General features: G+C 40.2%; 5 protein-coding genes across 5 annotated transcripts; 2 read left to right on the top strand and 3 right to left on the bottom strand.

Moving 5' to 3' along the window:
- The first annotated feature begins 6,547 nt into the window (after nucleotides 1-6,547).
- Nucleotides 6,548-35,216, top strand: DNAJC3 (DnaJ heat shock protein family (Hsp40) member C3). The gene is made up of 12 exons (XM_032188342.1): nucleotides 6,548-6,676; nucleotides 11,108-11,218; nucleotides 13,686-13,810; nucleotides 14,657-14,731; nucleotides 21,188-21,340; nucleotides 22,432-22,613; nucleotides 24,332-24,451; nucleotides 26,313-26,418; nucleotides 26,511-26,631; nucleotides 30,255-30,387; nucleotides 31,195-31,343; nucleotides 31,830-35,216. Exons 1-12 carry the CDS (start codon nucleotides 6,595-6,597, stop codon nucleotides 31,985-31,987), a joined length of 1,515 nt encoding a protein of 504 aa, XP_032044233.1. The 5' UTR covers nucleotides 6,548-6,594; the 3' UTR covers nucleotides 31,988-35,216.
- Nucleotides 35,217-40,258: 5,042 nt separating this feature from the next.
- Nucleotides 40,259-126,370, bottom strand: UGGT2 (UDP-glucose glycoprotein glucosyltransferase 2). The gene is made up of 39 exons (XM_032203496.1): nucleotides 126,198-126,370; nucleotides 125,003-125,085; nucleotides 116,702-116,832; nucleotides 115,847-115,959; nucleotides 111,462-111,636; nucleotides 109,855-109,951; nucleotides 108,724-108,802; nucleotides 107,102-107,202; nucleotides 103,280-103,379; nucleotides 98,966-99,026; nucleotides 94,302-94,393; nucleotides 92,535-92,685; nucleotides 90,294-90,413; nucleotides 87,399-87,484; nucleotides 83,092-83,227; nucleotides 81,344-81,475; nucleotides 79,946-80,110; nucleotides 79,366-79,489; nucleotides 79,188-79,286; nucleotides 77,193-77,287; nucleotides 74,516-74,722; nucleotides 73,048-73,179; nucleotides 71,014-71,141; nucleotides 69,241-69,336; nucleotides 67,401-67,503; nucleotides 62,341-62,420; nucleotides 60,468-60,657; nucleotides 59,400-59,558; nucleotides 58,137-58,222; nucleotides 52,065-52,149; nucleotides 50,450-50,532; nucleotides 49,481-49,579; nucleotides 47,519-47,603; nucleotides 46,996-47,178; nucleotides 45,609-45,769; nucleotides 45,197-45,311; nucleotides 43,416-43,532; nucleotides 41,608-41,752; nucleotides 40,259-41,109 (listed from the first exon to the last, which is right to left on the bottom strand). The coding sequence occupies exons 1-39, from the start codon at nucleotides 126,368-126,370 to the stop codon at nucleotides 41,087-41,089; spliced, it is 4,590 nt and encodes a 1,529-aa protein (XP_032059387.1). The 3' UTR covers nucleotides 40,259-41,086.
- Nucleotides 126,371-141,854: 15,484 nt separating this feature from the next.
- Nucleotides 141,855-435,893, top strand: HS6ST3 (heparan sulfate 6-O-sulfotransferase 3). The gene is made up of 2 exons (XM_032207777.1): nucleotides 141,855-142,396; nucleotides 432,200-435,893. Exons 1-2 carry the CDS (start codon nucleotides 141,855-141,857, stop codon nucleotides 432,903-432,905), a joined length of 1,248 nt encoding a protein of 415 aa, XP_032063668.1. The 3' UTR covers nucleotides 432,906-435,893.
- Nucleotides 435,894-471,294: 35,401 nt separating this feature from the next.
- Nucleotides 471,295-472,269, bottom strand: LOC116502378 (2-oxoglutarate receptor 1-like). The gene has a single exon (XM_032208270.1). It carries the CDS (start codon nucleotides 472,267-472,269, stop codon nucleotides 471,295-471,297), a length of 975 nt encoding a protein of 324 aa, XP_032064161.1.
- A 19,589-nt stretch (nucleotides 472,270-491,858) lies between these two features.
- Nucleotides 491,859-492,890, bottom strand: LOC116502380 (2-oxoglutarate receptor 1-like). Its single transcript, XM_032208272.1, has one exon. It carries the CDS (start codon nucleotides 492,888-492,890, stop codon nucleotides 491,859-491,861), a length of 1,032 nt encoding a protein of 343 aa, XP_032064163.1.
- Between the last annotated feature and the right edge of the window lie 32,850 nt (nucleotides 492,891-525,740).

Here is a 525,740-nt window from a genome sequence, read left to right as displayed (position 1 = left end):
TGCTGGGTGAATTTTTAATGGCATGCATTAGCATTCATTCTTTTCTTAGCAACCAGGTTACAGTTTTCTGTGACTGGGACTCTTCATCATTTTTGTGAGTAAGAAATAAACTGTACGAAAAAGGAAAATGAACCACCACCTTAGAACCTCAGCCAAAAAGCATGAAAGGGCAATCTGTTTCCCCTTTCTTTTTTTCCAAATGTTTTCACTCATGATATTCGCAATCTAAGGGCATGTCCAGTTTGCTCCTTTAGGACTTTTCAGAAACCTGAGTTCAGCAAAATTCTGATTTCTGAAAGCAAGAAAGTGAAGAGTGAACAGATTTTCTCAGCTTGTATATATCCTCTTTTTTTTTTTTTATTTACCTATTGTGTTGCACTTACCTATTGCTATATTGAATGGCAAAAAAGGTAAGTAGGACCAAGGTTATGAGTGTGAGGAGGGGCAGTATATGTAGATGATCTCCTCTGCATGACCTCTGGTCAGAGGAGAGATACTGTGTGCCTCATTTCCTCAGGCCATCATTGAATGCCATGTATCAATTCTGTAGCCATTTGGGTTATTACCAGTTAGAAGATAAATGAAGTTTGCTGACGCAAAGATGGGCGAGTGAAAGGTGATGCTAGATGGCATCACACATCTGTGGCTTACATGCTTGTAAGAATTTGCAGAAGTACTGTTCTTTTGCAGAATGGGTTCAATAATTGCTTAATTAGCCCAGGAAACTCTCACTTCATAGGATCAAAGAGTATGCATATCCTGGGAGTATGGGGGTGTCTGTGGAGCAGGCAGAGGTAAGGTTGCACATTTACACACTTTAACATTGTAGTAAAAGTTCTGCAGACCTCTGCAGACCTTGGTGTTTTGGCAGGACATAAGTTAGGAATTAACACCTCAACTGATAGCACCGTACTTTGTCACTGGTATTTTCTACATTTGTTAAAATCGAGGAGATGTTCAAGAGAAACGCTTAAAATAGTTTGGAGCTATCAAGTAGATTTGAAACTGGGAGTTGAGCTTGAAAAAATATTTGTAATAAATGACAGGTAAACCAAAAACTGTTTCAAGGAAATCAAAACTAGTTATGAAAATAGGATGAATTTCCTAAGTCGTTTCAATAAAATAAAATAAAATAAAGAGAGAGTTCATTAATGTTAAAATATTCCATATATATTCAAAATGTTGTTTTATTTCAGAAATACAGCATTTCTGAAATATAGCTAGGATCAAATATAGTGTAGAAGTATCAATATACTTTAATGTTCAAAGCGAAATTTCTTCACTTTTAATTTCAGAGTAGCCTTTTTATTTTAAAGCGTTCTACACCTTAAGATATGAAAATAAAAAATGCTTTAAAAGGGGTTGTAATATGTCATATAGCTTGCCTTCTGTTAATCCTTCGCCCTCTCAAAATCAACAAAAGTGAGTTTTTTCTTTGAAATCAAAACACCTGAAAAATACTGCTTAAGTTTAATTGTTTCAATTTTAAATTAAGTTTGAATTTGAATTGTTTCTGGAATATTTCTTGTTCAAAATAAAGCCCACAAAAATATCTGTTATTCTTCTAACTCTGAGTGGGAAACAAAGATGTCAAGGTAAAGTGTAATATGGGGTTACTAATGTCCCCTTTGCTGTTTAACACTTACGGGAAGGTTAAGTTAGGCAGGAGACAGTGACTACATTAGGAGATGTTTGGAATTTGTTGTTGCTACCATAGCTAGTAAGAAAAATTACAGACATACTATAATTCCCCTGATTAAAATGCATTTAAAATAAATTTAATTGTAAGGAAGCACTGATGTCTAATTCCCCTTTTTCAACTTCTGTCCTACACCCCTGTTGATAATTAACCATAGCAATATAGCTTAGTGAATAAAGCAGACTCAAGGCCTACATAACGCATATTTATAGCAGCAGGTAGTAACTAGTACGTTTACAGAGCTTCTAACACAAGGTTGTAGCTCAGCCTTGGAACAAGCAGTTCTAATGGTTCTCCCTTCACAGATGGGACAAAGACATATTTGTGGAATTTTGTTAGGGCAGCATGGAGGGGAAATCATTTACAGAGGCTATCCTTACCCTAATGGTCCCTCGCGTCCCCTTTCAAGTCTATGGATGAAGATAAGTTTTTTCCAAGAACAATTTTAGGGAACTTAAATTAAGTGCTCATCCTGAACCACAGTCTGTAGGAGCCCTTCTGCTTCCTTTTACTGCAAAAGGAGACCATAAATAATTCATTTCCCTAAAGCCACCTCTTTTAAATACTAATCCAAATGTAAAAAGAGCTGCTCAAATAGATGTACACTGCTATTCTATTTAGCTCCAATACAGCTAAGTTGTTGATGGGGATATACAAAGATGAGACAAAAAACAAGGTGTAAGGTCTGAGAGGTCTTCTCTTACAAGAAGCCCTGAAAATAGCATCTCTGTTACCATCCCCTCTCACCTCCTCCTATATTTGCATGCCGGACTGTGCACATAGCATAACAGTCTGCTGTACTGCTTCTTTGCCTACATCAGGGAATGTTTTGATTTGATTGAGTGTTTCTGGAAACAAGATCATTAATTAAAACCTATCGCCAAACATTGATAATGAGCAGGGTCCCTCCAGTACCTTGAATGCTCTTGTGTCTAATCCAGACTTCCCACTGTATTGTCTTTCCTGTATATATATATATACAATATATACATATATATACATATATATACACATACATAGGGTATTTTATATATATATTTATATATATATGCAGGTTTCTCAGTTAATAAAGCCTTAACAATATCCACCATATATATGTCAGTCCCCACGTTCAGTTCACCGATCCCTTAAAAAGCGATGAGGAGCTTAAAAAGTCGTTCCTTGCTAATGGACGCCCTCTGCTGTTACCACATATATTACCAGCAGTAACTCCAGGAAAATTCCTTGGCTTTCTGTCTGAACGTGGTGTAATCTTCTCCATCCACTCATTCCTTCCAAAACTCAGGACTGAGGAAGAAACATGTTTCTGTTGCACGAGTCTAATTCTGATTAATCCTTTCGAAGTGCTTATTGCATTACAACCGTGTTGCTTTTCTATTTTTGAAATTCCAAAAAATAATGTTGGCATGTCATACACATTTGTGATTTCAAAGTCTTTCTCCTTCTCTGCATCTTGTCTGCTTCTGAAATTGCTCACCAGGATATGTGTAGAACTTTTTTCTTCCAAGCTTATACTTAATATTGAAATTATATATGTTTTGGGGCGGATGATCATCAAGAATATACCTTCATGGCTTGCAGTCTCTTTCAAGAATTACTGTGGTGGCATCTGTGTACCTGACAACATCTCTATCACAGAAGGACAATGAAAAATGCTTTCCCTTTGAGCATGTTACTTTGTAGTGTTACACACCGTTCTTTACATTACTATGTCAGCCTGAAATATTGACCTTCAAATATATACTTGTCAAGCATCTACTTAAAATCACATTTGATGCATTCATCATCATACTTTCAGATGAAAAGCAAGTCCCTTAAAGCAAGACTTGATGCTTGAACCTTCATGCCTGGAATCCCAGTATTAAGTACAGTTTTCTCTGGATTTCTTTTTTTTTTTTTCCTTATCTCATTTAACATTAAGGGCCTGTTGAGTAGGCATTCACCCTTGATATTATTTGTTGTTATCTTAGGGGGCTGGAGGTATAAATTGCCCTGTCATATTCATTTTATCTGGCTTTGACCTAATACTTTTTTTTTCCTTTTCTTTTTTTTTTTTCTTTTTTTTTTTTCTTCCCCTCTCAGGTAAAATAATATAACAGTGATTATATTCTTCTTGGTCCAGTTTCAGCCTTCTTTATTTTGTCTTACCCATAGTGCTAGGGTTGTCATGTTCCTCCTCATGCTGACATCTTCAGAACGTCATGTTGCAGAATTAGATTTTACACAACTCTGATGTTGCAGCAGTTAAGGATTTATTATATATCTCTACAGCAAATAACAAGATTAGATCATAAGATTTTAACAGCACTTAATCAGCATCTAAGTATCAGTCAATTAACATGGTGATCTAAAGAAACTTGCTACAATAGCAACAGTGACTTAGAGATTCCTGAATGGCAAGGGTCACCCGAGGCTTAGTGTAGGGTCCAGGGGGGAGCTCTAAATCCAGTTGCATGCTTCCGAAACTCCCCCTTAGAGTGAATTACTCACCCTACTTCCATGTCAGCATTGGTCCACAGATGAGATTGTTCCTCAGGGAGTCAGCTCTGAGATGCACATCCCCTCAGGGGTACCCTGAGAAGTGTCCCAGTTCAGGGGGAGATCGAGTGCAGCCTGCTGTGGTCCCTGGAGTGCTCAAAGAGTTCTTGTTTGGGATCCCTATTTATAGGATTATAAGGCTTTTGGTCAGTAATTTTCCAGGATTCAGGTCTTCTGCCAATCTGTTTAGGAATCAGGTTGTGCAATCCTCCCTCTCAACCCTCAACAGAAGAGTGAGACAGTATCAGACTTCACAGCGTTCTGTAGATAGCAATGATGCCGTGATGGCTTTTCCTTTCATATTTATTAGATATTTATCATAGTCATACTGTAGTCATGATGGACTCGTAGTCATATTGTAGTCCTGATTGACTCGTAGTCAAGCTCAGATGCCTTATCGGGTTGTTTCCTGAAGCGAGCTCTTCCTGAGGCTCCATTGTTAACGAGCTGGTTCAAGGAGTGATTACATTGACGCCTACAGAGACTTATAAGTCTGAACAAGTCGTATGCCCAGTAAGGAGCGGGGTGTACCTACCATGCTGTACAGAAGTAGGGCGTACCTGACACACAAGTATTCATTTCACATCTATCACTTCTATTATTGCGAGTTCTTATTTCTGAATACTTTCTGCAGGTCAAATTTCAAGGTGACACTTTTGAAGCAACATCTTCTGAACGAAATATCGTAGAAGGCTAACTGACTTTTCATTTTTCATTCTGATCTTCCAGGATCAGATCTTCCTTCTTGTGAATTTTATCACGCAGGGTGAAAAGGGTAATGTGAACGTACCTGCAGAAAGAAAAAAGAAATTTCTGTGATTGCTGAATCAGACTCTGAACTTCAACATTGTTACTTCCTTGGCAGACTTCTAATGAGAACACAATGATTATTTTTTTTAACATTGATGGCATATAACATTATATAATATGTCCCTAATATGAAGTGTTTATTCAACAATACACACCTGATAACTTAAAACAACAAATGTCTAGGCACATACACTATTAGCTTTTCTGTGGTAAATAAGAATGTATGTATTTTAGTTATTAAAAAAAATATTTAAAGATGTCTCCAAACACATGCTGGTTAGATGGCAACCTGTCTTACAAAGGCTTTGCTTTCAGTGTGCGGCTGTTGTGGTTTAGCCCCAGCAGGAAGCTCAGCACCACAGAGTCGCTCACTCACCCTTCTCAAGAGGATGAGACAATTGGAAAGGTAAAAGTGTGAGAACTCCTGGGTTGAGAAAAAGACATTTTAACAGGTAAAGCAAAAGTCACGTGCACAAGCAGAGCCAAATGAGTCCATTTGCTGCCTCCCATCGGCAGGCAGGTGCTCAGCCACTTCCATGAAGGCAGTGCTGATCAAGTTTCTTGGCAAGACAAAGGCCATCGCTCTGAATGTCTCTGCCTTCCTCCTTCTTTACCCTAACTTTTACTGCTGAGCATGGCACCGCACGGTGTGGGACATCCCTCTGGCCAGCTGTCCTGGCTGCCCTGGTGCACCCGTAGCCTCCTTGCTGGCAGGGCAGTGTGAGAAGCTGCAAGGTCCCTGGCTCCACCCCAGCACTGCTCTACAACAACCAAAACTGTGTGCTGTCGCTGCTATTTTAATCAAAAATCCAAAACACAGCATCACACAAGCCTCTATGAAGAAAAGTAACCCTATCTCTGCTAAGACCATGACAAGTTTACAGGTCACGTATGAACTTTTAGTGTGAGAATGCTGTGCTCTGGTAGGTCACATCACCAGTTTGGGGGCAGTTTGGTGAATCCCCTGAATAATTTCGGCACGCCTGGCGGTTTGGGCAAAAGCTGGTGGTTTTGGCTATGCTCCACGTCAGTGAAAAATAAGATAATGTAAGATTGTGACACAGGGACGGCAGAATGGGTAGGTTGAACTCTAAAATTCAGGAAAAGAGGCGCTGCCTCCCTGTTTATGGCTGGGTACGGGCACGAAGCCCCCGCCCCATGAAGGAGCGGTGAGGGGGCGGCAAGGAGAGGGGCTGGGGAACTGAAGGACTTTATTGAACTACTGGCGGCGGCCATTTCAGGTTAGGGAACCCTCCGCCCGCAGCGGCGTCGCGCCGCCTCACGGCGCATGCGCCGCCGCCGTTAGGGCAGCAGGGGGGCGTGCGGCCGCCGGCCGCCCAGCCGCCCAACCTGCAGCGCGCACGCGCGCCGCCAGCACCGGCCTCACCTCCCCACGCCACCCCGGCGCCGCTTCCGCCTCGCAGGCCAATCGGCGGCGGCGCTGCCCCGCGGCGGGCCAATCAGCGGCGCCCACGACCCTCCCCGCCGCAGCAGGAGCCGCGCGGCCGGGGCTCGGCCGGCAGTGTCGCGGCGGGCGTGGGGCGGCCATGGTGTGCGCCGCCGCCTCCGCCGGGCGGCTGGGCCCCGCGCTGCCCTTCCTCATCGTGCTCCTCGACCTGCGGCACCACGGTGAGCCTCCGTCATTCCCCGGGACATTAACGGCCCTCCGGGCCTTCTCCGGCGCTGTCTGAGGGCTTCAGGGCGGTTTGACTGCGCCTCCCGGCGCCGGCTGTGCGCCCCGGGAGCTGCCAGGCCCGGTTATGCAACCGCTGGGGCCGAGTGGTGCGTTCAGAGAGCGCCCGCCTCACGGCATCGGATGGCAGCGCGGTCACAGTGTGGCAGCACCCCGGTGTGGCCCTCTGGGGCTGAGTCGCCTCTTTGGCTGTCTGCTCTGGCACAGTCAGGGGAGAAGCAGCAGCTGTGGCAGGCTGAGGGCTCTGCGTGTGGTGGTGCCAGCCTGGTCAATGCCTCTGTGGAATTACTAAAGTCACGTCGCTAATTGGGGGTGTGTCTTCTTAATGTCAGCTTAATAGAGGTGTTTTGGAGTGAAGTACTAAGTTAAGGCCCAGAACCATCACCCGTCACTTACTGAATTTACTTATATTTTACTAATCTTTTAATTCCTGAGTTCATTTTCCAGAAAATGTTCTGAAGGGGTTTAGGGATTTCGTGCTACTTCAAATGCGTTTTTTCCCCAAAATACCACAGAGGCATTAATATTTGTTTCCATTTGCATCTTGTTGTCTTGATTATAAAAGTCTGCCTTGTGCCACCTGGTTCATGGATCAGTGACAGCCTGCATGACCTTCGTACCTTACAGTCAATATCTGTGGATGTGAGTTATATCAGGCCAGTAAATGTGTTCAGTCAGAAATGTTTTGGGATACGTGGTGTCGTGGGAAGTTGCAGTTCATCCCTTCCTGTCCTGTTTCCTGAACCCTTTCCCCTTGAACTCCCTGACTCCTGCCAAAGAGCTCCCGTCTGGCACAGGCTGCCTCTTGGGAACACTTCCCCTTCGTGGCTGCTCACCCACACAAACAGGCAAAAAGAGGCAACTGGGGAGGATAGGGAAATATTGTTCCTCTTTCCCTTCTCCACTCTGAGGAAAAGGTAATAAGGAGAACAAGAAGAAATGAGTTTTAAGTACATGGTGCTCAATTCATTACTGTCAGCCCAGTAACCTCCTCGCCCCTATCCCATATGTTTCTGCCCTGAGTTTGGGAAGGTTTTTTCATCTTTCCACAAGTTCTGTGAGGAAGAAACGAGCTTTCTCTTGGCTTTTTGGTTTGCTAAGCTTTGTTTTATTTATGAACTTCGCTTGCAAACTGAGGGAGTAAAACTGCGTGGATAGAAATTGGACATATGTCAACTGGATGTGGGGAGGGGAAGGTTTTGCTGTGCCCTGAGGCCGCTTGTGAGCTTTTTTTGATCAGCCCTGAAACTGTGATTGCATGTCCACTTCTTCCTTTGCTCATTCTTATCGCTGCAAAACGTGCTGACACGCTTACAGAAGGGCCATACTAATCAGAACCATCCCAAAAGCAGGACTGCCCCTTCACGTGACAAAACAACCACTGAACTCTGTTTAAAAATAAAAGTTCAGCTCCCTTTTTGATTAACTTTAGTGGCGTGCATGTTTCTGCTTGGAAGAACATGACAGTGAAAATTGTGTTTCTGGTGCGCTGTCTTATTTTCACAGTCCCGTGACCTGGCTTGGGCATTAAATTAAAAAAAGTTGAAAATTCTTCAGGGAAAAAAAGGAAGGTATAGATAAGTGTAAAACTGTGAAGCAGTTCTGGAGTTAGAGGGCCAGAAACCCTACCAGGAAGCTCTCAGTTATTTGTAGTGCGTGTATTTAACTGGAAGGACAGGTCGGCTACACCTGTTTGTCTTCCTGTAGGGTGTCAGCACCCGGAGCAGGAAAGCAGGAGCACCTGGTTGCTCTCCGGAGCAGGTCTGTGGACTCTCTGCTCTTGGGTCAGGGAGTAGGTACCCAAAAATGTTGTGCAGAACTCCTGTGTCTGTGCTGGCAGCCCTTGGCTGTCTGCCGTGGGGTGGTTGCTTTGGAGCTGCTGTCTGCTGCCAAAATGTTAAGTGCTGTGTTTGTGAGTGAGCAGCCTGGCCATCAGGTCTGTGCACTCCTCGGTAGCTCACAGTGACACTGGCTGTTCCTGGAGATCCCTCACTGATTTGTGATGTTCAGAAACAGGTAGGGTCAAGTTTTTCCTGCTCAGTAACCCTTAACAGTCACTTCACTCGTTTCCTTTATTTGCTGGTGCTGTCTTCAATATTTTCAAGGAAAAACCTCTCTCCTGCCAGATGCGTTGTGTGGTTGCTGTGCCTTACGAGCATAACGCACGAACAGGGCGCTGAGCGCTGTAGGCACGTCCTGTAGTGGAAGCTATTCTTAGAGCAGTGCTGATGTGACTAAATGTGAAACGTGGATGCTCCGCGAGGAACTGGAGATGCTGTGAAACTTGAATGCTGTGTTTTGGGGAGCAGAAAGTGCCTCAGAGTAACCTACAGCCCCCTTACAGCATCCAACCCCACGTCTCACAACTTTTGAGAGACTTCAGATATTCATATGTGGGGAGAGGCAGGGGGCATGAAGCTCATGGGTCTTCTGTTGTTTCATTTTTTGGGGTAAATTTTGTTATTTCCCGTTAAATATTTCAGCCTGCTTGTGGTTGACGTCTGATTTGTTGCTACCACGCTCCCAAAGCCAGGGGAACTGGACTTTTTCCAAGGGCGTGTGTTTTTTTGTTTGTGCCTTACTGTTTGTTTTGGCCTTTTAAAGGACATTGGATGACTCAGTGATCAAAACTTTAAGCTAGGAAAAAAGGCAAGTGTCCATTTTTTTCCTGTAAAACAGAAATTCACGTGCAAGCTACCAAATACTGCATGTGAGAAACTTGTCAAGAAATACTTCTGTGATACTGTCAGCGAAGCTATTTATATTTATTCAGTGTTGTGCACACCCAGAATGGATTTTAAAATGCATTTTTAATAAGTTCCCCAAATGGACTGTATGAGAAATAATATTATTGTTTTAATTCCCTCTAGTTAAACAACAAAATTTGGGGGTTATTTTATAATTATTTCCATTAATTTAAAAAAGGAAATTTGTGTGACAGATATAATGCAAACCATTGAATTGAAGCCTTTGGATCCAATTGCTTGATTTATCACCAATATTTTTTTTTTTCAAAAGATAGAGCTTTTTCTGGTGGATACAGAGGACATTTTTGTCATTTTTAGCATAGACAGCTCAATAATTTTATTACAATGTGCAACTGGAAGTTATGAACTGCATTAAGGAGTAGGAAGGGAAAATAACAAGATCTTGGATGCTAAAAACTCCTAAAATGTTGATGACTTGGAGATCAGGAGTTACTGTTCCTTCATTACAAATTCTGCTTTGTTGTTTCATCACCTTTCAGGGTGAGAAGTTTTGGTATGCTTTCCTTTAATGTGCCTGGGTAGTGTAAGACTTTCATTCAGACTAAGAACCAACTTCAAAGTGCTACTGAGTTTTTGTATTGAGTTCATAGGATCGTAGTCCCACCCCCTGCCGTGGGCAGGGACACCTCCCCCCAGCCCAGGCTGCCCACAGCCCCATCCAGCCTGGCCTTGAGCACCTCCAGGGATGGGGCACCCACAGCTGCTCTGGGCAGCCTGTGCCAGGGCCTCACCACCATCACAGTGAAGAACTTCTTCCTTATATCTGATCTAAACCTGCCTTCTATGCTCAAAAACATTATTCCTTGTCTTATAGCTATACTCCCTGATGAAGAATCCCTCTCAAGTTCATTTCTGATGATTTCAGTACAAAACCTGAGTAAAAGAAATTGCTTCCTCGTAATTGTAGTTCATTGTTTTCTGAGGGTAGTGTATTTAAGGTTTTAATGTATTGATCTTGCTTAAATTTGTGCATAATGGATGCTGTCAGAAAGCTGTTTATCATGTGCATGTTTTACGTCACAAATTGACAAGTCATAGTGAAATTCTTGTGATTTAAAGAAGGCTGGAAGCAGTACAAATAAAAAAAAAAACCACCATTGCTGACTTCATATATGTACAGCAAGGACTTCAAATCAGCAGTCTTGGCAGTCTTCTTTCCCTGGAGGTTGACCAGCAGCAGTTCGTCAGTTTTGAGCTAAAACCCATCCCTTCTGAAACACACCACTCAAATACAAATTTCATACTACTTCTTAAATGGAAAGAGAATTATAGTTGTTTATATCAAAACTTGCTCTCTGGAAACATTTTGCCTTGGAAATGATAAAGATGAGAGACAAATGTGGTAGATAACCAGTCCCTGAAGTGGCCAAGAGCTCTTAGCAGAGTCCTCAAGTATCAGTAGGGTGAGAGTTTCACTCTGACATCCTTTTGGGGAGGGGAGGGCATGCTGAGAGTTCCTTAGGCTGCAGGTTGTTGTCATATGGAAAAACATCACCCCTGCTTCTGTATCAGTACCAATGTTTATATGTTGTACTATTATTGTATTTATTTGTTATAATAAGCTGCCCATTCAGAACATCACTCTTGTTTTCCTTCAAGGAGCTGAATGTGGAATAAATGCTGACGTAGAAAAGCAACTTGAAATGGGAAAGAAGTTACTGGCTGCTGGACAGCTAGCAGATGCTTTGTCTCACTTCCATGCGGCTATAGGTATGTAATTGAAGAAAGTGACATCTGCAATAAACGTTTCTGCCTTATTTATGTATTTATGCTAGCATTTGCTTCATTACTTACCCTTTCTTGCAAGTCCGTGAGTCACCAAAGTTGGGGCACCTTCATGCAGCTGCTTGGACTTCAGCAGGAGCCAGGAGAGCTGCCGTAGAATATTTATGCTTTGGTTTTAATAAAAGAAGCTGTTAAATGGACTGCACGGTACGTGAACGTGCTGTCACTGCTGTTCTGCGAGCTAGTTACATGGCAGCAGGTACATGTGGCTGCAGCACCATTTGATGAGGTGCTCCCTGTACCTAATCCCGTCGAGATCAGAATTTATCTTTGGCTCTGAAAGGCTGGGTTTATCCCCTCGTTCTTCTTCAACACCTTAAAAAAGTAAAAATAGTCTCACTTTCTTTTTTCAGTCTTGCAGTGGGCAATACCACAATGGAAATGATGCTGTAAATTGGATACATTGAAAGGGTAGCGAAGGGTACATTCACTGTCTCCCACTCTTACACTCGGCAAACGAGTACCTATTTTGGAGTTCTGCATTTGCACCAGCCTGAGAAGTTAAATGCTGCTTGTACGAATGTTAAAGGAAGGTTGGTGGCTCAAGTCCCTGAACTGAAACACAGAGGCAGACTGCAGCAGTGAAGAGCAGCGTCCATTAACACTGCAGTTCTTCAATTACACGTTTTTGTTGTTCTTTTTTTTTTGTTGTTATAACGTGTGTGTGTATGCAAGTGCAGTATTTTCCCCGTGAGAGTAGTAACACTGAGTTGTTACGCAGTAATGAGTTGCACTGCTGAGACACTTCTATTTATGCCCTGGCCTAAAAATAAAATGTAATTGAAATACGACTGGTTCCGGGCTATTAGTGTTTTCTCCTTCTCTTGCTGTGCCCTGGAAGAACCTCCTCCTGTGGGGATGGTCTCTTTGTCCTTTTGCCTCTTGTGTTGCTGCACAAGTGCTCCTGTGGGATCTGAGCAGAGCTGACGTTAGCAGCGTGGCTTATTCCTTTATTATTGGTTGGGTATAAAGATCCCGTCCATTTTTCTTCTCTGTTTTATTTTTAACTCCTCAGTTCTGTCTATTTGGTGGCACTTCTGCGAGGTTTACCTCTCTGGGTAAATGCTGACTGACGTTGCTTGTTGTTACTTCTGGCAGTCAGGATGATTATCTGATGCTGAAAGACGCTTTCTGGGTTAGCTGTTTCCTATCTTCTTTTTTCCTCTGTTTAGAAATAACATTCCTTAACTTCATCTTCCGATTTGTGGTACTATACGCATTGAGTTATGTGCAGTAAGACTTAACACTAGGTTGTTTCCTTCTCTTAAAGGTAGTAATATTTGAGTTTACTTGATGTCCATAATCGTAGTTCACAAGGTGCATACAGCATGGAGGTTGATTTTCAATAATATCATAACCCAGTGCTAGACATCAATGATTCAACAGCCAAGAGATTGTGGAAAAAGAGTGCAGATACCTTTTTCCAGAGAGATTTGGTGTTGGGGGTGGCCAGCTGTGAAGCTGCTGACCTGCCTTAAGATTTTGGGCAATACTTTGTTGTTTCATTTATTTTCAAGTTGAACTTCAGCCTCCGATGAGGCGTGGAAGAGACGTCCTTGTGTTGTTCCTCAGATGTGGGTGTTCTTGTCTACAAATCCTGGATTTTCATACATATAATTAATTGGGCAGTAAATAGTCTCTCTTACACTGTGTGGGAGCTCTAAATTACCTTTTCCTGAGAGCCTCAAGAGTAACTGAGAAGAATAAGAAGGAGAAAAAATGTTTTCAGAAGCTTATGTTTGCCTCGTGTAGGGGTATCCGTATACGCGGTAGGCTTAGGGTGTTAAAATTGGAGGATCGTGGAAGTGTGAGCAGCAGACACCATGAAATGTGGTGGCCTTGAAGTTAGGCTACAGGTTTTGGTGTAGCACCTGGTTTTGTCCCCCCTTAGGAGGGGGTGTTGGTGCCCACTTAAATATTAGAAAGAAGTTGCTGCTGTCTAAATGGATGATAGGAAGGGTTTATGCATCTGTAATGACGTTGGACTAACATATTGCTCGTTTGGGGATTATTTGTTTGCATTCTGGGTGATGGACAGGGGCTGGGAAGGAGAATAATGAATTAACGTGCTCTCAAATGCGGGCCTGCAGTTTGAGATAAAGGGTAAGTACGCAGGGACTGCTTTTTTCCTGCACAAGGCTAAAAAGATGTACATATTTCTTCTTCCAAAGTCTTAATTATTAGCAATGTACTGTGTTTCTGTAATCTCCATTGTTAAATAATTAAACCGCATTACAAATTACTCGGAACAAATGTTTTATTGATAAATGCAAATTTGTCTTTTCCAGTGGCTTAAAACTCAGGTAATATATTTTTTAGTCATTAGAGTTGAGCTGCACCCAGAGGTTCAGTTGCTCAGAGATAGTTCTGATTCCTGTTCATTCGCTTGCAGAGGGAGACTCTGATAACTACATTGCTTATTACAGAAGAGCCACAGTGTACTTAGCCATGGGGAAATCTAAAGCAGCAATTCGCGACTTGAGTAAAGTGGTGGAATTAAAGCAGGACTTCACATCCGTAAGTATTGCTGGGATTGGAAACTGAGTGGTTACAAAAAATACTTCAAAGGAGGCTGGCTTTCAGGTTTTGCTAAACAGAAATAGAAAATATGTTATCACACTAAACTTTTAAATAGGGTAAAATAATAGCAGAGGGGTATGTGCTAGAATTTGCAAGTACTCTGAGCACAGTCTGGATAGTTCCTCTGGTAGCTGATGGTTTTATTCAGAGCACGTTCCTCATGGGCTTGTACCAAGTGGTTTTCTTCTCTGTCGTGGTTGTTCCCCTCTCACCAAGGCCGTGAGAGAGCAGATGCTTCTTCTGCCCTCCTGACCAGCAGCTGAGCTGAGGCTTCTCTTCTTCACAAATTTGTAAGATTTTTCGATCAAAATCTTACAAATCACTCGTTTGTCATCTTACATAGCTTCCATTGCTCTAAAAGTTTAATGAGAGAACCCAATATTAGAATTTTAAAAATCATTTATTTCTAATGTTTTTTTTAAATCTGTGACCGCATATAATCAGGACAATGGAGTAAGGTGAACATTCACTTCATTTTGTGCAACATCTCAAATGTGTTCTTTTCAATTATGTTTAGGACTACGCTTGTTTATAAAAAAAAAAATAAATAAAAATATATATGTCTATACTTTGGTCCTCAATTATGGTGTGAAGTCATTCTTTACTGTCAGAGCCCTCTTAAGAACATTAGGAAGACAAAGAGCAGGTGGTTGTATTTCTTATTCAGCTTGTTAGCTTGTAGCAAAAAGTTTTTTTTTTCTGCTAAAGGAAACAAGTTCACTTTCATAATTTCCTGAAGACCCATGTGTAAACTGAAATAAACTGTCTCCTCTTTAATTTCAGGCAAGATTACAGCGAGGACAATTACTGCTCAAGCAAGGGAAGTTTGATGAAGCAGAGGATGACTTTAAAAACGTGGTAAGTTCTCCAACTTACCTGAATTGAAGAACGGTTTCTGGCTTTAAGTTGGCTTCTGCGCCCGGGTCTCAGCTCAGCTCAGATGCTCTAGAGAATGCGTGTGGATACCAAAGTTCAAATCTTCCCTGTCCTTTAAAGGTGTTGTAGTGAGGCTGCTTTGTATGAACAAACGATAAAGTTGGGCTGGAGAAGTGAAGTTGAAATAAGAAGGCATTGCGTGAAGTAGCACAGCACTCTGTAAAGTTTTGTTTGTGTGTGTGCCTAACAGTCTGTGATCTCTCCCTGATGACACCTGTACTAGAGAGCAGCCTTGGTTCAGAAAGGTGGCGTGGGACTCAGTACATAGTTGAACGCTGATTACCATCACCATTTTCAGGTGACAATGGGAAATGACTGTAGGCTGCATGGATCAGGCTCTCTTTCCACTGATTGCAGAGATCCTGGCCTCTTAGTTCAGTCACTGTGATGCTAAAATCACTTAATTCAGTGGCATACATCTGCATCTCTTTATCTGTGAAGGAATTCTCCAGCCTTTGTGAAAGTGTTGAAAATACTTTCTCTCTGTTATCAAAAAGTGCTTGGAGTTACCACGCAGCTATAGTTGGCTATTACTCACCTAAAACTCATGTGGGTCGCTTTTTATTTCAGTTATTTCAGTCTCATGCTGCGAAAATAAACTCTAGAACAAAATCCACTTCATCCTCAGATAACATGTGGAACTCATTTTCCTCGGTTTCACAAATTTTCTGTGAGCAGGAGGATAAATAAGATTAATTCTTGTATTTGTTTTCTCTTCAATATTTGCTAGTTTGAACAGCTTGCCTGTCCTTTATACCAAAACAAATAGAATTTGCAAGTGTAACTGGTGCTGTCGTGTTGGCTTTCTTTGTCGTGTGTGCTGGAGAAAGCAGCTCTGTGTTGCAGCTTAGAGATGCTTAAAGGAAATGTTACTCGTGAGTACATGAGACAAAACCAGAGGAGTGACTGCTGCAGTTACAGATGCAGCAGGCAGTGCTGTGTTTGCAGCAAAACAGCAGGGGTTTATCCTGGCCTCTTGCTGCTGCTTCCTCAGGAAGTTTCTCGGGGTGAGCCTGTGGTCTGCAGCTGCATGCCTGGCTGCAGTGCTGCCCTGCTTCTTGCTCTGTGGGAGAACGTCGTGCAGCTCTGGTTAACAGGACAGCTGCTGCAGTAGCAGCTATGGGATGGCAGCGTTGGTTCTGAGCTTGTGTCCGTGTCTCTCCACAGTTACTGGCTCCCTGAGTATTGCTCAATACTGCATACGGAAATGCCTCTCCATTCAACTGTTAAATAACTTGGCTTTTTTTTCTAAACCAGCTGAAATTCTGAAAAAAATAAAGATTGCTGCCTTTGTTCAGCCAAACTGTTTCAGTCTTCAGTTGAGCTTTAAATCTGGAGTAGGACAGAAGAAACTGAGAGTTTCTTCTCAGTGGTTAACTTAGATACCATATTGGTCATAAATTTTAGTGCCACTTCCCTTGGTTCTGTGAACAACATTGCTTATGCACTTCCTTAGTGATTGCAGCAAGTAGTTACAGTGTATTCGAGCAAGGTAAGAAGATACTAAAGCAATCCTTCATAATAGATTAATTTATTCATAGGGTGGATAAATTTTTATGTACACATGAGAGGATGGGAGAAAAGGAGGAAGGCTGTTAGAAATGAAGTGGCTTCTAAATTATTTTAAGACTTGGACGTTTTAAACTCTGTATCTTAGCTACCAAAAGCAACACAGGAAAGGTAAACAGTAGTCACTAAGAAACTGACTCATATCATAAATCAGCTGTCAAGAACCTCAAAGGAGTAAGTTGCAGGCTGAAATGAAAAGTCTTCCTACTTCTAGGGCAGACCCAAAGAAGTGCTAGTGGGGTCTCAGTAGCTTTTAGGCAAGGACTCAGTTTTGGTCTTGAATACCTAAAATTGCATGTTTTACCTGTGAGCTGAGTTTATAATCTCAAATTCTGCTCCTTGGCTGTGAATGTAGATGAGGACCTGATAGCTGTCCAGCATTTTAATCTGCTGGCTGGGTAGCTACCAACCAGGCTGCTGTCAGTCAGGGTAAGCACACAGCAGAGCAGCAAATGAAGGTGTCCAAACCCGGATTTAATTTACGGTGCAACTTTGGCTATCTGACATTTGTTGTACACATTCTTGAAGTCTGCAAGCAGTCACAGTAGCTGTGTCCTGGTCTGATCATGCATTTCTGCAAGCAGAAGTTAAATATCACGTAAAGATGTTGAAATACAGCACCTTCTCACCATTTATCCCTCTTCTTCACTGCAAGGGAAGTCTTAATGTGGAGAAAAACACCTGCTTTCTTTATGGTGCAGATTTGCAGAGCATTAATGTAGATGGTTGAGGACATCTATACACTTATAAAAATGATCCAGAGGGAGGTTAATTTGCTAGGTTTTTACCTTCGGTGTTATTTTTTTTCCTGAGGAAACAGTTTTCTGGATGAGATAGGCTGGCTTCACCAGAAGAAAGCCTTCTTTGAAGTAGATTGTGTTCCCTTGGATGACAGTAGATGTTATCTCGTGTTTTCACTGATGGGGATTTGTTCTTGCTTGGTCAGCTGTTGATTTTAAGGCAGGGGATCAGATTTTTAAAATGCTCTCTACTTCTGAGCTGGAGAAACCAGATCAAGGTATAGAAACTAAGGAGAGTGGTTTTAGATGAACTGCTAAAAGACAGGCTTGTAGGAGGAAGGCAGTTTGCATTTCCCTGTATGATGTTTGCATTAACAGTCAGTGTTGCTTTCCCTGCCTACCAGAAGCTGCAAGCTGTAACGAGCTGCCTGCAAATGCTGTGTTCTCACAGCGTATTTCAGAAGTTTGTCAAATCCCAGTCGAAGTGCTGAAATGCCTGTTTTCTTCCTGTCATCCCTCCATTCTTGCTTGGAGTTGTGCTCCTTGAAAGAGATGTCTGGACAGTAAGATGGAGGGAGGAAGAAAAATCTCAGGAACGGAGTAGGCTGACAGGTAAACTTCCCAGCCTGTAGCAGCAACAGTTCTCTGTACATCTTAAAAGAATCACTGAAAACTTTCTGCCAGTAAAATAGTAAACCTATACTTTAATCTGTACTTGTGGAAAGAAAAAAAAAAAAAGCCTTTAAATTATTTCTACGCAGTTTTAAAGTATGTGGGGAAGTTTCCTGAGGACCCTAAACCTCTTTAAAGTTACCTGGTTGCTGAGCAGAGCGGTTCTTCTCTTTGGATATCTCCCTTCTATCTGTCTAGCTCTTGTCAGAGTGCCCAGGATGAAACAGGGATAAAGCAGAAGTCCTTGGGTGAAAAAATTGAAAACAAAGTTACTGTTCACGGTGTTTAATAGCATTAATTTCTCCACTCCAATTTTGGTTAGCTGGTCATACGCATTAATGTCAAGTTCCTTCTGTTCTGGTGAGCAGTTCCCAAGCAATAGCAGTAAGCAGGGTGGGTTCGTGGCACATCAACACTCAAATCTAAGGCCTCAGTCCATGAAAACCCTGCAATATTTATCTTTAAGCGTGTGGTTTTTGGTGAAAATAAGGGGATAACGCTATCCTTTGATTTATGAAGGTCTTCTGAAAAGGATACAAAAGTGATTGAAGCTTTGGCTGTCCTTTGGATGTGCCTTGTAATATCGTTTGTGGCCCTGCTGATGTCCTAGAGAATGACAAGCATCCGAGTTACTGTGTAGGAGATGCAAAAACTGCAAGGATTTTTAGGACAGAACTTCTGCCACTTCTGCCTAGCCTGTTGGCAAGTGTGAAAGGGAAAAAGTTGTCAAATATATTACAGTCAGGAAAAAAAAATGGGATTTGAAATGTTCACAGTTGCATTTTGTGGCAATAAATACCTCCAAACTGAGGTGCCCTCAATGTGCTTCCGAGGGAGACAGAATTGCACAGGCACTTAAAACCTGGAAACTGAAGTTTCCACTTGCAGTTCCACTAGATGTCAGCCAAAACTAAGTGACTGAGCGCTGCATTTTTGCAGATCCTTTTTTTTTCCAATCTAGTGAAGCCTGTGGTTGTTGCAAAATATATAGAACAATACTTTTCCGTGGCTGGTTGGCCAGCATTTTGGGTGGAGGTGAAGGAGACCATCTCCTGGCACAAGTTAACCTGATCAAAGTCACCCAGCAAACTTGCGTTGGGTGTTTTGAATTTCTCTTAACCAGATTACATTAGCAGTGGATTGTTTCCACATACGTTGCTCTGTGGTAACACGATCATCTGCAGTTTCCTGAGTAAAAGGTATTTGAACACTTACTGCCTTTTTCCATCTAACATCATAGCTGTTACCTCATATGTTGCTCTGCCAGCACAGAACTTTCCTGTCTCTTCTGCAGTGCATGGATGCCTTGATCTTTGATAAAACAAACAAAAGAGGTCCCGGCCTCCCCCCAAAAAAGCTTTTCACAAGCCTACTCAATTTGCTGCTGTTGTTGTTGTAGTCAGAAGCACAGAAAAACAAGGAAAATGTTGGGGTTGAGGAACTGAATTCCTGATAGGTTTTTCCCTATTGCCCTGAGCGCAGGAAGGTAATGTGGAAGTTTCGAGTCGAGTCGAGGTGAAGTTCAGTGGAAGCCAGCCTCCTCACTGACAGTGAAGAAGAGAGAGAGAGGCACACATGCAAATGCTTTTTAAGTCTTGCTTACTGACAACAACAAAGCTATTCCCATATGCTGGCTTCTCCTTTTCTCTAAAGGAATTAGTTGCAAGTTGATTTTTTTTGATAGTGAGCAAAAGCTGCTGTAACAGATGGCTGATGCTTGTTGCTGCAACTGGAACTGCAACTCATCTAGCATTGCCATCTGAATGCAGTAAACCTCCAGGACTGCCAAGGATGCTGTGCTGGAGAGCAGTGGCTGCATTCTGGAGCATCTTCACCGCTAGCAGCGTGCTCATCCAGCTGCCCTGTGCAGAGCAGAGCTTCGAGTTGGTGCAGGGTGATGAAGGGTACAGAGGAGTAATCGAAAAGAGATTTGTTATCAGTAGCGGTGTAACAGGCTTCTGATCACTGGGCAAAAGGACAGGAAAAACTTCAAGTAAAGCAAAATGAGTGTCAAACAACTGTGTTACATTTCCAGCTTTTTCTCCTGGAGCTTAATGAAGAGGCCTTTTTTAACCTGTAAATAACATTACTGATTACAACATGAGTATAATACACTATACACTCAAACTCTTAATAATTAACTATTGATACATGATACCTGGAACACAATAACTTAACAGCTTGATTTGGAATGATAGCTTGAGGTTTCCCTTTGCTTTGACATGCCAGCTCATACTGCCTAAAATTATCTCAGATGTTTCACTCAAATGGTCTTTATTACAATCATGTAGACAAATCAGATTGTAAAATTGCTTCTCATATTCCACTGATGCTGTGCTCCAAATAAATTACAAGAAACATTGTGTGTCTAAGGAGTGCGGTTACTATGAGATAAGTTGAAATGGGAAAAGCTCATCTGTAGAAAAAGCTCTTAATTTTTGAAAGAAGATGATGCTGAGAAATCAAGGGAGAAAGTTAAGCCAGTCAGCTGGAACTAAAGAGGTCAGGACCTGGGAGAGGTTTGTGTTCTTGGAACTTCTTAAATTGCAGATGCAGAGCTCCAGATTTGAGGGAGAATGAGGATGCAAAACAGCAAGGGTTTGTAGGCAGAATTTCTGTGCTAACCAGAAGAAAAGCTTCTTGAAACATATAGTAAGAGTCAACTTACCAAGAACAAAACTTTGATCGCATCCCTCTCTCGTGCTGGGATAGAGTGTGGAGGGGGATAAAGGAGAATTTTCGGGTCTAAGTACAACTTGATTTCTGCCAGTAAAATGAAACAACTTCATAAAGGGTCAGAAAGACTTCAAATGAAGAATCGAAGACAGAGGTGTGGGACCTGGTTGTGCTTTTCATGTTGCGTTAAGGCTTTTCTCTTTCATATGCTTAGATATGAGAATTGGGAAATTTTGTTCTTTAAAGGAGTTCTGAGGGCTGATGCTGAATTACGTTAGAGACTTAAGGACAAAGTGTGAGCGTTTGAAGAGCTCGCTGATTAGAAGAAGGGAAAGGGTAACTTCAAGGGTAAAGGAGGAGAGAAAAAGTATTGGATGACTTTGAGGGCTTGGTAATTTTAATTGATGGTCTGCGTATAAAATACAAGGTAGTGCAAGTTTTGATTAAAATAAAAATCCTGGTCCAGGAGAGGAATTGCTGCGTACGATGCGTCCAATGGTGAGTGATCAAGCAGGGTGAGGGGAGGAATTAGGAGCTCTCGAACTTCTGACATCTCGTATGAAAGCTAAAAATGTCTCCGGAATTCAGAGTTGGAAACACTTCTGGAATTATAAAACTCATTTTACTTTATTTGCAGCTTTAGTCAGTTCTCCGTGGTATGATTACCAAAAAGAGATTCTGGAACAGGCAGTTCAGCCTTTCTTCTTGTTAATGTTTGCAGCTCAAATCCAATCCCAGCAATAATGAGGAAAAAGAAGCTCAGACTCAGCTGACAAAATCTGATGAGCTACAGCGCCTGCATTCCCAAGCATTATCTGCCTACCAGCAAGAGGATTATGAAGCTGCGATCTCTCTTCTTGATGAAATCTTGGCAGTAAGTGTGAAGTAAAACGATGCAGGGAAAGGGAAGAGCTCCTGTCCGACGTATTTTGGTTCAATAACTTCTTCGCTAATGTGCAAACACACGGTGTAATTGGCGTGGTTTTGCTGAGCACCACGAATCTATGCTGAGGCTGGAGAGCGCAGAGTGCTGAGTGAGCACTAGCTGCAACAAAACAAATAATGAAATAAATCATTGTTATGGTTAAAGATAAGTCTTCAACCAAGCTTTTGCTGTGGGGCAACTTTCGGATCATCTTCTGCTTTTTCCACAGCTCAGTATTCCTGAGGGGGAGGGGGGAGTTGTTCTCCAACCCAAATACAGGAGGGATAGGTGGTTTGCATCTAGATTTTTTTCTTTGCTAATACGTAGGCACTTTGTGCGTGCTAAATAGGAAGTTACATAAAGGGTGGATCATCACTGTGAAGCAGGTACCTTCTTGTCTTGAGAAAACGAAGTAACAAATTATTAAGAACATCACCAAGTAAAAAATGTGTAGAGCTATGTTCTCTAAAACCATGGTTTAAAAACAAAGGATAAGACCCAGAAGAAATTCTGTAAAATGAATTATGATAGGCAATTCCTTTTGAGTAATTATTCTTGCCATACTGTGACACTGCTACCTCTGTATAAATCTTCAAAATCCAGATATTGAGGTCAAATCTTGCTTTGCTGAAACTTACTCACATGCTTCTTCCTGGAGGACAGCTGACAGCTCGGTCCTTGCTGTTCATTTACTCCTGTTCTTTTGGGAAGATACAATAATTTATGGTTCTGGTACCCTTCCCTGGAGGCTTAGCAGACTGTCTCTGTTTAAGCAGTGCCAGGAGATTTAATTCATCTTCCTGCATGAGCTCACTGAATCACTTACAAATTCTTCAGGCCTTTGTTTTCAGTTTGGGCAGGTGCATCGCAGCATCCAGCTTGAAGCAGAGATGCTAATTTCGTGCGCCCTGCATGCAGCTCGAACCTTATGCTACTGCAGTTGGCAAAATGAAGCTTAATGGGGTTTGTGTTTTGTGTTGGGAAGGGACAGAAGTGAGGTGTTATGGACCAAAGTCAAGCTTTAATTTTGATTTCTCAAGGTTTGTGTTTGGGATGCAGAGCTGCGGGAACTTCGAGCTGAGTGTTATATAAAGGAAGGGGAGCCAAGCAAAGCCATTAGTGACTTGAAAGCCGCTGCCAAATTAAAGAACGATAACACTGAAGCCTTCTATAAAATAAGCAGGATATATTATCAGCTTGGGGACCATGAATTATCACTCAGGTAATTTCACTGTTTGCTGTAATTATAAGAATTGAGACAAAATGTGCTGATGTAGGGCATGATAAACCATGAAATATCTGTTGTCTTTCTGTTTTTGGATGAAGTAGCAACTCTGGGCTGGACCTGATAAGGGAAACTCCTTTCCAGAAGCTAAGAACTGTGAAGACATCATGTTTATTCCTGGCAGAGCAGCCATCAATGCTGCCTGAGCAATTTTTATTCTTGTTTAGATGCTACAGTGTAGAAAAAAGAAGTTGCTTACATTTGCTGCTGTTATATTTCTCTGTCCTGGAAGAAAGTGCTTCTCTAAACTTGGAGACTTGTATTTTTAAACTTTGAACCTACTTTCAAGTTAAGTTCACAGTGAAAACAAAAAAATGTTTGAGTTGAGCCCTGGGGTTGCCCAGTCCAAACTGCTAACTTCATATTCCTTGTGCTCAGATGGACAAATGATATAATTAATTTCCACATACAAGTGGTTTCTGTGACCTCAGATGCATTTATTGCATCTTCAGACTCCTTCCAACACCATTCTGGACCAGAATCATTTCAGTAAGACATGAGGCTGAAAAAGACATGGTCTGTTTTCAGCCCCTGTTTGTTTCTGTTCTTGGCAGCATTTGACAACGAATGGAAATGTCATGTGTGAATATAGTAACACAAATAGGTTTTACATCTGGCAAACAATTATTTCTGTACGTTCAACGTGGTGAACACCAAATAGCTGAAGTGTTTGCCTTAGACATCCCTCTTCCAGAATATGAACTCTCTGGAGCTCACAGCGTATTTTCATGGTGACTTTTGGTAGCTGACCATCACTTAGCCTAGTGATTTCAAGAAGTGCAGTCGAGAGCTGTCTGAGGAACAGAATAGTACCAGAATGAAAGAATAAGGTTCTTTATTCTTTCCTCACACTGTTTTTTTGAGTCAGAAGATGTGCTAGCTCTGTAGCTCTTAGATTTGCTGGGTGATTAATCTTGTCTTCCATTTTTCTCTTCCCATAACAAGCTTAATGATTTTCAAATGAATGGTTTTGTCTGTGCTTAGGAACAAAACAAGGTTTTTTGATCGTGTTCTGAAAATAACGCTATGGTTGTGCTGTGCTGACTCATTTTTAACGTATAATTATGTGTATGTATTAGTTATACATCAATTTTATTCATTTGTGACTGGATTCTGGAGGTTTTTGCTTGTTTAAGACCTTTTCCTAGTTTAAAAGGTATGGGTCTTAATCAGAGTCTCATTAAATGGTCCTCACAGTGAGAAGTCTGGCTCAGGTTTGGCAGATAACTCTATCAAGTGGAGCTTTGGGCCTTACCTGAGTTTTGTCTGTTCCAGGCAGCATAAAATATGCTTACACCTTACATATATTTTTTAATATACCTAAGTTAAAGGAAAACTACAATTGTCTAACTGCTGAATGCAATGAAATTTCCAGAGTGTGTTTTTCTTTTACTGTTTCACTCAGATACTAATGTAATGCTTTTAAATCTTGGCATATTTAGCAGTAAAAAATAATTAAAAACAAACAAAAGACAAATATCCCTGTATCTTCTGGAATACATTTTTTCACTCACTTTAATTTTTAAATAAAGGGAGGGATTGTGTAAAGAAGTCAACTGTTGCTTTGGACAGATTATAGATGCTGTGTTATGTCTCTAGATGAGATTCCATAACGTGTGGTGTTTTTTCTCTTATTTCCTTCTCCCCGTGAAAAGTGAAGTCCGGGAGTGCCTGAAACTTGACCAAGACCATAAGCAATGTTTCTCTCTCTATAAACAAGTAAAGAAACTCAACAAGCAGATTGAGTCAGCAGAAGAATTCATCAGAGAAGGCAGGTAAGTGTTCATTGTCGTACGTTCAAATCACTACCAAGGCACCAACTAATTATTGACTGAGGAGCTGATTAAGTAATGCTTTTTGCATCTGTCAGTTGAAGTGGATAACTGAGCACAGCTCTCAAATTACAATTAAAATAAATATTGACTCGTAGTCAATTCTGAATCCTTCTTGATACCACTGTCTTCTTTTTGCATACTTTATGGAGCAGGTATTAAGACCAAGGTAGGGATAATATTTGTTAACTCTCAGGTATTGGAGGATGTAATCTCCAGACTGAAGACACCAAGCGCTCCTGCGGTGCCTTGAAAGCTGATGTGGATCTGGCTGCTAGGTCTTTTTTATGTACCTTGTGTAATGCTTCTCTATTCTGTTACTTCTTGCTTCATTTCAGTTTTATACCTTCCCAAGTGTGTAACATCCAACTGTAAGAAGCCCTAGCAAGTGATTAAACACTGTCAGGGTGGCTCTTTAAAAGGAAGTGCATCAGGAGAAGTGAATCAGCACAACTGAAGGCTGTTTTCTTAAGTCAGCAGTCCACTCGGGCTCTTCTCACTTTAGTTTTCTCTTTAATTCAGTATCAGCACATTTTCAGGGACTCTTCCGAGAGCTTGAATTTCTTCTAGCTTGTAGCAGCCCCTGAGTTCAATCACACACTTGCATACCTAGGTGAGCGTTCAAGTCTGTTTCTTATTAACTGTAGAACTTGAGTGTCTTTGAACCTTCACAGCAAAAATACATTTTGCTACGTGGCTTGCTGAAAATAGTATAGGGAGAAAACAGCTTCCTGGTTCAAACTGGCATAAGATTTTTTTTTGGCACCACAAAAGGCAAGTAGTACAGTGCTCATGCCAGGACAGACTTAGTCCATCTCGAATGTCAAAACTAGAGAAGCTTTTTTTTTTTTTTTTTTTTGGAAGTGCTGAATGGGTGTCCTGGTTTCAGTTAGCACAGAATTAATTTTCTTCCTAGTAGCTGGTGGAATGCTGTGTTTTGGCTTAGAATGAGAAGAGTGCTGATAACACCCCGATGCTTTAATTGTTGCAGAGCAGTGCTTGTACTAAGCCAAGGACATCTCAGCCTTTGCTCTGTCCTGCCAACGGGCAGGCTGGGGGGTGCAGTAAGAGCTGGGAGGGGACAGACCCAGGACAGGTGACCCAAACTAGCCAAAGGGGTATTCCATACCATCTGACGTCATGCTAAACAATATATAGGGGTGGCTAGCCGGGGGGAGGGGGCCGGACTGCTCGGGGTTAGGCTGGGCATCGGTCAGCGGGTGGTGAGCAATTGCATTGTGCATCACTTGTTTGTACATACTATTATTACTTTCGTATTATCACCATTGTATCATCATTATTATTATTGTTATTATTATTTTGTTATTTTTTTTTTTCCCTGTCTTATTAAACTGTCTTTATCTCAACTCACGGGCTTCACTTTCCATTTCTCTCCCCCGTCCCAGAGAGGGAGGGGGGAGGGTGAGCGAACGGCTGCGTGGTGTTTAGCTGCCGGTCGGGTTAAACCACGACAATGGGACATTGGGCAGGAAGCAAATCTAGACACTTCTGTTGGTATGCTCTCTGGGAATGCAGTCATGGTGTTCTGCAAAAGCCTGCTAGGCACAGTGCCTGCTCTTCTGTTTTGAAGCACAGGAGAGGGAGCGGGAATATAATTCTTAAAGTGGTTGAAAGGTTTTTCATAGTGTTGCCTCCCATCATGCCTTTGAGACCTTTACAGCCAAGGTACATTGTTTGGAGGATGGGAAAGTCTGGATTTTAAGATTTCAACATCTGCAAATAAATTGCAGCAGCCCAAAGCAGTTATTACATTTCGTAATAGTGTGCTCTGTAATTAAAACAGGTATGAAGATGCTATCAACAAATATGACTCTGTTATGAAAACTGAGCGAGATGTCCCAATTTATGCTACTCGTGCCAAAGAAAGGATCTGTCACTGTTTGTCCAAGGTAATTCTTGCTTCCACTTGCCTCTCCAAATTTCTGTAAAAGCAAAACAAAGAACTCCACCCATGAACTTGATTTTCCTTTCTCCTCTTTAGAATCAGCAGGCTACAGAAGCCATAAAAGTTTGTACAGAAGTTCTGCAACTGGAACCAACCAACGTGAACGCCCTGAAAGACAGAGCAGAAGCTTATTTGCTGGAAGACCTGTACGAAGAAGGTAGGGTTGTATGCATCTTGTCCCTGCCTTTTGGTGGGCACTTAAAATGCAGTTAGTGTTTCAGAAATTTTTAACATGCACTTTTGATTCCACCCTACGTTGTTATCCCTAATCAGCACTGGTAGTAGCACATTTACAAAAATATCTGCTGTTAATTTTGTCTTGATTAGTATAAGTGGTGTGCACTTGTTTTAGCTAGAGTGTTCTTTACAACAGTGGGCTGTGTTCAGGATCCTTTATGAGAGCATTCAGCTTATTCAGGCTTAAACACATTTTATATAAACAGTAGTGCCAGAGCAGCATTTATAGACAAAAGGTAATTATGGTTAGGTCATGTAAGCCCATTTTAGGAGCTTCCTTTTAATGTCCTTAGATGACAGAATGAAACAAGGCTGTCCTGTACCATAGTGTGTGCTCAGAGTAGAGGAGGGGAGGCCACTGTTGCACCTCCCTGGGTCTCTGTAACGCTGCCAAGAGCAGTAAACTGATTCTGTTCTTGACGCTGCATTTCTTGTGCTGTAGAGCAGGGAAGCAACAAAAGGGATGAATCTTCAAGTGCTGCCTCCCCAAAACACACCCGTGTTCCATCACCCCACATCTTCCAGCCAGGGATGTTTTTGGGGTTGTGCTGGACCCGCTGGCCATTCCTCCTCTCCCAGAAGACCGAGAACCACGGGGCTGGTGCTCGGTGCATACGCAGCCTTGGAAAACAGGGACTGAATAATCGGTCTCTCTGAGTACACCACTATGTTGTTTTGTAGCTTCCTTAGAGTACGAAGTGCTTGTGCACTCTAAAAATCTTCAAAATTTAACTTAGCGAATCTCATTTCCACAAGGAACCAGGCTTAAGAAAGAGAGTTGAGCAATCTGTCTGTTCCTGTGCTCACTCACGCAGCAGTTTAGGAAGCCTTGGGCTGCTTCAGTGAAATGCGATAAAGGAGGGGACTCGCAGGCTTTAAATCCGCTGGAAAACCAGCTCCATTAATTTTAATGCTCCTAGAACAACTTCCCTTTTCTGTGTTTTCTATGTTCTGGTACTGGGGCTTCAGCTTCACGACTGAACCAAAAACCACTCAGTTTAAACACAGAGACAGCAGCTCTCACAATGGCATGCTTGGATTTTTTTTGTCTGTTGAGGAAACGAATTAGATGATAGTGCTCACCTCTTGAAGTAAACGTCACAAGTGAGATCTATTTTATTTTTTCTTGATCTTCTTGACTCAAACGCTTGAAAACAAGGTGTAAGGAGGACTGGAATGACTTCAGGCAGCCCTTCTTAGCAGCCTTGGTGCTCCAGAAGTGACCTAGTCCTGGGCCTTCGCTGCTGAGGCTGGCAAATCCCCTTCCTTGTAAGAAAGGGTGGAAGACAGCAGCGTTTCTGAGAACATCTAAGGACCTTTATACAAAGCTTCCCCCACCCTTCAGCTTCAGCTGCTGTGAAGTGAGGGCTGACTTCTCCCTGCTGCAGGGAGCAGTCGAGTAATTAAAATCCCAGCCTCATATTTAAAGTGGGAAATTGATTCTCCCCTGAATGAAACCCCAAGCGGGAGGCACCTACGTCCTGTTTAAGGACAGGAAATCTCCAAGTGCTTATGATTGAAAACTTTGAAGGAGATCATTGTCAAATGCTCAAGATGCACTTGAGGATGTATAGCTGAGCCCTGATTCCCATTAAATGCCTTTAATTACTTCATAATCACACGGGATCCAGGGCTTGTCTGTGAAGACAGATGTGTAATGAATCCCTTCCTGGCACCTCCCTGTAAGTACAGGAGTGTCTGTTAGTCTATCGAGTATCCAGCACAAGCTCTTTCAGAGAGGAAGGAGAAGCATTTGCTGCTGCAGAATTGCTCAGGACATGTTTCATCTCCCCACCCTGCTATGGTGCAGGAGGCAGGCCCTGTTCCTGTAAGCGTTACAGCTTCAGTTACTGCTCTGACAGAGTCGCTCTGAAGCAGCAGGCCAGTCAGAAGAAAGGACAATTCTTGTGTAAGCTCGGGAGGCATCAGTGCTTTTAGAAACCGTGGCTGAAAGCAGCTGATTAAATACCTCACTCAGCATACCTGGAATCAGTAGCAGGTCTCCTGCTCTCCTAACGATATTTTTGTCATCAGGAAGCTGTCACCCTGCTCCAAAAGCGCCTGGTCCCACCCCTCATGTGTGGACAGAGCTCAGCTCTGAAATATTTGCCCCTTAAGCGGCATCGTTGCCAGCTGTGGGGTGTGCTGTGGAGAGAGAGAAGAAGTCTTGGGATGATAAAACAGCATAACGAAATTGCTCCACTTTCATTTCTACCAGTTCCAGCAGTATCTATTAGGCACGTGCATTAGTGTAATTGTTAAAAGTCTCACCCAGAAGCAGGATGTTTTGTTCCAGCAGCAAGTAACAGCATCCGGTGATGTGAAAATGAACAGAAATTCAGTTTTGCTTGTAACAGTATGTGAAATTGTTGGGGCACTGGAAATGCTGCTTGGATTATTTCTTTTTTTTTTTCTTCTTTTAACTTCAATAATCTAAACAAGATTGCGGTGGAATCAGATGTCTGAATAGCACGGATTCATTAGCACTTCCTGCTGTCTTGCTCAGAAACAGTGGAAAACAAATGTAACACCTGCTGAGAAATAGCATCTGCTTGGAAATAATCTGCTGCGAGTGCTTTGTCTAACTCGAGAAACCTGGGAGACTTGGATCTGCAGATGAGACTTGGAGGATTACGACAGTGAAAGAAGAGGAGGCTCATTAAGGGCTTCAACAGTTGCCTCCCTTGATAAATCTTGGTATCAAAGAATACCTAAAATTGGTGTCTTAAGCATTGGGGTACTACTTCCAGTAATAATGTGGTGTACATCAAAAAAGGTCTAGAAATGAGATCTCCTCAACATTCATGAGTGCAGCACGGCACCTCCCTTGCTCTCCTGCTTTTATTTCAAGAGTTGCATTTGCCAGGGATGAAAGCGTGCCTTTGGGGTAGTGGGGGGACACAATGACAGAACACCCAAAGCTTAAAATGAAGCTGTCTGTGGGATATATTGATATTGAGGCATCAAAAGAGAGTATTTGTCTTTCAGTAAGTGTCATAATTGTGGTGTTGCATACATGCATTTACTTGGTAATGTGAAATCTGGCGTCCTTGTTGTTAAAGAGACTTTCTGCTTTCTGTCGGGTTGAGTGCACGTGCTGGGAGAAGGAACCTTAATGTAAAGCTTGTGTACAATGGCAACTGCACGGCAATGTATGGGACTAACGCTGTGCAGCTGGCTCTTCAGTTACTGCACACTGAAACTTCTCCATTCCTCTTCTGTCCCAGTCTGGCTGCTCGTTATGTTCATCCCTAGGACTCTAGCGTCTCGAAGAGCATTCTGACTGGCTGCTAACAACCTCTCTTCTCCTCCCTTTCCCAAAAGTGCGGTGAATCTAAAGAAAGAAAAGTACCTCATTTATATGTGAACGAGAACCTCCTCTGCCCTAGCATTTTCTAATTTGCAAAAAGCACATTTGGCAAGTTCAAGTTCCTCTGTTTATAAGTGGTAACGGCAAAACTTCAGTTTTGCAGAGCGTTTGAGTTCTTGTTGAAGTTTGTGAGGAGTTATGTCATGCTTTTTCCATTTTCTTCTTTCACAAAGCTATTAAAGACTACGAAACTGCTCAAGCCAACAGTGAAAATGACCAGCAGATTCGGGAGGGGCTCGAACGAGCCCAGCGGATGTTGAAGCAATCACAGAAGAGAGATTACTATAAAATCTTAGGAGTAAAAAGGTGAGGCATTAATATCTGAGACGATGACGTGGATGTTGGCTATAAACTATCACATGTTAGCAAGTTGATCACTTGCATTTGTTCTGCTGCTTATTTTTTGTTCATGTCTTACTACCTTCACTTTTCTACTGCACTAGGTGAGCAGTGTTCAGCTTTTAAGTAGCATTTGTTTAAAATTTGTTTAGAAAGAATAGGTAGAAACTACCGTTGGGAGGGAAGGAAGGAAATGCCTTGGCAAGAAATCTTTAGTATAGATGATTGAAAGTGAGGTGAATGACCAGGGAAAGAAATGAGGACTGGGAAGAATTACTTAAAGCAAGAAACATAAAATTGTGGCAGATACGATGATGGATCAGGAGAGTTTGAAAGGACTGAATGAAAGAGGTATCTGAAATGCTTTTGCCTAGAAAAACTGACAGCTTCTCTTTGTAAAGAGAACCAAACAAATGTTCAGTTCTGAACCAGTATCGGTCATCTTCCTAACTGAGAACTAATTCAACCCCTGCTCTGTGCTTTTTGTCTCACCTTACTGTAAATCCTTCAGACTGGGAACTGTACTGCTGTAGTAGCACCTTTCCAAAGAGAGTAAATGGATAGCAAAGCAAAGAGGAGTCTTTAAAGCTACAGCCTCCTTCCTCTGTATCTGTATGAATGTCCAATATCACCTTAAGGAGGTTAAATAGGATCTCATAATTTTCTTGATGCCCTGAATTCTTTTCCAGTGTTTAAAATAAGCAAGTAGATTGAGGAGTGTGGCACATGCACAATTAGAAGGCTTATAAGTGACCTATACATTTATCCATCCAGAAATGCCAGAAAGCAGGAGATCATAAAGGCGTACAGAAAGTTGGCATCCCAGTGGCACCCTGACAACTTCCAGAGTGAGGAAGAAAAGAAGAAAGCAGAGAAAAAATTCATTGATATAGCAGCTGCTAAGGAAGTTCTTACTGACCCGGGTAAGGCTTGCTCTTATGAAGTTCCTTTACTTTATGACGTTTTTTGGGGCCTTAAAAATGCAGCAGGTGTAAGACACAACAAACATAGCAGGTTCCCTTTTTCTGGTCTCCCCTTAACCATTTTGAGAAATGGTGGGACTCAGCTGCTCCAAGTGTGACTGTCCTGGCCCTTTTGAAATTCCAGCGTGTTCTGTTGGACAGCCGGGTACTGGCTTGCCTTGTGTTAAGCTAAATGATTTATTTGAAGGCCTTAGTACAGGGCTCTCACAGGGCTGGAGGCTTTTCTCCTCTACCAGTGTCCTGGAGAGCTTTGAGAAACTCAGAAGGAATTCAACAGGTTCCTACAAATGCTGCCAATACAAGTGATAACAGCAGTTCTCTGTTTTAGGGGTGGTTCCGAACCACTTTTTTGGTCTTCAAAGTCACTTTGCGTTGCTGCCCTGCCTGCAGTGCCACCGTTCCACCTTGTTCTTTTCCTTCTTTCAGAAATGAGGCGGAAATTTGACGCAGGAGAGGACCCACTGGACGCGGAGAGTCAGCAGGGTGGGGGCAACCCTTTCCACAGGAACTGGAACACGTGGCAAGGATTCAACCCCTTCGGCTCAGGAGGAGGACCATTTACATTCAAATTTCACTTCAGTTAGAGCCAGGACTGTTTTCGGGTGGCTGCTGCTGTTTTTTACTTAATTCGTTCAAAGAAAATAAAAACTCTCTCAGTACCAGACCCCAAAATCTTAATTTCTAATGTTGTCCTTATCCCAGAGTCTTACGGCACTAGAAGAAAGCTCCTTCTCTCTTCTAGTGCTCAAAGGGTTTGCTTTGTGGCGAGCTTGACGAGCTTATGCTGGTGGGGGGGAGGTTGAGCAAGGGTTTTGTTACAGCCCCTGTGTTTGTTGTGGATGCGCAGGAGACTTTTGTTCATTCCTTTGGGTGGAGAAAACAGTAAGAGGCTATTCAGGGCAACACTTAAACGCATCTTTAGGACTCGATTATATGCTTAAAGGTAAAAATGCATGTAAATATTGCTCTGAATCCAGGCCTAATAAACGTGGAGCGGGTAGTTGCGGTAGTCTCTACGTTAACACATGGTTAGGACGATCCCTTTCTCAGTGTTCAAAGGAAACCCCAGCGACCACCTGTTGTATTATATTACTGACGGCGGTGCCATAGGCAGAGCGAGGAGGCTGAGTGTGAGCCTGAACAATCTTTTAAAAGAAGATCACTTGTAAGTAACGATGTCTGAAAATGTCTGTTCACTTTACTTGTTAACCTGAAATTGAGATGATTTCCTTGGCAGCAATTGTCAAACGTGGAAGTTGGAAAAAAAAAAAAAAAGCAACACACAATACACCTGTTTGGTGGTTATTTTTTTTTTTTTTCTGAAGACTGTTTCTGTGATTTGGAATGTTTTAGGTATCATTTCTGAGTAGTTTGCACTTTAACAAAATATCTGCTTGAGATCTGAGCAAAGCAGTGTGATGTGACATTCCCCCAGCTGCGCAGCAGTTTGGTTCTTCTCTGTACTTGTAAAACTCGGTCGACCCAGGTTGTGAGGCGAGTGTGAGAACTGCAGGAATAAAATACGAACTGGAGTCTTCCCCCATTTAATGCAACTTCATTTCGGGTTTATTCTTCCCATATGCACGTGGCTCAAGCTGGGCTCGTGCGCTGATAGAGCTGTGTGAGCTGAGGGGCATTGCCAGGGCTGGAGCTGCTACAAGAGATGAAGTCTCCTCGTTCTGTAGCTGAATACACCGAAGCTACTGGCAAGTTTCACCAGCACCCATTTTATTCGAATGCAGCCACAGGCAGAGCAAATAAAGCCTTCCATCTGCAAGGGATGTTGAAGTATAACTTGTTTTCTGCCTCAAGTACTTTACAAACACCATTTTTACCAAGCCACGAGGCCTCGCAGATTTTTCAGCAGCAACTTAGAGGTCAGTGTTTGGTCAGCAGAGATTTGTCTTCAAGCTGAGGAGCGCGTGTGGTGGTTCCTGACAGCTTTTGGTACAAACACGCCCCAGCAGCCTGTGAAACCCCAGCGTCAGGTATTTTCCAAGCCCAATGACTCCTGGAAGTTTGGCTTCTGCTTTTGACCTGTCTGAAATGTTCTTTAAACCCTGCAGAAGATGCTGCAGATGCTGCCCGTGCCCTTCTAAGGTCAGTGTGGTTCCCCTCGGACCCCCGGGGCTCCAGCCTTGCTGGTTGCTGCCAGCGCTCTCCTGTGGTCCATGGTCACTTGTCCTGTGCAGGCAGGGCTCTGGAAACATTTTGGCATTGCCTTGCTCGCTACAGGAGGGGCTGGTTCTGAAATGCTGTTGAACGACCACTGTGAGCAAAATGCTGTAATTTTGGACATTCAGGGGTGGTGGTCAGCTTCAACAAGTCACAGTAAAGTCACAGTAAATTCCAGTCAGCTAAGTTTGTGTGCCAGAGGAGTGCTAAAAATGCTGCATTTTAAAGGACTGCCTTCTACAGCTTTTTGTCCTTATCTCTTCCCATCCTCTGTTTTAAAAACTATGGCTGAGAGAAGCGTGCAGTTTGACTCCTTCCCTAAAGGGAAAAGGGAGATGGGCCCCCTCATAAGTGAATTATTCACACAAGGCATTGATGTTAGAGCCGTGCATATTCACTGCTTTCTGAGGCAGTGGACAAATGGATACACGAGAAGCAGTCAGGAACAAAAAGGATTATGTTTAATTCTGATGATGAATGGGAAGGGGAAGATCATGTGTCTGGAGGGGAGGGGAAAACAGCTTGAATCTAGGCAGTGGAAGATGATTCATGCTTGAATGCTGTTCAGAGATCCCTTCTGTGGAAGAGTGCCTTGAAAATAAAGGGAAAAAAACTTGATGGAGAGTAAGGCTTTCTGATACTAAGCAGGATCACATAAACGTTACCACTTCTTAAAGGAGCAGATGCTGGCTTTAAGGTACTTCTGAAAACACACAAAAAAATGAAGTTGTGTTTTTGTTTTCTTAAAAAAAACACTTATGTTTCAAGGATTTCCAGACACGGTGATGCAGTTCCTGATACAACTTCAGAAAAACCAAGTGCTGGTGACACACTGTCAATGGTGCAAGCTATGTACAAGGAAACTGAACTTGCCTTTTTTATTTATAATGGGTGTCTGTAGTGCAATAATGTTCAGCAACTGAACATTGAAGTAAATGTCTTGGTAGTTCGTGAAGCCCGAGGTGTGCATGAAGCAGCATTACGGCGATTGGCCTACGTGTAGATGCAGACTTTCCATGCTGAATCCTGTCTTGCAGTTTTTATGAACTAGTTTCTGACTTGTTTTAAACTAAAGGGGGGATGCATTTTACTTGAGGTGTGCTTAATACTGATGTGTTCATGGATCAGTATTCAAACAGATTCTGAGTGAATTATAAACTTAAGAGCTCAAACTTGTGACATGCGCGGAAAATCTGTTAGCTTAAAAATAATTTTCAACATAAGAGCTTGTTGTTACTTCAGTTTCCAGACCAGTGTTTGGAATAAGAATTATTCTTCTGTTTAGGGCTGTGATTTGTAGGAGCTTTGCTGGACGTCAGCCAGTACAGCATAGCGGGTTAGTTGTATTTAAAAGTGCCTTATCGTAAGGTATCGTTTGTTTGCTCTGTAATGCATAATTTTATCCATGAAGTTAAAAATGGGAGAATCTTTTCCTTTTGCCCACTGCAAAATTCAAAGTAGCAGTTCTGTGTTGTAAGAAGGATAAGTCAAGTTAGCCAGAGATTTATCAAATGTCTCAAGTGATTAAAATGTCTTTATATAAATCATAAGTCTAAAAAGCAAGAACTGTTTTTTCTAGAACTGCGGGAATTATTTTATGGTATTTTTCACAATAAAGATATTTATGATGACAAGAAAGCACCGTGGTGTGTGTGTGGTTCTTTCTGAGAAGCCCTCTATGAGAAGGGGGATGTTCTGCAATCTGTTTTGAGATGCCTCCCCAAAGGTCACCTCCACATTCATGCCATACAGAGAGGCTGAAACAGCCCCTGCTCCTGGCAGAGTCTGGGTCAGGGCAGAGATGCTCCTGCAGGGAGGGTGGGATTTGTACAACTCGTGGCTGGACCAAGTGGATCTGCAGCAAGTGGCTGGGGAGCAGAAACCAGAAGTAGAAGGATGCATCCTGAATGCATAACCATGATAACTCACACAATAAGTTATCCAAAGTTAACCAAAAACTTGGTTTATATGGAGTCCCTCCTTTACAACCAAACCTTTTTAGAATTTGCAGTGGTTCTGCCAGGAGAATCTTGGATGCAGCTGTGATTTACAACAAGACTGGGTTGAGATGATGATTGTTTTAATTACTGTAGCAATGCCAATTCTCAAGCTTCTGGAGTGCAAATAAGCAAGAGAGCTCCTATCAGTCACCAAAATGTACTTTTTATTTCTGTAGTTGGAACCAACTTCATGTACGCTGTCTTATGTATTTATGCAGTGGTGAAAAGCATGGACAGGTACGTAGCTGTGAGAGCTAAGGTGGTGAAGTTGAAAATGACGTGGCATGCAACAGCCAGATCTGTGAAAGTGAGTGCAGGTTACGGAATGGGAGAAAAGGTTTTTGGGAGGCTTCCTTGAAAGGACAGGTTTTACGTCAGATGATACCTTGCTGTGGCATCTCAGCATCTGTCTTTTTAAGCCTTTTTATATATCTTCATCTGCATAGAGCCATCATCTCTGGTACAGGTAGAAAATAATCATCTAATAATAAAAGCCAGCTTCCACAATTTCTATTAATGGCTTTTCCATGTATGTCTTCAGGTTTAAAAAAAAACGAGTGTGGTGTTGATTGATTCTGGTTTTAAGCTATTGAATATAAATAAAGTTCTGTGTTTAGTAAAAGGCACTTTCCGAACCATCTGCACATCTACATTTTGCAGTCATCAGAGCCGAAAATCTGGTACAAGAGGAATGCGTGGAAGAGTGTAACTGGAGGAAGCTATTTATACGGCATCCATTTTAGGACTTGGCACCCTCTGATGAGAGGCTGCCAGGATGTTTCATTCACAGGAGTGAGGACTCAAACACAAAAGGACTGCGCTCTCCATCAGGGGAGAGAAATTTGGGTACAGCGATGCTGATGATGGCTGTAACTGCTCCATTCTCACCTTCAGGCGGGGAATTCACAAACCAAATGGAGACTTTCATCACAGCAGGCTGGGAAATGTCAGAAAGCTGTTGGACATGCCTCAGATACGCCTGAAATTCAGAAGGAAACATTAGCTAATGTGAGCATCAGTGTAAGAAGCTAAGGGATTGAGAGAAGCAGGGCACAGGACCCCCCCCCCAGCTGCAGGAGCCTTTTTGTAACTCTGGATTAAATGGGCACCGGGGGCAATGCTCCAGCTATCAGAAGCCAAAACCAGCCTCCAGCACGGGCTTCAAGGAGTAGTCTCATGGTGACAAAGGAGACAATACGTCAGTGTAAATGTAAATCCTAAAAAAGAGACACCAGAAATAAAACAATGCATTCTAGATGGCATCCCAGGCCTAACCTTTTCAAGATTAGCAAACTGTGCTGGGAATCAGATCAGCCTGCACGAGGTGTTTTCAGGGCAGGGTGTTAATGTGTTAGAGACGTGACGCTGGGCTAAACCGATTAAGAATTTGATCCGATAAAACAAAATTAGATATTCTTATCCTGTCAGCAAATGTTTCAATAGTTTGGCTCAAATTTTCCTGTGTATACTTAAAGTCAGGTTTTGAATAAAGAACAAAACATAACAAAGTATAAGAGGAAAAAAGAATTACAGAATCATAAAGGTTAGAAGAGACCTCCAAGATCAACTGGTCCAACCATCCCCTACCACCAGTGTCACCCACTAACCCAGGCACACCAAGCACCACGTCCAACCTCTCCTTGAGCACCCCCAGGGACGGTGACTCCACCACCTCCCTGGGCAACCCGTCCCAGTGCCTGACTGCTCCTTCTGAGCAGAAATGGCTCCTCATTGCCAGCCTGAACCTCCCTGGCGCAACTTGAGGCCATTTCCTCCAGTCCTATCACTAGCTACCTGTGAGAAGAGGCCAACCCCCAGCTCCCCACCTTCCTTTCAGGCAGCTGCAGAGAGCAATGAGGTCTCCCCTGAGCCTCCTCTTCTCCAGACCAAACACCCCCAGTGCCCTCAGCCGCTCCTCACAGGCCTTGTGCTCCAGGCCCTTCACCAGCTTCGTAGCCCTGATCTGGACACGCTCCAGGGCCTCAGTGTCCTTCTGGTAGTGAGGGGCCCAAAGCTGAACACAGCACTTAAGGTGCAGCCTCAACAGAGCTGAGCACAGGGGGACGATCACCTCCCTGTTCCTGCTGGCTGCACTATTCCTGATACAAGCCAGGATGGTGTTGGCCTTCTTGGCCACCTGGGCACACTGCTGGCTCATGTTCAGGTGAGCATCAGTCAGTATCCCCAGATCCTTTTCCTCTGCACAGCTTTCCAGCCACTCTGCCCAAGCCTGTAGTGCTGCATGGGGTTGTTGTGGCCAAAGTGGCCACACTTATCCATGTTGAACCTCATCCCATTGGCCTCTGCCCATCGACCCATCCTGTCCAGGTCCCCCTGCAGGGCCTTCCTACTCTCCGTCAGACTGACACTTTCACCAACTTGGTGTCCTCTGCAAACTTACTGAGGGTGCACTCAATTCCCTCATCCCGGTCATCAATAAAGAAAGATATTAAAGAGGCTGGGCCCCAACACCGACCCCTGGGGAACACCACTGATGACCAGTCACCAGCTGGATTTCACTCCATTCACCGCCACTCTCTGTGTCTGGCCGTGCAGCCAGTTTTTAACCCAGCAGAGAGTGTACCTGTCCAAGCCACGGGCTGCCAGCTTCCGCAGGAGAATATGACAGGAGTCCATGTCAAAGGCCTTGCTGAAGTCTGGGTAGACTACCATAGAGTTCATCTATTGAGCTTGGAAAGATAACATCTTGATGTGAATGCAAGTGCTTGAGTTAGGAAAAAGGTAAAAAGAAACATTATTGACAAATATTTTCAGTCCTAAGGCTCTGTCCTTTCAACAATGCTGCACTGCTGCCTGGTCAGTTCATTTTCTCTTAAACTTACTAGTTGACATTAAGAAGAATGAGACCTAGAAAAGACACCCGAATAGTAATATGAATATAAATTGAACAAGCTCTTCATTTCAATGGCTCACCATCAGTCGATATTACTACACTTATTTACTGATTTGAACCAGGTTTTGGTAATATACCTGTAACAGAGGATGCGTTTTCTTCCCTTTCGTAGTGCAGAGCACACAGGTTTGAAAGTGGATGTATTAACCAGGCATTTAATGTTCACTGTATAATGCAAAATAGGGGAAGAGAAAACAATTGTGTTGTTGTTTTCTTTTGTTTGTTTTTGTTTTCTCCAGTGCCACCTTTAATATTTTGTACAACATTTACAATCCACTGTTTTAGTATTAAAAATATAACAATATGCTAATGATTCAAAGTGCTGCTTTAAAGAGACTTTTGAAAAGTAGTTCATATAGTTGCTGGGCCTTTCTGTTTTATAAACAGCTCATTTCAAAAAATGGCTTTTTCTGAAAATATTATAACATGCTGGGAAAAAAATATCTGTTAAACATTTTTTTACAAAGACAACATCAAAGAAAATGGCAAGAGAACTTTTAAATCTTCAAAATATCTTCAGCAAATTGCATTTCTGAGAAATTATATTCTAATCATTTAAGTAATCTTAAGAAAATAGTATTTAAAGAGCTATTTCTTTTTAAAAAAACATACAGAAGTAAACCAATTGTAAAAAGAACAGGACGATACAGGTGTAACGAGCAAGAAATCAGTGCATAAATTATCCAATGCACTGCATAACAGAAATTGCCCACACAGATGATCATAATGAAAGAGAACCAAGGCTCCTTAAAGGTAAGGAACTCCAGCTTCCGAGCTGACGTTCCCATCAGTGTGAAATGGTGATGCGGACTGAAGTATCAGGATGTCAGGATAAGCTAAAGAAGGGAAGCAGGTGACAAATTTTTTCCCTTAATATATGGAATATCCATTGTTTCTTCGTTACACACTGAGTTTATAGTAGCTCTGCATAATTAAGTCATATAGCAGTCCACCTATGCTCTAAAAATACCAAGTTACTCAATTGTGTTCTACGATGTTCCAACACGTTTAACATGCTGCCTGGTATTCTGAAGTATTATGGTGCTTGTTATGAGAACAAGTGTAACAAAACAAATATTGCAGTGAAATTGGATAACTAAAGAGAACTGCAATTAGTATTAACAGATTATTACTACTGGATTGTACAGGAAATATTTAATTGAATACTTCATACAAAGCAAATGCCCACAACAGACCTTTTAAGATCTGCATATGATATGTTAAAACTGTTATTTCAAAATGTATAAAGGTAATACAACGTAAGAAATAAAAGCCTGTAAAAAATTTGCATGTCTCATATCACTAAGACTTTAAAAATGTCAGCAAAGCATGATTATAAATACCTGCTCTTAGAGGAAGTGCTTTCAAATAACCTACACCTGAGAACGATGACTGCATACAAAATATGCTTCATTATTCTTTCCATTCATTCACTTATTTGCTGGTATGGAAATGTGCAACTGATGATTGATTTACCCACTTAGTGCAAAGTACATTATCTTTTATAATTACAAGCATTTAGATTGAAATACTTTATTAAGCTCTTCTTATAAGAATTTGTGGTCTCATCCAGTCTATTTTGAACATCAGCACAAGCTAAGCAACAGAGCACGTACTGAAGGTACTAGGTTAAGAAACAAAATTTCTATTTTCAAACGTGCATTGCAAGAATTTTTCACTGCAGTTTCTGTAGATCAGAATATCAGTAGCCCATTAGAGCAACAGTTTTTGTGAGTACGTATTTATAAAATTACAGTAGACACCACTGACAGTCAAAATTAATCAAATATTTTATTATTTTAATTTCTGGACAAAATAATGATAATCAAAACTGAATGGAAACATCTTTCAGGTACTGACCTTCTGATTCAATGCAGGCTGGTTGGAAGTTATCTTAACCAAAAAACACATAATGGAATCTTACGGCATACTACTTAGGTGACCAAAAGGAGCTTAAGAATCAAAAATGGTTTATTTCAAGTTAGTAGTAAAAGTGCAGCAATCCTGTATAAAAAATGAATAATTACATTCCTTGCTTCAGTAAGCTTCAAAGTTGATTTAGATTCCTGCGGTCTAAATTGTTCAGGCTATTTTTTGTATCATGTCTTTGCTACAAAGATAATTTTTCTTGTGACCGCAGCATTTCTTCAAGGACAAAACTATGGATATATAACCAAAATTCTTTATATTTAAATACATGTACTCAATGCATGTAATACGCACAAAACAGTTTTCATATACATATTTAATACTGCTCCCCCCAGCTGCTGACAAGGTAAATCTCTGAGGAGTTGAATACATCATAGTTTATAGTGTAAAATTCTCTGGGCAAACTGTCTTTTAGAGAAGGAAAAGAAAAACAAAGAAACAAGGAAAGCTACTCTACACTGGTTTAAATAAAAGCAAGTACCTGTTGATTTGTCTCTTCTGTTCTTTACATTTCATTTAACATTTTTAAATAACACCATAAGTTATAAAATATTTCACTTCACATTGAAGAATGTTAACAATAGTGCCAATGCAGCTTTCGTAACTTCCAGTCAGTCTTTTGCAGAAGACTATTGCACTGTCACCATTGATTTTTACAGGTGATGCTAAAGTTCATCGTGCTTCAAACCTGTAACCAAGGAAAAAAATCGTATCACCATTACATAGAAACTTAATCACTGGTTTTGTAAAACATGGAGAAAGCTCTTTATTGTCTATTTACTGCTAAGAGAGTCAACAACATGCACTTCATTTTTAGAGCCTTGCTAAAAGCTGACCATAAGCTTAAATAAGAATAAAAACTACTAAGAATCCTTTATACTAAAAAAGGGCATTTGTTCTCTGACTCGAGACTGGAGACTGATAGTGGCAGGGAAACTTGTAAACTACAGTCTGAAGATGGAGAAATGTACTGGACAAGGAGACAGTGTCATGGAAATTCATGGAGACGCGTAAAATCTGAAAGGAGGGGAGCATAGGTGGGGTGACACTCACTTCAAATGAGTCTCAGTGCAAAATTTCTTGAAGGGAAAACTACAACGACGCAATGTATGTGCCTTTTGATTCCAATCTTCATTTCAGATAGATTATTTTAAAGAATTAACAGATGAATATGCATGTAAGTTACCTTTTTGAAAGAATGATGTTTCCTTTTTCTTCTCTTTTTCAATTTGCTCTATTAACTTCCGTATTTCAGTGTCATATTCAACCCATTCAGGAACAATCCGGGCAGCAGCCTTTAGTTTCGGTTCTTTGGTTTGGGGATTGTTACACTGAAAGTTTGAAACATATTAGATGTAAAGAAAGACAATGTGAAAACACCACCTCTCCAAGGAACTGTAAGTGATCAGCTCCTCAGTGTCACTGACAATAAACAGCAGAACGCACATTATTGCTAAAAACTAGCTATGTATTCATATGTTGATTAGTACAATAATCTGAATGTTTCAAAGTGGTCTACAATTTACTTCAAAGTGAAAAATAAGTTTAACTTCAAACGAAAACTACTTTGCAGCAAATAATGAAACTTGACATTAATATAGCAAAGCATAATAAAAAGTCATTTATGCAAAAAATAATCTTACTACTTTGCAGAGAACTGCTGTTTACCATATTTTCTTATCACGATTCAGTTTAAATATCTGGTTAAGATTCTGATATTTTATATAAAGCAGCCCACAGAAATATCTGAAGTCTCAAACATATTTCTTTGCTCTCACTTATCTCATACCTAACAATAATCTTGTTAGCATTTATGAGTTCTTTGAAGGACAAAATGTGCAAGGTCAGTTACCTGGATAATCATTTAAAAAAAAAAAATTGTAAATAACCCCTCTTTAAATAGTTTAAAACATTTTATTGTAAATAATTCATGTTTTTCTGTGTGTTCCTGACCATATGGATAGTAGAGACTTAGGTACCAGAAGACTACTAATATTTAGACATAGTTACATGGAGTATACAAGGTATATATTAGCACATTGAAATTAAAACTGATATCATGCTTTCTATTAAGATTGTGATGTTTCCTCTAGTGTTATCTAGAAAATGGTTACTTTCATAAAATAGTATAACTATAAACCATAATAAAAAGTGACATGATACTGGGGATTGAAAGATAGTCTAGTAACTTAAATTTCAATCTTTTACTTTCTAGAATAGACAGTAGCCATGTTTAGCACACACACAAAAAAGCTTATTTTAACTGTAAAGACACATAGCTCTTTACATACGGAATATTTGCACCAGATTCCAATTGTCTATTTTTCTTCAGAATTATGGCTCTGAAGTTTCACTCACACTGAGTGGGGATTTTCAAGAAATGAAGGGGGGAAATGGGTTGTGGTAATAATGCCACAGCAGATTTTTTTCTCTCTCTGTTTCAATTCCCAAAGACAGATATTTTCTGCTTTCTAAATGCAGGTTATCCAGCTTTATTCTTTTTAAGCTATGCTCTATCTTCATTTATAGTGGTGAAATGGACAGAAAAAAAGAGTCATAATAATATTACTCCTCTGCACAGCAGGTTCAGCAGAGGTAGCAGCACACAAAACTCAAAGAGCTATTAGCAGTACTTCATGATAATTCTACTAACCAGGCTGAAAATGGAGGGGAAAAAAAAAAAAAAAAAAAAGGAGGGCAAATACATGTATAGGAGTGAAAAAAAACCTGATCCTATCCAGTTATGATGGCAGCACTTAATTTTCAGTTTTCAGCTTCAGCATAAGCTCATTTGGTACAGAGCATACAGGATAGCTCTTGGAGGAACGGAGGAAAGTTGTATGTATTCAGGCATTTGTCAAAAGGAAACTCATGTTCCAATACCTTCCAGCAAGGCTGGCTCCGTGATATCACATATGCATATATCAAAAGGCACAGAAATTGTAATATATTTTTTTTAATCTATAAAACTAATTTAACTCAAAAACAACTTACCAAGTCTATTGTTTTAGCCTTTTTCTTGGATTCATCATCACACCAGGTTTCACACCAAAGCCATTCTTGAGGGAGAGACTTAATAGCTACTTGATGAATCATATTATTGGGAAGATCCTGTATAAGTTTGTAGAATCATAAATTAGAATTGAGTTTTGAGGTAACTACAATTACTCAGAAGAGATTCCACAGAATATCTTTTGTCTGATACCACTTCTGCAAGTTGGTCTTATGTCTCCTTCTATGTACTCATCTGACTCTTTTTCTAATAGATTCGAAATTTCATTTTGAATTTTTCATTTTGAAATTTCCATTCAAAATGTCCACCTCTTACTTCTCAAGTATTTTTGTCGTGTACTGACATCTGTCTTTCCTTAGTTTGACATAACTTATAGTTTGGACACCACATGCCATCTGCTAAATACTCCTAGCAGAATTAGACCGTGCGCAGTTATTAAAGCGTCTTAACCATATTTCCATTCCTCTGATTTGCAAAAAATGCTCAAAAGCACATAACCCAGGATTATGACACTACCCTAAAGTTAGCCTTCTTTTAGGAAGACGGATTCCAGAAACTTAAGTATGAAAAGGAAAAGCGATTAAACTTTCTTACTTAACTTAAAATTGTTTTTTTTTTCCACATTTATTATATATTCAAATACTCTCATCAAAATGAAAGCACTGAACCAATATTTTGCTGAATGTAGCCAATAGCATTTACAAAAGAGAAGAATCCCAGGCAGTCTTATAGTATGGGTACTCTGACCATGGTTAAAAATAATAAGTGTAATTGGTAGATCCATTCATAAGCTCCTTCACATGCACAACCCCTACATAACAGTTAAAAAATAAACGTCAGTACTCAAGTATTAGTCGTGTCTTATTTGCCAATACACATTGCTAAATGTGACAGAATAAAATAGTACATACAGCTGTGTTACAAAAAGCATGTAATTTAATTCAAATATAGTCATTAGCATGGAAAAACTACACTAGCTAACTACTAAAATAGAAGTATGCTGTGTCAAGACATTTTAACGTTAATTTAAATGTTTCCTTTTTTGAAAAACTTCAATTCTATGAATGTTAGGAAGACCAAATAAATGTTTTATCATTACATCAATTTCAAGAGAAAAGAGGTTGTTTTTCTGTTGTGCCTCTCTGACTCTTAAAATGAAATCACAATTCCTAATTTAATACAGTAACTCTTAAAGTTGCGAATTTACAAAAATGTTAAATGGAGTAGAAAGGAGAGAGACTACAATGTACTTACACGCTTGTGATTTGCATACTCACTTATCTCACCTAGCTTGAAAAATTGGTGGAGAATGAAGATGAAGACCCTGGTCAACCCAGGGTGACTCAGCAACCACAAGACTGCATTAGCACTTAGATTAAGTAAATTAAATTAACATTAATGGGAAAATAAAAATTTAAAAACCTGCTAGGTAAGACTGTAATTACCATTATCAGAATAGAAGATTATAATTAAGAAAACACACAAGTTTACATAGAACAAGTACAGATAAAGGCAAGCAGTGCAATACACTTGTTCCCTCTGCTATTTTTTTCCTTCTTTTCTTCATATCAAACCATTATTTAAAGTAATAATCACTTTGTTATGTTTTCTGAACTGTGCTCATATGGACACCAAAAAATGTTCTGCAACAGCAAAAAAGGCAAATAATTTCAGAATTATATAACATGCATTGAGATAAAAAGTTATTCCATGCATACTGAGAAAGATAAAGAAAAACGTAATTGCTTAAACCTAAATATACCTGATCTAGATTTGACAGACTGTTTGGATCTTGACTGAGAGCTTGGTACTGGCCCCGAAGCCTATCTCCTGCTGCAATCTTTCTGAACTTCTTAAGATCCACAACATATAAGGCACTACAAAGATAAAAATACGAATCAAGACTTGCAGTTTCATGTTGTTTTTGATAACATTAATATAAAAAGTAACAAGAAAGCAAAAACTATTCAGATGCTAAAATGATATTATTTTAAGTAAATAGCTGAAGTTACAATAAAAAGTGAAATCAATGTATCATCTGAATTTAGAAAAATTAATTTCTTGCTGAGAATGACTGTAAGGCAACTGCTTGTGAACACTTCATTGTTCACTACCAAGACCTAGATATGAATCATTTCTGCAAACTGCACAAAAATATGTAGAATTTCTCCTACCTAATATGGTATTTCCTTTTCCCAAGATGCGATGCCCAGTACCCTGATTTCCAGAAACGGTACCCATCCATTTCCTTACGGCTGTCACAGAACGGCGTGTATCCATAAGGAGCTCCCTTTAGATCTAGATCTCTGAGTTCTTTCAGGTCACTTCTCACAATCTAAATAAGAATAAAAACATTTTATTACTTAATAGTGTTTTTAACGTGTGCATATGAGGGTCAGCAAACTGACTGAAGTTTATGTTTTTTAATAAAACTGAGACACTACAACAATACAGTGTAAATAAAGTATTCCATTGGAATTATATTCACCTAATTCTAGTTCAAGAAAAAATCTATGTGTATTCTGTGGCCAACTGTGGAACACATTTAAAAAGTAAATTAAATAAAACAAATTAATTTTAATTTATGGGCCTCTGTTCTGATTGCCCCCTATTAAACTCCCTTAATACAGTAGTATAACTTTGAAAATCTATTGAGAATCTCCCTTCTAAACAATTATTCTTATCTGTTACATTAGCTTGGACACTCAAAAATTAAGGCATCATGTGAAAATCTTTGTACCTCACAGCAATGTACTTTTAAAAATAGGTTACAAGTCCATTTTACAAATGTTCTTTCTTTACTAATTGACCACTCTTTCATCAAACCCCACCAATCTAATTTATCAGTGGTAAAAAATTTCTTCTACTTTAGAGTGCAGAGAAATCCTTACAGTATTTAGGACGGAAAACCAATAAAAATACATTATACAGATGAAATTGCAGAAAGCTGCAGTCTGCATTGCTACATCTGAATTTAATTTACCCCAAGCTTTGGAAAAGCATCAAAATAGATAATATTTTTTTCTGAGATTTTTAATAACCATGTGACAGACTCTTCAATATCCTATCTGATATTGAAGCATGTTACCTTTCATTAAATTATACAGTACTCATTTCTGAGTGAAAGACTGAATGCAAATTCAATAACAAAAGAGACAGAATTCATCTCAAAAATTAGTCTGTTGGTCAAATAGTCTGAAGTAATCACCTCAGACCCCTTCCACAGCCAGTGGAGAAGATAATCAGCCCGGGGATTGAATCATTCCAATATGCCCTTAATGAAATGCGCCTTTAAGATCACACCTATCTCTCCAGGTGCCTTTGTCTCTCCATGGACATTTTCAGCAACTCACTCTGATGAGACTCTTAGTTTCTACATGACTAAAGACAAGTGACTTTGTTTTGTTTCATGTTCTGCAACACTCCTGGTTCTGTTTGTACAGCAACAGCAACAGTCCTATGAGACCAACATTTGGACGGAATGGCCACAGGGAATGAAACTGGATCAATTTAAACCAAAACAAATTCCTCATACATTTATACAGTTTTATTTTTTCTTACCTGGTCAGCATCAACAAATATTACTTTATCTACAGCCAAAGGGAAAAGAACATCCAGAAAAAGGATTTTGTAGCCCCAGATAATTCGTTGCTTTTCTGTCTGCTGATAAAGCCAGCGAGGCCATTTATACTGTACTAATTCGTACTTGAATCCGTACTTTTTCGCCATGTGAGGAATAACATCCTAGAAGAAGATCCAAAAACTTTAAGTTTATGTGACACACAAAGACTTGACACAGTTGTAGCTCTGTTGACCTTACTAATCACATAAATTATGATTTTTAAATGTTTCTTTAATTCTAGAAGTATCCTCAGCTCTACAAATATAAAAAGCATTTTTTTCAGGCTCATAGATATCAGAAGATAATGAACTGTAATCTATCACTGGGTTTGGGGTTCCAGAAAAGAAGAAACTTATACTTGAGGTCATTTCCAGCCACAAATTTAAATTTTAATTATATAATTTCTCAATTGTAACAATTTTTGTAAGTATTTAAAATTTTAAAGAAAGATGTTTCTCCTACCTTAAATGTTGGGGAGAGATAGTTTTTCAGAAACCAAAATTTAACTGGTGTTTTTGTATGACGTAGAACAGAAAGCATCATAATTCTGTGGAAATAGAAGTCTATAATGAGCAAACCGATACACACAGGTCATTATATTTCAACTGCACCCGAATGGTGCTGAAACTTTCTAACTGTAACTTTTCTTAACCCACCTTAAATGGAAATTTATATCTATTATCTATAACATATCTATAAAAAGCTTTAAAAAGCACACATTCGACACCACTTTGAGAAAGATGTATTTGATCCATCCTGAACAAGCAGTATTAGAAAAAAGTTTCAAAAGTGGATCTCTTAACAAGTTTTACCATGAAAGAGGAGCCTGACAATAAATTAGAATAACGATTAATCCCTAATGTTAACTAGGCTACTGAGATTATTTATTTTAGAATATATTGAGTTTAATAGGTTGCTGAAAAGAAAAACAGTGAGAAAGAGAAAGCATGGTTCAAGCTAAGATCCTGTTCAGAAAACCCTTGATAACTCTAAAAAGAAGAAAAAAAATAGTTCAGGTATGTGAAAAAAGTTAAACCCTTATTTTGGGTTCCATTCTTTGCAATTCACATTTGTTTGGTGAAACCAGACAGATAAGCAATAACTTGTGAAGCGTGTGAAGATGTCAAGTCTGCTTTGAAAATCATGGAGTAATAAACCTTACAGTACAGTAAAGAAGCATGCAAAATATTTAAAAATTAATTTTCTCTCCTTTACAGTAAACAAGTCTTTCCTTTTATGAAGGCTGTTGAAGTCTGAAGGAAAAGAAACGCAGACATTCAAACTCTCTCTGACTACTAAGAAATAACAGTTAATACATACAAAATACTACTTTCCAAAAAGATATGCATGACAGAATTGTGCAATTGCCGTTCAGGAAATGAAATCACTAGATCTGACATCTGTAAACAAGCATGACTCATGGAAATAAGAAAAGTAACAGAGAAATAGTGGTAAACAGATTAAGCCAAACTAAGAATTCATTCAAAGCAATCATTGCTTATTGAATAATCCATGTCCACTGAGATATTAAATAGAAGTCACATATGCACACAGAAGAATCCATAGTTTGGACTTAACGTGAATAGATACAACTTCTAATAAGTCACTGCTGCTATGTCTTCAAAAAGAGAGGCTGAACTTCATCCTTTTTGTTCGTACCAAGCACATGCACTCATGAAAGGCACGGAGAACATTTTTCTTTCTTCAAAGAACAGTGATATTTTTAAACATCTATACTTTGTTCTCAGAGATGAAGTTGGTCCTTCTTTATGCCTTATGTCCTGATACTAGCTGGGATGCAGTTAATTTTCTTCACAGTAGCTGGTAGAGTGCTGTGTTTTGAATTTTTGATGAAAACAGTGGTGATAGCACACTGATGTTTTAGCTGTTGCAGAGCAGTGCTTACACAGAGCCAAGGACTTTACAGCCTCTCATGCTGCCCTGCCAGTGAGGAGGTTAGGGGTGCACCAGGAGCTGGGACGGGACACAGCCAGGACAGCTGGCCCAGGCTGGCCGAAGAGATATCCCATGCTGTGTGGTGTCACGCTCAGCAATAAATCTGGGATAAAGGAGTAAGGGGGGGACATTTGGAGTTAAGGTGTTCATCTTCTGAAGTAACTGTTATTCATGATGAGCATTGCTTTCCTGGAAGTAGCTGAACACCTGCCTGCTGTTTGGAAGTAATGAATGGATTCCATGTTTCGCTTTGCTTGGATGTGCAGTTTTTGCTCTACCTATTAAACTGTCTTTATTTCAACCCAGCAGTTCTCACACTTTTACCTTTATGACTCTCTCCCCCATCCCACTGGTGAGGGTGTGAGCGAGTGGCTGTGTGGTGCTGAGCTGCCTCTAGGCTAAAACACACCACCTTGTTAGAAAAGTCAGCTTCTTTATGCTGCTTAAATTTTTTGAACCTTTACTTACCTTAAAAAACGTTCATATAAATGGCCTGAAGCGACTGAAAATATATTAAGAATATCACTTTTCTTTTCCTTCTCTTCTGGTGGAATTTCTTCTGAAAAACTAAGAAAATAATTGAATTATTATATAAGCATAAAGAAAATACTACTACATTACCATTGAGATTGTAAATAATCACAAGTCAGAAAATGCACAAAAGACATACTCATCCTACAGTAGCTGAATACCCTTATGTTTTTATTTTTTCTGCACATCCCTCTGATACCAAAATCTTTTGGGAAGAACACCTCATTCAGGACAAAGGATGGCGCAAATGCAGTCTCAATTTTTTTCAGTCAAAAGGAAAGCTCCCAGTCCCAAACAGTGTTTGTGACTTTTTTCCATACTAAAGAGGAAGGATATGTGAGAAGTTTCTAGGTTGGAAGAAGCTGGCAGACAAGCTGCAGGACTTGAGCTCATGCTCCTGAGCTACAACTTTGAATCAATGGGAAGATCAACTAAGAACTTTATTGGGTGAGGGTCTGAAGAAAAGTTTATTACAATTATTTACGAAAGTCAAACTTCAAGAGGTATTTCATTGACATATTTAAACAGACTTCATGGGCTTTCATAAATTTTGTCTAGCAGCAGAGAAATAGCATCATAGCCTGCTTTTTGATGTTCAGTTTGATACTGATGAGTAACACATTACACATATTGAGATTGATTCCCTGCCACAGCAAAACAATAATAACATTGACGGAGAAAATGAGCAGGAACTAGAAATGGAAAGAAAGGATTAAAAAAGAAATAATGAGATGTACAAGACACCATAACTTGTCTCTTTCCCCCTCTTATCTATATTATAAATCCCTTAGGGAGACATCAGGTCTTTTCACATGTTTGTATCACTATCAACTAAGGAACGCTTACAGTATGAGGAATAATAAACATGTCCTGGCAGAGTTAAAATATAAACAATTTATTTATTACCTTGTAACTGATTCCAAATTTCCTTTTTCTGTTATTCCATCAGTAAGGAGATCTTCATTCACTTTATCAGGCTTTTTCTGTACCTAGTCACGTAAGATAAATGAATTTATGTTATTTGGGAAGTTAGTTGATAATAATTTCTACTTCAATTATGCTATCAAACAATGGTGGACTTACTGGTGAGCCTGACTAACATCTTACCAACTCCTATTTCAGCAAAATAGTTACTGAACTGTGTTAAACTGGACTGTAAAAAATGTCATTTCATACTTTAAAAATAAGTACAGAACATATTGTAACAAGAAGCAAAGTATCATAGCTCATTTTCCTCCCGGACAGAAGATAAAGGTGTGATTTTGTGATACAGACATTAGTGGACAGGAGAAGAGTAGCAGGGTGGTGCACCGTGTATTGAAGGGAAACCTGATTCTCATAATCCCTTCACGAGGGGAAGGTGACAAATCCGTGTCTGAAACACTCTCCTGTAAAACTTAAGCCATTTCTGTTGTCTTACTCAGATACTAAATAAGGTGCCAAACTCATTTTGTTTGCCGACCTTAATTTCCTTGATTAAAAAATAAGTATTTCTGAAATCCAAACACCTTCCAAAACTAGGTGTTTGAATATATTGTTACAACCATAGCAGTTTCTCATGTTTACACTGTCAAATTAACACTTGCAGACTTCTCTTCACACTAAGTGTCCTTTTAACTAATGATGCTGAAGCCATATCCTAGATATCACTGAAGTGGTTCTAAAATGCACCACTTTTCATATAAAATATTTTTCTTATTTAAAGCAAGCTGGCACCCTTTACCCCTTCTCTGTAGTTTAAAGGCAGTCTCCTCACCCTCCAGAATGTTACTTGTTTTCTTAAGGTTCTGGAAAATTACTATTAAAGAACTGGGGAAGATACTCAGGAAATAAATGATTTTAAAATACTTCTTTCTATTTATGTTTATATAGTTCTCTAGGCTTCTCAGTGTCTGATATTAGGATAGGACATACCAAGTACACGTAAAAAAAAAATATTATTTACATAATGTAACTTCTGTTTCTTTTTTTTTTTTTGATATATATTTAAAGTAATTTCATTTACACAGATTTGACAACTTAGGGCAGAATTCATCATGCCTAATTTTAGCTTCCATTTTGGAATCTGGACTTAAAAGGGACTTTACGTCCATCCCCAGTCACAGGGCAGAACCGGATGCCTCAAGAGGTGATCATCCCTTGTTTTAAATCGTCTTAAGCTGTGATGAGAAGTCAGTCCTCTGGACTGTCTTTCTCATTCTATTAAGCAGAGAAGGAGTTTACAGCACCTAATTCAGACTGCAGACCAGTCTTAGACACCTTAAAGTAGATGAATTAAATCCTATATATGTTATGTACACAAATGTATTGTTTTAAAAGCTGTTTAACAATCTCCCACACAACTAGTACAGCCTGACTCTATCAAATTAACCAGATTAATTTACGTACCCTTCTCTTATTTAAATTTACAAAGTCTAAATTATATGTTCCAGCATATTTGTGCCATTTAAATATAGCCTAAGACATGTGAGCTTTAGTCATATATAAAGAAATAGTGCAGACAAAATATCTCTTTACATACTTGAACTTTGATAATTTTGCTTCTGAAGTTGTTTAATACCACAATAACATCAGCCAGGTCAGCTACAGAATCTGTTCCTTCATGGCTGTGAGGGGAAAAAAAATGTGCAAATGTACTAACTCATTAAAACATGCATTATCACTTGTGTTTAATTAGAGGATAAGGTTTAGGATTGCTTGTATTTATAGAAACAAAATTTCTTCACTTGCACCTAATTACATCCTAACTTCAGACACTTCCTGAGCTTTATTCATACCTAGTCATTGCCCTCGGTTTTAATCCTCACTTTTTAATTTGAATTTTTACAGGAAATTTTATTAACCAATGAAAAAATGCAGCAATCTAGAGCTGAATATATTATTATGCATTATACAGATACAGATTGTATTAAAATATTAAACTACATTTCATTTCTCAAATATGGAAAAAATCTTGAAAATTGCTTTGTGCTGGCACTAAATGTACTTTTAAAATAAATCTACTTTAAAAGGTCTGGTGAAAACTTCATCACAGTGCTGAACGAGTAAGGCTGGTAAAAATGGTTGGTTTTGGTAACAGACAGGGCTGTAAGCAATGCACCACATGAACATTTGCCCCCAAACATCAATTTAAAGCTATTCAGGCATCTCTAAATTGCACTCATCCGCTCAGTAAGAAGTATGAGAAGTGTTGGTGTCTCTCTGTGTTGCAGTGTAATAGCATAATTCTCAAATTTTATAGCTCTTATGTCTCAAAAGCCCATATATTTTTCCTTCAATCCTTTCTTTCTTTTAATGCCATTATATGGTTTCCCCTTGCCACAGCTACACATAGAAACCTTGGTTTAAGAAAGTGATCTGCAACCCCCTCCTTTTTTTTTTCTTCAATCTGTTTCATTTTACTTACATAAAAGTGACAGGATTTTATATATTTACCCGTATTTTCTATTTAATACACTTCCCTAAAACCCATGATCACTAAGTTTCATAGAGATTTTTGCAGAAAACAATGTTCAGAATTATCTTGACCTTTCCACCAATTCAGTTTTACTTTCACACTTTTAAAATATTGCATATACGAACAGTCAGTCAAGAACTGTCTTCTTATCACAGCACTCAATATAAAAGGGCATTGATCTCCACCATAAGTAGTGCAATTAAAAAGCTCTAAAATAGTAAAACAAGAGCCAAACTCTTTTCTGTTGACAGCAGAAATGGCAGCAGCTAGCACAGTCACGATTTTAAATGGTCTTACTTTTGCCCTTAGCTTTGCCACAATCAAAACTTTCTCTTTTGTTCACTCATTTACCTCAAAATTTCCATGTTATGAGTTCTGTTGCTATCTCTGCAGCTCCACTGATGAAGACAGTTTTCCAAAGTATTTAAAATACTCTCAAACTGTTTGGTTTGGCCATGAATTTAACATCACTTTTGTCTCCTCATATCTCTTCTCTGGATCCCCCACTGTCAACTCCACCTTTCTGAGCTCACAACTGTTTTACTCCGCACTGGGCTCATTGTGATGAGCTTCTGTCCCAGTATGAACAATGTATTGGAAATAATGAGAGTTACCATTAATTACACTTAATGCTCGTCTTGATATAATTTACCTGTTTCTCCATTCATATTTTTTATATTTCCTACTTTAACACTGTTTTCTTTTCTTGATTGAGTACTTCTCTTCATTTTGACTCCTAGTCACTCATTTACATTATCAATGGCTACAGACTAAAATGTTCACTTCTTTTGAGGCAAGTATCTCTCTGACAGAAAACTGAGTCCCTCATACTCTCCTCTAATTTTAACTTAGTGTGCTGAATCTTATGGAGGATCTTTCCTCTTGTATCTGTGCATGATACTCAGCATGTTGCCGTTTTATTAATGTAACAGATGTACATTTCAAATCAGTGCTCATAAGAAAAACGCATTGAATATGACCCCTAGTTTGGAAGAACTGGGACGATGATGTATGAACTCCTTTAACAAATACAGTAAGGACCTTGTGCTTTGTCCAAAAGTTAATGAACACGGTTGGCGCTGTTAGTGTAATTTATAAACTCGCTGAAGGCACGCACAACTTTGTTTTTAAATCTTATGAAAATGCCTTGCATACTGATGGCACTACTAAATATTTAACAATAACTAAATCACTTCTACGTAATTATTGAATAAAACTAAACATGTCCAGCAGACTATTTAGGTCACAGCCTTAACCTGTTTCAAAATACCTACATGCTTTTAAACACAAATACGTTATAACTTTCCCTATGGAGAAAAAAGCACTCCAATGGAGACCCTTTCAAATCTCAGAATGAACAAACAACTCCTTGTCCAAATTGCAAAAGATACAAATCTCAGTTAAGTAGTCTGCATACCATCAAAATATAATAAATTATACCCAGTTGACTTTTTAAAAATGAAATTTTCAGCAGGAGGCTCTATCTATCTATCTTTATAATGAACTATTATCTTGCAATACCTACCTGTTTCCCTACTGACATCACAGAATCCAAGCTCTAATAACAAGTAGCGTTCAGACTGTCGCTGAGTATATTGATTTTAATTTTCCTAACATTCACGGTAATTTATTGATAACACCGATTTACAAGTATGGCTGCTTCTACATAACGATCCTTGTCATATTTGACAGAAAAAAAAAAAAAAAAAAAAAAAGCAAGCTAATTTCAAAAGCTGTGTGTTTACACAGAGGAAAATAAATTACTTGCATGTATATTAGATGTTACTACGAGAGAAGCAAAATACGCACTGAGTTGTTAAGCATGCTATGACTTCAAAATCTTGTATTTCCTCTAAAACTCCTATTATAATGTACAGGCTTCAACAGAACAGGTCAAATACAGTTTAACAGGAGTGGCTCTGATTAATGTACAAGAATAAAGAATATCCTGCAATAACACTTGGCAAAATTCCATGTTATTAAATAGTTTCATGAGTTCTGACAGCAGTTTGATACTATTAATACTGATATCATTAAAAGCAGTATCAGAGACGCTGGTACAACCCCCCAAACATACTTTAGCTGTTATATTCTAAGTCTATGGCTTGTTTTAATTACATTAAATAAATGTTATTTTTTAGATTCGTCATAAAGTATTAATTATACATAACTTAGCCAGGCTCAGTAAAGCTCATTTTTATTACTTCTTACAGAAAATCTTTAAGAATATCTTAAAAAACTGCAGATGTTTTAAGTTTCCTTTGAACCAACCTAGAAAGTATTTGCTTCACTTTTTTTGGTTTTGTTTCACTTTGCTTCATTTTTTAATTCAATTATAGCTCACTACATTTTTTTACAATACCTTTCATAAATCAGTTTATATACTTTAAAAATTGAATATTAAATTTGGCATCTTATATAGCTACAGTTGGTGGAGATTAAGTGGCCTTCTTAGGATAAATACTGAGCTTTTCTGCCTTTTCAACAGATTGTAAGCCATTTCTTAAACAAAATAAATTGAAAGTTGCAAACAAGTAGAAGGAACTTAATATCCTGTTAACATGCCTCCCTGTGACACTGGAACTGATGCATTAACTAAATACTCAAAACAGCAAGCATGGTCATCATTTTTCTCATTTTATAATACCAGTTGTTGACTAAACATCATATGGAACTGTGTTCCTGACTTCCAAGTAATAATAAATATTTATGAGAAAATTGACCTATTTTAGCCCACATAATTACAGGGAGAGAGGAAAAAAAAGGCAAGAACTGAAGGTAAAATAAAACTATGATGTTTCTCTACAATGGACTGGATACACAGCTTCAAGAGGAAGCCCTCATATACTACAGATCTATCCTGTGACATACAACATGCAGGGAAACTAGCTAACCAGTTGGTGTTACAAGGATGGCTTTGGCATTTGGCTATTGAACCTTCTTCATTGAAAAAGGACTGCTGAGGAGAGGTAGGATCTACCTGATACATAATTTTGCCACAGTAAAGGATGGCTTTACAGCAGGTTTGTCAGGGAATGCTGTCCAAAGACTAAGAACAACTGGAAGTATGTCAGCAATGAGGAAGTGCTTAAGGGAAGGCTCTCCTGCTTCTCCTGAGAAAGCAGCATGTCTGGGGGCCTGCCTGGGAATGCATGCAAGATGGGATATAAACAGAACAAATTACAAGTTTCGTAGTTGTGAAGCTACGATCTCATTAGGATCACAAAAATGGCACAGAAGCTCACATGATGTGAGTGATTCAAAGGCTTCTTATGCTGAGAAGTCAAAAAAGATGGTTTGCACCTGGCACAAAGTAATGGGTTGAATGCACAGAGCTTTGCCGTGGAAGAAGCAGTAAATCTATTCAGAGTTTATGTAAGGATCAGAGAGGTTAAAGTGACATCATGGTGGGTGTCTGTAAAAATTGCCTGATCAGGAAGAGGAATTAGATGAAGTCTTGACAAAGCTGGAAGGCGACTTGTGATCACAGACTGTGGTTCTCATGGTGGACTTCAAATATCCCAACACTGTTTGGAAAGGCAACATGGCAGGGCATGGGCAATCCAGATTACCAAAGTGTGTTTCTTTCTATAACTGTATTTTTCTATAACATAAACTATAGCTTAAAATAGAATTTTGGCCTTATGCAAATCTAAAACATTAAAGAAATGCAGGAAAGTCTTCTGACAGCGAGAGAATGATACAAAGGCAAATGAAATTTAATGAAAGTAGTAGTACTGATGTACTAATAGAATTTAATGGATATTGCTGCACAAGAAAAAAGAAACCTAATGATAATTAAGCTATAAGAAGCTTTAAATTAGCTATTAATTCTCAGGAAAGAGATCTTGGAGACTGTAGATTTCGTAGAATACCAGTTTAGTGCCTAGCAAGGCACTAAATGGAGATCAGGCATTAGTACTTAATAGAAAACGAAGCAATAAAAATTTACCAATGCTATTACACCACAAGTCTGTCTTTAATTATGGCCAACCAACTCAAAAGGACAGACCAGAACTAGAGAAGAAACAAATAAGAGCAACAAGGATGACTGAGATATATGGAGAGCCTCTGCATGAGGAAGAACTGTACTCAGAATTTTCAGCTCAGAAATTAGAAAAAAATAAAGAAAAAAGAGAAAAAGGACTATAATATTATGAACATATCTATCCACATTTATTACAGAGAAATACTTTTTTTTATGTCAGGTATATCCCACACAAAGCTGTAGAGTGGATTAGTTCCTTTTTCTTAATAAAACATGCCTTTAAACAAAACTTTGAAAACTATACGCTGGTGAATATTTAATGCTTCTGTTCTATCTTGTCTTTCAATTATGGAAACAAAAGCAATTTCGAATTTTAAATTACAGCCTAGCTCAATGTAAAGAGAAGAGATGCCTTATCAGAGTGGAGAACTTACTGAACAAAATAAGAAAGCAACTAATACTAAATTTATATTGAAAAAGATCAATGCTTAAGACAAAATATCTCAACAGTCTTTTCAAAAATGCAAGAAGCAGAAAGTAGAAAAACACCATCGCAGAATAAGTAGTCTGAAATTAAACTACAATCATTCAATAGACACCTCTACTCAGAAGTATTGGAAGATTAAAAACAGTATTGGACTAGAAGCATGGATAAAATGTCACAAATAAATCAAATCTGGTTGAGCAGCTTTGGAAAATGTGATTCCAGACAGAAGTACAAAAATTATAACAGTATTTAAAATATTAGGAATACAGTATAATCTATCATACACAGTCCACTTTATTTCCAGCCTCTCAGTGTACACACGCAATTCTAGATCATCCTCAAAGGGATTATATGAAACACTTCTTTATTTTGCTACTTAGCTTTGCAGGTGTGCAGTTAAATTAGTAGGTAGTAAACTCGATTTTATGAAAAATCACCCAGAAAAAGAACACTTTCAAATTTAGTTTTTATGTTTTATAATTTCTTCCCCTTCCACTATCAGGAATTAAGGCATCTGTTATAAACTTTGAATCATCATTTGGTTCCTGTTCTACTTTTTAATTTTATTTTTGTTCATTTTTCTTCAGTACTGTCAGATCTTTTCAAAATATGTTGAACTTTAGCAGATTCATTTGTTTCCTAAGGACAGATTAATACTTACGAAAACACCTGATAAATCTCTTCAGATTTCCCTTTACGCAATCTCAGTGTCCAAGCACCTGGATTTGCTTTCAGCTGAAAATACCCCTATGAAAAAGTAAAAAGACAGGCAATTGTTCTGTCAGTGTTTCATAATCAACCATGTAAATATCCAAACATCAACTACAGAACATTTGGTACTGCAGCCAAGGTCGATAAACACTACCTACTGACACACTAATCCTGCATGTAATATGGCATAGTATCACCTTTCCTGTATGTCCATATTAACGTGTTCTGTTTGTTTCTAGCTGAATTTGAGGCATATATAAAATCTTCATCTAAAACAGTAAGTGAGCAGTAAAGACATGAATTATTAAATAGACTCTAAGCAGAAAGGCTTCTTTGAAATTAAATTTTTTTGTTTGTAACAACTTTAAAGTCAACACAACTCTTTTCCAATTTAGGAATATTGCATACAGGTATCACTGTGTGAAAGCCAGATGAAACAAGCTTTGGAAACAAACATGGAAGCTTCATCATGTTGAACACCTTCTGCTGTTGAGAAAGTTTTCAGAACTTGTGTAAAAGTCAAAGATTCACAGTTTATTAAGCATTTCATTCTTTGTGATACAATTTTCACAGAGAACTGAGAATGGCAGATAGGTGACAGATCTTATTCACTGAAGTTTTGATCTTTCTCTATCAAATTAGCTTAGACAAGACAAAATATGTCTTTCAGTTCAGGAATCACAAGATCTTCTGCTCTACAAACTGATGCCAATAGAAATAATTCAGGTGACCAGAGGAATTCTGAGGTGTGGATTTGTCCACAAAGGCTTTAAGCACTTAACTGAACTAAAATAGGAGCCTTCTTTGCTTGGATCGTTTTTTAACAAAAATGGTTATTTTAATCAGAAAGTGATTTGTACCTTATGTTTATTGGTGGAATCTTCATCTGAGGATATCTACCTCCTACTATTGACTTAAGGCTCCAAGATTAGGCACTTCAGATAAGGGTCTAAAATTAAGCTAAACTAAAATCTATATTGGATTTTAACAGTGTGAGGAAAAAGCTGGGTAAATCAGAGATGCACATCTTTTGTGGATGGTCTCAACTCCAGGATACTCCACTTTTAACATTGGTAATTTTGCAACACAGAGAAATGGATTTCTCCATTTAGAACAACAATGGATTTCTCTATTAAGAACAAAAATCTCATACAGAATACTTATGAGGAGTGTGCAATTGGTTTTGTATGACTGTTTTGTACTTAATACTTACCAAGTTGGCCATCACAATAGTATCAACCATGACAGGATTATTTTTTGTGCCCAGGGTGAACTGTAACCCTCGAGGAGGTTGTCCAGTTGTCACATCAAAGCAATGTCCTTCAAGCAATATGTATTCCAGTTCATATTCTGCTGTAACAGTCCCTTTTATCTGTGAAAGGAATATTTTACTAGATTACATCACTTAACTATGTGGAAAAAGTAACATTTTACAATGACAAGCATGTTGTTTGGGATTTATCTCACCTAACTTCAACTGTCAAAAACAAGAGAAAGGCTCCTCCAGGGGGAACTTCTCTCTATGTTAAAAAAGGTATCCAAGATAAAAAGGACAAATTTAGAAGAACCTTCTCTCCATTGACTTTTGGGAAAGCTGAGACACCTCAGCTTTGGTAAGATAAATCCCAAACTTCACTTTTATGATACACCTTCCAAATTCACATAATTAAAAAAAAAAAAGAAACTAAAAATTAATTAAATATTAAAATCTATGTTTTTATCTATATTAATAAGCAGCAATATATTCAGGTTTACTTTAAGATATAAGCAGTTTAATCCTATTTCTACCAAAAATACATTTTAAAAATTAAAGAGAAATAGAAAAATAACACAACACACAGAATCCCTTTTTTAGGTGTTTTTTTTTTTTTTTTTAAATCTCAAAAAACCTGCATACTTCCATAAACATTAAAAGCTCAACATAGCAGATAAAGTACTTTTATTTGTATTATGCATTCTGTGTTTCTTTTCACTGATTTCTTTAAAGACTCTTCTTTGAGAGAGAGAGAGAGAGAAAAAAAAAAAAAAGAGGGAGAGAGAAAGGGAGAATGTGGAAAGACAGACAATGAAAATAAAAATGGTAAAATACTGAACAAATTATTAGCACAGAAAGCATTTCTAGAAAACAGAGACAAAAATCTCACAAGATTTCATTTTAGGTCAGAGGTTGGACTCGATGATCTTGAGGTCTCTTCCAACCTAGACAATTCTGTGATTCCTTTTCCCTCTTGAGGTTAAAGGTCCAATACAAGTTTTATAACATTTACAAATTATTACTTACATCCTGTAAATGAATGTTATCAAGATCACAGGAACTGTTTACTGCTTCAACCAACCAGCTTTCAGGAGTGATCATGTTTAGAGTCAAAAGCAGCGATTCTGGCAATTCTAAGAATTTTGCCACAGGTTCAGAAGGAAGGTGTTTGTTGATCCCATACATTAATTCTGGTTCCAGAACAAAACGATAGAAGCTGTTGAAAAAGAAGTGTTAAAAAAACAAAAAAAGCTCCATGTTAAATAAGTATGAAGGCTGAGTTGCAGATACGATGTTCTTCCATAGTATGCTATAATGTAGTGAATGTTCACCACATTAATGATGTTTGGAGGCATGGCATCTCCCTGCTCTTACAGAATGCTGTGGAATACTGTCAGACAATACATGCACTCTCTCAAATGGGTTGGTAGATGCACAGAACTATTTGTTTTGGATAAATTTTTGCTGGGAATGTGCATTGCTTCTACCTATATTCTTAATGGCTGGGAAAGTAAAAATACCCAAGAGGGGCATCTAAATATCTTGACTATGTACTTACTGCCTTGGATTCTCAGAATCTCTATCACTAAACTAAGAAGAAGGACTGGTCTGCTGGAAAAAGAGTCTTTGGGAACAGTTCCTGACACTAGCAGCAGCAAAGACAGAGAGCAGTGGGAAGGAGAGGTCTCTCTATTCTCCAACTCTTGTTTCCTAGGGAAACAATTCTTGAAACAACATAATGTTGATGATTTCCTTCCTTCCTTCCGTCTTTCTTCTAGTGATATCCAACAAAATTAGAAGAATCAGAACAGAGAAAGATGAGCACTGAAGATCTCCATCTTTCTCCATCAGAATGAAAGCAGCAAGCAATTATTAATTCATATGGAAAAAAAAAAACACAAAACATTTAATTACTATGACAGTTGTTTTTTTTTTTTAAAGTAAAAAGGTAAGAAGAATGGAGTTTTCCCACAAAGTATTTGGACAAGGCTGTACATGGAGGCTTTTCAAATAAAAACACTGCTGTGAGAAAAACACAACCTGTCCTCAGGGCAGGTCCCAGAACACTTCTTCTCACCTTTCACAAGCTCTAAAACCTGGAAAGTGGCTAGCTTTAAAAGTGATCATGACAATGTTCACACAAGATACTCTGAAGTCACACTCTTGCAATGTAAGAGATGTGCATTCATTTTCTCTGAAGCTGAATAGAAACTAAGGCCTTCTGTCTTGTGGACAATTAATTCATTCTCTAGTCTACTGGATAAAGGGTGGACACTATCATCAGCTCTCATTGATGACAAGATTATAGGCAAAATTTCTGCCAAAGGGATGGACAGCAATGCTTAAATGTGTCTCTTAGAAGGAAAGAAGTCCTCTCTGGGGAGTTCACTTCAGTGTAAATGTCTGTAACTGAATTGGTGAACCCTACTCTTTATAGCCAGTTAAGAGAAAATTCAATTTAAAGCTTTCTGGGTCCTTAATGAATTAAAATGAATTCGCCAGTATAGACTGTACATTACTCAGACAAGTTTTATCTTTAAATTTAGTGTACTGAATCTGTAAAAATCAAGATGTGACCAAGATAGGTAGATAATCTCTACAAGCGTCCACAGGCATGAAATACTCTCTACTGACTTCTACAGGGATTGTTTATGACAGGGGTATTTGAGGGACTAGATCACTCCTCTGTGATGCAATGTTTGATTTCTTAGAATTAGAAATTTTTCTAGACAATTACTTCAGTAACATTCAACTTTTATTAAAAAAAATAATTAATGCAACAGAAGAAACCATATACATACCCACTTTTTCTTTCTCAATGGAATATGTACAATTAAGGCTTTTTTTTCTTAATTCAAGTGAGATCATATACGTGTAAGAAAAGTTATGAACTACTCACCTCTTCAGTGGCACTTCTGACAGCTTAGATCTGCAGTTCAAAAACAACCTGAGTTTCATATTGACAATGTCTTTGAGTACCTACAGAGAAAAAAAAATCTGCGTAAAAAATGGTTCTTGATAATCATCTAACTTTGAAAATAAGCCAAAACTATCCTTGTGGCACCCTGTCATTTCTCAAGCTTCAGTGGAAATCTCAAACATTTTAAAGTTCTAAATATATCTGTATATTACGGGATGTTGTCAGTTATTGCAAATAAAGACTTGACCTTTTTGAAAAGTGAATGATTTAGCACACAATATTCTTGATAGTCAAAATGCTAATGTTTTCTACCAGTAATACGGATTTTTAAAGAGCAGCTATCCTTATTTTCCAATGAATGAGTAAATTATAGTATCACTTTTCTCATAGTGTGTTTTCTGGAAGATTTTAAAGCCCTTTAAAGTAAGTACAACGTCTGCCTTTGATCCAATAACCAATCTTAAAACAATGACCTTCAGTCTTACTAAAATTGCTGTACACAGTAAATCGGTGAATACAGTAAAGTTCATAAAACTCTTCTAATATTGTCAGTAATAGATTAATGGTATACTAAGCTACTCAATCAATTTCAAAACATTCAAGTTATTTAAAGTCATTTCTACTTCTTTCTCAGTTTATTCATCTATTCATTTATAAAATACTAATTTTCTGGATGTTGCTATGCAGGAGCTATAATACCAGAACAAGATTTTGTTCTTTGTGAGCAATCTGTTTTGTTTAAAATTAACAAAGTATTTAATATCTTTAAAGCACTCTTAAAAACCTTTACCAATTTATCTTCATTTATGTGGTTTCTGATCAAAAGTGCTTATTTGAAAGTATAAAGCAACTGTGGCTACCTTGATGGGTATTATCAGAAAAGCAAATAAGATATTAAAACCAAGTTTAAATACTGATACCACTAAGGCTAAAATTAGTATAATGGTAAGTAAATTAGGAACAAAGCAAGACAATGACCATCCTTAAATCTCTCTTTTATTATAAACAGTATTTTTCTTTCCTCAGTTCAACCCATAGCTGCATATTCTTTACTACAGTGCTACAACTTTGCATAGCTGAAACATTGCTCGCAGTTTGTCATTCTCATCCTTCGCCTCACCTGAATACCATCACTGAAAACACTATTGAGCAAAAAATGGAGACTAGGGAATGGCATAAGGGTGAGAATAAGTGAAGAACCAGGAAATGAGAACCTGAAGAGCAATGCTACTTGTATTTATTCAAATCCTCATAAAGCTTTTAAGATTAACAAATTATTCTAGCATGAAAAAAGCTCAAGTAACTCTTTCCTTAGACAGAGGAAGCTTGAGGAAGAATTTCAGGGCAAAATAAGGTTTTAGATTTATTATAGGTATTGCCTAATATGCGCTTTTAAAAAGCAGAGGTATATAACCATATTTCATCCATATATTCATACCTCAAGAGTAGTAATTCGTAACATTAAGAGTAATGTTAAGCAGCAAATAACTGAGGAAAATTCTTCTCTGGTCAATGAATAAGAGGAAATTGGAAAGCCTCTGATATGGCAAGTTATTCAATGAATTCAGGCTGCTTACTTTAATTAAGAAAATGCAAAGAGCAGCCTGGGAATTTTGTTCTGGAAGTATTTCATACTGTAGCAAATAGATGAATTATTTTAGTAAACATGTCTTGAAAATGATTCAAGCCCAGATTTTCTTTTGTATGTGCAGTCACTTTTCAAACACTTACCATCAGTTACCACAACTCATCCAAAAAGCATTAACTCGCTAAACCATGATTATTCAACTAATCACTTGGAACTGTGTGCAAACATCACCATAACATGAGACATCTACACTGAAAACAATCTCTTACAATAGAATCTGCAACAGAGCTGACAAAATGAAGAGAAGATGAACATGTAAAGCATGGAGCTAAATTAAAACCTGCAATTCCAAGTCTGAGTTTAATAGTCAGGTTAATTAACACTGGAAAAGCTCAGTAAGAACTGTGATCGGCACCTAACCACTTAGCAATATTTAAATTAGGATTAGATTAAAAAAAAAATATCTATTTCAAATGCTAATTGATCAGAAGAGGTCCCATGACCCATGTTATATAGGAAATCAGACTTGATTATCAGAAGAGGCTCCCTTTGGAGATTTCTCCTCACTTTTGGAATGGAATAAGAGTTTCTCCCTGAAGACAGAATGAACAAAGGAAAAAAAAAAAGGTAAAAGATAATTGACAGGAAAAAAGGGTGGATTTTTCACTTCACGTTTTTGAGGTCTTTGAATTCAGTAGCTACTATTACTTGAAGAAGAAAAAAAAAAGTAGTAGGATCTTAGCAGTTCATACTGCTGGAGCCAAGCAGTTAAGCTAGGAGACGGGTATTTTGTTCAGTGGCACTGAACAAACAGAACTTTGGGACCACCTTCATAAGTTAGGACTAGTTAGTTGCTCCATGTACTCTGCTGAGAACTGATGTGGTCCAACCCCGGTGAAGTTAACACTGGTATTTAAAAATCTACTATAGACACTGACTGTTGCCTTGTATGCTAATATTTGATGTTGAAGTCTGTGACAAAACTTTTTAAAAAAGGCAAAACACTATTTTTACGGAAAATTCTGAAGTTCTACCTGACTCCTTCTGAAGAGGATACAGAGAAGTTCTTATGATACAATCCGCTACATATTTAAAAAAACCACACAACAACAGACAGAAGCCCTGACTCTGCTCTAACTCATTCATGCTCCAACTCATACCTTGCCCCTGGCCTTGAATTGCCATTTTTTGATACTAAGCAGTAAAGTTATTTTACTGCTTACCTATAGCTGTTTATACCTTCCCAATTTCAGTGCCATTTAATATGAGTAGTTTATCATTTATATTTCAAAAAATATTACCAAAACTCGTATTTGAAGTGACTAATAAGGGACAAAAGTAATATAATAGCAAGTTTTCATCAGAGCAAAAAATTAAAGTGTGACACATTCAACAATGACTGAGGGAAGAATCATGTTCCTTGCTGTGGCAGTTGCTACATAAATTTTGCATTATGAATAGGTACCATCCCAAAATACTGGGCACTAGTACACTTCTGTCACTCAAAAAAAAGATTCTTTAAATATAAATATATTCTGGTACTTAAAGCTTACAGTATTTATGTCATCTATATCACAGAATCACAGGATGGCTGAGGCTGGAAGGCACCTCTGGAGGCCATCTGGTCCAACCCCTGCTCCAGCAGGGTCACCCAGAGCAGGCTGCCCAGGACCACCTCCAGGTGGCTTCTGAAAGTCTCCAAGGAGGAGACCCCACAGCCTCTCAGGGCAACCTGTGCCAGTGCTCCCACACCCGCACAGCACAGCAGTGCTGCCTGGTGTTCAGAGGGAGCCTCCTGGGTGCCAGTTTGTGCCCATTGCGTCTTGTCCTGGCACTGGGTACCTCTAAAAAGAGCCTGGATCTGCCCTCTTTGCACTCTCCCCTTCAGGTATTTGTATACATTGACGAGATCCCTCCTGAACTTCCTCTTCTCCAGGATGAACATTTCCAACTTTCTCAGCCTATATATAACAACATAATCAGAGAGGCATCCATTCAGAAACTCTGAGTTTGGGGCTTGCTGTATACGTAAGCATACTTTGTCAAAAATTCTTCATGAATATTTCTACATTGGTAGCCTTTCAAGATAATACAAATTAAAAGAAAAAAAATCAATTTTTAATTTAAAAAAATAATTTGAAAGTAAGTTTCATCTGCATTAAAATATTTCTGATTTGCTTAGTTTCAATAGCATTTCATTATTCTCTCTGAAGGGTTGGCAAGCTGAGTAAGACTAGAGCTCCTATGAATCAAGCAGCATCTACGATGGCTGAACAGATTGGTACACCATGGGAGTCATTTGCCTAGACGTGCATTAAGGAAGATATTGTTCATTAGGGAATTTGCTGCACTAAGAGAAATGAAGGCTTCTGATCACAGCTAAAAAGACCTTGAGGCAACTTACTAGAAAATGAACTTCTGGCTGAATGGAGAGAGTTTCCCGTCAATTCCAAAACCAAAACATTTTCATTTGGTAGGATCAACATTTCATTTTAATAGAGAATGGTGAAATGAAAGATCTGATTCTAGAGAAAAAAAAGCTAGTATTTAAGAGTCTCAAAACAAACAGAAGCTTGCAGTATGAGAATTTTCATGAAATTTTTAAATTTTTTACTTTGTTTCACTATTATGTATGGAGAGTGACTGGATGCCTCACCATTCTACACAAAAGGCGTAAAAGGGTATGAAAATGGGGGGGGGGAAATGATGTAAGAATTTATGAAACTTCCATAATTACTGCAGAGAAAAAGATAAAACAGGATGCAGCAAAAATCAAGTAAAGGGCTTCAGAATTCTAACGGACCATAAAAAGAAGACAAAATTTACATTTTTATGGAAAACTATAAAGGAACCTGAGGCAGAGTGATATTCTGCAGCTAGTGAAAGAAGAAAATCATTTCATGAGCTATGTTTTTAGGACAGTCTCTTTAGATGATCAATAGCTACACACAATGGAAGACTTCTAGATATACCTGGTAACATTAATCAATGGAGAAATACCCTTCCAAGAGCTGAAAGGTTTATAGTCCAATCTTCTTATGATGATATTACGGGTCAGATTTAGACCACCTCATTTAGGTACATTGGAAAACTAAGGTGGTTCGGCATAATGGAAAGAAGCATATGCCTTGTAAGATTTTGAGATGGGAGATCCTCTCCCTCTGCATTACGCATACTCCTCCTTTCCTTCTATTGACTGTAAAAAGCATTTATGGACTCACTTCTAAGAGGACTGGTTCATAGGGCATCTCCATTTTAATTGCAAATAAGGTACTTACAATGATGAATTAGATCATCCCCAACTTTTTAGTATTAATTTAAATAACCAAGTAGATACTTAAAAAATACCTAAATTCGGTTTACCTCTTTACTACACTTTACATGAAAATAAGAGGTTTAGTACAAATTAAACTGCAAATATGGAAATTAAAAGAAATGACCACCATCTTACAATCAATAAATGAGCCATCTTCTGTGCTTCTCTTGTCAATGGATCAACAATAGCAATGACATCATAGAATGGTTCATTCTCTTGGGGATCGACTTTTACTACGCTGTTAAAAAAAACAACAAAAAAAAAAAACAATTAATAAATAAGTGAAAACTCCAAATTCAGTTTATAGAAATAACAAACATTTTTAGGCACAAATCTGTAATATAAGAGCCACTTCAGATTTCACTGCTTATGAAGATATTTTCCTCATTTCCTCAGTAATCACTTTTGTCCCCTGTGATATCACTAGAAAAGCCAAACATGAACAGCAATTAAAATTTGGCATTAATCTACATAGTTCCATACTGGTTATCAGTTAAATATATGCTTAATTACAAAATCAACAAAATAAAAGAAAAACAGAGAGCAAAATTCAAAAAAGGGCCTTCATTTCCTTTCAATTTCCTTCAGTGACATTTACTGTTTCTTTACTGATATCTACAACTATCATATTTGACAAGTGCCAATGGTGACACATTTTTAAAAGAACAGTGCAACTGAAAAATGTGAAAGTTGATAAGACGGATTAGTTTTATGCATTACAGAAGATAATTTAGTTTCATTAGAAGTCAAGGAGACTCTGGTTAAACTAATCTGGTTGTACAGGAAGGAAAAAATAGTAAACCTCACTGAGAAGAAAATAATGTGCTGTAAATACAGAAAATGGTTTTCGAGAAAAAGTATACTTAGAAAAGCGATTAGTGTTAGCGAGGTCATACTCTCTCCAGTACAGCTGTCCACGTTATTAGTAAAACCTTGGAAAAGGTGTTAGCCACTTAAAATAGGCTACTGATATCACTGTTTGTCTTTCCAACAACTAGTAGAGGCAGGGCAAGCACAGCAGCACAGCATGCTGGAACAGTTTTGCAAATAGAAACAAGTAAGGATTTGGAAATAATGTTACCCTAATTTTAATTTTGATCGTGGTTTTTGAGCACATGTCTTTTAAAGAATGTGTCTGCCTTTGCTCCAGAAAGCTTACCCCAGCTATGCTTAAATTAAAAATGGCTATTGTTAGTGTCCATCACAAAGACAGGATTCATAGAGGTACATCCTAGTACTTTAGGTCTCAATAACAATGAAGGTGCTTGTAGCATATTCACTTTTTAAATCTAGGATCAGAAAAACAAGGATTCAACATACGTAAGTACACTAAGGACACTAGTATGAGCCTGGCAAGTGTAAATCTGTCTGCTCAAGACAGTCTGCTCAGTTTTTTTTAAGGAATTAGGTGCCATTGAGCCAAATCAATTTGCATTTGAATGTAATCTGGTTGTATTTTAGAGTCTAATCTTATTTTATTTTAGGGTCAAGCTAAGAACAGGAGTCAAGAGTGATGCTGCTAATCCACAAATTGTTTTACATGTGTGTATTAGCCTTGCCAAGAGTACTCAGGACTAACAACTGAATAAGCTCATATCGTAGTTCCACATTAATGAAAATTAATGGGGGCTTCATTTACTTCTGATCTGTGCAATTACCTATTACATTTGATAAATGTGAAGTATGGACTCCAAGTTTTCTAACCACATAAGTGCTTCTATTCACACCTGTTGTAATCACTCTTCCTTCAATAATGGCTAAGCCTGGAAAACCATTAGGTATTACTAATTAATCTATTAAAAGACAGGTAAAAAATGCATTACACTAGATCAGACGAACAGATTGCTCATACAATCAAAAACTTGTAAAACTGGAATGCTTATTGAAGTTTCCAAAAACTGAATGTAACAATCAGCATATTATAATTTTAATATGAAAATACTGTGGGTCCATTACCATGACAGACAGAACTCACCTGTGCTGTTCCTTGAGTAATTCAGCATCTTGCCTCACCTCTGTTTTAGGCAAAGATGACAGTAGTGCATCTATTTTCATAATGAAATCACTGCCACTATATTAAATAAAACACATGCAAGTCACAATGATTTTCATTAGAAAAGGAGTAAAGCTTTTGCATTTTAGTCTATCTACATAAGGAATATTTTAAAAGCCCACATCCCAAACTTGGATTCTAAAAGATTATCACCTAGAGATTTTGTAGCTTTGAGTAAAACACTTGGTATGACAGTGACAAAGAACCACTACAACCTTAGACTTTGGGAATTGTATGCTTCTTAAAATGAAGCAATGCAGAATCAGCAGAATTTACATTCAGTGTCACAGTTTGCATAGTACAATCTGCTGATATGTAGAACTCTCTCTTTTTTTTTTTTTTTCCTTTGTAACAACATGTAGGAACATACATAGGTGAAGAAAGTTTTTAGTTTACTGGCAACATTTTTTTTTTCTTCTTCTTGGAATCTCCTTAAAAATCTCAGCAGTTCTCTTTCAGTGTCACTGAGTCTTAGTATTTGATTAAATATGTTTTGCCTTTCACTACTTATCTCCTTGATAATTCTACTTCTTCGTGGTTTTTTCTTCTGGTAGGTACTCTCTCAGTTGTGCCAGTCCTTCCAGATAGCAGAAATGATGCTCAGACACAAAAAATCAATAAATATTTCTCCACAGTTGGCTTGTAAAAATAACATAATCGTGCTCTCTTCTTTGTACGCAAATTGGATGCTTAGATTAGAGGCTGTCTAGAAGTCATCTTTATACTTACTTCTTCAGTCAACAGATGTGTGAATACTGTCAAGCAGGGTATCAGAGCACCACATTTGTCCATGCCACTACAGGCTCCTTTTCTAATGATTCCCAAAGACAATGCAATTTCTTACTTCAAATATCAATACTCACTTATTACTGTGTTTTTAAGATACGCTGGATTTTATTGAGCTTATTATTTTTTATTCAAGTAACCAAAAGCTAGTAGGAATCGTTTACAGCTAGCTGTACTCATCTCTTGGCTGTAAGTACAGTGAATGTAGATAAAGTATTTGGAGTAATTTAGCAGAACTAAACACATTATGAGACACGTTGGAGAGGATAAGATTCTTTGGATCAGCAGTGATCTCTTAGGCCTTAGCCTCACACACACAACCAATGACAAAGAGGTGCATGCCTCTTGAGAAACACAGGGGGCCTTTCTTTCTGCTCTGCATTGTAACAAGGAGGTACCAAAGAGGTTGTCAGCGGCAGGGTAAATGACATGCAGCTGAAAACCAACATATAGTTTTCTATTGCATATATAAACTATATGTTGCAAAGCATAATTGGCCAAGCATAAAGGTGATACAAAATTCAGTGGATATGACATTTCCTCTAGAAAACAGTATTGTCTGAAAACAACAATTGCTTGAATAGGTAAGTATACCAAGTATGTAGCAAAAATGCAAAAAAGAAAATTGTCTGCACAGACGTACTCACATGCTAAGTGAGAGGACAGCAAATAGCTAGCATAGAATATGTCTCTATGGTATAGAAATACAGCATAGAAACAGCAAACACTTCAGCTAAGTGCAGATACAGTATATATGTGAGTATACAGTATGAAGAGTACTATGACCAAATATTTGAATTTTTGTTCATATTCCACATGCAAAAGGATTACTAATTTGTTACTGTCGGTAAACAAAGCACTATATCATATGCTTGGACAATAAAGACTCAAAATCTGAAATAATTTTACCTTTTAGTGCTGATTCCCATTTCTTTGACAATAGCTTTAATCTTCTCTGCTGAGGTACTGTATGTTATTTTTTCTAACAAATTAAAGTCTTCTGCATAGAATTCATCTTTATCTAAAGGACCCAGTATCTTGGAGAAAAAATGATATTAATAAGCATAGAATTTCCTAATCATGTTTCTTTTGTAAACAAAAATATATTAATATTTTAAATGAATGCAAAACATCCACTAAGCAAACTCCCAGCCCTATATATATCATTATTATTAACTATATATTACTAGACTGTATAGTAACTATATAGGATTAGGTTTGTACAGATAACTCACAAAGAACAGTTGCAGTGGAAATATCCATTACATTTTTCATTATACATACCTATGTCAAGGCATACACTGTTCAGAAATAATAGATCTAAGTTTAAGAAAAAGCTCTGTTTGGTACATTATTTTAGACTGAAATTCAAACTACTGTCTTCCTACCACACTCTTTAGATGTTTAATTCTGTGACCACAACCTTAACTTCTCAAGGATTCTCAGATTAGGATGAATGGATAAAAAGTAATACAAGAGCAAAGGACAATGAATGCAGGATACCAGACACTAGAAACGTAACTTTTTTTTTTTTTTTTTTTTTTTTTTTTTTTTGGGGGTGTATTAAGCAAAAGAAAGTCCTAGAAAATTGATTTGAGGATGTTATTGGAATTTCTTACTCATAGTCTACCAGGCTAAACTGACTCAGCTTTCAAGAGGGGATAGTGTTTCCAGGATGTAGAATGTCAGGATGTAATTTTGGCACTGACAGCCTCTCTCTCAAAATTCAACTGTTTCCTAGAAATGAGAGGTCATGTAACTCAATTCCACTTTTGAATCTTTTATTAGTATTAATGATACATGAAATAGAGAAAAACACAGTGTGGTTATGAAACACCATGCTACTTTTGAAGAAGTCCCAATTAGAAAAAAAAAATCTTTGCTCATAAACACAAAACTCCAATGATGAAATAGCAAAGATACAAATGAAGGATATCGCATGCATTTTTAAAAAGTAATCTTCTAACGTGAAAACACACTTTCAGCAAAGTATTTCCTCAGCACTTACTATAGGACATTAATTGAGCTTTTTTAGGCAAGGAAATCAGTAATAACCTTTCGTTTATAAAATAACATTGCATATTTAGTTTTATTATTACTATTAAGACAGAAAAAAACCCACAATTCTTTTGTTCTTCATCAATAAAAAGAGTTTATGTGGTTTCATTAGTATTATTTCAGTAGAAACCATTTAGGATACAAAAAGAGTAGCTAAGTACAGATTAAGAGCTTCCAGAAGTGAAATGCCAGCATATTATCCCTACTTCTTTCTAATGGTGGAGCAATTAAGAGAAGACTTAATCAAAGAGTAGTTTGTATAAGTTGTATTTATAATGTAAGGTATCGAATGTCATTAGCAAATACTAAATATTAAACCTGAAATTTTATTTTCAATCACAGTTCACCTATAGCCAAACTGTAGTAATGCCTATTGGTTTCAGAATATACTTACTAGAAATTTAAAGAACATAACTATTACGCTTTTATTTGAATACTAAGACTATAGAACAATGTAATGTTTATAAACAGTTGGCTTCTTTCCTAAAAGAGAAGAGCTTGAAAATACCACTCTAGTCAATGTAACTTAATTTAGTTTATCCTACACCAAGTATGTGAAATATGTAACTTCAGGATCAAAATTTAGTCTTAAACATCATTAATAATACATCAAATGCTAGCCTATTTAAAGAATTTTGTCTATCGTTTCATCAGAGTTTCTCTGAAATAGCTGTGGAAATGACATGAGTACACATGGAATTGAGCTAATAAACAAATTAGGAGGAAAGAAAAATGGAAAATAAACAAGGCAAACGTTCATACCATTCTCTGCCAACAAGCTGAAAATTGTGACAAATTATTATCATGCATTTTCTTTAGCCTGAAACTGAAGTTCTGAGAAATGAAAAGTAACTACAAAAAGACTGAGAGATGGCAACTTCTTACCTTGCCATTGCTCATAACAGCCATTTGCCCAGGAAGCAGCTTAAGAACCTCCTGGCAGAACATCTGGTGGGTTTTAATTATATCCACTCCTAAAGTGTTGTACTTCTTCTCAAAAGTATCATCATCCATGCCCTAAAGCAAAGACAAAGTATGAGACAGTGAAATGGTTCAGCAAAAATAAATATTGTAACAGCTGAAGTAAGCAAAGACTTTCTGCAAGTTACACGGTAACCAAAAATCAAAATAAAGCCACCTCAGATTCAGTTTAAGTATATGGTATTGGTATGGAGCCACAGTCTCCCAGCTAGATAGCGTGCTGTTCTTCACCCTTGAACAACTGTTAACAACCATGAGAGGAGAGCTATGCCTGAAGGTAAACACTTTTTCTAAGATCCAGAGCACAGCTGAAGGAAAAATAGCATTCTCAAGAATGCAGTTCCTCTTTTCCCTTAGGAAAAAAAAAGTATAAAAATTTGTATTACTCTAAAAACTATCATATAAATATGTTCATTCAATACAGCTTAAACATGTTTTAGGGAAGTCAACAACATCGAGCAAGACACATGACAAATCAATGTTTAAAGTGGAAAAAAATGCTGGAACTTTGCCATGCTTACAATGATGCAGCATGTTTTGATGCTGTCAAAATTATCCTGCTATACTGATATATATTTCCCAGTTAGAAATGTGCACACTAAGTAAACAGATTAATTCAGAAACAATTTACATAACAAAATAAAAACCAAAACAGAAATAATAACGCATACACTGCCTAATTAGCTGCTTCTATGTCTTTCAAAATTTACTAAATGATAAAGAGTACGATCAAAAACAATTAACTAATTCATTTTGCAAAATGTTGCCAGAGTTCTTCTAGTCTTCCAAATCTTATTTAAAAATACTAAATTTTACAGCTTCTTCTGAAACCAAAACTGAAATTTGCAACAGATATTTAGTAACTCAGATTTATTCTATAAGCAAAGTTTGAAGTCAGCAACAACTATATTTTAAACCAATGTATTTTCACAGAAACATACCAAAAAGTGTTGGCTAGAAGTATACAACACTCATTAATCTCAACTGCTTCAGTCTGCACCTTTTACTGTTCACAACCACAACAGGTAAAAAGTTATCTCTGAAGCCTTAATTCTTGACAAACATTAAAACAGTAATTTTAATGAAGAGTGAGCTTTAAAATAATAATTAAAAATAAATTATTTTGGTCTCAATAATTTGTTATCAATACTCTATATTTTTCAGTACTTTTACGTTTTCTTTCTTTACTTTAGAGAAATTTTCTATTCTTCATCACTTAAAGATTGTCAAAAATTCCAAATCTGCTGGCCCAGAAACTGTGTGTTAAAAACTTCATAGCATTTGGCCAAACACTGTTCCTCTCAACTGCGTCTCCTTAGAATAAAAAATACGTACAATAAAAAATAAAGTACCCAATTTAGTTTGCACTCACCGGGACAAGGAATTTAACAATTTTAGTTCCAGCAGCAAGGGATTTTGCTGTTTCTTCCTTAGTGAGTTTGTTTAGGAAACTTTTTAAGCTGCTGTTGTTTTGTGTTAGAAAAGCTGCCAAAATTCCTCTTGCAATGGCTGTGTTATCTTCCTTTATTTTTGATGAAGGATTGTTCAAAATTCCAACCCGTGTATGACTGCTTGTTTTCTGCAAAGAAAAATACAGAATAATACACAATTTTACATTTACATCTGCTGATACCTAATGTATGCATATTTATTGTAGCTCTGTGAAATATCTTTGTATTTATTTTTTTGCAGCTATTTGTCTTCAGAAAATACACATGAATGCCTAATTCAAAACTTCAACTAGCAGCAAAAATGCTATTAGTAAGGATTCATAATACATTTTAAATAAAGATTTTTTTTTTTGACAGAATAATTACTTTGAGCATTCTGCAGAGGTGCATTTTTAACAAAGCACATATACAAGTATTCATTTACAGATTTCAGGATTGTTTTTGTAGATGTGCTTTTCCATTTTTTTTCAAAAAATATCAAACTGAGCATATAATAGATACAAGAAAATGTATCCACTTATCACTTTAATCTTAATCAGCAGGAAACTCTTTCACTTGCTAAAATCAGTGATGACACTTAAATCTTAGTATGAGAGATTGATGATTCTTGGATAGGACCAAATAGTGTCACTAAATGAAGAAAAGGTAAATGGACTCTATTGCAATAAAGAATACAACACTAAGGCATGAAATCAGTGGTATTCAACATACTTAAAATGCAGAATTTAAACTGCAGCTCTTAATAAAAGTGGGTTGGCTTTTTTTAAACACTTTTTTGAAAAGCCTGAAAATGTGTTCTTTAAACTGAGAAGGGTGTTACAGAATCATCTAGGTTGGAAGAGACCTTCAAGATCACTGAGTCCAACCTCTGACCTAACACTAACAGTCCTCCGCTAACCCGTATCACTAAGCTCTACATCTAAACGTCTTTTAAAGACCTCCAGGGATGGTGACTCCACCACTTCCCTGGGCAGTCCATTCCAGTGCCTAACAACCCTTTCAGTGAAGAAGTTCTTCCTAACATCCAACCTAAACCTCCTGTGTTCTCACTGGAAAGAGGACAAGCTGCACAGTATCCTACATTAGGAGATGGGCAACAAGCCAACCAAGGCAAGTTATTCTTCCCATCTACTTGGTGCTTGTAGGGCTGCACTTGGACTGCTGTTCCTGGCTTTGCCTACCCAGAGCAGTAAGGGTGCTGAGATACTGGAGAGGTCTCAGCCAGCCAAGACATCTCTAGTTTTCTCAAATTAAGTTAAAATATACTAGTAGTATTCAAAATAATACTATTACATATTAGCTGGAATACATGTAGTTAAATTGAATTTCCTTTGACCACTTCCCCTCACAGATCCTTGCACACTTCATGCACAAGTGTCTATGCCACGTCTGCGTCTAATGGAAATTCTACTTTTCTAGACCCAGACCCAACAGATGAAAGGGAGTGGAAATGGGTAGAGAATCTCCATGCAAATTAATGGACTTCGAAAAAACAGTGTGTTTTTGTCTTTTTGTCACAAAATTTTGAAAAATTACTAGACCAAGCCGTAGAGAGGGCAATGAGGTTTATCCAAATCAAATCTATGAATAACAATGAAGATAATCAATTAAACTGCTATTTCATAGAAGATTCAACAAACCTTGTTCAGAACAGCTTTTCTAGTGATTTTCCTAAATTGCCACTATCACATGGGGATTTGCCCAGACAGTTCTCACCTCCTAGAGTTAGGAACTATGCTATGTTTTCCTCACTGAAGAGGGAAGGATGTGAAACTACAGAGGGAATACATCTGTCAATGTTGAGCTGCAGATCTAGCAGTCAGATAAATTAAAGGATTTTCTTTAACAGAGACTTGCAATGAATATTCATCTCTGCAGTTTAAGTGTCTTTTTAGGACATACTTGGTATCATGCGCTCCCTGCAATATATCAACTTTATAATTTCTTTAAGGTGTTTCCAATTTCACTCCTGATAAGTAAATCTACGTATTTTCCCAGTGTCACTCTGTAATTACTCTTCTAAACTCCCCGAAACTGAACTTTTTGTAATTTATACTCATGTGGCATTTGCTTGTATACTTTAAATCCTATTATTAATGTCAAAAAATTTAAAAATAAGTAAACTCGTAAATGATTCTCCTACAAATAATTGCAAAAGTAATTATCGGTATATTAAATACAATAAACTTTTAGACTCAGAAGCATACAAATAGCATATGAAAAAACAGTCATTGATGGCCATGACTGTGCCATATGATACAGGAGAGCACTGCATAATGGTTCACATGACCAGGCATTATTCTAACTTCCCTGATCACAGGACGAACGCCTGTAACTGGGATGAAATTCACCCTTCTTATGCACAACAGCATAGTTTGTCTCCTGCTTCAGAAGTCCATGAACCATATGATTGTTTACAGGCCTGTAATTTGCCAGAACCACAGGAGAGTAGAGCAAAACAAATCCACAGTCTCCTAAGTCTGAACCTGACCTGAGACCATTTAAGAATATAATTTTTGAATGCGCACAATGTTGGTAAGAACATATTCATAATAATTAAAAATACATTTTTTAAAATAAAATCTGCTAGAAGCTCACCAGGTGTTTCAAGGCGTTAGAAAGCAGTCGTCTCCCAGCTGGCTTATCAAAATCAGCAATAACCCAGACAGTAACTGCATATAATGCATCTTCATCTGAAAATTAAAGATAATCCTGCTTTACACTCTAGAGAATCTTCTCATGAATAATAAATAATGAATCTCCTCAAGACTTTGAAGTTTGTGTATATTTGACTGCTGACTTCAACTGTAGGACTAATTTTTGCCACATCAGTATCTTTTCCCTTCTGATTTGAAATAAAAGTCTTAGGAGGTACTTTATCATGTTAATATGAGAGAGCTGCTAAAATAGGTGATCTGTTCTTGTACATGGAAACACAGTGTCTCTAAATAATAAACTAGTTCAATTTAACAAAAACTGCTTTGTCAGAGGTTTCTCATGATGGGGTTTGGTCATAAACCAGACATGAAAATAAGTAGTTACAAGAAAGCATGAGTTTGGTTACCTACATTCCCCAAGAGCAAAGGGAGAGTCCTTCAAGCAGGGTAAAACTTATCATTTCTGGACACAAATGTGAATATATCCTATACAGCTCAAAGAAAACGAACTATCATATAGCTGTATATTCAGAATTTTTTTCTTTTTCCTGGTCTATAGTCTCTTGTTCTTTGTTCTTCATAGAAGGGCAATGGTTCACGAAAAAATCTGCAAAATTGTCTTCAGGAGAGTATCGGTCTCAGGTGTATCATATGTTCCCTAAAAGGTGATATGCTTAGACTGGAATTTTACAAGGTTCTAGTGAGATTCTAGGAAGAAGTTGTGGTTCAGATTTGTTGAAGTCTGGAAAAACACACTGGTGACAGAGATCTGAAATGTAGATTCCAGCTTACAGTTTGTGGGTTTTACACAAGAGATCTGAATCTTTGCACTGAGCCAACAGATTGAAAAGCACTTATAATTTGACAGCTAGCTTGTATGTATCTCTGGTTGTAGATGGAGAATCAAATAGAGTTAGAGTTGAATTTTATTCTTAAGAAATATTAAATATACTTTTTCTGATAGTGGAATAAATGAAAATCATTTTAGCACCACATAATAATTACTGAAAGAATAGAACTTTGCTAACTGGATCATCTGTCCCTAGATGGGATGATGTAAATCAGCAGTGGTTAACTGTCTACTCCAAGATGTTAACATGATACAGACTAATGCAAAATTTTGTGCAGTTTTATGCCCCCAGAATTTCTTCTAACTTAGAGGGCAAGTACCTGCATATGCAATTCAAGTGCATTACATCAAAAATATTTTAAGTACAAAAAAGCATGAGTTTTATCATGATAACATGTATAAAATGAGTGATAATCCATTGGTATATGTATTTTTTCCTTTTCTATAGAAAAAGCTTCAAAGATCAAAATTAAATAATGCAACTAGAGGAAAAACAAACTATATGTTAGCGAATAGAAATTAAAATCAATTATCCCTTCAGCTGTAGAAGTGCCTAATTCTGATATAGATATTATAAAGAATTCAGTCTTCAATTTATAATACTGCAACTAAGAGCAATTTGAAAACTTAATATACTCTCTATATCATCTTCAAGTAAAACCATACCAGTATGAAAACCGAGTCTGCTTTAGAAACTGCAAAAGTCTTTCAAAAACTTTTTAGCTTCATGTCTGTGAAACAAAACTAACCAGTCACCTAACTAACAAGTGGGTAAATTTCTTCTGATAAGAAGATAACTGGTAATTGGGTGTGTGTCTATGCATAAGTGTGTGGTGTGTGCACATGTGCACAGGTATTCAGATGTCTGGAACTTTTCCAGTTCCTGATGCTTCAGCAGCAGGCCTTTTAAAATGACTTAATGACAATCATCTGATTTCTACCAAATCTGAAATAATTACCATATTGTTATAATTTACCTTTATAATATTATGGTATGATTTGACCCCTGAAAGGAGCAAATACATAACACATATATACAACATAGACATATATATAACATACAACCCATATGCAAAATAAATATACCCTTTCTTGTTAAATACTTCATGTTGTCTGAAATTACAGCACTTTTATCTTGTGAGTCCAAAAAGGAGAAGGTAGAGAAGTCCTGCACATCAAATGGAACTGCAAAATGTAAAACAGGGTATGTTAGACTTAAAAAAGAAAAATAGTAAGTAACAGTCAATCTGAGAAAAATAGTTACCAGATGTGGATCTGAAATGGATGTATCTTCTTTCTGCTCCAAGAATAGTGGGGTTTATACGGGGAACTACATTTTTCTGATCCATAAGAAAATCTATTGCATTTATATGATCGTTTAACAAACCCTGTAGGAAGATAACACATAAATAAATCAGTACTCCTATAGTTCCAAGACAAACAAGGACCAAGTATTTATACCATCTTTCAATTGAGCTTAAAGCTTATCTAAAAGTTATGGACAACTTCTGGTCAAAAATGTATAAATATCACACAGTATTTCAAAATACCATATGCACATTTTTCAATTAACAACTACAACACACTCTCAGTTTCTGTATGATTCCGTATGATTTGTGTATGCTTAGTTGTTCCTTAAATCTGTATGATCTAAATAAACCGTTTCAAAACCATGACCGCAAATTAATAACAATAAAAAAAATAATAAAATAACAACATAGTTCCAATTTTCATATTATTAATTTCAAACCATTTCATTATAAATAATACAATTTATAAACATGACTCAAACAATCCACTGCCAAATATTTCATCTTGTTTTCATTCTGAAACTTTAAACATACCATGAACACTGCCCTCTGGAAGAACCCGGTGGCATCAATAATCTTCTGAAGAATAACTGTCTCTAACTCTGCAGCATCCACCTCTTCTCTGTTAAAGGGCACACCATTAAACAGAGCTTGAGGCAATGGACCCAGGCCAGTCTTCTTATAAAAGGTTGCTCCTGCCTGATCATATCAGAAATATCACAGAATTAAATGGACTGTGGCTAACTGTAGCAAAAAATGAAACTAATGTCAAGAGACAATGAACTCTAATCTCCAAGTACTATTCACTGTCACACATTCTCACAAATAGTGGGGACAAAACAGGACATATGTGGAAAACAAACAGGACACATTGGAGTCAGTTCTCAAACAGAAGGGCAAAACAATTTATTGATCTCTATATGGGTTTTTAAACTTTTGCTTTATCATCTTGCTGAAAAATAGTATTTTATTTTGCTTAATATTCTTAGTTAAAAAAAGCAAACAGGGCGCTTGTAGAGGGGGCTCCACCTTGATGGGTCTAAGTCTATTTTTCTTCCTCCAATATTCTCCATGAGAAGCTTTCATTCACTAAGCAGAGACAGCTCTTTCTAGAAGAGATTCAAACTGCCTTTCAAGGCCAGGCTGGAAGGGGCCTTGGCCAACCTGGTCTGGTGGGAGGTGTCCCTGTCCATGGCAGTGGTTGGAGCTGGGTGATCTTTAAGGTCTCTTCCAAACAAAGATATTCTGTGATCCTATACGGAAGGCTCTATGCATGTCTGTGTTGTGAGGAACAACCAGTACAAGGCAAACAGCACCTTTTTTTGCTACCCAGATATACCTTTTTGACTGGATATAATACACATTATACAAAGAAATGTAAAAGGAAATAAATAAAGTGGATGGCATGTGTCAGAAACACACATTTTTACAGACAGTAGGGCTGAAGAAAAACAGTACTTTTATCATTTTTCAGCAGAAAATCATCAATATAATCAACTATTGATAAAACGTCTTCTCTTTAAATCAAAATACATAGCTGACTTTCCCAAAGGAAACTGTAACCAGAAAGCACAATTAAAGGAAGTAATGATTTGCATAGAGGTCAGGCTTCTGCTCCGCAGGCAAGAACATACAGGTAAACAATTTCTGAAGTGTGACAGAGCCCCTTCGCCATGCTTGTTAGAAATAAACTTGTGCTCCTGAAAGCAACTGGCAGCACTAAATTTTAATAGTGAGAGCTGTAAAACAGAAACTCTTTCAGCATTTCCACTAGTAATTGAATAATTGCTGAAGAAAAATTTAACTTAAGGAGAAAAATTTAACTTAAAGATACTGTTTTTACTTGCTTTAATATTTAGTAACCTTTCAGCTTAGGAAATGCAGGAACTTAACTGTACTGCAGTATTTCTTACCATTTTGCTTTCAACTTACCTTCCTCCCTTCATCATATTCAGAATGAACACCTAGGATGCTCTGAACATCAGCATAGGGGTATTCATTTCTAAGAACTTTTTTCACATGATTAACTGTTAGAACATTTCCATCTTTCACTTCGTGATACACCTGTAAAAAATTAGAAAAAAAAAAAAAGAGTAATAATAAAATTCAGAAAAGTAAATAAAAATGTTAAAAATTCCCATTTTTGTAGTGTCCTAGTAATTTTTATATTGGTATAATATTACACTGCTTTTATTACTACACTGCAATCTTTATATTCCTTTAGTAATTACCACCATCACACATATGCACAATTTTTCATTGGAGCACTATTCTGATTAAACTACTATTATACTTTTAGTCTAAATCTGAAGCAGCAAAGGAAATACACTTATGTGAGCTGAATGTGAAATGTTATATCTTTCCACTGATTAGAGAAGGAATCTGAATTCTTAATATAGACTACCTAACCATGGTTAGTTCCCTGAACCTACATGGGGTGAATCCAAGCCTAAATCAGTGATATTTCTTCCTGCAATGATAATCTGAATTTATATGGGATGAATCCAAGCCTGAATAAGTAACTGATGCCTTTTCCTAGAATGACACTTTTTTCTTACCAACGCTATTTGATTTCATAGCATGAAATTTTATTACTTTCATCAAACATATAAAATAAATCTGAATGAAGAAATTATTCTAATTTCTTTTCAAATGAAATCAGTACAGTACATTTATCTCTATAGCTCTGAATATCTCAAAACTGTATCTGATTGATATACTGTATCTTGTTTTTGTCTTTTAATTGTATTTATTATCCCCTCCTTTTTATACTATGAAACAAAGTAAATAGAAAAAAAAAAAAAACAAAATTTTAAAAGTACAGTAAAATGATATCTTGTAATCTGGTTGTAGATAGTAGTCATGAATGTATATCAGATCCTAACACTTGTGGATTTATATTTCTTTTCCAAAGTACTCCTTGCTACTTCAGTCCTTTTTATTTTAAACTTTTTGAGTTTGTCCATGCCATTAGTTTCTAGGCACCGAATAAAAGAAAACAAACTGTATAAAAATGTTATGTATTAATATCATATTCTCTATTTTGCTTGCAGTTTTCACATAGACTGTTCACTTTACTTCCCTCCATTCATCTCTTATCTCTGAAATTCTGTTCTTTACGTGAACCTACATTCTCCCACACAGAAAACCAGATGCGTTTGTTAAGCTGCAAATCTGGAATACTTTTGACACCCGTGAACAGCCCAAGCAAGACCAAAAGAAAGAACTCAGTCTGTTTCACTTCCTACACAAAATAACCAAGGTTTTTCAAACCTTATAAAACTGCCAGAGTATGTTTAAAATGCTTGTACTCCAAGAGACACGGAACACAAAGGCAGATACATGACTTTAACAAAAATAATAGAGAAACATTTTTCCACATTTCCACAATGATTTTCCAAATAATTTTTCTATTTCTCCACATACGTAAGATATACGTCTACCTTTTTATGTTCTTGAAGAAAGCCTGTTGACAGTTAAAATGACAAGAAGAAGTTGGTTTCCAGACAAGGAAAATATTTCTGCTAATTGTTCTACAGTAAATTAATGCTATATACTTTTAATACGTTGTTTCCATGTAAAGCAAATGCAAATGTATCATGTTGACACAAGGCAGCAATATCCTAACTATGTAGACAAGTAACAAATTTTAAAAATGATTTCTTGTGAAAGACACTAACATTAATTATGGAGGTAAAGGCTTGAGAGGTGTCAGATTCCTCTGCAATGTAGTTAAACATTCTCCAAAGAGCTATTCCAGCATCTTCATTTCCATCAATTTCTTCTTTTGTATTTAAAACAAAAACAAATCCAATTCTACAAAGAAACAGAAAAAGATCAGCCATTTTAAAACAATATCAATTTCATACACATTTGAGAACTGACCTAAAAGAACAAGATGTTTTCACTCAAGTAATCTGTTCAGCATGTAGCCTTAAACAATTTCTGTGTCTAGGATGTGTTGTCATGACTCTGTGTGGTGATGCTCAGGACACCTGCTATGCAGTCTTCATCAGATCTCCCAGACTATGCTTAGGCTACTGAAAACGTACTGGGTTTGGATATGCATTTTTTTCCATTTAAATCTGACTTACCGTCAGATTTAGGATTTCTGCGAGTCATTAGGATTTACTCATAACCTTTTTTCTCCTTATTTATCTGCAGGTTATGACACTCTTCATGTTCCTGCCATCACCACCTCAATGGCTTGACTCTTTGGCATAGGAAAAGTCCAAGAGAGATCCTTCTGTTGAGGATCTCTGGGACTGGAAAATTGACCTGGACCAGAAAACATTAAGCCATTTTCTGACAGGGAAAGAAAGAGAGTAGACAAGCTCCATCTTGCATGCTACTTCACAAAAAAAATAGGTAAGGAGGAGAAAGAGTAGAGAAATTTCAAGGGCAAATTTTCCAGTCTCAAGTGATGTAGCATGTGTACAGCCATGGTCAGATCATTTAGACTTCCAAAAAGGAGAAATGTATGAACACAGTGGTGTGCATTAGAAGGTGAATAGGAAGGTGGATGCTGTCATTCACCTGGAATTTTGTGAGAGCAAAGCCATCAGACTCCTCCTAAGTATTTGCAAACCTTTCACTGTCTGGTATCAGTACTTTTTATTGGAAGACCAGGCACCCCCAACCCACCCCCTGCACTCCAACACTAAGCCTGCATGTGTAATGGGAATGAAGAATGGGAAGAAGATGACTGTCCTGTTTTTGCCTGTGGTAGAGTTAATTTTCTTTGTACAGGTTCACTGTTTTGGATTTTTGATGAAAATACTTGAGATAACACACTGATATTTTAGTTATTTTGAAGCAGTGCTTGCACAGCGCCAGGGACTTTTCAGCTTCTCGTGCTGCCCTGCCAGCGAGGAGGCTGGGGATGCACCAGGAGCTGGGAGGGGACACAGCCAGGACAGCTGGCCCAGGCTGCCCAGAGGGATGTCCCATAGCATATGATGCCATCCTCAGCAATAGGAGCTGGGGTAAAGAAGGCAGGTGAATATTCAGAGCGATGGGGTTTGTCTTCCAAAAAACTGTTACCTGTGATGAGCCCTGCTTTCCTGGAAGTGGCTGAGCACCTGCCTGCCCATGGGAAGGATTGAATGAATTCCTGATTCTGCCCGGCTTGCATGTGCAGCTTTTGCTTTACCTTATCAGGGTAAACGGTCCCTATCTCAACCCATGAATACTTGCACTTTTACCTTTCTGATTCTCTCTTCTATCCCCTTGTGGGGAGAGTGGGCGAATGGCTGTGCGGAGCTGTGCTGTCTGCTAGGGTTAAACCAAAACCATGACCAAAATCATACATTTTTAAGGATCAGAAATTTAGATAAAAATAGAGATTTTATGTACATATTCTGCTGCTTTTACAGCTCAGATCCACCTTGTGCAGTTTCCCAGAACACAGCCTTCAATCATCCTGAATAGCTAATGCTACTCACACTGGATTTACAGAAAAATCCTCTACTAGTAGCTATCACTTCTCCCAAGACAAAACCAACAGTGCCCCAGAAAAACTGCTCCATGAAAAATCCCTCTGGAAGCGTCTGTTCAGCTTTGTTCTCTCCTGTATTTACTTTTTAGCGAATGTACAGGTATGCATGCCTCTGGCTGACAACTGCAACCAAAACTGCTCAGCGTGCTGACTGCCTTACACAACTGCAGCCATTTAGGAAACACAGCTGGATAAACTGCTGCCGATCCCTGACTACACAAATAGCAGCGCTGGATAATGTTCTGAACACAGAGAGATTGGTAAAGAGCTGGAAAATCATGCCAGCTATCACAAAGAGGAGAATTAGACAGAACAGAGGAATCACAAAGAAGTTTCTAAAGGAGAAGCACACAGACTCAAAGCTGGCTTCTGCTTGTGCATTTTGGAATTTCATTCATTTCTGTGCATTTTGGAATTATTTCCATATAGCATACAGCTCCATCATAGCTGCTACAAGCACATGAGAGATCTACTGATCTCATGGTACCTGAGAGCTGCTACAAGAACATGAGAATCTGCAATACTGGGTCCACATTTCAGAAGACCTCTATATTTATATGCAAAAATTCAACAACTTTCATGATTTAGGAAGCCAGGTTTTCATTTGAATAGTCACTGCACATCAGATATTTCTAATCTAACAATAATAAATGTGTTATGTCAGCGTAATATTGCTTAGATGAATGTTCAGGTCATAATTAGGACTGCATCAAATCACAAGAACAGAGAGAAGTAAGAAATACAGCACATTTTCTAAAAAGATGTAAATAATGATTAACACATAAAGATGCATCATCTTCTACAATAAACTGCTTCTTCCATTTTTTTACATCTATCATTACTGTAAATAACTCTTCCAAAATCTTGTGTCATCTGGGTACAGTAGGAACAGTCAACAAAACAAAACATAGAAGAGTAGAGACCCCATGGTTTGTCTACATCTTCAATAGTGTGTACGGGCTGTTGCCCTCATCTCAGTGAAGTTATGTTAACACTAAGATAGTTCAGGGAAGGACACCTAAGACAGCAAAAGAACCTTCAGAACAGCTTTCAAATAATAACTAGTAGCCTAGGGAAAGAAATGACTGTGGTAGAATATCATAGATCTCTGTAAATGTAAATGGCATCTAGAGAATGGGAGAAACTGCTGAGTCTCTTCTGGTTATAAAAACTATGGAATCAGTAAATGAAGCTAGTGGAAGTCTGGCTCAAAACAAATGAAGTAGTTCTTCATGTACCACATAAGTCGAATGTGAAAATGTTTGGCAAAGATACTGTGGGTGGTAAAATTTACATGAATTCAAGGAGAAAGCAGAAAGGTCTATGGAAGAGAAATCAATTATTGTTGCTGAATAGTTAGAAACCAAATCTGGAACCCTTTGATCTCCAAATGCCTGAAGGCTATGAAAATACTCAGGCAAAGGATCTTGTTAACCTGTTCTTTTTATTTTACATAGGTAGCTTCGTTAAGCCCATTGCAGAGTTCCTTAAGCCCATGACAGACTAACCTAAATGGACCTTTAGTCTGACTCAGTTTGGCTGCTCTTATGCTATTACATATCAGAAAAGGAAAATCAGATTCTCTGATATATTTTCCTCAAGGGCTGAAGTAGTGTTGTCTCCCACATAGAGAGAAAATGCACGGATAACTAATATCTATTCTCCTTTACTTTTTTGTCACCGAATAATAGTAATAATAATAATAATGATAATAATAATAAGCAATAGGAACTGCAAAAAAAATAAAGGAAACTCAAATTTTAAAATCCTGCAAAAAATTTAAAGGTAACTCCTGTAATTTACTGGGGAAACAGCAAGCCATTTCATGGGAAGATTTTAAATATTTAACATGGAGTTCATCTTGCTGAACCTTGGATCTAGGTCAGACACTCTTCTCTTTTATAACCTGTAAAACAGACACTCTGAAGAACAATTCATTTTCTCATAAAGTAGATATCTCAGAACAACTGGATTCTTCTTCACAAGTGTCTCTTTCTCTCAAGTGACTGCTAGTTCAGACTCCCATGACTAATTTCTAGAAATTCAGAATTTGTTGAGGTTAATCTCACTTTAAAGAGTTTTTTAACAACAAAATTAAGTAAAGCAAACTCAATTCAAAGAAATAAAATACAAAATACCCTCAAATCATGTTTTACTAACTGTGTGTCTGCTTACAGAATATTTTGCTTATAATGTAACTTCACATAGGCATCCAGTAGGACTATTTGAGAAAGTAACTTTAAATCAGAACTTTACAGTTTATTTTCCACTCAATCAGGTATGCTATCCTTTACATCCTACTTGCTTAAGAATACTTAATACTCTAGCAAGCTTAACACAAGCGGTCAAAAAATACGGCTTATTAGAATGTTGTTACATTAAACTTCCTCTGAATTCATTTCTTTGCTTAGCAGAATAAAAGATGAGAAAGAAAAAAGGAAAGCAGCTTTCTTTTAAGACTTTCCTTCAATACTTTCAGGTTTTCCTTACCGAAGTGGTACATTATGATGATAGAATAGTTCTGCCAATTTCATATAATCATCTGTATCTTCTTGGACTGGGTCAACAAAAAGAACCTAATAAGAGAAAATATATTATAGAGACAATATTTTGTCTTTATGCCTCTTTCTGAGCTGTACACCCCAAATGTTTTCATTTTCCTAGAACGTTCATTGTAAGAAAACATGATTAGTATGAATGAAAAAACCTTCAGAATTAATGGATTTGGACAAAATACCAAGCAACAGGATTTAACTGTTTATTAAACTTCAAACCAACTGTAAACTCTCCTTTGAAAGACTGTGCCACTATTTTATCTATTTTAATTGAAGTTATCTATTTAAAAAAAGATCTAGTGCTAATTTTTCTATTACTACCTGCAATTAAGTCTCTACTGTCAAGAAAACCAAACTAAAAGAAGTAAACAGAATATGTTGACATAAAACTGTATTTTAAAAATGGAGCACTGGGAAATAATTCTTTCCTGTCTCACATATCCTTGTATTCACTGTCTCACTTGTTGTAGCTTGGAGTGTAAAACCAGATCTTTCAGGCATGCACAGAATCCAAAACTGTGATTTGTCTGCATGGGTAGATTATACTTATGCAGATTTAATTATGACATTGGTACCTTATTTATTCAGCTTTGCATTCAAGTCCCTTTAGAACGGATCACAATTTTGTTAGAGTAGCTGAAATGCAGCAGAATAATTTAAAAATTTGGAACACTCCCTCCCCCTCGGATTATGGTTAAATGATATGTTGTCGATTTCTATAATAAAGCTGTTATATAAATCTATACCAACATTTAACTTTGAACACATATGCAATCTACTTCATATTATAAACACCTTTTGCTTCATTGCAAGCATGCATATTTTAGTTATATATTGTTTGTATCTTGGTTGTTTTTGTATGCATTGAACTTCATTCAACTGCCTTTTGTAATTATTTTAATTTAGAACAGCAATAGCTGCTTCCTTAACTTACTAAGAGATACTAAATGCTACATATAGAGGAAAAATTAGACTACAAGACATTCATAATTTGTATGCTTTCTGTACCTCAGCTCACCACTTCTAAAACAAGAACAGTTACCATGACCTTCACTCAGTAGTTTTCTATGAAGAAAACTTACTAATAATTGTGAATCATCTATATGCAGCAAGGAAGGGAACAGTAAAGCTCTGGGGAAAAAAAAGTCAGATATTGTATAGTATAAAACTAAGAAAGCCAACAGTACGGGGAGTACAAAAATGAAATACTGAGTATTTGTTCAATCAGTGAGGATAAACTTTTATTTGCAGTGCACACCGCAAACATCCTCTGGAAAACCAGTCTGTGTTGTCATGCAGGTCAAAGTATTACAGTAATGCACAAGGAAGCTGACATAACTGTACTGTCAGAGCTTCCCCTCATTCTCCAGAATAATATTCATTTTGAGCTATTTTGAAAGAAATTATGTTTTATATTCTTCCTAGATAAGCACCCACTGGACACTAGCATTTATCAAAAAATACAAATTAATTCAGTGGGGCTTTGCTCATCATGTAGAAGTAGCTCATGATTTATTTTCCTCTTTACTCAAAAAGATAAAAAAGTTTGCATTCCTCTGTCAAACTGTAACAATATTGCCTTCTGAATGTCATTTACATCATTTTCTTGTCAGAGAGGTTAAAGAGCATTAGAGCATTATCATGTTATCCAATAAATCAGAAGAATTTCAACATATTTTCCTTATAGGGCTGGAATAACTTTCTTCCTGTATTCTTCAGTGCTAACCCCATGCATTCTTTTCATCTCCTAAACTGTATACCAAGGCAGTAGAAGCAGACCTTTCATTATTTTGCATTTCCAAATGTATTCTTTGGTGATATATAAAAGTAATCTAATTGCTTGAGAAGGAAACCTAAGTCAGTGGTGAATCTTCCATGAAACTGGCAACATTTTCTAAAATAGTCTTGAAATGAAGCACATGTTCCTCCTTTCCTCTAAAAGTTGGTGGCCTGCTGGTGCAACATTTCTATCTTTGTCTTTTGTCCCTGAATCTTAAGAGTGGTGTTATTTCACCAATCCTAATGGTAACTCTATGAAGGATTCCAATAAACTAAGAGGCTAATTTATAATACAGTCAGTTGCCTGGCATAAACACAGATTAACAAAAATTAAGAAGATCTGCAAGACTTGCTTGCAAAGCCTGAAAAATGAGAAATAAAGAGGGAATTAAAAAACTGCTTTTAATGGAAGCATCTACTATAAAGAATTACTCAATTAATTGATCTTAGTTTGACATTCACAAGTTAACTGTCCTGAGATATCAATCAGCTGTAAAAATAGTTTCTTGTTGTTCTAAGGATTATTCAGCTGTTATAGTCAACAGGCTTTTGAACTCTAGTTTCAGGGTCTTCACTTATGCCCCTTCACTTCTACATTTTGAAGAATTTAATTTGATGATATAGTACTGGAAATTTCCATTGTCTTTGTCTACTATTATCCTTTCATTACACGGCCAAATATACAGAACAATGTACCGATGTATGTATATTTACATCATGACTAGAAAATAGTCCAGTTTACCAAGAAACTCTGTGTAGAATGTAAAATTTAACATTAATTATAATTCTGGGAACATTTCATAGAAATAAACCATTTCACCAAAAATCTGCTACACTAAATAGATAAAAGACTGAAACAACAGTTCTAGAAATCAGGCTAGTAATCACATGTGACTTACGAAACAAAAAGATTCTCATTGCTGTTGGTAGACCCACAAAGAAAACACAAAACCATAACCCAACAGTGAATACAGAATGTGTATTTTTCAATAAACTGTGTGCACATATTGATACATACATTATGTAAAAAAAAAATGTTATCTAAACTTACCAAATTATATAAATTGCGTCTGATCTGCTGTATAACTCCAGGAAATGTAGGTTTTAGCAGTTCCTGATAGCTTGCAGGCCATGTGCTATAGCTGTGGTCTTTTTCTATGTCATTAATCCACTACAACAAAAAAAGCCAACTATTTAAAAAACACACACTAACTAGTGGATAAACTATGTATGTATAAATAAAGCTATTTTAAAACACACAGAAAGCCTGGAAACACAAAAAAGTTCTATTTCTTTTTTAATTAGTAACAGAAAACAGCTTCTAAAATTAATATATTTTTTTTCTTTTCAGTCACAATGTTCAGGTTTTTTTGCTGTTTGTTTTTTCAGCACATGACAGAACTAATTATGAAAGGAAAAGGAAAAAAGCTTTTGTTTTCTGTATCAAAATGTGAATAAAAACATTTTTTCAAGCGTGGAAAATACTTTCACAATACAAAGATCATAACAACTTACCACACAGATATGTGTGTAACATAGCACAGACACCTTGAAAGACATACAATATTTATCTATCAGCTGCAGCAGCACTATTATTAAGATATATCAGAATAACTCAGTAATTAATAGATGATCCATTACAGTCAATTTTTATGTGTTGTCAAAAATACAATTTTATAAGTTTTCATTTTTTCTTTTTCTTTCATATTAATATTTATCACTGTGTACTGTTCTTACACTGTTTTCTGTGCAAGCTATCTATAATTGGCAAACAGGAGAGAGACACATGCTTCTTGCAGGTGAAGAAAATTAGTCTTCGTGTGCCTTTTCCATATGCATATAACCTTTGTTTTGACAACTAAGAACTTTGAAAAACAAGGGAAAAAAGCAGAGTCATTGGACAACGGAAAACAAGATGTGTAAGTTCTCCACAATTCACTTATCCTACTTTTAAAGTACTTTCTGCAGTCTTGCATAATATAAGCAAAAGCACTCGCTCTCTCCAGGCCATGGGAGACATGGAGTGAGTCCAGCAAAGAGCTATTAAAATGATCAAGGGACTGAAACATTTCTCATATGAGGAAAGGCTGAGGGAGCTGGGATTGTTCAGCCTGGAGAAGAGGAGGCTCAGGGATTTCTGACCAACATCTGTAACTTTCTGAAGGGAGGATGTCAGAAGATGGGGCCAGACTCTCCTCAGAGGTACCCAGCAATAGGACAAGAGGCAATGGGCACAAACTGAAACACAGGAGGTTCCATCCGAACATGAGGAGAAACTTCTTTACTGTGAGGGTGACTGAGCACTGGAACAGGCTGCCCACATAGGTTGAACAGTCTCCTTCACTGGAGATATTCAAAAGCTGCCTTGACACAATCTTGTGCAACGTGCTCTCTGAGACCCTGCTTGAGCCAGAAGTTTGGACTAGACGACCTCCGGAGGTCCCTTCCAATCTCAACTATTCTGTGATTTTGTGATTATGAGTACTGTGTCCAGTTCTGGGCTCCCCGGTACAAAAAAGACAGGGAACTCCTGGAAAGAGTCCAGCACAGGGCCACAGAGATGATATGGGGCCTGGAACATCTTCCCTATGAGGAAAGGCTGAGAGACCTGGGTCTGTTCAGCCTGGAGAAGAGAAGACTGAGGAAGACTGAGAGGGGATCTTACTGATGTTTACAAGTATCTTAAGTGTGGAAGATAGAGGGATTTGTCCAACCTCTTTTCAGTGGTTTGTGGGGACAGGACAAAAGGCAATGGCCACAAGATGGAGCCCAGGAAATTTCACACCAACATGCAAAAGAACTTCTTCATGGTGCGGGTGACGGAGCACTGGAACAGGCTGTCTAGGGAGGTTGTGGAGTCTCCTTCCCTGGAGATATCCAAGGCCCGACTGGACGACTACCTGGGCAATTTGCTCTAGGGAACCTGCTTTGGAAGGGGGGTTGGAGACCCGATGATTTCTCGAGGTCCCTTCCAACCCCTACAATTCTGTGATTCTGTGACTAGTTGCTTCAAAGTCAAATTCTACAACTATGATTTGCAACTACTCTTAGACACATTCTTCTTTTCTTTTAAACATCCTACACCTTAAGATTTTAGTAAGATATATACTAGAGAAAATTATTCCTAAAATACTCTGAAGGAATACCATCCTCCAAAGTATCTTACACTGTTTATTGACACATTTTTATGCCTCTTATTTCAACTAGACTCCATATACTATAGTATTAAACTGTCTCATACACAGAGTTAACAAATCTGCAATATTAAAAAAATAAACATTTAAATACTCACTATTATCGAAGAATGGCGAATGTCTAGTGCATAACTGTCATCTGCCGGATGTATATGCAATCTCATAAATTTACTCAGGGTCTCCTCTTTGATTCCAAGTTCATGAAGGCCATGCATTACTTTTCCATCCACTTTAAGAGTCTCTAAGATACTTTTTCAAGAAAACAAAATGTCGATCTATGAAATCTTGTCATGGCATAACAAGGAAAAATATTTCAAAAACTGTTAAGGCAAAGATTACTTTTAGTATTAAAAATCATTCTTACTTTCTCCTAAAGTCAAACGTCTAAAATAAAATATATTCATAACACTACAAGTATTTATCCTCAACATATTTCAAACCAGGATTCTAACACATTATACAATTTTGGTTTATTCACTTTTATTTTACATGAAGGAACTTCCTCCATCTTTAAAAAGATGTGGCAGGACAGCAGAGGGGAAGGCTGCTTGTTGCATTACCCTGGCTGAGGCAGGAATCCAAGAAGAGTGCAGATAAACATAGATGAGTGTAGATAAGTGTAGTAGCAAGTGATGGAGACAAAGACAAACCCTATGTCTGCATTACGGCAGAACACCAAAAATGGCAGGGAGGAAGTACAGAGCTACCCCTCTCAGATCACGTGAAGAAAGATATTTCCCAGATTCCTCAACAGGACTTATTTGTTACATTCTGAAAATTCGATATTAATAATGGAAGCAAGCCTGAAGTATTTGCCCATTAGAACACAATAGATTTTACAAACATCTTTATTTCTGTTTTGTTTCATCGTGAGTTTTCTCTATGTCAAAAAGTTTATTCTAAATCATATTGAAATTAAATTTAGCATTATCATTTTAAAGTACCTATTAATATTTGCATCATTACCAAAAAAGATGCAATTGACTCCATCTCAAAACTCTGAGAAAAAAATGTAGTAAAAAACCCAAAACTATAAACACTAGAACCAAAAACGTTTAGGATCTTCATCAAAGGACAAAACATGACATGGAATAGAAAAATAAAAAATAAAAATGGTAGACTGACAAATCAAGAACATAAAAAAACTTCAGCCTTAGCATTGCATACTGACAAATCAAGAACATAAAAAAACTTCAGCCTTAGCATTGCAGACTTATTGACAGTTTGCATGCCACCAACATGATTCTGAAGTAGTCATGTCTGTCTTGTTGTTCACAACATGCAGAGGAATGGAAAATGTCCACAGTTTTTATGAGTTCTTGCAAAGAAGAGGCAAATCACAAGCAATATAATTATACTGTAATTACAGAAACTGGAAGAAGTTTTCTTATAGAAAAAAAGCATATTAGAATATAATAACAGAACTCATCAGAAAAGGTGACCAGGTACAGACTCACTAACATGCCTAAAATTATCCAAGGTATCTTTAAACTAAATTTAATGCCCGTATTTTTTTTGTAATTCTTATGAAATAAAGATGAGAGAGCACTTAATTTACTTTTTCTGAAGTGTTCTTCCTACCTTTGTATACACGTGTTGGATTCCTTCCGTTTCAAAATTAATTTTACATGGTAAGATATAAAATTGTAAGTAAATTATAGAACAGATAATCCAAGAAAAAAATAGTGGTTTCAACTACTTCTGCAATTTTCATATACAAAGCAAAATGACTGTAAAGCAATATTCTCTCTATTGAAATACCTCCTGGCCCCCAAAATGCAACAGATTAGATTATCTATCACCATGAGCACAGCTCCAGAATTATTAGTAATTCTGTAATTTTCAAGCCAAACATACGCTCTTACCTAAATGGATCATGAAAATCTAGGTCAATATGAAGGCCATTTACAAATAAACGTGCTTCTCCGGGTTGGATTCCAAGTGTTTCATGAAGATGCTTAAAAATAAAAAGCATTGCTAACTTATTTAGACATGTGTAAACACTAACATACATACGCACACACATATACAAAACTGTATGCAATCCTACAAAACAGACACATCAAATCTCTTCAGTATAATTTCTTCTCTTATCTCAATGTTACTAGTAAAAATATTGAAAGCATACTTCTACAGGTGTTGTTTAACACACTGTCAATTAAAATAGTTGTATAAGCCCTCCCAGTGTAGCCCTGCCTGTAGAAGGTATAGACAATGGCACATTCTCAGTGTCTGCCAACAGAAAGTGAAAATACCAAATTATGGCTCATAATTTTTTGAAAAAGTACCCCCCCAACATTTCTCCTGCAAATACTTTAATGTCCAAACAAAAAGTAAATGGAGGCCCAACACATCCTTCATACCTCCACTCCAAACTAGCTTTCTTAATACCTAAAAATCTTGCACAATTCCAAAAATGTGCAGTAGCAATTCTTCAGGGAAGGTAGAAAAGACAGACTAGAAACATACAATCTCATTTAACAAAGGGATCTTGAAAAGACCGTAGATCAGAAAGGGACAGCATATCCCTGCTTTGCAAAGAGAAAAACCACAAAAATCAAACAAACACAAGATGAAGGAAGTATTTAGTGAGTAAGGACTGCCTTATCATTTTTTCTCAGAGAGCAGTGAGGCACCACACTGTTCAAACTATCGACAGTGGCTGTAGCAAGATAAGTAACAGGAGCAACAACAACAGCTTATTCCAACTAACACCATGAGGAGCTGTCAGATTTCCAGATCTGTCTTAATTCCCAAGAGAGGACTGGAAAGCGTTGTAAGTATGCAAGGAAAAAAACAAAACAAAACACACACACAAAACAAACAAACAAACAAAATAAAAGATTTTTTTTTCTCATTTAATTCTCACTTATTGAACAAAACAGTGAACAAAAAATGCAGTTTCAACAAAAGCACACTTAAAGCAAGCAACTCGGGCTGTGTGTATGACTTCACTTATGAGATTGCCTCTGAACTAATGAGAGAAAAATCAGGAAAATATTGAAAGCTGTAAAGCTTATGCAACCATTAAAACAAGACCGAGAAGTAGTAGCTGGTGTCTGACATTTACATTTTTCCTAGCTTCATATAAAATTAAATACCCTCCCAAAGTCTCACTTTCACTCTGCACCAGGCAGAGAAGCAAAGTCCTAGATAGACCTGAAATATTCCTGTAGTTAGCGAATCTAACTGACCATGATTTTAATACCACGGTTGTACCACAAAGTGCTGTGACTGCAGAAAATTCCCTATTAATACCACTTGACTTAAGGAGTGAACAGCAAATATAAGCAGGATTCCAGCCTTGCAAAATCTTACCAGCATCTTTCAGGGCCCTTACTCAGATCTTGTGAGAAAAGCCAGGCAGGTAGAACAGGCCCTCTCCCTGAAGCCCTGAAATCACCATGTAGGCTAAGAGATCTTGTACCGTGACTGAAAGCTTACAAAATTGCAACCGCCTGATATAGGTCATACAAGAATTGACACTAACTGAAACAAATGCAAGAAGAAAGATAAAAGAATCAGCCAACAGGTATTGCAATGGGATTCTACATGTTTCCAAATCCTTTGGTACTGTAGGACAAAAACTGGGCTGATTCAGAGCTGAGACACATTACACATCTTTGATAATAGGCATTTGATTATTCAGAAGTTCATCCATTTGCCTTAACAACTTTGATGGAAGCAGTATTTAGACACCTAAGACTAGAATTTACTGCTAATAATACTCACACAGTATTTTGTTGCTAAACTGTCAGCAAATTATTGCACTGGAAGTTTTGAGATGTGTTTAATGAGATTTTCTTTTTTGTTTTACCCATAGCAGTTCTTTGTATATTTTTTAGTTGGATATCAACTCATTACATCTAAATCATCACATGCCTTTCAACTTTTAATACCTTTATTTCCTCCCGTTACATTTCCTATTCAACTTTCATTATCTTGAGAGGGAATCACTCAGCTACACACAGCATGAGATCATATCTCTCCTGCTGCTAGATGGATGCACTGCAGTTCAAGAATGCACATGCCAATTTATTGTGCTCTAGCAGCAGTGTTCAGGAAGTTTCCCTACTTTTATTCAACAGATTTTGGTTTTTAGCTGTCTAAAGACCTGTAGGATGTAGTATATGAAACTTAAATTTAGGTGCCTTAAATTGTGTTATAGTTAATGCATTCAATCCAGTCTATGGAATCATGCCAGTGATTCAGCTGACCAACCACAAAGATATCCAATGTCATTTGAGACATTGAAAAGTCTCAGGATAAGGCTTCTGAACTGGGAAATACAAATCAGGCAGAAGGGAATGGATGTCCCCGTGGCCGTGTTCACCAGACCTGTGTGGCTATTACGGATACCCCCTGACATGGCAAACGACATCAGAAATCCAGGTTTAGGCAACTCAGTCACATCCCACAGAACAACCACTGAGAGAGAAAAATTGTTTTTGATGTACATTGACTCCAGCTTCGTTTCTATAAGAGGAGTTTAGATACATATATGGATGTGCCTAAATGCAGGTATCTTCATTTCAATCCAAGTCTTTGTTACTTTGCCTAGTCCTTATCTTTTGTAATACTAGCCATTTTAATTCCTGATATACTTTTTCTTTTTATGTGTTTTGGAGCAGAGCAGTTTTTGCTTAAGAAGTTGGTTTTGTTTTTTGTGTTTACAGAGCCTTAATTGAAGCAAGATGTTTTAAAGACCATACCAAGCAACAAGGAAGGACCTGATTTTAACACTCAAATACTGTGGAGAAACTATGGTCATCAGAGCTGTTTTGCTTTGTCCTGACTACAAGCTTAACAACAATGAGATATAGGAAAATGTATTTCTTGGATGTATACAGAAAGCAATGAAGCAGGGTACAGATATTGATTCACTGCCTTGTGGAGAAACTATGGCACTTCTCACCAGAGCACGAAGCAAGAAGTCTCCATAGTGCATTCAGAGATCTCTGCAAAAACACTCTACAAAAAAGTGCATCATCTACCCAAGAACCAAACAAGCACCTAGCACAAAAGAAAGCTGAAGGGCCCACGGTGATCTGCTGGGATATGCACATCATATTTTCAATGCACCAATCCCATGTGCAATCATCTGTTGACAAAACCACTATCATCTACTGACACAACTGTGCAACGCTCGAGTCTGCCACTATTTGGGCAGGAATACTCAAGACCAGAAAGTCTTACATTAGTTTTGCATGGTGGAGAGCTCTAACACATTAATGTGAAATGTAGCTGGAGTGGAGGCTCCTTATGAGAAGACTGCATCAGTGGGCTTCACAGCACAACAGGGACATGGTTCGTTTTCACTTTTTTGGAAGGTGGAGGAAACTGGAAAGGCATTCCCCTAGAGATAGTAGTCTTGGCAAGACAAAGACCAGAATGGATATAAAGCAAAATGATACACAGAGATGTTACAAAAGTACAAGAGTGCTTTAAGTAAAAAAGTAAGAAACCCCATCACAGTAGTGGTTGGTCAGTCTTCGTATCATACAAAAATACATATTCTGACACACCCATGAGTCACAGACTGAAAATCAGGAGAATGCTGCCTACTCAGAACTTAACCTGCACGTGCAAGAAGTCAGATTTCTCAAAACCAGCTACAGGGTTTGCTCACCACACTTCCTCTTTGACAGGAAACAGCCACTTGTAGGAAGGCCTGCTACTTGAGCACAGAGATTGGCAACATCTGTCACGCCAACAGCAATGGCAACTAAAAACTGGGTAATAAATATTAATCTAAAGAAAGATTGAGGACAATGCCAAGGAAGTACTATTCATGTCAAAGGAACATTTACATGCTCTAGCGGTATAGACACAAATAGGTCTTACTAGATTCATTTAAAAACAAAATGATGCTGATCTTGGACCTGCCATTTCAGGAGACCAGTCCTAAAAGCACAGTAGCTAGTATTTAACACTTAAGTGAAACAACAAATTCAATCTCTTAGCTCAGACAGAAAATACATTTGTCAGGAAATCTCTACAGCGCAAAGTGACACTTTAGCACTGGTTGAAGCGACCAGCCAAAAACACAAGAACAATGCCGCTTCATGTGATACTAGGCACAAAAGATGCAATGCAGCAAGGATGAAAATAAATCTACCTACTATAGACAATGTTCAAAATATCTTGCAGAAGAGTTGCATGCATGATTCTAGTAAAATGGAAAGCTCAAAACTAGCATGTCCTGACCATAACATAAACAGCAGGCCTACATTCAACACCAAGCTCTATAAAAGATTAACTGTTACCTTGCTTTCACAGTATACTATTTAAGACTGAACACAACACTCCAGAACAATAGTTTTTTCTTGCCTAATTCTGTAAAGCAAAAAGAGGGAAAGAGAAAAGTACCAAGAACAGCAAAAAGTAAAACAAAATAAAACAAGCAAACAAAAAACATTAACTACTTTGCTCTGAAAGAAACCATGTGAAAGCTGCTGCACTATTACAAATCTCCGAACACTGTAATATGACAGTAACCAAAATGGGTACTGGAAGAAATAAAACAAACCTTCTGATTTTCTTCTATTTCATTTCGCATTTGCTTGTCTACTGGCACTCTGGTCAATGATCTGTAAAAATGAAATATTGGTATCACTCAACCACTGTAATTTTAAAACTATATTAAACAATTTGAAACGTATTATTTTAATATGGCATCTAATGCACTGTAATTGAAAATGCTATAAGTAAGACTTAGAGAGTAATGCATTGTGTCATAAATGTTTTATTTTCAAAACAAATATCTTCTCTAGTACTCTAGTAAACCTAAATTTCAAGTTTATGTTAAGTTTTGTTGAAGAAATATTAATAGCATTTATTTTTATTATTATTTTTTTTTTACAACTCTCAATTTTTCCTCTTGCTTTTCTGGAAAATAGCATGTATATTACAAAAAAGGAAGTTGTTTGAATATCTAAACTATTGCCTAAATAAACATCGTAACTGTATCTTTTAAGTTGATGTTAATACCTCTATGCTATTCAACCTTAGAGCACAGGTGGCCAAGGACACAATTTGATGCTTTTGAAGTCAGTTTCCTTAGTCATTCTACCTTTTAAGTGATAATCCATTGATTTATCATTTTTACTTTTCAAGAACATTGTAAAAAGACTGTTTTGACTATTTTACCTTCATCTGCCACAATGCATTGTATGTAAAGTTTATAACTATTAGGCTTGGGTAAAATACACCCAGAGACAAATTAATTTCACCATTCTTTATGAAACCCAAAACTATATTAACCTAAATCTGATTCCCCCAATAAATGCCAAAATAAATACTTTATTATCCACATTTTTTCACCAAAGAAAAACGATTATAATTGTATGTGTTTTAGCAAATCTGTATGGGACAAAGAAAAACTGAAGTCATCTTAAACCTGGAAGTTAACTAAACAAACTAAGAATTATCTACTAACTCAACTTCAAATATTATGGCAGCAAAATAGCTATTTAATAACATAGCCATTCACTTCCCTCCCAAAACCAAAATGGCTTAGAATAGACCTTGCTAATAAATTCCACATGCTTTTCACAGTATGTCAGAAATAAGATGCAAAATCTGTTTACTTTAAACAAATATTCAGGTTTTCCAGGTTATCAAAGAGACTTGTTGTTAAGTGCAAACAACATGATCTCCAAGCCTTGTTTATAAATATTACAAAATTCATCACAGCTTCTCCTTCTTAATGTAAATACCTTTTTCCATCCACCCCCAGTACATATTCTGGCAGGTTATTTTTGTCACTGCGAAGCAGTGCGTGATTTCAGAGCATGCAATGAAATGGCAAGAGAGGGTCAAGAAGGAGCTGTATTTAAACAAGCCCATACTTGGTGTATTTTCCTTAGCTCAAAATTGGCTCAAAATGGGAAAGCTGAAACTCAAACTGTGATCTCAAAGACAGCACTACAAAATAGATCAGATGTATTATTATCAGTAATCACCAGAGGACAAGCTTAATGACTTGCTTATAACTTTTATTTGCTAAATTCAACATAATTTTTAGTGGGGTCTGCAACTCTCAGAATCAGTGCTTCATCTGCATAAACTGATGATAAAAACTACAAAGATAAAAAGGAGAAACATAAAAGATGAATGTGAAAATAATAAAAAGCAGAAAGGACAAGACAAAGCTGGCCAAACATTAACAAGGAAGTAAAATAATGGCCAGTGCAAGATCAATTTTACTGCTAATTATTTTTATAGTAAAAAAAAACAATATGTTTAGAAACATTAACCAGCTCCTCGTCTGTATATGACAGTTCATGTTGCAGGATTCTTGCAAGATTTTAGGGAGAAAGTGTGGTAAGTGTAAGGGACAATACCATATCAAGAGGCAACGGGCACAACCTGGAACACAGGAGGCTCCTGCTGGACATCAGGCAGCACTTCTGTGCTGTGTGGGTGATGGAGCACTGGCACAAGTTGTCCTGAATGGTGGTGGAGATCTCCTTGGAGATCTTCAAAAGCCACCTGGACATGGTCCTGGGCAACCTGCTCTGGGTGGTCCTGCTGGAGCAGGGGTTGGACCAGATGGCCTCCAGAGATCCCTTCCCACCTCAGTCATTCTGTCTTGGCCAGTCATCGAGAAGAACACCCTATGAACTTGAGGTAGCAAGTAAAAGTACTTGTGAAAGACATTTGTGTGTTTTGAGTTCAGTCATCTGTTCAGAGCTTCACTAAGTCTTATGCATTGTTTTTCAAAATAGTCACTGATAAGGACTCACCAACCAGAAAAGTTTTAACACCTGAAAGTAAATGGATTCTAATGATCATTCTACATGTCACAGGAATGTTCTTGCATGTCTCTAAGGTTGAAATATTTTCTATCAGATAATATATGCATCTTAATTCTTATGTGAAAGAACACGTAGCTATACAGTACTGCATATCAGGGAAAAAAAGGAAATCTTGCACATGTTCATAATGTTAACGCTCATGAATTACGAATGAATAGCAAAAAACTTGAGTACTATAATACTTACTTCTGCATTTTTACATAGCATATATTCATGACAACCATTTATAAAAAATCAAAACTGAAAAATATCTTATAAAATATTATCAAAATGTCAACATGAAATATATTAGTTGTTACAGTGTCTACATCTGATGACATTTTGTAAAATCCCCCTCAGACTAACCTTTTCAAATGAAAATACTATGACACAAAAATGTAGGTAATAAACTATGAAGTGAAAGAAACTCTCAGAGGAATGCTATATTAATTTGTTACGGTCTAAAGAATCCTTCAATTCTTAAGGAGGACATAATATTTAATTTTTATTTTCATAACTATAGTTCTAGATTTTTATACAGCATTTTCAAACCAAAATTTGCATAATGAAAAAATTGTTGCTTTCATATCTAAATGTAAACAGTTCTGAAACAGTACTATTATAATACTCAGTTATCTAAGGTAATTAAGTAATACATTTTCATCTCCCTTTTTATTTTTATTTTTATTTTTATTTTTATTTTTAACTAGTATTTCTGATTGTACAGGTTAAGTGTGATTAGATTACTGGGGAAATAGATGTAGCGTACCATTTTTAGACAATGGCCCTTTGATTTAAAATTCTTGTGAATGCAGACCTACTAACTTTTAAACTTATTTAAATATTTGTAATCTCTCATGTTAAAAATAACAGAAGAAATTATGCAGAGCAGGAACTACAACTCCCCGTTTAGTAGTTTTAAAGTCTTCCTATACTTTTACCCAGAAAAATAAAAATAAAATATTTGTAAATTCTGCTCTAGTGCCACAATTGCATGTCAGGAATTGGAGTAGGATGTAACAACTTAATGACTTTTGAAATCAGTGACTTAAATGTCACCTGGAATACTTTGAAATGACTTTTTTTCCTGTCATTTAAAGAACAGAACTGGCTTTGCAGTTCAACATTGTGTACATTTCCATTATTTTGTAATAAAAAGATGCATTTTCTGATTGCTAATCTAAGTTTAAACTTGTACCTTATCATTTCATAATAATTATGTTTCAGGCATTTTAAAACTTTTTTTCTTTCTTGAAACAAAATGCAGTTTTTCCATTACAGTGTTGATTTTCACTAACAGATAATCAGAGATGATAATGAAACATAACGATAATTAAACAAGAGTTGTAAAATATGAAAGCACACTGAGTTAAGAACCATATTTAGCATCATATTTAATTCAGTAATTCAAGCAAATACTGCTGATAGGATTACGTGAAGAACTTATTAAATGTAAAGGAAAACATTTCTCAATTGCAGTACAATTGGCTTACAGGAAGGGCAATCTTTAATATTAGTACAAAGGGAAATGCTATTAATTTACTTAGCATTTACCTTGATATTCTGTTAACTGATCTGTTATGGGAGACAGATCTTCCCCAGTAAGAACCCTAACATACAGTAGCCATGGTTGTATCTTATCAGCAGTGTTGTGCTTTGAGCTAGTGTGTGTAGATCCCCTATGAAATTAACAGAATTTTGCCTCTTTTGACTGCAAGTAGATTTGCTATTAATTCAACAGAACTTTGCATCTGGGAAAATATAATTCCAGAAAAGCCCAGAGGACTAGGTTTTCAATAATAAGTGCCTGAAGGATTAGGATGCCTTCATGGCATCTCACGCATCAGATGGGAAACATTTAAGAGACCAATCATGAGCTCTCCCAGGAGTTATTATCTACTCAATTAAATTGTCTGGAATCCATCTAGTGAGCTGTAAAACATGAATATCTGACTGCAGGATTTGGCTGTAAATCTGTATTATTGTCATTAAATTCAAACACAAACATAAACACAGTATTTGAAAAACAAGTATAAATATCATACCTGGCTCTTATTGGGAAGTTCTGAGCTATGTCTTTCATCACCTTTAAGGCATCATAAGCAGGGCTAGACATAATTCGAGCAGCTGCTTGAAAACTAAGATCTGAAAAAAAAAATAGTCTGGAAATATCAATAGTGCCTACAACCAGAAAACGTTTCCATACACACACATTATATTTTTTTTTATGCCTCAATTAGACATTATAAAAGATTATGAAGTAACATTATTAAGGTTGAAAAGACAGGCCCTTGAGAAGTTGGAAATACTAAAATCAGGGCTTCTCATACAATTTCTGCTTGGCTATCTTGAGCATATTGTACATGTAATTTCTAAGTTTTACAAAAACACATGGAAAAAAAATAGACAATTAATCACATGCTACTGTACTAGTATCACAAGTGTATGATGCTGAAACCTAGACACAGACCAACCCACAGCAGCCTGTAACTGCAGCCAAAAAAAAGATCTTTCCAGCTCCAGGACTTCACAGGATTTTCTGGGTGCAGATATAATAAATCTAAGAAGGCTGTATTAAGCAGGTAAGATGTACAAACATCAAGAGTTTGCAACATTTTCTCAGGAACATAATACTGAGACTCCTGAAACAAGGACTGTGAAATTTCAGTTCTTGTAAGTATCTAGTGCAATTTTTAAAGGAGATATCCTTTTTTCCCTCTACTCAACAACTTTGACACTGATAGGTAAGGGAAATAATACACTAGGTGTTTCCATCTACTTTGGATATACTGTGACTAACAGCCTCAGAGTAATGATGCTTTTTCCCATTATTTGTTAGTTAAGATGCCTGAACAGAAACCGAAGGCCTCAGACGACTCAGTCTGAGGAAAGTGGATGCTACATACAGTAAAAAGAGCTAGGCACAAAGTCATTGAGGCTGCTGCCTTACAGAACTCTGCACCATCGTTCTGAAGCAGGCAGGAATTAAAAAGCAGCCCGAAGAAAAGAGGACAGCGTGCATTTCAAGTTAGCCTGATATATCTTGTTTAGGAAAAAATAATAAAAAAAGTGAGTTTGAGAGGTGGATTGTTAACTAGAAATTTCTTAATACTTACAACAATACTTCCAATAGTGAGATCACTGTTTTCAAAAAGAGCATTTCAGATCTCTTTCAGGAGCCACATAAGCTGTGATCAGGTGAGGCAATACCTAATTGCTACTGTTACTAGAGATAGATGCCTCACCTGTTGCGCACTTAGGACTTGCACTGAAAAGACCATCGCATAAGCCTTCAAAAATTACTAATAATTTCCATCTAATGCTGAACAGCTTAGAGTACAAATTTTCAAATCCCACTGAGCAAAGCGGGTATGTCTTTGTACCTTCCTGGTTATCTCTGGTCTGGGATGTGCACTTGCAGACCTCCCTGTTGTGGTACTCAACACAGCTGAGACAGCAGTGTAGGGCACCTTGGGAAAAGAAGATCCTGAGCTTAAAGCAGACCTCAAAGTATGCTTTGAAAGCTAATGAAGCACTAGAGAGTGAGAGGCTATTCACACAGATAAAAGAATGAGTTATTAAAGAGAATACCAAATTGATACTCTGCACATCATTCTTCATTATGAATAGTAAATCTAATTACTTATCTAAAACATACAGCTCTTAAATTGGATTCTTGAAGGGTGTTTAGGGTCACTTTATTAATAGAAGTATGCCCCCATAGCTGAGGGAGTTTTAGTTAAATTTGGCTAGATTTTTACTTGGAGGCTGGCTAAAGGAAATTAGAGAGTAGCTGAGCTACTAATGCAGCCTGTATAATTAGTCATGGAGAATGAACAATAGAAAGTAGTCATGTCAGGATTAAAAGCATCAAAACACTTGCACCTTACAAAGAGGAGGCTGAAGGTCTTTGAGAAATGTGTAGATGTAGAACTTAGTAGCATGGTTTAATGGTGGACTTGTCAGTACTGTGTTAAAGGTTGGAACAGATGATCTTAGAGGCCTTTTCCAACCCGAATGACTCTATGATTCTACCTGAAAAGGCACTGAATGTACTCACGTACTGTCAGTTCCTTTGGCACCGAACAAACAGCATCTATCCCAGTGCTTGACTACTTTCAACACCTGTATGAACTGGTTGCTTGGGGTGCAGAGCCAATTTAATTTCTATTTATATAGCCCTGATACCACAGAAAAGACCACCACTAGGTACAGATCTTATACTGGCTTTTGAAGGTAGGCAGTAAAGGGATCAAAGCTTCACTACTGTTTCTGCTTGAACATCAATAGAGTAGTATTTGATCATGTAGAACTTTTTAACCAGACAAAAAGAGAATTTTCTTTTTATTTGCACAGTAGATTTCTCTGGAATTTATTATTATTATTATTATTATTATTATTATTATTATTATTATTATTATTATTATTATTATTAACCAAGGTAAATCCTATAACTGAAGGGGAGTTATTTGGTATAAGACTGCAAGCAAACTAAAAATTATCTTAAATAGCCAGTTTCAGACTGCATATGGCTAACAATCCCCATAACAAAATCTGCCTGAAAGGAAACTGGAGAACAGATGATTGCTCAGTCTCCTTCACTAGTATGAAGGCAAATCATTTTTGATTCGGTTGTTGTTTAACAGTGAAGTACAGGTAAAAAATAGTTGCTGAAACTTAAGTGTCATGACATTTTAGGGACCTTAGAGTAAGCATCTTGGCAAACTTTCCGCTCACCATTTTAGACACTGCAGAACATCTGCACGGAGACCTACAGGACAGGCCTATCTACCTGGAAGAGGTTAGATTCTGTAGGAAATCTAACAGCTACCCATAGTTGAAGATATGCATCCCACGCAGGACAGCAGAAACGTGGGAAATAGCACAGAAAAAAAAAAAAAGGCACTCATGGAAGACACAGCTTCACACTTCAAAATTTCTTCCTAAATCTTCCTTTTCTGATTTGTTTTAAATGTAAATGTATTCAGAAAGATGAAATATTATCAATATATTGTTTCCATTGGCATATTAAGATGTCTTTTAGGAGCAATTACATTAACATATAAAACAATAATGACGAAAATGGGCACAACATTCTCATTTTTAAAAGTATTTGCATACTTTCAATTAAAAAAAAATCTCTAAGCTTTGCTGTCATCTTCTTTCATACTCGGCATGGGAAAGGTCTGATAGAAATAGTTTATGTGCTACAATGACACCACCTCGTAATCATAATGCATGGTGCATTCTGAGAAATAACAGGGCAAAAATCACCATTTCAGAGGGATTTATAATTCTCTTCTACAGCTACAGAATGTCCTCTTGTAGGTCATCAGCACAGGAACTGCTCAGAAATCATCATCTCTGTATTGCTCTCCTTTGCTACACAAAGTTTTTTAAAGCATGTTCTTTTATCTGACGTTATATTAAAAATGTATGTGTGTCAACTCCACCACACTGATAAAAAATAGAATTTATAAATGAAAGAAAGCAAAATGTCTTAACTGGTATTTCTTCAATGGTCATGTCAAAACATTATTTTTTTGCCTGACCCCTCACGTACAACCCTGAAACTAAATTTAATATCTTAGATAACACATCAGGCAGAAAACGGTGCAATTTAACTTCCGTCTTTAAAATCAATAAAGCTAGTTCTGATTCTCCATCATATGAAATGACTTCAATGTTCCTTCAATTTCTCTCACATAATACTAGAAGAAGATACGAACATGTTCTCTTTAAATACTTGATATAATATTGTTTTTATGAAACTATATGTCTCTTTTTAAAACAGCTTTTATTTTAATGTTGATACATCAAAGGAAAACTGAGAGCACCATGCTAATTCAGAAAAATGCAATACATACCTTGTAACTCCCAAACCTTCAGCGGTTCCATGTTGTTAGTAGTTTCAATTAGATGTTTTTTAAACTCTTTCAGATTATTTTTCAGATCAGGATGCATCTGTCTATACCAAAACATTTTAAAAATGAAGACAAATTAATGACATCCAGAAATGCCTGCTTTTATCTACTGTATTACACACAGCTGTAGCACTATATCGTTATGTTATCAAGCAAGAATTAAATTTTTAATTCATTCTCAAAACACAAATGAGGATTTGGGATGCGAAAAGGGTGATTTGTGAGGACTAAAAGCCTGTTAATTGCAAGGAAGAGTTCAATTGGTTTGTAGTGATCTGTCTTAAACCCTGTCACAAATATCTTGATGGAATAAATGAACTCAAAGTCTAAATAATATTGACACAATGCAGCTGTAAACAGCAGTAAACTTAAAGTGGTTATAAGCTCTACAGTTAGTTTACTATAGCATATTGCATGCTTAATTAAATATTAACTATAATATATATGAACTGTAACTGTAAAATAACAGAGCTTGTTGTATTACCCATGAAATATATAAGCAAGCTATTGTTTGTATGGAATGAGAACGCCTAGTTAGAGACCGTTTTTTATAAATTAACATCACTGACAAAATCAAGCTGCTGAGCACAAAAATCACTGGTCAGGCTTGAAGAAGAGCACAGTGCCCAAAACCTTGGATATCTTTTTCCAAAAGATAATTGGGCAAAGAAGTTCTGAGGGGAAAGACTTCTTTCCCCTCAAAGACAAGACAAAGAAAGACAAGACACCCTCCAATAGCAAACAATTTCCATTAGACTTTTAAAGACTCTTCTACAAGAAATATAGAACAAGAAGCAAACAGCAGCTAAAAACAGACATTTAAAACATTAAGACTAATTTCCATAATATTTCATATTTCATTGTAGATACTGGGAAGTTTCACAAGGAATTCCTTCCCCTCCCATCCCCCACAATTTTTAGCTGTTGGAATATTTCTATCATCTAAGGGATGCTGCTTTTTATTGGAAAAGGGAAAAAATCACGTATCAAGACTGTTGTTCTGGGATTAAAATACAATCCAGGTTCCTCAAAGAAAGAATACTCACATGAAAAGGGAAGTAAAGACAGAAAATTCCCTTTTTACATACTTGTAACACAGTCCTATAAATGACAAACTAAGAAGACACTAACAACAATCATATCTTCCTCAAAATATCGCTCCTTAAACCCAAGAAATGAGTAACTATTCATCTTGAAAACACCTTATGTGGCTACAGTTCATGGCTTGCTATTTGTTTTGATCTGTAATTATCTGAAAACAGAAATAGCAGCAACTGTTTCCCATAGGATACCATGTTGACATGTTTGTATCTAAGTTTTTGTGGCTGTTGCTCAAAGCCAATTTTTTACTTAAAAACAAACAAACAAACAAAAAACAAACCCCACAACTATATAAATTCTAAGAGAATTAGAAATCAAAAAGCAATAATTGAAATGAATAAGCAACTGTTTAGCAAATATAGTCATTTGCAACATAAATCTTACTTCTTCTATAAAAGACTTTAATTTTGGTTCAGGTTCCAGAAAAAAATGCAAAAGTTTAATTATATCTTATGTCAACTCACGTTAACTTGTGGAAAAGAAATCCTTGGACATCACTTTCTTCATCATCGTCATCTTCCTCTTTCTGTGTGTCATTTGATCCTGAACATGCAGCACATATAAGCAATACACAAGAAAGTTACTGAAGTATCCTGCTGTATAATTCCTATGAATTATAAAACTGTTAACAGAAATATGCAATCTGAAAGTTGTCATTCCCAGATGTAATTTCAATTAGATTTATATCTTTGCATTCACATTTTGGCATCAGAATGAATCACTTTACAGAACTTAGCAACAGTGGAATTATTTTTAAAATATAATTCATCTGATGTTTACAATTTCAATATAAATTGCTATGGTTAAATAGTTCACTTTCCAAAATAACCATCTCTCAGTTTGATTAAGTGGGAAACTCTTATCAGCCAACTAATACCAGATTTATGCTTGAAAAACATGATGCCTTTAAAGTGCTTGAACCTCCAACTAGAATTTGATGCAAGTGAGAGATTTGTTTATTTCCTTAAAAAAAAATAAATCTATTTTTGAAGGGGCTCCAAGGCTATTAAACCATAGTCTTGCCAAAGCATAGATAACTATAAGTTTCTTTAAATCTTGCAAATCTCCACACAAAGTAATTTCTCTGTGTCAGAATGCTACAGTTTCTATTTTCTGTGGTGTATGTCTCATTTCAGCATGTAGGAACATATACTGGCAACAAATTCTATGATCCTATAGAAGAATGTAAAGTTATTTTTAAAATTAGAAAAATTAGAAACAAATTCAGGAAAAAAAGCAACTGCAAAACACTAATGTGTAGTTATTGTGATAACTACCATATTAGGGATGCCAACAAATATAAAATAATTGAAGAACAAAGGTTAAACAGTCTTATTGAAAGGAGAAGAATAGTTTACATTCTGAAGTACAGCCACAGATAACAATAATTACAGGTTAAGTAATGAACTATGTTCTAAGCAGAGTTGTTCACAAATGATCCCATGCATTTTAATGTCTTAGTTCTTAATGTCCAAGAATTCCTTGTGCAAAAATAAAATATAACTTTCAAAATACTACTGACTTCATAGCTAAATATATTTATATATTTTAATAGTAACTCCAATAAGATACCATAAATGTAAAAAACAACATACCTTTAACCTGTGTATCATCTACTGCTTTGTATTCTGTACTCTTTATTGCAAGTTCTACACCATATCCAGATAAATACATTTTCCTGGAACTTGGTTTCTGTTGGACAACATTATTTTAACAGAATAAAAACAAAACTTTAAAAACTTTAGATTTACAATATGCAGTACTGTAACTTTAACATGTTATGCCAATAGTAACTTAATCTTTCAATATATGATTCAAAGCATGGAATACTACATCAAACAAAATAAAAGTCATGCAAGACATATTGTCAACCCACTGAGGAGGTGTATATAGAAAGTAAGAACTTCTTTTATCTCCTGTAGAATATAGAAAGGCTGTCAAAATAGTAATTCCCTCATATAATATTAGAAGGATTAGAACAGCAGAGCTGGTAGCACCCTATACAATTAATTACTGATGCTTAACAATTCACATTTTAAACAATTCTTATATCCTTTTAAATTTGCCAGACTTTAGAATGTTAGGAGGAAAGTATGCATCAGGCTGATACCTTCCAAAACTTTTGTTGAAAGGATCAATCACTTTCTATAAAGAAGATTAAGAATTATTATTAAGGTATCACAGCTAAAAACGCGTTGCCAATTTTATTAATAAGACCAAATGTTTCTAACTTTGGAGTGGAAGTCTGACATTCAACAGAGTAATTACTCATATGTGAAAAAGTGCCCTAATCTGCCCAAAATGCAAAAAAAAAAATCCCTTCCCAAAATGCAATTTGCACATGTGCAGCAACAATATCTTGAAAGCCTTTCGGCTTCAAGATAAAAAAAAATATAAAAATAGACCACAGAAAGGCTGTGTACCTCTTTTACTCTCAATACTCCCTCTTCTGGCATATAATGAAAAAATGGAGGGAGAATCAGTCTCCATGGGAGAGGAGCAAGGAGCATGGAGACCACAGGTATTTAGTTGGGAAAAAAAAGTGCAAAAAAGAAGAACTGAAAGTTCAGTAAAAACTACAGCCCTTACAACTTAGAATTTAAGACTGACTTCCTCCAATTCTCTATTTCATTCCCATAAGCAAACAGCTCTGAAAGTTAATCTGCAAACTAAAAAGCTCATTTCCCTGAAATGCCTGGTCTACATAAATCACAGCAACCTCCTACTGAATCAGATTATTCTTGCATTAGCTGCACTATTTAAGAGCTGTACTTCGAATATGAATTACAAAAACCTTCCGAGAATCAAAACAAGGAGACAACATAACTCCATGTACTGGTATGTGTCTTGCACTGTCACGTTTCAGGGAGTAAGTTAGGGAAAACAATCAGCAACATTATGTTTAAACGTTAAATGTTGAAAATACTGACACTGTGGAACGCAAATGCCACAAAAGTGACAGCCTATGCTATTGTACTACAAAGAACATGAGATTATAATTAGATTATGTAAAAATACACATAATTAATTATGATTAATATTACTTATTGATTATTGATTAATAATTAATAATTAATTGTGATTAATATTAACACACGATTTAGGCAAATTCAAAAACAAATGTATAATGCATGTTGTGTCAAGAAAAATAAAGATACACTACTAACAGTTTATTGAATCAATGTTAACTTGAACTGCATACCTGAACATAATGTCGGAGAACGTACACAATTTCCTCCTTTTGCGCCTTCTCAGATAAAATCTTGTGGAATTTAACAAAGTCTTTTGTACCTATTTCTGCATAAAGAATAACCACTGGGCCATCCTCTTTGAGAGTTGGGAATTTATGATCTCCCTTGAAAAGATATGGCCTGGGTCTGGTTTCAAAAACAAATAAATGTGTTACAACATATGCAAAAGTGAAATAAAACCTGGCACTTTTTGTACTTCAAAACTGAAAAACAAGTAAGGGCTTATATGCTAGAGGTGTACTAGCCATGTAAAAATAATCACAAAATAATCACAGTTGCTCACAAAAGGACTTACAAAACCGATTTTCAAATGAAAGTCTCAAAAACTGAAAAATCAGCATCAACTATAAATAACTTCAATGCATTATATCAAATTGAAACATCAGCAAAATAAAAAGCAGAGACATTTTGGGCAACAATCAATTACAGCTAGAACCTTTCAAATAAAACGACACTGTATCTGTTAGAGATGTACACAGCAATCGGTGAGTAACAGCACAGTAGAGGGATATTCAGTGAAGTTTGAGAAAGCTGCTCACACATATGGAAACTAAGTGGGGTTATGCTTCACTTCCAGCATCAAGCTCATATAATTTAGATAATTTTGCAAATTTTGATTGCACCTACCCTCCTCATTCAAGGCCATGACGCTTCCTACACCTGCAATAAATGAATTCTTAGATGACTGCAAACATCTTTTGAACAAATAAGGAAAAGGTGGAAAAGTAACAGGCAAATACAACTGAGCAGTATTCTCAAGGTGCTAATTATTGATGAGTACATTTATTTTTTAAAGTTGCCTTTGTATAGTCACACTGGAAGAATCAATAAACTCTTTCCAAACCTCTCCAAGGCAAGCTCAGAAACTCTAACCCAACTTACCCTGCACAAATGTGTGCCCTGTAGCTACACACTCATTCAAAAGTCATACTGCAAAGTTGTGAGCAGAACTCCACATGCTGCAGCTTCTGTGATGCAAAGCTTGGGAATATCTTCTATATAAAATCCCAGAATAATTTACATTGGAACGGATCTTTGGAGATCATCTGCTTCAATCCCTCACTCAAATTGGGGACAATTTGTATGAGCTTGCTCAGAGCCTTTACATCAACATCCTATGTAAGCTTGGTAGGTATGCAATCGGAGACCACATTTGCAAGGCAGACACAAAAGGAGGGGCCTGGCTTGAGAATTAACTTGGGTGTGTGCAGCCATGTGTTGCAAAAATATCAGGTAAGCTTTCTCATGCTCATCACAGAACAGAACAGACAATGCTTCAGATTCCTGAAAAAGATGACACCTACAATTCTTCATTAAGTTCAAGAGCAGATGCAGATTTGCCCCCACTGAAAGCTTACATACGGGATGTGACGTCTGAAACTTCTCATACCCAGAGAGACAACTGCCAGTCATTCATAGGGCGCTGAAAACCTGAATCAAGGGAGCATCTCTTTTCTTAACCAGTCACTTAGGAGAATGAATCATGATCTCAAGAAGTACCAGCTGCTGTCGTGACTTTCCTGAACGCTGACGGCCTCTAAGAAAGCATTTCACATGATAATGACCAAGCTTCACTAAAAACTTAAGTGCTGCATTGAAATAACACAGCACTGGGCTACCAGAATCACCTGGAAATTCATAATTAAAGCATTCAGCCCTTGCTAATCCAAGGTAAGCCTCCGTTTTCTGTTTTGCTTTGACACTGAACAGCAGTGAGGAAGAATCGATTCTCTTACTGCTCAAAGCTAATACATTTATTGACATGCGTGATTCCGTGAGAAGGCTGCCTGAAAGGGAAGGAGCAGCAGTTAGGCAGACAAAACTGATAAAACAATACATGGATGTGGAGTCCAGCACTCATTAACCAATTACTAGGGTAGTGAAGGCGGCTATGTGCTTGCCTAGGTAGTTCCAAAACAGTATGCGTGACTCGTCAGGTGTGTCAGCAAGAGCCCTAGAAATCCAAGTGTTGTTTTCAAGATATGCCATCCCAACCATTTTAGCACTCAAGATCTTCCTTTCAATGGTCCACAGCCTGAGAGCAGCCCATTGCAACTCCACACAAAACACTTCCTACTGGAGCCATGCAGCCCATTGCCACGTAACTGAAACAGACCAAATCACGGCAGCTACTGCATAAAGGAACGGCCGAAGCAACACTTGATCTTGACATGCAGACCTTATCCATTTCGGCTCTCCTGAGTCCAAACTGCCTGAGACTTCCTGGATCTCAGGCTGAGCTGATGGATCTGCACAAAATAATGCCGCAGACTCTTCTTTCTCTGCCACCAAGATTTGAAACTATGATCCCTAAAAATAGAATATTTCTTAGTGTTCCCGTTCAATACTGGGAACTTAATGACACAACTGAAAGCCTAGCTTAAGCCTGGCTTAATTGGAAGATTCACAACAGACAATACCCCCCGAAATAAAATACAAAGGAAAACAGATTGAAATAAGAACGGAAGGAGCATAGATTAGTAAACCAAAAACATCACTTTCCATGAAAGTCACAAGAAAAAGAATGACTGATTTAGAGGAACCAGCAGTGAGATTGTTCCATATACCATGATGTACACCATACAGAAAAGGGAGAGAAAGTAGCACAGCCCTACCTGTATCACTTAGGCTATAAGTCTCCAGCACAAGTGACTGAGCATACGCTACCCAGAGTCTATTGTTTCCATATTGAAAGCAATATGGAAACAATTACTTGGTAGGAAACATATTTTTCTTAAAGTTTAGCTCCAGGAACTCTAAATATTGGAGTGACTCATTTATTTTTGGGCTAGGTATAAGGAGAGGAAGTTTAACAAGATTTTGTTGCCACTGCTGAAGGTTGTAATGTGACTTGTACACCTACCCAAAACAGAAAAACAATTTAATACAAAAAACTTCAGTTTTCCTGTGAGCTTTTAAAATTAATTTAATGACTCATAGCAGTCTAACTCTTTCAATTCGGAATACTTTATGATTCTTTTGTTTAGTATCCTGATTTTCCAGAATCATGTCAGTTTGAGAAAAATACCTCCAGAAAGAAGAACGTGCCAAATCCGCTTTAAAGAAGAAGTATATTGTTATAGAAGAACAGTATATTTAGGCATTGTTGTAAAATGCTAAGGTTTCATAATGCCTTAATAGATCACCAGAAGAATTCAAATCATTTTAAAAGCCCAAATATAGTACAAATAATTTATGTAAGAAAATGAGATACATTTGTTATGCAGAACATAACAGTTAAAAATGGGACACTGCAGATGAGACAGTAAAATCTTTATGCAAAAACCTTGGTTATCGACTAAGTAAAGGACAATGATTCAGTAGGTTGTAATTATATCAATGACTTAGACAATACCATAAATCACACATGTAGAACATAAGCCCGTTTTTAGAGGCAACCAGCACCAAAAAGACAAATTTCATTATTTTCCCTCAGTTTGTATTTGATAGAAAGAAAAATCCACGTGTTATGGACTACTAAATCATCTTTTCATAGTAGTCTTTATACATATCTCCGTGAAGTGTCTGAGGGCATGAACACGAATGTATATCATGATAACCTTGACCATTGCAGGATGAAAAAATGAAAAACCAACCAACCAACCAACCAAACAAACAAAAAAACAAACACAAAAACAAACCCTACATAAAGGTTTTGAAAAAATATAATTCTGTTTTTATAAAGGTTAAATATTTTGCTTTCGTTATTTTTGTTATTGTTTGTTATTTTGATAGGTTCTACATGTTTTATCTCAAAACCCAAACTCATTCTGGACAGATGGTAGTTTCCACAGGACAAAACCTGCTTAAAGTCTGGATAGATTTAAAGTCTAACACAAGGTAAAGAAAGTTATGCCATCTGTGGTAGACTTTTCTTCCACTCTTACATTCCGGAAACCCTCAAATGCATTGGCATTGACAACACAGCAAGGTCTGTCAGCAGAAGTACAGACTCTGATGCATAAAATGGTAAGCTTGTACAGAAACAACACTGTAAACTTCACTATGCCATAGCAGAAAAATTGAAGAAATACAAAATTATGCATGGGGTTAGAGGAGCAAAGCTCTATGGTTTTGTTTTAGAAGACTATTTTGATTCATAATTGATGAATTTCTGTAACAGAAAGTGTTTAAAATATTTCAGAACCAAAAGTAACTGTTTCAAAATAATGTATACTTTAAATGGGTATGTCTTTAAATATGCAGTAAACCGGGATTTATGGACTTGTTAACATCAAGTATGTAGAATGCAAAATTCCAAAATACTATATGTGCTATAAAACGTTTTCTTCTTTCGTAAACTATTTTTCCTCTTAAAACAGATCATTAAATTTACCTCTTAGTAGCCTTCTTCAGAAGCTTTTTTATTTCATTAGTCTTACAGGTGTGCTTCTCATGGATAACCACAAATGCACTGCAGCCTTCTGGTGGAGGTTCATCAGCTGCAATCTAATATTTCAACAATTATACTTAACCAGAATACTTTGATTGCACTTCAACTTAAACTCACATCCCTTTGATTAAAATAACTCCACAGCTGCCATTGAGTTTTGTTTCTAATTAAGCCCATTCAAAGTTGTGTACATGTGAAAATAGTAATGGAAAATATTAAAAGATTGAGACCTTATAACCTTTGTAAGAGTTAGTCTATCAAATAAAGTCATGTTCCAGAAATCTCAAGTCCCTTTATGTTCTGTAAAAATGGGGCTGAGAAATATCCTCCACAAGCATAAATCACAGACTATACTCTGAGGCATTTTTAATTTTAGCAGCTATCAGTATTTAACTATTTGATCTTTCAACTTCGGAAATACCATAATGAGAGATATGAGAAGTCCACTAAATAACAGATCTAAATGTCTTGAAGATACAAGAAATTTCCTACTTTGGGAATGTCTGAATTTCCACGTGAAAATTTAAAGCAATGCAAAACAAACAAACCAACCCACAGCTGAGTTTTAAGAAAGAACAAACTATCCATATACAACTATCCATATAATTAAAAACAAAGATTTTTTCCTCACAATAAAACTGGCTTATAAAACATCACATCATACCTTTTAAAATTTGTATCAGGGTTGACTACAAAAAACACCTGCATGTATATTACTGAATTGTAATAAATATTATTTACTCTGAAGCCAAAATACCACATCAATCATTTACCAAATATATCAGATAATATACTCACCTGCTGAAACATCTGAACAGTTGGAGAATATGCCCGTATGGAAAGTGCAAACTTCAACAGATTGATTTGCAAATTGGATAAAAATTGTCCTGCTTTCTTCAAGATTAAATTGTAGTAAGAATGCTCTGAATCTGTTGAAGAAAAAAATACAAAGTTTTTGTATTTAGCCTCTAATGGTGTGGCTTATCTATCTGTGTTAACATAATATTTGTATATTATGCTAGCACTGACAGGCAGTTCAGAAGTCTTCAGTGTTGTCCACCAACAAATTGTTTTCTTTACCTACAAATTCTCAAGGCTTAATGTAACACAAATGAATTAAAAGTGAGCAGAATAGCACTGGTTAACATCAAGTCATTTTCAGCAATTAAAAAAATCTACTCAATACAATAATACCTCTTTGCAGTCCCATATGGAAAGTCTTGAGCAGAGCTTAATATTTCAAGCTTATGCTAGCCTTTTAATGCAAACTTTTAAGTTTATGTTCAACCGGCGTTATTTTTAAAATGATTTCCTCACATGTAGTCTTGGACCACTCCAATCATTCAGTTTACATCCATAAAGCTCTTCTACTGGCAACATTCTTCGGTCTACTCTCACATACCCTATTTCTTCCCTGGAAATGCATTATAAACAAGAGTACGAGAAGGGATATAAGTGAAACGGTTTCCCATCCCCTACCCCTCCCAGCAATCTCACCTTCTCAAAGCCAAAATCAGGACTCCAAGTAAGAATGGAAGGTGGATGGAGTCTGGGAACAATGGAAGTTATAATAAAGAACTGTGGTGGTAAATAAAGAGTATCCATTTATTCTTCAGGTGGAAAAAACATAGAATCACATTATGGTTTGGGTTGGAAGGGACCTCAAAGACCATCTAGTTCCAATCCCTCTGCCATGGGCAGGGACATCTCCCACCAGCCCAGGCTGCCCAAAGCCCCATCCAGCCTGGCCTTGAGCACCTCCAGGGATGGGGCACCCACAGCTTCTCTGGGCAGCCTGCGCCAGGACCTCACCACCCTCACAGTGAAGAATTTCTCCAAAATATCTAATCTAAATCTATTCTCTTTCAGTTTAAAACTGTTAAACCTAGTCCTGTTCCTGCACTCCCTGATGAAGAATCCTTCCCCATCTTTCCTTGTAGGCCCCATTTAAGTATTGAAAAGCTGCTTTAAGGTCTTCACTGAGCCCTCTGATCATCCTCATGGCCCTCCTTGGACTTGCTCCAACAGGCCCATGTCCTTTTTATGTTGGGGCGGCCCAGGAGCTGAACACAGTACTCTACATGGGGTCCAGGAGCGGAGTAAAGGGGAAGAATCACCTCCTCAGCCTGCTAGCTACACTTCTTTTGATGCAGCCCAGGACATGGTTAACTTTCTGGGCTGCACATAAATATTCTCATGCTTTCCTTAGGCATGTCAGTGGAAGAAGCATAATTACTCTTTTATCAAATTGAGAAAAATGCCAGTATCTGTTAAGGAGTTTAAGGAATAATAAATCAAAAGTCTGAACTGGGCCAAGTTTTCTACGTTGCTGTATATGATATTCTTGAACACAAAGTTGAGGAACCAAAGCTTTTACCATAACAAACATTGTGTACCATCGCTGTTGTAGAGGTTGGTCTTCCACAGTAGGAACAGCTGAAACATGCACAAAGTAGTCCAGAATGGACACTGTGGTGAAAAAAAAATCTAAGTAATCAGCATGTATTTTACTTACATGAATAGATACTACCTGTAAAATGCAGTGATTCAGGATCTTTTTCACCTAAAATTCAAATATTCTCCTATAAAGTTGAAAATTTGCAGCAAAGAGAAAGCAAGTTGAGGGGGTAAACTATTGTAGCTGTCCAGCTTAAATTTACCTATGTTGTTGGTCAACATCTTAATTTAAAAGTGTTTCTTCTGTGAAAGTGGAATGATTGTCCCAGTGGGAAACCCCTCTAGGGGTCCAAAGTGGAACCATGCTAGACCACGTACCACAACCCTAGACGCCATAGTTTTGGAATTGTCCATCAACTGAGGCCAACTCTAGATGTAAATAAACTTGTGAGCCTTGCAAGTTCTGATGAAAAGGATCCCTTGGGAAGGATTAAAAAAACAAACAACACAAAACAGAATCGGGGATATTAAAAAAAAAACAAATACAAAAACACAACTTGGAGAAAAAAATTGGCATCTGAGCATTCACCATTCTGATGCCAAAACACTAAACAACATCCTTCTACTCTATAGAGACTGCCCAGTCTTCTACTGCTCCTGTTCAACAGCAGGATTAAAACATTTTTAATCATAGCTTCTGTGATACCCTGAATTTTCTTTGCAGGATTTCATTCATATTATTATATAGCACATATCTGCTAGGCAGTTTCCTTCCTACCTTGTATCCTTGGCCATGTATTGTAGAATACTTGTCTTCATGTCTCTCTATTCCTTTAATTTCTGAAGTTTCTTAAGTAACGTCCTGGTACCATGGCATTCAAAACTATCTGAGTTACTGAATTGTCTTTTCACCTACTGTTTGCCCTAGCATTGGGCAATGCTTTTCATATACAATGATGAAGTACTTCCTATCCTCTTGCTTTCCTCTTTACAACCCCTACCCTTTTGTTCCTAGAACCTCTAGGATCTTCTTTCTGCCTTTTCCTCCTCCCGAAAATTAATTATTTCAAAAGACTCAGTTTGCTGTTATTCACTACACACAAAAAAAAAAAAAAAAAAAAAAAAAAGTAGGATTACAAAAGGGCATGTTCTACATTTCCAGGAATATGCCTTCCCGTAAACTGTGTATAAACATTCCTGTCTAACATTAAATTAATTGGACTACTTACATTTATACTAAAACTGCTGGCTTTATTCAGACTACAGTCTTAGCTCTTTAAATTTCAGCATGATAAATTAATCCACATCAACAGCTATATGATCCATCTCACGCAAAAACCATTTTTTTAAGTTTATTATATACTTCAAACTATTTTCACATAGTATTTGCTCCTTGATACTTGACAACTGCTTGCCCTTCAGGCACATTTTTAACAACGCTCTCTGCTAAAAAGTAGAAGCCATGATAAATTTTTAGAATGTTAGAGGCAACCAAGGAGAAACAGATGTTTTGGTCATAAAATGTTTCATGATGGCATATTACCATTAAATTCATTAACCAAGTTGATTAAAAAATAACTAAATGAGATGACATCGATGGGATACAGCTCCCGATTTTAAACATCTAAATGCATGCGTACAAGCTATATGTCTGTAAACTGCCACCCCAGCCAATATAGTCTAGCAGCCAACAAAACATGAAAAGCTATTTAGGTTGCTCTAAACGTGCTTAAATTTGTCAGCTGAATAGCTCTCTAAACTCCTATAGTCAAACTGAACTGAACTGAACAACAACTGAAGCTTAGAAGTAGACTCATATTTATCTACATTTATCATTCACAGTCTCCAGATGTATCTCATATCACAAGTAGATGAAAAATAGTTTAAAAAGAGGGAGAAGACCAGGATGGTCACAAAAGGAAAGCAAAGGTCTTTATCATAGCTCCTCAGACTCCATGCAAATGAGCACGCACACCACAGAAGTAATCTGAATATATGCTGGTGCCCCACAGGAGAATTGAAAGTACTGAGGCACAGAAGGCATGGAGAGTAACTATAAGGGACCTAATTAAGTCAGAAGAGTACAGGGTGATAGGCGTATTGTTTTGAGGGACTGGAGTTTGGGGATTTTTTCAACTTTATACATGTGTATATCTGTATCTATAGATTACTTAGGGAAGCGGAGAGCTCAAGTAACAGCAGTTCCAGCATCATCGGCCTGTCAAACCCCCGTGACATTCAAGAAACACACCAGTACATATGGAGTACTTTATTGCATGGTTATTATAGAAAAATGCCGTAACTGTGTTATTTCCTCTTGAATCTATATGGTTGATATGGGCATAAAAATACTTATCTGATTTAGTAGTGAGTAATGGTGATCTAATACAGTGTGCAATGATTAACCTTCTATATCTGCAACAGATAATTTGCATGATTGTTGTTTATATGTAATATATTGTTCTATTCTTTTGGAGAAAACAGTTTCCTTATTAACGTCTGTGGGTTTTTCTTTGTTTGGTATTTACAAGGTAGCTGAACATTCAACACACAAACTAAACCACTTAGGAAGACAGTAAACACTCAAGTTATTATTTGTCAGCAGGGAACTAGCTCCTTACCTTCACTCTGTATTCCTAAATTAACCTTTTGAGATATGAAAACAGCACAAAGTTTAAACTGCAATTTAAGTATTTTGTAACTGTGCTATTTTTTTAATATTTTCACAGCTTTGAGTTCTTTATTACGTGCAGCCCCAAACAGCATCACTCCCATTTCCAAATTTTCCACAAGATGAGAGGCAAACATATTGCATATTAAGTAAACATGCAGAATGTTGTCCATGCCACCTGAAGACCTCTCTCTAATTTAATACAGCATATCCCATAATCATCCTTTTTTGATATTTTTCATAGCTGATGATTTCAACGATGCCCAGGTTGATGTGAGTACTTATTAAAAAATGTTGCAACAACTAAACTAACCCTACAAAATGATGTAGCAAATTCCACATACATTGTTCCCACCAAATTTGTTTAATTTCTACAGAGGTGACAGCTAAACAGACTATTTATAGACCAAATTTTCTACAGCTAAATACTTAAGTGAACAAATTAACAACTGATGTTGATTTGATTATTCCAAATTTAAAACCACAGATTTCACGGACTGATAAGCAACAGGTTTGAAATCATCCAAGGAATGACTTAAAAAAGCCACCATACTTGATACTTTTCAATTGTCTCTTGGCTTCTCTAATACTTTGTGACTCTTCTGAAATACTCAATAGTACATTGGGATATAAATCTACCATCCAAATCTTCTATAAACCCAGCTTTTCAGCTTGAAATCTAGAATTCCTTTAGCTTCTAGGAATTTTCTTCTGTTTGAAATCAACGTATTATCATCCATCTTACCTAGTTTTGATACATCAAGTGTACAACTGAAAAGTCATTCACCCCAACCAAGCCTTTTTAAGTCACCTGCTTTAATTTGCTCAGTTTTTGTTGCATTGTGAATATTCCTCTATGTCTTTTGACATGTAACAGATAAGAAAGAGCTTGTTCTATAACATCCAGAGAACAAACTTCTCCTCAGAGGTATACTACTGTATCTCTCCCTGTGCCACTCCAGTGTCTCAGTATTAATATTCTTTACTGGAGCTGACCATTTTATATCAGATGCCTAATGCAGACTTCTCTACTGAAAGTGTCTTAATCATTGCTGGATACGTATGATACTCATAATATTTCTGTTTCACACTTAGGATATTGATTTCAGTAAGACCTTTTTTAAGTTGGAAGAATCAATACTGATGTGATTTGGTCATTAAATAACCACTTTCTTTTCCTCTAAAATTGTAACTTTCCTCCCCCCTCCCCCATTCACAAAAAGCACTGGTTTATTATACTACCTCAACTGTGAATTAACTTTTAGGAAACCCACACCTGGTGCCAGAACTTTAAACTTTCCTGCACTATAAACATAGGAGTTTGTTGATCATAATATCAAATATACACTTACCAATAGTTTTATATGCTTACTTAAATAAGTATTTTAGTACATTCTTAAGGTTCCCCACTACCATCATCTAATCCTCCTGCGTACCCTGCTGTTAGGCAGCTGAGGATATGAGATTTCTCCTTACCCTTCTCTTCAGGATGAATGAAACCCATCTCTCACCCCTCCTCTTAAGTCTGCCCCAGTTCCCCAACCACTGTGGTGATCCTCTCCTAGACTTGCTCCAGGATGACAATGTTTTTAGTGTAATGGCCCAAACTGGCCCATTGCTACAGAGGGAGTCTTGCAAATGCTATTACAGTTAAATAATCACTTTTGTCAACTGGCTGCCTACACTCCTGCTAACTCAGCACAGTATGTAGCTGGCTTTCACAGGCACAAGAACGCAACACAATGAAGTGTTGACAAAGATATCCAGCTGGTTCTCAAGAACTGCTTTCTAGTCAGCCAGTGCCCCACTTGCACTGTTGCCGAGGTTATTCCAGCCCACGTGCAGGAATCCCTAAGTGCCTTTGCTGAACTTCCCGGTATTTCTGCAGGCCCACCTCTCCAGCCTGCCAAGGCCTCTCTAATGACAGCTCTGCCCTCCAGCTTCTTGATTTCTCCCAGGTTTGCACCATCCACAATCTTGTGGAGGGTGTAATCCACGACACTGTCTAGAGCAATGATAAACACATTAAAAACCATTAGTTCCAAATACTCGCCATAAAAAGGCCACCAGGAGACAGCCAGAGGTCAGGCTGACCTTATTTCCATTTTATGTGTCCTCATGCCCTTGCACAGAACAGTTCTGAAGGCTCACTGTCCTCAGCGATTCTCTGGTTTTGCTTATACTTCTGACTATCCCATTTTCACTAGCTCACGGAATAATTATTTTTTTCCCTTTCCAGTTTACATCCCACACCTACAATCACAGTTCTTTGTACATCATCTACTTCTACTAGAAGCTTTCCGCAAAAATGAAGGGTAAGAGGAGAAGGGCAGTGAGAAAAGAAAGTAGAACATCATGTTCTACTCAACACAAAAGCACATCATGCAATCATAAGCAACAAAGTGTTGTTTACCATGCTGCTCTCTGTTCCTTTCCTCGTAATTTTCGAAGTCTATCAGCTTCTTTGAGCATTGCTAAGCACTCAAATAATGCTCTCACTGACCCATCCACAGGGACGTGACAAACTGTTTTTGATTCATATTCAGTCAGTCATACTTGCAAAAATGTGTTGTACCTTAAATTCCTTCTCCCTCCCATATATATTGCATTCTGAGCACGATTTTTGTCATCTCACTGACATTACTGGCATGGTCTTCATACAACTTGTCAGCCTTTGATTGCTAACATTAACATTCAATTTAGTTAAAACCTCACCTAGTGGCAGGTCCAAGTGATATAGCTCCTCACAATCATGCCTAACAAATGCTACTATTTTGAAGAGCAAATGAAACAAGTGCCTCAAGTACTGTGTTCTGTTTTGGGCCCCTCACTACAAGGACATCAAGGCCCTGGAATGTGTCCAGAGAAGGGCTACAAAGCTGGTGAAGGGCCTGGAGCACAAGGCCTGTGAGGAGCGGTTGAGGGCACTGGGGGTGTTTGGTCTGGAGAAGAGGAGGCTCAGGGCAGACCTCATTGCTCTCTGCAGCTACCTGAAAGGAAGGGGTGGGGACCTGGGGGTCCACCTCTTTTCACAGGTAACTGGTGTCAGGACCAGAGGGAATGGCCTCAAGTTGTGCCAGGGGAGGTTCAGGTTGGCAATGAGGAGACATTTCTGCTCAGAAAGAGCAGTCAGGCACCGGGATGGGTTGCCCAGGGAGGTGGTGGAGTCACCGTCCCTGGGGGTGTGCAAGGAGAGGTTGGACGTGGTGCTTGGGGACGTGGCTTAGTGGGTGACATTGGTGGTAGGGGGATGGTTGAACCAGATGATCTTGGGAGGGCTTTTCCAACCTTAATGATTCTATGGTTCTATCCTTAGGTCATTTTGAACCCATTTCACCCTGTTCATCAATTAACCTTACAAATCACTTTAATATTGACCAACCTGTTGAACGATCTGGCAAATATCTAATTTTTTCATTTTTAGTTCTTCTAATTTCTATTAAACTGCTTTCAAGGCGTTTTCTGGGATGGCTCATTTACATTTATGTTTAGTTTACTGGATTTATTTCCAGACTTCTAGCAACCCAGTATTCTGTTGTCTAGTTATGCACGATTTGTTATCCTGTTTTGCCAGTAGTATTAATCTAACACACTAGTATAGCTGCTGATAAACGGTCTCAATGTCACCTACAAGTATTAAACATTTTTGGTATTTTCATTTTTTCGTTTAGCTACCTACTTGTTTGAGGTTTGTGGGATTCTCTCCTCTTCAAATATCCTTCATACACAAAATGTTATCTGAATATCCAACTTCTGTTGATGAATCTTATAGGAAGGTATCTTTAATCTTTACATTTCTGTCCCATGCTCGAAGAGCAACCCAGTCCATCTTGTCTTCGTTTTTAAAATAGCCCTGCATATAGATTGCCTGGGACAAAATACTCTGGAACTTTCTGAAAGAAAGCTACCTAGCAAGCAATAGTGGAAGAGTTAGGCTTTACCTGACAGGAACTAGCTGATGTGTTAGCTTGGATATTTAACAATAGTGTAAAGTGTAAGATATATTAGAACTAGCATGCTGTTTAACTTACCTCCTTGCTTATAAATTGTTAATTCTCGTACAGTTTCCAAGAACTGCCAAAACTTCTCATTACCATCTTCTGCAATAAATTCACTGTTTAAAAAATAAAAATGAATTGTCCATAGGTTGACTTTGCCCAAAGATGTACCACAGTAAAAATCCTCAATTGTTTTAAAGTAACAACAAAAACAACAAAAAAAAAGCCATGAAGTGTTAACTATTTAATGATCACCTCAGATCTCTGCAGTATGAAATATGAATACTCATGTATATTGGTTAAATGAGAACAAAACCACTACCAACCTGAACTCAACAGTCAAGTTATAAAGCAAAGAGACTACTAATAAACACAAGCAGCTTTTCATTTTATTTTTCCACGTATATACCAATATACAGTTATGTATGAACGTAGTTAAGCACACAAACTTTATTAAATAGATGTACAAATCTAAATGTACAAATAACACAGTGTCAGGTTATAGCTTTTAATTGCATTACAGACTTTTTTTTTTTTAATTCAGTGACAATGTTTATTTCGATATGCAGGGGAAATCCCTGTTCTTTGGTACACTTTCAAAGACAGGTTAACCATTATAAGCATAAAAGGTAAGGTTTGCTTTATTCCAAATACCCTTTTTTCCCACTTAACGTTATCACTTTCCCATTTTGTTGTTCTCAAGGAACACCAAGGTTTGTTTGTTGCCCCTCAGGCCTGCCCAGAAGATAACCTTGCTATCCCCAGCTTATCCTTCCCTGATCTTTACTTTGGAAGCTTGCCACCCCTTGGGTTACAGCAGCCTGCAGCTCTCCCTTCCCTTTCACGGGAACTCTCCAAGCAGCAGCAAATACATTGTAATGAAAAACGGAGCACAACTGTAAACCGAATTGGCTGAGGGGCCAGAAGCGTGTAAGAGAAGAAAGCGTCTTGACTTTGTGCTTTGAATTAATAGTCGCAAAGTAACAGCGCCTTTTCTGAAGGCACGCTTTACTACTACAGCCCCACGCCTTTACTCAAGCCTTTACCCACCGTTACTTCACTCGTGAGGCAGAAGCGAGTTAACAGTCTGGAGATGAAGATGCTTTTACCCTACGCTGCCCCGGCTCCCCCCGCCTCCCGCCCCGCCGCCAGCGCCGCTCCCGTCCCGGTCCCGGTCCCCGTCCCGACGCCCGGCAGCGGAGGAAGGCAGCGAGGGGGCTGCACGCACCTCGCCTCCAGCAGCAGTGGGGTGGCCGGCCATTTCGCCGCCAGCCGGGCGGTCACGGCCGGGGGAGAGGCCGGGGCGCCGCGGCAGGAGCAGGGCAGCGCCCGCAGCAGGGCGAGGAGGGCGAGCGGCGCCAGCAGCGCGGCGGCCGCCATCAGAGGGCGGGCAGGGCGCATGCCCCCGCCCCCGCGAAGAAATACATCTGGTCCCGCCCACGCGCCGCTTTCCGTCTTCCTATTGGCTGCGCCGTGCCGTCGCCGTCAGACTATTGGTCAGTCTGGAAGTCAATCAGCGGCTGACGACTTATAAGCAGCGGGGGTGGAGGGGGAGACCTTCTTGACACGCGGCGGCGGCCGGGGAGCGCATGCGCGAGCGGTAAGCTGTGGGGGCTGGCCGTTAACAGCTCCTCCCGCCCGTCAGGGGACCTCTGCTGTGTGTGTGTTACGCCTTGAGGGGCTCACACCCGGCTGTATTTTCCACGAGCCGGGATAGCAGCAGTTTTCCTAAGCTTTCCAGTGCCTATCCTTGGGCTTCGTGCCAGTTAGGGGTTCTGCCTTGGCTTTCGTTAGCATAAAAAGAGCTAAGAACTCAGTAGCTTCGCAGAGAATACGTATACTCCCATATAGTCAACAGGAAGGCAGAATGACTTTTTTTTTCTCCATCAAAGTTAGAACATATTTCCAAATAGAACTAGAAAGCTGTTTACTACCAACGTATTTTTCCTTGATAAACAAAACTCACTAGAAAAAAACAAAAACAAGTTGTTTGAACCAATGTTCTTATTTGCAGGCTTGTGTTACACTTTTCAAGCTTTTGTTCTCCAAGTTACTTATTTCCAATCTGGTTTTGAGATCTCACTGGTTACTCCCTTTCTTCCCCAGGACTGCTGCACTCTTTGTTCTTCTCCAGCTCTCTGGCGAAGCTACAAGTGCTGGTGCAAGTGCTTCTGGAGCAGGCTTGTGGGGTGTGGATATGGAGCAGCTCCCTCTCAGTAGTTGTCTGTTGGAGGGACGAGTCCTCCTTCTCCAAAAGTTGGTTGATGAAACACAGAGCTTGAAGCTGAAATCAGGACTGCTCATCTTCCTGCTGCATGTAGCTTAGTGTATCTTGCCAGCCATCATTTCATGACTGTTTAAAACTGCTATGTGGATGGCTAGAGCCAGTTAGGGCCATTGTAAAAGGATCAGGCTATGGATTGTATAGTTTAGTTTGTTAGTGCTTGGGACCAGTCAATGTAACATCCTATGTACAAATAAAAGGGACTTGTTTGCCAGATGTTCTGAAACTGTCATGTAGAAATTCTGCCCTAAAAAAAACAGCTGTACTTACATGCTGCTGGGTCTGTGGCTTTGTATGATAGTTATCCCTAACACTCAGCTCTTTGTTTTTACTTATTCCCACAAACTTGTGCAGTTATAACACCTCAGATAATTGTCAGATACCACTGACACATCTGTGATGCCAGCTTCACTGTAAAGCAATTGATTTAAATAACCTCACACAAGACCAGTAGCAAAGCCTTCATAGACTTCCAGGAAGTATATAGGAGAGTGTTTCTGTTGGGTCATGTGTAAGGCCAATAGTAATAATGACATTCAGTGTCTTTTATACGGAGAAAGACAAACACTGAGCAGTTTTTTATTCATGCTGACAGTTCAGCTGATGCTGAGGGGGATGACACAACTCATGTTATGTACAGATGAATAAGTTTGGATCTCCCATGAGTGCAAATAACTTGTGTATGTGGACGAACTTTGGCATCCAAAGAAAGACTGTTCCATTGCTCCCTAGCAAAGTTCAAAATACTTTGTAGGAATTATGTTACAATGTTCTGCACAGAATAATTACAGCTGTTTTAAATTAACCAACTATCCAAACAATCCTTTTATGTTTAAAGAAGGTCCAAGCCAATTGCTTTTTGCTGTTTCTTCAGCCAAAACTGAAATTTACTAAAGACATTCCCCGTGTATATACATTTATCAAGCATTTTTCATAACTACATGTGATACTATGTGTTTGTGATGATGGATGCATCTGCCTTACCCTAATCTATCAATTGTCTTTGTATATAAAGTAGCTGTATTACATTTTATTTTATATTGATATTGAAGAGGCTGCTATTGTTGCTTAACTGTGAGTTCTTAATAGCCTGTACTTGTTTCGTACAATTTATTACTTGCCATACAAAAAGAAATAAAAATTTGTTGCCACTGGTTATGGAAATACAACTACCTTTGAATTCAGTGGCAGGATAAAGTGGTAGCTGTGAATCAATGGTGAGATAATTAGTCTCTGCTGAACTAGAGAAAATCGTTGGTTGAGTTTTTCTCTTGAGCAAAGATCTTTTCTGCTTAAATTCAGAAAAAAAATCTCCATTAGACAGAAAGAATCTCTCTCCAATTTAGGATTATTGTTTTATTAGTTGCATTACATTTAGATAGGGTAAATGAAGTTGGAAGGGATTTCGAGATGTCTCATGTCCAGCCTCCTGCTCAGAGCAGGTCACTGAGATCTTTGTCCCCTCGAGTCTTGGTGCCATCTCCAAGGATGCACAACCTGCACAGCCTTTCTGGGCAGCGTGATCCATTGCTTGGTCAAGATGCAGTTCTGACTGCTCTTCAGAAATAAATACTGCGTTGTAACAGAGCATCACCTTCCTTATAAAGGGAATATTTATATATATACATCTGCATACGAGTATTTATTTTATCTGCCTTCCTTTTCCTTTGGTACTTTAGCTGCGTTCTGGTCTCAAAGAGCCGACGTACGCTTTTCAGAAATCTATTTCTTTATAATTGCACAAAGGCAGATTTTAATCTCTTAAGCAGTGTGCAAACCTAGAAGATGGAGAGCGGACTTAATCTTCATTTCTACAGCAGTTTTATGTAATTAAGTATTGCAAATAGCACTTGAACATTCCTGTACATACATTCCATATGTATGAGAAAGACCCTCCGTTCTCTGAAATGGTTTTTCAGCAGAACAGAAAAAGAATTACAGCAAAATTTTAAAATTATTCATATCACAGCTGTGTAAATAAGAATTGATTATCATAGCTGTTTCAGTGTGAATAGAGGAAGTGATTAATGAATGCCTCTCTGTAAGATGCAAATGTTTTATAGTATTATTCATAGTGAGCTATGTCTATTTAATAGAAATAGTAGCAATAAGTGAAAATAAGTTGAGCTTCATCAGTGTATTCAGTTAGCTGAAAATAAAACTTTTTTTTTCTCTCTTTTACAGATTGAAAACCATTTTTGAGCTCAAGGACTCCCTTCTTCCCCAACTTGGAGGAACACAAATGACAAACACCAGTCAAAATCAAAAGGTAAGCCTGTTACCTACTTATTAATTGTCAGCCTTCTGGGCAGTAGCTGCTGGTATCCTTTTACCTGTCAGTGTTGTTCCTGTGTCATTACGATCAGAGCAGGCGTTTGAGACGTTTCCCTGGTGAGATGAAGTATGCTGCACTGAAGCACTTTTTGTCCATTCTGTTGGAAATAAACAGCAACCTGAATGATGTGATTAGCGTATCTCTATGTGGTGGTATTCTGTACTAACACAGAGTGTATTTTATAGTCTGTTAGCTCTTCATTTTGACTTGCAGGGAAAAGCAAGTGAAAGAAAAATGGATGTAGGAGTAGCACGAGCCTGGTTTCAACAGTTCAAAGAAGCTGCTCAGTGGCAACTAGGGCAATCAGAATGTATGCTGCTTTGCTGTGTGCCTACACGTGCAGCTGCAGTGACAGTAAACGGCTGTCTTCAGGATCCTTCTCTTTCAGACTTCCATTTAAAAAATAGAGATGGAAGCAACATTTTGCTTTGTAAAACCAGCATAGAGGTTACAACTTCTGGTGACCCACCTCAGAACCATAAAGAATATATCTCATGGGCCAGAGGAGCCAACTTCCTATGAGCCTGTGGGTACGCTTGTGTGGCTTGATGGAGATCAGTAAAATTTGGCCGGGATGGGAAATGCAGCTTTTGCAGTAAGCAGTGGCACTGTGGTGTTGTGCCAGCAGGATGGTGTGGTTGCACTGATTTCTGAACCATGCTGGCTCCTACCATGCCACACCTGGGCACCTAGCAGTACCAGTGATTAAAAATAGAGTTTATCTTTAGCACAGCAGGCTTTTCTCAGTCTGACTATGCCAGATCTCAGCTTGCTGAACCCAGTTCATCTCGTAACATGAGTTGGCACTTCTGATGTTATTAACTGGGGTGCTCCCACAATTATTCTCTTCTTTAGAGAACCCTGAGGCTTTCAGGTGTTGAACACGAGTATTTTTCCCATTTTCTCTGATTTCAACTTGTGAATTTGTGTATGTACTCAAGGAAAGGAAAGTACGATATCATATGTAGAATGCTGTGGGCTTTTAGTGGAAACCTTTTTAAGTGGTTACAGACATGTTTGTAATCCCTAGGATAGGTCATATATAATATTTTAATAATGAGCTTTTGTTTGTCAAAGCTATATTGATAAATTTGACAGGGATGCAGGCCTGCGTACTTTAATTGATTTTTAGAAAAGGTGTCAGCAGACAACCTGCAGACAATATTACTGCAACAGTGACTAATACTTAAAAACTGAGCGAGTTGATGTGGAATGGATCTGCATTGGACCTTAGTATTTACTCTAAACAGTAAAATAATTGAGTTCTATTAAATATCTGAAAGCTGAATAAAGTAGCATACACTCCAGGTGAATCTTAGAAGACTGGCGTGCATTTATTGTTTTAGTGGTTCCAAATGTGGGCCAGGGATGATGTGTGTACAAACAGAGTAAGAGTTTAGTCTTGGGCACGTCACGCAGTTCAAGGAGAAATTCTGTTGACATCTTCTGCCTAAGAATAATGACCTAACTCCAAATAATGTAGGAAAATCAAGAACTGAAGGCAAGTTTTGTTTTTGTTTCATGTCGATTCTTTGAGATCTATCTCAAAGATAAAATAAACGACTGGTGAAAGGGTAAATTAATGTCAGTGTTCCGGTTGGATCCAATTACTTGGATTTTCAGGTTTTTTTAAACCAATTAGCCACCTACTGAAAGTGTCCTGAAAACATCATGCTTTCTCTTGGAGATGGTGAATACAACCCAGTGATTCTTAAATGGTGCTACGTGACCTGAAAATGATACCCAGGTGATGCACCAGTAATATAAAAATTATCTAAAAGTGTACTGTAAGACTATTAAATAACCATTGTTACTGATTCAAATAATAGCCACACGCTTGTGTTTTAAATGTAGTTTGCTACATGCGAATGTATGGGAGATCATAACTTTGTCAGGTAGAAATTGTTTGTATAAAAAGTACCAAGTTAAGTATTTTTACTTCATTATGTGATATGTGCAAAAAAGTGCCTCGGGATAATTCTAAATACATAAAAATAAAACAGCAACCGCAAAAAGGATTTCAGTGTGATATTACAGGTGCATTTCCTGAAAAAATATAGTATTTCCAGAAACAAAGGAGTTGTATTTGACTTACAGACCTATCATTTATGAATCAAAATGTGTTGCTGCTACATGTGAGGTGGAATATTTAAAGATAAAGTACCTGTACAATAAGGTATATGGGTGATTTTTCCCTTTTAGTCAGCTCAGTAACCCAAGCACTAAGTCCTTGCCCAGAGGAGGTGCATAAGAAAACATAAGCTAAGTTGGAAAATTAGCCCATAGGTCCTCAACTAAATTGCCTTTGGCATGCTCCCGGAGAGGTAAACTCTGCTCTATCTCCCTGGGGCCAGCTCTGCCTGCAGTGACACTTAGGGTGACACCCGGGCTTTCACGTGGCTCTGTGGCTCCTGACTCACTATGGCACTAAGATCGCTCTCAAGTTGGTCCTGCTCTATGCAGAAGCAGAACAAGATGACCTCCAGTGTGCTCTTTCAACCTAAATTATTCTGTGACCCTTAAGTGCAATTTATTTTAATTAAAGCTTTGTGTAAGTAAAGCGAAACAACTAGTCATGCGTTATTGTGCGAAATGCAATGGATTTGTTTCCATTGGAACAACTTCCAGTGCTGCTTTTCAGATTTTATGTCCCTTTTCCTTGTTCCATCATTCTGGTAATGATAATAGCAAACTAGTAGCCAGGTTTCTCATCTCTCAGGGCTCATTTCATCTCACTTCCCAAATCTGAAAAGAAAAATACTTCTGGACAAGTCATGTAAACCCATTCCTTTCAATAACTTGTACTGAATATATTTAGAGGGAACATAGAAATATTACTTTTCAATAATGTAAATTAACATTTTATGTCCTTTTCAATTTATCTGAGTATATAAAATTTTCAATTTTTATGATTTATATGCAAAGCTAATTACAATCCATTGTCAAGACAGCTTTAAAAATCAATGTAAAAAATAAGTTATACATAAATGAAAGAGAAGGAAAAAGTGCAGCCACAAGCTATTACGCGTATAATGAAAATGGATTTATTGCTCAAGTCTTATTACCTTCTATTATTAAACCATTAAGAAGGTCCCTTAAGTTTAATCCAGGTTGGAAAAGACACGTTCACATACACGTATATATGATATTCCAGGCAAACATATATTAAATGAACACTGTGAGAATTAAAACTCCCAGAAGAAGGAGAAAAATTATTATTCCCACATCTCTGACATCAGTATGATATATCCATAAATAAATTATAAAATGTGTACTTTAACAAGTTCATAAAATGTGGGACAGTCAGGAATTACATTTTTTTAGCACTAAAACATGCATATATAATTTCAATCCTAGATCTGTATCAGGCTAGCACATATCTTTAGTTCAAATGGCACTAGCCACTCAAAAATCGGAATAAGCAGAGTCCCAGTGAAATAACTGGTCACTGAACCTGCAAGGTTGTGGTTTATAGCTGTATATATGCAGATTTCTGGAGCTTTGCACCTGTGTATTGAAGTGATTGCACGTAATTAGCAATGTGATTATCAAATATGTTTTCACATACCGCATATAATTAGACTTACAGAAACACACTACATTTAGAATATTTTAATGTAGATAAACTTTGGGGGCAAAAATGAAGTGTTATTAACAAAATGCAAATTGTTTAACCTCTAATGTGCTAGCTTCTGCTTCTCCTGTATTGTTCTGTTAGCAAAAGGATTCCCAGCCATGCAAACTCTGTGCGGCTTGAGGTAAGAGCCAGTTCTGCAGATTTTTTAACCTCCTACCTGTGCTGCTAGAGCAGTGATGTGTGGTTCCAGACAATGGAACACTGAAAACTCAAGGCGATAAAAAAGAAGGCAGCAAGATTAATAATGAATGTATGCTATCTGGATGTAGAACTCGTTTTAATGTATTTGTTGCTAAAATAAAATGATCGTGCATATGGATAGATGAATACTTGGCTAACTTTTCACATACATATATATGGTAAACATATAAGTAACATCTCATTGTAAATTAACGAAAATTTGTATTTATCCTTTGGTTTGTGATAAAGCTAGGTTTCTGACAGGAAAACTTGGCTTTGTTTCTGTTTTCCGGTATTCCTTGATTATAATTTCCTAGACTAAGTGAGGACTATCAGACATATGGCTTCTGTACTGGTTATTTCCCTTTGTTAATCTGCTGTTAGTGCTATAATTCTGATAACTATCTCTGACAGTTATCATAAACATAGATTTTAATAGGCTGATATACTTAGGCCTCTTGAAGGGATTACGATTAAATAGTAAGTCTACTGTATGGTACTTAGGAAAGAAAAATAAGATCTTGCCTACTGGAGGTCCCAGAAAACTTCTAAGGAGTCTTTCTAAAAGTCCTTCCAAAGAAAGTACAAGCTTCCATCTTCTCCACTTTTTTTCCCCTTCTTTTTAAATAAATCCATGGTTCTCAAACACTTAAAGGAATGCAATTCTAAAACCTCTGGACAACTTTCATCCCACTATTTCTTAGCAGTTGGGAGAAGGGATTAAAATTACATTTAAAACATCTGTATTTAAATAAAATGGCTGTACAGCACATGTTTTTTTTATAAATATAAATTTAAAATGTTTCAATGCCTGCTAGATCCCAGTTGTGCTTGCACATAGCCATGCACAAGAGTAATTGTTTAATAGATCAAATTCTGATATTTCACTCACCATCAGTAATCTGCAGGCCTCAGTGTGACTATGCTGCTGTAGGCTACTTTTATCTTCTTTTACCAGCATAATTCGTATTCTATTTTAGCTTTTTCTTTTGCCAGAAAAGTATGCACAATGCTAGTTGTTTGTATGGACATGCATCTCCTCACTGAAACACTTCTGCTTCAGGTCCAAAACTAGCTGCTTTGACCAACCTGTGTTTTGATCTCCTCTTCTGACAGCCTGAGAATTATTACCTTGTTTTTTGCCATTTTTAATCTGAAATAGCACTTGAACAATCTTCATGTCAATTCTCCCTCTGAATTTACAGTTTTCATCCCTAACCTATCTGTGTTGAATTATTTTTCTTCCTTCTAGTGTTAGTTAGCTAGTCTTTAGTTTGTCTTAGACTGCAGAGACAACAGATCCTTCCCTGTTATGTTAAGGGCTAGAGGAGTTACTTGTCTTATATTTTGTGCCGGATTTGCTGTTGTAGGTTAAAATTCCCAGTTCTTCTGGTAACTGTTTTTCCCAGCATACTTCAATCCAAAATCATAAAATGCAATAAATTAGTAGAAACAGGTGTCTCAGATCAGGACTTCAAATCGAGTATGAGTATCTAACCTGACACCTACAGTGCTAATAACTTTTCTGCATTGTAAGTGTTGTAGGTTGGCCAGATTGGAGGGAATGGGGGAAATTCCACTGTAGCCCCAGCTGTGAGGTAACTTGTATCTCTTCATAATTAAACCTAAATTCATCTCATTTTTTGGGGGAGTGCAACTCAACTTTTAACTGATAATAGAAGCAGTACTTTAGTGACTTTGATGGCACAAATTAGGGAATTATGTATTACCATTCATACAGTTTATGAATACACACACACAAACCAACAATAAAATCAAATTTGTGATACACAAGAACCCCTGATTGATTACATGCCTTCAATTTATTAGAATGGACCCAGAAGGAAAACTAAGTTACTTGGAAAAAGCTTACTTTTTTATACTTTGTGAAGGCTATGCAACCCTGCTGTGAGTCTGTTTATCTGGTAGAGCGCTGGGAACTGGACTTCAAGAAAAACAGAAGTTCTAAGCAAAAATGGGAATGCATTGTTTACTTCTTGGAAACTATCCCGATTCTAAAACATTTCTTCATGATGAACAGCACTGTTGAAATAATGCCTCCTCCAAGGTTGTAGGGTTGGCACAACTTTATGGTTGAGTAAGCAAATTGCTTGAAAAGGAGATACGAAGGAGAAAATGGTGAAGTGGTATTTCAGCTGGACCGAAGAGGGACTAATAACTCAGGTGCTTATAGAACTAGACTAGGTAAATAAGAAAGAGGTAAAATAAAATAAAAATCCCCTAGCAGGAGTTGGAGTCATTAGAAAGGTCTAGAAACTCCTGGAGAGGCACATAAACAATGTGTGGTTTGTGAATTCAGACTTCAAAGTATCCAGGTCAGTTTCTTGAAATGAATCCAAGAAAGGTCTAGTAAGAAGTAGTGGCAACCCAGAAAGCGATAACAGTTCAGAACTCGCTGTGATTTTCAGTAAAGAGTTGGAGGTCAGTTATAAAAGAAAGGTTCAGACTTGCAGACAGCTGTGAAAGCCAGATAGGGGTGCTGAAAAGTTGAGCCTGATCTACCACTTGCAATGCTTTTCTTCATTTTCCACCTGTATCCCACAAAGATCAGATGAAAGAGATGGAGTCTGAGATCAAATATTACAAAAATAATTTTTTCCGTTTTGGAGACGGAGACTTCCTGGAAGACTTTTTATTGTTGCCATTGGAGCTTTTTTCTTTTTTTTTTTTTTTTTTTTTTTTTTACATCCCAAAAAAAAGATGAACCAAAAAATAGGTTGGAGGGGAAGCCTAGTGGATCAATTCTAATATTGCTTCAGATCTATTTCTCAGCAGACACTACAGTTTTACACTTCAAACAAAGCTGGGATGCAGATTTGGATAAAGTTAGACTGTAATCGCCCATAGTAAATATAAAAGTCAATCTCGAAGGAGAAGACGAGATATGTCCAGAACAACTTTGCAAAGGGAAAGGGGGGTATTTTGGCTTCTAGACAAATGCAGAAGTGCACAAGATAAACTGATAGTGGGATAAATTGTGTTTGATGGGGACTGGCAGATTAACGTCACCTTTGAAACGAAGCGAATTGTGTGGCGAGAGGACAAAAATATTGCTGTGATGCATATCACCAGGTGGCAGTGTTACACAGTCTTGCAACTCCGATCCTGTGTGAGAAAATGTGGGGTCTCAGAAGGAATACTAATAGGGATATTTGTTGGGTTTTGTTAGTTTCAGAAGAGATGGGTCTCTCTCTGCCCTGATTGCCTGGATCAGAGTCTGTTTGGAGGATGGAGTTGCAATCTGGGAACTGAGACGTTGACTTGGACACCACAGTCTTGAAAAAGAGGAACGTATTGGATGCTGTTAGGCTGCTCTTTACAGGGAAAAACAAAATGCCACATTCAAATGTAATAGAGATATCCTTCGCATGATTGTCAGGGACTGAGTCTGTAGCACTTCTACTTGTACCTGAATCTGGAAAAATATAAGCAGATGTGGTATGGATCAAATGCCTTTGATCTGTAATTAGTCCACAAAAGCTACTCTAGAGTTTGCATCATAAATATTGCAGGATTCAAAGGCTGGAGACTGCAAGGAATGTGTGTAAGTAGGTCTAGGTTTTCCTCTGCACAGGACAGAAATGGGAGAGCAGTTTTCTGTGTCGGTCCTGTTAAATGCTGTCTTTGTGTTGCAGATGCCAGTTGTCATAAAGAGCATACACAAACAACTCTATGTTTAGTTTCTTTGGGATTACAAGAAAACACTCTACATTTCATGCTCTTTGCCTTCTCTCTTTGCTCCAAGACCGGCATTTGCTGCTGGTCATTTGATATTGCAGCCTCAAACAGCTGGAGTACTTGTAGCCTCACTCAAGTAGCTTCCCACTCATCAGTGCTTACCTGGCCTTATCATGAAGCTGCACATAATCTTCTTGAATGGCAAAATCAGCCAGAGGCTCTTTGTTAGCCAGTTTGCAGGCAGTGGTCACACCTCACATCATCCTTGCTACGGCTGTGATTACAGCTGGATTCCAGCAAGGGTCACCATTGTTTGTGCCTGGTGGCCATCCTGTTCTCCAGGCAGTGAACTCCAGTAAGCCCCTTACATGATCCTGCATGCCAGAGATTTTCTCTCCTAGAAAACACATGGGAACTTTAACCCGAGTTTTGTAATGCTGTTGCCACAGTCCAAAAGGCAAGAGAAAACATAGTTTTTCTTTCTTAAAATAAGAACTGCGAATGCTCTGGTGGTGGAGTCTACATCAGTAAGTTAAACATGCTCAGGAACTTCCTTGGATACTGGGGCCATATGCTGTGACACAGCCTGACTGGCAGTGGTGCTCTTGGTGACTGGTGTTTTCTGGAATGGTTTGACTCCCCAAACTATGTCCAGGGGTTGTCTGGGAGAGTGCTAATTCACATGCCAAAACCTGGTTAGAGCATTTTCTCCTTCTTTACTCTGCTAAATGACAATGTTGCAATGCCCAGGAAGGGTCCCAGGTGCTGTTTCATTTGCTGATGCCCACTGTGAATCCAAGGATGGGCTATAGTGGTGCAAGAGCAAAAGATAACCATGTGTGCTTGATAGAAAGGACATCTATGTATATACAGCTAAGCTTTAGCATTGATCTAAAAAGATCTAGTTCAAAGTTTTCAAAAATGTTCCTTTTTTTCTTGTTTTCCTGGGAAACTATCTTCCCAACAACTGTAACTATACATATATATTAATTTTTCTGTGAGCAGTTTTAAACTACCGAGTGATGGTTGTAAACAAAAGGACACTGAGTGGAATGCTGGATGTTCGAGTTGTCCTAGGTCAGTGCCTTACACAGGTGGAATGATCAGTATTCAAAGCAGAATACGGCTGGTCATTTATCTCAGGAGGGAAACAAGCAGCAGCGTGTAAGGAATGACTTTCAGAGGCATTTGCATATGGACTGCCACACATGAAACATTTAAGACTGTGAAGGATCAGCATAGTCTATCTAATAAAGGAATAGTGAGCTGATGCTATATCACACCCAGGACAATGTATGAAAGTAACTGAAGAACACATTTTAACTCTCACCTTTTACATTATGATCTCTGCTGGACCTGAAGTGTCATTTCTTCTTTGTTGTCTGAATCTGACTAAAGGGAAAAAAAGGAGGGGGGGGGGTCATAGGTTTAAGAAAGTTATTACCTGCATAAAAAGAACAGCAAGCACAAGAAGTGAAAATTAACGTGTCGTGATGAGTTGCAAGAGTTACAAGATGGTGAGCCGGTGACAGTATAATGCATAAATTACTTTAAAAGGAAGAATACAGCATTTAACGTGCCATTGAAATGGAAGGTTCAGTAACTGCAAAGAATAAAATTTAATCTGACAAAAAATAAGGGAGGTTTATACTATAAACCTTGGAACAAATTAATCCCAAAGAGATGAATGAAGTTAGCATGAGTCTATTAATTTAGCTATTACAGTTTTACTGTTTGCATCCTTGTGAAAAGGGAGAGACCTGGGACTTGCTGAACAATGAAAAATTGTTTTATGGGAAATCTCAACTGGCTACAAGTGTTGAAACATTTCAGGTCAGGCGGTGATAAATAATTGAAAGAAACCAACATGACGTCGGTGTCACTTCAATTTTGCATTAATAGATTATTAAATATAAACCTTGTCAGACAGGTAATTGCTGAATGAAATCATAGTTTTGTACCTTTGCTTCGTAATATCATTTTCTTAGTCATGCATTCTGTACCAAACCTGATGTTGGCACTGACACTATTTTCCATGCCCGTTGGTTCAGACTAGCAAATGTTATATCGATTTCTAAAATAAATGGTAAGCATGCCAATTTTTATTTTTAGCAACTCAGAAAGCCTGTTGTGTGCTACCTGGGAAGTGCCAAGCAGAAGAGGCGTACTGTGCTGGAATTTTAATACAGTTTTGTGTGTGTATTTTCACACGTCAGCACTTCTCTGGTAGAGATGACAGTAGAGATTACATGCTGGTTTTAACAGGTGTGGAGTTTTTTTGAGGTCATCTACCTGAAACTGCTACGAGGAGTAGATCATTTCAGGATTCTCTTATTTGAATACTTGGTGAACTCTTGGTGAACAGGATCTTGGAGAATTATTATGTAGGAAATAAGAGAACCTTAAATCTTACTTGTAATTGTTTTGGAATCCATGGAAACTTTATTCAGAGTACCTGAAAACTAGCTTGTAACTAACTTTTGATTTTCCTTATAAGTAAACTCTTGTTGGAGACTTAAAGCTGAATTATGTTTTGAGGGGAAAAATGTTGGGGCTGAGCAGTGCTTGCAGTTTTTAGGGCTTTGTTTTGAACTCAGCTATGTTCCCATTAAATCAGCGGAAACACGGCTGGATTCAAAATGACCCTTATTATTGCTCCGCTGAGGCTGATGAACTACAGCCATTGACTTTGAAAGAACCTAACTAATATTAGTAAAGTTCAATCCCACAGGGCCTTGTGCTAGAGCACGTACATCTCTAAGGAGAACATAAAATACTCCCAAAGAGAAACACTATGTTCTCTTTGTAGGGATACTCAGCATCCAAGAAGTGCAATGCCAGGCAGGCACCTGCTGGAGACACCGAATGCTCTCCGAACCTTTGGCCTCAGTGGCAGTACAGCTTATGGTGTAAGGGCAAGCACTGTGTGCAGTTGTGAAGAACTGGGTGGTGGCTGGAGGTGCTGTGGGTCGTAGCTCTCCAGCAAGCATGGTCTGCAAACCATCATTAGGAATATTAAAATTCCTAAGTTAAAAGGCTGTCCTTGAGAGCTGCATAAGCACATTCGTTTCTGTGGGCCCGCACGTACTTTTTGCCAGTTTCAGAAATATGACAGTTTTTTAAAGGTCAAGTTTCTCATCTAAACCTCATTATAAATGTTCTTCTCCTGTACATCCTTTCTGTCCAATAAAAAAATAAATATAGGTATGTTTTTTTTGCTGTTCTTCACAAATTAGTAACTGTGTAGTGCAAATCTAAATAAATAGGAACTTTAAATGTAGCTGTAATTCACAGTTTCCCTGTTTAGTACATTTACCTTTTCACGGAGATGAAGGTACCGTGTCAACAATCTGCTATTTAAAGAGAAAATCTTAAATTGTAACAGCACTTCTGCATCTTACTAAAAGCACTAGGAGAGGTACTTCAGTCTAAATCCTTTAGCGGTGCTTTTATTCCAAATACACGGTTACCACCACAAGCCATCCTAGTGCTATTCTGTTACAGAAACAAGGCTATACATGTACTTAATGTTGCTTCTCTGGTTTGATGTTTGCTTGTTCGGTAATGAACAGGCTAAGGGGGAGAACAAAATGCTTTCACCAGGTAATCCAGGGCGTTCTCTACAATGTTTCAGTGCAGATAGAAGCACATCTCTCGTGATGCCTGGTGAGATCCAGAGGCTTTTACCAGCCTCATGCCTTAACGGTGTTGTGAGATCCTGGACAAACAGACGTGTGTGTGTGCGATATGTGCGTGTGTTGGAAGCCAGGGGACGGAGGGTGTTGTAGCAGCAGCTTACGAACGCTTTACAGCTCCCAGAGTTTCATCTCCTTTACTTTAGGCTGTTTGCTGGCTCTTTGCAGTATTTCTCATAGTTTTTAATAGGAGCTGATGATCCCTTTCAAGAGTCTAAATACTCCTGCTTTCCGTATAGAAACCTTCATGGTAAGATGCGGAGGTTTAACGGTAGGTACAGTTTTAAATAGTGCCACGGGGACGCACCGCTCTGTTAGAGGTCTTCCAGAGCTGGTTGAAAGACACTGTAGAAAGTTGCGGTAGCGCTGCCAGGTACCTAATGAATAAATGGGGTAAACTGCGACATTCTGCGATTAAATAGCTTAGGCGGCCGCGGGGCCGTTAGGAGCCGTTAGGAGCCGTTGGGGGGTCCGGCCCGAGCCTCGCCTCACGGCCCGGGCGCTCCGCTCACCTGGCGGAGCCCCCTCTCCCCCCTCATTGGCTGCCTTCCGCCCCGCCCCCGCCTTCTCATTGGCTGGCTCCGCCGCCCCCCCTCGCGCTATTGGTCTCCGCCCGGTACCTGGAGGGGAGCGAGGAGCGGCTCCCTCTCCCCCCCTCCTTTCCTCCCCCTCGGCTCCCATTGGCGGCAGAGCCGGCGTGCCGCGCCCGCCCATTGGCTGGCGGGCCGGCCGCGCGCCCGGATTGGTGGGCGGCTGCGCGGCGCCCCGCCCCGCGGGGGGCAGAGCGGCGCGTTTGGGCTGGAGAGTTGCCGGCGCCGCTCGGCAGCGCGGGGCTGCGGGCGGCGAGAGCCGGGCGCCCGCTGCCGCCGGCGGCCGGGGAGCGCGGAGCGGAGCGGAGCCGGGCATGGCCGCGCCGGGCTAAGCCGAGCCCGGGGCGGCGAGCAGCATGCCGCCCGCGCGAGGGGAGCCGGGCGGGACGCCCGCCCTGGCAGCGGCCGGCAGCGCCTGAGCCCGCGCTGCGCTGCGCTGCGCCGCGCCGTGCCCCGCGCGCCGCCATGGACGAGCGCTTCAACAGGTGGCTGCTGCCGCCGCTGCTGGCGCTGCTCTTCCTGCTCATCGTCTACCAGTACGTGTCGCCCGCCTGCCCCGGCGCCGCCTGCCCCCGCCGCCCGCCGGCCTCCGCCGCCCGGCGCGGAGGGGACGCGGCGGACGAGGAGGAGGCGGAGGAGGCGGCGGCGGCGGCGGCGCTGCCGCGGCTGGTGCCCAAGTTCCCGTTCGCGCGGGGGGAGCTGTGCCGCCGGGTGCGCTTCGACATGCGGGGCCGCGACGTGATCGTCTTCCTGCACATCCAGAAGACGGGCGGCACCACCTTCGGGCGGCACCTGGTGCGCAACATCCGCCTGGAGCAGCCCTGCTACTGCCGCGCCGGCCAGAAGAAGTGCGCCTGCCACCGCCCGGGCGGCGACAAGGACACCTGGCTCTTCTCCCGCTTCTCCACCGGCTGGAGCTGCGGGCTGCACGCCGACTGGACCGAGCTCACCAGCTGCGTGCCCGCCGCCATGGAGCGCCGCGGCTGCGCCGGCAACCGCACCCTCAGGTCAGCCGCGGGGCCCTTCAGCGGCGCGCGCACGGCCGTTAGCGGGTGGGGGGGGGGGGGAGGGAGGGGTCCCTCCCCTCACGGACCCCCCCCCCCCCTCGCTGTCCCCTCACGGCGTTTCGGCGGGAAGCGGCCGTCGGGGAGAGCGGAGCGGCTAATAAATAATAAATAAAATAATCGATAAGCCAGGGTCCCGCTCATGTGTGTGTGTGAGGAGGGTGTGTGTGTGTGTGCGCGTTTTGTTCCCCAGCTTGTGCCAGGGACCGAGCCCTGCCCGCTCCTGCGCGAGTTTCTCTCAGCTACGCGCCTTTCGAAACTTTATTTTTTAAGATAAAACCACAATCAGCACTGAAACACTCCCGTGTACCTATACAGAGTGCCCCCGCAGCCTTGTCATCGGTGTCCGGCAGCCCTCAAACCCTCTTTTTTTCCCCCGTTTCAGGTGGGGTGGTTGCATGCCCGTCGCCTGCTGCCTGGGGAGCTCGAGGTTTTTGTGGGGAAAAAATCCCCGTGTGGATAAACACCCCCGGTGGCACGGGCTGCAGGCTCCTGCGAGCGCTGCTCCTCTTCGTGTTAGCTCGCGTTGGGCTTTTGTCGGGTCTTGGAAGAAAATCTTTTCTGTTTTGAAACGGGAAAGTTGTCCAAGGGCAGTCTCTCCGCACACAGGATAGCTGTAGGCAATTCGCTAAGTTTCGGGCTTTGTTCCGACTCATTTACCATTAAATCGCGTTTCCAGGCTAGAGTTAGGTCCTGTCTTTATTTGTATGACAGCCCCTGAACATGGGCAGTAACAAGGTAGCAGATCAATTCTCTCGTAAACTTTAACACTATAATGATTGCAGCTTCAATTTATGTAAAGTACTTGAGGGGGAAAAAAAAAGCCTTTCCTCTTTTTCAAGTTATATAGCTTTCCAGATAACACAATGTTCTTTCATTTTACTACCCATCGCAATTTTATGAGTCTGCAGCCTGTACATTTTTATCAGGACCGCTCGCGCATTGTTTTGGGTCTTGTAAAAACACACACAGCCCATGATGCCCACAGACTCATTTTCCCTGGTCCTGTTCATCACCAAGAAAGCTGGTTGCTGTTGCTGAACAGCTCGCAGATGACTTGATGTGAGCATCAGAGGCGGTAACGGGTCCTCCCGTACCACGTAGCTCGGCACGTTTGGCGTGATTCCAGCCACGATGATGTAATGTTGGGTGCTGGGGACTTGGGCTGCACTTGCAGCGTGCTGTGAAGGAATCTCGTACAGTTTTATGAAAGATGTTCAGCTGGGGATAAATAGAATCAGTGGTTTCACGTGCTAGTGGAAGAGAAATGCTGTGAATGTCTTCAAGGGCAAAACAGCTTGGTGGCAACAGTACAGCATCAAGGAACGTTCAATAAAATTGTAGTGGAAACCAGGGAGGGGAGGAGGAAGAGTAATACAGAAATGTCTGAGAATACCTTACCTGTCCCTGGCATCTTCTTTTCCTTTCCTTTGTCGTGTAGAGTAGTAGTAAGTGAATAACCAAGTGTTAAATTCAAAGGCAAAGATCGCAAATGGGCAGTAAAAGTGAAGTAGTAATTTTTATACTTTTTGGTAGAAAACATGATTATATTAATTGAAAACTTCTGAGTTGATTTACAGAGCAGGTGATGATGATTATTCAGTCATTTGTTAGTAATTATTTTGATTGGAGAAAAAGACAAGTAGTGACACTTCAATAGTTACAGCCAAAGTGTTTTCTTAATATTTTTTGGTTTAGTTAGGGAATGCTTTGGTTAGTATGGCATCTTACTTGGGCTTTCTGGATTCATCTTCACATAAGTGGGGGAAGTGCTTCGAATACTTATTGGTCATATCATTCCAATGCTTGCTCCTTGTTGTATTATATGCTGCTCTGGGCAGACATCTTTTTCTTTTTATCATTGCTTTCTCTTTATAGTCATGTAGCCCTACTTCATTTATTTCAAGGAGTTTTAAAATGAACTATCAGATAACCCTGAAGTATGGAGTGGCTCGGCTATGAATGTCTTTGCTGAAGTTGGAATCAAGCCTAAAATACTTTGCTGGAGGACTGTACTATTAGAGGCATACGTCTAGGTCTTTTTTAACGTATGAACTGAAAATTGAGCATGAGGTGACCGTGTGCCTAAAATAAGCAAGAAACTAGCATATGAGCCTAAAGTAGAGCATACTGATTTTTTTTTTTTTTTTTTTTTAGTCATCCTTTGGAGCTTCTGAATGTATTTTAGGCATTAGACTTCCCTGATTAGCTTAGCTTTTCTCTTCAGCCTTCCAGCAGTGGAGCCAGGAAATTAGGCTAAATTGGTTAGGTACGACACTGGATTTTCTCTGTGCCTGGGAGGAGGGCAACGGGACAAACCAAATGGTGAATTTGGTACCCAGGGGTTTGAACTCTTGTGTAATATATTTGAATATGCGGTGAGGATGATTCTATTTCTTCATAGCAAGGTATTAATATAATCTGTTCTTTCAGATCTCAATATATGTAACTGGCCCTTAACCACAAAGAAAGGATAAGCAATTCAGGGTGTAAATCTCTGCATTTTAAAATCTTGCTTTTTGGAGTGCTGGTGATTGTGTAGCATAAGTGAAGATCAAATAAGTGAGAGCCTTGTTTAATCTTACACTTTATTTGCTATTTTGTTGTACGTTAGATAAAGTCCTAACTTTTAACACATGTTTGTAGAAGAGTCCATGGAAAAAATAAGGGAGGGTATGGTCCTAAGGGTTTGAGGAAGTACATGAAGCCCTACTTCACTCTGGACTTTTTGTCCTTCGTGAGCAGTGTGCTTACAGATGTCTTACATCTGGAAGATCCCATTGAGGTATGACAGAGACCTGAGCTTGGCTTTTTTCATTTTCTGGTGTTTAAGTTTTGAAACCTTGTATCCCAAGAAGGAACTCAGGGCAGAAGCTGCCACCGTGGCCCAGCAAATTGAACTCCTCAGGCCCAAGCACCAACTATAATTTTGAGGTCACGGGACCTTTACCCCTATGGGACTTATGATGTGATGTGTCCTGGGTCCCGCCTAGGTACTTCAGTGTGAAAAGTTGTTTCTCTGTGTATTGGATGCTGTTGTGAAGTTCAATAATCTTTATCAAACTCTTTGTAATGTTAGGAATCAAAGCTATTCTTTTCAATGGTGTTATTGAAGAAAAAAAAAAAAAGGGCACTACAAAACTTTTAATTTCTTCAGTCATTTACACCTGTTTTAATTTGCAGGATGTGAGATGTTCTGTTGAAATACTACCTAAATGTTTACAGAATAGCGCTGTTAGTTTCCAACATTAATGTGAAGCTTTCCCTCTTACAACAGTTGCTTTCTGGACAGTGAGGATATGGAGAAGAGTATGCAGTTTATATGGTCTTAAATTAAGCTCATATTAATGTAGTTTTCAGCTCAGTGTTGCAAATAATGTAATTATTTGTGACTTCTCTCATGAGGATGCCATTAGGCTCACATGGAAGTGCTTACATCAGTAGCATGCCTCCCCACACCCCTTTACATTTCACAGGAGACTTATTGCTGTACCCTGTGCATGCAATTTGGGTTATTTTCTGTGCCTTCCAAAAATGGCTTTTATAGGAGAAAGTAACGGATTGGTGCACCATCTTTTTTGCAAGGAACGGCTTTCTATCTCTTTATGTATTTGCTCTGACCTCTTTGTCCTCACAGTTGTTGTGTTTAGTTCTACCTTGGGAACTTGGCTTTCCTTCAGAGGCTATAGAGCTTCAACCAACATTTACTGAGGACAAAAAGGAAGGAGAAATGATGTTAATGTCTAAATTGGGATGCCATGGAAGAGCTGGTCTCAAGTCTGAGCAAGTGCCATTAGGCTGCCTCTGTAGACAGTGGGGAGGAGCAGAGTACCACAGCCAGCCCTTTGCGGGGGCTAAGACGTGGCTGAGACCTGATGAATTTCCCTCTGGAGGGGCAGCTCTTCCTTTCGGTGGCTACAAAGGAAGGCTGGAGGGGCTGGTTTGGGCTAGATGTTGAGAACTCGATGGGAAGTATTGCACATCTCATGTTGCAGACACATGGTCCTAGCTGATGTCTGCCTCTCAAGGTACCAGGTAATACCTGGTGTGTGGCACATGGCTTGCGTGGCCTCTGCCTTGCGTATGAGGGATTGAAAGGGGACCTTCAGAAGTTCTTATCAAGGCACACTTTCTCCCTCGCTGGTGTCTGTAATATCATTAATAGTTATCCATTGTTATTATTACTAGTTTGATTAAATTAGGAAGGTAATCTTTTAAACTGCACACTTGAGAGAACGCTTCATTGAAACTGTTGTCTAATTTTTTTTTATATGAAACAGTGAAATTAGTCTAATTCTGTAAACCACATGAGCTTTATTATCAGTGCAGTGTAGTCTTCTAAAGTATTGATTTTCATTAATTGGCTTCTATTGTACTTCCCAGTTCTTCATGTCTGTTTAACTTGCCGTATGCTCTCTTAGTCTATGGAAGTACAAATCAGCAGTAAACCCATGAGTCACAGAACTGGGAGAGTTAAATAGAAATTAGCAGGTTCCCTTCTCCTCTGATGCAGTCCTATTGAGGTTTTTTTTAAAGCTCTAGCAATAAGAGAGCATAAGATGGACTCCTTTCTTTGCAGCCATGGTAACTGTGATCATCACAAACACGTAAGAAGAGTGCTAATTGAAAATTAAGACTATGCTGAAGGTAAGCAGGAGAAGAGAACAAAGAGCTTCAAGTGTTTAAACTGAAAAAACCTGCAAATTCTCTCTCGCATCTTGGTATCTTCTGAAACGAATGTTAGAGCCAGGTTTAAGGAACAACAAGGAGAGAGAAACTTCTTGTGATCATGGTGAATTTTGTTTTGTTTTAATTGCCTCCATTGTTGGTCACTCCAGAAGAACCCTTGGTAATCCCTTCTAGGGTTTCAATATCCTTACAGTTGGAAAGTGGTCGTCTTCCCTCCAGTGCTCATTGTGATTTCTTTTTTTTTCTTTATTTTTGTGAGGGACATGGAAAACAAATTGATCCCTTGCTTTTTATTTGCCTACTAGGTACTTCAGTTCTCAGGAAGTCCTCTTTCAACATTCCCTTATTGAAAAAAAATAACCAAATCCAGCTCATTCTATATTTCTTCTAGGTCATTTTGATTGTTTTTCTTCTTTTTTGGGGGTTTATGTCAGTTATTTTCTTGAAATGTGATGCTTCAGTGGTGGTAGAATATTTCATCCATCTACGTAGTACAAAGTCAAGCAGAAAAGATTACTTCATTTATTCTGGAAGTTGTGCTGTTGGTTGTACATTTCAGTGCCACTTGCTCATTTTGCAGTTGCATGACATTGGCTGTCCAGCTTGGGATGTAGACGCTATTTATTTTCTCAGAGACTACTGCTTGTATTTCCCGTTGTCTTTTTTATGTGACTCATTCTTTCTGTTTAAGTATAGAGCTTTGTGCTCATCCCCACTTGATTTTGTTCCTCTTCTGCCAGTTTCTAATTTGCAAAATTGATTTGAATTTTAATTTTGTCCTTCCTAGCTTTATATCATTGACATATTTAATAAATGTCTTCTGTATTCAGCACCCATGTTGTTGATGCAAACATTGAATAGAATTAAATCCCATTGTAATAATCTTTTGTTTGGTAGAGCTCCCTGGAAAGCAGATCTCAGTTGTGCCCCTGCCACACTATTATTATTATTATTATTATTATTATTATTATTATGCTAGGCAATGGTTGGAAGTAATTGGAAGTGTTGTCTAGTAATACTATTTTTTTAAAAGTCATTTCCTTCTTACTCTTCCTCTTCGAAGTAAATTACTATATTTTTAGGAGGAAATTTGACGATCCAGCTTGACTGAGACTACAATGCTGTCTGGTGGTCTTTTCTTCTATGTGTTTTAAGCCCTTTGTTTTAGAAATCGTGGCCACTGCAGTTAAGCTGAGCGTTTGTTTCCTGCATCCTTTTAAAAGAGGAGCTGTTTGCCTTTCTCAGCCCCCTGATCCTTCACACATCCCTCCTAAGCTTTCCGTGGCAGCCTTGGTTCTGTGACTGGTTCCAACTCCTTGTTTAGCACTCTTGGGTGGGGATTTTTTATATTTCCCCCAAGCTCAGTTTCTTTCTAGATGTGTAATTTAGGTACTTGCTAACTGTTGTATTTCACAATTTTCTTCTTTCTGTTGGAATGACAGCCTTTCACCTGTTTTTTAAGGGGATCTGATGCTAATAAGACACTGAACTTCTCCATCTCACATAACAGAAATGTTCAAAATGTTCATCTTGTTATTTGTTTGACCTGAATGTAGAATATACTCCTAGAATATTATCCTTTACTGCGTATTTACTTCAGTTTGCCCCTTCTAGCTCTTATTCTTCAGCATAAAGACCTTTCATATTCTCTTTGTGAGTCTGGTTTTGTTTCTAATTCCTTCTTGTGCTTAAAAGCATGTTGTGGTTGAGCCCACTTTCTTTGCATTACTGTTAATTGTGCTTGTGACTTTTTATTGTTTGAATAACTGGCAACCCTCCCCAGCTTTCTGCACTGTGCTCATATCCTCTGAGATGTCTGCCTTCCAACCCAACCTCAGGAGTGGCAGCCAAATGATTGATGGGGATGGAGCTTTCCAGCGTTGTGGTTGTTGTGGCTCTGGAAAACTTTTGACCCAAAGCCTTGTCTTGAGGCTGTTGGAGCTGTAGCAATAAGCCTCAGCAGACTGCCTTGCGTGGGGGCTACAAAAATGACTAGAGCTCACATTTTCTGCTCATTGCTAGTGTTGATGAAACAATTGTCAGCACTAATTTGGTTAGGAATTGATTGTTGTCATTCACCCATTGCTGTAACTTACAGATACCTGTGGAACTTGCACCTCCTTGCCTTGAAATTTTCAGAATGTGTTATGAACACGATCACTTGAGCAGTACTTCTTCTAGTGTCTGGAAGAGACTTTACTGTGGTTTACCCAAGTGAAATTTTTGCTCCTTTTATGCAGACCTCGCTGCCTCTTTTTTCTAATCTGCCTTCTAACATATTGGGTGGGTTTTGTTGTCTCCTGGATATCTTATTCTGACAAATAGGCTAATATGCTTTTTGAAATGAAGGAGCTACCCTCTTCTTTGTGCAGGAGCCAGTCAAAGAGAGTCTGGGGGAGAGAAGTGGAAGTGTCAGTACCGTCCCCTAGGGCTGCCCGGTGTTACAAGGCAGCAGCTGTTTCAACTCCCGTGTTAATAAGATGCTTTTTAATTTGTATTATCTAGCTGCCTAATTTAATTTCCAATCCTCTTGAATAGGATATTGATTAAAACCCAATTCTTACATAGTTTTAGGTGTACATGTTGGTCTGAGGTGGAATGGGAGAAGTTTCTGAGTAGTGCCAGAAGTTAAATCTGTGGACTGAGATCCCTGTGGGGGCAAGGGGCATCTCTGCCAACTCAGTGCTGTTAATCACAAAGCAGCTCATTGAAAAGGGTGGAGAGCCATTTGAACCAAATGTCTTCTCCCCTCAAGTGTGCAGGCAGCTTTTATAATTTGCCCTTTAAGTCAGTAAAACATTTTCTTTTGGAGCATGGTGCAGCAATGGCAGCGAACTGAGTTCCTAACATAAAGGGTTTGCTCTCTGTGCAGCATGAGACCTGCTGAAAGCAAGGGAACCCGATGTTCTTCTGTGCATCTGGTATGGCACTCAAACTGCTGCCTGCTCTCTGGAAAGAGAGCTCACCCCAAAATTGGATTTTCTTCATTAAGTACTAAACTAAATTGATTGTCTTAATGTCCTGAGTTGCCTTAGAAGGCAACTGGAAGTTCTGTCATGGTTCTGTAATTGCTAAACAGGTTTTCAGACACAGTGTAGGAGGCACGTTTTGTGACCTAAAGGTCTAATTTGGCCTGTTGGTATGATAAAGTGATTCAGCATTGGCATGATTACTGATATGGAGGGGGGGAAGAAACTAGTGGCAAAACTATCTTAGGGTGTTGTTCAAGGTGGCATGGATCTACTTTCCAAGCATATTTTAGAATGGCAACATCTACAACTCTTGAAACTCCTGTGGTTTCTTCTCATGATCAGTGCTTGAGATTTCAGTATGTATTGACTAAAAAAAACATAGAACGGGTTCTTGCAATGATACAGTCTTCTATCCTCAAGCTCTGAGGACTGTGGTTGTTCTGCTGTAAAGCAGAATTTCTAATTTTTTGTCAATATTTAGCTCTTGTTCAAGAATGAAACCATGTAAGGACCATGACACGCTGCATCAAAGCAGATTCTTTCATGTGTGGGATGACCGTGTATCAAGGCAGGGATGGCAGCATTCAGCATCTCTTGCTCAGACATTCTTGCGCAGGCGTTAAGCTGGGGGTTTAGAGTTAAGCTCTAAACTGCTTTTAGATGAGTTATTCTAACAGCAGCTAGAAACTGCTTGTTCTTTGCTTACTGGTGGTCTCCAAGAGCAATTTGTTGGAAGGGTGAAGGGACAAACTAGTAATTTTTTTTTGTTTTCTTTTTGGTTTATGATGGCTTTCAGTAAATGAGTGCTGAGATACCCTGTAAATCCTCAATTACTGGTCTCCTTTGTCTTGCTTGGGCTGAGGGAGAAAGCTTGGAGGGAGCCAACGGTAAGCAACCTTCATGTGGTAGAACTTAACGTGGAGTAATACTTTAATGCCACGAACGCAAGAAATAGCTTGAAGTTACTCCGTGTATAGTTTTGGGAAACATTTTGTATCTGGGTTTTAATATTTTTTCTAATCAGTAGTTTATAATAGTGTTCTGTGAAGTAGCTCTCGTGCTCTTTCAATATCTGCATCTATACTGAGAGTTGTTTGAACTTTTGCAAAACATAGGGTCACACACATTTCAATAGAATGTGCAAGATTAGAATGGAAAGCAAGGGATTATTCTCTATTTGTGCAAACAAGTGATTGTGTTTGTTAGATAAATGGGTTTTTATCTGGGAAATGTAAGTAACAAAGGTGTTAGTAAGTAAACAATCCTCATTCCACTTCTTAGAATAAAATCTGCCTTTAAAACAAACCAAACATATTAAGGGCTTTTTTGCCCATCTCATGCTTGGACAAATGATGAAGCACCTCACTTTAGAGATGCCAATAAGCTTTTAAAATGCAGTAGGAGTACAGCTGCTTCTAGGACTTCTGCAGCATCTGGAAATCTAACGTTTTTAAAAATCAAGCGCTGCAAATTAACTGGTAGGAGATACAGGAGTAAGCTCAAGTAGTACATTTCTCTGAAGATCTGGGTTATGGCCCACAGCTTAGTCATTAAAAAGGGAGGAGGGAATTGGGTTGTAATTATTGACTTAATCAGAATGTCTGGAACCCCTTCTCCTCTTCACGAAGTAGAGATCTGCTAGAAGTAGGTTGCTGTGAAGTGGGCTTCAGACATGTCAGAAGTGTTGTGTTAATACTTTGATATATCAGTTGTCAAAGTGTGTTAATGCAGGCTGAAGTACAGCTTTGAGTTTCCACAAACTGAGGAGATGCCAAGTGTGTTTATTTAGTAATGGGAAATTCTGAATGTCATATTATGAATACGCTGCGATGGAAAAAAAAATGACCAGATGCAACATCATGTTCCAGAGTCAAAATAATGAAGGATTGTTGAAACAAACAATTATTCATAATCAACTTGACGCTAGGCTACCCAGGTCTGAAATATCTTGACCCTTCTGTGAAGACTGGCCATGTGGCTGCAGGTGCTGTCTGGTACTCTTCAGGATGCCCAAGTAATTGGGGGTGCTGACTTTCCAGAGACCAGTTACTTCCAGCAAACAAGTAAACTCGAAACTGAGTGTAAAAAGGAGGCATACTTCACAAAAAAACTTCACCCAAAATATCAAGGAAATTTTCTCTCTGGAAACCTCTAACATGAAAAATGGATAACTAAGAACAATTCAATCTGGATATGTGGTATATATTATATATAATATACTTGTGTTGGAAATAATTACCAATTTAAAGAAGGATAGCAGTAACAAAATATCTTAAGTTCTAAATAATTTAAGAAATTAGTAGGACAGAGCTGTTCCTCCATCAGCTGATCACTCAAAAGCCAAGCTAGTGCAGAGCAATCTAGACTGACACAAGAGCCTTCAGGAGTTAGCAGTTCAATCATTAGGGAAGTTTGTTGGGTACTTTCTAATGTGTCATAAAACCCACCTTAAATGGGAGGATTGGTAATCTCAAAATATCACGTGTTGACTGTATAAATGTCTTGCGTTATTCAAACTTGACCCAACACTGGAATGAGTATTCAGGAACACAAAATGCTCGCTTTTACTGAAGTTGCAGTAATATTCCTTTGTTATGGAGGAAAAAGCCCCTGGCTTCTTTGTTGCAGGTAGTTGCAAAAGTAGCTTGTGGTAGAGCTCGCATCCTGGACAGACAGGACTTAGGCTACTTAGTTCAAATTGCATCGTTTTGAAGAACATCTCAAGAACTGTCAGAAAAAGAAGTACAGGGAGATGTATACAATATATTTCCAGGATGATGGATGTTTTTATGTTGACAGTAATCAATAAATTGTAAATTTAGAATGCATGCGTTAAAAGATAGGATACACAAAGAGCTTAATTTTTAATGTTATGCTTATCTTAATCCTGGGATTATGTGGTGCCTCTGGCCAAGTTTTGCAAAAATTATTTTTTCCCAAATTCTCAGTCAAGGTCTAATATTAATGGAAAGAGCTTTCTGACTCTTTAAACTTTGATTTGTAGGACTTGGACAAGTTTCAACGTAGGTAAAATGAAATTTTAGACTTAGTAACGCAGGAAAAAGTACTTTTCTCTTTAATCAAGTAGCATATAACTTTTTTTTTCTTGAACTGGCTTTTGTTTATGTAGCAAATAAGTTTATATCTCACTTGGTGTATTTTCACACTCAAAAGCAGCTATTTGCAATTCTTGACTTCACTTCCATGTCTTTGCACACAGGCTAAGGCTGAGAATTTGGGGGTGGGTGGAACAGCAACTGATTGCGTGTGGTTGAGGAACTCCTCACACTAAGAAGTGAAGTAAGAAGGAGCGTAGGAATCAGCTGTGAGCCTGAAGTGAGAGCCTGGAAGGCAGCAGAGGAGGGCAGGGAGCAGAAAAAGCTACAGCCTTGCAAGGTGAAAGAAGGATCGCAATTATACAATTTGAAAGTTCATTCTAATAAAACTTGGTTTAGAGCTTAAAGCTCTCCTGTTCTATTCTTCCTGGAAGAGAGGGATGTAGACATGATGAGAAACTCTAAATATTAGCTGGTTTGAGGTCCAGTCCTACATAGGTCTTTTTTTTTCCCCTCCTCGTAGGTTTCTGAAGAGTTTTTGTAAGAGACCCAGAAGTTAAATTAGGCATCCTCAGCTCCTACACTGTGATTCCCATGTAGCATAGTTGTCATATAATATTTTCATCCTTTAACTTGACCTCCAAATTTAGTGATGGGAATCGGGCGATTAGCTCCCAAGAAGCTTCAAACGTGAGTTAATTTCTGAACGGCTGAAACCCTGTTTTCATGGCAGAAAAGCCTCTGTCAAGCTAAAGCCTTATCTTTCTTGTTGTTGACTTAACAAGGTTCAGCTGAAAATAGCTTTGTGTATTATCTTGTTGTTCTCTGCTACTAGGCATTTCTATTTATTACAGAACCATATAGGTAGGGGGGGACCTCTGGCAGTCATTTAGCCCAAACCCCTGCTTGGAAGACAAACTAGAGCAGGTTGCTCTGGGCTTTGTCCAGAAGGTTTGAATCCCTGGAGGTGATGCCACTGTCTCTCTGAACAATCTCTTCCAGTGTTTGATAGCCCTCGGGGGAGCAGAACTTACCTTTTCTCCCAGTTGAGATTTCCCGTTTTCTGACTTCTGTTTCAGATGTGTGGATGTGAAGCTCAGGGACACGGTTTAGTGGCGCACTTGGTAGCGTTAGGTGATGATCGGACTTGATGATCTTGTGGGTCTTTTCCTACCTAAATGGTTCTGTGATTCATTTCTTCCTGTCCTACCACTGCTCTGTGCATCAAGAAACAGCCTGCTTCTCACTTCTCTGCACGCTGACACTTAGAAACTGACACTTATACACTTTTAAAAATATTTATATAGTGTCAGGGTATGTTGGGTCAAGCTTTTCTATTTAAATTATTTTTATCCAGAAAGCTAACACTTCTGTAAGTTTACATATTCAGACACTGTTCTCTATAGCTCCAACTTCTATCTCCAGTGGTAAATTTATTTATCAAACTGTTCACTGTTAAATGACAGTATGAAATCTTAATTGTCATGTGCTAACATGAAATAACTTCCTGGGGTTTACAATGACAGAACACAACTGTTCTGCCTTTTTTTCCTACTCCAATGTTCAGTCATTAGATTAAATTTTCAGTAGAGGGAAGGTTGGTTTGCGTAAGGCTCAACGTTTCTGGCTGTGTCTTTTTTTGACAAACTTGAAATCTGAAAGTGCCTGTTGAAATGGCTTCTTCCAAACAGAAAACTTAGGTGTCTGAATAAGGGGAGTAACTGAAAATAGCTTTTCCTAAAAAGCTCAGGTCCTCTGTAGCACAGGACGTTCTTCAGCAAAGTCTTTGCTTTGCTCTGCAGCCACCTACTTCTGCTGCCCAAGGCTGGCAGGTCAATGAGCATGTAGCTGTACGCTGCCTTGGGATGTGCAGCGCTGCCTCTGACATCTGCAGATTGTTTTGTATTAGTGTATTTCTCCTCCTTTTGATTAAATTGTCAGATACCTGACAACGTGATAAAGCATCCTATTGAGATACGGGTCACTAGCAGCCATCTAAACGGCTGCTGGGCATTGGCGTGGAGCAATAGTAAAACTGATGGGCTGCATCTGCCAAACAGATTGACTGGGAAGCTTAAGTGCGGCCACACAGAACTGCTGCTTTGATTAGCAGAGCGGCAGGGACGCTAGATGTTTATTGGTCTTGTTTCATGCTCTGTTACTTGCATTGCAGTCCATTATGAGGTAGTTCCAAAGAAAACGTTAAAATAAGTGAATTAGGAAGTGTTTGTAGCAAGCGCATCGTTATAGGTGTTATATTTTAAACAAATGTACAAGTTGTGCATCATTTCGGGAGCTGAATTTGGCGCTGTGTTACGAGAGGATTTTAACTCTTATATATGCATGGGTAAGAAAAGAGCTCAGAAGTACATATGGCAGTAAAAACTTTCTCTTCCACAGCTACCTGTTGTGCCCTGTGTGCTGAAGTCCAGTGGGGCTCTTGCGTTTTTAGCTCTTTGGTCTGGGACGTGTGAGGGCTAACTGAATTTACTACTTTAATCTGTCCTAAATTCTCTGTTTTATTGTTCCCTCTGTTCCTAGCAGTACACAAAAGCTGATAAGGAAGAATAACTACTCTCTTCCCCGCTACCTGAAACGTACTCAAGGGACAGACAAAATGCATTTCTGTGTTCCTTTACTATGTTTCTCTCTGCCCCCTTAAGCAGCTTCTCAGAGAGCTTTTATAGCTGTTTCCCTTAGATCTGTATTCAGTTTCTCCTAGGAGAAAATATTAAACGCTCACAAGTTGTCTCTGTAGTGTATGCCTCATTCTTTTGCTTTTATGATGTCTTGGAGGAGAAGGTATTTAAGATTAGTGTTGACAGAGTTGGCAGAAAAACTGTGTGCTTTACTTTCAGCTATCGGTCAGCAGTTACCGAAACTCTGCTCGGCTGGGTGAGCCACCAGCTCCATCCTGGGGCAGGAAGGAAGGGAAGGAAGGCAGGTAGGTCCTGGATCTGTCCCCCTGTCAGAAAAGAAGGAAGGCTGCTGATGCTTCTGGACCCTGGGGGGAAAAAGGTGATGGCTTGATGGGACTGGAAAGGTATGAAGAGAAGAGGAGAATTTAGCTGCGTGGAGGGTAGGAGGTAATCCTGAGCCACACAGAGAGAAATGGGATTTCATGATAGAGGCAATAGGCCAAAAGATGCAAACAGAACATCTGTGCTTGCATCAAAACACAGGAATGCACGTAGCTCTACCAAGTGAATTTTCAGCAGATGTTCTGGCTGGGGAGCGGCTTGATCAATCTCAGTCAAATCCAACTTTCTCTCAAAAATCTGAGAACCAATTTTAAGCAGTTAGCTTACACTTTTTTGCTATCTTTTACCAGAGATTTGTTTGCGTTCTGCTTCTTGAATTCACGTTATCTGACTTCTTTGCTCTGCAGTCATGAGTTATAAATTAGGAGAAACAACAATTCATGAAAAATGGTAACTGTCTAATTCCAGGACCCAGAGTCCCAGGAGTGACACGGTGTATAAATGCATAGAAGCTGCCTTTATTGTTTGGTCATTGTCCTCCCCTTCTTTCTCTTTGGAGTGCTTTCATTGTTTTCTGGCTTCTTAGTTGGATGCTCCCTGGTCAGCCTGGTGACTGCATGTAGTGGCAGTGGCTGCAGCGATGATTGATGTGGAGACTAAATCGCTAGGCACAGCTAATGAGTATTTCATGGAGCAGTTAGTCAGCAAACCAGAAGATGCAAATGCAGTTTTACGTAGTTCTGACCACCGCATGCAACATCTAGTTCAAAGTATTGCTGTCAAATAGTTCTGTAAAATGTAGTTAAACTTCTTACAGGAGCAAACACTTTTTTTCCCCCCTCTGAAAATCATCTGCTTTTTTTAAAGAAACTACTTAAAGTACTTAAAAAATTGAAAAGCTTATTGGAGAGAATTTATAAAAGTAAAATCTTTGCAAGTGGCATGGGAATTACTTGAAGATGCCATGTGGGAGTCTTGAAGCAAATGCATACACCTATCAAAGATATTAAGTCTAAAAAGAAACTGGTGTGGGCACGGCTAAGCAGCAGGACAAGAGAGGTGGTTACACAAAGCTGTTCACCATGTTCTTAAAGTCAAGTTTTTCTGCAAGAGCAAAGTTGAAAGGATCATAAATCCTGGCAGCATATGGTAAAAATGCAATGCAACGGAGACAGATGCTTGAGGAACAATTTGCAGAGGACATAAATTAAACCTTTTGAAATGCTCTGGGAACAGGGAAGGAACAGGAAGCTTGTTAGGGGATGTGCAGGGCTAATAGATGATCCCTCTAATAGATGATCGCTCTTTCTGTACTTTGGGAATAGAGCTGTATCAAAAAAGAAGCTACTGCTGCATGTGCATTCATCTTAGAGATCTTTGAGCTTTGAAGAGGTTCTGGATCTCCCTTGAAATGGAAGTGTTGGTAGAAGCAATTATGGAACGACGTGGTTATTTCCTTTAACACATGAACCAGAGGGTGTTTAAAGGTACTGCGTACCAACTTACCACAACCAGGAGGTATTTAAAGAAGCTCAAGAATTAAAAAGCCAAACTACTAAATGTGGATGCGACTTTTCTGCTTAAAACTTGGTAGTTGGGAGACTTGAAAGTAGCTTTAAAAAAGAAGCTTACTGCTAAGAAGTAGGGCTAACATCTGGAATGGGAAAACTAGGAGAAACTATTGTAGGGAACAGAATTAGTGGGTAGCTTCTGATTATGGCAGAGCGGAAGGTCCAAGTGGCTTTTGAAATAGGGACTCATGCCCAAGTAATCATATAGGATTCCTGAAAAGAGCCAAAAAACATTCTCAAAAGGAGAATCTGGTGATTGTAGTCTACTTGAGTTGCCAAGGGCATTTAACAAGGCTTTTCCTCAAAGGCTGTGTGGGAAACTTCTTACCAGATAAGAAGGGGGTTGCCAACTCCAGCAGCTCTGTGGAGACAAGGCTGCTCAGCTCCGTGTTTCCAGGTCCAAACAGTAGCAAGGCTGAGCGAGTATATATTCCTCGTAGGCATGTGCATGGATTTATGTATATAATATATGCATGATACATGCAGGGTGAGCTGCAGAGGTCAGTACAGACAACACAACACTCTTCAAACACAGACAGTACCAGTGGCCTTATCCAATTCCCTTCCCTGGCTGATCAGGATGAATGCCTGTTGCTGGGAAGAGTCTGTGCAATTACAATAATTTCAAAAACGTGTGTGTGTATATACACACAAATGTATGTATGTTTAAAATAAGAAAAAAACACAAACACATCACAGATCCCTTCTGGTATTTGGCTTTGGACACAATCTATCTGGGAGCTGGACATGGATCCACAGTCTCCCCAGTCTTCACTGGCTAGTCCAGCTTTGGGTTGCTAGTCCCTGTGCTCTGACACATGGATCCTCATTCACTAAAGTGGTTTAACTCCAGTTGTTGTCCAGCACTTCAGCTTCCATAAGCACACATGCACACACAATACTCTATTCACTCAGGAAAATATTTAGGATTGGAGTTTAATAAGAAGACTGGCTGTCTGGGTGCAGGGAAAGCCCAGACAAGCAACTTGTTTATGCACTACTAGTGCCTCTTATCCCCTTACCTTTCTGCTTTTGTGTGCTTGTTCTTCCTGAAACCCTCTTGATTCTGCCTCTCCCTGCCTTTAGTTTCTCCCTTACGCATCCCAGAGTACATCTTGTACAATTTCAAACATGCTTCTCTTGGATCCCATCAAATTTCATATTCCCAAAGGCAGTAACAGCCTCCTGAGGCTGATGGGCCCAAGCAGACAGCCCTTCCAGTCACTCATCATGGTGGGTCTTGCACCCCTCCTCTGAGGAGCTGGGTCACGGCCTTTGCTTCTCTCAGTGAGTTATTGGGATTCCTCAGCCTGGCAGCATGCTTCTGTGTTCCTTTGTGTGCTTTGAGGTGAGCTTTTTTATCACGTAGCCTAACAGTGGCCATTCCTGTTTATTACTTCATTTGCTGAAAGGAAAATTTCTGTTACTTTGACTCATACTAACCTTAATTTGGGTAGCTTTGGGAATAGCTGTTTCACGAGTGAGAAGGTATTCCTGAGCTGCCTCAGGAGGAGGGCACAGTTCCCATACTAGAAGTGCTTAGCAGGGCGCTGACTCACTCAGCACGGTGACTTGATGGGATCAGTTAGTTCTGTCTTTACTGTGACCTATGGTTTCCAAAAATACTGAACAAAAATTGATTTTTCTTATCTCAAGATACAAGCTGATTAGAAGCACATGTGAAAATGCTTTTCTGCTCAGTGTCCCTTTTGAGGGGGCTCCATTCAAACTCAAATGCTGCAGGTGATAAACCCTTTAACCACATAGACCTTTTACATATTTTTTTTTCTGATCTCAAGCCTCCTTCTGGACACATGGAGAACTGAAAACCCAATTGTGGATCTTCCTAATGTGCTTTTTTGCATCTATAGATAGCTTGAAACCTATCTTTTGGAGCCAAAATGTCGGTGTGAGAAGAATCTCTTCAAAAAGAAGGCCAGCAGCATCTTTTTATTGCAAAAACATAAATAAATAAATAAATAAATAAAATGCTGTGTTGTTGTTGCTGCTTATGTGATTGCACTGCAAAGATGTAACTGCAACTTGCATGGAAGTTTATGCAGTAAACTGACTAGCCTTGCATGCTGCTGCTGCAGTAATGTTGGCAAACCAAGGGTCTCGACAGGGCTTTTGGAGAAGGAGCAGCTCTGAAGCTGTGATGTTTGTCCTACAGCTCAGCTGTATCTGTATCTTGCTGTTCTGTATTGCTGGTGATGGGGCTTTAATTGAAGTAAATGTCTGTATTGTACGCTGAAACCAGGATGCAAGGCTTGACAGTTCAAGGCCTGAGTGAAAATGTCTTTAACATCTTTGTGGGTGACCTGGACAGTGGGATGGAGTGTACCCTAGCAAGTGTGCAGATAACAGCAAGCTGAGTGGTGTCCTTGATACAACAGAAAGAAGGGATGCCATCCAAAGGGACCTGGGCAAACTTGAGAAGTGGGCCCACGTGAACCTAGTGAGGTTCAACAAGGCCAAGTGCAAGGTGCTGCACCTGGGCTGGGGTGATCCCAGCCCTGAGCACAGCCTGGGAGAGGAACTCACTGGGAGTAGCCCTGCAGAGAAGGACGTGGGGGTGCTGGTGGCCAAACAGCTCGCCACCAGCAGCAGCGTGTGCCTGCAGCCCAGCAGGCCGACCAGAGGGGTGGCCAGCAGGGAGGGAGGGGATTGTGCCCCTCTGCTCTGCTCTGCTCTGCTCTGCTCTGCCCTGGGGAGGCCACACCTGGAGGGCTGCGTCCAGGCCTGGGGGCACAGCACAAGGAGGGCGTGGGGCTGTCAGAGCGGGGCCAGGGGAGGGCCATAAAGGTGGTCAGAGGGCTGGAGCACCTCTCCTGTGGAGACAGGCTGAGAGAGAGAGCTGGGGATGTTCAGCCTGGAGAAGAGAAGGCTCTGGGGAGATGTCACCGCAGACTTAATGGGGGCTTATAAAAAAGACAGAGGGTGACTTTTTACACAGAAAGGTAGTGATACAACAAGGAGAAATGGTTTTAAACTAAAAGAAGGTACATTTAGGTTAGATACCTGAAAGAAGTTCTTCACTGTGAGGGCAGTGAGGCCCTGGCACAGGCTGCCCAGAGAAGCTGTGGATGCCCCATCCCTGGAGGTGCTCACGGCCAGGCTGGATGGGGCTGTGGGCAGCCAGAGCTGGTGGGAGGTGTCCCTGCCCATGGCAGGGGGCTGGAGCTGGGTGGGCTTTGAGGCCCCTTCCAACCCAGACCATTCTGTGATGATTTTATGAAGTCTTACTAAGCTGAACTTGAGGGTGACAAATTAGCAATTAATGATTGTTTTTTTTTAAAAAAAGTTTGACTACTAGTTCATATGTGTGTGTATATATATACGTATATTTATTTATTTTCTTGTGATTTGGAATAGTGTGTTAAATATGGAAAAAGTTCACCGTAAGAAAATGAACAACAGAAATACCTGGTTTAGAGAAAGGTTGGGGAAAATGAAGTTAGGGATAGTAGCATGGGTACAATTACGGGAAGCTTTTCAAGGTGATTATGCTTTCATAGATCAAATTCAAAATTACATGGGTAGAGTTTAGTGAATGGCAGAGAAGGCTGCGACTAGTTAAATGGGGGAATTAATTATATTAATATATAGCACATTTTTTCTTATTTGCCGTGAAAGTAAAAAAGTTTTCCTGGACATCAGGAATTAGGAAGCTAACTTCTGGCTGCAGCAGTTCTCTGTGTCACTAACAAGTTCCACACCCTGCACTTCTAGAGCCTTCTCTTCTTAATTCCTGGCTTTGTTTAAATGCAGAACATCCAAAAGACTGTTTTTTAGTGGTGCATGAATGAGGATTGCTAGGAAAGAAAAGGATATGCAATGCACTGTTTTTAAAATATAAATCAGTTGCAGGGGTGTAAAATCAGAGTAGAGAAGGATAAAGTTGTGGGTGCTGCTGAGAGACTGGGGCCTTTCACATCTGAAGCTGAGTGGGGAAGAGGAGCAGGAGAAATATATGGGTGGCTCAGCAATGGAGTTGAACAGAGGCTGCTGAAGGTTTTAAGAAGAGTTTTTGAGAACTTGCTGCAATCGTTCATAGTTATTTTCATAGCTAGTTCAATCCAAATCGACCTGCCACCAATAGAACAGGTGTAGGGTAGAAACTTATTGCTCTTTCTAGCTTTTAAAACCCACAATACATGAGCTTAATGTATTTTGCTCTCTTCAAAAATAACTCAAATCCTCGAACTCTTAGAAGTTGCCAATCCCAGACCTGTACGTTAAAAGTCTTTTTAGGACAGTGCTCACTTTGAGAATCATTGATAGAGAAGCAGTTTATAAATAACAGCGGTGAAATCCTTCTAACTTTTCAGAATAAACGCCAGCTCTTGAGGGAAGAAGTTTGTCCGTGGCCTAATTCTTTCATGCCTTACAGGTACTCAGTTTGTCACATCAGTTTCAAGTTTCTTGCTCGTGGTTTCCCGTCCAGCGCTCCAACTCAGACTTACGCATTCACTTGCACTGCAACAGCTAGATTATAAATCCCCTGAATCAAAGTAGTCATTATGGAATACAATAACCTCTGAGTGCAAGTTGTGTAAGCTTCGTGTATATGCACCTTTTAATCCCTTCCATAATGAAAAAGCATTTTTTGGCTTGATGAGATGTCGGTATGAAACGCACTTGCACATGCAAAGAAGTGCTTAGATACATCTGCTGTGGTAAATCCTATTCAGCTGAAGTTCTGAATCTGCAAATTCTGACAGCTTTGTATTCAGTGCTACAGCTGTTAGCATAGCTGCATATGGCAGCGATGCTTGGAAATATTACCTGTGAGTTCTTAAATATGTATAAAGCAAAGAAATCCTTTACCTTCATTTGGCACTTTAAGATAAACTGCACCGGCTCTTGAAACTGTAATTTTAAATCTTCAGCTACAAGGCTTGTTTATTTTTTTTTTTTAAAGATATTTTTCAGAAATGCGGTACAATCTCTGAGGACCCTGAATCAGACAGTGCGTTTAGGTGGAATTACTCCCTCTATGCACTCCCATCTCCATTTTTTGTATCAAACAAGCTGAAAGAGCCTAAACTTTTCAATCACTGAAACTAAAGGCATTATTAGAACACACAGTAAATCTGAAAAGGATTAAAAAACAAACAAACAAACAAACAAAAAAACTCAGGGTGAGGTAGAGTTAGTTATAAAGCTGGAAAACAAATCTATTGCTCGCTTCACATGCCATTCAAGTGTGTTGGCTTTTCCTTGGTCATGTTGTTCAAACCCAGCTCATTCCTCACTCTCCCAGTGTTTGTTTAGCTTGAGACAATCTGCAGTTTCCAGCTTTTTCCTCTGAGTCCATGAGAAAAATCTCCTTGTTCCCCACCTTCTGATGCCTGACTGTGGTCCCGCTTTCTGATGCTGTTGAGAGCCCTCTCACTCCTAACTGCCTTGTAGCTTCCCCGCTTGCTGGCTGTCCCTCTCTGTCGCTTGTGTGTGTGTCTGCTGTGTTCCTAAGAGTGCTCAGTATTTGGGGAAGAAGTCTCCTTTCTTCTCCCCACCATTCGATGTTCTTCTGAGCACTTCTCACAACACCTTCTATGTAACACAGCCATCAGTACTGGAACGGGAACAGACAGGGCAGCATTCCTGCTGCCTGTCATTGTCTTTGCAAGTAGTGTTTTTAGAAATCTGATGAATTTATTTAAGTAATCATTCAGTTTTGAAGCTCTGTCATAGAGGTACGAGTGTGTACTGTGTATTGTGTTCCTGATCTCCCCTTCTCTAACCAAAGTAGCTGTCTTAAATCATGTGGAAATGTCTTGGGATGTACCCAGCCAGAGGTGGTGTGTCCAACTTTACTAGAGCATTCCTGCAAATAAAAATGTTTTGAGGAAAACCTGGAAATTACTGTTTTAGACTTTACACTTCATAAAATATAATGTAATTAAAGAGCTTTATGGTGCTGTGTGAAAGGAAATTCAGGAAATGATGAGGAGATCAAATTCTATAAAGCACGAACATCAGTTCATTTCCTATTAGCGTGACATTGAATGTGAATTTACTCATGAGTTTAACATATTGGAGAGAAGAGGGAGGTATGTTGTGGAGGGAGAACTTGTGACAAAAGAAAGTCCTTAATAAAGTCCTTAACATTTTTGAATTATATGGGGGGGGGGGGGGGGGGGGGGGGGTTGTGTTTGAAAGACTCTTTAAGCTGATGTCTTGTCCAGTTCTTCTATGGAAAGTATATCAAGAGTGATTTTGGTGTTCTTAACATAAAAGTAGATTATATTTTTTGTTGTTAGGTAAAGGTGACTGGCTATTCACAGTGCACAGAAGGGAGCAGGGTTAAAAGTAACTCTACTGTTGCATCTGCCCACTACAATTTTTTGTTTTGAAGCTCCTTCCAGATGGATTTCCAGAGGCAGATGCTCCTTGTGTTCTTTTGTGCCGTGTCTCTTCTAAGCTAAATTGCCTGCAAGGGGCAGGCGAGCAGGCAGCTCCAGAGGCAGGGTGACAGTGCGAGGCTTCCTTGGGATTCCCAGGAATTTACATGACAAATCCCTTGCTATATTTCCATTCTTCCACTCTAACATATGTGCTGCCATCATTAATGAGTGATTCAGGTATAAATAGCTATGGCGTAATGACTTTATAAAATCTTCTTATTTGATGTGAATGAAAGCAAATTTTGTACCTGTATTCATACCCAACGGTGTGAATTTCTAGCAATAACTTCTCCTCTAAATTGGTTGAGGAATTTTGAGCAAATCTACAGCTTACTGATAAGCCTAGTGGTGGCAAACTTTATTACATCCTAATCTATTTATGCAAAAGTGACATGCACATTTTATTGTAGGACTTAAGACTTCATTTTGTTCAAACTTGAGAATGACTGTACTCTCACTGCTTAGTCTTGTTGTAGGTTATCTGATATTCAGGATATTCAGTTTTGAAGAAGAAACACCTAGGTATCATCTTGGTGGGAAGATGACTGCTAATTAACTAAGCATTTTACTGTAACCTTCTTAGTAAGCATAGTTACTTGCTTTGAATTTATGGGAAGGATGTGGAAAGATTCAGTTCAGTCCCGTTAACAGACATGGGCTGTGACTTTGAGAAAAGAAAGGACAATCTCACCTGCAGTGAAAAGATAAATCAATTGATAGTGGTTGCATACACACTGGAGTAGCTTCCCCATGTCTCTCAGCAGAGAGAGAGAGTGCAGCAGTGTGCAAGTCTAACAGTGGCAGAGCCCCTAATTTTTTTCCATTCTTCATCAGAGGAGAGTCCAGGAGAAAATTGTTTGTGTGTGTGTACATCAAAGTCAGGGGTTGTCCTCAGGAATGACCATGACAAAAGTCCCTATTGGCAAAGAAACAACACATCTAGGTACTTACTGTAGGTACTGGTGATGTATTTTAGGAGGCAGAACTCCTCAGAATGGGGTTTCTCTGCTAGTAAGTCAAGAAAAAAGTGAATTCTGATTGATAGGGAATAAAGGGCTGTTCATGTTTATGGATGTGGGTAAATTAAACTCACTGAAGTTCATCTGTTCTATTTTAGGATATAATAACTGTCCACTTACTGCTGCCTAGCCTGTAGGCAAACTGTTCCCCCAGCACACGCACACATTTTTATTTACAATTTTGCCAGTGTCCCTGCTGCATGCCTCTGCCATTCAGTCACATCCTTTGTGCAGGCCTCTCAAACAACGTGTCCTACATCTGCATCTTCTGGCTGTTGGGGGGGAAAGAAAAAGGAAATGGTTTCCTCAGAATAGTTTTTTTGATTTCTTACGTGTAGAAGAGAATGTGAAAATCCACAAATGAATAAGATTTCAAGTTATGATGTCAGTCAGCAGCATCTCCTTGTTTCAGAAGATGGAATGAATGCTCAGCTGTGTCTTCCCATGTGCCTGTGTTGCTGTTGAGAAGTGGCAATTAATGGAGAGGTCAGGTCACTGGGCAATCTTAACTGCTTTATGGCTTGCTGCCAGTTATGTTACAGACTGCTTGACTTGAAGACTTCGTCTGGAACAGATGACACTAGCTAAACTTATAATTTATGCTGTGAAGACTCAACAGCCATGCCGAAATCTCCACCAGTGATTCTAGTGTAAGGAAATTCTTCTCAAATAAAGAAATAGAGTGAGTTGCTGTTTCTTGGTTTCTTTGATATAAAATGAGGCTTACTTACCTTCTAATAAAGTCTTCATCCAAAAGCCACAAATTAATTTGTCAGTTAGACAAAATAACTTGTCTCCTATTTTCAAGACAATGTCTGTTTATCCTTAGGGCCAACACACGCTGGAGGGCATCCAGCTGGAAAGCAGCTCTGCAGAGAAGGACCTGGGGGTCCTGGTGGACACCAAGTTGAACATGAATCAGCAACATGCCATTGCTGCTAAGGTGCCTCCAGAGGTGCCTTCCAACTTCAGCCATTCTGCAATTCTGTCAGGCCTCTCTTTTAAGAATATAAGGGAGCTATGGTCTCAACCACATTTGTTTAAAATCTTTTTTTTCCCTCCAAATCTCCTGTACTTACCAGTCCTTCAAAATGTACCAAGAACATGCTTTACAAATGTTGTGCTAATGGCACCAGGATGCTAATGGCCCTCCCTCTAGTAAGGAAGTTTCCTTACGAGACAAATGCAGTGAACAGGCAGAGAGCTTAATCCTTCTTGTTGCATTGGAAAGTGCAATGACAACTTGTTCAGGAGCACTACAAATTTCAGATGATTTGTTTCAGTATGTAATCCCAGGTTTTAAATCTGTTTTTTTTTTAAATTTGACATTTGGAAAAAAATGTTCTTCTAGAAGGGCATAACTATAAGTCCCCAGGAAATCTTTTATCCTTTTACAAGATTTTTTTTAAAATGTGTGAACCACTTCAATTTTCAGAGGAATGTTTGCAAACTATTTTTCTAAGGTCTAGTTGACTTACAATGGCAGTAATTATTTCCTTGTTAGAGAAAATTGTAGAAAATCTGATTGATCTGTTTTGTAAACTCCCAGCTATCAAATCACTTTTTTTTTGTCTGTTCTCTGTTGCTGGATGTTATTTATGTAATAGAGCAGGAAATAAATCAATGTTAGATACGGCTAATGACATTGTTTTGGTAATTTTAAAGGTTGTCAAAAAACAAAACACTGAACAGGTTTCTCTTTTTTTCTTTTCTTTTTTAATGCAGAGCAAACTAATGTTCATGGTAATTTACTCTTTTGACCACAAAGAATAGCATTACAGTTTCAAGAGCTAATTTTCGGTTCCAATGTGTCTAGAAATGAGCAGACACCTTCAAATTTGCACTGAAAGTCCAGAAGATGATTTTGTTGAAGGTTGGAATTGAGTGTGCGGAGCTGGGGCCCTTAAAAATCACTACTGCTCTGCAAAGTTCCTGAAATGTTCACTGCCTGTGTTGTAATTAGTTATCCTTGGCTGTTATTACTAAGGAAGCCAGCTTTACAATACACATGTTCTCGGACAATTATGCTTTGGCTATAAAGGCTTAAGAGGATTTGGAAGTTTGTTTATGCTTGGAGTAGATCTGATACACTTGCCCAACAAGGATGGCCTGTGATAGTCACGTGTAAGTTTGTGTAAGTGTTGAGAGATGAAGAAAGGCAGCAGAATTTACTCAGGCGTGGGGGAAAAGTCATACAACAAAAGAGAAGAAACAAAGTGATAGAAAAGAGATTGTCTAAGGCACCAATTTAGGGCAGAACCTGGAGGCTGGGGGTGTTGTGCCTTAACCCAGCAGGCAGCTCAGCACCACGCAGCCAGTTGCTCACTCCCCACCCCTCCAGTGCACTGGGGGAGAAAGGTAAAACCTGTGGGATGAGATAAAGGCAATTTAATAGGAACATTTAACAGAGAAGTAAGGGAAATAATAATAGTGATAATAGTAATAATTATATATATGCACAAAATAATTGATGCACAATGTTATTGCTTACCACCTGCCGATGGATAACCAGCCTGTCCCCGAGCAGCAGTCCCCCCAGCCTGTCTTCCCAGATTTATTGCTGAGCATGATGCCACAAGGCATGGGACATCCCTGTGGGCAGCCTGGGCCAGCTGTCCTGGCTGTGTCCCCTGGTGCACCCCCAGCCTCCTCGCTGGCAGGGCAGCACAAGAAGCAGAAGAGTCCTTGGCTCTGTGCAAGCACTGCTCTGCCACAACTAAAACTGTTGGTGTGTTATTCTCATCCCAGATCCAAAATGTGGCACATACCAGCTGAAATAAATTAGAAACTGTAATAAAAGGGTAGGAAGGCTCTGCAGGAGGATCTGGATAGGCTGCACCGATGGGCTGAGGCCAACTGCATGAAGTTCAACAAGGCCAAGTGCCAGGTCCTGCACCTGGGGCACAACAACCCCAAGTAGAGCTACAGGCTGGGAGAGGAATGGTTGGAGAGCTGCCAGGCAGAGAAGGACCTGGGAGTGATGGTGGATAGTCGGCTGAATATGAGCCAGCAGTGTGCTCAGGTGGCCAAGAAGGCCAACGGCATCCTGGCTTGTATCAGGAACAGTGTGACCAGCAGGGCTAGGGAGGTGATCGTCCCCCTGTACTCGGCTCTGGTGAGGCCGCACCTCGAGTACTGTGTTCAGTTTTGGGCCCCTCGCTACAAGAAGGACATGGAGGTGCTTGAGCGGGTGCAGAGAAGGGCGACGAAGCTGGTGAGGGGCCTGGAGAACAAGTCCTACGAGGAGCGGCTGAGGGAGCTGGGCTTGTTCAGCCTGGAGAAGAGGAGGCTCAGGGGTGACCTTATCGCTCTTTTTAGGTACCTCAAGGGAGGCTGTAGCGAGGTGGGGGTTGGCCTGTTCTCCCACGTGCCTGGTGACAGGACGAGGGGGAATGGGCTTAAGTTGAGCCAGGGGAGTTTTAGGCTGGATGTTAGGAAGAACTTCTTCACTGAAAGGGTTGTGAGGCACTGGAACAGGCTGCCCAGGGAAGTGGTGGAGTCACCATCCCTGGAGGTCTTTAAAAGATGTTTAGATGTTGAACTTAGCGATATGGTTTAGTGGAGGACTGGTTAGCGTTAGGTCAGAGGTTGGACTTGGTGATCTTGGAGGTCTCTTCCAACCTAGATGATTCTGTGAAAATTAACTCTGTCCCAGCTGAAACCATGGGATGCCTGAAGTAGAACTACTTGCCTACATTTAAACTATTGAATTTTATTTGTCCCTGAATATCTGCTAGGAATCACTGAATTGACTAGAAGTGGCTTTGACTGTATGCCCAGTTAACACACAGTCTAGGTCCTCTTTAAAGTGGACTTAAATATTACAGAATTGTGAATGTATGTAGGCAGAGAAATAGTTGCTGTATTCCATTAACCAAAAGTTGACTTAATGGATTTTCTAGGACTGTATTCATCTCTATTTTGTGTATGTGATACATACATTATTGGAACTTCATAATTTCAAGGTCATATTACTCGTCCAAGATGCTATTGTGATTTAACTACAGAGAGAGAAATTTTGCACCAGGGAATAGAAGTCAGAATAGTGTGTCTTTTGTCGATTCCATATATTTTTTTAAGGTTCACTAGTAACTGCAATGTCTTTTATGTATTTTTGGGAAAGTTGAAATATAGCCAGAAGGAAAGAAACTGCCTGAGAGGCAATACTGTGAGTTTCAACATTTTGAAATCCATTTTCCTGTTTACACCTCGTGGAGGCTGCATCTGTGTCTGCGCTGAAACGCCAGCGCTTTTAGTTTGGTTTGTACACATCTGTAAGAACATCAGTGTTCCTCAGGCAAAATCCTTGTTTTCCTTTAATGCTTGATCATTATGATAGTGTGGCTGCACATATAAATTACTCGAAGTCTAATGCACTCAAACCGAACTCTAGTAAAATACTCTTTTCACAGATTACATCTGAGGATTTTTAAAGCTGAAAGATAAAATGTCAATAAAAACAAAATGGAGTTATATAGTGTTCAGTATTTTGATGTGTCCCACCTGCTTTCATAGTAATGTAATGAATGATACAAGCTGGTTTAAAAGTTTCTAAACGCATTATTAACATATTTTGATGGTAGAAAGCATAGGCAAGAATGAGCACAGACTGACGTTGGGCACTTCACTGAAGGAACCCCATAACTGAGGTGGTATGTGTGCTTTTAATTTACCCCCCTTGTCCTCGGTCAGCATGATCGCACCTCTACTTGCACGATCAGCAGTGCAGATCTCCCCCCCTCCCCAAGTCCTGCCTCACGCACCGAAGAGGACAGCTGGTGTTCACTTCATAAGCCGCTAATCAATATTTTATCTTAGCCTGGTTGTTCAGCGTGAGCCTTGGGCTGTGTTTACTGTAGGCTATTAAGGCCCTATTACAATATTCATTTCTGTGTGGACTTCCTGTGGTGCTCATTGAGGTGATGTTTGCGTACCTCACAAAAAAAAATAAATCCTCATTCTACAACTTGTGAGGTAACGGGATGTTACGGAGAGCACAAGAATACGAAAGATGGAAAAGAAGAACACTATATTTTAGCGTTTGACCCTTACTTTGCAGCTTCTGGCCTAGACTGGCACAGCATACAGCTCCATAAACCACTGGGAGAGCTGCCAAACTCATCCCAGCATCTGGCTTTTTAAGATGCTGGTTTTGATTGCCTCTGTAGTTGCAGGCTCGCAGGAAAAGATTTAGTCTTGACTAAAAAAGACTTCAATTAAACCACAGACAGAAAGAGATAAAAGAAAGGGTGAGGAAAAGAACTTCTGAACAGGGAAGAAAGAGAAGTTAAAACCTTACATGTTCAGGACCTCTTCGCCTGTTCAATGCTCATTTATCCCTGGGGTGGATCTTTCCTAATCAATGACCAGGGCAAGGGTCCTCTGGAGATCACAGTGACTGTTCCACGAGTTGGCAGAACTCTGATGTTAGAAATCATAATAAAGCTTCTCAGTAATTTTGCATTTAAGCAAACTTCCTTCGTCCAGACGTTATACTTAGCGAGATGACTTCTTCCAGCATGCAACTGGTAAAAAGTTATTGTGAGCAGCAATTACAGGAAAAACATGAAGTACGGCTGTGTTTACATTCCCCTGTCCCACCAGCAGGGTAAGAAGCCATGGTACATCAAGTTCAGTGCCGCTGTGGAGGAGGCAGAAGAATAGCTGGTCGTAAGTACAGAGCTGTGAGTAGTGCACCTTATCTTTCTCTGGTTGTAGGAGGTGGTACGTAGGCAGGGTGCTCAACAGGATGATCTGATGTGCCAGCCACCCCAAAAAAAGAGCCCTGGCAAGTCAGTGTTAATTGCAGGTGCTTTGTTTCAATAAAACTTTGTTTTAATTGGAAACATCTGAAAGGGCTCTTGAATTCTAGATGCCTTAGAGGACTGTTAGCATCTATCACATCTCATTTTTCAAACTTTGTTGTGTTTGCATGAGTTCTCTCATTAGAAGAAGGCAAATTCCTGACATCCAATTCACATTCTGTGAAAGTTCCTGTTTCATAGCTTGGGGTTTTCAAGTTTCTTGTTAAGCACAGTGCTGTGGGTTAACCCCAGCAGGCCGCTAAGCACCACACATCTGCTGCTCTCTCCCCCCATTGGGATGGGGGAGAATCAAAAAAGGTAAAAATGCAAGAACTAGTCAGTTAAGATAAAGACAGTGAACTAGGCATAGCAAAAGCTGTGCATGCAAGTAGAGCAAAATAAGGAATTCATGCACTACTTCCCATCAGCAGGCACCTTTTGCAGGAAAGCGGGCTCATCGTGTGTAACAGTTTTTGGGAAGTCAGATGCCAAAACTCTGAATCCCACTCCCTGTAGTGCCTCTATCCTCCCTCCTTCTTCTTTTCTCCATTTTTTTATTGCTGAGCGTGACACCACAAGGCATGGGACATCCCTCTGGGCAGCCTGGGCCAGCTGTCCTGGCTGTGTCCCCTCCCAGCTCCTGGTGCATCCCCAGCCTCCTCGCTGGCAGGGCAGTGTGACAAGCAGAGAAAGCCCTGATGCTGTGCAAGCAGTATTCAGCAACAGCTAAAATATCAGTGTGTTATCAAGAGTGTTTTCATCACAAATCCAGCACATAGCACCATAGGAGCTGCTTTGAAGAAAATTAACTCCATCCCAGCCAAAACAAGTATACACAGCCAGATGTTTTTTTTTCATAATCTTTCTCTTGAAACAAACAAACAAACAAACTGGTTTCATGGGATTTTTTTTCCCCTTCCTTGTACATCTGTGTCTATAGATGGATGAAAACCCGTCATTTGTTGGGTCAGTTGTTCCTCCTTCCCAAAACATCCCCTTAGCCTAGTACAGACAGTAGTCAAGATAAACTTTACCTTGTTGGTCAAATCTTCACAAAGCAAATGATCAGGGGGTATGATAGTAATCAGCCATACTGTACAACCTGCTTTTCCTTTAACAAGAAGGCACTGGGAGAAATTCAGTGGCTTGAGGAAAGTTGTGTTCAAGACATTTAGACCCAAACTAACAGACACATATAGCGTAAATATGCAAGAAATTCCTGCCTAGTTTAACTGTCAAATCAGAAGTATGAACCTGTTTTTCTAGACTTGATTTCTTGGATGCTCCTTGTCAGGTTTTATTGTATGTTATTAAAAATATTGTTGCTAAGTACTTAGTGGACTGGAATAAATGAATAGCTAAAGCAAATAGATACTTCAGTAAATATCTGATCTGTATCTTGTGTTAAAGAATTGTGCGTATAGCTTACGTGCTTGATGATGGGTTTATCTTTAGTTGGGATATTCTTTTCAAAACAGCTTTGGACCAAAATAGATGTTCATCCAAGAACTGCTAGAAAGTCTGTCTGTGCTTTGTCAACAACTAAAGTAAAGTTGGCAAAAAAAGTTTAATCTGAATGTCTGTGAAACCTCACCTTATCTCATGTATAACTAGAAAAAATTGCCAAAGGAAAGAGGTTAGGTACCTGAAGTGTTCTGAGATGTCACCAAAATAATTCTTATATATGTGAAGCTGTTAAATGTGTGGTTTTTGAAATATGCCAGTTTAGCAACTTAAAAATCAAATTAAATTCCATGGTTTTTCTTTGCTTCTGAATACTACACTGATCCATTTTCTCCAGATCACAGAAATGGAGCTGAATATAGTCAGACATTGTCTTGCTCAAATTATTTGAAATTTTTGTTTTTTCAATAAGTTACTCTGCTAGCTCCCTCTTCCATATAATCTCTACATACCAGTTAGCTTTCATGCTATTCATCATGTTTTAACAAGTTGTTGACTGTTAGGATGCAATAAACAGATTTACTAAGGGTATGCTGTTAGAGTGAAGAAGAGTGTGAGGGGAAAAAAAAAGTATACTCTCTACAGTCTTTTTCAAAGCTTGAAGGCACACTTCTTTTGAGGGCTTGGTTGTGCTTGAAAGGTAATCTGTTGTCATATTTAAATCATACATAATCTTCATCTCCAGTTCTTTTGTGTTTTAAAGACTAGGATATATATCTCAGTTTTATATTTCATCAACAACAGTTTTCTTTCTGTCAGTTATTAAGAAATTCTTGTCTGTGTTTGATGAGGAGTTGCATAAATAATGGCAAGTATTTTATTTCTTGCCTGGTAGAGATGTTGTAAGTAAACACTTCCAACATCAAGTCAACTTGTATTTATAACATTTTATTATTCCTGTGGAGCATCATTGTGAAATTATTATGGAAAGGCTTATCATTAGATAAAAACATTTTCAAATATGTATTGTAGAAAAGACTTTTACTACCATCGTAATCCTTCAAGAAAGAAGAAAGCTTTCTATCTCTAAGAGTCAATCTAACTGGGAAGTAACCCATAGCTCCTTTAAAAACATCTCCAGCTGTAAACCTTCCTCTGGAGTTTGAATGAAGACTTTGGTGTAACTTGAGAAGAAAATACCTGTTTTAGTATCCTTTATGTGGCTTTAAAAATGACTGGTCTTACTCTTGTGAGGAAAAGCAGAGACATAGCTCAGTAAAGAAACTTAGGCATTGCCGGTTTTGAAACCAGCATCTAAAATCATGAGCCACTGAATACAAAGGCATCCCAAGTACCCGAGACACTTCTGTGGTGGAGCCACTGGATGCTGAGAGAATTTTCAGGCAGGCAGTACTATCCACAACCAGTATTTCCATTGTTTTCCTACACATCCATATCATATTTATTTTTTTAATGGAATAAGCTTATAGTATAAATATAGGTAATGAAGTCATGCTAAAGTAAAATAGTTTGCGTGAACTCACAAGGAGCCAATTCCATTTCATTAACAATAGCATTATATCTTCTGGCTCTTTCTATACCTTTTCATGACTGGCAAAAATGAAAGATTTACAGTCTTCCCAGAAGTTTCCTTGAAATGTTCTGGTGGAGTTGATAAGTATTAGGAATAATAAGCATAAGATTTTCATACAAGATTAAAACAAACAGACAATCTCCAGTAAATCTTTTGCCTTTACTGTATTTTAGGCACTTGTACGTTATAAATTAAAATAAAAGTGATGGCATATGATAGCATGAAGTCATCAATGCATCAGTATTGGAGTCCATTCTCAGTGGAACTGACGCCATTGAATGGAATGGGTTTTAAAAAAGTACCTGAGTGGGAAGTAAATTGACTTGGTGGGCAATAAATTGGAAACAGTTTAATAGCCAAGGAATGAGTTTTGAATGAAGGTTAAGAAGGTACTCCAACTGTTCAGTCTGTTTTATCTGTTTTATGTGCTGTTGTATTTCTGTCACTTAAGCATCCTGCTGAAGGCTGAGGCAAAACCAGAGCTAGTGTTTTGTCAAAAAGCAGTGGTTTTGATTCAAGATATTCACTTGCACGTAGTATCAATCAAAATGCCTTGGCTAGTCTCTAACTGTTACAGCGGGGTACAAAGAGCTGGTCCTGATTGCCGGTGTCATGAACGGACGATCAGTGCCTTTTCTCATACCTTAAAGCAGATAAAAGCCATTGGACTTAGGTAATGTTGGCCCTTCCGTGAATCTGTTGTCATAATGTTAACCAAACTTTGAAGTAGCTTTCAAGGTCTGCGTGTGCTGTTACTGAAGGAGAAAGAAACCACCAAGTCGCGGGTATGTGTGACCTGTGTACCTCAGTGCTGTGATTTTCACTTTGGGTATATGAATGTGTACGTGTTTATGAGCAAGTAACCATAACTCTGGTTTGGGTTTTGGTTTTTGTCTGCTCTACACTTTATGGTTTTCTTCAATTTACTCACTCTGTGATTTGTTTTTTAAAACCTTGTTGTATGGGTGGCTCTTCATGGTCTAGGACAGGAAACCTTCTGTTAAAAGTTTTTTTTTTTTTTTCTTTTTTTTTCCTGTATTTCTCAAGAGTGATCAGTTTATAGAGGTTGCTTTGGACTGTTCTGGTGCCTGTGTCTACCTCTAAGGCTTTTTGGCATGAGATTATTTATTTGCAGAACATTTACTTATTCACAAAGGTGAATTCTCTGGGAATTTTAACGTATACGGTCATCTGTGGTACATACATTTATTTGTGTGATTGTACTGGCCTGTGTGTTTCTGGATCTGTTTTAGTGCTGTACGTTGACATAGTCTGCAAAATGTGTTAGAATTACCTCAAAACTCTTATTTAAAACAAACAAATAACCCCAACATATGAACCTAAACTTTTACTCCACCTAATTAGTAACAATGAAATAACCCTTAACCCTCCCCCCGAATAAAACCAAACAACTAACAAAGGATTTTTGTTGTGAATTTCAGCATTCTTCTCGTAAGCTAGAGTGAGTAGTGCAAAAAGTACATCTTAGAAAATCAAGGGTTTGTTTGAATCATATAATAACTTTTTATATCTGTAATATACCACTCCGAACAGCGGAACATTTTTTTTTTTCTGATAAAATGTATTAGTGTCTGCTCTGAATATGCCATGGATATCTTCTGAAAATAATTATATGTCACTTAAAATATATATAGCTAAAAGATATTAAAACATAGCAGGCATTTATTTGATGATCATCATAAATTAATTTTATGTATAAGCACATAGAAAGTAAGATTAATTGAAGCCCTTGAGGCCCACAGCCATTTTATATAGTAGCTGACATCTCTCAAACCGTTGCCTAATTAATACTTCAGTCCTACAAGGTGTTAATTCAGATGCTTGAAACGTGAAGGATGCTGTTATAGGAATCTTTGAGATCTCATTGTTCGACTCACTGTGTAGTGAAACGCCCATTGCAAGAGAAGCTTTTGTAGTTTTATCCTGCAGTGTTTTCCTATATTGTGGTACTAGGATCGGGTAAAACTGTTAGAATGCACTATTTTATTGTGTTTACCTCTGTTGGGAAGAAATTTTGGTGGGCTGGCTCCCCAGTGCAGTAAGTGTCATTGTAACTGTTACCTGTTAACTTCTATCTCATTTGTGGTAGCCTGTAGCAGTGACAGAGCTTGCAGGCAAACTTCTGGTGTACCCTTTGCACCTGCTGAAGGCAGTGGTGATGTGGAAAGGAAAAGCCAACACTTTGTTCAAACTCGTTAGCCACATAGTGTGGGCAGTACCAGTAGAGCTGCTTGATTTCTGTGTAGTGAGGGCTGAATTTGACTGCATGAGGAACGGGCTTTTACAATGCAGCCAGACCTTGGTAAGTACTGACTGGCGCTTGCAAACACTTCATTTGCTTTCTCAGATCAGCGTGTGCTTGACTTTCCTGAGACCCGGGTGTGGTAACCTGTATGCTTCCCTAAAACTTAAACTGTGTCAGCTTCAGAACAGCCACCGATGGAGAAAGACTGCTGGCTGCACAGCTTCTGGACAAACCAGACCTGGTAGGGCTTACGAGATCTGAATCCGGGTGAGAAATCTGCATGAACACTGCCCACCATGTTCCTCGGTGGGCAGCATCACTGGCATTTATTCTCTCCACTATACCTATAACTGCCTAAGATGCGTAATCCACCATGCCTAATTTATGTGGGTTTTTTATTATACATGAGTTTGGTTTATTCAGTTTCTCTCTCGTCTTTCCAGTCTGGGAAGTTGGCTGTCCGTGCGTACAGCTTCTGTAGAAATAGAAGCCGTCACTTCCAGCACACGTTCAGTTATTCACAGCTGTTTTTGGAAATGTGCTCTTGCATGGGAAGGCTCCTCTATTTTTAAAACGAAGGAAGCTGATGCGGGGCTGTTATGGGACTAGGTGTATGGTACAAGACGTCTCCTCTACCATTTTATCTTTAAAACTGGGCTGTGCTGTGGTACAACATACCACTGTAGCCTTACTGTCTTGGAGGACTTGTAGGTGTTCACGTAGATGGTAGTCCTGTGAGCTGATTTAAAATGGTTATGAAACTACAGCAGAAGCCTTCAAGCCAAGATATACTAGAATTTGCTCAAAAAGAAGTCCTGCTTGCTCATTTCAAGCACTGTGCTAGTGCTTGTTTCTCTCTCTTCCTCCTCCCCAACTTCCCAAAGCTTGCGTAGCTGTGAAATTAATTGGGTTGGAGAACCATCTTGATTAAAATAGCAGTGTTTATGTTCATGCAGCTGCATATAAGGGAAGGAAAGCGGTGTGAGGATGACAACCGGGGCTAGGAGCGCTGAGACAGTTCCTTCTTCTGCCAGCTTGATGAGTGCCATGGGTTGCAATCAATCAGTTGAGCGTATTAGCTGTAGAAATATCCTATACAGTTGCAGCTTCGGATCACACTCAGATCAACCGTGATATGAAATCGTGTCTCTGTTAAGTCTTAGCAGTTGGCATCGTAACCTGCAGGGAGGATTCACCCGTGTTCACAGGTTACATTTTCGGGGAGAAGCACGCGTGCTGAAACACCAGGCATACAGTTTCAAGGAGGCAAAAAGCATTAGAAAAATCTCTCATCCCTGAAAGTTTCTGACTAATCTCTCCCTTCACCATGAAGAAATAGACTCAAAAAATCAAGAAAAAAAAAAAAAAAGAAGGCTGTATTCCTTTACTCCAGAGAACGTAAAGATTAAATTGGTTTTGGAACATCGTTTAATGTGTGGCATTGTAAATCAATTTTGATGCTGGAAAAATGTCTAATTTACTTTATGCTCAGAGATTTTGCTTCTTCCTCTTCTTCTTGGTCATCTTGTATCTTTTTTTTTTTTTTTTTTTTTTTTTTTTTTTTTTAATTTTCTATTCTTTTCTCCACCTACCATTTTTTTCTTCCTGGTGGCAATACCCAGAATCTCTTCCCTGGTTTTCCATGCCACTGTCTCGCTATTCTTATTGTCTTCTGTTTCTGTGTGTCGCATTCCACCCTTATTTTCTGTCTGAATCCTGTTTTCTGCTCTTTCTGTCTCATGCATGTCCCAGCCACCCAAGCAGCAATCCCACCAACCAGACACAGGATCTGAGCAGCTTACGGGCTGAGGTCTAAATGCAGTGGATATTTGAAATAAAAAGCCATACAGCAGGAAGCCAGAGGCAACCCTTGAGCGACACATTGAAAAAAAAACAAAACACATCTCCTTTCATGTATGTCAGAGCAGGGATGATCCTGCTCACCGAGTTCAGACCCTGCTGTCTGTGCATCACTAGCAAATGCATTTCGTGTCTGCCCTGTCTTCACGAGCTGTGCTAAACCACGAGGGGCTTTTTGGTGAGTTTCACTGCTACCTGCAGGGCTCTGACCCACAGGACTGCTCTTGGTTGTTTTGCCAGATGCTGCTCCTGTATCACGCACGTTAATTATATTTCAAGATTGCTACGTGAGTGAAAACAAGCAGGTTCCTGGGCTGTGTACGAAGCGGTTTGGTGTGTCGATAGGTGCCATCTGGGGCATTTGGGTGGGCTCAGTGCGAGCCTTGACCTGGTGGGTGCAAGTGAAGTGAATGGCGAAGCTCCCTGGTGGTCACTTCGTCACTTAGATAAGGGCAGGGGCATGGCAGTGACCTGGGGAGCTGTGACGGGGCTCGGCAGCTAGCAAGGGACATGGCGTGCCGTGGCTGAAGACTAGGAGACTTAATTTAATGATGTGGCTGGTCAAAGTGGTGGATCAGGTTGCCATGTGAAGTTGTGGAAATGCTCACGAGTGGGCACAGCCCCAAGACGCCTGCTCAGACCGGCTTTGAGCGGGTGTTTGGACTCGGTGACCTCTGGAGGTCCCATCCAACCACAATGACTCCGTGTGACGTTTGTACCTCATGGCAGACTAGCTGGATAGCTTATATTTTTAGTGGTGTATTTCTAATCTGAGGGTTTTTTTTTTTAGTGTCACATATGCGACTTGGTCTATTTATCTTTGGGAATTACATCATTGTTAGCACACTAACACGCTGAGAAGCATGCAGGAGAATAAGGTTTGCCACACCATATGAAATCCTCTGGTCTGTCTGGGTGACAGCTAGCTAGCTATTGCCACTACCAGCCCTTTAAAAGGAAAGAATAAAAAATAAAAAAGGAAAAAAAGACTGTAGGGTCAGTACGGGATGGCATTATGCTATCTTTCCTCCAATTCTGTTTTTCCAGAAGCAGTTGGGCACCTTGGTTTCATTAATTGTGACAAATCCATTAGTGTCAGTCCCTTCTGAGTTTTGACATTGACTAACCTTGGCAATCGTTTCTGAAATCTTACAGAGCACCTAATGGTTTTTTACTGTTACCACTTCTTTTCTTGGCTTTTTATTGACTTTACTGAGTGTCCTCTTCCGTATGGAGAACAGATGGGTATCTATTAACTATCTGCACATAGAGCACAGAGGCTTGCTCGTAACTTTTTAATAAGGTAGTAGATTGCTATTGTTTGCTCTTGGTCCTCTTTTAGGGAAACTGTTCTAATTCTTTTCAATCTCTCTGTGTTAGATCTTCTTTGCTGCATTTCTTTGAGATAACTTTGATGTCAGCATTTGTCCAGATTCACTGTATAAGTAAATGTAGTGTATAAGCACTACATAGCGTGTACGTGTGAATGTATATGTGCATTTCCTATTATTCCCCCATCCATTATTTTTGTTTTCTTAGATCATGTTTGTTTTAAACTGCAATTGCACTTTCAGTTTCATTGAACGGTTCATATGGGAGCTGTCTCTTTCCTTTTTTGATAACTGTGAATTTATAATCTTTAATGGTCTATAAAAAGCTTAAATTTGCACTCCAAGGAGCCTTCAGTACTGTCAGAAAGAATTAAGGGGTAGGAATGTATTACCCATTTGGAAATCATTTGTCTTGATAGTTGCTTTCTGAAGATTAATATTAAATTTGATATAGCGAATGTGTGCACTTCTATTTTCATAATACATTTCTGGACAATGACTCTCCTAAATGCATTTTCATGTGTTTAATGTAGACTTTTGTTCTATGTCTTTTGTATAGGCTAAATAAGCCAAATTCAAGGAAGAATGAAATTCATCCCAAAATGGAAATCCAAGTCTAATTGTTTGCTAATGAAAATTATGTCATAAACCATAAAAATCCTGAAGTTGGTTGGGGTTTCAGTTCGCTATAGCTACTACTTGGAATCCAGAGCCTCTCCTCCTCCCACACGATGCCTCGTGCCTTTCTAGATACGCCAACTGCTACGGGGGGCGGTAGGGAGGATCACAAGTGACCGTACCAGGAGTTTGCTCATCTATACGTGGCAGTAAGGAACCACAGGCTTCCTTTAACAAAGTACCTCTGAACTTTGCATTCAGCAGGCTTGAACCTTCATCTCTCGAGTTTTCTCTTGGGATTTTCCTTGTCTCAGGTAGGACTTTGATGACTAAAAATAAAATATACTACTTATTTAAAAAAAGAGCAAAAATAATGAGTCTAACCAAGTATGGGCTACGGTCAGAGGTAAGATATTTGAAGTGCCTTATTTTAGATGCTTAGGTCCATATCTTTTCCCCAAAGGTTCTTCATCCTACTCCAGATCCTAGAATTATTAGGCAAAGAGTTTGTTAGACGGTGTTTAAAGGTTATTTGCAAACATCTGTTAAAAGTGGGCCAGAAAAGGAAGTAATGGTGCCACCTCCTTGAGCGAAAGGGCTTTTAGTGGAGGGACGCATGCTGATGTTCAGATGCTCTTTTTGATGTTAGATTGAAAATGCCTGCACAGCATTTGATTTTCTGAAAAGCTATTTTTATATTAAATGCATTTCTTAACATTTGGAGTTATTCTACTACTCTAAAAGTCTAATTTATTTAATTGCATGTCCATCAGATCCCGAATTGCACGTATGTCGCAAAGTGCTTTTCAGCAAATGAGGTTTTAATTGTATTTCAGAGATAGTGGTCGAAGTAACAAATCTTGTCTCTACATCCATATTGGAACCTGATATGGATTGATTAAGTTGAGAAGCTGATGTAAAATTACTTCGTCTTATTAACTGTGCTGTGCACTTGGATGCAAAATATCTGCGTTGCTCATCAAAGCTAAATGATGGCGTGAAATTAAATAGAAATATTTTAAGATGTAAAATCAGACATATGCTTTTTATTAGCAGACGAAACCAAGCCCTCATTTTCTTACCTTTGCGGAAAAAGTTAACATTTCTGCGCATCTTAGTAGTGTCTGTCATGTGTGCATTACTTCCACTTCAAACTCTTCTTAGTCCCAAATTAAGCTGCAGATTTATTTGTTTTATTAAAAACTACTTCTTTTTATGAAAGTCTCATTGAAATTATACTTGTAGTGATTTCATCAAACCTATGTTTTCATGCTGCTGTGAATGTGCGTGTGTGTGCATGTAGGGGCTGTTGTCATGTTCACCTTGAGATACTCATTCTTCATGCGAACGTGCTTAAAGTTTTCCTGCCACTTCAATTCCCACTCAAATTCTTAATTATGAAGGAGCTGGCAATGAGTGGAAACAGTTGAACAAAATGAAAAAAACGCTCTTTTCATCCTGCAGAAGGGGATGCCACTGGCAAAACTCATACCTCTTTGTGGATTTGTAGTTCCACATGCACCAGATGCTGATGCAACTTCACAATTATAGGAGTACTGCTTTTTAATGCAGTGTTTAAACTTGCTAAAAACAGATCTTAGCTATGTTAGATTCTAACAGGTTTTAATAGTGTTAAATGTAGTATCAGCTCAGTTAGTTAAAAACAGTATTTTAAATAAATTTTAAATATAAACTTATTCACCTTGGCTTTTTGCAGGTTTTTGGACAGTACAGGCATTGTGATATGACCTCAAGGATGCTGATGTAAAATCTAGGAAGAAATATCTAAGACACAGACTCATTTTATGAAGCAAATTACCCTGTTATGGAGTAGTGATAGAAACTTTTTACTTAATGATTGGCTTGTCTGTTGTATACCTAGCATACCTACTGCTACTGCAGGAGGGTGCTAAGCACCTTTGCTGTGGGGCTGAGCAGTGCCTTCTGCTGCTGCCTTTGATATTTATGACTGGAAAGGAAATACCAGTGTTTCTGAAGGAGCTCCACACTCTTCATCTTGTGCGGAGCATAAACACGATGGAGTAATGACAGGTTTGGACGGAGTGCTTTGAATATTACTGGTGAAGTAACCGCAGGCAGCTAGCCTGGGGGATAGAAGTTGATTGTGAGGTACGTAGGCTACCTGAGAGGCATCACCATTTTTGTGAAGCAGCAATGCCGTGTTGATCCTCGTTAACTGGCTGTTGTGGCTCAGGAGGAACAAAATCCGCCTAGTTGAAGACGGAGCGTTTTTCTTTCATTTGCACTTGTTGCTTACACGAGAGCTCATTAGTCAAGTTTAACAGCTAGTAATTGCATTGACGGCTCTAAGTGTTACTGAATCAGCACCAGAACACTTAAAGTTATTTATACAGATTTACTGTGTTAGTAACTTTTGCATGAATAATTATGCCATTTAAAACGCAGCCTATTAAGGGGTCTTCATTTATATCATCAATAGTGAGGGTTCTCCCTCCTTTTCCCTTTAGTGATCTTTTAAGCCGTTTTCTTCATTTATACTGGTCTCTGCTTCATTTGTCATTGTTGAAGAGTAAAATTATCTAGTTTTAGGAAAGTGGCTTTTGTAACAGCTTGTGCATAAATATTTTGGCGGCTAATGGTTTTCGAGGAGATGAGATGTTTTAAAGGCACTAATCGCCAGGAGTTAATAGCTCTCTGCTCCAGGGAAGCTAATACTTTATTGATATTTAGTAAAGTTTTAAAAAAGTGATTTTATTGAAAAATATTAAACTTGATGGCAGCTTGTTGTCATTCAGCTGCAAAGCAGAAATGCCTTCCAAACATTAACTATTCAAATGGCCATTAATAGTCATGGAAAAGATCATCTCTGTAAGACTATCAATTGGTCTAGTGAAGTGCTTACTGGTTTTCATCCCTGTGACTGCCCTGGATAGCAGAATAGCTGCATGCATTAAAAAAAAAACAAAACACCACAAAACACAAACTCTCAAAAACATCATTAAAACACCCATAAATAGCTGAGGAGGAATGTCGGTTGCTTTTTTCTTTTTTTTTTTTTTCTTTTTTTCTTTTTTTCTTTTCAATATGGTATCAGGATACAGGGGAAAAAAAAAAGCTGGACTGATTTTTAAATGGTGTTCATGCTGGTGTAGGACCTGTGTGAAAATTGTCCTTGTCCCCATACATGTGCAAGAGTTTCTGGAAAGGAATTACAGTGGGTGATAGCCAACATCTGTGGATATTTGCTCACATCCCATAGTTTTCTCTTATTAGGTGAGTATTCAAGGAGCCATTCATTGTGCTTTAGGTTGCTTAACCTAGTACCTCTGCCTTGCCACCTCGGACCTGAATTCCTGCAAAAGGTGGCACAACCCTCTAGGATACCATGTGCCCCCGTGTTCAGAGTCTAACCCTATGTTTCTGCCCTTGGCCAGGCATGGCTTCTGCTGTATTTGTAGTGCCTGGTGCAGTGCAGCTCTCTGTAGGGCACCTGGTGGGGTGAAAGGGGGAGCGAAATACAGATTTAAGGAAGCAAGGCGACGAGGCTATTTAAAACTCCCTGCATAACCAGGTAAGCAGCCAGCAGCTGAGCCACTGCAGTGCTTTCTGCCCTATATCAAGACAGGGAGACTGACAGCTTTCCACGATGTGCTCCCACAGGTGGTTTTAGTCCCCAAAGCGTGGGGCAGGGCAGAAGCCTTGCCAAGGCCTGGCAGCCCTGCTGGGAGCGTTCGCTGTGTGGCTGCTGCTGGTAGCCACAAGATGGTGCAGTAAAATGAATCGCAACCTGTGCACGGTCATGCTTCTGAGTCACTGATGCAGGAACATTCAGCTGCCTGGAGAGGGGAAAGAAGAGGAAGTTTGTAAAGAAGTCTAGAGGTAATAATAACCTGTTGTTTAGGAACTGCTCAGAATGGTACTTAGTGCAGAGGTGGTTTTCTTTCCTGTCTCTAAAAAGGTGTTAGCCAGGTTGTTGCCAGAGCAAAGCATCAGACTTTTCAATGCTTCCTGTCTTTCAGACACTGTTTTAAGTCCTGTACAGGTAGCCACAGAAAGCCTTAATGCATTCTCCCCGTTGGGCTCTGTGTCTGTCTTGGACCTTCTCAGTGGCGATGGGAAGTTCATAGAGCTGTCAGCACCTGCGTTTTTTCAGAGGCCACAAGAACCTTGGCTGACTTGGTTGTTTGAGGAAAATACTTTTCTTCTGAGGCTTCAGCTAGCTGCTGTCTGCAAAGCTGACAGCGACTGTGTCAGTCAAAGGGCCTTGATTTTGATCAGCGACTCACCCTTCTTGTCCCCTCTCTGCAGGCCTCCTTCCAGCACTGCAGAGTGGCACCATCCCTGCCGCAGGGCCAGGCGAGGTCCCGTGTCTGCCTGAATGTGTAACCCATGCTGGGCTGGGAAGTGGAAATGTTTATCCTCAGCAGAGCAGTTCGAAGCCTCTTCTTGTTACAGTGCTTTGTGGCGTTCAGGCTGTCTCCATGTTCAGCTTCTACACCTGAATGGCACGCGTCCTTCAGGCCCTGTCTGCAGGTGCCCCTAGCTGAATGGGGTGGCTGGTGGTGATAATTAATTCCCCACATAGCTAACCTCACCTGCTATTACCTGCAGTGTTCTGGTGTGGTTGAAGAGTGAGAAATCTGTGCTCTGGAAGCTTTCTCTCTCGTATTTCTCTGCAGCTCCCTGTCTGATGGCAAGAGTGAGTACCAACAGTTCACCAAAGAGTGGGTACAAGTGTCCTGCGCACCTTGTGTCAGTCACTTCATGCCTGCTTATGTTCTTGCACAGGAGCCAGTCTCTTTGGCTCTTGTGCTGGTGCCTAAGGACCTAAAAGCATCCAGACCTATCTGTCTGCCCTCTGACATCTGTCCACGCTGGAGCATCGCTTGTGAGGGAGGAGAGATTTGTGGCTCCTAATGGTCCTCCCCGATCCAGCAGGATTTTATGGCCATCTTAGGTACCCTGCCTTTTTGGTAAACCTGCAGAAAATGAAAACTCCATTTCATTTTGAAGTATTGAAAAAATCCTGCAAATGGTATGAGCAATTTCATAGGCTCCTAGTGCTTGTCTGGCGTTTGTATTTGTGCTCTAAATGCAAAATGACAAGTCAGAACAGATTTTCTAGTGAGGGAGAGAAAGAGAATATGCCACGCTGTGGTCCTTTTCATTTAGCTGACTTGCTCCTGTTGTTGAAATCCTGATAGAGGTTTTCAAACCTAAGCAGAGTTGTCAGATGCTCCTATCTGCTAGAAAGAGGCTTCAATAGTTGAAGGATACGTTTAGTTCTGCAGCGCCTGCCTGAATGTGTATCCTGGCTGTTTGCACGCTGTGTTCCTGCAAAGACTTGTCATCAGTGCAACCTACAGCCTTTCCGTCTTGTGATTCCAAGATAAATGTAACAGAACGTGTGTTTTTCCTCATGCCCCAGATCATTATCGCTATGGTTTTTCTGTATTTATTTATTGTTGGGCTAACGATTCTGAGAATACAGTTATGGAAAAGCTGAGCAAATTAAGTATGTCCTCACATGTCTGCCTAAAAGTGCCATTGTCGTGCTATTCTCACAGTTATTTCGTGGTTATACATAATTGTTAGAATTGCTACCACCGGGAATACTACTAATCATGTTGTTTCATAAAGAAGATAGCTTTGTAATTTGTCCTCTTTATTAGAATGATGTCTGAATGTTGAATCGTGTTGTGACCAGAGGAGACAATTTTACTGTCACTTTCAGCTTAATTCATTGCTATTTTTCCCTGGCTCTGCTCCTTCTGCGGCCATTCTCACTGTGGTAAGGGGTATGAATTTTTGTCTTGCGTGCAATTTTTTTTCTTTTTTGCATTGAGTTATCTGAAATCTGACAGAAGCGTGGCTGCCCCAAGTCATGCTCTTCTGTAGTTATGCCCACGTACCGCTTCCAGACCGGCTGAGTTGATGCATCAACCTGAAAGGTGATGGTACAGCCACGGGGACTGCTCTGCACCTCGTGGCCTCCAATATGAAAGCGCTGCTCTAATATCAAGGTAGGCTCTGTGGGGTAAACACCTGTTCCTTGACAGGGAGATATCAAGAACAGAATCTTTTATACCCCAGAGGGAACTGTTCTGTGGCTCGGAAGAAAATACAATAAACCATTTCTCTCGGGCTTCTTGCAAGAGACACCCCTGAGGAGACACATAATTGGATACAAGGAACATCAGAAATCATTTTCAGCACATGCTTGTTTTTGGCACACTGACCTCAGTAAAAGAAAGGAAGGCAGTTTCTAATGGCCCAGATTTTGGGTAGCTGTGGCACGGTTCTGTGAAACTTGTTGCAGATGGAGTGTGCTTCGCCCCCTTCATGCCTGTGCTTCTGGAAGGGTTTCCAAGGAGGTGTGTTTGGGGACTGGGAAGGGGCCTTCGGGTCACATCGCTGCCCACTGCACGGTAAATTGATGAGTGCAATAAATCAGATTGGGGCTCCAAAGGGCTTGGTGGAAAAGGGAGGAACATATCACAGCACTTTGACTTCAGACAGATGACCAGTGTTGTTTTAGCTGCTACCACTGCTAAATGTAAAACAAATCTGTATTTGCCAACCGTATGCCCCGCATCAAAGCCTCTTCCACAGCTCAAGAAAGCACTGCATAAAAGTGTATAATGTCTTTTAGCCTTAACAAGACATCTTGTAATTAGATTTATGTAAATGTATGATGTCTTGTAGCCTTAACAGGACATCCTGTAATTAGATTTATGTAAAAGAGAAGAAACACAGGTTTCGTCTTTTGCTGTTTGAGCAAGGTTTTCTAAACAAATGTGTCTCTCTGCCCTAAGTACCGTGCTGCTGCTAGACTAATTAATCATTTCCATGCTGGATAGGGTTCATCAGGGAATGACCTACAGCTTTGAAACTTCCCGGAGCTCCTACTTGTGTATGTTGTTGAATAATTAAAACTTAAAATCAGCATTTTCCTTCAGTTGCTGAGCTGTGTGGCTTTGATCAAACCAGCGAATGCAAACAGAGTGACTTGCAATGTGAATAATGTACTACTGCTACTTTATTGCAACATCTGTACTTGTCTGACTATAACTAGAGAGGTGCCAACACATTAACTCAATACACTTTATACCTGAAATATCAGCTTAATTAGGATCATTTATCAAAATGACACTTGTTTCATAAGGCCAAATCAAATTGATTACTGTTGTTCCTGCTGCACTTGTGCAAGCGTTAAGAGCAAAGCTTTCAGAAACAAAGGTGTATAAATATACATCTTGTGTTGCATAAAAATGTACTGAGAAAGCTCAAATGTTTGAAGGTATCAATATCTATAAAAGAAAATATAAACATTTAAGTGATTAAATAGTCCCTGTGATCAGCACATCTGACTAGTTGCAAGCCTTTGATATATTTGCTTTCATACAGTGGGAAGTAACAAGGAAAAAGTTGTCACTGTTCCACAGATGGGGACCTGAGATCTAGAGACCTAGGCTCAGATTTCCAAGTGTATTTGGTTGCCTCAATGGCTTTTGATGGCACTAGGAGCCAAGTATTTATTTATCTTCCAAGGTTCTGGATTTAAGTAGCCTGAAGATCAACTGAAGTCAAATCAAGTATATCATGTTTTGGGAAAGAACTACTCAAAACAACCATTTAAAATAAAAACAGATAAAATATTAGTTGATTTTACAATGAAGGATACTTTTCTAGAGGATGAATGACAGCTGTACAAGCCATGTCTCTTTAAATTGAGATCTGTTTGGATCCTCTTCTAAATGCGCTACTGCAATGTGGTGTGTGCTCAAAACACACTGAACACATTTGACTAATGTTGTCTGAACATCACCTGTGACGGGACTTTCATGTCCTGAGGCTCATGTGTTTAATCTTATGAAGTTGGAGTGATCCCATCAGCCCTGCAGTTCCCTTGGTAAGTCCGAATCTGAACTTTAAAAAGTGAGTAGCATCAGCTGGGGTAATCTGCGTGGGTAAGTAAATCAAATAAAAGCCCAGCTAAGAGAAGAAAGCAGAGCATAACCATTCTGAAGACGTTAATGATTCCTCTTTAAAGATGAGGAGCTCAGTGCTGGGAAGGATTCAGTTTCAGAGGTGGGATTTGAGTCTCCTGACTCAAAATTTGAGGCCTGTTTGAAAAGAAACATTACATGTCATCCACATCAGCTCTGGTAAGCTCTGGAGATGATATATTTACAAAGTAAGCATAGGAAGAATGGCTTAGAGGAGAGGAAAGCAATGAAAGTCAGGCCCAAAACTGTTTTGCAAACTGTATCCAGAACAGTTTTCGGAGCTCTACTTTTGCAGGGAAATACTGTATAGAAAGGAATCGGGATGCTTGTCTGGCAAGACAGCAGATGTTAGTATTTTAGTGCTATGGGTGTTTGTGACATAGCAGTGAACTTCTGCTGGGAAGCTGAGGGCACAGGTTTAGGATTTCAAAGGAGATTGGCAGTTTGGCGAAGTGGTCTGAAGTAGGTGAGGATTCAGGATTCTGCACTAATCCCCGCTTTAGCTGCTAACATTACCACCAGAAACGAAATACGGGAATAACTCAATTATTCTGCAGTTCCTCAGGAAAGGTATGAGGTTGTAGCTGAAGCACATGTTGCATGTCATTCAGTGATGTCCCTTCCAACCCAAAAGTTTATGATTCTATGATTATTCTGCTCAGTTCTGGGCACCAAATTTAGGAAAGGTAAGTACCAGTTTAACATGGTGCAGGATAAGAATATTCAGGGTCTGGACTATGTGGCTTCCAAAGCAGAAGTGAAGAGTAGGGATGTTTTCTCAGCAGTTAGGATAACCGAAACGAGAAGCAACGTGAAGAGTATATAGAGGGGAAGAACTCCATCTATCTGCAGTAGACCTGCAAAGAAGTAGCAGCAGTTAATTGCAGTAAAACTGTTTTTCTTTTTCTTTTAATGATTAGGAGACACTTAGCAGCATTACAAGTGAATCACGAGGATGTTTTGCCTGGAGATTTCAATTTCCAATCTTTGAGGTCCTTAAGAATGAAATAGAAAACACATTTGTTAGGATTGATAGTTTATTGTCCCTTGTAAATCTATAAATAGAATGGAATCACAGAATGGTCTCAGTTGGGACAACCCTTGAATATCACCCAATCCCACCCCCCTGCCATGGGCAGGGACACCTCCCACCAGACCAGGTTGCCCAAAGCCCCATCCAGCCTGGCCTTGAACAACTCCAGGGATGGGGCACCCACAGCTTCTCTGGGCAACCTGTGCCAGGGCCTCACCACCCTACGAAGAATTTCTTCCTTATATCTAATCTCAATCTACCCTTTATCTGATCTTTGAATTTTATGTGACCTTCCTGACCTAAAGTAATACTTTTTGGGGCCTATGTACTTTGGAATAAATGCTAAACAATACACAAAGAATATCCTACTGACTGAAAGCAAATGAGGCAAATGTGAACCTTATTTTGGAGACTTTAATTGAGTGTTTGCATAGTTCTGGAGATTCATTTGTTTTATTTCATTGGAAAGTAAAACGTAGAGATTGAGCGTGTATTAGATTTACATGTTGGTTTCGTACCTTCACCACAGGTAAAGGAACTTTTCAATATAGCAAAAAGTTTTCTCTTGAAATAATGGAAAAAAAGCAAAGACCAAATACACTTTGGTGCTTAGTCTTTGTTTTACCTTGGTGACATTGCAATTTGCCAGATTTATTTTTCATACTAAAAGAAGAGAAAATTGTTGCTACATTGGTTTTCCAACTGAAATTGAAAATATGCTTTGTTCTGGCCTATTTATTTTTAATTCTTTCTCTTCAGTTCTTGTTGCCTCTAGCAAAACACCACTTCACCCTAGCAAACTATTAAAAGAAGCAATATCCATACTGCGCGTTTGGCCCATTCCATCAACACATGAACCTGCCAGAAAAATGTCAGAGGAGACTTCTGTTGCTCTCACATCACTCCAGTGAATTACCCTGGTGACAAATTTTTCACACTGATATCTTGTTTGCCTCCTTTTTTTGCTTTATTTTGGAGGAACTTATCCCTTTGTTTGTTGCTTTGCTTTTCACACGTCCGGCGGCTGAAGTGTCCCCGGTATCACTGTGTAACTAGACACACTGAGGTGTTAATTAAATATGAGAATTAGGACTCTGATTCCTATTTCTTGTGGAAAAAAAAAAGTGGCATTTTGAAGAGAGACCCAGCCTGACTACCTGCAACAGCCCTGGTTTGAAACTCTTCATCAGCTGGAAAAGGCTGAGAGTGGTACACATCCACTTCACTTCGTGGTGGTCCATCTGAATGCAAATGCATGGCACCAGAGGTTTAAAATAATACGCCTGCCTAAACAAAGTGGCTGAAACATGGGGAATATGCTCTCTACTTTAAAGATTTGTGTTCTTATCTAATCTGCTGCTATCGTATCATGGGACTAGAATTGGAGTACCCGAAAGAGCTTGTGAGATCCTTACAGAGCTATTTGCTTAATGGATAAACAGGATAAAATCTGCAAATAAGGACTAAGATTTGGTCGTGTCATTTCACAGAATTAACCCCCTGCTTATCCAAAACCCATGAAATTTGTTAGAACAGTATCAACGTGCAGTTCAGGTATGTTTCCCATACCAACCCTCTTCTGGTTATCTGATTTCCAGATCCTGAAGAGTGCACGTGAGGTGACTTTTTCAGTGGAAAGGATTCATGCAGGGGGCTTGAGGAATGACATCTTGTTCTCTTAGTTCTGATGCTGTGAGGGGAATATGAACTGATAAAAATGTGTGGTCCCAAGTGTTCTCTTGCAATTAGATAAAAGGTTGAAATAGTGCTAAGGAAAGAGTCTTTACTTTCTCAGATCTTAAGATCATGGCTTTGGATGACTTTTTTTGGAGGGGTAATATCCAGATGTTGTTTGAAGGAACATATTATACTAAGTTGTGTTGGTATATTGTTTTGACAAGTGAATGGAGTAGCTTTTGATGCTTTGTTTATCAACAGTTAAACACAGAAGGCATTTTTTCGGTTTCCAGAAACATTTTCCAGCAAGGGCAGTTGTTGGGAGGATGGTCTGTAAGATGAAGATGACCTGATGCATTAACTAGCAGTGTGTCGTGCTTCATTATGACGAATAGCTTCCAGATCAGCCTTGCCCATTTGCTCAGCCTTTTCTCATCCTAAGAATCATGTAGAGTCTTCAAAAATAGAAAAGGAATTCTTCATATTAATGTGCGTAGCATAGGGGTAGTGTTAATTTTTAGTGTTAACTTCTCTTTGTGTATGTGGGTAGTATGTCAGCGCAATTCCTTTCTTGCTGAAGAAAATTTTCCAGAACTCCATCAGAGGAAAAAAAAAGGCGGCTGCTTGTTTTACTGGTTTATCATAAAACGAACTTTTGCCTTTCACTTTCAGATACCAAGTGCTTTGTGTTGTTTGCAGTCAACAGGCTGCATAGTTAGAAGAGATTTTGCAAAACAGCAGTGAAAACAGCGGGCTTACCCCGAGCAATCCCGAGAAAGTTGGGGTCACTGATTGGCAGGTAATTGACGTTGTTGAAATGTTTCTATGGAGCAAGATGTGTTAGCATAAGCCCTCTTCAGAGAGAGACTTTGATCAATACAAAAGAGTATTTTAATCTATACAATAACTACAGCTGACTTTTTACACAGTAACTTTGATATCTTTGAGAATATAAATTTGTTGTTGTTTGAAAGTGTTACAGAAAAGAACTGTGTTAACACTGCTTTTTCTTTTAGTAACATATAGCCATTGCATACATGTTGCAGAAGACGAAATAATCTGACATGAAATTTTGCTAGCTTTGTGTTGGATTAAGAGTTTTGGCCCAGAAAATGCTTTTCTAAGACTTTAAGGCAAACCGCTTATGAGAATGGAGAGGTCTGAATGGCATTGTCACAGAATTTGTCACTGGCAAACATTATTTATTCATTTTTAATGCATACAGTTGAAGTCCCTGCTAAACCTAGTAGTGTTATCAGTTTTCTTCATTATTCTTGGTAAGTATATGCCAGAAGAGGTGAAGTTACATATAATAGCAACAATATGCTACATATAATTGTTCAGAGAAATGCTTTTTAAAAGCTGTTTCCAAACTACACAGAAATAATTTCTTCACTCTTATTACATTACAATTAGTCTTTCAATTAAAAATGTTGCTTTTAATACTTTGAAATACATTGGACTCAAGTAACTTACAACATTTGAAGTCTTTAGTTTTTTCATGTATGAAATGCAACTTATATGACGTGATAGGAGAAGTGACTATCTAATCCAAATCCTACTTTCATCCTGGATGCTGTTTGGAAGTGTTTCTTCCAAATGTGCTTGTGTTGTAGCAGCTCCATCTGATCAGCAAGTTGGCTTGTTTTGCCTGCAAAAATACGAGCAGCTAACTAGCAGTTTGGCTTAACATTTCAACCATACTTAGCTATGAAAACATGCTTTATTTTAAATTTTCTGTTTTTTTTTTTTTTTTTTTTTTTTTTTTTCTTATATGTAGAAAGTTGCAAACACATAAAGAAGAACATTATTTGATCTTAATTTCTGAATCTTTCCTTTTCTCATTTTATGTCTGTTTGGTACCACTAAATATCATGTTTCCTCCCTTGCTAGTGCAAGTAAACCTTGATGCATACACAGAATCTTTGTAGTTAACAGCATGAAGTTAAGGAGGGGCTGGAGGGGAGGGAGACCTTTTAGAATTATAGTTTGTCAAAATAAACCTTGGCCATTAAAACCTGAGTTAACAAGAATGCCATCAGAGCACAAGAATGCCATCACAGCACTACATCCGTTCCCTTGATTCCTGATATACATTCATAACATGCATTTTATCCTTATTCACACGCTATGATTATTTGTCTGTCTCCCGACATAACTAAGATTGTATCTTCATTGTGGGAGGATTGTTAGGAGTACATATGAGATTTAAAAATAAAGTAAAATAAATCCAATTAGATTTGTATGACAGAGATGCTGGTTTGTATGAGAAGGGAGGTGAAATGGCAATCACTTTGTTTTAATAAATAGAAAATCAAAACAGTTTAATCATATCAAGAACATGCTGTAGTAGGAGATCTTGCAGCACGTTTACTGCAGTCTCCCATGAAAAGAAGTCGTTTCTATCATAACTAAAGTCATCATGCCTAAAGTGATAGACATCAGGATAATTCACTTCCTGAGAATGTAATTGCTGTACTAAAAATTTAAAGTGAAATTCATGTAGTAGGAAAGTAGCTATGATGACATCCATTACTGCTGTGAAAGAAAGTTCATTGGGATTTTATGCAGATGATACTTATGTGATATTATTGAAACAGTAAGAAAAAAGCTTGGTTTTAAATGGCCTCTAATTTGGAAATGACAGGCAGGAAACTTTGACCTATTCTTTTAGATCCAGTATGTGTTTCACTAGAAGAAATTGAGTTGGAAACATAAGGAATTTTTTGCTGTTAACAACTAAAAAATGGAGAGATATCAATCTTGCTTGAAGAAGGATGAACAGCATGTTTGCTGGTTTGTTCCTGTAGGTGCCTGTCCATAGCTTTGGTTCTGCTCTGCAGCCTACCACCATCTTTTGACCACTACGTAGACAAAGTGACTTCAAAATCCACTTTGAAAGTAGTGTGCTTAAAAAAGAAGTGTGTGTAAATAAGCTCTTATGACAATCTATCACCACTTGAAACAAGAAGCAAGGTTGCAAAGTAGAGCTGAGTTGCACCAAGATGTTAAGGGGTGGTGGGTCTTGTGTCTCTAAAATTCTCCGGTGGCCCAGAAAGAACCTCTTGAGGATTGATTTTGGGAAAGAGTTACCTCAGCCTCTACATCTAATGAGACAGAATTGTATCAAAAATACTTTTTTTCAAAAAATGAGGGGGCTTTTAACATCTGACTGCTACTTAACCTTGTCTATATTTGCTCATAATTTGACAAATATCTCTTGCACTTTAACAATTATTTGTATTTGTTCCATAATAAAGTTTAAACTGTTACACTGTCTTCATTAAAGTTTAACTCTTTAACTGTTAGTTAAACCCTCTTTTTAGATTGTTGCAGGAACAAAGTAGCTGATGGAGTTTTCTTGAGAGCCTATTAAATCTCTCTGTACTCTATTATCAGCTTTTTGGGACACCTTAAATTGGGTGTTTGTAAAAAAAAAAAAAGGTAAAAAAACGTGGTTTTGAATATTTTTAGATGAATATTTACATGCCTGTGGAGGTTTCCAGTACCCTAGTTACCACTTGTGCTGGATTGACTGCCACCTCATAGCCACGTTAAAGGAGAGGAGAGAAGGCAACAGCAATTTGGACAGAAGCTTCTGACAAGTACGCTTGTTGCCTATAGAGGATGCTGCTGTTCTGTCAAAAGCTAGTCGCCCTTAGTGTTTCATGAGCACAGAATCACAGAGTGATTGAGGCTGGAAGGGACCTCTGGAGGTCATCTGGACAACCCTCCCTGCTCAAGAAAGGTCTGAGCACATTGCACAGGATTATATCCAGATGACTTTTGAATATCTCCAGGGAAGGAGACTCCACAGCCTCTCTGGGCAACCTGTTCCAGTGCTCAGTCACCCTCACAGCACAGAAGTTTCTCCTCATGTTCAAATGTAACTTCCCATGTTTCAGTGTGTGCCCATTACCTCCTCTCACCCTATTGCCTGGCACCACTGAGAAGAGTCTGGCCCCATCCTCTTGACATCCTCCCTTCAGATACTTACAGACATTGATCAGATCCCCCTGAGCCTTCTCTTTTCCAAGCTGAACAGTCCCAGCTCCCTCAACCTCTCCTCATATGAGAGATGCTGCAGTTCCCTTGATCATTTTAATAGCTCTTCGCTGGACTCACTCCAGGAGCACCATGTCTCTCTTGTACAGGGGAGCCCAGAACTGGCCACAGTTCTCCAGGTGAGGCTTAACGAGGAGTACTACCACTGATCACAACCCTCTGACAGTTCTTCATTCAGCCAGTTCTCCATCCACCTTACTATCCGCTCATCCAGACCTCTCTTCCTGAGCTTGCCTATGAGGATATCATGGGAGTCTGAGTCAAAAGCTTTGCTGAAGTTCAGGTAGACAACTTCCACTCCCTCTCAGTTGTCCCATCATAGAAGGCAATTAGGTTGGTTGAACATGATTTCCCTTTGCTGACTACTCCTGATCACCTCCTTGCCTTCCACACACTTAGAGATGACCTCCAGGATGAGCTGCTACATCACCTTTCCAGGGATGGAGGTGAGGCTGACTGGCCTCTGAAGATGGGTGATGTTTGCTTTCTTCCAGTGAAGACCAAAGCAAAAAAGGCATTCAGTATCTCTGCCTTCTCTGCATCCTCCATTACCAGGGTCCCTGATCCATTCAGTAGTGGGCTCACATTTTCCTGAGTTTTCCTTTTATTGTTGATGTATTTGAGGAAGGCCTAGCCTTTGCACTGGTGCCTGTGGTCCTTGCTTTCCTGCTGTTGCTCTGAAGGAAACTCCAGCTCCTTGTAGATGTTGCCCTGCATTGTCTTACATCAAGTTTCTCTTTACCTAAAACACAAAATAAATAACATCGATTTTGTTATAGGTGAGATCACTTACAAGGGAGTTGTACTGGACTGTTGGCAGTCAGAAGGTCACTTTACAGACTCTTGTAGGAGACTTGTAATGTGAATTTGCTTTTCTGAAGGCTATATTGTGGACTATCAGTCTGTTTGCTTCAGTTCATGTCATCCAGGTAATGGTATAATTTGTAATGCTTAAGGCATTGCAACAGTGCAAGTACCATAAGTTTCATATGCTCCTTATATCTGCTGCCCTTATCTCCTTGGCTAGGGCTTCACTCAAGGGGACCTGTATCATATAAACAGTCTTTCTGACTGTTGAATATCTCCAAGATATTCAACCAAGAATTAATCAATGTCAGCATTTTGAAAATAGTTGGAAAAAAAATGTGATTTGGATTTCCAAGATTCTCACAGTCCTCTTTTACCACATATTTGGAAAAAAAATGTTGTCGCATTTGTACGTGTACTGTTTCTAGCCTAGGATAATTGTAAGAAGACAATTTTCTGCTTGTTATAACACAGTATTTCCAATGCATAGTTTTAAAAAGATGCCTTTCGTTTATCTGAAATCTTCTGTTTACATTTTACGTTTACAGAAACAACTCTTGACATTATAATACTTGTGGCTGAAGTACTGTATGGAGTGAATGTGAAGATTGTACTGCGGTTTCTCAGAACAAGAATATTCCTCTGTATTATTCTGTACTTGACACTAGTCTTATTATGCATAATACAGATGCGCTGAAAAAAACACAGTTGTCTTTTCCTTGCAAGTCGAGGCAGGAGTGACAGGAATTCTCAAAAGGACTCATGTACATTAGAAAGACAAAGGAGGGTTTGCATTGCATCATTAATCTCTTTTGTTAGTTTATTTGTGTAATTTGTACCTTTTTTGTTAGAATATGGTGTAGGATTTATCCACGTTTGTTTCAGGAGTTAATTATGCACATTAAAGCTTCAGAGATGTGGACATACTGGGACAAATCCAGGAATGACCACAGAGATGATGAAGCACCTCTCCTGTGATGAAAGACTAAGAGAGCTGGGACTGCTCAGCCTGGAGAAGAGGAGGCTCAGGGGGAGCTCATCAATGTCTATAAACACCTAAAGGGAGGGTGCAAAGAGGGCAGAGCCAGGCTCTTTCTGGTGGTGCCCGGTGCCAGGACAAGAGGCAGGGGGCACAAACTGGCCCCCAGGAGGCTCCCTCTGAGCACCAGGCAGCACTGCTGTGCTGTGTGGGTGTGGGAGCCCTGGCACAGGTTGCTCTGAGAGGCTGTGGGGTCTCCTCCTTGGAGAGTTCTTGCACTTTTCTTCTTAATTTTCTCCCCCATCCCAATGTTTTGGGTTTTGTCATATTTCCCATTTCCCAGACTGTAAAACAGGTGGGTTATGAAGCTTGTGTTTCTTCTCATCTCTCTTGCCAAACATAGAAAAGTTTCATGTAGCTCAGAGGTTTGCACAGTTTTGTGGCAGTTACTGCCAGCTAAACTAAGCAGACAGAATTATTTTGGGTAGAGATAAGGGATTGCTGTGCCTCTCCCTAGGGTATGCTTTGTTTCTGTCAGAACACTTGTCTCCTTTTCAGGCTGGGCCATCAGAGAAATGCCAGCACTGTAGTCTGGGATAAAGGCTAGAAACTTTTTCTGACTGAGTGCAAACTTTTTCTGGGGAAAATAAATAAGCAAGTAAAAATGTGCCTGAATTTATTTTCGTAACAAGCTTGGTTTCCTACCTTGACTGTAGTTTTGGCATGAGACTGGAAGCTTTGTGAACACAGCACCTTTCCCCATCCCCTCTGCCTTCCAGTCAGCTCTCCCTTCCCGCATGCCCCATCTTCACAGTCTCCTGCACTTAGGTGTTGCTGTCCTCAGCCAGCTCTGGTGATGGCAGAGGTGGAACAGAATTGACAGCAGATGGAAAATTCTGTGCTTGAAGCGATACGAAGAGTTTCAAGATGCAGAGAGCTCTAAAGGTATGACAAGTAGCAGAAAGTTTTAAAGTTTATGTATTCCTGGGCATGCCAAACGTGATCTTGTCTTCCAGACCTGGTCATTTTAGTTCACAGAGGAGAGGTTTTAGATGCATCAAACTGAATCTAAGGGCCAGTTTTGAACTTTTTATAAATCTAATTGAGAGCACTACATTGTATAAATGCTTCAGTGTGCAGACGTGCATACTTATGTCCAGGCTGTAGCAAGCACAATGGTGTCCAGGTCAGCACAACAAGAGATTTTACATCGTAGATGAGACAAGCTAGGCATGGTGCCTTTATACGTGATGTCTCAGCCTTTGCTAGCAGCTCAAGTAGCACTTGAGTCCAGGCAGTTGTATTTCAGAGGATATATTTAAAAAAAATCTCTTTTCATGATGGCACTTGAAGCAGATGTAGTGTTCCAGGGAACGGCATAGATGACTGTGAGGTAGATGAGTAGATACCAGCAGCACAAGGCCATTATTTCTGATCTGTAACTTCTGAATCATTTTATTTCAAAATATTTGTTCCAGTTGTGTTTGGCATCAAGACAGCACATCTATGTGTGTTTAGGAAGGTGTGTGATATCTCCTAGCAGTCAAAGTCTTGGAAGAGCTATCATGGTAATGCTACGTGATAACCAACCATTTCTCCCGTTTCTTCTAATCCCTAATTCTCCTTTAATTCTCCCAATTAAGAAATTTGGCCTAAGTAACAATGTTGGGGGCTTTCTGGGAGTGCTGAAAGGTTCAATTCAGCAAATTAAATCTTATACCTCAGGCATATTTCTACTGTACTGGAACCATCAAGCTTCATTTTATTTTTTTTAGGTGTTCACTTGACGTTTACAGGTAACCTTTTTAAAAAAACTTCAATTTCTGAAACTGATCAGGTAAATTTGGCAAGGGTACTGGCTGATAAGCCTTCGAGCAGGATAATCCTAGATGGCTCTGAAAATTTTGGTTTATTTTTCCTTTCTAAAGTAAACTCTTTGTTTTGTATCGTAACAGAGGGAGCCTAAAAATTGTCTTCAAGTTTGTTTTTTGTTGTGCTCTTCACCCCATAGCTCTTCCAGAGGGAACAAATGAGACGGCGAGCAGATTACAAAGTAGTAAAGACTTCCCTTCCCTTTGCGTTTAGCTAAGCAAAGAAGATTGATTGTTTCAGAGTGTATGTCTCTGTGTGTGTGCGTACAAAATCTATCATAAGTTAGTGCTTATTTTGTACAGGAGTGAAGGCTTATCTACTGTTTGAAGTAGGTTCAGTGACTGGAATGATTCTTCTGAGTGTTGTTCATAAACATTAATGAGATATAGCTCACTACTGACTGTCTTTTCAATAATTAGTCTTTCTGACAAACTGTTATGTGCTACTTTTTATGTTTTATTTCTCCCTTTGTCCTTCTGCATTTGTTTGGGTGAGGATGTAAGTAAGTATCCTCGGCCTCTTCTGTTGGGAGGATAGCAGCAGGTATCTCGCAGGTTTTGGTCAATATTGAAGGATTACAAGAAAAAAAAGGTTTTATATATGATTTATATAATTGTTTTATATACGAACAGTTGTCTTGTGGACAGGTCAGAACGGGGATCTGTAAAGCTTTTTTCTTACTTTCCAGGAGAACCTAAGAGCCATGCTTTCTTTTTTGTGTTATGTGGGTTGTGTTCAGAGCTAGAACATTTTCTGTCCTTTCTGTTGAAACAGGCTGCTTTGCAGTCAGGAATGCCAGAAAGAAAGGCATGGATGTTGCCCAGTGATGAGAAAGTGTTTGGAAAAGTTTGTTTTGTTTGTATGTTTCCTTTCATCCTTTTCTTTCTCTTTTTATCTTCTTCTCCTTCCTTTCCCTTCTTTTTCACCCATTTAGGAAGCATCTGATACAAAATTTGTAAATACAGTTAAATTCAAAGAACTTGGTGTAGAGCTCTTCATTGAGGTCCCTTCTAACCTAAACAGGTCTCTGGTACGCACTGACATGAGTTACCATGTCCAGTTACTAGGAAAGCAGTTTCATTAGCACTGATGTAGGAGTGCCTTGCTCAAGTACAGCAGTGCTTCTTCCAGGCTGTAACTCAGAGTCTCTGTTCCTGTGTGACTTGAGTGCTAACAAAAAGAAAAGTGCTTTTGTTGAGTGCTAACAAAAAGAAAATACACTTAAATCAGTTCATTGGGAGCTACACAGAGAAGGAAGGAGACTGAAACTTGACCAGTACATCTCCCTGTTTTCCTGTACCCACAATGTCTTCCAGCATAAAATTTAAATAATGTTGTCCTTTGTTCCTTTTTAAAGGAAAGCAGACAAACAAACAAACAAACAAACAAAAAAAACCACACTTCATTCTTTGCATCCTTTTCTTCAACTCTTGACTAACCTCATTTTTTTTGGTGTTAAAATATTTTAATAAAACAGTGCGTGCAACATATATGTGCCAGCTATCTGAATAATACTTTCCTATCTGTGCAGATTTCCAGGTATAAAGAAAAATGAACAAACAGATAAAAAAAAACAAACAACACAACAAATGATCAGTTAAAATCAGCTGCCTGAAGAAAATCCCATATGGAACCAATGGTGCTTGGAGAGAGTATTTGGAGGTCAGGTTGGTTAAAGACAAGGTGTTTTGCTTTATTAATTGAAAGCACTTGTAGGTTTGGGGGAATATTTAGTTCTTATAGAGAAAATACCTCTATTTATTGTGTTCTCAGCAGCATTGTCATAGCATTATTTTCAGTACTTTTTTATTTTAGTAACATATTTACTCTGACTTTGAAATAATATAGGAGCTTCCCAATTCTCAAAGTATAATTGCTCTACCTCTCTCCTAGATATGATGAGTGTCTTTTGTGTTTTTATAATACATTTCCATCTTTTTATCTCTTCATCTGAACATGAATATTTTGTTTTTCTGGAACTTAAGTGTAGGCAGAAATAGAAAGCTGTTAACAGCTCAATATGAAAATAAAGGGGGCCTACAGGAAATCTAGTGAAGGACTCTTCATCAGGGAGTGTAGTGATAGGACAGGGAGTAATGGCTTTAAACTAGAAAAAGGGTAGATTTAGATGAGATATAAGGAAGAAATTCTTCCCTTGGAGGGTGGTGAGGCCCTGGCACAGGCTGCCCAGAGAAGCTGTGGGTGCTCCATCCCTGGAGGTGCTCAAGGCCAGGCTGGATGGGGCTGCGGGCAGCCTGGGCTGGGGGGAGGTGTCCCTGCCCATGGCAGGGGGGTGGAACTCGGTGATTTTTAAAGGTCCTTTCCAACCCAAACTAATCAATGGTTCTATGAAATTTAATAAAGTTTCCTTTGTTTATTTTTAAAATTTTAGTCATCTAATTTATAGCTGGATAACTGTCAAGCTGAACACTTAATATTGGTCAAACCATTACTACAGGTTATTGGTATGTGTACTCTTTCAGCACAGAAATGTTTAGTAACTTGACAATGATCAATCTTCAAAACAGCATCTCGATTAGCTCCCTTGGAACACTAGGTATGGTATGAGATTACTAAAAAGCTATGCAAAGTTATTGAACGTAAAGTTTTATTAAAAATAAAATACTATTTGTGACTGGAGCTTATGAACCAAGGAATCCAAGTTAAGGCTGCATCATATGGCCTTGGGGCAGAGAAGAAAAGTGACTGCAGTAAGTTTAAAAAGCGTTAAGTGATGTGAAGAGGTGCGGAGTCCCAGGTGTGTGTGGAGTCCTGCAGAGTCATTTCTGCAGCTGCATTGCAGGAACGTTGGATTTCAGTTGGCCATCAACTTTGTTGATGTTTCTGAATGTGAGGCAGAAGGTCAGTTTCCAGCCCATCTTCAGATATTTTAGAGCAATCTTTTTATAAAAGCACTGAAGCTATTGACTACTGTAATCTTACTTTTGTTGAGGAGTCAAACCTGGTGAAGTCTGTGCAGGATATTTCTTATTAATTAACCAAACTAGTCGAAGTTTGGGGACTGTGTCAGTGGTTAACAACGTAGTGACTACCTGGTGAAAGTTCTGCTGGCATGAGCTCATTTAAATAAAATACTAATATCTTTGAAGAAAGAAAAAAAACATCTCTGCATCTGAAGGTGTTGATGATTAAGGACTTCGTCATGCTTGGAGTAATTGCTTTAATTAGCTATTAAACAGGCTTCAGGGTCAATGTGAGAACAGGTTTCTCTCTTTCATTTGATTTAGTAGGAGCAGTTAATGATTTTGTTTTTATTGTCTTTACTCTCTTCTTTAGAATTATTTACTTAGCACATGGAAGGCAACAGATATTTGCTATTATAAAATCAATTTCATGCCTGACTAGGCTATCTCTTCCACCTCTGTCATTACTCTTGGTGCTTGGGGTGTTATCTTGGGCTTATTTGTGTTTATACAACTAGATGGCAGTGGGCCTTTCCAATAATTATTTGGGGATTTTGGACCCTGCATCAACAAACAAAAAGTGTTCAAAATAAGAGTTTTTAAGTATGCTTGTACATGACTGTCCCATTCCTTCCTTCTAGAAAAATATGACTACTTAATTTTGTGTGTCATTAAACATGTAAAGCACATAAATACTAAAAAATGTCAGTTGTCTTTAAATAGAAGAAAAAGCTCAATAAGAAAGGTAAAAAGTATATATAGATACTCCCATTTTATTCAGGTAATTAAGATTTCTATGTACATTCTGCAAAACAAGATTTGACAACTAAATCGTTGACAATTAGTATTTACCACATTCCATACATTCTCAATATAAGCCCACTGTGATCATATTTTTTTTTGTTTTGCATTAACAAATCTTGTAATAATTTAATATATTATGTAACAGTTTTTGAGTCAAAAAGGACTTCTCAAAGAGCATGTAGAGTTAGCTGTCAGAATATTTCTTCATTGGGTGTTTTTTCTGTTTTTTTTTTTTTTTTTTTTTTTAATGTCTGCTATCCATGACTTAAAATATTATGATATACAAAGCGAAAAATTTGAAGCAGTTCAGAAACAAAGATCACATACACAGGCTCCCACAACGATGAGCTGTGTTGGTAGGTGGCTTTGGTGTTGGATGAGCTTGTCTCAACTAAATCCAGCAGTATTCAGATCAATACCCTAAATGACATGGTTTTTAGCTGTTATTCTCAAATTTTAGGTTACCTGGCAAAATGTGGTAGAAAACTAGTGATTTTTTTTTTTTCCCACTAAGGTAATGTCCATGTTTTGGTATCTGGGAATTGTTTTCTTTGTCCTCCCAATGGCGTCAAGAACCATCTTGGTGAAAGAGTGGATTCCTGCTCTGATACATTCTTCTCCCCAGTTTAACAGCCTCTCTTCTTCATTTTTCAGTGAAATACCCAACATTGCCAATGGTTTCCACTAAAAAAAAAGCAAGAATTGTGCAACCTGAGCACCTGTGGGTACACCTGCAGAGCTTAGCAATGTAGCAGGCAGACTGCCCCAGAAAGCAGTGAAATGAGGATGGACATTACCCTCCAGCATTCCCTCCTGTTGGATGCTTGCCCTCCCTGCGATGTGCAGTGGTGTCTCAACTTGGCATGCACTGGGCAAAAGGAGATGCTGTGGCAGTGCAGAGGGTGCCAAGCCCCTGCCCTTGAGATTTGTGATCTCTCCCTTGAAAAAAAACCACCACCACGTTATGCTAAAAAGGGTAAAGGGGAGTGTCGGTGGGCCAGGACGGGATGACAGTCCGCATATAAACCTCAGTCTTATTTCTGCAGGCAGTTATAATCACAAGCTAACACCTCTTCTCTGAGATCTCTCATTTCTCATTCCTTTCAGGACTGTCACCAGAACTAAGATGCTGAGTCTGTCCAAGTGAGCGGACTGCTTTACTAATTCTCATGGCTGCTTCTCTTGTGCAGATCATCAAAGCTCCTAAAGTGGGCCTGAGAAAAATACTGCTTCTTGCAAGGAATTGAAATAACTTTATTATTTATTTATAACAATAACTTTATTATTGTTAATTAATTACTTACCATGTATGTGTGCGTACACATTCATGCATAAATGCACACGTATATTGTGGAGAAGGAGCAGCAGGACCAGATACCAATTGCCTATTGTTCTACCAAGCGTGCTTTGCTTTTTGAGTTTCTCTTCTGGAGAATTACCTTTTAAGCATTAAATGGGAAGACTTAAAATTAAATAGAGATTTGACATAAAAGATGACAAAATAGATCATCATTCTCGTGACTGTTACTGGGCTCTCCAAATTCAGCCTGCTGCTTTGGGTATTGTGGGGCAGTCATATAGAGCCGAGAGGCAGTAGGAACTGACTGTTATGGATTTGCCTTGTATAAGCCTTGGAGATGATGGATGTTTAATAAAGGCCCCTGGATTTTATTACTGTTTTACTCTTGGGCTTGCAACGTGCTGTTGGGGAGCTGTGTCTGTGCAAGAGTCTCTGCTTCACTGGTCTGTATGTTGTGGCTGGAAGGCTGGGAGAGACGGTGGTCTGAGGTTTTGGAGGCAGAGAACCAACTGTGAAGGCAAGTTTAGTTTGATCACTCTTGTCGTGCTAACCTTGCATGATGGTGGCTGTTGCAGTGAAGGCATTTCTTGTCTTAGGTCAAGTGCTTAACACAAAAGCTGGTTTTAGGTGTTGGGTAACACTTCAGAGTCTCTCTCTCCTGTTATTTTCACAACAAATTGGGACCAGGGAGTTCTTTTAAAATTAAACTTCTATGTTTTTTTTTTTTTTTTTTTTTTTTTTTTTTTTTTTTTGCATAGGAATAAACGATTCCTGTGTTCAGGAACTCTGTTCTAGGACCTGTTGATGGATGTTCATCCTGTTTTCCTTGGAGTCCTGGTGGTCGTGCGGCTTCCCCTTGCTGGCTGTACAGTTGCACTTCTAAAAAAGCATGTGGCACAGGAAGAAATCCTGGATTCTGTGCTTATTAATAGTGAGAAGTAATTAAGTTTCTGGGTTTTATTCAGTGATGAGTTATTTTGACAGTGAAATGGCAATGGAGATTCTATCCTATTGATTTTTTCATTTTTTTTTTAAGACAATGACTTGAGTTATAAGATGTAATTTCACCCTAGCTGAGTAATAGCATCCCATGTCTGTATTTCCACACTAGTCAGCTGCTGAGGAGTAGGACTGAAATAGCAACACAGCTCCATTGTCACTTCTTCATTGTCTGGGACAAAGTCTGGAACACAACAAAAGAGATCGGAAATATCCAAATAATTTGCCTACATAAGATGTCACGGAGAAGCAGCAAGGAAAAATCTGAGCATTCAGTGTATGCTGTTATTAAATTGTGGCTGCACCCCACTGAAAATGGTTTCTGCAGAAGGAAGCTGTCCCTGCTGTGCACCTCAGAGTGCTGGGCTGCTGAACGTAATGCCCCTTTGTCCTTGTCCCACTGTGGGACTGGTACATCCATAAGGGATGGCTTGCTGCTATGCAGCACTGGTCTCCAAAGTAGAGAGTGCACACTCCCTGGTGCATGCAAGGCAATCTGTTGGGTGCAGGAAGAAAATGTAGTGTTTATTTAATCTTTATTTCATCCTTTTTTGTCTAATTATTTTTACTGTATGTTAACATATGGCATAATTTAGCAGTATAGTATATAATTTAGAAGTACATATATTAGGGGTTGTGCTCAAAATTTTGTTATTCATAGGGGTATATGATCAAAAAAAAGTTTTCTTTAAAGACCACTTCGTCTACCCTAGGAATAGTCTCACATCTTAATGAGCTTTTGAAGTTATATTGGCTGATGCTGCTGTTTGTAAGACTAGCATAACTTTTTAGTTTATAACCTTAGCCTGTGCATTGGAGAAGATTTCTGCTACCTCTGACCAGTGCAACTAAGAATCCAGTCTTCCATAAAGGCAGTGGGGAGGAAACATGCTCCCCTGGCTGAGGCGTGGGCCAGGAGCTTAACTTCTAGTTTTCTACATCGAAAGCTGCCAGGTGAAGGAGAAATGACTGCATAGACTCCATGTGGATGCCCCATCCCTGGAGGTGCTCAAGGCCAGGCTGGATGGGGCTTTGGGCAACCTGGGCTGGTGGGAGGTGTCCCTGCCCATGGCAGGGGGTTGGAACTGGGTGGTCTTTAAAGCCCCTTCTAACCCAAACCATTCTGTGATTCTGTCATGACTCTTTCTTTCAGGTCAATGTGGTATTGAATGATAGATATGTGCATGTATGGCTAGCCCATCTCTTCAGGATTTTGCTGTTGTGCCAGGGGAGGTTCAGGTTGGCAACGAGGAGACATTTCTGCTCAGAAAGAGCAGTCAGGCATTGGAACAGGTTGCCCAGGGAGGTGGTGGCGTCACCGTCCCTGGGGGTGTTCAAGTAGAGGTTGGACCTGGTGCTTAGGGACATGGTTCACTGGGTGACATGGGTGGTAGGGGGTTGGTTGGACCAGATGATCTTGACGATCTTTTCCAACCTTAATGATTCTATGATTCGATGATTCTATGATTAAGTGAACATTTTTCAAGTAGTTATAGAATCTTTATAAAGATTAATGATATATTTTAATGTGCTCTGCTAATTTAACGTGTTAGGGCTTTTACGTGTTTTTCACCGGTAAGTTTTTTATCATGTATCCAGTATTAATGAAATTTGGTGGTGGTTACATATTACCTGTAATTGGCAAAAGCAGAGTTTAGAAAGTGCTTGACTGTTGTAACGCTTGATTTGCACTGTTGTCAAGTGTGCCTCGTATCCTTTCGTATTTGGTAGGAGCCCATTCCTTTATTCCAGCCCTTTGTGCTACTACTCTTTACTAGGGCTATTTATTCCTGCCTTTTTGTTATCCTCAAAAGTTAAGATGTATGTAACTTTTATCACACTGGTTTCTTTTGGTATAGTTCAATGCTTTGTCTTCAGTGTGAACTGAGTACCTGGCAGTGTTTCTCTAAAAGTTTTGAAAGAATGCTACTTGTGTGTATTATTAGATGAAAAGAACAGAACCGAACACACGATCAGTTACCTTTTAAGATGGTGTATTCCGAAGAGAATCAGGTCAGTAAAAACTGGTGTCAAGCAAAACCATTTTCCTGTGACTTATTTTTTGTCTAAAAAGAGTTTCTAGGGAGACATTCTGGATAAAATGATACCTCTCTTCACTATTCTTTTTCTTCTTTCCTCACTCTTCACACAGTTACTGTGCTGTTTTAGCTCTTCTTAGGAACAAGTTAAAGCTGGTAGTCTGTGGGATTTGCTCTGTCTGTAGAATTAAATTAAACTTTTTAAAAATAAAGTAAGAGTAGAGAGTGGTGACGTAAGCAACAGGTAATCCCCATGCTCAAATCAGAATTAAATTGGTTTTAGTACCTCCATAAAATCTTCGCTTGAAGAAACTGCACCAAATTGAATACATTAATCAGTATTGCAAGGGTGTTGAAAGTCTTGTGCATTTTTCAGATGGGTTAGGTTAATCTGGCTGGTGATGGAGATGACTCAGTCCAAAAGTTTATTGGTTTGCTATCCTTAAACCCACTTGCTAGACCATCTAAGTAAATTCCATGAGTAGATCTTTACCATGCCGTATAGCACATGCTCTTATTTTAAGCAGGTTGTAAGCAAATGGTTACAAAATATGCAAACAATTTATGTATAGTATGCATGGACAATGCTAAATACAAAAATCTTTGTGAGAATTTGATTAATATGATTAACAGCTGTATCTGACTAATTTTGTGACAAATACTGCATTAGTGCTAGGGGCTCAGTCCATAAAGTTGTTTGTGTATTTTGTGAATAGCATGGAGTAGATGACTAACAGAGTGCATTTGACACAAAGTGTGTACTAACAAGATACAACACCATGAAATGGTGTGCGTCAACAATGCCATGGTACAACACCATGAAATGGTGTGTGTTGAAGAGCCAATGACTCTTCAAGTTATATTGCTGTATATGTGAAGCATTTGGCATGAAACTGATGTTATTGTACAACATGTTGGAAGGCAATGTTTTCTGAAATCCTACTGAGGCCACAATGTCAGAGTACTCTCATTATACTCTTCTCTACCATGGTCTCATCCTTGCTGAGGTGCTTCCTGCTCAGTCTTACAGAGGCATCCCCTGACATTTCCAACAGTCCTAAACCACAGCAGATGTGTCCTTACGGTATGCCCTCTTCTGTGGCATGCTTCAGCTTGTGGCTGTCAGTGCTGCAAGTGTTGGAAGTTCTCTGGCAATCGAGAACTTGCAGGCATAAAGGATGGCTTAAACTCCTCCAGCTAATCCTTATCCCCCCTTCGATTGCACCAGCAGCACTTTTTGAAGCCTAACATTAGTACTGAAGCTGTTTGCAGCCTTGGAGAAATAATTCATACCTTGCTGTGTGGATGTGAGTGGGAGTGGTAGCCACAAAGATAAAGAGGATATCTTAACAACGTAGGTGTCCTGTTAGAAAGTGCTGTGGTCCTATGCTCTGGTAAAATAAGTTTCAGCATGTTGATAAGTTCTGTCATTCCTGTCAAACATCATGATGCTTGCTTAGTAATTAGAGACAGCTGCCATTGTAGAGGAGAGGTTAGGTTCCTTCCCTTTCAAGTCAAATCAAAGGGTAAGGTGATCCCTCTTGATAACGGGATTGGTGGATGCAGTTATATCTTTCTGTCCAACACCTGCTGTAGCACTGGCAGCAGCTGAAAGAACAGTCGGGTGTGATGTACCCAGTTCTGTCTTGGGACTTAAATGCTTCACAAAGTTTCTTGTTCTTTAGCCTGCCTCCAAAATAATGAAAGGCTCTAAATCAACACAAGCTGTGTTGTGATACAGTTTCTTGGATTGATTTTCTAAGCAGAAAAATATAATCTCCAGGACTGAGCATGTACATTGCTCTCTAGCCAGACGTGATTAGGAACCATCAAAACATGGTCTAGATACCATTATACCATGTCTGAGTAGTGATCCTAAGGGCTAAAGAAAAGTGGCAAAAAAATCTAGCAGCTGAAAATAAAGTAGTTTGCTTAACATGCTCTATATGCAACATTGTGGGTGACATTGGTAGTAGGGTGATGGTTGGACCAGATGATCTTGAAGGTCTTTTCCAACCTTAATTATTCTATGATTGTATGCACAACCAACATAATTGAAAGCTATTTTTCCATTAAATGCATACATTTGTATGTCTACATGTATAGTGAGTTAGGCAAACATCTTCTATCTGCTAAGCAAAGCTTTGAGTGTACACAGCTGATGAACAGCTAAAAGATTATATAGATATGCTCATACATGTCACTGATCTGAGTACGTTAAGAATGCATATACAAGTCTCTATTGCACAGCTCTGAGAATGGTTCTCCTGCCTCCTGCAAGACCAAATATTGCTTAAAGATAAAATGCTCCTAACTGCCCTCTTAGAAATTTGTTTGAATTCTAACCTCCCTAAACTAATTTATTAAAGGCAATGCAGGGTGTTGGCATTGTTGCAATTTTGAATGTAATTACTTTCTCTGTCTTTTTGTGCAGATTAATTTCTGAAGGTATCCTGTAAAAATAAGTGGAGTTTCTTGGAATATTAACATGGCACTCAACAGTTATCCTGCAGATCTTGGGATGGTAAACAAGCAGCTCCACTATATGGCTTATTTTTTCCAGCGTTGTTTTCAGTACATGATTTTTTGTAGGACTGAGCTCTTCATTCATTCTTCTACTCTTAAGTGCCATGCAGAGAGCCTGGGGAACAGTGGCTGGAAAGTCATCTGTCAGGAAAGGACTTGGGTGGCATCCTGGCCTGCATCAGAAACAGCGTGGCCAGCAGGACTAGGAAGTGGTTCTCCCCTTGGACTCTGCTCTGGTGAGGCCGCACTTCAAACACTGTGATCGGTTTTGGGCCTCTTACTACAAGAAGGACATTGAGTTGTTCAGAGAACAACTCTATGCAGAGAAGAACAACAAAGCTGGTGAAGGAACTAGAAAACAAGACCTGTGAGGAGTGGCTGAGGGATCTGGTTGTATAGTGTTGAGAAAAGGAGGCTGAGTGAGGGGAGATCTTGTTGCTGTCTACAAGCACTTGAAAGAAGGTGGCGAGGAGGCTGTGAATCTGTTTTCTCTGGTGACAAGTGACAGTACATAAGGCAACAGCCTCAGGTTGTGCCAGGGGAGTTTTAGATTTGCTATCAGGAATAATTTCTTCAGGGAAAGGCTGGTGTTGGAACAGGCTGCCCAGGGAAGCAGTGGAGGCCCCATCCCTGGAGGTGTTGAAGAGAGGTGTGGGTGTGGCACTGAGGGACATAGTTTTGTGATGGGACTCGGTAGGTCACTTGGAGTTGCTGATCTTGAAGGTCTTTTCCAACCTAAATGATTCTGATTCTGTGATTTAGAATCTCTATTTGAAATAGCAGTACATGTTTACCACCAAAAGATAATTCTGAACTCCTTTAATTTGTCTCTCATCTTGTAAGACATAATGTCCATTTTTCACAGCTCAAAATATGGTGAACCTGTTACGATGGGTTGCAAACCAACCAGTTTGTCTCCATTTCAGTAACAACCCCTGCCCCAAGGGAGGCTTTGAATATCGTGTTTCTTTGGAACAGATTCCCTTTCTATTTGATAGGAATTAAAAATAATATAAATGACTGTTATTTTTTTTTCCTACAAGAAGCCTTAATAAGGGTCAAGTCTTTATTGTTCTTGCATAAAAATATATGAAAGTCTTGCCTGTGAATCAGACAGCTTACCAACGCACACTAATAAATGAAATTCAAAGCTTGGGAAGGAGGATATAATGAGATAAAGTGCAAATAAAACAATTTGTTTTGTTCCCATTATCAGGAATGTATAATACTATCATATCTTGCCTCCCTCTGCCGCCCTCTCCCCTTTGTGCCTCCAGCTACTATTACTGTATTTATCCGCCTTACTTTCTTAATGTAGAATATGTAAGGATTTTAAAGTATTTCATTCTCTGGTATTACATCTATCCTGCACATGTTAGAGGAAAAAGTACAAACTTGAGAAGCTTCACATGCATTACAACTTTGATTCTTCCTTACCTACCCTGGAAGTCAAGGCCAAGAAATGTAATTAAAAAATTAAAGAAATGTGCTTTGCACATAAAGAGATGAGATTAATTCTTTTGATGACCTCTGAAGTTGATCACATAGCTCGGTTATGCAATAGAAGCTTATTACAAAGACTTATGTGGAAAGTGCAGATTTTCATGGAAATCTGGGATGATATAAATAATCACCAGTAGGTCTGTCTTCTGAATTATTCATAGACAAAAGCCAAGTTTTCTTTGTCTCTTTGTTGAGCACAGATCTTTTTTTATCTTATTCTGAATGCAGTGTTACAGGGAGGTTACAACAAAATGAGAAGAACTTGCATTGTCAAAGTTTCTGAAGATGGTCAGTACCCCAGTGCTTTTTACTTGAAATGTACAAATAAAATACACAGATGGATGTCTTGACTTAAACCACCAGTCTGTATGATTGTCTCCTGTTGGCAATTGGATAGCAAGAGTGAATATATTGCCTGGGTTACTCTCCAAGCCTGTGGTGGTTTTTGTTTTCTACAGCTTGGAAGACATTTAGTCCAAAAAATGTGTCCAGTTTTTGGAACACATGACATTTCTAGGGCCTTCTGCAGGTGCTTGAGCATGGAAATTCTTAGGAAAACAAATAGTAAGGAGCCTCTTCTGCTTGTGAACCTGCCACACGTCAGCTTCCTTTAATGTTACTTGGTTCTTAAATTGGAAAATGCATGGAGCAGTTGTTCTGACTCCATTTTCATGTTATTTATAAATTGCTGTCCCATTTCACTTATCTCATCATCTGGACTGAAGAGTCCAAGTGTATGAATGATTCCTCAGATTAATCTTCCTTTCTATTTGAAGGTGCTTGCTGCTGTCTGTACCTTTCCCATTTATATCTATTTTGCGATAAGAGGATCCAGAAGTGTGCAGAGTGTTCCAGATGTGGTTGCTCTATGAATTTATACCAGGGCACGATGTCCTCTGCTCCTACCACAGAATAGGTAGATTATCTGGAGACAGCTGACTGCAGCAGATTCATGGAGCAGATTCCCATGAAATACTGCTGGGCAAAGTCTTTCCAGTCTGAGTGCTGCCTGTTTCTTTTTCTTTGGTTTTCTGTCTTTCATAACTTTACCTATCCAAGCCAGGACATTCCTCTTACGCTATGATAGCTTTGTGTCACTAAGAGCTTTTTGTGAAGTTCATTGAAAGATGATTTTTTGTTCATATTGCCTGATTGGATTTCTCATTTGCTTTGCTCACACGATGAACCTTCTTTTAACATTTGTCAGTCATGATACAGCTTCACAAAAGCTTTGCTATCTCTTCCTGATATATGCCGTTTAACTGCATAGTCATTAATTCTGTTTTTTGGAATAGTTCTCCCACTTTTTCTGGTGTCATTGCAAGGCTTACTCCTTTGTACTTACCTAGATCTTCCCAGGAAACATTTTTAAAAGCTTGTGTCCCATTAGTCGTGTTACTCTTTTGGTATGAAGGAAGCTTAATTTGAGAAGCTGAACTATTTAGAGTCTGTGTCTTTTCCAGATTGCTTCTTAAATCTTTTCTGGCATGGTTTCTTGTCTTTTAGATTTTTTGGCCTGTCAGAAGTGTCATTTTGTACTGTAATTTCAATAAGCCCATTTTCAAAGATTTTTTTTTTTTCTTCTAATAGCCTACCTTACTCTCTTGCTCAGCCATACGATTTTCATCTGTATTTTTTCTAATACCTTGACAGATAATGTACCTCTGTTTACCCTTTAGTACAGTGCTGTTGAACAGTGTCCAGATTACCCACAAAGCTTTTCCTTTCTATGTTATTTTCTAAAAGTTTCATGATTTTTCATGTTTCCATTTTTAAAATTAAGCCCAATGCTAGTGAAGCCTTCAACTTCTGTTGTTCCTACATCTAAGTACCTGATTTTTCCAGACCAGCCCTTCAGCAGTTACATGGACTTCGTCACTGTGCTGATCCAAGACACCTAGAGATTTGCTTCTCCAAAGTTGGACGATACCACAATTCTTTCTTCGGGCATAGTGCCCCAACAAAGTACTCACCCAGCCTGTGTGGTGCTGATGTTTGCCATTGATGTTGTTTCTTGGCCTTGCAACTCCTGATTCTGTCTGCATGTTGCCATCAGCATCCAGGTCACATTGAGAGCAGTAGCTATGTCCAGAATTTTAGGTCCAGGATTTCAAGCTAGAATTTCTGAAGCCTTCTTCCATCCTGTTTGTTGGTGTGTTCCTCATTTGGCTTGTTCCAATACTCACAATGAACTGATTTGATGCCCACTGATTTTAACAGGCGTTTAGATAACAAGCTCACACGCAGATACCTGCTTTTCACAGTCTTGAGTAGAGTCCAGCTTCTGTAATCTGCCACCTCTTCACCGGGCTGCTCACCCCGCGTCTGCTGTGGTACCACCGTGCAGTTGTCTGCACATTGCTGCCGCCTTTCTCTTCCTATCAACTTCCTTCTGTTCCTGCCCTTAGAGGAGCACACACTTTGTGCAAGAGGCAGTCTGTGGTGGGGAGGACTCGGCAGTCCCCTCTCCTTCTCTTTTGTTAGCACAAGACTACACTCGGTAACATTTAGTTAGGCTGCAAGTGCATGGTCATAGCCTTGAGCTCCCCATTTCCCATAGCTTACTGGTTCCCAAAGTTTTTTTCCCTAGCAGTTGTTTCCAAATTTGTGATCGTGTACCCTCCCACTACAAAATGGCGTGGCAATATGAATTTTGCTTTAAAGCCTCATCTGTACAGTTTTTGTATTTATTTAGCCATTTAATGAGGAGAAAGGCACTCAGCTCCTAATGTGGATACATTAACATCAGTCTAAAAGGTTACAGAAATGATCTTTGCTATCAAAAGTATGTTTTACACTAGTGTAATTAAAGTCATGCAGCTTGTATCCCTAGAGATGATTTCTAAAGTGATTTTGCTAATAGCACATAAGCAGTGGAGTGACAAGTCTTCAGCGAAGATCTGAAGGTCACTGGAGAAAAAGGATCATTAATAGCATGAAAGCTAAAGCTCAGTTGCCCTTGGATTTATGTCCTTTATCTTCCAAAGAGTTCTTCCTCCTTTTCCCCTGAGTTTCTCTACTTGCATCTCTGATACCATTTGGTGCTTTGGCCTCTCTGAAGCCACAGGCACACAAACACACAGCCCCAACATAATTATTTCGGTTGGATGGGACCTCTTGAGATCATCTACTCACCTCTTTGCTCAAGCAAGGTTATTTAGAGCAGATTGTCCGGGACCATGTCCACTTCGGTTTCAAGTACATTCATACATTTATGAACACTACACTGAGTGTGTGGTATTCATTAGTTAGCAGATGGACAATAGATCAGTCAAAACTCCTCTGCCTTCAGTAAGAGCAGTATGGAGGCATCTCCTCTGTACTCTGCTTCTCATTCTGGTAGAATTTGTAGGACCACAATTATTTTTGTCTCCAATCCCTTCATCAAATTTAGTTGAATTTGGCCGGCAAGTTTAGAAGTTAAATGTGACAAGTGAACAGATGTGGGACTGCCTAAGCCTCATTTCCTTGGAGGCTTGGACAGGCCAGGTTAAAAATGTCTCTATTTTTGGGTTCTCTTTGCATTACCAGACTAATGTAGCATGAAGCTGCTCAATTGTACTGGAAAGTGAAGGGCTGGAGTCTGCTGTTTAATGCGCATTGTATGAGTGGTGTTACCCCTTTCTAGTGATAGCAGCAGAATATGTACAGTTTGCATTAGAAATTGTTAGAATACACCTCTCTAAAGTGATAATGATAATATTAAAAGACAATTTATTTTCTGTATCTTGTAGCTGATGTGGGTCTGAAGAGAGAAATTCTTTTCTGCTGTTAGAGAAGTTTTGGTATTTAAATAAAATGTGTTGGATTCCTCTGTCACTTGTGAGTCTTACTTTTCTGTTTCAGCATTGTAAGAGCTCACTGAAGGTAGCGATAGTATTTCCTACCAGATCCAATTTCCTGAGAGTAAATCTGTTGTGTCTCAGTGCAGGATGGATGAGGTAGAAGTAACTTCCAGCAAGTACATCGACTTCAGCTCAGCAGAACAACCCCAGAAGGGTTTGTGTCTTAAACACTAAATGAATTTGTTAGGTACAGCAAGAAGATTAATGCTGTGACTACTGATCGTCTTGTCCTTGGCTTCTCTAACTCTTAATTAAAAAAAAAAAAGCCACATAAAACTTCCCATAATTAAGGCAGCTACAAAGAAAACTTTATAAATGCAAAGACTTCTTGAAACGTCTGGGTGCATTTAGGCAAAAAGTGACAATTTCAGAATGCAGAATTTGAGAACAAATTCTAGTTGTGGTAAGCTGTGTCATAAAGGGAAAACTTTCCCAGGGGATGGAAAAATAGTTTTTTATGTACAGCAAGTGGTAGCATCAGTATGCATGTACGGTGTCACCGTTTTGCATTTAGTTTAGAATCTGATACTTTCTTCACGTACAATAGACTTCTTAAGGAAGTGCACTTCAGATTTGTGTTTCTCTAATGAGCAGCTTTTCCTGAACATGAGCTGGTCACATGCTCCTCAGAAATGAGAGTGTTCATGTTGCTGGCCTGTTCCATACCCTGAGCATCTGAATAACCGAATGAGTGAGCTCTTTCTGACCTTCAGTGGCCCTCCAGGTGTAGGCAGACACACGCGGTCCTCACCTGGACGGGGGAACCGCAGGAGTGATTCTGCAGCAGACGGTGTCACTGGGTGAGTGTTAAAGCTAAAACTTTGGGTAATGAAACACCGCATTGCTGTTAGATTGCTTCCTGGGGGTGAACATCACGGGACTTTCGTACCTTTTTTTTAATTTTCACATATTTCTCAAGCAAAATGGCTAGCGTCAAGTGATCACTGTGGGAAAAAAAGGATATTATTAAAAGATAGTACAATTAGATGTGCAACTGCCAGAAGCATGCAGTACCAGGAAAACTACATTTAAGCTGCCTGATTTCAGAAGTGAAACTGTTTTTACTGTTGGAGTCAATGCCAGGTTGTGCAATGCTGTCTTGGTATGGTACGGAGGGTTAGATGTCTCCTACACTTTTGGTCAGCTACACCTTTTTATTTCTTCCCTCTTTCCTTTGTCTTTTTCATCTCCTCCTCCCGTCCCTTGCTGCCCATGCCAGAGATGAGACCTTAAACCAGTCACTTGAAAGGTGGGTAATGACAGGAATACAGCGTGGATGGAAGTAGGCGATGAACTTGTTTCCATTTTGCGACAGCATTTTTAGCCAGTGATAGCCAATTACAAACACTATTCACCAATTAATGGGAAAAAGCAAACAACAGAAGTGTGGTAATTGCTTTGCAGTATAGGAGTGCCTTGAATTAAATCTAAAGGATATTTCGGGTGCCAGAAATAGTTTAGCTATTGCTCAGCAGAATAAATAAGTCTGCGCTCAGCTTTCACACCCAGAGGGCTTCTAGCAGCGAAGACTGCTTGAAATCAACCTTAAGTGTCTCTACTTTATTCTTCGTTGTGGAGCTAGTTTGGATATATCCCTCCTACAGGAAACACTGCTCCTACTGAATGAGAAATGAGAATTGAATTGAAGAAGTTCAGACTTGGATTGTATGAGTTTTACCCATAAGGGCATTTCATTGTGTTCTCGTGACATGTTGAGGTATAAATCAAAGACTCTCTGTCTGTCAGCTGACTCACCAAGTGCATCTTCTTTTTTCTCTAAAATAATTTCTGACGCTATCGGCCAATTGTCAGATTGGGAAAAAAAGAAAAAAAAGAATTCCTAAAGGTGCTCAATTTTCAGTGACTGCCAAAAGGAGAAAGTAAAATGGCACTTTTATCCTCGGGAATGGGGAGCTGGGTGGAAGGAGCCTTCGTCCTCTTCCAGGTGGTGGCAGCCAGTTGGGTTGGCCATCTAAACGCCCGATAAATCGTCATAATATGTGTTATGTCAGAATACACCGTGCACTGGTGATGTCCCAGGAAAGCTGAGCTTACTGCCCAGACCTAAAAGAGACATGTTTGCTGGAGACCAAGTTGTCTTCGTTTCACTGCTCGTGATATGGCATAGCTACAGGAATCATAAGTAAACCAAAGAGTCTGCCCAGAAATGATTGTAGGTATTGACAGTACTTTCTGTCCTGCCTTAATTCACAGTGGACCAAGAGGATATATACGGCCTCGAAATTAAATTAGGTATGAGATCGTCATACAGTAAGATTAATTATTTTACTTCTGTGCTTACCTTCTAAATGGGTGGCTTATGATGTGAATTGGGTAGAAAACACTGCATTAGCTGCTACAACAATTTTTTTCCTAAGAAACACAGCCGTGTAGTTATATTAGGTAAGATCTTTTTTAAGAAGACTGATGGTGTACTTGAAAGGATGATGATTTTATAAAAGGGTTCATTTTTTTTTTTCCTTCAGCTGTCTGGCTGAAATGGTTGTTTTTGCTGCCATCAGATTCAATTAAATTTATTGCATTGGTAATGATTTGTTAAAGCACAGAACACTGAATAGGCATCTTAATTATTGTACATTATGAATATATTTTAGGGGTTCTTTGCAAGTATAGATGTTATTAACTGTTCCATGACCTAAAGAATAAAGTCAGTTGGGGTTAGAGGCCACTTTCTGCAGGGGATTATTCCTAGGACAAAACACTGTCCTTAAAGTAATTCATCAACCCTTCATAGCTGAACATCCTTTAAATGTGTTATATTTTCACTGTTCACTTAAGATGGATTCTGATGGTAACATTATGCTAACAAACTATTTTTAAATTTATTTTTATCTAAAACAATGTCCCACATCTTGTTTTCATCATCATTCTTTTTGAATTTATTTTTTTCTGGTAGCTTATGAAGGTTTTTCATTGGTTCTGTAGGCTTTGTCCTATTCGCATTTCTGGCTTTTGTTAACAAAATAGGTTTTGGTTACTTACAGACACAGTAGGACAGCAAACTTTAATTGCTTCAAAAAGCATTGTTATGGATATGAATAGCTGCAGAATAAAGGAGGGAATACAAACCACAGAGTACTGAATATCAACTCCCATCCGTAGATTCCTTTCTGAGGGAATTTTCTTGTCCTCATTTGTTTAGGAAACAGCGGTAGCAAGGGATTTCACAACAGTTGTCAACAGTTATTAAAATCATTGGAGTTGTGTCCTCTTACTCCAGTGGTGTATGTAGTTCTGCTTTATTGTTGTGAAGGGTTGTTGTGCATTATGTTGAAAGAGGATTAGGTTTGAGATGCCCATGTTTCCTTTTGAGAATACGTGTAGAATTTTCTGCTACCTTATTTTAAACTGCATGTTAGGATTTGTGCAGATATTGTATTTATTCTTACAATTGTGTTACTACTACTTTTTTTTTTGTTGTTTTTAATTATTATTATTATTTTTGTAAGGCAATTAGATTATCTGTGGTGTTTGAAGTACTTTTGTAATATGTTTTTCTTTTCCCTAAGGGCATGCACATAACATTAGGCTATTTTCAGCCAGTATCTTTAACTCATTTAACAAAGTTTGACTTAAACCTTAATAAAAATTTGTCTTCAGATTAAGTATCATATGTCATACATAATATGCCTTAATTTGCACTCAGCAATTACAGCTCTGCATGGAAAGGGAATGTTGACTTGATTAATCACACTTAAAGACTGTTATAGTGAATAAAAAGGAAAGCGGTTTGACTTGATTTCTGACATAATTGCTTCATTTGGATTGGCATCACCTTCTACCAGTTGTTGAGAGCAGGGGGACCGATTTAATTTAAAGGAATTGTGCAAGTGATTAACTGATGCTGAAGGTGGTAACATTGAAACACAACTTTATGTGAAGATCTGTAAAAAGAGAAGAAAAAACTCACTTTACAATACCACTATTGTAGTGCATACTTTTTTTTTTTTTATCCTTAACCCCTCAATTACTACTGTAATTTTGGAAAACACTTACAAGCTATTATTGTCCCTGTTCCCTCTATAAAGAAAAGAAATGATGCTGTGAAGAAGTGGGAAAATCATTTTGTCCTTTAATCATTTTAAGGTTGTAAGAAAGCTCTAAAGGTTCATTTCCAGTGTTTGTTTGTTTGTTATTTTTGCCTGTAACCATTTCTTTCTTCTTAATGGTTTCTAAATAAAATTGGGTTTGTCCAGCTATGGCATTTGTAGGGCAGAAGTCCAGTTTGAAGGCTCCCTTCAGTTCAGAGCTGTCTTGCAACATCTGTCTCAACTTCTGTCTTTCTTCCCTTGGTGCTTGAGTTAAGTTCCTTGATGCTCGTGGTCATATATTTAACTGCTTGCTCAGAATTCCCAAGTTACAGCAGTTGTGGTAATTGTGCTGAAACATTGTCTTCTACATTTATTTTGGCTTTAAAGAAAGAGGTAGTGCATTTCAGAATTAATAATTGCAATCCAGATTTCAGTAAGCTTCTTTGGTGTTTTAATACTGGAGGCTTCCCTGGATCCTTGCTTACAGAAAAGAGGGAGGCTATTAAGTTACTTGTCAGCTCGTTTGCTGTATAAAAACAAATTCTTCCTCATTGCTGCTTGTATTGCCACAATTGAGAAGCATTGGTCCTGCACCTGTGCACTTAAGGCAGGCTTTGGAGTGCGTTGGTCATGATGCATCAGGAAAAAGAGATGCATCTTGGCAGGGCTTTTGCCTTCCTAGGCACTCAAAATCCTTTCTACAGGTTCTTTTCTGTACAACTCCCTTTCTTTGTAGCTTTCCTTCTTAATCATAAAAACCTCAAATGTGTTATCTCTGTTCTAATACACTTCCAGTTACTTACTGTTTTCTCCACACCTAACAACTGCCTTTACATCTTAAGTGATAGGTCAAAACTTTGTGGTTTGACCCTTACTACAAATTTTCTCAACTGCATTGTATTTTTGCATGTCGCAAACAACATCTATCATCTTTTCTCAGTTCTTCAACTCTTCATATTCCAATGCTAATTTTGGCAGGTAGGCGATATCAGTGCCAGCATCGTTCTCTTGCCATGCCTTGTGGAACAGCTGCTGGGTGCTGGCCTCTGTGGGCTAGCAGGACACATTCTCACTGGAAACCAGAGCAGATCTAGCACTCATCTTCTCCCTCATTGACATGTGCTTAGTGGGTATTTGTATCAGCTGGACCATAGCAAGGTAAGTGTGCCACAAGCAGTACCCGTGGGGCTTGCTCGCATCTCCTACAGTCTGCACTGCTGCAGAGCCTGGATTGTCGATGCTCTAAGTGCAATTCCTTGCTTTGTACTCCATGCTTTAGAGTCTTTAAGATGCAGACTAATTAACAGCAGTGCTACAAGTGTTTCAGTACGGCTATTGTTTCAAGAACCTCAAAACCCTAAGCTAGAATTCAAGGTGCTGCTGCTAATTTTACCCTCCTGCTCCAGTATTTATAGCCTTGACAAAGATGTAGTAAAAGTTGAGAGTGGGGACAAGATTAAGAAAGAATCTCTGGCAATATAAACTCTTTTTCATGATGGGAGAAAGAGAAATAGGCCACAGGATGCTTGTTTCAATCTTACCAATTTGACATCATGAGTACCTGTAGTCCAATAGATCTTTCTCAATGTGCTTGACCTTGCAGAAGCTTGAGGAAGTATAACTGTTCCTAAGGAGGAAGTTTTGCCATCCGGTGAAGGTACTGTCAACTGCTTCACCAGAAAAAAATGACTGACTTCTGCTGTGTCTCTGCAGAAGATTTAAATTATTCATTACTGGGCAGTTCAGGCACGCTGTATCTCTTTCAAGGCTTGTCAAACAGTATTTTTGGCTATGAAATGAAGTGGTGGAAAGTAGCAGTACTTTGGTTCCTGGTAAAAACTAGGAGCTTCGTAATACATGATAGCTGTCAGCAGAGGCAGCGATATCTGATGTCTGCTGCTACTAAATGTGACTTCTGGTTGCTGGTAACAGTTTACCTTTCCTTCCCAGCACATCTCTGCACGAGCAGCTCTCACAGCGCTGGGAGGAGATGTCTTCTGGGTGTTGGGAGAAAGCCCCCAAAGTCCAGTTCGATGAAGTTAGTAATGAGATGTTTGTTAGCTATTTGTATGTTTTCATACACATACAGTAGATGGAAAGAGAGAGACTGTTTTGTCAAACTGTGAAGAATCATAACTTTCAGACTCGTTCCTGGCTATAACAAAGCAATCAAAAGAAAGAGGAATCACCCCCAGCAGAACCCTCTGGTGCTCTTAATGAGGCTCTTAACCTTCTTTGATAAACATTGACATTTACTTCTTTGTTAGTTTACACCCAAATTGGGCTTGAAAAGAATATAAAGATTTTGGGAGGCAGCTCTATACGCAAGACTCTCAAGTTTGTTATTGAATGAGATGCACAGTAGTGCACTGAAAGTTATCTCGTCTGTTGTTAAGCGCTTTTTTAATTCAAAAACTTTGCAATTGTAGTACAGTCTTCAATAATCATCTCCTTGGAACTCGAGCTAAAAGGAATTTCTTATTAAGATGCTTCAGGTTTATCCTTTGAAGTACAAACCCAAATGTTGCCAAACATTTGGATACTGGGAAACATAGCAGTTTTTTCCTAACACCACTATCCTTTTTTAATATTTTGGGCTGATTTTTAAATATTTGAGAAGAAATGCATCATTTTTATTAACATTCATTGTTATATAAAGCCATGTGGCCTAAGTATTTCTTAACTAGTTGCTAGGTGACTATTTAAAAGGATGGCCCTCTTTAGCTTGTTAAAAGAAATACGTGCTTGCTTGCATAGTAAAAAAGAAGATAATACCAGTCTTGGGAGTAAAAAATGTTGAACCTGTAAATATTCTTGCAAGCAAATGCTACCCATTCATCATTGTCATGGTCGCTGATGGGTAACACACCAATTCTCCAAGAACAGTGTTTATTCCTCTTCTTAAGTAAAACCTTAAGTTATTTTAACTTGTAATCTGCAGAGCTTGCATGTGTCTGAAAAAAAATAATACCCAAACCTATTGAAATGTGGATTATTTCTACAAGTAACTCAAACATCCAAGTGTAACTGTCAGCTCTGTATAATGATGCTATTCTGTGTCATTTCTGGTATGAATAATACAGAGAAGGTAATCAACTGTACCGAATTCTTTGAGCTGCCTGGATCAGCAGGCCCCACACTGACAACAAGGGCACAAATTGTGACCTGTGTAAACAAACCAGGTTTTGCTAAAACTTGCTGTGACTTCATAGATATTTGCAGAATCCTGTGGAGATGCCTCACTTCCCCACTCCCACCTCCCAGTAACCAGCAGGTGAAACACAGGTGCTAATCACACGGGCCACGGATGTGTAAATGGGGTAACAGAATAGGTTTGGATGTGAAAACTGTTCATTTCTGTCAGCAGAAACCTGGAAACTGAGCATCTTAGCTACCTACCACTGTGTGTGCTAGGGGGGTAGAGAGGTATAAGGAGCTATATTTACCATTATGCTTTGCATGTCAGTTATTTGATTATTTATCTGCATTTGTTAGCCTGTCTTTGCAGTCAGCTGTTTTGAAAAGTCGTTTACACGCAGCTAAACAGGAACTAAGTGAAATGAGCTGCTTTTGGGTTGAGCAAACTTAATATGTTAATCTTGGCTTAATTTAATTTGTTCTAATGGTAGCAGCGAACTTTTAAATGGTTCATTTGGTGCTTAATTATTGTTTAAGGGATTCAGTATACTTTGAAAACACTCATATTGGTATCAAGTGCAAAACCCATTCATCTGGGTACATTTCTTGTCTTTCCACTAAATTGGATATGAGCAATAATAGGAGGGAAAACTTGTTGATTTTATTGCTTAGAGACAGCAAAGGTTTCTTCTAGAAAGGCTTTTAATGTCATGATACATTTTATTTCCTGTAATGTCGTGTGAGAGGCAGATTCACGGTTAGTGTCAAGCTTTTATAACAAGCAGAGGTCTTTTCTTGAGGTTTTCTCAGGAGGTTGCAGGAGATGCAGAGCACTGTCAGAGAAAGGGCTTAGAGGAGGTCATGTGTTCAGATGAAACTCAAGTGTGTTTTTTTTATAATTTGCATTTCTCCTATTTATTAAAATTATTTGCATTTTTCTTTGCAGCAAAGATTTCCAGTTCTAAATGAGCGTAACTGGTTTTTAGGCAGCCTTGTTGATGGAGTCCTTGTCTGTTTACAGAACAGATACAGCCTAGCGTATGGTATTTTGCCATGCTACCATGTCAAAGCACATGTAACGTAACATATTAACATGATAAAATATTGTGGAGAGTGATAACTAGGTAGAATTTGCTCTGAAATCACATTTGCCATGCTGCTTTGACAGCCTCACCTTCAGCATTCCCATTAATCCCTTTTCCTAGGGACTTGTGCTGAGATCACACACCACTGAGTAGTTTCACTGAGTAATGGGACTGGGGAGAAGGGGCAACAAATGACTTGTCCTTAAGTAAATACTTTCTGGTCTATACGGAATCTATACATACAAATGTAAAACTTTCACAATTTTATTTGCTCTTAAAACATCTAAGACGTAGAGAGCATAAAACATGGTAAATGGGGGTTGCATTAAGTTGTATGGGGGTGGGGAAAGTAATTAATGGATTTAAACATTCGCAAAAAGGATCCTGGTAACACCTTTATGCCATCCTAAGCCAACAAGTCTGCTCTCCCTTCCCTCATCATCTGCCCTTATTCAGGGTCATGTAGCGCATCAGATGTTGCACGTGGTACAATTGAAATACCATCTCTGCAGTGAATCCTGGTACAATTTATACTTGTTTGTATCCAGGAAAGCTCTCAGTTCATTTGGTGGCTCTCTGTTGGAAGTGCTTTGCCTCCAGGTGTAGATAGTAGGGTCACAGTGGGGAGTTGCTTCTTGTTAAGTGAAGATGGGGTTTGAATGCAAGCAGTAGGAGATGGGTTCGTATTTTCTGCTGAAATTACCTTCAGCTTGTACTGTGACAGGACTATAAATTGAAAAGTGACAGACCTGTCCTGCAATCCACTCCTGGAATGTGAGGCTTGTATACCTCATTAATAAGACCTGTTCTCGAGTCGTATTTGAATGCATTTTGGTCTCATTTGCTTTCACGGTGTGGTTTAAGTAGTATCTGTATAATATGCTTCAGTCTTGTGATCTGACTGGGAGCATTAGCAGTCATAATTATCACACTAGGAGCAGCTACATTACAGTTTGGCACACCCAGCTGAGCATAATCAGTCACTAAAAGTTTTTGTCAATAGCATTGTACCTCCCTGGTAAATAAGTCCTAAAGATTGTTTACAACATTGCCTTTCTGATTCTGCCTCCCTTTTCTCACCGACTTTTTCCTCTGGAATATTGTTAAAATCTCCTCTGCCTGGAAAAGAAATCAAAGCAAAACCTGCCTCTTCAGTAGGAAGAATGCTCTTCTTTTTTTTTCTCTCTTCTTCTTTTATGCTTTTTAACCTGGTAAGCTGCCAGTTCTCATCTCTAAGATTAATATATCTGTATTTCTGTACACTCTCAAGGAGGCCCTTGCAATCAAGTCATATATTCTTGAAGTTTTCAAAGAGAAATAATTATCCTTTCCAACATAGATGCACAGATCTAGCACAGCCCATAGGCAGTATTTAGTTTCCACTGTCCTTACGTGCTGTCCTAGCATACTCGAGCCTTCCTTCAGGATCTAATGGATTTTCTGATGTAAACAAGAGTCACCAGTGCCTCACGATTAACTTTCTGTAACCACTATTTCAGAAACTTAATTTGCCCATTTCTTCCTCCAGGACCTTAATTTGAGTTTGGGATGAATAATATTTCAAGCTGCATACAAGTTTCTTCAATTAATTGCACTGCAGTTGATGGTGGCGGTGCATAGTCTTCTAAAAAGCAGTAGGCAAAGCTAATGATTACGGTTCCTGCCCATGAGATGGTCTGGTCCCTGCCCACCTCTCCAGAATCCTCTGGCTTTACAATTCTGCACGCAGTCAGCAGCTTGAGCTGTTTCAGTGTTCAAATGAATATTTTGCAAGTATGTCTTCAATAAGGTTAAAAGTACAGTGAGCTGAAAATGTTTTAAATGGTTTTATTGAATGAAGAGTTCTTAGTGCTTATCAGCTCCTGATTTTTAATCTGTTTAGATATTCTTTCTGCCTTTGCCATCTAAAAGAGAGGAAAACCCAATGAAAAATCAGAGATGTCAGTTGATCTTTGGACATGACTTCTTTTTTTTCTTTTTTTTCCATTTATTTTTTTGGAGAGGGATGTGGTGTAGTGCAGTTTTATATGCTAACTTCTTAAAGTTCAAAATTAAATAAGGTTTCAAGGTTGCTTGTTTCTTAGGTTATCCTTTCAAATATTTCAAGATCCATTTCAGATGATTTCAAGTTGGGTGCTTTGCCCTGAAGCGGAATTTGAAGTACTCAAAATGAGTGGAAAGCGATGAGAATGTTGACTTTTCCCCTTGAACATTAAATTTCATTTTTTCTACTCCGGTAACTGAAAAATATTGCTAAGTGTAGTCTCTAAACAAACCAATCCTGTTCCTACAAAATATCTTTCTTGTTTACAAGCAGTGCCACACATCAAATCTCTTTGAAAGCATGCCTCATCTACACCTTTCAAAAGATGTATGACTTTTTCTGTTAGCTTTGGCAACGCCTATATTCTCACCCTTGAATTTACCAACTTGCTTCAGCAATTCCATTGTCAGGATATGCAGCTGTGGTCTTCATTAGGATGGCTGCTTGCTTAGGGTACGAGTACAGTTGCTTTGCCTCGTGGAGACGCAGTAAAGATACACCATTAATTTTATTCACCCAAGTTCAGTGATATTAAGTTATAAACATGCTAAGAAGTTTGGGCTGCCTTGTCTGCTCCTCTGGTTCTGCACTAGAAAGTAACAGATTCCCTTGCTTCTCAGGCAGCTACTATATAGGTGCCTCTGCTCCTTTTGGCAAGTAGGATTTGGGAATGTTGATGGTGGGGGAGCAGACACAACGCAAAATGCTAACAACAAAGCTCAAAGCCTAACACCAAACAGCAACAATGAATTCCAATCCCTAATTTGAATAAGATATTTTTATTTATATTTCTTTCTAGCATTATCTTTATACACTGATTTCTGGTGTGATGCTCAAGAATTTGCACTCTATAAGGATGTCTCTTTGTTCTCATGATTTCTTAATTAATGTACACATCTCACTTGATGCTTGTTTCATTTTTCTCTTGATATGACTTGTAATATGTATTTATTCTTCTTTAAGAAGGTGCGTTTTCAGTTATGATGGAGAAACAAAGTGCAACAATAAAGTTGCATCCTAAAATACTCTCAGCCCTTAACTATTTCTTTCTCAAACCGTCAGAAAAACAAAGTTGTAAAACACAATGGTTTTTCTTCATAACAATGGATAAATATATCAATAATGTAAGTCAATAATGAAATGTTTAAAGCTGAAGTTGTGAATTATTGGTGTAAAGCATATTTCTTCACTGCAGACTTTTTTTTACTAAATGCAAGATCCATTGCTGTAGCTAGTTTATACGCTTAGTTTATTGCTTTTAAAAAATGAAAAGCTCATACAACAGCGTGTGCAGATTGGAGATCAATAATCCATTTTGATGACTAAAACACTGCCAAAGCAAAAATTTGGAAACAGAGTTTAGAATAATGCTCTCTAGAGACGACATCGATTTTGGGGCAGCATCTTCCGTGAGTGCTCACTCTGGTGTATCCCAGCATTTGCTGGGGGGGCTGCTGAGGAGTTGGGCCGAGTGCTGGCAGAGCCCAGAGCATTAGGCAGGGCCGGGCGTCTCGGCACTGCCTCCTGGCTTGACATGGCCTTCTTGGAGCATTTGCTCCTGTTGAAATGCTGCTCTCCCTTCCAATTTAATAATGGTGGAGTATGTAGACAATAAGAGTTCTGACCTTTTGGGAGTGAAACCAAGAAGTGAGTCAGTAGATTGCCTTTTTTCCTCCTCCTCTGCAAAGCTGAGCAGAAAGTCTAATTATAAATAAATAAATAAACGCTTGGAGTATTGTTAATAGCTGCCTTATTGCCACTGCAGGTCACTTTTAGCTCTGCTGTTGTACTGCTGGAGTCAATTGCATTATTATAGGGCAGGGAGTTGGTGTCTGGAGCATTTCCTAAGATCCAAATGTATTCCAGTCTTTAGGGTTTAAAATTATTATTATTTTTTTACTAGGAATGACAAGCAAAAAAACTACTGACAGTTTTATTTTCTAGTCTGTGCCCCTTCTGCTCATACCTGCCTATTTGTTAGCTCCTTACTGTGGCCTCTGTCATCGTTGCAGCAGCGCTGCCAAAAAAATTGACGAATGAAGAATGGGGAGTTTTTTGACATTCTGCAAAGTGACTTCATGTTGCTTCATTACACTTGAATGGGAAGGAGATGGGGGGAGGATAAGAGGATCACCAGGTCCCTTCTGAAGTGGAAAATGTAGAAGCAGCTTTTCGGAGTCTGAGAATTGTGCTTGAAAATAACTTCTAAAAGTTTTTTTTTTTTTTTTTTTTTTTTCTTTTCATTATTTAGGACTGAAATAATATATGTAATCTTAGTGAACAGAAATCCAACCTATCATTGAGAAATCATGTGTATTTTTTTAGTAAGACTAGTTTATACTGTGTACAAAGCAGGTTGAGTCCCAGAGTATGTAAATACCACAGACGGTGTTTCACATTGCTGAAAATGTCTCATGAAATGCTGAGGCAGAAAGGATAGTTTTGATTTCCAGCCAATACCAGCAACATCGTGTAGTTGTGAATCTATCAGATGGAGTTAGCTGGTTGGTAACAACTAGTAGCCAAGCAAACTGGCTGGCTGCAAATTGACCAAGAACCATGGATGTCCTGGAGAAGAAAGGGCTTCGAAGTAAGGAATGCCATCTGTTAAGGTGATACAACTGAAAGATGAGTGCAAACTTTTGAGAACCATCCCATCTTTAGATCTGTGAGTATACTAGCATTTGCTGGAGTGTAAAACATGAGGCCTCTGTTTAGAGGTAAATCAAAATCCTAGAATCCTACCTTTGAATGTGTTTCTCTAAGACTAAGAAATCCACAGAATAAAACTGAAATAGTCTAATGTTGCCTTCATTCGCACCGTGCTGCCCATGTTCTGGCAGAAGTTGTTGTAGCTTGGGAACTTGCATGCAGATTTTGATGTCCTCCAAGCCCTTTTCTGGTACAGAATTGTCCTCAGCAAAGTGTATGCTCTTAGCTCATGCTGTGTTTGTCCTGTGAGGTATACTTTGTAAGCTAAAGCTGGAGCTGCACAGGGCACATGCCTAACTATGGGATGGTCCTGAAGGATGGTCCTGATGGTGGAGGTGGGCAGGTGGAGTTGAAGGGTGGTTCTGGAAGGTTGTGCTGAGGCTGGTGGATCTTGGGATCGGAGTCACTGGAAGTGACATCGGGATGTTAGAGTCTCGTGAGGTCTCAGCGAGAGGCCAGAGCCAGTGACTGTATTCAACGTCTGTGAGGGAGCTCAGAAAACACACCAACAACGTTCATCAATAACAACGATGCATTAGTGGCCTGTTGCTTTTAAAAACAGTCATTATGGTCAGGTGATGTTCACAAATGTTATGTGTAGGACTGCTGATGAACAGGACTACTTTATATACGCTCTAAATTCTTTCAAATTCCACTAACCAAATGAAGGAGAGTGTAAAATGCTAGTTGACTTCGCACAGTTAATTGTAACGTAATTAAGATCTGAAAACTGCATTATTGATTACCTAGTAGGGGGAAGCAGCATGTACTGCAACATTTCACTGATAATTGCATGTCTAAGTACTGGTTTGTGTTACTTGGCTTTTCTCTTCTTCTATTTCATTCCTGTATTCCACTTGCAGTGTGAAGGCAGTGGCTCTGAAAGCCTACAGTAATTGGGCTGATGGTAACCTGAGTGAGATTGGATTCCTAGAGATAAGAGGTGTGGCCACTGTCAATAGACCAGACAGAGATTAAACGTAACGGGAAAGATTTTTATGTAGAATTCAAGATGGGCCTAAATAACACCTTATTTATTTTACTTTTGCTTCAGTGGCATATCTCAGTTGGTTCATGCTGATATGATAGCAATAACGCACTTGTTTAGAAAATTAAAAGTTAAATTTTGGTAAAATTTAAAACATGCTGTTAGATTAGCCCTTTGCCTTAAATAACTGTATTTACAGGAATATTACTGAATATCAGATGTTCTCAAAGCCACTGCTGAGAAGACCTTCAGAGTCTTAACCCTGCTATCCTGGTAGGAGGAAGCAGTAGCAGGTGTTGGCTGGGGATACTCAGTGGGAGGAAGCAGTTGCTGGATAAAGGCCTGGTGTTTTAAGCAGCTGGTTGAAGATAGGATACAACCAAGGGTTAGACGTTGTTGGTGCTTCAACTGCAGCGTCATTGTGGGGCATAGTAGGAAGAGACTTTGCAACCATGGTGTTACCTGCAATCAGGACTAAGTAGAAATACAATTATATAAAGTGAGGTCTGAACACAGAGCTGATTCTGTGCATAGGAAAGGTTGTTGTTCACAATAGCCAGGATTTCACTGCCCGTGTTGCTCATGAGGACATGAGCAAGATGCTCATGAGGACATGAGTAAGATACCTTGCTGTTGCTACCACTGATCTCAGTCTTCTCCTGGACACATCAGGCAAAGCTTCTGTTGTGCGCAAATCTTAACAACCCTTGTGTTTTGTCAGCAGATGGTGTGTCTGGCTTGGGCCATTCGAGCTGGTCTGTTGGCCCACTGCACAGCAAGCTGCTTGTGGCACCGTCTGTCCTGGTTCTGGCACCGTCAGTTCAACATTTCCACTGACACAAGCATGTTTGGTCCTTCTGGGGCGTTGTTGCACCAAAGAATCAGACGCACCAAGAGTTTTGATTATTTAAGTCTTCCTTGCTGTCCATCCCAAATTAAGAGACTGCATGAAAATAGCTATAGTTTAGTTATCTGTGACCCCGCGTGTTCTCGCCTGCCATCCTGTCAAAGGAGGTGTAACAGCAGCGAAGCCTAAAGAGTGATTTAGCTGCTCAGCCACAGGTCTCTGTCGTAGGAGAACTGAATTGCTCCCTAGGATTTGCTGACTGCAGCAACAAGATTTCTACTGAGTATAACAGGAATTCAGATACTTATTTTTAGGTATCTCTACCTGGAGCTGAATCATACCTACCGACTGGTACAGGTAGGGAATGATTCTTAAGGGAAGAATATTTTTACTCTGCTTGAACACTTAAAGCCTTCATTTTAAATAAGATCTCTGCTTGTTTCTATTCATACCCTTTTGCTTTTTAACAGCTTACCTTTTACTGAGCACTCTTAAGATAAATATGATGGAGAAGAACAGGCTTTTGTTAAAAATTGAAAAGTAATCAAAATCTCAAACAAAGCTCCTAATGCAAAGGGTTTACCTGGAAGGTAGGATTCACAACCAAGTGCTACTTAGCATGTCCTGCTGACGCTGGCTGCCCATGTTCTTGCAAGTGAAGAGAAAGCCAACCTCAATATCAAATACCCACAAAGCTGAAGGACTCAGCTGACCAACCCATTCTGAGCACTATGCATTAATAACTTTTTCTACTAAAACATGTTGAAGCATGGAAAACAAAGGCTTTTTCCCCAGCACTTGGGATCTAGTTGCATTGAAAATTTTGATGCTGTTGATCCCCCCCCGGCCCTATGAGTTTCTAATCCCTCTTCAGAGGAGTGGTATCTACAGCGAGTCTTCCAGTGTGGTGTTTTTAATCAGTCCTTCGTAAAACTGATGGATAATCCAGCCCCAAAAGTTTGCATCTTCTTAGCTTCAGAACAGGTCAGCTTTTTGTTTCTTAATAGGAAAAGTAGATTTATTCTTTTTTTCTGTGCGATGCACAAAGCACAAGTTCTTAGGCTTTAATGTGAAGTTAATTTTCAAATTCCTTGCCAGATGTACTTCTTAATGTTCAAAGCAGCTTTGGCCAAGGGTCCGAACTGTTGATGTCTGTTTTATCCAAACAGAACTAAAACCTTTGAACGTTTTCTTTGATCATCTTATTCTTTGATCAGCGCACACGTAGTTGTGTAAATTTGCATGCGTCCAGGTGTTCTGCACGTAGATTACCAGGCAACGAGGAATTTTGACAGGTTTGGTTAAGCATTTAAAGCTTGGAGTGAGCATCAAAACCAAACCCTTGAGGGTCTGTCTTCCTGCCGGAACATCTGCAAAGTGCGATTTCCATTGTCATGTAGAGTATAAGAGTGAGGGAAAACAGATATTTAACATTTGAGGCATACAAAGCCAATTTATTTCATGTGGATTACAGTACAAGATTTTGAGAAGGATGGCATTTAGTTGTGTCTGTCTGATGCAAGATCCTCTGCTGCCTTACATTTTCTTAGCTTTATTGATGTTGATGGAAGTAGGACAACATAGACCTACAGAGGGTTTCTCAGGATTTGATTTGTAAACTTGCCAGAGCTTATAGGGAGAGATTGTACAAAGGATTGCTTTATTGTATGCGGCCTCTGCACAAAAAAAGAGTGTGTGGCTGGGTTTTCACGTGGGTCAGCACACACGGCTGTGCATGTTGGCTTCCAGCTGCCCCAGTGCCAAGAGTGAGCATCTGTTTGGAGGGTGCTGCCATTCTTATGGGGTTATGGGTGCACTTGGTGTAGTGAAAACCAGATGACAAAGGAGACCACTGTTTGCCCTGGTTTTATGCTGTGTGGAGTGTGTTTATCCGAGCAGGTCTTGGAAACAGCTGAAGTTCCTCTCAAGTTGTGCACTACTTGTCATTAGTTTCAAGAATGGAAGCACCGTCTGAAGAGGACTTGCTGGTGGACAGAATGAAATGGTAGGGTCTGATCTGAACAGAAGGGCATAGAAATATCTGTGTCCTGTGTCCCTACATACCAGTACTGCTGTTTGAAAGGAAGAGAGAGGAGACCAGATAGCGTGCAGATCACACAAAGCACTTGGAGCTTTGGGTTATGAGCCCTGGGTGGGTCAGCGTCAGTCTGAGACTTAACAGTTTAGGTAGGGCTAATGGGAAAGAAGTACATGTATTTTTTTATTTTATTTTTTTCCTAGGGATGCTTTGAAAGTACTTGAAAAATCAGTGTCTATATTAGATCATATTGGAGGACAGAGCAGAGGGACCTGATCCCAGGGCAGTTTATCCCACTGCCCCTTTAGGAGCAATTCCTGGCTGCTTAACGATGCCTGGATACTGTTTTGGAAGCAGTGAGAGTGTATCAGCATACTGATAGTCATTTCCCCGAGACCAAGCACATTAATCCTGTATCTCTGTTTTGGAGGCAAAGGACAAGTTCATCTGAGTTTTCAAAAGCCTTCCAGACAACATAGTAGATATTTCTTCTGTCTCCTGATGAATCTACTCATTCTGTAAATTCTGAAGTTTGTCATGACAATCCTGGGCACTGTCACCTCTAAATCCATATCACAAGACATTTTTTTAGCTGTAAGGGCTCATCTTACGATTCTTAGGACCTGCCTTTTAACTCTGGAAGACAGGCAAACCCACGCTGTATGGCACCCAAGTCCAAGCTTCACCTTCCAGTCACATTAACCTTGTCCTAAGGAAATACAGAGGAAGGCCTTTCAGAGTGAACCTCTCCCGTTCCCGAGACCAACGCAATCGTCCCTGCAGAGCCTATCCTCTGAGGGCTGTTCAGTGTTTCAGAGAGCTGCTGATTTTGTCTTCCTAGAGTGACTGTGGCAGCTTTTCTCTTGAAGAGCCGGTCCTTGAAGAATGCCGATGTTCACATCGCTGTGTTAAAGCACAGGGCACTCAGGAGCACGAATGCAGTTTTCCACAAATTTAGTTTTACATCAGCTAACAGAGTAAAGCAGGGTCCCTTCTTTTGTCTCGAGTGATTTGAAATCTGGAAGTGTCATAATCCCCATTCAGTACAATTTGTTTTGCTATAGGTTTCATGGACTTGCCAAACGTTTTTGGCAGGTGGTCTAGGGAGTTTTCTTTCTGGATCAAAAGTAGGAAAGGGGTCTTTTTGGTGGCTATCAGGTTTATCAGGAGATTGGGGGACTTCTGTCTCTACTCCCCTACCTTCACCCCTATACCCAGAGGTTCCTGAGTCACAAAATTCATCTGCCTCTGGTTTCCCCAGGCCTCCTCCTGTGCAACCAAGGGCTAAGCCATGCTTGTCTCATAAGCAGTGTGTTTAAAGTAGTCCTTCCACCTGCCCAGGAGCAAACCTTTCGGGTGGCCTTCAAGTAAGTGTGTGTATAAGAAACCTAAAAGGCCAAGTCTCCTCTCAGAGCCTATTTAATGAGATAATAACCATGTCCAAGATCATGTAGAAGCTGCTAAGCTTGAGTCCCCCCTGCTTCACAGGGGGTCAGGGTGTATCAGTGGCGTTACTTAAAATGGCTGCCGTTCCTGACGTGTTACAGAGCAGCCCTTTCTCATAACCCCAGTCGCTTTTAATCAAAACCCATCCCAGACACCCCTCTAAGTGCTGTGCTAATACACTGAAGAGTGTTGTTCCACTCGAATAAGCTGTCTTAGTCACTTTTTCTCCAAAAGGTTTTGAGATTTATATCCCAGTCTGAGACTTGGTGTGTGTCACGCTTGAAGACACCTGCAGCAAAAAGGTGCACACAAACAAGGGCACAAGGGGCAGTAACAGTGGAAGTTGGTTCAAACTGATTGTCCAAGTGCATGGTCAGTGCTCATCCTCTGTGGATGGTGGTCCTGCAACCCCCTGATGAGAGGGAAAAAAGGTGGTATATACATACACACATTACAGATGCTATAAAGACAAATTTCCTCCACAAATGTCTGCAGGATCTGGATCCGCTGTATTGGCAGATATGTGGAGAATGCATCCTAAGCTGTGAGTACTTCCCTTTATTGTTCTCCTGGTTTAACTGGCTGTGGAAAAGCTCACAAACTGCAGTTGCTGAGCTTTTCAGACAGCATACTCCGTGTACTTACTCAGAACGGAGACAACCTCCGTTTCAGTCTGTAGATCAGATGTGTATCTTCCTGAAATGTAGTTACGCTGCTGATACATTCTGCTCGCACAGAAAATGAATGCAGGCGTGAATACAGCTTTAACAAATAATCTTTGGAAATAAAATGCCCAAAGCAGGATCCTATTGTGAGGATTTGTGTGGTGTTGTGGTGCTCTGTCTAAAGCTGTTATGACAGAATATCAAAAAAATGCAAACTCAAAATAAAGAATCAGGTTTTTTGGGCTGAAAGAATGCCACGAAAATTGGATTGACTTGTTGCATAGCATCATTGCAGGCATAAAATATGTACAGTGGTTCTTAGACACTTTCTAAAAATGTGTGTTTTCATGCCTTTCCTCAGGTCTCCTTGACACAGAAATTGCTTCTCTTATTTCAGACTCCTGTCTTCAACATGCCAGTTCTTTGAAGTTGGCTTTCAGTCTGGGACCTTGTTGTGTTTTAATCACTTTTCCGTAGCAATACTGCAGGCTATTATGGTCATGATACTTAAGTGCTTTGCTGCCCTTTCTTGTACTCTGGCACCCTGGTAACTATCTTTCTTTATACCATGTGGGAGAAAAGATGGAATTAGGATTAGATTTTTATTGAAACCCTTACCAAGATGGAGCCCTCTGGTTTATGGTGGAAACCAGTAAGAAGTTGTGATAGAAGTGAGGTGCATTTTTGCCATTTATACTTGTAAATCAGCAGGGAGGTGACCCAGCAGTTATGTGAGTTATGAAGGGCATTGTTAATATAGACCTAAATAAACAGTGCATGTGTTTGTGAATGTAATTCAGAAATAGGGTGATGTGGCCAGAGAGAAGCAATCTGGATTGATGCATGGTGCGTATTTCTCATTTTGCAACCCCTCTTGCTTCAGGTTCAGATGACTGGAGGGAGGTGGCTGTGATCAAGCACAGCTGTGGTCCCTCTGGGCAGCACAGCAATTCCCACGTGGCTGGGAGAGATGCTAAAGCAAAGGAGATGGCCGTGTTCTTCAAACAGCGGGCTGTCAGTGATGGCTCTGAGATGCACGTGTTCTGGAAACTGAAATGTTTGCTGATATTGCTGGTAGCACCCACCCTCAGTTTGGGAGAGGTAGTGGACTTATCAGAGGTGGTGCATGGCAAGGGGCTTTGCAGCCCCGGCTTTGTCTTCTTTTTCTTTCCCAGTTCCTTGCGGGACATATGGTAGTACGTGATGGCAATCTGTCTTTGATTGACTAATTCTTCTTCAGTATTTTCAGTGAATAAAAAAGTATTTTTGATTGCCACGTAGCTAAAGCAGCTATTACCATCCTCTTATTCTTCTAATCACTTATAATTGTGGAATGGAGTACTTCTGGTTACAGACTCGTCATTATGCAGTTACTCCTTAAATAGTGCGACTTAAATATTCTCTCACTTTATTTGGTCTCCTAAAGAAAAATGAACAACCTGTTTAGAATAATGAGTTTGCTAAAAATAAATTACTTGAGTTGGCTTTCCTTACTGTAGTTACTGTACAGTACAAGACAAGAGAGAAGTGAAAGTCGAATGCTCTCGTTACCTCAAAGTCATTTTTTTTCCACAGGTGACAGTTAAGAAATGTTAATATATGCTAAGAATGCATTTATTAATGGGACTCATGGATACTGGGACAAAGCTGTCCCATATTCCACCACCATAAAGCATGCTAATCTCTTCAGTTGATGGATTCTTAGACGAACAGATTGAGAGAATAATTGGGTTGCTCTCTTAATCCTTAATTTGAAATATGAATGAGAAATGCTTTGATGTTTATATTTGCATAAGTTAATGTTTTCTAATTGATTTATTTAATACTTTCATGTTGACATAATTGTTTAGTATGTTTGTTCACTCTGCTTTGGAAAGAAATTACAGAAAGAGAGGCTTACAGTTTTGCTATCTTTCAGCATATTTTGAAATGCCTAATAAGAAGGTGAGAAGGCAAAAGATGCTTGTGTGAAGTTGTATTATTTCCGTTTTCGTTAGCTGTCACGTTTCTTGTGTGAAAGCCTGCAGCTATCGCCTGACATTAGTGCTTGGGAGGAAGACACACAGAGATGTCACGGTTGCCTTTCTGCTTGCCCTTTTACACTTGTATTCCTGCAGTGCTTTTATGTTTATTTATGTTATAAAATTGTTGAAATGTGATGTCTGTTGATTTTCGCTATGTCAACAGACACAGAGTGAAGACTGCAGACTGGACAGTGAGCTGCAGGTTCGATAGTGCCTTCCATGTCTTCCTTTATTTAAACTAGGTATTGTCATGATGTCAAGATTTAAAAAAAAATGTTAAGAGGTCTTGTCAGTGTCTGATTCTCCATCATGGAGGAGAATTTCTAATGTGAAGTCATCCAGTGATCACATAAATAGGATTAGGCTTCTCACTTTATTCTGAAAATGTAAGGGTCAGTTCTCCTGCTTGCTAGGGAATTATTCTTAATTTTCTGTTTGCACATGCAGTATGTAGTAAGGGAGAACATTGTTTATCTGAAATATGCTGTGGAGAGATCTACAACAAAGACGTTAGGAGATTCTTCAGAAAGCTTTGTACAAAAGTTTTTCTTAAAAATTGTTTGTAGTGGGAAAGTCAGGAGCTTCAGATAGGCTGTGGGTTTTGTCATGCTTCACGTTGGTTTTCAGGCAACCCAGTGTTTAAGTTAATGCAGTCCCCAGTGTAATCGGCTCCATTGCAGCTTTCTTCCTATGCTGTGCCTGGCAGTTTTGGCTTTGTTTATTTTGTTTTTGTTCATTTTTGGCAGTATTGCTATATTAAGTTCTCATTTACTCATTTATTCTTTATTTTATTTTATTTTATTTTACTTATTTGCTTTAACTGCTGAGTTATTTAGCATTAATTTTCAAAATGCTGTTTCATTATATAGTTCAACTGAAAAAAAATCTTTACAGTTTCTCAAAAATAAATTCTGGCTGCCTTATTCAGCTCCAGTGCTTCTTGGAGTTCATCGTTTTCACATCATAAAATACTGTGCCCTTGCGTCAGTGTTGTAGGGTTGGTTTTGTCTTGTTTTCAGTTTTCCAGCTTCTACGTTTTAGTCTCAGAATAGCTCTCAAGCCCTTTGTACTTGCTGTAAAACTGTAGATTTCGTGGACCTGGAGCTATAGAAGTGGGGAAAGAAGGAGACATTATGGGAAAAGGGACTTGGTGCGTGTATTACAGGCTCCTCTTATTATTGCCTGGGTAGACTGATACCAGTTGCCGTCAAGTCTTCCCTTTGTGTATTGCAGCTTTATTAGATTCTTCCTCAGAATCTGCCCCACATCAAAATTAATCTCCTTCCATTTTTAGTTTTCGTTTAGGTTTGGGGAGGAAAGATCAGTAAAACCCGGCATAATGCTGATTGTGCTTACACCATTGCCCCAGTATGATTTGTAAAAAGAAAGCATAGCAGTGTGCTCATCCATCAGAACGGCAGGTTTTCCTCCTGATCTTTTTGCTACATGGATTTATAAGTTCATAATACCATAAGCTACTCCAGTTTCTTCTCTGTCCTGTGGGACACTTCATGTTGAAGCTCAGTGTTTTCCTGGAGTTGCTGCCATCTGAGTGCCCCTTAGCTTTTTGCGTTTGAGGAATAAGCCTGACTTTGCTCTGCTTATTAAGCTGAGATATATAAGCATACGTGAACGTCCTGGTAATTAGTCTCCCAAGAAAATCCGAGGATTTTCTTCTGTGTGGCTGGAGGTGATTTTTTTCCCCCTTCAGCCAGCCAGATACAAAGATGTGCTACAGAGTGTTGTTTTGTTCTCCTTTTTTATTATCCATAATTATTGGTGTCTATTGGCACTATTTCTCTGGTAATTTGTGTTCTCAGGGAGGAAAGTAAAACAACACACCGTCACCTAAAACTGGACATAGGCATCTACACAAGCATCGCGTTATCTTGCACCATAAATGTGTGCTTGGTGCCGTGCCCTTTCGTGCAGTCAGAGGGAAGAACTGAGGCGTTTAAGTCACTTTCTCCCGAGCTGGTAACTGGATTATTTATTTGTCATGGGTAGCAGTGGTGCTGGAGCACAGGGATCGACCCGATGCCGTCGATGCCTCCTGCCATCCACCGTGCACCGAGCTCAGTCGCGGTCGGCCTGCACCAGCGAGTCGATTGAGGTGCATGGGGGCCTGCCAGAAACAGGCGAACCCGGGCTTAGCTGAAACACTTCTTAACCAAAATTGATACTGATACCTGCACTCAGCATAGCAGTAAAGCTAAAGAAAATGCTATATAAAACAATAATAAAAAATAACACTTCCTACAACCCACTCCACTTGTCTCCGGCCTGCTGCCCCTGCTGTGTCAACCCTGAGGGCCTCTTGCTCCTGCGCACCCGCCCTAATGGGGGGCTGTGGGTGTTGGTGCTGGTCACTAATCAGGATGGGGCTGTACTGGCCATGTTTCAGGTCAGGGAGCACTGTAGAGCTTTGTCCCAGCTCCAATGATGATGAGGAGGCTCCAGTGCTTCCTCATGGTTGTCAGTCCTGCTAGCTGCTGTCCCTCCGGGTCTTTGGAGGATCTTCCCCATCTGTACTGCCAAATTTGCTGCCGTGCCAGGTAATGTCACCACTCTCTTGGTCTGAGCATCACATGAGACCCCGATTCAAATACTGCTTAGAATGATTTCATCTAGCATGCCATTTTCTGTTCTTGTTGGTCACTCCCTTGTGTTAACTTCGGGTACCAATCACGAGGGTTATTTCTTCATGTTACTTTTGGGATGCTGCCATCAGTAATCTCCAGGCAAACATTTACATCTTTCTGCCAGTCATGCTCAAATCCTCTCTTATTTCACTTTTCCTTACAGCCAAGAGCTATAAAGACTGCTATATGTAATTTGTCTCTGGCAAGGTCATGGTGCCAAAGGAGGTCTGTGTGGATGCATCCACAGTTGTCTGCGTGTTTGGGGAATTTTTTCTGAAAGGCTTCGTGAGGTAGCGTAGGATGCTATATTTCTAGCAGGTTGAGTGGAGAGAAAAGGCACAAGTATCAAAAAGCAGTGTTGCAAGATTTTTAAGATTTATTGCTGTGTAATAGTGGTGAAAGTCTTCCAGCTTTTCAGGCCTGTCCAGGCAGGACCAGACTATCACAAGTTCCTCTGATTAGATTTACAGACTCATTAAGTAGGCTGTGCAGACTCATGTCTGCTGTAACTAGTATAATTTAATTTCATTAGTAATGTGGCTATATAGTTTTTGATTTCACGGACAACGATGGTGCAGCATATTTGAACCACAATAGGTATTTTTATTGTTTTATTTTCATTAGTAGTATATTTCCCCTTTTTATTTTTTGGACTTGAAGACATTATCCACTCATATTTTCATGTTTTCCAGTGTGTCTCAGACTCTAGGCTTACCCTTTGGGCTTAATTATGAATGCCTGTCATGTCTGCAATTACGTTGAACATAAGCAACAAAATGTTACGAGTTAAGCTGGACAACAGCCAACTTCCTATCAGAGAACAGCAAAGTCAAGGAGATAAGAGCCGAAAATTAAGCTAGATATTTTCTTATTGAAACTGGAGGCTGTACTTCATTGTGTTTTTCACTTAAAAAAAATCTGCAGCCCTTGCTTGCAAGAGTTAGGAATAAAAAATAATTGATGTCCCTTTAGTGTGATAAAACCATGTGTTATAGTTAATTGAGTATAGAAGTGAGGATTTGTTTGTTACCATTGTAACATTCTGTTTAAAAACTGTACATACAGAGAAGTCTAATTTATCAGAAAACCCATTCCTTGTAATGCATTTTTGTACTGACCACTTGATTTTGACCTATCTGGCTTTTTTTAAATAAGCATGATCTGCTTGAATTAGGAGAAAAAGCACTATTGGTCTTCTGCCACCAATGCTTAGTGAAATCAAGGGTGTGCTCCGTGTGTGTTCTTAATAGTTCCCAGTGGGATTATTCCAAGACAAATGTATTCTTTATGTAAAGAAAAGAGAAAGAAACCAACCAACCAAAAACACTTGCAGGATGATGTTGATCTGTTGAGGGATCTTCATGCCTTCCTTCTTTTGTGACACCAGGATGTGCTGGAGGTGAAGCAGGAGGCATGCTGGTACAGGTAAAGCTGAAAGTCCATTTTTGTTGAAGCCTGCATTTCACCTGTAGTCAGGGCAGCTGTAGAAGCATGGTGTTCTACAGGAAGAACAGTAATTGTCTGGGCTGAAAACTTCATTAAAAAAGCCAGGAGAATTTTAAATTAGCGTAATCATGAGAAATTGGTAAGGATACATACAGACTGCTACTTGGTGCCTCAAGGAAAATTGCAATGAAGCTGCGTATAATGTGGAGGATATTTTTTCAGTTCCCTTTCCAATAATGGTAGTAGTCTAGATAACAAGCAAAGGTGTGATGAGAAGTTGGATATAATTGTTAGAATCATTTGAACTGAATTACAGTCACTTTATGAAGGACAGTGAGAATAACAAGGTAGGTAACACCGAGTTTTAAAGATTTCATTACCTTTTTTAGAGCTACAGAGAACAAAGCCATGGCCTTTTGAGTGTGTGTGGATCAATATGCTGCTAGAGGGATCTGTTACCAGCCATCAAATGATGCTACAGAGTAGAAGAGTTCCTTTAAGTAGCACCGTAATTCACAGTTAATAAAATGGTGGTGTTATGGGGAAACTTCAATTTAAGCGACATTTAGTGGAAGTTCTGTGCAGTTGGACATAAAACAAGCTATTGTTGCCAGAAGATGGAGGATAATTTGCTAAAGCAAAAAGGTATCACATTGAAAATATGGTAAGTCAATTCTGGGTTTTGCTTTGATGGATAAAGATGAACTAACCGCTGGACTGGAAGCTGATGGTTGCCAAGGGACCAGTAATCCTGACCTGATTATATTTAGTACAGGGAAACAGGGCGAGTTCAATCACAAGCTTGTATCAAAAGGGCTAATTTCCCAGAACTGAGGACAACTGTATTTGAAATTGGTAGGAAAATATGAACAGAAAAACTGGGAATTCCTTTAAAAAAATTAAAGGAGGGACCCCGAGGGACTATAGCTAGTAAATGAAGTGGAAAAGTGAGATTTCTACTCTAAAATAAATTCAGATCAAGAAAAATTTGTACAGTGTCACAGGCATGTGAGTAAAAAGAAGTGGGAAAATAGGCAAGAATGCCAACTAGTTTCTTTCATTATTTTAAAGTGTACCGATGGGGTTGCAGAAATTCCTCATATTTTCAGATCTTTTGATAGCAAAGGAGAATGGTGATAAATCACATACGGTTATGGAACAGGAACTGTTACATCTGTTCCACCAGGGCTGGAGCAGGAGATGGAGCAAACCTACAGAAAATTGTTGCAGTTGTTTATTGGATGTTGAAAAGGCATTTATCACTCAAAAGGTCATATCTTAGTATCACTTAGTACCCGTCCTCAAAAATTCACCGCTTTTAAGGAAAAAAATTGCAAATGCAATGTTGTTTATTGAAGGCTTTTATGGGCCCCTCACCCTTAAGTTCCATCTGTGCTATGGATTAAGAAATGGCATTACCGCAAAAATAAGTCATTGCTAGTATTTTAGATGTTGAATCAACACAGTTTGGCCAACTATGAACAAATGCAGACTGCTGAATTCTTTACTCCATCACTCCATCAAACTAAATCCTGGAAAGACTATATTCACCAAGAAAGCAACTCAGAATAACAGTGCACTGTAGTTCTGCAGGTGTCTTCCAGACAAAATGCATTTGGGAAAGATTTATACCCACAGCAAAGAAGTTCTGTAAGTAGGCTTGAATCAGAGGCAGAGTATGTCCTGTTCCTGTACAGGCATTTTATGTCCTATTCTTATATATGCTCTGCCCTGTCTGGAATCTGTGTTTTGGCTGGATAACACAGACCTCTCCTTAAAATCACAGTAGTTTAACATGCCAAATCCCTTCACCAGAAGAAATAAAATAAGCTAACAGTCTGCTTCTAAGATGTTGGTGACAGCCCTAATGAGGGTAATAAAGTATGGGATGTCTACTATGGTAAGGTGGTTACAAATTAAACTACAATCTGAGTTCCTTAGAAAAATAGGGGACAACTTTCTTGTGGTTTTGCAAAATTTAATCAGCCATTACAAGGGAGTAACAAGGCATTACTTACCACTAATCCATCTAAGCACCTGCTTTTCATGCTACTTTGAATGATCTGTCTTTTGTTCAAATAAAATAACATCAGATCTGTTTGCATGTAATCACCAACGCTGATTTTTGTTATCCTTCCCAGCTCTCCAAATTAATGCAAAGGAAGAACGCTTATATTCTTTATGTGAAATTTGATAAAACTTGCTTGAATCAAAAAGCTGCAGGAAATTTGTGCCACTAATTGTTGTTTCCAAGTGATCCAGTAAAATAACGTGGTGCTTCATTCACCTCATGCTTATTTGAACCGTGCTTGCCCTCAGCAGTAGCAGTGCATTTTAAGCCCTGTGAGGTTCTTATAGAATATCCCGAGTGGGAAGGGACACCCAAGGATCATCAAGTCCAACTCCTGGCTCTGCACAAGACCACTCAAAAACAGCGAGCTTATTTGCAGCATGATAATGATACGATGCTAGTACAATTCATCAGTGGTACAAATTATACTACATACATTAAGCATATCAACAAGATATATGGTAATATCAACGATTCTACGAAAAATAAGTTTTTCTGGCCAAAGTTAGGGAAGAACCTCCCTTCCCCTTTCTTTCTGTGACAAGGAACAACACATTTTCTCTTCTGTGTGCTTTTTCTTTTTCTTTCTCCGGCTAGATAATCTAAGGATGCAAGTTTAATGAAGTATTTGTTTTTAAAGGACAGCATTTGCAAAGGTTATCTGAGAAGCACGACGTGTTCATAGTGAGGAGTGAGTTTTTATTCAGTCTGTGTGCGGCGTATTTACAAAAGTAACTATGATATTTGTGAACAGAAAGGCTTAATTCTGTCTTTGCAGGTTTCATGTCCTCACGTTCTGCTTGTGATGGCAGTGGTATTAAGAATCTGCCATGGCCTTGGTTATGGAGTCATTTAGACGTGTAGTCCTGTTGGACATGAGCAGTTCACAGCTTTTTATAGTTCACTGTAGTTAAGTATGAGAATACTAATGAACACTTATTTAATCCCCACCACTTGCTACCGTGTAGTTATTGCAACATCTATTTGCTAGCCTCTCTGGGTTGCAGTTACACTTCACAGACTTCAGGGAGAGATATTAAATTACCCACTTCAAGTACGTTTTACTGCTTTATCAACAAGATATACCCTTGTAAATATTTGCAAGGCTAATGAATGCTCTTCCTCACGGTGCTGCGTGTGCTTTGGTTGTAGGTCAGTCTCGATCCTTCAGGGGGAGACTAGTGCCACTGGGAGCTGAGTATGGGTTGTTGGGTGGAGTTTCTGTTCCAGGTTGGTCTGGATGGGATGGCCATGGTTGCTGTAAGTCCAGGCCTTAAAATGATCCTGCCTGCCAAACCACCTCTTCAAAGCCACACCTGGGACCACTAGGAGGACGGGGCAAGGCAGGTGTGACTAATTGGGTTGTGTTTGTTTCTCTGGGAGAGGAAGGCCAGTTAGGCATCCAAACACCTACTGATACCATTTGTTCTTCTCACTTCTTAAACTTGTTTGCCTCCCTTATATTTCCCCAAATAATATGTGTTGATTTCAGTTTTGATATCCTATAAAAACGCCTTTATATTTGTATATACTTTATACGTGTTTACTTTTTCACCCTTTTATCATGCTCTTTGTGGTGAAGAACCTTGAGAGCTACATGTTTGTCAGAGAGAGCTTGGCCATGTTGTTACTGTCATCTTCCAGGTAAGCAATAAACAGTCTTTTTATGTGATAGAAGTTACAGCATCACAGGTCATGAGGCATGGGAGGTAAAAGAAATCATTGTCTTTCCATGGACAGTGAAGCTCATTTGTTGACTTTATGTACCAAAGGCTGTACCAGTTCATTATCTTGGGTATATCAGGAAAGGAGCTTCTATGTCTTCCTTCCCCTATTCAAGAGAAATGGGGGTGAAACTGTTTCTAGCAGAGTTCAGTTAACAGTGTCTTGCTGCTTATTGTCTTTCCATGAGATTGTTTTCTATCGTTTTAGCTCTGAGTGGTTGTTGTTTTAATAGTAGTTCGCACTTGTTCACAGAATCACAGGATGGTTGAGAACATCCCTTCCAACCCCTGCTCCAGCAGGGCCACCCAGAGCAGGCTGCTCTGCTCTCTCTCCAAGGAGGAGACCCCACAGCCTCTCAGGGCAACTTGTGCCAGTGCTCCCACACCCACACAGCACAGCAGTGCTGCCTGGGGCTCAGAGGAAGCCTCCTGTGCTCCAGTTTGTGCCCACTGCTTGTAAGGTTGCCCCCACTTTTCTGCAAGCTTTTGCAAGTGTAATGAGAAATTTAAATCTGTTCTCCAGGATGTGATCTTTCTATAGACAGAGGTCAGCTGCAGATGGTAAAGTCACAGAAAAAGATCTTTTTGGGCTGGTCATCTATTCCTGTCCCAGTCCCAAAGCAAAATCTGTTGATTTTGCTGACAAATTAAAAGCAAGCTAGACAGACACCTCAAAAGAGATATCACAAATAGAGTGATGATGGCTTTCCTAATATGTTGCATCATTCATTAGACTCCTCTTTTTTTTTTTTTTTTTTTTTTTTTAAGGTTCTAGTATAAGAGTATTTGACTATTTTGAAAAACAAAAAATCACAATTTAATTCAAAGAATTTATAAGCCAAGTAGTATATTTGCTCTGCTGCAATATACAAGATAATATTTCTGAATTTTGACTCCAAAGCATCATTCTGCAGGTCAGAAAGGTGATCAGATTTGACTATTGGGTACTGGGCTTCAGTAGCTTTTTTAACCTCTGCACAGTATGAAGTGTGTGTGTGTGTGTATTCACTCTGGCAATGTAAAGAACAATGCTTGTTAAACTCATTGTTATTCCAGCTTTTCAGGTTTTCTCTTTAAGAGACTGATGCTTTCTGTCCATTTTTTATTTATTTTTTTCTAATGAATGTTTCAGGAAATGAAAGCTGGAAGTTAAAGTGAGGATGTAATAAAACGTTCTAAAGAAACAGGAGCAGGGATAGGAAAATTCTTTAGATGCTTTTACAACACTAGTGTGTGTCTATAGCATCTCTGTGAAAATATTTGATGCTCAGAGTGACTATCAAATGGGTAAAACTTCTATTTAAAGTCATGCCAGTTTTATATCACTGAGCTCTATTGTTTTCTGTGCAAAACTATTTATGAAACAATTCCAGGTTCCTTCAAAGAAACAAATTAGAAAAAGTTCTCAGAAGACAGTCATAAATGTTCCTTACTTTGGTTGTGAGGTATGAGATTCAATTTGAGCTTGCTTTATTACCCCGAGCAAATAATTGGATATGTTCAGAAACACTGAAAATAGTTATAAACAATTTGTTTCAATCTGTTAACTGAAGTTAAAATAACATTAGCGTAAATTCATCCCTGAAATTAATAGGTCCAAAACACTACAGCTGATGGGAATTGGGGTTGATTCTGCCAGGTGTAAACTCCTCGCTGTCAGTGCATCCTCTGCACCTAATGGGTCGACTCCCTCAGCTTTTCAGCTTACATCCCTGTTTTTTTGCTAGAAAGGAGCTCAGTTCAGATAGTAGTCCTTCCAAGTGAACCACTAGTAGTATTCCATGCTTCTTTCTGTCATTCGTACAGTTTTTATAAATGTGGTTAATAACATTGTGTTATTTTATAGGTGAAGCAGGCAATTATTTCCCCTTCACACTTTCCCTAATCCCTATTGCAAGGGGTTGGCAAATTTGTTACGCTAGTTTAACGGAAATTCTGTGGAAATAAGAGAAGTTGGAAAAATGGTTCTTTGATGCTTACCTATTTGCACAGGTGGGCATAGTACAGGGAAATAAGTGTTACCTTCATACTGTATGAGTCTTAAAACCTTGAAGATTGGATGCAATCGGGTGCTAAAAGCTACCCACTGCAAATGTAAGGTGTATACAAAGAGGGTGCATGCTTCCTCCTTTCAGCAGATCTGAATATGCCCAGGTGGCAGCTTCAACAGTTACACCACTATTATTTTGCACACTTGTGCTTGTTATGCACAGACCATTTAGTAGGTATTTAAGGAGAACGCTCATGACCCTCCCAGAAGGTGAATTAATTAACGTTTGCACAAAGTTTTGTATCATGACACACGGTAAGTTCCACGGAGCTACAAGCGTGAGGAGCTGGATGAGATGCCATTTTACCCAACGTGGACTAGTTCACCAGGTCTGCAGTTTGGAAATGTCAACTACTAAGCAGCAGTTCCAAATACCTTAGAAAATACTTATAGATGGCTTCCAGTCATTATACTTTAAGATGAGATTACTGCTGTGCACCTCAATGATATGCTTATTTCAGTCTCCGAGCAGCTTAATTTTAAGACGCCAAAGGTCAGGGAGGCTCTAGTAATAATCTAATAACAATTGACTGCACGTTTCTGGGAGATTTAGCTACATTAGAGCCTCGTTGCTGAGAGCAGGATGAATTAGTTATTACTTAACTGGCATAACTGGAGGCAGTCTCAGCCCTCTAATGTGACTAATACAATGTCATGGAGTGGCCAAAGGCACCTAATGCTTGGACAGCTGTTCTAGAAACTCAGAACACATCCACTGTGGCTCTCAGCAGATTTCTCTCTGTCCCACCTAATAAGGATGCGATTAAGCTGGGACTGAGGTACCTGATGTCGTGGTTTTAGCTAATAGGCGTCAGGCCACGGTTCTGGAGGAGTTAGGTGTTGAATGCATTCATTCAAGTGTAAAAAACATTTTTTTTTTTCTACAGATGATGAATCTCACGGCAGCCTGAATCATTTCAAAGCCTGCCTCCCTCTGAACCTTATTATGATCAGATTGTATAATGATTGTAAATGTGCTTTGTGATGCACAAATTGTAGGCACTAAGTAATTGAAAAGAATTTTTCTAATATTGATAGCAAAATAATATTCTGATCATGACATGTAACAGCAATTTTCTTGGAACACTGAATGGACGTTTCAGTCTCAAGACCAGAAGCTTATTTACAGTTTAATTAAAGTAAATGCACATTAATAGCGATATTATTAGTATTCAGTATCTTTGGGAATGTACAGGCAGTTAATCTTCATATTTCCTACAGGAATAAACGATAATTTGGGGATGACTAATTTGATGTAGTAATTTGAAATGTGATTTTGAAACTTATTTATATGGTTTCAAAGTTACTTCTCATTTATTTTCTGGCAATCTAGCGAAGGCAGTTTAAAGAGGAAACTTCTGGTTTCAAGTGAGTATATTTGTTTCTTAACTTGAAGATAAAAATTCGTATGTTTGGGGGAAGGAGAGGTGGCCTTGTTGTTGGAACTTGCTTTTTCCTCTGTCTCCCATCCCTGCCTCCCCAAGGTGCAGAGTGGTGTGAGATGGGAGGAACTTGTCTGAAAGGAGGCAGTTGTGCTCCCACTCTCAGTCTCTGGTGCTCACCACTTTATGTAACTCACCAGACTGGCAAGAAGCTAGGCTAGTGAAACAAGCTAAATTTCCTTCTGGTTAGTGAGTTGAATAAGCTCATGAAAAGATGTAAGAGATAATGCGAAAGGATTGCATGAGTAGGGGAACAGGCAAATCTCTGCTCCTTAAGCAACAGTGAGCTGCTAGATTTGCTGCTGCTCATGGAATTGCCTTCTTAGTCTGGGTCGGTTTAACCAAAACATGTGTGGAGACTGACACTCTCCAAAAGCAATATCCAGTTGTTTGTGCTGGTGTTGTCTGAAGTATTAAATTCTGTTTGAGGAAGCGCTTGGGAAAAGCAGGAGGATCAGCTGAAGAAGAGGTCCAAGGAATCACTGTGGTCACTGGAATACGCTTGTCCTCTGTCTTCCATCATTTTGTCTCTGGAATCATGAATTCTGTCTTTCCAGTCATTAATTTCTTCCACGTTTGGGGATCATAGAGATACCATCTCTATTTTATTGGGCATGAATAGGTAGAGCTGAGTTTTGTGAGCAAACACAACCTAGGAATAACATGGGACAGTGTGGAGTGAAAAAGATGTATCTGTCATGGAAGGTTTTTTTGTGGGAAGAATTTACAGCAAATCTGTTATGGGTCTTTAAAAGAATAAGAATGTTTCAGGATGTGATAGAGCTGCTTGATATACTTAACTTGGATGCATTTTGACAAAAAGGTTTTGACAGGGTCCCCTTCTACGGGCATGAAAGGCTTTTTTATGGATGGATTTAATGGCTGGTTAAGGACAGTAGACGAAGAACGTGGTCCAAATTTTTATAGTGGCAGGAGATTATGAACAGCACCTAACAGGAATCTCTTGGAATTTGTACTGCTCAACATATTCCTGGATCTGGAAAAGTGATGAATAATGAAAAGACATAATTCTGTCTAATTAAAGCATTAAATTAAAACGGAAGAATTACAGAAGAATCTCATGATGCTCAGTGACTGGGCAATAATGCAACAAATGAAATTGTGGCAATAAATTCAAAGTAGTGCATCAGGGATAAAACTATTGCTGCTTACACAGTGATGGGCTGTAAATTATCCATTAGCACTCAGAAAAGAGGTCTGGAAATCATTGTGATAGGAGGCTGAAAATGCTGGCAGTGTGCTTAGTGCCAGTCAGAACAACGTTAAAAATGATTAGGAGAGGAGGAGAGAACAAAATGGAAAGCGTTTTGTAAATGTGTTACGCGCTTGCATCTTGGGTAGGAAACAGCTTCGGTACAAGGAGAGATTCAGGGCTCTCCAGTCCACAAAAGAGGTGATTGAGGAGAAACTGATTGAGATATATAAAAGCATAAATGGCTTGGAGAAGGTAAATGGTAACAGTTGTTCACCTTTTCTCAAAACACTAGATGAGGGAATATCCAGTGAGATGAACAGGAAGCATCTGTAAAAGAAATTAATGCAAATAACGTTCATATTATGCTTAATTATTATGTGGGACTCTGCAAAGGTCAAACATCTAAATGTCCACCACGTGGATTAGGCAGGGAGGGTAAATCAAGGACTGATAGACACAAGCATGTCTACAGATTGTTCAGCTTGGGAAGTCCTCAAAATAGGGATTGCTGACAGTGGGGACAGTTAGTATGTGCTTCCCCCATTTTTTATGCCATTTTCTTCAGCATCTCCTATCAGCTGCTGTTAATTTGACATTAAATTGACATTTGCTCTTAACCCAGCTCAGCTGACCTCATAGGTAGGTTAACATTTAACCACAAGAGGCGTATGTATAAAAACAACCATCTATGTAGGCTCTAACTGTACTTACTCAAAATGGATGGACCTAAAAGGAAATTCGTACATCTCTGGTTGGTCCAGAGATGATCAGTCTTTATGATCTGCACTGTTGGAGACGTTGCAGAGGTGAAGGGAGACTGAAGAGGTGAGACAGGGACAGAGATGGACACTTAAACAGTGTGTATATAGAAAGCTTTGATTCTGGTGAGTAGGAGTCCTGATCATTAGAAACGGGTTAAAAAAAAAAAAAAAAGGAAGGGCAGCTTTAGAGCAGTAGGTATTCTGCTTGTAGCTTTTTTCCATGCTTGACCGTTGGTAAAGTAAATTCTGGAGTTTAATATTGGTTTCACATTTTTGAAGATAGCATCATGTCTTTCCTATTCCAACTTTCAGATCAGAAGAAAAACATTTAGGGGACTCCAGAGCAGTGGGAATTGAAGACTGGGTTGTTAGAAATTGAAGGCTTATTGAGAAATTTGCTAGAATTTAAGAGGCAGACTCCCTTAATATGATGGGAGACAAAACGTTTACAAGTCTGGATCTCTGACCTGTCTACCCAAATATATTGTACAAGAAAGTTGAGTGGAAAACAAAGCCTGGAAATTGGCATATAGATAGCCTAGAGGTGGAAGACTATGGAAAAAACGTGGAAAGGAACACAGTGCTTGTTATTTGACAGACATGTTACATCAGGAGTTGAAGAGCTTTGGACTTTTGTTATACTGAGTTCTTTTCAACTTGTCTCGAAAAGATGGAATTGGAAGACCACCTATGGAGAACCGTAGCTGAATAGAAAAATTTGTGTATGACACCTTATGCTGAAGATTATTTTTGTATCTTAAATGGTGAATCACTCTGTGCGCAGGAGCGTGAGGAATTGATATCCTCTGCCTCTCAAGTTAGCCTGCATAACAGCACCGTAAATTCCTTTGATGCTCTTTCACAGGTTGGTTGCTGTGTTTCATAATGTATCTCTCTGAGATGAAGAGAATTGCAAGAATATTCAAATTGATTCAGAAGGGATGACACAGCAGAATGGTGTTGCTGTGACCCCATGACATAACACCATCCATCAGAGCCATTAAAAAAAAAAAAAAGTTTCATTGTCATCTCACCAAAGGACAACCTTCTTCCTCTGTTGTGAGCCAAATCAATGTTGAGTCAGGGAATTCCACTTACTTTAATTTACTTCAGATTTATATCAACTTCAAATCACTGATTCTGGTATTGAAAAACAAGACGAACAATTAAACTGCTAGTCAGAGAAACCACCTCGGCTTCAGCTCAGACACCTCTCCTTCCCCTTTCCTGGGCTGCTGTCCCTCAACTGTGCACTACACACAGTCCCTTCAGCGAGGCAGAAGTTGTCAGTGCATTGTTCCTTGTCTTCTTACTGCTCTTTGTTTGTTACTCAACTTCTCTGGCATGGGCTCCTCTTCTTTTGAGGGCTGCACCTACTCTGGTGTGGGTTCCTCCACGGGCTGCAGTCCCCTCAGTGGTGCTCCTCCTCCTACATCATTTTCTATGCTTCTGCCCCTGCTTGGGCGTCTCCTCTTGTTTCTCCTTTCTCTCCAGCTTTTCTGGGAGCTCTTGCATTGCTTTCTGTAGATTGATGCTCTCAAATCTGATGTAAACAGATAGGTAGCTAGCTGGGGACTACCAATTACATGCACAAAATACCCTAAAGATACTTAGGGAACTTATGGTGAAAGACAACTGACGGATTAATTTAGGAACTACACTGAAGGAAGAAGATGAAGAGTGAAGGTTGCATCACACTCCTGATTTGAGCACCAAAAATCCCCTCCGTGTTGTTTTGGATCTACTAGCCATAGAATTTCTGATTATTTTCCTATTCTGCACATCCTATGTTTAATGTTGTTACCAAAGAAACAGACTTGCACGTACAAACAGAAGTACATGAAGAATTGCATGAATATTAGAATACAGGAAATGTTAATGCTCCAATTTTTCAATCCTTTATTCTTCTAATGATGAAGCCTGTCCCAGCAGTATTAGTCACTGATATTTAGCGCTAATTTATCTAGACAGTAGTGCATAACACAAGATACCATCTTTATCTTAGTAGTCTGTTGTTAACTGCCTTTTGGAAGTAATTGAATAGAGTAAACGGGAGTGGACATATTGCAAACTTAAAATTTGTGCTGAAATCTTTCACGTGTGGTTTCAGAATTTTGTCTTTACGTGTATGGCTATGATCTTCTGTCATTTCTGAGCCATTTGTATCATGGGTAAAAGGATATTGATGAAACTAATTTTTCATGTAGTATGCATTAGTAGATCAAAGGAAAAGATGTTAGATTCTGTTACGTTGGACCACGTATTCTCCATAAAGTAATATGCCTATCAGAGATCCGTTATAAAACAAGAACAATTCAGTAGGAAGATCAAAAAAGTTGTCAACCAAATAAGCAGATATTGATAAAGATCTGCATTTGTGCTGGGGCCAAACTTGTTCAGATATTCAGAAGTGGCTTGGTGATGCTAGATTGTATAGTGCATTGTGGAAACTGGAAAGAAATGGATTAAGAAAAAAAATCTGGCAAGCCTGTTATTCTGGCCTTCTAGATAATTCTGTGCTGTGAAGCACTGAACCAGGATCACCTGATATTTACAGATGAATGAATCGGGATGATGGGTGCATTGTGTGTGACATAAAACAGAGCACCACATGATGTTGAGCTAAATATTTTTAAAGTAAAATTAGCAAGGTAATTGTGAATCAGAGAGAATACTCTTCAAAGTCTTCTTAGAGTACTGTAAGTATGTTGATAAAGCAAGAAAAATAACCTATCGCTAATGTTTGTAGGCGCCTTTCACAATCTCAATGATAAATTTGTAATTACTCTGTCCAAACCTACACTGCTGCCATGACTAAGATTCTCTTCAATTGTCCAATGAGTAATACTGAATCACTCTCCACCACCGAGCTATTAGAGAAAGTGGCTGTATTCAGGGGTGAGAATCTTTTATCACCTGTTTCCGTGTGCTTTAGAATTTATTCAAGTCAATAAGCTGAGAAAGAATTTAATCATACCCTATCATTTGACCTACCTACATGTGGCGTGAGTGCTTTCAGTAATTTTTTTATTTCCTTATGAAGTAGTGGAGACGAAGCATGCATTCCAGTAAGAAGTGTGATTTGATAGTTGGGAAGTGCACTCTTCCCTTTCACGGTGCTAGCAACGTATGACGGCATACGAGAAAGATCACAGCACTTCTCAGAATGGGATATTAGAAGGTAAGCGTGGATGTTTTCAAACACTGCTTGTTATTTGTAATGCTACGCAGCTGACATTCATACACGCGCGATACTTGATGCCCCCGGACCAGGATCGGTATTGGTTACGCTTTTGTCGCCCTAGCAGCCATTCTTAGGATTTATGTGACTACCTCTGCACACTAGGCAAAGTACTGAAAATGTTAAGGTCCTCTAAAATACAGCGTGCATGAGTCTGTGATTACATGCTTGATGAACACTTGAGGAACAGCTTTAAAAAAAAAAAAGAAAAACAACAGAAAACTGGTCACACTTTCCTAGTAATTCAAAATCATGAAAATTTATAAGCAGAGTATATTCCTTTGACGTTTCTAGCACTACTGACTCAGACCTCTTATCAGATTTAATTTACAAACTAACGCTGAGGAATTAATGGAACTAATTTGTTGCTCAGATGATTCATTGTGTTGTGTATTCGCTCCTGTTGAGTTCTGTATATGTATTTTTTTGAAAAGTAGTAAAACAAGTCTGCATTCACCGAAGGAATTATTTATTTTCATCAAATACAGGTTCTTATGCCATGCAGTGTTCTATTTAATGAGCTATTCTTAGGGTGTTTGGTTTTATAATATGCCTGCATTTCACTGGGGGATGACTTCCGTGGGATATGGAGATGTGAAATCAACCTAGCTTGCTAATGTTTATAAATCCCCTTTTTTCTCCCTCTGCAAACAGAGATCATTGTGTAATCAAAAGGACGGAGATCGTTGTGTAATCAAGAGTGAAGTCCTGGTGAAATTCTCAGGTTTTTACCTTGTTTATACAATATACTTCAAAACCACCAACATACTTCTTGATTATTCTTTTTTGTTTTTCTTTTAAACAAAAAAGTTGTGACTATTTTAAGAAAATACAGTCTCTCCAAGCATTAGCATCAAAAAAAAATCCCCCTCTCATTCATCTCAGAGGGTTAGTCACGTTGACCGAGCACTCACTTGCCATTTGCTCATATTCATTGTGCACTTTTATGCAGCACTAATGTATGATGGCCACATCCTACAGCAGATACGATCTTTTCATTTCCCTCATTGTAGGGTGTCAGGTTATCAGAGGCACACTTGAAAATACACCCTCCCCTCCCTGATTACAGCAGCCTCTTAGGTCTTTGCAAACAACTTTTAGAACATCCCTGTGAAGTGAGGTGGTGCTGCCATCCCTGCTCACAGACAAGGAAACAAGGTACAGAGATGACACAGAATAATTTTGGCCTGAAGAGTTTGAGGATGTCTGGGGCTGGACATTTTTATTTGGTCTAATTTACTGTGTTTTTATATCAACAGCAGTTGTAGCTATTTGTATTTATTAAATAATGAATCAGACCTCCAGCTGTCATACTGGGTGTAGCAAAGATGCAGAAAGTGCAGGCGAGGCTGGCTAGGCTTGAATTTATTTTAACATCTGTGGAGGAGAAGCCCTGCAGGAGAGCAGTCAGTCCACCTGGCCACCTCTCACACAGATGTAGACACTCTTCATGCATGTTCATGCCTATGCATAAACTATTTTATTCTTTCTACTTTTTTTTTTTTTTTTTTCCAAGCTGTCATCAATGGCCTAGCACACACAGATGTCTCTCTAGTGTGGTACTGACTTTTTACAAATGTCTGTGAGCCTTTAGGCTGATTTTCTTTTTTTTTTTTTTTTTTTTTTTTTTTTTTTTTTAACTTCTCTCATCATGATTTGTCATAGGAACGTGCCTAGTCTGTTTTGAGACTTATTTAAAAAGTAAAACTTGAATTTATTCTCTCTCGTGACAGGGCTGTTTCTCATATTATTTGAACATCTTCCTGCTTTCATCGAGAAAAAGCTTAGATTTACAGATCTGCGATAAGAACAGAATAGTTCCAGATAGCATCAGCCCGAGACCAAAATGAAACACCATTGTGCTGTTGTGTGCTGTACCTACATGAATGCAGCTCTGTCTCCCAGCCTCAGAAAGGATGCGGTAGCAGTAAGGCAGGGATGGAAGAGATTCTGCCCACAGAGAGATTAAAACAAAACTCCGCAGCTTGAAAAGGAGGTGTTGTAGGTGGGTTTTGATAACGTTGGGAATGATAAGGAGAGGGGGAGAGAGCATAAATGAAAAACATCATGCTCTTGCATAAGTCCATCGTAATCTTGCCTCCTTGGGAAGGAACAACTTTTGTGTGAAGAGACTTTAAATAAAAAATAAAAGAGAAAAAGGAATTACTGATAGGGAATGGAGTGAAGTATATAAAATCATGAGTATCACGGAGAAGGTGAATAAGGAATAATTGTTTGCTATTTCTTACAGCACAAGAACAAGGGGATATCCAGTGAAATGATCAAGCAGTAGCTCCAAGACAAATGAAGGGAAGTACTTTTTCATGATGTGCATAATTAAATTGCAGGATTCATTGCTGCAGAGTGTTGTGGAGGCTTGAAGTCTGAATGGGTTCAAAAGCAATTAGACAAATTCATGACGGATACTTCCATCTAGGGCTATTAAGCACAATGATGGGAATTGGGAATCCCTAAACCACAATTTACGGGAAGATGAAAGGTTGCTGGAGGGTTGGGCAGAAGGAAAGAAGCATTGCTGGTTGAAATAGGATGGCATATTCTTCTCCTAAGCACCTAGTGTCAATCCCTGCTGGGGCTGAGATGCCTGTAGATTGGTCCCAGTCTTTTTTTTTAATGAGAAATTAGAAAAAAATCTGGTAAGAGCTGCTCTAAGGAAAGCCAGTCTCATCGGGGGCTAGCGCAATGCACTACATGGCCTTATAGGTCACTCCCCTACCCTTTTTGGTTTACATCCATGCATCTGTGTTAAGGAAAAGACGCTGAAGTAACTCACCATGCTTAATTTAGAGGAAGTTATTAGCAGCTTTGTGCCAAGCTGCTTAGGAGGAAACAGATTTCTGATCCTTTTGTTCTCTAATTCTGTGATTTCTGGATGCCTGGGTTATGGGCTTCAGCTTCAGGATATGCAGAGTGGTTTGTGCAGGAAGGGCCTGATATTAAGGGTAGTATTCGCAGGGGGAAGATCAGTTTTCAGTCCAAACTGGTCATTGAAGCCAGGTGTCTACACTCCTGATTTGTTAAGTTTCTTCACAGAAACACAGGATGGCTGAGGCTGGAAGGCACCTCTGGAGGCCATCCCATCCAACCCCTGCTCCAGCAGGGCCACCCAGAGCAGGCTGCCCAGGGCCATGTCCTGGTGGCTTCTGAAGGTCTCCAAGGAGGAGACCCCACAGCCTCTCAGGGCAGCCTGTGCCAGGGCTCCCACACCCGCACAGCACCCCAATCCTGAGATGGGGGGGGAGAATCAAAAAAAGGTAAAAGTGAGAATTCATCGGCTGAGCTAAGGACAGTTTAATCAGAAAGAAAACAAAACACAACACAACACACAAGTGTTGCACAACACAATTACTGCTTACCACCAGTCAGCCGATGCCCAGACTGTCCCCAGGCAGGAGCAGCCATGCCTGGCCATCTCCCCTGGTTTTATTGCTGAGCATCACAGCACACGGTATGGGACATCCCTCTGGCCAGCTGGGGCCAGCTGTCCTGGCTGTGTCCCCTCCCAGCTCCTGGTGCACCCTCAGCCTAAGAACCAGAAGTCCTTGGCTCTGTGCAAGCACTGCTCTGCAACAACTGAAATATCAGTGTGTTCCCAGCATTGTTCTCATCCTAAATCCAAAATGCAGCACCATACCAGCTACTAGGAAGAAAATTAGCTCTATTAATATTATAATTATTACATTATTATAGCCCCGCTCTTTGGGAGCTATAACTGTAACAGAGCTCAGGGTGGTTTTAGCAGCCAGCTTTCAAAACGCATATGACCATGTCTGGGTAAGAGTCAGGAAGCATTTCAGCAAAACAGTTACCTTTCTTTTTGTATTGCGTGTCTGTGGCTTAGGCTGTAGGACAATGGATGCATGTGCATCGCTGTTTGAAACTTAAGTGCTCTCTGAAAGTCTTAGACAGTCTGAATTTCACTTGATATTGTGAGGCTGTCACTTCAGGAGCATGTGTATGCTCACTGGTAATCTACCGGACATGCAAAAGTCCTTTATTTCATTTTACCATACAATATTACCTGCACATTGTATTACAGATATTGGAGCAGTTACCAGAAGAATCAGATTGGAAAACAAAAGCAAATTGCTTAGGTACAAAGCTAGGCTGGCTTCTACTTGCTTTCCTTTGCCAAAAATCAGGATTTGAAGAATCTAGATAATACTGTTTTTGCCTCTTTTTGTAAAAGAAGTGTAACCATTTACCCATATACAATGTGATCATGTAAGCTACTTCTGTGATGCAGCAGCGGATGATTCATTGTGCTGGATTAATTAATGCTTTGCCACCCTCAAATAGAAGAGATACCATTCAAAGAAGAACATTTAGACTAAATGTATCTGAGAAGTGAATTGCATACTTGTAATTATTTTTAGTTCTTAAAGTATCTGAAAGGATTTTTGACATTTAGAAATGTTGTGAACGTCCAGCATTTATGTAATGCTTTTTATTGAGAATTCCCATTGACATTTTTCCCCATAGGTTTTTGTATTTTTTAGCATTCATCAAGTGATGAAGGATGCTTAATATTTCTGGGAAACAGAAAAGAAAGGCTGTGATTCACGTTTGAGAGCTTTGAAGCCATCAGAAATTGTGGGTAGGGAGATGTAGTCTAGTAGGGGGACTACATTACTTTTATATTCCATTTTGATTAACAGCTTTTAGTGTTGGTTATACAGCGGGAACCATAAAGCCAAACTGAAATGCGAAATTGTAAACAGAAAACAACTTGATCATAGTGGCTACCTAACGCTTGGGGGTGGTTTTACAGACAGATAGAAGAGAGGTTCTCATGACTAGTGCTGGTTTGGTAGTCTCTCAAGATTTTGAAGTGGATTGTAGTGATGCCACGGAGCTAATCTGAGTAGCCAGGCTTCACTGAGTTTAGTGGCTCCCAAAAAGCCAGGATTTTCTGTTTTCATTTCATTTATTTATTTATGTCTCATGTATTACTGTGAATACAAATGCTGCTCAAGCAAGGAAACGTAATTAGTGTTTTGTGTGTACAGGAAAAATCAAAAACGAATCGGTGACATCCATGACATATTTTTTCTCCTTTCCGGCACGATCCCTTGTATTAAGAAGACTGTATCATTATCTCTCTGATGAGAGTTTTGAGGCTGGTCATACTGTAAATGTCCAATCTGTTTAGACTACCGTTTGCAGAATGAGAAACCATTGGTACAGAATCAAGGAATAGCAAATACATTTGTAAGTCTTAGCGTGACAACTCTGAATGTAATACATAATAAACACTTAGGACTCGGTACTGAAAGATGAACTAGAATAAGACAGGAGGAAAAACTGGGTATAATTAAAGAATCCTTCTGCTGTTAGTTGGCTTGCGCCAATTCTTGTGCAAGGTTCCTTGCTTCCAGGGAAAGGTATCTTCAGAGCATTTGTAAAACAACATTCTAGCTGAATAATGTTTTATATGAGATGTGATTGTTCGTTACCTTCTGTAATAGAAGAAATAAGAGTTATTAAATGTCAGCAAGAGACAAGTTCAACAAACATACCAAGATACTTTTTCCCATGACTTAATGAAATGGTGAAATTTTTTACCACCGGATAATTCTGTGTCCTAAAGGATAAAAAAAACACGTTGTTGGAAGAAAAATCTGGTGAGGGTTTTTAAACACAAAGATACCATCTCTGGCTCAGGAAATTCCTGAGCTGAAATCTCCACCGAAATTGGAAGGATATGCTAAGGAAAAGGTATTGCAAGTTTGGGCTATTTTTGTAGTCTTTTTTAGGACTCTAATACTTGACAGTGTCAGGATAACAGATTAAAAACATTCAGTCTTGCACAGCATCTTCCCTGGGTTGAGTAATTGAAGCATTTCAGAAAGAAACGGGTTAGTAGCCAACATTATTGTTCTTAATTATTGATTTTTTTAATACCAATTTACTGTTTTATTCTTCCATACCAGAAAGTTGCAAGTGGAAACTCCCAGCATTGAATCATGCCTCTGTCTCACATCCTTGCTTCAAAAGTTCCATCACTGCTATTTCAGTTCCCTTTTATTTATTTCAAACAGAGGGAACAGCAAAATTTCACCTTGCTCTAAGGACGTTTCTAATTTGTTCTTTGCTACCTTTATCAACTTCTCTGTGACATTCAGGTCTGCTGGGTACTCTAAAAATATCCCCTTTCTTGAATGCAAGCAGTTCGTGAACTCTCCACCATGGGGTTCAGTAGCATCTTTTTATATTGAGTAAAGGGTTTCTCTTTCATTCTGAGGTATCCTGCCAAGCTTGCAATAAGATCTGTCCCTTCTTCCATATAGGCATTGGCTTTTAATAATCACCTAATTTTAAGCTGATTTTATTTGCCTCTTGGAAGAGCTAATAGCTCATTCCAAGCAAAGCAGATAGATTTGAAGTGGGACTTGGGTGTTCCCTAATTGTGTTGTCCTAACCTTTGCCAAATTTCCATCACCCCCCAAGTCCATAAGCACTTTTAGCTAATCTACCTCCAGTTAAAGTCCTTTAGTGCCTGAAAGTTTGCTTGTGTGCACTCCTAGCAGTGCTAGCAGTCTTAGCAGAGAGGTTTGTCCAGCATAGATAGGAATATTTTTAAGTCTCCTCTGATCTGAAGAGCCCTTCAGGTGTATACATGGTGACCTGTACACATGTGACAGAAAGAATGATGTACGTAATATGGTGACCGTGACTGTAACTGAGAAGCAGAGGTGGAAGTGTCTGAGCATGGTAGTCTTACTCAGAAGCATAGTGCTTAAAACTCTTAAAAGAAGAAGAAGAAGCAGTTGTGCATTCCTGTTTCCTGATCCAGACCTTGCATCTGGTATTAACATGCACATTGTCAGCTCCCCATGGACTCTTTCTATTCTAATCTTTCCTCAGGATTCTAATCCCATATTTAGTTACAAAGGAAAAAGCAAATATTAAAACATTAGGACCATATTTCCAAAATAATTTTCCGTATGATTTTGATGTCCTCCTGCAATTACAGCAGTGTACATTCTTAGCCCAAAAACCTCAATATAAATATTACTCTATTCCCCACAGTGAGTAGGAAGAACTGATGAATTCTTGCAGTTAACTTAGATTAATTCCTAGCCAAATCATAGTACTAAATGAGTGTTAGGTTTTATATTAGTTGTAAATACTGGTTTGTTTGTTTTGAATTCCTGCTTCTCTCTGCTATTACTTTGCTAGGGACCTACTCTGCACTTGATGGAATGAACATTGATGTGGAACAAAAGTCACATAAATACTCTCTGAGCTTGGAGGAACTTTGTCTCCTGTTCTGTATCACAGATTTCCAGCTAATACTTCTTTTGCCTTGTATATTTTGTCTGATAAATGGAAAACATCTCAGTCACACAGGTCTTAGATGAGTTCATGATCTTCGGTCTCATTTCTTAAAGAAAATTTCCACAGTTTACCATTTCTGTCTTAAAGCTTCATGTAACTTAAGCAATTACTTTGGGTCGAACACTGCCCTTTTCCTTTATATAAAGCTGATGATGTTCCTTGAAGGAGCAGTACTGCAGTACTTCTGGAAACACGTTATTCAAATCTTTGGTGGGAAGAAGCAGGCCTGCCGAGCACTGAAGTATTAATGAATAATAAGGCTAAGTGTATTTCATTTCTTCCAAACTGCTGTGCTTTATTACTCACTCTGAGAAGTCCCGTCTACATATCCTTCTGAGACACACAATAGAAATGAGTCATTTTTACAGGTAAATCTATCCTAAAATATGTATTTCTTGACTTGTCTAATACTACAAAAATAGTTTTTCAACAAGGAACATACATGCCAAAAATCACTTGCCAGTTACTGTGTTTGAAGCTAAACAATTCAACATTGAAAGTTATTAAATAATCAATAGTCTTTGCTAAGATAAGTGGCAATTATAATAAACAGTTCATGGGAACAAAGTCATTTGATTCAAACATTTGTAGTAGAATTATTTAAGTAACTGTACTGAAATCTCAAGAACATTTTACCTTCTTTCTGTTTCTGTTCTATCTTAGTGCTCGTTTCCAATAAAATAGCTTGTAACTCTAAACTTTGCCAAATTTAGTGGTGATGTATAAAGCAGTTCATGTTATACGGATATTCTGGATTTGAAAACAAACCCAAGCATCCTGTAAGGCTGTTCAACTCCAGAATTTCACTTTTAGAAACGTAAGGTAAACTTGCATCTAAACCATATTGACTCTTCCTTTGAGCAGTAACAATTTCTACATCTTACTAAATTCTGAGATTCTTCTTTTTGAAGCCTTCTGAATTCTGGAAAACCTCTTTTCCACCTTCATATAAATACAGTGATAGTGGTTGATGAGGTGCAAAAATAAGCCCAACACACAAAATGCTCTGTGAACTCCAAATCTCCGGAGAGAGGTCTGTGATGGGTCTGTGGAGGGAATGTTTTTGTTGTGAGGATGCTTCACGGCGCCTGCTGCAGTGGAAATACTGAATAGGCTCGAGGAGTGTGTGGAGACAGAATCGTGAGTCAAACCCAGCGGTAGTTATTAGGCGGATGGGTAAACTGCATTATCGTGGTGGATTGGAGCACATTTCCTGTAGCTTTGCAATGTAGCTAGGATTTTCCAGATATTAAGGTTATTACAGAACTAGAAACTCAAACTCAATTGACTTTACAGCATTTATCTAATAGGCCCTGTGTTCTTCAGGATGACATCTGCTTTAACCAAGGTGAATATGAAAGGCATTCTTCTTTAAACCATCAAATAAAATTTAATTGCACTGACGCCTTCTTTTACGTGCACTTAAGAATCTGCTTGGGTAATACATTATTCAAACCCACGAGGCAAGGTGTGTGCTGTACCCCTGAGAAGCTGCCTTACACTGCAATTCCTGTCCACCGCGGTGGACAGTGTAATGGAATTGCTTCTTAATTACAGAGCTGTCCTTGATAACAGTGAGAAAAAATTGGATTGGACAGTATTGATTCCAAGCACTTCTGCTCCTCTTTGGGGACATTCCCAACCAGCAAAACATTCACTGACAGTCAGATAAAACAGCTTAAGTTCACCCCATGCTTAGTTTAATCAATAGGAGCCTATTTACATTGCAGAACGTTGGCCATGTTAATTTAGCCCTGGAAATATCATCATTATGTGCCTCTGAGGCTGAATAGAAAATGCATTTTTGTTAAATATGTACAAGTCTATCCAAGTCGCTTGAGTTTTCCCTCATTATCTTTTAAAAAGAGTTTAGGTCTCTCATAATATTAATTTGGACAAGTTTTATCCATCTTTCATTAGCTGCATAGTAATGATCCTCTCTTTGTAAACATTTCATTTGAAACACTTTCATTTGCAGCAAGAGCTATGTGCCATCCCTCCTATATCAAAAGGAAAACTGAAAGCAGAGCCATCATGGGCTGCAGTTTAATTTGGAAGAACGTAGATGCAGAAGTTCACCTTCAGAATTTTTAGCACCGTAACTCACAGATTCTGTCCCCTAGATAAAAAAGTAATCGTGTAACTTCTTCAAGAGAAGGTGGGATGAAGTGAAGTTGATGGATTTGCCCACTTCAACTCCAGTCGCGTGATCCAAAAGTAAAGCTCAACAATGTATAGGACTGAAGCGCTTTGCACAGGTAGTCTATCAGTCTAATTATAAAAGGCTGTCAACCGTGTGATGTGCTTTCTCATAATCTGCAGCCAATGATTAAAATTCAGAACAAATAATAATGCAATTAAACAACAACAAGAAGAACAAAACCTCAAGCCAAACACAAGCAGATAAAGATTCGCATATAGGTACATCCAATGTTCAAGTTGCCGTGTCCAGTTTTGCCTCTCAAGTTCTTTGTTTGCTCTCAGCATTTTCTCAGCTGTGAACTTTTTTCCTTCCTACAGTAAAACTGCGCTACAGAAACCAAAATGTTTCAAGATTGCATTTTTGGGATTTGAAATCCCTGATCATATTACTATTACTTTTATGTATTCTGTGGCAACAAGTCCATTAGCAAAACAAAGAGGGACTACAGTGGAAGTTGATGAAACGAACATAGAATTTAGGCAGAATATGGAAGCAGATAATGCAGGGCTGCAACACAATTCAATTCCTTAGATGTGGGAAAAGCAGCGAGCTAATAATAATCTCAACTATAACCGTAAAAATAACTGTAATCTCACAGTTTTCTTATGAGAAACAGGAAAACCTGGAAGAATGATGGCTGTGGCTAGATCTCTGCTGAGCAGAGATGGTTGTATTTTACTGTTTCAGAGCAAAGTAGAGTTTGTGCTCCACAGTGTTGCTGTAGGGACTGGTGGAGCTCCATGGACAGCTGGCATCGATCAGTGTAAGATGAAAGCAGGGGTTCCTTTGGCTGCACCACAGACTGTATAACAGGTATCAAGATGCAGTACAAGTCTGCATTTATAAGTCCTTAAATAACTAAATAGAGTGGCTTATATATACCATATATATATAAACCATATATATATATCATATATATACTATATATAATGGTTTATATAAAGTTGTTTTCTTTAAAAAAAAGAACTTCTGTTATAGTCTTCACCACCATCTTTTTTTTTTTTTTCTAACCAACTTGAGCCTTTGTAGAGCAACTGGCCATGAGGTTTGTAGGTAATTTCAGAATACATACCAAAAATACATCTCGCCTACCAGTAAGAGCTGTTAAAGAAGGGATAATTGAGTGGTGCCATATTATACTCATCTTTCATTTTTTGACCATTTAATTTCATATTATGCATGAAATGAGAGTGAACCGATTTATTTCCATGTGTGATCCATTTCAGCTATTCTTTTCTTTTTTTCTTTCTTCTCTTTTCTTTTTTTTTTTTTTTTTTTTTCCTATGGAAATTAAATTAATGCTCCTTTTCAGCTCTGGTCTGCAAGCTCAGTGTTAAGTCAGAGTTATACTACATCCAGTACTGTTGTATTTAAGAATTGCAATTACAGAAAAATGATGTAATTTAAATAGCGTGATTTTAAATTAGCTTTGTCTGGCCAAAGGACTTGCTTCTCCAGTAGCAAGATGCATAAATGAGAGAAAAATGCTGTATTTTAAACATGCTTTATATCTAATTTTTGTGATGTAGTTTGGCACTGCAAGCATAAATGAACATTAACCAGAAATTTGGACTTTGAATGATATTGCATGCTTTAATTAGGCTTTTGGTTAAATGTGTGTACATTTCTTTTCCATTGGTCGTAGCAATTTTTTACCCTTTTAATTCTGCTGTTTAAAATGTAATCCCACGCTTCTCTTTAAAATCCTCACTTGTACTTACAATTTGATTTTTAATTTATTTATTTTTAAATCTGGTAGTGAATACATGAGCAATCTAAAGCCTGTAATGATATTTTCAGGCGCCCTATGTTCTAGTCACAAGTAAGTATCCAAATTTCAGGATCCCAGATACTGTTCAAACATCTAGTATTTTGCTCTTGGGCAAGCACAGCTTTGAAAACCTACCCATTTCATTTCTGTCTGACAGTAAGCTGCTGTTTCCCTGAAATTTTGCTGCATCAGGGCGTGCAGAACATCCCTCCGTTTCTTGCTCTGGAAGTGTTCAAAGTTTAGTTACAGCTGCTTTGACAAGTTTTCTGCAGTGCTTCCTGGTACTCTTAGAGGTAAAATCCAAACGACAACTTTACATTTGTTCTAACTAACTTCTTCTAAGCAAGTCATAGGGTTCACATTTAGGCAGTTACCTTTTTTTTTTGTTTTGTTTAAAATAATATTTCAGTTTTTTCTCTCGATCCTATTTTTCTCTGTCCTCCAAAAGAAGAAAAAAAATGTGGATGGTAGAAAAGAAGCAGCTCTTTCTACTCTGTCTTAAAAATAAATACCAAACCTATACAGCCAAGGGAGGAAGAAGTGTTCTCAGAAAATTGTTTACATAAAACACCGTAGTCAGAAAGTGATAAAGAATAACTATTTTTTTTTTAGCAGCTGCAGAACATCAGAATATAGTCTTCAATTCCCTTACATGTTTTGTAATGCAGATTCCCTTTAAAGTAGCCTTGCCAATGTACCTTAAATATATTTTAGAATTATTTTACCATGAAATTAGTTTTTCTCCATCATTGGCTTAGTTGAATCCTTCTTTTTGATCTATGCTGGGACATTAGAAGTGAAGCCATGGCTGCACACACTATTTTAGTAGGCTCCTCTCAAAATGTGCTCTGCAGTAGACCATACCCCATGCGAGTGGAGGTTATTAGTGTAGCGTGGCTGCTGCGTAACCTCCTTCTCCAGCTCTCACCGACCAGCCTTACTTAATTCCCACTCTTTATACTTCTGCCACCAGAACGTATTTATGTATTTATTAACCGGGGGAAGAGCAGAGGAGAGAACTGCCATCTCGAGAAGAAGTGCAGGACGGTGCAAGGCTCTTCAGGACATCCTCTTGCCTTGCTAATGCCTGCCCAGCCCAATTCAAACTCCAGCCTCCAGACTTTCTTGCCCTAGTAAGCAACTTGCAAAATATTGCCTTCCTTTTAACCTTACGTGTTAGAAAACAGAGGGCGATTTTTGGTGTGTGGGTTAAATGAAGCACTTAGGGGAAATAAATTGTTCTGGAAAGACAATTTTGGCTTACTAATATTTTGGTATCCCTGCCCCATTAATGGATTTTTTCAATTTTCACTTGCAGGCAGTTCTTTTTTTTTTTTTTTTTATTGTTATTATTTTTAAAGTGTTATAATAGCTGTAGGGCAAATTGTTTATTGTTTTTGATTTACACGGGCAGTTAGAGAACTTCTATAGTAAAAACCAAAAGGCACTTTGTTACTTTTATGAGGAAATTAAGGTTACATTGGAGCAGTTGAGCCTTATGTTAGGGGAAATTTTTTCATAAATCTTCATGGTATTTACTTGCCATTTTTTTCTTTGGATATTCAGTGATGCTTTTAGGTGGATTATTATTTTTTAACAGTAGTTTCTTGCCTATCACGAGCAAGAAGTCAGGCAAATCAATAGAAGATTTAGTAGCAAGATTTCAGAATTGTGAGCACCCCATTGCAGCTTTTACAACTTGTCTTCCTCTGACGTGGAACCCAAGTAACTTTTTATTTTTTTGAGTAAGATCATTACGAGCGTAAGGCTGCTCTAATCTAGGCTTTGTGAGAACGAGGAACTTGGAGCATGAAGAGAATACGGATAATGTCACAGCAGAATCTGATCCACACGGGTAGGAGCCTTGTATCTGTTACATTCTCACATATGCCTGCCATTGCCTGTGTGAGTATAACCATTTAACATACATGAGGGCCATTTTTTCCCATGAGTAGTATTTTAAGAAGAGAAAAATAAATCTTTTTTTTTTCTTCTTTTTTTTTTAAACGAGTTTATATTAAATCTGTTGCAGTAGGTAACATCTGGGCAGCACATACAAAAATTATCGAGGCTCTGCAAGCACGCTGTGCTCTGCTTGTCTGCACTGCCACCCACCATAGCAGGCACAGGGACTACACACACTCAACATCTGTTGGGAAGGATAACCTTGGTTCAGAAATGCATCAAAATTGGTTGTTTTAACTGTTTGTAACTAAAGAAGATTATTTCTGTGAGCAGCTCTAGGCAGCAAGCTCGCCGTTAATGCCCAGGTATTGTGCTGGATGAAGAATGGGAAATGGGTTAGAGGGTGATGCTAACTTGTCTTTTATCTTCTCTGTTCTTGGAACAGGGATGTAAACTGACATTTAAAACAGGAGAGCCATTGTTGTTAATGTCTACGTGTTAATAAAAATGCCGTTAATGACAGACAAATACAGGCTTTAGACATCTCGTTTTCACATGAGTTCAGAAGTCCAGCTTCAGCAGGATCTACTGGTTACCACTGCCCATGCTGTGAGTACAGGCACCTGCTGCAGAGCTGTTTTGCCAGGGTTCCAGCCAGAGACACTCACAAGGTGTCCCCATGGCTCCTCTCTGGGTGCTCACCTGCATTTCCTTACCAGGAAAGCGAGGCCATGTGCAGAAAACGAGACTTGTTGCATGATCCCAGTGTCCCACTGGGTTGTCACCTGGCGTGTTGATTCAGGAATTAGGAGATGCAGAGGGCTCAGGTCAGAGATGTAATCCTGTTCCCTGCATTTGGCAGTCTACATTTTCACTGGGATTTAAAGATACATATATTTGCACCCTGCAGTTGCCTGACCCTTTAATACTTAAGGACAGCATCCACACTGCGTGACTTAATACTTCAATAATTTGTAAAATGGATTTCCATTTTAACACAGCCTGCTGGCGGCAATGCAGCCTGGGTTTTGTCCAACAACTGAAATGTGACGTGATGCATGAATGTAACATTTCTTAAAACGCTCATTGGTATTTTTAGAACATCTGCACTCGGAGTCCAGCAGCCGAACGGGTGCCAGCCAGTTGCTGTTTGTCAAGCGCTTCTTTCTAGCCACCTCTCCATGTTGCACATCTTCGTACCCCAGTGGTAGGCATGGGAATGGCAAAAAATGACCGTGTTTGGTGCCCAGTTTCTCAGACTGGGACTCTGCAAGTCAGTCTGCTCAAGGGGATGTGGAACATCGTGAAAACTCTTTTGCAGACATCAGTTGTCTGCTACAGTGAGCTGGCTTGCATGTTGGGGACCCTGACTGCTCTGCTGAAATCACGTAGTCTCCAGCTTGTGAACCCAGGAACAGCAAACGTAAATTCATTTTGTTGGGGTTTGACTCGTGGTTTGGACAAATAAATCAATCCTGCGCATAAATCAGCTCTCTGCTTCCTGAGTTAATTTTTCACTCAGTCCAAATGAATCATCTTTCCTAACCTAACCCATTCAGGCCAGATTATTTTTGTTGCTGTTCTGCAGTTCTCTGCTTTCAGTTTACCATTTGCTCTGGCTGCTCTGCAGGGCTATCCCACCCAGTCCCAAGACAACTGGGCTTTCAGGTTTAGACCATTTTTTCCCACTTGTTCTGTTAAAAAAACACGGCAGCAGGAGCTGCTCTGCTTCCTCTGGAAAACTCAGAGGTTTCAGGATTTTATTGCCCTTGCTTTTCCTTCATCCTCTCCTCCTGTCCAAGGGGCAGCTGTGAGTGGTCTTATAAAAGCCCAGGAATGAATGGGCTCTTCCACTGCCTTACAGCAAACTGAAAAAGGGTGAAACAGGGTTATCTCTATGGGAGGAACAGTGACCGAGGGAGGGATGTATGCGGTGCCACAGTCCTGAGTTATTAACCCGGACCTACCATTATTCAAAGGGCAAGTTGGGCAGGATTTGAGATGCTTTAATCCTGCTCCGGGCAGTCTTGGGAGTTGTTTCTGCTTTGACAGCCCTGGTGCCTCACTCAGCAGGATGAATTTTGTTCCAGGAGCTGAGGGTCTGACGGTTTGCTCTCATGATGCTGAGGTCTCAGGCGTGGCCCTAAGGCCAGCAGGATTACTATCTGTCTTCTCACTAACGTATTTTGTTTCTTGTACTACCTTCTTTGCTGCGTCTTTCTGTGTGTTGCTGCTGCTGTGTACTGCAGGCAGAAAGTCAGCTTAAACTGCTTAGAAGGAAAACAAAGCATCTGTGGATACTGGAAATACTTTCTGGGTACTCTTCTTACCTTCACTGGATAACATGAGTAAGAATAGAAAAATATTAGCATAGTTTTGATCCTGTCTGAACAAACCTACTGGGAGGGGAGAAGGGAAAACAAGATACCCTTGAGATCAGTATTGGACACAGGTACTGCCTTTCAGATGGCTCAGGACACCATGGATTTGGGTGATACTTTCATAGTTCAGAAAATGTACACAGCATGCCATAACCTGGTTGTGAGGTTTTCGGAAGCACAGCGTTACAAGTCAAGTCTCCTGTGTGGAGATGGCAGAAAGTCTGACGCTGGCGTGAGAGCCAGGCAGAGTTAGAGCTGTAAGAGTAGTGTGTGAGTAATAAGTCAGCTGAGTAAACTTATGCATGATACATGGCAGGCAGAATTCATAGTCATGTGCTGGGGGAGAGAGGGGGAATTATCCTGACTTTATATATGTAGCAGTGAGCACTGCACTGTTTATTTATTTCTTTATTTGTAAGAACAATAAAGAGAAAGAAGGGTATGGAAGAGCTTCTGCACAAGTGATGATTAAATAAACCTGGACTCAACATCCATGAAGGAGATGGCTGAGCAGTGGATATAAGCAGGTCTGAAAATGCACAAACAGCATGGAAAAGGTGAGCAGTGAGTGTTCTTATACAGGGTCTCTGTCTCCTACGAGATCTCAGAGACGTGAAATGAAGCTAACAGATGGCAGGTTCAGAACAAAGGGAGATGCCTCGTGGTTTGTCATCAGGGATATTGTGCGTTGCAAACACTTGCATGGGGCCAGAAAACAAAGTGAATTTGAGTAAAGCGGAATAAAACAATGTCATAAAACACAGGAAAATCTCTATCAAAGCACAGAGGCACATGCCTGTGACTCAGGATGTTGCTGGTCTCCATATAGCTGGGAGCATATCCCTGGAACTTGCCTCTGTTTTGCTCTTTTGCTGAAGACCCTGAGCTTAAGAGACCCTGTGGTCCGACTTAGCAAGAATGCTGCTCCATTTCTGTTGTGTGCTCTCCTTGCTGTGTGGGGAAGCTGGAGCTCACAAGAGGTGTGCATTTAGGTTCATTCAGTTGTAGCAGATATCTGAACAGATCTTTCTAATACACCAAGCCATCAAGGACTCTTGGCCAGGGCCTTGTCGTCCCCTGCTTGTCTCCTGTTCATTACCAGAAATGAGTCTAAGCTTCCTTTTTTTTTGTCCTCAATAATGCGGTATAAAAGGTTGCAAAATACATTAGACTTGTATTTTTTATTTATTTTTTTATCGTCCATGAATTTTATGTTCTCAAAACTCTGTGCAGGTCTAAATAACATAGCTGCAGAAATGAGTAGTAATTGAAGGGGGATGGGGGCAGATGAGCTTTTTATCACACAACCTAATGAAAGGGGAAAAAAAAACACACTGCAAGAATGAGGGAGGGAAAAAGTCTGTTGAGATCTGAAATAAGATGGAAAGTGATTAAAGCAGAGGAGGAAAGGGAAGTCTGATTAAAGATAAGGAATTCTGATGATGTGACCTTTCATGCCCGCTGCATCTTTGACGGCCAATGCAAAGTGAAGGGAAGGGTTGATTTAAAAGGGAAAACAATCTGAGGTTGGTTGGCACGCATCGGGAAAGGAGTTTAAAGAAAGGAGAATGCAACTTTGAATTGCGTGTTAGATGTGTGACACTGGTGTTGTGGTAGCCCTGGTGTGTGTTCAGGGGAGGCAGAGCATCGTGCACACAGCAGAAGTGGAGAGGTGTGACGTGCCTGTGGTGTGGGCGAAGGCCACAGAGCTGCAGGGGGACTGCTTGACTACAGCTGGAAAAGAAGCAGAGAGGGCTATCGAGACTGAGTGAAACAGGGGCAATTGGCTGCATGCCCTGTACATCTTGGTTCTCAAACGTGTTCAGTTCCCAAATAGGACAACCAATTTGTCCTGTCTGGCTTGTCTGAGAAGCTGTGTCTCTGGTCCAGCTTCTAACCATCATATTGGCTACTCCTTTCCTGCGTGATTTGCAGAGGAAGAGATGGAGGCAGTGAAAAGGATGGAGGAGCTGAGTGAAAACCAAAGTGTTTACTGTCATGCCTTTTAGCTCTCATATGTATAAGCAGATGTCCCAGGAGGTCTCTCTTCTCAGAGGGCCATCTTTCTGTGCTGGAAGAACAAGCTGAAGTCAAAGGTGATGATTTCATGCAGTCATGGTGTCCCTATCACTTCTGTCCCCGTGCTCCTTCGGTTAATCTCCAGGACCTTGGCGAGTGCTGGCTGGGTGTTACCCTGACCAAATGGCAGAAGCAGCCAGCACTGCAGGAGGAGAACACCATGGCAGAGAGGTTGCTTGTAGGACCGGCACCTCATGAACAGAAAAAATGGTTTTGCTGTTGTGGAAATGACAAGTTCTGGTCTTGGCTGAGGTAGAGGCAGAGATGGGCAGCAGTCTATCGGGCTGTGGGGCTTCCTTTGGCAGCGGTTGCTATCTGTAGTATACCTTGGCTGTGGAAGGTGAATGAAGATGATCAGTAATTTTGTGAACCCTTCCTGTGCAAGGTATGGCCAGGAAGGAAAGAGAAGCAGGGGAGTTTTGGGAGGCTCTCATGGAGGTTAGTGCATGCTCCTCAATGGTCTTCAACACTTAATTTGGGGTTTAGTGTCTCTTCACTTATCTGTGGGAGCTTGGGGTGGGGCACCACTTATATTTCCTTCCCAGTGACCTTCTGGGGAAAATGGAATAAAACCAAAATCCCGTCCCACTTGCCCCCTCAACTCACAGTATGCCCCTTCTGGGATTGTATCTGCCTTGTGGGGCTGCAGGTGGTCTTTAAAAGAGTCTGCCTTGGCCCCTTCCTGGCACAATGGCCTCCTGTTGGCTTCTTCATCTCTCTGGGAATGATCCTGGGCTGACTCTGGTAACAGCAGTGGGGAAGGAGATAGGGGGATGTCTGGCAGCCTTCCTCTGCTGCCTCTAAAATTATCTTCCTTGAGAGGTAAGTGCTGCCTTTCAGCCTTCCGTGGGCCAAGCAAGCTCATTTGCAGGGCTATGCAGAGGAGGACTGCCATCAATCCTTTGTTATCCCTTCAGGCTTTTCATTAATTAACACATTTTCAATTGTAAGTAGATGGCTCAAAAGCCTTTCTTGCGTACAAAGAAGTTTGGTTATCCCTGAACATCCCTAGCATTCTTATGAGTTATTGTCCTTTTTCTTACAACTCTGAAATTGATTATTGTAATACTAAATAATTTCTTATGTGTAGATTATGCTCCTGCCTAAAAAAAAAAAAAAGACTTACATCTCAGTGCTTCAACGCAGCATTATCCATTTCTGCATTCATTTATTCCAAAATCTTTCTCGGCTTGGGACAGTCCTTAAAAAAGGCCATTTTTTTCATCCCTACTCACAGAGAAAATGGAGATCCATGCCTGGGCTCAGCAAGCTGGCAGTGGGGACCTGGTGATGAGGATGAGATCCAAAAAAGGTTAAGCAACGATAATTAGAACACTACATGCCTATGTTTTTATTATTCTCCTATTGAACCCAAACTAACAAGTTCAACTGGGATAGATGCAAGTAAATGTCTTCCCGTTCTCTGACTTTCAACATTGACAGTGGAAAAAAATCAGGAAAGGCTGTGTTGGAACAAACCAGTAACATCTTTTTTTCCAACAGCCAACATCTGGCAATGCTGCACACAAAGCATCTGTCATGGTTTACTCTGTGAGGCACTGCAGGGTTTTGTGCCTTTTTTTTTTCCCCTTATCTGTTGTAATTCCAAATTCCCATCATCTTACATAAGAATCTAATATCTTTATAAGCATCTAATCTTATTCCAAATCCCTCTAATCTTTCTGGATAACAGATACAAGAATGTGCTTATAGTTTCCATATGTATATATATGGAAAGACGTCCACGGTTAACTACGCATGATTTAGAAATTAAATAAATATATAAAATTATTAATTTATTAAAATAGAAATATCTTAAAATTAAAATATCTTTATTGAATTTAAATATATTGTTTTTCTTTTTCAGTTTTGTTGTTTATTCCCTTGCTTTTCTGAAATTATAAACAGAAGACAGTCAATGTCTTAGCTCTGTATTATTTTATTTCGTACTATTCTTTCTTTACTTCTGTCCTTCCTAATCTCTTACACTTGATGCACCTTAAATACCTCTGTTTTTTCATTGTGCATTTAATTTTTTATTTTCTTAAATACCTCTATGGTTTTCATTGCCTGCTTTTAAATTTTGCATACTGCCTGCTACAGTTTTTTATTTTTGAGATACATGAAAAGAAGTAGCAATTGTTTATTCCATATTAACCTGTATTATCACATGATAAAACTGGACAGAGAATTACATTTTTTTTTTTTTATTCATTAAAGGGCTGAAGAGTATGACCAAATTCTTGGTAAATATATTGTAGTAAGCAGACAGAAGCTGCATGCTGTGATGCACAAAAGCTCGTGCAAAAAGTGAGCAACAAACTAGTTTTGTGCTTATAAAGTTAGAGTTGTGTTCCGCTAGAAATGTATTCAAGGAAAATTACAATCAGAAGAGGTTCTTCACCAATTTTAGGTTCTTTGTTTGGATTTTGAAAAACTAATTGTTTGGAGAACTGTTTTCAAGATGAGCTGGAAACTCCAGCCAGGTTCTGAAGCAAAAAGAGTGCTACAAACTCTTCCAAAAATCATAATCAATTTAATAAATCTAGTGCTTTGAGGGGTGGGAATCTTACCTCACCTACTAGATAATCTTTTCCAGTAACAGACTGGTCTTGCCTGATGTCTTGAAAATGCTTTTATTTTTTAATTTGCAAATAGTACTGCTGATTGGGAACAACTGTTGCTAGGTCTCATAAGCGTTCCCAGGGATTTTAGCCCTTATGGCACTAATCTAGCATTGCACACACCTTTTTCTATCTTAATTACAAACCTGATTGTGCACTGCCTCTCATTCTAGGAAAACTAGCTTATTGTTCATATTGCTCGTGTGCCTGCATCTTCTTGTGCCTGGAATTACAGTATGTAACCCCCCTTGTTGGCTATGGCCATGACCCCTGCTGACTGCACCAAGCCAGAGTTGGGAAGGATTGCAACTTTGTAAGAAAGATAGTGGCAACTCGCTGTTTCTAAGAGAACAGAACCCTTAAATTAGACCTTAAGCGCAAGAAATGAGAGGAAAATACACTGCGATCAGCATTTCCAATGCTTTTCCTCTCACTTCTCTACAAAGTGATGATAGAAGTCCAAGATTACTTTTACTAGTCTCATTAAAAGTCAGCAGATCCTTTTTAGCATAGGAAATTGTAAAAACACCTGGTAAATTATATACTGAAAAAGGTTAATTATTAGCTTTTTCTAATTATAATCAAGTGCCTTTATATTTACCGATGAACAGTGCTATGTGGGAGCCTAGATACTGTTATTGAATTTAAAACTCCTAATTTAATTCCATCTTGTTTTCTCTTTGATCTGATTATTCTGAATGGCAAATCTATCATCCGCGTGAACACTGGGAACATTGACTTTTATTTGGGATGTATTCAATTTTAACAGGTAAGAACCTTGCTTGTATTACTTCTGCAGCATAATTTTCACCTATGCCCTACTTAGAGCAGATGACAGTGTTTTCATCTTGCGCTATGGAAGATGCTTTTAATTAGTTCAGTGTAGTCGGCTATGAATCATTTGCTGTCCTTGAGTGCCAGAATTGATGACTGTCATTATGATACTCTGAAGAAGTGTGAAAGAATCCAGTTAATGAAATAGCCATTTGGGCATACTTATCACTTCCATTTTTATTTTTGTTTCAGGAGCAGCAGTAAAAAAGTTGGTGGTTCACATTTAGGTTCATATTTAGATAGATGGCTTTTGTTATCTATAGTATGTATAGATGCACATGCAGACAGTCAGATATGAAAAAAATATGAAAAAAAGTTATGTAATAAACTTATATAATTGTTTAAAGAAAGTACTGATCAGTGCATGGCACATGGGATAGTGTTTTTGTGATGTATGGGGAGGTCATCAATAGCTGGTGACTGGTAACAGCTTGAACTGGCAGTATGGTGACTCTTTGACACTTACCCAGGTGTTTTCTTTCCTCGGCTCATTTCCATGGTTCTTTCTTGAATGTAGTTTGTTCAGAAGTGTATCCTCACCTGTTTGAAAATGCTCATCACAGTATCTACACATTAGGGAATCAAGAGGTGGTGTGAGCTCCTAAAAAACCATAGGATTTCAACTCTAGAGGGAGAAAACTCGTGTTTGTGTCACAATTCTGACTCATGTTTTAAAACTCTCCTTTGCGTCTAGTCATCTGAGAATTGTAAAATACTACATTGTCAAGGCTATCAGTAGTTACATGAGGACAGTATGGAGCCTGAAGGAAAAAAACATTTCTCTTCTTGTACAGAACAGGTGATGCATGGAACAGAGTAAAGAAGCTGTAAGGCACGAGGCCCACAAGGCAGAAGTAAATACTCACTCAACCTGACTGCCGAATGCTTGTTGGTTGTTAAATGTTTACATAATTGTAGCATGTTTATATCTGCTGAATTTAAAGAGGAGGAAAAAATATGACTGATGTTTGTGCTCATCTGGGTTTTCTCAAAGGAGATAAAAATTAGGATGGCTAAAAGGAGCAGGAAAAGTGGGAGCTCTAAATCTTGTAGTAATGAACAAACTCATTGGTTGGATGGGGCTTTGGGCAACATGGTCTAGTAGAAAGTATCCCTGCCTATAGCAGGAGGATTTAGTGATGGGGCTCAGTAGGTCAAGTCAATGGTTGTGCTTGATCATCTCGAAGGTCTTTTCCAAGCTAGATGATCCTGTGATTCTAACTAGACGGTCTTTAAGGGCCCTTCCAACCCAAGCCATTCTAGGATTCTGTGCAATTGATGCATGGGCAACAAGCTGCATAACACCTGCCTTCAGTCAAAACAACTGGTTATATTTGCATCTAAAAATGTTTGGGAGAAATTATAAGGAAATCAGCAAGAATCTGGTATAGAGAGACCTTCAAGTCTAATTGATTAAAGAAATGGCTAACATACTTAAAGAATAATCAGTCTTTGTATGCAAGTACATTGCTTAATACTCTCATATGTATAAACTGTTCTTGGTTCATTACCCTTGGCTTATGTATTTGGTTTATGTGTCAATGGCTTGGCAACAGGGGGGCTGCAGGGGTGGCCTCTGTGAGCAGAGCCCAGCAGCTGCCCCATCTCAGATCAGAGCCAGCTCCAGACGGCTCCAAAAGGGAATCGCCACTGGCCAGAGCTGAGCCAGCGATGTTGGTTGTGCCTCTGGGAAAGCTGCTTTAAGAAAGGGGGGGGGGAAAAAAAAACAAACTGCTGTACAGCAGCAGCTGGGAGAGGAGGGTGAGGAAATGTGAGGGAGACAGCCCTGCAGACCCCAGGTAAGTGCAGCAGGAGGGCAGGAGGTGCTCCAGGCGTTGAGCAGCAGTTCCCCTGCGGGCTGTGGAGAGGCCCCTGGTGGAGCAGGCTGTCCCCCTGCAGCCCATGGGTCCCACATGGAGCAGATCTCCACGCTGCAGCCCCCCCATGGGTGGAGGAGCCCCCGGTGGAGCAGGTGGATGTGGCCTGGAGGAGGCTGCGGCCCATGGAGAGCCCCCGCAGGAGCAGGCCCCGGGCCGGAGCTGCAGCCCGTGGAGAGGAGCCCACGCAGGAGCAGGGGTCTGGGGGGAGCTGCCGCCCACCCGTGGGGGACCCGTGCTGGAGCAGTTTGCTCCTGGGTGATGGATGGACCCTGTGGGACAGAGCTGTGTGGGAGCCGTTCTTGAAGAGCTGCTGCCTGTGGGCAGCCCCCACAGGCTCAGTTCGGGAAGGACGGCATCCCATGGGAGGGACCCCACGGGGAGCAGGGGCAGAGTGACCATGAAGGAGCAGCGGAGACAAAGCCTCAGGGACTGACCGCAGTCCCCATTTGCTGTTCCTCTGCACTGCTTGGGGGGAGGAGGTAGGAGAAGATGGTTAGGGAAAAGGTGTTTTTAATTCACTTTTAGTTTCTCCCTGCTCTAGACTGCTAGTGATAGGCAATAAATTACATTAATCTCCCTATGCTGAGTCTGTTCTGCCCATGACGATAATTGTTGAGTGATCTCCCTGTCCTTATCTCAACCCTTGAGCCCTTTCCATTGTATTTTCTCCACCTTTCTGTGGGAGAGAGAGTGATTATGGTAGAGTTCAGCAGCCCAGCAAGGTAAAACCACCACATACCCAAAGGCCCGTGCAAAATTTTCTGAAGAATTAAGCAAATGCATGACAAGGAGAGGAAGGCAATTTGGGCTGAGTAGCTACTAGTAGTTGGAGAGGAGAATACCAGGAATACACTGATATAAAACAATACAGCCACATTCTGGGGTTAAATTCATGACAGTTGTTTAAGAAACTATCAAGGACAATGGAATTTAAAGATAAATAATTAAATAGCAGGGTAGTACTCACATAATTTGGAAGGGCAGTTAGTAGCAAAGGTATTTGAAGATGTCTCAGTTCAACATGCAAGAAAATCTGTGTGAATCTGCTCTACAGCAGTGCCTTAGCTTTCATTTGTCTTCTTAAACAAGCCAATGCAATCCTTGCAAACCTCTTCCACCATTGTTTTGTAACGTGATTGATTTGAGTGCACTTGTGTGAAAGGTTTGAGACTTGCTCGTTTTCAATATGGTAGGCAAAATACAGTGGTTAGATTTATTTGTAACTAAATATGGTAGGCCTTGTGCAGGCTTGTGCTCCCTGCTGTGTACCATGCAATACTCACAAGAGTAGAGCTTTAGGGAACTGGTATCTTGTAGTCTCTCAGGTACCCTTGTCAAACTGTAGATAGTTTTTTTTGTAGTTTTAGGTAACTGGATGGAAGTAACTTGGTGACAGTTTGGGGAACTGCAAAAGTCTTCTTTACAGATAGAATTGCTGATCTATTTTTACATTTGTGTTAGCCCTGAAATTTCTGGATATAAACTATAAGTAGCAGCAGGCAGAGCAAATACTCAGGTGTACCCAGTCCTCTAAAGAGTCAGCAATACCAAAAGATGAGGTCAGTTCTCTCAACAACTGAAAACTTACCTTCTGTCTCATAATATATATATATTTTTTGATCCTCTTGTTGAAGTACTTGGTTATCAGTTGTGTCAGAAGTTTTGCCTTTTCCTGCAATTCCGATAGGGCCAATGGTAAGGGTAGACCTGCTCGTTTAAGAGTTTCCCCAGTCTACACTTTTATTTTCCAGCTAGAGTACTTAAACTTATGGGTTTCAGCATTACAGCTTTTGAACTTTAGACATTTGGCCCTCAAGACAGAATCACAGAATCACAGATTTGTCTAGGTTGGAAGAGACCTCAATATCATCGAGTCCAACCTCTGACATAACCCTAACAAGTCCTCCACTAAACCATATCGCTAAATTCAACATCTAAATGTCTTTTAAAGACCTCCAGAATTTACTATCTGGAGTTGCATGCCTTCATCCTATATGTCATGAATAGGAATTATGTGCTTTGGAATGGTGTTCATGAAAGGCAGCATACAAAAAATAACTGAAGCCAAAGAAAGCACATCTCTTCATCTGGTCCACTTTTGTTCTGGTGCAGACAGAATAGGAAGAGACAGTTGTGGTTGCAGAGTGAGCGTTCAGTACAGAACACGGCTTGGAAGCCCAGTGTTTGGATGTTGACCAAGAAGAAGGGTGTTTTCAGGACTGTTCATGCCGTTACCCCTGGCCATATCCCTGTCCTGAGAGTCAGGTCTGGAATTTCAATTTCTTTGCAGTATCCTTGTGCTATATACATACTGTCCTTACTATCTCTGAATTCTCTATACTCCAGTAGGATGCAACCTGTGAGTCTGGCCTTTACTGAAAACTCAGTGTATACCACAAGGTGGGTGCCAGGGTACAGCAGAACACACTTTGTCCCTCACCTGAGTTTATCCCCGTCTTGCAGGAAGTAGGTACAAGCTGGTGTAAATCTGGGAATATCCATCCAGCACCTGAAGATTGGGAGGACATGGTCATTCTTGGTGATCATGCCATCCAGAAAACATCCAGATGGCCATCCATGCCATCCAGATCTTACGTGAGCATCACCAAAGGAGCATGCTTGGCTGATATCAACTGGTTGGCATCACTCCGATGCCATTTCATTGACTGAAATTGGTACTGAAACAAAATCACTCCATGACAATGAGCATGGAAAGTCCGTAGGAAGTTTTCTGCTTCTCTGCATGCTTTCACTGATAACAGTTCCCAGTGATTTGATCAGTCCAGCAGAGATACATAATTATGCCGCCACGTGGTGGATCTGTTAGCTGATTCAGCACTTTATTACCTAGGACTTAATCATCTCTTATCAATTTGTGCAGGCTAGCACAATAATACTTTTATCTGTGTTAGGAGAACAGGGGTTTGTCTACACAGGGTCATTCAGGAAAACTAATCCAAATTGATTTTTAAAGTAGATTAATTAAATTAGGTTCCATCTCTTCGAATTTACTAAATGGCCAAATTTAAGTTAGTTAAATTAGATCAAATCCTTGTTTAACCTTTCTGCTTCAGAATTGCATTGCCTTTAATTTGATTTATTTTAATTCAGTTAAAAAAAATGAGACAAACCTAACTGTGCTCAGTTATATTCCAAATCAGAGAGTTTGATCTCATTTAACTAAAGAACTTTCTAGCCAAATGCTTGGTTAATTGGGATTCAAGTTTGAGTGTCCTGAGTGAACAGATATCTAGAAAAGAAAGTACTGAGCATGTGATTTATTCATTTTTTTCTTAATAGTAGAACAAATAAGGTCTGCTGGAATTAACATATTGCTTTCTGTGGCTGAAAGTCTTGTTTGTACCCTCAGTAAGACTTTCACGCATGAATTTAAAGATGAAAGAGAGTGCTAATATTTGACAACAAAAGAATTAATTTTATCTGCTGATAAAAATCATATTATTAATTCACTGTAATTTGGGATTCTATATGCGAAGGACCTGATTATAGAGCTGTTAGAGCTTGCCCAGTGCTAATAGCCGAGAGTTAACCAGATGTGCCTTGCTCCTGAATACGTTACCGTGAGTATGAGTGTGATACATAAGCTCTATGTAGTATATTGTTTAACCTTCCTCTGCTTTTAATGTAAAAGATAATGATGTGTGTCACGAGCAGATTATACAGCAGTTGGTAGCAATACGTATGTGACAATTCTCTCATTCGCAGTGCCGTGTGCCTCCGGCACTCTCTTAATGGCCAGTGAAGCTGGGCCTGACCTTGGCAGGGGCGTGCAGTGCAGGAGGGGTAAATATTTAGGTAGAATCACCAGAGTGAAGAGAGGTCTCTGATCTGGACTGGTAAGTAAGGAATTAGTCAGACTAACATTGTCTCTGCCAGTTCTTGCCTGATTTATATAGCAGCCCTCCGTGGCACATTGCTTATTTATCACTGATAAACTGTTCTTGCGCAAAACTTTCTTTTTTATATATATTCAGTCTCTCACTGCTGTGGGCTTTTGATAACATTATGATTTATATTTACCCACGTTTTTTTCCTGACTGTGGTTGAATAACAATAAAATCCTTGTTGATTTTGGGTGGTCAGACGAAAACTTAGAGCTACAACCAATATATTAATCAGTGCCACCTATCAGAATGCTATGGGTCAAAGCAAAAATTGATATGAAAGTTATTTTATTTTGTTATCGTAGTAAATGGCATAAAATATTTCTAGGTTTTCTTATCGCTGGTAATGCATTAATGTTGGCTTATCCTCCTTCGTACTCTGCTGCTAATCGGTAAATTATTTTGATTATTTTTTTTTTTTTTTGCAAGGATCGTATATTCTAGAATCAATTTAACTTTTGTGGAAGAGTGAACCTGCATGTTTTTTGGATTAAATTACTGTGTTTCTTCAAATGTCTGGTTTTGTTTGGCTGGAAAACTACTTTTGAAACTGATAGAAGGTTTCAGAGTATTATTTTACCACTACATAATGACAAAAGCAATTTACATTTAGAGATGATTTTTGGCATAGAAAGTCAATAGTACTGGTAAATTGTATATAGTCTTCCTACCTGAGCAAAGAGGTTGCCTGTAGAATCAAAAAATAAATAAAAAAAATGGAAACAAAGCAGGCATGGTATGCAACACTGTAAGTCTGTTGTTATCCCAGAGAAGCACATCATAGTCCACAGAACCAAGATGACAACAAATTCATTGCACTGTCTGGTCCCTTAATGATGTGCAATGCTGCAAGAGTAACCTCAGCCACCAGTGGCAGTAGGTCTGCAGAAAAGAGTGAAAAACTCTAGAGATGCTTGTTTGAAAATTATTCTGTATTTTTCCAAGATAAACACGTTGGATGGCCTGTTTCACGCAGTAGTCTTCCTCTCCCTCCTGAAATTCGTAGGATACATAGGAGGAGAAGTGTGAGGAGAGATGTGAAGAGATGTGTGTGGAGAAAAGACAGGAGAAACGGAAGAGAGGCACCCATTTAGGAGGAGAGAAACTCCCGAAGAAAACTGCAGCCCGTGAAAGACCCATGCTGAAGCAGGTAGACCCCTGAAGGGATTGTGGCCCTTTTAGGGCCAGATACACCCATAAAGGGATTGCCTCCCAGGGAGGACCCACACCAAGGGAGGCAAACTTCCAAAGGGAGTGCAGCATGCAGAAAACCCTGATGCATGGACACCCCCAAGGGGAGTGCTAGAGTGTGGGCGATCCTGAAGGGACCGTGGCCCATGGAGGGACCCACACTCAGGCAGAGGAGCGGGAAGAAGCAGGGGAGAAAAACAAAAGCACAATTCCCTGAATCAAGACTTTTTTACCCGTGACATCCTATGAGACTTACTGTCAGTAACAAGTTCCAAAAGTGTTTTCTAAATACTCTTTTTGGTCAGTGAGGTTAAGAAATTGAAATTCTGCGGAAAATTCAAAACCTGTAAATTCTAAATTAAAAATTAGTATGAGAGTTTTCTATCAGGGGAGGATACTTCACGTTTTATTTGGGAAGCTGTATATTTATCCCTTCCAAAATAAGAATGACCAGTAGCCATCTTGATGCAGCAATGTGACTGTGCTGCAGCAAGCAAGAATTAAATTGGAAGCAGTCATTAAAAATGGAAAGAGTTCCTACTTGTGCTAACAGCTATCACCTATTATTGCAGGCACAGCTGGATTGATCACTATATATTTTTTCATATCAATAAAACAATACTTCATTCTCACCCCATTTTTAAAAAAATATATATTTTCTATTAACCAAATCAGTAGATAATCTTGATTTGTAAAATTCTTGCATTCAGAGGGTTTCTTCTAATGAGTTTATTCCTGTAAAGTTTCCTTAAGGAAAACTATTTGGGCTGACATATTTGGATTTTTTTTTTTTGTTTGTTTGTTATCATTAGTTTTTGTTTTATCTATAGGCTTTTCACAGTGGTTTTCTTCTGCAGTTTGTTAAACACGTATCTTTCCTCTGTCTCTCCTTCTGTCTGCTGCTGGTGATAGCGTTCTATTCTGCTTTCATTAAATATTGCCCTGTTTTTCCTTTAATTATGGGAGGTGTTTCTGTTTTGTCAAAGATAAATTTGCCAGCTCTGTTTGTGTTGGTGTTGAGAGAAACACTACTACTTCATGTCTTGTGGTTAATTTATCTCTTAGTTTTAATGCTAATCGGTTAAGACATGATTAACAGTGTTCCTTGGTCCTCATTTTTTTTCTGTCCAGAGCCTATTTTGACACTTGAATTAATGCTTTCCTACTTGCTGTATATTTACCCAGAGCTTAAGTTTGATATTTTTCTGTACTCTTTTTCCATGCACTGCTCTTCAAAAATTATTTTCAATAATTTCAGCTTGAAAATGTTCACAGAAACTTCTTAGGGAGATGGGGTAGTTAATTAAGAAAGCGTTCTTGAAATTTCTAAAATTAATGACAAAAGACTTTAAAAACGGTTTTGGAAGCCTTTTGGAGCAAAGCTTTTTATCAGATTTTATTTAATTGTACAGTACATTGCTGCAGAAGTACTGGCAAAGGTGTCTCAGGTTTCAGGGCTAATTTACTGAGCCAACATCTTAGACCTTTTTCAAAAAATGAAACAAGTCAGAGCCAGCTTAATATTATAGCACTGAAATAGAATTATGCAGTGTTCGAAGCATGCCTTTTGTGCCAGCCAGAGTTTCTTGCCTGTATTTCATTGCCTCATGCTTGCCATTTCTTGCTGTCTAGAAACTGTATAACAGAGCTTTTAACCAAGCATGTCTGCTAACAAAAAGTTTCTCATATCCCATGAAAATTACAGGATTCATTTCAATCCTTCAGGACTTCTACTTTTAGACTTTTGAACACACTGCAGATGTTTCTTATGATACTGTGCTGGCCTTCTCATACCAGGCAACTGCCCCTTCTGTATTCCTGCTGGTGGAAACTTTTCAGGTAGCTTATGCAGTATCATCTCTTCTTTTTTTTCTGTTGTATCACTTAGCTACTAAAACACCAACCCATAGAATCACAGACTGGTTTGGGTTGGAAGGGACCTTAAAGATCACCCAATTCCAACCCCCTGCCATGCATGGGGACACCTCCCACCAGACCAGGTTGCCCACAGCCCCATCCAGCCTGGCCTTGAGCACCTCCAGGGTTGGGGAATTTCCTTTATTTCATTTGCTAGATGGAGGAGGGTCAGCCCCCTCATCCCCCTGCCATCCCAGAGCAGTTAATGAGTGGCGTTCCTCCCCACATGGAGGAGCCCACGGAGACCTTCTCACATTTCTCCAAGTTGCATATTTTTTCCAAGCGTGTTTGTGAGTGTACACTGGTACGAAATGTAAGCTTCGGGGGATGGAGATTGTTCAGACTGAAATACGTGCGTTGCTTTCTGTAAGTGAGGGAGTCTGGAAGAGTTCAACTCCAACTGAAAAGAGAAGCTGTTGATTAACTGCTCAAGAGATGACACCTAATCTAACACGGCAACATTTGCATATCTGAGGAAGTGAGAGGAGGGTTATTTTCAAGGAGTGGCAAAACTGTCTCCTGAATAAATTAAAAGTAATTTAATTATGGGCGTCTGGGTGGTGGGGTAGGTGGGGGAGAATTAATAAACGCATTTCAAGGAAGGAAACTTAGTTCTGTCTGGACCCCAAGGAGACTGCAAAGAGGAAGTTATTGTCCTCTGAAGTCATCAAAGTGCATGCCACTAGCAGGGGGTTCTCTGCAAAGAAGGTAGAGTTATCTCTGTTAGGCCAGGGCATGCAGAAAGTCTGAGTGTATCAAAATCACCTGGCTAGAAGAGGAAGCTTTGAGGTTTATTCTTGGTGTAGATGGGCTAACTGCACTTTTTCTTTCAGTTTCTCACCTTCTTAAGGACACTTGTAGCTGTGTTGACTATTTTGGTTATGCTAAATTAATACTTGGGGTTTACCTCAGCCTATTTTGAGTGAAGAGTGATTTCAACAGAACTAGCTGAAAAAAACACCACCAAGTTTCTTAATCAAAATGAACAGAAAATTGACACTATGGCAGAAGGTGCACTTATCCATCTTATTCTTAGGAGCTGATGAAAAAGATTCCACCTTCATAGAAGGCTTGTGTATGGGGTTGCCCTGATTTGCAGAAATGCTTTCCAGTTGCAAATAATAAGAGCTACTGACAGTGCGCTTTCACCTCCCCACACCCTCCTCCAGTGGAAAAGGTATGTTTAAACAGATTCTGGGTGAAAAGATTGATATTCTAGAGAGCAAATCTCCAAAATATGTATCTGAATATATGAGGTAGCTCTGGGCTCACCTGCCCTGTCCTTCCCAAAGTGAAAACGTCCTCAGATGACACTGAGCAAGTCTTCAACCAGGTCTTCTGTGTAATTAAAAACAGTGCAACTGCAAAGAGATAGAACTTATCAACTTTGTTGCTGTTGTTGTTTGGTGTTTTGTTTTTTTTTTTTTTTCCCTACATTTCCAAGGCCTCATTCCTTTGGACCCAAATTACAATGTCTAACCAGCGTAAGGATGTATTAGCTTGGGTCAGGGCTGCCTTGAGCATGTGCATCCTGTAATGCATTGCTTGATGTAGATGTGCCTTCAGCAGTTTTAGAGAAGTTGGACTCAAATTCCAGAAATACAGCTATTTTTTCAACAAGTTGCAAAATTTAATCAGCAAATTAAAAATAAATTGTAATAACACGATCCATCTTTTCACAAATATGGTTATTGACAGCAATCTTTCTATTTTGGGTTGGGGCTTAAATCTCAGGCTCATCTGCTCATCCTTCTGAATCATCACACTAAGCTATTAAAGTAATTTTTTATGTCAAGATTAAGCTTACTTTAGAGAATCTTGTAAAATTCTTCTGTAAGATTTATAATACCACGTACAATTTTTCTCTTGCACTGTCCTTGTTAGAGACAAGGTGCTTGAGTAAATGGACCCTGGAATTTCATGTTTCAGCAGCAAGTAACATGACAACAGTCAAACAACAAGTAAACAAGTGAGGAGATATTTCAAAATGATGCAAATACGGATGTACCATTTACAAACATGCTGAAGCTACCATATTTCAAGCCTGAAGAAATTTTCTCAAAGGCTGAAGATAATGCTCAAGTCAATTCTTGGTCATTTTGTTCTGCGCATGAACAGTATTATATAAGCAGCCTTATATATATATATAAGCAGATATATGCAGGTTTTTGATGAGCAGTGCCATCAAGAATGACAACAGTCTCATTCTGCCTTGTGTTGACAGCAAAAGTCCCCAAATAAACTTATAAGGACTCGGAGTATCTTTTCATTTTCTGATTATTCCATTATGGTATGCTGGCAAAGCCAAGAACTGGATGCAGCTCCTGTTATATTACGTGACTATGAGCCAAGGGCTTTCAGCTTGCTATCAGCGTAATTTGAGTTAAATCCTCTCCTTTCCCCTTTCTTTTGGAAAGGAGATTATATTAAATGAGATTGTTTTTTCAGTTGTGAAGGTCTGAATAACAGAGGAAGAATAGGAAGTGGTTGTTAGTACTTATTAGCATGTGTTTGTTTTTTTTTGTTTTTTTTTTTTTTCTTTTCATCGTGATTAAAATAACCCTCTCTAATTACTGCTCTATTTGACACTGTAAAAGGGCCGTGTTTTGTTTTTTTTAAAAAAAATTATTTATTCTTGTTAACAATTTAGCATGCATACTATGGTTCTAGACATCCTTTTGCAATAATAAAAAAAAAAAAAAAAAGAGAAAAGAAAGTCATTACACGGATGTTTTAGATTTCTTTTACAGGATATACTCGGTGTATACACATACTACTTGCCACACCATGGTGATTTACTGTGTGGTGAGGAACTGAATGCTGAAAGCAGAGATATCATCATGAGCATCATGAACTTGTGGTTAAGACAACTGGCAGGAGAGCTCAGGCACTGTAGGGAGGGCAGGGATGTCCACTGAACTCCTGATGGTAAAGGTTAGTGGTCAGTATCCCAATTTCCTCCAAATGAAGGGTAAAACTAACATGTCAGGTAGTGGTGCCTGAACTTGGTGCAATCAAAGATTTCTTGTCCTGTGCACGTTTTGCTGACTCCTATTCCCAGCCACTCCAGGGATGAAGGATGTCTCTTTCTGAAGCCAGCGTAGGTACAGTTCTTTCGGGTATTGGCATTTAGATAAGCTGTGTTCTTCTGTGTCATGTTATTTTCTGCTTCGTACTCTTCAAGCAGTAACACAGGAAAAGAGGACTTTGGTATGAATGTTCTGTGGTTTAATTGGATGATGACACATTTGAGAGGTGTCTAGCACACTGAAGCAAAGATCTTCTCCCAACCTTGTTACTGGAGCTGACTGAAGCTGTTGGAGAACCTGGACAAATAACTTATGATACATTCCAATTTAATGTTTACTTAAACAGCTTCTGGTTTCCACACAATTTCCAAACTGAACCTTCCTGATATTGACAAGTAATATTTTAATGGATAGATTGATTGGACTGGCACAATGAATTAGCCATCAGCTTGACAACCATATAGCATTATGTTGTGTATCTGTTTACTCAGCAGTGGGTGAAATGCAAGAGTCTATTGAAAATCAGATTTCCATGCTGCTTTGTCAAAGCAAATTTAATCACAGCTAGAACATGTGGCATCCATCATTTCCACTTCAGAAGACATCAACAGGCACAGATCAGCAACAACAAGCACTGCTGCCACCGCTGTCTTTGACTCACATGGAAAATTAAATTTACCCATAGATTTTTGATAAATGAGGCAGTCTCACTCATCAAACACGATTACTTAAGTGTTCTCTGTTAAAATAATCCCAAATAGCTTTGTATCTAGAAGCAAGGTCTTACTCCATTTGGCTTTGAGTCATTCCTCCTGATGTGGGGTAGGCTTTCGAATATCTCCTTGGCAGATTAGGCACTGCTTTCTCTTTGTTTTCCTTAGAAATCCCAGGTCTACAAGGCTGCCTATTTCTCCCCGTGTTTTATTCACCAGCTCAGCTATGTACTGTAATTTATTCTATATTTTTCTCTGATATTTCAAATTAATACATGTTTTTCTACTCTCATGGAGATATCACGATGGGTAGCACACTGGCAGCATATTGTAAGAAATTTCAAGGTAACTTAAGGAGTGAAACAATACAGAGAACATGGAAAAATGAGACCAACTGCTTTGCTCATGCCTCGAGTATGGTAGAGAGTATTTGAAGTATTCAGATTTAGATAAAATATTGAAAAACGTAAGTATTAGTTCTGCATGTTTTACCTTTAAAAAGTTTAATCTCCTTTAATTTATCATAGACAGCTACAGATTAGCAGCTAATTAATATCTTTATTCAGTGATCATTTTTTCCCCTTCTACTTTCATTTAGAATGGCCAAGCATGTGTTTTGTAACACCATTGTCTATTGCTATTATTCTTGTTAAATTTTAATCAGATGTGTTAATGCCTCCATAACTGAGTCCAAAGCCTTTTTCTTCTGGACATGAAGATAACAGTACAATTTTTCTACTTCCTGCTAATTGAGCTATGATTCTTTAAAATTGTCTCTTGTCTTATGCTGTCTCTTGTAATGTCTTAAAAAATTATGTCATTAATTGAGAGGAATTGGTAGTCACTAACACATCTTCAGAAAATTGTTTCACATTTACAGTTTTGAGTTACAGTTCTGCTCCAGAGCTACCTTGCTTGCAGACTATGTGAGTTCAAATAAGAATGCTTCTGTGTTGCTGTGCTTCCTCAAGCATCAATATTCAGTTGTTTATAAATTATTTTTGTATGTACAATACAATCCCTAAATTGCTTTCCTTTACAGTGGTATCTTTCTATTATTTTTTTTTTTTGAGTCAAATGTCTATTTTTTTCCTGTTTCTTTGAGATAAGCTCTTTCCTTTACATCTCCAACAGTAAAAAAAATAAAAATAAATAAATCTCTAGTGACGTGGTGATAACCTGAAGATGCTGATTAAATTGTAAACATTTTTCAAAACGTCTTAATTAAAATATATGGCCATATTTATTTCATGCAATTTAGAAGTCTGGACTCAACAGGCTAGGCTGAACTAATTGGCTAATTCACCCGCGTTGATTCACTTAGTATTAGTCAAGGGGGAGAAATAGCTATTTGGGGGCAATTCACCCGTTCTGGGAGAGGCCCCTGGAAGAGGAGGGGTGATCACCTCGAGGTAATATTCCCTCTTGGCTGTAAAAGGCGCCTGGGATGAGGGTGCTACCTGGGAACATAAAGTGGTAAGCAGAATTTGAGGAGGAAACATTGCAAAGCAGCACTGCCTCTGGCACACGCAGCCATGCAGATGGGCTTCTGGTACCACTGGCACAGCGCGGTTGTGTCGCATGCCCACCCCCAGGAAAGCCACACGAGATGGTTGTCCCACGCCAGGAGCTCTGCACAAAGCTTGCACAGCAAATTGTCTGTGTGAAGGCTTGTATACCACTCCTCGTCCCTTACTCTCCTAGGTGGTTGCCCTCCAGACTTCCTCTCTGAATTCTCTGTTATCTGTACTCGGACATCTGTATCAGGGACATTTGTGTGAGGTGACAGTTGAATACGTACAAGAACTAATCAATCCCTAAGGATGCAACAGTTTTGTCTCTGTCAGACTGGTTTATTTCTGTTTTTCTAAGAAAAATAGGAAGCTGATGAAGTATAGCTTACCTATCAACACCAAAAGGGATTTCTTCTCAAAGGCTGAGGGATGTTCAAGATTTATGACTTTTTCTGCTGTCTGATTTGCCGGTCTGCATGATTTATGATGAGCTTGTTCCTGTGCTAGCTATCAGATCGTCCTTTTCATACCACAGTCTGTCCTGTTAATAGTGCAACTCAAAATTACTTGTCACCGGGCCTTCCTATATCCAAGTGCGTATTGACACACATCCAGCCAGCACCAGGTCTTGCCCACTGATCTGCTTTCGTCAGGGTAGACCTTACAGCTTGAAGGTACACTCAGGATGGTGGTAACAATAACTTGATGTTTGGAGACCTGAATCTTAGACACCTAGCCAAGGTGGACTTCAGCTCTGGTGTCTGATCGTCAATAGCAAGTGAAGTGTGGACTGGAATAGCCAAGCATAGCGTGACTTTCTGTCCCCTTACAACAGCTCCCAAATACAGCTGACCTAGTTGCTGTGCCTTCTAATCTTGTCCAACACAAAAACTCTCCATGTTTGTGTATCTACACATCCCTGAATTGAGCATTAAGCTGCTGCTTTAGGAACTAACAATGAGGAGAAACTGCTCGGTTTATGTATTCTTTTACTTCATGCCAGCAGAGCAGATTTATTAGATTTTCAGAACAAGACTGTTTTTGAATTTAGAAATAACTTGTTAATACAAAGGCTATGAAATTGAATCTAAGCCGTACTCACTCTCAACTGTCTGGAATAGTAATGGAGCTGTGTGTTTGGGATTGTTGCCTTGCCCGGCACACCGCGTCTATTGAGACTACACACCTCTGTTTTTTTTCTTTCATATAAGACAAAATATCTCTTAGTTTGCATTCTTCACTCATTTCTATTCCCAAGAACAGTGTAATTAAAAATGTCTGGAATGAAAAGGTGAGTTGAGGCAGAAAATTAAATTTGATTGTAGCTATCCAGCCTAGCAAACAAGTAATAGCTCTACTTCAGATTTTGAATAATAGAGTAACATACCGTTAATGCAGTCGAACTTTATTGATAAATAACTTTATTCTGATTTATTTTATAACAAATAATATTTCCTTAAATTTTCATTGCAAAATCCCTGGACATTGTTTGACATCGTAGTATTCCAAAACAACTAAATTCATGAAACTTTAAAGTTTTGCGACAGTTTTATTAAGTTACCCAAGCAAGAAAATTAAGAGTTGCTATTTTAGTTTGGATAACTGCTTTATATACAGTATAGAAAAGTTAGGAATAGGCTTAGTTGGTGTTCTTAACAAAGTAAAAATACTATTCCTTCCTGTGTGTCTCTTCATTTAGTAAAGAAACATGTATCCAGTTGAACAACATGATGTTTGGACCCTGTTAGGATATTATTCCACTCTACTGAATCAAATGCTTTTTCAACATTTTATGGATATTTCTGTAATCACATGATCTCAATAATTTTTAACAATAACGTAACAATTTCTTATGCCTTTTGCTTTGATATATGTACATACATCAAGTTTTAAACAACAAGCAGTATTTTTACAGTGGTTTAACAGGAGAGGAGTAATGCATGAAGCAGCTGGAAGCATCTACAAGCCTATGTTTGTCAATAATCACTTGTGTAAATACGTTTTAAAGACCAGAACATCCTGATTTGCTCAAGTAACAATCTCATAATTGCAGCAAATACAATTTAAAGCACACAGTTTGGGAAGAAAAAATGCTAGGGAAATTTAGGGGGATGGCAATTGGGATTAGAAATAGCTGCTTGATTCATCGTGGAAGTTTTTGTTTTTGAGAAAGTGAGATGTTGCTTTCTCTGTCAGTTTAAGCTTTTTTGTTGTCTTTTTTACAATACATAGGACAAAAGCGAAGACTTTAATGAAAGCATGCTTTTGTTGTAGAGGAGAACATCAAGACTTTTAATATAACTTGTGACCTAAGCGTAGTATGACCCGAGCTATCACCTGTCCCTAAAGAAAAATAAATCTCTCTTCAATTTTTGTTTTGGTAATTACAGACCTTCACACTTCAGAAACCTTGGCTTTGGTTGTTTGCTCTCTTGCGAGGCTGTTGTGGCTACCAGTAATCCCTGAGCATACTGTCCTCATTTTGGAGTCACCCTCACCTTTATTGGAGTCTCTTCAGGGAACTCCAGAGGAAGGGTGAAAAAGTCTTCATCACAGCCTTGTGCCATGTGCCACGGACATGTGGTTACTCAAGTAAGCCATGTGAGGCAGCATCTCATCATCAACCTAGTCAAGTATTGGATGCTGAGAATTGCTTGGGATGATCCAAATCGCAAAGACCTCTTCCCATTCCTATTGCTTCCAATTTCTTGTCTCTTACAGCCAGAATGTGCTCTTTCCAAGGATAGCCAGTTACTCTGGCTGAGCCAGAAGAAGGCTTGAGCCTGCTTTTTTACACAGCTGTTGAAAATGAACTATCACCACCTCTTTGTTGCTTGGGAGCCATGGGATGGGATTGAGTTGCACTGGGCAGTTTCACCATGTTGTGTGCTGCTGTAGCTCAGGCCAGCACATCTCCCTGGAATTTCTGGATTGAACTGGGGTTAATTTCCAGTTCTCTTGTCCTCCAAGAACATGCATGTGTGTACGCACACTTAGCAGCATGCTCCAGCAAGGTCACAAAGTGGCAGTCAATTTTTGGAAGATCCTCAATGTAAATCTGCTCAAGGCAAAGCGAGGTCTGCTCCAGATCAAGGCTTGCCCCTGGTTCTCTCATTTACACTGTGAGTAAAGCCTTGAGACTGAGCTTTGACATAGATGTGCTTAGACATTTCTCCTATAATAGGCTCCCTGAAGAAGACCAAAAAGCTTTTGAACTCAAGCTATATTTTAAGTGAGTCAAAGATGGAATAATTAACTTCTTAAATCCAGAAAACTCAAAGTATCTAATAAGATGGAAGGAAAATATAGAACATTTTTATTGAATAGAAAATCTGCTACCCACTGTGTTGAGCAGATTAAAAAATCTGCTATCCATAGCAGAATAAATGTGTTACTGAAGAAAAAGGAATGAGTTATATTTTGCATGCATCAGTTTACTGACATCATCTTTGCAAATTTAGTTCTGCCCAGAATCTAATACAAATGAAATAAAGGGTCAGGACGGCAGCAGCCTTTAACAGCCTCTGTTACAGGCACTGAGCTCAGCCCTGAGACAGACGATGACTATTATGGAGCCAGCAGCAGTGCGTGAGACACTCGTGGACTCAGAAGTCAGGTAGATGTGTCCTACACATGTGAAAGGGTGACAGTCATGTGTAATGGCCTGGAAAGCTGCGTCCACAAACAGCACTGGTACAGAGCTGCAGATGTTGGTGGAGTCAGCAGAACAACTGCACCATCGAGAACGAGCGTGTGTTTGTGTGTGCACCCAAAACTGCTGCCGTACCACACAGCGCTAGTGATAGATAGCTTGGCGAAGTGATCTGTCGGTCTTTGAAAAGGCGTGGAAGAAGGAAATGGAAAAAGGGAGCCGAGATGAAAAACTGCTTGTCACATCTTGCAAAAATGATTGATAGTTCAAAAAGAATTTCGCCTTCAGTGAATGAATATAGAAATGCATAAATCTGAAATAAATAAAATGTTGTGACTTCAGTGTTGCTTTCTCTCACCTGGTTTTCTCTGTTATTTCTTCAGTCTCTCTTTTTTTTTTTTTTCTTAACTCCACCCCAATTTACTTCATGGTTGGGATATGGTTATTCTCTATTATTTTTGTTTCCTTCATGGATGTCCCACATTGATATTATTCTTCCCTTTCTATCTGCTCTACTTCTGGCTTGTTCCTGTAGTCAATCACCTTTTGATGACTGGAGCAATCTTACTTCCCCCTGACAGGCTCTTCTTTTGCAGCCTACTCACCCCATCTCCTTGGAGACTCTTTTTCCTCCACCTTATCTGTATCTTCTCCCTTATTCTCTAACTGCATGTTGGAGCAAACATCTTGAAGGCAGATACTGTAGTTACATTGGCCCCCATGCTGCTTGAAATTTCAGACCACTTAAGCCAAATGAAGACTAGGCATTTTTCAAGGCTTGCTCTCTGACTGCTCTTTCCCCATCAAGGCAGCATTTTGGGGACTTTGCAATGATGCTCCCTTGCCATTTGCCATTCCAAGAGCACTGTGTTTTATGGACATCTGCACTAATCTTAGCTCTGCTTCTTGGACTTGCATAAGATTTAAATGGCATGACCTAAAGTGTGACCTCCTAGTTGGATCTGGCTCAATGAGGCCTAAAACTACAGCTATTAACTACTCATTAACAATTACAGAACTGCAGAGGCTTTTGAGTGGGTAGTAGATTAAAAATAATAATGTATACCAGAATCCGTAAAGCTAATACAGCATATAAGTGTGAACTGAACAAAAGTTTTAACAAAAATACCTAATTTTGCCAGTACAAATAGCTCTTTGAAAATGAGAATATATTACTGAAGTAAGCTAAAGATATTAGTCTTAGAACTGTGAAGTTTCCCACCCAGTGGCACCAAAACAGAATTCTGTAAAGCCTTCCTCCACTGAAATAAACTGTTTTATTTTCTAGTAGATAATCATATTCTGATATTCAACTAGTACAGAATAATATTTACTCTGAACATATTAGCAATTATTAGAAATAAAAGGAAATATGTACTGTTTCCCTAATTATAGCTTCTTATACTAATTCTTGCATTTAAATCCAAAGAAAGGTCTTCATTTTAACTGTAAGACATTGCGAGAAAGATGGAGTGTTAAAACGGAGCTTTTCTGGATTATTAGACAATTCAAAACTGTTTTTTTTTGTTGTTTGTTTGTTTCTTGTTTGTTTTGAGAAAATGAAGCAACGTTTATAATCTCAACATGGCAGTGGCTTGTAAGGAACCCAGATTAATTTAACAGTTCCTAATGTTCCTAATATAAAATGTTGGATAGAGGACAGTATTTTTACCAATTAGAGCGATAATTTGTCTGTAAGCTGTTTTATTTTATACTAGTTTGTCTTCAAACATGTCAATAACTAAAAGGAGAAAATGTGACATTTTTGCAAAAGAGGTTGTGAAAGTGTTTTGTTGTATGTATCCGCCCCAAATGCCTACTTCATCTGTAAATGTCCACCCTGGAGAGTCCTGCCAACAGCATGGTGGATCTCAGCTCCAGCTTCTCTCTCCACTTTCACTTCAGTAAGAGAAATGTTTTCAGGGGGCAATCAATCCAACCTAAAGTAGCCAAGCATCTAACTTGGTTGCTCCAAAAGTTGCTTTATCCCTTCTCACCTACCAGCCTGGATGACCAGCCTAAATAAAACATTTAAAATTCAGTGAGATTAGTTGTACCCTGGGAAACATGTAGCACGAATAGAAGGGCTGTACAATCTGACGAGCACTATTTGCAAGGAACGCTCTTCTGGGCAATCAAAATGCCCACAGCAACATAGACATTGAGCGTCTGCTCCCATTATAGGCCTCCTGGAGCATGGAGACCTCTCCATGGACTGCTTGCTTAACTTCCCACTTGGCAAAGAACCTAGGAGGCTGTTCTGGCATTTGGAGAATGAATTTTCTGTGGTGTCTTTTAGATGACAGGGGACTCTTTGTCTGCTTTCCATTTGGTTACTGTCATTGCTCTAATGCCAGAGAGACCTGCAGTTGTGTGGGTAATCTGAAAATCTTCAGAATCTTCTGGAAAGAGCTGAAGACATTTTCTAGAGATGACTTTAAAATAGATTAATGACTTCTTCCCTGGCACAAAATAACAGTTTATATATGTACATGCATACATATATTCTGTAGTTCTGTCCTAATACACACTAAGTCCTGTCATAATTATGAAATATAGCATGGCAAGGAATAAAAGCCAATATATAAGTGGTTGAAGGATCCTCTTTCTGATCATCAACCTAACTCTCTCCTCAGTGGTTCTTCACTGGTGTATACAGTCAAAGTAAGGGGCATGACCAACAAGTGGAGAAGAGCTTTTATTTCTCTGTGATTGACTTGGTGAGGCTACTCTTGGAACACTTTGGTTTGGGCTCCCTGGTGTAGTAAGGATATTGAGAAACTGGAAGGGTGCCATGGGGGCTGCATGCTCACTGCAGCGTGCATATCCTATGTGAGAGGTGTTGAGGGAGCTGGACTTTTCTAGCTGTGTGAAAGAGCCTAGGAGCACTCTAGTAATAGCCTTGAAGTGCATTACAGACATGATCAGGTCTTCCTGCTAATGCTGGAGAACATTACAGGTGGCAATAGTCACACTCAGTGAATAGGGAAGATTTGGGTGGGCATTAGAGAAAGCTTCACTGGGTAGGCTGACACAGGTCACCAAAAGAGGTGATGGAACCTCCATTCTTGAAGGTTTTTCAAGACTCTGCTAGATAAAGGTACAGCTGACCTAATTAATGGTATGTTTGTAATAGTTCTGAGTGGGTGGTTGGCTGGTTCTCAGATTTTCACAGTTCCATGACACCACTTCTACATTTCTACTTTGAGGTTTTCCTACTTAGAAGATGAAGTTGCTGAGGTGTCCTTGTTTCTGGCTTGCCCTCAGCTGTGGAGAAGGATCTATTTCTGCCTGTTTGCAATCCCAGTGACTGCACATGGAAAGCCCTGATGCAAAAAGTTGAGCAAAAACTGGCGTTATGCCTCACCTGGAAGGTCTGTGTATTTCAGTATTAGGATTGTTCACTTCGAAAAGAATCTACAACTCTTTGTTTTGTTTTGTTTTGTTTTGTTCTGTTGGTGGTAGGAGAGGTCTCAATGTATGAACTATATGGAAACTTGCAAACTATATGGCAAATTTGCAATTAAAAAATGGTGATCTTAATGGCAAAGTAGTAGGGGAGAACGGTGGTTGTTGTTGGCCATGGACCCAGACAATTTACAGCTTTCTGTGTGTACTTAGAAACAGACAGATACAGAGCCTTATGCCTAGGTGTTGCAGATATAATGTATAGTATAATGCAAGTATAATGTAAGTAGAAAAGTTAGCAGTACTTTCTTTACTATCTAAACACTCTAGCTCAGTGTTGTAACTGTTTGAATTGCCAAGGAAGGTCTTCTGGAAAGAAGCAGAAGTGTAGGGGTTTACTTCAAAGCATTTCTGTGAAAGATTTTGAGATCTGTCTCCTTTTAAACTTTGGCTGACAAAATTAGTTGGGAAAAAAAAGATGTTTTATAAAGTTTATTTGCAAAGCAGATGCTTGCTGAGTCAGAGTTCATGGGATTAGAATATTGTACACTGATTATATCAGGCAGCAGCTGTGGCTCTGATTCATGTGCCAGGTTTACATAAAAAGAGATATTTCTTCTGGGACCAATCAAAAATACTAATATTTGATCAAGGAATTACTAGCTGAATCTTTATTAATTGCATAGTGAGATGTTCAGTGACCTTTATTTAAGATGATTCTTTAGAGACTAAAAATTAGCTAATCTAAGTATGTGTTTCATTTAGAGTAGACTAACCTCAGAAATATCATTAGAACTAAGCATCTGTTCATCAATCAAAAAACTCTTTATGGAAAGAGCTCTTAGTTGATACTTCTTATGAAGTCAAAAGAGACTTCTAGATGAAGCAAGGCCACTAAAATAGCAAATTGTGTAGAACGTTATAATACATTAAATGAGAATGAAGGATGTAACTCAAGCAAGTGCATGCAAAGGTGAAGACCATCATAGAGTGACAGAATGGTCTGGGTTGGAAGGGACCTCAAAGATCACCCAGTCCCACCCCCTGCCATGGGCAGGGACACCTCCCACCAGACCAGGCTGCCCACAGCCCCATCCAGCCTGGCCTTCAGCACCTCCAGGGATGGGGCATCCACAGCTCCTCTGGGCAGCCTGTGCCAGGGCCTCACCACCCTCACAGTGAAGAATTTCCTACTAATCTCTAATCTAAATTTTCCCTCTTTTAATATAAAGCCATTCCCTTTTCTCCTGTCATTAGATGATTGAGCAAAGAGCTGCTCTCTGTGTTTTTTTTTAAGTCCCCTTTAAGTACTGAAAATCCACAATGAGGTCTCCCTGGAGCCTTCTCTTCTCCAGGCTGAACATCCCCAGCTCCCTCAGCCTGTCTCCCCAGGAGAGGTGCTCCAGCCCTCTGAGCACCTTCGTGGCCCTCCCCTGGCCCCGCTCTGACAGCCCCACGCCGTCCTTGTGCTGTGCCCCCAGGCCTGGACGCAGCCCTCCAGGTGTGGCCTCCCCAGGGCAGAGCAGAGCAGAGCAGAGCAGAGCAGAGGGGCACAATCCCCTCCCTCCCTGCTGGCCACCCCTCTGGTCGGCCTGCTGGGCTGCAGGCACACACTGCTGCTGGTGGCGAGCTGTTTGGCCACCAGCACCCCCACGTCCTTCTCTGCAGGGCTGCTCCCAGTGAAGTCTTCTCCCAGCCTGTGCTCAGGGCTGGGATCGCCCCAGCCCAGGTGTGCAGCACCTTGCACTTGGCCTTGTTGAACCTCATTAGGAAGGAAGTAATTAAATTGCCTTTTTCAATTTACTATGGTATGTGGGATACGTTATTCACTGTTTTCATAACCTGTGCAATCCCGAGAACAACTGACTGAATGAAGATGGAATTTCACTGTAGGATTTCACTTGGTTTTCTGTGCGAGCTAAAGAAATTTCATGTAAGTGACTTCGATCTCCACTTGGTGTGTTTGTCTAATGTGCAATAAGTATTTTCAAGAAATGTCAGGCTATTATAGGGTAGGCAATAGCAGAAGAATTGTGTAAATGATACTGTGTGTGTTTAACTGTGCTGAGCAAAGCCTCTTTTCAGGGAAGGCTTTAGTGCAAATTACAGGTGAGAGTGGGTAAGTGTTCCTTAGTCCCAAGGTTCATCTTCATCAGCTTACAATTTCTAAAGTTTAGTGTATTTCGGGAACAATTTGACAACTCTATTAGCACCACAGCACTAACATCTTTTTTACTGTCATAGGGAAATAAACATTTATTATATATATATATATTTAATGGAGTCTGTAGCTCATTTATCATGAAATCACATTGGTTTAATGAATTTATTTAAAAAAAAAAAATCTTTATAAATTGAAAGGAACACTTCCAGTTGTAAAATTAAAAAAAAAAAAAAAAAGTTTTAATTTTTTTTTTATAGGAGAATGTTTAAAAGAAAGGGGAAGATTCATACGTGTCAGTTGTAAACATATGAGTTACCTAAGGTGGAAGTCTAGTCATATTAGGATAGCAAGCAGAAAGGTGATTCAGAAACAGATTAGGGTGATTCAGAAACGACATGGTAAGCTTTTAAAATAGACGACCTTTCAATTAAGTTACATTGGCATTCAAAATCAGATGCAAATAAAAGTTATTCCCTTGAGCCTGCACACTGATTTTTTTATTCTTTTTTTTTTTTTTTTTCAAAGCATTTTCTTCAAAAATGAAGTACTTTTGAACAAGGCAGTTCATGGGGAAAATTTTGTCCATTCTTCTAAATAAAATATCCTTGGTGTGGCAAGAAAGGGTATTTTCCTTTTTTTTTTTGTTCCACATGTTAGTCTCATAAAATCCAGCCTGGCCTTGAGCACCTCCAGGGATGTGGCACCCACAGCTTCTCTGGGCAACCATTTTTCTCCAGACAGAAAAATGAATACCAAATACAGCATTTGCCTTGACTGCTGGTATGCATCTGTAGTTAGGATGTTGTCATTGTCTGATAAATTGTGGAATGTTGTCATATTTTCCCTGTAACTTCTAAATTCTTCTGTTCAAAATATGTGTTTTACTTATCAGAAAACATATAGTATCATGATGAAAAACATATAAGGCTGTAAATGTAAAGACAGAATTCTCTGCTTCACTTCAATGTCCCCCACTTTTGTACATCCATATACTGCAGTTTTTAAGAACATGTTTCCAGTGAGACCCATTTTCCATTTAGTGTGCATGTTGGAAAGCGAATGACGGTGCTTATGGAGTGGAGCAGTTCCAGGGTCCAAAACACACTTGCTTATTTTTCCCCTTGTGATACACATCCTAATTGGTTTTTGATAAATGTAATTTCTCTCAATTTTGTAGGAGCAATATCGGAAGAACAAGTGTTTCTGAGTGGAGGAGAGAAAGTTTTCTGAAAGGATCTTAGCTACTCTATCATTTCCTTGTAGTAGGAAACACCGTCAAGGAGGAAAACAAACTACTCCTTGCTGAAGGCAAACACAGGCTGGTGTGCAGGGAGTGTGCAGTGGAACTGCGCCTTAATCAATGACAATATCTGTTTTTCTAAGCACTTCAGCTTATATGTTGTGGCTTTATTTAAAAAATAATAATTTGTAGCTGTGTTTCATCTTTTTTTTAGGTAGTATAGTAAACAAAAGTCATCAAAAGCACGTGCATACCTAAATACCTCAAATGATGCAAGGGTTCTGTAGGACAGCATCTCTGGCCACATGCACGTAAATGTGTTCAAAAGGACGCAGCCTGGATTTTGTCCTTTTTTCTACCTTGAAGGAAGTTTTAGTTGCAAAGTTAACGAGGTCTCTGGGAGGCTGGGGGTTTTGCTTGTTTTGGTGTTGTTTAGCTTGGAATTTGAAATTGTAATGCAATAACAGTTGTGTTCTTTATAAATTTGACTGCAACGCAGTCAATATAAAACATCGATATTTAGAAGAAAACAGTGGAAATTTTATTTCCTTTGCCTCTCTGATACTTAAATACAATATAATAGGCAATGTAAAGTGTGTATAGAATCTGATACAGACAGTGTTAATCAAGTGTCTTTTGGGCCTAGAAATCAAATCTCTTTAGTGGCTATTTATCTAGATTGGATTTGTGTTTGGACTCCAGAGGATTTCACAACAGATGCATAGTTTACTAAACTGTTAAGCTTAAATTGTGGTGTTAGTACGTTTTTTTTTTTCCTGTTTCAGCCTCTGAAGATACTATAAGGACTGTATAAAAAGGAAACAAATATTTTAAGCACACTGAAGTGAATAATTAGACTGTTCTGCATGAAAATACACTCCTAAATGCTTAACATCATGAGCATAAAGATGACTACATCAACTTCTCTATTAGCAGGACACAAGAAAACATGAATATATCCATTGCTTCTTGCTAGTTCTGTCTTTTGCTTTACCTCAGAAGAATCCATGCCAAGCTTTTGAAAGACAATGAGATTTTTTTTTAAATGAACATGTTTTTAAAGCTTTCTCCAAGCTTGTTTTGGTTGATCCTGCCCTCTCTTTTTGTTGAAAGACCATCAGGTTATGGACAGTACTCTTGCATTTCACTGTGAGCCTTGCAGTTGCTGGTCATGACTCAGAAAGTTTTGCCCCACTGCTTGTAGATTTCTTTCTGATGCCTATTATACTATAGGAGTCGAATTAATACACACCTTGACAGTCATTATGCTTTAAAATAATTGGTGTGGATTTCGTTTCTGGTAAAACTGGGAGAAGAAAGTCATGAGATACCCTTTTTCACTTGCTGTTTTAGTCCTAAGATGTTCTGGACTTTTTTTTTCCCCAATTAGTTTTCTGAATTCTTTCATATCCCAGCTAATAATGTGCTTTCGAGTGCTAATTAGTAACAGTAAAAAATAGCTCATACTTTTAGCAAGAGACAAGGTTTCTTGTTCTGATAATAAATGGTAGAGCACTTGTATTTTGTATTGTGTCTGTTGAACAGTCTGTACCCAAAGCATTCAGTAATTAAGTAAAGGAGGAGACAGGGGAGGAAATATCGTTGGTGGGGGGATGCTGTGAGGGTTCCTTATTTTTGCCTGTGAAGACACGCAAGATTGCAGATTTCTGTTCTTGTTTAATTTTAATGAGCGAATTTAATTGTACTTAAATATCAAATGAAATGATGGTACATTTATAATTTGAAGCATTTAAAATTTGCTTCTTTTGTAGTGGTAGTTTTGTTAGCATCCTTATCAATAGGTGAATCTACTTCTGCAAGTTAGAAGGAAATATGTTGGATTTTATATGTCTTATAAAAAGACCAATTCTGTGCTAACTCAGAATTGCAGGTCCGTGATTACAGCACCTAGTCACTTTAATTTCATCACCTTTTTATAGCAGTGCTTATTTCTGTTGGATCACTCAATTTGCTTGATGTTGCTGTCCTTGAAAAAATCTGAGTCTGATTTCTGCTCTGATCAGGGAGTTCATGCAGAAGTCGGGCTTCTACCTTGCAGAGGCTTTGGAGTCCTCCTCGTGCTGCCTTCTTCTGAGGGCTGATTAAACTTCTAGACCTAGAGTTTGCAAAATATGTGCCCTTTACTTACTATTTACATATAATGAAACATTGACTTAGCACTGTGGAAGTTTAGGTCTGTGGGAAGCTCTCAAGTATGTGACATCTTGAGCAATGCTGGGCAGAGCTTGGGAGGAAGGGCAACAGGATGCTCGAGTTCGTAAAATCTTCCTTGCTTAAGATCATTTACAACACAAACCCTACTTACCAATTGAAGCAGTGCTGTGTGAGACCCAGTGGATGTGTCCACACCACTCCTAACCACGACAGGGAGGAGGACATGGCTTCTGTGTTCACCTGTCTCCTACCCATATCTAGTATTGTAACCATGTCTTCAAGTGTTTCCAGCAGCATAGGACCCAAAAGTAGCCACTCTGAGTGTCTGTTGGTGGCATGCTAAGCTTTAGGATATGTTGAGGCTCTTGGGGCCGCATAAATTTCCACTGACACTTTTCAAGAAACAAGAATCTGACTTAACCGGTATTGACTTATTTTCTTCTCTACTATCAGAAGTGAGAAAGTTTCTACAAATGATTAATCATCTCTTTTTAGTGCGTACCTCACTGAACTCAAGTAACGTGCCCTCTAACATATATTTGAGGAAATGGTTTTAGGTGTTTTAAATGTAATGGCCTAGCACTTTCTTCGAACAATACTTTATTCATCGATGCTTTCCGATATGACAATGAAAAGTTAGTAAATGCAGTTTTAAAGACTCTCTGAATTTATTTACCTCCTGTTCTCTTTGAAGAGATTCAAAGCCTGTCAGGTAACTGTCTTTAAAATCTGTAGTATAAACTTTGCAGGTGATTATTTTTCCAACTAAACCAAAAGTCTGCAAAAAACAAAAGTCTGCAAAAATGACATGTTGGACAGAGAACAAATAGAATAATGTCTTATATTTGTGGAGTGGTTCGATTCAAAATAGGAAGCTGCACTTCCTTAATGTTTTTCTGCTCTTTTCAGAAACTGTGCACAATCAAATGTTTGCCCTAAATGCAAACTCAAATAGCTGTCAGCACTTTTAGAGAAGTTAGGGGTACCTCATCATTTTGTCTCGAGATTTCTTTTTCCTCCCTCAAAGTTTGCATCTGTTTGGTTGAGTTACCCAGACAAAACTTTGTTGTCTAAAAAGATGTCTGTCTAAATTTGTCTAAATAAATCTGTCTACAGGTGTTGCTGTAGTACCAGTAGTTAAAAATAATGGTGAAAAAATCCTGTGCAAAGCAAAATGATTACAGATAAGTGTAGTATAGGCTAGATGAGATTTGCTCATCTGTCAGAGCCATGTGTGGTGCAGAGTTTTGCTGGCCAGTCTCTTCCCTGCATGCAAAGTAACTTTCCAGGTCTTCTCCCTTTCAGTAATGCCTCTGAAAAGTGGTTGTCACCAGGATATTAACTATTTTGGGTTTTTCTTACTTTCTTCAGTTCCAGCAGAATGAGTCTCCCATTTTCCTTTGTTCTAGGAACAGGCGTCTCTGTGAGTCTTGAATTACAGTAGGCATTTTCATGGTGCAGAAAAGATAAGCGAATCCAACCTTGCTAATGTCTTTTCCTTTTCCTGTACTGTCAAATGTAAGAATGTTTCCACAAATGATTAATCATCTTCATTTAATAAGGCTGTATCTTCATTTCCTGAAAAAAAACAGATGGAAAGAGATGTCTATATTCTGCATTATTAGGTCTACAGAAACTTCATAGGGCTAAATCAGACTTTGGAAATGAATTGATCTGTCTGGGTTGTCATGATGTGTCTTCCCATGTGGAATTTCTTCCCCAGCACTAGCAGTTATTGCTCCAGTATCCATCCATCTGGAGGATGTTAAAACAGAAAGGCTTCCACAGAGCTTGCTAGGCAAAATAATGCTCAGTAGTATTGACAGTAGCATGTTGTGGTCCTCAGTAAAGGAGGGCTTCCACCTTGGAGAGAAGATTGAAGTTGTCTTGTAGGGTCATTTGGGTTAGGAGATGACAAGGGTTGGATTTGGGAATTGCTGCGTCTCTGTCCCCAGTGTCTTCCCTTTTACGCTAGTGTTGTGCATGGCATTAAGTGGCTTGCTTGTAGTCTTTTGTAGACTTTGTATTAGTCCAAGTGTAGTCTTTGCAAACAAATTCCTTTAGAGGCCATCTGTTCCATGTAATTCACCAGGGACTTTCATACTCCTTATTCTATCAGTACAGGCTTTAGATGTAGACTGGGTAGTATGTCGTGTTGTATGGACTCTACCAGTAAATGGCTATTTCACTGCATACTAGAGGTCAGAGTACAGTATAGAATAGGTACAGTATAGAAATGCACCCAGAATATGAACCATAAGGACATCTTCTTAAAGTGATCATGCATTCTGTTTTCCATTTAATCGGGTATCTTCCATTTCTGTTTCCACTGCCCCGAAGTAGTTTGCAGTTATCGAATGCCCATGAACAGGGAACAGTGCCTGTATTCCTTGTACATGCATGGTTTTTCATGGCTTGCAGTTACAGTCTAATCTCAGAGAAGTGCATTGCCAGAACATTTCTAAAAACACAATTTCACCAAGCTTTTGCTCTCTTTTTCCAGTTTGTGGTGCTTGTGTTATGGAGCAGTTAGATAATCACAAGAGATGTGAGCATGGTATGCTGTACAAAACACCCCTCAGGATCTTTATTCAAGGATTCTTGCATCATAAAAAGCTAATCTGCAAGAAAAATTGTGAGTATTAAAAACAAATGAGTAGTTACTGTGCTCCCTCTATTTCTCACTTATGACCCTGGTCTAGCCTCTTAAACAAAAGAGTATAGCAATCTGTCACACAAAGTATTCTTGACATCTCCCAAATGAGCTTCTCATTTTTTCCCTTTTCCTTTTTTTTGTTTGTTACCTAAATGTAAGTTGTTGCATAATTAAAATCTCTTTGACATCCCGCTTACAGTCATATGGTCATCCTGTCACAGAATCGGTGTCCATCTGGCTGGCAGCTGATGGAGCTGTGTACTAACCCATTCTCATTGTATCAGGCACCGCTTGGAAATTCATCACCACCATGGCTGTAACTTTTTCAAATCAGTCAGCTCCCACCATGGATAATGACTGATAGGCTGCACAATTTTATTTATTTATTTATTTTACCTTGAAAGGCATTTGCTTCTCTTCTTGCACTCTCGTTTCATAAAGAGTTGAGGTTGTTCAGCTGGAGAAGACAAAGTTGTGGGGAGACCTTATTGTAGTCTATTCCAGTTCTAGTACCTAGAGAAGACTTATAAGTAAGACAAAGACTTTTTACTGGAGCCTGTAGTGGCCGGAAAAGGGACAACAATTTTAAACTGAAGGAGAGTAGATCTAGGTTGGATATAAGGAGGAAATTCCTCACTGTGAGGGTTGTGAGGCCCTGGCACAGGCTGCCCAGAGGAGCTGTGGATGCCCCATCCCTGGAGGTGCTCAAGGCCAGGCTGGATGGGGCTGTGGGCAGCCTGGGCTGGGGGGAGGTGTCCCTGCCCATGGCAGGGGGGTGGGACTGGGTGATCTTTGAGGTCCCTTCCAACTGAGACCATTCTGTGATTTTATATATTGATTTTTATGTATGTTATAGATGTTAAAAAGGCACTAACAAATGAGGAGAGATCTCATGAATATTTAAAGACTATTTCTAGGCATGTCGCCTTTGGCTGTTTTCCTGCTCCCCAGTAATTCCATGCTGGGGGATATAACACAGGAAACACCTGGTGTTTCTGTGCCTTGCTTACAAACAGCTCCCTCTTCTGAAGCAGGACACCAAACAAGAATTTGGCTCCCTCCTGATCAGCCAAATTACACAATCCTATGGGCTGATGCTGCACTGGTCGAAGCTCTAGAAGGTTTACATGCTGTTACAGATCCTCACTAGCCAAGAAGTAGAAACTCCACATGTTCAGAAGGAATACTCACTTTCCAGGGGTGCAGATGCAGCCCACAAAGAGCTGCATCTGCCCATCCAGGATGTACTGGGTGAGGAGCACAGGCAGAGGTCCACCGTACGGCATCCGAATGGTGAGTCAGTCCAGGGAAGCTGCCATTTGTGCATTTGCCAACTTCGTGGCAAACAGCAAAGGGCAAATTTGGAGGTGAGGCACCACACTGTGCAAGTCTGGATGCTTTCAGAAGTTTGTCTCAGGTTGGGGTATGCTATTTTAGCTATCATGCATTTATAAAGATCTATTTATGGAAATCCAAGAGTTTCATGAATAAATGAGATAGCATATTCCTTTCTTCATTTCATGAATTACAGTATCAACATTTTAGAGCCTATTCATGAATTAATAATTACTTTAATCAATAAAAATAATTATAGTGCTAAGAACATTTTAACAATGAATGCTTTCATGCCGTTTCCACTCCTTTTTAATTAAAGCATGACAACTCATATTTACCATTTTCATCATGATAGCTCTAAATGGTGAAATTTGTCATCTTTGACTTGGGCTCTAATTATAATTCTTTTAGATGGTTAAAATTTCTTCTCATTATTCAATTATGCTTACTCCAATATTAACCCCCCCTCCAAATTTTCTCTCAAAATCTCTTTCATGCTGTAAGAATATCTTCAGCTTCATAATACCTGTGTTAAATATTCTACTCTATCCAGAGTAAATGCAAATTAAACATAGGAAATAGAAAAACAAAGATAAATTGCTGAATATAAATAAATACAGCAGAAGACCAATTATTTCTGATGTAAATGCATCTGTCTTATTTCAGTATAGCATGAAATATTAATAGAAATTTGTTGCAAACATAGCAATTGCTAAAAGACTATAATAAGCTTGCAAAAGCAGTATACAAATTTAATTTTTATGATCGTGACAGTCTTCAATTAAATGATCTAAGGTTTGGTGTTTTTTTTTTTTTTTTTTTTTTTTTCCTATACAGAATCTCTTCCTCACTCTATGAGTAGGTTGCATGCCATTCCCTTAAACATAACAGCTTGCTTCATTCTTGTACAGCATATTGTCCGTATCTTATTTTACTAATATATTTGTCAGAGCCCCAGAGAACTGTATTTTGCCTGTTCTATGGCTAAGGGAGTGAGAAACTGAGGAACTATGGGGAAAAATACTAAGTTTACCACATTCAGGTGTGTAGGATCTAGGTTTTCAAACTCCTTGCTTTGTAAAATATCATGTAATATTATGAAATTTTGCTAGCACTCCTAAGGCAAAGCTTTTACTTATTTCCAGCTGTGACAGTACTTCCAGGGATCAGCCTTAAGTGAGGAATTCCAGGCATGGATTCATGTCATTTGAATTTAAACATGTAATTGTGATACGTATGTCAGGAGTTTAAGATCTCTGTATTTCCAATAACCGCACTGCTTCACTCTTTCTCTTGTTATATGCCCTCATTGCTTCTGCAACATCTTTTTTGACTGTGCATCAGAGTCATTTGTAGACTCTTCTGTGTATTCAAAAAGAAGAGGTATATTCGACCAAGTCTCCACAAGGTTCAGTTGCTGCACCTGTTGGAAAGATGGGTTTACCTGTCTTGAGGATGCTTTCAGTTGACCTGCATGGTTTTAAATCGTTAAGTAGTGTTTGCCTAAAAAGCCAAATTCCTCTTTCTGTGCCCTTCAAAACCCATCCTTTACAGCCAGGCTGCTCCTTCAGGGTTGCGTTGGGCATCGGTCTGCAGGCAGATCCCACAGTTTGAATCCAAGCTCCATGAACTCTTGAGACTGGTCAATTAAAGACTGAATTATAGCGTGTATGCATGGGGGAGTAAATTAAATTTGCAGATGGAAACCAATTTCTAGCATTGTATCTCTGGAGTGCTTGACTTAAGAGGTAATTTCAGGAAAATTTTGTGTGTGCAGTTTCCAGTAGTTTTAGAAGATCCATTGGGGAGAAAGCTGCAGATAGTCAGTATGCCCACTGGTCATCAGAAAGAATTAAAAATTTGAGGTCCTCTGCGATGAAGTTTTCTGTTTAACCTAGTTTAGTGGCTTCGTCCTCTGAATGACTTGCCCCTTTCCAGTAGCTTCATACAAACCGGCTTCAAGTGGTGGAAGTCTTAGGGTTCATTCCAACTCTGGAAAAAACTGGCTGCTTTGAGCCTTTAGGAAGTGTAGAACTGAAGGATGTCTCATCTGTGAATCCAAATGAGTTTTGGCAGCAGCTAGGCACTCCAGTTTTGAGCAGCAGTGTCCTTGTGTAGTAGTGGGGATTTCTGTCGTGGAACTGAGGTTGCCTTGGTTGCTGTAGACGTCTACAGCTTCTCAGTTTTCTATTTAGTTTTGTGTGCTCTTCTTTTCTTGGATCACTGTGTTGAAGGCAATTATTTAAACTTTGTACTGACTTGCAAAGTTGGGGATACTGCCTTTACGTACTTCACTTTTTTTTCCCCCTTCCTCAAGGAAGTGAAGCTGTTTGTGTCAATTGGAATTAAATTTGGATCTAGATATAACATGGTACAAAACATGGTTGGACTCAATGTCTTGAGGTCTCTTTGCACAAGCCTTTGCACAAGAAAGAAAGAAGAAAATGAACAGAAGTATAAAACTTGAAATGATGGTAATACTGTTTTTAACTTGGTGGAGAAGGTCCCATTTCAAATCATGCATATCATTTATGTGCCACTGTACCTGTCAGTGTAGTTGAGATTAGTTGGTAGTATAAGTCTTATGTGTACTGGCTCTGTGCACTGGGCAGAATTAGTTAATGATATATTAATTGCATTTGGTGTGTTAATGTTTTAATGCATCTTAATGACAAAACTTATTTTAATAAGTGATTTTAACTTTACGTAGGTCTCTCAATAAAGTGTATTTTTTAGCTATTTACACAGTCAACTTGCTGCAAGGAATATGCACAAGCTTTGGTCTTGGTTGTTGCGTATACAGTTGGGTAAGAGACAATCACTAAATTTTATATTCACTCTTTTAGTGACAGAGAATATGTTTTTGTGAAATCAAAAGTAACAGTCATCAGTACTCAATTGCTGCTTCACTGTGAATTGCAATTGCTTTGACGAAGCAGCTATTTCCAGTTTAGCACACTGAGAAAGGAGCTCAGGTACCTATTTTCCCGGCATGTGTGTATGACATAATACTAAATACTTGAAATATTACACCCCAATCTCATGTGAAAACACTTTTCCTGCATTATTTCACAAAGCCAGAAAATTAAGATACATCCAAAAAATATCTTGAGCAAACATTTGCACTTGGTGGATTTATCATTTGCTGTTGGCAGGTCTTTCAAATTATTTCAAGATATCTGAGGTCTGGGAATAATTTGCCATGAAATGCTACAGCTTTTCCTTTAAAGAAGGCATAAAAAATAATTGCTCTATAAGATGTAATGTTTATGAAGTCATACGAATGGTTGCATAATGCGCACATGGTGGGAGCTGTGCATTTCACGTTAAATACAAGAATGGCTCTGCACCGGGAAGGAATATTTAAGAAATCAAGAGAACTATAACCGGCCATCTGCTTCATTCTCCATTTTTATTTGCTGAATTAACCCACTGCAATATTTTAATGGATAATGGATTGCTGTTCCATCTGCTCATTAAATTTTTCATATCACAAAGCTGCCTATCATGAAAAAGGGTTGCTTTCTGTGCGGGGAGGGACAGTTGCTGAGGGGAGAGAAAACAAAAATATAAAATGACAAACAGCATGAAATATAGCTTTCCTGTTACCCTTGGCTGTGACTACCAGTTTTTCCCAGTCTTGCTGCTGTCTTCAGCACAATCTTCCTTATGTTGCTGTGAGGTTACAAAGGAGGAATCGGTAATGGGCTCCTGTCACTGATGGTTTTGTGTTTCTGCTGGGTGCCTTCCCCCACTTCTTCTGGGCTGCTGCATTCTGGTTGCGCTCAGATGCCTACATGGCCCTCCTATGGGGATGCTGCCAGATTATTAGTTTGTAGCTCCTAGGCTGCTCTGACCCTTCTCTTGGCTGAGATTAACAGAGCTGACAGGACAAGAAGCACGAGGCTTGTGCAAAGCACTTCTAACTTCTTTCTGTTCCTTCTCTTTGGCACCAAATGGGGGCAGGGGAGAAGGAGCTAGTGCGTGGTGGCCTGGGTACTCTGAGGCTGGATCTCAATCTCGTGCTTTGCTGCAGCAGCAACAGCAAATATTTGAGCCTCTTAGCTCTGTAAGTGCACATTACTGCTCTCCCTGATAGAATAATCAGTCTAACTTTGCTGAGGTGTATGATGGAGCATCGTTACAAGCATTTACAGGTACTGGGGAAGCCCTTTCTGTGAAGGGTAATTCCTGGCAAGAGTGCAATTTTTAAAAAGGGAGGAGACATTGAGTGTCATGGTGTCATTTTTAAGATGCAAAGATGGGTGAAGGACAATTTACCATAATATTATCCTAAGATAATAAACCACATGGTAGGATTTACCTAAATAGTCCTAATAGAGCATTTTAACTGTTCCATTGTGATTACTGTTAACAATGTAGAAGCACAAAGCAAATCACAGCAGAAGTCTCAGAACGCAAAAAATGTGTTGCGGAAAGACATTTGAATATGTTGTTTAAAAGAGAAAGGCATCTGGTTCTGATGACCCACCAACAATGAAGTACACACAGATGACCAGCCCAGAGATTACATTTTCCTGGAAATTTCTGTTGTCTCGCAGTGTCATTTCTGAGTGGAAACAGCCAATTTAGAACTCGTAGCAGGGCTGGATGTATGGTTTGGATTACTGTTTTCTCCGTTTGTTTACACTGAATTTCACTTGCCATTTTATTGACTAATCACTCTGTTTCATAATTTTTTTTTCTGCAGTTCTCTTTCCTGACAGTATAAATTGCAGGCTCTGCAGGGCTTCTGCCTAGAGACAGACTAATATTGGTGCTCAATATGAGGTATCTTGTCATCTAACTTTTGCACATATTTCTGCAATAGGAACTTGTCCATCGATACCTCCTTTTGAGTTTAGTTAGTTTTGCAGGTACTCAGACTCCTCTCTTTCCCGTCTCCTGGGCAGTGTGCCCATGTGGCCAAGAAGGCCAACAGCATCCTGGCTTGTATCAGCAATATTGCAGCCAGCAGGACCAGGGAGGTGATTGTCCCCTGGTGCTCTGCTCTGGTGAGGCTGCACCTCGAGTGCTGTGTTCAGCTTTGGGCCCCTCACTACCAGAAGGACACTGAGGCCCTGGAGCGTGTCCAGAGCAGGGCTACAAAGCTGGTGAAGGGCCTGGAGCACAAGGCCTGTGAGGAGCGGCTGAGGGAGCTGGGGGTGTTTGGTCTGGGGAAGACGAGGCTCAGGGGAAACCTCATTGCTCTCTGCAGCTACCTGAAAGGAAGTGTGGGGAGCTGGGGGTCGGCCTCTTTTCACAGGTAACCAGTGATAGGACTAGAGGGAATGGCCTCAAGTTGCTCCAGGGAAGGTTCAGGTTGGCGATGAGGAGACATTTCTGCTCAGAAAGAGCAGTCAGGCACTGGGACGGGTTGCCCAGGGAGGTGGTGGAGTCACCGTCCCTGGGGGTGTTCAAGGAGAGGTTGGACGTGGTGCTTGGGGACATGGTTTAGTCGACGACACTGGTGGTAGAGTGATGGTTGGACCAGATGATCTTGGAGGTCTTTTCCAACCCTAATGATTCTGTGATTCTTTCTTTTGAAGGAAAAGGTATTTAAACATTCAGGGGCTAAAATGCTTCCTCGTAAATATCCTGCCCCGAGAGAGATGATTTCCCTGTCATAATGCTTTTCCCTGAAAGTGCTTTTTGATCAATTTACGCAAGCAAGGCTTGGCATACTCATGCCTTGCTATTCATCTTCTCAGCCTTTTATCATCCCTGCCCAGGTAGCTCTGCTGTGCTTCTGCTAGGAGGAGCAAAAAGTTGAAAATGAAGCTTTCCCTGACTCATAACTTCAACAAGAATACTGTATAGCACATGGCTATGAGGAAATTGCCCACCACTTTACACAAGTGAAGGAAGGTAGGTCTTCTGGTTGCATCTTTAGTTCTCTGGTCAAGAAACTGCAGAGCTTAGCCTGGAAACCTGCACAGCTTCTTGGTGGTACATCATCAACACCCAAAGGGCTTGTACGTGTGATGAGATTTACTGTACAAACATCCTTGAAAATTGCACAAGCTGGTATACACCTCTCTCATGTTAGAAAGACATAGTCAAAGTGGGTTTATATCTGATCACTTGTACCCTACTACTCTTACAGTCAAAGTTCAAGCAGTACCACTCAAGTACATCATAAAATCATAGAATGGTTTGGGCTGGAAAGGACCATAGGGATCATCTAATTCCACCCCCCTGTATTTGTGCTTGGGATTGCCCTGACCCGGGCACAGGAATTTGGCTTAGTTGAACTTCACGAGTTCTGAGTAGTGTGTAGGTAACAGGAATGTGGTTTCACTCTTTTAATTGGAAGACAGTTTCACAGAGTTGTTCAGCAGAAAGCTTTGACAGAATAATATGATAGTCTCAAGAGCTGACTTGCAAGAATTACATCCCTCTGAGTTATTTCTGGAAGTCATCACTTGAAGTTAAGTATTTTTTTTTTTAATCGACTCAGTCCCCTGTGAGCTTAATGACTACAAAAACATTTAAAAAATTATAAAAAGCAGGATGGAATAAATGGTGATGCAGTTTGAAGATGTTTGCAAGGCCGTGTATATTCAGTGGTATTCTCTCTATGCAGCAGTGACTTGTTTTTCTAATCAAAGAAGCTCTCAGAAATATCTTGTACTGGATTCCAGTAGATAAGAAGACCAATGAAACAGGTGTTGTGAACTTTCAAGAAAGAGCAATGTGTCTTGGTTGCCCTCTGATACAGCTGCTGCAGACAAGACTATTTTAAAATACTTCTAAATGAAAATGAGGTGAATTGGCTTTGATCCACTTGGTCATAAAAATTATTCATCAACTTAGAGTAATTATGAAGCACTTCTGGCACACTGTAACTTTCTTAATTGCAGTGGGTTCATGGACTTTATTGACAATGATCATAAGAAGGTAAGAAGCACTTTGTTCATTAATTAGGGAAAGTCAGTTAGAAGTGAGAATTTCTATTTGTTCAGAATATGGCACGTACCCTGTGAAAGATTTAGAGGTATCAGAGCAAGTGCATTTTGTTTATCTGTCCCACATCCTAAGAAAAAAACAACCACTCTCCAGCAATTTCTCTCATTTTAAGGGCTTAACATTTTACAGAAGTGTATGAAGCCCTCAAAAATATGTAAGATTTCTGATGATGGTATGTCTGCCATGTTGACATGTACTTCAGAAGCAGAAGGAAATATGCTGTATCGCATCCTCAGGGTGCAAGGGATGGCTCCACCTGCCAGTTATTATCAACGTTCGCTACATCAAGCTGTAAAATCAAGGTTAAACAGCTACCACAGATCCCATACTGCATGGTGGTGGCTGGTTTAAGGAGTCTCCCATCTTTTTGCTGTGTGTGTGCAGCTGGACAGGAGTTACATGAAGAAAGTAAGAGCATCCAGGTTTTAGGTTATGAGGCCAGAATATGCTGAGAATATTTTAAAGCATAAGTCACATCAATAATTTAAAACTCTTTGCAAATTTTTAAATCTTATGAATTAGTAAATAAAATATAATAAAGGCTGGATGTCTTTCACGTTCATTTATTCACAAAGTATAGTTTGCTTTAATAATTATAATTCTTCATTGTGTGCTTTAACATTACCCTATTAAATCTTAGCTTTGGATTGCTGACACTGACTTTTTTTTTTTTTTCAGTGCAGATTGAACAGTAATGAAATGCCTGTTTCTGAGATTCTAATGAAAGGGAAAAGTTAGGAAAATGCATAATACAAGTCATAAAATATGTTTGCTATGCAATGTTTGGGATAGCATTTAAATTTGTTTTTTAGTGCCCTATCTTATCTTTCCTTATCCTTTTATTTTAGTGCAAGAATGGTGTTTTACAGGGAGTGGAGACTTTCAGTGCTGTGTACTTTTAGTACTATGAATTTCAGGCTTTTGTTCACATACCAGTGGGAAAACATTGGCATTGGTCTTTTGGTTATCTTTTAGAACTGGGGGGAAAATAGTAAGCTTTAGATTGCCCTGAAAGTCAGAACTAAATAACAAAAAAGACTGTTTTTCTCCAACTAATAGCTTATTAGATTCTAGCAGCATGTGTATGACTTCAGACCTCGAAGCAAGAGAGCACTGCAGTGATTTCAGACTCTGTGCACCTTTCCTCCTCGTGTCCCCAGAGGATTTTGAGAACGTGTAGCTCAGGGCTGATGTATGTAATAAAAGCAATCCTCAGAGTGGTTTTGATGCCTTTCCCATACTCTTCCTGGACTATGTCCCCACTTTTTGTCACATTCATAATGCATCTTGTTTTGATGTTCATCTCAGTAGACACCTGAAAAGATAACTTTTCAGGAGCGAGGCATTCCCGGGGTGCACATCACATTCCTAAGGGCAAATGCTTCTTCTAAGCACGGGTTCACCTCGCTTGGGGATAGCTCACTCTAGGGACTGCTCTCAGGCAGCATTATGGATGAAAGAGCACAAGGTTTGTCCTCTATTCCATGCAGTTCCCTGACACCACCTGAGCAGCCTTTGCACTCTCAGACATGCCCACGCGCTGGCCACAGCATGCGAGTGCACGTACTCCATTTCTGGCTGTAAAGCCCTGTGTTTGTTTATTTCAAGTACTTTGAAAACACACAAAAATAATTTTCTTAGTCCAGTCTGGGCTGGATGTGAGTAGCTACAAGAGCACAAAGGTATTAGCAGGGAAACAGGTCAGACCTTGGCTTTCCTTTTGCCTTATAGACATGACTTTGAACACCTGCAAGTGTATTCTTAGATTTGTGTGCTAGCATTCAGTATAAATTCAGCATAAATGCCCTCTTCCTTAGTCCTTGCACCCGACTTCTGTTCCAAGAGGCACAGACTTCATGCGTAGCGTAGCTTAAAAGTCTAGTTATTCTAGGTTGCACAGCTATTTTAAGTCTAACGGCCCACATAGCTATTTTTGAAATGAGGCTTAATCCTTCAACGCAGTTGTTTTTGAAGGGAACTGAATTTGAGAAGCCGAAATCCTATACAGCCAGATGTTCCCATTTCTATTATTCTTTTGCCATTTTAAAATAAGTTTTCTGAAACAAGGGACCAGTGTTCGCAACACATAAACAGGGAGAACACTTGTATTTTTAAATTACCCTGATATTGGAGGCTAAGCATTTGCTGAAGAGGTTCAGTGCCTCCTGTTGCCTACCTGTGAGTCTACCCTGTAGGGCAAAGTTGAACTTTCTGCTGCAGCCGAATCTTTGTTGTTTCACAACTCCTTGTTGCTTTTCTTCGGTTAGCTAGATTGATCTAGATTTCATGAGGTGTTTACTTTGGTGTCTGTTATGCTATTAATTTCCTACTCAAGTATTCAGAGAAAAGCTATGTGTCAGTGTGAAGCATTGCACCTGCATCAGCATTGTATTTGTCACTTTCTGTAGGTCTACGGAGTTATGGATTGTGTTTAAAAGGAGAAAAAAAAAAAAAAAAGCTACCAACAAAAAAACGTTAGAGTAATTTGGGAGAGATGCCATAATTCATAATGTCTTTGAATTGTACTTTTGTATTTTAACAGCCTAGTTTGCAATGTATTTTGTGGGCATGTATTATATCTGAAAAAATGAAATTTCCTTTAATCAGACTTAAATGTATTACTTTTGAATTTGATCTTGTCTTATAGGAGGAGAATGTAAATAGAAGCATATAATTTATCATTTTATGTCACGTACCCTCTTAAAGAGATGTTCTTATGTCTTTTACCATTTTCTCTATAGTTTTCGATCCCTCTGACACTTGCATACTCTTTCAAAAAGAGTTTATGCTACTCAAAGTGAAGAAGGTGATTCAATGCAGGTTTTAAATCTATAAGAAAATGATTTAACGTATGAATCCCTTTTGAAATACATTCCATCTTCTTAGCTGAATCTCTGTCTGAAGTAGAGACTGTCATTGAGCTACCCTCTTATGACTTTCACTCTCTTCACATTCGAGTAAAGTTTAACAAAAATTCAGAAAGTGTGAGTCAAGTACGTTTTTTAAGCATTGTACATTGTATACTATAATATGTTTAATATTGTACATAGAAGTAGCTGAGTGAAATGCCTCTAACAACGTCAGAGCTTTCTAAATCCTGATTAGCTAACTGAGATTTTTCTTTAATTTTGCTGTGACTAATAATCTCTCCTTGAGGTATTACAGAACGTCTAGGTTCTCAAAGTTTGTGTTTGGTTGATTGCTTGGGGATGTTTTTCCATGGGAAAGGCCATTAAAGTCAAATTGCTAGCATGTGGTGGATTTAACATTCTAAGCAGATTCTTCACAAATTCTTGTACGAATTCAGCTGCAGAGTAAGCAAAACACTGGTTTGCTGAAAAATGGAAAAAATGTTTCTCTAGCTGTAATGCCTCTCATTTTATGTAAGACGACTGTGGAAGGGGCTTTGGACTGAAAATACCACTAAAATCTCTCTTCCAAATCATGTACCTAGATATGCCTTGTCTTGAAGTGAAATCTCGGTGTCAATGTGGACAGATTATGATCAAGCCTAGTGAATTTTACTTCATTAAATCTGAAAAGAGGTGCTATAGTATCTTTTCATTTCAATGAAATCTATATAAATGTTTTTATTTTCTCCACGGGGCTGCTGAGTCTGTGCTTGTTGTCCAGAAAAATTCTACGAGGGTACACAGTTATGTATTTTGTCAGGTACGGGTCATTTTAAATGGATCAAGGAAAATGGAAAAGTGTTTCTCTGCCGGTGACCAGGACCTGGATAACATGACCTGCAATATTTTCCATTCTTCCTCTTCTCATCCCTGGGTTTACTGTGCTAAAGCAATAGGATATAGGTTATAATTTAGAGGAATTCACCTGTCAAATGGTTGATTATGTCCGTGATGGCCAGCAGTGTGGTCTTGCTCAGTACTTTCTTTTAGTAACCAAACCTTCCTTGCAGTGGCAATATAAAGAAATACGTAAAGAAAATCTGTGTTATACAATTATAACTCTTTGAAAATAATCCATGCCACAACCTAATAAATTCTCTTATTATTATTATTTTTTAAAATTTTCATATTGCTTCAACTTTATTTAAATTCCTTTTACTTACAGATCAAGGGAGTTCTTCTGGGAAGTGTCCCAGCTTGCACTGGAGTGGGGAGTCTGTTCTGGGGGAGTGTTTCTCATCTGTGGTCTTCAGCCCTTTGTGGAGTTTGCTATTAATGTTGAAGGTAGTGGCCAGCTTTATCTCAAGTACATGAGAAACCAATTAAGGCTATGATATCGTTTCAACATGCAGGCCACTTAATAAGTTTGGGTCACAGCTGATGTGAATTGGATTTGAATTGGTGTTCAGGAGGTGAAAGATTGTATATTAAATTATTAATGCTTTGCAGTCTCAAGTTTCCTTATTGAAAGTGTGCTTCCCTCCCATCTGCTTCCTACAGAGATTTGTATTAAATACACATGTTAGTTCAGGTCTGTTCTCAATTGGCACCCCACGATATAGTTTCTCTTCCCTGTACCTCACTTTCTTCCCCCAAATCTATACCAAGTCTACGTATTTTGGGTTATTCTCACTAGGTCTCCAGCCATCACCTGCTCTCACAGTATTGATATATTTTCTCTTCCCCACAGGGGGCTGTGGCTTTATAGCTATGGAACCAAAGACCAAAAATACTTCTGTATGTTTAGAGACTTAATTTTGTCTCGTTCTGTTTCTCTGTGGAGTAGTTTCTCTCAAGGAACCAAATGTGATATGCCATAATAGGATTTTTTTTTTCCCATTATTCCTGTAAGTATTAACACTACAGGTACTCTGTTTTGTAGCACATCAATGCAGTTGCATCTTTAAAAATAATCTCTCATAACCATGAAGCAGTTACATCACACAGAGTCTGCCTTCATATCAGGGGTAGGGAGAAAACATCTTTCAACTTAAATTTACATAAAGCCTGACAAACATAGTTTGCAGTGATTTTACTTTCAGGGAAAAGCCTTTTCAAATAAATAAGAACTTGCTCCAGATTCACATGACAGTGCCTCTGTAAAAGTCAGATCTGATTTTTTGCCCTTTCCTTGACAATGATTATAGTAAGTGACCTGAATGTAGTCTGTTCCTTTGAAGTGTGCAGCTGGAAACGCATTCTTTTCACCCCTCTAAAATTGAACTAGTGGGATTATAATGTTCCCTTCCCCATGAATGGGAGTGGTACACATGAATGCTCGTGTGTGCTTTGGAAACAGGATCCCTGCTAGCATGCTTAAATATACTTAGTGGGTTATCATGTAGCATATGCCAAGTTTGTTTTCTGTGCTTTCCGTTAATGTCTTTTCAATAACTGAATTATGTGAATAAATAGATGTTTATTATGATTAAAGGAGTAACTGTATATTCTAAATTTATTGAGTGCTGACTGGAACTTTTGGTTGGAAGTTGGCTGGGAAAAATTACTGTCAAACTCATTTACCACAATTGCAGCAGAAGTGCAGTTCCTTCTGGGAACATAGGCATTTGTATAATCTGACTCCATGGCACTGAGCTATGCTGTATGTAGTGTATTTATGATTGAACAGAAAGTTTCAAACAGCAGCCTGTGAAATTGGATTTCAGATGTAATGTACCATAAATAAGTGCTATAAAGAATGCCTTTAATGCTATAAATCAGTTTTTATTGGTTTCAGCTATCTCATTCTGGTTATTGTATTACCCACAAAATCAATGGGAATCAAAGAGCTGGAATATATTTTATTTTAATGTCCCATCTCCCATGGAAATGGCATATGAGCCCTTAGATCACCTTTTGGGTAGGCTGGGCAAGACTGATAAATTACGGGCTCTGAGAGTGTACTCGCAAAAAGGTCCGTGTAAATAGCAGCTGTGTGAGGCTCCAGGTGCTTTGGTACAGCACCTCCTCCCCGTAAGGGGACACTTGGCTCTCTTCCTGAATGTCCTTTGCTTCTGTTGGGCCCAGAAATGTACCAACGTGATTTGATTCCTGTAGTTCTGGTGGCTCCTCAGGCTTTAAAAAACAGTGTCAGGGAGTTAGATGAACTGGGCATCGCGACCGGTGCATCCAGGACCGGGATTGCTTTTGGGGCAGGAGGTTCGGTTTCTGGCGTCTTTAAGGATTGCCTCTAGTGGATGCCTGCTTGATGCTGGGAAAAGAGCAAGAACGCTCCTAGCAGCAGTCGCGAAGAGTAAAATGCAGTGTGGGCTCTGTTTAGAAACAGTGCTCTAGCGGAAAGGAGGAAGGTCACGCTTCGTGATTCTGTGAGTAGACTTCTAAAACCAGAAACAAATTGTGCTATCCTGGGAAACCGAAGAAGTAGGAAGAGGCACTGTTTTCTAAGCAGGACTGGATCAATTTAAAATGTTAGCTCTGCTTCTTCTGGGCTTCTCCTGCGCACCTAGTAGGGTCTCACAGTAGGATGCAGTTAGGAGAAACATGCAGCTCTGGTGCTGTGCTATTTAGGGCTGGAAATCTATGATGAAGGGTGAAATACTCGTGTCTTTACGTGCGTCAGAGACCCTCACTGTGGTAAAGGATTGAAATACAACTCCATGGCAGTTGGAGATGGGTACACTGGTAAGTTTCTCCTGCAATATTGTACTGCTTCATGATGTTACACATGCCCATCAATAAATACAACAGAAGTAGTAAGCTTTTTGCTTTTTATTAAATATGATGTTGTTAAATATTAAACTGTTCTATAAATGAGCTTTGATGTTTCACCCATGAACCAAAACTGCTGTAATTTATACGCCAGAATTAAGAGATTACACAAAGAGGAGCAATCACTGATGGGATTTCTGTGACAGATTTTTGTTGGTAGAAGTTTGAATACGGGGATGATGGTAGGGCATGAGGACCAGTAGAGACAACTTACTGATCTCTGATCCCACGAACACTACTAAACTGCCTTGGAGTCCAACTCACTTGTGTTGGCTGACACCCACGTCACCTCGCGTTCGCTTTTAGGCTTTTATTTCGAGGACTGAATGACACGTTTTACTACTTGCAATAGCACAAGCAGTTATTCTCACTTGAGCGCAAAGATGTGTGGCTTCACAAGAGGGGAGTGTTAATCATTTGCATGCGGACTTGCTGCTTATCTATGGGAGTGGGTCTTGCTACTTGTTAAGGAGACAGGTGTCAGACCTGCCTGCTTAATAGGAACGTGAGACGTGAGCGATACCGAGGAGGCAGAATAAAATGCCTGACTGCCTCAGCGATGGTTATAAAGGTCCCTGTTCCTACAGCGATATTACAGGTGGTGATTACGGGAGAGGTAATGATTTAATGCAAAATACGAGATAATTGAAATGTTCAATTTGATCTACGGGCCTATGGTCAATTTGCAGGCCAGCCGCTGACCAGCGCCGCACTGTGCCACCATGAACATCGCTCAGGATTATGCTGCTGCTTCGAGTGATGCTGTGTCAGGCATAACTTTAGATGCTCTTTTTGCTGCTGTTGGTTTGGATCTGAGCTAGTCCATGGGCTGATTGCTCAGTCCAAAAGAGACCACGAATCTATTTGTGGCCCAGCAGCGTGTTGCAGTTGGTTATGACTCCTGTGGTCTCTGAGGTGAGAACTCAGTGAAGGGATTGCCATAACTGGACACGGGCAGTAACAGAGCACTGGGTGCATCATTCCCCATCCACATTTCATGTGGTTGGCTCTGTTAGCTGCTGTAGGCTTACTTTAGGTGTTTAATTTCAGATCTGTCCATGGATTTGAAACAAAGACCTGTGTTCTCTTTTTGCCTCTCGTGGCTACAAAACCAAGAGGAGAGCGATATAAATGACACAAAATGGCGAGAAGAAAAGTGTTCTTGTTTCACCGTTGATTTTTTTACCTATTTATTTGCCTTCCATCTGAAATCAATTTATTTGCCAGTTTAAGAGAACACACAGACAGACAGACAAACCCAAACCAATGGAAACTGCAGGTGATCTCAACAGGCCTCCCTTCAGGTTAACTCACAGGGATGTGGCACCGTGCTGCTCTGGATTCATGCTTTCAGGTTCAGAGCTTGGTCTGATCACTCTTCTGTGCATTTCTGTTGGGAACTCCACTGGGTAGGGTTAGGCATGGCACCGTAGTATGTAACAGCATGGTGTGGCCTAGTGCTTGCTCGGTTGTCACAAATGAGGACTGAAAATTACTGTGGCAAGGAGCTGAGCAGGACCAAGTGGCAGATCTCATGATTTCTCAGAAGTCAGAGCTCTCTAACTCACATCAGAGCTCTCTGATCTATGAAATCCCAATGTGTGAGGTCTTCCTGAGCCATACTTTGCAGTGTTAAGAAATACCACAGCTTCCTCCCTGCTCCAGGTCCCATGCATCAGATTCATCAGGTACCAGCTCTGTCAAGCATGTGGGACCATGCAGGAGAAAAATAAATAAATCAAAGGATGTGACACTGGGTGGTTAATGCATGATGCACAAAAATGCTGTTATTTAGGCAGAGAAGTGGGGTGGTGGCTGCAAAAAAAAAAAAAAAAAAAGCAGCTCCTGCTCGGTCAGACCCCTGTGCTGTGCTGGCACGCCCACTTTTGAGGCCATGCAGTGGTCTTGGTTAGAGACCTGAGCTGGCTGAAAAGTGACGCAGTAGTTCACCCCCATGGCCCCAAAAAGAAGAAAAAAAAAAAAAAAAGACATTCATTTTTCATTTTTCAGTGGGGTCACATCCTGCACCAGCACACCCAGAGTCACACAGATGTATTCTTTCAGCACAGTACTACAGTTTCTAAAGTCCTTCAGATTAATCCCTCCCTTTATACCTTTTCTATCTTTTTGTTTGTTTGTTTGTATGGTTTTTGGTTACCTCTCATCCATTAGCTAACTGCTGTATTCTCTCCTTTATCCAGCCTTTTTTTTCTACTGAAAAAATATGAATTTTGGGGGGGCTGGGAAGTCGGGTCGAAGAGAGATCTTCTTTCGCAAGTCACAGAAGTGACTTTTTTTTGTTTGTTGCTTCAGCCATTCTGCCTGTTCTTTCTCCCTGTTCTTCCTCCATCTGTTTTGAGGCTGTTACTTTTAATGAGCGGAGCTGTGCAAAGTTATCTGAGTACATCTCTTCCCTGATTCTGCAGGGTGGCGTAGATCAGAGGCTTTCCTTCTGAGCAGGACTCCCATTTTTAGCTGTCCATTTTTCCTTTTTCTCCTGCTAAGTCAGTGGTGTTCTCAACAGCTCAGGGTAGCTGTTTTTTTTTTTTTTCTTTTTTTTTTTTTCTCCCAGTTCTTTACTTTGTCACCACTGACAGCGCACAAGAAAAGCTATGAAAGGAGCTCCTCCAAATCCACGATCAGATAAGCAGAATCCCCGAAATAGAAACCCCAGTTTCAGACCAACAGACTCAGCACTTCTCCTTTCCACCCTGGTGGGAGGGAGGCTCTTTTCCCTCCTGCCTGGAATTGAATGCATTTGAGTACTGCTGGTCTTCATCAGATGAACTTTTTGCCAGCTAACGAGAGAAGGTGGGCATTGCCAAACTAACTGGTCACCGGGCAAAATTTATTTCCTGAGGTAACTGTGGGTGCCAAGCAGGAATTGCGGCAAAGGAACAGATTTTTAGGGGTCAAAGTAAGCAACCTGTGTGAAGGCTGTGATGAAGAACCACTAAACCAATTCTGAGGCAGGTTTCCCATTTCTGGACGTATGTCATCCAAGTGTGCCCTTTCCTTTGCATGTCTCTCTGGCTTTGGTGAATGACAGGGCAGGGAAACAAGCTTTCACCTCCGCAATGCTTGGGCGAATACTGGTAAATTTAGTAAATTTCCCTGTTGATGCTGATACAGTTTTTCTGCAAAGCCAACTAGAAATCTGGTCTCAGTGAGGTCAGTGACTACTCAGGAAGGTGTGTGCAATGAAACAGAGAGGAAAAAAAAGAATAAGCCAAAGGTCTCAGTTGGTAGTAATAATTATATATTAAGTATCATGCAATATAAACAAACAAGCCCAGGCTATAATGCTGCTTAGAAACTGGAATTTTTCAGGCACGTCTTAATGAGCTCAGCTTCACATGTGAAACGAGAAACACTCGCAACATCCATTCTTCATCTATCTTAATTTGCTAAATTGGGTTTTGCTCAGTTGACGTGGAGAAGGTGCATTCAGCACGTCTCCTGACACGTATATTATCCTGTCGTGCTTTTTGCAAAGGCACCGTGCCTTGCTGTTTTTCTCCAAAACGTGCCAGGTTGGTAATCGTGCAGCAGGATCTGAAACTCTGATGCTGCCTTTAAAATGAAAGGGTTCTACAAAACAGTTAATGCTGAGATTTTAATTGTCTCTTACTTATCAAACAGATAGACTTCGGGTTTCCAAAAATACTCAGCTTGCTTACTTTCACACACTTCACTGAAGTACCTGCTATAGCAAAGCAATTGCTTATGCTTTCCTTCTAGTCAATAGAGGAAGATGGGCCCCTTCAGAATTAGGTAACTGAGATGTGAAAGACACTTCAGAGATATTTATAGTCCTAAATTAGTCACCTTAACTTAATGATTAAGCTTTAGTGGGATAAATTGGTGCTTAGCTCTTTGTTTCATGTGAAAAGGAAGATAACAGCAAACGGTTATAACCCCAAAAGGAGTTTTTAAAAAAATTACTCAAGTTGCAGTAAAATTCTCAGAGGAGGTGGCTACACTAGGAATGGTTTGCTAACTCTTTTAACAAAATGTTCTCAGTCTCTGATAAATCCTCTGAGTTTATAGGAGGACTGAGAGACACTATAATCTTCTCTTTAAAAACAAATTTGTTCTATAACCCAGGAGCAGTAGGCTGCAACAGCTATTTGTAATAATGTGCCTGACAGTGGCTGCTGGATAGAGGCTTATACAATCATGTATGCCGTGTGTACTAACAGCGTTCAAAGCAACCTTTTCCCCAGAGAGCTTCACGTTTAGGATTACAGAAGGATTCAACAGGTAGATTATACGTATGTGGTCAGTGGTTTGGAGAAGCCAAGTGACAAGGAGTGGGGTAAGGGAAGGATTGCGTGTATAAATCAGTATTCTGATGGCCTGGTTGGTGCAAGGTGGTTGTATTTTGCAGAAGACCACAGAAGATACACTTTAATGAAGAACTTGAAGGGGGATGAGGGTGCTGTTTAAAGCCTTTGATTGCATTTTCCTTCCCTGTGTGAGGGTCGGCCTGGGAGAATAATCTCCGGGGAGAAATAGTATTATGAGCCATTAGGCAGAATGAAAACATGGCTCGTGCTGTGGTCAGGTAATAGATTTGGTAGGTAAGGGTAAATAAGGTGAGAGCAATAGGTGCAGGGCAGTGCAGTCACTGAGAGATGAGTAATGATGTGGGCATTGTGAAAGGCGAGTCAAAAAAGCTCTGGGACAAGCTCTCCTTATCTGTATCCTGGTGGGACTGCAGGGCACGCTCAGGTGTGACCGTGATGGATGGGACTCATCCTGCCAAAGGCACCAATATAAAGTGTGAGCCTGAGCTTATCATCTGCGTGCCTTCTTGTGGTCACTGCCAAGCGAGGAAGACAGGAAGCCGTTCCAGAGGGCATTTCTTTTCCACTCTTACCTGTACGAACAGGTGATTGTGATAAATTGCCTTGTGGCAGCATCTCCGTCCATCTCCACAGAGGGTCTTAAAGTAGGTGCCAAAGTTACAGGCGTGGTTGTGCGAGGTGAATTCTGCTCCGAACATTAAGTAAAATGAGTGCATTTATAGACCTACAAAGGCTGGGACCGTGGTTATTGTGTGACTTAAACACTATAATCTCAACAAAACGGTGCATTTTAAAATACTGTAAGAGAAATAGGTGTGACCCTATTCCACGTTAAAAAAAGATGTGGGAGGGAGGGGGACAGAATAGAAATATGAGATAAAGGAGAAGGTGAAAGCATCACATGCTCACTCGAATTAGAGATTTTATCTATTGCCCTTCAAACAAGATAGAGGGAAGAGAAATGGATATTTGTATTTAACGGAGAAACTTTCCAAAATTGCACAGTTGCTTACGATTCCTATAGAAAAACTACTGTAATAACAACTGTAATGATGTATCTGCAGAAAGCTAATGCAGCAGTCTTCTGATTTAAGAAGTAACTCTATTTGCCCAGCATGGGTTTGAAATAAAAGAGAATTCTTCAGGTTTATATAATCCTAGGTAACTGAAGATAGCTGCTGCTTAGTGCTTTATCTTCTCTCTCCTGCTAGGACAATAGAAGCTGACCTTAAACCTTCCGTGTTTTTGCTTGGTAGCACCGAATTGCTAAAGCATGTGTAGGCATGCTGAGAACCTGTAATGGAAATCTTTAGGGAACCGTTCACTTTTCAGAGATCGAAGGTTCATTTTTAATGTCTCGTTCAAGTTTTCCTTTTGCCCATATTCCCACACCTAATAGCAGGTATCAGTTTTCTATTGTTTAACATAAAATTTGACTATTAGAGTGTCTAAACTGATTATTTTAATCAGACGAGCGTTATAATGACAGAAAATGAACTTTCTTGGCTTGCTTTGCTGTGTACAGGGGAAAAAACAGGTGCTGTGACTTCAGGTAGTTAGCTCAGAATATTTGTCCGTGCTTCAAGTACTGGCACTCCTCCCATTAAGCTCACAAATACATGTTTTATAACTTTTTATATTTTTATTATTTTTCAGAAGATGATTTCTTAAGCATACTGCCTTTGCTCTGCTTCTGTGTGTTTTTCTTCCTTTTCCTGTTTTTTCTTTTTGATTGTTTCTTTGTTTTCACTTCCCCTTTTTTCCCCCACATCCACCGTGTATGCTAAATTCTTTGATCTCTGACTAGGAGGAGCCAAAAAAGCTGTAAACCTCCAATAAACTGAATTAGCACACTTTTCTTTTAATAAAGAGCTCCTTCTGCTGGTGGAAAAATAATCAAACAACCATGCAGTATACTCAGAAAAAAGTATACAGTGTAGGTAGTATGGTAGATAGAGACTGTTTTTTGGGACATTTCTGGTTAGGAAATACATTATACTTAACTTCTCTATTAACAGAAGGATGTACTTGTGTGCTGATTCTCTAATCCTGTGGTTCTTCACTGGTATTGTCCCTCTGTCACCTACAAGTAATAGAAGAAAAATTCTGTCTCTTGCTACCTATTAGTCTTCCATGGATGTAGCAGATAATAAAACGCAGCCTTATATGTATTAAAGACATAAACTGTTGTGTGGCCATCAAATGCATTTTCTGTGTGTCACGAAATAACGCAGTGAAAACAAACTTGCTGGAAGAAGCGAGTTTCTTTTCCTAAAATGGAAAATTCCTTTTGGAGTGCCAACCTCGCATAGCAGCTGTGAGGGGTTCCTGCTTTTCAAGATGTTTTCCTTCCGATACTAATGTTGTTAGTAATTTTGTGCTAATATAGTGTAATAATCTTGAGCAACATTCAGCAAATTTTGATAGTGGGAACGGCATTAAAGACAGAAATACTACAACAAAGCTCAGTTTTTCTTCTTTGATGGCTGACAGCTTTTAGTTTAACCAAGTCTATTTTCGGTTAACTTAGCTCACTCACTGATTCTTTCTGAGGTGCCAGCTCAGCAGTAGGTCAGTTGTGTCGTGAGACTGATGCTACCTGTGATGGAGAGCATGTGATGGGGATATGCCCTCTTCTCAGATCCCAGTATGGAAGAACCAAGGGAGCAATGAGTCTGGGGATACGATCTTTCAAGTCGTGATTTATCACCCAGTGTCTACGCCTGTCCATGTTTTAAAATACAGTAAAAGCCATTCAGAGGTAATACTTCTTCTCGCTTCAGAAAGTCATGCTGTGACTTTCCGTACTGTTAGCCACATCGTGAAAAGGAGACTGGCTCATTGCTTTTGTGGTTTTGTGAACATAAAATCCCCTGTGGATGTCGTGATGAAATGAAGAAATAGTCAAAGTAGTGCCCAGCATTCACATCTGCAGGCTAACACATGGACTGTTAGGGTGATACATGGCTTTTAGACAGCTACCTGTATGTTTAGAGTCACCGTCCCTGGGGGTGTTCAGGGAAGGGTTGGACGTGGTGCTTAGGGACATGGTTTAGTGGGTGGCATTGGTGGTAGGGGGATGGTTGGACCAGGTGATCCTGGAGGTCTTTTCCAACCCTAATGATTCTGTGATTGTATGATTGGAGCCACATCTGTGCAGGCTGCCCAGAATAAGACAGGGCATTGAAAAGGCATGTGTAAGGAAGTAGATGCCTCCATGTAGGTAGAAAAATTCAGATATCTTCAGTCTAGGGCCAGTCATACTCTTAATGCATGGTATCAACTCTTATGTGTGTGTCCTGGAACTTTGGGCAATGTGTACATGTATAATATTTAAAATAATTTGTTTTACTATGTCTTTCTTTGTAATTAATGTTATTTACAATTGTGTCTTTGTGGAAAGGCTTTCACCACAATGAAAGGGAACAAAGTTGGTTCTCCTGCATCCCTATTAATGCAAACGACGTGTCATTATTACCAAGCTCAACGATATGCAAAAGTCTGGAAAATTTAATTGTGCCATCAGCAGTGTTTCAAAGCATTAAGAAACATGTCTTCTTAACACCAGCCCTGCCAGACTGCCATGTTTCTGTTCCTTAGAGGTACTGCTTTGAGATCAGTTCTTCAGAGCCAGTGCTAAAGGTATATACAACCAGTTATCGAAAGTGTGCCGAAGTTACTCCAATTTGGATGGGGTTAATAGATAAGGTGATGTAACGTGATGTAATTTGGTAATTCTGTCTTGAAAACTGGAGAGACAACTGGTTTCCCAGTATTATTTCTATTATTATTATGCAAAAAGAACACTACAAAGTATCAGATGTACTTGCTTAGTCACTTTGGGATGTGTCAGCCCCAGAAATCAGTTAGCAATGCCTGACTATTTGTATATGAGAAGCTCTCGGAGATCATTTTTATACAGGTTGAACAAGTATTACTCCTACATAACTTAAAAATACTTTCTTGGAAAAGTACTTTAAAACCAACTACAGTGAGTGGGCCTGATTTACTTCTTAAAACTTCTGAGGCCCAGGCATTAAAGCTCCCTGCAGCCTAATGCATGCTAAGAATTTATCAAGAGGAAAACTCCCTTACACAGAACTGCTCTCTGAAGCTGTCTATGGCCAAGGAAACCATACCCCAAACCACCTACGGGCACCCTGCAATTGTCTGCATGCTGACCCCCAGTGCCACTGGGTCGCTGTAATATTCCCTGCCTGGTCTCTCACTTTGGGTGCCTGAAGATGGTTCAGCTCGGAGCAGGACGGGCTCACTGAGCTTTCCCCAGGGTCTGCTCCAGCTACTCCTGAGCCTTCACAGCTGTAGCAGGGGGAAATCTGAAATATGCTGGGAGCAGTGCATGTACTGGATGTTCAAAATAAGCACCTACATTTAACAGGTAACGCCTGACCTTGATTTCTCTGTGCTTTGTTTCCTCATCTGTAAATTTGGATAATACCAGCTGTTCATCTTTCAGGGATATTGTGAGGATAAATTATTAGTGAAGCACTTAAGTACTTAAGGGATGAGTAATGCAGTAAAGTCTGCAAGGAAATTAAACATTCTGTCTTTCTAGCAGGATCTGAATATTGTTTACTAAATGAGGTACGGGGTCATACACAAAATGCTGAATAGAGAGCTGTGCATCCAAATGAGGCAGAGCTCCTACCTTAGGGGAGAAAAAGGATGAATCAAGACTTCTGTGCTAAGTATGTGAGAATACCTAGGCACACGGAAGAGAACTAAGGTAGGACAATCAACCATAATTATGACTAATGCAACTTTTTGGGTGTTGACTTACAGCTTTAATATTACTCTTATGAGATGCTGTATTTTGCGATGTTGCCTGTCGCATTACGTAGGCACACCATACACACGTCCTCTTACAACAAGCTTTGTTAACACCAGAGCCTGTGACCAGAAATACAATGGAATCAAATCTGGGACACAGATAAATGTTGAAAAAGAAGAAAAAAATAGGGAAAAAAAAAAAAGCAGGATATTGACTTAGGGTATTTTTTGTTGTTATTTCTTAGCATCTGCCTCTTAACACGGCATAAAAATCTTCGAAAGGGTTCGCCATTCAATTAAACTTTTCTATTAAATGCTGGATGCAGAAGCCATATATTTAACAAGTTTTCCACTCTGTTGCTTCACTGTATAAATAATATGTCTTCTGGAAATTTCTAATACACGTCAGGTATTCATGATGAAAAAGCACATTTGTACTGCCAGTTCAGAGATAATTACTTGCCATTAGGTTCATAAGAACATAAATTTTATTCATTTCTATCATCTAACTTGTCAACTTCTTAAATTTTGCCTACACTATGCCCCTCAGTGACAAGCAGCAAATAATTTAGTCTTCCACCAAAATAATAATGACTGGCAAATGAAAATTTCATTGAAACAGACAGCACAACATTAGTTGCACTAAAAGATCTTAAATTTTTTTCCCAATAATAATTCAAGAGCCATCACTCAAATTAATGTATTTAAGTGACTTCTATTAAGCAGCTCTTATTTAGATGCTTCCTTGTTGTTTAAGAGATAAGCAATATGTGCAGGTTATTTGCTCAAAGTGCGTTTTTGCACTTGCAGTCTTGTGGTCACTTGTGTTAAGAGTTGTTTGAGAAAATAACAGTTTACACCTGTAAAAAAGTTCCTTCTCCCAGTTAAGTTGCTTATGCAACACAAAGATGTACACAAATCTGATGGGGGATGCAAATACCTAGCATGTCATAAGGAAAGGTCATCTACTTCCACGTCAGTTTGGTTTGGAGATGCTGTGCAGCAGTAACACTGATGGTTTCAATGCTATGTTGTTGCCTGTAACCTAATCAAGGGTTCCTGCAAAACTGCATTGCCTCGTTTGTAGCAAGATCTGTGGCGTGCTGATACATAGATGGGTAAAAAAGATCTTGAGATGCTGGGGAAAGCTGTTTGTTTGGTTATTACTGGAGAAAGACTTTTCCATTTCCTTGTTTGCCCACCTCTGGCCATCTGAAGAAACGGCCCGTTTCTTCTTGAAAGGGCTGTTTCCCCCCTCAGCTTTTGTTTCTTTATGTGTGTGGAAATCTTTCTTACCTCAGTGACTGTGTAAAAACCTTAGAGAATCATGACTAAGCTGGAAGGAAAACACATTGACAAAATTTATATTTCTAATAATGGCCTGGGATAGTTAAGTTATTGGAAAAATGTACTGAAAATATTGAAAAGAGTAGTACAGAACTGCTTAATATATGTAATTTGGAAAAGGTAAAGTAATTCTTGGACATGTCTGTCTTCTTTGTATATTAGTCTGCCACTGGAGACAATCAGATGCAATTCAGTAGGGAAAAAACTACCAGTAGAGAAGCAATTTTCCAGTGAATTAATCTCTGGCAAAGGTTGCCTAACAGGGGATCCTTGCCTTTCCATCAAGAAAAGGGAAAAAAAAAAGAGAGAAAAAAAAAAAAAGGAGAAAATAGTAACATCAACTTTTATGCCATTTGGTGGTAACATTTTAGAAGAACATGATCCAATCAGTCCCGAAGGGACCCTGCCACGAGTGTTGACAGGGTTTAGGAAAAAAAGAATTTCCTCTCAATATGTATGTTAGCTATTGATATTGTAGACTTGCCTTTAATCTAGCAGGAAAATAAACACATCTTCATGTTGAGATGAAATGGTTTGTGAAATGTTGATGCTATGCTTCAAGTATTTGAGCATACCTTGGTAAACATACAGTTGGAGGCTATTAATGTATATTATTGACTGCAATTAGAGTTTACTGTGTATCTAGTAAATGGGAAAGTGTGGAGTTGCATGCGTAATGTAAAATTAATGTAAATGCTTGGAGGAACAAAATGATACCTGATTCCCTAAAATACTTTACAGGTCAATGTAGCTGCACAGATTTCATTAATATATTGTTAATGCAGATATAAAGGGTTGGACAAAGTAAGTAGACATTTCATGTCCTGGGAATAATCCTCTTCTGCCTCTTGAGCATTTCAAATTACCTCTTGTGAGTATTCTTGAAGTATTTTCAGTGTTTCATTCCAATGCAGTGCCAGGTAGCAAGTTAAGAAGTTAAAAGTTGTGTGATTTGTTCTGAAATTCTTTAGGTCTCTGAGAAATGTGGATCACTGAAAACTGCACTCTGGGGAACAGAAAGGTGTTTTAGGTCATTTGTGGAATATGCACATAAATGTAGCCAAAATGTAATCTCATGCATTTACATACAGCTCTGTTATGGACAGGCAGCTTTCGCAGTAGGATGATGCATTCCATTCAGTCATGTTCAGTTTCCTTTTTTTCTGGGTGTAAAATCAAAAATCTTCCTTTGATAAAAACTAGGAAGAAGGATCTCAAATGAACAAAAATAATCAGTTCCAAAAGCATAAGATACAAATGTGAAGTGACAGCTCTATTTCTGTAGCTTCTAGTTTACTAGAATTGTAGCTTCTTCCCAGCACAGTGCTTGAGCATCTTGCAAGTCCTGGTACCAGCTGTGGCTCCAGAGACATTAAGGTCCCTAATATCTGGAAAGACATGCTCCTGTAGCTTCGTGCCGTGAGAATGCAAGGAGCTGAAAGACCCCAGCATCATGAATACCAAGGCAAAGTTGAGCTGCCAGGAAGTCTGGGGTTTTCAGCATCTCATTGGCAGGAAACCAATTATTCCTACTTTCCTGCTTCCTCTCAAAAGTTTGTTTGAGGCTACTTCCATTCCAATGAATCTGCTTTTTCAGGAAAAACAACAAAAACCCCACCATTTTTCTAGCAACATCTACCATAAAAGAGGTTTCTGACCATTTCTCCTGCCAACTTTGACCAGCTAATGAATTAAAGATTTCTTTTTTTTAGCTAGTCCCAAGGTGTGTATATTACTCATTCTTCATGAGACCACACTGAAGCTGCAGCTTAGCTGAGAATGTCCCACTTAGTTTATTAAGCAGTGCTAGCCAAAGACATTGATGACATACACCTCGCTGCCCTTTCCTCTATTCCCAGTTCTGAGAAGGTGCGGGTTACCTTCAGATGAGTGGAGTTGTTCCTAGAAGCATCTATGCATTACATGCAATGCTCCTACAGATTCATGTAGTTCAAGGAATATTTCAAAAAACACACCCTTTAAGCAGGGAATTGGCTTGTAAATTATCAGAGGACTATTTATGTTTGGGAGAACCCACATTCCTGTTAGGATTTGGACTAAAGCACGGGAAATAAATGTTTTGCTTCACAAGGTGTCTTGCAGTGCAGTGCAATCTTCTCACGCCTGGTAGGTGCAACATGCGTGTAAAGGAGAGGCAAAAAGAGTCTGAAAAATGAGAGAGAAAAGATACCGCAAAGAACATAAAGTCACCCAAACACTGCAAACTTAATATTCAGATGTTGCGCTTCTCAGCCAGCGAGTCTTGGCTCCGGAGGGCCATGTCCAAGGTTTCAGCAGTGGTGTCATTTTCCTTTCCTGCACGGAGGCAACAAGCATATGTCAAGCCATTTGCACCATCTGCCACATAAGTGTCAGTAAAAGCAAGAGGAGCACAAGGGGGACAGACACTTGAGGACATTAGTGTTAAACAATTTAAATGAGAAACACCGGTTTTAATGTTGAAAAGCTACATAATCTTAGCAGCCCAGCTTTTCAGCAGGCAGCAAGGAAAGCAAAGCACAACTGACTGCTCTTGCCAAAACCTCAGGATGTGGGGTGGGCTGAGAGTCCTCAGCCTGGCTGCAGACCTGCGCTCCTGCAAATGAAATGGTGAAATAAAAGAGCAATTCAAATGCATTTTGTGAGATGGCTGATCTCCAGCATGTTTTGTTCCATGAGGAAAGGAGCGTTAATGCAAGTATTTCCAGAAAGAGGCTTTAGGACTTTCTAAGTGTACTGACTGAAAGTTTACCAGCAAGGATTTTCAGCTTGTCCGTGACTCATTACCTCACTTTTTGAGAGCTTCTCCAACTGCATCTCTTCTTTTTTTGTTGTTGTTGTTGTGGGTTTTTTGGTTTTTGTATTTACTTTTCATAAATAGGCTTAGTAGGGAGGCAGTAAAGTGTGGGGTGAGTCTATTTGCTAGGAAAATGGAAGAGTTGATTTCCCATGTGGCCTTCTTGGCTGGCAACTGCAAGCTGAAGTATATTACTCAGTTATTGCTGCTTTTTTTGTTATTATTATTGTTATTATTAAGACTGAACTTATGCTCATCGCTTTGCAAAACTTGCAGTTCATTGTACTCCCACTGTTTTTATGGAAAGGAACTAAAGATACAAGAAACAAGTCCACTGTGTTGTAGAAAAGCGTGACTTCCGAAAACTTATGGTATTACAGCTCTACACCATCTTTTTCTTAGTGCGTGGTAAGAAGGACAGTCTTAAGTCTGAGAAAAAATGAAACTGATAATAAAAAAGAAGGACTGTAAGGAAGCTGATGTCTAGAGGTGACGGCAGCACAGTAGGCATCTGCCTTCCCTTCCTTGAATGAGCTGTGATCACTGCAAAACCACTCGTTGTCACACCTCGTTGTCACAGGCTGGTGTGGCTGTCCCTAACCCTTAAGCACAAATTACCTCTGCCTGGTTGGTAGTGAATATACATTTCTTGTTTTGATGTAGTCACACAAACTTGATCTTAATGAAAGCTAGAAGCAAATGTAGATGAGGGTATATATGTGTTTGTATGAATGAGGACTGAGATGCTCTGCTTGGCTCTAGGAACTGGAATTCAAAGGAACTTTCCCATGCAGTAAGATTTGTGACAGAAATAGGGGAGTTTCATATGACGTCTCTACAAGGTCTGTGGGTTTAGATATATGGTACAATTTTCCTGCCTGCTTCCTTGCACCTGGCTCCAGCTTTCCCCCTCCTAAAAGTGAAGAAAAAGAATTTGAGTACAAATTCACTCCCAGCATAGCAGACAAGTGGTTATATATGGGACTGTCTGGGTGGTTGCTTTTGTGTATTTGCTTTGCTTTGTTGCAAGTCTCCCATGTAGAAAACAGTTTATGCTTTAAGAAACAGAAAAGGAGAGGTGCTGGAGTACCTGGTGGGTTCCCAAAGCCCTGAAATGGACAAAAGTGAGATATTTGTACCAAGTGTTGGCATGCTAACCTCAGCGTGTCATGTCGACATTTTAAATACTCACGTAGTCAGTGCACAGCACTGAAGTGTTTGCATATCAATCTCTGGGAGTGATGCTACAGAGATTAAAATATTAAGACCCTTTTCTTTGTCATCAGTGTACTCGAAGCAGATTTGCTGAAAGAAGCAGCATTAGCGACACAGCTGTAACAGGGTTTCCCAAACCATTAGTTTTGAATAAACAGTACTTGATCATGTCGAAATTTTGCATGAACTTATGAAAAAAAAATGAACTCCTCGCAGTTATCAAAACATATAACTTCATTTACTCTGCTAATGAGAAAAATAAGTGCCTTTTTGGAATAACGAAAAATAATTATGTTCATTTTCTTGCATAACCAAAAAAATACTAATTGATTGCTTCTGTGACTTTGTGTTTTCATTCTAAGGCTTTATGTACACTGCAGATAGTAAATGATGACTTGCCTGTTTCATAAAGCATAGAAACCTAGATGCTTTCCTTTAAAATGATTTTTATTTTTTTACCGATGGCATGTTCATTATCAGTGTACCTTAGTTAAAAGTGTCCAAGAGTTACGTTCTTCCTCATAATAGGAAGGGCTACATTTTTAGTTTAATCTATAGTATTTTGTATGCTAAGGAGTTAGAAACAGTTGTGGAATGCAATCAGCTTGGTGACAATAGCACAGCAGTAAGTGCCTCCTAGGTGCTTGTGCCTTTTTAGGGGTAGTAAGACCCCCCTTCTTCCTCAGAAGAACTTTGCTGTGTGAACAGGATTCTCCCACATTGTCTGGGCACCTTGACTGAAGTAGCATGAGCACATGTTTAAATGTAACTACCCACCTTCTGTTTCTGGGTCATGTTTGGTTAGAAAGAAGATAGCTGTATTTTTAATAGAAAAGAGTATGAAACTCCAAGTGGAATTAAAGAAAAAGGACACCAACCCCCATTTCTGCAAGGGCGGTATCTAAAGCCAAGGAGTAGAGTATGAATAAGTGGTTATCAGTGAGTAGATTGCTTCATTTTTCTCTCTTTACAATTAGAAATTGAAGAGAGGAGATGTGAATTGTATATCAGTGTACAGAAACTAAATGTGTCAACATTTAGTTCTCTTTTGCCACTGTTGGCTCATATTAAATCAGATCAGTAATCAGCCTCCTATGTTGGACTCATTCTGTGGGCATTGCCATGAAACGCTGCAGTTTGCAGAGGAAGACTTGTAAATAACAACCTTTAAATATTTTGAAAGAAATCATCTTACGGTTTGCTAATAGAACCCAGTTTTGGGAGAGACACAGATTTTAAAAGTGTTAGACAGAGCTAAATGGTTTTAGTTATTTTTCCACTGGTAGTGGAAGCAGTTCCAGTCTCATGGCTATACATCACTATGTTGGCACGGGGGTATTTGAATTACTTTCCAGTGTCTTTGGTCCTGGATTAACATTGAATATAATTTCTAACACAAATATATATGAAAATTTTAGGCAAATGCTTAAGAATGTAACACTATATCTAGAAAAAAATAATAAGACAAGTAATGCTGAATGCTTAACAGACCATAAAGAAACATGCATTTGAGTTTTACACTAGAGGAAAATGATTGACCTGAGGTGTCAATTTTTCCTTATAGTATGGACCTTTTGTATTTAAAGGTGCATTAAAATGAATTTTCAAGTATTTTTTCCTACAGGAGCCTCAGCATATGTCATAATTAATTATGATCATTTCTGTCCAATATGGCAAGATGAAGCCAAGTCTATGCTAATCTAGCTTCTCTCTCTCTCTCAGTCTTTTAAAGTTGTAATTAAAGAGAGTTTTCAGAGGAACTGGGGGAATTTTATTTACTTTACTGAAGTTCCTACCCGTCTAGCTTTACAGAAGAAAGTTGATGTAAAGAACCTTTTGAATTGCATTATTTCATTTTTCCTGGTTCTTTTAAATTCCAAATTTTCTCATTTTCTGATTGAGGGCATAGCTTTAACTTTGTATCTGTAGGCAAAGGTTCTACTTCCTAATTGATCCCTGAGCTGGAAATTAGTGTCTCAATAAGCTTAATGTAGATATTGAAACATTTTGTTTTGTTTTGTTTTGTTTTTTTCTAAATTTGATGCTTGAAAAAATAGAACATTATTTCTGCAGTGAGCATGTTTTGTATTGTCTTTTTCTCACAAGAAGTTCCTTCAGCTCTTTAACTTCGCTGTGGAGATATACCAGAGCACTTAACTGAAGGCAAATATACATTACGTGCACTGAACAGATTGAGGGCATGCTGTTGATTTCTGCTAGGGACACTCAGGACATGCCACCAACTCTTCCTGCTTTCAGAAGTGACTCATAAGCCAAGCCCATAAAGAAGCCAGATGTGTTTTCATCCTCCTCCTCTTCTTTTCCCCCACTTTTATCTACATCATCTTTTATTGCTGCTGGTAAAAAGAAAACAAAGAACACACAAACATACCTGACAAGTGTATAGAGAATGTCACTTAAATGAATAATTTCTTCTCCCTGAAGAGAGGTTTCCAAAAACCTGCCCATTTCTTAATGAAATACAGAAAATGCATTTTGTATGTAATAATGACATGCAACATTTTTTAAGCAGAACATCACTTTCCCCCTTTCTTGTTCATCTATGTTTTTCTGTGGGCCTTCATTTCATATTTGACTACTTCTGTGCATTTTTGAGCCTTGATTTTCAGGGGGAGGTGATAGCTTTTATTAACTCACCTGATATTTGAAAAAAAATGACGAGTTTCTGAAATTCATCTTTTACCAAGCCCTTCTCAAATTTTGGGGTTACTTTTCTAACATGTGTTGCTTCTGCACTGGATTATCAGACAACAGTCTATTGTCAGAATGCTTCATCCTCTGCAGACATTTTGGGATGCTTTGCTGCCCTGGGATTGTCTGAAACATACTGTGAAATTCTTAATGACCCTTGACAAAACAGAAATGATCAGGCAGTATTTCAGTAATTTCTCCAGTATTGGAATAATAAGGAAGAGAGATGTTTGTACTGATCGCAGCATTTGTGACTGTTTAATTTGGAAACTAGGAAATAAATATAATTTTGTTCAATAATTTGCATTATCTTGTATGACTTTATTAAGGGAGAAATGTAGCAATCCCTTCAATTTTGAAAATTAATAGTGAGTCCATAGCTGGGTGTTGTGCTGCTCCAGATTTATAGGTGCAGAAGTTTTGAAATTATATTGTAACAGGATATCTGCGTTTTTTGTATTCATTTTGTCTGGTGGCAAATATTTCGCTACACAAGGTGAAATTAGCTCTATGCATCTTGATCCGCTTTTAATTGGAACCAACAGCTTGTAATACAGATGCCTTGAATAACCTGAAAAGGAAAGGAGCTCTGTAAATCAGACTGTGCAGTGATGACTTTATTTATAGCCTAGTTCATTTACGATTGTAAGTAAACTTGACTTCCACACACAGCAAAGTGTGAAATATCCAAATTAATCACAGACATAAGTGCCTGGGGAAAATAGATTTTGAGAGGATCAAAGGTATGAAATTAGAAACAAAAAAAGAATGGGGAACAGGCCATTTATGGATTAACAGGCTAAAGGGTCACTTACCCTCAGAAACAAGGCTTAAAGGGAGAGCTGCTATTGATTTTTCTCGACTGAAATCCCATTTAAACTGAAAAGAATTAAATTATAGACACACTAAACAAGTTAAAATCTTCTAGATCCCACTTGCATATGGCCTCTGAGTTTATCTGGCTAGCTGTAAAATGCTAGTGCCACAGTCTTTCCACCAGGAAATAGGTGTGAGTGTGAGGTACCAGTCTGTGGATCTGGTCCCACCTTGTGGATCCTGCAAGTTCAACAGAGCTCTAAGCTGCACATGCCAAGCAGGTCTATGAAATACTCTTTGGTTTTTAGATGAGAGTGACCAAATCTCATCTTCAGAGGAAAATCTGATCAGTCTTTGCACAAATCATTTGGATTTTGGACTAGGAGATACAGTGGGATAGAGACACTCCATTATCATGGATGTGCTGCCTGGAAAGCAGCAGAACAACGAAGACCGTCTTTCTGGGATGTCATAAGCTCAGTTGCTCCTAGTAGAGTTGCAAGGAACATGACATCTGACAGACATCATGGCGACTGTCATGTCCCAGGAAATCTGCATGGCCATAGGATAATCCAGTCCTTAAGGGAATTGAGGTTCTTTGTTCTATGCTACTGATAAAGGCCTTAGCAGTGTACATATACAGGACATAGGACATATACTTCTCTCGTTAGGACCTTGTCTTCTTTCATCTGGCAAGAGAACAAAAGATTTGTGTTGTTTTACTGTGAATCCAACAGGTTTTGTGATTTTTTGATTCAGTTTAGTAGAGAATGGTTATATTATTGTCTGTTAGGGACATAATGGATTGGGTAAGTGGAAGGTGAAGTGGATTGAAAACTGGCTGAACTGCCAGGCACAAAGCTCAGCTAAAGGAAATGTGAATCATAGACTGACAGAATATCCTGAATTGGAAGAGACCCACAAGGATCATCGAGAGCAGCTCTTGGCTGTGCACAGGACAACCCAAAAATCATCCCATGTGTCTGAGAGCGTTGTCCAACCACTTCTTGAACTCTGACAGGCTCAGTGCCTTGACACTTTCCCTGGAAGCCTGTCCCAGTGCCTGACCACCCTCTGGGTGCAGAACCTTTCCCTAACCCCCAGCCTGACCCTCCCCTGTCCCAGCTCCATGCTGTTCCCTCAGGTCCTGTCGCTGTCCCCAGAGAGCAGAGCTCAGCACCTGCCCCTCCGCTCCCCTCGTGAGGGAGCTGCAGGCCGCCATGTGGCCTCCCCTCAGCCTGCTCTGCTCTGGGCTGAGCACACCAAGGGACATCAGCCGCTCCTTGTACATCTTGCCCTCTAGACCTTTCACCATCTTTGTTGCCCTCCTTGTTTGCATCTTTATTGTGAAGTCCTGTAACTAGCTGTTTCGACTGTGTTTTACTGGGTGGCTTTGCATTGACAGGCAGGTGAGGGTTTTCTGTCTCATGGCTTAGTTGCTGTATATGAACAAATGTGCCATACAGCTGCCGAGCTGAGTTTTCATGCTCAAGTATGCCAAACTCCTAGCCACGTAGTACACTTTTCCTGGTTTTCATCTTGTCCAATGTAGGAAGAGATTTATACAAAGCCAATCAATATTGTCTCCACAAAGAAACGAGAAAAAGGTTGATGTCTGTCATTGTTCCTGATCACTTCAAGCAGTTAACTCTTGAGGCTTTTGACTAAATATGCAAACGATGTGTTCTCTGCCTGTGTTTGTGTGTTTGTCCTCAAATCATCTAAACTCCCATCCAGGCATACAGATGTTGAAGAGCATTCTGTACCCTCACCTAGCAGGCTGGAAAAATTTCTCAGTCATTCCTATTAGATTTGTATTTCTGTACGATGAGATGGAGATAAGCTGCTGTTCAGTGCCCAATTTCATGGCTCACTTTGAGAGAAAGAAGGTTTTTAGAACTGGATAGTCTTTGTATTTTAGTCTGTTTTGGGTATGATGAGAAAATCTTGTCAATAGCTGCAATTCTGGAGATGGATGATAAAAATGAACAGAACTCTGAAAGAGAAATACTTTTTCACACAACATTTGTTTAAGCTATAGAATTTTCTCCCCTCAGAGGACAATGAGTTGATGCTGTAAGTTTTTAGAGCTTCAAAAAGGCATTGAACAAATTAATGAAAGAAAAATCCATTGAAGTTGAAACTTGCCCCCTCTGGGTTAGAAAGTACATGAATCAAAAGTTGCTGCATGCTAGCAGTGTATCCATGTTTATGCTATATTTAAACTTCTCTGAAGCCTCCTGATACTGAGCTAGATGGACCATTTGGTCTGACCCAGTACCATGATGTGACCTGGTCCCACTCAAACCTCAGTCCTGGTTACTGCTTGCAGCTACATGACACGATGGAAAATGCTGCTGCCAGATCTTCAGCATTGATGCAGGACCCCAGGCTTGAGGGTCTGGGGGACAAATGGTAAACACATTAGATATTTTGCCATGTGGACACAAGGGATACGAGGCACTTTCTGGGATTCAGGTGCAGTGTAAGTGGACTGTATCAACTATGCCATGTCACCACCGGGTCTTACTAGGTCAGTAAGCTGCGAGATTTTCAGATCACGATTGATTTATTGAAAATAGGATGGTTCCTAATGTCTTTTAGAATGTGTCTACTGTTATGGAGGCATTAAGAATAAATCTGGTAGGATAACTTCAGGCACTGTCTCTGAAAACATTGGCTACTATAACTTAATTTATTTTTTTTTTCACAGAACAAATAGTAGAAGAACTGCAAGCAGAAAACATGTTTTCTGTAAATACCAAAACATCTCAGTAGATCCAGCACAACATAGGTAAAAATAACTTTCTGTTATTCTTCCGGATTTGCATTTGCATTTTGAATCAATGAGAACCCATTAGAAACAAAGTAAAAATAGAAGATGAGAAGTGTAAAGCATGGTTTGAGGGGTTTAGTTCTGATAACAAAACGTAGAGACAATTCTTTCAAAGTGCAATCAACTCCTGCTATACTGTCAAGGTGGTATTTGTGTATACACAGACATAGACTGTTTCAAAGACAATTTTATGCTCTATTGTACAACTCCAATCAGACTTGGTGTTTCAAAACAAGACGATTTGTCTTGCTGTAAATACAAAAAGAATTATACAAATGTATCTTTCTTCTTTATTATCCTGGAAAGCTCATAGATCATATGAAATGTTTGGTGTGTGGCAGTCAAGGAGAAAAACAGAAAAAGAAATGGCATTTAATTTGGCTTCTTGCTATGTTTACCTCCATCTGATGTGGGATTAAGGTGTCATTTATGCAGCTTTAATAACATTTTTATTCCTTTTGAAGTTTGTGAAATGCAGGTCAGATAAATTTCACCATATTTCTCAAGTTTTCTCAGTTTTTGTTAGGAGTCGTTAAAAGGAGTGCAGTAATTACTTGGGAGAGAAAATGCAAGAAAAATAATATACTTCTCAGGAAACTAAAGCTCCTCTTGCCGAATGCAAAGTAAAGAATACCACAAAAACATGTTTACAAATAGCACTGACTTCTGAATGCTTATGGTTTTGTTTGTTTGTTTTTCCTGTTGACAGTCCAAGAAGTTTGATCAACAGGGTGCACTGTACAAAGAGTAGTGCAAGTGGGTACCAGCAGCTTAGCTTGAGCTCCCAGAGCAAATCCCAGTTCATAGTGGACATGCCTTAGTAGTGAGCTTTAGTGAGACTGGAGATCAAGGGGGAAGTGCCACTGCAAAAGTGTTCAGGGTCAGGTATTTTTTTTATGCATCAGAGAAGTGGCTTGAATGGGGAATAAAGAGAGGGGATGAAATACATGGGCATTACAAACCACTGAGCATGTCTTTGCCTTTGGTTATAGGGTTAGTTTGATTGATTGTTTTTTTTGTTTTTTTTTTTTTTTTTTTTTTTTTTTTGTTGTTGTTGTTTTATTTGATGTTACTGCATCTTTTGCTGGCAGCCATGCCTTTTAATTTCACTTTGGCCCAAAATAGACTATACCCGTGTCACCAGATACTCAAGTTTTTCACAGAAGTATTGTGTTTTGCCTCTGAGGGGTTGAAACAGGGCATCTCTCCTCCCATGTTGGTGCACAAAGCAATTTGAAGGAGAATATTGAGTGCAGATGGCTGCTGAAGGACATATACTTGTTGGGCACAGGAATAAAACCCCCATCCCAAAGTAAAGCTAGGTGATCCCAAACAGTTCATGCATTACTGTAATCACAATGGAATAGTTCTGATTTTTCTCAGCTGAAATGTTCATCTCTAAAAAGGGTGGCTCAGTCCTGCACAGGGCACCCCTATAAAAGTCTTTCCCGTTGTTGCTGGTGGTGGTTTGTTTTGTTTTGGTTTATACCAAGAAGAGTTTGTTTCCACACAATAGCTATTTTTAAGTGTTCTGTTCTGCAAAATTCCAACTTGTACTCTACTATTCACAAGTTTCACATAATTCAGTAGCTTTTGTAATGTGTGCATAACTGCAATTACCTTTTACTACTGTAGAATTTACATATCATAAATTCTCTTTTTTTTTTTTTCTATCAAGCCTCAGAAGGCATATATGTAGAATAGCAATCTTTATACATATCATCAACTGTATGACAGAGAGGTTCTTGTTTGCCCTGACAGCCTTTGTGTCAGTCCTGCCTGACTTGGGCGATGAATATGGTTCTGTTAATAGGTTGAACAAGTAACTCGATGATAATTTTACTCATCTTCCATGGTTTGGACGATGTTTCATCCAACTTTTGCAACATTCTTACACAAAAGCAGAAAGGTGGACAACTTAATAAATAGCCTTGTGTCCTATAACCAAAGCTGGGTTCTCCTGCGCTGTAGGCAGAAAGCTCTGCTCCCTTGTGAAGCTCTCCCTTGACTGTGACTGGCTCTGAACTGGGTTACTGGAGACCAAGGGAACTTCCAGTATTTTCTGTTACAGGAATACAGCTATATTGTATGTTACAGGTATAAATGAAGAACTGGAAAGTGTTATTTTATCTTGGTTTATAGGGCTGTGAAAAATTACTGCCACTGCTTGCCTTAATCACATGCAGTAATCAGAAGACAAAGCTGTGCAATGTTAAGATGCTGATTTCAATCACCAACAGCTAAAGAAAAGAAAAAAGATCCTCAAATTAAATCTATGAAAAAGAGCCCTGACCCTTCTTGCATGTGTACAACCTAGGAGCAGTATCATCAAATATGGTAATGCATAGTCCAAGTAGTGAAAAGGTGTATGCACCATTCATACCTTAATGCTTCTTCAGCATTAAGATGATGATTGTATTTGGGGAAAAAATATTTTCCTATTACCACACGATTGATTATAAGCAGAATTATAAAATACCGTAAGAGATCTTGAAAGACTTCAGGTTACAGCAGTGACTTTCCTTAGTCTTTTGCCTGTCATTCAAGAAAGCAGTTTCTGATTTTTGACTGATGGATGGGAATAACTAAATAACCTCTTACAAATGGAAAGAATTGCTCTTAAAACCTTACCTTTGAAAACCTGGAAAGGTTTACAGCTGGAGAATATCAAAATATGTAGGGCATTCTTGTAGTAGTTTTCCTAGAGCTGGATGAAATTGAGAAAAACATTTTGATGGTAGGCTTGCATAATTTTTCTAATGCTGTCAAGTCCATCAAGCATGTGAGCTCCTGTGAAAGGGAGAAGCTAACAGTGAAAAGAGAGGAAAGTAAATGTACAGAAGTGTCGTTCTGAGCCCTACAAATTAACAATAATGCAGATATAACTATCTGTGCTGTATGATCCTTTTGTAAATCTGCTAATATTTTACTATTACTCTTCCTTTATTTGTTATATGGCATTTGTAATATAAAGAAATATTATAATATTGCAGGGGGTCTCCTAGAAGCATTTACATATGCTAGGTCTAATTTTTATTTTGCTTAATGCCCAAGCAAAATTGCATAGCTGTAAGCAAAAGGAAAATGTAATTGCGTTACTGTGTTTGTTTGTTATTTATTTACATTTATAATACCTAAAGGCATAGCCATGATGTAACACCCCATTGTAACAAGTGCTGGATAAATACCGAACAGAAATATCGTCTCTGCCCCTAAGAATTTGTGGTCTAAGTTTAAGACGAGACAAGAACCAGTTTCAGAGGAACAAAGAAAAGAACAATAGAGTATTGTTGCAGTTGCTGTTACACTGCAGGATGTTAGTCAGTAGTCCAAATGGTGAGTATGATAAGCAATGACCTCTGCACAAGAGCAGAGTAACATCTGGCCAGACTTTGAGGCTGGAGCAGTGGGAGAACCATGGGGAGAGGTTAAAGAGCAGTTTTGTATTAAATTGAAATGCTGTGCAGGGATCTTCTAATAAACAAGTCTTAGGGGAAAAAGAAGAAAGAAAGAAAAAAAAAAAAAGTCTGATATACAAATTGAAGGTCTATGAGATGCATACTGTGGTGGTGACCAGAAGAAACAAGAGAAGGGGACCTACAAGAAAGCAGGAGAGGGACTCTTCATCAGGGAGCCTATAGCCACAGGGCAAGAGTAATGGCTTTAAACTAGAGGAGGGTAGATTTAGGTACGATATTAGGAAGAAATTCTTCACTGTGAGAGTGGTGAGGTCCTGGCACAGGCTGCCCAGAGAAGCTGTGGGTGCCCCATCCCTGGAGGTGCTCAAGGCCAGGCTGGATGGGGCTGTGGGCAGCCTGGGCTGGTGGGAGGTGTCCCTGCCCATGGCAGGGGATTGGAGCTTTAAGGTCCCTTCCAACCCATGATTTTGCATGATTCTATCTTCATAGAAAGGAGGCATGAATGGAAAGATGACATACCTGCTTAGTCGTATTGCACTGGCGTTGGCAGCCGTAGGGTAGATAGGGACACGTGGCAGGGCTTTGTTTTGTTGCTAAACTTTAGGCAGCTGCATCTGAATGAGTTTGTTGCTGAGGTTCCTGATACAGCTGATGCAAAGAAGCAGACAGCTTGGGGCACAACTTGTCAGTCCTCTTAAAAGCTGACTTCTGGGGATGTGAATCATGCCCTAAGAGGGCATATTTCTCTGTTGGGGAAAAGGCAAAACCAACCAGCTGAGTCTGTCCAGCTGCAGTGCAGACATCTACAGCTGCTGAAATGGGCAGAGGCATAGGTTTTGTGGAGGAGAGAGATGGGGTCATGCTACAGCTGGGTTGACCCATTTCTCCCCATGAAAATCAGGAGTAAGGGACAGGAAGAAGAGAAAGAACATCATCATTTTCATTTGGTATTTTTGCTTCAGGTAGCTAAACCCTTACATCACTAATTTTTCACAGAGTTTTCTGCTCTGTAGACATTAGTGATCTCAATCTTCAGATTGCAGCAGTTTTCCAAGAAAGCCTTGTAAATTTTTGTGACTATTAATGAGTTTTACAGCTTTTTGGGTTGTAAGTCTAGGAGCAACACAGATATATTTTCTTTATATATCAAGTTGAAATTAAAAATACTGTAACTTGGTTTATTTTTGTTACAACAGCTGAAGCCAGTGAGAAATGCTTGCTTGTTTGGTTTCTCTTACTTTTAATGTGTCCCTTGATTGAGGTATTCTACAGAAATGTACATAAAACAAGAGAGTCATGCATACTGAATTTATATTTTTTTCAGCATATTAGATTTTCCTCTGTTTTCCTTACAACTTTACTATATCTGATGTCAGTATTTTTCTTCTGTTGTTCAGTGGCAGGTTCTTTCCTCTGCGGACACTGTCCAGTAACCTAACAGCTACCGACTTCTGAGATCAAGCCTTTACTTTTCAGTGAGGGAGGCCTGGAAGGGAGGTTATGTCCAGAAGGAAAACAATGAAGATTAACAAGAATTTATTTCATAATAAAAGAGGAGTATTTCAAAACACAGGATTAACTACTGGAATTAGAGCTGAATCTTTTAAAATACATTAGGCAAACATGTCTGGTAACGGGAAGGCTCAAGCCTTCAGGGGCATGTCCTTTTATTCCCACTGTTTTGAGAAGTGCTTTTCTAGGTACTTCAGTTGAAGGTGCAAGTTTGACAGTATGGATCCTGAGGGTTTTTTGGCTTCTGAAACTCGTTGAAGTTGAGAGTAACTTTCATTAAAACAAATTGTTTTCTCTATTATATTAACCACTGTTGCAGCTGGCTGCAAATTTTTCATTTTCTGTAGGTGATATTAATCAAAGTGTGCCTGTAACATGCTGATGCTTATCCTGAACAATACAATTAAACTATGTTAAAATTCCATAAGAATTTCTTAAATACATCTATTGCTGTGTGAATATTAATATATTTTTTTTTCACCTAGCAGCAGATGTTCACTCTTCCTGTTTGAATTCCTTTCTCCAGCACACACTGTGACATTGAGGTACAAGTCACATTACATACCACGTGTGTTTGGCGTGGCTCTGAGCTATTGAGTTTTGCCACTCGTGCCCCTCAGTTTTTGTTTCATGTCTTGACCTGTAGCACTAGGAGTAGGATCATACAGGTTCATATAGTTGCATATTGCTAGTTCCTTTGTCATTAACACAATCTATTCTCCCACATGCCTGGTGACAGGACGAGGGGAACGGGCTAAAGTTGTGCCAGGGGAGGTTTAGGTTGGATATTAGGTAGAACTTTTTTACCGAAAGGGTTGTGAGGCATTGGAATGGGCTGCCCAGGGAAGTGGTGGAGTCACCATCCCTGGAGGTCTTTAAAAGACGTTTAGATGTAGAGCTTAGGGATATGGGTTAGTGGAGGACTGTTAGTGTTAGGTCAGTGGTTGGACTCGGTGATTTTGGAGGTCTCTTCCAACGTAGATGATTCTGTGATTCTGTGAACTTGCTCATGTTTGGAAGACTCATCATGTGGCTTTGCTGTGAAAAGTGGCTTTTGGCATCCTGTAATGCTTGAATTGGAGGCCAGTGGCATACAGCCATTGGCTTTACAAAGCCAACATTGCATTTGTTGAAGGGGCCACTTGGCCTGGAGGATATTAGGCTGCTTTTAAGAGAAGCTCAATTACACACTTACCCAAGGTGACATATAAGGATTTAAAACTCTAGGCTGCTGCTCAAGGAACCTTACATCTCTTATCTCAAACATGGATTTGAAGTAATATTTCCTACAGTGGAATATGAGAGATTTGCTAAGTTCAGTGTTTTGTCCATGAAACAATTGCAGAACCTCATAGCTATGGGGGTGAGTTATTTTTTACATTATCGTACTAGCAGATGGCTGTAAATTTCCATTGTAAAAAAAAATAATTAAAAAAAAGGAAAAAAGTACATCTATACAGTTATAAAGATTTTGATTGTATGTCTGATAATTTTTTTTTCATAATGTAATTGGATTGATATGCAAATAGCATTATCTAAATTTCTAAAAACTCCAGTCAAGGAATGTTGCCTGGGGGAAAAAAACACAAAACTCTTTCAAAGAATGTATAAAGCCAAAAGGAAAGATACTGTGTTTGAACAGCCTATGATTTAGTAAAAAATTGACCATTAAGACTCTTCTTTTAATGTCTTTTTTAATTATTTTCAATGGTTTTAAGTCAGAAACTCAAGGTAAAACATAGCTGGTGCATAGCAGGAACATGGAAGATGGTTAGCTCTAAATATATAAAGAATATCCATAATTCTTGGTACAACATAATTCATTTAGCAGTTTAACGATAGCTTGATTACGATGGTTTCCTCATGCGAAGCTATGAGAAAAGTTGAATCCAGCAAAATGTACCTATTCCCAGTCTGCTAAAGAAAAAGTAAATGTGAATGGCTCTGATAACATATTTTAGTCTCCGAAAAAGGACAGACAAACTGGCAGCTCTTGAATGGTTGGCTTCAATCCCCTGCAATATGTTGGTGGTTTGCATTCAGCAGGGGAGATGATGAAGTCCCAGAAGCTGCACAGCTTTCCCCAGACCTTTTCTCTTGGTTAGATCTGGCTTCATTCCCCCCTTTCCCAACGAGCAGTGAACATGAAGACAACGTATATGGTAGTGGTGTCACCTGGATATTGCATTGCTCCTGGAACAGCCTGTGCAAAATTGCTGACTCAGATGCGAGCCTGATGAAAGGAGATAATGGAGGCAAGAAGAAGAAATGTTTTCAAGAATTAGCTAATATGGAGTTCTTTCTCACCCTTTGCTGCCAATTAATGTTCTACATATGCCTTATATAAGGAAGACTGAGTAATAAATTGGTGTTATTTTTGCACATGCGAAGACGAGAAGAGGACAAGCGAGTGAGAACTCCGAGTGAGAACGCTGGTAGCAGCATATGGAGCTTAAAAGCGTGTTTTATGAATAATATGCCCTAAATCTCCATATTTATGCAATGTAAATGGTATTACGATGAGGAAGCTGCCTCTGCTCTGCAGCTCTGCCGTGCCTGCAGTGGGGTGCAGGAAGCACACAGCTCTCCCAGCTGGCAGTGCCAGCAGAGCGTCCACCAGAAGAAGCCAGGGTAAGGGCCCATGGCAGGGAAGATGGCCAGAGCTGCCAAGCTGAATGCTTTATCTGAAAGATGTATCCTAGTACAACTAATTATAACTTTCCTTTCCTTCTCTGTTCACCTTCAGGCAATAATCATTAGGGCTGTATGAGTTTGTTTATATTTACTGAGAAACAGCAAATTTGCACAACAGTGTGGTTTAAGGTCTCGGAAGTATTTGAGTGCATCCAATAATTGTGGCTGGAAAAACTCCAAGGCTTAATTGGAAGTTTTCTCTTTGTTAATCCCATAACTAATTTGGTGATTAGGGCATTCACCCTTGATGTGGGAGAATTTCAGTTGGTGCTTCTCTCTACCTTAGGGGCACAAACCCAAACCTTCCACATCTGAAATACCCCTAAGCACCAGATCTCATCCTCCACCGTTCCAGACATGACTTCACTTTGGACAAGACAACAACTGCTGGAGCGAGGACCAAGACCAGATATCTGCTATCTAGTCACCTAGAATAGAGAGTATTTCTTCTCTTGCTGTCGGTTCTCTTAGATGGTAAAGCTTTTTGTGCAAAGGGGAACAGCTCCAACAAAATATTAAGGACACTGTTAAAGTCCTTACAATATTCTGGTCTGGGGCAGTTACTAAGAAAGGAGACTTCAGCTGAAATTTCTGCTCTGAATTAGGTAGAGAAGGGATTTCAGCCAAATTCTTTTGCCCTTCAGAAGAATCATGTTGTTGACAATATTTGTCACAGATAAGGTTCGGAGACATCTTCAGCTGCTTCCACAAGAGTTTAAGGGGTAGTTCAGAGGCTGTCCTGAACAAATCTCTCTGACTTACTCCCTAATTACTGCCTGGTTCCTTCACGCTCCTGTACAGCTGTTAGAGCTAGGTTAATTAATTTGGAGTAGGAGGTGAGATGGAGGAGAATAAATGACTGAAGGAAGGCATTGAATATTTAAGGCTTCCCTACATCATCCATTATGTGCTCTCTTCTCCCATTACAGAAATAAACTATTTCCCTGTCTTCTTCTAACTACTAACCTTTTTGTTGCCTCTTACGTCCCTTACAAACTGCAACTTATCCTGTGTCATAACCTTTCCAGCATTCCTCCCCCATGCTAGTGCTGTTTCTCTGTTCTGGTCCCTAAATAGGTGTTCCTATTTAAGCTTTCTGTATAGTTTTTCTTTCTTTCTTTCATTTTTCTTCTTTTCCTTTATCTTTTCAGGTCATTGAAGAGCTCTAAATGCAGTCATATTGTTTTATCACTGCTCTCTGTACCCTTCCTGTGCAATAGCATAGTTGGTTGCTGTTGTTTTTAATAAGACTCTTTCAGCTCCCCAGGACACTTCCATCCTTTATGCTTCTCTCCCAGGAGACCATTTCAACCTGTTCCCTGGGCAGGTTGAATTCCACTTGTCAAGACAGTTGCCCTTCTCCTCTCTTCTCACTGATTCCTTTCCTTAAAATAGCAGGTTCTTTGGCTTTATTCTCAGCTTCACTGAACTTCCACTTAGTTTTCCCAAATATTTCCCATTAATCTGTATCAAATCTAAAACAGTGTTTGCTTCTTTAATAGCTGCCTTCATCTTGAGGAACAGACAATTTCCTGCTGTACATCCCAAAGCCTGGATTGTCCCCTAAGTATTTCCACTGATTTTAGAATAAGTTTCACTCACCTTCTCCTGAAATGGAGGAGACAGCTCCCCCTCCGTGTCCTCAGCCATGTTCTTTGTGACTTTTATCTTCAACCTGGTCAAAACTCTGCCTTCACTTCTTCCAGAAGATATGAAAGGGAACATGCATTTTTTGAAGCAGAATACATCATCCTCTTTTTTTTTTTTTTTTTTTTTTTTTTTTTTCCCAGTATATTTCCTTTAGTTTCTGAAACGTAGTTCTGAATGCTTGGGCTTTTTACTCTGTTTGCTTTTTGTGCATGGAAAGGTTCTGTTGTTGGACTGTTGAACTGGTTCTTCTGGTGGAATGAGTAAGGATTACCTTTTAGTCAAAAACACTTAATTATTAAACATTGTATTTCTGTACAGTTTCCAAAATAGAAGATTATTGGAAGATTTGGGGTTGGATTTCGTGAGCTGTTAGTAATTACACGAAGCTTAAGAGCAATGAAGTGCTAATTACAAATCCGAATTGTAGGAGAAATTAAGAGAAACTGGCTAACTGGACAATATGATAATTTGTAACCATTCCAGTTACAATTCAGTAACTGTCCAGTAATGTAATTTAGAAAGAAGTTACATGAGAACTGTTTTAAATAATTATGGGAGATAATATGCGTTATTGCTAGCTTTGCAAAATTTGCACCATCGAGTGAAAATATCTTTGAAATCACAGCATTTGAAGCAAGTATAAATGGAAAGAACTATCTTGGAGTTAAAAATGTGTTTAAGGTTTCTATCCAGCCATAAATAAAACATTACATCTTTCCTTTCAGTTGAGTGCTGAGCTTACTGTTTAGTTCTGGCTTACTTCATTTAGGAACCTGGCCTGTTAGGGCAATCCTGCTCCTTTTACACATTTGATGAAATGTTTGAGGTCTGACTTCTAAATCTGACCCTTGAACATACAGAAACCAAAATGTTTTTCACTGTGTAGAAGCTACTGATGCTTTTTTTTTTTTTCTTTTTTTCCTCCTGATACTGAGTCAACAGCAGGTGTACCAGTTAACAGACAGGGCATCAGGGCTGTACTAGCACGAATTAGTTTGAAGAGGAGTAAGGCAAATGCCACCCTAACTCTGTTCTCTGCTAAAGAGTGTCATCTGTGATGACGGATAGAAGTGTTTTGAAAAGAGCATTTCAGATAATAAAGTGCTGAAGAATACTAATAGGAAGGTATTTCACCTTCTTGTTATTGCTGTAAATTCTGCGAATGCTTCATTGTTATAATATTATGAAACACACTTTGGCACCGCAGCAGATATTTTCTATTTATTCAAAAATAACAGTTTCTGGAGTTTTGGATACATTTTTAATGAAGAATCTCAGTATGTATCTCCTTTCTGCTGCCTCTTTATGGGAGATTTATCTACCAAAGAAGAGGAATCTTTTCCAGTCTCACCTTTTGTAATCCTGCTCTTCCAAGAATACATTAATACTTGGGGTTCTCTGGACGATGAGGTATTTCTTCTACAATTGTAGTTTTGATTATTGGCATTGCTTAAGCTTTTTATTGGAGAGTAGGGAGTTCACTCTGGTTTAGATTCAATCATATCTTCTAACCCTGGGAGTTGCATGAGAGACAACAGGATTGCTGCTTGCTGGTGAGTCCTAATTAAAAATGAAAATAACACTTCAGGTGCACAGCCAAAATGCCTTCCAGTAGCATGAGATCTGAGACACTTCCTAGTCAGGAGGGCTGGGGTCAAAGAATGCAGTACTCTAAGGCTTTGACAAAATAATATTTCATGAGAGAGACACAGGAACTGAGTAATTGGTATTTACATCTGTGACTAGTACTGGAAAAAGAGCTGTCAATTAGTCCCTGCGTCTACCAGAGCAAAATCATTTAAAGGGAAAGGAAACCAGCCAGCAGGACTACGATTTTCTGAACCTTGTTCTCTCTTTGCCTGAAATTCTCCTGTCCCGAGCCTAGGTGTTGCTACCTGCCAGGATTCAGTTCTTTATGATTTAAATCAAACCTGCGGTTTTGAGTTATGTGAGTTAAGTCAATTTATTTGAAATGTGTGATGTTAATTTGCTCTGGACTCTGACTTTATAGCAGATGCCAAGTTCCTGCCCAGAACAAATTTTACAGCTCAATTCCCTTTTCCCTAGCTATAGGAAAGCGGGTGAGCAGAGGGTGAGAGTTGATTAAATTTATAGGGAGCCCTTTTGTACTGCATGTTTTCTTCCTGTTTGTCTTTGTTTTCAATGTAAGGCACAAACACCCAGGATACAAGATATAGAGCTATGCTTTTTTTTAACAGAGGATGCATTTTATTCATTTTAAATAAATAAAAATAGTGTAATGATCAGAAGGCCTGATTAGATAGGGATTCATGTTTATAGGAGGAAACAGGATTTTTGCATCTTGTGTACTTCTTTCCCCCATGGTTACAGTAGACAATCTTTCTGTCTGGAAAGCATTGCCTCTCACAAAAACGTTTAATATTAATTTAGCTTTAGGGAAGGTGGCAGCTCATCACTCCTGACCTCCAATTCAGAAATTTAGAAAAAGCAGCAAACTGGACAAAACGTCTGGTGGATGAAAACTCCAACCACCTTCAATCCTTTAGTCTCCTCCAAGAGGTTACCATAGCCTGTGGTGCTTTTTATAATGTGGTTACTGGGGAACTGAACAGTGACCCTCAAGCATATCAGTACAGTCACAATACTTTCAGGTACAGAAAATAATAGCTAATTGCTATTGGGAACTTTTTGGATCTGTGCTGCTTTTGCTCAGCTGGGCAGCTGAACTCCACCACAGCTGCTCTCTCAGTCCCTCTCCTCAAAGGAAAAGGGGGAGAAGATACAATGGAAAGGGCTCAAGTGTGGAGATAAGGGCAGGGGGATCACTAAACAATTGTCATCATGTGCAAAATAGACTCAGCATAGGGAGATTAATAAAATTTATTGCCTATCACTAGCAGTCTAGAGCAGGGAGAAACTAAAAGCAAACTAAGAACTCCTTCCACCCATGCAGCCTCTCCTATGTCTTCCCCCCAAGCAGCACAGGGGAACAGGGATGGGGGCTGCAGTCAGTCCCTGACGCTTCGTCTCTGCCGCTCCTTCATGGTCCCTCTCAGCCCCTGGGCTGCCCACAGGCAACAGCTCTCCAAGCACTGCTCCCACACGGCTTCGTCCCACGGGGTCCATCCATCCATCCCCCAGGAGCAAACTGCTCCAGCACGGGTCCCCCACGGGTGGGCGGCAGCTCCCCCAAACCCCTGCTCCTGCATGGGCTCCTCTCCACGGGCTGCAGCTCCGGCCCAGGGCCTGCTCCTGCGGGGGCTCTCCATGGGCCGCAGCCTCCTCCAGGCCACATCCACCTGCTCCACCGGGGGCTCCTCCACCCATGGGGGGGCTGCAGCGTGGAGATCTGCTCCGTGTGGGACCCATGGGCTGCAGGGGGACAGCCTGCTCCACCAGGGGCCTCTCCCTGCACAGCCCGCAGGGGAACTGCAGCTATGTGCCTGGAGCACCTCCTGCCCTCCTGCTGCACTCACCTGGGGGCTGCAGGGCTGCTTCTCACTCCTCGCTCTCCCGGCTGCTGTTGTGCAGGAGTTTTTTCCCTTCCTTAAAACTGCTTTCCCAGAGACACAATGAATGTCACCGGCTCAGCTCTGGCCAGCAGTGGGAGCTGGCTCTGATGTGGGGCATGGGGCAGCTGCTGGGCTCTGCTCACAGAGGCCACCCCTGCAGCCCCCCACTACCAAAACCTTGCCACGTAAACTCAATACAGGATTGTGCTAGTGCACTTAGTTGGATGGATGTAACTCAGCCTTGTTCAAATTACTCTAATTACACAGTCTGAGTTAATGAAGCAACTATTACACTTTATGAAGCAGAGATTTTTAATTTTTGCCTCAGTGATACTCGAGAAACTTAAGAAGAGACTTCCAATGAATTAGGACATTTTTTATCTGAAAATGTAGTCTTTATACTAAAGTGCTGTTGCACAGAAGGACAGACAGGATAGCACAATTACGGACTGCAATCCAAACCAGAAAGATGCAGGTCTGATATTCTTTTACCAGTGAGGGTAATGAAGCACTGGAACACAGCAGGTGACTCCCTAATTTCCTTAGGGAGTGATGAAGGTTTGTAAGAATAACTGTCGGGAAGGCATTTGTGCATTGTCATGACTAGGTGACCTTTTAAGATAACTATTTTTATTCACCAGACTTTGTATATACAGCTAGTTCAGGGCCAGGTAGAAATGCCAAGCCACGGGTTTCAGATCATTTCTGCTTTTGTGGGAACTCTGACTCATCTGCTGCTGAGTCATGAGCTGCTCATGGTGCAGCTCCTGTGATGGGTAGATGACCATGAATCAATTTGATTAGTGTCCTAAATCCTGCTGTGTTAAAACTTTGATACTTACAGTGTAAGTCCAAACAGACACCCGGTCTGATGAGTTTTTAGGGCTGCCTACTTGCATGCTTGAACTCATTACTTACACTGAAAGTTTGTACGTGCTTAACTCCAGTGATCTGGGAAGGTTCAGGCGCTGAAGTGTTATCAGATGAATTTAGGGAATGGTAGGTAAGTCTTCAGGAGATGCCTGGGAAATAAGATGTAGTCAGGTCTGAAAGAGGCTTTGATGTTAGACAATTTCACATCTTTGCTCATGGTTAAAGCCATCAGCCAGGGAGCAGGGGACACTGGTTGTTCATCTACCTGGAGGGGAATGAGCTAGCCTCCTGGTAAGGAAATTGTCACGACTGCTGCATCTTGAGCTGTCCTCAGCGAGGACTTTCACCTCTTGTGCTTTCACCTCAAAGCTGGTTTAGTGTACTGGGAGGATGCAGAACTCATCTCCCCAACTCAGGGATCCCCAAACCATAGACGCAGATTCCTGGTAATGGATGGGATTCCCAGTAACCTAACCCAACTTTTGCTTCAGGAAGGTTTTGCCGTGCTGATACAATGGTGAACAAGAATATTCTCCAGGGCAATAGCAAGCTTTGAAGACAGCAGCAGTTTGTTTGTTATTTGGAACACCGTGTTTCTACTAAATGAGGGTGCAGGGGGCACCTGAAAGGAAAACATGCTAATTTAGATAAGTATGGTACAATTAATATCAGGCTGGTGTTCCTTTGATTTTTTTTCTTTATTATTTATAGTGAAAAATTTACCTGGGCAAGCTTGAGAAGTGGGCCCGTGTGAACCTAATGAGGCTTAATAAGTCCTAGTGCTGCACCTGGATTGGGGTGATCCCAGCCCTGAGCACAGCCTGGGAGAAGACCTCACTGGGAGCAGCCCTGCAGGGAAGGACGTGGGGGTGCTGGTGGCCAAACAGCTCGCCACCAGCAGCAGTGTGTGCCTGCAGCCCAGCAGGCCGACTGCGTCCTGGGCTGCACCCCCAGAGGGGTGGCCAGCAGGGAGGGAGGGGATTGTGCCCCTCTGCTCTGCTCTGCTCTGCCCTGGGGAGGCCACACCTGGAGGGCTGCGTCCAGGCCTGGGGGCACAGCACATGAAAGATGTGGGTGACCTGATGTAGTGGGAAGTATCCCTGCCCATGGCAGGGTGATCTTTAAGGTCCCTTCCAACCCAAGCCGTTTTACATTATTTTATGTACTTTACATTACTCCATCGCTGATAATCCAGTCTTGGATCTGAGTGACTGAAAGTGCTTCACATTTCCAGTTCCTGTACATGCACTGAAGGAAATAGATATCCAATTTGAGCATGCTTAGGCTCCCTCTGGAAGCACACAAGTTTCTTACGAGTTATTAGGGGTAAGAAGGTGCTCCAGTCATGTGGACCTTCAGAGGGAGTTATTTGCTCCAGAGAAGAAATGTAATTAGTTGTGGTGGGCAGGCAGTTTGCTCCCTGCTCCCCTGCCCTGATCCACATGACTAACTTAGGCACATAATTAATGTGAGCTGGATTCCTGGATACAGCCCTTCCTTTTCTTAATATAATACTGATATTTGCTTTTCTAAAGCTGAGAGGCAGTAGATGTAGAAACTGATGTTAAAATATTAATTAAATGCGTTTTCAGTATTTGCAGAAAGTCTTCAAGCAAGTGCTGGTGCTGGCTAGGATTGACAGCTTCGTGCTAGTGAGAGAGAAAAGGAAATCTTTGATAAACCAACTGTGTGTGTGAAAAAAAATAATCCAAGACTATTGTCTATTTGGTCGTCTATTTGGCCAACCTGAAAACAAGCTAGGTGAAGTGCATTTGTCCTCTGTGGACTATATCCTTTTGAGCTGGAGATAGGCACCAGAAAGTGGCTTTGTGCAGGAGGTGGTTGGGGTGCAGTACATAATGATGCACCTGGAAATGTCACATACCTGCTGTTCCCAAATATTTGTGACACCTGATTTCCACTTGCAGTCCTTGCCCAGGTGAGGCTTATAACCTGGCACGCTACCACTAACTTTCTCGCAAGCTCCTGACCACTTGTAATTGGGGCTGGCACTGCTAACTGGGAAAATGTGCTTGTAGACTCATAGGAAAAAGCACAGTGCTTGTCTGGTCCCTAGACTTTTAGACTGTGTGGCGGTAGCATACATTTTTGACCAGTTAATCTCCTTTTAAGAATATTTGAGTTCTATAAAGGATGTTGTCTTTGAATCTTGGGTAAAGTTTAACGTGTCAGTCAGGCATAAAGAATAAAACAATACACAAGCTGGCTCAACTTCATATAATTTTGACTATGCAACAGATGAATAAAAGGACAGAATGTAGATAGAGGCATAAACCATAAACACAGAAGTCAGTTTTCATAAATTAAAAGTCAAAGTAGCCATATTTAGTAATGCATGTGCATCACAAAATACTGGAGAAAAAAGAAGGAACTGAAAGAGACTATGAGCAGGTAATTTTCATGGTGCTGAGTTCTTCCCAAGCCTAAGACAAATGGAGGAAAGTAAGAAAAGAGAGGAAAAAAAAAAAAGTAGCCAAAGCTGCTGATAGTAGGAAGAAGGTGAGAGCTCACAGTAAGAAGACAAATTAGATTTATTTTTTTATTATTTTTTTAGCAAGCAAAAACTCTTTGTATCATTTTTATATTTTTCTGCTCTTCTGTGAATATTTATAACAGCAAGAGATGTACTGACAAGCAACATAAGGAAATACTAAAATTAACTGTCTTTTTTGCTACCTCATTTCAATCATTGTCATGTAAGATTTTACTTGTAACGCCTGGTATTTTCACACAGCTTTATTATTTTTTTTCAAGTCTACTGAGCCTGTTGAGCATTGAAATTCTTTAAAATCCCTGATCTTATTAAATTTGACTATTATATATGTGCATCTAAACAAGGACAATATGAGTGTGTATTAAATTTGGGCAGAATCATGCATACGTCCTCAGGAATCTGTATGGAGTTGCCATACCACTTACTCCTCTCCCTTGCTAAACAAGGCACTGCAGCACCTGCAGTCTTCTGGCATAAATCAGTAAACCAGAGCAACTCTGGCTGTGATATCTCAGGGTAAAAAAATTAAGAATCATTTGAATCATCTGGAACTGAATTGTATACAAGTTGTACTAATGAAACTGGGCTTTTCTGTTATGCTCTATTTATGGATGAAGGTGCTTCCAGAAAGTGTCCTGTGCATGGCAGCATAACATGCTGCAAATATTACAGCATTTTTTTTTTTTTGGCATTCGTATTTAGGGAACAATGTGGAATTCATAGAATTCAGTAGCATTCAGGGCAATACAACAAAATCTCGAGACGTAAGGATTTAGATTTCTCAAAATTCATGGATGATGACAGTCTCATTTGTAAGGTGAGTGCGACCTGCTAAAAATATTTAGATAACTTTATTACACCGATTGAAAAGTAATCAATATATCCAATAGTTTATAATCAATAATCAATATATCCAATAGTTCAGTAGAAAAGGAATATAATTAGGCTGGTCTGCATTATTCCTACTATGAAATTGATTACCTGATTGTTCATTCCCCAAGTTAGACTTTAACCCCTGTTGCTAACTAGGAAACTGGTATTAACCATAACACTTCTGCTAAAGGCCCTGAACAATTCTTTAGTTTCAAGGCAATAGATCAGTGGGATGCTGCACAGGGCTTTGGGGGACTGTTTTTATTGAAAGTGAGAATAAAACAAGGGAGGAGGAGGCACCCAAGCTATTTAGAGTTAAAATGATGTGTGGACTAGTACCAGTGCTGCTCTAATGGTGCAGGGTGCATTTGCATGCATGCAGGTGCTCCGATTGCTTTTCTTTTTTTGACTGGGACACAGGCAGCAAAATGTTGGGATAAATATCATCTCTTTTCTGCAATGCTTTTTCTCTCTTAGCTCTGCACCATTTCCTGTAACTCCAACCTGTGTGTACCTGCATGAAGCCTCTGGAAGCTATTTCAGGTTCCTCAGGGCTCACCCTGACCTTGCATGATGCAGCCTTTTGATTGCAAAGTTTTTCTGGAATCAACAAAATAACATTGACATCATTTAGGAAAGTCCTGTTCCGATGCATGTAACCACTACAGACAGAACTGTATAATAACTTGTTCAGAATGCGCTTCTCTTCAAGATGTTTAGGAGGGATCAAAATCCAAATCATAGAAAAAATCATTGCAAAACAGAACCGAGCCATGCAGAAGACAGCGCGGAAATGAAAAGGATGAGCTGGCTTAAGTAGAAGAGGTTTAAAGCCTTTAATGATAGCTTAATATAATGACAGTTATAATAAAATAAGCACGTATGCTTTAAGTGTTTTGTTATAATCTTACTTTGCATTTGTTTCCAGAAGGAAGACCAAAGAACAGGGAGAACTATAGCCACTCATATCTAGTTGTTTCTAATTGAAAATATCTTTCATGCTCAATTTTGAGTCCTCTCTGTGCAAAGGCAGAATGCCATTTATGCAGAACATTAATTTAAGCAGTATAATCATTAGCAAGTTCTAATCAATTTATAGTGTTTAATTTTTATTATGCAGACAATGTTGTTTGATGTATTTCATATTTGCTTATTATTTCACTCATGATTTGTGCCCTTTCCATTTGGATGGAAATGAGTGCTTAAAAAAAGAAACAGGAATTTTTAATCAGATTTTTAGCGATTGCATTTGTTTTATCTTTATTGCGGTTCTTTTATCAAAGTCTGTTTTTTGCTTAGAAGTAACAGATTTGCTAAATTTCACTGCCGTTTCTAGTCGCTGCTGGACTGATTTCTTCCGGATATCTGAGCAGCTATCAGTGTAGAGATTTCAACATACTGTCCCAGCAGGTAAAGTGTCAAGGTTATGCTTGCAGCCCTTCAGAGGGGGGCTAATACTATGTTCTAAATATTATGTCTTCGGTAGCCTTGTTGCTGCTGCTGTTGTTGTCATCAGGAGAGCTAATAAAACCAGCTAGCAGGCAGAGCTCAGCCTTTTTGAGCTATTGCCTGCTTGAGCCTTCACATCCAATGTTTTCGTCACTTCTCCTGGGCCTGCCCTGGCATAAAGCAGCAAAAAAGCCACAGACCAAAATGGCTTTAAAGCTCAGCCAGCTGAGATGCATCTGAAAGGTCTGTCCCCAGCCTACATGTACCAATGCACACACGTGAATACTTGTGCACCTCTTTCAAATTATTGTATTTACTGCATCTCCCTTTTTAATGTGTAAGAAGAGAACAAGCTTTTCAACTTTTTCAGTTCAGAGGTGCTTTCTTACTTTCCAACTTTTGATGAACTTGTCCAAGCAAAGGAAACCTGCTCTTAACACCTGACAGTTGTGATTAAACCAAAAGTAATTAAAGAAAAAGCTCTAAATATAAACTAGAAAATTGTAAGCGATAGCTTTTCTCCACTCTAAACACTGAATTAATTTAGCAGGTTAATCGATTCTAAGATAGTGGTATCTATGAAACTATACTGAACCCCAACATTTTGGATTTCTCATAATTCTCTATTTTCTAAATCAGTATTTCTTAATTTGTACATGATTCAGCAACATATGTTAACTTTTAAAACACATTTCCATTATTTTTATAGAGAGCTGGAAGTTTACGCCTGAGTAGTTTGTCAAAATTACCCATTTAATTGCCAAACAATATATTTTTAAGAGAGAGGATATTTTTCTGTGAGTTTTTGAGGTCATGCATTTTCATCCTTCCTGACATCGAGATAATTTGTGGAGTGACTGTTTTGCTTTGGGCACTTTAATAGCACTTTTTACTTTATGGGCTGTGCAATATTTGCTTAGTGACTTTAAACAGCAGTGTGATTTCTGTAAGTATTTTGTCTTCATGGATATAATATAATCAAATCTGTATTTTGAAGCCTGTAAAAAGATTACAAGAAGAAAACGCTATGTTATTGCAATAGAAAGGCAGCTGTCTCTGATAGATGGCTTACTGAAACATATTTATTAGATTTTTGAGTGACTTAGTGTCTTCATTGAACCCTCCTTTCTATATACATTGAGTATTCAGGAGTTTTTTGTTTGTTTGTTTTTTTGTTTCATATACAATCTTCTTTCCAGTGGCTGCGTTATAGTAGAAAGTTAGCTTTGTGTGTTCTGAAGTTCTCTTGGTTTTTGATGTTGTACTTTTTTTTTTTTTTTTCCCAGCAACTCTGATTTATGATCTGTGACCTGCTTTGTTACATGCTCAGAGTTGCTTTGAATGCGTACTTAACAGTTGTGATCCTCAAGGTCTTCAAGCATTTGGTCTTGTGTTAATTTACCTGCAGGGGTCTATTAACTTGTCTTATTAGCTTGAGGTCATTATTTCCTGTCTGAATGAAGTGAAACCCAATTAGCATTGTCAAGTGTTTCAGAGGTTAATTTGGAGAAAAGGGAAGGGAAAGGGAAAAAGAAGAAAAGAGAAAATAATAATAATAATATATGTAGCTTCTAAAATACAAAGCTGCAGCTCTGTTTCCAGGTACAGTGATGTCAAGCTGCCATAAAGTTTTATCTTCTTGGGTGATTTAGGTGCATTTAGTCCAAACTTCAGCTGGTTTAACTGAGATCAGGGTCTGCCAAGAGATGCTTGTTTTCCAAGGGGCATCTCTGCTTCTTGTAGCAATGACAGAGATGTATTTTATATTGTTTTTTGGGAGAACCAGGAAAAAAAATCCAAATACTGCACACATATGGATGATATTATTTACATTTGTATTGCATCTGTAAAGCACCTATTTTTGGCTGTACTCACCATGTCCAGGCCCCCATCCATAGCTATAATCTTTGTGCTTGACTTCTGTTTACACCATTAAGAAAACTTACACACAGATCTGATACAGGAAAGTTCCACAGTACATAGAAATGCCCTAAATTATGAAATGTAAGTGGTGCAGTTCTTGAATTCTGAGCCTTTCCAGTCTTAATTGCCAACTGTGAGCTGTTGAAAGATCCTTCACGATCCTCTCCTGGAGCCTTACAGCTGTTCTTCCTGGAGCTGTTCTTTGGAAACATATAACTGGTGCATTTTTTAATTTTATTTAAACCCAAGGATGCCCAAACTTAGGAGAAATTAGCTTGTTTGGGTCCAGGGCTCTTTGTTCCAACTCCTTTCTGTGGTTACAAAATGAAGTGTTTCATAATGCCGTGGGTGAGCACAAATGACAGAAAAGTCATAATTCTGAACAATGATGGTCAGATTACTCACCCAAATAAAATTCTGGGGTACAAAGCCTGGTCTCAAACTGGGTGTCTTGTGTTAACAGCATAAAATATGAAGACATGGGTATTTTGAGGACCTGACTTTCAGACATAGGTAGCTGACCTACCCAAAAGTGCTGCTATAGATGCCTTAATCCTGTTATGAGGCTGGTGTCAAGGTGCACAACCAAGAACATCAGCAGAAGAGAAGGTGTGGGTGCTGATGCAGCTTGGATGTGGTCTGCTGAGACTTTGTGAAGGACACCCATCCTTCATGGCATGGGTGGGTGTGCACCTGGAAGGAGAGCAGCCAAACACAGGCATGCCTCACTCTGAGCACATTTCTGCTTTCCCTGTTTTTCAGCTTTAAATGTTTGGAGACCATATTGACAGTTACAGGTCAATATGATAATTATGCAGATCTGTAACACCTAAATAAATTTTACTTTTAGCCTGGGAAATAAAGCTGGTGAGTTGATGGCACAGGCTGTTTTAGGAAGCACAGTGTCAATAGTTTCAACTGTTTTATCATCTACTGTATTCCTTAGCCTTGTGATCTCGCTATTTCTGTAGCAATTACATATCTAGGGGAATTTAAAAATGGAGAACCTTTCTCTGCAATATTCCTCTCTGTTAGTTATGTCAGGCCTTCTAAGGTAACCTTTAACCAACAATACTTTTTTCTAATTCAAGTATGAAACAGGGAACTCAAAATAAAAGTGCAATTGGTGGGATCCAGAGTGAAGGTCATGATTAATTTTAGGTTATGGTCCTAGTGGATTGCTCATGAAAGGCTAATTCTGCTCAGTAGCACATCAAATTTTGTGTGGAATTGTGTTCCTTGAATAAAGAGCCAGAATTGCTCTTTGCCAGTCAGTGTATTGCCAGTTTCTTACCATACAAACTCAGTCAGTTATGAGTTTTAGCAACACTCTTACTGCACGCATTTTAATATTTGTGTTTAATGCCTTACATTTATTCAGTTTGTAAGAAAAAGAAAATGCTAAGTCTGGTTATTTTCTGTGAGACAGGAGGCAAAAGGTGTTAAAGGTCTTCATTTCTATGCAGCTACATTCATGAGGATGCTCCCAAAATGTTGGATCTGATTTTTGTTACCAACTCTCAACTGTTTTCACCTATTTAGGCGATGGAAAGTTTCCCATCAAGTAGGAGTGATTTAAAGCAACATTTGGCATCCTGATGTTAGAGAATCAGTTGATTATGTGCAATTAGTCAGACTCATGAGTGCATCAGCAACACTTCAATGAACACTGTTCTCCCTGTCATCAGCTGTGACTTCCACGTTCAAAACGGACGCGTGATTTTGAAGCAGAAGTGCTTATCTGGAGAACTGGGTAACAAATGGGATGTGTAACTTCCCATCTTACAGCGACTGATTTGAATCCAGCCAGAAGAAAAAGAATAATGTTGTAAATTTATCAAAACATCCAATGGGAAACTCTAAATGAAAGTGACGTTGGTTGGATGCAGATCAAAAAGGCAAATTCCCCAACTACCTGGTAGGCACAGTCATTGCAGAGGATTTCATTATACTCTATTTCATTTAAAACTTTAATGCAAAGGTCTTAATAGTAATTTCAGGGGTTAATTCTAATCACTTCATTTTCTTGTTTTCTAAACTTACATGAAACTACTCATCCAATGGACTTTGATGATCTTGGAGGTCTTTTCCAACCTCAGTGATTCCATGATTCAGTGCTTAATTTTTGCATTAATATGTGCATGGTGCTGAGCTGAGACCCTGTAAAAAATATGGTGTATGTCACCTCTAGAGAAGTAGAAAAAAGTGTGATGTGGAAGTAGAACAAATGTCTCCATGAGCTGAGGGAACAGAGAAGGCGATGGTATTTCTTAATTTATGCCACAGATAATCTTTTGTATCATCCTGTATCCTCTGTGCATTTGTAACCATGAGCACTGAGACTGTGCAAAATTCTCCAATTCTAGAAATTGCATTTTCACGGAGTGAAATGTGAATTGCCTGACAGTTCCTCCACATGTACTAGCAGATGAGGAATACTGATGAGATGTTAAGCTTTATGATGTTAATGATGAGTAAGCAGCAGGCATGTTAGGAGGATAGGCAAAAAAGGGTGATGGGAGCAGTGTAAGTATCTAGTTCAGAACAAGAGAGCCAGTGTCTGGGAATAGGAGCTCTCAAGGCTTGCAGAGAATGCTCGATTTCAACAAGAGACAATAAAACAGGAGCATGTTATCCCTGGGAAGGATTGGGGAGAAGGGGTGAGGAGGAATCCTGTTTAACCAAGGGACAAACCAAGACCTGAGAGTGTTGTCCTCACCAGAAAATGGGAGCAATCTCCACCGTGACTTGGAGACATAGGAGGAGCCGTGGGGTGAGCACATCTTTCTGTACAATACTCCCAAGCAGTAAGGGAAATGTCAGAGAGTGATTTATGTTTCAGAATCCTGCACCAGGTCTGTGGATGCAATGAGCTTATGACACTGTGGGAGTTATGCTGTCAATCAAGAGAGACAAAGATGTTCACATTCAGGGAGATAAGTGTTCTTATTATAATTATTGGGCAGAGGGCAAAGGAGGACAGAACAAGTCCTGATGATGTAGATTGGGTAAGGTATGGGTTAATTTTTTCTAAAATAATCATAGGATGGGAGCCTGCTTCCAGGAGATTCACCAGAGGAGTCAGGGGAAGTCCAAATTCTGGAGCTCATCTAGACCAAGGAAATGGTCTCTCCAATCCCTTGTGGGGTTTTCTTCTTGAAGCCAATATTCAGAGTAAAGGGAAAGTAATTTCTGGACCTCTTTCCCAGTAGAATCTGCTTCACATATATCACAGTAGAGTCATAGAGGAAAAAGATGTAGTGCAAAGACAAAAATGGAAGTAAAAGGATTTTAACCTTAAAAAGAGAATTAATGAAAGACTGTACTGAGCAAGTGGCCATATAGTGCTGCTTCCTTCCTTTATTCCCTCAGAGCAGTTCTGCACACATTCATTGTTCTTTTGCTCAAATGGATCTATAAATGGACATTAGACCTACAAGGAGGACAAATATTGAGCCCCTTGCTGTAAGATGGCTTGAAGATATGACAAGCATCTACTATATACTAGCATTTTGCCTTAGTAGTGATGCATGTTTCCAGAGTAACTTCTCTTTGGACTCTCTTGTATCACTCTGAAAGATATTTCAATCTAGTGATAGTAGTTACAATTTGAGTTTATACTGAGGAGACTGAAGCCCTGGTAAAAGGAGGAAAGAGACTGGGTGGAATGCTATGGTTCCCGTAGAGAACATCCTTCATCTGCAACGAAAAGCAAAGATTTCTTACTTAGTACAAGAACTGACCTGTTCTGCAGCTGTGCTGTCATCAACGGCTCAATGAATACTATTTCATTTAGTTCATGAATATAGATGGCTAATTCCTCGGGGCAACTGATTCTATTAATACAAAGCATATGTGCAACCACCACTAATAGCAGAAATCTGCTCGGTTTTAGGTAGTTTGTCTTTACTCACTAGAGGGAAATGGCAATCTCAGAAGGAAAGGATGCTGACAAAAGGGCTCCTAAGACTGCAGTAGTTTTGTCTTTAGTAAATCTAGGCTTTTAAAGGGAGTGGTAATTAATTTATGCACTCGGGCAGTTGTTTTGAGACCTTCCACATCTCTTAATTTTGAGGCAGCTGGTGAGAGAGTTTTTACTCCAACTTCATTATGGAAATTACTATACAGTGGGATGATTATCATGCTTAAAGTTAAGCATTGTGCATAAGTGCACTCTAGGCTGACTGACAACGGGAGAAATGGGGTAACTGACCTTCAGAAGAGAATCTCAGAATAGATACAAATAGATTTCCTCTGTGTGGTAAAGTATGGAATAGCAAACAAAACAAAACAAAAAAACTACTCGCTCAACATTAGAAAGTAGAAGAACATTAACAACAAAACACAGCAATGTAAAACATGGAAATAGTGAATCAGGAAAGCAAAGTGTCATAAAAACATCATGTTTTGACCACTGCAACAGCCTATCTAGTGGGGTCAAGAAGCTTTTAAGTCTTTTGGCTTCACAAAATACTACATTTGGGCAAATGTAGACAGAGCTTCTTGATATGGATAAGAGAAGTAAAAATATATAGAAATCTGATAGCAAGAAAGGAAGGATCTTCTACACTTTCAGTAGGAACAGAAGAAATGTCCCGTGTATGGCTCTTGAACATCTTTTGTATTTTCCTCTTGAGTGACAAGAAATTCTGTTTCCCAAGTAATTGGTGAATGGACTTCATCTTGACTCAGCAGCCTGGTACACAGAAGATACAGTTAGCACCTCTTAAATTTGAGTAGACTGTACATTTATCTGTCTTAGAATTTTATCATTTATAATTATTGGGAATTTTCTGTTTTCATTTTTCATGGTGTTGTTGCGAGTGAGGTGTATTTTTCCTCCAGCTGCAGCAGAACTCCAGGTCAACTTGTGAAACATTTTGCCTATTGACTAGTGAAGACTGGAAAAGAAACTTTTCAGGTCATCTTTTCAATTCTCCTCTTCATGCAACATTACTTCCCAGCAAATATTCCTGAGTAATTTCAATTATGTAATAGATGGTGTTTTCCTCAGCCGAGATTACATGACGTTACCTATTGTTCATCCTGTCTTCATTATGTAGCTTTGGGGAGGGTTACGTTAGATTAGATACAGCTTGGTCTCCTTGGCTGAACATCTCCACTACAAATGTGTTACAGAGCTTTCTGAGGGCAGACTGTGTCGTGGTGCCCTGTAAGCCCTGATGGGAAGAGCATCTGTTCCCTTTTGTCTGCCTGACGCGGATAGCATGAACGTGGTGCAACGCCTGTGTCAACACTAACACCATCATGCTCATACAAAGCAGTGCACCCAAAACCACGATTACTGGACCCAGTGTATCGCTTCCAGTTCCAATAGCATGTACTGAAAAAGCTTCCAGTGCACAGAGCACTGGGGCCAGGCTCTCCACGTGCCTGGTCCTGTGTGAGGGTGGCCTGCGAGTGTGCCCTTCCTGTGGATTTTGAGCAAGTGGAAACCCTTCGATCGTAATTTCTTTTACTTTTTGTGCAAGGGGCCTGGAGAAAGCACACAGTTACAGTGCGTAGTGCTATTGCTGTGTCACCAGTCCCTAACTGCTGCCTTTGGGGAGGGAGCAGGGCTGCATATCAAGCCTTCAGAACCAAAATTTAGGATGGCTGCATCATACATGCACTCTACAACTAAGTTAAGTGCTGGAGTGGGGTAGTGGGTGTCTTCTGGAGTAGCTACACGAAGCAGAATATTTTTGCTACAGCTAAAGAGGAGCTCGGTGAAATTATTTCTGGTGGTGCAGCAGCCCTCAGCCAGACCAACAGTATAGTTTTTGCTATAAATTTGGTACCATATTTATCCCCAAAGCATCATAAAATTTTCTGTACAAAGACATCAAAAAACAGTACTTGCACGGGAAACGTTTTTAAGTTGTTGCCCTCTGCCTGTTTCTACCTTCATTCCTGCTTCTGCTTCCTCTGTCTCCTCTGGAATATTGGTTGTGCATGTTTCTCTTAGATGTTTATCTGGTGTGTTCTGCCTAGGTACTGTCTTCTGCCCACTCTTTTCACTTCCCTTGACCTAGCTGCTTTCCCACTCCAAATTCAGTACTTCAGATTAAGTATTAGTGTGATATTTATTCTTCTAAAGATGCAAGTGAGGATGTTACACAAATCCAAGGCATCAGTACCATTCTGGACTGTTCTTTATTTGCCCCTTGTTCTATACTTTTCCCACTTGTTACCTGCTAGCTATCTTCATTTATATTCTCTAAAAGCCCTTTCAGTGTGTATGCATTTCTTTTTCAGGTGGAGTTTTATGTTTATGTTTTATGTTTTAGCCATACGCTGACTAAATTCTGAAAATGTTGCTTATGTTTCTTTCTCTCATTGATTACCTAACTAAAATAAAAATCAAGACTCTTCTTCTTGAGACAAGTTTTGATCTTTTGGTAGTAATTAACATTTTTTCCGTAACTCTTGCATAAAAAAAGATTTTCATTTTTAGCAGTGTGTCCAGGGAAAAGTAGATAGATCCCTTAAACATGAAGCCAGTATCTTCTTGCTCATAACTTTGGCTAAAATCAGCTTGCTTAAGGTCTGGAAAAGTATACTATTGTCTAAGGCCAATGCTAAAATCTTGAAAATCGTTTGTGTCTAGGGTAGGATATATTTGTTTCTCAAAATACTGAAGATACAAAGCACTGTGTGAATGTTGAGGACTGGCTGTTTGGCAGACTGGACGCTGGTTCAGCATTAGGATCTTTAATTGGGTAAATGGATGAGGCTACTTTGTGTGTGTGTGTGGCTATCATAGCTTTAATAACAAAGAGAGGTGGGCATCACAAAAGCAGCCTTTCCTTGCTGTGTGGACACAAACCTAAAGAGCAGGATGCAGGTGGCATCTGGGAAGAATTACATTTCTGTTCTCCTAGGGTGAGTTATTGAGTTTGGCAATAAAATTGACAGTGATTGCGCTTCTGTGGGTCTGAAGCCTGGCAGAGAAAGCCACCAAAGGAGATGCCTTAGTGGAGGAATCTGTGGGTTGCTCCTTGTCTGCCAGGAAAGTTCCTTGATGAAATACAGATCCATGTGGGGGATCTTTCTCACATATGAATGCTTAAACCTAGCAAGCTCCTTGCTGCCCTGGTCTGTCTTTCACTGCATTTGACCAAGCAGATCAGGGAGTGTCTGAGGTGAGGGGCCGTGGCAGCATGAATGTCACTGTCTGTAGCTGGGAGAGAGCTTTGTAGGAAAGGAGGAATTTGTTTTGCACAGAGGCATCTGCGAGTACAGTTGCAAGCAAGAGCCTGAGAGCTGTGCAGCTTGGGAACAGAGTTTTATCTGGAAAGAAAGTTTGAGCCCTGTGTCAGTCTTTTGGGACTGAAGACATTCTGGAAGTAAACAATCAGGATCCACATTTCTGTAACGTTCCCCTTGTGGGAACGAGAATGGCAGCTGTAGTTGCCTTACACCGCTTCCGATGTAATCACTATTACATCAGTGCATTGAGCATTCAAGTGCCTTAGAAACATCTTCCTCTACCAACATATATTACACCGGGAGACAGATGTTTATGTCATGTTATTTTATTCCTCATCAATCAGCATTTTCCCAACCATCTTATTTTTAACTTGGCTATTTACTAATGAGCAATAAAAAACACAGTGCCTACAGCAACATTTGCACAGTGGGTTGTGAAATAGCAACACGCACACACTTAATTTTATTTCTTTTCATGTTTACTGCAAATCAAAGCCTTCTCTAATATCTACGTCCTTGTTTAAACCTAAATCATAGCAGGGTACTTGTGTTCTTTCATTTGTTTCCTTTTAGTTATGGTCACAACATTTTTTTCCACTGAAGTCTTAACAGCTTGTAGCAGTCTTGGAGACCAAGGCCAATAATTTCCCTAGAGGCTATGTGTCGGGACGCTGGAAATTCATTTCTGATTTTCCCTGGCTTCCTTAGCCTACATTAATTCTGATTTGTTATGAACTGGATCAAAGCTAATAGGAAGCGAAGCTTCCTTCAGTTAAAATAAGTGAAGGGGTTGAGGTGAAGGGGTCCAAAGATGCCATGAGGCAAGATGGCTGTTAAATTTCAGTGACACGCACAAGGCTCAGCAGTCTTGAAATACGCTGCCTCAGATCATCTATCTGCGAAGCCCTGCTCTCAGAGGAAAAAAAAAACCTTCCTCTGTTGGTCTTAAAAAGACAAAAGAAAGCGTTTCAGCCTTGTGCCAAATATTTGAGTTTGCAACACGAAGCCAGAGTTGTGAGGACTGAAAAGAGGATGTGATCCTGGATGTGGGAATGGTGTTCAGAGAGGTGGGGAGGAAAGATCACTTCCATCAATGTGAAAGGCTTTAGGGAGGGTGGATATCAAGCCAATGTTCATCAAATCCACTGAAGAAGAAACAGAGAAACCAGATAAATTTTTAGGAAACATCAAAGAATATGGAATATCAATGGGATTTTCTTGAAAACTGAGGGAGATGACAGGAAAACAGGGAGTGTATGTGTCTTAAGAGGAATAGAAGACTGAGAGGTCAAATGTGAAGCTCTAACCATAAAACACAGCTTTGAATAGACATTGCATGGTAGCAAATTTAAAATAAAGCGCTGTACAAACAGCATTGCCTTCTCCTCTGCTGAAGGTCCTGTGTTATAAGAGTATGGCATTGCAATTACAGCACCATAGTACTTCGCAGAGTACTCTAAGCTGCCTGTGTCATATCTCACTCTTTCCACTTTCCTTTTCTTGGAGGAAAAATTAACACATGCCATGGCTTGGTTTTCTTTAATAATTCTGTGTGCTCTGGCTCTGTGTCTGCTGCTGAGGACAGCGTCAGTGCTGTGTGCTTTGCTCCTGGAACAAGGGGTGCTGGGGGACACATCCATGTGTTCCTGGAGTTTATTTCACAGCCTTTGACCTTCTTCTGAAGGAAATCCAGGGGCTTGCATCAGTCGCCTTTATCTTGCCTATAGGTGACTGCACTGCTTCCCTAAGCTGAAACATTGGAGTAGCTGCATTAACCTCTGTAAATGTTTACACTAATTTAAAGTCTGCCGTGACAGGAGGGGTAATTAGGGTTGGTGAGCAAATTAGTCCAGAGTAACTGTGGAAAACAGGGTGGAAAGAGTAGCTGGTTGTTACTTTCAGTTCAAGTTGCTGCTCCTCTGCTCCCTTTTGACTCTGTCATTGTTAGGGCTTGTCTGTACAGAAGCTTGCACTGTTGTAGTTAAACTTTTTTTTTTTTTTTTTTTTTTTTTCCTAATGTTAGTTAAATGAATAAAAATGTGGCATATGGACTGGCCTTTATTTTGCATATTGCGTATTCTTTTCCTCCAACCAGGGAGCAAACTGCCTCAGCAGGAGATATTTCCTCTGCTCAAGGCATGGTCCCCACAGTGAAAGCCCGAGAACGCGTGGCTTCAGCGCATCAGAGAAGAGTTATGTCTCTTCACCTTCAGGGACCCATTATTTCTCATCTGTAACGCTGCACATTTTTAAGGTGTAAGGAGGGAAATAACACCCAGCCTACCAGAGCTTCCATGATTAATGTGGGATTAGCCTGAGTAAGTGTAACAAGGTTTCATCTCATCCTTTGAGGAAGAGATGAAGGGGCAGATTGAGGCCAGCAGATGGATAGCTGTGCACTAAGTGGATTATTTCGGTGCAACTTGCAGCAAGGCCAGGATATAAACGATACTTGATCAACCTGGCACCAGATACCAGCTAGCAGTGGGAGGGTAAATCTAAACTGTAAGGATGTACCCAAGCAAGGACAGTATTAAAATTGAGAGGGCTTCCACCTTTATTTATTTCTTCATCTTTCTTTCCTTTTGTAAAAAAGATATAGATCTCCAAGAAAAAGTAGTAACTTGTTCATTCTTTTTAAAAGTTGTGTTGCCCCCCCCAGCTTTAGATATATTTTGCTACTACTGTGGAAGATTTTCTCACAAAGTTCTGTATTTTTATTACCTGCCTATAAAAGAATTTTAAACCCATTTTCAGTGATTCTTACAAAAGTAGCTCTTTTAAAAGTGAAAGTATAGCAAAATCCCAGAATCTTCCTTAAGAAGTGCCAGTGTCTCCTTGAAATCTGCCTTGTCCTCTGGTAGGTAGTAGTTCTTTAAGCCTGAGTACACTGCAGAGAGTCCATTACTCTCTTTTCCTAATCTGCAGTAAGCAGACAGGAAAGATCCACAAGTTCCAGTGTGTCTCGGCGCAATGTATCTGTTTCTGGCACCTTGCTCCTAATTACGAAGCTCTGTTCTAGACTTGGAAGAAAAATGCTTGCACTTCAGAATATTTCCCAGCCCATTTGCAAACTCTACAACATTTATTATTTTCATCATGTTTAATAGCACAGTTCCTCATTTTCTTGCCCTTTTATTGATGTTATAGTAATGTGGGCAATGACTTCATTTGACTTTTCTAAGTAGGCAGTATCACCTCTAGTTAGCATTTAGATGGGAAAATATCTGAGGGGGTTCAGGAAATGTAATGGTTGTTCGGAATGTGACATGTATCCATCTAAAATGAGACCAAGAATATGCTGGTAAGTGATTTATCAGAAAATATTCACTCATAAAGGTAAGTATTTTCCTGTGAAAATACAAGTGCTGGTAAAACTCTAGGAAAGCAAGCAAACAGTTTGATTCAGAAAGCATTTTAGATCAAAACAGGAATGAGTCCCTGGTGTGTATAATAACACAGTACCTAATGTCCTCATCTGGTAAGTGCATAAATTCATTAATCAGTATGGCTGAGGCTAGAAGGGGACCTCTGGAGGCCATCTGGTCCAACCTCCTGCTCCAGCAGGGCCACCCAGAGCAGGTTGCCCAGGGCCACGTCCAGGTGGCTTTTGACGATCTACAAGGAGAAGAACACACAGCCTCTGGTGTTCCAGTTTGTGCCCATTGCCTCTTGTCCTGTCACTGAGCAAAACTGAAAAGAGCCTGGCTCCCTCTTCTTTGCAACCTCCCTTCAGGTATTTATAGACATTGATGAGATCTCCCCTGAGCCTCCTCTTCTCCAGGATGAGCAGTCCCAGCTCTCTCAGCCTCTCCTCATTGGAGAGCTGCTCCAGTCCCTTCATCATCCTTGGTAGCCCATGTCTTCCATGTCATAGGAGTCTGCCAACCCTCCAGCCCATCAGCTGTCTGAGTGCCTCTTCCATGCTGGAAAACTTTCACTGTGTTATATATATTTTTGGTGTAGAAGTTTGAACCTTGCATGCTCTAGGTGGACAATCCATTTGCCTAAATATTGATCTCTCTTTTGCACATACGATTCCTCAATCAGTCTTACAAAACAGGACAGCTCAAGCAGAACAGACTTAGTGAGATACCCTAGAATAACAGCAGTTCAAAACAAGGCCCACTCTTAGGACACAGGAAGCCAATTTTATGTCCTTACTCTAAATTAGACAGGGGAAGTACTTGATATTGCAAATATGGCCTTAGCTACTCTGGTATGGAATTGATGCATGTTATTTTCTCAATCTTTCCTGTTACAGCTGTGCTGAGTTATAAAAATGATGAAATGTCAGTGGTGTGGAGAACTGAAAAAGCATCTCCTTCAGTGCAGAAGGAGGGCAGGAGGTGCTCCAGGCACATAGCTGCAGTTCCCCTGCGGGCTGTGCAGGGAGAGGTCCCTGGTGGAGCAGGCTGTCCCCCTGCAGCCCATGGGTCCCACACGGAGCAGATCTCCACGCTGCAGCCCCCCCATGGGTGGAGGAGCCCCCGGTGGAGCAGGTGGATGTGGCCTGGAGGAGGCTGCGGCCCATGGAGAGCCCCCACAGGAGCAGGCCCCGGGCCGGAGCTGCAGCCCGTGGAGAGGAGCCCATGCAGGAGCAGGGGGGATCACCCATGGGGGACCCGTGCTGGAGCAGTTTGGGACTGGGGGATGGACCGTGTGGGAGCAGTGCTTGGAGAGCTGCTGCCTGTGGGCAGCCCCACAGGCTCAGTTTGGGAAGGATGGCATCCCAAGGGAGAGACCCCACGGGGAGCAGGGGCAGGGAGTGACCATGAAGGAGCAGTGGGGATGAAGCATTAGGGACTGACCGCAGCCACCATTGCCTGTTCCCCTGCACTGCTTACAGGGAGGAGGTAGGAGAGGGTGGATGGGTGGAAGGTGGTTTTACTTTGCTTTTAGTTTCTCCCTGCTCTAGCTTGTTAGTTAATAGGCAATAAATTATATTAATCTCCCTCTGCTGAGTCTGTTTTGCCCACGATGATAATTGTCGAGTGATCTCCCTGTCCTTATCTCAACCCTTGAGCCCTTTCCATTGCATTTTCTCCCCCTTTTCCTTTGAGGAGGGAGCATGAGAGAGCGGTGTGGTAGAGTTTAGCTAGCCATCAGTGTAAAACCACCACATGTATATAGAATAACATCCATACAAGGGGAATTTATTGCCTTAATTTTACTGCTACAGCTTTATGTGTGGTCAAACCAAAGCTGGTTCAATTCCATTTTCCGAAACCATTAACTGAGGTTTCTGCTACAAATCCCATGATTATTGCTCTGTATACCTTTGCCAAATTCTTACTCTGAAAACTGCAGCCTTCATAACTCAAAACCCCAAATTCTTTTCAAATTGATGGTAAAACTCATACAGATATCACAGGATCAGATTAATCCACTTAAAATTAAATTAAATTAAACTAAATTAAAATTGAAAAACGCATTTTATGTTTCCATTGCATTCAGCTCAGTTTTGTCAGGCTCCAAAGATAAGGTGAGGTACTTGGTTATATGGGGATGGTGAAGGTGCAATCTGGCCCTGCAGTTTAATTAACAGTTCTGTTGATGATGTGTTGACCAGAGCTGGAGCTTTTGCTGCCATAACTCTCCTGATTAGACAGAACTAAAAGCAGCACAAGAAGGCACTGAGGAAAACAGGTGTTACTAGAAGTGCAGGCAGGGAGGAGAGCTGTTGAGTAATAGGTATAGGATTTTTTAAAATCAGTTTGCTTTCCTCCCGGCATCTCACTTTTATCATAAACTGTTGTATAGTGTCACGGTGTTCTGTTAAGCAGATGGTGTGTTTTATCCCAATGGTGTCTGCTTATTGCTCGTGGATGGAGTGATTTTTCTGTGTAGGTAGTTAAGGTGCAACTTGAGGTTCTCTGGCAGTCCGCGTTGTTACTTTGAGAGCCTTAAAATGTAAGGCATGGTTAATTTATTGCTCATTTTAGTTTATCCACGCTTAGCAGTGTGCATGCATCTGAAAATACAAGTAAACACAGATATCTAAGTGCACCTGTGGAGGTTTTCAGCAAGCTTAGTCTCTGTTTGGGGAAGGAATTTGTATTTTCTGCCAGCTGCAGGTTATACAAGGCAAACTTTTTAACAGTAGGGATAATGAAGAAATAGATGGAGCTTGTAGAGAGCTCTTTAGGAATAGGTTGGATAAACATCTGTCAGGAATAACCTAAGTATTGCTGAGCTTTAGGGAACAAGAGTGTGCAGTGAATGACTGCCTGAGGTATCTTCGCTCACATCCAATTCCTAGGTAACAGGTTTTCTAATCGGCCCCTGATTCTTGAGACTAGCAATCATGGGATTTGAGACTCGAATCTGGGCGGCCTCAGAGGAAACACGATATTTTTCCACTCTGGTGTTTAGGCTTCCCAGGAAATTGATAGGATGTGCGTGTTACAGAGTTAAGCTGTCTGGTCTTGCCTCTATTATTATTTTATTTTTTATTTGCCCAGTCACTTCCTTCTTTCTGCCAGCCTCACATCTCTGCTGTTTTTCAGCCTGTTTGAAGATTCCTACTCTGGTCCATTCCTCTTGTTAATTTATTTTGGGGATCAACTTTGAAAACTTGTGTGTGTTGGGTTAGAAACCTAGGATGCTACCTACAATCTCTGAAAGGATAAAGTGCTGGCTGGGATGCTGACTTTGTTCTTTCTGCATCACTGGAGGATTTCTGAGATTGCCCCGAAGTGGCATCACTAACCTGTGTTATCTTTGAAAAGGATTTTAGTAGCTTTGGCTACACGTGATCTTCCTTTAAAACTTTCTAAGGAGAAGAGCTTTCTAAATAGCTATCGCACTACTTGCTGCTTCCCTACCTCCTTCTACTTTTTAACACTTTGTGAATGAGCTCTGCTATTAATAATTTGTACCTCACTTTTCTTAATGTAAATAAGTGAAACCTCTCCCTCACATGCTAAATACCGTGAAATGTTTTGATCAAAGGAATTATGAGCACGTTAGCCTCAAATTTGCCTGGCATTCATTTGAATTCTGCTGCTCTAGTAGCACCCTTGAAATTATTCCTATGTCATTCAAGCTGCAGGTAGCTTTTTGCCCCCCCCTTGCCTTTCTTTTCAACTGTGCTTTTTTATTTTTATCCCCGTTGTCTAAACTGTTTGAATGGAATGTCATTCATTTGTGTCATTATTGGAAATACAAACTGTGTATCTGTCACACGCTTCCCACACTAGCAGTGAAGTCTGAACACTTAGAGGATGGTTAAAGGAATAGTCACAGCATATGGGTCTTCTGAAGTGCCTTGTGCGGGACACAAATGCAGGACCCCTACAAAAGGTCGCTGTAGGAAGGGTTTTACAGCCTTCCTGTTTCTCTGCTTTCCTTCTGCCCCGTTCTTCAAAGGAGAAGGTGCTAATGGTGTCCCAGTCTGATTAGTAAACAGAATTGTACTGTGGGAGCAGGCAGTGCTTCATCTTGTTCTGTAGCCATATATCAACATTTATAAATAGATCATCTTGATACCTTTTCAAGACAGCTAGTGTTGTGGTGATTTTATTTGATTTGCGCTTCTCCAGAAAGGATAATTATGACAAATGTTTCCATTACCTATTGCTAGTGCTTTGGGAAAGGAAGCAGCCTATGATTGCAATTAGCTCCTGTAGACAGCAGAAGAACTTTAACTCAAACTAGGTTTGCTTTTGGTGTTAACTGTTTCCTTTGCAGAAACCAGTACTCACTGCAGCCTGACTTTTCTGTAGGTGAGAGAGATCCTGAATATTGGCCACAACACCAAGGCCAAGTGGGCACAATAGTTTGACACTGAGTGATGGCACTACACAAGTCAGAGAGGATTGAACCATGCTTAATTGCTCCAATCCTCTCTAGACTGCAGTTTATCACAATGAAGCTCTCTTTCATTTTCCAGTTGTGTCAATTTTGCCTCTAATTTTCCCGAGGTGATCCCTCACTCAGACAAAATCCTTGGCAGACTTCTTCCAAGTCTGCTGCCCCACTTGCTGGTTCTGCCATCTTCATTCTCTTTCAGCCAAGACTCTGCCTCTGGTCATCACTTGGCTCCCTCCAGTTTCAAGCCAAACTTGGGAAAACCATCTAATCTGCTCTCATTTCACCAGACGGTTTGTTTTCTAGGGAAAGACCACCCATCAATAACCTACTTAGGTTATTTTTTCATGTCATTACTGCCTGCCCCAGTCAGCCAGGAGCACAGATGAGGGCCTTCACTTTCATTCTCCCTTCCACCTCCAACATCAGAGGTACTAAGAAGCATTGCACAAAATAGGAAAGTACTGGCTTGGTCATTGCAGAACAGGAAAGGGTGATTTCCTTCCCATTTTTTGTGTCCACAAGTCATAGAAATGTATCACCCAAATTCAGTAAGATGGGTTGGAGTATCAAGCAGGCCTGCTGCCTTCCAGTCAGACCTGTACTGGTTTTGGAGGTGGGAGCGGGTCCCTCATAACTATTTGTAGCATTGAATCAGGAAATCCTTTTGCTTTGCCTGAATTAAGTTTGACTGTATACTTGGTTGAATTCTTAGGTGCTTTTAGTTGTATGCAGTACTAACAACACATCAGTAGGTAGTACTTTACTCTCTAACTACTCCCAACAGCCCCAGCTAGACTTATGCAGGCTGATTTATACCTCACAGAGCGTTTCAGGATGCGGTGTTAACAAGAATGGCTACAGAACATCGTCATTAATCTTGGATAGTTCTGTAAGGTACTGTTACTGTGAAGCTGTTGTGGAAGGTGTTTTAAATGGTGGACTTTACCTGGGAAACTCTCTTGAAATCACTGTGACATTTTATCTCAACAATGACTTGCTGTTCCCTTTTTTTCTCAAAAATTAAGTGCAACAATAAAGTTATCATCAGCAGAATAGCCAGAATGGTTAACCCCCATCCAACATTTTACATGTCTGGAGTCTGATGCAGCTTCCTTTTCAAAATCTCTCCTATTAGTCTGCTTTCTTGACAGTCAGGGTCCAGGATGACGGGTTTGCAAGGAACATATTAACTTAAGGTGATTCCATTCACTTTGTGGTTAGTATTTGGTGACCTGGCATGTTATCGTATGCAGATTACCTATATTTATCACAGTTTTAAGTTTTCTGTGTGCAGAAGTTTTAACTTGATCTCTGTTCCTAAGGCTGAAGATCTCCTTATTGCCTCCTTTCAGATGGCTGAGATGCTTGACTGCCTTTGTCACTGGAGCTGGCTTTTGTTCTTCCTCTGTTGCAAGACTGATCAGCACTACAAATAGCACTGTTTTGCTGTTTTTCTAAAAGAGACAATTCCATAGATATTTTTTCACTTACTATGTTTAAAGCTTTGCTTAATTCTTTCAAGTTCTATGTTTCATCAAAATATGCAGATTGTTCAGATTGCAGAGTGCACTCATATCAGTTTAAGTGAACTTCATTCACCTGATTTTAGCATTCATCTGACCAGCATGTGGCTGGTTAACTGTCCAGAATGCCATGAAACTGTTCAGTGGGACCAGCTGAATGTAGATGTGAATGTTTGTCTTCTGTAAGTACTCCTTGATATTAGTGCCATACATGTGCAGGGTTTTTTACCCTGAGTTCCTTCAATACTTCTGGCTTCTAGTGAAGGTTTTATGTACTTTAGCCAGATCTTCCCAGTAAAGACTCCTGTTATTCACTGCTTGTACAGCTCTACTGCAGGACTTAACTTAATAAAGGCTTTTCAACCAAAGTCAATAAAAAGGGAGAAGATTTCCAAAGGGCAGTTCTATTTACATATTGTTACAGCGGGTCATGAAGGAAAGTAAGTGGCAAGGATGCAGTAAGATTGTCCTATTGTGACTTCCTATAACACAAACTTTGAACATCCAGAGCTTGCATCATCTGTGAATTACCCAGTGCTACATTTTTACTCATTAAAAAGCTGTAAAGAATCTTGCAACACATTTATCATGATTAGTTCTCTGAAAATGCCAACACAACGCCAAAGTGACTTGCATGGCAATGCTCTACAATAACACTGAACTCGTGCAGTATATGGCTGGAGACTGGGGCCTTCCAACAGAGTGATGATTGCAGAAGAGCCTCGTCGTCCTGTTGGGGAAGAACACTTGAGATCCTCTAAGTCTGCTGACTTCCTTTACGTATGTGTATCACCTGACTGGAAAGCAAAGGAGAGTATACTTTGGTGCTTTGCTTACAGTTCAGCTAACATCTTCTTGTCTTGTATTCTGTTGTGTGGGTGTTTGTAAGACCTGTTTGTAGGTCACAACAGAAGCAGTTTTAAAGCATTACTCAGGAAACAAACAAAAAACCCAAGGGGATCTGTAGAACGTACTTTCTATTCTGCGACTGAACTTTTTAGAGCAAGGTCATGGTTATTTTAATAGCAGGCTGTGGTTGAAGCCCCTCAGTTGCCAAAGGAGAGCAGAAGAGGGACTGGCAAGTAAGGGCAGGGAGTTCTCCTGGCACAGTCAAGACCACAAAAGCTCATTGAGTCTTGACAGCTCTTCAGTGTTTGGCTTAAGTCAAGAGTTCAGTGTTGTGACAGTGAGGAATGGTGCAAAGAGCTGACTAGAAATGGAAACCCCAAATGATTTTGGTCTGTTTCAGGTAATAATGACTTTCTGGGGCTTTCTTCAGCCATATTTGAAACCACACACATGGTGTGATGAGGAGCATTACAGAAATTTGTGGGAATGGCAAGTAGGCAAGACTCTATGCACCAGTCCTTTCCTGTCCATCTGTTATTTTGACGAAAGAAAGAAAAAAAGTAAGAAAATTGGTTTTGCTAAAGGAATTTTCCATCCTAAAATGTTGTGAAAGTTCCTTACTGAGCCATCAAATGTTCTGAGAGCCATAAGGAGCTCCCCTACTCGTTGTGGGTGCTACCTACACCAAAAACCAGGCAGCACTCAAAAAGGAAAGCAGCATCTTTACAAATGCTTCTCTTTCTTTTGAGGCTGGGGAAGAGGACTGGATAGAGACACAACAGTCATACTGCATGTGGTAAAGAAGCCAAGTCAGTGGATAATTGTTACTGCCTTCCTTCTCTTCCCCACCTCGATCATTTTTTCCCAGAGCACTGAGGATTCTGGTTCAGTTTTGGTCCCTGAGCAGTTCCTGACACAGCAGGACTGCATTCCCCCTTTACAGTCAGTAAGCAGTGTGGTCTCACTCTCATCTGTTTCTGTACTCTACCAAGAAAAAAAAAAAATCAAGCTGGGTGACCTGCCAAGGTAACCTTATAAATTTCAGTGACTTTAAAAATTTCATCAACCTTAACCATATGTGCTGAATGCCCCCAACAGCTGCAGGTTAAGAAGGGCATTCAACATGTAATTACCTCAAAATTGACTTTTTTCTTTTTAGTGCCCATGAGTCTATCCTTGCCATGGCTGGCTGGCTCCCATTCAAGTGATGATCCAGCACGCTGTATGCTGGTGATGTAGCAGCCGCCACTGAGCCTACTGAAGCATGGGATAAACTGTAGGGTGGGGGGGAGGTAAGTGCTGATCTTAAGTCTATGTATTGCCTTTTATCTTTTTATTCTTTTTTTTTTTTTCCAGAAGATTTTGCAAAACTGTGCAATATCCATTTTTGTTTTGCTTTGCTTTCTAAATGGGCACTTAGCAAACCTCCCTCTCTGCAAGCAAGCTGTAAAAAAACTTCTTTTCTTTTCATAAAGCTTCTTGGACAACTGCAGTGTTGCTCGTGGTGGCAGCAGGGCAGAGCTGTGTCACACTTACGGAAGGGAGAACTGAGTCAGGCATCACTTATTTATAGCGGTGCTGAAGTTTGCTGTTGGTGTCAGGGCATTCAGTATCTATATTTAGGTTATGGCTGGCAGGTCACTTATAAAAACAAAACTGTTGATTTATGAGAAGTATGCTTAGATCAGTAATTTTCCGCAATAATTGTGTTTTTTTTCCTATCAAAAATGTTGGGTGAGGTGATCATGATCCCTCCTGGAGTGGGGAATGGCGGCTGAATTAAATCATCCAGCAGGTTGAGAATTACTCTAGCACAGAGAGCTGTCTCAGGTTTGTTAAGTGGTAATGCCTGTAAGGCAGTGACTAGATGATACTGCACAGCCCAAGGGTAAAGGACTTCAAGTTTCTGTTCTCTCCAGTGTTTTTACACCCTCTCACCTGAGGAGAAAGACAGTATCTCTGTCATATGCAGTTTCCTCCTGGCTCTCAAGTGTATTTTGCTGTGGCAGGCCACTTATTCCCTGTGTGACATTGGAAGGAGTGAGATGGGGAAATTCTTCTCTTACACTTGAGAATATCAATCCTCTGTATTGGATGTGTGCGTCCAAGTTTCTGGGCTTCAGTCTCTGTGGAGATACTAAGGGTGGGATTTATCTGACTAAATGATGTCTGTGTTATTGGAGTTAGTTGTGTAGATTCTTTTTGTAGTCAATGGAGAGAAATACACACTTTGAGGGCATGCTCCCTTACATCCTAAAAGTATGCATCTAAAAAGGGCAGATGAATTGTGACCCTGGAGTGCCAGTTTCTAGCAACTTTTTTGGCTATAGGTGGGTGTATCTGCAGATCTCCTAACTAGGCAAGATGAACCCTTGAGGACCAGATGACAGAGACTAAAACTGATTCATCAAAAGGGCTGATTCCTGTAAAGAAAACAAAAATTATATAATTTTGGAAGTCTTTGCAATGTCCCATAGCCTGTGACTTTCATTAAGACTTGTAGGAAAGCAGCGGCTCATGCAAGGACTTACTGCAGTGATGTGCTACCAACTGTATTTGTTTCTGATCACTGACAAAGCTGGAAAGATCAGTGTTCAAGTGAGGTACTACTTGTTCCTTGTTCCTAATTAGGAATTGTTTTTTATTCCTAGCAGGTTTTCTCTTAATCATGTTCATGAATCTGACTTTGCGTCGCAATCATCTATTGATTAAATTTGACACTTGACTCAGTTTTTAAACTTGAGTAATTTGTCACCATCTACAGATAACCATTTTCCTAATTATTCTTCAAATCCAACTTTCTTATATTTAATATATACTTTGATCTGATTCAATGGAAGAACTGAATTCTATGCTTGCATCAACATCCAGTTGGGAAAAGGCCTTTCTTGATACTGAGCATTTACATGGGTAGCAAGTGGATATCACTGTATTACTTCTCCACGCTTCAAATACTAAAAAGCCATAATCTGCTGCAAGTAGTAAATGCAGGCACGGTGATACAGAATCAATTAGTTGTTTTTACATTACACATGCAGACTCCACATTTCCTGAAATGTCACTGAAAGACGAGCTTTAGTAAAATCATGTAATTAAAGTAGAAATTCCAACTGATGTACAATGTTAGCTGCTGTTTTATCAGCATAATGAATAGGACGAGAAGAGATTGCCTCCATAATCAAACTCCTGCACTGGCTAAAGTACAGCACTATTTCAAACAAGCAGCAAAGCCTGTAGGTAGTCATCAGTTTGTGGAATCTGCAATGTCAGTGTTGTAAATCAGCGGGTGCTCTGTATTTGCAGAACAGTTGCAGTGCAGCAGAAACATAGGTCTAATTTCCTGTGATTTCTCATTGTAGTGCTTGAAGGCTGATTTTAATAAAAGAACCATGTATCCTAGAAATTGTAGTGCCAAAGTATAATTTATTTATCAATGGTTACTCTAAATCATGACGTGTTTTTTTCCTCTTTTTCCTCTTGTTTTTTCTTTTTTTTTTTTTTTTCTTTGTACTTAAAAAGGAGAGGAACATCCTAAAGGGTACCTTTTGGAGGTGAGGAGGAACTTTTTGTTTAAGGAAAACTCTGGTTTCTTCTCCTGTATTCTGTTTCTAGGTTCCTTTATTATGTGATGGGAAGTTTATAAATCTGAGGAGCTGGCTTCTTCTCTTCTTCTCTATCTTATACTCAGGCAGACAGAATGTATATCCTCAGTGCATTTTCTGATTGTAGATGTAGGGAAAATGCTTAATGAATGAAACCACATAACACAGAATCAGTGAAAATGTTGTTCTTCATAGTGGCTCTGTCATAAGTTTCCTAGTGAGATCCCTTGACATCTCCTGGGTGTATTCCTGTGTGGCTGAATTGAGGCGATGATACCAACCTTTCAGGCAAGCATTTTTTTTTTCATCATTTTGAGTGAAAGGTCTGGGAGGACAGAAATTAAACTAGCCATCTATTCTGTTACATATGTTCTCCTTTCAGTGTCAGTGCTGGGCTCAGGAATTTTATTCAGCCTTTTTAAACCTGTGAAATTTGTTTGTAAATTGGGAATAATGATGGTAATCCTTTGATTTCTGTTGGTGAAACATACTCTGTAAAAGCTACACATCATTCATATTCCATTAGATGAAAAATACTGTGTTTTGGGGAGAATCTCATCGTGGCAAGAGCTCTGAAGTGTTTTTACAGGATAAATACAAGGATGAAATACAAGCATGTCCTATAGTTATAATTTTGGTATACCTGTGTGTCAGAGCTGTGGCTGCATGCACACCCCATGCACTTAAACCAGTAATTTCCAGTGTGATCTGGGAGCTCCCCAGTTAGTCATTCTTTTAGGTGAGACAACACATGAGACAACAGACCTAGGTGAGACACGGCGATGGACTCTGCTCTGAATAATCACCTTCACAGCAACACTATTGGACTAATGAGTGACAGCTGTGAACTTCATACAGAGCAAGAGATTTGCCTTGCAATGCCTGCCTCGTCTACACCAACTGGTAGGCACTACCCAAATTTAGGAATTTTTTTTTTTTTTTTTGTGGATTGAAGCAGGTAGGAATGTAATTTAAGATAATGTATAGCAAAGCACTGTGCGTGTGCTGGCGTGGTCATGTAGGACCATGGCCCAGATGGATGTAGGAACTCAGCTCAGTAGATAGGGGAGTTACAGAATCACAGAATCATTAAGGTTGGTAAAGACCTCCAAAATATCTGGTCCAACCACCTGATCAAGCTGAAGACACAATTGCAAGAACTGCATCTGGACAGCAAATGACCACCCTGCTTGGGAATTTTGGTTTGTCATATGAGCATTACCCTAAAGATCTCTAAAATTTAGGGTTTTTTAAACAAATGCTGTCTGGAGTGACTTTGCAACACAGTGAATAAAGCACCAAATGCCAAAATGTGTGCTTTTTTTTTAGAAGGAATAAGGAATATTTTGATATTTCTCAATTTCTACTGATAGGTTTTGGAGCCATAAGGGAAACAGTTGTGAGATATGTTTGTCTCAGCAAATTCCTATTCAACCAATGGTTTTGAAGGTGGTGGTGAGACCACAAAGAAATGAGTTTCTGGGTATGCTTCAAGGTGAGTGTGGGGCTGAGCAAAAAGCTGTTTTAGTGAATTGTTCCCTACTCACCAGTCAGAGTTTCTGGTGGCTTGAGAGAGTTGTACTCGGCACTTACTCTTTGGTTATCCTCTCATTTTGAAAGAAATCAGCCCCAGAAAGCAAGCAGCATTTTGATTTTTTCAGCCAAGCTGAAGGAGGCTTTGTAAGTGAATACGCTTACCATTCAATTTTAGTTTCCCTTCTGGCAGCATCCTTTCTTATACATGCAGGAAATATCACTGTGGTCAAAAATACCTCAAAGAATGTGTAAAGACTTTCTAAATGCAACCCCTTGAAAGCTTAACAAACCCTGGTGGGAGACACATTGTGATTTGCTTTTTAGAAAGACAGCGAGTCACCTGTGTTACAAGAAAAGTTAGAGTTTACATTTCTATTTCTATGTTATGGAGGTCACGTATAACCTGTAACACCATCATTTGATGCTGGAGCTGCAGAAGACATTTGGATCTAATGAGTAGAATTTCTTTCTATCAGTTGGACTCTTTGCATTGCAAACTTTGGAGCTGTCAGGATCAGGAAGATGTGTTATAACATATTAATTATTTGATATTTAAACATTGGGGGTGTGTGTGTGGGGATGTATTTTACTTACACAGACTTAACTGACTTATGCTTAAGAATGCCTGTGACAGATCAGCTAAATGTTCTAACCTTCACAGTATAGCCAGCCTGAATTATCTTGAAAAGGCCTGAACCAAAGAAAGAAAAACTTAATTTCTAGGAATCATAGAAAACCGTGGACTCAATGTTCTGCAGTGAGGCAGACAAAAAAAAATATTTGGTATGATTTGTGGAATGACAGTTCCCTCCCTTTTAAATATCGGGAATATTATGATATAGTCATGAACAGCTCGTGAGCAGGGCGGGGTTTTTAAATACAACATAACAACAGTAAGTCATGCATCTTGGATAAAATACACCTCCATTTTGTACACCTTGTGGAAGGAGGAGAGAGCACATTCAGAGGCATGAATTTAGGTAACCAGGCAGCTCAAGTAACTGATACCACCACAGAGTATTTTTCCAGCCCTTGTAACATGCCTTCAGGAAGGTGTGTGGCTGAGCGGGGTTGGGAGGAAGCAGAAATGAAGATGAGTTTGGGATCCACCAAGAATACATGCTCTTTTGCTGGGAATCCAGTAATACGTGCTCCAAGTGAAATGAGAGATGTATCCTGCCTCGCTTTAATGAACTAGTGGAGAAAAAAGGGAAGAGGAGCAAATTAGTCTCTGCTTCTTTCATGTCTTTATCAAATGCACTGAAGCTTGCTTACTTCGAAGGGAGCCGAGGTATTTAAAGCTGAACATAGTTAACGTGTAAGGCTGTATTTAACATGTAAGACTGTTCAAGAAGTGAAGTAGATTCCACTATTAATGAAGTCACAGAAAAACTTCCCTCACGGACACTGCTGATGTGTTTAATTAAAGGATATTTTCCAGAAAGTCATATGAAATTTTCAATAAGTGGAGTATCTAGCACTTCCTTTGGTAGTTTGTTTCAAAGGTTAATCACCCTTTCTGCTAGAAGTAGAGGCATTAATTCTCATTTACATTTATCTAGCTCCAGCTTCTAGTCATTGGTTCTTGTTATGTCATTCCCCATTAGATTAAATAGACCTTTAATATTGGTATTTTCTCCCTGAAAAGGTACAGCTTTGCTATAATCAAATCTCTCCATCTTATTTTGAAAAGCTAAACAGTTTTAACTTATGTCCCTCGCTATAATTCATTTTCCCAGCTCTCAGTTAAGTGTTACGTAGGTTTTCCTGTGTTATTTTATTCTTTTAAAAGGAAAATGCCAGAATGCTATGTGGTATTCTAGTATTGCTCCCATCAATGTGCTCTTTAGAGTCAAAGCAACCTTTCTTCTAATTTTTGCTCCTTTTATCTAACAAGGGTTACATCTGATATCTGCTGCGTTGTCTGAGTCACAGTCTTGACCCTGCTTATATGCCATTTCTGATGGAAAAGGGATGCCATATCATTAATTGCTGGAGAAGGGAAGGAGAGCTCCTCTTTATTTTACCCATCTTTTATATGGTCTCTACTAAACAAAGAAACTACATTCCAAAGTAGAAAATAAAAATTTAGTGTGTCAGTCCAGAGATTATGGAAGGAATGGGCACTTTAACAGCAGGAAAAAATCTACCGTGTTCTGTACTTTTGTTTTATTGCTGGTAGGAGACCTGTTAGAATTATTTGCGCTTCATCCTCAGGTAATTCCAATGCCCAGAGACGAGCAGCTGCTGAGTTTGAGGTCAAGTTTTCAGAAATAAAACTCTGATATAGCGATCTAAACTCTGAAACCACCCTGTGCAAAAGTATCAAGAAGCCATTTGTGAAATAATTCGGTGACATCTAAGGTCACCCTTATAAAGGAGATTTCTGCACGTTTCTAATTAAGAAATGACCATGCTGTACAATACACGTGGACTCTCTGCAGCCAGCCGTCTTTCAAGCCAAATTTGCTTGTCTTTTGCTTGTCAAATTGTATAGTTTGGCTTATTGATTGCTGGTTCTGTAGAGCTCTCAGCAGCACTTTATCAAAGTCATTTTTCGGGATGCTATTAGTATTTCCAGGTTACGTGATTGTACTGTGTTTGTCTGCCTGTTTCTCCTCGGTGAATCCGGTGGACAAATCTGACAGAGGTGGAAAGGTCCCCGAGCTTATTACCCCCGTGCACTTCATAAAATAAAGTAGCTGGGTGGAGGAGCTCTGCTTGGAAGGTCTCTAGGTTGGGCTTCCCCGGCAAAGAACAGAGGAAGGGTTTTGCATGTTCTCACCATGAGAAATGGATACGATCAGAGCTTGAGTCTTAGCCCAGATGCACAACTTGTGTTCCTACTTGCTTATTTATGCCACAGCTCACACGGGACATATTCTGTTGCATTATGATTACATTCATCCAGTGCATCTATAGGCACTCTCCTCCAAATTAAATTACATTTCATCATGCTTCTTTCTAAGTACTGCAATACTGAACAAACCTTTGTAGAATGCAATGAAAGTACAGCGTACTTTGTAATGATATAAGAGGTAGACAGGAATATATACAGAAAAAAAAAGGCTTTCAGAAGACTTTTACAGTGCCAAATCAAACACATGGAAGTCCAGAAGTGCCAGAGATAAAGCTGTTTCATGCTGTCTTAATTTTCTTCTTCCATGTGTATGGCTTATAATGCAGATGCTAGACTGACAGATGCCTATTATGTATATTCACCATAACATCAGCTTATTTTGTGTTTATGATGAGATAGTGCACAAGGACCAAATCTGTGCTACAAGGTGGGTGATCTGTTGCATACAGGATTCTTCATTCACCAGTGGTACCATGCAGGTCTGGGCATTTCTTAAATTTACATTTTAGGAGGTTTGCTGAGGACACAAGGACAAGGTGGGGCAAGATTCTGCTACACAGCCCTTGACACAAGCCATCTGGTGTAAACTATGTTGAGAAGAAGACTCTTTTGCATCCACAGCAGGGACCAGACTTGTTCAGTTCATGAAGCAGCAGGTGACTTTTCTAGGGAGTGGATCGGGCTGAAGAACTATGGGGTACACTTACCCAGTATCTCTTGCTAGCTGAAGATTACTGAGAGGTGCCTAAATTTTAAATTCTGAGTGGGAGCATGCTGTATGCATCCTCAGTCTTTCCTTGCCCTTCTATTTCTACCATTGTCCTCCCCTCCCCTTGTCCAAGTCATTGGGCCTGTCTGTGTTGTCACATTCGAACCCTATTACAAAAATTTATAACGTGGCCAGAGTTGGATGGCACCTTAAAGTCCGTGTGTTCCTGACATATGAACAGCAGCTAAGCTGTGTTTTGAGTTGTTGCTCCAAAGATCGTGTTCTGGCTTTTCCACGTAGTGAATTCTCAATTCATACACATAAACTGAATAGTAAGGAAAACACAGATTATTTTTTTTTTTTTGTGCACATACTGGTCTTGGAAAATTTCAGCCCCCAAATACTCAAGTTTTATTATGTTGTAAGTACTAAAATTATCACATGAAACTATAGAACTGCTTTAGTGGGGTATAGTTCTGCTAGCTGTCAATACAGTAACATAAACTTGTACCTAGAGTTTGGTATTAAATGATAGAAAATGTGTTGAAAGAGTTCTTCTGAGTTCTTTATGTTACGAATTTGCTTGAGTTTCTCAGGAATGGAGCCAGGCTCTTTTCATGGTGCCCGGTGCCAGGACAAGAGGCAGGGGGCACAAACTGGCCCCCAGGAGGCTCCCTCTGAGCCCCAGGAGCACTGCTGTGCTGTGTGGGTGTGGGAGCCCTGGCACAGGCTGCCCTGAGAGGCTGTGGGGTCTCCTCCTTGGAGACCTTCAGAAGCCACCTGGACACAGCCCTGGGTAACCTGCTCTGGGTGGACCTGCTGGACATGTAACAAGATGTAACTCGTTAAATCTCATTACATCATAGTCTGTTTGACATTGTTTAGTCTTTATTGGGAAAGACACTGCACCAAACAAGAAGTTTAAAGTTCATGATGCAGTGCTCTTTTTGATATTCCAGATAAATAATTCCATTTTAATCTCACAGTAGGAAAACAACTGATGGAGTTTTAATGCCATATAGAAAGAGCTGCACAATGTGCTAGTTATTTGTCAGTCTGATGGAAGAGCAGAGGAGTTTACTTCCTTTGACTTTAGCCATGCTATATTTTATGACTGACTTTTACTTGTTTTACTCATTCCAGATAAAATCTGTCATGATTATACATCAGAAAACATTTCATTATTCCATCAGGGAGAAATAAGTGTAGTCAGTGCAGAAGCAACAGATTGCTGGCTCTCTCAAGCTTTATGGAAGTGTGTTGTAATGGGATGGAGTAGCTTGGATCGATAGTTCTCTCTACTAATACAATCCGCTGTCAGATAACTTCAACAGCTTTACAGATTTAATGAACTCCCTGTGTTGATGATAAAAATATAATGTAAGAAGGAAACTAAAACAACATCATGTATTAGATATAGCCCTAGGCAGTGTTTTATGGCCGTCTTTTCTTCGGTTGTATATTTTTAATTATAAAGCCAGTATGCATCAAGCACTGTCCTGAAATTCTCCATCAGTGAAATTCATCTTGCTCTGCTCAAGTCAAGGATAAGCAGACTTCACGTAGGGAGCTAAATGAGAATTTCAAGCTCTGTGTTCACACCACACTGGTGGTAGTATTTCAACCCGTGAGCTGGAGGAGAAACCATTTCTGGCCCCTCTTTGGGGCCATTAAACTTTGGAGCCATTAAACTCTTGTGGAGGAATGTTTTTGTCTCCTGGCCCCCTCTGCCCCATCGGCAGTAGGAGCTTCATTCCTGCAGCTTTTTTGAAACTGAGAAACTCACGGAAAGAAGCATGAATCTGTGGTTGGCCAGTCAGCGAGAAAAAGAGTCTGAGCTGCTACAGGAAATATTCTTTAGGAGTAAGTAGTAGATACACTCCTTACAATAAGTCTTACTACTAAGAAATAAACTGCTTGAATTAAGACACTGTATAGCCATATGGGAAACCCTAAGTATGCCTGGGTTTGAGCACACTGATGTAATGTTTAAGGATTCTTGCCTTTGATAGGAAGGTAGAAAGTGGCATAAATATTATGGAGAAACATAAAAAATTATTTTCCTCTCTAGAAAAAGGTCAATAAACAATTGTCAATGACATACAGTAAGATTTTTTTTTTCTTTTTTTTCACATGTTCATCCAAGCAAAATGGAACTGTCATGCAGGTCTCAGACATGACATATTCTTTGTGTAAAAGTTAGGAAAAGCAAAAGCAGCAGCAGAGTGACCTCTGGACAGACTGAAAAAAAAAATAAAACATGGTTGCTCTTATTTATTCGTGTCCTCTTTGCCCTCCAAATGAAAAAAGGATGCTGTGTTGTGACAGTGCTGCTAACTGAATTTCTGCTGGCTGTAACTAGACCTCTGCCCAGCAGTTTTGGTGGAGCTCTTCAGTGGTGCTAATCTCTGTTGTTCATGTGCTGCTGCCATTTAGACCTTATTTACTCCTTTTGGTGGTGGGACTGTGACACCTACCCAGGTGCTGCTACCAAGCTCTAACTCAGGTAGTGCCAATGGCCTGGTAGGGCACTCCTGAAACAGGCATTTCCTCATCTACCTCGACTTAATCCTTTCTACATGCTCCACCCTGGTGGAAAGATAGTTCTTTGTCCTTTGCTGTTCAACTGTCTGAAGGATGAAAGTTCATGATGCTATTAAAGAATTCAGCCAGGCCTTGGACTATCTAAGAAAAGGTTTCCTTCAGAAGGATGGTGGACAAAGTAATCCTGGAGCCATAAAGGTTTCCTGGTGAAGATTCACCTCTAACAGGAGGCCACATGGAAGTGTATTCTTTCCTGTGCCAGCTTCACAAGGAGCAGCAGATTTGGAAAAGGGGCTTGGCCCATCTGCTCCAAAAAATGCAGTGTCTCATCTGTACATCCCAAGTAAGCCCCATGCTCACCACCACAGCCCTGCAAGGGGAAGCTGAGGACCACAGTGTGGGCAGTTGCACAGGAGCAATCTGGCCCTCTGTTCCTTCTGTTGGGCTGACAACAGCCATAAAAAAGAGAAGGAGTGTTTATGCCTGATACACAAAAATGCCAGATATTTCTCCCCTGAACAGTCTAATTTTGGCCTATTTCAAAAGACCAAAGTGCCGCATGCACTGAGTTATTGAGCAACATTCATAAAAGTGTTGACATTGCTTACTATCATATAGGCTTGATTGGTAATGTTAGCGGAAAGAAAGCAAAATTTATGTAAACAATTTAGTTCTGTTAGAATTATTGAAAAAGGTAAATATCTCCAAAGCAATAAAAGCAAAAAATAATATTTATGACAGTACTAGAATTCCTGGGGAAATGGTGCATTAAGTAAACAGGAACCACATTGTGCGTTTTGTTACCATACTTTTCACAGATCAAAAGCTTTTAAGTCAAACCAGTTCACACTGGAGCATGAAAGTGAATACTTCCCATTTTGCTTCAAATATTTCCTAGCAGAAAAATGGAAGCAAGGGCAGAAGATCGGAATGAATGTGTAAATTGAATTTTAAAAGAAGTGGTTCACTTAATTCTCTTTTCAGTATTTCTCTGTGTGATCCAAGGTCCAAGAGTGGGCAGATGTATTGATAGGAGTGCTTTGTATGTTGGACAGTCAGCATTTCCTTCATGCTGTTAGACCTACTACGTTTTTCTTAAGGAACCTGACTGCTACTTGAGCCATGATTTCGAGTGCTATTAATTCTTGCTCAGCTCTGGAATTTATCATGTCAATGACCTGCTTCTTCTTAAAAGAAAGAAACATCTGACAACATAGTAGAAGAACACAGAGTTTCCCTAGTGCTAACTGCGTTCAGTTCGTCTCGAGTGATTTTTGAGAGCTGACTGGCCCTTTGAAGGGACGATCTTTTTTTTGTAGCAAGACAGATTGTTGTTTTTGAAACACCTAGAGGAGAATAGGCATTGAATTGTTGAAATTCAGAGGGAGAAGGAACCTCTGACCTCAACGTAATAAGCTTTTAGCTGAATACAGTAAGCTGAACATATTGATTAATAAGTCCTTTGGGAAATCATATTCCAGTATTTCCGTAGGAATAGAGCTGCTTTTTTTCAACAATGAGAGGCTTCCTCTTGGGAATATGAGCTGTTTGCTATTTACTGGCCCACTAACTTGAATGGGGAATTATGGAACTTCCCTGATGATGTTCCAATCAGCACAGGGATGCTAAAAGAGAATAAGACTAGCAGACCACATCACAGCTGTGTAGTTTAATACTGTAAGTGATTACAGGCAAATGGGCTTAATTCCTTTTTTGAACACAAATTGAGGCAGTAACCCTTTATTTCTTCTCTTTAATTCCTTTTTTATCATAATTTGCTATATTGCATTTTCATCGGTCTTCTCTTTCCATGCCACCTAGGAACAATTCAGCCTAATGTGGCCATTGGAAGGCTTAAGAAGCCAACAACATGTCTACCTTGTGCTTGCAGGATACTTTGATCCATTAAGCATCAAAATGCAAAATTCACTTCTTCTTCAAGTATGTTTAAATATAAGCCGATATAGAGAAGTCATGCAGCCAAAGGGGAAAGGAGGAAAAATCTAGTTACAAAGGTGAAAGGCAAGGAAAGTATGTCTCATACCATGATTAAACTACTTTTAGCTAACTGAAAGAGGATAGATTTAGGTTAGATATAAGGAATAAATTTGTTACTCTGAGAGCAGTGAAGCACTGAAACAGGTTGGCCAGAGAAGCTGTGGATGCCCCATTCCTGGAGGTGTTCAAGGCCAGGCTGGATGGGGCTTTGAGCAACCTGGTCTGGTGCAAGGTGTTCCTGCCCATGGCGAGGGGGTTGGAATTGGATGGTCTTTAAGGTCCCTTCCAACCCAAACTATTTTGTGATTTTATGATTCTATTGCACATGACCCAATCTCATAAATCACAGTTGTTTCTGTTGTTTCTAACAGAAAGGCATAAATACTTAGGCCTGTTTGAGGAATTATGTAGCATAACCTGATCTAGCTTTGATCAGCAAATGGAAGACCCCAATGCAGGAGACATGACTCTCAGGATTACTCTTGCTCCCAACCAAATCATCTGTTGTTTTCCTGAGAGAAACATCTCCTGAGCTTTTATCAAATTAAACAAAAGGTACTGGACCTTACATGTTTTTTTCCTCAATAATTGATTATTTCTTTCCTCAATGTTTGGATGAACATTGAACATTTTGTTGCCTCCCTTTTAATGTCTTAGTCCTCCTGGCTTCTTAAAAACACTAATAGTGGAATTGCTCATTGCTCACTGTTACTGTCAGAAATAGGCTTTTAAGTAATGCTAGCCATGGTATCACCTTCATAGATATAGAAGGGATATTTTTTATCATGATAGAATCATAGAATATCCCAAGTTGGAAAGGACCCACAAGGATCATTGAGTCCAACTCCTGTGTCCCCAAAGGACCACACAAAAAATCAGACTATGTGTCTGAGAGTGTTTTCCAAACACTTCTTGAACTTCATCAGCTCGGTGACATGACCCTGGGCAGCCTGTCCCAGTGCCCTACCACCCTCTAGGTGCAGACCCTTTCCCTAACCCCCAGCCTGACCCTCCCCTGTCCCAGCTCCATGCCGTCCCCTCGGGTCCTGTCGCTGTCCCCAGAGAGCAGAGCTCAGCGCCTGCCCCTCCGCTCCCCTCCTGAGGGAGCTGCAGGCTGCCATGAGGCCTCCCCTCAGTCATCTCCAGGCTGAACAAACCAAGTGACTTCAGCTGCTTTTCAAATGTCCAGCTCTCAAACCTGTCTAGATCTCTCTGCAAGGCCTCACCACCCTCAACGGAGTCAACAGCCCCACACAATTTGGAATCATCCTTGAACTTTCTCAAAAAACCTTCAAGTCCTACATCCAAATCATATATGAAAACATTGAAAAGGACTCGTCCTAACATGGAGCTCTGGGGAACCCCACTAGTGACAGGTTGCCATCACGATGTAACCCCATTTACAAAAACCCTTTGGGCCCAACCCATCAGCCAACTGTTCACCCATCCTATTATGCTTTTATCTAACTGTATTCTGGTCATTGGTCCAGAGGGTTACTGTGAGAGACAGTATAGAAAGCTTTACTGAAGATGGGTGATCTTGTCATAGAAGGAAATTAAGTGAAACATGAACTTCCCGTTGTGAACCCATGCTAGCTGTTCCCATGATTTTCCCTGCAGAGTTCCTTTGTGTGATCACTCAAAGAACTGAGAACCTTTTTTTAGTTTAGAAGTCCCAAAAGTCTGCTTTGTATTTCAACTCAGGAGAGATCTTTTAGGTGAGATTCAGTTATCTGGTCCTGGTGTCTTACATGATCTTAGTAGCCCAACTTTTTCCTGTCTCACTCTACTGCAGTGATAATTTTTTGTAAAACTTTCCATTGATTTTGGTATGCTTTCACTGTTACACTGCATGCTGAAGCGAAGACTTGGCAACAGCTGTCACAACCTAATGAACAACATCTTTGAATATCAAATCTAACACTGAACTCTGTGAGTGTGGTGACTTGTTCCCAAGAAATGTCAACTATTTTGCTCTGCAGCATGTGGTAAATACAGCTTATGCAGCTATCTCCCAAAATGTAACTGCTAGTCTGCAGCCTGCAAATAAGACATAACTTTTATAGGTGACAGAAAGCAATAATATTTGGTTGAGGTATTAATGGATGAAAATATCACCTCCATGTACAAAAAATCTGTGCTCTGCTGATATCAGCATTTTATAGGAGACAGCCAGGATATTTCTTTTTGATGATTTTCTTCTCGTAGCCCTAGGGTTGTCTATAGAAAAGATTAAAACAAAAGGGATCTTTAGTGGCACAGCAAAAATGCCATCTACCCCACCTTTCCAAAGTCTTTCTTAAAAGAACATTTATGCCCCAATGTCTATGTCCAATTATCATAATAGAATAATTAAAACATACAGCTAAAAGTAATATAAGCATAATATGAAATTTACAAAATGCAAGAGAAAGAGAAAAAAATAGCATTAAAAAAATGCATCAAGTTTTAAAGTAGCAGACTTGGATGGATTTCACTACACTGAACAGATTTGCTAATTGTATTTTATTAGTTCAATCTCATTTTCTTAGCATGAAAGATTAACAACTGAATTTTATTTATTTATTTATTTTCATATTTGGAAGCAGGAGTTCTCCTAGGAGCTCTAGCCAGACAAAATCATATTAAATCACAGTTTATGAGACTGGATTGGATAACATTTGGAGATGATTGATGACATGATTGCTACCAGTTGTCTATGGGATGTCTCAAGCTTTCAGCTTTTCTGCTGGGAGTTCTGTGCGTAATACTCCTGCTGCATAGATCTCAACAAGACAGCTCTGGAGAACCACTGTGTTTAAATGTCTCTCTAACAAGGATACTCACAATGCACTAGAGATAGCTTTGCTAGAACTGAGCCTTTATGTAAACATCTGTTAGTCAATTTTATAAATATATGTGTGTGTTTGTGTGTGTATAGATACAGTTAAGAAAATACCCTGCCAAAGAATCAGATCCCCTTGATTTTTGGTAGATCAGTATGCTATTCTCATGCAAACATCATCTCAGAGTGTGTAGTGGAGAAAAGGATATGGTATTCAGTGAAAGTGGTAAATACCAGAGTACTTGAGATAGTGCATATGCCTGTCCTCAGTCTACTCTGTAACTTTTCTAGATAGGAAATTAAGTGGCTAAGTTGAGTTTGAAGCTTTGTGCCCAGGTCACAAGAATTTAAGTTGCATGTTTGAGGGTACATCAGTGCCTGTTGTTTTTTACAGATCACGTTATACCCTGCTTCAGGGAAGGAAGCTTTCTGTAGCCTATTTCTAATGCCTACTGTAGTACAGTACTGTTTTTAAGTTCCAGAATGGGTCAGACCAAACTCAAAAACAGCAGTATAAAGATATTATAGGAATTGATCAAGGCTTCAAGCAAAATAGACAGCCTCCTCCCTAGAAATACACTTTCAGATAAAACAGTATAGTATTGCTTATCAAAGAATATAGATTCAAAAGAAAGTCTGATATGCTGCTAGATATGGCTCCTCTCTGAAAAATCAGTGTACCTAAGCAGAGTTGAAGGTATAAGAATCAGAAATTTTATAACCTTCCTGCTTTGTTGAACTTTTACCATTTAGGAAATAATACTTGCATTAAATAATTATTTCTGCAAAGCCTACTTTACACTTCAAATCTTAAGGATTATCCTCTTTGCATACCCTTTTTTTTTAAAAATTATAATTACTGTAGAAAACCTCATTGTAGCGATTAGCTTCTTATCAATAGGTCTCAAAGCACTACCTAAAGGAGCTAAGAATCATTATGCTTGTTTTGCCTGTGAGGAAATAATTGTGAAATAACAGAGAGACTGGGAAAGGACAACTGGAAGAGTAGTACAATGGTCAAAATAGGAACAGAACCAAGGATCAATCTCATGTGTTTTTCAGAAGACTATTGTTCTTCCAGAGTCTTTACACTTTAATGAGGTTTTCTCCCAAAGACTGATATTTGTTATGTTGTTTAGTTCTGCATTTTTCACCAACACAGAGAACTGCATAGCATGGTTTTTATATTTAACACAGCACTTCTGCTTGTATTAAAATACCAAGCAATTGTGTCCACATGAAGTCCAGTGCTTTTTAACCAGCTGGTTTTGTGTTGAATCAGATATTTGCTACGTTATGCTCCTTAATACAGATGAACAAAATGGTCTACTAAGTTTCCTTTCTACAAAAATGACTATGGGAAAAACAATAGTTTAGTTATTTATACCAGTAACAACTGTTGTGTCAGATTTGTCTGACAAAATGAATTTTCCGTACCCTTGACATATGCTATTCTGTTTAAAACACATTAAATGTTTATAATTCATATGTGCCTCATCTACAACTACGTCTAGACTGAACCCTCTACCACTCCCAGAGGTCATTCAGATGACTGAATGTGAACTACCTCTATATATCTTTCCCTCCCTCTTGAGCATTGGCAGCTTGCAATGAGGAGTACTCAACCTTGCTTACAGGTCTCAGGAACTGCAGACTAGGTTGGAGAGGCCTTTCCAGCTGTTTAGGGAGAGACAACATATGATCACATATTCCCTGTAGCCCAAAGAAGCAAAAACATCTCCTTTTTTTGTATGCGTGTTCAAACTTATCAGTAAAACTATGTCAATAAGTCTTCAGCAGTGGTTATTCTAGCAGGTAGCATTGCTGAAAGCCTGGGCATATACAAGAATGAATCATTCAAAACAACACTGATTTTAAAAGAAGTTCCACAGCGCATCATTGGAAGAGAGAGAGCTGACATGTTCTTTGAAAAGGTCACTCAAAACCTATAGGTGCCTGCAATTATTAATATTTATCGCTTGTCTGAAGAATGTTGCATGCATGTACTTATTCCTTAAAGGCTGTAAATTGTGGCAGATAAAACTGATAAAGTTCCCATTCTCATCTGTTCAGAACTTTCTCCCTTTCTCTTTCTTAGAATTTATTCTGTGCATTTTTTTTTCCTAGTTTTGCTGAATGATTTGGAAGCGAGGGAAAATTATATTACTATTATTATTATTTGGAGCTACACAATTATACTATTAAGGTTAATGATGCCAGCAATTAAAAGGCATCTAGTTATTTGGAAACTGTCAGTTGGGACAAATTGTTCTTTAATGTCTCTACACATGGATTACTTTGATGGGAATGTAGGAAATCGGTAGGTCAGTGCAATATTTCTTTTTGCTTTTTGCTGTCAGGAAGCTTCCCCTGCTGTCCTTGAAAAGTGTTTCAGGAAAGTATAAACTACATTATACCACCCCTTATCTTTCTTATGGGTATTAGTTACAAACATTCTCATTAACTCTCCGTCAATGAATTATGGACTAGCGATTTATGGTACAGAATTATAAATTGTCTGGGACTGCCTGTACTCATGGGTTTCTGGCTCAGAAATTCGCCTCCTTTTTACAAAACTGTTTGATATAAAACATGTCTGGATTTCTACTATGTGAGTTGCTTCATTGTGCATACCTCTGTATTAGGTTTATGTGGCAAGGTTTGGTAGCAGGGGGACTGCAGGGGTGGCCTCTGTGAGTAGAGCCCAGCAGCTGCCCCATGCCCCAGATCAGAGCCAGCTCCAGATGGCTCCAAAAGGGACCTGCTGCTGGCCAGAGCTGAGCTGGTGACGCTTGTTGTGCCTCTGGGAAAGCAGTTTTAAGGAAGGAAAAAAACTGCACAACAGCAGCCGGGAGAGCGAGGAGTGAAAAGCTGCCCTGCAGTCCCCAGGTGAGTGCAGCAGGAGGGCAGGAGGTGCTCCAGGCAGGCAGCAGCAGTTCCCCTGCGGGCTGTGCAGGGAGAGGCCCCTGGTGGAGCAGGCTGTCCCCCTGCAGCCCATGGGTCCCCCATGGAGCAGATCTCCACGCTGCAGCCCCCCCATGGGTGGAGGAGCCCCCAGTGGAGCAGGGGTCTGGGGGGAGCTGCCACCCGTGGGGGACCCGTGCTGGAGCAGTTTGCTCCTGGGGGATGGATGGACCCAGTGGGACAGAACCGTGTGGGAGCAGTGCTTGGAGAGCTGCTGCTCAGGGGCAAAGAGTGACCATGAAGGAGCACCAGAGATGAAGCGTCAGGGACTGACCGCAGCCCCCATTCCCTGTTCCTCTGCACTGCTTGGGGGGGAGTTCAGCTGCCCGTCAGGGTAAAACCACCACAGCCTCCCAAATAAAATGTTCCTTTTCTGTGATGTTATGGATTGCTTGGATTTTTTTTTTCCTCATCAAAAAAGTAATCTCAAATCCCAAGCCAGTTGCTCAGCTGTGCTCATATAGATCCACAGCTCCACATGCAGCCAATAGCGAGGAATATCTATAAGCTCAAAATTTTGCCATCAGTAGTTTTGATAAGGTCTGTTGCGGTTAGAAGCTAGCCAGGAACACAGGTATTTTCTGCCATTCCAATCTCCATTTCGACTATTTTCTAGACATCCCTCACTGAGCATATGTGGTGATATCTGCAGTGCATTTCCCTAGAAGATTTTCAGGTTTATTTTGGGCAATTAGAAGTGACAACATCAACATTTAGAGCGTTGCTTGTATTCCCTATACTTATTAAAGGGAACAGCTGGTTAATACTGATAATATGTTGAAGTGAACACATATGGATACACAAATACATATAAATATCTAGGGAATAGTTAGCATGATTTTATAATGCTATTCTCTTGCCAGATAACAATTAAAAGGTAAAAGAAAAAATATAATAATAATAATAAAAATAGGTTTCATTTGGTTCTAGTCTCAAAGTGATAAACCACAATGAAAGATCAATGTTTTGATCTAGTAAACACTTCAGGCTAAAATGCTGTTTGAATGCTTAAAGTGAAGCATAGCATAGAAGGAAGTACTGCAATATGTTAATCATGGCAGTAGTAGAGGGTAGACGCTGTCCTACCCACTCTGTGCAACTTCCAGCAAAATAATACACCAAAACCATGTATTTTGGTGGGAATGCAGGTAGTGGCTTTAGAATGAGTGGCACTAATGAACCCAGAAGCTGATGAACTTCAGACAGATCATATGCAACTCATCTCATCCCCAAACCCCATATTAATACACCTATTAGTAGTAAATAAGGTACTTGCTGGGACTGTTCCATTTCTGTGTTCTTGTAAAGGCATGAATATGTTTTATTGATTTGTCCTGCAAAGCAGGGAAGCTGGAATAGCATCGAACAAAATGCAGAAAGATTTTGAGAAGTTCTGTTTTGCTGCATCCTGTTTCAGCTTCCTTGCCAACATTTCCTTTTCCTTTAGAGGAAAATAAGATCTTACTGAGGAGTCCTATACTCAAAAGTAGTTTATTTTAGGCAGTTAGAAATGTTGTTTGGGGTTTTTGCCCTTGTTGGCAAATCTGGATTCAATTTGCAAACAGTTCTCTGAACTAGCTCAAGTCTGAATTTTATTAGATATGAAAAATCCTTCCACTTTTAATAGGGATATCCATTTTTTTCCCCAAAGGCTAGAAAATGTAAACGATGATTCATTTTTGTTTTCCTAAATAATTACATAGTTCAACATAATTATCCAATGAATACTGTTTATTTAGTCTTAATATTTAATTGCTCATGTGAAACAATTATCCATTTTTTTGTAACAACTTTGAAATCTGTTTAGGAAAATAAATACTGTAATTAGAAATTAAAAGTCCTGTTGCTTGGTATAATAACTACATTAGTTTTAAGCAATAAAGTGGAGCTAAGCTTTGTTCTTTAATTACTACTGTTAGTATTTTTCTTAGTATGTATGTGCCCCATGCTTATTTCCAGCCTGGGGTAACACATTTGCAGAAGCTGGTCCTGAGACCAGCCAGTTTTACGTGTACACCATGGTGTAGTTCATGGTGTAGTTCGTAAAGAACCAGGTGACTGATTGCACTGATAGAAGGAAAGGGTAAATGAGAAAACATTTAACTAACGACAGGAAACCTAATTATAATCAAAATTGAGTTATATTTTCTCCTAATTTCTGAAATATTTTTAGCATGGGAATTATTTCTGCATCACTAGCTGTAATTGTTTCTTAAGTATATATAAGCCTTTTCACAGTTGCAAGTTTCAGCATCAGATGAGAGAACGAGCTCAGGCACAGGCTCAGTTGCAAAGCTACTAATTCTGGATTCTGTAGGGGTGTATCCGCTCGGTTTGGTCCATAGCAGTACATTTCTCAAGCATAATTTTAAATTCGAATATATACATGCTTTTTGGATTTCCCAGCAAAGTGGGTTCAGATCTGAACTTTGTAGCTAGGGTAGACCTATGTTTTAGGTGCAGGAAAAATCATTTTGTCATATCGTGATTGTGACCCCTACCAGGTGAGTATCACGATTCTAATGAAATCTCGTTCATTTAACTAGAGTGATGTTTTAATGAGGCAGAACTAAGCTCCTCTTCAAGAGTTCTGGAGGCAGTAAATGTGAGGACTTCCTATAAATGCTCACCGCAGTGCTAAAGAGCAATAAATGAGATGTGGTGGACTTGTGAGCACACAGATAAGTGTGTGTCTTAGGTCGAGAAAGAGATTCTGGTGGACATTGACTGTGGGAGGCCTTTCCTAGGTGGTTTCTGGGTTAATGCTCATAAGACTGAAGTGGTAAACTCTTTTTGACAGTGCTGACCAAGCACATGATAAGGCAGATGAGCAATGTCACTCTGATTTTAGTGCTCTAGATATGGCAGGGGGGTGGAACTGGGTGGTCTTTAAGGTCCTTTCCAACCCAAACCATTCTGTGATTCTAGGATTCTATCTAGGATATGTTAACTCATGTGTTCACCCCCTTTCCCCTGCCAGTAGCAGCATCTGTTTGTCTCAGCCAAAGCAAAACCATAGGGTTTTTGTTTGTTTGCCTGTTTGTTTGTTTTTAGGGAATGAATACTGCATTGCCTAAAAAGATCATTTCCCAGTGGGAGGGTTGGGGACCCATGGGCAGGGGGGTTCAATTAGATGATCTTGAGAGTTCCCTTCCAACCTTGGTCATTCTGTGATTCTGTGTGCATGAGAAGAAACTGGCTACCTACCTTTCCAAAAAGTCAGTCAGGTCTTCCAGTGAGCACTGCCATTCTCTGTTCACCCTCGACCACAGACAGTCATGTTGCCAGGATGCTTTGGGGAGCTTACTAGCAAGAACCCTGAAGGCAGTTAAGTCACAAGGACATGGGACACCTGCATCCAGATCTCCTTCATGCAGGAGGCTCAACAATATCCAAACTAACCAAGAAATTTACAGGACACTGGCACCCTGGAGATGCTGATTTTACATTGCCACATCAGGGGCCACCCCTCAGCTTCTCACATAAAGGACAAAGCTCATCCTGGGAGAAGGACAAGAATCCCTATGGGTGGAGGGAACACAAATCCACAGTAACACTTCTCCTGGAAAAAAAAAAAAAAAAAGATAAATCAAGTTTTGCATTTTTAGTCTGCTGCTTCTTTCTCTTTAATGGCTGTTTGTTGAGATCTGAGGATGCTTTTCATTAATCCTGAATCCCCCTGACAATGGCTTGCTAAAATCTATGAACAGAGTAACAGTAGGCTGTCTTGGTTTGACAAGAGAAACAAAAAAAAAATCACTTGCCTCTTTCACCAGTTGTATCAGAAGTTATTGAAGAGACGGAATGCACTTCGGTGCCTTCGTTGAATTCGATGCCACTTTTATGTTTCCCTGTTCTGTTTTTTAAGTTTCGGTGGAAGCCAAATTCCTGCACTAAGGGGAATGTGTGAAGTAGTTGCCAGTAATAAGACTTGAGCCAGAGGATGACAAGTGGGCTGAAGAAGCCCAGCAGCAACGCTCGTACGAACAGTGTGTCACAGAGATCATTTTAAGGCCGTTATTGATTAGGGGAAGATGAATGTGTCTTTTAATGGTATTCTTTGGTGTATCATTGATCTTCATAGAGCCCTACCAAGCTGCCTTCAGGTGCTTCACTGAGAGTGCCATACGTCATAGCCTGTGGCTGTGTGGTGATAAATTACACAGCACCGATCTGCTGCCGAGTGCTTCCCTCTCCCTTCAGGCTCTTAAGCGAAAGCCTGCTTGCTGCTCTAGTCAGTAAGCAGGCTCCTGCTGAAATTCACTTACCCAGAGCTTTTCTTTGTATTCTTAAATCTTTGCTAGGACCAATTAATCTGCCGCGATAACTGAGTAAAGCTTCTGCAGTTTAGTTTGAAAGTAGTAGGAAAGCATCTCGCCCCTTCTGTAGAATTAGGTGCTTGGAAGTTATTCTTTCTGCTTGTGTTTGTTCTCACACAGGCAGGTCACGCTGCAAAACAAACATTGGGGTTACAGCTGTATTGATCAACTGGACTGGCCAGGGCAGGTTTGCTGTATCGAGCTGACCGCTCATGGTGAGAAAGCAGAGGCTGTGATGCTGGAGGCAAATCCGAAAGAGAACAGCATCCAGTACTAGAGAGTATTCAAAATGTGCCCAGCAGATCATAGGCATCTGTTTCAAAATCTACCATCTTTAAATACGATTTGATTAAAGGACATTTTAAACTTTGTAAACCGTAATTGTTTCTGAACAGTGCTCTTTCCTTTCATTAGGGGAAGTTTTGTGTTTCATATGGCACAAATAAACCTTATGCAGAATGGCTTCGTGAAGAATCCATATTGCAGGATTAAAATAATGTGAGCATGTGCACTTTCTCTTGTTAAGGCAGCTGGGTAACTCGCACACTGCAATTTAATGCTTCTTTATTTGCAGTAAAAATTCATGCCAGCAGTTTGCTAACCAATATGTTTTGTATTGTTTCGTGCCATGACGTAGAATGAGGCAGTTTCTGGGAATCTTTTAGTTCAGTGTTGTGCATACGTAGAATATTAACTATGCATGTTTTCTGGAGGCAGCTCTTTTAAAGACAAATGTCAGGGTTGGTTTTTTTTCATAATCTCAGTAGTCTCCATTCTAATACATCAATAAGCCACTGCAAATTACACAGATACATTTATTTGCACATATTTTGTACTGATGTTGCTTTGTGACACACTTTTTCATGAGTGAAAGCATTTAGTGTGAATACTTGAATAAAATATTTCTTACATATGAAAGGCAATTAGGTGCGGAGCTCCCAGGAGCATACTACCGAGTCAAAGTTAATGACTATGAAAGTATCAAAAAAACTTAGATCAGTCTTAAACTGCTTTGGACAGTCTATATTCATACTTCAAGGTAACTTACTGCATTATCGTTAATTATTTTAGGGTCGAAGTGAAATTATGGAAGCACTCAAGAACTCGTACACCTTTCCCTGTTTTAATTTAAAGCATGATCAGAAATCTTAGGTAAAAATTTGTAATTTTCAATTTTTAAAGCATTAAATGTGACCGGTTAATCGATTTTTAAAAAGTAAAAAATGGTTAAACATTTTTCTCATTGCTGAGAAAAGCAGCAATTATGCTTTCGAGTGTGGTTTAAGTGGTTCAGCTCATCTTCAAGTGAGGAGTAATCTCCATAATGACTTTTGGTGGCTGATGGCCAGCAGTGTCTTTAGAGCAATAAGGCATAATCAGTCCTTGTGTGGTTGAAGGTGTTAGGCACTGGCATGGTGGAACAGAAGTGTCAGTGTTGCTTCCTCACTGGCTGTGGATACACTACAGGATTACCCTCGTAGAGGCTCAAATTTGATGACACCATCACAATAATTTTATTTATTTATTTATTTATTTATTTTAAGTTCTTTATCTGTATCTTGAACCCAATGAGAAAAGCCGTGGAAGCAGGGAGCTGAGTTTGACAGGTGGAGAACCTCGGCATTTCCTTCCAACCAGCCCTAACAAATATGCCTGAGAGATGGGGACAGTGGCATCCTTTTCCCAGTTGTCTGTGCTGACACTTGGCAGCCTGGTCTGATGCCACCCCAACAAAAGGGTGGAAAAGAGTGGCTGTCTTCACTGCTTTTGGCCATCAGGATTTCAGCTGGGCACAGAAAGGACTGTCATTACTTCTGTGTGCTTGGAGCACCTCCTGCCCTCCCACTGCACTCACCTTGGGGACTGCAGGACTGCTTCTTACTCAGTCTCTCCCAGCTGCTGTTGCACAGCAGTTTTTCCCTTTCTCAAATCTATTCTTCCAGAGGCACAATGAACATTACCAGCTCAGCTCTGGCCAGCGCTGGATCCCTTTTGGAGCCATCTGGAGCTGGCTCTGACCTGCCATGGGGCAGCTGCTGGGCTCTGCTCACAGAGGCCACCCCTGCAGCCCCCTGCTACCAAGCCCTTGCCACATAAACCCAATACACATGGGAACAACCTAGAGGGGTCTTCAGGTTTAAAATAATGCTGGCAAACAGGTTTTTCCCCCCTTACAAAATACTTTGTGAGTGTGAATATGGACTGCTGCAGCCAGGCCTCTCTCTTCTGAACTTGTATCATGTTCTTCTTCTATAAAGATTTGTTTTTCAAGAATTCGTCAACAATTCAAGCTGCAAATCTGCAGACTCTGGTACATAAGTCTTTCCTGGTGATATGTTTATTAATCTTAGATGTACTGCATCTCTCCAGGTGGGAAAGTTTGATATATTTGCATTATCAATCTAATCTAAAGCCTCCTGACATAACCAGAATATCTAAGTGTCCCCCAAGTACTTAAAAGCATAAATATTCTATTTCCTATATATAATTCCTATATAATTCTGTAGATGAAACAGTGTGATGAGTTTTTGTAAATTACTGATTTTTTCTGGGCTTCTGTTTTTTAATGACATGTAGAGCTGTGTTAGTTTTTTTTTTGCAGTTTGGCATGCATCTCGTGATTCTTGTTCCTTACAAAATAAGTAAGTAGCAAAATAAAATGATCCCTAGTCTTGTCCAGGAATGGTTCTTACATCCAGTTTGCCCCTGCGCTCATAAGCTTCCTCCTGTTCAGTGACAGTTTAATTATCCTAACGGGCAGTTGTGATTATGGAGTGCGAGGTGGCTTGTCAGGTAGCCAGCATAATCCCACGTGCATTAGAGGGAAATGCAAATATTAAATGTCACTTCAGAAAGTCTGAATTGTGCGACGCACCAAATGGCTTGCCAGGGCAGGGGATGTGCCTAAGTGGTGGCTGCATCGTATCCTCTCACTTCTTAGTCTTGTGCCTTCTCTCTGTTTTATAGCAGGGGAAAGCAGAGCCTCTTACCTATAGCAGAGCTGCATGAGCCTGGCCTAGAGGCTGCACATAGGGGAAGGAGCCGAGAGGACAGGTAGGCAGCAGAGTGCTGTTTGCCAGCCTCCCATGGCACTTCGTGCCCTTGGCTTCTGAGGATGCCCAAGGGTCCCAGAGGTCCTGAATCTGCTGGTAAATCTGCTGAATTAAGGAGTGGTGCCTTCCTTGGGCACTCCTGCAAATTTTTGAATTCTGGAGGGTGCTGCCTATTCTCTTCTGGCCCCAGTCTGCCTTGAATTTTGCTTTTGCAGCACCGACAGCACCCTTGGCAGTGGCAGAAGCCAGTCTGTCAGAGGTCCAGCAGAATGCATTTTCCTGAGCTGTGGAAAGAAGGAGATCTTTAATCTCATTGAAAGCATTCAGCATGAGAGCTGACAAAAAAAATAAAATAAAATAAAAAAAAAAATAAATAAAAATCCCAAGTCCCAGCAGGACTTCTTGTGCCCAATTTCCAAACAAGACGGTTCTGAAAGCAACAGCAGAGGCAGGCTGAACATTCAGAAGTTGTTTGTGAATCTTATAGGGAGGTGATGATTTCTGTAGTTACTATAATACTACAAAGTGTTTTATGGCAGAAGGTAGATGTTGGTTGATCTGAGAGCCTGTCGGGACGAGTATCATTAACATCTTTTTGGTTGTACGGCAGAACAGCAGGGAACCTCAGAAAATCTATCCCTGACTCCCCAGAATTGCAGAGCTCCAGCCAGGACGTGGGAAATCATCTCGCAGCACTGCAGAAGTCTCAGAGCACTGGCTCAGTCTCCTCCGTACTGTTTCTCTCAGTCACCAAAGCACGAGGTGGATGTTTTCCCCGTTCTCCTTCTGGCACGGTGCTTGGCAGGCTGCAGGGCCATACTGGACGTGGGTGAACCCCGCGCATGGGTGGATATTTCTGCGCAGTGAGAGGTGGTGTCTTCTGGGGACAGCTCGGCTTGCGTGCCTGTCTCCGGAGGCAGGGGTGCTGTGCTGAGTTCCTCCAACAGCAGATGTGAGCGTGTTGCTTTGCTTTTCAGTGACTCGCTTGGGTAAAGATCTTTCGCGTCCAAGTACTTCTGAATCAGCCTGCGCTTCTTTCATCAGCAGCAGTCGGGTTCATTCTCCCTTTTTATTTATTTTTTCCTTGTCGGTGTCTGCCCAAGTCCAACTTCCACCTCTGTGGCAGGTGGAATGGCAGAAAGACCAACTATGGGGGTATTTTTCGATGTCCTCACTGCTCATACTTGGGACTAGATTTTCCCAAAAAGCTCACATTTCACACAGGTTTACAAAAGACTCTGCACTTGCTGCTGCAACTACTTGGCCATTTTCTCTTTGTGCTTCAGGTCTAGAAGCTGCTGGAGCACTGGGTCCTTCGGAGAAGGTCTCAGGGACTAGCTGGGCTTTACTCCTGCGACACCCAGCAGTGTGCAGGGGCACGGAGCTGTGTAGGACAGAAAGCAAAGGGCTTATTTCCAACGAGAAAGGGTGATCTGACCACACGAGAGGGATGCTACATTTTATGTGCAGCCATATAGCACTTGTATAACACTGGTCTGTGTAGATGCGTGGCCTCAGAGGTTGTTTTTAAGGACAGCAAGAGGTGGAGGCTGAGGGTAGCCACAAACCTCCTCCCTGCTCAGAAGCATTGTCCTCAAGGAGCACAAAATCTGTCAAGGTGGTGACCATGCAAACTTCTTCACACTGTGAGGCATTAATTTTATCGTATATAAGGCTGGGATTCTGTTTCAGCAGTACAGCCAGATTTTTCCTGTCTGCTTACAGATTAAATGTGCACACAAGAAGGGCTTAAACTGAAACAAACTTTTCAGAGTTAGAATTGCAGGGGGAATAGGACAGCTGGTCTGTTTTCCCCCTGTCTGTGGTGAACAAAAATCATGGGGCAAAGAAGGGAAATAGCTAATGCCAGCTCTGCTGTCTCAGCCAGCAGCCTGCAAAGCAGACTGTTAGCTAAGCTCCTAAGCTTTTCTTCTGGCATTATATAAAAACATACCGGTATGGCTGAGAATCGCTAACATCCAGTTGTGTGGCCTCAGCATACCTGCAATGAAAGGGAACAGAATAAAAGGAGATAAATCACTTATCTTTGTGATTTTATCAGGAAAAAGTGCAAGCAGGTGTTCATGCTGACATATTCTGGTCTATGACCTTTAGTTTAAAGGATTTATTTTGCATTATTCCTTGCTTTACAGCTTTAAAGACATAGTAATGAGGTACTCTCTGTGCATCCTCCTACTCAGAGAAGCTATATTGAGAAGTACAGCTGCAGCCAGCGGGGTGTTAATCACCACTTACCGACAGTCAGGACTAACACAGGCAATTGGAGAGTGTGGTAATTTTCTATAGCACGTCTGCTCTCACCATCCTGTCTCCCATTAATAGGGTACCGTTTGAAATGCTGGAGCATTAGCTATTTTACCGTGGAGAATAGATTTATGTAAACAAACATTATTCTGGGGTGAAATTAGCCAAGGTATTAAATTGATAAACATGACGGCGAGCAGCGCCAATGACAAGAGTGCCGGAGAAATACGGCAGTCTGCTGTGAAACACGGGATGCCTCCCCCAGCCTGCGCCGGTGGAGTTGGTGAGTTGTGGGCTGTTAATGCTAACACGATACTTCCCTGCTCTCCATCAAGTTGAACAGGGATTTACTGTCTTCCTGCCTCTTGTTTCTGGCCTTGACAGCGGGGAGTTTCGGTGTCTGAGTGTCGTTCCGAACAACTATCATTAGAACGGTGATTATTCAAGATAATAATTAAATCCTTGTACCAGGATCCCATCACAGTGTCGTCTCCTGCAAATTATGTCATCCTTTGGCTCTTCACCGTTTGCTCCCCGGTTCAGTTTAAAAAAGTGTTTTATTTTAAAAAGCTTCCATTAGGGACAACATTACAAGCACAAAGGACTGTATTAATTTTGGAGCTCTATTACCTTTTCCAGTATTACTCAAAATTTAGATTGTCTTGAATACCAGGGGACCAGCATGATGGATCCAAGTGACTAATCACACTAGGATAAGAGGTTATTACATCCCGAAGAATTATGTGTCTCATAAAATATTATTAAAACTTAATGTGTTTGATTTTTCTCTTAGAATTATTCAAACAATTTTAGAATCACTGGGTAGCTGACAGTTTGCAAGAGGGTAATCAGAAAATATTCCAAGGAAAATACAAAAGCGTAGCTTTTGGATTGTTTCATTACGTGTTATTTTACATTTGTTATGACTTTTAAACTTAATTATCTCAAAGGGTGGATAGTGGTGCTCTCACTGATTTGCCAGACATCACAATATTAAAGTATAATGACTCATGGTGGAATATATGCATCTAGATATTTTCAGTGTTATTGCTTGCCTCTTAAAATATTTAAGTCCAGAGCATGGATTGACACAGGCTGACTTTGTTTTAACAGCTCTTTAATAGGAAGAAAAATCCCCATTTTAAAAAGAAGCAAGAAAAGGGCTTCAAGCCTCTCATGATGGTACTCTGGCTTTTTCTAGCTTCCTCTCGTCTTCAGGAGCTAGATGGCTACATATATCAAAAACACCTCCCGTATCCAATTCAATGAACATTTGTTTCTCAAGAAAAAGTGAAGTCTAAGGGAAATTTGACAAGTGATTTTTCCTTTCTGATGATTTTATTATTTGCATGTGTACTGGGTGTTCCAGTTTTCAGAGACTGCTCTTAATCTTTTTATGATGAAGTCTTTTGATTTGCAAATTGGAAATGGGAGAAAAATAACCAATCAACCTGAAGCAGTTAGCAGGCTCCTTCTCTACAGTTTTGTCGTTAATGGGCAGAGAGAAATAGGTTAGGCAAGTTAAATTTTCTTCTGTGTTTCAAACTTGACATGTAGATTTATCAGATGTGATAGGACACAGCAAGCAGTATGAACACAAAGAGCTGGGCTGCTTGACTTCACGCCAGTCTATGAATGGTGCAAAGAAAATATGCTGCCTATGAATATTCAGTATTTATTCATCTACTGTCTCTTCTTTAGTCATAAAATTCTGAAGTTGGAGCAGCTTTTTGGGTCCATAACTAGTTGATGGTTCGATTCTGGAAGGACCAGCTGATGGATCAGGAGTGTCCAGAGACATGGGGGAATCTGATGCAGTTTTTCTCTCTCCCTCAGGCTGCTTGTGTGACTTTGAGATTACTTAATCTCCCTCTCTAAAGGCAAGGATGATAAAATATCCCTACTTGGATGTGATGACACATCCGTTCCTTGGGCTTTAAGCACTGTGATGGCTGGATGCATACAGATACCCAGATAGGTCAAGCATGGGGATCGATTTTAGCAGCGTACAGTGCACCACTAGCAACTGCTGTTGAGTCTGTAGGTGTTGCTTCCTCCTACAGAACATTTCCTCCATTTGCTCCTGCTTTAATCCCTTTCCCTTTCACCAGAGCTAGCGTCCATGCTGTGACTGAAGTAATTAATGTCAATCATTCGGTGGACGGAAAGGATGGCATACGTAAGACCTAAGGGGAATTTCAGTTGCACAGACCTTCAGCAGCAGCAGATTTCTCTCTGCTAGCTGAGTGTTGGTGCTTGGGAATAGGCAGGTAAAAACGGGTCCAGAGGACAGATAAAAGACTACTTTTACTGCAGGCGAAGGATATGACAGTTTAAAGCAATAGCTTTCTGGTTTGTGTAACAACCCTGCCATATTTGAGATGCTTATGGGAAAGGTACTGCTTTGGCTTGCCTCTCAGCCAGCAAGTTCTTGGCTCCTTTATTCTTGCAGTTTACAACTCGATGTGGAACTGAATCTGGAAAAATGAAGAAAGATATTTTTAGAGAGAGTGATGAATACCACTGAATGAGGATGGGATTTCCTCTGACAGAGTAACATCCAAGCCAGAAGAGAGCTGACCCACCTCCTCTAAACAAGCCCCAGTGTTCAGGTTTGTCTGAGGTCCATTCCTGATGCAGAAGGCTAACTTGCATTTGCCAGCATCACAAACCCTTTTTGTCAGCTCTGTGAGAAAAAGAAGCTGCTCCAGACTGTATTTGGGTGTTTGCAGCATTTAAAGTCTGTCTGATCACTCCTGCACCAGCTTAACCGTGCTCCACAGCCCGCTTTGAACTAAGCATGGATACAGTTGGCTATGGGTCAGGCTCACTGTTTGCAGGAGAACTCATAACTGGTGGTAGCGTGCAGCTTATGGTAGGGGAGGGCTGCACGCCGCTGAGATAAATTATGGTACCAGCAGGCAGGAGCTGATGCCAGTGATTAAACCCATCGCCTTTTCTCACCACTTTTCAGATAAAAATAAGACTGATTTTTGCATGTGGAAATCTGACGAGGAATAATAAAAGGAAATACAGAAATAAATCCACTTTTTCATGTTCCGTTCCACTCTTCTACTCCCTCAAGATATTTCCGAGGCAGTGTATGCTCTGTTGAGCAGCACTGTTGTTTGGCAGGTGTCACCAGGTGGCACTGCTTTCAAAATGTCATTGTGCACTAGGAAACACAGAGATTGGCATCTCTTTCCTGCTGACATTTTAATACACCTTTCTGATGAGGGCATCGCTATGTGAGAGGCCAGAGAGTTTGCTATCTGCCAATATCTTTGATTGAAGTTGCTCCCTAGGAGCAGGGCATTGGGGTTCGGCTGAGTGTCTTGAAAGAAGGGATCGCCTGCATGTTATTTATGACAATCTCTGCTGCAGGATGAGTTTCTAAATGTAAATTACTCGACTTGCCTTTAGAGTATATCCACTCTGATTTCTCCTCCACTGAGGAGCCAGTCTGCAGGACGCTGACATCTGTTAGCATTCAGAAAAGAAGCAACACATGTTCCTAGAAGTTAAAAATGGAAGAGACATATTGCATTTTCTAACATTGTTTTTCTCTCTGCCTGTGCTTGTTTGTTCCCTGTGCTCTAAGTCTGGCTATGCTTAGTACAACTCCAAGCGACTTAACTTAGTGCAGTTGTCATAATTCCTCAAATAAAACAGTGCCTTCACCATCCAGGTATCTGTTCTTCTGTTTAATTTACGTTTTTTTATTATTATTGCAGTTTCTTTCCTTACAGTGTAGCCATTTTCTTTTCCCTAATCAATTTCTTTAAATTACATAAGGTCCCCATCCTACAGCTGCTGGCATTAAGGGATGTGGCTCTTCACCTCTTCTCAGCACTGGTGGGACCACATCTGGTGACAGCACACCTGGAATGCTGTGTCTGGTTCAGGGCTTGCCAGTATAAGATGTAGGCATATCGGAGCAAGTCCTGTGAAGGGCCACGAAGATGATGAAAAGGCAGAAGCAGTGGACATGTGAGGAGAAGCTAAGTAGGATAGGACTGTTTGGCCTGGAGCAGAGAAGGCTCAGGGGGGACCTTATAGATACGTATAAATACCTGCTGAGGGGAGGGTAAAGAGGACAGAGCCAGGCTCTGCTCAGTGGAGCCCAGCATTAGGAAAAGAGGCTGTGTGCACAAACTGAAATACAGGAAATACCAATTAGACATAAGGAAAAAAAAATAAATTTTACTGCGAAGGTGACCAAACGGTGGAACAGATTGCCCATGAGGGTTTGGAGTCTCAGTTTCTGGAGGTACTCAAAAGCCAAATGGAAAATACATGTTTCAGAGTATGTTTTCCTTCACGTGTTCTCATTTTTTTTTCTAAGATGATTCTTTTTATTAAATTCTCAAAGCATCTTTACATTGTTTTCAGGTCATATAGTTTCTTGGCACCTTCTAAGTTATTATCATCTTCACAATTAATTAGTGCGCTTGGTGTCTTTTCACTAGAAGTATTTAATTGTAGTATATTACGCTAGATAACATTGCATCCAACAGCATCGATCAAAGTAGCATCCATTATAAATTTCTCCTTGCAGCATTTCCAAACTCGGCATTAATTTCTGCTTGTTTGTTTTCCCCATCATTTAATTACCAGGCCTATGTGATTGGAATCACTGGAAGTTCATGCTGAACAATTCCAGAAGTCAGCCTTCTTGGACTGGAATCCAGATACAGGTTTAAAAGCCTAATTTTCACCTCCTGTTTCTAAAACCTCGGTGTGTGAGTTGACAACTGATGAGCAAAGTTGTTATCACTTGTCAAGCTCTAAGCTCAGGCAACCAGTCACTGCATTCCGTAGTGAAAACCCTCAGAGTTTGTTGTTTCTTATCAGAAACAGAAGGGACTAAGTAGCCCCACACCTACCATGCGTATTCCAAACTGCATCGTAATTTCATTTGCCATGTGACAGCAATGAACAGGTCTTGGCAAAAGCTAGACACACGCACAATAAATAAATAAATAAATATATAAATATATAAATGGATTGGACCATCATTTATTTTAAATGATATGGCAATAAACCAATAACTCAATGGATCACTGAGCAGCTACACTTACAAAGCTGGAGAACTCAGCACAACAGTGAAACAAGACAAGCAACATTCAATTTTTTTAATACCATCTTATAAAAGAAGTGATGCAATGATAGTGTTTTTCCAATCATGTAAGGCAAGTCACCTGGGGAAAATGACTTTGCTATCTGCTTATTAAAGACTATTACTGATTGCTGTGCTGCTCACCAATAGCTAATAAGAAAGGATTGCCTACCAAGTGCAAGTAGTTGAGTACTCAGTGTGATGACCTGCCAGTCATTGAGTTGGATTTAATCTAACCTCAACTGATATCAAGAATGTGGTGATGGTGGTGGTGGCAGGGGTTTTCAAGCAAAATTGATTATTGATTATAACTACTCCCCTTGCAACTTGTATGGTGACTCCACCACCTCTCTGGGCAACTTGTCCCAATGCCTGACCGCTCTTTCTGAGAAGAAATGTCTCCCAATTTCCAACCTGAACCTTCCCTGGTGCAACTTGAGGCCATTTCCTCCAGTCCTATCACTAGTTACCTGTGAGAAGAGGCTGACCCCCAGCTCCTCACACTTCCTTTCAGGTAGCTGCAGAGAGCAATGAGGTCTCCCCTGAGCCTCGTCTTCTCCAGACCAAACACCCCCAGTGCCCTCAGCCTCTCCTCACAGGACTTGTGCTCCAGGCCCTTCAACAGCTTCGTAGCCCTTCTCTGGACATGCTCCAGGGCCTCAGTGTCCTTCTTGTACCGAGGGGCCTAAAGCTGAGTACAGTACTGGAGGTGCAGCCTCACCAGAGCAAAGTACAGGGGGATGATCACCTCCCTGGTGACACAAGCCAGGATGCTGTTGGCCTTCTTGGCCACCTGGGCACACTGCCCCCTCATGTTCAGGTGAACATTGACCAACACCCCCAGATCCTTTTCCTCTGCAAAGCTTTCGAACCACTCTGCCCCAATTCTGTAGTATTGCATGGGGTTGTTGTGGAGTCTATAGAGCAGGACAATGGTTAGTAAGAAGGGATCTCAAAAAAAAATCAGTGTTTTGGTTTACGGAAGGTTTAAGAAAAAAAGAGACATTTAAGAGTTTGGAAGTGTCCTACATCAAAGGAAATATAAGAAAGCAAAGATTTTATGGATTTACTAGCTCCAAAGGGTATCTAAAGCTTTGATTGTCTGGAAAAAAAAAAATTAGTAGTCATTGAGAAAGAGGAAATCAAACATCAGATATAATTTGTTTATAATCATTTATATTTTATCCCACGGAGTGTCATATGATTGTATTTTGGTTATATTTCCATATTTTAAAGATAGAAAACATCCATTTTATCTGAAAAGTTGAACTGAGAGTCTCTCTCTTTTGAGCACGCTGGTTTGTCCTCTCCTGATTTACTCTAGCACAGTGTTGCTGTTTGTTGAGTCAGGGACATGAAACCCCAGCAGATTTACCTGGCCTTTCAACCCTTACAAGCATTCAGACAGGAGTCGGGCTCCCGAATCCTTCGATTCTCTGTCCCTGTCAGATGCGTTGTCTCCTTCTCACAGAGTCTTGTGGTCAGAAGCAGTCAGGTTTCAAACACAAATGAATGCAAAACATCTCCAGAACTGAAGCAATATTGCAATAATTATTTGCTTCGCCATATTTACATCATTTATTTGTGCTTTAACTGAATAAATCCCTGTCAGAGAAAATAAAACTGTAATTACTTTAATTCAGAGCATGTACAGTCCACCTATTATCCAGCTAATTTACTGTGCTCACAATGCTCTGCATAATGAATTAGATGATAACTTTTTTAAATTTACAGAAATAATTGAAGTCTTGGTTCAGCAAGGCACTTAAAGCCTTGAAGTCTTTATTCAGCAAAGTAGAGAGGCCCATCTTTAACTTTGCATAAGTTGGCAATAGTGACAGATATCCAACTGGTCCCTCAGATTATCTCCTCAAACTGTTATTTTTGTCTTCAGGCAACTCTGCTTGCAAAGTTGTTCTCATCATTGTAAGTATAAAGTGGTAGACCGATTTTAAGATCAACTTTTCTGTCTAGTCTAGATATACTTCTTTTTAAAGGATCTTAATGTTACTTGTTGCTGGACTGATAATGTAGTGGCTTGTGTCTTCTGGTTAGAAAAAAAAATAGTTTTCTGTATGTATTAAATACTTTTGCATTAGGTATGTGTTTGCTTGTTTGTTTGTCTCTATCAGCTATTTGGAGACAGTCCTTGCAGTGAAGAATATATTTTTTGATGAGAAATACATGGACAAAAATAAGCCGTGCCATATGAAGAACTTTCTTTTAATTGTCCATTACCCATGTCTTAGTTATTCCTAGTGACTGCCACTTAAGTGATGAGTCTGAAAACACATTACTGTCTTATTAACATCAATCAGTGCCTTATTTAGATTCGTACTGTGTGGAAGATGTAATGAAAAATGAGACAGCCATTTCCAAACAAAACATGAAAGAGACAACAGATCATTTAGTAGCAATGGTGGTTTTGTACCGGTAACCATTTTATCTTCCTGATGGCCTGATTTCCAGCAGCATCAGTATTAATGAGGAATTTGGCAGTCTGAGGCCTCGGGTCCTAAACAGTGAGTACCAAACCACGGTATGCCTTGCTTCAGGAGGTGTGCAGCACACAATACCTGCAGGTATAAGTGTGTGCCACACAAAACAGTAGGCACAGCTGCTTCTGCAGCAGTTGCTGGTGGTATGTAGGAAAGGAGAGCTGTTTCTTTATTTTCTTCTGCCTGAGGGGTTCAAGCTTGCCTCTCCTGTTGCCCACAAGACTGTTGTAGCTCTGTGGCTCCTGCCTCTTTGAGGAAGAAATATGTCCATAGGCCTTGGTGTTTCATTTTGGCCCTGCTGTTGGTCCACGCTGTTTCATTTTGGTCCCCAAAGGCATAAAGATTCAATAGGCGAAAGTATGAGAGTATGACTACTCCATAGGCAGTGAATTCTGCTCCAAAAGACCAGGGAGAAGATATAAATAATGATAATAAATGATGGCCTGGCTACCTCCATGAAACATCTGCATTAGAACCCTCACTGAAGGAGGAAGAGCATCACACAGCACTTCTTCCTCTCGCATTGCTTTTCCCAATTTGACAAAAATTTATCCTTAGGCCTTTTGTTGTTATTACAGGATTTTAATAGAAGTTGTAGGAACCAGTATGCAAAAAAAATAATAAATAAAGACCAAAAGAAAACCACCACAAAACACAACAAACCAACAACAATGACAAAAAGCCACTCGCACCATGTACAATATATTGCAAGGATGGTAATGATAGTAATGGTCATAAGGAAATGTGAAATTCTGTAGTCTGAGCAGAGGCTATGTGACACGCCGTAAATAAAACATTGAACTACGTGCATTAAGATGATGATAAAAAGAAATATTGAACAGCCATCTCACTTGCTGAGCACTGCCTGTTCTGTGCCCTGAACAAAGCAGGGGTCCTGTGGAAAAATAATAATTTTTATTGCAACTAAATATGCTATTGTAATGGCAAAATAAAGCTACACAAATAATGTTATTTCTGTCATTTTCTAACTCTGAGGACAATATTTCGGCTTGTAATAGAGGCTTTTATGCATTTATTTTCTCACAGAAGTACCACAGTATTGTTATTAGATATGTTGCACTCCTTTAAATTTTATGTGTGATATTCAACAGTTACGAAATTTAATATTTCAGTTGTGTCATTTACTTAGTTGTAGTGCGCTAGAACAAGGAAATGTATGCTACATGGAAAGAATTGCATAGCTGGAGGTAGGACAGGCATACAGAAGTGTGCAGAGCAGTGAGGCTGAGCAGATTGTCCTGGTGTGGGTGGATATTCATAAATCCAGAGTAACTCTTGCACAGTGGTAGCAGGTTAGAGTTCAAGGCTGTAGTTTGACAATAAGATTGAACTGGATTTAGATCTCTTTGTACTTGCTCAAAAGTGGTGTAAGCAACTGATGCAAAGTACTGCTCCAGCATTAAATCACCTTGCCAATTCAGGATGTTCAGGAGAAGTTGTTAAATTATTTTTGTGCCATAAGACTTTATGCTGGAATAAGTGCTTTTGCTCTGCATAGCCCTTGTGCCCCACCTGATATCATCTCTCCTCTCACTTCTGGCACACGTAAAAGCATAAAAACAGTAGAGGCACTGTATCATGTACTCTGGCCAATCTGACAGAAGTGCAGTCATATGCCCACATTTGCTATGGGTTGTGTTTGCATTGCCAGGCCACCTATCCACACACAGACCTGGTATTAAATGTGGTGGAAGGGGTGAGCCATTTATCAGCCTACCTGGAGATCTCAGCTACCCTTTCTGCATTGTGGCCTGAATGGGATGCTCCTCTCCTGTGTGCTGGACATCCACGCTCAGTTCCTGCATCCAGTCTGTTTCTGTGGTTCATTTCTCTCCGAGCTGACATGCTGTTTGATGTTGCCTCCTACCAAACAGCGGTAATAATATATTTTCTGATAGTCTTTTTGTAAATGAATGGAAAGTGTTCATTTTTACAAGTGGTAGAGAACTGCAATTTGTGACGCCTGCGTTTCAAGATCTAGTTTTAAGAAAACAAATTTGTTATTGTAGGTGAAAGAACATTTTCTATGGCAAGAGTGACATCCAAAGTCTTCTTTATACTTATGACTAAAACTGTAGAGATCCTTTGTCTTATTTATTTATTTATTTGTTTGTTTATTTATTTATTTATTTATTTTTGTTTTGCTTTTCTTTGAATTAACTCATCAGCATGTGAGATATTTCTCTCATCACTGTTAATAAAAAAAGATATTGTTATGTGGGTGGCTTGATAGAAGAATATCTTGCACAGCTATGGCCAAGCTGAATCAGACCAAGGGTCCCTCTAGCCTAATATGTTGTCTCCAACACGGCAAGCACATAAATATACTCCCTAGTCTGAAAGTTCAAGGCTTGAGAATTTATTGCTTAGTGAAGATGTCTATTTAATAGCTCTTGGTGAGTTTGTCTTCCATGAACTAGTCAAGTAGCTCCTCACAGTCCTTTTTAATATGACATTTTCCATTTTTTTAATTTTTTTTTTTTTTTTACATAACACAATTCTTCTTAGGCCTTTTTAGAAAGCCAAAGCCACATTTAGGCTACGTTTAACAGAATGAAGTCCAATTGCAAAGTTTCAGTAATGTAACTGTTATAGGACATCTAGGGTTTGAAGTTACACTGAGTTTTTGTTGTTGTTATTGTTTTGTGGCTTTTTGTTTGTTTGTTTTCCAAAATCATTTCTGGCTCTCAAATTTGTTAAGAAAACCTGAAATTACAGTAATACACCTGATGCACAATGAACTGAACTGAGCCATTGGAGAGTAAGTCTGTATGTCTGGGATGCAAAAATGGGGTGGCTCCATTTCAGCCCAGTTTCAGCGAGCCGAAATTTGAAAATCCCAAGTGGAGCAAAGCATCCCATCCAAGAGCTTGTAGAGGGAGAGGCACAAATGAAGGCAACTCTTTGAAACTGGCAGGTGGGGAAGTAGCCATGTGCCTAAACCAACACACTTCTCGCTCCAGTGTTGTACATCTCTAATGCGTAGCTATAAGGCCAGACTGAGTAGGCTTAGCATAGTGAGCAGCAGTCATAGCTGCTATGGAGTAATGTCTTTTGCTCAAGGTTTCAGATTCTGACTGGATTTTAATGTTCTTCCACACTTTTGAGTGCTCTCTTCTTTTCTTTTCTAACTTTCCTTGGAAATTCTGCAAGTATATTTCAGTATAGTGTTGTATTTTTTTTTATGGTTCCTAAGAAAGCCATTTGCCTGGAGATGGGGGCTTTTCCAATCAGCATTCATTACCTCCACGCTGTTTAGAAGTCACTGTGGTGCAGTTTTTGTGCTGGGGTGAATGTGTCTCCCGTGTGCACGCCATCAGCCTGGCTTTGGGAGCCAGCTGCACCGTCCCTGCTCAGTGACACCACCCCACTCTGGTTTTCTCTGATGCCAGCTCTCTGTGTTACATATGTTTGTAGATCGGTGGTTTGTTCAGTTTGCTCGCAGTTTTACAATAAATGCAGGCATGTTTGGGGATGAGGTAAGAGCATTACTTTGAAGAGTGAAACAATCTTTCGAGAAAACTCAGCCTGTGTACTCTTCCCCTCTCCTCTCATTGCCTGCTCAGTTACTGTTTGCACAGCATCTGTCATAAACATTTCTTCTCATTCTTTTGCGAATAAAGGGGCAAAAAGGAAAAGCAATCAAAGCTGTGATTGTCTTTATGAAACCTGTGCCTTCCCTTCCCACTAGCATCTGCTCTCCCCACAAGGTAGGCTGCAGGCTACCATTAGTCTGTAGATTGGCAGTCTGCTAGTCCACAGGCTGTGGTCTCTTGCTGGACAGGGGGAAGTGGATTTCTGGCCTCTGAGCGAAGTGTCTCAGGGCTTTTGGGGGAAATATTTCTGGTGGCCATTGCCCCCAGCCCTCCTCACCTTTGGGACTGCTGTTGGATGTTCAGATGAAGAAGGAGCACTGCCATGCCTGCTTACCTCGGTCACTGGAGTTGCCTGGCTGTAGTGTCAGGCTTTTTCCATTAATGCTCAGGGAATACTAATGTGGCCCTTCAGCTCATCCCCTGCTACACCTTTGAGGGTTCCTGCTGCTCGTCCAAGGATGATTTCTTGATGAGAAAGCCCTGCCTGTGTTAATCATTGTTCCTAGCAGTGAAAGTGCTGTTACTGGAAACAACATGGAAAAATGTCGGAATGTCTGAACTGAGTTATTTTTAGAGCCATGGTTTGCATGAGTATGCTTAATGCTGGCAAATTTATTAAGGCCATGCAGCAAATTAAAGTGTCATGAATAAAGGTCTATGTGCATGTAAACATCCTTTTCAGCTAGGTAGAGCCATAGTAGAGCTTGAACATATAGCAGCTGCTGTCTCGAGATGGAGAAAAGAGATGCAGATGCTAAACAGCATTCAGTAGGAACACTGTGATGTATAGTTTTGCCATATATGAAAAATAATATAATTATTAACAAAAATTTGCTATAAGAAAAGCCCCATTGGAAAGGAACATCTGCAAAACAAGCAAACAAAGAAAAAAGAAAAAGAGGCAAACAAATCTGTTTTTTGATTTTCTTTTTCTTTTTTTTTTCTTTTTTTTTTTTTTTTTTTTCTATTTTCACAGGACAGATAGGGCAGGTAGGATGTCTTCAGTGCAATGAAATTTCTTTTCGATATGCACAGATATTAATTTGTGTAAAATCATTTAATATTCAGTGTATGTATTCAGTAAGATTGACCCTTTCTGTGTAATACAATCCATTAATTTAAATATACAGATATTGAAATCATTAAAACTGCAGGGTAATAGTCATGATATTATTATTAACCTGAATTTTGGTTTCCTGTTTGCATCACTGCTGGATTATATTGACAGTAATATTTTGATATAAAGAAGAAAGCAGTTTATGGAGTCTATAAAGGAAACCTAATGAATGTTTCATATTCAAATGTTTGTGTTACTTAGGATCCATGTCAGCAACTCTGCTCCTTGTTAATGTGTAATTATCTTTCATAATTCTGTTATCATCCTGGTTTCGTCAGAGCAAGATAGGTTTGTGACCTGAAAAGTTCTCTGACTCTTCAAAGGGAAGGGAAGAAATCCTAAACTTGCAAAGACAAAGAACCTTACCATTAAGTATTTGTAGCTCTTAGGCTTCATTTCATTTTTATTTTTTTTCCTGCAGCCTGAATTCATGTTCCGCATCTGCACAGATGTTCATTAATTTCAGTGAAAGCTACATTTGAAAATAAAGTCCTGCACAGTATTCCCCTGGCCTCTAGTTCAGAAAGATGCTAGATCACGTTGAGTCTCAATGTCAAATATCTCTGTAGGGAAAGACTAGGAAGGCTGATCCATTTGCATATGTGAGGAGGTACAGCAACAGTCTGCTGCACTAATGTGAGAGGAGGATGTTATTTTACAACAATAAAATTGCAAAGATTATAATCCACAGTTCAAGAAAGAAGAAATTCCTCCTTGTTTTTACAAACAGAAGAGAAGAGCGGGAACATCAGCTCAGAGACTGTGGCTGGGTTTTAATAAGGGCTGGATTGCTTCATGGCCCCAAACAACATTTATATATAAATGAGTTGAGATAATAAGGCTAATCAAATGTCATGCTTCAAGTAGTCAGTTCAAGGCCTGAAGGGATTTGGAAGTGCTTTCCCTCCACTGTACAGATGTGCTCCATTGATTAGGATTTGCCCATTCCAGAGGAGGGCTGCTGAGCTAAAGATATCCCTGATGGCTTGCTGCAGACAGTTATTCATATGGCGTCCCATCAGCACCTTGGGTGTTTAATTTTACCTGGGTGCATAAAGTGTTGCAGCAGACTGAGTTCTGTCGCCAACATTTGTTAAATGTGACCATATCATATGGCAGTATTGCTGAATGATCATGAAAACTTTGCTTAAAGTTTGCAGATCAATGTGCAGAGATTTACTCCAACGAGTTAGCAGATTGGTGGCTTAGTGCTGTATCAGCAAGGCTGAATTCACATAATTGCCTGCTTGCTGGTTTCCCTGAAAGGTAAAGTATCCCTTATAAAAATTGGAGGTTACATGCCTAGGCTTCTTTATTTCATCTTAGTCCGTTTTTTTTTCTTTCCTTTCTCAGCACAGAACAACCACAACTGATATAGTACAATGCTCAGCCTGGCATGGGCTTCAGAAGCTTCGTTTGTTAAGATTTGAGGTCAGAAGAAAGAGATGGTCCAATTTCTGTCGGGTATGGATGGTAAATAATAATAACCTCATGGAGCCACAATTGAGTTAGGAAGATGAGGCTATACAGAACTGTCTCCGCAAAGCATTGAGAATATTAAGGCAAATAACAAGTTATCCCAAACGAGATTTGTTTTCCATATCTGTTGGGAGTTGAGAGGACCGTGTAAATATTTTTAATGCCATTTGTACCTTAACTGTTGTGCCTAGGGGATGCATTCACACAGAGCTGGAATCACGAATAGTGCTTACCCTGCAAATTGCAATAAAGTACAGCCAGCGGGCATCTTGGAGGCTGCCTCCCCATGGCAATTTGAGCTGACTCTGTGCATGTGTGTGTGTGCATGTGTGTGCACATGTGTAAGTGTGTGTGGAGGGTGTATGAGGTCCCATTTTGGCTGGTCATTGCAGCTAAGTATTGGAAAAACTTTATCAAAGTATCTGCTTTATGCAAAGTATCTGACAGGTTTATAGTGGAATTGTACATTAAAAAAAAAAAAAAAAAAGATTCACTTTCAAATTACATTTTTTGTTGCATTAAATTCTACAACTAACTAAATTTTAGTTGGCAAAAACTTTTTCTAAGATACCATGGTATCTGTAGACAAAAGGTTTATAACATACACTTTCCGACAGCAGGTAGTGTTTGCTGAGATTTGGGGAAGATAAGAGGGCCCCCTTGTGGAAATTTTTCATATATAGCAGTCTAAACTGATGCAGAAAGAAAAGTCAGGAGGTCAATGGAAGGGGAAGAAGCAATTTTGCTTACAGCTTTGAGTAGTGTTGTTCACAGGAAGCATTTCTGGGTTTAATTAGATGTTATCAAGTATTTTAGTTTAAACACAAAGTACAATGTAAAATGGGAAGTCGGTACTCTGTCTTATAATTATCAAATTTGAATACCTCATTGTCTGCTTACTTAATGTCTTACAAGAAAAAAAAAAAAAAGAAAGAAAAACAAAAACCATACCATTAGATCATAAGAGGAGGAATGTCAGGAGAAGCAAAGTTAACATTTCATCTTACATCTGCATGATTTCCTTAGTTTTTGTGAATTGTTTCATTGAATTAATAGGAAAGACTACTCTAATGATGTTTTCATTAGTAAAATCACCTGAAATTCTTTAATATCCATATTGTCTTTTTGCCTGCATGATAGGTAAACACATATAGGTCATTTTGTTTACATCATTTGTGATAGCAAAACCTAGATGTTTTAAAAACTCATCATGTAGGGCAAAGAAAATGGTTATGATGTCTGGATTTTGTGATGATCATTTATAATTTAAGGTCATTATGCTTGATGTCAGAATTAATAAAGACTTGAGGCAAAGCTTAGAGAGAATAAATTGATGTACTTTCAAAGGGATTTCAATTACTGGGCCTTTTTATTGTTAATTACTTTATTAATTGAGCAGAATTACTGTACTGATTCAAAATGTGTTGCAGTGAAAAATCCCACAGAACCTTCACTTGAGCATCCCAGATTTGGATGAGAGCGTCTGCAACCAAACTATTAGTTGGAAATTAGAGAGGGAGCCTGGATGCATGCCACTTGTGGCACAAACTTGGTTTCTGATGAAGCCAGCTATAAATGAACATGGGTGATGTCTGTGCTGCTTGTCTCACCCAGCCAAAGAATAAACTGGAACAGCAACGGCTTATAAAAAATGAGGAAGGGGATGAAAATAAACATCGTAGTTAATTTTAACATAAATACTTTTGCTCTGCTACAGGCTCAACAGAATCTGGCTGAACAAATAGAAATCTTGGAAGATGTAAGGGTCTGGCTACATTTTATTGTTTGTTTCCCCAGTTTGGTTGTCCATTTGTACCCATGTATTCTGGAAGGCAGACAAGGCTATTGGTACTTTGGAAATGCCCCTGTTTTTAGGGGCTTTGTGAGATTGAATTTTACTAATCAGATGTATCCTTGCAGGCAGATAGGCCTCGTGTGATAACAGACCTCTCATAATTCTGTAACAAGGTGTATGTGTTGTGTTTTTTTTCTTTACAACCATTACAGAAGACCTTATGTTAAGTCACCAAATGGGCAGGAATTCTGTGTCCCCAGCTCTTTGCTTCAGAGCTGGAGCTGAGGGTGGCCAGAGCCCCATTACCATTAGCACAGGTAGTGCCCTGTGCTGGGCAGACTGCTCCCAAAACAGGGACGTTCTCCAGCCTTGCTGGCAGCTGCTGAGGGGCTGGGACCTGGCCATGACGAAGGTTTTGTGTCTTGTTCTGTGTACATAAGGGATATTTTGCTGTGCTAAACCATTACCAATGATTATAGGTATCACACTGGGTCCCCTCCCAGTATAGTTTCTGTAACCCTTGGAAGCCAAGTTGACAGAACAAGCTCCAGCTGTGGGTCCCTCTTGCTGGACTGTCTCCAGGTTTGCTCTTCTCCTGTCCCTTGCCTGTCATCACCTCTCATTTCTCTTCCCAGTCCTTGTTTTCTGCTGCCATTTGAGGCCTGTGGGTCATCCCCATTGCTTGTCTCTCCTGTACTTGTAACATATCTCTGAGACAGGCAGGATCAGTGCTTTTTCCCCAAGCTGGGGCTAGAGACAGCTCTAGGAGGAGGCAGGGAGGAAAGCAGTGCAAATACATCCTTATTTCTCTTTCCTTTCTGCGTGGTGGCATAGTGAAGGCAGAGATAGGAGAAATCATGTTCTTGAGTAAAGGTGTCACACGTGCCCCAGATTTTCATGGTCCTTATGAGACCCAGCAATGATCTGTGCACAACGGGGGTGAGATAGAATGAGGGCAGCATGAGGAATGGATTCCTCCCTTCCCATTCCTGGCCACAGAGGATTTATTGTTCTCTCTGGCACAAAGGTACATGTGGTCTTGCATACAGTATCTCCAAAGAATCTTATGGACGCTATTTGTATTTATTGCATTTGAATGGCATGTGCTCACATGCTATTTCTTACAAGGTACAGGATTTTTATTATGCACGTGCTTGATAGAATAACCAGATTCTTATTTTTGATTTCAGTGTTGCATTTTATGTTTATATTTATTTCAGCGAAGCTCTTGCTACTTCACTCTTTTCGGCAATTTAAAGAACACTTGGTACAATTGAGCTCGATACAATTTAGGCAAGGAACAAAAATCTCTAGAGGGAACGTCATTAGATTTGTGTTTCATCAAGAAATGATTTACAATTTGTATCAAGGCTGTTTGATGGAAAGTGGCAGATTTGTTTTTCTGTCAAATCGCCTAAGCTGTGCATTTCTATTCCAGTCTGCTTCACTCCCAAACAAATTGTCATTTCCCCATCTTAACCTTTCTTTGTGTTCTTACGTGCAGCAAAGCTAGAGCCACCATTCTCAGCCTTTGGGCTGAGACACATAAATACCTAGCCTCTTACTCTGGCAGGAGATGGCAAATTTACCCTGGGTAAAGTATTTGATAGAGCAGCATCTGTGTAGTTGTTACACAAGGCAGAAAACATGGGGCTGAGTATAAGAGTTTTCTGATGGAGAAGAAGCTGGTAGATGGAAGGTAACAAAACAAGATAAGCTGAAATAGGAACTTTCTGGTTATTTTTTTTTTTTCTAAATTAAAGTTATTAATGAATTTCCTCAGGGCTGGTCTTAGCTCTGATCCTATTTCATGTTTTCATTAATGGTGTTGGCACAAAAAGCTTAAGTATGTTAATGGAATTTGCTTAATGACCTTGAGGATTTCAGTAAGAGGTAGAATAAAGTTTGGTAGCACAAAGTACAAGATCACACACTGCAGTCCTGCTGAAATGGATTTCCTCAATAAACTGAGTGCTTACCAGCTGAAAAGGAAGGAGGAATGAAAGGATTTCTATATATTAGCCAGTAACACAGGGAGAATGAGTTTCCAGAGTTATGCCCCACCTCTGCTCCTCCCTCCCCCCCCAAAAAAAAAACACAAACCCAAAACTGAAAACAAACCACTTCACAGTGTGAAGGTGGTCGGATAATAAATGCATTGCCAGTAGAGATAAGGAAGTATTTGTTATACAAAGCAGCTGTGAAGCCTCGTGAAATTTTGCCCAGTTCCAGCTGTGTAGTGAAATGTGAAGTCCTGCAAGGTCAATTACAAGGAAGGACTGCTTCTGTGGGCAAAAAAACAGAACTGATTTCAGGTGTTTCCAGCATAACTTACTTTTGTGAGCCTCATATCAAAAGCTCTCAAGGAAAGTTGAATTGTTGGAAAAATTGGGATGCATCTTTGAGTGAAACAGTCTGACTAAAGGGTTTCGGGGGACTGCAGCTGGCTTACTTCTGGCTTTTCTTACCAGAAAAGACAACAACAACTCATTCAACTTTGTATAATGAAGGCTTTAAAGACCTTCTCTCCTCCTCTGATGTTCAACTATAAATTATCTTGGTATATTTGCAGTGCTAACTCAAGAAAACTGGATATAACTGGGCCAGAAACAAGTTTAGTTGGGGAATAAAAATCATGTTCCTAACCATGAGAAGCAATCCAACCAGAGCAATGGAGTGAAAATAATATTTCAAGATGGGATAAGGTGTTTTATGAAAGGGATAACGGAGTGGTCGTATCTGTACTAGTAGGGAAAGAGACTGATTTCCCTGGGATCCTCCTGTAGCTAAATAAAATGGCAGCCCATGCTTTTCCATGTACTTGAGCATTCTTAGCTCTTTATACCCTGGATTTTCTTCACTAACTTAGCCTAACGTTATGCTCTGTGTTTGAAAATTTGTGCCTAATCCTAAATGCAGCCCACAAGAAAGTTATGCATTAGTTCAGAAAACTCACACATTCATATGCCATCTATGTGCATTTTCTAAAATACTGGGATTAAAATCATGGGTAGCTAGATCATTTCATTAGTCTAGGAGCTGTTCAGGACCCAGACTTGATACTTGTGAAGAGAGTTCATTTCTTTAAAGACATGTAGTTTCTGCACTGTCCTCTCCAATTTCAAGAGACGCTATTGAACGAAGTGTCATTAAATTAAATATTCATGAAGTTTCTCAATAATTCAGGCTGTGCTGATTCAGAGTGTTACACCCCTACTTAAAACCATATGCAAAAACAGTCTTGTAAAAGGCAAAGCACATTCCCTGTACTCCATCTTTGGGAGGTAAGAAGGAACAAGGCAGGACAGGTACAATCCTGTTGGTGGGCTGATTCTGTTTTTATGTGTCTTCTGACAGGACTGTGCATTTGGTGACAGAAGACTGTGCACAGTCACACAGAGCCAAAGAATCACTGGGGTGGGAAGAAATCTTGGGAGGTCTCTAACCCAACTCCCTTCTTAGAGAAAGGTCAACACTCAATGTAGACAAGGTTGCCTGGGGCTCTGTCCAGCTGGGTCTTCAGAACCTCCAAGGATGGAAGTTGCACAACTTCTTCAGCAAAGCTTTCCCAAAACTTAATTATCCTCCTAGTGGAAATTATTTTCCACGCATCCTCCTCTTTTTCAATTATTGACCTTTGTCTCTTATTATCCTCTCATGCATGTCAGTGAAGAACCTGGTTCCACCTTCTTAGTAACCTCCTCTTAGGTACCGGAAGGCTGCTGTTGGTACCCACCTCGTGTCTTAGGCATGTGTTTAAAATACTTCATTAAAGTCTGCATCTTCACAAATAGATACTCTCTCATGTCAAGGAAAAAAAAGTCTTAACACTCTGAGTTTCTTTTGTGCAGAGCAGAACCCAAGATCCATTTTTGCTAATGATATTGAAGGGCTTATGGTAATGTGATATGTAGACAACATGATTACTACTTCTATAGTTATTCACTGCTTACAAAATCTGTTGCATATCAAAGATGCATGTAGAAAATCACAGTTTCTAACTTCAAAAGCCTACAGTCTTTGAAAAGAAAGTTGTCAGTTCACGTAGTCCCAGGCCACTTGTCTTCATATGTAACATGTTTAAGAAGAATAACCTCTATAAATGTGTTTGTTACCATTGGTTATTGTACAGATGTATTGCTGGATTTTTAAAGTCTTTTTATATATATATGTGCATATATATATATATATATATATATATATAAACAAAGCTAATTTCAAATTCTCATTTGCTAGCATAGCTTTGCAGCATTATCAGATTTGCCCTAGCTTCACTTTTAGGAAAATTAGGCTCCATAGGTGGAAAAATTCCTGATGTTGTACATGCAGCATTTGTGTTGCCACAGGTTCACTCGCTTTCTTCTACCCTTCTGGACTACCCTAAATCACTGCTGTTAAAAGTTGTTTGATGTCAGAGAGTGAGTGATCTCTAAAGACATTCTTTGTCATCTGACATTCTTTAATCAGCTGTGGGATACTAATCTTCACATCAGCAGCCATGCAAAAAATAAAAAACTAAAAAGATCAAAGGGCTTTAAAGCTCTCCTGATTTTATTTATTTTTTTTTTCGGATAGCACAGTTATGGAATATAATTTGGTATTTCAGAGGATATTTAAAAAAAAAGTGTTTGCAATTTCTAAACAGAAAAAATCATGACTTTTATGAGTGCTAAAGCAACAGGTTAACGTAATAAAAACTGAAACTGGTAAGAAGTGGTACCCCTCATAACATGCAATGAAATGTGAGATGTCACATTTTGTAAGTGCTTCCCAGTGCCCAAACACCAAATTTCTCTTGACTGTTAACAGACTGTCATCCCAAGTAACTTCTTTTGCAATTGCCTTTGCTTTCCAGAACCAGAAATATGATACCAGTTGTCTGACTCTAAGCCCTCTCCCTATCTTATCTGTCTCCCTATGGCAGACTGTTTTTCTAACTGCTGTTTTGGAGATGTGTGTGAAATAATGCAATACTTACCTAAAACTTGTGTTTATCTGGTGAAAGCTCCAGCTCTTAAAACATGCTTACAAAGAGATAACGCAACTGGTGTATGTACAAACATATATACATATTCATATATATATATATGATAGGTACAAAAAGTAACATCATGTAGGTACTCTGTAGTTACTTCTCACTCTCTTCAAAATGTTTTGTTACAGGTTAGTTTTCAAGGTTGGCCTGAAGTTCCCACTCTGTGAATACATCTGTGCAGGCAGGCAGACTTTACTGCAGGTGTGGGATTCGCCTTACAGATTGAGATTTTTGTGTAGGTGTCTACGTTTAGGCATCTCCAAATCAGCGGGTATCTAAGATCCCACAGTGGTCAATGTGCATAGTGCATTGTATAGGGAGTCTGTACAGTGATACAGCTCATGTCAGTGTTGGCAAGTAATTTTGGCCAGCTGCATCACTCTCCAGATACCACTGACTGGATTGAGCAGCTCTCTGTTGGCTTTAGAGTTTGTTTAGACACTTAGTATTTGGGTACCTTACTCTGGAAGTAGTGTCCTGTCCCACCTCTCAGCAGGCACGTCCTACAGATTTAGCTGCACTGTATGTCACTGGGATAGCAAAAGGAGCAGTTAAACAGCACAAGCTTGTGGCCAGTTTGGAAATAGGAAACTGGCCAAATTTTTTCTGGTTGGATTCAAAACCATGGGACAAAATCCCAGAGGAATAATGAGGCACAGCTAATTTTGTACCTCAAAACACAAGCTATAATTCATAGATTTAACTCTGCTGAAGTCAACAACAAATTTGCCTTTATTGTAGAGTAGCTGAGTGTCTATAGGACATTACAGCCACTATCTGAAGTAAGCACAGTGCTCACCATTCCAGTTAAAAAGAGTAGAAGTGGTGGGTGCTCAGGTTCTCTGAAAAACTTGCCCAGTAAGTGTTTTTCCTACATGCTGAATTGGTGATGTATGTGGTAAGAATGGATAAGTATCGACTTCTTAATGGTGACTGCTGTCTTAATGACACTTTCAGTAAAGGACACATACAGAGAAACCCATGACAACCTGAGAGAACAGCTGACAGTATTAAGGTCACAAACTAGTAACAGATGTCTTAGAGAAGCATTCTCATCAGAGTGGTCTAGCATCCTCTGGCAGACACTAAGGAACCTATGTGCTGTTGCTACATCATCTTCACAGAAGTCTGCGGGCTGGCCAGTGTTTATCCAGCTTGGTGGATTAGCTGTACAGAGCTTCCTGCAGCCATATGGACATGCATATAGTTTGCGAGCTGCTTCATCGCATTTTCTCTGCAGTGAGGTTGTTCAGAAAAAGAAATAAACAGTTTGGTTTTGTTACATTGGGCGGATTATCTGTAAATTAAGCACAGCATAGATGCAGTGACACTGTGCACAGTAAAGCTGCCGGCCATGAGCTGGTGCATCTGCATTATGCTAGGACGACTTGACCAGTTCGTATCAGCACCAGCCCAACTTCACTTTCTGCCTCCCCTCACCATCCTTGTTGTATGGTCACATTCCCTAATTATTCACATACTGCATTACCCATATTTTTGTTTCACACATTTACCCTCCTCTATGCACCGTTACCCAGACTGATGGAGGATACTTTGCCTGGAGAGGTAGCTGATCCGTGGTTTACTCTGTTATTGCCACTGAAAACGTGGGCTTCTTGATAAAACTGGGAAGCACACAGCTTTCATTCACACAGTGCAGATCTTTCCTAACCCTTCATCTTGTCACCATGTCTGTCATTAGCACAAGCATACTGCCAGGATGGCTTTTGCTGGGCATTTCAGAACTTGCCATGGGAGCACACCCACTTCCAGGACTGAAGCTGCTAACTTCTCATAACAGCTCGGGTCATAAACTTGAACAGGGCTTTTATTTTCCCGGCTACCAGGAAGAACCACAATGTAGATGTCTTTCTTTATGATGCACCTGGGCTTTTCAAACATTTTGGTTCTTCTTTCTTCTGGCTGTTAGCATCTCACAAAATATTCTGCAGTGACTGCCTTTTTCTCCACCTCAGATATTCCTCCATCCCTGCACCAGCTGCTGTGAGTGTGCTCTTCTCCTTTATGAAACTCATCGCTCTTTACACACAGGGCCCTGCCTCAGTATTAAAATGAAGAGGGGGCAGCTCGCTTTTCCCCCACTCTGAGCCTCCACAAGTGCAGTGTGAGCTCTCCTTGTGCTGGCTGCTCCAAACGAGAGCAAGAGTGCCAGGGAAGATGTCATTCATCCTCTTCCCCAGGAGGCCCTACAGGATGTTTTTGTTCTCAATGCGTGGTGATTCTTCACATGTTTAGTAAATCTGCCTCAGCTGGGATGTCTGTTCCGTGGTGATAGAAGAGGCAAAATGCCCTGGTTTGGGATCACCCCTACTAATATGCTCCTCTGAAATGAATTTCTAAATCCAGGCAATACTATTGAAGGATTAATGTAAGATTAGAGTATTTATACTAAAATACCTTATAATGTGAAAGAAATATGTGTTCTTGGGTTATAACTAGAAGCTCAGTTTATCTGTTCTATTAATTAAAGGTTTGGGTTGTGGGTTTTGTTTTTTTTCTTTTTCTCCCCTAATGCTAATGAAGAGACTGGATTTCATACCGGTGGGACTAGAGCCTTCTGAATTTCCAGGTGGTTTCTAATTCCAGTTTAAATAGTATTGTTTCAGATATGGATCTTCTTGAGCTAATAGGAACTACCCTGGTGCTAAGTTTGTGGCTGTGGTCTCTCGTGGATTCTCTCTGCAGGCACCTTCTGTGAGCTGCACGCACTATCTTGACTAGGCTATTGCAAGGATTACGAAGTCTGACCACCATGGTGCTTAGCATCCCATCCAAAAAATCAACCATCCTGAAGTGGCCATTTTGCCACTTGCACTTACTGTGATTTTTCATTCCTTGACCACAGCAGCTTATGCTGGATTGCCATATGAATTTTTACACACACAGATGTGGGCACATGGACACACACACATCCATGCTTATATATGTACGTGTACATATATATATATATATATAAAATTTGCATGGTTTTTAATTAATTTGGAAGGTTTTGTGTAAAATATCTTCTCGCTGACATGCCAGCATATTCTGCTTGGTAGTCTTTAAACACTGAAGCTGTCTGTGGCAACAGTTTGAGTAATCAATGATGGAAGTCCATTGAAATGAAGCCAAGAAGTCTGTGATGAGTTAGCTTTGTCAAACCAAGGAAACAGAAGCCAACACTTAGATCTTTGCTGAGTATTTCCCCCAGTGGCTACCTGTGGAGTTTAATGCAGCCATATAATCAAGAGCACGCCTGAAGCAAGGAGGACATTTACACAGACAGGAACAAGTGGACATCTGTATTCAGACTGGCTCAAGCACACTCAATGTACAGTAGACTTGATGCTCTTCTACTGAATAGGGAAGAAAGGGGAAATGGAAGGCAACCTGTCATTTCACTTTTTAATGAACTGCTTCTTGTCTTTATTAAGAGCTGACTCCTCAGCCATTCCAATTCTGATTGAAAACTGCATATTATGCACTGGGAGCTCTGAAATGCTGCTCTGTTTAACCCATAAATGTCAACAGTTTCCTGAGATAATTTTGATAATTTTCCAACTGAAACGAATGTGCATAACCTATGTATTTTTATTTATATCATTATTCTACAGAAAAGACATCCTTTTCACTGAAAAAAAAAAAAATAATAGTGAAAGCAGTGCTGTGAGTGCTGGGCAGCATCCCCTATTTGTCTGTGTAGCTTTCTAACAGTGTAACCTAGGATTAGGTGGAAGTAATCTAAGGCCTTCCAACCTTAGGTTTGTTAAAGGTGATAGAAGAGGTGATGGAAAGTCATGAGCAGAAGGTTAAATGGAAGGTTGTGAAGTGTGAACGTGGTGTGGATAGCTGCACTGTTAGTGCCTTGGGAATGAAATGTACATCGGGCTGCTGTTGAAGATTTCCTTCCAGATAAAGAAGCCATTCAGTCTTAACACAAGGAGGCAGCACTCTGCAAGATACGCAAATAAGAAGGAAATTGATCAGGACAGCAGAGCCAGATGCAGAATTCAGGTAGTTACGAGGAGAAGCATTAATGGGCAGGTGAAAGTTTTTTTCCCAGTCTGCTCAAGGGAAGCTGCGGAAGTCACACAAAGACACACTCCTCTCATTTCCCTGCATTTGCTTCGTATTCCTGTTTATTGCACATCAAAGGCATTTACATACCCAGGCATGAAATGGAAATGATTGATGCAAAGGAGATATTTTTGTTAATTGCTGTTGCTCTGAGTCATGCCTGAATGGGACTGCTAGGGATGGGAGAGGAAAGACAGAAATGTTATTAGAGGTATAAATAATTGTTGAGAGCAACTTTTAAATACATCTGTTACCACATATTCACATCTAAAATTATCCAAAGAGGTGAGAGGCACCAATACAAGGACTAAGCCAATGCTTCGTCTTCATTGGTACAGATGTTGGCAACTGTCCCTGCATTTTTGTCCATTTTTTTCATGTCTGCTGCCTGGATCCTCAATCATTGTCTACAATAGTCCTGTCAGTGCCTGCTGGATGTTACAATAACAATGTCTTATACTCAGAGTTTATGGGTGTTTTGAGAGTTTGGCTGCTTTATCTGCACAATACCAGTGAAATGTCCACTTTTTGTTCTATTGTTTGGAAACAATTCTTAATGTGCTCTCATACATGCATCACAGAGTCAAGGTGAGATGGGCATTCAATTTGAGACAGGAAAGCCATGCTTGAAGTACATAAAGACGGTGTTTTTCATAATGGAGCTATACTTTGGAGCACACAGGAGGATTTCTGGTGCTTCCTACTCTGCAGGAGTAGTGAAAAGGTATTTAAGTAATCTCTCTCTATTGAATGATTGCACAGTCCTTGAGTTCTCTGTTGACGTGAGCTGTGTAAATAACTGAAGTGGGTCCAAACAGCTGAAGTACAATTTGATCATGTGTAGCCAGAAAACCCAAGTCCCATTTTTTTTGGAAATGTCATCCTTTAGGGTATCATCTGTCATTAACAGTAATCATGGCTCCCAATTGCAAGTGATAATAAAATATATCTATGGCACTCCCCAGTTTATATCCCTCCACCTGTAACCTTTCTACTGTGAAATAATTTTTGAAACAACCGTTTCCATTAGATAGTAATTCAAGAAATGATCCTGCAGCAGACCATAGTCCACAGTTTGGCCTCATAATCTTATCCCAAAAAGTATATTATATATCCTCTAGGTGAAGAACTCAAAATGAATGAGGACAAAGTGTTCAGCTCTGTTTCCTTTTGCTTTGTCTGAACTGGGGAATATATCTGCATTTTAGGAAATCGTGGGGACATGTCTATCTTAATGACAAACCCAAGGTTTATGGAAAAACTATTTACCATCTTGAGTGGTAGAAAATGGGTGATACCTGAAAAAGAAGGGTATTGGTCTTGGAGATTGTTAGTAGTTTTAAGAATTTTCATTTAACTGGTTATAAGATGCCCCTCACAAAGTGTTGGTTTATTTCCAGTGTAACTTGTCTTGAGCAAGCTTGCCTCCTGCTTATTTGCTTCATACTTGACTAGACTTAAAGAAGAATATTTAGATCAGATTTTTCTTAAGAAATCTTAGGACTCATGATTTATTAATGTATTGTTTGCAGTCAGATGAGTCACACAAACTCATGAGCTTATTTTTGTACCATTCCGTGTGTTAATTTTAGTCATTAATCTTCTGCTAGTTATTCTAGCTGACAGAAATCATAAGTATTTTGGTTTTGTTTTGTCCTTATGATATCACCCTGTAATTTAGGTTAGTTGTTATTGTATAAAACATTTCCCTGTAAAAATTGCCATCTGTAAAATCCTGTTTGAACCATAGTCAATTGCAGTCCATTTCAGATTGCCATAAATAGATGTACAAATTCAATTCAAGAGCTAAAAGACAAATTGACAATGTGAGTGCTGCAGTTATTTGCTCTATTTCAAATCAATATTTCTTAGTGTCTCTTTTGTATTCTTGACAGGTGAGGTTGAATAATGATTATCTTTATATCAACAAATGCTTTTATACTACATGATTATAACTAATTTCAATCAACCACTTGTCTAAAATTAAGTCACGTGAGTGGATTTGGGGCCTCTCATTATCTTCACTCCCGCCCATTTAATAATAGTGTTCTTCTTAAGTAGGTGGCTCATGCCAGTCTTCCACACGGTGTTATTTTTAGCACTTGCAGCATCCACATTGTATTGCCCGTGCTTCTCGTATGTTCTGACCAAGTGCTGTATGGATTATCATCTTGTACACACACGTCACAGTCCAGAAGGAAAGTGACGAGATTATAGAAATCACTTTTTCCAGTTTTCCTGATAGTACTGTCCTCATTTTAAAGTAGAGGGGAGTACACTTTGGTTAATTGGCTTATACACGAAGTAACTAGCACTGAACAGTTGATAAGTCAAAGTAACTACTTTTCTCTGATAGCTGTTTATTTCCTTTCATTTCTCTCTTTCTTCCAATCTACCTCGTATTTTTTTCACAGGGTTTATCAAGCTTTAAACATTTTACTATCTCAGAAATAGTTGCTTTCAATACTTACCTTATGTTGAAGAAATGAAGGGGGTGGTGGTGGTGGTCACTGGTAATCATTTGACTGGAGAATAAAAAAGGGAAAACCACTGAATCTGTGTTTAAAACCATATTTAATGATATGTTACAGGAACTTCTATTACATCACGATGCTGAGGGATCCTGTGTCACGATACCTGAGTGAATGGAAGCACGTTCAGAGGGGCGCAACATGGAAAACTTCCCTTCATATGTGTGATGGAAGAAGTCCGACACCAGATGAGCTGCCTACCTGTTACGAGGGCGACGATTGGTCTGGAGTCAGTTTAGAGGAGTTCATGGACTGCAGCTACAACTTAGCCAACAACCGCCAGGTGCGCATGCTGGCAGATCTCAGCCTGGTGGGGTGTTACAACTTGACTTTTATGAACGAGAGCGAGAGGAATATGATTCTTCTCCAAAGCGCCAAGAACAATCTGAAAAACATGGCCTTCTTTGGCCTCACCGAATTTCAGAGGAAAACACAGTATCTCTTCGAGAGGACATTCAACCTGAAGTTCATTTCCCCTTTCACCCAGTTCAACGTTACGCGGGCCTCCAATGTGGACATCGGTGAGGATGTGCGGCAGCGGATAGAGGAGCTGAACTTCTTGGACATGCAGCTGTACGAATATGCCAAGGACCTGTTCTTGCAGCGCTTCCAGTACTCCAAGCAAGAGGAGCATCAGATGAACCGGCTAAAGAGGCGAGAGGAGCGGAGGCTGCTGCGGGAGCAGAGAGCTCATCAGTGGCCAAGGGAAGAGGTGGCAGAAGTTGCCGTTACTGAAGATTACAATAGCCAAGTGGCAAGATGGTGATGCTCCTCCAGCTTGACTAGCCCATAAGAGGATCAGAGGCTCATACTTTGTGTAACTTGGCTACCTGAAAATCAGCCAAGGAAGGCCAACCGCTTTGGCAAATGAGACAGCATCTGACAGCTACCCTTCCTTGTCTCGGTTTTTCTTGGTTTCTGTCAGTGAGGAGAACTTTTTTTTTTTCTAACTAGGCATTAATAGTGTTATTAAATAGCAGTAGAATAGATTCCTATCCAAACAGACTTCCTGCAAAGCCCTAAGCTATGAGAATGGGTTGAAGAGAAAGCTATATCCACGACATTAACAGATGTAACCTATACAATCTGAGCTACCAAACCTTGTGCAGGCATGAATCAAAATTGAAAAAAAAATAATCTGTTTTGGTTCCTCTGTGATGTGAGAGCTGGTTTATTTAATATTGTCCTTTGCAACTGTAATGTGTAGCTTTCTAGTGGATGAAATGGAGGTAAACATACTGCCCTTCAAACTTTTACACGCTGTGTTTTGATTAAGGAAAGCATTTGCTGGGCTGATTAAAAAAGACCTAGGAAATGTGGGATTGGTACAGTGCTTGTTCTTTTCTGTAAGCCCTCGGTCAGGGATGATTTGCAAGTGAAGTGGGGGGTTTAACTTATTTTTCTGCAGATGTTAAGAGAATCAAACCCAGTCAGGTAGCAGTCGTCTTTCAGAGTGTGTGTGGCAGAGGGAAAGCCAGAGTGCAAAAACTGAGAAATAAGGTAGGTCCTCGTTGAAGCTGCGCACACATTGCCCGTATTACCTGCCTGTCGGCAATGAAATAAGCCTTCACATTCACAAAAGGTGAAGAGGGGCCCAGCAAACTACAGGGAAGAGGAAAGAGAGAGCAGGAAAAGCTTAAATATTAGTGTGACATTATCCAGATTTGCTTTAAAAGCCTGGAGATATATTGTCTGTGAAGATAGGCAGGTTTATGATATAGTCTGTTAAAGTACATTGATTCCAAGTGAATACAATTTAAATTGGTTTTCTCTCTAACTATGGTAGTGGCTACAACATATTAAAAAAAAAAAAAATCAGCTTTCATTTTTATAGGATAAATAATAGATATGTGGAAAGACCTGATATTTATTACTCTGTATGAAGATTCTTTGTAAATTTATTGCTTTCATGAAGAGAGATCTGCATCTGTTTTTCTTCCTTGTCTACAAAGATTCAATGGGTTCTTCCTCCACACATTGCATTCTTAACTGCATCTATTTATTCTGAGATTTTTTCTTGATTCCATTTGTGGTAGTGGAATTTTAAAAAGAAGGTCCTTTGCATCATAGATCTTTGAGAGATTTTTTTTCCTTCTTCTTCTAGCATAAATCTAAAGCATTAGGAGGAAATTTCTCTAAGTGCCTCAATGTGGCTGCTAAATCAAGATGCTGAAAGTATATTATTGCATGCATGAATGGCTTTTACCTTACAGATTTTCTAATTAGAGATACTGGAGTACCTGATATGGATGCACATTTCTTGGTTATTTTCAAAATTCAAGGGTTTTAGCTAGTCATTTTAATGTGTTGCAGAAAACAAGGCTGATTTTGAAACTTTATCCCTTCATTTCCAAAATGTTATTTTTAGTGCATGCTGTATCTTTTTTAGTTCCAACAATGTTATTGCTATTTATCTATGCACAATATCAAAAACATGATCTAACAATCCTGTTGAGAGTTAATGCATACAATAATATGTTAAACATGGAATATTGTAAAGAATATTAAGAAGTGAAGAAGGCTACTGGGACAATGCCTCATTATCAATGTAGTTTATTAGCAAAGCGCTGCTTTACACCAGTGTGCTACTTTTGTGGTAAGCAGGGAGTTTGGGGCTCTAATGCCTGTTCCCTTGGTGGATCACATGCATCTCCTCCCACCTCTGCCTTCAGAAGGGAAAACACAGGGCAGCAGATAGCCATTCTGCTGCCCAAATGTGGGATGTCCATCTCAAAGAAGACTCCCCTGACCATTTTGACTGGATCCCCACCGCCTTGAAGAGGCGCTCAGGCTCCTTTCTCACATAGAAACACCTATGTTCAGAGGTTTGAATTGAAACTTTTACAGTCTGAGACTAAAGCTCACTCTGCATGTCCTGTGTGTGGGACAGTGGGGCCACTAAGAGCCAGGCTGGACCAGTACTCTTGCATCTTTAGCACAGCAGTGGCCCTGGCCTTGCAGAGGGCAGGAGCCTTCCTGCTGGTCAAACATTCCTGGGTCCATTGCTGCATCTCCTCCTGTGCTTCAGATCCTGTGGCAAGAGAAGGGATGGGAGCCTGTGGCACCCCATACACCATGTCCAGGATTTGTGGGTGCTCTTTTTGTCTCTGTGAGCACAGGGAGCTGAGGATGCCAGAAGTGACCCTGAAGGGCCCTATGGGGTGGGCAGGAGTCATGGCTGCTGGTGGGCCTGTGGGAGAGAAACCAAGTGCATGGAATGAAAGATGCAAGCTCATACTTGGATTAAGGAGGAGGATAAACAAGAAAGCAGAATCAGTCCAAGACCATCTTTTGTTGTAAAGCATCCCTAAGCACCCAAGAGTCCCTTTTCTCATGTCCCTGCCTCTTTCCCCTACAGGCCACCTCTCCACACTGCTTACAGCAACAGGGTCCTCTTTTTTCATTTTGAAAACACTGCATTATTTTTTCAGGAGAGAAGAGAGAGAGAGAGAGCAGAAATTGTTCCCTGCAGCCTCACCAGTTGCTGTTAGTATCAGTTTCAGCTCTCTAAGCACACCAACAGTTCTCCAGACTATTCCTTCTGCATGACACAAAACAAAACCTAATGAGGAAAATCAAAGCAGTCTTTGGGCGGTTTGCATTAGCTTTAATAGTTTGGCAATACCTTAATGTGATGCCTAACCTTTTAGTCAGTCATTTCCCAGGAGACAAGATTAGGGTCCTGAAGAGCTGCTAATGTGCTGTAGCATCTATGTTAACAGGATTTGCCTTAATGCTTGGGATTTATTTAAAATTGAAGTTTTTTGTTGTATGTTTTTTTAATTTTTTTTTTTTAATTATTTCTATTTTCTTTTTTTTTTTTCTTTCTCCTGGAGCCTGTGTATCACAATTGCACTGGTTGTGCAGGAACGGGCAGCAAGCATCTGGGATCTTGCCATCACCAAAGCCCACGGCTCCAGCAGCTCCCGCCCCAGCTACAGCAGTAGATTCAGCAAACTCCCTTCACTAACACTGCTGCTGTCCTTAGCAGAAATTCTCTGCACATCAAAAATCAAGCAGTTTTAAAATACTTTCAGGCTGACTTCTTCTAAGACACAAGCTTGCAGCTTTTTCCTCTTGGGCACAGCACCCAAAATATTGTAGAGCAAAAGCAGCCTAAAAGCAGAATAAAGGTTCACATCTCTGTTATTCCAGGTCTTCATTGCTCTGACAGCACAGGCTTCCCTGTAATTACAGTGTCTTGTTTAAGATCAGAGAGCAGTGTGTTCCTTTTGAAACCTTCATGAGCAGCGATGCTATAGGATTTCTGTCCATCTTCCTGGCATTATTTTGTTGCTTAAACAAGGCAATTTGGCTTCTGCTACTGCGATGCTGAAACAAATCTCATTCTTTTGTAATGGAGATGTACGTACTAATCTCTCCCATCGCATCTTCAGCACTGGCTGCCTTTTCCAGTTATAATTTGCTGTAGGCTTGGAGCAGACAGAGAAACATGCTGTGCTGTTAAAACTGGTTCCTGGTAATTTGATGTCTAGTCCAAGAACTTGGCCTATTGCCTATGGGCCGTACTTTATTAGAGAAGGAAAATTTGTCCTCTCTTCCCCAGTCATCAGTGCTAACAATAAAAAGCTTTTTCACCATGGGGAAAGGGAAAAAAAGATGGTTTCTCATGTTTGGTATTACTCACTGCAGTTGTGTTAACAATGAGGTTGGAATAGCCTTGCTAGGGCTTCTACCCAGTATGTGGTATTTATCTGTAGTTCACTCAAAACAGAAGTAGAGAGTGAAAAACTGAAGGAAGTCAGATCCACAGCCAAATTCCTAACTTCAGTGTATCTACTCAACAAAACCATGTGGCGAGTCACATCACCCTTCAGTCTGAAAGTGTTTCAGAGTGGACATCCTCTACGAGGAGGGTCTTGTTTCCTACACATTTTCAAGAGTAACTGGGAGTGAGTGTGTGTTGTTGGGGACCTTTCTCAAGTTGGCCTTCCTGTTAACACATTTCATTCGGCACTGGTGGGTTCTTGTTTCCCACATCCAGTCCTGTACCAGTACTGAGCACTGATGCTATAAAACTCGTTATCTCACTGGCACCATTTTCTCCTCCATTGCTGTCCCCCTGATACACATGAAATTTTTTATTTTTTTATATTTTATTATTTGGTATGGGATAGAGAATATCTGTTTTCCAGGTTGGTGGAGATTACCCTGTAAGAGGTCCTGAGATGAATAACCACAATAAAATCATTCTGATAGAGTAGATTGCTGTGTCTGCCTTACCCATGGCAAAAGCATACTCAGAAAAGGTACCCAGCTTGCATTGAAACACTTCCTGTAGTTTGGTTCTTGTAATACTTTCTCAATATTTTGTGGAGAGAAATAGATTCCTACAATATCCTTCATTTTTTTGTTTTGTTTTGTTTGTTTTTCTTGGCCATATCACAAGCTCTGTGATTTCAAATAAATCTTTGAAGTGAGAAAATGAATAAATCAGGAGTTCCCATCAGTTGCCATATTTGAGATGAAAGGGTAAATTAATAGACTGTAAATTATTTTATTCTTTAGGGATTTTCCTTCTGTTTATGTGCAATAATGTGTGTGAACTCTGCTACTAAGAGATTGTATTGTGACTAACCATATCTACTTTTATTCCTATTTAAAGGATAGTTTGTAGACCTAGGGGTTTTCATTGATGTAAAGCACAATTTAATGAATTATTTAATGTGTTTAACCATTGTGGTGTCAAAAGCAATTGTTTTCATATATTTATTTGTTGGTGGTTTTCTGTAAATTGATACTCATTAAGAAATCTGTTGAAAATGAAGAAATTTTGTTGAATATTGTTGGGTCCATGAATAACTTATGAGCAACAAATAAACATTGATTGCATTTTTGAAACACTAAAGGTTCCATCTTATCTACATAACCATAAAAGTGACTAAAAATGCTTCTGTTGGGCTGGTTTCAAGCATTAGTGCAGATCCACTATGACCATAATTATGTTTCGTAATAAAATGTACATAGAGGAAAAGCATGTTGGCACAACTTACTCTTTAATTATGTTGGGGCCCAATCAGAAATCTTATGATTGCAATTGACTTTAGCAGGCTTCAACTGAGATTGCATTAAGTCAGGAGGCTTGAGACTTGCATAGTCACTAGCACTAATTCAAGTGACCCCAGTGTCAGAATTTCCATACTTGGATTGAATTAAGACTTAAGCACGCAAATAACTGAAAAAGTGCTGGTGAATTTGTTGGACTTCATTTCTTCGGAAACTGCACAGAGGACCGGTCCCAACTGTCAGGGTAATCTAAGGAGCTACCATGGGGAAGAATGAGAAGCTGCAGTCTGTTGCTTCACCATTGGCCTCATATATATGTCCTTACATCTCCTCTGGTTGCATGGACCATACGAGGAGCCAATTGCATTTTCAGCCACACTATCTCATGTATATGTGTAAATACAATGAACTAGGACAGGGATGGGAACATGGGGGAGCATGGATAGATGTGAATAAGGAGGATACATGGAAATCTCTGTTACAAAGTAACTCAGGCCCCCTGTAAGGTCTCCTCTTTCAGAGTATTTTGGGTCCCTGTTTGTTCCATGACTATTTTATCAGATCAAAACTTCTTCACAGTTCTTGATTCCCAACGTGAAGCAAATACACCACATCCCTGGATGTGAGTCTGGTTGAAAGAGAAGACCATACCATGGCAAATTAGGATGGAGTGACCTTGACTGGGCAGGTCACATGAAAAAAAAGGACATTTTTTCAGCAAAGTCAACTGACCAGTACTAAATGTTGTGTAAGGCTGTATTAATGGTTAAAAAACAACAACAACAACAAAAAAAAACACTAAAACAAACAAACAAACAAACAAAAACAAACAAAAAAAACTCTGCTTGAGAAATTACTCTTGGGATACAACAAAAACAGCAGTTGTTTAGGGTAGCAGAAGAAAGGAAGTTCTCAAAGGTTCGAGTTCATTTTATTTTCTAAATTCTTCCTAATAATTTTCTAATTGTTCACAGCTACTGTTTAAAAACCACCATTGTGAAGGAAGGCTGTTTGAGTCTGCAGTAAACAGTACCTCTCTGGAATTTATCCTCGTTTCATCCTACCCAATTTTGCACTTTTTTTTTAGAGCCATTCACTTCAATACTGAATTTGTCAATACTTCTAGTCATCTCTAGAAGTTTTGTATATGTGTATGGATATGCATCTGGAGTCTCTGAAAAAAACTTAAGACCAAATTAAATATCATAAAGAACAAGGTAAAACTATACATACGCCTTGCAACAGGACTGTGTTTGATCACCTTTTGTACCCCTTTCAGTGCTATTAATGAAATCCCCATTGCAAATTTCAATTTTCATGTCACTGTTTTAGTGTGTAACATTTTGGGGACATAAAAAGGTAGGAGAACTTTCTAATCTCCAGTTTTCTGTAAATTGCAATAGTGGCAGTATCCCACTGCTTGCCTGGTGGCTGATGTGAATTAAACTTGGTTCCTGGGAGGCAGCCTGTCAGCCTCTAGAAACTCATACTATTGTTTGAAACCAGTCCCCCAGAAGCTGATGGCTGAGTGGGCATGAGAAGTGGACCCTGACAGTGAAGACCAGATGGCAGAGGGAGTTGATACTATCAGGGAACAACTCAGGCTGCTAAACAGAATCATTCAGTGCTGTTTATGATGTCCTGAAGTTGCCTCCCTGGCCTCCAACCCCTGCTCCAGAAGGACATAGGTCTTGGCGTAGGTGCTGTGTCATATCTGCAAGCCCTGTACAGATGTCTTGAATACCTGCAGGCCTCCAAATAAACAGTCCCTCCCTCCTAGAGACTTGTATTTAGGAATCCAAATTGCTCTGATGGTGTTTGTACTTTTGGGGCCATCACTTGAGACAATCTGCAAGGTGAGAGTCCATCATCATCACCAGTAGCGAGCACAAAATCAAACGCACTGCAGGACAGTGTGAGTGATGGAAGAGCAAAATGAATGTTATTACTTTACTGGGTCCTGCACTCCAGTGAAAGCAGCTATGAAGCAGGGGCGGAAAGATGGTAAATGAAATAAATGTCTGCATTGCTGATAAATATTACTATATAGCAAAGTAGAAATGGATTTTGCCACCAGAAGACAGATAAATTTTTTCCACATACATGGTTACATTTCAAGAAATACATCAGAAATTTGTACTGTAATGTGCAGTTATGGCACAGTTATAAGCAAGAGTGGGAATTGGCGTTGCTGGACTGTATTAGATACCTCTGGAGAAAGGCTTTGATTTTTAAGATTTAATTCACGTTAAATTCTATTTTAGCTACAGAGGTTATACAAGGTGTGACACCTCTCAACATTCGTGTAGAAATTTGTGAGTATGCCCCTAAAATTATGAATATGAGCAAGTGAGATTAGGCAGTATGGAGGTAAGTAAATGACTGTTATAAATCTTACTGTTATATGAAAGTACAGGGTGCTAAAAACGCATAATGGGGAGAATAAATAAGGCCTGTCCTGCTTTGGCAAGAGGACTGCTAAAGGATTTTGTCCACTGGGTAAGCAGCTGCCCACTTCATGGTGAAACATACAGGGTCCCCTCACATCACTAAAAATCAGCCTCCTTGCACTGCTTTTGGGAATCCCCTTATTGCCAATGGAGGCAAGTGGACCTTCAGGGTACTAGGATCTGGCCTGCTTTAGACACTTATCATGGGGTAAGAAGACTCTCATCCCAGAAATGGCTCCTGCACCTCACTGTTTGCAAACAAGAGGAAAAACAAACGAAAAACCAAAGGTACTTTAGAGGAGGTAGAGCCTCAGCCATACCAGAGGACAAGGGGGCAGAAATTCACTTTTGGAAAGACTGCACTGGAAATAGAAGTAAGGCTTCCAAGTGAGTAGGTCTAGAGATATTTAAAATTCACAAAGACCAGAGGGGGAACATTAGGGATGGAGAGACCTGGGGACCATCTGTGCAAAGATGGTGATCAAAACCACTGGAATTAGCGAGGTAGCTGAGAAATAGAAGATTCTTGGGGAGGAATAGAAGAAATAGAAGATTCTTGGGGAGGAACCATCAGAGAGCCAAAGAGATATCCACTGTGAAAGTGTGGATGTGAAGATGCCCTGAAAAATCTGCTTATCTATGCAAAGTTCAAGGAAATAATTGACAGGAGATTTTTGGTGGATTTCTGTCTTACCCAGAAATCTTTATACTGTGTAAAATACACTAAGGCCCAGCCTCTTCAGGCAGGATCTGATGGGCTCATATGAAACAACCTGTGCTCTGCCAAAAGCAGGCAAGGTCACCCAGCAGTCCGTTTGGGATTTCAATTCTGTGATGTGACATTCAAGCGACAAACAAGCAGCCTTGCATTACCAAACATGTGGAGACCAAGCAATGTTTGTCCCTTTGTCTATGGGGAGTTTAGTGTCAGGATTGCTGCTTCAGCTGTAAGACTGTAAACCTGTGACCAGTGATGCTTGTGATAAGCAGTAATGACAATATCTCAGCTGTAGAAGTTTAAGTGTTTCTGACTAACAGGATGCAGGAATATGCATGCTAATAAATGGCTGGATATTAAGCAGGATAAACAAAACAACCCTAGGTGAAATCCATCAGCAACAGACCAAAATGAAACCATGTCATCAGTATAATTGGCAATACAAACTGACTGGTCTGCAGGTGCATGATGTCACAGTCAAGACAGGGTTTCAGGAAAGAAATCACATGGAAATGAACATTGCCAAGAAAGGAGGAATGTTTTGGAAGACTTTAATGCTGCACAGGTCCAATTACGGTCCTGGGGATCAGTAGAGCTACTTTTCATGAGTGACTGAAGGTTAACATGTGTGTGGACACTTGTTTCTGCATGCCCACATGCGTGCACACACACACACACACACACACACACACACACACACACACACACAGACACACACACACACACACACACACACACACACACACACACACACACACACACACACACACACACACACACACACCCCCCATGCTTCTGTCAAAATGTCACCGCTGGCCATTTGCATACTGTTTGCATTGATTCCTACATGCTGGACACAATGTTTTGGATTGCCAGTCAGACAGAGCCCAGCCATGAACCTGCTTTTGGTTTGGGGGAAGTTTTTTTGTAAGGATCAGATACAGACAAATGGTAACCCATCCAGCACAAACTGCTAGAGCAGGAGCTTTTCATCACCTGCAGGAGTATTGCCAAAAGCTCAGACATCTTTTGCTACCTTGATGGTGTCCATCCAGATGCTGAAGCCTCGTGAACTTTATATTTTTTCTCTACTCTTCTTAAATGCTTGCTGATGGTAGCAAATAGTTGTGCAGAACGTTTCTAACATAGTACTAATGTCAGAGATGAAGATAAATAAGAAATACTGAATCCCTTCCTCAGTTCCCCACTAATCTTGGGGATGCTGTACGATTTGCACCAATGTCTTCTTAGGTACCAATGCTTCTTACAGTCATTTTCTTCCTCTCCGTAAAGCTGCTTTTATGAACCATGTAGCAAGCCACTATCTCAAGTTAGCCTCTCTGGACCTTAGCTATCTCACAGCTGTCCCTGCTTTCTCTCCTTTGCTTTTCAAGTCCCTTTGACTTCCGATATGCTCACACAAGCACTTAGTTCCCACGACTACTAGCCCTGAACTGGGAGCTCTTCTCATCTTCTGGGTTCCCGCTCAATGCTGGGGATCCATAAGGATACTCTTGCCCCACCAGGCACCTTGATTTCCAAGCAAAGAAAATGAGAAACACTGGGTTAAAGAGGATATATGATCATCCCAGTTGCAGTGAATCACGAGGTGACCAAGACTTCAGGACATAGGCTCAGCACTAGATGCAAAAATTGCACAAACATAGGTTTTCTCACCTGTATGTTTATGAGAATTAAATGGCAAATAAATGAGCTACAGTTTATCAGTGATTTAGATAAACAGTCATAGGATGTTTCATCTTCTATTTGGATCAACTGGGCAGCTAGCTCAGCAGATCACGAGCTGAATGTAAACTTCTTCTGTTGGGCCTAAGCCAGGCTTGTCTTTGCCAGATTTTGTTTTAAAGAAGCATCTTTATTTATAAACTTTGAGCAGAATTTGTCAGTCAATATTGTTTATGTCACATTTAAAACAAGTTAAATAAATCACAAAATTGACTAAGTATCTGGAGGAATGAATATGTAGGAAATATGCGTTTGTGGTACTCCTGGGCAAAACATGCACTCTTGTTGAGTCATAATGGTCTCAGGCTTGGGAAACGTAGGCAGTGGTAGAAGGTGATTCATCTCCTGAAGCAGCTATCCAAACCAGAATATACTAATCTGCCTTTGTAGTTGTTGTTGTTGTTGTTTACTACAAATGAAGGTAGCCTGAAGAAATATAAAGCAGATGGATTGTATCTGAAGGCTTTAATTATCTGCTTTGATGCCTTGTCCACTGGATGAACCCTGGGAAAAAGCTTTTATTCAAGCTTATGGTGTTCTCTTTGGTGTAACTGAGAAATCAGCATTAGCTTATGTCCCCCTGTCAACAACATACTACAAATAAAACCCCAAAGATTTAAATTAAGAATAGTTCAGGGAATAGCCGAACTAGGGGCAGCTAGAGCTACTCACTCTGGTAGTGGCCCAAGTAGCTTCTTGTAAGAGCAGGAAAGCTTTTTGAACTCAAGCAAAATTTTAGTACCTTTAGCAAAGACTATTTTAGCTTACCTGTGATGACATTTTCATTGGCACAATGGAAAACTACCTCTTTTTGTTTGTTTTGAGCCTGCCACCTTCTGGTTTCATTTCAGCACACCTAAATCTTACCTTCAAAGACACGCTGAACGACAAGTCCCTGCTCATCTTCATGCAACTCCTGATTTCATGGTCCTCTACCATAACCCCTCTCCTTTGTGTCTGCAATAGGCAGAAGAACATAAGGCTGTTCTGTAAATATCCGCGTTTTCCATTATCCTGGTCGAGCTTGACTGCAGCATTTCTTGATCTGCCTCATCTTCATTTGGAGATAGGGGGACCGGACCTGTCCACAGCATTCAAGATACAAGTGCACCAGGGATCCTTATGGTGACATAAGGACGCTCTGCATGTTGTTTATAGGCTTTTTCTTTTTTTCTATAATATTTCCTAGAATTTAGTTTAGACTTTTTTTTTTTTTTCCTGACCAGTTATAAGAACAAATATACGTTTCCATAAGACTACATATTATAAGTGCAAGATCTCATTTTCAAGTAGCACACTCAACTACGAATGATAAGTTAGGATTATTTTTCCCCATATGTCTCACTTTAAATTTACCTAAGCTGAATTTCATCTGTCATTCTATCACTGTCACGCCGTGCCATCAGGGTCTTCTGTAATTCACACTCAGCCCTTGTCTTTGGTACTCTGAATAATTTAGCAGCTATTCTCCAGCAGAGATTAGTGTCCCCAGAGCTCATTCTGTGAGCTGACGAGGCAGCAGGGGAGCAGAACTTGAGGCAAGCCAACATAGCATCCCAGAAGCAGATATAAAGGCTTCATTTACCTTCCCAACCATTTTGATGAAAGTGTTAAGATGTATGCTGCCATTCTGCTCCTCTCGCCATGGAGGTGAAAAATCAGTTTTTATTAGTGTTGAAATTGCTTTTCACACAGGTTGCCATAAACAGAAAGGTATTGCTTTTTGGTTCATTCTTTTAGCAGAGAGTCATAGTGGCAGTGTGTTTAATCCCCTTTCTCATCTGTATTCTCAGATTCTTTTAAAACTTTTCGAATTACATCTCCGTTTCCTTCTTCTGCACACAAATTTTGGCAAATAGAATTTTGTATCTTTCTAGCACACCAGCAGCTCACATCTTCGCTTGGTCTCTCTGCCGTAAGGCTATAAACAAAGGCATATTGAGTGAGCTGGCAGTCAAATTACAGAAAGCTGAAAAGGTCAGAATCTTAAATCATGGATCAGATAAGACAAAGAATTTCAGATATCTCACAGCAAATAAGGTACGGAGAATGTGATGAACACTGTATAACAGCATGAAACCATATATGGAAAAATGTGAAGTGCTATAAACTTCCTCTTCTGATTTAATTTGATACAACCACACATAGGAATTATAGCAAAAAGGCACTGATAGCCACATTGTTATTTACGCTCAGTAGGAAGCAAGACTGAGCTATGTGTGGATGTTGGATATGGCCCTGGGTGACTTGATCTAGTGGGTAGCATCCCTGCCCATGGCGGGGGGGGGGGTGGAACCAGGTGATCTTTAAGGTCCCTTCCAACCCAAACCATTCTGTGATTCTAGGATTGTCAAGAAGAAAGGTGAGTGCTTTTAGTTCTGCAAAAATCTCATGAATAGGGCTAGGATTTGGAAACTCAACAATCAAACTTTCCACCCTAGCAGCTTCCAAAAGTGTATAATTACAATGATTTAATGCTTATATTTCAATAGTATGCAAGAATTCAGGCTTGTTTACTTCTCTGGATGTGTGCAATAGGGAGAAACAAGGGAAGAGGCATGCATTCTAGAAGCCATGGAAAGTAGGATTTTACAATGCACCTTTTAAAAGCTCAGCCTGTGTTTGTGGTTATCTTCTCCAGGAGAGTGCAGATGAGCCAGGGCTGGTGCCCAAGGATACCAATGACAATTTGAGGTCAATTATTCTGATTCCTGACTTCTTGGAAGCAAGCTAGTCTTTATCATGAACAAAAGACAGATTAACAAACAAGTTCCCCAAATAGCCCAGGATTAGGAGGAGAAAATAGCAGCTGAAAGTTACATGGACATCTTTCTCCTCAAGGTGAGTTGCTGGGGAGTGTTAGGAAATCAAGAGGAGTAAGAGGTGACCGGAGATAGGAGCTGTTATAGAAGGTGAAGGGAGACTCACTGAGTGAAATTATACCTCTTGCTCTGTTTTTTTTTCACCACAGAGGCAGCAGTGACCTGGTTCCCCTCTGCTGGCAGGATGGCCCTGGGATCAGCCTGGCTTACAGCAGAGGTGAGCTGGGGAAGAATCAGGTTAATAGATTTTGACAGTATTGTGGAGACTATTTTCTTCAGCTTTTCCCAATAAAGCTTAAAGACAAGAACCTTAGCATTTCTTCTTAAAATATAAGACTTAACTCCTTATTTATGAGCTGCTTCTGAATTTAAAAACGTCTCGTAGTCTCATGTCAATATCCCAGTGTTTGCCTTAGCCTATAAATAATACAGCAGTATGAGGAGATGCATTCCATGCCAAGGCTGTAAATAAATAGTGAATAATGATATACTGTCTGTTAAAGCAGGCAGGAAAATCTGCCTGCCCACAGGCATGGGGTGACTCTGGAGTGGGTTGGAGGAGGTGAAGAAGTACTTCTGACATGTGGGAATTTGGGAGTCTGGTCACCTCACACATTCAGTGCACTGGCACATCTAGTGTTTGGCTCTTACCAAAAGCTCAGGGAAGAAACCTCAAGCTGGCATTTGTTTTAAGGTCTACAATGATACATTTGACTTCAGTTCTCAGTGGAGAGTTAGTTCAAGACAGTTGATTAATAGTACCTAAAGGAAACCTACAAGAAAGCAGGAGATGGACTCTTTGTCAGGGAGTGTAGTGATAGGACAAGGGTTTAAACTAAAAGAACATAGGTTTAGATTAGATATTAGGAGGAAATTCTTTACTCTGAGGGTGGTGAGGCCCTGGCACAGGTTGCCCAGAGAAGCTGTGGGTGCCCCATCCCTGGAGGTTCTCAAGGCCAGGCTGGATGGGGCTTTGGGCAGCCTGCTCTGGTGGGAGGTGTCCCTGCCCATGGCAGGGGGTTGGAACTGGGTGATCCTTAAGGTTCCTTCCAACCCAAACCATGCTGTGGTTCTATGATACCTGAAACCCAGAGTACCTTCTCTCCCCTCTAAAGGGAGGTACAGTGGGTAAGGGATGCAGCATGGACAAACCTAACGTCAGGAGTACTGTGCGCACTACCAACCAAGGGAGTCCCTTGTTCGTTTTTGAAGTACACCACAAAGTGTCATTCAGAAACTGTGAACTAAAAGAAAACTTCCTGAGACCACATTAGTCAACATTATACCCATGCAACTTCACTGATGGGAGGAAAGGTGTGTTGCAGGTATATTTTTCCATGCCCTTACCTGTACGCTAAAAACTTGTCTAGGCCATGGGTCATTCATCATAAAGATCCATGCATGAAATTACAATGGACTTTCCTAGCAAGATACCCAACTAATAGTTTGACTTTACAGTATATAACACAGAAAGAGGTTCAGAGGAAGGATTTGAAAGGGTCTGGACACAGTTTTGGGAAGGAAGTTCCAGCAACAGAAGTCAGCAAGGAGCTAGATACCAGGCCAGATGTGCAGGAGACAAATTCAGACTCTCTGTGAAGAATGCATTTGCAGTTAGAAAAAGCTGACCCGACTCTGTACTTTCAGCCATGTGGAGTAAAAAGTCTGGGTAGGCAGCAGGAATTGCTGAAGGCCTGGTGACATCAATTATCGACTTCCTAATTCCACTGGAAAAAATGTATTCAGAGAGGTCTGTAGAGCCCAAGATACAGTCTTGAAGTGCAGTAATCAAAATAGAGTAGTTTTAGGGACTAGGACTGGTGTTCTCTAGGCTGTAATTAGTCAGTAAGCTCATGCTGATTCTCCCTTCTCAATGCCCTCCCTTTTCTGGCAAAGAATAAAAAATAAAAAAATAAAAACCAAAGCCTTTGTTCAAATACTTAAATCTCCAAAGATCCCCACTGTTATCAGAAACAGTGTAATTAGTGTGCATGGCCCTGTAGCTTTCAACTTTGCCTCTTAGATATTAGTAAAATGGCTTAATGTTTGATAAAAAAAATAATAAAATCCAAGAGACTGCATGTTGTGGTTTAGCCCCGGCAGGCAGCTCAGCATCACACATCTGCTCACTCACTCTCCCCAGGTGGATGGGGGAGAGAATTGGAAAGGTAAAAGTGCGAGAACTCATGGGCTGAGATAAAGCCAGTTTAACAGGTAAAGCAAAAGCCAAGTGTGTGAGCAAAGCCAAACAGGGAATCTATTCCCTGCTTCCCATGGGCAGGCAGGTGCTCAGCCACTTCCAGGAAAGCAGGGCTCATCATGCCTAACAGTTTCTTAGGAAGTCAAATGCCATCACCCTGAATGCTCCCTCCTTCCTCCTTTTTTACCTTGGTTTTATTGATGAGCATGACACCACAAGGTATGGGACATCCCTCTGGCCAGCCTGGGCCAGCTGTCCTGGCTGTGTCCCCTCCCAGCTCTTGGTGCACCCCTGGCCCCCACATTGGCAGGGCAGTGTGAGACGCAGAAGAGTCCTTGGCTCTGTGCAAGCACTGCTCTGCAACAAAACACATCAGAGTGCTATCACCAAAAGTCCAAACCACAGCATCTTATAAGCCTCTATGAAGAAAACTAACTATCCCAGCCAAAGCCATGACACCACAGCTGCTCTTTGTCAATGCAGAGAGCAACCCATGGAGCAATTACCATTTAAACTCAGGGTAACTACCATGCCAGGAGGCCAGAAGAAAATCTGTAGTCCCTGAGAAACTTATGAGGAACATATAAATCGCAAGAGAGACCTGCCTTTCTCACTTCTCAGCAAAGATGTGGGATAAATCCCAAGGAGCTGTATGTATTATCAGCCATATAGGAGGCGGGATTCCTCCCTCAGATTTGCTCCCAGTGCCCTGCTCCCTGCAACCTTTCCTCTGGGCAAGGATTTGTCAGCTGTCATTTTTAATCTGCATCATTAGTGGGAAGATCATTAGCAAATTACACACTGTAATGTGTCAGTAAGTTTACATCAGAAGTCATCTGTCTGTGGGAGTCACAGGAGTCCTACGCAGCACTTCCGAGGACTACAAACAAACAGAACAAAATCCCAAACCCTTCCAACAAACCCACGTTAGATCAAGCGACAGCAAACAGCCCACAGTCTGCATCCTAATACACTACTTTTGGTAGTCCCCTCCTTTCCCTGCATTAATTTACTTCATCTGCACAGTAAACCATCCTTAATGCCACTCTTGAGCAGGATCACGGGTGCATGGCCTGACCCTGGCTCTGAGCAGGGTGGCTCACATTCATCAGTTGAACAGGACCAGAGCAAAAGGTTGTAGTTTTGCATGGTGCAGGATCTCCTCTAGCAAGGGGCTGCTTCAGAGAGGTTTGTTCTCCCTTGCCTGCCTGCTCCAAGCCCCATGGGGCCCCTCAGACTGGAGCCAGTGATTGCATGGTCACGAGGTGGGCGACATCCATGGGAAGGCCTGGTTCAGGCTGCCCCACACTCCCACTGTGGGTGCTCACATGCCTGATTTGATACCACAGAAGGAGGGGGTTTTATTGGGGTCATCTCCTTCAGCAGCTTCTTGCAGTAAGATCAGAGCAAGCAGAAGCACTGCCAGGCTCCAAGTGTACGCTTGTATTGAGCACAGGGCAATGGCTCTGAGTGCTACCGAAACCTAAAGTTAATCCAGATGATTAGCAAATAAGTGCTCTAATTAAAAAGGAAAAGGAGGTAAGAGAAGGTTAAAAGTTTCTGAACAAGCAAGCTTGGATTTTTGGTTATCTCCCCCACTTCCCCCCCTTTTATTTTCTTAATTCAAAGTATGGAAATACATAAACTCCTAACAATTAAGTTAGATTAGATAGATACACAAGCTCTGTCTGTTCCCTAGGGTATATCACCAAAACAGTATTTCCTTTTTAATTTTCTCTGCACGTGGCACATTTTCTACTTGCTCAACTTGTGAGATGTTTTCCCAAGCTCTCTGAGTGACTATTTACCTGTTGGAGCATTCACATTGATGCTCCAGTGCAGGCAGCAGCTCTTGGCTGCTTTCCTTTTGGACCCAGTGGGCCAGACTTTGAACTTTTTCAGCTTGAAAAGGTCAGGCCATTACAGAAGTTGACAATTTTTAATTTGGTAACTTCTGTGGGGAGCTGAATGGCACTCATTGAACAAAGAAATTAGTGTGAGACTGACTACTTTAAACGAGCTGCAGTTGTCATTTGGGGGAAGAAGTAAATTAATTCCAATAAACAAAGAGAAATCCTTAATGCCCTTCTGACAACACTGGGATCTCAGTGAGGAGGGAAAGAAATTTAGCTTATTAATTGTTTAAGTCTTTGGCAAACTCCCAGTTCATCTTTTCTGTTTGGGTAATGATAATGCTTTGCAGCTGTGTAGACAGAGGAGGCTCTCAAACACTGACATCCCCTGGGCCACGCAGTGGGCTGGTGGGATGTTGTGCATGGGACATCACCCGCTTGGGAATGGTTACAGCAGATGAGGTAGCTCAGGGCAGCATGGCCACAATATCTCACATGGGAGGCAAATTAACCCAGTATAGAGAAGGCCAACAGGCTGCATTTGTCATAGTAGCCATAGTGGTAGAAGTTTATGGGAAAACTTATACAAGAAACACCTTCCCTTTTAGACAAACCCTGCCAGAGAGCAGGTTTTTGCCCACGCTCTTACCAGCAGGGACACAACCTGCCAGTGGACCTACCTGGCTCACATTAGAGATGCTGGTGGACAGTGCACTGTTGCGTTTTGCTGATCAGGTTAGGTGACTGAACAGATATGTTGCTGGCTGAGCTCTGCGTGATGGTGGCTCTTAGATGTTCATCTCAACAAAGAATTTTGGATACCTGTGTTTTGTATGGAGAGTGGTTGGCTGAGGCCTATGGATTTGTTTGGATTGCCCTCTTCAATTCTTATCCATATGGAAAGGGTGTTTTGCTCTTGTTGTTGTTGTTTTGGTTGGTTGTTTCTTGTTTATTTGTTTGTTTGTTCTAACCTTATATTCTTTTTCCAACAAAGATCTTACTTTTTGTCTTCGTTTGATTTCAAGTTGAAGTTAATTATACAGCAAAAAGAGACATACCTTCTCACACGTGAGCTGCTGTTTCAAGGTGAGTGTTTGTTATGTGGCTCTTGCTCTTCAGCATTGTTTTGGAGATCTCACTCCATCTCCATGGATGAATTAACATCCTTGCACTAGCAAATACGAGATCCAGACCTGTGGCTGGGTTAATCTAACATGAGACAGACCTCAGAAGTGTCAGGAAAATCATTACCATTCTTTTCCATGAGGATTAGCTTAAATATGAAGAGGCTTGATTCCCCTTCCCCTACCAAACATTAAGATCTGGATCAATTTGTCTTGTTTGCAAACTATACCCTTGGTGCTGATTTACTACATGGAAACATCTGCTGTAGTCCCCATCTCTGGGGTCCCTGCTGAGGCACAGAAAACACAAATGAGAGTGTAGCTATGAAACCTGCTGGTGGTTGAACCTAAGCCACCAGCTAAGTAATGATTTTGAAGGAAGACACAAGTCCATTGGTGACACTGAGAAAGGTCAAGAGCTGGTCTTGGCCAGTGATGTCCAATACAATGTCACTGAACCTCCTGCTTGGAGGTTCAATAACTGCTGACAGGGTCCTTGGCAGGAGGACTATGTAGGGAGAAAAATTTTAGGATTTGTAGGAGCTTAAATGTGGGAAACAGAGAAGGTTGTGGGGATCAGGAGAGGACATTAAAGTAAGATGTACATTTTTTAAATCTGCATAGCTTCCTTCAGTTTCTGTTTTGTTAAAAGTTAAAGCCACGTTAGGTTTTGGACCTCCTGAACCTATATATGCGTTAATACAGAAGCTGTTATTTTACATACCATGGCTATGATCAGAACTGCTGTAATAAAACAGAGCATTTAATATTTCCTTTCAATGAAACTGGAAATGAGGCCCCATGCCCTGTCCTCCAACTGACTAGATATATCACACTGGTTTTAAGCTCTATTCTGTAAATCAGCATTCAAATTCATGCAATCTGCCAAGCAGGTAATGAATACCAAGGAGGTTTCCAGGAAAACTATGGCAAGTGGAATTTTTTAGCTACTATAATTGATATGGCTTGTCTTAAGAAATAATAAACATCATGTTTTTAGGGAGCAGAAGCCTGAGGACATGAATGCCCTTTGGAAGAGGACCCTGCAGGGGACAGCAAGAGAGCATCAAGCTAAAACGTATGATGTCCTGCCTTTTTTGTCATTAAGTGGTCAGTATGTTGCCCAGCACAAATGTACACAGACAATACCATTGCTGAATAGATGTCTCCCAAGAGCTAGAAAGACCTTACCAAGCGCCTGAGCCCAGCATGTGATGATGCCTGCCTTAGCTGTTCAGTTTGTTAGCCCACTGCTGGAATAACTGACAGCAAATGAACACTGTGGTGTTTTCTGCTGATGATTCCTGACAAGGTGAGAGAGAAGATGCTCTCCCTTCCCAGGAACACTTCTACTTATCCAAGCTTCAAACTCAGGGCTTGGGGCTTGATGTACTCTTTGTCTGATGAAAGCATTTTGTCTGAGAGGTAGTTTAGGACGCTCAAGGCATAGAAACAGGCTATTACAGTTTTCATTTGCACAGTAGTTATCCACCCGTTGTTGCTCATAGATCTTTCTCTGTGGCCAGATCTTGAATGTGCCTCACGCACAAGGTCTTACAAGCTCTCCAGCATGCTATAGCAAAATGTCATTTTGGGGGTGATTTCACTTGCTGGGTCTGCAGCAGTTACACTGTGGGAGTACATTGAAATTTGTCCTAAAAAGCCCTGGCTGCTGTCTGAATTTATAGTGTGAACAGGAATTGCCACCACCATCAAACATAAGAAGGGTAGGTGCAGTTTGGTAAAGGTAGGCCACAGCTCTGCCAGCTGGGGCTTCCTTCCAGCAGGACACAGTCAGATGCAGTTCCCACCACACTGGCTTTGCCTGTGCAGCTTTTCAGGCTCTGCCTCTGGATTTTGCCAGCCTTCAAGCAGCCCTCAGGCAGGATCTGGGAGAAAGGGGGTCGTAGGTGTCTGACCTGTGCCTGGGAGCAGCACCTGGGGCTGTTCATCACAACCAGTGGCTGCCTGTTCTGCTGAGGACGGCGTTTGAGGGCAAAGGTGTCCGTTCTGTCCTGGAGTTTCTGGAGTTATATCCTATCAACAGGCACAAAGAGCAGCAGTTATTGAGGAGTCTGGGTCAGAGCCTCCTAAAAGAGTTTGATAAGGAACGAGAGAGTGCAGTCAGACGCCTTCAGCTGCCAGACATTTCTCTGACAAGCAGCAAAAACAGTTTGCCTACAACATACCAGGGATGCTGCGTTTCAGCAGTTCACATTTCCTTAGAGCAAGTTGAAAGAGCAGAAAAGCTGAAAAGTGCTTGTGGTCTCAAGACCCTCAGCAGAGCTGTTTTTCTCTTGTTGGACACCCTCTTCTGCTCTCAAGAGACTCACCCTTCCACCCACACGTGCTGTCTGAGGACCTCCCTGCTAAGACCCATCTCCCCTCTCCCCCATTCAGAGAGGCTGGAAGGTGCATCAGAAAAGCCATTGGCAGGCTATTGATTTTTCCTGTCATGGGCTGTCTAAATATTGTGATCTGTGCTCCCAGCAGTGAACTAAAATAATGTAACCTGCTTTATCTTCCATGCCTTTACAGGCTTTGTCATCCTCTCACTGAAGTGGGTCTTTAAATAATGAATGTGCTGTCACGTCCTGTGCTTTTTTTGCTATGAAGTGTGAGAATGTAACAATATAAAACTCAGAAACATGGCTAATAAGCTTTTACTTTCATTTGATGTCACTTCCATTGGCCACGACTCTCCCAGTCTGAGCAGACACACATGCTAAATGCCACACAAATGCACTGTTGCTGCTGGGGAGTATTGGGGTGTCCTTCCCCATCATCTCTTGCAGGGAAAGCTGCTGGGAGAAGCTCTGTGCTGCTGAGGTTTGGAGTGAGCAGTAAAGGAGGGTACGGAGGTGATGTGAGAGCTGCATAATGTGCATATGTCAATTTAATTGAGAGTTGTAATGGCCGTTTTACTCGCTGGCAATTTTGTGTTACATATGCACAAGTAACGTAAGTGCTACTAATGGAGTAGCCTTTTCGGTGATGGGTTACTGCTTTCTGAAGAAGTGGCATTGCACTCAACCGAGACAAATGCACTTAGGCTCAACTATGCCTTTAAAGTGTTTCTAATTGTAAGTTTTTACACTGGGTCCAAACCACAAAATATTTGCAAGGGAAAAAAAAAAAAAGTTTTAGAAAACTAAAAGAGGGTAGATTTAGATTAGATATTAGGAATAAATTCTTCACTGTGATGGTGGTGATGCACAGGCACAGGCTGCCCAGAGAAGCTGTGTGTGCCCCATTCCTGAAGGGGTTCAAGGCCAGGCTGGATGGGGCTTTGGGCAGCCTGGGCTGGTGGGAGGTGTCCCTGGCCATGGCAGGGGGCTGGAACCAGGTGATCTTTAAGGTCCCTTCCAACCCAAACCATTCTGTGATTCTATGAAAAATGCACACAAGCCTTCAGTACAGCTTCATACAAGAGAAGACACAGACACACCCTTTTGTCTGAGCCGTGCAGCAACTGCTAAAAACCTGCAGCTGGGAGGCAGCTTTGTCACAGGGAGAAAAGGTAGCTGAGTACTTATGTCACACATAGATAAGTAAAGGCTTGTCCTATTACCAGCTCCATCCCCTAAATCTGACATGGCCTCACACTGTCTGCAAAGCTTGGTGCCTGCACAGTGTGCACAAACAAGGCTCTCTCCACCTCGACACATAACTCTTTCCCAGCTTCTTGGTCTGCTGAAATTATGACAGCAACATCATCTTCATAGGGGAAACCACCAATTTCCCAGCTGCCAGAAATGTGCTGGACACCCCAGCCAGGCAAAGGCAATTACAGCACATTTTCCAAACGTGGACCAAACTTTTCTTCCTGACTGCATTGCCTTTGGGGAGTGTGGTGCCTGTGAGGATGAGGGAGGGCTGTGCTCAAGAGAGGTGTCAGGAGCAAGAAGGGTCATGAGCAAGCGTGGGAGAAGAAAAGGTCCTTCTTCTGCCTCTCCATGTCGTGCTTGCCATTTCAGGGGGATGCACAGTTGCTCAGTTCCTCCCCAAACTGCAGCTATACACAGATGAACTTGCGTTCTCCAGTTTCAGCGTGACTTGTGGGGCAATTCACACTTTTTTTGCCTTTTACATTTGATAATCACATTGGGACCTCTCAGTTAGAATAGATTTAAAGACACTGAGATATGAAATGCTGTCTCTGATGCCTGCAACAAAGGAAATCTTTCAAAACAGCTCTACTCATTTAAAGGTGTATCTTTGGCTACAACCTGTGATAGGTAATCTGTGGAAAATATATACTGTAGAAATGTTTATGAGCAGAGCAGTGGTTTGATCATGCTGCTACCATTTTTTTCTTTAAATTTATATTTGGCTACTGCAAATTCTTGCTATAAATTCTGGCTACAGTAATCTGCATTCTTATTAACAGCTTGGTTTAAGAAAAGAGGGAAGTGTGGGAGGTAAGGGATTAAAGAACAGTATATGCATGCTTCAGATACCTCTTCTTAGCAAAAGCTTGCTTAAATGGGAAAAAAAAAAAAGAAAAAAAAAAACAAGCCCTTATATCCTCTGGGGGAGCTGGCTAGAAGCTGGGAAAAAATCGCATGCAGCTGGTGGGTGAAGAGCTGAAACATCAGGTGAAGCTGTTTGCAGTGAGCTTGGAAGGATTTAGAAAACAGTTTATGTTTTTGATAAACAGGCATGTCATTACAGGGGAAGATAATATGCCAGAAGCAAGTTAGCTCAAGAGATATCTTCTAAGCACACCCGCATAGAGGGGATGCTGCTGCCTGCAGGGAGGGGACCCCGAGGTCCCTGCCCATCCTGCGCTGCTCCCCTGCCACGCTCCTGGGGCTTCACCCAGAGATGCTCAGGCTCTGGGGCTGTACTGCTGTGGTACCCCAAACAAGGGCTGTTGCCTTGATGGAAATAAGGATTATAAAATGTAATCAGGTGTTTTCAATGGAAAATGCCTTTTTTTAAAATGCCTTTTTTTTTTTTTTTTTTTTTTTTTTTTTTTTTCACCACAAGAGCCAGGAAGGCAGCTCTAGCTGTGCCCCCACTGCACATGGTGGCTGGAAGCTGGCCCTGAAGAGCTCTCAGCCTCTAATTGCTGTACCCACATTAACAGCCAGCCAGGCCCCATGCCCCAGCTGGGAGGCAGCTGCTGGTGGCAGAGGGGCACAGAAACACTTAAAGCTCCTCTGAGCCGTGCTGAATTTTGCAAAGGCTGCTCCCCAGGCTGCACCACGGAGCCTGAAGGAGCACGTTTGTTGTGCTGCAGCAGAAGGTGAGTCTTTGCAATGACAGCAGGAAGGGGTAACTACACCTGGATAGCCTCTTGATCCCTTCAGCTTTCTGTGGTCCAGCCCCTGATCCCAGATATCACCAGGCAGTATTCAGGACATCAGCATGAATCTCTGTTACCATCTGATTTGCAGCGCAGCGCCCGCAGTCACAGAGATGCGAGGCGGGTTAGGAAGGCATTCCTCGCCTCCTCTTGTTAAAGGTGGGAGCCAGGCCGCCTACGTTGGGCTTAGAGCCTGACAGCTTTGCAATCACAGATTAAAATGGGAAAGCAGAAGCTGTTTCCAGTCCTCTTACATTCCCCTCATCCTCTGGCTCCTCGATGTGGCTGCTGCCGAGCCACTGGGGAAGCAGTTAGGCACACCAGGCTAAGGGAATCCCGGTAAGAAGATCAGATCCCAGAGGATCCAGTGCTGACCCTTGGTGCTGTGCCCTTCTCCAGGACCATCTCTGAGTAGGTGAGGGTCAAGTACACACCACCAGTGAGATTAAAAAAGAAAACAATAGCCTGGGCTCATCACTGAGCCATACAGACGTGGTTTATGGAGATACAGAAGTGATAACTTCATAGCACTGTTCTGGTAGCACAGAGGAATACTAACTTTGTGCCAGAATTAGGGACTTTTATTTAAATTAAATCTTTGTCTTTGGGTATTTTATCAGCTCCTTGTAAAATTACATTGTTCGTCTGTATCTGTCTTTTAATGAAACATGCGTAAAAACCAGAGACCACACTCTGAGGCTGATGACTGCAAAATTATTATTTCAGTTCCAGGAAGAGGCTTTTGAAGATCCCATTATCTCGAGGAGTCAAGAAAGCCAGGTCTCAGGGCAGGCAGGTCCCCACTGCGATACTCGACTGGGAGCAGCTGCCTTGTTGCTCCTAGTCCATTTTCCCCCAATTTGTGTAGACCCGAGCAATCTCGTTCTTGCTGTGCTTTTCAGGAAGGCTCCCTAGCGAGAGCACTTGCGAGGTGAAAAAAAAGGCAATTTTGGCTAAAAGACTTCGAATCAGCTGCAAGTCAGGCTGCTGACATGAGTGGGAGTGGAGTGAATTCAGTGCTCAAGAAAGCAACCACCACCTCACAGGCTCTGAAAGAACAGTTCACCCGGGAAAAGAGAGTGAGTAATAATTGTGGTTATATCAGTAGCTGTCCTTGGGGAAAATGAAATATATCCCGATCAGGCTCTGTCATTGCTCCTGAATTAGCTCTTTAATTGCACTCCTTGCATTTATGCTCAGTACAGCATTGGTGCCACCCCCAGAATTTGCAGTGCAAGCTGATAGGGCCAGTTGCTCCAGTTGCTCCAGCAGGGAGCTGCACTGGGTCCTGCTTTGCTGATGCTGCCTGTGACTGGGTGTTTTGAGGTCAAGTCCTGGGGCTGCTGAGCAGGCGGGTGTGCTCCCCTGCATTTGCAGGGCACTTTGGTGCTCTGCTGCTGATATAGGGTGATGATGAGCCTAGACAAGTGTGATTAGAGGTCTGGAATAATATAACAAAATCCATGTGGACTCTTGTTTTGGGGAGTGCCTGCTGTGGACCCCATTTGCCATAGGGATAAAGAAGCTGTGTGTTGAATGGATCACCCCATTGGGGTCTGTTGGCTACTCCCCAGGGCTGCTGTTTCTCTCCTGTGTCCCCTCTGGGATCTGGGGACAGGCAGCCAGTGACTTGTATCAAGATACCACTTACACCTTACAGCATGTGACAGTCATGTCCTCCTGTCCTGCTAACCTCGCTTGCTTGCTCAAACACCTAAAATATCTCTTTAACATCAGAAAGAATAGGTTTCAACCTCACATATGCCAACTGGACAGTCCAGACTATAGGCAGTGATCTCTTTTGTAGCTGAAAACCAAAAAGGTGAGGGCAGAAAAACCAACGAGGGGCAGGGGTGTGTGGAAGAGGGAGGAGCAGGGTGCTGGCCTGGGGCACGCGATGCCCACCGAGATCAGGGCAGCCAGCTCTGGCCCCCGCTGTGCCTGTGTTACACATCACAGCACCAGCACACATGGCTCTCCAGGCAGCCCCTTAAAGGCAGCTCCTTAACTTTAGCAGCTTAAAGAGCATTTAATTCCCTCACCCTGCTGCAGAACATGTGTACAGCGGCACAAGTGTGGCTGGCTTGTAGGAACCCAGCGTAATGCAGGGGAAACACCAATGCAACAACACGACCCACATTTTGTTGCCAATTTTGGTCCTCCCAGGATTTTAAAGGCAAGGAGGGACTGTGCATTACAGTCCATAAAATTGTACCAAGAGATTGCTGCATCAAACCTTTAACGTAGCAAGCTGTTGCATAGCCTGTACAAAGACATCCCGCCTTGCTTTAAGTGCTCCCAGTACTGGGGAATCAGCCGCACCTCTTTCTGAATCTTGATTACTTTGACTCTCTTTCCTGCCCAGAGGCTGTGCTTGCTATGCATTTGTTTTCTGGATTAAAGAAATTTCTGTTAGCGGTGATTTCTTCAGGAAACTACCCCTAAAATGGGACTAACCCAACCTAACCTCTGCTCTGTTAAGCCAAACGGGTTGAACTTCAGGGGTTTCTCAGTGTCCTCACTTGTGTAACCGTGTTTTGCAACCTGCATTAAATACTTGTATGAAGTGTGGGCATCTCGAGTGGCTATCCCTGTCTGGTACTGATCCCAACAACACATTTGCAGGAGTGACAGCACCTGTTTGTGAGGTTCATATATGCCCATTCTTTGCCCAGGGACCATTCAGGCTCCCTCCCATCCTGCTCCACAGGCAGATGGCCCAATTTCATGCATCCTCGTTGCTTTTTAATGCTGATGGAAGGAGGCTTCAGACATTTCCCTCCTTCCCCTCCTGTCTCTGTGCTCCCTACCAGCTTGTGCAGGCTCAGCTCTTATCCAGACTCCTGGCTGAGCTGCTGCAATTGACTACAACAGCAGAAAACTGCAGAGGCTGAGACTTCTTCTCAGTTTCCTTGCTGCAGTTATGTGCAGGAAAGTTGCTGGCAGAGGGTCCTACGCTCAGTGGCACAAGGCAAGTAGTAGGAGCCAGGGAAGAGGAGAGGCAGGAGCAGACATTCTCCCTCTTGGTGCCTGTCCATGGGCCAGGCTGGTCCTTGTGAGGGAAGCCTGCCCCTTCCCAGGCTCTTAGATGCTAGAGATATAGGCTCAGGAGCAGCAGAAACCTGCAGTGAGCTGTTTTTAGTCAGACAGGGTTTTACACTGAGCCAGGTACAACCGTGGGCAGCTACAACAAAACCAGCTTCTTTTCTGGCTTGTGAGTGCTGAGAAACTTCTTGGGCATCCTCTTGTGACAGAGGATAATGTTGTGTACGCGCTGTAATCACCAGCCATCCAGAGGGCACTGCACCTGGATCCTGCCTTTACAGAGCGCCCATTGCTTTAGATAAGGCAGCGATAAAAAAAGATGAGTGTGTGTTTTTGTGTGCGTAAGCTTTCAGGGCACTAAATCTGCCTCCTTGTGAAGAATTTCTTAAGGACTGTATGTCAGTTTATTATTCCTCGCTTCAGCCACGGCTACTCGGTGGCTGCCTACTTCCACCTATTTGTTCCAGCATGATGGCAGCTTTATTCGGGCGATAATAGGAGTGCTGTGCTGCTTTATGAGGCTGTAATCCAATTCCCAAGTGGATGAATACTCTCCAAGGCCGCGCAGTTTATCCTGACAATCCAAGGAACTGAATTATTGACCAGAAAAATGGTGGTGTTCCTGCTCATGTAGTTATGCTCCAATTCTTCAGTGTTTGTGCTAAATAAATGTTCAAAGTGTTCAAAGAAAGAAACGACAAGGAAGAGCACAGGGAGAGGATGGGGATGACCACGAGGAGCAGTCTGGCAGAAGGGGCTGAAGCTGGGATATTTCACTGGTTGCTTCTTAATTATTTCAGTAATTCCTTGAGGATATTTCCCGTCTTTCAGACAAGGGCTGCACCTTGAGCTAAAGACCTGGGTGAGATGCCAGCTAAATAATTTGCATGGTCCCGAAGAGCTGAGAGGTGAAGGTTATTCACAACTTTCAGAGTCCAATCTGCAGCTGAACATCCCCTTGGAATACAAATATCCAAAGCTCTTGCACTGAGCAGCAGGCTCAGGGCTCCTGGCACACAGTGTGGGACAGTGCAGATCTGTGTTTTTCTCTGCTGTGCTTTGGTTCATGCTTGCTGTTGAAAGGGTTCTAGAATTGATCTTATTGATTTAAATAAGGTTTTGATATAAACACACACATTGTACACTACATAACATGCAAAAAGTGCCCACCTAGAGCTTGTATGTGCAAGATCAACTTTGCAGACCTCCATACCTTTGGGGTGCACAGGATGCAGCTCAGGTATTTGCACCCTATGCAACCCAAGAGTGTTCAGGTCTGTAAAGTTCAATTTGCACAGTTTGCAGGGTACATGTGCATTCACTGACTCTCTCTGTCTGTTAATGAATGTCATAGACTGCAAGAAATGCACCACTGAGAACTGTTGTGCTTCTTGTCTCTGAGGATTTGCACATCTCCACCAGCAATGTTTGCGCTAGCCCTGGAAGAGCCTGCGGATGGTGGGAAGCCAAAGTTGGTTGGTGGCTTCTCAGCCCTGGCTCCTGGAGTCAGGGGGGTTCTGATGGTGTGTGTATGTGTGTTTGTGTCCCCTCTAGCCACTGCAGAGAGAGACACTGCTCACATTTTAGCCCAAAGGAAGGCTGATGTCTGGAGGAAGAAAATCTGCAGCTGCCACCTGAGATTCCCAACTCCTCAAAAAAGTGCATGCAGTGAATGGGACTCCATTTAGTAGGTTTGCAAAACACTGAAATACTATGTAAAATTAAAATTAACTACAATAATAGATAAATACTACTTCTACAAGAGTCCTTAGATACCCACTCCTGGTTTGAGCATGCAGACATGAATCTGGCATCCTTTTTCCTTTGGACTATTAAGTGTTCAGGCTCACTAAGCCCTAACAGTTCTTAGATTCTGTTGGGGTTGATCTGAGAAAAAAAAAAAAAAAAGAAAAAAAGAAAAAGGAGAAAAGAACATTCAATAAATGTACTGTCTTTATTGTTTTGTCATTATTTAATAGTATTTATCAGAATTATCAATCTGAAAAGCATTACTACCTGAAAAAGTTCCACATTAAAATTCTTACCTATGTATTATATATGGAGGTACTTACCTAAATCCCAATCCTGTAAAGCATTTAAATAAATCTCACTGACAGTGGAAATAAAACAGGCTTAAATATCAACTGCCTTCCATATTTATTTCAGATTAGTTGTGGACTTTGTTTATACAACAGCTTTTCTTGTTTGGGCAGTATTGCTCTGCTCACTCATACTTGCCTAAATGTTTGAGTCCATACCAACAAACTGAATATTAGTTTGTCCTCGTGTGTCTGTTGTGACCCTTTGTGTCAACCCCCAGATTCAGTTTGTTCTTGAAAGAAGAACTTTTTCGTGTCCCTGCAGCAGCAAGCAGCCCAGTCTGGCTATGGTGCTTTGGCTTTGTGTGGGAGAGACACTGCGTGCATGGGCACCAGCTCTGCTGCCGACTGCATCTTCTGCTGGTGGGCATCAGGACCTTTCAGCCAAGCAGCACTCTCCCAAAAGCTTGTCTAGGAACACTTCAGAGGAATTTTTTATTTTTATTTTTTTGAAATTAAGCAATTAAACCAGGAGCTAACTGAACTTAACATTTGGTTTTCCAAGGCAGCACATGCAACGTGATTTTAAAGATAGGATTCATTTCTCTCTTGGTGACAAATCTATGCAACTGATGTGCAGTTTTGGGTGCAGACACAGGTGCTTATTCAAATAATAGGATGAGATAGAAGATAGGTACTTTAACTTTTCTATGACAGTTATAGCCAGATTTAACAAAACATTTTTCCACCTAGAACAACATAAATACTTTCTCCCTCTCCAAGGGGTGCTTTTGGCTTTCACAAGTCTGAGAAACACATCCAATAATGGGTACTGCTGATGACTGCAAAGCATGTGTGAGGAGCAAGACCTGGTCAAGCTGTTTAAAGGGACGAAAGATGTTTGCATGAGCTGGCTTGTCCTGGTTTGGTATTTGTCACTGCTCAGGTCCTTCTTCCACTGACCTTTGCACTGAATCAGTACTTTTGCTCAGATGTGCTGCCTAAGTGGCAAGGCAAGAGCTGGCAGTGATGGTCCTTGCCAGCCCCGGCATGGTTAGTCTGTGCCAGAAAACCCTCTGCCAGACAAGTCAGGGTGAGAGCTATGTGGTAATGTTTATAGAGATACATACTTTGTGAGAAATGAGTGCTGCCTCAGAAATGAGAGCTGAATAATAAGCAAATCTTCATCTTAAAATAGAAGTTAAGGGGATCACATGGGTATGGAAGAGAACCGTAAAAGTAAACCAGAAAATGAGGCGCTCCAGGGAAAAGGAAGAGGTCCCCTATGTGAATTCTGGAGAGGTGGAGATGCAATGGGGGGCTGGCTGGTGGGTGTCACAGCAGCTGGGAATATCAGGATGATGCTGTCCTCATGCCTGGACGGTGAGCTATGCTGTTTGCAAGAGGCACTCAGGCTGAAGTGCACGTGGTCTCATGAGGCTGAACGATGAGTCTGGGATGAGCACAAGGTCTATATTGTTGATATAGGATGGACAGTGCAAAAACAGCTGGATCAACACAACACAGCAAAAGCTGTATAACATGAGGAATAAGACACATACGTGCCTCTGCAGCTCTCTCCTCTGTGTTCCTACAGTGTTTGTCTCAGCCATTATGTTGCCCTACCTTTGTGTAAATGGGAGCTATTTTTGTATTGCATCCTCTGATGTGGGTGTTGCTTGGGTGCAACTGAGACAAATTTTCAGCTGTGTCAGTTTTTAACTAGACGTGTAGCTCAGAGATTACCAAGTATTTGGAATGAGCATTAACGTTTGTCAGTTCGGGAGCAGGTTCCACAGGTGGTGAAGATATCTCTCCAGCAGCTGTCACCCTGCAGGCTGCCACTCATTTTAATCTCCCCGGCACCTATATTTCTCAGGCACTTGGCAGCCCCTCGATTTTGCTGCCAACAATTATGTGCTTCAGAAGTCTCATGAAGAAATTTAATAGTTTAGTTACATTACAGGAAGGAATTTCCCATAAATTATACCTCTGAATTTCCTTAATATGTTTTATACCCCATCTAGGGTGTCAGTCAGAGCGTGTCCCATCTCAGTGCTATGGCAAATTAAAGGGGTCTAATGAAAAGTCCTTTTCTGACAAACTCCTCTTAGGACCATTCAGAAAAGCTCTCTGGCAAAGTCAGGGAGTTTGCAGAGGTGCAGAGCAGTGATACTTCAAATGTGCACAGTTAGGACTTGGATATAACAAGCAACCATTCTGAACAGCTTCTCAGGCTCTTAACCCTGTGTGTGTCTACCTGCACCTGTGTTTACACTGGGGTACTTCTTCCCTCATGATGACTCCCTCACAGTTTGTTGTGTTTTGCTCATCACTTTTTATACCATTTCTTAATCTTGAAAGCTCAAATTCTCTCTTAGCTTTTGCTTTTTCTTGCAACTCACAGCCTCTCTTTAATGCTTTTTTTTTTTTTTTTTTTTTTTCCTGCCATCATTTTCTATTCACTTCCCACTACTTTCCAAAGCCCAAACCCAAATCTAAGCACAAATCTGCACAGTAGTCAACACCTTCCCTTCCTACCTTATCTTGCCCTGCAGTCTTCTCCCACACAGTAGGGTCCATTCACACAGATGAATAGCTAGCACAAAGAATAAACCTCTTAAATTGGGTGTATTCTCCCTCAGGTGTGTGTAGGGAGGTTGGGACGCTGCCTGATGGGAAGACTGGGCTTAAGGGCAGAGCCTGGGGTGCCCTGACTTCCATGAACCAAATGTTTGAGCTGGCTGTTGTCTTTAAATATTTGTATACCTTTTTAAAATTATTATTTTTTTAAATTTCTTCACAATTCCACATATTCCTTTATATACTCTTTTATCCATAGAAACAGAGAGAATGCACATAGGATGTTTTATATTCTTTTCCACATAACTGCAGCCTCTCCTTTAGCAAGGCAAACTGATATAATATACACCTCCTAAACTAGTTTACCTGAAGATACTGATTACCCAGAAGGCATTGTAAAAATTCATGTTATACTTTAAAAATTGTCATAACATCGGAACCTGCACCTGTATTTCCACAGACACGGTGGACCAGGTCCATTGTGCCAAAGCCTGGGCACTGAAGTCAAAAACATGGACGCCACTAACTGCCTGTGCAGGCATTTTGGAGGCATGTTTCATCGGGTCCACTGTAGGAGGGATGGATTGGACTCCCCAAGCTGCCACATCTTCCTGCTGACTGTAAAAACACCCATGACAGCTACCTCAAACTATGCCTGCATCTTATCTGAAGTCAGTTGATGGAATTTTACCTAGGATGACTGCTAAGAAAAAAAGGAAAACTTAAATTAGAACAAAAAGGGATGTCATAGGGACACTTCCATTTTCTTCAGAGGAGAAAGAAATAGCTCCTTTACAGAAAGCAAAAATAGTCACCCTGAGAGGGTGATGTAATGTAAGATGTGCATTTGAAACAGGTCAGATAAGGATGCTCTTTGTATTCTAAGTACATGAGTAAACCTAAACTGCTTGGACAGTGAGACACACTCTATTTTGCAGTGCAGAAATGAGCCACACAATCGTCTTGAAATATCAACATCTCAACAGCAAAATTTACATCAAAATTTACACAAGCAAATACCCCACACTTGAATGACCTCCCCCTGGATACAGAGCCAAATCCATTTTAGTACAGAACATTATCATTTATCACATGGGCAAATACTGCCTGTTTCCATGGCACAAAAAAGAAGCCAAATGGCCAGGTGCTACCAATATTAAATGTAAACAAGACAGAATAGTTAGAGTTTGGTCTTAGAATCAGTAGTAAAACCTCATTAATTTGTACATGACAGAAAATTATATCTGGGAACTGTTAATGTTTGTTTAGCCCAGTACATCACCATATTGTTTTGAAAACTGCTTCAGAAGATTTTGCCCATTGCTACAATTATTTTGTAGTAATTGGTTTTTGTTCTGAAAGGTAATTCCTGTTCAGGTAACCTCTGTCCCCAGTGTCATTCTAGTTTTGTACAGGAGAGGGAAGGAACAAGTGAAATGTGTATTCATATCCAAAGGAAGGAGCTTAAACATAACATAGGACTGTTATTTTAAAAGAATTTTATTTTTGCATCAGGTGCTCCTTCCCTGTGTATCTGTATCTGCCTGTGTGTTTATGTGTCTCTATACGCACAAATGATAAGTAGCTACATCGTTTACATTTTTATGGCATAAGCTCTTGATTGAATTTTCATAATGCCAGGAGGGCCCATTTGGAATTCTGATCCTGCTGTGCAAATGCTCTCTAAGACATCTGCCCCAAAGAGCTTATAACTCTAAGCGGATAAAATGTGGCAGGGGAAATAATTAAGGGGAGATAAAGTGACTCTCTGCTGGTAGACAGGAGGGTCGGTCAGCTCTAGGACCAGAAAGCATTCGAGCTCACCCAGCACCGATTTACCCGTGAGTCAGTCACACCAGCTCGGCTTAATGCTGTGCTCCTGGCCAGACTGATCCTCGCTTTTCTGCTGGTAGATGACTTGGCCAAGCCACACCGTGGCATCGTTCCCTCCCCAGAGATGACCCCCAGTGGCATAAATCAGCCCTGGGTTTCTGCATACATGCTTGCTAGAAATCACACCCCAGACACAGGTGAAGAGCTGCAGGAGCTAAACCTTCAGTGGTGGTGGTGGTAGTCAGGAGTGAGAACTAAGGCTGCAAAGATCCATGGTTGCTCACTACCCTTTCATTGGCAGACCTAGGTGAAATTCAGACCTCCCTAATGCTTTCATTTCCTCCCACTGTACAACCCCATGCTTTATTTTGGTGTTGCCACCATCCCTGTGATGCCCAAGATGCCACAGGAATTGAGGAAGGTTTTAAACAACAGGTTCAACTCTTCACCATAACTCACAGCTAATGCCCAAACTCCTGTTTCAGGCTCTCAGACTAGTGCATGTGTCTTTAAGTTAAGTCATCCTCACCACCATTCCTCAGGGTTTGCATATGCAAACCGATGAAGAGCCACTGAGGTTAATGTTTGGGTAGGTGGTTTCATGAAGTGGAAATCTGCGGAGGGATCTGTTGGGATATGCTTAATGGCTATTTGCATAGGATTTGTACATGTACCAAAAGAAAGGTTACTGACAGTCATAGTTTTTAATTACAGTGCTTAAATAATGATATGTTTAATTGAGGCTCAGGTTTACTCCTTGGGAACAGAGAGAGTTGATGAATTAGCAGAAGCCTCTTCTCTCCCACTGCTGCTTCAAGAGCAAAGATTATTTTATATGTCCATCCTTGTGTGGTTACACATAAACCACATGATCAGCTTACTTTGTGGGTTTGTGGGCTGCTGTCCCAAATCAGACACTTGTGTGTGCAGTGCCATTCCTCCTCACAGCTGTGCTGGGCACGTGGAGCCATACCTCCCACTGCTGGTGGGGTCTGCAGAGATATCCCAGAGCATGGACTGCCAGAGAAGAGAGAAAACAACATTAGAAAAGGAAAAGAGAAGGTGGTCATATTCATTTGGAGAAGGTTAGAGTCTCAGCAGAGTGGAGACAGGTTTTTCTCCCTTCCCCATTTCACTGTCCCTCAGACACTCCATGCACAGCACGCATGTGAGCCTGGACTCAGTCCACGCTACTTGCTTGGGTAGGGCTGGACTGTCTGCTGGGCTCTTTAAGTATCCCAAAAATAGAGATATTACTATTTCCTTAGAGATAGGGGATAAATGAGGTGCATATGTCATACACCTGGTGAGACTCACCTTGTCGCCTCCTTCATTGGCATGGTGGTTTAACTCCATGAATCCCACATTGCTCATAGGCAGCTGTGGGGAACAGGCTTGACAAACTGCCACTGTCATGCTGCTGGTGCCAGCTGGGTTTCTCCTATGCCCGTGTAAAAAGATTTCCCACTGTTTTTCCTTGCCAATGGAAAGTGACTTGGTAGAGACAGGTGGAGAACACTGCTTCCCTCTCTGATGTTTCCCTGAGTCTACAGCCTCCTTCCTCTGCTCCTGCTTTCTGGTACCTAGGCCTTTTAATGGAGATGGGGCCGGTGGATCTGCCCAAGGGGTTAAAATGCTACCTCCTGCACTTCCAGAGGTGGATCTCTTGCCTTAGACAGGCTGGTGAGAAATCCCCAGGAGAGCAGGGCCCCTGCAAACATCCCCAAGGTCAGCCCAAAGATGAGAGCAGAATGAATTGGCCAACGTGGTATACACACAGTGATATTCCATAGGCTTACCATTTGCTTTACAAGAGTGATTGCTGCTGGTTTCGTAAGGAATCATATTATGAGCTACCACTTCTGTTTTAATTATTGCTGGGAATCAGACAACATAGAAATTCTGTACTTGCTGAGAAAAAAAGTCTTCCTTGTGGTACCTTCTTTTCTCCTGCACATTTTAAGAAGCAGGTTAGAAAGTATGGATCTGGGCCTTTGCTGAGGACAGATATATATATATATTGACTCTATACCTCTGTGGTTTACTATGTGGATGTAGTTATGCTCCAGACTTGTGAGAGCATCACAAACATAAGCAGTAAATGACTGTAGTCTGATACTTATTTAAGGATTGGTGCCCAGTCCTTAGCAGACTGAGTTTACAGGCCTGTCTTTTATTTCTTGAATTTGGTTAACTTAAATCTTCTTCTCCCTCATTGATAAAGTATTAGAGGTTGTTAGAAGAAATCTCAAGCCTTTTCATTGTAGCAATTCTGACAAATTATGAGAATGTTAAAAATTAAAACTAAAAGAACATGAAATCCATATAGATGTCAAATCAGAAATTAATAAAATATTAATATGGCTAAACTGTTCCCCCTATCTGTGGTGATGAAAATCTTAAAATATTGGGATTATGTTCTGCTATTGGACCTGACATTCATGTCAGCTGCTAGCAGTTTCTTGGTAACATTGCTTTAGTCTTTCCCTTTTCTTCCTAGAAGCCGAAGGCCAGAACTGACTGCTGGGGCAGGGAGCAGGCAGGACTCTTGTATAGATCTCCTCCTTTTCTCTCTCTCTCCCCCTCTCTCTCTTTTTTTTTTTTTTTTTTTTTTGTGACTACTACTGAAATTGTAAAAGTACTGTTTGCAATAAATTAGTTTATATATCTGTTCTTCACTGACTGTACAGAAAACAAGATTTGGTTCATTGCCTTGCCAGCTCAGGATGATATCTGCCCAAATCATTCCAGGCAATGATGCTAGTACTGAAGATGTTCCAGGCATTTTGCATTTTAAAAGAGTGCATAGCCTGGATGTAAGAACAAATGAGTGTGCTGAAAAATTTTTTTTTCTTTCTGGAAAATATCAGGTAAAGCTGAAAAGTACTAATGTAGAGCTTCATTTAAAGTCAAAAGCAAAAACTGCTCCTATCAGTCGTGCAAAAACAGAGGCAGTTCCTTTTCTACCTCAAACTTCAGAAAAACCATACAACTCAATGTAGATTTTTAGGTAAGATGCAATTGAGTTAATATAAACACATTTATATGAAACACAGGCTTAAAACATAATGTATCATCTTGTTCTTTCTCAAAATAATTTATTTATTTATTTATTTATTTTTCCATAGGATATGGTAAACTGAAAAAAACAGCTAATATGCTATGTTCAGCAGATGTTTGCCACAAGCAACATCTCTTCAGGCCTGCACTAGGTGAGCTTCCCTCTTCTCCTAAGGTTCTTATCCACAGTTTGAGAACAGGTAGTGATCACAGCCATGCTTCAGCACCCTTTAGACATTACAAAATTTGCCTTGACTAATAGCTAGGGGTAGATGAAAGCCACATTTTTCTGCAGAAAAATAGCTTCCTCCTCCATTTCCTGACAGAACCCTTTCTTTACAGCCCATTTCCTACTCTAACCTGGATGAACACTGTTCTTCCTTTCCCCATCTCTCTTAGCATGCCAGGGATGGTTTTTCATATACTTTCTTTTCCCTGCTGTTTCTGTTGCTTGCTGTTCTCCCCCAGGTGCTGATGCTGCTGGTGCTGAGAGGGGAGATTAATGGGCTCCCCATGCCACAGATGAGTCACAGAGTATTTGCCAGTCACTTGGGCACAAGTGTAATGGGAACAATGGTCTGGTGGTCGCTTAAAGACAAGGACACACATAGAAGGACTGCACAAGGAGAAGGGTCTCATGAAAGCATTGCAGCAGTGTGGGTTGCCATTGATTAATGAACATTTTGGAGTGAAGAGCAAAAGTAATGAAACATGAAATACGGGTGTTAAAAAACTTGATAGATGAATCACTCTGCTGTCAGACTTTTGGGCTCTAAATATTATGATGATAACAGCTTTGTACTGCTGTTGTCTGGGGTTCCTCAGCTGGTATCTGCAAGTATTAGACTTGTATTTTCCTATGAGTCTCTCTCTTTTTTTTTTTTTTCCTGTGAAATGGCCCATTTTGCTCATCAGGTATGTTATTACCCAAACTGTTCCTTAGAATCATAGAATCATCTAGATTGAGAAAGACCTTCAGGATCATCAGATCCAATGGTCTTGTGTGATGAAGCAGAGATCCACTGAGTAAAGAAACAGGCAGACATCCATGGATTTGGGCCCTTTATGCATCCATCCACTTATCATAGAATCACAGAATGATTTGTGTTGGAAGGGACCTTAAAGACCATTCAGTTCCAACCCCCCTGCCATGGGCAGGGACACCTCCCACCAGACCAGGTTGCCCAAAGCCCCATCCAGCCTGGCCTTGAGCACCTCCAGGGATGGGGCATCCACAGCTTCTCTGGGCAACCTGTGCCAGGGCCTCACCACCCTCAGAGTAAAGAACTTCTTCCTAATGTCTGATTTAACCAAATCTAAACCCTGATCTAAACAGTCTTGTATTATTGTACCATTAATCTTCAAGAGATCTCTGAAGGCACTGATTAGGGTCTTGTTGTGTAAGCTCCCCTCTTAGACACCTCTGGAGTAATACATCCCACTCTGTACTGTATAAAAGTAACCCATCTACATTTGGGTCTGTGCCTGATTACTTACCTTTTATGGCCAATGTTGAGAAACAGGCACTCTAGGTCATGATTCATCTTGTCTAAATGCAGGCATCAAGAATAATTAGGTGAATCACACTCTAAAACTGCTCATTTCTCTCCTCTGTAGTGGAAAATTATAAATGGAGGCCAAGATGATTAGCTTATATATAGACACCTATGCTGTCAAGGTCTCCAGGGATTTGAGACAAACCCTCCTGCAGGTCTAAGACTGGTGTGATGAATTGCCCTCTGGAGCATCTTACCTCTCTTCTTTGATTAGAAAAAAAGTCGTAGAACAATAGAATAAGTCCAACCTTAATGATTCTATGATTCTATGATTTAGGTTGGAAAAGACCTCTAAGATCACGTACTCAAACCTTTAACCTAGTAATGAAAGTCAAAGGCAGGCACCTACCTTAGATGGGATACTTAATGTCTGAGTTACTAAAATTAAATTAAATTAAACCTATCCTCTATGTGAATCTGCCACTAATAAGCAACTTTTTTTTTTTTTCTTTTTTATACTTTGCTGAAACTGTTGGCCCTTCTATGATTTTAGGATTCTCTGAAAGAAACACCAAGAATTCAATAAATAAATCCACCAAATTTTTCATGATTTTTCTTAGTGTTTTATTTAAAGTTTTATTTTATATTTTAAGTGTTTTTTTTGTTTGTTTGTTTGTTTGGTTGGTTGGTTGGTTTTGATGACAATAAATGTGTAAATCTAAAACACAGAGCAGATAAATTCTGTTTTGGCATCAGCAAAGTTAAGTTGTGTGTTGTGAGAGCAAAGACGTGGTTACAGGCAGTTTTGGTACCTTACTTCCATAGCCCTTTTACGGAATTAATCTCTTCTATTTCAAGTTCTTATGTGTCCAAAACTTGAGGAGTGAGAGGATCGCCTGCTGGAAGTTGTCTCCTGTCACCACATAGAGCAGTAAGTTTCCAAATGTATTTAACGCTGCTAAAGGTTTAGCTAGAATAAGCATGAAAAGGATCATGTTCTTGAAGTGGCAGCTAGCTGCTCGCACTCGGAGCTCTATCCGAATCCCCCGAAAGATGTGGAAGGGGAGGAAGCACACGTAGAAGACCACCAAGAGGACGATGGCGAGTCTGCGAGCCTTCTGCTTATAGCAAGTCTGCGTGTGGGGCCCAGTAGCCAAGGTGTAAATAATGAGCACATAGCACAGAGTCACCGTCAGCAGGGGCAAGAAGAAGCCAAACATCGTCAGCAGCCAGTTATACCATCGAGTAGTGTCAAAGTCCTCAGCAGAAGACAGGTCTGGGCAGATGGTCCTGTTCTCCATGTGCTTTGTGGTGATCAAGATGCCCAAGGGGCTGATGGCTACCAGGGAAATCATCCATACTACTATGCAGGTCACCACTGCCCATCTCCGTTTTTGAACAAAAACGCATCTAATTGGGTGGACGACTACAAAAAAGCGGAAGATGCTGAAGCAGCTCAGGAAGATGATACCACTGTACATGTTGAAGTAGAAACCAAAGTGAATAAACTTGCACATGAAGTCTCCAAAAATCCAGTTATTTCCATTAGCAGAGTAGTGTATAAAGAAAGGAAGCGTAGCTACATACAGTAGGTCAGTGATTGCCAGGTTTAGCATAATGATGGTGCTGCTTTTCCAGGGCCTCATCTTGACAAAATAAATAAAAATGGCCATAATGTTCCCTGGGAAGCACACCAGGAAGATTAGGCTGTAAAGGACAGAGAGGTACGATTTCACCTGTAAGAAATCTTCATCCTTGCAGCTTGTCAAAGAGTCTGCGTGGCCTGCCAGAGCAGTAAAATTGTCTGTGCCTTCAGGTGCCATGTTTGCAGAAATCTTCTTAAAGCTTTACAAAAATAAGACGTTTAATTTTAACTGATTTGTTAGGACAAATGAATTTGGTGATCGTCCCCCTGTACTCAGCTCTGGTGAGGCCGCACCTCGAGTACTGTGTTCAGTTTTGGGCCCCTCGCTACAAGAAGGACATGGAGGTGCTTGAGCGGGTGCAGAGAAGGGCGACGAAGCTGGTGAGGGGCCTGGAGAACAAGTCCTATGAGGAGCGGCTGAGGGAGCTGGGCTTGTTCAGCCTGGAGAAGAGGAGGCTCAGGGGTGACCTTATCGCTCTTTTTAGGTACCTCAAGGGAGGCTGTAGCGAGGTGGGGGTTGGCCTGTTCTCCCACGTGCCTGGTGACAGGACGAGGGGGAATGGGCTTAAGTTGAGCCAGGGGAGTTTTAGGTTAGATGTTAGGAAGAACTTCTTCACTGAAAGGGTTGTGAGGCACTGGAACAGGCTGCCCAGGGAAGTGGTGGAGTCACCATCCCTGGAAGTCTTCAAAAGACGTTTAGATGTAGAGCTTAGGGATATGATTTAGTGGAGGGCTGTTAGCGTTAGGTTGGAGGTTGGACTCGATGACCTTGAGGTCTCTTCCAACCTAGAAATTCTGTGTGAATCTGTGTGTGTGTGAATGATTAAATCTTCCATCATTGGAGCAAATGTCGTATGTTAAACAAGGTATAGTAGGGGGAAAGAACAGGGATATGTTAACACACAGAACTTTTACATAGATCCCCCTGCTCCAATTTCACTCTCCTCCCCCTCCAACCTTCCTTAAATTTTGATGATGATTAATTTTACCTTTGCTCTATTTAATCTCCTGCACTGAAGGTGACAACTGAAGATGTTGCTTATCCCCAAACCTGCAAGAGTAGAAAAAAAAAAGACATTTAAGAAGCTAGAGAAAGTTTGGGCTTAGAATTTACAAAACTTTGAATTAGCCATAGCCTTTCAGAAAGCAAAGTTGTACCCATGTCTTATCTTCATTAAAGTGAGCTAGTCAGTGTTTTGTACTCATGAAATCAGAGATGGTATTCTAGTTTCATGAAAACCAAAAGATGTTCATCCTGAATCTCAGGATCTGATTCTCCCATAACTGGACAGTAATGGCTCGTCCCCTAAATATGATCTTACTCTTTTGGAGCCATCAGACTATCAAACTGGTAGGAGTGCATTTCATGGGAAAAAAATAATAATAATAATAAAAAAAAAAAGCAAACTTGTTAGTGGTATAGTGGCATAAAACTGATTTTAATGACTACAAAGTTTTTCTCAAGGAGCTGAAGAAAGGTGGAAAGCACAGATATTGACTGAAGGCGTTGCTCTTGCCTCCCATTTCATGTGAATTGCAACTAGATAGACTTGTCTCTGAAATGGTTTCTGATCTGCCATGGCCAATTTGGATCTCTCCACAGTGAGTTCAGGACATAACCTCTCTTGGTGCTGTTTTAACCTGAGGGAATGGTAACCAAGGATGAAATTATCTCATCTAACTTCAGACTTGTAAAAGTTAGACATTTAAACTGGAGCCAGCCATCCTAAGCCCCCCTTTATCATCGAGAGAGAGATCTAGGTTCCTCCAGGGCATAATATATCTTCCCATAAGAGAAGTTTCTAAGATAAATGATTTACTCTTTTGGTATACATATTTGTCTCCATTGATGACAAAAGCAGCCCAAAGAGACAGAACTGGATGTCTAGCCTTTACATATCTCAAGTGAGGCAAAAGTGTGGGTCTCCAGTGTCTCAGTTGAGACCCACTCCTACAGAACCTGAACTAGTCCATCTGAGAAAATAGTTTTAAGCAACTTAATAAAGTGCAAGACAGGGTACTATCAAGCCCAAATATCTCTCTTTTGTCTCAGAAAGACAGCCTTTATGTTAAATCTGTATTACACTGAACAACTGTGATGAAGCCATTGCATTTAAAAAATAATTTTAAAAAGTCATCATTCTACCTTATTGCTGTCCTGGAAATCCTCTGAATAGAATTAGTTTTTGACGTGATTCATTTAGCAGCATTTAGCATATTGCCTCTATGGCAGTTTCTGCATTATCCCAAAGACTGATAGAACATACAGATTTTCTCTGACAAAGCTAGTCATTAAGGCTGTAACACAACAGGAACGATCTCATCCTAACCAGTCGGAAAGATGGATATCATTTTATTATTCAGGACCGCTGCTGGGAGAAATTTGAACAGTGTCCCCATAACTTAGTTAACAGAGTAATACTTTTAAACACAAACATTAGCTCAGGTATAGCAGCATTGCTATAAGATGTATTTGGTAAAAGCTGAGGCTTGTTCTAAACAAATTCAGATTAATGTTCAGACAAAAGCTAGGGATATACACATTTTATCTCTTTTCTGCTGCTTGGTGACACCACTGTCACCTACATTTATATCTTTAACTGATATATTTTAAATAAAGCTAGACAAAATCTTATATAATGTTTGATTCATCCCCAGTTTAGTTTACTTGTACTGCTGATCTGTTCTTCTCTGCAACCTTGAACCCTCCAAACTGAAAATGGAGAAATATTGCTTACCTGAAAACCTGCAATTCTGCTTCTCCCTTTCATTGCTGTGAGCAAAGATCACTACAAATGAAATGTATTTATGTCTTCCTTACAGTGAAACAGGTCTTAGTAAGGCTTTGCAATCACATATACCCGCTCCCTGGCACTCCGTGTGGCAGTAAATTAAGAGAATAGTATAAAACATCAGCCACCGGCTTAGGGATCAGCTTTTAGACCTGGGTGGTTGCAGGAGATATCTTTTGCCCTCTGCCCCTTATGCTGTCTTGCCTTCTGAGAACAGATCATGCTTTTCTGACAGCAGTTCTGCGTGCTGAGGTAGCCCTGTAGTATTCAAATATCAGCAGATCACATTTAAATTAGCATGTATATGAGCATCCATGTGTTTATAAAAGAGAAAATTAAATTTATTCTCTGGTTCCTGTGAAGCGAAACCTGATCACCAAACTGAATAAGGCATGTTGCCATTTCAAGGTTAGGTGAAAAATATTATGACATGCTGTTTCTGCATTAAAAACAAATGTCTAACAAAGTCCAATTTTCACGTCATGTAAGAAAGGAAGTTTTGGCATGATTTGTTTTTCAGGAACCGTGTCATACTTTCTGCTTGGTTTTGGTGAATACATTATATACAATTAATGCTGACCAGTTACTAATGAGATGGCAGAAGTTGCAAACTTACTTTCTTTTGAGTCTTTGCTTTTGGGCTTCATGATTTTCAAGACCTGCAATCATCCATGCTTCTTGAACCAAAAGACTCTTCTTGAATAAAAATCTCATTACTGCCCTTAGCTCGAGGAACAAGATCAAAAGAGATTATTAAAAAAAAAAAAAAAAAGAAAAAGAAAAAAGAAAAAAAAAAAAGACAAAAAGAAAAAGAAAAATCGTAGTATTTTGCATTTTGAAACTGTAGGCTTCAATCCCTGTTCTTGCAGCATGGTCCTTGCAAAGAGGCCATAGCTGCCCATCCATGTGCATCCTTCTAGCCCTAGTACATCTTATAGGTCCTACTCAGTGATGAGGTGTATGATCCAGATTTCAACTCTGAACAGTAGGCTTGTTAGTGCAGTTATGGAGAACCACATAGATAAGAATATTTTTAGGAAGGCCATCTTGACTCTCCTTGGGTGCCTGCACCATAGGTTTGTGTTGGGAGAACATGATTTGTTTTGCTAACTTTGAATATTATTTGTTTGTCATACTGTAGGGAAAGAGCAGTAGTGGGCACAATTAAGACTGGAGCAGCAGTCTGACAATGAGAACATTATCTATCTGTTACAATTACTCTGTTCTCATTTGACCAAGCTTTTCTCTAGGTCAATGCCTAGAGCACTTTTAAAAAATGACTCAAGTTTCTCAATAATTGTAAAATACATTGTCATGTACCAGCTCGGGGATCAGCAACTGTTTAAATAGTTATTACCCTGCTCCTAGACACTGCATGTGTCATTAGAAATCATTGGTATGAGGCTGTGGCCTAATAAGCACAGAGGGAGCTAATTATAGCTAGGGATCATTTAAAGTGTCCATACTTAATCCATTATAGCCCCATGCAGCAGGGGCTGGTATTTATCTCACCTTGGTGGTGGCGGTGCCTTACATGAAATGGAAGTGGGCTTTCCCAGCACCATGACCATAACTGCCAGGGATCCAGGTCACTGGGGTTTTGAACAGGCTCCATGGGCAAGAAAAGAGAACAAAACCTCTATTTTCAGACCAGCTGCAAGAAAGGGGCACTACTGCGAGGTCATTCAGAGCAGCTCTGCATGGAGACCAAGCTGTGTGCTTTACCCTACCCAAATCTTGTCTCATTTGTGGCTAAAAGGCTGCCTCCTACCTGCCCCAGACCTCACTTGACCCTACCCCAGAGCTTCATCAGCTCCTCACTGAGCACGAACCTTTGGAAACATTGGCTTGATTTGCAGCCGTTGATTGGGCCAGACCCTTGTGTCAGGCACTTGGGAAGCTTTGGACAAACAATTCACATCCACTTGTGAATGCCTGAAGATCACTTGCCTGGTGTTGTGTAGGATCTCTGTGAGTGAAGGCTGACTCTCCAATGTGACTTCAGCCTGGGGTCTTTCCTCCTTACTAGTAGTCTCCCCACCTCATTTCCATGGATCTTTTAAGTCTGTCTATAGGTAGACCAGTCTGATTCTTACCAAAAACATGGACTTTTTTGTGCTTTAAGGCTATCCTTGTCCAGGTCCCCTCCACAAGCAGCAGAGAGCAATCAAAACACTCTGTAGTTTCACAGCTGGCTTCAGTGGCCCTAATTTCAGGCTGCTGTCAAAAGCATTGACAACACTACCTCTCTCCTCTCATCTTAAAAAGACTTTTCAGTGGTGCAGTAATGGGATGTGTTGGCTCAGTGATCTGACTGAAAACAAACCAGTTTTCTTATTCATGGTGTACCTTTCTGGTACGTTGTTGAGTGGCTGTGGCTTCTCCTGTGAATGCTTCAGCTCCAGTGATGGGGACTGGGCAGGGGCAAGAGGAGGACAGCAGAAGTAGACCAGCTCATCCTGGCAATGAGGTTGCACGGCAGGTCGATTCATCAGATGTGCTGTCATTTTCCCTAATTTGATGACCATTGTGAGGAATGGCAAAGACCAGCTGACAGCAAAAAGGAAGCTACTTGCACTTTCCCTGAAACAACCATTACAAAATCCTGCAGAGTTCACGTGCATATATAACTGTTGCCCTTGGTCTCTGTACAGAAAGGAAATGGGAATGATTTGGTAGCAGGATTATTAATTAGATATTTCCTCTTAAAACTTTATACTATAGGCTGGGTCAGCTATCAGAGAGAGCACAATGCATGTTGTATTTTTCCTTCCGTGATGGCAGGGTGAAGAGGACACACAGGGCAAGAGATGAGTTCGCATATTGGGAGCATACAGTCTGCTTCAAAAACTTGCAGTCCAGAATACAGAAGTGGAGAACAAAGTCCAATGCCTTTATTTTGCTTTGTTCGGTTAAATCACACGTGGCTGGTTGCAAACAATGACTCTTTCCTCCGCATGGGCTGGCTGTTAGCTTCTAAAAGGCATTGGGGCAGAAGAGGTCATAGCAGGGCTTTTTGTGATATCTCAACATCACTGCTGAACTTGGCTGTAATTAGGACTTGCAGGTGTGAGGGCTGACAAGCTGCTCCTTCACCTCAGGGGCCATTCTCATCTCAAAAAAATCTGATCTAAAATCAACGGGTGTAAGTGAAAGGCTCCTGACGGTGACCCTGGGCTTTGGGTCAGACCTTCAGACATGGCAGCACATAGTGTGGCGCAGTGGGAATCACAAGGATAACTCTGCAGTGGATAAAATTGCAGTGTAGGAAAATAGACAGTTTGTTGGGCAAGTGCTAGGCTCCGGAGCGTTATGAGCTTTCATTATACATTTTACTTTTGGTTCAGCAAATGTATAATCTTTCCACGGGCTATTTCCCTTAGCAGACACGCATTTGTTTGGCTGATTTTACTCTGTGTGTGATTGAACACCTAATTACAGTTGGTATCAGACCACCATCAAGAGATGCTCAGTTCTGTTGAGAATGATACTGTGCATCTTCATCACACAGGAAAACCAACTCCAGCTCTGCCTTCACATTTCTCCCCTGAGACAGACTGGTAAGGGCAGCATTTTTTAATCCCTAAATGCATGTTAAGTCTAAATTAATCACTTCTAAATGCTGCCATCCAATTATGTAGGTAATAGAGACTGTTAATGAAAACTTCTGGAAAAGAATATTTTACCTTCAGAAAATTGCATGTATAATCTGGAATATAAGCAGTGCTGCCACATCAGCTGAACAGAAGTAGCTCGATACAGTTCCAAAAATAGCCTGTATGGATCTGAGGCACAATTTTTTGGCTAACGCTAGTCCTTGAAGTGAATTGGTACTCATTGACTACAGGGCACAGAAGAAGACAAAATTCACTGAAGCCTTTAGATGAGTACTGAACTTTCAGGCGAGCCATGGGGAGTGGAGAGAAGAAAAGCAATGGGACAATTTGCTTGCTTAAAGCCAGTATGTGCTCAGGTACCTTGGTACAGCTTGGGCAAGACCATAAACTGGTGAATAAAAAATGCCGTGGAAGCACCCAGCTATGAAGCAGTCTTACATAGCAGCTGTGCTGGGTAAAGTTTTCCCAGCAGACATTAAAACACGAACTAAATTCATCGAAGATATGGCAAGGGTTGTAATTGGTTTAGGTAATGGGGCATTTCCTGAAAATGACCCAGCTTAGTTGGTCTGAAAACAGAGAAGACCGATTTGCTGCCTTGTTATTCTGGTTTTTAATTCAAAGACAGAGCAGTCTATAAACTCTTCTGAGATGAGATGTGCATATTTGACTTCCAGTGACATGTCAGTACAGGATTCAGCAAAGGGTGCTGGTATTGTGGCCTCCAGTGTCCAAGCAAGTTTGCAGTCACTGAAGATATATTCTCTTGTGTTGCCATCACTGCTGTAATTTGTTTGCAGGCTGCTATGGCAAGTGAAGGGAAGTCTGCCCTTTACTTTATGCCACTCTAATAAAACTTTGTCTTCAGATGACTTGTACCATCACAGCCATCTACATGTGAATTTAATGTACACAGAAATCAGTTTTGCAATTAACCAGGTGCTCATCCCTCAGCTAACACAAGCCCTTAGCTGTGCAGAAGACCCCTGCATTACTGTGTTCCCATGCTGGTCTCTGCAGCCCTGCCACCATCATCCCTCAGCTTGTTCCTTCCAGCACCCACCACCTCCCTGGGGATAATATTTGATCCTTTTCTTGGGATTTATGATTGTGGTGGCTTCTCAGACCATTACCATACTTGTTAGAGCAAGACAACACAAAGCTGATGAAGATGCCTACCTTCTCAGAGCCTTCTGTTGCCCCTAAGTCTAATAAGCCAAGTGCTGGGGACCTTTCTTGCCCTCATCCCCCCATGAACCACACCATGTGCACCCTCACGTGCCATTTCTGAAGGCAGCTCCGTCTGCTCCCCTGCTCTCAGGGTGCTCTGCTGGGTCCCCCTGAGAGTCACTTAGCAAGAATCTACCCTGCCTTTGGAAGAGTCTCGCGCTCTTTAAATGATGCTTAAGTGCTAAGCATTATTATCCTTGAGCAAATAAATGGCTCTCCAACAATTCAGACTGGGTGGAGGCGTGGATTGTTGAAATAGCCTTCAAGGAGATAATTCCTGCAAACTGAGCCTGTGAAATTCATGCTTTCATTTTTATTTTAAATCTAGCCTTTTTCCTCTGATTGTTTTGGGTTCAGCTAAATCAAATATACAAAAAGGAGTGGTTTTTGTTTGTTTGTTTGTTTGTTTTTGTTTTTGTCTTTCTGCAGAAGCTTTCTCTTGCTTTGCCTTTCCATGCTAGCTTTCACCCAGAGCTTTGGGTCCACTCCTGGGCTTTAGTCAGATCTCCTACTCCCACTCTTGAGATTTTCAGGACTTGAACAAAAAAAGCTCCAGGCTTAACTGCCATGCCTAGTCAGCTGGAGATCTCTGCTATAAGCCGATGTATTCTATTTGTCTCCATCAGGGAAAAAGTTTCAGCTAAAACACCAGCACTTCAGTACACACGAGTGTCATTATGTCCTTTTGAAGACAGAGCAGTGGACCCGCTGTGCTGTTTTACATAGGCCAAATGCAAAAACCGTGGAGCACAGGAGAATCAGAGTCATGTAACTCAGAAAGTTGCACTTTGCTGCCGGTCTGCGGTGGGACTGGTTCCTGCTGGAGCAGAATCTTTGAAGGAAAATGCCTAGTAAATAGATGAGGGTGTGCACCTTGCTCTCTCAGCCCAAGCAGAGACTTGGCAGAAAGCATTTCCCCCACCTGATTTCACAAGCAAGCTTTGTGTGTACTCCATGGCACAGAATAATTATGCAGTGTATTTTTGTCATTGCTCTCAAAGCTGGCACTGCCTATTATAAATACTGTGAAGGTATCTATTAATGTTTGCAATAGTAGGGAGAGAGCGAAGAAATCACAGCACCATATGACAGATTTCACTTCTCAAAAGCAAGAAAATAGAAAATAAAAGACAATTAGAAGAAGCTCTGTGTGCTTGACCCTAATTTATTTATTTATTTATTTTTCTTTTTCGAAAGGCACTGTTTAATTGTTGACATTAAAATAAAAATGGGTATCAAAATGTCATGCCCTGCATGTTCAGGCTGCTTGGGGTCAGGGGAAGTGTTTTAGCCACTATACTGCATTTTCCTAACATACAGTCCTCCTGCTGCATATTGGCATGACTGATGGCCTGCTGGAACTTGACGATGGAATTGCTAACAGGGCGTTTGCATCAGATTTTGCAGATGATTTTCTAAGGAGGTATAAATTGCTGTATTGCCACCATCTTTGGAGCCAAGTTAATTCACATCAGCAGAGCATCTGGCCCTGTGATCCACTGGCTTTCATGGTGCTGTCAGTGCAGCAAGCCAAGCGCAGACACCTCCCCTCCGCAGGATTATCTCAGTGCGTGCAGCGAGTTGCCTGTCTCTCCTGAAATCCTGTGTCCCGATTCAAAGGGGTTTTGCCTGCTGGCATTGCAAGAGTCAGGGTGGAAGGAAACTCCTCAGGAGCCTGTCTGCTGCCCCAGATAAGGTCATATCGTTGGCAGTCCCAGCAGATGTTTTTTCCAACCTCTTCTCAAGTCTTCTCTCTACCAAACCCCTCCCGTGCCCATAGCACACGTTGCCTCATGTCTGACATCTTCCCAATCTAGTCCCAGCCGGGGGCATTCTGCTCTCTGGCTACAGGTACGAAGGTTTCTGTCTTCTTTCCTCCAGTGCTGCTTCTTCTATATTGAACAAATCCCAGGCCCACAAACTTTTCCTTTTTGTTGTCTTTGCTTTGAACCTTTGCCCACCCCGTCCCCACACTTTTTGAAGTGCAGAGTCAGATCACGTGCACCACCCCACAAGACACGTTACCAAAGCAGAAGGGTTACTTGTTCTGCTCAGCACTCTGTACTCTTATTTCCACGTCCCACTCTGCTATTTGCCCTTTTCGCAGCATATCTGACTCAAATTCAGCTTGTGATCTGCATAGACCTTCAACTCTTTACTGCAGTACTGCTGCCTAAGCAGATAGTCCTGATTTGTGCAGTTTTGGTTATTTTCCCAAAAACATAAATTTTTCATTTGTCCTCACTGAATTGCATCCTGTTTTTTCAGACCATTTCTCCAATTTCTGTAAATTGCTTTGAATCGAATGCTGTACTCCAGCGTGCCGGCAGTCATCTTGTCATCTGCATGCTTAAAGGGTATACTTTCTACTCCATTGCCCAAATCACTAGTGAATATAATAAGGGTGAGCTCACTGCATAATCTGGGCTTGGATGGAAATTTTTGTGATGCTAAACATCCTGGAGCTGGGCCTTGCACTTCTCCCCTAGAAACTCCCGACAGCGTTATTTATGTCTGGCGTAGCAGCTCAACCACAGAGCCCAGCAGCACAGGCTTTTGTGTAAAATCTGAGAGAAGCAGCAGATTATCATATTTTGTGTTTCTTGTGTCCCCTTCCCATGCTGATGGAGCACTTCAGAGAGAAACCTGCTCCATCCCAGGAGAGGAGCTGGACAATGTTGGACTCGGCAGCCCTCTCCATCCTACTGTAGTCATCTCTCCCATTCTCCATGTGGGACTGCTTCTCTGGCTGGGTAGCTACCCCAAATGCTGCCTACCTGCTTTCTGTCAACATTTTTGATAGATTCAAGACATTCACATGAAGCATTTTGATTTTGTTGACTCATCACTTCCTGAGGGAAAGGCATTCTGTTGGATTCTTTTTTAATAATCTGAAGTCAGAATGTCTGATTTCTTCCCAAATAAACTAAGTACAGAGAAGCCAGCCCTAATTCTGAGAGAAAATGGATCACTCATCTTGGACAGGGTAATTTTTCCTAATTCTCACCCTCAATGGTTGGTGTGCACAGATAACTCTCACCATTAATGTGGCAGCAGCTGGATTGAGCTGATGTCTCCTGGACAGTAAGGGTAAATTGCTGATATCTTCGCAAGGCAGTAGAATACCATATGGGCTCTGAATGCCAGGGTGGGGGAAAATAAACTCTCTAATATAGAAGTCTGTGCAAGCAACATAAAGAGAGGTTCAGCAGTGATACAGTTTATTGTTTCTTTGAAGACCCAGTTCAGAAACTGCTTAATGTGGCTTTTCTCCCTCCAGGCTCACAAAGCAGAAGTACAAAAACCTCCACTGTCCACCTAGGAGCAGAAAGGTTTAGAGTGGAAACTTGTGTGGATGAGATGATGCATTTCATCAACCACAGAAAGACAGCAACAAGTAGGACCTACTGTACAGCTGAAGCCAGATGCATGGTTTAAGCTTTGTTAAACCAGTGGAACAGCCTTGAATTTCTCCAGGAGGCCTCAAAAATGAATACATAAAAGTGTCCAGACTAAAGGTCATCTCTTTGTATTACAATATGTTTTAGATAATGCAACAAAGGGAAAATTTGTATAAAATTTAAAATCAAATGCTCCCCTGAGGCAAAAACGTGGTGAAAGAACACCTGCTGAGATCCATCTGGTCCATCCTTACCAAAGTCAACCTCTTGACTCCCTGCAAGAGAAATTTTCTAGTTTCCACCCACTGGCACAGACTTTTGTAGAACAAAACCTTTTTCTTCAGTACTACATAACTTTTCCTTAGGAGTGATGAAGGAGATTTTTGCATGGGAATTACCTCACCTGAAGTAGTTCTCACAGTTATCACAGCAAGGACAGGTGGCAGAGATATTGATAACCTCAGGGTAGAAAAATCTCATCTCTTGAAATGGTCTAGTGGACATCAAATACAACCCTGTGCTGAATTCCAGATACCTCTCCCTAGCCATTGCTGGTATCCAGCAGAACTCCCATCCAAACCTTACAACAAAGTCAGACAGAGAATATATCATTTAACCTCGTTTGTCAGGACTGCATTGCAGGATTAATGCTTAATTCCTCCCCTCCCAATGATGTGCTGTGAAAACCCCGTTGCAATGGATTCATGAGTCTCGGTGCAGTGAAAACACATGCTGCTGCCTGAAGGGCTCCTCTCTGTGGCTCATTAGGGCCACCGATGTAACCCATCTGCGGGCACACCTCCTATTTAGCTTTGATGTGGTGACTGTGGAGACTACTGCCTGTAGTGCCACATCTCTCCCAGTTTCATCAACTCATTTGGCAGGAGGGAGAGCGGTGGCCACCCATAAGACTGTGTCAGCAGGTATGGCCCATCCAGAACAGAGGGGCAACACCTCCTCTGTGCAAAAACCCACACTTATTTTGGGATGAGACATGAGAGTGCAGCTCTTGCGGTAGAAAACACCTCCATGCCTGTCCCAAAGTGACATTAATTCGGCCTCTAACATCGGGTAGATGATAGTAATCCACATCCCAGTGTGAGAGCTGTCCCAGCCACAGAATCTTCAGGGCAGGAGGCCTTTTCTTGGTGCCTGTCCCCAGGACCTCTGGCTCTGCACCCAGAGCTCTGTTTGAACACCAGGCATTTTCTGGGAAAACAGGAGATGGTTAAACAAGTTACATTTAAGAAGTTCAAATCAAATAGCTGCACAGCATTCACAAATGTCATTTAGCTCACCTAGGAGGTGCTTCTGGGTCTTATGCCATCTTTATAGATCTGGGACTAAATTAGAAAATAAACTCTGAATTAATTTGCTTTCCCTGGCTTGGGACATACTGAATCAGCATGAAAGCCTGCTTCAGAGATGCAGGGTGTGTGGTGAGAAAGATCTGTTCTCAATGCCCTTATCTTCAATGCAGACCCCGAGACCACTTGGAGAGAGATCTGCTCTTCTGGGGAGAGCAAGAAGAGAAAGATGTGCTGATGCCACACTTTCCCCTCCTGCAGCCAGCTTCAGAGAAGCCTGCCTGCCTGCATTTCAGCAGTAGAGAGATGTGTGAGGAGAAAACACAAGCTGTTATTGCCTGCAACTTTAGCGTGGCCAAAAATAATGGAGAAAGAGAGAAATCCACCATTTGTTGTGTTTGGCTCGGCAGTCAGAAAGGGGTGAATTCACTGCTGCCCTGAAGTGAATAAACTAACTCCCTGCATTTATCCTTTCTAACCATTTGCTTTACTTAAATGGTCCCTATCACTGCTTGTAAGATAACATCCATGGGGACAATATCAGCTGTATGTGATCTATGATAACTTACATGTTTGTAACCACATAGCCACGCTAGCTGTACTTGGTTTAAAAGTATAGGCCACAGAGTGTGTTTCTTTGGAAAAAGCTGGAACAATGCTCCCACCTTGCTCTTGTGGATGGTATAAACAGCATTTTGGTCTTCCTTTTCTTGTGCCCTGCTGCTTCTCCAGCCCAGACCTCCTTTTCTAAATCACAGGCTGGTTTCCCTCATACTTGTTTTATTTTATTTATTTATTTGTTTGTTTATTTTATTTTTTTTTTTCCCCAAGGTGTTCCTTTTACTAGAAATGTTTTGTCTACCCTCTAGTGGGAATTTGAATTATAGCACCAGCAGAGCATCCCTGGTGGAAGACAGGAGGCTGAAGCCCTCAATGCAGAATCAGGACTTACTGCAGTAACTGTTATGGTGCTTCCAGCACAATGCGAAGCCCCATTCCTGTCCTCTCCCTTCCTCAGTGGAATTCAGGTTTACATTTTTGGAAAAAGTACAGGGGATATGCTTGCCAGGACTTTGTTCTGGTAGAGAGGGTTTTCACAGATATTTTTCAGCCACTTACTTAGCTAGGATAAGTATTTTGGTATTAACCATATTGAGAGGTAATGAGAAGGGATATTTAGAAGACGTATGAAAAAGCTGCATCTTAACCCCATTTGGTCTTCTAGAACAAGGAAGGTGCTGTCGCCTGTATCTGAAGGCAGAACATAGCAGACAGATGTGAATCAGGGTGTGCTGGGTAGGGTCCTGGACCCAGCTCTGCTCAGCTCTGGGCTGTTCTACCTGAACCCATGTGCTCTCCTGGCATCAGTGCATGCACTGGGTGAGCAGTGGGACCCTGCTCCTTGGGTGAAGGCAGCTCGATAGTTATGTGGTTTATTACCGACCTTTGCTCCAAGGGAAGAAAAATTTCCTGGCCTGTGGTGTGACATGCACAAGTCACTGTGAAAGGGTCCCCTATACTGCTGCCAGTGTTTTACGTTAATCTGCAAATTAATACCTACTTGATGCAAACTGGTGAATGGGATGAATGCAGCTCACTACTGGCTCCTGGCTGAGATCGCACACACTGGTAGCCAAATACCTCTGGTGAGCTAGTTCCCCAAAATCTCTTCCAAAGGAAAACAGAAGTGAGGGAAGCTCCTTTCAGAGATGCGGAGTGCGGCATTGAGGGTGCGCTGGGGGCTGAGTAGAGCAGATGCTAGTTTAACTCAGCTTTTATTCCTGACATGCCACAACTGAGCAATCAAGATTCCCTTAAAAACCTTACCCTAAGCCTTTAATGCACTTTGTAAAAGCTCTGGGCTGGGAACTGATCTGTTCCCTGCCTGGCTGCTAATTTGCTTTGTGACCAGAGGCGAGTTGCTTTAACTCCACTGTGCCTCAGTTTGATCACCTGTAAAATCGGGGTGATGTATAAATATCTCAGTGCAGCTTACAAACAGACAGGTAAGTGTGAGAAAACTCCTGTGGGCAGCTGCTGCTGCCTTGTCTGTTGAGATAACTTCCTATTGCTAAAAAGCCTCATGAAGCAAAGGGAAAAGGGAACTTTCAAAAAGATGTATTGCTTTAAGTTGTTGCACAGTATATTTGTATCTCTCTGTCTCCTAGGTCTTCTTTATTATTGCTGAGACCATAAACAATTGGACCAGCCTGGTTCACTCAGTGGAAAATTGCCCCTTCGGGACCATTTGGGGATGGAAATAAATCCACCCATAACACTTCCCTGCTTTGTGCCAAACCACCTCTTTCTTGCCCAGCTTAGTTTACCGATATAGCCCCAGAACAGGATGTGTAAGTACTGTTCATCAAGGTACCTTGGATGCCCTTTGAAAGCCCTCACGAGAAGGTGTTTTTCAGCCCTGTCAGCTGTAGGTCCCGGGTATCACTTTGCATGGTGGTGAAAAGATGTAAAAGTCTGAGAAAAGTTGGGGAAGGAGATGAGTGTATCAGGGGGTGCTCTTGTGGTAATACCCAAATTTGTCACCACAGGTCCACCTGAAAAGGAAGGGTTTTACTTGTAAAAGCAGAGAGCATCACTGTTACTGAAGCTTCCAGGCAATCACCTCCCTTCTGGTTTAGATATCAGTGATACCATCCATTGTGGGAGCAGAGAAACCGAGGAGAGATCTTGGGAGATAAAATACATTTTAGTTCAAATACCTTCTAAGATTCTAGCAATGATGAACCAAACATACTCTGCATTATACTTGCCTGCAGCAACCCAGAAGAATCATGTTCCCTCTGTGTGTTTTAAAAAATCGGCATTTGAGTTTTAAATTTTATTTTGGGAAGACACTCAGCACAGTGTTTACTGACTTTCCTTCTTCTCCCTCTGGGTCCCAGAGTACAGCTCTGACTTAAAGCAGGAATGCGTTTTTTCTCCTGCATTAGAAGTTGTCTCACCGGCTCTGCTCTCTACTACAGCACACAAGAGTCTTGAGCACCAAGAAAGATATTTTAGTTGAAAACACTGATCTTTTCCAGTTACCAGTCAGATAACAAGCATTGCAATACACCTTCTTTAGGGCAAACTTCTGTTCCTCCTAGACTTAATTGTGTGGCCTTTGCATCCAAGTGGCATTTGGTGACACCACCAAATGCCTCTACTTTCACAAGGAAAGAAGGAAAGATAAGGGAACAGAACAATTTATTATTATTATTTTTTTTTTTTCCCTTACATCTCTTCTCATATTCTGCTGGCAGGGAAAGGCAAATACATTTTGGGGTTGGTAGCAATTGAATACAAACTCTTGTTTGTGGTTTGAAAGTTTAGGTTCATTCAACCTGCGTTGTCAGAGTACAAAACAGTGACAGAAGGAAGCAGTCATTCCAAGTTTATTCTGCCAGCTTAGCCTCATCAGCAAAATGACAACATCTGTCTGAGGTCTAAATGACTCAGTGGTGGGGCTGGCACTACCCTCCCTTCACGTGGCGGATCGCTGCTGTAGAGTTAAACTCCACAGCTAACATCACAGCAGCCCAATCTCACATACCATTACACAAGAATAAAACTGCAGCCTTGTCTCACATCAACATCCAACACAGACCTTGCAATAGTCAACCACTATCAAGTCATGGTAGCTTTTTGCTCTACTAGCTGTTAACCAGGTTATTCATTCTGATAACATATGCGGTATACTCTACTCTCTTTTTAGGCATTCAGTCAGACACAGAGCACTGGAATTGCTCGAAAAGCACCTAGAACAAGACAAAGACATGTTTTGCAAGTTCTTGTTTTGTTTCTTTTTTACTTAAAATGTTGCAGTCAGTATTTTTTCTGTCTTGGAGGTCTGAGTATGAGCTGAGTTTGAGTTTTGCTTCCACTTCTTACAGGAACACAAGATGTGGGCAGAAAAGGTAAAAAATGCTGTTTGCCTTTCCTGGCAATTAATGGTAGAAAATTACTCTGCTGCAGTCTCTGACACTAAGTGAGTCACTGTGAAGAATAAGGTTTGACATGTCTACAAAAGCAGTCAGCAATTCCATAACTTCTTCGTTATCATCATCAGAACTGACATCTCTTTGAGAGGTGTGAACCTAGTTTACCTTGCAAAGTTTCTTTTTTGGACTCTGCAGTCCCTGGCAGAGGGTAGCTGGCTGGCATGTACTTGAGCTGACATGACTGTCTTTGCAGACAAACATGCTAGAGATTTCTAACAGAAACCTGGTTACTGGAGCATAACTACACTGTGAATTAGCCTGCAATAGCATATTAATTTATGTAGCTTTGTTGTCACACTGCATACAGAGTTTGGAAAGTGTCTCCTGTTTACTGCAATTGAAGCACTTATCCTTGTTTCAGCGGTAAACCTACAGCTACTAAAATTAGAAGCTATCGAGATCTCATCCTCCACAGTAAGCAAAATGAATGAGTCACATGAGATAATGATCTCTCAGTCCCACAGAGCACCTGAGCAGACCTTGAATTCATTAAAAATGCCTGCACTAAGGTTGAGCTTTTGTCCTTTTTTAAATTCAGCCAAGGTAATGGAGCCAAGCTGCTCTTCTAGTGGATATTATTGCCCCACCGATGAACCACGGCTCCCAGGAGCATTCCCTAATCTGCTTCAGCACTTTAAAATCATCTAGTTTAGCCCCAATTGAATGAAGAGAGGCAGTAGGTGAGACAGGCAGAAGGCAACCAACCTACAGCAATGTTAAGGAAAGAGATGAGGAGGAGATGGAAAAGCAGCCCCTCTCCAAGCCACTGAAACTGGGGGACTGTCACTCTTGTTGCTGTCAGAGATGAAAAAGCTTGAACACTTCCATTCCACACTTTTTACCTTTAGCCACCCTGTTTTATGTTGTATGTGTAGTTTTATTCAAAAGTTTCTGTCTGTGTGTGATAAGCTCAGCATGGGCTTGAGAAGAAGAGCTTCTGAGAAGAAGAATTAAAAATACAATGATGGTCCTTTCTCAGGACCATCAAAAAAAAAAAAAAAAAAAAAAAAAAAGATAATTTTAACCCATTCAGAGGCTTTAGATGTGCATGTGTAAGTAGTAGACACATCTTGTGCTTTCACTTATATGAAAGAGAAGAGAATTTATGTGGTGTGTTTGTACTTTTTGTCCATGTCAGATTGGTAGGATGCAACGAATCTATATCAAAAAAAGACTTCTCTCATGTGAATCATCATATTTGTGTAAACTGTGGTTTTGAATCAGACGTGCATGTGTGAAACTAGGTAGGTTGACCATGAATGATCACCACCTAGTGGCAACCTAAAAACATGTCAAAACAGAAAATGTGTCAAAAGGTGTGTTTCACTGTTTGTATCTGATGGTCATGTCTTTACCAAATCAAGTGTTTTAAATATCCACAAGGCATGCAAAAACATTACAATGTCAGTTTTTGACCTACTTACATGTGGTACCCACACACCACTGCCTGTGGGGAATGGTGCTAACCCACAGTGGGTATCAGGCTTTGCCAAGGAGTGTGGTGGCTGCTGCTGGCCAGTCACATGCCCCAGGCTCTCCCATGCTATAGCAGGGTGGTGGGACAACCTTCAGTGCCAGGGACGTCCCCTGGCATGACTTCTTTTGCTAGCACTGATGCTACCAGTAACGTATGCCTAATTGCAGAGCTTAGAGGCCAAAAGGGACATCCAGAGGTCGGGTGGTCTTGTGTTCCTCTTGCTAAATGCCTCAATAGCCTGAACTTTCAGACACCTGGCAGCATAGACTCCTTTTGTCCTTTCCAGTTCTTCATCAACTTGCCCCAGGAGAAAGCCCTTCCTGATATTCCCCCCTTGGGGTGTTTTCAGACCATTTGTTTTTCCATCCAGTTCCTTTCCTCTTTGGTCATTCCTCTGGGTGCCCTTACCATGCTCTGCTCGGCTGGTCTTCCCTGAAGGGCAGCCTCCAAGGCCAGACACAGTGCTCCAGCTGAGAGGTTAACAATGCAGTGCTCCAGCTGAGAGGTTAACAACGCTGAGGAGGGCATAAGGGCTGCTTCACACATCTTGCACGTTATATTCTTATTTATGCATCCCAGCATGGCATCTGCCTCTTCTGGAACAGAAAAACAGCAACACTGTCAGCCCACTGAAACTGTCAGCTCCTGAGATTCTCTGCAACAGTTGGACTTTCTCTACCGAACCATTACCTAAATAGTTTTTACTCCTTTAGTGTTTGTACAATTCATTATTTCTACTTAAATGCAGTACATTGCACCTGTCACTGCCTCGTAGCATCCTGTGCTTTTCCAGACCATAGTTGCAATTTGTCAACATAATTCTGTCCTCTCAGCTTCATGTCTTCTGCAAATATGATAAACAGACCTTATTTCATCATCCAACTCACTAATGAAAACACTAAATAGCCCTAAACCTAGGACAGACTGGTCAAATCCCCACTGAGTGGCTCCCTCTACTTTGATAGTAAACCACTCCGAGCACAGCTCTGTAACCAACAAAAGTAGTTACTAATATCCTCTAGACTGTTTTCCTTAGTTTACACAGAGGAGTATCACCTCAGACAATGTCAAAACTCTTTCTGGAGTCAAGATTTATGATACATGTTTCTTTTCCTAATGTGTTGTAGTAGGAAATCAGATTAATATGGTTTTGTACATACCTGGTAGACTCATACTGGCTGGTAGTCAAATGTACTCATCTTCTGTAGGCTTATCATCTGATTGTTTGTTCTAGTATCTTTCTGAGGTGGATATTAACATGACCGAGCTTTTTTTTTTTTTAATTCCTTGTTCCTCCATTTTCTCCATATATGTGTCTCCTTGTATATCTTTTCTTATATTCACCATGTTTCCTCCTTTGGTACTTCTCTCTTATCTTTCCCTGGGCCAACTGAGATTTTATGATTCAGTTCTTTAGTGACCTGTGCTGAAGTTCATAAAGTTCATCTAATTTGAAAACATATGATTATCTAGCTGGTTTCTAACTACATAATTCAGTGGTTTCAGCAACCGTGACAATTTGCTGCATCTCACTCCAGATCTAATAAACAAAGCAAACACTACATCAGCGGTGACACTGACATCAATGGAAGTTGTTCTCTTGCCCAAACTAAGCTCCCTGTATTTCTGTAACCAGCCACAGAGCCTGAAGCAAGAGAATCCTGCATTTCCCAATAACTTTAGAAACAGTCCTATGGGGTAACTTAAAATTCTACCTTTGAGGAGGCTTAAGATTTTTCTTTTCACTCCCTTTTCTCTGGTTGCTAAGAGAGGTAAGTATCAACCTGCTCCTGAGACAGCTTTTTCTGGCAAGCACCCTATTGGAGATGGAGTGAAAAAAACAGCTGCAATTCTCACTGCCTTATCAGCACACCTGCCTATGCAGGGTGTTGTGGCACCGAAGCAATCCCAAGTTTGCTGGAATTCTCACCAAGGGACCCTTTCATAACCTTAAGTTTATTTCCGACTTGTTCGTGTAATTGTTGCTGCCGGGTCGCTGGATGTATTTTCTCCACTTGCACCTTGAAAGAGAGAGGATGGCCTGCTGGAAGGCACCTCCGATCACGACGTAAAGGAGAAGGTTACCACAAGTGTTGAGAGCAGCCAGTGGCCGGGAGATGATATAGGCGGCATGGATTTGCTTCTCCACGTGGCACTTGGCCATACAAAGCCGCAGTTCAAGCCGAGCTATCCGAAAAACATGGAAGGGGAGGAAGCACACATAGAAGACCACCAAGAGGACAACGGCGAGCCGGCGAGCCTTCTGTTTGTAGCCAGCCCGTGCCTGGAGCCCGGTGGCCAAGGTGCAAATAATGAACGCATAGCACAGAGTCACCGTCAGCAGGGGCAAGAAGAAGGCTAGGCTGGTCAGCAGCCAGTTATACCACCGGATTGTGCCCAGGTTTTCAGAGCTGGTAAGGTCAAGGCATAAGGACCTGTTTTCCTCCTCTTTTGAGGAGATCAAGAAGTTGACGGGGATGACAGCTGCCAGTGAGATCATCCAAATGGCTGCACAGGCCACCGCTGTCCAACGCTTCCTTTGGACATGGAAGAACTTCATCGGGTGGACAATCACCATGTAGCGGAAGATGCTGAAGCACGTGAGGAAGAGGATGCTACTGTACAGGTTGAAGTGGAAGCCGAAGCGGATGAACTTGCACATGAATTCACCAAAGATCCAGTGCTCCCCGCTGGCGTAGTAGTGTATGAGGAAGGGGAGGCTGGTTAGGTACAGCAGGTCTGTGAGTGCCAGGTTCATCATGATGATGGTGCTGCTCTTCCAAGGCCTCATCTTGAAGCTGTAAACACAGATGGCAATGACATTTCCTGGAAAGCCCACCAGGAAGACGATGCTGTACATAATGGGGAGGTACAAAGTCTTCAGACTAGCTTCCACGTCAGTGCAGTTGGGAAAATCACCTGTAGTGGGCTGCCAGGAGGTGGGGCTGGCTAAGTTTTCACCAGTTGTGTTCATGTTTTTTCCTTAATGCTTAAAGAAGAGAGAAATGGTTAGTGTTCACTGATGGATAAGACCCTGTATAAGCCCATTAAAACCAACAAATGGCCAGGTCTTTCCTTTCAAGTTGCCATCACTGCCGCTCTTTAAGTGCCTTTATTGAATATGAAATGGTCTTGCTTCTTTGGTGAGAAATAATCCTGATATATAGACCTTTTGTTCATAGCTATTTAGAGATAGATACAATTTTTATTTTAAAATATGTATTCTCAAGGGAGGCTCTGCACAAGCACAATATAGCAAAAATGTGAAGGACTCCCAGCAGCACAGTAAGTGGTGTGTGTTCCCCAGTACACTGGGTTCACTTTCTGTTCTCATCTGGGGTCAAGTGCAGCAGAAGGAAAGACTGCTTGTGGTGTGCCATTGACCAGAAGCATAGAGAGGAATGTCCAGAATGTTACTGCTCCATAAAAGCTATTCACATCCTTGCTAATTAACTGGAAAGCAGAGCAAATATTGAAATGTTTGCATATTCTTTTTGACTCTGTAGTTACGTAATGTTTTTCTTTCCACTTCTTGAAAATAACTGATACAGAAATATTTAATTTTTTTAATTCATTAACAAGATTAATATCTCAAAGAAATTACAATATTTTCAGGCTTTCCATTAACTGCTATGTCTATTCCTAAATATATATATATATATATATATAAATGGTGTGTTTCTTAGACAGTAGTCTCAGTATTTTTCTGAAACATCAGAATAAACATATCCAACCTTGCAAAGCAGCCATTCTCAAGATACATTCTGGGACTTGAGCAGGATTCAAGGGATTTAAAGATAGTCCACTACATAGTATCTCTCCAGTAGAAAATACAGGGCTACTGAAGCACCTAGGAAATAACTGCTAATATTGTGCCCAGTAAATGTACTTGTGTGAACGCCTGTTTTCTTTTAAAGATGTTTAGATGGGAGAAAATTGAATAAATCTCTACTGTAATTATTTCCTGAGGTAGGCAACCTCTTACAGGATGGTGCCCATCCTAAAATTACTCTGGCCTTTGATTATTAAAAGGGATCCTACTTAATCATCACTTCCATTACTTGTTCCACTCTGAATTTTCTGTATGTGACTTCTACCCTCATTCATTTGTGAGATCTCACAGAGACAGATTGCAGGATTTTAATTCAAACTTGTGTGGAACATTTGGTTCAAATGCATTTAAAATTCTTTAAAAACTGAAGCTGGAGCTTGAGCAGATGCATGCCAAACATTGGCATTTATTTATAAAGAACAAAGCAGCTTCAAACCTCCTCTCGTGGTGGGGGATAGTGCAGGGGAAGGTTTGGGTAAATTCATGGCTCAAATTCAGGTTTGAAGCAATTTCCACACTAGTGCTTTCCAGGCTGGCATCCCAGTCCCATCCAGCCATGTGAGAAGAACAAATGAGCAAAGCCAGTGCTGTCTGTGAGCCCCTGTCACACCCTGAGTAGAGAGATGTACTCTGTGTAGGGGAAGGAGAGGGTGATGTACAAAAGAAAGCCAGTTAGAAGAAATGCAGTGACACCATTGTCCCCAAACCAGCCTGAAGCTGGTATGGCTAATATTTAACCAGATTAGCAGTAAAGGCCCCATCCTGCAGCAGCAGGCTGTGGCGTGCTGTCTCCCCAGGAAGCATGAGCCCTGTACACCCTGCGGTGTTTACAGTGCACAGCTATTAACCGAGCTGAAGGGCATGGCTGGGTGCTGCTCCCTGCAACATTATGCTTTCTTTGTGGATTTGTAGGATTAACATTTTGTCAGCAGCTTTTTTTTTCCTGCCTAGCAGTGTGCTGCTGCTGCAAACACATAGGAACCATAGGACAAATACCTACAACCACCAAAGGGCACAATCACAGCACTCAGCCACTGCAGTCCCTAATGACCACTTCCCCAGCAGTTTTCAGAGCCATCCCTTATGCTATGGGTGAGGTATCTGACAGGGAAAGGTTTGGGTCACAGGCCAAGCCACCCCCAGGCTGGTTAAGGACACCCAGGGTGGGGACAAGTATTACAAGAAAAGCACTGCAGGAGATCATTTTCGAACCATGCTGAGATTACACCCAACACAACAGGTTGCCAGTGACCGGTGAGAGGAGACAGCGAGTCTTTGCTGTTGGCCTTATTATTTCGCTGTCTGAATTACAAATAGAATTTAGACAAAACTTAAATCTAATTAAGCAGCAGTTTGTGCTGTGGCAGATTTTATCACACTAAGTAATTGGCCGTAATGGGACTTCTGCAGCCTAAGCTGAGGGCAAATGATATATGCTGTAGACACATAATGAACTTTAAATAAATTATCCAAGAGCAGAACTCAAAATAAAAGGGAACTAGATTATTGAAATAGAAACTCTCTCTCAGTCTTAACAGTGGAGCCACTGCTCCGTTACATAGTACTCTTTACTGTAACCAATTGATTGGAGTCACTTTAAAAAATGTTGTGATTGCATGTCTTTAATTGCAGTCACGTATAAGGGAAACTTGTCTGCTCCTGCATTGTGATAATTTAATTAGAGCCTGCTGGAAATAAAAGCCAAATGGCTGCAGCCATGGCAAAGTAACCTAATGCCTGTAATTGGACTATATTTCACACAGATGTGTTGCTGAATAAATTAAATGGGATTTGGCTCACACTGTTTGACTCTTCCACTGGCTGGGATCTGAAAGTCACAAATTACATATTTAAGGATGAAGATGTGAGTCCTCCTTCCCTTGGTCTGTATAACTCAGTGAGGTACCTCCATATGGAAAGAGTATGTGGATTTCACTTGAGCTTTGGATGCATTCCAGATAAGTTTAATTTGTTCCATGCTTTCATCACCCTCTAACCCTTTGCTTGTCTCCCTCTGCTCTGCCCTCTGTCCAAGTTCATGCTTTTAAATCAAAATACGTGTTTTACCTGTAAATCCTCGGCACGATCTCTTCTTTTCTTCATAACTGGGTCCTTAAATATCCTACTCCAGCTGGCAGAGTATGCTTGTAAATGCATCGGTCTGGTGCAGTGGGGCTGTCTGCAGGGCTGCAGCAAATCCCCCTGGCTAAGGGGTGGGTTGTGGAAAGGCTCTGCCTCTGTTTCCAGGTCTCTGCCAGGTGAAGGCAGCATGGGCAGCTCTGACCCCTCACACCTGTGTGCAAGCTGGCTGTCATGTCCCCATGTCTGCTGTCCTCTGCTGCCTGCACAGGATGCAGGGACCTGCCCTGAGCCTATGAGCACATCAGTCGGGACTGCCTGTAACCTGTCTGGTGTGGCTGGAGCGGTTTGTTTTGGGTGCTTCCAGACCTCTTGGAGGGAGGCAGTCTGGGTGGAGAAAAGGAACAGTGCTGCAGAGCCCACATAAAGGAGTATCTACTCCCCTGGTCCCAGAATAGGTGGGATGTATGGGGAGAGAAGGAGGGAGAGCAGGAGTTGGAGCTGGCAGGAGACGCCCAGAAGACATCTTGGTGGATGCTGAAAGCAGGACCAAGCCCTGGCCTTCCAAAAAGAGTGAAGCTGCTCTTGATCCCCAAACTGCAAACTCAGTGGGATCAGCTGCCTCTCCTGCAGGGAGGGACCTGAGAGATGAGCAGGGATTGTGCAAGCTGGGCACAAGCAGGATCTTGCGGCTGGGAGAGGTGTCCAAGACCACATGTAGTTGCTCCAGGTATGCTTGTGGGGGCAACCCAGCTGGGGGAGGGCTGTGCTGGGGAAAAGGATTGCAGGACCAGCAGACAACTGTCCTGCCAGAACCATGCCACAGGGGTAATAGACATTTCTGCTGGCAGGACTTGTCCAGAGGGTCATCAGAGGAATGAAGAAGCCTAGGAAGGAAGTCAAAGTCTCATTGTTTGCAAAATTTACCCAGCCTGCTGTGAGGTCTGGAGCATGTTAAAGGTCCCAACTATCCAGGCAATAAAGCAGAAGAAAGATGTGTACTTCCCTTAACATAGTGGCCGACCCTCAAGAAGGGGTTATCAGAAATCTCTTCTCCCTCTTGAGAGGCAGGAAGGGCACAACTTCTAGGGCACCCTAGGACAAGTGTTTTACTTCTCTTGTACGTTGAACTGAAAGGAGCATGGGCTTCCCCAGAAGTGCCAGGGTAATTACAGTGTAGGAGGAGATAAAGATTTTATGGGATGACTTATCTTTCTGGTGTGGTGCTACCTGAGACTATGACATTTCCTGCAGAGTCAGTACTTACACATTTTGCGTGATCTCTTTCCCCTTACTTTAAGATTGTTTTTGTTTCTTGGAATAACTGCGCTCCATCAAATGTCATCTTGTTTAAAGCAGTGATCATTGCTCTAGTTTCATATTTCTCTCTTTCTTTTTCCTTTTCCCTGAAGGGGAAAAAATAAATAAATAAATAAATAAACCTTTCAAAAGCCTAAGCATTCCAGATTTGATTTTGAATTAAATATTTGCAAACTTATGTGAACAGGTAGGAAAGTTATTATCTTGAGAGGGAAATGTTTAGATGAGGCTGAAAAGATCTTGAATGTTTTCCAACATTGAGCTTAATTTCAGATCTGGAAGCATTGCTCATTTGAAGCTATTATTTACTTTCTCATGGTGATAAGAGATGTGAACTTGGAAGCACAAGCAATTATGTACTGCATAATGTAATGGTGAATCAGGGCTGAAATTACTTAGCAAATACTACATTTTGAATGGTTGCATAATTGTCCTGTTTCTTTACCTTTATACAATGCTTTCAGTATATGATACCTTCACATGAATGACTTTCAGCTTACTGGTCATACATAACCCATTCTCCATTATTCTTTCTAGTGTAAGTCTGGCCACATCAGTCCTGAATGTGAATGTTAATTTTGGATTCCTAAATACAAACATTCAGAAATAAACTGTCAGTTGTCAACATATCCCTGAGTTCGTATGAACCATCATTGTTCTTCTATTATAGAAAGAGTTGAAACCACTTTTTACTACGTAACTAGCTGATCCATGGTAGTAATTTCATTACTATATATCATGGAAACTATTTTGGAAAATGCAAATATGCCCTTTGCAGAAGGCACATGGGGACTCAGGGAGACAGCAGGGGCATGCAGCTGAATGTTCTCAGGACTGTTCTCTGTATCCCTACACATACACATAAAGGACTTTCTGTGCTTTATAAGATATATATATACATATACATATTATATAATAGATAAAGGATGCCAAGTTCATTGCTCAGTATTTTTATTTTTTAATTGTTTGATATTTTGATTTTTGATATTTTGTCTGTTCTTGTATGGTATATTTGAGTAAGAGTGGGAATTGCTGTAGCATTATGATTCAAGCTATATTCAACTGGATCAGTTCTTGAATACTGTGTTTCAAGCTTAGTGTTTGTACTTCAGAGAGATTTTGAAAACTTGTGATGAGCTGGAAAAGAGCTTTGGGAATGAGTGGGAGATGTGGCATATCTAGAGAGACTTTTGAGGCTTTAGGGATTTGCTCTGGTTGGTTTATACAAAAGCAGTTTTAAACAGGAATGGATGACAGCTATGCTCACATCCATGGGAAGAGACTCCTGGCATTGGTGTAGTTAGAGCAGTGCCAATCCAGGCTGACAGCAAAGCACAAGTATTTCTTGGTGAGGGCGGCTAGCTACTAAAACAAATCCTCTTAGTAATATGGTCGATTCTTCAACTATTGGAATTTTTAAATCAACATCAAGAGTTCTGTGCATAAATATTGGTACAGTTGCAGAGCAGGGTGAGATGATACCATCATGCAAATTCATGGGAGAGTTTCACAGGTTTCAGAGGATAGAAGAAACTCTAGAAAACACAATCTGATTCTTGTATGTACCCATTGCCATGAGTTTTTGCTTAGAATTTCCAGTAACTTCTGTTTGGCAGCATGGGTGTTTGTTTGTTTCTTTTTTGTTGATTTTTGTTTGTTTTTAATAAAAGGCAATCTTGATTTGGAGAGAGAAGGAAAATCCTCTTATTCTTTCGATAGATTGTTCTAATGGTGAATCATGCCCACAGTTGAAATCAAGTGCTTATATTTTTATATGACTCTCTCTAGCTTCTGCTTTCAGACTTTTACCTTCATGCCTATATCTGCTATAAGTAGGCCATTTAGCAATGGCTGTATTGTTTTTTGTTGAAGGATATAAACATTGTAATCCAATCACCTTTCATATATCTTCCTTATTAGGTAGCTCTAGATCATCCCACCATACACCTGAGCTTCTCTAGCCTATTCTCTTTTCCTTCCTATCAGCTTTGTTAGGTAGAGCATGAGGCCCTCTAACCTTCATCCCATATTTCTGCGTCTTGGACAATGTGGTTGGAGCCATGTCTCTTCCTGTGATGCCAGACTTCCAGAAATCCCAGGCATCCCTGGTGTGCAAGCACAAGTCAGCTCTGCATTAGGATACTGTCAGCCACACCATAGGATACGGCAGAGAGGTGTCAGAGGTGGCCTCTTTTACTCTCTTGACCCCACAAGCCCTAGTGAGCTCCTGCAGCAGTCAGGAAATCCTCCCTGTGTTTGGGGGCTCTCTGTCCCTTCATCCACTGATCTCATTCATATTTCTTATTTCTATGACTAGGGTGCCAAGTGGTGACTGTGGGCATCCTGCCAGAGGGAGGGAGGAAAGGAGAGATGGCTATTGTATGCCTGTCCTCTCAAAAATCCCAGAAATTGAGAAAATCTTTGTCTTCCTGCCATGACAGGAAGACCAGAATGTAAATAGCTGTCCTGTGTTAGGAAACCACTGCCAAGGGTGAGAAAGGCAGAGGGAAGACAGATCACAATGGATGGAGTCAAAGGATCAAAAAAATTATTCTGCTGCTGCATCAGCAACAGTGAGGAATGAATTATTCTGCCTTCTTTTATCTTACAGAGCAGTGAAATCATGTAGCATTGCAACCTCTGTCATGCAGTGCCAGTGAGGAAAGCCCCCATAACATAGGCCTTGTCAAAGCATCTCTACTGCTTTTCAGGTATGTATGCTGAGCTACATTGTCTTCATCTTGTGTCCAAAACATGCCATGGTGATATTGCTTAAGGTGATCCAGTCATCATCCATCGCCTCCTGCTCCCATAAAATATCAGGGATCACCTGCTGTCTCTTCCAGGAAAATCTAATTGTTTCTCTGTGAAAAGTTTTGTTTCTTTTGTTTTGTTTAATAATTTAGTTAGCTTGGATCCTTTGCTCAAATTTAGATTTTCTTTAGCATATATTTATACATGAATTCCACATGATCCAATGTGCAATTTCCCTATATACAGTTATGAACCATTTTTGTCCTGTTACAAGAATTTTGAATTCCTTTGAAATAGACATGATTGTTTATTTATTTTCAGGGGGGGAGAGGAGGTGTGGAAGAGTGGGAAGGGAGTTCCTTTTACCTGAAGACTTCACAGATGTTATTTATCTATGTTGCAATATTTCATGTTGACTGAGAGGGAAATTTTCAGAAGTGTTCTGGGCATTAATAAAGGTTGGATATTAATTGTCATTGATTCTTCTAATAAATCTCTCCTCCTGACTTCACTGGCTGCATGCATCCTTCCTCCTGTGTTGGCCCCCTCTGTCTCTTTTTCCAACAAAGAATTTTCATACTTTCATTGGAGACATTTTAAAGGCCTTCCACTAAAATGTGTTCATTGATTTTGTTATCAAGGTGATTTAAAAACATGCCCAACGCACTTGTAAATTTTCATTCACATCCACAGCTTTTCCATTGGGAAAAACTTTCCTTTTCCTTTGGCTCTGCATAAAATTCCCAGATTGCAGCTCTCTTGTAAAAGCTCTGCTCCAAGCTGCTCTGTGGCAATTTTTGCCACTACAGCACCTACACCACCCATTCTTCTGACCATACATCCCCCTTTTGTCCACTGTATGCTTCCTTCCTGCACTCAGTGGAACACCAGACTGCCAAAATTTGATGCCAGTACCTCTGTTTTTCTCTTGGTATGACATGTTTTTCCCCCATGGGAGAAGTGGTGTGCCTGCAGGACATAGCAGGGCAGATGGATGCATGCTGGATGGATCCACACCCTTCCAGGGCACGGCAGCCTTGTAACCCAGACATGTGTACTCCAAAGATGTACACCCCTTCTCGACCTATTTTCCCATGTGTTTTAAAGCTGTTTACTGGAGTGAAAATAAATAAAATGCCAGAAATACCTGTGGAAGCTTGCATGACAAGATGAGTAATTGGTACATTAGTCTTTGGTATGCTTTATTTGTAGCACTTCTTCTTTATTTAAGTTCGGTGGGATGGTAGTGCTATGGCAAATTAGGCCACTACTGCAGAACATATTTCAGGGATGGGTTACCTCATATATCCCACTTGGCCACTGACTGTGTCTTAACTAAAAGTTCATGCTTTTGAGTTTAATTTTCTTCTTTCATTTCAATTTTCAAGGGTTTATTTTTTTTCAACCTCTCCTATGACATTGAGGAATTCCCTCTCCTTCATTGTTTGTGCTACACCCTGCTGAGGATTTCTCTTATCTTTCAGGGTGGGTGTTACTGGCAGATCATTCTGCAGCTCACTGCAAAGTTATTTCCTCATTCCCCTTCCCTTTATTGGGTTGTGGTGTGAGTTGCTTACACGCACAGTTCTCGATAGTTAAGGAAGCACCCTATTGCTTTTCTTCAGCTGCAGAGGTCCTGTTTAGGCAAAACAAGACCAGGGCAAGAAGGAGAGGGTGGTGGCCAGCAGAGGGGCAGGGAACTGAGGCATGGAGCTGGCTGGGAAGTGAGGAAGATGAGGCTCAGGAAGCTCAAGAAGGCAAGTATTGCTATGGATCACATTTGCCCTTATGTCCTCTGGCAGGAGGACAGGAATGAAACTCTTGCATATGATGCACTTGTCCAACACAGAAGCCAGTTACCCAAACACCGAGCATACTCAGTGAAGAGCAAATGATGGTAAAGGTCTAGGTGTGGTGGTCACCTCTTGTCAAACATTTCTCAGTCCTAAACAGTGCCTGAGTCAGTGTGCTGGCATCTGCAGATTGCATGCTTGGCTGGCCCACGGGCACGCTGCTGGTGTTCACAAAGGGCTGTGTTTTCCCTTATTCCCTCTGTTGCTGACTTCTTGTACTTTAAAACCAAAAATGTCATCCAGTCAAACTCTGTGGGAAGAAGAATTTGCAGAGCACAGTACAGGAATATAATGAGAAACCTTTTCTCCTTAAAGATAGACAGGCACTGGGGAGGCTGCCCTGCAAGGATGTGCAGGTGCCATCCTTGGATGTTTTCAAGTCACAGCTGGACACAGCTCTGAGCAACCTGGCCAGAAATCAGTGCTGACCCTTCTCTGGGCAGGGAATTGCACTAGAGACCTTCTGAAGTCCCTTTCAACCTGATGGGTTCTAGAATTTTACAATCCTATGAAGACTGTAAGCTGTAAAAGACAAGGGTAAAATCAAAGATCCAAAATTTCAAGAGCAACCAGTTTCTTGTTGTTGCAAGGAAGACAAATCACAATACGGCAAAACTACACTAGACCTTGGCCAACCCTTTCACACAGCTAGGGAGCCCTGTTTACCAACCAGTCTCAACTGTACACTCTTTATTTCCCAGGAGTCATCAAGACTGCAGAGATGAAGTTCTGTGAAATTGCTTAATTCTTTAGGTTTATTAGACTGCAAGGTAGTGCAGACCTTTATAGTCCTTTTTATTACTTAGGATTTAGACATGTATGGCTGCGTACATGCATGCATATTTGGATACCCCTAGGATTCACTCAGCCTGGATTTAAACAGAAGTTTGTCTCACAAAATTATTAAATTGACTTTGTGGTTTGAAACATTTTTCTAATGTTTCATTTAGTTTCTGATAAACTTTTATCAGTCTTCTGTTTATCAAGAATGCTTTCTTTGAGGCCTGCATTTTCGTATTGCGTTGTGGCACAAGACTAGGAGCACACAAATGTCCTGGTGGGGGAGCTTTGAGACCTTTGTTCACAGATTAAGTCGTATTCTGTCTTCAGTATCAAAACGCCTCACTGTGCAAATTGTGTTTTTGACTTGAGCCTGATTTCTCAGCCCAGCTTCCCACCCTCTGTGGACTTCTCAAAATGAAGGAGGACTGGGCTGGCTGGTTTTGTATCCCCAGCTCCAGAGGGCTTCTGCCTTCTTGCTTTGTTGATTTTGATTTGTTAGAAGTGTTCTTTATACATAAATGTCCTAACTTTGGTACTAACAGCTCCAGATGTCATTTCCGTTCAACAATCTGAAGTGTGAGTGATTTACTGATATTTACTAAAATACTGACTCTCACTCCTTGTAATTGGCAATGAGGGCTGAAGACCTGAGAGCAGAAATGTGCAGAGCCTGCCAGCACTCATATCCTTAAAAACCATGAGGGGGTCAGTGGGACAACTGTACATCAGCTCTGCTCTTCGTGATGAACAGCAGATGTCACTCTTGCCTAACATATAGAGATCTGCTTCTCCTTTGGAAGACAGAGTCCTTTATGAAAGTGTGTATGGGGAGGGGGGAAATAAGTGCCTGCTGGTCGTAATTGTTACTGGGTGAAAACTTTACTTTCAGGTAAGAAGATATCTACATGGGAAACCCTATGGTTTTCTGTTGTGCCCACACCTGGTTCTGAATTTCTAAAGAAAGGTATATTCCTGTGTTTTTCTTTTTGTTGTTGCTACACTTTTTTAGTTATTATTTTCCTTGAGCACACTCAAGGAAATGTGTGTTTGGGGACTGCTGAGTTGTGCAGAACCACTTGTCTCCTCAAAGACTTGCCATCTTGATACAGAAGCCAGTGTGAACTTGATAAATTTGGGTACTGCAGGGCTGGAGGAGAAATTCTTTGCCATCCGTGTTACACTGTAAAGCAAGCCAAAACTGCCCTGCTACCTTTGATAGTGTAATGTCTTGCAATGAAAGGTCGCCAGCCTGGGCTGTGAGGGCAAATTCCACACTCCTCTCTGCTCAGGAGCTCTCAAGACTCACCTGGCAGCTGTGCAACTACTCCTTGCACTTATGTCCCAAGCACCAATGTCTGTAGCTTTTTAAAAGCTACAGAGGAATTCATATTACAATTGTGTGTGTTGCTATGCCTGACTTATTTTTGAATAACTTGTTCAGAGTTCCCTTTAGTATATTGGGAGACTGGACCTGTGCCCAGACAGGAGTAAAATGCCTGTAAAGTTGTAAACTATGTGAGCACATGTGCTATTTTGTCTTCTCTCTCTCTCTCTCTTATTTTTTTCCTAAGTGAGTACAAACCAAGTTCCATGAACAAAAATACCAGATGTTCTCACAGGGCTGACAGCTCTTGGTGTATCTCATAGAAAAAAAACACTTTTTAGAGATGCGTGGAAGTTACAGTAATGGCTGACATCTCTTGGAGTTTGGGCTAGTGGTCTCCTACAAAAATCATGCTCTCCTAAATAGTGACCATTTTAAAGACTTTTCACATAACATAAGGGTTTTTCCTGGAAAAACAATCAGGCAAAAACAAACAAAAAACCTCACTGTTTTGATATATCGGCTATGTACATTCTTCTAGTTGTGTCTGGGTCCCTAGAAGCTCAGTTGCACTGTACAGTTCCAGAAGGTGTTTACAGAAAGAGAAACCATTTCTTTATTATTATTAATGTCTGCTGAGGATATGCAATCTCAAGAATGAGGCAGAATGGGGGAGTTACACAACTGGGACATCACTTGAGAGAGATACTGAAGGCAAGGCATTTCACTCTTGCACATCTGGCACGCACTCCTTTCTCTCTGAATCCCACCCTGTACCCACTCTGAGGTCTCTCTTGATTTCAGTCAAGCGTTAAATGCTTGTTTTTAAAAGGATCTTTGAAAATATAAGATTAATCACATGGGCAGCATTATTAATAATCCTAGTGAAGAGGATGTAAGGATGTATGTCAGTTTGGCAGTTCTGTAATTTCTCTAGAGGAATTCAGTGCACAGCTTCTTTCATAACAGCAAGTCACATCCACCCCAGAGGTTCTGCAAGAAGACAGTAGTGCATCAGGAGAAAATAAATTGCTGGCAAGTGTACAAGTCTAATTAAACCAAGAAGCTCGAGTAACACCAAGGGAAACCTCGTGGATCTATCCACTTATGTTATTTAGGAATTTTATTTGGCTGAAAAGTATTATGTGAAAATAAGAAGCTGTCACAGGTGACACATTGTAAACAACAGTCTGCAGTGCACTGTAGGGGGGTTATTTAAGAACCAGCAAGATGACAGATTAACCCTATGTGATTATCTGAGGCACCCACTTCTTTGCTGCCCCAGGTGCTATGGTCACAAGGTCTCACCATCCCTTCCTAGAAGGGGGGTTACTTGATGGCCAGCACAAGATCAGGTTGGTTGCTCGGTCTCTTCTCCCAAGCAAGAAGTGATAGAAAAAGAGGGAATGGCCTCAAATTGTGCTGGGGAGGTTTAGGTTGGATATTAGGGAAAATTTCTTTACTGTGTTGTGAGGTGTTGGAACAGGCTGCCCAGGGAAGTAGTTAAGTCTCCATCCCTTGAGGTCTTCAAAAAAATGTGTAGACGTAGAGCTTAGTGACATGGCTTAATGGTGTGCTTGGCATTTCTAGGTTAAAGGTTGGTCTTTGTAGGCATTAGATCAAACATCTAATTATAAAACATCATCCAAGGCTTTTCCTTTATATTTCTTATTTTGTGAAGCATTTTACATTACACTGTGTAATGCCTCTGTAAACACCATCCAGTAAGAGTACACACACTTATCACGCCAGAGGGTAATATTGCTGATGAATGCATGCTCCCTTTTAGGATGTTAATACAGAGCATAAAGCAGCTCCTCAGCAATGAAGACCATTGCAAATTCCTTGGCCTTGCCATCTCCCATTTACAATGACTTTCCACTCCGCAGCAGCTCACAGTGGGAACATCCGTCCTTACCTTTAGGATGCTGCAGTGAAGCTCATCCTCAACTGCTGAATGGTTGAGCTGCTAAGGTAAAGATCATGACCTTTCCTGAGAGGAGATGGGATACTGCAGGCCCTCCATCACCCCTGGAAAAGATCCTACCATTAACCTGCTGAAGACCTGGTTCTGGTATCCCCAGCTCCATTCCAGAACAGGTACTTCTTGTCTTCACTTTGCCTTCAGCACTGAACACAGAAAATAGATCAAAAATCAAACATCTTCAACCCCCTCACACCCCCCCAAAAAAAAAAAAAAAAGCCAAACAAAAAATCCACCATTAATAAAATATACTAACATACAAATAAAATATTTAATATATAATGTAATGAATTATTATATAAAATAATGATGTGGTAAGAATTAATATATATTATAATTAATATATAAGATACATTAATAAAATACATTGTAAAAACTTTCTAACAAGATCAGTCCCTTGAACAGAAAAAAAAAAAGTAAATGTTATAATATAGCACCAAAGGGCCCCACCAAAAGCTCTCCTGCTCTTCCTAGCTTTTACCCAATGGCTGTTGCAGCAGAGTTGCACATTCCAAGGAAGAGTTATATTCATTTTCACCAGCTATCTGAACAATATTTGAAACCACACTGCTGAAGGCAGACACTAATCTGCAGAACATAGGATTTTCTAATGTTGGCTGTTTGTCAGTCTCTCCCATGGCACAGCTCCATGTTGTTAGAAAAAAGTCTTTGGGAAACCAAGCAAGAATGATTGCAGCTGCTCGCTTGGGAGGTCTGGCTGCTCACCTGGGAACAGGGGTAATCGAGTCTTTTCCTTGCTCCACTGGATGCCCAATTACTCGAGGTCAAGGACCATCAGCCAAGGGTTTGAGTGCATTTCCCTTGCTCAGTTCTCTGTACCTAATTACAAGGATGGCAAAGAATGCTCCAGAGCATTCAGGATATTCAGGTTTAAAACCCAGAAGTTAAACTCTACTTCCCCACTCCCCAAGGGAGAGCCAGCAAGCCAGGGGCTGGTGGAAAATTATCCACAGGTTTTATGAACACAGTCCCCCATTCCTCCCCTGGTCCTGATGCAGACAGAAGAACAGGGCAAAACTGGTATGAGTTTTGGGGAAAACAAACCCACTATTTTTGTTAACTGTTTTCTCAGAAAATATTACCCAAATCTAGAAATAATAATTCACGTTGTATCATCATTCCTCGCAAAGACCTCAGAGAGAAAGCTTCCCAAACAGTAAATACAGACATGAAAATCATTACTGAAAAGAGCCTTTCCCCCCCTCTCATTGCAGCTGTCTGTGCTCCCACGGATATGAATGTGGATGCTTAACCTTATGTTTGTAATCAGTCTTGCCCTACCTGTTGTCATCTACACCAGTCTGCTCTGTACCTTGCTGGTAGAGTGACAGCTGAAGGAGAAGTAAGTTATACTGTTAGCTACATGCCTGTGCACTTCTGCCCTTTACGGCTAGACTGTACAAAGCAATACATATTTATGAATTGTAGCAAAAAATAACACAATTTTTAAAAAACATCATAACTATGAAGTAAGACAATATGCATTGGAATGCCAAAAGCCCCTCTCTTTGGCTACAGACTGGTCAAATTTCTGTATCTTTCCCCTATCACTTTACATAAATGATAGTTTAGATAAAATCAACAAGGTGTGTATATACGTATATATGTGTAAGTACAGAAAAATGTCTATGACAGAAAGGTATTTTGTCCTGTATTCCCCCTGCACAACTACAGATGGCAAGCTCTTGAGTTATTTGCTTTCTTTTAATGCTGAAATTGATTGTTTTTAAACAGTGCTTTCAAATCACTGATGAAATTGTTGACCAGCTTTATACATTTCAGTGGCAATCGATGTTCCTGACATTAAGGTTTAATTTCTTATACTGTCTGAGCTTTAGGTATCATGTCTTACAATAATTGTCAGTGGATTTCTTAAACTTTAATATTTTCAAGGTAAAAACGGTGTTTACCAAAAAGATATCATCAGATTATAACCAAAAAGATTGGTTTAAATCACTAGCCTTGTTCACCGAGCTCTGGCTTACACATAAAGCACTGAAAACTTTTTCAGGAGGGTGCTTTGGTGGAAAACTATTCTGGTACAGCCTAGATTTCTTTACTCCTGTTAAAAGTACATACTAAAAAAAAGTAACTGGGAGCTGTTACTATTATACATATAATTTATCTGTTAAAAATTTAGTCATATTAAGGCAAAAATTCAAAAGCTAGAGCTAATGCTGTGCTAAAGATTCCCTAAAGTGATATAAGCACTGAAATTACTGTTAAGACTGGGAGAAACGCAAAATAGAAATCTACCACTCTACCCCTAGCCCCCCAAAAATAAAAAAAAAATATATTTTGGCTGAAGAAAAGCTTGTTGTATCATCTGATATGTCTAGCATGTGATTAAGAACTGCATCACAGTAAAAGCCAAATAGCTGCCAAGGGCACTCATTTGCTTCCCCCTGCAGTCACGAGCAAGTGACTTGGCAGAACCTAAAATGCAGGGTGTATACTGTGTGGTGCATGGGATATTATGGGATATTCTGACCTTCATACTCCAGTTTGTCAGTAGGCACTGTGGAGGACTGGGTAGCTGAGGCCAGCTCAGTACCAGAAATATTTGCAAGTGTCACGTCGCTGTGGGGCACAGTATTTTTAATCATCATCATTTTCATACTAGCACTGCCAGATGCAAGCATAGCACAAAAGACCAAGGTGCTGCTGGTGTCCCTTACTTTGTAGGGAAAACTGGGATAATGTACACCACTGTAGTCTAAATCTAATTTTGGAAATCTCCAGGGATCCACCACATCCCTGGGCAATTTCAGTGCTTAACCACCTTTATGGAGGAGATTTTTTTCCTTACAGCCACTGGTGGCCGTGTTGCTTCTTGTCCTTTCTGGGCACCTGGGAGAAGGGTTGGATTTCCTCCCTTGCTCTCCTGCCAAACTCTGCCTTCCCTCTGGGCAGTACAGCCCAATCCATCCTCACCCTACAGTCATCCTTCCTGTGAGTCCAGCTTGTTATTTCTGGTGGGGAAGCCCATACACCTCATCCCCTGTCCTGTGGAGAGGAAGTGTCTGGGGTCCCCAGGGAGGCTGTCACCACAGGGGAGGAAAGCAATGTCTCCTTTCCCCACTTTTAAAAACTTACTGCTCTGGCAGCTTGCTGAGCATTTTTGTGTCGTTTTGTTTGCATTTATGGTTTAAATATGAAAAGCTTCATTATGATGCCATTCATTATCTCAGCCTAATAAACTTCATAGTCTTCCACCTTGACATTTATTTGCTGTTAATGCACGGGCTTTAATCGTTGTACTTTATTTGGCCCAGGTGAAGGTTACTTGCCTATAAGCAAGAAGCAGACATAAGCTGTCATTTTGATAGTTGCATGAGCTGGAGCCGAATTGCTTTACAACTCTGTGTTGCTTAATTGCAAACAAAAATGGCACTGCTATGCATTATTTCCATGTTCTGTGCACAGTGCTCAGCCTGTACACAATTTAGATCATGAAAAAAGTCCACTTGTGCAGTCGCTTTCTACCTCTTGCTAATGGAGAAAATGGAGAAAAAATAAAAAAACAACACACACAAACCCCCATAATAGCAATAAAAGAAGTATAAAAATAAAGATGACAGTTTAATGGAGATTTGTTTGAACAGCATGTTTTTCTTTTAACTAGTTATAGTGGTGCATTACTAATGGTTTTCAACAGCCTGAAATGGAACTGCTAAAAACATCATGAGGTTTGCAAACATCTTATGTTTTGGGCCACTGGTTAGGCACACAAATGGTCCTACTGAGCTTTCAGAGCTGCAATAAATGCTCTAAACCTTTTAAAGCAAGTCGTCTCTTTCCTATCAGCCATTGTGTTTCAGTTAGTCTCAGTTTTTTTTATACACAAATTATTTTTTTCCAAACAAAGAAGAATTTGTCTATTACCATGAGGTAATGCTGTCACTTTACAAGACTTAATTTTATGGTCATTATGAATAGCACCATGGTGATCACTTTTCACTCTCATTTATACCTACTTTCTTGGAAAGCCTTTGGCTCCCAGAAAAGTCAGTGCAAAGGAAAGCACTGGAGAATAACCATATATAACCTAACAGAAGAGCTTCTCTTCACAGAGCTCATCAGAAGACTGGGATTTCCTTAAAAAAGTTTACTGTGAGCATATACATTTCATAGTAAGTGCTTCCAGAATAATACTGTAACATTGAAATGGAAAAATAATGCAACAGACAAAGCAAGATGCTTGGCGACACCTACCAGTATGACATTTAACATCTATGTGTTTATAAAGTAGATATACAACTCTTGTTTCTCTTACTCTTTCTCCTGGTGCTGTTGCTTCTCCACTACTAAAACCAATTTATGGGTCTTGACAACCTGATCAGGGCATCACAATAACCCACGCAGCATTTCTCTTGTGCAAGTGATGCCTGGCTCTTAAACCATGCGGGAAATTCCTCGGTGGTTGTTGGAGCGCAGAGCCAGCTGTTCGTCTGTGTAAGAGGAACAGCACAAAAATAGCCGCTCCCAGCCACATCAATCTCCATAACAGGCATTGGGATCTGTGCGTGACACCCCTCCGTAAAATTACTGCATGATGTGATGGTTGGTTGGCACCCAAAATAGTGTTTGAACCCCAGCTGCCAGGGATAAGCCTTGTTAGTCATTAGTCATTAGTGCCCTGACTGCAGGACAGCCAGGTTCTTGGTATGACAAGGACAGAGCAGTCTTTGCTCTCCGCAGGCTCCTGGTTGATGCTGGAAGCGTGGCTCATTCATCCCAACTTTCTCTGTTGCAATATTTTTTCACCTGAACACCTGAGGAAGGACATTTGTCTCTCCTAACAGCCTGCAGGACACCCTTGCTCCTGGCTCCATCCCCGCCGTCCTCTTCCCCATGGCCATGCACACGTGGAAATGCTCCCACTCTGTTTCCTCCACGCCTTCTCACAACCGTGATCAAAGGAAACATGGCTTCTGCCAGAACAACCAACAGCAGTGTTATTAGAAGAGGCAATGTAATAGGGTGAGAAATGTTTCCATTGGAGGAAAATCACATTGTTGAGGTCTAGTTGTCTTCTGCTGCATTGTGTTTTCTCTGTTTCTCCTCCCCACAATTGGCTTTCTTCTGGTCCATGCCCTAGTGAAACCACTGAGACCAGTGCACTACATTGGGCACCCAACAGAGGGAACATCTGCACCTCCAAAAAAGCCCAACGAAAATCCTTGTTTATATTTTGCATACATGGTTAGACTAAATTCATTGTCAGCAATTTGTAAATGGTCCCTAATTTCTCATAGTCTCATGCTAGCTTTTCCCCTTTCTCCAATGACAGATCTTCATACGTAGCCTCAAAAATTAATGTTTTGACTAACAAAATTTGTCATCTTGTATGTGACATTATTCTGCAGTTGAGTCAACCGTATTGAAGTGAGAAAGTGAGAAACTGCTGGCTGAGGGCTCCGTGCTGCTCTGACAACAGCCCTATGAAAACAGAGGGACAAAAGGCAGCACACGAAACACCCTGCAAGCAGATTAGCTGTGGTGTGCTTAGCATTGCTGTTCTTCACAGACGATGAAACCGGTTTCTGTTTCAGCTTATACTCTTATTTGTGCTGTGCCAGGACCATGTGCTGGCATCTCTGGAACATGAGTGATGCAAACTCCTTATTCAGACCAAAGCACTGCAGGTATGTATAGCACAGCCTGCCTGTGCTGTAGCACAGATATCCTGAGCTGGGCAACCAGATCCTGAAAGTGACTAACTCAAGTGATATTCACGCTGGCTGATATGAAGAACCAGGGAAGGAATGGTTTCTATTTTTCACTATTCTGGACTTGCCTAGCCATACAGCCCAGTAGAAGTTTGTAGCTGGATTTTTTTGTTTGTTTGTTTTGCATTTGCTAGTCCATAGCGTCATAGAGTATCACAGATTGGGAGGGGCCCACAAGAATCGAGTCCAACTCCTGAGTCTGCACAGGACCACTCAAAAATCAGACATGTCTGACAGAACTGTCCAAACACTGGTATTTTTGTTTGTTTGTTTGTTTGTTTGCTTGTTTTTATCTGCAATAAATGTAGAGTTCTTTTTTTTTTTTTTTTTTTTTTTCCCTTAAGATTTTATCATAGTGATCCCATATAACAAAGAAATAATGCATAAACAGACATCTATCACAAGATGACTTTCCACTCTGTCCTTGCTCTGAAGACAGCAAGACTGCTGAAGTCAGGACTGACTTCACCTCGGTACAGCTAAACAGATCATCTAGATTGTTTTTATGGGGAATGGAAAGCTGGTCAATGCAGTCAGTGTTGTATATTGTGCACTCACCTTATCCTAAGGAAAGTGTTTCATTTTGAGCTTAACACCACTAACTGGGCCAGTTTGGACTATAATGGGAGACTGGATACCCAGCTTGGCTGTGGACCCCCAAACTCACACAAGTGAAGTAAGGCCAATTGAATTTGCAGTGATGGTCATAGTTTGTTTTTAGTAACTGCCCTTGGAGTGCTCCTTGGAGTGCTCCTAAAAAAATGAATGCAGGCACAAGAACATTTTTTTTTTTTATTTCCCATCCTTTGGCAACAGTAGCACAAATTCATGTCATTCAGCTGATGGTCAGCTTAAAAACAGCTTCACCTTATCAGGTAAATGGAGCTGAGGTTTTTTCTCCAGTGGATTTTACATCTAGTAGATTAGAAAAGCCCCTGAAGTTTGTATTCTGTACTTCATACTGTAAAATCTAAGCCATGGTAAATAACTTGCAATAACACTGTGAGAGCTGATAAGGGCACAAAGGAGCAGGATTTTGAAACTGATAATCTGAAAAATGCATAATCACGTGTGCACAAGACAAGCGAAACTGATACTTATTAAACATTGTCACAGAGCTGAAGGATCCCTACCAAGTATTAAACCTCCATCGCTCTGGAATTTGTGCAAACACAGCAAAGAGACATTCTGCATCCTACAGAATTAAACCATTCATAGTGACTGGTTAAATTGCAGCAGAAGCATGGAAAAATGATGCTGATACTACTTAAAATAGTAATTTTAATGTTGATTACATCTAAAATATACATTATAGGCTTCTCACAACATTTTAATTAATTATACACATGCATATATTAGCTTACTTACAGAGAAATATGACGGAAAACCGTCTCTGTATTTTACGCAGAGACACAGGATTGTCACCTCCATGTGACAGAGGTTTAGCTACTGGGCTGTAAGGTCTGTCCTTTCTGCTTTCTTTTTCCATTTATTTCTTGGCCTCAGCCTGGATGTCCTCCCTCTTCCATTAGCTTTCTAATGATTTTAGTAGAAAGCTGTCTTATTGGAAAAAGACATTATCTTCTTCCTGTATATTGCAAAAGAAAGCAGATTTTGTTAGTCCTTTGTGCACTATTGCATGGGAGGGCACAGTCTGAGCCTTCCTTACAGCGTCAGAGCCCAGAGGGCAAAGGACCCATCACCTCCTACAGCTCTTTTGGGATAAGACACAACATAGGTACCAAGTTGTTGAGGCAGAAACAGTATCTGGGCCCAGAAACACAAACCTAGGCTCTTGGGGAATCTTACACTAGAAAATTAAAGTGCCTGTACCTCAGGGGTACATAACAGTGCAGCAGGGGGTGTGCTGGATCTTCTGTGTCAGGCAGCTAATTCCTGTCCAGGTCTTTACAGGTTGTGTCTGGACTTTACACACTTCCTTCTATAGTGGTTCCAGGACCCATTTATATAACAGACTAATGACCTGTGAAATTTCAGTTTAAAGTGCCTTTGGAGAGTTATAGTAAACTTTTAAAATGTAACTGAAGATACATTCCCATTCTGTTTTCACTTACTACTCATAAAGTAGAAAGCATTTCATATAAAAAGACTCTAAAAAAAATCCCCTCTTCTCATTTTAATTTTACTCAAATAATCTATAAACCATTTTCTATAAAAGCACAGTAAAAAAAAATAATAACATGACTTTCTGCTTCTTTGCTATGTCAAGTTTTCAGAGTGGCATGAATTTCTGAGTTTCTGAGTTTCTGGAGACAAGGGCTTATAACGTTGCTGCTATCTTAACTACTGTGCTATGACCAACACTGCAGTAACAGAGCACACCAATAAAATACTGCAGTGCTGTATAATTATCGTATTAATTGGAACATTATTTACAGGGAGGGCTGCCTTCACAGCATGCACCTACTTTCTGAAATGCTCACAGCACTCAGTACGCAGCAGGCAGCCAACATAAAAGTTCAGTTAAAGAAACAGTAAAATAGCCATCCATATAAGTGCAAGTTAATGAATGGAGTCCTCCTGGCAGGAAGACTTGAATGTGAGCAACCATGTTCAGATTTAAAGAGAGGTGACCTTAAAAGGCTGACAAACCTCAAAGGTAATGAAGCTTTTACAACAGTGTTGGTGGGGCATGATAGTTTTTAGAAGAACAATGAATATCAACTATTGTATTAAAATATATTGTATGATGCATTATAATTTATATTCTGACAAAGATCCTTTGCAGAAACCAGAAATAGCCATTTGAATTTGTAGGACACCACATCACGTTTAAATTAACTGCTGAAATAGCATTTTACATACTAAATGCTGTACGTGATAGTTGTTTGTGGAGTGTCTCTTTCATGAAAGTTATCCAGACATCATGAAAAAGAACAGCCACCCTCTCTCTATGCACCTAAAACTGGAATTAGTGCCGAGTGTTCAACTAAGCAGCTCATATATGCGATGTCCCCATAAAACCCTTTCAGCTGGCAGAAGGGAAATTGTTTTGTCTGTCCCCGTGCCATTGCAGTGTCCAACTGACTTTTTAGTAAATTCAATATAAAAAAAAATGCAGTGCATGCAGGGTTTCTTCAGAGCTTACAGATTTGAAGGATCGTTTTTCCTAAGATTAATGTTTCATTATTGTATATAAAGTATAGCACAGCTACTATGTCATTACTCATTTTTACAACATCAGCTCCAAGCCCATGAATGACTATGCAATTTATTCATTGCAGGTATGAAACACAGGGTGTTGGAAGAGATTTATGGCAGTCAATATTTTCACATGGTAGTTTGTAAAATCTTTTTTATAATTTGCTTCCTAAATCTGATCTCTGCAGACTTTTGGAAAGATTGTCCATGCATGACTTTCCAACCTAGCTCAGTGCAAAGCAGGAAGATATTTTTTTGCCATTAACGAAGAGTTGCCATTAATCAGGCTTTCATTGCAGGCTCTTTTGATGTGTCATTCGTGATATTACAGCTTGCACACAGTCCTTGTAAAATGAAGCCAGTCACTTCCTTGGTGACTATATGGTATAATAGCAGCTTGGATACCACTTCATCTGCAATGAACATTAAAACATTTTATGTTAGGTATTCAGATGAACACAGAACACTCTAGTGCCTAATTTCATCTGCAGATCCAGTCTTTTCCTCAGAAAATACTGAAAATCAGTACTGTATTTTTCTTAAAGTTTTCTGTGGTGCTTTGAATACTGTCAACCACCTTGCGGTTGTCAACAAACAGCTGTGCACATCCAGGTACATATCTGAGACAGACTTGCATTGTGGAATTAAGGAATAAATGGGTACCAGACATTGCCTGGGATCCCTCTATGTGTTTCATCCCTCTAAGGCAACCCTGACTGGGTGCAACTGTCAGCCATACACTTACTTAAATGTTCTCTTTAAATTTAAAAGCTGCACAAAAAGAGAAATAAAGAATACTACTGCTGGCCTTGAAAAATCAAAGCTGTCAAAACCATTAAACATTGAAATCTGGGGGGGGGGGAGGAGGGAGGTGGAAAGTGAAGTACTTTCCCAACTCAGAGAGAAAGGTTTAGGACATTTGGTATTTGTATCGGGACTGTTAGTGAGTACCAGGGTGATTTGGTTCCTGTTGAACAGAAATTGCTAGTTGCCACATGGACTTTATTCATCTAATTGTTAATTGCCAGTTCAGTTGTCACATTTCAGGTCAAATCATTTTAGGTAAAATCATCCTTGCTAAGTATGAACAGTGAAGGGTAGTAGGAGAAATTCAACAGGAGTGTTCACTGGCAAAGTTTTTGCCAACATAGCTTTTTTCAGTGGTCATTCTTTGTAAAACAGTCTAGAATAAGATAGTACAGAGATCTGCATGCCAAAATCCATTGTCCCTATGTTTTTGCTTATGCAAGCCATACTCAGTTTTTCCTCACTTAAAGATTCCAGCGTAATACTAAAATCATCTAAAGATGATACCTAAGTCTGCAGCTGAAAGCCCTTTGATGGACCTGGGTAGCAAAAGGACACCCAAAGAGACATGATGTCTGTGCTGTTTGGCTTCATTGCATACCTTGCAAAAAGCTGGTAAAGGGAGCTAGCTGGCAGCTTCCAGCCCTAAAGGAAGATCAGCTGCTTGCAGCAGCCCTCTTGCCTCTAAAATAAGTAGGGATCTGCTGACCTTGTGCTTTAAGTGAAAAGGAGATGGATGCAAAATAATCGTTTTGGCTGCATGAAGAGTGGTAGGCGTTCAGACGGGTCAGCCTCATTCGGACATGCCAAATTCCCCTCCAAATGAGAGATGCACAGCTTGCCAGCCCACTTCTTGGGATTGCAGACAATGACAGGGACCAGCACTTAAGGCAAGCAGCACTTTCCAATGGACCCGGGGTACCAGGATGCAGCTGGCAGCCAAGACAAACAGCAAGCCCCAAAGCCAGCAAGACCATTTTGAAACTGTACTCGTGGGCTGGAAAGGGCTAGCTGAGCATTACCAGAAGATTACCCGTTTTTGCAATTATTAATTATCTAAAAAGATACCTATTGGTTATATTTTTATTTTTTTGTCTACCATTGAAAATAAAGCCCACAGATCTCTGATACATGTCGTAGAGGCCAGTATTGGCAACAGTATGAAATTGTTTCATAAACTGAATGTTGGTTAGAAAATGATTAGTAACTCATGGCCAGTAAACGATATTCCCAGGAGGTTAGGGGGATGGGGGAATGTGAGAAGGCTGTGCCCCTATCCATTAGTATCTGCTGATGTAGCATGCCTCTGCTTTCATCACTTAATGCAACCCGATCTCTAGTGCTCTGCACCTCCCGTTTGATCATGGCTAGGCCTGCTGCTGTGCATTGCCAACAAAACCACTACCAGCCCAAAGGAAAGAAGCATCTAGCGATTCAGACAGCGTTGAGATGTATGCAGGTTTTAGGCACTGTCACTTTTGGGCTCCCACATGTGGATTTTAGAAAAGGTACAGTGCTCTTGGAGAGCAATCAGCCGGAGAGCAAGAAAATCCAAATTCCTGACTTCTCTTTATTTCAAAGCCTAGATTTTTCCTCCCAGAGTAGCTGCATTGACTTCAGTGTTCTGGATCAAATTCAGTTGAGACAGGGAATAGGCATGTTCCTCCTGCAGTTTCAAACACTGGTGGGATTCCCTTGGCTCTCTGACAAGTATAAAATGATTACATATTGTTGCTAGATCTGTATAAATAGTTACCAGACTTCCTCTGAAAACCCACTGCACTTCAGCAGTGTTTGGAATAGCATTTTGCGTTAGTTAAGACTGTAAATAGTACCATCTTCCAATATGATCTTCCTTACAGAAATGATACTCCATACCACTGCCTCATTATTTTTTTCCAAACAAATCTGCCTCAAAATAGAGTCTTTCTTTGTTTCCATTTAGCAAAAGGAATTTAAAAATAAATAAGGGAAGTCAATTAAACCTACCTCAACTAAGGTAGGGCATGTTTAAGTGGGCATGTAAGTTAGACGAGTGTTCCATAACATAGATCAGACCAACTCATATTCGATTCACGAGTGAATCAAGTTACTAAAAGTTCACATTTCAAAAGCGAACAACTATGATGAAAGATTTATTTATTTATTTATTTATTTATTTATGTTACAATGCTGCTGTACAGTTGTAATAGAGATAACCCAGACTCAGGCAAACCTGTGGCAGGCCAGATGCATATCACAGCTCTCTGTTGGGCTATATTCTGGCACTGCACCTCTTGCATCCATTTTCTCCCGTTTCTTTCCTTAATCCTTGTCAATGACAAAATAAATAAACAAATACATAAATGAATAAATAAACAATCTATTTAAAAATCTGTCATAAAAATCTATCATATTTTAGTAACTCTTCTTGTTTGTGTCATAAAGTCACAGAAAATTTGAGTTGCAAATATGAAATATGAGTTGCTGAAACATGTGAACTCATACTCTCTTTTATTCCCTTTTGTGATTTCTGGAAGCTTTGCAATTTTAAATGTTGTTCCTGACTCCATATATATCAAAAACTGTTGATGCTGCCAAATGCCAAAATACACAGATGTCATCCATTTAACTGAGTAGATTTTTGCTATTGACTATGAGCATTTCGTGAGATCAATCTGATATCTTCCCTTAGCACCACTGATTTTTTTTTTAACTCTTAAGGTAAATAGGTGTTTGGCCAAATTCCTCTGGCTCTACTCTTATGAATTAATTTTGTGTATTCACTTTGGCTCTCATGGTATACAGAGGATCATGATGTTTGATTTAATATTTCAATTTAAGAGCTCTTGAAATGTCTAGTAAATTTGGTCTTTCTGGTAATTCCTAATACTCCATCTATATCATAGCTATATGCACACCACATTATAACTTTTCTAGATAGAAACAACAACAACAAAAACTACAGTCTCCTCAAATATACAAGAAAATTGAAGATATAATAACTGCACCTCTATATGTGTTCTTGGCCCTGAATGTATTTATTGATGCAGGTCATGGATCTAAACCAACATGAAGTTATTCTTCAGAAATGCTGAACCTTATTCTTCTGGGAGTGTGAAAGATGGCTGAGTTTGACAATGATTTCCTAAGCTTGAGCTGTATGAAGAATAGTAGGATTATGTTATTACAGACTTAGTCTGTATTTCGGTGTCCAAGAAGCTTAAGAAGGGGCAAAATTAGCTGAGAGAACTAAGTGGGAAAGCCTAAACACCCTGCAGTCTCTGTAGGGCAAGGGGATGACATTGCATGACATGTAGTCTTTCACGTTCAAACATGGCACTTGCAAACAGAGCCTTTCTGGTCAGATGTGGTGCTTGCAGGATAGGATCCTAAGGAAACTGGTTCAACTGAGGAGACTCTTGCATGCAGTCTGGGACAAGAAAGGCACTGTGCCCCTCTCAGGACAGATGGACAGCAGCAGGGGAGAAACCTTCTAAACCTGTGCAGGGCTCCCTGACTTGAAGTTCCTGCAGGAACATTATGTTTTCCACCTGCTGCATTCAGTCACTCATGTTAGGAGATGAAAGCAAACGTCTTGTGCAGGACACTACGGCCAGCTCCAGACCAGTAAAGGCAACTCCTAGTGAGCAGAGCTCATTTGGTAGCATTCCCAGACCTTGCCAATGTGCAGCATGGCACATACCAGCAGTCATTCAGCAAACCCAGCCAAAGCTCTATTATTGATCTCAGATGTCCTCTCCTTTTCCCAGCAAGGCACTGGAAATAGCATAAGGCTCTCCACTCACTTGGCAGTGCAGCCTACCGGCACAGCAGGGAAGTGACATGGGACTCAGCACATGGCAGAGACAGATGGGCTCTTCCTGCTCTCTACCTCCTCCCTTTGCCTCTGTTTACTTGAATGCCCTCCTTCCCTTCTCCTGCAGGCTCAGCTTGAGGGTCTAGATAACCACACCAGTTTTTGAACATCTCCACAGACTACCAAGACACTGCAAGGGACATTGGCATTGGGCTTGTCCCTGAAGGTCCTCTACCAGGTGGCTGGCTGCTGAAGGCATATAGCCCCTTGTTACTGAAGGAGGTGGAGGCCCAAAGTCCTCTGAATGACTCCAATTATCAGGTAGGGCTGCCTGTCTCAGCAGGGTGGAGTATAGGCCGCAGCTGTGAAGAAAATACTGTCAAGATACTAATATCTTCTGAAATATACAAAGGCAGTAGTCAACAAAAAGAGAAAAAGCAAAGGAACTTCTGTTATGACTGTTCCTGATGATTTATGCTGTGCCTGGGGCTTCCCACACCCTGTCCTCCTCCAAAGAGAGCATAAGTTGGTTCAGTTTGGAGAACCTGAGGTGAAGCAAACCAACTCAGTGGAGACAGTTCAAAGGTAATTAGCTGAGCAGAGACAGAGAACAGACTCCTGGAGCTGACGTTAGGGAGAAAACAAACTTAGAGGTGCATGAGAACTAGTACCTGAAGGACCCTGAAGAAGGCCTTCTAATTCACTATCACAGGTATGATCACTTCAGCAGAGACAGGTGGGAGTAAGTTACTTCAGATCTGCGGGGCAGAGTCTCCAGGTTAACTTCTCTACTTGGAACTATCACATATGCCAGCAGAAGGACAACAGTACTTAAAATTGCTGGTTTGTGGGGTAAAATTGCTGGTGTGGGGTTCCTCTCAGGCCCTTCATGATACGTGGGGCAGTTTGTGTCAGAAACAGCCTTGAAGAGGGCGTGAGGCAGAGTGGCCATTGGTAGAATTAACTAAGACCTTCTGCTCCATCTGATGAAATCATCAGATACACAAGTTTGGTTCCAAAATATCTTGGATCTGTCTTACTAATCATAATTTGTATGTGCTATGGCTATGGGCCAAGGCTATAGCAAACAGTTACCTTGTTGTCTGATAGCAATTCTCTCCTCTTTTTGTCACTGGTAATTGTTCTCTCGATCGCAGCCATGTGGTCATTGCCATTATAAGTAACTTACAAAATGCTAATAAGGGGTTGCTTGTTTGCTACCTTGAGGCACTTCTCTTGTGCTTATTGCCCATCATTAAAGCCTGTCCTCCCTCCCCTGGGTCTCATTTCCAGATAAGCTCTGTGGCCCCAGGAGACACTTTGCATAGTTTAAAAATTAGCACTGGGGCTGGAGATGGGAGGATTGCCAGCTAGTCAAGCAGCACTAAAAATCATTTCTTTTTTTATCTGCCTGTCTCAGTGATCCACCTTCCAAAAGCAAATTATATGCTTCAATTTCCAATGTTTTTCCTATTCTTGCCTTACTGCCCTGTACTGTCTATTGAATTTTATTCTTAGTTGTACAGATCATTGCACTGTTACAATGAGATACAGGCCTTAATTCTCCTTGTGCTCTTTCTGTTTTGTTTTTGGTTTTGTGTTTTTTTTTTTGTTTGTTTGTTTGTTTGTTTTTTAGTTGTTACTAAAATAAAATGGGAACCAAATAAACTAAGAGATGGGTAGAACGGAATAAGGAGGAGAAGATAAAAGCAAGACTAATGGGACACTGAGGAGGAAGATTAGGGAAAGGAGAGAGTAGGATTAGCAGACAGGGGCCAGAATTCAGCTGAAGTCAAGCTGTGTATGTGGACTATTTACTTCACTGCTGTCTGGGGGTGTGAAAGAAGTCGTCTGAATCTCTGGAAAGGATTTCTCTGTTGTCTAGAGACCACTCCAAACAGAAACAGGGTGCATAGGAGGTCATTCAAGCCCATACATTGCATATTTAATCATCATTTCCTCTAATGCAAGGCTTATTGCCATAGGCATGCTTTCCATTTTATGCATCCCTCCCTTGGGCTGCACGTAATTCTTCATATTGTGGCTGACATTTGGGCATCTAAATTACAGCTCTCTGTCTTGCCTTGCAGACTGCAATGACTTTCTTGGCTTTAGAGTATTTGCTGTCCAGATGGTTGCTGTCAAACAAGAAACAGGTGGCAGCACTGATGTGTGGTTTGCCTATAAATTTCTTCAGAAAACAAGGCAAAATTGCAAAATGTTCTTAAGATGGATGGTCTGTATTACTAAAAGTTGTTTCATCATAGGTATTTTACTAATCTCTGTGGGACTGAGGGAGAGAAAGCCTTAAAGAAGTCTGTGTGCAACTTGAAGACAACTATTTCTCTGACTTGCATGTTTTCCCCAAGCACCTGACACTGACCTTCTGGGCTTGGTTCCCACCTCCTGTAACTTCTTCTTTCTGCAACTCCTGCATTCATTTACAGGGTGAGTGCCCAGCAATGTATCTGACTGCAGCAACCGAGAGGGCGTTGGTGAAATGGGCACAGGAGGAGGGCGAGGAAGCCCAAGGAGCAGTGTGGGTGCTCTGGGGGTGCAGGACCCTGTCACTCGCAGGCCAGCATCCTCATTTATTCTCACTCATGCATTCCCTCCACTAGATGGTACTAGGGCAACACATTTGTCTTTGCAGGCTTTCCCAGTGATGATAACCATAATAATAGCCTGCCCGTAGGATCAGTAGGCTTTTCTAAGGACAAGAAACTTCTGGTAACGACCATTAAACTTTCAAAGTGAAATACTCAGAATTTAGTAAGGGCCAGAAGACAGGTTTCCTGAGCAATCTTAGCTTGCTGTTGCATCTATTATGACAATGTTTAATTGCATATATCATGTTTCTTTTTTTTCAATTTTTTTTTCCCTTTCTCCTCTAGGGGCATGTGTAATGCAGAACACTGTTACAGAAAACACATGGTAAGTATTATGTTAAAATTAGACCCTATCACTACTTTCTTCCCCAAAGTTACCATTTCATGATAATTAAATTCATTTTCCTGTCCTCACCAACATATACATTGCTTGCTGCAATATATGGCATCCAAATCAAGGCAAAAGTAATCCTGGTAGTTTATTGGTGTCACTGGCAGCCAGCAGCCCTGTAAATGATAGCGTCTATGATTTCAAAACATTCGTATGTCTTACACAGATGTTTTTAATACTGGGACTTCCATATCTTTAGGATCTTTTTCAAGAGGAAGGATGAGCACGTAGAGAGGAGCGAATCTCCATGTTTGTAGTGATACCACAGTTCTTACATCCTAGATGGAGTGCAGTACTTTATTCCATGAACAGGACTGTGAAAATCTTTGGCTATTTGAGTTGTAGGATCATGTGAGGGAGATGGGTTGCATTCTGCCATTCTGCTTCAAGATAAACAGAATTGCAATAAGGTTTGTACAACTTCTCAGCTAAAAATGCTACACAGCAATAAAGGAACAAGCCTCCCAGTCTGCGCTGGAAGCTTTGTCAGCTCATCAGATGAGTGCAAAGCTGTCTGAAAGAAAGAAAAAAAAAAAAAAAAGGACTAAATAAACACCTCACTATTTAGGCATGCTGGCCACACCACATGTCTCTCAGACTTTTAAATCCAAGAATCAGTGAACTTCTTTGCAAGAAAAAATTTCAGACTGTCTACAAAAATTAGGCACAATTTCTTTCATTTAAAACCATTTCATACTCGGGCTCAATCTTGAATGTTTATCAACTACTTCTGAATCATCTTCATTTTATTTGTTAGATTGTCATATATGTTAACACGTATCTCTATGTTTTCTGTGTGTACGACTGGATATATATCCCTTCTCACATCCAATGACTGTAAGACCTCCTTGAACTCCAGAAAAGAATCTGAAGAGACAAAAGGAAAAGATAATGTACCCTTCACATTATTTCTTGCTTATAATTCTAGAAGCTTTTATTGGTCATTAGTGTTATACAGTAATGTATGAGATTCCTCAGGAAGTATCAGGTTGACAGTATCAATCTCTGGCCAAAGTGTATGTAAGATGTTTTGAGGGCATTTTTAATGAAGAAAAAGGGGATTTTCACGGATGTCATTTTTTAATGTAAGTATTTCAGAATTCTATTAAAAAAGCTACTTGAGGGAAGACAGTTGGAGATAGTTCCATCAGCATTAAAGCAAGATTAATTTTTACTTTTTTATTTTTTTTTTTTAGAACTGGTACCATTTTTTATGCATCTAAAGGGCTTTTCTGCCTGCTAGCAACTCTTTACTTTCTAATGAACCTATGACTGACAGAAAGTTGAGCTTTTCTTTCCTCCCACTAATACCACCATTGTGTGTGCCTTGTTAACCAGTATTGTGTATCAGTCACAAGCTGACTCCTTTGTGTCTTTGTAAAGTATCAATTTAGTCAGCATTATCTACCGGGGAGACAATGGCTCTGGTAAACCCAATGCAAAATCCTGTAACATCATAAGCCCTAAAAACACTGGTCCAGCAAGGAGGGCTTCAGCCCTCAGGAGGCGGTGAGGATAGAGATGGGGAGCTGGCTGCCCGTGTGAAGGGGCAGGTGGATATCAGGGCAGGATTGGCCATGGTGGCCAACCACGGCACAGGGGCAGCTCGGGGAACATCTTTTCTTGGGCCACTGGTGAAGTTGCTTGGCTGGAATAAAACTATGTCACCCAGATCTGCCTTCTAGCTTAGCTTCTACTTGTCTACGCTGACATATGACATCACTGACAAGTTCCCAGTGCCTATCTTGATTTTTGCTTGGTCAGCCATTTCCAATAGTAAATTCATTTCTCTCCATGGAAGAAAAAAGCAAACCTTACAACAGAACCTAGCAGCTTAGTTGCTGGACTTGGCACTCTGCAAGGAGTTTACGGCTCCTGGTACTTGCAGACCTGTGTTTGCTCCCTGTCCCTCTCTAGGTAGGCTTAAAAGGGAAGCGTAGGCCAGCTTAGTCTCTCATGTTTTTTTGGTTGTTTTTGTTTTTTTTTTTTTACAGCCTAGGCTATGGTCAGCAGAAACACCCAGCCCCCATTACACTAGAGAGGGGGAGGGCAGCCGCTCTGTGGGGGTTCTGTGTCTTTGGATGAAATTGTCCCTTTGTTAGTCCAAAATAGCGCAAATTGGGCAACTTTCCAAGCATGCAGTGAAAGACGTCTGTTTGAGACAGTGCTTAGAGAAGGCTGAGGACGGAGGGCTGAAAAAGAGGTGCCTGCCTGGCTGGGTTCCCGCCAGCGTGATTAATGTAATGTTGCTGGGATTTTACTGCATTATTAATGAAGTGCTAGGGGGGCCTGGAGCACTGGAAAAACATCTTTGGAAAATTATTACTAAAAATCCAAATTGGTGCACCTTTCCTATTATTATTATTATTATTTTCCTTGCCTGTAGATTCCTTATCGTGCTGGAGAAGGGCTATAAATAATAACCACAGGATCAAGGCCACGCAGGTGCTGTTCCCTCCACCTCCCTAAGGAGCAGCGGCCCCGATGCTGGTGGGCTCCGGGTGCCACCAGCCCGGGGGAGGCTTTGCCTGGGAGCTTCACCCACTGAGCCCCTCCTGGCTATTTTTTTTTTTTGGAATTGGCTTTGCCATGCCTTGTTGAGTTTGTTTTTTTGGATATTTTTTTTCTAAATCTTCAACTCTTGCAATCTGTCTTTCGATCGTGTCATCTTGTCTGATGATGGCAACTGTGGGTTTGGTTTTGGGGTGTGTTTTTGGTGGTTTTGTTGATTTTATTTTTTTATTTTTTTTTTAATGCTGTGCTTTCAACCAGCGTTCGCCTGTCTGAAGCTTCCCGTTGCTAAGAGACTTCTCCCCTCCGCCCTTTTAGCAGCCTGGTTGCCATAGTGCTGCCAGCCTCTGCTGGCAAGTAGCAGAGAGCAGTCATTACTCATCCCCACACCCCCCTAAAAAAGAAAGAAAAATAATTAAAAAAAAAAAAAAAAAAAAAAAAAGGAGGGCTGCATGGGCAAATATACCTTTTTTTTTTTTTTTCTTATTAACTCATTTTGGGACCCGGCGGGAGGATCCCTGCACACGTTGCAGCTGCAGATGCATGTTGCGGTATTTTCTTGCAGAAGTTCTTGGTTTGGTCTCTGCGTTAAAACAACACGAACTGCAGTGCTGACTCATGGACACCTGTGACGTTGTTCGTGGCAGCAACAGATATTTGAGGATACGCTTTCCAAGACATGTTTTGTACCGGTGCGACTGGCATTGCACCCTCCACGGGTGTAATTCATTCCAGTGAAAGCTCTGCAGCTTTGCAAATCAGAGCATCGTTCCTTAGGAACCGGGTTATATGGCTGGAGCTTTTCTCTTACAGTACTTTTTACTAACAGTAACAGCATACTTACCTAAAACATGTGGTGTGCT

This window comes from Aythya fuligula, chromosome 1 (assembly GCF_009819795.1).
Source record: "Aythya fuligula isolate bAytFul2 chromosome 1, bAytFul2.pri, whole genome shotgun sequence".
Taxonomy (NCBI): Eukaryota; Metazoa; Chordata; class Aves; order Anseriformes; family Anatidae; genus Aythya; species Aythya fuligula.
This window is presented reverse-complemented; position numbering and strand designations above follow the sequence as displayed.

Coding starts and splice junctions, on each gene's coding strand:
- DNAJC3 (XM_032188342.1), top strand. CDS start 6,595: ATGGTGTGCGCCGCCGCCTCCGCCGGGCGGCTGGGCCCCGCGCTGCCC. Junction 13,811..14,656: donor TAAAGCAGGACTTCACATCC/GTAAGTATTGCT, acceptor CTTTAATTTCAG/GCAAGATTACAGCGAGGACA. Junction 26,632..30,254: donor GGAAGACCTGTACGAAGAAG/GTAGGGTTGTAT, acceptor TCTTTCACAAAG/CTATTAAAGACTACGAAACT.
- UGGT2 (XM_032203496.1), bottom strand. CDS start 126,370: ATGCGCCCTGCCCGCCCTCTGATGGCGGCCGCCGCGCTGCTGGCGCCG. Junction 107,203..108,723: donor TTTCTTTTCCACAAGTTAAC/GTGAGTTGACAT, acceptor GTTTTGGTATAG/ACAGATGCATCCTGATCTGA. Junction 59,559..60,467: donor ATAACATTCATTTACAGGAT/GTAAGTAATAAT, acceptor TTCCTTTCACAG/ATAAAAGGGACTGTTACAGC.
- HS6ST3 (XM_032207777.1), top strand. CDS start 141,855: ATGGACGAGCGCTTCAACAGGTGGCTGCTGCCGCCGCTGCTGGCGCTG. Junction 142,397..432,199: donor GCCGGCAACCGCACCCTCAG/GTCAGCCGCGGG, acceptor GATATGTTACAG/GAACTTCTATTACATCACGA.
- LOC116502378 (XM_032208270.1), bottom strand. CDS start 472,269: ATGGCACCTGAAGGCACAGACAATTTTACTGCTCTGGCAGGCCACGCA.
- LOC116502380 (XM_032208272.1), bottom strand. CDS start 492,890: ATGAACACAACTGGTGAAAACTTAGCCAGCCCCACCTCCTGGCAGCCC.